The sequence below is a fragment of the Pelodiscus sinensis genome, chromosome 5 (genome assembly GCF_052426305.1).
Source record: "Pelodiscus sinensis isolate ZL-2025 chromosome 5, ASM5242630v1, whole genome shotgun sequence".
In the NCBI taxonomy this organism is placed as follows: Eukaryota; Metazoa; Chordata; order Testudines; family Trionychidae; genus Pelodiscus; species Pelodiscus sinensis.
In genome coordinates, this window is record NC_143056.1 from 73,359,531 (window position 1) to 73,926,216 (window position 566,686).

Below are 566,686 nucleotides of genomic sequence, written 5' to 3' on the forward strand. Positions count from 1 at the left end.
AACAAATTGCTCTTCAGTTGATGGGATATGCTGTACATTCACAAGTTTGCTACCTGAGGGGAGATACCATATGATAGATGTCTATAACATAATTAATGGCATGGAAAAAGTTAATAGAGAAGCATTATTTATCCTTCCATGCCACACAAAAAGAGGGGTTCCCTGATTATATTAAAAATCATCAGGTTGGATACAAACATGAGAAAATACATTTTTGTACAATGTACAATTAACCTGTGGACTTCATGATCATTAAAACTCATGGTCAAAAATATAACTGCATTCAAAATAAACTCACTAAATTAATCTGGCCAAGATAGGGATGCAACCCCATACTTGGGACAACACTAAATCTCTGACTGCCAGAGGCAGGAAGAGGAAGATGGTGGGGGCACTGATCCTGCTACCTTGTGTACAGGGCCCGTAAAGCTCTGGTACCAGCTACTGACTAGATTGAACTGGTCTGACCAAGTGGGAAATTCTTCAAATAATCCTCTATTGCTATCCCACTCTGTGCAAATCATGATAGAAGTAGATTTTCTAGGCGGTATTCAATTGTCTACTTCCCAAAAGTCTTGAACATTTGGATTGACTGGGAGGTAACTATCAGTTCTACACTCGCCTTTCTTATCCCTCATCCCCTCATCCCCAGTAAAATTGAACAAAGGCCTTATCTGCATGAGAGCAATCATAATGGATGGGTAGCCAGGTCAAACCTGAGAGGTTCTATGACCCCATGCTCTAGGTCAGCATATCCCAAATACAGCCACCATGGTTGCATGTAGCCATCAAGGGCTTTTCTGGCAGCAACAGCCTCCTGAGCAGTGATACTGGGGTGGGGAGAGGAGGGGAAAAAAACAAACATTCACCTTTCCTTTGTGGAGGAGGAAGGGAGGTTAGTCCCTACCCCTCTCTGGAGATACAAAAGCTGGAGGAGCAGGCTAGGGATGTCAAATCACATTTAATTAGTTAACCAGTTAAACATTAAGTTTAAGTGGTTAACAAATTAAATGGGGGCAAGTGAGGGACTACTCCAGCCTAGAATGAGAGCTGCTTCTGCCAGGCTGGAGTAGTCCCAGCTCACAACGGGTCCTGCAGAGCTGAAGCAGCCCCACTGCCTGGGTCAGGTGCGTGGCTGCTCCAGCCCCCACCAATTAACTGTAACTAGTAAGCCTCACCCGTTAACCATTAACATCCCTGGAAGAGACAGCCAATGAGTTCCTCATCTTCCCAGAGGCAGTGGAGTTTGGTTTGAGTCTTTGGGTAGAGTGTGGCAGGCTCCAGTCATGGGGCTTTAGGCTAGGTTCCCTGACCACATGGTGATGGGCTCTGACCCTAAGCTCCTGGTCACTGCTGCCTCCTACAAAGTCTCATTCTCACTGACCCCCATTGCCTCCAAACCCACCCCATATAGGGCTTAATTTGTTCCTAGGCTTGCTGGGACTGAATAAATCTGTAGTGAAAAGTGATATTTGTGTGTTTGCTAATACCACTTTTCATAACAAACTTACATTTTATCTTTAGCAAGTAAAAAAGCAAAAGAAACAACAAGAAAAAAAGACAAAAACATGTAAAGCATCTTTTTGTGTTTCTATTCTGTTTGGGTCCAGTAAAGAATCGGGATAACTATATGTTATTTTTAACATTGAGTCAGCAAAAAAAATTACATAAATTATTATTTGAACATGTATATGTATATTTTCCTGTTCTTTAAGTATTTTAGGAAAAATTGTGAGAGCTGCCACCAAGCAAGAGTTGGTGGCGCACACTGACTTCACCAAAAAAATTGTTGTGAGAACCTATACACTGTGGCTGTGTCTATACTGGCCAGTTTTTCCAGAAAATCAGCCACTTTTCTGGAAAAACTTTCCAGCTGTCTACACTGGTCACTTGAATTTCTGCAAGAACACTGACGATCTCATGTAAGAAATCAGTGCTTCTTGCGGAAATACTATGCGCAAAACTTTTGCGCAAAAGGGCCAGTGTAGACAGCTGAGATTTGTTTTGCGCAAAAGCGCCCCGATCGCGAAAATGGTGATCGGGGCTTTTTTGTGCAAAAGCACGTCTAGATTGGCCATGGACGCTTTTCCGCAAAAAGTGCTTTTGCGGAAAAGCGTCCATGCCAATCTAGATGCTCTTTTCCGAAAATGCTTTTAACTTAAAACTTTTCCGTTAAAAGCATTTCTGGGAAATCATGCCAGTCTAGACGTAGCCTAGGTCACTGCTCCTGGAGCAAGAAGCCAGGCCCAGCACTACAGGACAAGAGCTTCCGTTGTGGGGTGGCCTGGGTCTTCACACCAGTACCCCTCTCAGACTCTCCTCTCTATTCAAATACTTTATTAAAACCACAGACAGAAAAGTCACAGAAAGAGAAATCATGGTATCTGTGACTTTTTCATCACCACAAAAACCCACAGCCTCAACAACAGGCCATATAGGAAGAAGGGTTACACTCCCACTATTTGCTGGTAAACATAAATAGTTCTTCAATGAATGTCTTGCAACTCAGTGGGGGCTGACATTTTTATGACATAAAGACCAGTTGGAACATTCATATCCTGGTAAGAGAAGTTGCATCTTAAGATATGTCCATGATAGAGTTTTTAAAAATGCAAGGCAGTTGTCAAGTGTTAGTAAATAATTTTCTGGGTCTGCATTATAAGTGCTGGAAAGCATAAAGAGTGATGCACAGACATCAGTGAAATGCTTGCTTGAGCTGCTAACCTGGTGAATGCTACATATTCTGCTTCCCTGGCCATAAAATCATTACTCTGAAAATGCAGATAGAAGTAGATGAACATTCCATTACAACTTGAGAAAATGCAGCGTGGATGTAGAATGTACTTTACTACAGTAAATCTAAAAATTGATAAATAGTCCCACATCAAAATTTATTGAAAGATACACATTACCTTTTCAAAGATTCTACAGTATATAATGCATATATTCACTTTTTCCTGGTGGGAGATTAAATGGCAAAAACAAGGTGGATGTGTACATGTAGTGGGAATTCCAGTATGAGTCAGTTTCTGTATTCTGATACTGGGCAAGAGAAGTGATTAGCAAGGGATATATACTCTTGGCATATAAGCCTATTATATGCCAGGTAGTCCTAGAACAATAGGATCCTAAGCACTTAGTATAGGTCAGTCTCCTGTTTCATATATCTCTCCAAAGATACCTTGTCCTAACTACTTTTGTATGTAACTAGTCACTGAAATCAGCCACTGTACTAGGCAACTAAAAGATAGCTAATATAATGCCAAGTTTTAAAAAGGGCTCCAGCAGATATCCTGGCAATTACTGGCCCTTGAGCTTGGCTTCAGTACTGGGCAAATTGGCAAAAATGTTAGTAAATACCAGAATTATCAGACACCAAGATAAACACAGTTGTTGGATAAGAGTCAACACAGCTTTTGTAAGGACCTGTTATCACTCAAGGAAGACATTGTGGAGTCATCTTGGGTAGTACTCTAAAAACTTCTGCTCAGTGCACAGCACCAGTTTAAAAGTCAAAGGCTATGTCTACACTGGCGGCTTCTTGTGCAAGAACATCTGCGCAAAAACTTGCCGGGTGTCTACACTGCACGTGCGTTCTTGCACAACTAAATTTACAGTCTAGCATCAGAAAACAGGGCTTCTTCCAGAAGAGCTATTCCTCTCCCCATGAAGAATAAGCCCTCTTGTGCAAGAGCTATTGCACAAGAGAGCAGCGTAGACAGGCAACATGAATTTCTTGCACAAGAAATCCCTATGGCTAAGATGGCCATCAGAGCCTTCTTGTGCAAGAGAGCATCCACACTGCTATAGACACTCTTGCGCAAAAGCACATCTCTTGCACAAAAGCACATGCTAGTGTAGACGCACTCTTGTGGAAGACTTTTTGCACAAGAACTCTTCCGCAAAACAGTTCTTGCGCAAGAAGCTGCCAGTGTAGATGTATCTTTAGCAGTATGGTAGGAACTATTAGGAAAGGGAAAGAAAATATCATAATGCCACTATATAAATTCATGATCCACTCATACCTTGAATACTATGTTCAGTTCTGATTACCCCATATAAAAATGCTATAGTGGAACTGGAAAACATTCAGAGAAGGGCAACAAAGGTGATCAAGGATATGGAATGACTTCCATAGGAGGAGAAACTAAAATAAAGATGACTAAGGAGAGATATGATAAAGGTCTATAAAATCATTAATGGTTCAGGAAAAGTGAATAGAAAAGTGTAGCTTATGTGCTGGTACAGATCACTGTCAGTAACAGGATACTGGGCAATATGGGCCTTGGTCTGACCCAGTAAGGCAGTTCTTGTGTACATATGTCATGCCCCTCCAACATCAGCCATAGCTTTTTCTCCTCATGCTAGCAAATGCCCTATGACAGGGGTAGGCAATAATTTTTGACGGGGCCACTCCAAGATTTTGGAAAGTGGTCAAGGGCCACACTCTTCCATGATATTTATGGAGGAGATGAAGGATCTGGGATGGAGGTTGGATGCAGAAGGGAGCTTGGGGTAAGGGTTTAGGGTGCAGGAGGGAGATTGGAGTCTGGGAGGGAGTTTGGATGAAGCAGGCAGCTGTGACCTAGGGCAGGGGGGCTGAAGTGCAGGGGTTTGGGTTGTGACCTAGGTTAGGTGAGTACTGTGATCCAGGGAAGGAGATTGGGGTGCCAGATCTGGGAGGGGGTATGGGTGTTAGAGGGGGACAGAGGGTTTGAGTATGTTGAGTGGGGGGGCATAGGGTTGGAGCTGGAAAGGGCTGGGGTGCCAGAAGCAGGCTGTGGCCAGGGGGCTTACCTGCCAACTGCCAAACTAGCCTGCCTGACTTGCGAAGCTTAAAATGATTCCCAGCCTGCCTGCTTGTCTGGCCATGTGCTTCATTGAATAACTGAGCCAAGCAGAGGGGGTGTGATTCTTCTTGGCTGCCTGTTATTCCTACCCGTCAATGGAATTGTGCTGGAGGCACAAGTCTCCTGAAACTTCTTCCCCCCTCCTCCAATTTTAAAACAGAAACCGAGCCTTGCAGCTGCATTTCTGCATGGAGGGTTGAGCTGCAGGGTAAGCAGGGAAGCCTGCCTGGGGCTCCCTGTAGGGTTGCCAGATACTTTCACAAAAAATCCCAAACATGGCAGGAAAAAAATTGGTTGAGCAAAAAAAAAAAAAAAGTGTGTGTGGGGGGGGAGGGAGACCATACTTGTTGAGCAAAAAAACCATGTCCAGTATTTTCTGGATTTTTTAACCACAATTACTGGACCGTCCAGGCAAAAATCGGACACCTGGCAACCCTAGCTCCCCGCTCCCTCCGTGGGCTGGATCCGGTGGCTTGGTGGGTCATATTTTGCCCAGGCCAGTTCTATGATGTATCTATCAGTCTTGAAAAATTGAAGTTTTTTTTCCACTCAGCAGTCAACCCGTGGAACTCCTTGCCAGAGGATGTTATAAAGACTAGGACTTTAACAGGTTAAAAAAAGAGCTAGATAGATTCATGGAGGTTAGGTCCATCAATGGCTATTAGCCAGGACAGGTAGGAATTGTGTCCCTAGCCTCTGTTTCCTTGGAAGTGGGAGACAGGGGAGGGATCACATGAGGATTACCTGTTGTGTTCCCTCCCTCTGGGGCCTCTGGTATTGGCACTGTTGGCAGACAAGATACTGGGCTAGATGGACCTTTGGTCTGACCCATTATGGCCATTCTTATGTTCTTATGTCCTTCATCTTTCACTTCTGACTTGAGATGTTGAGGCAATTGTTTAGTAATGTGGGTCGAGATGAGTGGCCTTTTCAGCACAGGTGCTGGACCAATATCAAATGGAGAAAAAAGGATAAAATTAGTAGCTGTACCAACCTTCCACTCGAGTCTGAGAATGTAAAGTGATAAAATAGCTATTTCCCCTAAATTTTAATCCCAAACTGGTGTTATTACATACTGGCTCAGACACTGATATAGCAAGCAGATCACTAGTGGCTCTCCATATTGGGCTGCTGCTGCTACTCCCTTACCATTATGGTGATTTAAAAATTGTATTGCAGTAAAACCTGAAAGCCCTAGTCAAGTATTGAGGCCCTCCTACTTCTAGACACTGTACACATAACAAAACCATCACTGCCACAAAGAATGTATAATCTAAATATTTTAGTAAAATAAAAAAAATGCATATAAACAAATAGTGGAATACAAGGTGACATTGGGTATGTCTACACTACCCTCCTAATTCGAACTAGCGGGGTAATGTAGGCATACCGCACTTGCAAATGAAGCCCGGGATTTGAATTTCCCAGGCTTCATTTGCATAAGATGGGCGCCGCCATTTTTAAATCCCGGCTAGCTCGAACCCTGTGCCGCGCGGCTACACGCGGCACGGAGTAGCTAGTTCGGATTAGGCTTCTAATCCGGACTAGCTGTTCTCCTTGTGGAATGAGGAGTACAGCTAGTTCGGATTAGGAAGCCTAATCCGAACTAGCTACTCTGTGCCGCATGTAGCCGCGCGGCACGGGGTTCGAACTAGCCGGGATTTAAAAATGGCGGCGCCCGACTTATGCAAATGAAGCCCGGGAAATTCAAACCCCAGGCTTCATTTGCAAGTGCGGTATGCCTACATTACCCCGCTAGTTCGAACTAGCGGGGTAGTGTAGACATACCCATTCAGATGATCCAGGGAATTGTGGATTCCAGACATTTCAAAGGGCAAATATAAGAATGCCCCTTAGCTGCAGGCAGCTCAAGCCCCAGATGATCTCACCTTAAGCAAGATTCCCAAAAGAGAAAGATGAAAATTGCTGCAGAGAATTATGTGAAAGCTGGAGAAAGATGCTGCAATTGTATTTTCCTATATAGTTCTTCTGGCTGAACTAAGACAGTGGTGAAACATCATTATTATAAGGATAGATATAACCATCCAGACATCAAGGTGCATTTCAAAGCATTAGAATATATTTAGTGTGACTGTTTCTTAAACAAAATGGCAAAAAAACTGAAGAAAAGCGAGGGCTGAAATAAACAGAGTGTTACATTATTAGGATGTCTGTGGGTCATACAATTGTACTTACTACTGTGTGAAATTAAATGAATTACACATATTGCTTAATACCATTATGATAATGATACTACTGCTGATTTTCATTCTTTCAAGCACATGGCCTTAAATCAAAGAAAACCATGTAGCATTGGGACTGGCTTTGCTTGCATTATGGGTGTTGCTGGACATTGGATTGCAGATAAAATATATGTAAATACTTTGGTCAAAGAACCATTGTTTGTGCTCTAGCAATTTAATACTCCTCTTTTTATGCTGTGGTCCACTTGTGCCTTTGGCATTTTTTACCTGCATTTCAGGACTGGGCATGTGAAATAGCTCTGCCAGCTACTCAGCAAGCTGTGCTAGTGGTTTCTGTTCTGATGTGGTGTGTATAGTACCAGAGAAGGTGAAAACCTAAAGAGTGACAGAGGGAGGAGAGAAAATGGAAGAGCCACACTTTCACCCTTGTGACATTACATCTGCCCCTTTACAAATACAAAGTCAGCAGCTGTGTGAATCCAGAGGCAAGGTTCTCAAACCAGCATAAAAGGACCACAAATAAGTGCCTTTTACTGAAAAGCAATTACTAGTGTTGAGGCTTCCTTATCACTCCTCTACTAAGCAATAATTAGTAGGTTTTACCCCCCAGGGACTTTTAAGCATCTACTTCAATTGGTTCAAGCTGAAGTGATTGAGTTCTATGTGAATACATTTCACTATCATGGAATGCATTCAGCACAAATAGTTCTCACTTGGAAGACACTTGAAGCTGCAGGCACACAGTAGTTTGGTAAAAGTTGGGCACTAGGTTTCTCAAGCTGGGCATCCTGAAAATGAGGAGTGCTCACCTCTGAAAATTCTGTTTTAAATGAGTTGCTTCATGTCACATAGAAAGGTGTAGTGAAGCCAGGAATAGAATTCAGTTCATTACACAACCATTTTCCACAGCCACCTTTTTCATTAACTACATACTTTTCAAATCTTGAAGTAAGTGAGTTGGTGTCCTGTAACAACTTAATTTACCATATACTCTTCAGTAGCTGTGCCCTGAATAAATGGAAATTCCATTGTGTGAAACCCAATCCCTCCTGCATAGAATCTCTCAGTAAGCAGTGTTGTGTGGCTGTGTCAGCCCCAGGATATTAGAGACAAGGTAGGCTAGTGGTTGATAGGTAACAAATAGGATTTAGTGGATTTGGAGCAAAATTAAAAATCACACAGAGACACACCAGAGGCCCCAGTATCCCCTCACAGGATAAAAATATTTCCCATATGAAACATATGTCAGCGAACAGGTTTTTTCTTCTCCTCAAAGTTCACTGGCTCCAATTAGCCTTTATTTTGTGGCTCCTTTGTACTAGGATCTTAGATGCAAGATTTTATTGTAAGGTTCACAGTATTTGGTATTATTTTTCTTAAAGCTTAAGCCAAGCTTAAGTGTCAACTGAAAACACCAGAATCTTAGCTTTCATTTGTTTCGTTCTAGACTTCATGTTTGTGAAAATAAGTTGAACATAATTAATCTGCAAAGTTCACAAGTCAGAAGGCAAATAAATATACATTTTGATGTCTCTTGAAAGTCTCCTGATTCTAGGGGGCCTGACATAATTATTCAACATTTGAAGTTGGCAAGACTGTAAAGGTTCCTTGCAAAAGGAGGAGTTTTGTGGCTGTCATAACAGAATTAACCCAGTACTCACCTGGCTTCTGTGATCTGAAGTATGTTGGGGGTAGGCCAGTGCTCATTGTTCTCTACCTAGGGGAAACAGCCCCCACAGCAACAGTTCTCAAACAGGGGTCTGAGGTCCTCCATAAGGGTGCAAGCAGGTTTCAGAGGCTGAAGCCTCCCCACCCAGGGCTGAAGCATGAGCAATTTAGCTCTACGATGCCCCTTGTGGTGTGGGGGATCCCAAGCAATTGCCCTGCCTTCTACCGCCTAATACCGGCCCTGGGTTTTATATAGAGAAAAATAGTTGTGGCAAGATGGGCTGTGAAATTTTTATGAGTAAGGAAGCCTCAGAAAGAGAGAGGCTGAAAACCTCTGCCCCAGATGACTACCATATACTAGCATAATTTAAACCAGCCCTGAGAACAGGGTCAGAATTATGGAAGAGGAAGTATGACTTTTCCTAAGTTGGCTGCAGAAAAGCAAGAATGCAAAATTTGGCCCCCTTTCTCCAAATCTTGAGATCTGATCTCCCATAAAGAGCTGGAGTAAGGCAGAGTGAAAACAGGACTTCACATCTATATCTGGTGTGATACAAGAAACATGCAAAAAAGCTGTGCATGTCCAGGAGAGTTATAAAAGTGTAGAATCTATGCTGTTTTTGAATGTCTTTATTAATTTTAAATAAATAATGTATACAATTGTGAAAACAAAGACTGGGAATGAAAGGCAAAATCTGCTCAGCCTCATTTGTCTTCACATTACAGAAATCCAGATCTCTAACCTTGCAGAATACAAATATTAAAGATAGATACTATTCTCTTGGAGGCTTTTATATGAAACATTTTCATTTATAACCACTTAACTTTCATATAGGAATACTTTCAATGTCACAATAATTGGGGAACTAAAAGAAACCCTCGGTGTTATACAAAGCTTTTTTGTTTTGCATGTTTTAAAATAAATATTAAAATGTTGATTATTCAGCATCTGTAAAATAAGATTTTTGAAATTATAAAGAATGCTTTAGAAACTTTAAAAAATATCTCAAAGATAATTTCTAAGTACTTTTTAAAACATTATAATTTGCAATAAAATTTCCACTTATTGAGGACCTGATCTCAAACCTGTTGGAAATCCATAAATCCCAATCAATCAAATTAATACATAAATTAGTAAGTAACATTACAGAATGTTTTGAAAATTATTTCAAATAATAGCCACATGCATGTACAGCAAAGAGTGTAATGGATCAGCAAATTATGCATTTTATGTTTACCTCATGCATTGTTGAGGTATTTTTAAAACACTTTTTATGCCTTTTGGTACATATGCATCAATATAAGCATAGAAACTGCTTGAGCTTCTGCCTCTGGGAAAAAACAGATAATCTGTTGTGATTCACAGAGGAGCGCTGCTCATAAAAGACATAAAAGACCACTTCTGCAGTGGATACAAAGCACTTAAAGGAGCTGCAGTGAAACTAAACAAACTCTTCTGTCCCATTTATCAAAGCACTTGCAGTTTCCAGTTCAAAGCAGGAGAAACAATAATAAATATTGCACAAGAAATATTATCTGTATCCAAAACATTTTACTAAAGTGTCTTTATAAATCTGTGCAGCCCTGTTCTCTCTTGCCACTTCCACTCTTGCAATGTTTTTCATTTGAGTTTTGATCACTTTTTGTTGTGTCATGTAGTTTTTTGCCTTAGTCTGCAGGGCTACGTCTACACTGGCCCCTTCTCCGGAAGAGGCATGCTAATTTCTAACTTTGGAATAGGGAAATCCACGGGGGATTTAAATATCCCCCGCGGGATTTAAATAAACATGGCCGCTGCTTTTTTTCCGGCTTGGGGAAAAGCCGGAAAATTCCTACTTGCAAGGAATAAGAGATCCTCCGGAAAAGGGCTTTATTCCGGAGGATCGCGCCAGTCTGGACGCTGTTTTCCGGCTTTTCCCCAAGCCGGAAAAAAAGCGGCGGCCATGTTTATTTAAATCCCGCGGGGGATATTTAAATCCCCCGCGGATTTCCCTATTCCAAAGTTAGAAATTGGCATGCCTCTTCCGAAGAAGGGGCCAGTCTAGACGTAGCCCAGTAGTTTTTATAGTAAGTAGAGATTTGTAGGTCAAAGAGAAGGGTGGTACAAAATATTATTAAAATTAAGAGGGTAAGTTGTGGATTAAATTTTCTCATGGATACTCCATAAATGAGAGCTGTCTGTATTTAAATGCAAGACTTGGTGGTATCTTTTCTGAATGAATGAAACAGGGATATCTCCATTACCAAACCAGCTTTCCTATGAATTTCAACCGAACAGAAGTTGTCTGTTCCATAAGGTTGAATTAGTAAACTTGAAAATGTAAAGCTACGAAGCTCCAATTTAAAAAAAATATTTTAAAGAAAATCCAACAACATATAATATAGCCACACAAATAAAATAATTCTAAAAAATATATATACAGGCATCATAAAAATATACAGACCATCCTTTATAATTAGCAATGGTTCTGTGAGATTAAATGTAGTTAGTCAATACAAAATTATTATGAGTGGAACTGATAGCCATGTCTATTATTGAAGTTGCCCGACACTTCCCATCATAAGACCCTATTTTTGGTTGTTTGTCATTCTGCCAAACTTGAAACATTAGTCTGAAATTTTCCATCTTGGTTGTCTGCGGTAGACTGAATTATTATGGAAAATTTCAGCCACAGTGGTCCCGCCAGTTGTGAGAACAAGGGTAGGGAAAAATATGTTTTGTCAATATTCAAAAAATATATCATTGTTTTCTTTGAGAAGCTCTACTGGCTTGCCACCTGTTTTGGAACAGGAATTGGACATTTGATAGGGGCTGGCTTGTTTGTCCCATGTCTTTTCTTGTTCCTGTGAAAATCTGCCTAAATATAGCCAAGTTATAAGCTTTTGGGTAGGAAAAGTATTTGTTTGCACAGGATTATTAGAGTATGCCTACTCTATGGGATAAGGTCAAATTAAAATACACAACTTTAGCTATGTTAATTGTGTAGCTGAAGTCAAAGTACCTGAATTTGACTTTTGGCACTGTCCCCACTGCAGGAAGTTGAAGGGAGAACACTCTCCCTTTGATTTCCCTTACTCCTCAAGGAAGCAGGACTACTGACATTGACCAGAGTGCCCCTTGCACTTTGAATTAGTGTGTCTTCACTAGACTCACTAATTCGAACCCTGGAAGATCAACAGCGAAAGCTTTGATCTTCTCTGTAGTGTAGACATACCCTTGAGGTACATCTACACAGCAGCATTATTTCAGGATAACACCATGCACATTTACACGACAAGCCATTATTTCGAAATAATGTTGAGCTGAAGGACTTCTTATTCTGACTCCTGGTAACCCTCATTTCATAAGGAATAAGGGAAGTTGAGGGAAGTTCTTCCTTTGACTTCCTGCTGTGTAGACAGTGCCAAAAGCTGAATTAAACTGTTTCGACTTAAGCTACACAGTTGATGTAGCCAAAGTTGCATAGCTTAATTTGACTTTAGCCCTGCTGTGTTGATCTACCCTTAGAGAATTATTAGACCTACACAGTTAAATTCCTCCAATGATTCAATTCATATTGGATATGCTCCAGCCCAAGGATGAGCAGTTTTCCTGTAATTGCAGCTCTGGGCTGCTGAGGGCTCAGCTGCAGAACTGAGAGTTGAAGTGAGGCAGAATGGAGGTGGAAACTACCTGACTTGAATGCAGAGAGAACAAGAGACAGCTCTGAGGTCAGAGGAACTTAGATTGGGACAAGGAGTTGGGGAGATGGAGCAAGGGACTGGCACTGGACAGGGAAGGAAACTGGAACTGGGAGTTGGGATTAGGCAGATTGAGACTAGAAGCCTGGGGGAAGATATTGAAACTATGTAAGGAGAAATAGTCTTTAATTACTTGATGGCACAGTATCGCATACAGGCAGTCCCCGACTTACGCGGATCCGACTTATGTCGGATCCGCACTTACGAACGGGGCTTTCTCGCCCCGGAGGTCGAGGTGGCGGATTGCAGCAGACCAGGGGCACCGGGCGGGTTCCCGCGCTTCTGAGGCTTTGCCAGAGCAAAGCCTCAGAGGCACGGTACCCCGCTGCGGCTCTGCTCCCCGTGTCCCTGGTCTGCTCGGGGGGGGGGGGCGCAGCTAGTGTGCCTCCCCCCCAGCAGACCAGGCTTTTGTTTTGGACCTTGGGGCAGAGCAGCTGGGGCGCTGCCGATTGGTCCTGCAGCGCCGCTCTGGGCACTACTGGACCAACCCGGCAGCACCCCAGCTGCTCTGCCCCAGGTCCTGATTCAGTCGCTGCTGGTCAGTTTCAGCAGCGGCTGAATCAGGACGCCTGGGGCAGAGCAGATGGGGTGCTGCTGGGTTGGTCCAGTAGCACCGAGGAGCGGCGCTACTGGAACAACCCAGCAGCACCCCAGCTGCTCTGCCCCAGGCGTCCCCAAGTCAGCTTCTGCTGAAACTGACCAGCGCTGACTACAGGAAGCCCGAGGCAGAGTTGCTCTGCCCCGGGCTTCCTGGAATCAGCTGCTGATCAGTTTCAGCAGCAGCTGACTTGGGGACGCCTGGGGTTCTTAAGTTGATTCTGTATGTAAGTCAGAACTGGCGGTCAGTTTCAGCAGTGGCTGAATCTGGACGCCAGTTCCGACTTACATACAGATTCAACTTAAGAACAAACCTACAGTCCCTATCTTGTACGTAACCCGGGGACTGCCTGTAATTCATAGACATAAGAGGGCTAAATTAAGGTTTCATCCCTTAATGTTGCCATTACCTAACTTTGGAGTGGTTGACTTTTCCAATTTAATAATGATTTTTTTAACATACTTAGCACTTCTGAAAATCACCTCACTCATTTAGATTCTATTTGTAAAACGTGGCTTCTTGTTTTGTCCCCTCTGGGTTTGGACTTCTTGTTAAATCCCCAAAGTCCCTTCCAGGCTTAAAGAATTGTGTGAAAGAACAGTTAGTATTGTTCTTCTTACTGGTATATTTATCTTCTCACAACAGGAAATCCATAGTGGACTTCTTCTTCTTCTTCTTTTTTTTTTTTTGGTAAATACAAATTGTTTGAGGACTTTAGGTGCTTGATTTTATCTACTTACAAGTTAGTTTTTAGGCTTACATAGCAGTTGGACACCAAAACCCTCCACAAGAGTTACCTGATTTCAGGTTTCCATTGCCAGGGGGGAAAGGAGCTGTGAGTTGTGGATGATGGAGATGGTACATACAGGAGAGGTAAGTAGATGTGGAGGGCAGTGTCACTTCCTGTCACAGTACAAGGGCAGCTGGTGCAAGCACAGGATGCAGCAATACTTGTCAAACAGTATCTCCCTGCAGGCCACCCCCACTCAGTGGTCCCTCTAATTTTTTTACACCCACACAGAGAATAAATGTTGTTGTTTACACCAATATGGATGTGAGGTGTCACACACCACCTATATATTGGTGCACATAACAACATTTATTCTGCACATGGACATTGTGTAGTGGTGATGGGCCGAGGGTTCAGAGTGCGGGCAAAGGGTTGGGATGTGTGGAGGTGAGGGCTCTGGTTGGGGGTATGGGCTCTGGGGTGGAGCCAGGGATGAAGCCAGGGGTCAGGAGCTTGGGTTGTGGGAGGAAGCTCAGATCTGGGGCAGAGGGTTGGGCAGGGGGTGAGGACTTTGGGTGCAGGCTCTGCGATGGGGATGAAGGGTTCAGGGAGTAGGCTGGCCGGGGGAGAGAGGACTACCCCAATCAACTGCAGACACAGGGAGGGACCAATCAGAAGCAGACCAGTTGGGGTTCTTTCTGAGCTGCAACTTTTCTGCTCCTCCCCTCCAGACATTTCCTGTTGTTTGAAAAATCTGTCTATTGAGAAAACAGATTTATAAGTGAGAACAAAATTGTCTATTTTACAACATAAAGTGGTCTTGGGCATAGTTTGTGTGGCCAATATAATCACATATTCTCAGGTATACGTATAATGGCCCAGGAGTGCTCTATTTCCATACATTGCCTTCAGAATTCCGACATGCATATACCTTTCAAAGATGATCAGCTAATGAGAGTTTGTACTATTGTTTTCTGTTTCACTGGATGATAATGTTTGCAAATGATATCCTGCTGGAGAGTTCTGGACCTAAATGTTATTGGAAACAAACAAAACTTCAGCACCTGCAATTTACTTAATCTTTTATTAAACTCAGTTATTTTGTAACTTTCCCTGTACAGCTAATTAGTATTGCTCCCAAATAGCCAAAACAGCTCTAAAATCTCTCTCAATATATTAGCTGTGATTGTATTTATCAATATTTGGCACTATACAAGCACAAAACCAAAAAAAAAACCCAAGTCAAATTATTAGTACAAAATTGGCTGCTTGATGGGAGTCTGATTTGACCTCATGGATAGGCAAAAAATAGCCAGGAATTAATTTTCTTCTCAGTCCATCACACAATCACAAGTTTCAACAGAAGTGAAACTTGAATGACCTGTTCATTCTTTCATTAAAAGCTGCACAATGAAAAAGATCAACTTACTACAAAGGAACCAGAAAAGCAAGAAAGCAAGTTTTCAAAGTTCCACCCAGACACTTCAATTTCAATTTCAATTAGTTCCTTCTTCCTTCTAGCAGCAACAGCACAAACTAACCATCAGGCTAGTAGTATCATGACTACTACAAGTCTTAAAGTAAGTCTTCCTTCAAAACCCGGGCACCCCACAGCAAAAGAACACTTCCCTCACTTTTAAACATCAGAAAACGGAGCAGGCCCCTACCCTGCAGCTAAGAGCCAGTTCAGCAGCTACTCTTTCTACAGTAAAACCTGTGTTATCCAGCACACTCGGGGATTAGGGCGTACCAGTTATCTAAAAATTCTGGTTATCTGAGGGTCCCATCAACATAGGAAAAAACAATGGATAATAATAGTAAAACTCAAGTTTTTAATAGTGTTAGTTTTGTAGTGTGAGGCAGTTGGTCTCACATTTCTATTTTGACTTAAAGATGATTAGTGCTTCTTAAATAAAAAATGGTTAAGCCAATCATGATAAACCAAACCAGGCCAGTGCGCCTGCAGATGTGACAGTATTGTGGCTGAGGGCAATCATAGAATACAATCATAGAATGCTAGGACTGGAAGGGACCTCGAGACCAGTCCTCTGCCCTCATGGCAGGACCAAATACTGTCTAGAGTCTACCATCCCTGATAGACATTTATCTAACCTTCTCTTAAATGTCTCCAGAGATGGAGATTCCACAACCTGCCTGGGTAATTTATTTCCGTGTTTGACTACCCTGCCAGTTAGGAACTTTTTCCTAACGTCCAACCTAAACCTCCCTTGCTGCAGTTTAAGCCCATTGCTTCTTGTTCTAGCCTCAGAGGCCAAGATGAACAAGTTTTCTCCCTCCTCCTTGTGACACCCTTTTAGACACCTGAAAACTGCTATCATGTTCCCCCTCAATCTTCTCTTTTCTAAACTAAACAAACACAATTCTTTCAGCCTTCCTTCATAGGCCATGTTCTCTAGACCTTCAATCATTCTTGTTGCTCTTCTCTGGACCCTCTCCAATTTCTCCACACCTTTCTTTTAGTGCGGTGCCCAGAACTGGACCCAATACTCCAGCTGAGGCCTAACCAGCACAGAGTAGAGCAGAAGAATGACTTTTCGTGTCATGCTCACAACACACCTATTAATGCATCCCAGAATCACGTTTGCTTTTTTGCCACAGCATCACACTGTTGACTCATATTCAGCTTTTGGTCTACCATAACCCTTAGATCCCTTTCAGAAGTATGCCTTCCTAGACAGTCAGTTGTCTCTCCAGGAAACTATATAAATCTTTGTTAATTTATTGTTATTTATTGAAGACTAGCAGCATACTGACAGCCTACACAAACTGAAGAAAATTAGGATTCCTATCTCAAGGGATCTTCATATTAGAAAGCCTGATCTTGCAGCTAGTCCATTACCAAAACATTAACATTAATGAAATATCTGCATGTGCAATAGCCACAGGTCTCAGAGCCCTAGAACTTATAGGCTCTTTTGAAGCTTTTAGTGATAGCCCTTCATTAGAAGTGGAATGGAGTTGCTCTGCACCAGGAGCAGAAGCAACTGGAAGCACTGTGGATTAGGGAGATATTGAACAGTGTTCTCCAGAGAACCCAGGAACCCAGAAGAACACAATCTGTTAAAAGAACGCAATGGGTCACTGGCATGGGTCACCAACTCTGCTAGCCATTGTGTGCACCCCTCTCTTTAGGATGGCTTAGGCTAGTGATTTCCAACCTTCTTAAGCATAAGATCACTTTTTGAATTTAAGTGCAATCCAGGATCTACCTCAAACCCAAACAGCCTTGCTCCGCCTCCTTTGTGTCCCTTCTCCAAGGCCCCACCTCTGCTCACTTCATCTGCCCTCTCTCCCCTATCCTCACTCACTTTTATTAGGCTGGGGAAGTGCAGAGAAGAGGGATACAGGCTCTGGTCTTGGGCTAAAGGGTTTGGAGTGTGTGAGGGGCCCTGAGCTGAGCCTGGGGCAGGGAATTGAGGTGCAGGATGTGGTGCAGGCTCTGGAAGGGAGTTTGGGGGCAGGGGGACTCAGGGCTAGGGCAGGGGTTTGGGCTGCAGGAGGGGTTTAGGACTGGGGACGGGGTTTGGAATGTGGGCTTCAGCTGGCCACCGCTTACTGCAGGTGGCTTCCAGGTGGTGGTGCAGTGGGGCTAAGGCTGGCTCACTCCTGCTCTGGCCTTGCACCACTCCCAAAAGCAGCCAGCAAATTCTCTCCATCTCTGCCCCCCCACTCTGTGGAGATGGGGTATAAGGTAGAGGGAGGGGAACCCTGACATCAGCACCCCCTCTCCTCTTCTTCCCATGTCCTGCACAGCAAGCAGGAGGCTCCCAGTATGGATGGCAGCTCCAAGGCAGAGGACAGGAGCAGCAAGGCAGTGCTGAGAGGGGCAGATGAAATGCTGGCACTTGACAGCCTCCCTGCCAAACCTGTCAGGGTCATCTGTCAAAGGCTCCAAGATCTACCAGTAGATCTTGATCTAGTGGTTGGTGACCACTGGCTTAAGCAATAGCAGGGTGCATGCAGACTGTAGCTCTCACACAGGGGATTCCAGATAGGAGTGTACTCTCCCCCTTCTATTGCACATCAGCACAGGGGCTAGATACAATCTATCTGGACCCATGTTAGATAACACAAACAAAAATGATACTGGTAATTACCAATAACTGCACTTAAATTAATGTACTTGGTCATGGTATCTATAGCTGTTTGGCTGGTATGTGGTATGAGCCAAATTCAGAGATGATATGGTAATATCAGTTCCATTACAGAAATACAATGTATAATGCTACAAGCATGGTGAGAGCTCAAGAAGTGGGGTTGTAGCTTTATTTTATACCTCTCTGTAGTCTTCTGCTGATGGCTTGTTTGTTTTCTCCTTCAAACTTCACTTTTTGCCTGTCTACACTACAGAGTTTTGTTGGAAAAATGGCTGTTTTTCTGGCAAAACCTGAGTTATGTGCACACTGCAATTGCGTTCTTCCGAAAGTAAATTGAAAGAACAGGGTTTTTTTTCTGATGTTGGTAATCCTCTTTCTACTCTTTTGGAAAAAGGAATGTGTTGATGGGGAAGAGGGAGTTATTTCAAAAGAAGAGGAAAGAGGAAAAAGCACAGGTGCTCTGGTGGCCACTCTATCATAGGAACCACAGCTTAAATGCGAGATAGCATCCATTCAGTGTGGACACTTCGCAGATCACTTTTTCATTGCACTTTTGTGTGTGGACGCTCTCTTTCAGAAGAAGTTTTGTCGGAAGATCTCTTCTGAAAAAAGGTTCTTCCGAAAGAAGTCTGCAGTCTAGGCATAGCCTCAAAGTCTAAACTGTGCCATGTTATGCCTATTTACTGACATATAATTTAGGTCTCCATTGAATAAAGGACATAGCCTCCTGAGGTATTTTACTGGCAAGGTGGCAACCCTTAGGGTTGAGGGAAGCAGCAGGTTCTGAATAAATAAGTGTTTCCCTAAAGACAGTGTGTGACGGGGCAATCCAGCCCCGCACTGGCCAAGGGGGGAGCCAGCTGGCCTGCTGGGCTGTGCAGGCCCTGCCCCCACAGCAGTGCTGGGCATGCTCCAACTGCGGGCCAGGTATAAAGGCCAGGGAGACAGCTCAGTTGCGGCTGGCCTCTGGGGAGGGAGGAACTCCTGCCTGACCTCCAGAGCCCTGGCCAGACCTGCCACCAGAGCAGGAGCCATCGGGCCTGCCGCCTTTGCCGCTGCAGTTCCCAGGCCAAGCGTGACCACAACACCGACCCCGGGGGGGCAGCCCACCCAGCCACGGTGGACAACCCCGGTGCCAGTGCCCCAGACGTTGAGCCTGATGACAGCATGGCCACCGACAGCACTGCTTCGGCAGGTGGGGTCTCCATTGGCCAGAGAGCTGGGGTAGGAAGCAACGTAGGGCAGGAAACCCCTCGCCCCCCGGTGGGCTTGGTGCATTTTGGGGAGAACTCCCCGCTGAGCCAGTGGTGGGAACCACCCACCACTACTAGGGCCCTGGGTTGGGGTCTGGTGGAGAGGGAGGGCCTGGACCCCCCTTCCCCATCCTCCTGGAGCAGGGACTAGGCCTCAGGGCCTGTAGTTATTACGGACTAGGCCTCAGGGCCGGTGTTTCCTGTGGACTAGGCCTCAGGGCCTGCAGTTACTATGGCCTAGGCCTTAGGGCCTGTGAGTACAAAGGCTCGACCCCAGGGCCGAACAGTGTGGGGTGAGGCACCCCACGACACAGTATCAGAGTGGATTAGAATGACATGCATGTTAGGTACTAACCAGAATGACTTCAACTCTGCCATAATTCATAACAACATTTATTTTACATAGTGTCTTTCAAACTAGTATACTACACATCTCTTTATAGTTGTAATGATATAATTAAATAATAGGTAATAGTTAGAGTTACATAATATGTTGTATAACATAGAGGTAAAGCAAGAGGAAAAAATCAGGCAAGGGAGAAAAGGGTGGTTCACTGGAGGTAGCTACTAATTATAAAAAGCTGCCCAGCAGCATTTCTTGGAAGAAATGAGCTTGCTCTTGTTAACCTGGCAGAACATTTTATAGATCTAGGAACACTGTACACATTGAACCTCTAGACTCCAGCACTCTTTGGTCTGGCAACATCTATGGTCCAGCAAGATTTTAGTTAGCAGGATATCCACTTATGAGTGTAGCCAAGTTTCCTGCAATCCCATAAAGTTTGTTTGCAGCCACCAGTCCTGGCTCTCAGTGTTCTGTGCTGTTATTTAGCTCTAATTTACCCCTAAATGTCTTCTAAGAGCTCAGTAAGCAGTGAAAATGTTGGTAATGCTGCTAGACAATATTGACCTCCCATGGTCTGGCAAATTCTCTGATTCAGCAGCAGCCAGGTCCCAAGGTTGCTGTACGAGAAAAGTTCAACCAAAGTTTCAAACCAAACAGAAGACATTGGTCATGTCTTTACCTGTCAGTACTTTTCTCTGCTTCCAGCTGAACCCACTGTCCAAACATCACTGCAAGGAAAGAGGCCTTTTGAAACCTATGTACCTACAATGATTGGACTGGCATGTTGAAAGAAAACTTTCAGTGATTTTTGTCTCAATGGATACATCTAGGCAACAACTACACTGGCATGATTTTCCAAAAATGCTTTTAACGGAAAAGTTTTCCATTAAAAGCATTTTCAGAAAAGAGCATCTAGATTGGCACTGATGCTTTTCTGCAAAAGCACTTTTTGCGGAAAAACGTCTGTGCCAATCTAGATGTGCTTTTGCGCAAGAAAGCCCCAATCGCCATTTTAGCCATCGGGGCTTTTTTGCGCAAAACAGTACTGTGCTGTCTACACTGGCCCTCTTGCGCAGATGATTTGTGCAAGAGGGCTTTTGCCCGAACGGGAGCAGCACAGTATTTCCGCAAGAACACTGACGATCTTACATGAGATCATTAGTGTTCTTGCGGAAATTCAAGCGGCCAGTATAGACAGCTGGCAAGTTTTTCCGCAAAAGCAGATGATTTTGCGGAAAAACTTGCCAGTCTAGACAGCCCTACACTGCACATTTATTTCAAAATCAGCTATTTTGGAAGTTATCTTTCAAAGTAGCTTTTTCTGAAATAGCATGTCTACACACTAAATACACATTGAAATAGCACTTAACTATATCAAAATAGCATGTCCACACTGATTGGACGCTAACTCGCATTTAAGGCCACCTGGAACCACTTCAGGCAGGGCATCAGGTCAGCAGTTACTTCATGTGGCTGCTGCTTGAGGCTATCTGAGGCTCTTTTTTAAAGGGACCTCCCTGTATTGCCAGGTCTCCGGCTTTTTTCCCTTTGCCTACCTCCTCGAGGAACAGCAAAGCCTTTTGTTCTGCCTGCTGCTGTTGCCCTTGCGGACACCTCAGTTTGCCCACTATGGACCCAGAGCTACCTCTGGGCAGTCAACAGCTATTGTAGCTTGTGCTGCAACTCACACATCAGTTTCTGCAGGCTGCAGTCCAGGCCCTACAGCAGTGGTCACCAACCAGTAGATCAAGATCTACTGGTAGATCTTGGAGCCTCTGACAGCTGATCCCAAATGGTTCGGCCAAGAGGCTATCAAGTGCCAGCACATAGCTGCCTCTCCCCGCACAGCTCCTGCCCTCTGCCTTGGAGCTGTCTCCTCGGGAGCCTCCTGCTTGCTCGGCAGGAGAGGGAGAGGAAGGTGCTGATGTCAGGGTGCCCCCCCTCCCATTCTTTATCCTTTTTCCACAGAGCAGAGAGGGGACACAACTGGGGTTGGGATGGAGGGAGTTTCTTGGCTGTTTTTGGGAGTGGTGCAGGGCCAGGGCAGGGGTGAGCCTGCCTTAGCCCCACTGCACCCGCACCTGAGGTCAGCAGGGCCCAGCCGGAGCCCACATCCCGAAACCCTACCCCAGTCATGAACCCCCGCGTACACCTCAAGTCCCTGCCCTAGAGCTCTGAGCACCTCTGCATCCAAACACCCTCCCAGAGCCTGCACCTAGCATCCCTCCTGCACCCCAACTGCCTGCCCCATGCTCAGAGCCCTTCTCACACTCCAGATCCCTTAATCCAAGACCAGAGTCTGCACCCCAGCCTGGTGAAAGTGAGGGAGGATGGGGATAGGAGGGATGAGGCCTCGGAGAAGGGGCACAAAGGAGGTTGGACAAGGGTATTTGGGTCTGAGGTAGCTCTTCGATTGCACTTAAATTCAAAAAGTGATCCCATGCTTAAAAAGCTTTGAGACCACTGCCCTACAGGAACCCAACCCCCAGCTCCTCTGGGAGATGCTTCTCAGATCTCTGTGGGCACAGCTCATGCAGCTGGATCCCATCCTCCCCTCCCACTGGCATCTGGGCACTAGTGCAGAGTGGTGGGATCAGATCGTCATGGAATGGTGGGGAGACCAGCAATCACTCCAGAATTTCAGGATGAGGAAGGACACATTTCTGGAGCTGTGAGAGTGGCTCACCCTGCCCTCAGGCAACGGGACACTCACATGAGACCTGCCATCCCCCTCCAGAAGCTTGTCACACTGTACAGCTACTGATCCATCAGGAACCAGTTCAGCATGGGGAGACTGGCCATCAGGACTGTGCTCTTACAGGAATGGCATTCTTGGGGGAGAAGCAGGAGGAGGGGGAGCGGGAATGGGAGCAGAAGTGGGTGAGAGAGTGGGAGGAGGAGCTACAGTGAGAGCAGGTGTGGGAGTAGAAGCTGGAGCAAGGGCAGGCAGCATGCTGGAAACCAGGGATTGCATGGCTGTGCGCATGGTGCAGCCCTGCTCCAGCAGCTCCTGCCAGACGTCTTGCCACAGCTGGATGTCTTCCTGGAGCCTGTGGTCTATAGTCTGCTCTAGGGATTGGAGTGCCGCAAGGTGCTCCTACTGGAACTCGTCCCTGGGTCTCCGGTGCCTGTGGGTCCCTCAAGTTTGGGAGGCTGTCCTGGGTGGTGTCGACCGCCCCCTTTCACAGCTGGTCTAGCTGTGGAGAATAAAGAGAGATAGTCAGTCATCCCAGAGGACACTGTGCCTGAAGCCTTGCCCTCATCTGTGAACAGAGAGCGACAGTTCTCGGCTCAGTTGAAGGCGATGTGCTTGGAGCAAGGCCATGTGCGCTCTAGCCAGTGGGCCCTTTCCTTCAGGGGTCCAGATGTCCCTGGAAGGAGGGAGCTTCACATCCCAGAGACAAGTAGGCATGTGAAGGTGCCAGCCAGACTGGGATCATGCTGGCAGGAGGGGGGCCTACTTGTATCCCTTGGACTTGTATCCCTGCCTGCTTGAGGAGAGGGGGGTAGGGTGCTGGGGTAGAGGTGTGTGTAAGCAACAGATGCTCCTGCACCTCACCATGCTACCCCCAGGAGTGGATGTTGCCCCAAGAGTGTGGGCATGCCTGTGTGCCATGTGCGGTACTGCTTGCTTTGTGTGTGTGTGTGTGTGTGTCAATGTCCCCAGCCTTCTTCTAGAGGTGGCTTGTGGAGGGAGGGTGTCCTATCCTGGTATCTTGAGTACGGCAGGCTTCTCCAGACACCGTGTGGCCAACAGCACAAGGTCCTCTGTGGGAGCCTCCTGCTTCTGTGTGGCCAGGAGTGACGCAGCATGTGATCCCATGTGCACAGGTTGCTGTGCAATCCCCAGGCTGCAAGGGCCAAGCAAGAAGTACCCAGCTACCCCTCGCCACCCACTGCCTCCACCCCCTGTGAAGGGAACATGATGGCACTCACATGATGTTCCTTCACTGGCCTCAGATGACATCTGGGACATGTCCACAATGTGGGGTACCAGCTCCACGGTCAGGAGGGTGATCATGCTGGCCTCGTCCAGCTCCTCCTCCTCCTCATCTCTGTCCCCCAGAAGGAGGATGATGGGTGTCTTGAGCCCCGAGTCCACTACCGACGGGGGGGGGGGGGAAGGGAGGGACTGCCCAACCCCCCAGGATGCAGTCCAGGTCCTCAGAGTAAGAGCAGATGTGGGGTTCTGCCCCAGAGTGGGACCTGCCCTCTCAATCCCTGGCATATGCCTGGCAGAGCTCTTTAACATTCATCCTCACCTGCTCCTGGGTGCGCATGTGTCCTTTGGTGGCCAGGCTCTCAGCCATCCAGCCATAGACATCAGTGTTCCTGCATCTGATGTGGAGATCTTGGAGGTTGGTTTTTTCACCCCAAACCTCTATAAGGCCCAGGATTTCCACACCAGACCAGGAAGGCGTGTGTCTCTTTCAGCCCCAGGCAGGCACCTGGGAGCCATCTGACTGCTCCCTGGGAGCAGTGAAGGGCTGGCTGGGATCAGCAGACTGGCTCATTTTTGTCAGAATTGAAGCAGTGGCAGCTGCTGTGTGGCTCAGGGCTGTCAGGGCCTCCGGCATGCCACAAGTCCTTTCCCCTGAGTCTTCAGCTTTAAGGGCTCCAGGGGAAGAGAAAGCTATAGAGTTTGGCTGACTGTAGACAAAGTGGCCAGCAGGGCCCCTTGGGAAGGGCTGGAGGCCCCTTATTTCAAAATAACTGCAGCTGCCCTGTCTACACAGCCCCTATTTCGTAATAGCTATTTCGGAAGAGATGTTATTCCTTGTAAAATAAGGTTTACCAACACCGAAATAAACTGCCTGTTATTTCGAAATAATGCTATTGCTGTGTAGATGCTTGCATAGTTATTCCAAAATAACTTTGCTGTGTAGACATACCCAAATGGTTTGAATTAAAACATACTTCATCAGAATATTTAAGTTCCACAAGAACAGACATTTCAAATCAATATTTAAAATATGTAAAAATAGAAATAGAAATTTTGAAACATGAGTGGGCAGGTATTATTAGTAAAATTATTAGTACTTATTTATTAAATAACAAGAAACTTTAATACCACTCTGTTTTGTAAAGCAGCTCTTGTTTCATACCCACAAAAAAATACAAGGAAATGAGGAAGTGGTTAATGCTGGTTTTGGAGGGTTGCAAATTCTGTCCTTAGATAAAGCTGTGTGCTCTGTCTAAATAGATGACTACATGCTGGGCTTCTCAATCAGCTCTTGTAAGATTGTTCTAGAAGTTCTGATGCTCAACCCAATATTCTAACTCTCAGTTTCCCAATTTGGATCCATATCTATTTTCAAAATCACTTTTAGATTGTTGTAAAATCTCTGTGAACTTCAACTTCATTCCCACAGCTGTCAGGTTTTATATCTATCACAAGTTTATTTGACAGAAAAAGTATATGACTGAATGTGTAGCTATATTGGACAATCATACACCTCAGGGAGAGCAATAGCAGAAAAATCTGGTGTGTAGTTATATAGAAATTCATGTATTATACAAAGCACAAAACTGAAGTTAAAGGGCTTTAAAGACCTCTAGAAGTGTGACTACCATATTCTTATACCTCACTTTTTCATGTCTTGCTGCGATTACAAGATATTTAATACTAGTGCTTGGATAATAAGACTTATTCCAACATGTATACAGGCAGTCCCCGGGTTACATGGATCCGACTTATATCGGATCCCTACTTACAAACGGGGTGAGGCAACCCTGCACTAGCTGCTTCCCCCCAGCAGACTAGGGAGACGCGAAGCTAGCGTGCCTCCCCCACAGCAGACCAGGGAGACACGGAGCGGCTTTTCTCAGCAGACACCTCAGCTTGAGAATAAAGGACTGAGGGAAGTGAGGTGTGGGAGAATAAAACTGAGCTCTGGAGAAATGTTTGGCTAGAGTTTCCCCTACAATATGTACCAGTTCCGACTTACATACAAATTCAACTTAAAAACAAACTTACAGTCCCCTATCTTGTACGTAACCCAGGGACTGCCTGTACTAAGTACATGGACAATAGGGATCCCCCAACCAATTAGACACCTTTTTATTTGCCACACTTTGTATAACAATACATAAAATAGGAGAGAAACCAAGTATTAGGAAAAAAGAGAGTGATTCAATTACTAGAGCAGATGAGTTTTAAGGCTCTGTTAGGGTATGTCTACATTTGCATCCTAGTTCCAACTAGGGATGCAAATGCAGGCATTTGAAATAGCCAATGAAGCAGGGATTTCAATATCCTGCGCTTCATTAGCATAATCTCGCTGGCACGTTACTCCGAATGCCAGCTGTGAAAATGCGCACCAGAATGCATTAGTTCAAACCAAATCCCTTGGTTTGAACTAATGTTACTCCTCATTTTGAATGACAAAAAAAGGAGTGCTACAATGGTAGGGTGACACCTCCATGCATGGTGCATGTAACTGGCAATGCCTACGCAGTACGCACCAAGTATTCACAAACGCATCCAGAGACCCATTTCTCTCTTCACATCTATCACCACATAAGATACAGTGTCCCTGTGTCACCTAGCTCTCAGGCTATGTCTACACTGTGGGGGTTTTCTGGGATACCTCTGGTATCCCGGAAAAACCCTGCCGCGTCTAGGGAACGCATTTGCTCTTCTGCTTTTTTTCAAAATAATGCTAGTTATCTCGAAATAACAGTGCAGTGTAGATACACCTTTATTGCCCACTCCTCTTTAGTCATAACTTGAAGTCTTGGGTCATCTTTATACTGGAGTGGAGTAATTCTATACAGGGTGGGGGACTTGTATGCTCACAGAGCGTGTGGATGGGTATAGAATCTGTCAATGCAGAGTAGGGATGTTTAACCTCCGTTCCTTATTCTTAGTAAAATTTGTATGGGTGTCAACCTAGAAAAAAGTCTGGGAACCCACTTCCATAATTCATCAAAAAGGCTGAATTGCAGTTCAGAAGCCTGGAGTGGGACACTTTGAGAACCAGAGGTTTTTTTGAACAATCATGGCTACATTTGATATTGTTCAGGGTCTGCTCCCAGAAAGATAATACCTGCATGACAACTGAAGGCCTATACTTCAGCAACTGTGCAAGGACTCTTCCCCTCCCTGATGGTGAAAGGTATCTTCCATGAATACAATACACAGAAGATGAGACTAAGCATTAGCATCATTGCTCTTTTTCATAATTTAGGAATATAGTTTTGGCAGGTTTATGATAATTAGCATGAATGGGGAACTTTATTAAATTCTGTCTCCTATTTTTACCTCAGACTCAGCACAGGTATATCCTGCATCACATTTTCACCAAGCATGTCCTCAGGAGAAGGCCATGTTTCCTAGGGCAAGAGAAGTATATTCTAGTGACTTGGTGTATAGCATTATGCTTTCCCTCTGTGGGAAGGACGGGATTTGGAACAGAAGTCACAAGCCAGGAAAGGGATTAGCTTTCCCTCCTGCAATATAGAAATATTTTCTTTCCGGAAACATGGGAATTGCCTATCAAATATAGGAGTCATTTATGGGATAGCTTGCCCCCAGAGAAACTTCCCTCTTAATTCCTGATAGCTGGACATTAGTTAAATGATAAGCATGGCGGTTATGTTCCAGCCAAGCCTTTGCTGGTTTTTTTAGGTGTTCAGACAAGATCAGCTCATGGATGAAGAACAAGTGGATGAAACTGAAAGGAAGCCAAGGAAATTGAACTGTTGCAGAAAATTCTTCAAAGTGCTGTTTTCTGCCCAAAAGTGCAGGGAAGCACATACTCTCAGAAGTGCATGGAATTTTATCTGAGAAGAAAGTAGGTGTGAAAGGATTGCTTAATGCATATGAGTCACACAAAATGCCTGATACTTGGCAGGTCTGAATGTAAACTTGAGCTACTTTATGGTGCTTCCTCTCTGTTAAATCATGTGCATTTGGTTTGCTGTTCCTGAACAAAGTCTGAATGCATTATTGCCCTGGGTGATTCACAACTTATCTAAGAAGTTAGTGTATGAGTTAATATTTACACACCAATTCTTGGAATGATGTTTCCAATCAGTAAGGGTGTGATACATACAGATCAGGCAATGTTAAATAACCAAAACTTAACATTCCATTTGAAGACTCAGTTACTAATGCCTGGATTGTTGCAACATGGACTATACTGTCACTAAGCTCTTGTTGACAGTAGGAAAGAATAGTGTAGTAAGTATAAGGGGGAATGCTACACTGATATGAATTATTGGGCTTGGTTTAGGTTTTACATTCATTGTGATTTAAACAGTAATTTGTATGTTGATTTTTTTTAATGGCATTGCAGAAGACAAGCCACTCCCATTCCTTATCCTGTTTCTTTCAGAGTCCTTGTAAATGGTATTTAGAGAGTTTATAATGTAAATGAAGTGGAACTCATTTATTTGTTTTTTAAGTTATAAAAATTCACATTGCATCTCTTCTATGGTCCCATGATTAAGAGTTTGTCTACTCAGAAAAGTTGTTGTACCATTTCAGCTAAACTGATAAAGTTGCTGAAACCTCTAATATGGATGCAACTGTACTAATATAAAAATTTCCTAGCAGTATAGCTTATTTCTCTACAGCAGTGGTCTCTAATCTTTTTGCACCCAAGATCACTTTTTAAATGTCAGGGCAAGCAAAGATCTACCCTACTCCTTCCCAAAGACCCCACCCCTTCCTTGCGGTCTCGCCCTCTCCTTTCCCCTCCTCTCTATCACTTGCTGTCCCCAGCCCTTATTTACTCTCACTGGGTTGAGGCAGGAGGTGTGGGCTCTGGGGTGGGAATGAGGGATTTGGGTGTGGGAATGGGTGAGAGGTGCAAGCTCTGGGGAGGAATCTGGGTACAACAGGAGGTGAAGGGGATGCTGGTTCATGGTGGGGGCTCCAGGCTGGAGAGTGTTGGGGTCAGGTGGAGGATTGGGGTGCTGAGCATGGTGCAGGCTTGTGGGTGTGTAGGAGTTTGGGATGGAGTGTATGAGGAGCTCAGGGCAGGGAGGCTGGGAATATGATGGGCTCAGGACACATATTTGCAGTGTGTGGATGGTGTACGAGTGTTATGGCAGAAGACTGTGAATGTTGGGGTGCAGGAGTTTGGGGATGTGGAGGCTCAGGGCAGGGGGTTCAGGTATATGATGGGCTCAGGGTTGGGGTCTGTGGGAAGTGCAGGAGTGTTATGATGCTGCAGCCAGATGGAGGTTTGGCCACAATTGGGGGCTAGTTGGCCAGGCTTCATTTTTAAATAAAATATTATGTCCAACACAAAATGTTTAAGAATTGTCTTTATGGGAGGGGAGGGGAATCTGTTTTGGGTCAGGGGTCACTGACCCACAGAAAAAGCAGTCGGGACCACACAAGTGAGATGCAAAAAAACAACCCCTCTAAAGCCCCCCAAGCCTCACCGATGTGGCCCCAACTGAGACACCTCTCTCCCCTGGCACTTCGGCCCCATGTGTGGGGAGGGTAGGTAGGACTGAGGTACACGGCTTTAAGCCACATTAACTCTTCTGGGGTTCCAGGGTTAGTGGAATTTGTGGGCCCCTCTATTCTCTGAGGTGGGGCCACTAATGAGGGATCCAGTGTGCAGGACAGGGCTGCCAGTGAGTGGGATAGGAATGGGGGAGGGGGCAGAATCTGGGTGGAAACAAACAGCCAGTGTGCTTCCTGAGAAGCTGGGTCTAGTGCACAGCCTTCCTTCCCCCGTTGCCTGCTTTTCTGCGGCATCAGCATCGGTGTTAGCAGGGGGGTCCCGGGCTGTGGAACCAGCATCTCAGGAAGCATGCATGCTGCTTCTCCCCTCCCCCAAACAACCAGCGTGCTGCCTGAGAAGTTGGATCAGGCGCATAGCCAGGGACGTCCCTTCCCCATGCTGCCTGCCTTCATGCATGGGGGGAAGGGGAAGACTGTCCTGCAGCCCAGGACTTCCCCTCTCTCCCTCACTTTCTCCCTTCCTCCCTCCCTCTCCCCACCAGCACAAGAAGGAAGGCAGCAGGGGGAAGGAAATCCCTGGCTGTGTACCAGACCTGGCTTTTCAGGAAGCACGCCAGCTGTTTGGGGGAGGGGAGGAGCAGCCCATGTGCTTCCTGAGACACTGGGTCTGGCATGCAGCCATAGGACTTCTCTTCCCATGCCGTTGGAAGCCGGTGCTACCTCAATTTTCCCAGGAGGTAGCACCAGTGTGGGCTACTTCTTGGGGATGGGAGGAATGCAAGGGGTGCCTGGAACACCTTGCGATTGACTGGTCATGCCCCCAAAATTGACCAGTTGATCACAATCGATGGGTTGGTGACCACAGTTCTACAGGTAGGGAAATAAGCTATATTGGTACTGTATAAGTATGCTGACCATACGTCCCAATTTTTCCAGGACTGTCCCAAATTTAAATACTTTGTCCCAGTGCCCCATCAAGCAGTGAAATGTTCCAGAAAGCTCTGCCAGACATTTTGCTACTTGATGGGGACACCGGCGTGGCACAGCAGCCTCCCCCCAGCAGGGTGCATAGGGCAGCCAGGCTGGCTTTCGGTGGTGCAAAGCCCCTCCCTCTGTCCCATCATGGGACCATCTCTGTCCTATGGGGTCCTGGTTCAGCAGGACTACCTCCTCCTCCGGGCAGCCTTGGAGCCCCAGCAGGAGCTGCAAGGAACCCAACTGGGGTGCTGCAGGGCAGAGCACACTCAGGCTTGACAGATGCTGGGACTGGACTGGAGGCCGTCCGTGGTGCTATTTTTAGTATTGCATTCTGGGTCCCCATGGGCAGCCCCAGCTCCAGCTGGATTCAGGCTGCAGCTGCACCTTCCAGCCAGGGCAGCCTCACTGTTACAGGTCTCATGCAGCTGCCGCTTAACTCCAGCTGGAGTCAGGCAGCCCATAGGGACCGGGACTGAGGTACTAAAAACAGCACCACTGGTGGCCTCTGCTGCAGCCCCAGTATGTGGTTCTGCCCCAGGAGCAGCTGAGGCTTCTGAGGCCAGATCACGGTACTGAAAATAGCACCACAGCCCAGCTCCAGCCCCACAAACTGCAGGTGAGGGAAGAGGCAGGGGGAGAACTAAGGAGGAGGTGGGGGTAAGGAGAGAAAGGGGCTTGTGCTGAGGGGAGAAGGGGGCAGGGCAGAAAAAGAAAGGGGAAGGCACCAAGGGGCAGGATGGAGGAGAGACAAATGCCAGGGGGCCAAGAGGAGACAATGAGGGGAAAGGGTGGGAAGGAGGCTGGGAGGGAAGGATTCTAGTAGGGGTGGGAGAAGGTAGGGGACAGGGTGATGCTGAGAAAGGGAAGGAGCCATGGGAGCAAGAGGGAGGAAGAGGAGAGGGGAGAAGTAGCTGCTGGGAGAAGAGAGATTGAAAGGAGGGATGAGCATGAGTAAGGCAGGGGATAGAGCAAGTCATGTGTGAGGGCACAGAGGAGAATGAGGAGAACTGGGACAGAGAGTGGTGAGGGAGTGCACATCAAGAAGAAAGAGGGCAAGGAGGGCAGGAGCAGTGAGGGAAGGGGGTGGCACTGGGAAGGTGTAGGTGTCAAGGGATTGTGGGAGTGAAGTAGATGGGCAGACATGTGGAGGAGAGGGATGGGCACCAGAGGAGAGAGGCAGGGCAGGTGGGTAGAAGGAAGTGTTAGGAGAGGGGATGAGGAGTGGTAGCTACAGATGATCAGAGTAGGGCTAAAGGAGGATTGGACACAGGGGAAAGAGAAGGGCTGGTTCAGGGGAGGAGGGCAGGACCCCAAAGGACTGAGGGAAGTAAGGAGGGCAGGAGCCAGGACAGCAGCAGAGGGTGAGGGGTGGGGGGTAGCAGGCATCAGGGGAGCAGATGGGATGAGGGAAGACTGGGAGACATGTCAGCAAAGAGAAAAGGGAGAGGTTTATAAGATATTGGGTGACACAGTGGCACACATCCGAACAAGCACACATGGATTCAGTACTGGTGCACAAGGCAAAATTCACTCCGCTGATGAGAGGAAAATCTTAGAAGAAACACTTCCCCCAGCCTCTCCCCTTGACTTAATGCAATACAAATTTAGATAATGCAATTTCAGGATAGTTGCATGGGGGGGTCCTGTGAGGGCCAAACCCATCCCTCTTGGTAGGAGGATGGTGGGAGAACTACTCTAGCTGTGGGACTTCTTGTGTCAGGAAGTGTGGCTAACGGGTCAGCAGGCATGGCCAACGTGTCCCTAATTTGGGTTCAGAAAATATGGTCACCATATGTATAAGGTACCTTTATTCTGGTATAACTGTATCACATCAGGGCCTATATCCAAATATAATCATTTTTGTTTAAAAAAATTATACCCTTAAACAAAATAATTGTAACACAATTAGGATTCTGTAACAAAAAACTTATTTTTCCATTTTTGCTGTGTGTAGATAATATTTCTCAGCATTTTAAAACATGTTAAAGGAAAAGTGAAAAGCTTTGTAAAAATATTAAACTGATTATTAACTTTAATCAATAATGCTATGAAATTATGCGCCTGAGCCGGTGCACAAGCTGGTACAAACGCTGACATCAATGAACCTTTGGTTATTTACACCAGCTGAGGATTTGATCCTACAGCTCTGTAGGCATGTGTAGAAATGAGATTTACTGAAGGGCTATGGATGATGGAGTAAATTGTTCCAACAATTAATTATATCGTGTAAATTATATTATTGCTAAGGTAACTGAATAAAAAGAGAAAAATCCTAACAGGGTATGTCTGAATTACAATAAAGGCTTGGCGTTTTTTTCCTTAACTGTTGTTAGTTACGATGAGTACATCTACACATAAAATGTTACAGTGGCACATCTGCACTGCTGTAGCATTCCAGTGTAAACAGCACCTATGGAAACAGAAGGGCTGTGTCTAGACTGGCCACTTTTTCCGGAAAATCAGCCACTTTTCCGGAAAAACTTGCCAGCTGTCTACACTGGCCGCATGAATTTCCGCAAAAGCACTGACTTCCTACTGTAAGAAATCAGTGCTTTTTGCGGAAATACTATGCTGCTCCCATTTGGGCAAAAGTCCCTTTTCCACAAAACTTTTGCGCAAAAGGGCCAGTGTAGACAGCTGAGATTTGTTTTGCGCAAAAAAGCCCCGATCACGAAAATGGTGATCGGGGATTTTTTGCGCAAAAGCGCGTCTAGATTGGCCACAGAAGCTCTTTTCCACAAATGCTTTTAATGGAAAACTTTTCCGTTAAAAGCATTTCCGGAAAATCATGCCAGCCTAGACATAGCCAAGGAGTTTTTCTATCAGCATAGTAAGCCACCTCCCCTAGCACTGTCTATACTGAGGGTAGAGTGATGTCTCTTTGCTAATTTAAGTTCCCAGTGTAGATCACCCCATAGCTAATAGATTCACACAGCACAGATTCAAGTAGCTATGTAACTGCATGAGCACTATATCAGCTGTCACAGCTTTATATTGATGTCATTCATGCTGATCAAAGTTTGTAGCATAGACTTGGCTTGACTCCTGGAGACAGAGTCCTGTTCACTAAGCAAATATAGGTGTTTCTCTGCAGCCTTATTTTAGATAACATTCTCGGTGAGAGGGAAGGAACTTAGCACATACTATTTCATTTGCATCTCCTACTGCTAACTCACTGTATTGTGCTGGCTTTTGTAGATTACATTTTAAGCTTAACCTGTGGTGTCCAACATGCTTGGCTGGTTAAGTGTGTCTAGTTTGCTGAAGTAATAGTCACTATTGTAGCTACTGCTTCAGAACTGCTTGGACACCACAGTTTCAAGGTGTCTGTCTCTTTCCATTAATTGTAAAGGGACTCAGAGCACCTTGAAAAATGATCTGAGGTAAATAGCATGAAATTCAATAAGCACAAAGGCAAAATATTCACTTAACAAGGAACAAGAAAAAAAAATAGTCTGGTAGCACTTTAAAGACTAACAAAATATGTAGATGGTATCATGAGCTTTTGTGGGCATGGCCCACTTTTTCAGATGACCAGCGTGTTGGATGTCCAGAACCAAAAGGATATTAATAAAATGCAATATTTACCTGATTTTTACCCATATGACAGCACTTTTAATGAGCAATAACATTCCAGGAATTAAACTACTAAAACACATCAACAAAAGACCATTATATTGACTACTTTTTTCTTTTGGCTTCACAACAGTCCAGGAATTTAATTACTAAAACACATATCAACCCAAGCTGCAATGTAACCCAAACCTTATCGTGGGCCACAAACAAATGAGCCGCAGGCTGCATGCGGCCCGTGGGCCGCATGCTGAGTAGCCCTGCTCTAGATGGTGCTCGGTCATGCCATGAGTACAGGGGATTGGACTTGATGACCTCTCAAGGTTCCTTCTATGACAATTCAGGCTTTGTGGATTGCAGTGTAGATTCTGTGACTTTCTGTGAACCTGGAAGTTAGGCATTGTGATGCTAGCCATTGCAATGCCTAAATCTCCAAGGCTGAGGGCAGGCTAGTATCCTAGAGCTTGAGTAGCTTGCAACCGCACAGCAGGCAGCACATCTTCTGTCCCCTTTTCTCTTTTACTCATCCTTCCTTTTCCTATTTATATATAGTCTCAACATGAGGTAGGTTACTCCTTGATTACTTCTATGCTTTCAGGGCCCTGAGCAACATGCTGTCCCTTACATGGTAGTATACTGTGTCATATTCTGAAGTAAAAGCATGGACAGAGATTTGCACTGAAATAACAAAATCAGTTTTAGGAAATAAATTTCACTAGGGGTATGTCTACAGTACCACCCTAGTTCGAACTAGGGTGGTAATGTAGGCAACCGGAGTTGCAAATGAAGCCCGGGATTTGAATTTCCCAGGCTTCATTTGCATAAAGCCGGGCGCCGCCATTTTTAAATGTCCGCTAGTGTGGACTCCGTGCCGCGCGGCTACACGCGGCACTGACTAGGTAGTTCGGACTAGGCTTACCTAGTCCGTGCCACATGTAGCCGCGCGGCACAGAGTCCGCACTAGCAGACATTTAAAAATGGCGGCGCCCGGCTTTATGCAAATGAAGCCCGGGAAATTCAAATCCCGGCTTCATTTGCAACTCCGGTTGCCTACATTACCACCCTAGTTCGAACTAGGGTGGTAGTGTAGACATACCCTAAATAAGTGCAAACTAGTGTACAGACAAGCCCTAAGATTTAGGCAATTAAAAAAGGCTCGGGTAGCCATTTCTCTAGACAAGACAATCAAGCAAAATAGACACAGTTATGATCTAATTGTCCTACACTTTGGGTTCTTTTTTAGCTCAGTGTTCCACTTTTTTAGCTCAGTGTTCTACAGACTCTCAGGGTCCATAACATGGCACTCTGACCAAGTGGTCAGACCAGTGGTGGAGTGAAGATTACAGTGGAAAGTCACACCAGATTTAGAGTCCAAAACTCCTACAAGAAACAATCCAGAGTCAGGTCCCATAACAAAGGTCAGTGCCAGGGTCAGAAGTCACACCCAGGGGTCAAGCTCCAGCTGATCAGTCACCAGAACTAGGTCAAGAAACCAGGAACCAGAAGCAGTATCCAGACAAGAAGGCAGGAACTTGATCTCAGGCATCTGGCCATCATCATAATCAGGCCTAGCAACAAGTTACTTGGACGAAGGATGGGATAGAAACAGGAAGTTTTATGCCTAGTTGGGTCCAATCAGCTATCAGCTGCTAGTCATTTCACCCAGCTGGTCAGTGGATTTAGACTTTGTTATGGGGCAGAAGGTTACTAGCTGCAGTTCCCTCATTTGCCTTTATGGTGTGGTGGCATAGAGGGCAAGGCTTTTGTTTAGCAACCTCACAGAGCTGGAATTGAAACATGTAACACCTATTCCAGACAGCTTTCCAAGGTCCAGTCATATATCACCGGCAGGAAATCTCTTCTTATTAGAGCACTTAGTATGAGTGTGACTCTGAGAAACATTTGCTATTAAAGAGGCAAGTGGCATGCAAACAGAGTGGCATAAAACATTAAAGGCTATGTGTTAGGTGTCACTATTCACATCACATGGGACAGCATCTCAGCAGCCCTGTCTGGACCATAGCTGTAGCCATGGTAACTACACAGGGATTTTGGTTTCCAGTTGGCACCAGATGGCACACTGTCAGAAAGCATCAGTGTACACGTGTAGTAAGACAGAAAGAAGAAAAGGAGAAGTACCCAACACCAGAAAAGATATATGAAGCAAGATGAGATCAATAACCCTACCCATACTGTTGGCTCAGAGAAATCATGGATGAGATATAAACACAGGAAGCTGATTGTGTGAAGAGAGAGGAAATCAAGGAGAACAATAGCAAAGAATGATTAAAAATCATGCAGTCTGCACCACTTTTTAAAGTCTCAGTCATTGGGGAAAAAATTCAGTCTCCCAACCCTCCCAACTGTGGAAAGTTGCTTGTTTAATGTTAATTTGTTTTTAAACAATTTCTTAGTTTGGACTGCACTTACTGTTAACTATAGTATATGGCACAAATGTTTTCAGTTAATCATATCTTGCCATTTCAAGGTTATTCATAAGTTTTAAATCTGAAATATGGCCTTTTACAAAATAGTAATTGAATGCAACTGAACCTTAAGCTTTCAACTACTGTAAGCCCAACATATACAAGTTATGTTCCATTGTAATTTACTGTTTGCACAAAATAACAACAAAACACTAATGAGGGACCACTAAAATACAACTAGTTCTTCTGGAAAGGCTTGAAATGAATTTACATAATGGACTGTTGCTCTAACATTAGTTTAGTATAGTCATAAACTATAAGCAGAAACAAATTTTAAATGGGACAATGGCATAATGCTATACTATTTTTATTTTCTAGGACTGGAGAATTGGAAGGAAATATTCTACCACACATATCTGATTTTCATTTGATTTCAATTATGTAAAATTTTTCAAATAAATTATCAGAAGGAAAAGAAATGTTAGCAAATTGGAATAGACAATAAACTGGTTTGATGACAAACCAAAACAAATAGAGTAAAGGAGATTTTGATTGCTAATCAGGGGTAACTGGGACTTTTGGCCACCGAGAAGGCACAAAAAGCAATTTGAGATTACAGGATGAGCTAAAACATGAAAATTACATGTCTTGTACACACCCAGATTTGAAACAGGGACAAGTTAACATGCTAGACACGCATTTTATCCTAGTGCAGACATGTCTTGAGACTAAAAACACTGATTTTTTAAAAATCAGCTATTCATTAGTCAGAGTTAAATTTGTTGTGTTGTAGCAATATAAGTTGTTCCTCATGTCTGATAAGTAAAATGTCCATGTTTGGTTCATGGGTTAGTATGAGGTTTACAATGGCCTTAAGTCATTTCCTTGCTCTTAGTTTGCCTTTCACTCATTAAAAAAACAGTGGAGGAGAGTCAAGTATCAGAGGGGTAGCCGTGTTAGTCTGAATCTGCAAAAGCGACAAGGAGTCCTGTGGCACCTTATAGACTAACAGATTTATTGGAGCATAAGCTTTCATGGGCAAAGACCCACTTCATCAGAGTGGAGGAGAGGCTTTCATCAAAGGTGAAGATCATAGAAAAAAGGGTGAATTCAGAAGGGACAGCAGGGCCCTAAGAGCTACAGAGAATCATAGGTTAAAGAACAAAAGGTCATTAAAGGAGTAGGTGATCAGGTGGATGAAATAGGAGAGTAAGCAATATTAAGGGAGGATAACATCTATCTATCTATCAGAGTCTGTGCATCTGTCTGTAAATCTGTCTGTCTGTGAGTCTATTCAAGAACTCTTCCTAAATGGTAAGAGCTAGGGACCAAATTCAGTATACAGCTCCCTCTTATCCTAACTTAAAGCAAGGTCAGGGTTTGGCTGTCCTAGAAAAATGGGATATGCCTGGAATTGGATTGTTTTCCATAACATGGGAAGGAAGGTGGCTGATCAGAGGGACAGCTAAGCAGAGTGACCACTGGGGGCAGAGAGCTCTGAGGACAGCAAGCGCAGGTGGCAGCTAGATTGCAGCATGACCACTGGGGGGCAGCTGCACCAGCAAGAGTGTCCAGCTGAGGTCAGGGTTCCATATTGCTGGTTGCTAGACTGAGAAAGTGGCCCTCTGCCCCACACAATGCCAGATCAGGGGAGGGAGTCCAACTGCCCACTGGCTTTGCCACCAGGGCTACCTCAAGACCTCCTCCAGGAGACACCAGGGCTGGGAACCACAGCCTGCTCTCCCCCGCAAGAAGAGACCCCTCCCATGAGGAGAGGCCAGAAACCGTGGCACAGCCTCCCCAGAAGACACACCACCTCCCAAAGACAGGCCACCAGCCAGGGAGCGCAGCCCTGGACTCCTGAGAGGAGCCACCGGCTGGACCCTCCCTCAAGGTCTACCAGACCCTGCACTGAGTCCTGCACTTCTCATCCCTGCCCTCACTCTAACACCCTCCACCCCCTGCCCTGTGCCTCTCCCCAATCCTGGCAGCCTCCTGCCCTCACTACTAGCCCTAACCTGAACCCCCCACCCTTTGCCCCAACTCCAGCAATCTCCACCCTCTGCCCTGAGCCCCCAACCCTTCCAGCTCCCTGCCCCATGCCTGTATATCACCCCTGCCCTGACTCCAACGCCCCACATCCAAACTCCTGCCCTGACTTCTGCATCCCATCCCTGCTCTGAGCCCTTCCACCAAACCCTGTGACTTCAACCCCCAACCCCTGCCCTCACTTCACTACCCTCCATCCCCTGCCTTGAGCCATCCCCAACCCTCACGGTTCCCTGTCCTTACTCCTGAGCCCCAACCCTTTTATTCTAGCAGACAAAAATGCAAATATTGTCTACCAAAAAGCTCTATCTAATGTTTGAATCCCTTCCCTTCTTTTATTAATACAAACTTCTTTTTTTCTTCATTTTTGAAAAATACAATTGTTTAAATAAGCATGTACATTTGCCTTTTATTTTCCAAAAAAACCCCACATTACTTCACTTAAAAACCCAAGCAATGCTGGGTATATCTGTAGCAATAAAATAAAGTGAACATGGAGATTGAAAGAGCAATTCTTGCTTTAGGTCAAAAGACAGAAGAAGTAGATAAAAAAGATGACAGTTAAATGAGGAAGATGAGGGACTGAGAATTCAGGTGGGTTATTGTTCAAGCTGAAGTCACCTTGGATAAAGGTAGAAGTTGAGCTGAAAAGACGACAGATGTCAAAGTTAAATAAAACAATGAGGATTCAGTTCAGTAATCGATGATGTCCACAAAGGAAAAGGGAGCAGAAAAATTGGATGGAAGCAACTTCAGAGAAGGAAGGTGTGTGGCAGCTGAGTAGAAGGGAGGTGAATGAGAAAAAGCAAGAGAATGGGAACTTTACTACAGCTGTAGGTCAAGTGGACAGAGAGAAAAAGAGAAGATCATTGAGATAGCTTTAACAAAAGCTAAATTGATGAGGGAAGATTTCTGTGAGAACAAGAGGGTAACAGGAGATAAAGAGGTCATGGCTTGTAGAGTTTTAAAGAGAGCACAAATTGTAGAAGGGGCATCCAATGGGAAGGAATGAGAATTAATTGTGGCTGCCTGTATACAGACCACAGAGGAAGGAAGGTATGAAGGAGCACCAGGATAGGAGGGGGATCACTAAAGTAAGACAGAGGAAATGGAAAGGTAAGGACACTCAAGAGCAATGGTGGGGGAAAGACGGATACCACAATAACAAGAAAAGGTGGAAATAGAGCTAATGTGGATAAGAGGAAGTGGAGTTAGAGGAAGGAGAAGTTGATATATGGATGGATTATAGAAATACTCAAGTAAGGTACAGGATACAGGGTAAAGTCCTGAAAACAAGTACAGGACACATGCAGAGAAATAAATTAGTTGAAAACTTTCATAATGAAAGAAGCACAGAGGCAGACTAAACAACAGTTTAGAGTCATTATATATGATGACAGATAGTGTGGCAGCAATAATAAATGTAGCAGAGAGCTTGTATAACTGAACAATTAAAATAGCAGAAGAAAGTGAAATGAAGAGCTCCATGAAATGGGCATTTAGGTAATTTCTGGACTGCAGCTGTGAGCAGGAGCCAGGTGGAAGAGGAGGGGGTAGCCCGGGAGGGGGCGTGTGGGAGACCGATTGGGAGTAGCAAAACAAAACAGTTCTTCTATTTTCCAGAAACAGCTCCTGGGCAAGAACTCTGATAAATGCTCTGTTTATAAAGGGTGTTTTAAATCCAAGAACTAGACAGCAAGAGAGCCTGAGATAAGTGAGAATCAGAGTCTTTGATACTCCCAAAACAGGCCAATGTAAACATTTTTCCCACCCATGTTATCATTCTTTCTTCAGCTATGCTGATTTGTAACTAAGGCTATGTCTAGAGTGCAGCACATCCAAGGAATGCATCCACTTTTCCGAAAAAAATGTGGAAATGCAGATGCATTCTTTCACCATCCCTGTAAAGGGATGGTTCGAAAGAGAAGGTTTTTCCAAAATTTGGCGCTGTGCAGACGCACCAAATTTCAGAAAAGCCTCTTTCAAAAGAAAAGTGGAAAAAGATACACAAATTTCAGTTTGCAATTTGGAACTAATTTTGGAATGTAGTATTTTCAGCAGCCACATATCACCCTTAGAAGAATATCTCAGGTTTGATTATGGATACATAACACTTCTATTATACATGAAGGTCTCTGACATGAAAGCATTGTACAAAGGAAGAACTCTACATCTGTCTCCACTGTACTTAAGTGTGCTCCTCCCATCTGCAAACCCCAAAGACTTTAAATTATATTTCCTGGTGTCTGGCTCATTGTGTAATGATCCTCATGGCATCTTCTCAGGGAAACAGGAATGACTATCGCTCAAGACACTCTTCTGCTTGGGACACCCTAGAGCTTTTGGTGGCCCTTAGGAAATGGGACATGTAACAGACTCATGCTGGGAGATGGTATCGCAGTTTTGCCTGATGTACTTATTAATTTTCCCATGCAGATTTGCAGATTCCATGGCAGAGTTGCCATTCTCTCCCCAGGGTGGTACGACGCTCTCCCAAACCATTCCTCAGCCTGTGCTGCTGGAACCAAGGCAGTAGAGACTTTGGCTGTAGTAGGAGTGGGGCACCCCATGCTTGCATCTAGAAGCTGATCCTAGGTTTGCGTGTTAAACTTGGGCAGGGATACATCAGCCAGAGTAATGGCAGCTTGTGGATTAGCGTAGGATTATTACAAATTGTTTCCATGTACACTTGCTGCACAAGCACAGACTATACATTCTTGGGGACCCATGCCCAATCCCCCCACCTTTAAAACTCACCATGATCAGAGCATCTGGAGAGAATCGTGTTTGCCTCTAAGGTAACAAGAAAATTGGCTAGTTTTGTTCAGAGTCATTCATGTTATTGAATTGTTACGATCTTTATTAGGAAAAGTACAGTCACTCCATTGTTAATGGTTACTTTTCCAGAGACCTTGAGAAGTCAGGCACATTCTCCCTCAGACAAACTCTGTTAACTAAAGAAAAAAAACTTCAGAGGACAAGGGAGGATCTGGTCAAGGATGTGTTGTGGCATTCAATGTATCAAACAGAGAAAAAAGAGCAAAGAAGAGCTAGGGAGATACAAGTCAGAACAGAAACCACTAAACACATACTAAATAAACCTCATGGAAGTTCAAAATGAGATGCAGAAGTGTCTTATCAAGATACAGAGTGAACAGAGCCAAAGGCCTCCCTGTCAGCACAAGCAGGACTCTTTTCACAGCAACCATTCCTCTATAACCACAGATCAGCCTTTATGGCCACACATGAAACATTCTCTATCCAGCAACCCTCCTTCTATGCCCCCATACTCAATTTCACAATCGGGTAATGTTTTTTTCCCAGCACACTCCATTCTCCATAAAAGCAGCTATGACTTTGACAACCATGGTCCCTGGAGAAGCTTGTAATATTCCTTTGGTTTCATGAGACTGCCTCACTCAGGACGTGCAGTGAGATGAGGCAGGGAAGCAACTCCAACACACAGAAATGTTAGCACCCCTCATTGTCAAAGTGGTTTCTCAGAGCCTCCCTGATATTGATGGCCACCCTGTGGGCTTCTCTGACAGCATGAGTGTCTGGCTGTTTGAACTGTGCATCCAGGTGCTGTGTCTCATTGTTCAACCCATGGGCAAACACTTCACTCTTACTCTCAGTCAAATTATGTAAGCAACAGCATGCAGTTACCACCTTGAGGATATGATCCTCCAAAACATCCAGCCTGCCACCTCCATCTCACTTTCAATCTGCCAAAGGCACATTCAACAATTATGCAGTATCAGCTTAGCCTTGTCTGCCATGAATTGCCCCATCACAGTTTGGAAAGCCCATTTCAGCAAAGCCAGTCACTATGTCATCCACATTTCCCAGAGCTGCAGTCCTGTCCAGCAAAATGTGATTTATTGCGGTACACACACTTAAATTGCTCCTTACTGCTGTCCAAGTTCCCTGGACAGCAGTAAGGACTTCATGAGCCAGGACTGTAAGGGGTAAGCTATGTCACCTAAGATCATTATGGGCATTTCCACTCTCCCACCCGCACCCCCACCCTGTAATTTTCTGGTCTAGAAAGAAAGTCCAAACCCGCAGCTTTCTGTACAGGCCACTGTTCCTGAAGATGCATGCACTATGCACCTTTCCAAACCAGCCCACATTTAAGTCTATGAAATGCCCATGGTGAGCCACAGGCTCCTGACGCACCATGGAGAAGTACCCCGCATGATTGATGTATTCAGAGGCAAGGTGGGGTGGTGCTATAGTGGAAATGTGTGTGCCCATTTCAGCAAAGCCAATCACTATGTCATCCACATTTCCCAGAGTTTCAGTCTTGTCCAGCAAAATGTGATTTATTGAGGTACACACTTGCATAAGTGCTGCCCCGATGGTAGACTTCCCCACTCCAAACTAATTTGCAACTGAACAATAGCCAAATTCCACAAAGCAATGGCAACACACTTCTCTACTGAGAGAGGTGCTCTCATTTGAGTGTCCTTGCACTGCAGTTCAAGGGCCAACTCAGCACACAGCTCCGGGAATGTTGTTTTACGCATCCAAAAATTTTGTAGCCACTGCTCTTCATCCCACACCTGCATGACGACGTGATCCCACCAATCAGCGCTAGCCCAAAAGCGATGCTTTACTGTGCACAGCTGCTGTGTGACAGCCCAATACAATGCCATTTTGCTTCTGTCCCTGTCACTCACACTGTCATCCGCATCCGAGTCTTCCTCCTCTGCTATTAAGTACAGAAGCGGCTCTGCTACAGTGTCGTAAGCACATTGAACATGACATGGGAGAGAAGTCTGGGATCCATGATTTCTCACAGCAGACGCTGGAGTTCGCAGCAAGGACTGTCATTCAAATGGCATGAACTTAAGCCAGAAGCCCCAGGGGAGCTGAGAAGCAAAGAGGTGGCTGACAGGACTTTTTCTTATTTCCAAAATGCCTACCGCTACATTGTGCATTCCCACAGTGCTTAGCGACTGAAGGCAATGCCAGGCACTATGGGCTGTTTACCCACATTGCTTTACTCTTTCTGTTAATGGGGAGCTAACAATGATATGTTGACAAAGGTTGTCAGAAAAACAGGTTTGGCGAGTTGTCAGTTTGGGCGACTTTTCCATGTGTGATGGGGGGGGGGAGTGCCTCTGCCCCTCCGAGGCGAATCCGTCCCGCACTGAGCCAGCAGTCACGCTCGCGCTTCTCAGGGCGGCCCGGGGAACGGTGAGGTTTTGCCCTCCCTGCACGGCCGCCGCGGGCCAGCTGAGCAGCAGGGGAGGGGTTAAAGGCTGGGGCCGGACGTCAGTACGGCATGGAGACGCACTGACATCAGAGGGCAGGTTGGCGGGTGACGTCAGCGGGCAGGAGGGTTAAAAGAGACAAGGAATCCCAGGAGAAGAGGGGGAGGGAAAGAAAGGGAGGAGTTGACAAAGGAAGGGAGGAAAGGAGACGGACAAGGCGACGGGGTAGGAAGAAGCCCAGGGCAGGGCCTGGAGTGGGGCCCGGTGAGCCAGAGTGTTGCAGACAAACCCCCCCCACCAGCTGAACAGGTTCAGTAGAACCTGTTCTTAGGGCCCTGGGCTGGGGCCCGTGAGAGAGGGCGGGCCCAGGCCCCCCTACTTACCCCCCGCAGACAATCCCAAGGAGTACAGTGCCGGGGAGAGCGCCGGTTTGGGACTATAACTGCTCGGATCCCCTCTTTGTGAGGGAGGCAAGACATTGAGGGGTGGACTGCTCGAGTTCTGGACTGGTTGGTAGCCCCTGCACCTCAACAGCATGTCAACAGCACTTTCATCGCCAAACCTTGGCACTTCGTTGCTTTCAGATACGCATACTTAGAGGATCTCTCCCTTGTTGTGCCTCCCATAGCATCTCTGTTACAGAGAAACTGTCCTCTGGAAGCAATACACATTGTTCTGCTGACACCATTTTGGTCATACAAGGCTGAACAAAAGGCGGAGTTAGTGGTGGTGAAAGTTAATAGCTTGACACTTTTTGGAGACTGAGGTATGATGTTTATCAAGAGAACATGTAGCATGTGGGCACTAACAAAAGAGGCTTCCTTCCAAAATGTCTTATTGTTTGTCAACATTGAGCTAGCAATGTAAAATTTTGATTAATTAGCTAATCAAATAATCAATGCAATTTGCATCAACTATTCAATCAGTCGATAAGGGTGCCTCCGCCTTTGAAGTGTAGCAAGAACCCAAGGCAGTCCCCCGCTGGCCCCATGCTCCCTGTGGCCTTTCAAAGAGGCAGTGCCGAATGGAGCCCATGGTCAGCTGGGGACTCTGAGGCTAGGTCTACACTGCGGGGGTTTTTTGGAAAAAGGTATGCAAACTGCGAACCACAATTTGAGAACCTTTTTCAGATTTTTTTTTCAGAAGTGGCTTTTCCAACATTTGGCCCATCTACATGGGGCCAAATGTGGGAAAAACCTCCTCTTTCAGAAGAGCCCTTATTCCTCATAAAATGAGGAATACAGGGCTTCTGAAAGAGCGCGTCTGCTCTTCCAAAAATTTTTTTGGAAGAGCAGACACATTCCCCGGATGCAGTGGAGTTTTTCCGGGATACCTCAGGTATCCCAGAAAAACTCCGTAATGTATATATAGCCTGAGTCCCTAGCTGACCCTGGGCTCCATGCAGCGCTGCTACTTTCAAATGCAACATGCAGCCGAGGCAGAGCCATAACAAGAGTGGGGCAAGTGGGGCACTCGCCCCAGGCACAGTACATTTAGAGGTGCAAAATTAAACATTAGAAAGTTAAATTATTATCTCATTTATATCTTTCATCTATTTGCAATCTCAGTATATGTGCAATTAACAACATGTGCAATGAATAAAATTAATACAAAAAATTAAGAATGTTATCATTTTTTGGGCGGAGGGGATGCATTTCAGTAGCTTGCCCCAGGCGCAGAAAACCTTAGTTTCGGCTCTAAGCCCAGGGCTAGCTGGGGACTCCCAGCTGGCCCTAGGCAGGCTGCACACACCATTTCAAAGCAGCAGCACCACGTGGAGTCTGGCCCCAGGCTCCACACAGCACTGCCACTTTGAAGCACCCCTTCCCCGCTGCCTCTTTCTGATAGAGGCAGCAAGGGTGGGAGAAGCGACTAGTTGACTAGTATGTCGACTATGCTTATCAGATAATCGACTAGTCATTCACATCCCTACCTTTTGCTGCATGGATCACTTCTGCAGAAGTCAGTCTCCCTGGTCCACTCATTCCTGGACCTTTTGATAGCAGCTGTGATCTTGATATCAGTCTACTAGGAAATGCATTGATACCTACTAATTTTACATAAACACCTATAAACCAATAAATGTCATCTGCACTATTCACTAGGCAGAGTGAAGTGGAACAATGAGCAGGGCTTACTGAGACACATGTTATCAGCAGGTCCAGCAGACGTCTCCTTGCAATCATGAAGAAGGAGGATGGTCTTCTCTGCTCCCGGACCTTACCACACCTTTTCTATAAGGGTATGTCTACACTTGCAGCCTAATTCGAAATAGGGCTGCAAATGTAGGCATTCGGAATTGCAAATCAAGCCTGGGATTTAAATATCCTGCGCTTGATTTGCATGTTCCCTGCTGGGCACCATTTTTGAAATGTACAAGCCCGGACTAACTGCCCGCGTCTACATGCGGCAGGGAAATGGGCGTTTGAAATAAAGCCCTATTTCAAACTACCTGTTATTCCTCCTGCAATGAGGTTTAACAGGTAGTCCGAAATAGGGCTTTATTTTGAACGCACGTTTCCCTGCCGCATGTAGACACGGGCAGTTAGTCCGGGATTGTACATTTCAAAAATGGCGCCTGGCCGGGAACATGCAAATCAAGCACAGAATATTTAAATCCCAGGCTTGATTTGCAATTCTGAATGCCTACATTTGCAGCCCTAGTTCAAATTAGGCTGCAAGTGCAGACATACCCTAACAGAGCTCATGAAACTACTTTCACTCATTCTTTTTCGTCTCTGGTCTATTTGGCCTCAAGTTAAGCACCCAGCAAGATTGTTGGCCCCTACTCTGTTTGGGAAAGTTTCTTCTATCAGATGAAATGAGTCTCTGGGAGTCTGCTGACATCTTTACAGGAAAAACATTACTTTTTCCCCAGAGTTCCAAGAGAACACCTGGAATTGCCTTTCACTTATCTGCGGCTGCATGGATGAGCGCTGCCTCCATCAAAGCCGTGATAACAGCCTTTTCCTCTAAACAGAAACTGAATCAATTGAAAAGTTTGCTCTGCTCTCATTCTCCCTTTTTCCTTTCATGCTTACTTAGCCATGTCTTGACCTCTTCCCTCAGTTACAACAGGCATCAACATCAGCTCAAATAGTACAATCAGCTCTTTGCTGTTCCATTGTGATATTGGTCACAGACAAAATCTCATGGTGCCATCAAATGGAGTGAAAGTAGATCTACCAGGTTGTGTTAACGTATAAAGGGGAAAAACACAGTAGAGGATTTAAGGGAGCTGGACACAATAGTAAAAGATATAATAACATAAATGTCATTTTAAAATATTGTAAAACATCATGACAATATAATGAGCTTTAGAGGAATGACAAAGTCTTATCCCTACAATCAGACCTTCACTAAATCTAAGGCAGTAGTATTCTAAGCTGTCCCGACACATCAAGCAGCCTAATTCACAACTTCACAAATTCTGTGAAAATAGTTCCAGATAAATTCACAAAAATGTACACAGGAATACCTTTTTTCTTTATAATAACCCTTTCATTTTAGATGCTGAAGCAGGGGTTAGCAAATTTTTTGGCTTAAAGGTCAGATCAGGTAGGGCCAAGTAGGGACGGCTTGGGGAGGCTGTGGCTTCCCAAACTGCTAGGCATGGCCCAGCCCTGACCGCTATCCTTGTATCCTCTAAGCTATGCTTACATGTTTACTGAATTCACAGCATCATAGCAGTATGCCACAGTGCCTTTTGAGAACAGAACTCTAGCCATCCATGATGCCCAATCTCAAAAGCTGAAGGAATACACACCTCTGGTCACATCTTCAGACCTAGGAGCTATAAGGTTCAAACTCATGCATTGATCATCAGAGCCTGGACTCATGGGATCCCAGAAACAAGCAAGTGTTGAGAGAATGTCGAATTGGTCATTGGGTCAATGCTGAATACGCTTGGGTGACGAGGAAACTCATGGTGTCGGATGCCATCACATGGTGAAGGGACATCTGCCTAGAAAAAGAACACATCACCAGACGACAGCAATACCAAGAAGGATGAACTGAGAGTTGATGAGAAACATGGTCAGGAAAGTAACTCAAATACTGCCCTAACTCACAATCTGCCCTAAATTCTTAACTATTGAGGGTCAATTTTCACTTGATTGATATATCTACTTTGCACAACCAACTCTTTGTATAACTTTTCATCAGTAATATGCCTGAATAACTGGATGCTAATATCTAAACTGTTTTGTTAAATTTAGTCACCTAAATTTATGTATTTTATAGATATAGATATAGATATAGATATAGATCTTCGACATTTAACAAACTTTGTATTGTGGACAACAAGTAACCCTGTAGCACCTTACAGACTAACATATGAAACATGGCTACCTCTCTGAGACATTTGTATTTGTGGATAATTTAAGGCTTCTAAGCACTATAACCAGGTGTATGGACATTCTTTTCTTAACCGATATATCAGGGCCACTCTTAGGATTTATGGGGCCCTACTCAGTACTGCTAACTGGTGCCATTGCGTCTGATGTCAATCCTGGGAGGGGTGGCAGGGCAGATGACAATTTTTTAGAGATGTGGTTTTGTAATCTTCAGCAACACACTAATAAAATTTGCTTTAAAAATATTTCAAACTCAGATCCTGTAGATTGAGGCTATGTTTAGAGAGCAGTTTTTTCGGGATACCTCCAGGGAACGCATCCAATTTTTTGGAACAGTTTCCGAAAAAGCGGGCGCATTCTTTCAGCTTCCTGTATTCCTCTCGGTGAGAAGGTTAAAGGATGTTCCAAAAGAGGAGGTTTTTCTGAAATTTAACCCTGTGTAGATGGGCCAAATTTTGGAAAAGCCTCTTCCGAAAAAAAAGCGGAAAAAGATATGCAAATTGCAGTTTGCACTTTGCATATCTCCCCTCCTCCCCCAAAAAAACCCCAACCGCAGTCTACATGTAGCCTGATATAATAAATTCAGAAACTGACACAGGAGGTTCCAAATGTTTGTTAAATGGATTCATTGACACTTGAATAGCTCTTTTACAGGCTCAGTGTTCTGCTAACAGGTCTGGCAGGCTTTTTCACTTTTAAATTAACTAGCTCCTCTCCATAGTTAGACTCACTAGGCTGCAGCAGGCACAGAAAAGGGATAGGAAGAGACAGGTGGGTGGACATTAAGGCTACGACTAGACTACAAGCCTCTTTCAAAAGAGGCTTTTTCGAAAGAATCTTTTGAAAAAGCTTCTTACAAAAGAGATCGTCTAGACAGCAACCAGTATTTTTGAAAAAGCAAGCTGCTTTTTTGAAAGAGAGCACCCACACAGTCTGGATGTACTTTTTCAAAAAAGCACTGTTTGCGTTCAATAACACCTTTTTCGAAAGAGCACTTTTGAAAAAAGGTGTTATTCCTCGTAAAATGAGGGTTTCCACTGTAGAAAAAACTGCCGTGTTCTTTCAATTTAATTCCAAAAGAACATGGCAGCAGTCTAGACACAGGTGACGTTTTTTTTGAAAAAAAGGCCACTTTTTTCTAAAAAAACCCTGTAGTCTAGACACACCTAGTCTCAGGCTATGTCTACACTGGTGGGTTCTTGCACAGGAATATCTTGCACAAGTATACTTGCGCAAGATCTCTTGCACAAGAAAACGTCTACACTGGCCAGAACCGCATCGTAAGAATGTTGAGCTCTTGCGCAAGAAAGCGTCCACACTGGCGGGAAGCCCTTGCGCAAGAACGTGTCTCCAGAAGCAAATCAGCCATGTCAAGAGGTCACCAGCAGCGTCTGTGGACATGCGCCAGACTCCCACTGGGATACGTACTTAAAGGGACTCCTGGACGGCCGTTTCCCTGTGGCTACATGCTCACGCACCCTTTTGAGGGAGCGAGAGCCAGAACAGCACCTGTCACCTCTGTTCTTGGCAAGTGCCCCTGGGCACCCTCGCTGCCACCATCACAGCCATGGAGCAGGAGGACCCCAGCCAGCAACATCCGCTCCTCATGGCCATTACAGAGGCTGTGGAGCTCCTCCACCAGGGAGCCATATTGCTCCAGCAGGAGCTGGAGACGGCAGCAGGTGCAGGACCTCGCCACGGCTGCAGCTGGGCTCAGGCACCCGCACCCCACCAATAGGCGCCTCTGGAGCTATGACACCAGTGGGGACTGGTGGGAGCGCCTGGTGCTGGGACAATGGAGAGAGCACAGCAATGGGTGCAGAACTTCCGGATGCACAGGGGGACATTCCATGAGCTCTGCACCTGGCTCACCCTTGTGCTCCAGAATCAGGACACCTGCCTGTGCCCCGCCATCCCCGTGGAGAAGGGGGTTGCGATTGCCCTCTGGAAACTGGCCACCCCGGACAGCTACTGCTCCGTGGCAAACCAGTTCGGGATGGGCAGGTCCGACATCGGCGTGGTCATCCAGCAGGTAAGGCCTTCTGTGGACCATGGGCTCGTCCTGGGAGAGGGAAGGGGCCAGACCGGGCGGGGGAAGGTTGTAGGGGCAGGTAGAAGCCCCGCACACAGAGGGTCATGCTGTCCCTCCTGCACACAGCCCCACTGGTGGTGGAGGGGGAGAGGGCCCTGGCCTGGTTGGGGGAGGGGCCATCAAAGGGAGGGTGAGCACACCCCAGGGGCTCATGTACGCACTGTGTCTCGTTCCATGCATCCCTCTGCAGGTCATCAACACCATCAATGATGTGCTGCTCCAGAGGGTGATCCACCCCTCGGACGTGGACACCACCAATACCGGCTTCTCCAGCCTCAGGTTCCTGAACTGCGGGGAAGCCGTAGACAGGACCCACATCCCCATCCAGGCACCAGAGCACCAAGCGGCCTGGTTCATAAGCCAGAAGGGCTACTTCTCCGTGGTGCTCCAAGCGCGCTAGTGGATCACCAGGGCCGGTTCCAGGACATTTATGTGGGGTGGTCCGGGTGGGCCCATGATGCTCGCATTTTCAGGCACTCAGGCCTGTGCCACAGGCTGGAGGCGGAATTCACTATTGGGGATGTCAGGATGCCAGTGGGTATCTTGGGGGATGCAGCCTACCCCCTGAGGGCCTGGCTGATGCGGCCATATACCAGCCACCTGGACCACAGCCAGGCCACCTTCAACAGCCACCTGGACCGGGCCTGCAATCCTGTCAAGTGCACCTTTGGCTGTCTGAAGGCACGGTTTAGGTGCCTCCTGACCCGCCTGGACATGGGGGTGCACCACATCCCGGAGGTCATCTCGGCATGTTGCGTGTACCACAATATTATTGAGGGGATGGGGGAAGCCTTCCTCCCGGGGTGGATGGTAGGTGAGGGCCAGGCCTACCAGCAGCCCCGCATGGCTGCCACCCGGCAGACCAACCGCCACGGGGTTTGGGTCCGGGAAGCCCTCCGAGTGATGTTGGACCAGTCCTCACAATAGGCCACTCCTACACCTCTTACCACAGGGATGCCCCTGTGCCGCCACTTCCCGCTCCCATCACCACCCCTTCCTGCCACCCTTCCCTCACCTCCCAATAAATAAAATGCACTTGCTGTACATAAGGCACTTCTTTATTTACATGGGGAAGGGAGTGCACTGTGGGGAAGGGGTAGGAGGGGACTCTGAACTGGGAGGAGGGGCCTCATGATGGATAATGGAGGCCTCTCCCACCCCCATGGGTGCAGGGGCACCTCCACCCCTTGTGCCGGGTTGGGGCAGGCTGCACCAGGAGGTGCCGAGGGTGAGGGACCTCAGGAGGGGGCATGGGAAAGGCAGGAGGAGAAGTGGGCAGAGAGCTGAGGGTGGCAGAGGGGGGCCTGGCAGCATTGGGCTGCTGCACAGGCCCATCCAATTGGCAATGGTGCCCAGGAGAGTGCAGACACGGTCGCAGCGCTCCAGGTATTGGCCCTACACCCGATCCCGCCACTCCACATCTGCGCGGATCTTCTCTGTCAGAGCGCGCTCCTTGCGCTCAATCGCGCAGACATGGTGGTGGAGCAGGAGGTGGCAGTCCCGGGAGCGCTGCGACGGGCCCTGGATCCTTTGCACCGGCGGGATGGAGCTGGAAGGTCCCTCGCTGGCTGGGGGTCCCACTACAGGAGAAGCAGAGGAGAGCAACATGGTCAGTTAGCCCTGCCCCAAATGGTGTTCCAGAGCCCCGTGCCCTCCTCCCAGCACGTCACGATGCCCGGGGGCAGGTGTGGCTGGTGAGGGGGAATTCCCCTGGGGCACCAGGAAGGGGGGTCCCAAGGTGACTCAGGAGCCCACAGGGGGGCCGCATGTGCTTGGGGGGGCCTGTTGTGCCTTTTCCAGGGGAAGCTACAGTGTCCCAGAGGTGGCCATGGATGTATGCTGTGTGCAGCACCCTTTAGGCTGTGTGGGGTCAGGCCTGCAATCTTGGGGCTGGCCTACTCCTGGCCAAACCTCCCGTCCCACCCCCGGTCTGGTCGAGCGGAATCCCTGGTGTCCTAGGCATGTGCTGGGGCTAGCTGCCGCGTTTCTGTGCCACTTGGTCTGGCTGCACGTAAGGTTGCCGGATGGTTTCAACAAAAATACCGGACACACTTGACATTACATGACAGTCTACATTACATCTTAGCTAAAAAATCCCAGACATGTATATTTTCTCATTTTTATCCTCTCAATTTGTTTCCCGAACAGAAAGCTCAAAGTCTCCCTCCTCCTCCGTGTCCACCTAGGACAGCAGTGGAGTGGCCCCTTTGTCCCCCAAGATCTGGTGCAGGTGGTGATAATGGGGGCAGGCAGTGGCTCCGCCACCCCCATGTTCACTGGCCCGCACATAGGTGAGGCGCAGGTCCTTCACTTTGGCCCGGACCTGTTCCAGGGTCCGGGCCGGGTGTCCCTTTCTGGCTAGTGCCTGGGCCATTTGGGCAAAAATGTGTGCATTCCTCCTCCGGGACTTGGGGTCCCAGAGGGCCGCCTCCTTTCCCCAAAGGTCCAGGAGGGCAGTCACCTCAGCGGTGCTCCAGCATGGAGCCTGCCGCTTGCTGCCCCTTCAGGCATGCTGGGTGCTTTGGGGTGGCTCCTCCATGGGGTCTGAGGGACCTGGCTGAGGCTGGGCAGCTGCCATTCCTCCCTCTGGCTGCTACCCGAGCGGCACGTGGCAAATGGCTGTGCTCCGTGCCTGTGCCTTTAAGGGGAGGCCAATTAGGGGGAACCAATGAGTGGTGATTGCCTGTACGGAGTGTCGGAGAGGCCACCTGTGTTTTTCACTGGAGGCCAATTCTTGCGCAAGTACACGCTTGCCGAACGTCCACACTGCCCTCATGCGCAAGACCTCCTGCGCAAGAGAGCTTAAGCTTGATAGAAAACAGCGTAGCTCTTGCGCAAGGAGCCATCTCTTATCACGCCATACTGTACATTTACTTGCGCAAGAGCGGATGGGCAGTGTAGACGCTCTGCGGATTCTTGCGCAAGAACAGCCATTCTTGCACAAGAAGCTGCGAGTGTAGACACAGCCTCAGTGATGCCTCAAATTTTTGGGTGCTCTACGCAGATGCATATGGGTAAGGATGGCCCTGCTGTGTATTATGTAAATTTTTAACAGTTTTATTAATCTGCTTGGTGCCACTGAGGCTTCAATCAAGCTTTATGAAACTTGCTCTTGTGCCCCATAAAGTGGCATTTTGCCTTTTGTGAGTTATCTACCATGTACTTGTTTTCTTCATGATTTAGAGCTATGACTAACAAAACCAACATTTAAGACATTAATTGAGTTATTTTTGTCACTTTATATATTTGTCACTGTGAGATTTAAGTTTTTACATTTAATTTTAAAACTATTATGCCTTTTGCATAATAAAAAGGTTGCTTTATGCAAAACCCACTCAATATTAAGTATGTGCTAGTTCAGGATTTTGTTAAATCAAAATATTTCCCGTTTATAATAGTTTTATACATTTACAAAGAAAATGTTATATACTTTCAATAAGAATGGCTTTGTGAAAAAATAGAGTCCAATCTAAGAGATTTGTCCCATATCTAGAATGAATATCTCTAAAGCACTTTTAGACCATCAGACGTAAGACATTACAGAGTTGCCAAGTGTTACTGAAGAGATTTTAGATTGACTAATATCTCTCTGTTCTGAGACCAGCTTCTTCTCTTATCAGGTTATAATATTACGTTTTTCACCACTAGACATTGTCCTGGTAAGAAATGTGATACAACAAAGTTAGCATAGTAACACCTCTATAATAATGGCTCTCAACCTTTCCAAACTACTATGCCTCTTTCAGGAGTCTGCTTTGTTTTGCTTATCCCCACAGTTCACCTCCCTTAGAAACCTCTTCCTTACATAATTAGACATAAGAATACAAAAGTATCATAGCACACTACTACTGAACATTTTTTTACTTTCTCATTTTTATCATATAATTAGAAAAGAAATCAACTGTACAAGTATCGTCCTTCCATGCATTTTAGTTTGCACTGACTTTGCTAGTGCTTTTTATGTAGGATGATGTAAAACTAGGCAAATATCTAGATGAATAGTTGTGTCCTATTGCATATCTCTGCATATTCACTATATGTAATCCTGATCGAGAACCACTGCTCTATAGTATCCTCTATACTATAAAAGAAAGTATCAGACCATTCTCACTGTTTCTGAAGTGTTTCTGCGTATAATTCAGAGTTACAGAGTTTGAGGGATCATCTAATGTGATAATATAGTTTCACTTCCTAAATGTCACAGGCCACCAGCACCCACACAATAAGCCTAACAACTGAAGGGAGACCAAGTATTACAGCCCACAAGTGACTAGACTATTATGTGCCACAGGCAAAGAATGGAATTGTCAGAGGTGCACCAGTGCTCAAGGCCAACACAGTGACAGGGAAATGATGAAGTGAGGTGTACCTATATAATCCCAGCAAATGACTCACACCTACATACTGCAGAGAAAGGCAAAAAACCCAAAGTCACTTCCAATCTGACCTGAAAAAAAATTCCTTCCTAGCCCCACATATGGGGATCAGCTAGTCCCTAGTTATGTAGCCAAAAGTTAGCCTGCCAACCACCTGAAAAAAGAATGCTTGGTGCTACCTCAGAGCCCTGGCCTATATCACCTAATGTCCCTTCTCCAGACAGGGCCAGCCTTGATGCTTCAGAAGGAAGAAATGTTTAACATTCCTCTCAGAATATACTGGAGAGGCAGCCCCTTCCTGATCCCTGCTAGTGACTAACTGAAACCCTGGTTTGCACTAGTGTAAATGGTTGCACTAGGAGAAGGACTTATGATGTCCTGCTAGGCATGATTTGCAGCTGGTGTAAATCAGAGTAGCTCCATTTAAGATAACTGAAATACATTGACTTATATCAGATGATGATAATCAGGAGTTTGGACTTTATTTCATGCATATGGGCTTGATGTTTGAGTGTCCCAGGCTCATTGGGCTTATATAACAGAACCACTTGCAACTCCAATGTAAAATCTTTGATATGCTGCATGAAATAGGTTCCTCCTATCAGCTGCCTTGACTTAGAGTTAGTACAAAAGTCACTATGTGCATTGTACAGCTGTGTGTTCATTTCAGTGAGGGTGTAATTAGCAAACATCTGCCTAGGTAGCAGATTTTGCTGCAGAACAACACAGCTGTAACTTGAGGGCAGAATAAAGTCTAATTCCCACTGCAGGGATTGCTGATTAGTGCTAAGACTTTTCATTCTGGCCTCCTGGATACCTTTCAGTGGTCTTTGCCAAATTTGATTTACAAGAAAATGATTCCATAATAATACACACCATTACAACTGAGTGCTTCTTCTTTCATATCCATTTATATTTCAAGAACTTTTCCCCAGTCAGCATTCATGAAGGCTTTTAGTTAAACAAAGCGTCACCATTATATTATACATAACAATTTACAAAAATATAACCATCCCAATTTCAGTGTATTTCAGTGACCGATAAGTATAAGAGAGACTTGTAGTTTTGGGGGTAACATTATAGGGCTTGTTTAATTTTGACTTAAAATGCATGTTAGTGTTTTATCTTGTCCAGGGCCTTACACTATCCTTCTCCCTTCAAATAATATTGCCATTGTTTTCATGAGTTCCTTCAGCTTCTACTCTCTGGAATGGACTTCCTGTATTCAGCTTTACCAGTTCTCTGTATGTGGAGTCACATGACTATCATGGTGGAGTAAGGAAGCAGATTCAGCGATCTTCTTCTTCCTTAATTACCAGCAACACTGGCATCAAAGATGCCAACTAGACCCCATACCTAACTTGCGATCTGAGGGAACTCAGGAGAGCAGAAGGCAGGTGACAATAAGGCAGAGGAGGGCAATATCCGAGAAGATGAGAGCAGAATGAGAACCTTTCCGCCACCAACATGAGTATGAAGTTAGTAATGTTGGATGAGTGAGTGAGAGGCCTATCTGCCTCACTGCTAGGCTACGTCTAGACTGGCATGATTTTCCGGAAATGCTTTTAACGGAAAAGTTTTCCGTTAAAAGCATTTTCGGAAAAGAGCGTCTAGATTGGCATGAGCGTCTAGAAAGCACTTTTTGCAGAAAAGCGTCCATGGCCAATCTAGATGCGCTTTTGCGCAAAAAAACCCCGATCACCATTTTAGCAGTCGGGGCTTTTTTGTGCAAAACAAATCTCAGCTGTCTACACTGGCCCTTTTGCACAAAAGTTTTGCGGAAAAGGGACTTTTGCCTGAACAGGAGCAGCATAGTATTTCTGCAAAAAGCACTGATTTCTTACAGTAGGAAGTCAGTGCTTTTGCGGAAATTCAAGCGGCCAGTGTAGACAGCTGGCAAGTTTTTCTGGAAAAGCGGCTGATTTTCCGGAAAAACTGGCCAGTCTAGACACAGCCCTAGTTGATATATAGTGAAAGGCAGCATTTTCACATGTGCCCTGCCTCCCTCCTGCCCTTAGCTTGCTGAAATAGCTCGAGACAAGTGCTTCTCATCCTCTGGGAAGAGGAGCAAATGGATGTTCTGGGCTGGAGCTGCAGCTGGGAGCTAGAGCAGCAGTAAGTCAACCCCTGCTCCAGACTGTTAAATATCCTTAGTGTTAAAAATTCCCCATCGGAGTTTTTAATGAAGGCTGTAGGTTGCTGTGAGTTTTTATTTCCCATGACCTGTCTTTAACCATAATTTTTAAGCATGACACAAATAAAATTAAGGCCAAGAGGGGACATCAGATACTAGTACACAACAGAAATTCCACTAGACCATGTTGAGTACAGCTACACCAGGGCTGCGTCTAGATTGGCAGGATTTTCCGGAAATGCTTTTCATGGAAAAGTTTTCCATTAAAAGCATTTTCGGAACAGAGTGTCTAGATTGGCACGGACGCTTTTCCACAAAAGCATAGCAGTCTTAGAGCAGCTGCAACCCAGGCAACAACACTCAGCTGGCAGCTGGGAGGCAATGCTGGGCTAGGTAAGGTGGGTGGGGCAGGTACTGGGGACCCCAGGGGTGGGGAGCGCTTCTGGGGATGGAGGACTCTAAGAGGCAAAGGGCTGGCACTGGGAGGCTCTGGGGGTGGAGCTAGTACAGTACATGGGAGCTCTAAGGCATGGGGGGGCTCTAAGAGTTGGGGGGCCACACTGGGGCATTTGGGGTGGGGAGCTGGCCCTGGGAGGTCCTGTGGGTGGGCCTAGTAATGGGGGGGGTGGACTATAGGGGCAGGACTGTCACTGAAGGACTCTGGGGATGGGGCTAATATTAGGGACTGGGGGCTGGCACTGGGAGAGCCTGGGGTGGGTGCAGTGGAGCTCTAGAAACAGGAGGATGGCACTGGGGGGGGGCTGGTTGTAGGGGGCTCTAAGGGGTGGGGACTGGCACTGAGGCATTGGGGATGGGAGGCTGCCACTGGGAGGGCTCTGAAGGCCAGAGACTGGCACTGGGAAGGGTTGGGTGCAGGAGACTCTTGGGTCAGTGGCTAGTGCTGGGCAGTAGTAGAGGAGTGAGGGGCTCTCGCAGTTAGGGCTGACACTGGGTGGCTGAGGGGGCCACGGTGAACCCTACCCTCCAGAGCCACCACGAACAGTGGGCTTCAGCTGCGGCAGCCGCCCACCACATTACAACCGCTGGAGCTGAAGCCCGGTGTTCATGCACCTGTGGGAGCCAGGGCTTTTGGTGGACTCCTAATATTTTATTTTCATATTCATTATTTGAATAACCTCAGAATATCTAGCACTGTTTTTTTCATGTACTGTCTTCCCAAATTTCTGAAATCCTTAGTACGATTAGAATAATTGTAGAATAATTGTGACCTCCCTTCAAGCCAGAGGGGAAGGAACTAGGGATGTGAAGGAGTAGTTGACTATCTGATGAGCAAATGTTTATCAGACAATCAACATGCTAGTCAACTAGTTGCTCCCTCGCCCTCTTGCTGCCTCTATCAGAAAGAAGGCAGCAAGTGGGGGTAGGAGGGGAAGAGAAGGGGCTATTTCAAAGCGACAGCATCGCTTGAAGCCTGGGGCCAGACCCCAGGTTCCACGCAGCGCTGCCACTTTGAAACACCATGTGCAGCCCAGGGCCAGCTGGGGTGTCTCCAAACTGGACGCGGCGTTTCAGAGGCAGCATCAGGTGGAACCTGGGATCAGCTGGGGACTCCCCAGCTGATCCCAGGGCACTGAGCAGCATGCCATTTTGAAATGCTGTGGGGAGCCCAGCGTCAGGCTGCACGTGGCATTTCAAAGTAGCAGCGCCACATGTAGCCCAGGATCAGCTGGAGTCCCCAGCTGATCCCGGGCTCCATATGGCACTTTCGCCTTTGAAGAGTAGCAACAGCCCTAGTGCTGTTGCTACACTTCAAAGGCAGAATCGCCCTATTGACTATTCGAATAGTCGATGCAAAATGCATCGACTATTCGATTAGTCAATATTTAACATCCTTAGAAGGCACCACTGTCTCTTACCTCCTGGTTGGGCAGAGCCTGGTTGGTTGGGCAGAGCCAGGCTGCACTCACTCCACTCAATGAAAGTGGAGGTAAGTGATTTCATCATTAAAATCAGGGAAGAAACCTGGACCTCTGGATGTTATAAAAGTAAAGAGTAAATCTCAGTGAAACAAATAGAAGGATTTCTTCAGAAATGGACAATCCTTAAAACAAATGCAAGTAAGTGATTTTAATAAATAAATAAATTAAATAAACAAACAAGCTCAATTTGAGTTTATTAGATTATGGTTATACAATTATACAGATTATTTACTCTGTTCTAAAAAAAGGAAAGGCCCCAACAAAGCTATCTGATCTAGAAAATTACAGCAATCAGCGTGAAGTTTCAGCAATCAAAATGATCTAAATGAACATGTAATTGTATGATTATGTTTTGAAATGGAAAACCACATAAATCTATTAAGTCATGGAATACAGACTGTAAATACAAAACAACAGCAAAGGAATGAAATTAGATAATGCAGATAATAAATGTTGGCTCCATTACTAACCAGAGAGTACAAATTCAATACCATCTAAAACTACGTCTAGACTGCAGGCTTCTTTTGGAAGAAGCTTTTCCAGAAGAGATCTTCCAAAAAAACTTCTTCCAAAAGAAAGCATTCACACTGCCAAAGTGCATCAAAAAAGCGATCTGCTTCTTCAAAAGATAGCGTCCACACTGAATGGACGCTATCTCGCATTTCAGCTGTGATTACTATGGGCAGAATGGCCACCAGGGCACCTGTGCTTTTTCCTCTTTTCTCTTCTTTCAAAAAAACTCCCTTTTCCCTGTCCACACACATTTTTTTTCCAAAGGAGCTCTTTTTTTCTTCGAAAGAACATGATTGTACTGTGGACGTAAGTGAAGTTTTTTCAGAAAAACAGCCGTTTTTCTGAAAAAACTCTGTAGTGTAGACATAGCCTAGTTCAAAATGTATATTTCCTGTTTCTATATAATAAAATTCATATTTTGCCCTACATATCTGTATGAAATGCAAAATAGCCAGACGCTTTCATACACGATACAGGAATGCTGGATGGTAAAAATATTTTGAAAATCTATGCTGAAAGAAATAAAATAAACACTAGACACAGAACTCAAATAGGACTTAAAGACATGTATTGGGAATTGGTCTGTAAAAATATTTAAACTGGGAATACAGAAGCTACTCATGTTTTTAGCAAAAATGAAACAAAAATCTATGATTTTTGTGAGAACTGTGCCAGACTATAATAAATCTAGGAGGATTAGCACTCAGTGCAAACACTGGAGCTGGTGTCTTTCTTGCCAAGGTTTAACATAGACTTGAACAAATAAGAAGTCTACTATTGTGTGATGATGGAACTTCATTCATTTTTGACAAACATCTCATAGATCAGACAGCTTGCATAAATAGATGTTAAGGTTATTTCTTCCTTTGATGGGACAGAGCACAAATCTTCATATTACAGAAAAGGTGCAGAATGGACACTAATAGGAAATTGTGAGTTTGTCAGTGACTGAGCATGGGGTAATAGTATTGGCTGTATAGAAACTGACTGGGTCTGATGCCTGACTCATGACACGAGAGTATAAAAAGGCTCATTAACTGACAAACAGGACCATGACGTCCCAGAGTTCTGAAGTTAGAAAGCAAACTATAACAGATTCCGTTTGTATGAGGGGCATCTAAACCCCATTCTCAGAGCACAACACCACCTCCCCCATTGTATGTGTGAGGGCCTAAATGTGAGTTACTTTTTGTTCTGAAAAGGGCAGAAAACAGCCAAGGTGGAGATAGTCACTGAGCTCTCTTTCTGTCAGTCAGTGAGCTGCATATCAAACTTGACTGTGTCACTAGAACCTGCTCTCCTCTAAGCCATGTCTATGTTCTCTCTTCCTCCCCTTTTTTGGCCACCTTGATGACCCACTTTAAGTCTTACTTGTCACCTCTCAAAATGCAGCAGGATTCTTTGCACAAGCTAACAAAGCATTCTTTGGAGAGGAGACATTTCTCCTCCCCTGCTTGGCACACAGTAGTTAGTGGAACTGAATACAAATATTTTGTTCTGGCTAAGCGCAATGTTAAATCACCACAGACCAAGCCACGACCAGCCCGAGCCATTCGTGCACCCCGGGCGTGTAGCGCCGCCCCTGGGAGTGCAGCGCATGTGTGGCCCCGCTCCCAGGCATGCAGCGACCCTGGTCCCCAGGCGCCCAGCGCATGCGCAGCCCCACCCCTGCCCAGTTTGGCAGCCCCACACAGCACCCCCTACAATGGGGCGCCCCGGGTGGTAGCCTGGTCAGCCTGTAGCTTGGGCCGGCTCTGGACCAAGCCATCGTGGTGACATGTCCTAATCCTCACATATGGGCTGGGTTGCCTGGTTGGACTACACTTCTCACAACACGCTATGTTCTCTCCTCTTGCAGAGCATCTGCAGTGTTTCTTTGGAGTCAAAATGGCTGCAAGGCATCTTTGAAGATGTAGTCTGGCTAGGGAGCCCATTTCCTGGAGAAAAATGGGGGCATGAAACAACAAAAGTACCACAAATGTCTTAGTCTAAATTTTGGGGGTTTCAGTGTCCAGTTTTCAATAAAAAGTCAGCATTTTTCACCCAGTTTTTTGCCAGAAGTAATTTTTGTTTTGTTCAAAACTCAATTTTCCAGAAAAAAAAACCCAAAGGAAAAAAACAACCAAAAACAGGGATTTGGAAGAACCAACACTACACCAGCATCTCTCTACACATGGGGTCTTCATCTCTAAAGAATAGTCTGTTATCTGGTAAGATACCAGACCTAAGGAGAATAGGACGGCATTCTTCTTGCTGTGTCCTATTTTTAAATATGTCAAGCTACTAGCACAGATGAAATTCTGATTTTACAATTGTCTAGGTGGTCACTGGAAGGGCTGTTGTAGAGATAAAGAGCCATCATTGAACCCTCTGCTTCTATCACACTATTCTCTAGTGGTTGCTCTTGTATCGTATTAGTAAGGCATATATCTACCATGGCTGGAGGCCACTGCTGAATTGCACTTTGGAATGTTATGCTGAGGTCACTGTAACTCGGTCACTAGTAATTAGCCATGTCAGTGATTCTTAGCAAGACTTTCTATCTGAAGTCACTAAGAAATTAAACATCTAGGATCAGGTTCAGAGCCATGAGCAAAAGTAATAGACTTGCCCAAGCCTGGGAAAGACTATTGACTGATGCCAAGTTACATGAAAGGCTCATCCTTCAAAGAATTGCTCCCACCAGTGAGGCTATCTAGAGCGTAGATCAAGCAGTTTTCCAGCCAAATTGCAGTATCAAGATCAAATACTGGCACTGACCACCTACCTCAAGAATGGCTTTGAGGACATGCAGAAAACAAGGATAGTCATCCTAGATCTTACTGCTGCATATTAAAGATGTGAAAGTTTAACCTCACCTCATTGGTTAATGTTCATGGTTACATGCAGGCTCCCGGTATGCATGGGGAGCTGGTTCTTGGCATGTACTGGCTCCTGGGAAGCTGCCTGCCACCCCATGTGTAACTGCTGAAATTTTCAGCAGTTACATGGTTACTTAATGACATGCATTTTAACATCTCTGCTGTATGAAACACAATCTGGCATACAGTCTGCTATATAAATTGTGATTGGTCCTACCAGAGTAAGTTGTCAAGACTGTGAACCTATTGCTGAGAGGCTGCCAGTCCTGGAGATACAAAATCAATGATCTACCCCAGGGTTCAGCTGTAGCACCAATACTTCTGTGAAGAGGTTGAAATGACCTCCCCAACACCTCTACCAGGCATTTGTTTATGAAGAAGCCGGACCTCTGTCAGGCAGTCCAGGACCAGGGTATCAGTTACAGAATAAATCCTGAATGCTGACATGAGACTATTGTAAAAGATGGAGACTTCAACCTAGTACCAAACTCCCCCAAAAAAACAACAACAAAAAAAGGTTTTCAGCTGCTTCTATCTGTACCATACAAAAACCAATAAGCAGCTCAACTTCCTCCTGAATGAACACTAATTGGACCACAACCCAAAACCTGTGTTACACTGGACATTACCTTGACATTCAAGGAATATCTTACTAACATGCCACTGAAAAAAAAGACAAGAAATAACTTATCAGCAAACTCACTTGTTCTACCTCAGGAGCCAATTCACAGAGACTAGGAAATGCTGGGCTTGCCTTGGACCATTCTCCAGTACAGTACTGCTCCATAGTGTGGCTCAGCTGTTCTCACACAGTACTAGCAGGCATTCGTGGGTATAATAATATAAGTGCCATGAGAGTGACCAAACTGGCCTGGCTGCTGGTTCTGTCCAACATCATTTCTACTGGCATCAAGGCACCTTGCAAAATCTGATCCTTAAGGTGCAAGACATGCCACATCGATCCTTGTTTAATAAAAATATGTTTAATCCACCAAGTCACTTCTCTACTTATGACACAAGACTTATGTGTGGGTTTTTCCATAGATGATGCATAACTGTTTATAATGAGTGGCACAATTTTTGTGGTATGTAGTGGGGTTCAGAGGCAGGCATATCAACCTTAGCAAAAATCAGGAGAGGAATGTGATCCCACCTGTCCCCATGTCATCTCTGGATATTACTTATGCTATATTTGTTTCTATATAAATCCAGAAAAGTTTCTTTATTTCTGTATTTTTTAAAGAGCTTTGTTAAAATAATGGGCAGACTAGGTTTTGTAAGTGCAAATCTTTGAGCTCAGCCAAAAGACTTGCCAAAGTACTGTTAAGTTGTCACTACAGGAACTGATAACAGATAAGGGATGATAAAGGTTGTTGCCAATGTGCACTTAGGAGGCCATTAAATATTAAGTAGTGCTTCCATTTCTTCTAATACAGGAGTGCCCATAGGCAGCCTACAGACCCTGTGTACTGTGCAGCCACCTCATGTTTAATACAAAGGAACAGAGGATGGAGAGTATAGATGCTCCATGGTGATCTAAGGAGCCATTTTTTGGATGAAGATGAAGCATTCATTGCACACCGGGAACTATGGTCTCTGCAAGCGGCAGCTCCACATTAGAGGCAAGAGATCCTGCTATCTGTTTCATTGAAAAAAAAACCCCTTCAATTTTAGAAAAGAAACTTGTCAGTACACATACTGCCTGCCAATTACTGAATTGGCAAAAAAGAGGAAAGCTTTCACACGGGACATCTCATAAACAATTCAGTGGGAACACAGAAATGCACAAATTTGAAGGGCATGGGCATGGTCTATCAAGAAATCCTTTTGATCCTAAATTCATGGCCCAGAATAATGAACTGAGGTAAGGGGAGAGGAGGCTGAAGAATCTTAAATAAAATATAGAAGTCTGTGACAGCCTATGAGTTTATTTCCTTTTAAGCAAATGCAGCTGAACTACCAACTGAAATAGCCAGGCTAAGCAGAAGATGAAGATTAATCAGCTCGTCCACAAGCTGCTGTATCTGCAGCAAGAACTGCAAAGGGAGATGACTGCTAGAACCTCTTTCTTAACAACAGTATAAACACAACTGCAGTTGCCTGAACACTGATCTTGTGTGTCTGGGGAAGAGCCCGGGACCAAATAGTGCAATGAAAGGATGAGAACACTATATATGGATTGAAACTGCCAATTCATTTAATGAATTCTAACAAGTCATTGGATTAATTCAGATATTAAAAAGGCAGGGTGATAGACTGCTACATTTTAATGTCCACTGGATACAGCCCTTAGGATTCTGTCTGGGCAAGGTTGGGAGCATATTTAAAAGCAAAGCAGTTTGGCGGATAGACTGAACTATAAATTAGGAAAGATTAAAAGGTGGAAGTACAAGGACATGGAGGTTAACTTACTATGAAGGAAAATTTTCAAGACTAGAGGGGTGAGAGCTAAAGTGCTGCCTATTGATTAGCCTAGTGTTGCCTCCCCAAAAGCAGGTGACTGGGGGCTGTTTTCTGGATTTCATTCCCACTTCTGCCATTAACCTGACTTTAGACAAGTCACATACCTTCTCATAAAACAGGAGAGCCTGCTTTCTTTTTTCCTTCCCAAAGGCATTGTAAAGATTAATTGGGGTTTGTAAATCACTTTGCAATCGTTAGATGGATGGTGGAATGGAATAATCCTGGAGAGAACTTTTATTTATACATCCATCCTCACATTAGTTTAAGTTGATCCCCATCAGTATAAGAAATGACATTAAAACTTCCCTTTTCCCATCCTCTTTGTATATTCTGATTGTAAGCTCTTCCAGACAAAACCTGTCCTTTATTGCCTACCATAATGAGGACCCAAAATCTATTGGAGCCTCTAAATAACAATTTAATGCATTCAGTTCTGGCCACACAGAGCCCAGGATCGGCTGTGTGGCGCTGCCCCTTTGAAACGCTGCCTTGGTGTTTCAAAGCGGCAGCACCACACGAAACCCAGGCTCTGTGCAGCACTGCCACTTTGAGGTACCTCCTCTTCCTCCCCCACCTTGATGCCTCTATTTGATAGAGGCAGGAAGGGGGGGAAGCTACTAATTGACTAGTCATAGAATCATAGAATCATAGAACTGGAAGAGACCTCAGAAGGTCATCAAGTCCAGCCCCCTGCTCTAGGCAGGACCAATTCCAACTAAATCAACCCAGCCAGGGCTTTGTCAAGCCGAGACTTAAACACCTCTAGGGATGGAGACTCCACTACTTCCCTAGGTAACCCATTCCAGTGCTTCACCACCCTCCTAGTGAAATAGTTTTTCCTAATATCCAACCTGGACCTCTCCCACCACAACGTGAGACCATTGCTCCTTGTTCTGCCATCTGTCACTACTGAGAACAGCCTCTCTCCATCCTCTTTGGAACCTCCCTTCAGGAAGTTGAAGGCTGCTATCAAATCCCCCCTCACTCTTCGCTTCTGCAGACTAAACAGACCCAAGTCCCTCAGCCTCTCCTCATAAGTCATATGCTCCAGCCCCCTAATCATTTTGGTTGCCCTCCGCTGGACCCTCTCCAATGCTTCCACATCCTTTTTGTAGTGGGGGGCCCAGAACTGGACACAATACTCCAGATGCAGCCTCACAAAAGCCGAATAAAGGGGAATGATGACATCTCTGGATCTGCTGGCAATGCTCCTCTTAATGCACCCTAATATGCCATTAGCCTTCTTGGCTACAAGGGCTCACTGTTGACTCATATCTAGCTTCTCATCCACTGTAACCCCCAGGTCCTTTTCTGCAGAACTACTACTTAACTGGTTGGTCCCCAGCTTGTAACTATGCTTGGGATTCTTCTGTCCCAAGTGCAGGACTCTACACTTGTCCTTGTTGAACTTCATCAGATTTCTTGTGGCCCAATCCTCCAATTTGTCTAAGTCATTCTGTACCCTATCTCTGCCCTTAAGCGTATCTACCTCTCCCCCCAGCTTAGTGTCATCCGCAAACTTGCTGAGGGTGCAATCCATCCCCTCATCCAGATCATTAATGAAGATATTGAACAAAACTGGTCCTAGAACTGAACCTTGGGGCACTCTGCTAGAAACTGACCGCCATCCTGACATCGAGCCATTGATCACTACCTGCTGGGCCCGGCCTTCTAGCCATCTTTCTATCCATCTTACCGTCCATTTATCCAATCCACAATCCCTTAACTTGCTGGCAAGAATATTGTGGGAGACCGTATCAAAAGCCTTGCTAAAGTCAAGGTATATAACATCCACTGACTTTCTCATGTCCACCGAGCCAGTTACCTCATCATAGAACGTTAACATTCCTAGTGCAAATAGCTCTCCCTTGCAGGTGCACTGCCCCCAGTGGCCACTCTCATATTGCAACCCTCAGAACAGCAACCCCTCCTTTTGAATGTCAAGGGAAACTGTCCTTTTCCTAAAGCTTCCAGTTCTCCTGACACAACTAAATATAGATTTCATGATACACAAGAGTATGTACCTGAGATCTCAGTTCTTTCAATACATCTTCAGAGAGGCTCTTGCAGGAACAAGGGGTCCACAGATTAAATGGATACTAGCTTAGCCATGATTGTTTCTCTGTAGAGGGCTTTGAGGCTCACTACAAGCACACTTCATACAATAGGCACGATCTCAGCATGAAACACATGGTTTTCATAATTCCCCAAAGAAGCAATCAGGTGTGAGGTATAGTGTGAAAGGATATTTATTCCCTTCAGTTATTTGAGCCAAGTTTGGTTGTTGCTCCTATACCAGAGCTCAGTTACCAGACCAGTTAGCGACCAATGGCAGTTCCGCTTACGAGGAACTGCTCCATTAACACAAATGAGAAAACATAAAAGCAAAAAGTGATTTTTAGGCAAACATTTCTGAACATAGCTGCCTCATGTTAGTCTTAAATCTATATTAAAGTACTTAAACAAAAACAGCTTGATGTGCAGAGATGCCAAAGGAGTCCAAATATTAATTGCAGAGACCAACATTAGGCATCCAAATTGGAAAATCCTGGCCTTAAGCTCCCTTTCCACTCCAAATCGTTAATTTAAGGGAAATGTGTTTGCATATACACTTTCCTCCGGTCGCAGAATGTTCAACATAGACATTCTTTAAGGTATTCCTAAGCAGCAGGACTGCATGAAATGTGTTTGCATTTTACTGATTGGCACAGCAGAGGTCTGAAGGACATTTTCAAAAAAATCCTTATAGATACAAGTATACTCACCTCCAGGCCATCTCTTGGCCAGAGGAGGATTATTATCTTCATTACATTTTCTGGGATTTTGGCTTACTCTAGTTTTAAGTGGATGACAGCATCAGAATTTATTTTAAGAGCTCTAATTAATTTGTATATAATTAAGGAGGTTAATTTCAATTTAGAACTGCCTCTACAGCTGCTAATGCCTCTTGGAAAACTCTGAAAGTTTTTCAGACTCCAAAGCAGTTCTTCCTCTCTGTCTTAAATATTCCCTCCTCCCATATTATTCACTCCCTACTTCTTTATCACTGTTTCCGTTTTCATGAAAACAGAATCTCTTGTTAAGCAGCATTTCTGCTTTCTGCCACATAACATCTATGATGTCACAAGGTCAGGTGTGGTGGTCATTATGATGTGACAAAAAGAAGATTCTGGCAGCAAGTAACATCTAAATGGCAGGAACAACTTAACTTAAAAAGAAGACATATTATATTTCTATCTTCCTCCTATGAAGAAAAATGATTGGGGGGAAGGCTTGTCTTTTGAATGAATCATGGAGTTTAGAGGCAGCTGTTTTCCAAGCTCTGCCATAGATTAGCAGGGTGACTTATCGGTACCGCAAGTTTCCCTAATTCTAAAGTGGGGGTTATACACTTAGGTGCTAGGTCTGTTGTGAGACTAAATACCTGACTGCTGGCAAAGCACTTTTACATCCTCCAAAGAAAGTTTAAAATGTTATTAAATATAGAAGACAGCTAAAATGCAAGAATTGTTTCTCAAATGAATGTGTTTCACACAAGGGCTCCCCAGTAAAGGGGCTTTGTATGGTAATGTGACATTTTGCAGCCTACATGCAGCCAATTATCTTTGAAAGAAAAATGACCAAGTTATTTTGATGAAAACACTTCTGTGGGAGTTGAAATCCAAGGACTAAATGTAGATATAATGCTGATACAGTTGTTATTAAAAGATACTACAATTAAGGAGTCTGAAGGTGCATCTTCGCAGCAGGGTTTAACTCAAAATAAGCTATGCAAATTGAGCAACATCAATTGCATAGTTTATTTTGAAATATCTTATTTCGAAATTAGGAGTGTCTACACAGCACTTATTTCAAAATAGAGCACTCTTCCTCTGGCTTCCCTTACTCCTTGTACAATGAGGGTTACAGGAGTCAGACTAAGAAGTCCTCCAGCCTGACAGTATTTCAACATTATTTTGAAGTAACTCTTTGCTGTGCAGATGCAGACTAAGTTATTTCAAAATATTGTTGCTGTGTAGACGTACTCTGAGATCCCCTTGCATGCTGGGGTAACACCAGCACTATCTCAGACTAGTGTATGACACTAACTGAAGCCTGTACCATCTGTTTTACTAGTAATACTTTAGTGTATCCTTATGCTCCTTCCAGGATTCCACGTGAAATGGAGTATATTACAATGGGGAAAGTAACTGGGGCTGCTTAATGTCTCAAACTCACATGGTCTGTTGTGTAAAAAAATAGTTAGAGAATACCAATGTATCTAATTATTAGATAAGTTTGAGTAGATGGACACTCAGGAAGGGGCCCTACCTTACCGCTTTGATCGTGCAGTATTAAGTCAGTGAGAGTTTTACTACAGACTTCAGTGGGAGAAGGAGTAGGGCTTACATGCACAAAAAGTTGCACCTGCACTCAAATACATATAAATTACCTACAGTCGTATCTACACCTAGTAAAATCTATCTGTTGTCGAGCCACATGCCACCACTATACATACAATCTGCATCCATCCACAATTCACACAACAATTATATTATCAAATGGGGCAACTTTAAGCCTACTTCCCCCTTCCACTTTTGAACATTTACATTTTTAAGAATGAGGATTATTGGAGCAGTGGTGAAGAAGAAAGGCAGGATCAAGGAGCTGACACATTCAGGTAAGGCTTCAACCCTTCTGTATCTGTAAGCCAGTTGTTTTTAAAATAAGTCATTCTTCATATACTTCTCAGGGCATAAATCAAGCTTTTACGACAAAATCAACTCCAATGGCTCCAGCCAGAACTCTCTTCCTCACCACAGGCAGCTCCTTTTATTTTGGCCTGTGAGTTGTAACTGGATGTTGCTGGTCCTTGACTCTTTCAGCTGCTGGAGGACCAGATCTTAAAGGGTCCCAAAAAGGCTTCTCCTGGGTTGCCTGACTCAGAAAACATGGAGATCTAATACTGACTTCTCTTTCCTTCTCAGAGAATTATTTTCTGGGGTGGGGTGCAGCACTGTGCTTTTTCCACTTGTAAACTGATGCAAGGCTCTGTCTGTCTCATTGGGGATAGGTTTCCAGGATAAGTGTGCATGCACAACCTTCAAACACAAGGTCATTTTTCATTCCATCCAACTCCTATTGTAATAATTAGAAATTTTATCACATCTATTTTCCCTGGGGGGACCTTCAATAAAATGCTTACGAAGGCCCATTTTGAACCTCTTTGACTCACATCACATGATGCGTAATGTTATCTGCTGGAGAATCATTCTTGTTGTTTTCCTTTGCTTGCAGGCTAGTCTTCCTTTCAGCTCCACTTTGATTAGGGACTTGCATTGCTGTTTCCAAATCTCTGATCTCTGAGACAAGCATCAGCTCTTCTTATACTTCAGGTCCTTCTTGGCATTCCTTTTTTTACCTGCCCAGCGCACTGCCTGGTGGCTTCCCTTTCCAAGGTTTTGAGGTACTGTCTCCGCCCATCTGTGTTATTCCTGTCATTCCCTACATCTGAATTCCTCAAGGGCTATTTCTCACTTTCTAGTGATTCAATTCTTATCTTGGCTTTTGATAACCTGGGACTATTGGAGGACTTTTTCACAAAGCTCTCAGTTCCAACTGTAACAGGTAGCACTGTTGTTCATACCCTGCCTCTGGATAAATGTAGAAGGCAAACTCTTGCTCTCTCACTTTATGGCTTGTGCCATGGTCTACTCTCTTGGGAAACATATTTCTGCCAGCTCTTGGAAGGCTACTTCTTTTTGGCCCATTAGAACATTGAATTGTGCCAAAAACTTCCTCCTTGTCATTATCAGCTGCAGTAACATTGTCTTCTAATTTTCTCCAGTCTATTAATTATTGAGGAGTTGACTAATGCCATGACTGTAGTCGCTATTATTGACACGGCCTGGCATATTGGCAGCTGTTGATAATAAGTCCTTTGCAGGGTGGTAAAGGACCATCTACTGGGATGCTCAAGTCCCTATCTTGCTTTCTTATGGAGATGTAAGCATGGTCAGGTGTTACCAAGATTTCCATTTCAATGGCAACATGGAGATGATACCTCACAAAGTATATTTTGTACAAAGATTACTGCAATAGGGTGTGAGGTGTGAATACAGAGTGCACTCAGTCACACGTGGTTCCTTGCCAAGCCTGGGATGGTCACTCTTGTAGGCATCATTTCTGCTCCTTTTGACATCTCATGCACAAGCGGGGCTGGAGCAACGCTCCATGACATCATCCTTCCTTGACATGATGAGGTCTTGCACCCCTCTTCTGACAACCATGTGGTGGGTTGCAATCACTTCTTGAATGCTCCTAGTGTACAGGAATGGTGCCACTATTTTCTTCAGCTCCCTGTACCTGTTGCAGACTACCAGCTGGCCTCTTCAGTTCTTCAGTGACTCAACTCTAATACTTGCTGCTCTTTTCCTCTCCAAAAACTATTTCTTGGGGATCAGGTGCAGAAATGCAGTGAGGCCCCTCAACCCAAGGTGCCACAAAGGCCTGGTTCACCAAATCACAGACAGAGAAAATTGGTTCATACTTTTTCATAGAGCAGCCTTCTCCTTTCTGAGTGCCTGGTTATTGAGTAGGGATAACTGAGCCAGGGTTTCCCCTGCTACTCCCTATTGCAAGCAAATGAGCAGAGAGAGTACCCCAACTCAATTTCCCATGATCACAAATAATCTGAGCAGCCAGATATTATTCCTATCTCAACCGAGGTCAAATAAGATCAAGTGACATCCAGCATATATTCAATTCATCCTTAGCAAAAGGATGTACTCTCTCCTTATAGTATTGTATTGCTCTTGCCCTGTTGTTTCAATATCAAGTAAGAGAAGTCAGCTGGTAGATTCCAGTAACCAATAGCAGAGGGTTTGGATTGTTACATGTCAGACTATTGTAGTCTCTTGGGAGAGCTGGCTAATTTATCCATCCATTCAAGTATTTGTATGGCTCCCTCTGTAGTACCTAGCACTCCACATGTTTGAAGAATGGAATGAGTGTTCCGTCTTTCTTTCCTGCTACCAAGGAACAGGCTCATGAGGATTTACTTTGTTTAAATGAAATAATCTATGCTAATGAGGGTACTGTTGTGGACAAATTTGACTGAAGAAATGGGTTCTAAACTAGGCTCTTAATGTAATGGCCATTATTTCTTCTGGCAAAAATTCCATAGTCTTGATGAAGCTCTTGTGAAGGAGCTATATTCCACTATCACAAGTTTTCTGCACTGGTGGACAGCAGCATCATTCTAGTGAAATACAATTGGCATGGGAGATTGTAGCTACAGAGAGACACAGACACACTTTCAGCCATCTAACTCACAATCATGACAAATCTTCAGCTGGACTCTTTTCATTGGGGGAGTCAACACAGAGAGTAGGGCTACTGCATTCTGAGCTTGTCAGAGCTTTTTCAGGATATGGAGATTCATTTTTATATATGAAGAGTTGCAACATTTGAGTCTAGGTCTTATGAATATATGAATCAATGTGGCCAACCTAGCATTATATAGGATGAGGTGCAATCTCCTGGACAGCCTTGTAGTAGAAAGAAACAACCTGAAGCATGAGCCTGGTGTAAGGGCTGAGGCCTTAAGCAATGTCAGCAAAAGTTATATTACGAGTATAAGTCAGGCCCTGTCAGAAGCAGACATTTGCCTGTAAGTCAGTGTCTGGGACACAAACTTGGCATCAGTATTGCTAGCACTGCTAAAACATATTCCAACAAGACAGCAAAAGAACACCCCAACCTAGTACACGATAACATGGTTTAACAAAAGTGATACAATTTTATCGGAAACATTAGGATTGCTAAACAGGAATATTTTGTCTGAAATAACAGGAGGAAAGTACAGAGAGATAACAAATATGCCATGAAACACGTGAGATGATATGCAAGTTGTCTATAAATGTTGGGATACTTGCCTTAGGGGCCCTAGGGGGCAGTGCAAAGTTCCACCAGTGACTGAGCAAAAAGGGCAAGCAAGTGGTCTGGTAGAGTCTAGGGATGTAAAGGATTAAACAGCTATCGGATAAGCAAATGCTTATCCGATAGTCAACTAGTCGCTCCCCCCCTTGCTGCCTCTATCAGATAGAGGCAGCAAGGGGGCGGGGGGAGAGAAAAAGGGGGTACTTCAAAGCAGCAGCACCTCGTGGAACCCAGGGTCAGCTGGGAAGTCCCCAGCTGATCCCGGACTCCATGTGGTGCTGCTGCTTTGAAATGCCATGCAGAGCCCTGACCCCAGTCTCCATGTGGCATTTCTGCAGAACCGGTGTCAGCTGGGGAGTCCTTAGCTGATCCCAGGCTCCATGCAGTGCTGCTGCTTTGAAATGCCATGTGGAGCCCGATCTCAGGCTCCACATGGCATTTCAAAGCACACAGAGCCCAGGGTCAGCTAGGGAGTCCCCAGCTCACCCCAAGTTCCGTGGAAATGCCACATGGAGCCCAGGATTGGTCCCCACTGATCTTGGGTTTCATGTGAAATTTCAAAGTGCACAGAGCCCGGGGTCAACTAAGGAGTCCCCAGCTGACCCTGGGTTCCACAGAAATGCAGCGTGGAGCCCGGGATCAGCGGTGGACTCAGTCCTCCACTGACCCCAGGCTCTATGCAGGTGCTTCCACTTTGAAATGCTCATGAGTCCCTACTGGGCTCTTCTACATTTCAAAGAAGGAATGCGAAGTGCCTATCAACTAGTCAAGTAGTTGATGGAAATTCCATCAACTAATCAACTAGTAAATTAATTGAACATTCTTAGTAGAGTCTGCTTGATATAAGGACCATATTTGGTTGACAAAAAACCTGTCCTGGTGCCTTTGTATCTTATCTGATTTGGTGGTCATTGGGGGTTTTCGGAGTCTACAGTGATGGCTACCTGCTCAGAACTAGGGCAGTACACAAATGGAGTACACATACACAGCCAAACATCTATCAGCATCAGTCAGAACATCGCATTGGTAACAACTGTTAACACTGATGTTACATCTCATGATAAGCCTCAGATGGTGGTCAGCATTTTCCATTGCTATAGCTACTTGGATGAACAGTGCAGATTCATTCATTGGAAGGGGAAAAGTTCCAGTAAGGTGCTTCTTCCCATTAGCCTCAGTTCAGTCTTATCTTAATTCAACTTCAAATTGCTGCTCTTTTTCTAGGTGATGATTTCAGAAAAGCAGTCAGAAAGTTTGTTGATGGTGCTGTATTCAGATGAGGTAAAAGCAATTTAGAACTGGATATCATCTGTAGAATGCAAATATTTCAGCCTAAGTGTCTCAATTTTCCACTGACCGCATATAGATGCTAAAAAATGGTGAGAACTGAGTTTTGAGAAGCCCCGCATGAGAAAAAGGCAAGTGCGCATAAGGGAAAGTTAGATATCTTTCTCAACCCAAACTCAGAATCAGCAACAGCCCTGTTGCTGTATCCACACTCTTGCAGGTGCATGAGACAGGCAATGCAGCAAACACAATCTGTGTACTGTATATATAGTCAGTTTCGTTAAGTATACTAACTGAATAAATGGAGAATTAAAAAAAAATCAGTTCTAGGAAATCTTGGAGGAAGCTGTAACAATGTCAGTAAAGTTTTCCCAGACAAAATTGTGATTAAGTTGATAATTATGACCTTCTCACTATAGGTTTAATTATAGTAATGTGACAGAGCTAGGGCATTCAAAGTGCCCTTGTCAGAATTCTGTAACCAAATCATGGAGACGTGGGTAATCTACTTTCTTGTGACAGAGTTCATCTTCTCACTGGTTACTTCTTATCATTGCTGCTAGAGAACTCATTCTTTAGGGTCACAGAAATATTTCTGAAGAGGACCATTTTAGCTACTGTGAGCTAGCCTGCACTGACAGCATGTATTTTCAAAGACAGTTTCTCAGAAAGAATATATTTCCTTAAAAATGGACTTAAACCCACAGCTTCTGTTCCAAATCACTGAACCTGAACACTTGTCTAGTCTATAAAATAGTCATACTCCTTATTTCAAGTGGGGGAGGGGAGCAAAGTACAAAAATTACTGTAAAGCGCTCTTAATATAGATTTGTATGACAGATGCTGAGATTGTCTTCCTGGGATATAGCTATTTTTAAATGGGAAGATAAGAGATTCCTCTACTCCTTCCTTAGTAAGTGCACCTCTAGAAGCTAGATATCAACATTGGAAAGTAGGAAAATATTTGCTGAAGTTATTCACTCGGAGCTGTTGTGGCTGAACCACATTCAGAAGTTTAGGTATCTGTTACTGCCTCCAAGATAATGGAATTGTCTTTTAGCTTAAGTGAAAGATGCTTATGGTTTTACATTTATATATTTCAGGTTCAGTCCCTGCAGATGACCTAGTCAGAGACATAATTACGAAGTGAATGCTATAATACACTACTGTGGCAAGACATACAAACATAATGCAAGATGGAATGGTGTGTAGCTTGTGTAGTTATGTAAAGATTGTTATACGTATGACACATAATATGATCAAAGTTTTCCTCATTATCTCTGAGAAATGAATGCAACAGATCTGCAACTTCCACAAAATCTTCTGATTTAATTCTGCAGGAAAACATGATTAATATTTTACATTTATGCTATCTTTCTCAGTTAATTATTCAAAAGCACAACCGAATGAAACACACAGGAAGCTCAAAGTGTTAGGTTACTTAGTTGTTTTTGTATTATGTTGGTTTTCAAATATTTGTTTCAAATTCTAGTGTGAGAAATGCTGAAATGACACAGGACCAGAATGATAGCAAAGCTAAAGGCTACATAGAATAGCAGAGTTTAGGGGTGGGGCCAGTTACAGATAAATGATCCTTTTCATGAGCTGTGTTAGCTAAAGGCAAGTCGAACATTTTAAGATTGGTACCCCAGCAGATCACTATTTTCAGCATTGAATTAGTTTCCATAGTAATGATATAGCCTTTTCTTGCACATGGTAGGCTCTGAGGTAAGGTAGACACACAATTGAGGACCCAATTTTTATACACATTCACCATGACTGTATAAGCAAACTGAATAACCACACAAATATGTAATTAGTTGTGGCTTGTTTAGTAGTCTGCCTTCAGATCTGTAGTTTGCAATTTTGGAGAATGAGAAAAGAACAATTAGGTAATGCAATCAATCTTCCGGACAATGCTGGATTGTTCCCTGCTATGCATTTTCTAGTGATCTGTCCAATCTACTATATCTGTAGAAGTCCCACAAAAGGGTACCACTTCTTTTGGAAGTCTATCCCACAGTGTGGTAGATCTCATTGATTAGGAAAGATATCTTGAGCTTCATCCAGTTTTTCTTACAAATGTCTCCACTACCATCCTCAATACAGTTTTATGCCATGTTTGATGTTTACATCCTTCAATCTACAATCTGTAGATTGTATCATACTCCCTCTTGTCTATTTTTATAGACACCCTGCCTAGACATATTTACCTCTTTGTCACTCTAAAATTCCCTGAGCACTTATGATCTGAAACGCTCTTCAATCTCACTTGTTGAAACTTTTATTTTATATATATTAAATTATCATTGGAACAGAGAACGGAACCCAAGTAGCCCCCTTTTCATGTAAGTGACCTAATCAGCAGGCTATACAGTCATTTTCACTCATGTTCTCTCTGTCCCAATGACTAGCCAAGTATTTAATGCATTTGGCCAGCCACAGCCACACCATTGAAATACTGAGCCCTGCTGGCAGCTATTAGTCGTGGGGGAGTAAGGCAGAAAATGTGTATTTAGCAGACTGAGTAGGCTTCTCAGAAAGCCCCACTCCACAAGTGCTCTGGCAGATTGCTTTTTGTTTTGCACTGCTGCAAAATTTGGATGTTAATCTTCACTACAAAGAAGGGTTTTCAAATTGTGAGAACCCCAAAAGGTACAAACTTCAAAGCCCAGCTTTGTGGAAATAGTCTGCCTCCACTTGCTAGCTGGAGGCGAATGTGATGCTCTCCTCAAGCAAGACACCATTCCCTCTGGACTCCATCCACTCCTGCTAGGGTTCTGCAGAAATTCATAGGTTTGCCAGCTCAGATCCTGCAAATATAGTCTGCTTTCCTGCAATGCTGTGCCTGCAGGAAAATACATCCTGATGAATCATTTAATGGCATAGTTTAGTGCTTTAAAGCATTATCCATCCTCTTTTCTGGCATGTACAATGTAGCCACATTTCCCAAGATGCTGATTCAGCTGCCTGACTGACAGTTACCAGATAACTATTCTTTAGATAGGGTGACCCTATTTCCCTATGCTGAATAGGGGACACCTTGCAAAATTACTCATATTCAAGCAAGCTCAATGGCAATCAGAATTATGCAGTACAAGCATTCAAATTGACATTAAGTTGACTTGACTGACCCCCATTAAAAAGAAATATTGCATGGTTGGATTCTTTTAATTTACCTTATCTTTAAAGCTTTAGGTTTCACATGGCAAGAGGTGACACACACATGCACCCATACCCCTATTTCAGATGAAGGGGTAGTGAACAACCAACCAACCCTCCTTGCCCAACACTGTCTCCTCTCCATACCTGGCTGGGATCTCCAGGATGGCTCCATCTCACCCAATACCTGGTACTGCATCTTCCCAAGGTATTATATGGGGAGGGCATGCATGGGCACATAATCCCCCAGTTTTCTGCCAAGGTACACACTAGAATGTGGCCAGCAGCAGCCTTTTTAGCACTGTTCAGGAGGGAAAGTACAGGAGCTGCTTCCAGCTACAGGGGAAGGGGGTGAACGAAAGTGATGACCTGGCCCATGTCTTTGCAGAACTCATCCCTTCCTGCCTGCATAGTGTCAAAAGGCAGCTAACCCCTCCAAGCTGCTGCTGGTCACAGATAGAACCCAGTTGCCTCCTGTCCCCTAGATATAGCACAGGTACCCACTGTGCACCAAGACCCAGGAACCTGAATGCAGGGGATTCTGCAGCCACAGAACCTGGCCAGAGAGATGGCTCAGCCAGGTGAGAGTAACTAGGGGACAGATCAACTCTGGGCTCCCTGGGGACAAAACCCAGGGCAAAGTGACAGGGAGAACGTGAAAAGGGTGTGAAGCCCCTGCAGGTTCTGGGTGGGAACAGGCTGGAAATTGCTTTCTCCTCCCACACTTCAGAGCCAGCATGCAGCAAGGGTTGGGCTGATGGACCAGTAGGAGGACCAGTATGGCCCGTGTGCTGCAGCTTCATGCACCAGCCTTGCATACCCACCCCCATCATCAGCTACTGGACTGCCCCTCCCCAAATCACTACTGGTGGGTGGTTGGCTGGCTGGCATTACTGACCTACCAGTAATGGTGAAGAAGGATACAGAAATATGGGCCAATTTGCACATTAAGAAAAAAGCCAGGACACTTGCAGGAAGCCTTCAGTATAGAACTGTCCCTTTAAAAACATTTGGTCACCCTGTCTTTATATTCTCCTCTTTGCTGCTTTGTGGGACACCTAACATCTGCATTAAATTAAACAGTTTTTAACTTATAACCAAGAATGGAACATTTCATCTGAATGCCACACAAAAAAAGTGTAAAATACACACTTTGCCTACAGTGTGTAGTATATCTGCAGCAGCCATCCTGCTTTATAAACTTTAGCATACTGTCTACACCTACACACAGGCATTGAAGAGTGTGGGTTTTTGTATCTACCATATAATTCTCAGCCCAATTCCCTGGACCTTCCCAGAAAAAACACCATAATATCTACAGTATACAGTGTCTTTACTCCTGTTAACATCTGCAGTTTTTTTCGGTTGTTTTGACCTACATATATATAAGTGCCGTACCAAGTTTTGTGCAATTCTATTTATAATGCTGCTGGATATTGACTCATTTTTCCCTGTAGGGTTCCCACTGATACACAAAAGCCAAGTGCTGGAGAGTCATGAGCCTCTCCCACACACAGTCTGATATCAGAGGGACTTAGGAAGAATTAAGGGTAGCAGGAGGTATTGTGGTAATCACTGCAGGGAATCAAGCCATTGGAACAAGCCCAGGACCGCTGGATGGGATGTGGATCATGGAGGGAGAGTTTGGAAGAGGTTGTTCTCCTCCCCCCTAATTCTGGAATTTTCTATATTTGGGTGCTTGACTTTGCAACTTTGACATTGTTTTAATGTCATTTTCCATCTTAATTAAATTCTGTTCCTTCTCCTAGTGGAATTGCAGTATAATATTATGGGAAAACATAGGTTTAAATGTTTTTTTTTTAAATAACCTACCAAACGTTGAGGGTCTGATATACAAGGACCCAGCTCCAAAAACACTGCATGCTTTTCATTTTGCAAGATCAAAAACTGACCAAGCCAGAGTCACAGTTTCTTCTAAGTATTTCTGTTCTGAATGTCCTTAAAGGGACACTATCAACATGACTAATCAGTTTCATGTTGCAAGTTCAAAGCAATTTCAGACACTCCTTGATCTCCTTGTCAGATGTGTAGTTTTAGCACCTAGTTCTTGAAAAAAGTAAGTAGTAAAATAATCATGTTTCTCTACCTTGTGACAGACCTACTCTAGCAAAAGGGGAACTGAACATAGAGGACAAATCACAAAGATGATATGCAAAGCGCAGTAAAAACAAAAGAGGAAACGAACTGAAAAAAAGAATATATTTTGGTTTACTATCCCTTTTACTCTCATAGGCTATGCCTACACTCGCAGCTTCTTGCGTGAGAAATATACAAATGAGGCTAAGCGTGGAATATCGCCGAGCCTCATTTGCATACCTAATGAGCCGCCATTTTTGCAGAAGAGGCTCTTGTGCCAGAAGGAGCTGTCTACACTGCAGCTTCTTATGCAAGAAAAACCCTCTTGCACAATGCCATTATTCCTGAAATTTCTATCGCTAAAGAAAACCTTTTCCAATAGCTCCCTTATGACGTATGCAGGATCTATTGGAAAAGGCTTTCTTTAGCGATAGATCATCGTCCAGACTGTCGCTTTTCTCTAACAAAGCTCCATGAAGATAAAAAGCGGTGGCCATTTTTATGCTAATGAAGCATGGGATATTTAAATCCCCGCATCATTAGCAATTTCACCTAGCCTAATCTGCACCCCTCTGCAGGCATACCCATAAGTAAAAGTATTCAGAAACAACAGAATTTTTTATGTGAAGTTTCTTTAAACAGACACCCACATGAAAATCTAAGCCTCTATATCACAGAATGGTGACAGACATTTAGCTGTTCTTCTGCTTCTGGACCACACAATTATGTGGTAAAACGTTTCCATAATTTAGAGGAGCTGTGGAACTAAATTTGCCAACACTCCTCAGCAAGATAGTCATCATCAGCATGCAACATTGGGAAAACAGCTCCAACAGCAGCAGCACTCCATTTCTCATTACAGGCAGTCCCCGACTTACGCAGATCCGACTTACGTCGGATCCGCAGTTACGAACACGGACTGCGGGACCACGCGGTCCCACCGTCCGTGTACTCCCCGGCAAGAAAAGCTGCTCCACGTCTCCCTGGTCTGCAGACCAGGAAGATGCGGAGCAAAGGGGCGCGCCTGGGCTGCCCCCCTGCCAGCTTCCCCCGTGGCTTTGTAAAGCTGTGGAGGGGCTCACGCAGCGGAGCCTCCCACCTCCCCCGCGGCTTTACAAAGCCGTGGGGGAAGCCGGCAGGGGGGCAGCCCAGGCGCGCCTGGGCTGCTCCGCTGCCCGAGCCCCTCCGCGGCTTTGCACAGGCGCAGGGGAAGCCGGCAGGGGGGCAGCCCAGGCGCGCTGCGGCTGTCCCGCTGCCGGCATCCTCAGAGGCTTTGCTCCCTGTCTCCCTGGTCTGCTGGTCTCCAGCAGACTAGGGAGACTGGGAGCAAAGCCGCGGAGGACCCGGGCGGCGGGACCGCGGTGCGTCTCGGTCCGCCGCCCGCGTCTTCCTGGTCTGCTGGAGGGGGGGGGGGGGAGTGCGCAGCTAGTACGCCCTCCCCCCCAGCAGACTAGGCTTTTCTCCGTCGCCTGTGGCAGAGCAGCTGGGGCGCTGCCGGTTGGTCCCACAGCGCCGCTCTGGGCGCTACTGGACCAACCCGGCAGCATCCCAGCTGCTCTGCCCCAGGCGTCCTGATTCAGCAGCTGCTGGTCAGTTTCAGCAGCGGCTGAATCAGGACGCCTGGGGCAGAGCTCCTGGGGTGCTGCTGGGTTGCTCCAGTAGCGCCGGATCAGCGCTACTGGAGCAACCCAGCAGCACCCCAGGTGCTCTGCCCCAGGCGTCCCCAAGTCAGCTGCTGCTGAAACTGACCAGCGCTGACTACAGGAAGCCCGAGGCAGAGTTGCTCTGTCCCGGGCTTCCTGGAATCAGCCGCTGATCAGTTTCAGCAGCAGCTGACTTGGGGACGCTTGGGGTTCTTAAGTTGATTCTGTATGTAAGTCGGAACTGGCGGTCAGTTTCAGCAGTGGCTGAATCTGGACGCCAGTTCCGACTTACATACAGATTCAACTTAAGAACAAACCTACAGTCCCTATCTTGTACGTAACCCGGGGACTGCCTGTATACTAAATCCCATAGAGCATTTGGTACCCTGCTCTTCCTAAGACCAAAATGTCACCTATAACTTCTATGCATCTGTTAAGAATTTTGTCTAACAAGTATTTTAAATGTTTCCTTCTTTAGCTTCAGGCTACTGCTTCTTGTCCTTTCAAATTTAGTGACTCTGAATAACTCACATTCATTTATTTTTCTTTAACATTCAGGCATGTAAGTGAACATGATACTTTAAAAACAAATAAGACATCTCTTAGTGTAGTTCAGATATGATGCACTGGAATAGGAAAACAATTTCAGCTCAAGAATAAAAGATACAAGTTGGAGAGAGGGTATGAACCTCGGATGCCTTACTTAAAGGTATAGTGTTACCAGACTGTTTTTTAAGTTCATCCTGTACAGACTAACTCAGCTACCCCCTGAAGCTTAATTAAAGTTGTGGGTTGGGAAGACTCTCCATGCACAAAGTGGAAGGCTATTGTAAGCAATGGGCAGTGTGAAATGGCAAAATTCAACATGTGAGAAACAGAAAGGCAGCAGTTACAGAGGACTGGGGGGAAAGCATGCAGAGAGAAATGTAGGCAGCACTGTTTAGAGTGCTCAAAGTAAGCAGAATGAATCTGATGTGGAATTGGAGAGACAGTATATAAAAGGAATTTTATGCTTAGTTTGCAAATGCTTTTGAACTATTTCCTCTTACTCTGTATCCTTTTTTAGGCTGTGTAAGTAGCATTTTCTGATTCTTTCAATGTTAAGAAAATGAATGAGAGCAAAAGGAGACATGAGTAGAACATGCAGTCACTTTCTCCACTATGCAGAAAACCTTAGGGTGAGACCACTCAAAACAACTGAGTCAATTTGCACGCTATCAAGTGATCAAACATTTGCTTCTCATACTATTTTACATGCATGTGGATGATCATTTTCAGACATGCAGATCTGCCAATGGGGGCAGAGGAGCGGCAAAGGGAGCAATTGCCCCAGAGCCTGGAAATACCAAAGGGCTCAGAGCTCCTGGCCACTGCCACCACTACTGTGACAGCAGCTGAAGCCCCAGGCCCTTTAAATCACCATTTAAGTGCAGTGATCTCCAGGCAGCACTGAGGATTGCTTAGCCCCAGTTCCAAACCTTTTGCACAGGCCTCGCCCCTTTGCCTTTCCCAGGGCCCCAGCGAGGCTGTCGGCCCTCTGCAGATATGACAGGTGACAGTAGATCACTTGCCAGTGAAGAAGATCTTTGATAATATTGATGGAAGTGCTGCCATAATTGTGTGTGAAACGTTGAAGCGTGAACTGATATCAAGGAAGATGAGAATTAGCTAAGTATTAAAGGATGCAGCTTGCACTTTTATTGCTGCTGCTCTGCCCTGCTTATGAAAAGTGTTATACAAATTAAGCAAAAAATGAGGATTTTAGTGACCTTAAGTCTGTCAAACATATTTCTAGAGGAACCAGGCTGGATCTTAACGGCTTCCTAATTTTACATTAGCCATAACAAAAGGAGAGAGCAAGGGTGATGAGTGAAGTTAGGTAGTAAATAGTTCTCTCAGCAACTCTGCGTGAAAGCAAGCCAGAGAAAGTGCACATGACTAATGCATGGGAAGGATGTGTGGGTTTTTTTTTTTATAGTACACCACTGCCCTCTGATGGAACAAAGCAGATTTGTGAGTGGGCTTGTAGCCTTGTAGTCATGTTGGTCCCAGGATATAAGAAGGGAGGCGAGATAATACCTTTTATTGGCGGGATGCCATGGGTGTGAAGCGGAGCAAGAGGGCTCTAACCCCTGAATTTTGTACCAAGGGTCTACTCACCCTAGCCCTAGAAAAGCTCTTAGCTGCAGGCCCGCTGAGAGGAGGAGGGGGAAAAAGATGGCAAATGCACAGGGACCCAACGTTTCAAAGGGGTTTGGAGCTCCCAGCTGCCACCGCTGCTACTTTAGCAGTCATAGTGGCTGAAGCCCCAGACCTTTTTGAACTGTCATGGGAGCGCCGCTGCGTGGCTCTGTGCATCTTTGATGAGTGGGGTTGGGGTGCCCAGCACCATCATCTAGACAGCACTAAGAACTCAATGCCTTTGGCCTCTCCGCTTTCACTCTTGGCCCTGCCCCTTCTAGGGGCACAGAGCAAGGCCTCCTCCCACATTGCCCTTGGGCCCACAATGGCTGTCAGCCCTACTGCCTGAGGGTATGTTGTCTACACTTGATCAATAAAACTTGTTGTTCACGGGTACTTAACACCCCTCCCCTGCCCATGAACAACAAAGTTTTGCCAGGGCAAGGGAAAGTGTGAACACTGTTTTGTCAGCATCTGCTAAGAAAGCGAAAGCCCCTTGTAGAGGATGGAAGTATTTTGCCAGCAAGAGTGCTAACAAACAGCATTCAGACATCCTGACATTTAGCCACAAGGCAGCGTCAACACTAAAAGCTAGGGATGTAAGAATTCAACAGGTGATCCAGCTGGTGGTGGGTGCTCAGGGTGCTGGAAAGGGGGGGGCCTTGAGCCCCCAACTGCAGGCTCCACAGGCTGACACCTCATCCATTGGGCCACTGGAGGACCTAGCCCCTGACCCTAAGTAAGGGTGGGTGCTCAGTGGGGAGGAGGAAGAAGGGTGTGCCCAAACCTTCAACCCAAGGCTCCAGAGGCAGTCACCTTATCCAGTAGGCCACCAATGGACTCATCCCCCCACCCTCAGGTAGTACCAGGTTCAGCAACAGACAACCTTGGTGGTGGGGTGCCCAAGGCCCTGGCATGGGGCAGGGCCTGAACTTCTCACCCCAGGCTCCTTTTCCTTCCTCACCTTATTCCTTCTTTTTCCTATCCTCTCCTTTTTCCTTCTGTCTAATAAGATCAGGCCTAGCCAGCCAAGACTGCATTTTTTGCTATACTGCTGTAAGCCTATGACCAAAATATAGCAATTATTTAAATGGCCCGATGCTAGTACCTATTGGCCAAGTCTCACAGTGGCTGATAAGACTCTGAGCTGAGCCACTGTTTTGCTAGTAGTGAGGTTGTAATTGAGAATTGGCACCAGAAACAGAAGCTGCATTTTCTGGCTCTTCAGTTCTTTCCTCTCCTCTCTTGTATATTTAACCTTCTAAGGAATTGGGTCAGACTTTAACAGTATTTTTATTACCAGCTAAATTACTGTCAAAGTGAGGGCTTTTCTTCCATTTAAAGGGAAAAGGAAAGCTGTAAAATGAAAGCATCTTGCTATATATTTTAGAAACATACATCTGTCTGTCCATCCCAGAGTCTGTTCATTCAAGAAATGCTCCGTAACGGTAAGAACGAGGAGCACTAAATGTGGTATGCAGTTTCCTTTTAGAGTAACAAACTCTTAAAGCAAAGTAAGGGTTTGGTTGTGCCAGTTCAATGGGATGTGCCTGGAATCTGGTAATTTTTCATAAAATGGAAAGGGAGAAGTCTGCTAGGCAGGAAGTTATACCATAGAACGCTCACAGAGGGTAGCAAGGGACCAGAGATGGGGACTGGGACAGCTATAACCCCATTGGACCAACAGAGAGCAGGGAGTGGAGAAATGGACAGTTATTTATTATACATTTCAGAGAGTGAGTTTGTCTGTCCCCCAGCTGGGGGACATGCATTCCTCCTGGCTGTGGCCACTGCCAGGCACTTCTAACATGGCCACAAGGGGCACTGTACATGCTGAGCCCTTTATCCCCAGCTCCACCCCAGAACAAATGATTAAAATGAAAAATAAATTTGAGTGAAGGACCTGAGCAATACCAGGTAAGTCTTCTAGGGTATATCTACACTACAAAGTTAATTCGAACTAACAGACGTTAGTTCGAATTAACTTTGATAGGCGCTACACATACAAACTGCTAGTTCGAACTTAATTCGAACTAGGTAATCCTCATTCTACGAGGACTAACGCCTAGTTCGAATTAAGTAGTTCGAATTAAGGGCTGTGTAGCCACTTAATTCGAACTAGTGGAGGCTAGCCCTCTCCAGCTTTTCCTGGTGGCCACTCTGGCCAACACCAGGGAAACTCGTCTGCCCCCCTCCCGGCCCCGGAGCCCTTAAAGGGGCACGGTCTGGCTACGGTGCCTGTGCCAGGTGCAAGCCTGCCAGCACCCAGCCAGCAGACCCTGCACCTGGCACGGCACGAACCAGCCACCCGCTGCCACCCAGCCCTCCGCCTCTTCCCAGGACCAGGCTGGCGGCTCCCAGGAGCCTGCCCAGGGCCGCAAGAGGCGGGCGCCCGCCTGGACTAGTGCAGACATCGTGGACCTCATCCACGACCTCCACACTAGGCACAGGAAAGTGGCAGTCTAGGGCAGGATAGCTGCCAGCCTGGCCACCCGGGAGCAGGTTTACATGAAAATCTAGGTGGTCCAGGGAGACCCCCCGACCCTGAGCTTAGAACTGCCATACTGGATCAGACCAAAGGTGCATCTAGCCCAGTAGGCTGTCTGCCGACAGCGGCCAACACTAGGTACCCTGGAGGGGATGGACCGAAGACAATGACCAAGCCATTTGTCTCGTGCCATCCATCTCCAGCCTTCCACAAACAGAGGCCAGGGACACCATTTCTACCCCCTGGCTAATACCACTCCATGGACCCAACCTCCATGAATTGATCTCACTTCTCTTTAAACTCTGTTCTAGTTCTAGCCTTCACAGCCTCCTGCAGCAAAGAGTTCCACAGGTTGACTATTTGCTTTGTGAAGAACAACTTTCTGTTATTAGTTTGAAGCCTGCTACCCATTCATTTCCTTTGGTGTCCTCTAGTCCTTCTATTATGGGAACTAATGAAGCACTTTTCTTTATGCACCCTCTCCACACCACTCCTGCTTTTATAGACCTCTATCACATCCCCCCTCAGTCTCCTCTTTTCTAAGCTGAAAAGTCCCAGTCTCTTTAGCCTCTCTTCATATGGGACCTGTTCCAAACCCCTCATCATTTTAGTTGCCCTCCCCTCTCCCACCCTCTCTCTTCCCCTTTCCCACCTCCTTTTCCCAGTCTCCCCGAGTTTTGTTCAATAAAGAGAGTTTCTATTTTTGAACACACATGTCCTCTATTTTGTACATCAGGAAGGGGGGCTAGGGAGGGGTAAGTGGAAGGAGGTGAGGAAGGAATGGGGTACGAGCCCCCAATGGGGAGGACTGGGGTGGCTCTGCGGGCTCCTCAGGGTGGAAGCTCTCCTGCAGCCCCCTGATTGACCCCCCCCCCCGGATGGCAGCCTGCGGCAAGTGCAGCAGGGCTGATGGCCGAGTGCTGTGATGTGCCGAGTGCGGGCACTCAGGGCACTCTAAGCCAGGACTGCTTTGCAAGCGGGGAACCCCTGAGAACTGTCTGTCCGGGGTGGGGGTCGGGTCCCTTTAAGCACAGCCCTCGGCTAGCCTGAGACAGCAGCTCCACACTAAGCCCTAACCTGATGCCCTGCCCGCACTGCTTCCAGCCATCCTTAACCTCGGTTCAGGGTCCACTCAATGTGGACATGCTAGTTCGAATTAGCAAAATGCTAATTCAAACTAGTTTTTAGGTCTAGATGCACGAATTCGAATTAGCTTAGTTCAAATTAACTAATTCGAATTAAGTTAGTTTGGATTAGTGCTGTAGTGTAGACATACCCCTAGTGTGTAATATATATCTTACATTTTAATTTTATATTCATTTTCCCTTTTCTATATAAAACATTCATTCTCCCTTCTATATACATTAGAAAGAGAGAGAGAGTTCTATATATTCCATCCAAAGTGAATACAATACCATACTGATCAGGTTAAAAAAATGAGCTTATTACCCTCTGCTCACCTGGAACAACCATCTCTAGAGGTATAAGGTTATAGCCAAGTGGCAGGACCCATGCCCATCCACTATTCCGGGTGCCTACTAATAAAAACTACATGCTGCTCTTTTAATAATTACTACTGCTATTCTCTGGGCCACTTCCTCTTTACACTTAATCAGGACTGAAGTTTTCCCTCACAGGATGCCTAAGTCTTCCTTGTGCTCCAGGCAAGAACACCTTCCTTGTTTCTCTGGTTTCTGCCAGCAATTGGTCTGCTCAGGCTCAGTGCAGTGCCTTCTAACTGAGCCTGCTGGATTCCAATATGCTGCTTCCATGCAGCCTTTCTAGGCAGGCCTGGAGGACTCACCTTCATAGCTCCTTTTCTGGGGCAAGATAAAGTGAAGAGCTTCAAGGGGCCTGGTACATCCCATCAAATATATTTCATGCTCCAAAACATGTTAATTCTATCAAGCTGTTTGGAATGACTCATTAACATGAGTGCCAAGTTCAGGGCAAACTGTTACAAGCCAGAGCCCAATCTCCAAACTGGCTTTGTGTTCTATAATTAGATTTCACCAATCAAGCGTGAACTCCTCAAGCACTAACATGGAGTCACAAACAGTCCCCTTGGACACTGAAGTCTGTTTGCCACCCAGACAAGCCTGCCTTTGTGATAAATGATCCTTCACACCAAAAAAAAAAAAAAAAAAAAAAAAAAAATCACATCAATATTCAGGTTATTCTCAGTCCCACTTGCCTCAGGTCAATTGTACCTTAGAGCAGTGTCTCAAAGACAATGCTTGTAGCCAGTCTTAAATTAACTAAAGGTTTATCAACTAGGAAAAGGAAATGAGGGGTTTTTTAAAATAAGAATGAAAGAAGAAACATACACCCCAATGAGCGACAGTCTGAGATTCCAAAAAGAAATAGAACCTGCTATAATGTGCAAGCTCTGTGTCATTTAGGGCTAACACAAGCTAACTAGCATGTATTATCCTTACTTATGCTTAGAAATACTGCCTTCTCCAAAATGGAAGCAGCTAAGTGATACAGTTTCTTCTGGTCAGGGATTTGTATTCCTTTCCCCCAGAGTTCAAACTGTGATGGAATGAGGCTTTGCATGTCCCCTCTTCATGGGTGCAGGGAGAGCAATCAATTTTTTGTTCACTGACATTCCACATATGTGAAATCTAGTGCCTGTAGTTCTTTTGCTAGGCAAGAAAGGACATCTCTTTCAAGTCAGTATCTCACAGTTGGTAATGCTCCTCTGACTATAGTGGTTTCCATTCTCATATCAAACAATGTTATTGTTTCGAACTAACCATTTTAATTTTATAACATGGGATACAGGTATTATAAGTGACATTAAGGCATATAGCAACTCACAAACATTTCATAAAGGTCAAACACTGAAAACATCTCTATTAATTTATTTTAGCAGTCCTAACACAGGTGAGCCAGACTGGTTTCCTGATATGCATTTGTCAGTGTAGGCCTGGGGGGTTTGGCCTGAGCTGGCATTTTGTCTTCCAGTGTCACAAATTCCTTAGAACGCAGAGATTTCTACCAAAGGGGTTAATTTGTGCTAGATGTGATGAGGATACCTGTCAGTAGAATCTGGAGTGAGATCAAAGAAATGATGTAATGCATACAGATGTTTAGTGCCTGTTATAACATCTGTTCCTCCTGTCCACTACTAAAAGTATTAAATCTTTGTCATGTTTGTATCATGTTGTTTGGCAACTTGCAGAATTACTATTGAAATATGATTTTACTACTTCAGTAGTAAAACCACAACAACATTTTGCAAACTGAAACTCTCCTATGCAATAGATGAGCTACATCAAATTTAAACCATAATGTGACCCTAACAGAAAGCATTTTCTTTTTTTGGCTCTGCCTTGTGACAGTAATGAGATATATGATGTAGTAATGAGGCTGTTATTCTAGCATCCTTAATACCTTGAACTGAGAGGCAGATCAGATTGTTCACCTTAAATGGTGTTGTGATGAAGTGGGGATTGTATTCCCCTGGTTACATTGCATGTGTCAAGCCTGTGTCCCCCACTCTGGCACTTCGACTGCAGAAGGTGGGGGAGGAGGCACAGAGATCTTTAAAAAACCTGCCTCTAAAGGTTTCTGTTTTAAAAACTCCCCACGGTCACATTCACTGACCTTGGGAGGTAAGTGTCACCACTTAAGTGGGAAAAAAACCCTTTCTTCTTGAACCCAAGAAATAAATCACTTGGAAACTTCTTCCAGAGGCATACCCCAAGCTTCTCCCTTCTCCCCAGCTTTTTTGTGGTAAAAGCAACAGGGTAATCTGATTGCCTAAGACTGAGAGATCAGTTTTTGTACACAGACCTCTTATTACCTTCCAGGATACAAGAAGGTGATAATAAAATCACCTTTTTTAAGACTATAAAACAAAACAAAAAGATATACTTGGTAAAGCATACTTATAAAGCAACCAACACTTAGCAACCAAGTAAAAAACAAATTAAAAGCACAGAGAATTGCTTCCCTGATTGCATCTAACTAAAAACATTCCCTATCTATGCATATATTCATACTTCCTAGGTCCAGTCCAATTCTAGGCATGGATATTCCTTTTCTAGGCATGATATCCCTGACTGGTTCAATTCATCTTTTCCCTCCAGCTCCCGGTTTGAATGTCTCAAAAGAAAAATGGCAGGCAGATTCCCTCTCAATTCAAATTCCCATTTGTTCTCCTGCCTCCCTGCCAACACTTCCTAACTACCTGGGTTGAACCTTTATTAAATGCCAGAATGTTTCGAAAAGTATAGCACGCCTCCCATCCATCACAGCATGTGATTTCTACTGTCCTGTAGTAACTCTATGTCTGTGTGTCTTTTTTCCTGGACACTGCACCACTACCCAGATGGTGATAGGAATTTCAGTGTGATTGCCTTCCCCACATACACAACAGCTGATGCTTTCTGTAACTGTAACCTGAGCCAAGGAGGAGGTGTGACCAAGTGACACCTTTTGCCCGGAAAGCAGGACAAAGGTCTGAGGAAGGACTGGCTGCAGGCTGGGCCAGGATGCTGAGTGTGGGTTGTCTTACTGTCTTGGGGTACAGGAAGGAGGATCTAAGCCCTTGGCTCTCAGCACCCTCTCTCCAGGATGGATTGTAATGACTGCTACAAGTCTATTCTATGTTGTGTCTGTCAACTAATAATCTTCTGTTCTATTTGTTGGATGAAAGTCGCATCTGACTGTGAATGGGGATGTAGGGTTCCATGACTTCACACTCCTTGGTGACAGGTGTCTGTCTCATTCTTATCAAAGTTTCAATAAAGAATGGAAAGCTCAAGGCCCTCTCACATGTGCAGGACTAGGTTGCAAGGGTCAGGCTGCTGATCTTCAGTGCATTAAGAAGTGTCTGAACTTCTGTATCAGAACTACATTACCAAAATCATCTCTCTTCATGAACCATGCCATAGCATGAGCTTCTCTAACTCCAATCTGCTCTCTGATATTTCAGTGGTAACCAGAACAAGTTTTAAACAACAAAACATTATTTAAACAATACTTAAAATATAATATTGAAGCTACTGTAATCTAGCCTGGCTGCGCTCTTTCTCCACTACTACTGTTGGCTGCTCTGTCAAAGGCTCAGATGGGGGAAAAAAAAGCGCAGTGCCTTTTAAAATATGCCCCAAATAATCCAATCTTGTTTCAAAGGCAGGGGGTGTGTGGCAAGGGATAGTTTTAGTTGTAATGACACAGACATAAATTGAACACTGCAAACACTAAAGAGGGAAAGAACATTGAGGAATTTTCTTCCTGGAGCTTGGAAATGAATCATAGAATCATAGGACTGGAAGGGACCTCGAGAGGTCATCGAGTCCAGCCCCCCGCCCTCAAGGCAGGACCAAGCTCCGTCTACACCATCCCTGACAGATGTCTATCTAACCTGTTCTTAAATATCTCCAGAGAGGGAGATTCCACCACCTCCCTTGGCAATTTATTCCAATATTTGACCACCCTGACAGTTAGGAATTTTTTCCTAATGTCCAATCTAAACCTCCCCTGCTGCACTTTAAGCCCATTACTCCTTGTCCTGTCCTCAGAAACCAAGAGGAACAAATTTTCTCCTTCCTCCTTGTGACACCCATTTAGATATTTGAAAACCACTATCATGTCCCCCCTTAATCTTCTTTTTTCCAAACTAAACAAGCCCAGTTCATGAAGCCTGGCTTCATAGGTCATGTTCTCTAAACCTTTAATCATTCTTGTCGCTCTTCTCTGTACCCTTTCCAATTTCTCCACATCTTTCTTGAAATGTGGCGCCCAGAACTGGACACAGTACTCCAGCTGAGGCCTAACTAGTGCAGAGTAGAGCGGCAGAATGACTTCACGAGTTTTGCTTACAACACACCTGTTGATACAACCTAGAATCATATTTGCTTTTTTTGCAACAGCATCACACCGTTGACTCATATTCAACTTGTGGTCCACTATGACCCCTAGATCCCTTTCTGCCATGCTCCTTCCTAGACAGTCGCTTCCCATCTTGTATGTATGGAACTGATTGTTCCTTCCTAAGTGGAGCACTTTGCATTTCTCTTTATTAAACCTCATCCTGATTAAAAAGAACCACTATTGTTTGCAACAGACTTTAACCATGGCAAATGAAGTGGGTGGGGAGAGGGAGCGATGACATGCCATGCCTGGCATGTGTGAAATTATTCCCTCTTCTGCCACCACCACATCTTTCCAAAGTCAATTGCTAACACTGACTACACTAGATCTCCCTTATCCTTCAGACCACAAAGCCCGGCTGATGCTGAATGGGGCAAGCATTAAGCGCCATTAGCACATGGCAGGAGAGCCAGACAGTGAGCAAAGGGCGGGGGAAGCACTAGAACAATCAAGGGAAGGAGCAAGACTGGAGAGGGGAAGGTGATGGCAGGACTCAGTCACTGGTTGACTACCCCAACCAGGGAGGGCTCGCCTCCTGTGGTACAGGGGAGGCCATGATGGAAGACAGCAGCTGGATATTGTTGGATATTACCAACAGGACAGTGAGCTTATGGACTCAGAGGTTGCTGGTCAAGTCTGTTCTGCCCACAGTGTAGCAGGGACCATAGTAACTGAGCACTCTCCTAAGCCTCATCATCTATACTGTAGCAATCCACACGGAACTCAAGGAAACAAGAACAAGCTGCAGGAGGGATGACTTTGGAGAAGGCACCAAGAAGCTCGCCTATGTAGCCATAGTTTAATTGCTAACTGTTGAAAACTGATACAGTGACAAGCAAAGATGAAGGCATCTCTCTCAGCCACCATAACTCAACTTCAAAGACAGGTGGTGAACCCACCTAAGTCTACAGATCATTTCTGGGACATTATTGACAATAACCTAGGAGTGGGGAGCAGTGGAGGAACACACTGAAACTGTGATGAAGTTTGTAAATAATATTTTGGGCAGTGTCCTTTGCCTCAGTTTCCCATCTTGTGATAAACAATTGATTTTTCAAGCCAAATTGCACAATGCCTTTTATAGGTAACAGGTGATTCTTGAACTGTTTAAATAACTGGAGGGCAAACAGTAGCCAGGAGGCCTCATGCAGCTCATCAGGGTGATTTGCTGGCAGCCCACAAGACATTTTGGGGGTGTTTACTGTTTGCAGGCATGGGGCCCAGAAGCCGTGCTCCCAGCCACTGGGAGCTGAGGGGAAGCAGCCCACCAGCAGATTACCCTAAGAGACTGGTTTAAATCATCCCAGTAACTCGGTGAAGGGAAGTGGCCCATTGCAGAGAGTAATACTTATGTTACTGCTTTTATTATTTGTACTAGCTGTGGCATTGCCTTTTTCAATGTCCTGAAAAGGCTGACTACATGTTATGTAGCTCCCACTACAAAATTGTTTAGATTTTTTAAATATATTGTAGGCGAAGCAACAGAAAGGCACCCACCTACTTTTAATGTTATTTAACCCCCTACATTTGCTCCTCTGTTCCATTCCTTCAAAAAGGGGCTATAGAAGCTTAACTAACCATTATACAGTAGTCAGTTTTTTTAAATGTCCTTAAAATGAAAAAAAAAAATCTTCTGGTAAGAAAGAAGGACAAATACATGCCATTGTTGCTCAATATGGCATTTTGTGTAGTCATCCAGTTATGTAGTAGGCACTTAAGCAGTTGCTTCTACAGATTATTTCAGGAATTCTGCAGCATAGGCTACAGTTTCTGCTCTTACATTTAGGAATCTCAGGAATTCAGTCTCCATTCATATAACTAATGATTCTAATATTTCAATATTTAACTCTACAGAGAGAAGCTAACCAATGTATCTATATCATCCCTCGGATGATGAAATAACATGCTCCTGACATAAGAATCTTTTATTTAAAGCAGGAAATCTCATTGAGCCATATTCTCAGTGCCAGATTAAGGTATAAATTAACTAAGTTATAGTTTAAGGTCTCTAAAAAAATTTGTTATTTCAAATTTTATCAAAATTTGTTGCTAAATAAAAGATACGGGAAAAGATACTCTAAATAAACATTTGTTAAATTGACAAAAAATACATACTTCTGCACAAATACCAATACCCTTCATAGATTCATTATTGACAGGCAGGAAACCAGGGCTGAGGGGAAAAAATGCATCTGTAAAATTAGTATTTCTTGAATAAGTCTGCTGTCAGTCTCCAAAGGTAGCTTTTTGCTGGCCAGCAATTTTAGCTGCTACCGCTAAAATTCTGACTATGCCTTCATAACTTATTTAAATACATAGTCTCGCTGCTAATAAAATTGGGAAAATGTGAGGTGGGAGATGGTAGTGTTGTGAAGCAATCCTGCTTAGCTCATACTTGTATGGAACTCATAGGAGCCAAGTCATGTATAGCCTCCCCCTTGGCAGTGTAGTGTATTTTCTTTTGAGCGGTACACATGTACAATTTTTTATTTTAGTGAGCATGCTGCTTTCTGCTTCATGTGTTATCCATTCTTTACATCACTGAATTTGTAGGCGATCTTATTGACATGGGTCAAGTGGATCTTGAAGGAAAACATATTTTCCCACCATCAGTTTTGGGAACCTTCACTGTGTTTGTGACAAAAGGAATCTCAGTAATTCTTTTATATATGGTCTTATTAATTGTTAGGGAAATACAAAGTTTATCCATTTTTCTTGGTTTATTCATATGAAGAGAATAGTTTTCCATATTCATGGTGTAAAATATACACCCTTTTGGTTTCTGGAGAGAACAGACAAATTAGTACTGTTACAGAAATAAAACAACAGGTTTTGGGCATATATGTCTATTCAAATTATAAATAGAGATATTATAGCTATACAACCAATTACAGATAGCTTCCTTAGCCTCAGCTGTCTCCACATGAATTCTCTCCAGGAATTCCTTGTAGATTTAGATGTTCCTCAGCCTAGCCATCTCCTAGGGTTACCAGATGGTTTAAAATACACACACACACACACACACACACACACACACACACACACACACACCCACCCACCCACCCACCCCGGACACACTTCATCTCAGATTGAGGGGGGAGACCATCTGGGAAGGGAGCGGGGCTGGCCAGAGGAGATCAGGGGGGCACCGCCTGGTGGGAAGCAGGGCTGGCCGGGAGAGGGTTGGGGAGAGTGGGAAGGGAATCAGCGGCGAGCGAGGCTGGCCCAGGCGCACACAGATCCTGGGGTGCTCCCCGTCCCACGCAAAATCCCGGCAGGGCACAAGGGCGAGTCTGGCCCTGGGGATTCCATCCTGCCCAGGCCCCACCCCCCCTCCTCTCCACTGTGTTGTTGTGTACTGCGTGGCTGGTAGACACACTCATGCAGTGTGAGCGTGTCTACCAGCCAGGCAGTACGCAACTACATACTGATACTCATGATAGTAATAAAACTTAATTAGAAAATACCGGACATTTATATATCTGGTATTTTCTCTATTTCCTGGACAAAAAGCTCAAATAATGGACTGTCTGGTTCAAAACTGGACACCTGGCAATCCTACCACCTCCTCCTGTAGCTCTACGAACTGCTGCCTGAGAGATTCCACCAGCAGGCATCTGTCAGATTGGTTGGTCTCCCCAGACTGGATTTCAGTAAGGCTACGTCTAGACTATATCCCTCTGTCGGCAGAGGGATGTAAATGAAACACTTCGAAAGTGCAAATGAAGCCGGGATTTAAATATCCTGCGCTTCATTTGCATAATCACGTAATGGTACTCTTTTGAAAAAGCGCTATTTCAAAATTGAAGCTGCAGTCTAGATGTGGTTCTTTCGAAAACAGGGCACTTTTTCGAAAAATCTGAAAAAGTGCCCCATTTTCAAAAGAACCGCCATTATGTTCTAGACTGCAGTTTCAGTTTTGAAATGGCGCTCTTTTGAAAGAGCACCATTACGTGATTATGCAAATGAAGCACAGGATATTTAAATCCCGGCTTCAATTGCACTTTCGAAGTGCTTCATTTACATCCCTTTGCTGACAGAGGGATGTAGTCTAGATATACCCTATGTGGGAATTGTAAGCCACAGTCCCTGCAAAACCACACCAGGATCTGGGTAGAAGCATCCATGGTCAGGTGGTTTGTATGGCTGCAGGCACAGGCAGAGGCAATAGCAGCAGTGCTGGCACAGGTGTTGCGGATATTTCTAACCATATAAGGACTCCCTCTGTCAAACTCCCCTGTCTGCTTTGCTCCCGTGGTCATTCTGCCTCTCGCTTTTAAAGCCTGCTCACCTAGGTCAGGCCTACCCTCTTGTTAGCCACACAGGGCAAGGCTGATCCAGAGGCTGATCAAAGACAATCAAGTCAACAAAGGATCATACACTCCCAGACACAATCCCAACTGCCACCGTAAATGAAGTCACCTGAAAAATTCAAACAGTCAAGCAAACTCACTGACGCCAAAAGCTAGTACACTCACCTGGCAGCCTGTTCAGTGGCAGGATCTCTTGCACTCCTCCTCAAACTCCCCCGTCTGCTTTACTCTTCTTAACCGTCAGGGTGGTTAAACACGGGAATGAATTTCCTAGAGAGGTTGTTAACAGCAGGTTAGACAGACATCTATCAGGGATGATATCGACTATTCTTGGTCCTGCCATGGGGGCAGGAGACTGAACTTGATCTCTTGTGGTCTCTTCCAGTTCTAGTATTCTATGATTCTGTAGATAAATGTATAGCTGTATCAATCTCAATATTTATAGTAGAGAATTAAAAATTGTCTAGGTTTCAATAAACATTTCCCTCTATAAATTTTAGTATCTATAGGTTAATTCAGCATAACCTTCTATAAAACAAAACAAGTCAATTTATTGGAAGAATACAACCCACATACAATTACAGGTAAGTGACTTTTAAACTGCCAGGACCTTTGTCAAGTCATCATCCAAGATAAGATTCAACTGGCCTTCCCTAATGTTGAAAACATTTGCAATTTGTTTCTAGTCTAATGGTGACTTAGTCTAGTTCTTTTTAAAATTCACCTTCATTTTTACACAAATATAAAGCTTTGTTTATATAATGACTGTCCTTTCTCTGAAAATAGGAATTTTTTTTTATGGTGTAGGACCTCTTACATAGCTTAGGGCCTGCACCATGTTCTCTGTCATACAAAATAGCAATTGGTTGTTATAAGGTTAGCTGGAGTATAACTTACCATTTTTCTTCTACATACTGATAAACAATTAACTGAACACTTTAAAAAGTGCATGATGGTTGATTATTTTGGCGCGCTTGGCAGATGCATTTGATTTGAAGAGCTCTCTTCAATGTCTAGAACAAACATAATGCAATTTCAGAAAAAGTATATTGCATTCAAAACAAATAATCCTTTGATAAACTTATGTGAAAGCAGTAGTGTAGACCTATTTAAATATGAATGTATTCCTAGAAGAAAACCAAATTTCAATATTAAGGTGTAAGACTGTTGGTCTTAACTCATCTCCACAATCTTGAAGCTCATTTTCAACAACATGTTTACAGATTGTGATAGAGTAGTGAACCACCAGTGGGCCAGTGTCAGCAACTCGTCAGGCCTAACATACCAACGACATCTGACACTGTCATAATCTGTATCTAAAACATGTCATGTAAGGCATCCTACATAAACTAACTAGCTGGTCCTGAAGAATCATTGTGTGGTGAAGGTATGGGGTGTACTCAGAGATGTATAATCCCAAATTGCCCTAGATAAAGGAATGTGTATTTAGTTCAAGTAGCCTGGCCCAACTATGATAAATTTTCATATAATGTGGACAGAATTATCAAGCAATAGAGAAGACTGCATGTCATCTACACCCCAGCAGGAGTGAACACTTAGGATTAATTTTTTCAAAGATTACATTTCAAAAGTTTGCTGGACAATAAAAGAAAGGGGAGATAACTCCATAGTTATCCATTACTAGGATGATACAAGAGGCCAGGCCTCTTGTAGATCTGAGAAAAGTGGCTCCCTATGGGTTGAAACTCTGGGAACTGAATATAGGTGAGAAACCTGCTTAGACAAAGAACTTGCTGAATTTCAGTTTCAGAAGCAAAATTTCTATCCTTACTCTTTGTACCTGGTATCAATAAAAGCTATGATTTAAACTTGTGTTACTTTTACTATAAAATCAGTTCAGAGCTGTGATTGAGATGAGAGTGCTTGTCAAACACCAGTTAAATTCACGAGCTGCAATTTATAAACTCTTTGAAAGGAGCAACAAATTTAATATTTTCAGTGAATGTATAATGATAGGGGCTGTGCATTGCTGGGATATCGGAGAACCTTGTGACTAGAATTCACTGACTGATAATGGCTAGGTAAGACTGGGGTGCTGTCTACACTATCAGGTTATTTCAAAATAAGCTTATTCCTCTTCACAAGCAGGAGTTATTTCAAAATAACACGCCCATTATTTTGGAACAGACTTGGTAGTGTGGACATTTGCCTTCTTATTTCAAAATAATTCCTTAGTGCAGACATGCCTAGGTAGAGTCTGAATGAGTTTGCTGGTGAGGCAGACAGACAGGCATGACATGGAACTGACAGTCCCATCTCTGGCAATGATCACTCTTGCTGAGGCAGAGAGGAGCCCAGTGGTTAAAGCAGCACATTACACAGATGCAGACTTTTCAAAATATTACTGAACTTTAAACCCAATAAAGAACTCAATTCGTTTTACTCATTTTTCATTCACAGCTTCAAACTCTCTTTCAGAAGTCAGTAGCCACAAGACAGATCAAAATTCAAACGGAACTCCTCTTGATGTGTTTTTGCCCCATGCTAAAAATGAATATCCTCAATTGTCCAAACAGACCACAGAAACATTAATTTCACCCAGACCTGTTTACTGCTGCAGAACTGTGTTATACAACAATCAGTAAATAAGGAAATTGATCTTCAGGTAGATCACCAAACTAGTCAACGCAAGATTCTTTGTTTGAAGATGGGAATTTATTCTTCTCTCTAAACAGGAAGTAAATCCTTCGTCAGCAGTAATTTTAAAATTTTTTTAAATTAAAGCCTATAATCACTATCTTTGTAGTATGTTTGAGAAAGGGCAGAGGTAAAGACATATAGTATTTATTATGATATAAAGAGTCAGTTGCTAGGGGCTTATATCTTGCACTAGCAAATAAAGGGTTAACAATGAGTCTGTGACACTTGGAGGAGAGACTGCTATTTAAGATTTGACTGGCTAGGGAGATCCAGACTGGGTAGACTGCAAGGCAACTAGGGAGAACTGAGCTGAAGCTGGGAGTTCAGACCCTAGGACTGGCATTGAAGGAAGAGGGTATTACAGATGAAGGGATTTCAGGCAGATGTCATACATCTGGAGAATGCTCCTTACCAACAGACTTGGAAAAGCTTCTTGGGAAGACAAAATTGCAGGCAGAGGGAGGACTGAAGAGTGCAACTCCACAACAGATGCCTGCAAGTAGACAAAGGGCAGAAGTAGCTTAGAGAAGCAATGAGGAATCACAAAGACCCAATAACAGCACTGCACATCTGATTACAGAGCTCTGCTACTTTGTCCTCACCCACAACTACTTGCAATTTGGAGACAATTTGCATCTCCGAGTCAGCGGCACAGCAATATGCCAACATCTTTATGGCTGACCTGGAACAATGTTTCCTCAGCTCTCTCCCCCAACACCCTTACTTTATTTAGGCTACATCGATAACATCATCATATGGACCCCCGGGAAAGAGACCCTTGAAGAATTTCACAAGGATTTCAACAACTTCCCACCCCACCATCAATCTCAGCCTGTGTCAGTCCACATGAGAGATCCACTTCCTTGACACTACAATACAATTAAATGATGGACAAATTTCCACCACCCTATACTGGAAACCTACCAGCTGCTACACTTACCTTCATGCCTCTAGCTTCCATCCCAGACATATTTCTCAATCTATTGTATACAGCCAGATTTGTTCCAGTCCCACAGAGACAAACCTACAGGACCTCTATAGAACATTCCTAAAACTGAAATACCCACCTGGAGAAGTGCAAAAACAAATCGACAGAGCCAAAAAAGTACCCAGACATGAACTACTTCAGACAGACCCAAAAAAGAGAACAGAATTCCACTTGTTATTACCTACTATCCACAACTTAAACCCCTTCTACACATTATCCACAATCTATGACCTATCTTGGAAAATGACCCTTCACTCTGAGGCCTTGGGGGAAAAAGGCCTATTCTGACTTACTAACAACCCCCTAACCTGAAAAGAAAAATCCTTTCCGGTAACCACACATAGCTACATCATAAGCATCCAGGAACCAACCCCTGCAATAAACCCCAGTGCCAACTCTGCCTACACATCTATACAAGCGATTTCATCACTGGACCCAACCACATCAGCCACCAAATCAGAGGCTCATTTAACTGCACATCCAGTAATGTGATCTTTGCCATCAAATGCCAGCAATGCCCCACCACAATATATATTGGACAAACTGGACAGTCCCTAGGGAAAAGAATTAATGGACAAATCAAATATCTGAAAACCAACACACAAAAACCTGTTGGGGAACACTTTAACGTCCCTGGACACTCATTAAGGGATCTCTAAGTTGCTGTTTTGTTTCAGACCAATTCTACAAGCCCAATACACAGAGAAGGATTGAAGGATTGGAACCCCACTTCATTCTCAAGTTTAACTCTCATACAAATGGTCTAAATCGCAATATTTGATGGCTCGCACATTATCAACCAGCCAAACAATGAAGGTGCCAATGGTTCTTGATGTCTGTGTAGAATCTGGTGTTCGTACTCTTCCTTTCCTAGTGCAAACTAATGGTTCTTATCAGCCTCTTTTAACTAATAGACTGTTTATGTTTTTCCTGTTACAGACTGGCTCAGCTATACCTTTGAAACTTATCTACCAATGTCCTCTTTTCTCTCCCCTCTAATTTCCCCCCTCCCGCCTTCCCTTATTTATTCTTGGTTCTGGACATGCAACACTCTGGTCATCTGAAGAAGTGGGCTGTGCCTACAAAAGCTCATGATACCATCTACATGTTTTGTTAATCTTTAAAGTGCTACCAGACTATTATTTGTTTTTAAGTTTTGCTTATGGATTGTTAGCATTGCTATTTCTATTATGGGCATTCAAAGTGGCATGGCATGGCACTAATTTTGTGTGTCTGTTTTTATACTCTTAAAAACCTGTGTGTAACAGGGTGGCACTCACCTCTCAAGAGTGAGCAAACCCCCACACACACTCACAATCTGGCCAAATACACATGCCTGCACTTGCTCTGTTCTTCAGCCTTTTTGGTTACTCGGCCCTCCAACCAAGTCACACTATGTGAATCACAACCCACTCCAGAATACACTTACCAGGGGCTCATCTCAGTTCCCTCTGCTAGTGTCCCTCTGTGAGGGGGTATGCCCCTGATGGGGGTTGCGACCCATTTCTACTGGCCTTTGTCTCGGTCGAGGCCCTTCTCTCCGGGCATTTACAGTACCCCAAAGTCTCGGCCCCTCTCTCAGGGCAAATATGGTATTCCCAGAACTAGCAACAAGTCCAGGCCCCTCTATCAGGGCATATATGGTACCTGTGGCCTAGCTCTGGAAAAAGCCTCTCCTGGCCGGCGTGTTTGCCCTGGTTGCGGGAAGGAGTGGTAGGGGGACCTGGGCCCTCCCTCTCCACCGGGTCCCAGCCCAGGGCCCTGTAGGCAGGGGTTCTTGCTCCTGCCTGCTCGGTGGGGAATCCAGCCGATACACACCAAGCGGAGTTTGCAAGTCCTTGCCCTGGGCTGCTTCCTACCACTCTGGCTCAGGCTCCAGCTGTCGCAGGAACACCGGGGCTGCAGCCTGGGCCCTCCGACTCTCAGGAGGCCTCCTACTTTAAAACGCTAATTCGAGCTAGTTTTTAGTTCTAGATGCGCTAGTTCGAATTAGCTTAGTTCGAATTAGCGCTGTAGTGTAGACATACCCTCAGAGGACTGATGGGCAGAATCCCCTGGGATGCTAACATGAAGGGGAAAGGAGTCCAGGATAGCTGGCAGTATTTTAAAGAAGCCTTATTGAAGGCACAGAAAGAATCCATCCCAATGCATAGCAAGAGAGGCAAACATGCTTACAGGGCAAATCCTTGGTGAACTTAAGCACAAAAAGGAAGCTTACAAAAAGTGGAAACTGGGACAAATAAAAAGGGAAGGGGTTTAAATTTATAGCTCGAGAATGCCGGGGGGTTATCAGGAAGGCGAAAGCGCAATTGGAATTGCGACTGGCAAAGGATGTGAAGGATAACAAGGAAGGTTTCTACAGGCATGTTAACAAGAAGGTGATCAGAGAGGGTGTGGGGCCCCTACTGGATGAAGGAGGTAACCTAGTGACAGATGATGTGGGGAAAGCTGAAACACTCAGTGCTTTCTTTGCCTCTGTATTCACGGACAAGGTCAGCTCCTGGACTAATGCGCTAAGTGACGCAAGATGGAATGAAGATGGACAGCCCTTGGTGGGTAAAGAACAGGTTAGGAACTATTGAGAAAAGCTCAACGTACACAAATCCATGGGTCCAGACTTAACGCATCCGAGCATACTGAGGGAGCTGGCAAATGTCATTGAGGAGCCTTTGGCCATTATCTTTGAAAAGTCACGGAGATCGGGAGAGATCCCGGATGATTGGAAAAAGGCAAATATAGTGCCCATCTTCAAAAAAGAGAAGAAGGATGATCATGGGAACTATAGGCCGGTCAGTCTTACTTCGGTTCCTGGAAAAATCATGGAAGGGATCCTTAAGGAATCCATTTTGAGGCACTTGGATGAGAGGAAAGTGATTAGGAATAGTCCGCATGGATTCACAAAGGGCAAGTCCTGCCTGACCAATCTGATTAGCTTCTATGATGGGGTAACTGGCTCGGTGGACATGGGAATGTCAGTGGATGTGATATACCTTGACTTTAGCAAGGCTTTTGCTATGGTCTCCACAATATTCTTGCCAGCAAGTTAAGGGAATGTGGATTGGATAAATGGACGGTAAGATGGATAGAAAGATGGCTAGAAGATTGGGCCCAGAGGGTAGTGATCAACAGCTCGATGTCAGGATGGCGGTCGGTTTCGAGCGGAGTGCCCCAGGGTTTGATTCTGGGACCGGTTTTGTTCAATATCTTTATGAATTATGGATGAGGGGATAGATTGCACCCTCAGAAAGTTTGCAGATACAGTAAACTAGAGGGAGAGGTAGATATGTTTGAGGGCAGAGATAGGGTTCAGAGTGACTTAGACAAATTGGAGGATTGGGCCACAAGAAATCTGATGAAGTTCAACAAGGACAAGTGCAGAGTCCTGCATTTGGGACAGAAGAATCCCAAGTATTGTTACAGGCTGGGGACCAACCAGCTAAGTAGTAATTCTGCAGAAAAGAACCCGGGGCTTACAGTGGGTGAGAAGCTGGATATGAGTCAACAGTGTGCCCTTGTAGCCAAGAAGGCTAATGGCATATTAGGGTGCATTAGGAGGAGCATTGCCAGCAGATCCAGAGAAGTGGTTATTCCCCTTTATTCGGCTCTGGTAAGGCCACATCTGGAGTATTGTGTCCAGTTCTGCACCCCCCCATCCCCCCCCGGTTACAAAAAGGATGTGGATGCATTGGAGAGGGCAACCACAATGATTAGGGGGCTGGAGCACATGACCTATGAGGAGAGGCTGAGGGAGTTGGGTCTGTTTCAGCAGCAGAAGCAAAGAGTGAGGGGGGATTTGATAGCAGCCTTCACCTTCCTGAAGGGTGGTTCCAAAGGGGATGGAGAAAGGCTGTTTTCAGTGGTGACAGATGGCAGAACAAGGAGCAATGGTCTTACGTTGTGGTGGGAGAGCTCCAGGTTGGATATTAGGAAAAACTATTTCACTAGGAGGGTGGTGAAGCACTGGAATGGGTTACCTAGGGAAGTAGTGGAGTCTCCATCCCTAGAGGTGTTTGTCTCGGCTTGACAAAGCCCTGGCTGGGTTGATTTAGTTGGGATTGGTCCTGCCTAGAGCAGGGGGCTGGACTTGATGACCTTCTGAGGTCTCTTCAGCTCTATGGTTCTATCATTCTGTGGTACCTCCAAAGCTTCCCCTCCTGGAGATAGCTTCTTTGCCTTTACCTTAAGGCTTTTAGCTCAGGCCATCAGCCCACAATAGCGCCACGCCATGATGTTGTTCTCTTAGCCAGCCAGCCACAGTCTTCACCTTCTCAGGCTCCACAGACACTGAGCTGATTAGTCTCCTCCTTTATAGGGCTTTCCTGGCCCCTGGTTAACTGCTTCCTCCTGCAGACACTCTACTCTCCTTGGAGGACTTCTCTGTGGTTGCTGGGACAGCATGTGGCACAAGCCTCCAGGAAAGGGTTTTGAAGTCTGGTCCACCCCATCACAGCATGATTTAAGCAAAACTGAGTTGCTTAATGAATTATGCGTTGCAGATTCTTTATGAATGTACAATATTTCTAATTTATAACAAAACAATGAAACAACTGTACAGTGAAACAATGCAGTGAACAGCAGTATAACACCATTCTGGAAGGACTCCGATTTACTGGAGAGCGTATACCTTGCCTTTTGTTCCTTTGCCCTCTGTTCCTGAGAAACTGTCAGGAGTATTTGATGGGTGGAAAGAGCTGGGCTCCTGGGTGAGCTGAGGCTGGGAAAGGGAATGGCATTTTGAAACATGGCTGTGGGGGTACAGCAGGGAATATATGCTGAAGTTCACAGTACCCTATATCGTTCCATGGGCTGCAAAACACAGTTGAGTCCAGGCTAGGGCACTGAATTTTCTGTGGGACAACTAGCATTCAATACTCTTTCTAAGCATTCTGCTTCAATAAGGTCTCTGAACATCTCATCCTGAATTCTTAGTTTCTTCTCCCTCAGTCAGCCGCCTAAAGCTCTGTCCTTGAAGTTCTGGAGTATGAAAAAACCACACAGTTATTGTTCATATTCCAGAGAGACAATTAGAACTTTAAACATGTATTTGATTTCCCCTCCCTGAGATTCTTTCCAGTCTTGGGAAAACCTGAGAGATGTGCTGATGGTTTGGAAATTTTGGGTGAGTAGTATATGCAGTTAATATTTGCAGTTCTCTTGGGGGGGGGGGGCGTAGGGTGAGGGTTGGGAATATTGCCCTCAGTTTGGGTTCACAGTTCAGCCTATGCCTTGGTAGTACTTACATTATTTCAGTTGTTGCTGAGCCCAGCAGCCATCTCCACTCATATTGTGAACACCAGCTTTGCTCTCTGGATCTCCAGGCAAATAGTATTGCTGTCATTTAATGGAGATGATTCAGATATAGAGAGCTGCTATCTATATTAGCGAGACCAGTGAGCAGGTCTCAGTTACAGAAAGGTCAAGGCCAGCTGCAGGGCAAGAGCGGAAGGAGGTGAGAATCTGCTCAGAATTAATGAAGCAGAGAGGAAAAAAATCATTTCTATGTTACCTTCTCCTACTACTTTTTCATAGGTGCTGAAACTAAGGGTATTGGGGGAGATGGGCTGCCGCACCCTCTGGTTTGAAGTTATTTCCAACATATTCAGCATTTATAATTTGGTTCAATGGCTCTCAGCATCTCCACTATACAAATTGTTCCCTCACCCCTGGCTCTCTCCATTCCTCTTTCTTAGCAACATGCGGAGAGCAGCCAGTAGCTCTGAGATACAGTTGTAGGCAGCACCTGACAGAATTAATTTTAAACCAGACCTAATTCTACTTCACAGACCTTTAGTCCTCTGATTCCATAACATCAAGGCAGCATTTGTATACACAGATATTTGAGATACAATTTTACAATAGGCTGAAACTCTCACATATTACTGCCATGGGTCTGCTAGGCTATCTGGGCCCTGTGCTAAACAACAATGTTGCTTTACAAAGCAGATCTTCTGGGTCACTTTTTTGTAAGCCAGAAGTGCAAATAATGAGAAGTTAGACTGAGGCACAGAACTCTGAATGGCTATGTCCAGTTGGCTTGAACTGCAGGCAAAGTGAGTGTAGACTTCTAACACAGATATGCTTTGCATAAACAACCAAGAGGTGTACCTGAGGTGAGAGTTTGAAAATACACATATTGTCATGATGACTGATCAGATGCCAGCTCATGCCAAAGCCCCAGCATACAAACCAGTCTAGCTTACCAGTGATTTAACATAACGAAAATAAATATTTGCTGTTAAGTTGATAAGAATATGTTTAGAATGTATGTGGATGAGCAGTGGGGTGCAATCACTCCCTACCAGGCGGGCAGGGGGGTTAACCGAACCCCTTCGTCCTATAATCGGGTCCCCAACCGGGATTCCCAGTCCGGTGTCCCGTAGGTTGGGTGCGATCACACCCTCCCTGCAGGGCAGGAGAGGGGGGGTTCAGTGGACCCAGCGTCTATACCCTGACTCGGCAGGGAGGGGGGCTTATGCCCTGAGTTTGGCCCCTCAGCAGGGCGATGACCCAGCCGGCCTTTACGTCCGGCCACCACAATCGCACGTTGGTGCGCATTTGGATTCAGGAGGGGTTGGGCAGTAAAGGGGATTGGGAGGGGGACCCGGGCCTGCATTCTCTCCAGGTCCCAGCCCGGGGCCCTAAGTGCAGGGGCTCGCCATCTCCCCTGCACAGCAGACGGGGGGGGGGGGAGGTTCCTCCCTTAACACGTCTGCCCACAGGCGCCACAAGGCCCCCTCCCCGGGCTGCTTCCTCCCTTCCTCTGGCCCTCGGAGCCCACCTGCCAGTCCCCAGCGCCTACTGGAAGTCTGCTGTCCGAGTTCGGGGTTGCTCCGCAGATGTCCCGTCGGCCCAGCCGTTCCCTCGGGTCTTGTCCCGGCCAGGTCGCTCTCTCCGCGGACAGCGGGGTTTGTCCTGCTCGTCCTCCGACCCTGGGCTGGCCATCTGCCAGCTGTGGGGGCTGTACCAGGAGCCCCTGGGATGGGCCGCCTGCAGGTCTAGGGCACGCACCCGGTCCGTCCTGGGCCCCGGTCCTCTTCTACTTCCCTGGGAGGAGGTTGCCCCCTTCCTCTCTGCCGGTGGGCCTTTTTGAAATGGCCCACCAGTCCTGACGTGATCTGGAGGTCCCGCCCCTCTAGTGACGTGGCAGCTTCTCCAGCCACGTCCATGCTGTCGCTCCTTGCAACAGCCCCTCCCTGTACCATTCTGTGGGAGGGGCCTGCGGCCTCCCGACAGCGCAGGCGTGGCGGCAGGTTCCGACCTCGCCGCCATTCTCCAGCAGTCGTGTGGCGCGGTGGTGTTCTGCCCGTGGCCCCACTCGTCTCCCGGCGGCCCTGGCTGTCCGGCGTGTGGGCCGTTGGCAGCCCGTTATACACACACACACACACACACACACACACACACCCACCCTTATGGAGGGGTCACCTCCCTCCCCGTCCTGCTCGAAGACTCTGGAAAAGAAGTCAGTGTTTTGTCCCCGCACGATACACCACCTCGAACTGGTATGGCTGTAGCAACATATACCATCGCATAATGCGGGGGTTGGAATTTTTCATCGAATTCAGCCAGACTAATGGTGCATGATCTGTGATTAATTTGAATTTATTACCCCATAAATAATACCTCAATAACTCCACAGCCCATTTTACGGCCAGGGCCTCTTTCTCAATTGTCGCATAGTTCTTTTCCCAGGGCAGGAAAAGAACTATGCTTACGGCTTACGGCTGAGGTATAAAACTGAGTGCTCCTCACCGAGGTGTTCCTGGGCCAAGACGGCTCCTAGTCCGCACTCGGAGGCATCTGTATATAAAAAGGAAAGGTCTTTCAAAATCCGGTTGCATTAAAACCGGAGTTTGGGTTAGTCTGAGCTTTAGCTCCCGAAAGGCCAGGTCCGCTTGGACCATCCATTGGACCTTGGTGGGGTTTGTATTCTTAGTTAACTCTGTTAAGGGGCGGCTATCGTCGCAAAGTCTGGAACAAACCTATGGTAATACCCCGCTAGCCCCAAAAATTGCCGTACCTGCTTTTTGGTAGCGGGAGCTGGGTAATTTCATAGGGCCTCGACTTTGTCCAACAGAGGCTTCAGCCGGCCTCCCCCCACCATGTAGCCTAGGTAGGACACCTCTCTCTGGGCAAAGTGACACTTCTTGGGGTTGGCCGTGAGACCTGCCTCCTGTAGGGCCCGCATTACCACCTTTAGATGTTCCAAGTGCTCCTGCTAGGTTATGCTATAGATCCTGATGTCATCAATGTAGGCAGCGGTGTACCCCCGATGAGTCCCTAACACCCTATCCATAACCTGCTGGAAGGTCCCAATCCCGGGGGTCCTCCTGTACCACTCGTCTTAACATATCCTTCAAAGTGCGATTAAACCTCTCCACCAGCCCATCCGACTGGGGGTGGTACACCGATGTTCGGAGGGTTTTTATTCGCAACAATATGCATAGTTCTTTCATCAACCAAGAGGTAAGATTGGTGCCTTGATCGGTTAAAATGACTTTTGGAAACCCCACCCGCATGAACATTTCAAGCAGTTCGGACACCAGGGTAGGGGCTTTGGTGTTTCGCAGCAGTACCATTTCTGGGTACCTTGTGGCATAGTCAATGACTACCAGGATGAAACGGTGGCCCGCCCAGGATGGCTCCAGGGGCCCCACTAAGTCTAGAGCTATCCTTTCAAAGGGGACACCTACCACAGGGAAGGGGACCTGTGGCACCCCGACTGAGGAGACCTTTTGACAGTCCGGGCAGGAGGCGCAGAAATCCCGCACTGCCCGATTATCCCCGGGCCAATAGAAGCGCTGTAGGACTCGGGCCAATGTTTTCTCCCGTCCCAAGTGCCTCGACCAGAGGTTCGTGTGGGCTAAGTCTAGGACCTCTCTGCGGCGGCTTTGGGGTACCACCAGTTGCCTCCTTTCTCCTTCCCCTTCCCGGGCCCCCACCCGAGAGGTAGGGAGCCAGCAAGGTGGCCCAGTGGCTCTCGGGCCAGCATGCGGCAGTGGCCACTCTCTCGAATGTGGTCAGATAGGCCTCCGGATCGTTGCCTGGCCCCATCTTAGTCAACCTCAGTGGGAGGGAGCCGAGGCCTTTCTCACCCTCCTCTCCCTTCAGGATCGGGGCCGCCCCGCCGCTCCCGGGGTGCGGTAACTGCAGCCTCTTCTCATGCTGCGCCACCAGTTCTTGGATCAGCTGACGCTGCTGGTCCTGAAATTGGGTAGCAAGTTGCTGCAGCATTTGAGCTTGCTGCTGTTGTTGTCGTCGTTGGGTTTCTCATACCCAGTCCAATAATTGCTTGGGATCCATCGTTTCTGCATCTGGGGTACTTTCCCTACGTAGAGACCGTCCTTATATTTCGGTTCTGTCTTAGGGAAATGCCACCCACATTCTCCACCATATGTGGACAAGCGGTGGGGTGCGATCACCCCCTACCGGGTGGACAGGGGGGCTCAGCAAACCCCTTCGTCCTATAATCGGGTCCCCGACTGGGATTCCCGGTCCAGCGTCCTGTAGGTTGGGTGCGATCACACCCTCCCTGCAGGGCAGGAGAGGGGGGTTCAGCGGACCCAGCGTCTATACCCTGGCTCGGCGGGGGGGGGCTTGCGCCCCAAGTTTGGCCCCTCAGTGGGGCGATGACCCGGCTGGCCTTTACATCCGGCCACCACAATCGCACGTTGGCGCGCATTCGGATTCTGGAGGGGGTTGGGCGGTAAAGGGGATTGGTAGGGGGACCCGGCAATTCTCCGGCAGCCCTGCGGTGGGGGGGTGTTCTGCCCGCGGCCCCGCTCATCTCCCGGCGGCCCTGGCCATCCAGCGTGCAGGCCGTTGGTGGCCTGTCACAATGCACTATAGTGCGTGTAGGATGCTGCATGTGTTGTTCTCACTCAACAATACCCATGTTAAAAGTGATAGCAAGCATTTGCATTGTAAACCTCTGTGAGTATGTATCTTATTATACTGGGGAAAAACCTTGTGTGATACAAATCACAGCCTCTAACACGATGTTGTTAAATCCTGTTCATGAAACACAAATGAACCATTGTGCAAGATCAAGGCTCAAAAAAACTTTAAATACATTCCTCTTCCTCCATGACAAAGGGACCTGCCTAAAAACTGCTGCCATCAGCTCGATTTCTTGTGAAAGAAGATATAAAAATGCCTCTCAAGGGAAAGATGATCTTCTCTTTGCCGCTTAAAGAGCTGCTGGCCAGAGGCTTTAAAGTGAAGCAACAGATTCCTTGGAACTATCCCTGGGTTTGCCCTGACAGTCATGTGGAATTTACTGATCACTACAACTTTCAAGGTGTAGATTGCAAGTTATTTGCATGTTATACTTCCTGCTTTAGTCTGTAAATAACCAGAGCTTAATTTGTACCAAGGCTTGGCAGGGTTGAGCCCCGGCACCTGTAGGCTTGCCACATCAATTATTAAAGTAAAAATAGTGTTTGAGCCCCAGCACTTTCTTGAGCCACACCACATTTTTCATTACAGATTAGGCACTGTAAATAACTCTTATTTCATTTTCCTAGTTAATACAACTTTTGATAGTTTATTATAGAATTGGCTACAGACATTGTCTTTGGTGAGATCTAATACACAGATCTAATGGAAGCAACTGGTCTCTTGGGAGTGGAAGCAACCTGAATATTCTGTGAGTGTTGGTGTAAGTGACCATTTATCATTGAGTTCAGTTTGCCTGGCTGATAAGATAGACTGCAGAGCCTAAGGGGACAGTCTGTGACGTTATGATAAGCTGTTACAGTGATCCAAGTGTTCATATTGGTTACTGGATTGGTGAAATCTAATATAGAAAACACCACCAGTTTGGGTGTCTGCCCAAGCTTTGACAGTCTGCCCCGAGGTAGGCACTCACAGTTGTGAGCAACTGCAGGCAGCATGATAAATCTGTTGTAGAATCTTGCCTTTATTTTCACTCACCTGACAAAAATGAGAACTAGCCAGCCATAAGCAGTTGAGATTGGCTTTTGGCTAATATTTTTCAGTGACATGTTTTGATGGAGAGAGAGAGCTGTACATTTCAAGTTTTATAAAACCAAGAATTTATAGAATGCAAGTCCAATAGGAAGTAGCACTAGCAATTTTTTAAATTACAGTGAGAATATGAATTTATACATATATAATTTTATTTAAAAACTTTCTGCTGTTTAAAATCCTCATAATACTCCATGTATGTAAGTGAAACTGGCTGCACTACCACTCTATTTTCAGTGCTCAATGCTCCAAAATGATTTAAATGCTAAAACTGAACGAGAACATTAAATTAAATTATTTTCATTGACAGGCTTACCTAAGGTATGAATAAGTGTTATGATTTTTACAATGGAGTCTTTTTTAAATAAAAATTAATTTTTAAAGGCAACAATTGTTTATAAATACATATCTGTTAAACTACTAGATCCCCCACATTGCTGTGTGAGAGTAAGAGAGGGAGAAAAATATTACATAGAGCAAGATGTTTGGTTATACCAGTGTGCTACATAGAAATGGGATGTATACTCACTCCGCATAATGCGTGCTTTTATACCAACCTTGGAATGGACAGTAATTCACAGAAACATATTCACTTGAAACAGATCCCTGTATTGCCAGGGTTAATGCATGGCAAGGTGCACCTACATTTTGAAGAACTGAGGGTATTCTCTATTTATCTCGATTGCCCATTTCCCTCTTTAAGCTAAGGCTACACTGCCGTTTTTTTCTCCCAGAAGAAGATATGCAAATTGTGCTCGCATTTGCATATTTTCTTCCAATTCTTTTTGTGGAAGAGGTTTTGCTGCTATTTGCCCCGTGTAGCCAGGGCCAAATGTCAGAAAAAAATCTTCTTTTGCCAGACCCCTTATTCCTTGTAAATCGAGGTTTACAGGGTCTTGTGAAAGAGGTTTTTTCCCCACCATTTGGCCCCCATCTACACGGAGCCAAATAGCAGCAAAACCTCTTCCACAAAAAGAATCGGAAGAAAATATGCAAATGTGAGTGCGATTTGCATATCTTCTTCTGAAAAAAATTGCAGTTTGGCCGTAGTCTTAGATGAGACCTCCAAGGGTCCCCCTTTCCTATGTTATTGAAGTTGCCCTCATTGCTATCTTGTTCTTTATCATTATATTAGGTTGTGTCTCCTCACTGTGAAAAAGCACTGCTCTTGCTCCTCAAGAATCCTTAAGAATAATAAGTGCACGTTTTTTATTATGAATTTCATCTTTAGAAGCTGCTCGTCCACTCTGGCTCCAGGAGTGCAATTTCAGATGGGGGAGGGGGTAGCCACTTTAATCCTGATTCCAGGGGATATTTAGGCACTTGAAAACTCTAGTTAACTGGCAAATAATTTAACAGTTAACTGACAGGATCCCTATATCTGGGTTCTATGTAAGAACATCAGAATGGCCATGCTGGGTCAGACCAAAGGTCCATCTAGCCCAATACCCTGTCTTCTGACAGTAACAAATGCCAGGTGCTTTAGAGGGAATGAACACAACAGGCAATCATTGAGTGATTCATCCCCTCACTCATTCCCAGCTTCTGGAAAAAGAGGTGAGGATCATACAGAACATGGTACTGGATCTCTGCCCACACTGGATAATAGCAATTGAGGGATCTATTCTCCATGAACTTGTCTAGTGCTCTTTTGAACCCAGTTATAGTTTGGCCTTCACAACGTCCTCTGGGAAAGTTCCACAGGTAGACTATGAAGAAATACTTTCTTTTGTTTGTTTTAAATCTGCTGCCTATTAATTTCACTGAGTGACTCCTAGGTCTTGTATTATTTGAAAGAGTAAATAACACTTCCTTATTCAATTTTTCCACATCATTCATGATTTTATAGACATCCGTCATACCTTCCCCTTAATTATCTCTTTTCCGAACTAAAGAGTACCAGGAAAAAAACCATAAATGGTCTGGTAACACTTTATAGACTAACAAAACATGTAGATGATAGCATGAGCTTTCGTGGGCACAGCCCACTTCTTCAGATAACCGGAGTTATGAGTTTGGGATATGAACACTCAAAATAAAGAGGAGAGGGGAAGGGGAGGAGTGGGAAGAATAAGGGAAGGGGGTGGTAGACAGAGCATCAGTAAGTATCTGGAGAATGGGTACTTAAACCTAAGCAGATAAAAATCAAATTCAATAGATAGATTCCCATGTCAGGAAGGATATTACTCAGAGAGCTGTTAGCACCTTCAATGGTTGTTAAATTGGTAATGTCCTAACCAACCTTCATCATGATTGAGTCCATTAGCATGTGAATTGAATTTGCGGATGAACTGCAATTCCAAGGCTTTCCTGTGGATCTGGCTTATAGAGCTGATTTATGACAAGACAGCTACTTGGAGATCTGTCATAGTATGATTTGGAAGGTTAAAATGTTCACCATTAGGTTTCTGTAAGTTTCCTTTACGTATATCTGATTTGTGTCCATTGATTCTTTCCTGCAGAGACTGTCCAGTTTGTCCAATATATATAGCAGTGGGGCACTGCTGGCATTTGATGGCATAGATCAAATTACTGGATGTGCAGTCAAATGACCTTTTGATTTTGTGGCTTATGTTGTTTGCTCCAGTGATGAATTCACCAGTATAGATATGTGGGCAGAGTTGGCATCTCTTTTGGTTGCATGGCTGTGTTCCTGGAGGCTTATGATGTGGTTGTGTGGTATGGTTACCAGAAAGAATACGTTTCAGGTTAGGGGGTTGTCTGTAAGCAAGAATAGGTTTTTCTCCCAATGCCTCTGAGAGTGAGGGATCATTTTTCAAGATGGGTTGTAGGTTGTGTATAATGCGTTGGAGGGGTCTGAGTTGTGGATTGTAGGTAACAAGAGGAGTTCTGTTATTTTCTCTTTTGGGTCTGTCTTGAAGTAGTTAACGTCTGGGTACTGTTTTGTCTCTCTCAATTAGTTTTTTCCACTTCTCCAGATGGCTATTTCAGTTTTATGAATGCTCTGTAAAGATCCTGTTGGTGATTGTCTCTGTCTGTGGGGTTGGAGCAAATCCAGTTGTATCGTAGGGCTTGGCTGTACACAATCAACTGAAAAATGTGTCTGGGATGGAAGCTGGAAGCATGAAGGTAAGTGTAGCGGTCGGTGGTTTTCCAATATAGGGTGATAGAAATTTGTCCATTATTTAACTGTACTGTAGTGTCCAGGAAGTGGATTTCTCGTGTGGACTGGTCCAGGCTGAGGTTGATAGTAGGGTGGAAGTTGTTGAAATCCTTGCGGAATTCCTCAAGAGTCTCTTTTCCGTGGGTCCATATGATGAAGATGTCATCGATGTAGCATAAGTAAAGTAGGAGTGTTAGGGGGCGAGAGCTGAAGAAACGTTGTTCAAGGTCAGCCATAAAGATGTTGGCATATTATGGTGCCATGCAGGTGCCCATGGCTGTGCCACTGACTTGTAGATAGAAATTGTCTCTGAATTGGTAGTTGTGGGTGAGGACAAAGTCGCAAAGCTCTGTAATCAGGTGTGCAGTGTTGTTATCAGGGATGGTGTTCTTGATGGCCTTTAATCCGTCTCCGTGTGGAATATTGATGTAAAGGGCTTCAACATCCATGGTGGTTAGGATGGTATTTTCAGGAAGATTACTGATGTTTTGGAGTTTCCTCAGGAAGTCAGTGGTATCGCGGAGGTAGCTAGGAGTGCAGGTAGCATAGAGTCTGAGGAGGGAGTCGAAATAGCCAAATTATCCTGTGGTGTGTGTGCCGATGCTGGAGATGATTGGCCATCCAGGATTACCAGGTTTGTGTATTTTGGGTAGTAAATAGAAAGTTCTTGGTCAAGGATTTGGGGGGGTGTTAGTGTAAATTTGTTCCAGGGCAGCATCAGGGAGTGTCATTAGCAGTTTTTTCATTTTTTTGGTATTCCTTAGTAGGGTCACAGGAGAGAGGCCTGTAGAATATGGTATTGATGAGTTGTCTGTCTGGCTCCTGTTCATAATCTGTCCTGTTCATGATGACTACAGTGCCTCCTTTTTCGGCCTCTTTGATTATGATGTTAGGATTGCTTTTGAGGCTGTGAATAGTACCAGTCTTTCAGTCTCTCCTCATATGCAATGTATTCGGTACCCCTAATAATTTTTGTTGCCCTACTCTATACCTTTTCTCCTGCCTGCCTGTTATGTTTCTTGTGCCCTCCTTTCTCCAGCACAGCACTCCACCATCTCTGTACATCTAGAGCAGAGAGAATACATATGCACCAGCAGCAGACACAATTTTCTACACTCTAGGTCCTAGTGGCACCCCTCCACGGTCTGGCACCTGAGGCGGCCACCTCTGTTCGTCTCATGGTAAGGCCAGCCCTGTGCTGAATGATATAATCATGAAAGAAATCTGTGTGCTATTTCTTTCAGCTGGTTTCAAAAACTAAGTGGACTTATATCTTCAGAACTGTCAACATCAGAGACTAAGGACTCAATTCTCTGCTTCAGCCAAGCTATGCTGGGCAGTTGGCACTATAACAGAAGGGACAGAAATATATGGCTTTATGTATTCCCCTAGTCTGGCATTGTCTGGGAGACTGACCAGCTGCTGTCATAAGTTGGAGTTGCCTGCAAGATGCTCTAACTTATTCTGCATTTAGAAGGTTTGCAGAAGTCAGGAATAACTGGTCATAATACCTCTGGCACATTCCCTATATGGTTGGCTCTATCCCACTCGAAAAGAGCCTGTGGTAGGGGTATGATACCCTATAGGCAAACTCATTACCATTATTGCCCTACTATAACAGTTTCAGTGGCCTACAATAGGAATTAAAACAAGTGATAAAATACCTTTTCACATCCCTGGCTTGGGTTTCTAGGGGTGTATCTAGACTACAGGATTTTTTCAAAAAAAGTGCCCTTTTTCGAAAAAACTTCCCCTGCATCTAGACTGCTGCCGCGTTTTTTTCGAAAGTAAATCAAAAGAACAGCAGTTTTTTCTATTGTGGAAAACCTTGTTTTACGAGGAAGAATGCCTTTTTTCGAAAGTGCTCTTCTGAAAAAAGGTGCTATGTAATGAAAGCTGTGCTTTTTTGAAAGAGAGCATCCAGACTGCCTGGGTGCTCTCTTTTGAAAAAGTGGCTTGCTTTTTCGAAAGTACTGGTTGTAGTCTAGATGCTCTTTTTCAAAAGAGGCATTTTCGAAAGTATCTTTTGAAAAAGCTTCTTTTGAAAGAGGCTTGCAGTCTAGACATAGTTTATATTTGGTGATTAAACAGATGTGCTCAAGAGAACATTTGTTGCAGTAATGTATCATCTTCCTGTCTGTTCCCAGTAGAAATACTACAGTAAAACCTGTTATCCAGCACACTCGGGGATTAGGGCATTCCGGTTATCTAAAAACTTAAGTTATCTGAGGGTCCCAGCTTCCAGGCCCGGCTTGGGGCAGGGTGTCAGGCCAGGAGGGCGGGTACAGAAGGGTCTTGGGGCAGGGTGTCAGAGCATACTGGGAATACGTAGTCTTGGAAGGGGGAGGGGAATAAGGGGTCTGGGCATGAGGGGGGATGCTTACCTGGCTTGGCACCCTGCTGCAGCAGGGAAAGCCTCCAGGCAGCATGTTCTTGTTCCTCGGGAGTGGGGGGGGGGGGGGGGGGGAAGAGCTTAGTTCCCCCCGCCCTATGCAGCAGGGAACCCAGTGCAGCTGCAGCACCAGGTCAGGCTTCCCACTGGCAGGGCATGGGGCAGGAGGGTGTAGAAACCCCGACCTTCCCTGCCAGGCCAAACTCTGTCACTTCCCCAGCAGGCTGAGGAAGGGTATGGGGGAGAGAGCAGCAGCACATGGGGAGGCAGTGAGCTCGAGCATGCCCCGGGGGGGGGGGGGGGGAGCAGAGCCTGAGAGTGCCCCAAGGGGGCGGGGCAGCGGCTACTTGGCACCTCAGAGCCAGCTCCCCCTCTCCCTCCCAGCAGCACCAGCCACTGTAAAAGCTGCCACCAGCACACGTGGAGGGGGAGGAGGCAGCTGCGTTGTACCGGAGGCCCAATGGGACAGGGGCAGTCCTACGGGGGTGGGAAGGTGGCCATGCTGTGTGCAGTGGTGGGGAAGCCACAGTGGGTGGTGGAGTGGCCAGAACCACATGCCACCAGAAGCCCGCCTTCGCTGGCAAAATTCCAATGGGAGCTGCCTACCGGCTCTGCAGGGGACGGGGGACGGGGTAGAATTTTTTCACGGAACCCTTGAACCATTTGGAAAACACTTAACTATCCAGAAAACTTTAAAAAACCAGCACATTTCCTAGGTAAGAGCCAGATAGTGCACGTTTTACTGTACATACACCAGCCTTGAACTCAGTTGAGTTATTCCCAGGATGTATTTGCACAGAAACAACCTTAACTCTACCCTGTGTTCCTTATATGTGGATTTCTCACTTTAACAAGTTTTTGTAAACCTAATTCCAAATTTCTTGAGTTTGTGATTCCTGGGTTTGGGATAATTGCAATATTCCTTTAATGTCTGTTACCTTTAAGCAACTGATATGTACTCTCAACCTTAGCTCTATGTTCTTTTATTTTTTGTTTGGGATGTAATATCTAACATGTAGATAGGACTATATCTCAATTAGTTTTACAAACAAGAATCACTTCCTCCCAAGCATGCAGACCCCATGCTCACGACATGAGAAACAAAATCTTGTAGCACAAAAGTAGCCTATTTCCATAAAGTGAGAAAGGAATGCTTTGATCAGGCAACGGGAAAGGGACCTCATCTAGCTGCCTCCATAGTGGAATGCATGAGCTTCTGGAGCCACATCCACATTTTAAAAATTGACAGGTGAAGAAAACCCAACCAACCTGGTTTCCTTCCTCCATATGTCCTGTGCTGCTGTTACTCTTGCAGTAATTGGGAGGACTTAACCCATCTTTCTGAATTCTAGCAACAAACCTTGGGTGCACAATCCTTTACATGGGACGACGACATTAGGTAGTGAATAACACTGTGGACTTAAGTACTATCCTTTCTTCAACTTAGCCTGATCAAGGGGTTCCTTTGTCACTTTCTGGAAACTCACTGTTTTACCCTACATCATTTTGGTTCTCACCTTTATACAGCCCTCAGCTCTTCTACTGGCAGATCATTTCTACTTGTCCACAATTTCTGGAGCAGGTGCAAAAGAGTTACAGATGCCACTCTCTGATGGAACCTTACACACTCCATCACACATACTTTCCGTCAGGTATTGGGGCCAAAGCTGTGTCAGTTTCTGTCTGTTATTTTTATGCTACTGTTTCACTTTTAGAATGAAGGATGTTTGCAAGAATAAGACTGTCTGGGATCAGCCAGTCTTCTTCCAAGAATCAGTCTAAGAAAAGGCATTCTGGGACTTGTGGGTCCCAGAAAGGATCACACGGCCAAATTGAAGTGGGTCTGTTGGCAAAGGGGCAGACAGGTTACTGTCATCTGACCAGTGACAGCATCAAAAAACTCCATTGCTCCACATGGAGCAGTAGAATCAAGGGAACAGGATGAGATGTTTAATACAAGTAGCAATGCAGTGAAGATCAAACAATGTGATGTTCAGCCAGCTGGCATGGCCTACTGTGTACTTGGCTTGCTAGCTGATTCCAAAGACTATGTTGTACTATATCTCCACTGCTATTGTTACCTGAGTTAGTTGAAGTCACACTAGCTCCAGCTGGCTAGTTTGTGTATAGCTTTTGCTGTGTAGACATACCCATAGAGAGCTAAAAGATGAGATGGGAAAAGATCCTCTGAGGACCTCCAGTGAGACTACAAAAAGATGCTGTGGGAGGAGGAGTGTTATATACTGGCAAGAAGATAAACAAAAGCTTATATAAGAAGGGCCCTTCAGAATTAAAGACAGGCAGTTTACCTGGTCAAGGGCAGATGGACTATCAGGGCCCCAGGGCTTTCATGTATTAGCTAATTAATCTTCCCTGCTCCCCTACTGATAGGAAAATAAAGATTCAGAAATAATAAAAAGATCAAAGTCCCAGCATAAATGGCCCAAAACTACAATCACCAGTCTCAAGTTCAGACCAATAGACAATGCTTCCTTGCTGGTATTAACTCTTTAGTTACAAGTTCAAAATATGTTGGGCAATATTCCATTTAAAATGAATTTATTGCTGATGAAAGTATATAGCTTCACAGCCCAGGTGACTATAGTTCTTTATGAACAGCGTAATAGGAGCACGTCTACACTGCAGGGCAAAAGTCGAATAAGATACATAACGTCAGCTGTGTCCATTACATAGTTGAAGTCAAAATAGCTTAATTCAGCTTTTGGCACTGTCTACACAGCAGGAAGTTGAAGGAAGAGTGTTTTCTCCCTTCGACTTCCCTTGCTCCTTGTGAAATGAGGGTTACAGAAGTTGGAGTAAGAAGTCTTCCATCTCAACACTATTTTGAAATAATGGCTTACTGTGTAGAGGCACGCTTTGTTATTCCGAAATAATGTCTGTTACTCTGCAATAATGCTGCTATGTAGACGTACCCTAGACTCAATGCAAGTTTCCCCTACTCTAGTTCTTGTCACTGTACCTTTCCATTAGTCTGCAGAGGCCACCTAGTGGAGAAAGATGGGAATGTGGACTCTGGGGTCCATTAAGTCCCTGGGCTCTGTAGGGAGTATCAGCAATAGAGCTAATTAATGCCAACTGTGATATCAGATTTCACTAGAAACTGTCCAGAACACAACAATATGAAGATTTCATGAAAATTTCTCATCCTACCCTTGGTCTTCTGTACCTACCTGATATTAGCTTGCCCTTTCCAGCTTTCTCAAAGGAAGTGCTCAGACTGTTTTTACTGTGGAAGGATAACCAGACAGTTTGTGAAATCTCAGACAATTAAGAAAATAAATTCAAGCAAAGCATATGCATCTGTGCTCTTGGCATATAAAGCTGAAAATACAAAAACTTCATGAAATGCACAAAGCATTATCCTCTGACAATGGCGGTGGTAAATTTAGTGCTCAGGGGAAAAAATAAAGATCCTAAACCTACCAACTGCTGGGATGAGAGGGAGAACTGTGAGGTGAATAGGAGGACAATGAAATTGTGACATTTTAATGCTGGTTTAGAAGTTACAATGTCTCAACTGTAGACAGAAAGATAATGAATGGAAGACTATGTGAATAACTTTTCTGTTAGTTACAGGAGTGTCTGGTGACATTTGTCTCCTAGCCTTTCACTTCTGGAGCCTTGGTGTAAAAATTCTGAAAAGAGTTTGGTGGCCTCTAAGCTTTGTCTCTATGAAAAAGGTATCCACATTCAGTGTTCTGCACTTACTTAGGCCTGGTCTATATTAGACCAGGCAGGTCAGCTTATAGTACGCCATCCAGCTACACAAAACACATAACTGGATTTGGCTTACCTTAAGCCAAGCCACTGTGGCATCCACCCTGCGGGGGGCCAACAAAACACATGCTCCCACCAGCCTCCCTTACTCCTTGCAGAGCGAAGACTACCAGACACCTTGGCGGGCTGCCCTCAGTGTTTGATTCATGGGTCTACATTAGACCCACTAAATTGAACACTAGAAGATTTACCTCCGGAGGATCAATCTTCTTTGTAGTGTAGACATATCCTTAGAGAGGCCATTCAGCCTCTTTAGCCAGACATCCCTCCTCCAATCTGGCCTGGCACACATGGTGAAGTCATGTTGGCAGGGGTGGGCAGCGGGCTGTTCAAAATGGCATTTATCGTATGGCATAACCTTGTGCACCAGAGGAGGGGGAGTCACATCATTCCCACAAGTACCAGAATGCCCAGTGTTTGGAGGTGGGGTGAGTGGTCACCTCAGACACATCCTACAGAATTTGGCATAGTTGGTAGCCTTTTCTCTTCTTTGCAACTTCTTTCATTTCAGGCAATATACCTCCCTACTTTGCCAGCTATATGTGGGCAGGGGGAAGGGGGGACAAACATACAAAAGTGTCTCTACCTTTGCTTAAACTTAAAGTGTGCCATGCTGCTGCTGCTGCTGCTACCCCTCACGTAATGCTTCCTGTACAACACCATTCTCTTCCTTTGCCTCCACCCCAATCTAGTTCCTGTTTGGTTCTACAGCACTTTCTCCTCCTACTTTCCAATACAAGTCTTTTTCCCTCTGCTAAGTTAATGGATTGGGAAGTATGATGAGTTAAAGAGAAAAAGGAGAGTGGAGGAAAAGGATAGTGTTTGGGGAGGTATGTGCGATGAGAGGCTGGGAGGAAGTGAAGAATATGGCATCATGTGAGGAAAAGGAGAGAGCCAGGAAAGAAGGCAGACTTGTCCACACAAGAGGCTGGACTGAATTTAATTATAGATGTGAGGTATGGTGTAGAAAACAATCATTTTAAAATGTTGGGTGCCACAATTTTATTTTAAAAATATGAAATTCAAGAAACAAGAAATGCTAGGCCCACTCTTACTAATAGTTTCTCTTACCTCAACTCAGGTGTCTGACTCCCCCTATTTTAATCACAGTGGTTCTTTTATGTACCTTAGGGAACATCTTGAGAAAATGAAACAAGATTATCACAAATCATTAACCATGGCTATTTTGTTATTAAAAGAAAAGAAACTTTGAGCAAAATAAAAATCACAAATGACCGAACATAAATAATACACTAGCTACTTCAGTTACAATCTGCTGTATGCCTCTCTGTGGAGAGCATTTAGCAGAAATTACACCTTTCAGAGTGGGCCCCCTTTGGAGGCATTCTTCTTCTGGAAAATTCAGAGCAAAGTATATGGTTTCCCAAATTGTATTGTAAGCCCTTTTTAGTATTTCAGAAATACTTTGAATTGTTCATAATTGGGTGAAATAATTTGTTTAAGGGCAGGTGGATTTCAGTTTGGTACATTATTGATAACTTAGTTTATAATTAAGATAAGCAATCAAAAAATATTTAGATCAGTTATTCAGAAGAAACCATTTAAGGATCTGTCTTGAGCAATTTGCACTTGGCCCCCAATTTCAGGGGGCTCCTGACCACTTGGCGAGAAAAAAAACTGAGCAGCACTGCAACCTTATGCACTACGTCACAACACCATTCACTCAAATTTGGCTTGGTTACTCCCACAAGCACCAGCTTCCGCCTCCCCCATCCTTGCTGCCTCTGACACAGAGGCAGCAAGGGGAGGGAGAGCATGTAGTCAACAGGATTAACCATTAAGCCTAAGGTTATCAGTTAATTGTGTAATCGACTACACATTTACATCCCTAGTTACAATATCATTTCCATATCCCAATAAAATCACTAAGACTTTTACATCTAATCTCCTGGCAGTGTCTTATGGTAGGTCTGCATTACAAAGTAAATAAATAAACCCTGCAGCAGCAAGTCTTAAAGCCCTGCACAAGTGACTCAGGCTCGTCTTACGGGCTAAAGTTATCAGTGTAGATGTTCCCACTTGGACTGGAGCCCAAGTTCTGAGTCCAACCCCCTCCACTGGATTTCAGAGCCTGGGTTTCAGTCCAAACCAATACATGACTCCTTTTAGCCACATGGTAAAAGCCTGAGTCAATTGACCAGGCTGCTCAGACCTGCTGCCATGTTTGTTTTGTTTTTTACCTCCAGTTTAGATGAACCTCTCACCAATCTATGTTGAAGTACTGACAGGATGTGGATTTTTATTTTGAAAATATGATCATTTTAGGTTTCAAGTGTGTTATCAGAGCTGAGGGGGGAGGAGGGGTCCAGGGCTGGAATACAACAGCTGCAGGTCAGGACTGAGGTATTTGCAGAGCTGGGTGGAGGATGTTTGTACATTGCCTGTCTGAACTATACAGAGTATCTTACTACGGTCATTCAATTCTTCAGTTTCAAAAGTCATTCAAAATTTTTCAAAACAAATTAGCAAATTAAATGGGCCAAGAAAAGTGTTAGCATGACTGTCACTGACTGCATGTCCCAAGAGAAACCTGCTGAGTATATTTGAGCTTTTCCTGAGGCTTTCTCTGCCACGATATTCCCTTGGCATTATGCTGCTATTGTTGACGGTCTCCAAGGATCATTGCTCTCCAAGGAATCAAATACTCTCTAGATAATTTTAATCATACCCTGGAGCTTTAATAAGCTCATGACATGACACATATAATAGGAGGCAAAACCCTTCAATTCCCCAAGCAAGAAGCTAGAGAAAAAGTAAACATTCTAGTCACTGATATTTTGCTTGATTTTGATCTGAACAAGTGATTAAATCTGTTATGGCTTTGCTCCTGAACAATAAAATATCATCTTAGTCCAGAACTACATTGGAATTCTGGCCATAATATCATGCGGTCCAGGATTTCAGTTAGTTTTGTAGAGTCCATTGATATTAATCCTAAAGACTAACTTTCCTAGTAGCATCCTCTGTTTTTCATTAACTGAAGCACCACCAATAGCAGAGCTAGATGCATGTTAGGAGGATAAGTGATTTCTGCAGCAGTATGACATTCAATATGAAAATAATTTTTGCTAAATATGGATTAAGTTATTAGCAAATGCTGCTTTTGATAATTAACAAGAAAAACTCCATCTCAGTATCACTCCAGAGCTTACCACTCAGGAAAATGATTCAAGTAAGCTACACAATGCCCAGATGAGGTATTATAACACAGATCTTGTTTAATTAAAGGCATGTTTTAAACCAATGCATTTAAAGGTGCAAAACCCTGGTTGGGTACTCAATTCAATGAAAACCTAATTTATCATCTTAGCTTGCACTGACAAATTTACAATAGCAATCCATCTCCGGGTATCAGAAGTTACATTTGCCCAAATCATAGGGCATTAATAGTTCTGTATCCACTCAGCTAATTACAGTGAGAAATAATAGCATCACAGGATCCTGAGAGTCAGCTAAATCAACCCCAATTTTAAAATCTGGTTTCATGTTTTCATAGTAAAATACGGTACCTCTCCTCCTCTGTATAAGGAAGCAAGAAACACTCTTGCTCATTTTACATGGTTCTCTATTCCGATAAGAGGATAGCAAAGCACTGTGGCCTCAACAACCATGTCTGAGGAAAGACCATTGTAGGTCTTAAATGTATGGGCCTGTTCTCTGGACTTTGAAAACTAATTTATACTGGTTCACTCCCCAGAGTTCTTTAAGCGTCATTAAGTCATCCATAAAAATCAATGACAGCCCCATATGCTATCCAGAGAGCAAAGAAAGTATGTTGCAAGTTTTAATTTTAGCTACAGTCCATGTAATGGTCAGTATTGAGATGAAAAGATAATAATTAAACTTTCCAAAGCAACATTTCTTGAAATGTGTTAGTACTGTCAAAAATAACGTCTTTGCTTTTGTTGTTAATTAATTAAGCACCACTTTTTATCTAAATATTTTCTATCTTTTATGAACACTAAGAACTATGTGAGATATTTCTAATGCTTGTAATAGGTTTAATTCTTTTTTCCTTTTCTTCTCCCAAACAAAGAAAAAGAGAGTCATTAATATATCTTTTTCATCTGGTGTTTGTTGCAGTATGAACAATGGAAAATAAAACTTAAACATAGAATTGAAACATTTCACATGTCATAGACACTGTAAACAAAAAAAAAATAATTTAAATTAAGAAAAGTATTAAAATTGTCTACCAGGCTTCAGAACTCCAAAGAGTTCTGACAGATTAGTTTTTCAAAATTTTACCAATCTTTTAGTAATATGAGCAGTATTGAAAATGAGACAAACTGCGAAAGCAAAAATGTATACTCACATCCAAAGACTTCAAAATATTGTTGAGAAATTGCTTTAAATTAAACATGGGAATGTAACAAAAGATATATTTTAACCAGCCATTTGTCTTCCAAGTACAGTAAACTTCTGATAATTTGGCACCTTTAGGACCCAGGGGGTGCAGGATTATCCGATATGCCAAACTATCGGAAGAGGGGGCTATGAAGGGTCTGGGGTGGGGTGGGGGGGATGCCAGAGTTAGTGTATATCTCTGAGGTCTGTCCCAGGCAGCACTTTCCCAAAGATCCCAGTTACTCACAGTTTCCTCCTATGTGCAGGTTTATGTAGTCCTTCTCAGCCACAGGCACAGCCAGGCTGTGTCTACATTGGCATGATCTTGCGCCAAAGCGGCTGCTTTTGTGCAAAAACATGCTGCCCGTCTACGCTGGCGGGGAGTTCTTGCGCAAGAACACTGACGTTCTAATGTGTGAAATCAGTGCTTCTTGCGCAAGAACTATGATGCTCCCGCTCAGGAATAAGCCCTGTTGCACAACTGTTCTTGCGCAAGAGGCCAGTGTAGACAGGCAACATGAATTTCTTGCGCAAGAAAGCCCGATGGCTAAAATGGCCATCAGAGCTTTCTTGCGCAAGAGTGTGTCTAAACTGGTATAGATGCTCTTGCGCAAAGGCACATCTCTTGCGCAAAGGCACATGCCAGTGTAGATGCTCTCTTGCGCAAATACTTTAACGCAAGAACTCTTGCATTAAAGAGTATTTGCGCAAGATCATGCCAATGTAGACACAGCCCCAGACTCTCTCCCCTCTAGGGACACTCAGCAGCCCGACTGCCCCTCCGCCCGCTTCCTCCTTTTTCCTGAAGGGCTCATGGAAATTGTAGTCTAAGGCTAGATTGCAGCACAAAGGATCCTCCCAGAAAAAGTCAGAGGTCCCTTTAGTAAGGGGACTACATGAACATTCCCAAAATTGTTTCATTAACATGGTGAAGTCCAGATGCACAGCTTTGTCTATCTGGAAACATTCAAAATGATGTGACAACTCAGAATGATGTGACAACTGAAAGTTGCTTAAAAGAGGATAACTGGGGAGCTCAGAAGGTCAGTTACAGGCAGTCCCCAGGTTACGTACAAGATAGGGACTGTAGGTTTGTTCTTAAGTTGAATCTGTATGTAAGTCGGAACTGGCGTCAGCCGCTGCTGAAACTGATCAGTTTCAACAGCGGCTGAATCTGGACGTCAGTTCTGACTTACATACGGATTCAACTTAAGAAACCCAGGCGTCCCCAAGTCAGCTGCTGCTGAAACTGATCAGCGGCTGATTCCAGGAAGCCTGGGGCAGAGCAACTCTGCCTCGGGCTTCCTGTAGTCAGCCCCTGGTCAGTTTCAGCAGTGGCTGACTTGGGGACACCTGGGGCAGAGCAGCTGGGGTGCTGCTGGGTTGCTCCAGTAGCGCGGCTCCTCGGCGCTACTGGAGCAACCCAGCAGCACCCCAGCTGCTCTGCCCCAGGCGTCCTGATTCAGCCACTGCTGAAACTGATCAGCAGCGGCTGAATCAGCACGCCTGGGGCAGAGCAGCTGGAGTGCTGCCGGGTTGGTACAGTAGCGCCGAGGAGCGGTGCTGCGGGACCAACCCGGCAGCGCCCCAGCTGCTCTACTCCAGGCGTAGGCAAGAAAAGCCTGGTCTGCTGGGAAGGAAGGGGGGGCACTAGCTGCACCCTCCCCCCCCCAGCAGACCAGGGAGACGCGGGTGGCGGGACCGCCCGCGTCCTCCACGGCTTTGCTCCGTCTCCCTGGTCTGCTGACCAGGGAGACGGGGAGCAAAGCCTTGGAGCACGCCCGCAGCGGGACAGCCCAGGCGCGCCCGGGCTGTCCCACTGCGGGCGTGCTCCGCGGCTTTGCTCCCGGTCTCCCTGCAGACCAGAGAGACGGGGAGCAGCTTTTCTCGCCCCGGAGGATGGGGGTGGTGGGACTGCAGCGCATCTGGGCGTCCCGCCGCTCCAGTCCTCCGGGGCGAGAAAAGCCCCGTTCGTAACTGCGGATCCGACATAAGTTGGATCCGCGTAACTCGGGGACTGCCTGTATTTCAAAATTTGCATTTGGGTCAGATTTCAATACAGCATATGTTATGAGCCAGTAAAATAAACCCTAAGTGATTATTCTTGATTTTTTTCCTAAAAAGGTAATAATACAAGAATTGGTTCAGAGATCTCCTATCTGGAGGTCCCTTTTTTGCAAAAGAAGAATGAAAACATCTAATACGTTATGTGCTGTGATGATTTACCACTTGTGTGGCTTGAAAACATTTAAGGTGTATCTACACTGCAATTAAACACATGTGGGTGGCCTGTGTCTGCTCATTTAGGCTCATGGGACTTGGGCTAACGAAAATTGTGGTGTAGATGTTAGGGCCCAGGCTGCAACCTGAGTTTTGAGATCCTCCCGCTTCTCACTTAAAGATTATCTCGGACTATTATGAATTAATGGACTCTTTTTTTCTTTACAATGGTGCTGGGTTTTCAATAGGTCTTCACAGAACTTATAATATATTCCGTCTACTGACCATCAGGGTAGATCATTGCCATAAAGGGCAATCATTACAACTTACATCAAATACATCCACGATCCTTCAATTATCATTAATGTTGGGCCAAGGAGAGTTTTAATGTGATTAATTGCTTGAAATGCTGACATTTCATGGACAGAACCCAGAGAAGAGCTTTTCATCATCATAACTGCACCTGATACCTGCTGAGGACCTTGCAAGTTTGAATGTTAGAAGTAATTCACTTGCCCTTATTGCATTAGATTAATTTGGAAGCTCATTTAACTGGCTAAAACTTAACATAAGAAATCTATCTGAAGTGACAGCTGAGGAAAGGACATTCCAAATGAAGGGGTGTAGCAAGGCAGAGAGGTCTTCCTCTGACACTGACAGATGGTACCACGCCCTTTTTGTCCACTTGAAGCAGAAGGGTGGAACAGGAAGTATAAGGGGTGAGGCCTCCAGCTCATTAGAGGGAGAGCTAGGAAAGAAGTCAAATGCCTCTGATGGCCCCTGAGATAGAGCTGTACCAACCCCGCAATCTGAAGTAATATGCTGAGGAGCTGCTAGCAGCTGAGTGCCCTGAGGACCTGTGAGTGACAAATAAACAGGGAGAGGAAATAGTTCAGGAAACCCCAAACATCAGTCTGTGTTCCTGAAACCACAATCAGCATGTTCTGGCAGGATGCCTGCTGACTCAGTGGAGAGATTCCCTGCCATTATTAGGAGTAGGGTGGGCCTGGATCCCCCTTTTGCCTCCAGTCCACCTTAGAGTGGGGGCCTGTGTTTACATGCTGTCTGTCTCAGTGAGAGAGCTAGCTACATATTGCTATTTCTCTGCCCTGCTTTACCTGACTGTACTTGCTGCCTGCCCCAACTAGAGGGTTGGACTAATGACTGCCTAATTAGTGGTTCCCAACCTTTTTGATACTGGGGACCGGCAAGCCCATTCACAAACTTTTGGTTTATTTGCATATTTGCATGTTCATTATGCAAACGATGAGTATGCAAGTATGCAAATAAAACATTGCTGGTCCACCAAAAGCCCAGCCCCAGTGCCAGCCTTAACGCCCTAGCCTTTCTACTGATTTACTGTGTTTATCACCTGTAGATTGGCTCTCAGCCGTTAGAGCATGGGTTCCGAAACTGGGGGGGCGTAAAGAAATCCTGGGGGGGGGGGTGCGAGGTGACCTAGCCACATACACCCCCATCAATCCCACTCCAAGTTTTGTTGCTATTTTTTTGGGAGGAGGAGGGGAGTGAAGGTTTCTCAAAAATCAAAAAGGGGGCGTGATGCCAAAAAGTTTGGGAACCACTGCATTAGATGGTGTAGCGAAGCAAAGTGGCTTCCCTTTGGTGCCAGAACTGAGAAAACTATAAACCACGGCCAGGATTCTCATTTTGCTAAGACAAAATGTGAATCATCCAACAGAGCTTAATTCTTGCCTTCAGAAACTAGGTCTTTGTTCCAAAATGCACCTAACTCACAGATTGGAGGCGAGACTGCAAAACAATTCTCTGATTCCGTTTGGGTGTTAAAGGAGTTGCGTCAGGTTTTGGAGGTGTCAGGAAAAGGAGGTACCCCTGCTCTTTCTGAAATGTCTACTAATATCTATATTTCAAGTTAACATTTTAATACTCACATTTCAGTAAAACAAGGTATACAGGATCTATCGGAAAAGGCTTTCTTTAGCGATAGATCGGCCTGTAGACTGCCGCTTTTCTCCGACAAAGTGGCAGCGATTTTTATGCTAATGAAGTACAGGATATTTAAATCCCCGCTTCATTAGCAATTTCGCCCAGCCTAATCTGCATCCCTCTGCCGGCAGAGGGGTGCAGTCTAGACATACCCCTACTGGCAGGAAAGTTACCAAGGGGAATCCTTCAGGTGACCCTACAGTTCTGTTGCAGGGTTGTGTTCACCAGAGGGATAACAACTCTGGCTTTCTCTTATTGAAATAGATTTGATTCCATCTTGGTATTCTGTCATGTTAGATTTATTTCTGGTGCAGTTTTTGTGGCTTTTTTTAAGTACAAATTCTACTCTTAGTTCTCACACATTAATAAGTTAGGCTTCAAAACTACTGAGAGATAAGGTGGTATGATTACCCCATTTTGTAGATGGGAAGTCGAGGCACTGAGAATTTTAGGATTTGCCCAATGCTTCTTGGAAGTAAGGTATGATGTAGAATCAGGAATACAACCCTGTATTCCCCAAGACAAGATTATATGGAGAATTGGATGGTGGCCTCATTGTGCTTTAAGGGTTCCAAGCCCAAATGCCCTATGCCTCAGAAGTGCCAAGTCTAACACCACACCTGTCTACAGCTCTATTTTTGTGTTACAGAATCTTGTGAAAAAAATTAGTCTCTTTCAGTGGCATCTGCTTTCTGGTGTGTGGGGACAAGCATAAAAGTATTTTCTATTTATCTGTTGACTACAAAGTAATTGCTAAATCACTGGGTCAGCATGTTGAAGTAGTAAGCTCAATAATTTAACTGCCTGGTTTTATAATTTCCCCCTGACATTGGGAGCTAGCTCTGCTTAGGTGCTTATGGACCTACACGTGAGTGAACCATTGGTCTTCCTGAATGTTCCTTTAACCTAATCTTCCACTCTTTTTAATAATAAAATACTCTCTGTGAATGTAAAGAGAGACACTAAGGCTAAGTCCACACTGGACCTGGAAGGGCGACTTAAGGTACACATCTCCAGCTGAGCAAAATATGTAACTTGAGTTGTAAACAGAGCCATGGTGGCGTCCACACTGTGGGAGACCAAATGCCCTGTCAACTTCTCTCACTCCTTGCAAAAGGAGGACTACTGGATGATGGCAGGAGCTGCCCTCAGCATTTGATTTACAGGTCTATACTAGACCCACTAAATCGAACGCTAGAAGGTGAACCTCCAGAGCATCAATCTTGCTGTAAGTGTAGAAGTGCCCTAGGTTTTGCCTCCCTTTTGAAGAACAAAGTATCTGTTTGTCTGTTTCCAAGACAAGCTTTGCTACCTTATCAGTCACTGACTAAAGGCGTGCATAACGTGACTTGCAAGACTCTACCTCTACCAGAAAGAGGCCACGCTAGTGGAGTATTTCCGTCTTCTAGGCTGATAAATCTAAGGTAATCACACAGGAAAACTGAAACACCACTACTTTGTGTCTTGCACATTCATTACACTTTACCAGATGGACATGAATGGTAATGGCAAACTTTTTTCAAACTGTCTTAGTTAAATTTTCATCTCTAATGGGACTGTTTGCTATGTACTCATCAACTTTGATATTTTACTCACATTTTCTACTGGATGGGAGAAGAGGAGGAACAAATTACAGATACCTGAAGATGAGAACATAATCCCTGATCTCCAGATAAGTGAAATCCAGTTCCATTCATTCTGAGAAGGGACTATTGGTGATTCTCCCTTTCCACATCCTCCCCTCTCATTTTATGGATCTCTCTATGGGTATGTCTACACTTGCAGCCTAATTCGAAATTGTGCTGCAAATGTAGGCATCCAAAATTGCAAATCAAGCCTGGGATTTAAATATCCCATGCTTGATTTGCATCTTCCCGGCTGGGAGCAATTTTTGAAATTGACAAGACCAGACTAACTGCCCGCCTCTACATGCGGCAGTGAAATGGGCGTTCGAAATAAAGCCCTATTTTGAACTACCTGTTAAACCTCATTGCAGGAGGAATAACAGGTAGTTTGAAATAGGGCTTAATTTTGATCTGCTGTTTCACTGCCGTGTGTAGACATGGGCAGTTAGTCTGGTCTTGTCCATTTCAAAAAATGGTGCCCAGCCGGGAAGATGCAAATCAAGCATGGGATATTTAAATTTAAATCCCGGGCTTGATTTGCAATTCCAAATACCTACATTTGCAGCCCTATTTTGAATTAGGCTGCAAGTGTAGACTTACCCATTCAGTGTTGGAAGCTGTTGGCTTTAAAATTTACTGAAAGACAAGGGGTAGATTCTACCTTGCTGATCCTTTATACTGCTTTTGCTTCCTTAGAATTTTCTATGGGATTGGGAAAGAGGAAGGATTATGACAAAATGAACTACAAATAATATTCTCTCTCAAATGCATGGAATTGTATTTTATTTATCAGGGCATGAAGACAAGCCAGATTTCAAACCTATTTCAATGCCTAGAGATGCAGATAAGTGCGTTTGAAAATCCTACTAATGAATCTTTAGCCTTAGGCACTGAAATAACTTTGAAAATCAGATCATGATGGTCTTAACTTTCAAGGAAGTGGTCAGGAGGAAGAGGAAATATGAGTTTTCAGAGTCATTCTTTATCAGTCCTGGTGTTAAAACCACACTGGAAGCTAACAAAGCTTCTAGATTATTTTAGCAAAGGAGCAGCCTACACTAATGTAGCTCTGTCTTTACCAAATGGGGTTGCTATGGCAATAGAAATACATTGTGAGTTTTAGGAGTTGTAATTTTCCATGATTCACAGCATATTTTTAGCCATTTTTCTTCTTGTTCTCTCCTGATAACTGTCTATTAATGCCTTTTATGAGGCTAAGAAAGGACTAAGTGGCCAGGTCTCAGCATGGGAAAAGGTTAGCAGTGATTTGTCTAACTAATACATTCTAGACTTAGTGGCATTCATTAAATATCCTCTCACTAAAGCATCAGTTGACAACCTCCTGGTCAAATCCCATGGCTTTTACATTATAATCCTTCTTGACAACTGAACTATTGAAACTATCAGTCACTCCTTACCTCTTGAAATCCTGTTCTTCTCTGGCCTTTATGACTGCATCCTCTAATGGTTCTCCTATCCCTCAGCCTTCATGTGTCAGTGTCATTTGGTGAGGTATCCTAAAGGGCTGGGCTTGGGGAAAGGTGTATGTGGTGGTGCCTGAGATGAGGGGGTGGTTCTGGGCCTGGAGCAGATGATTGCCACAGACCCTGCACTCCCCTGGGCACAGTCCTGCCGATAAGCTGTCCTGCAGCACACTCTGTTACTTGGAATAAATAAATGTTCCTAAGCAGAACATTCTAATTTACTTGCCACATTTTTCCAGAGAATTGGAGAGGAAACCAAATGTGATCTCACTCTTTAAAGAAACAAGAGGGAAACAAAGACATAAAAGCAATCTGGTAAATCTGATTTTTAAGTTCCTAATACAGTCATCAAAGTTTTCCATTATGGCTTGGCTCTGCATAGCCACATTATAATTAGTGTAGAAATACTAACCTGTGCCCATCATCTTAGGAATCATTACTAGTAGTAATTCCAAGAGGGGGTGATAATCATAAACTGTCAGATTCAAATATTACTGAATGAATTGAAGCTTATTAAAAAGACTCTATATTCTGTACATATTCTCATAGCTTACTTTATTCTGCATGCAAAATTTAGTAATCTTGGAACCAGGATTCTTCTATTATTTGTGTTACAGTAGCACCTAGAGCAGTGTTTCTCAAAGTGGTCCATGAAACCACTTTGAGAAACCTGCTAACTGGCCACCCCAATGTGTTTATTTACCGACTCGTGGCTCCTATTGGCTCTGTTTCACCATTTGCAACCAAGAGGAGCCATGGGAAAAGAGCTGAAAAGACAGGCAGAGAGTGTGAGAAAATAAAGCATTTAACCCATTTTATAGATAGGACACTGAGGTGCAGAAAGATTAAGTGACGTGTCCAAGATCACAAAGGGAATCAATGGCAGACCAAGATACAAGAGTAAGTTCTGCTCAGTCTCAGTCCAGTGCCTTGATCACATGACCCTCCATTCTACCATTCTCCTTGAGTCATAGTTTAAAATCATTTATGGAATCAATCCTGTAATGTATTGACTTCTCTAATCCAACAAACCACTTAAGCATGTGTTTGGCAAGAATTGTTGAAGAGGGGAGGTGTAGATGTGGTATATCTTGACTTTAATATGGCTTTTCATATTCTCTCACATGACCTACTTATAAATAGGTTATATTTCCTTAATGTAAGTGGAGCTATTATAAGGTGGGAGCATACTGATTAGAAAGCCACTCTCAGCCCTGGTCTGCACTAGGGCTTTATTTCAAAATAACCCCCCTTAGGTTGAATTTATAAGCAGAGTGTCAACACTACCCAGACCGTTATTTCGAAATAAGGGGCTGCTTATTTCAAAATCTGTAGTGTGGACATTCTGATGCCACTATTTTGAAATAACTATTCCCCAGAGTAATTTGAACTAATTACTCCCCAGTGCTTCCTGGGGCTCAAAGTTGAGGTAACACATCCACACTAATGGAACCTGCTTCGGATTAATTCCGAGGCTGCCCTGTGGTGGGAACATATTAATTTGATTTTGTAAAATTGGGAGTTAAGTCAAATTTAGTTATTTCAAAATAGTTTCCTAGTGTAAACATGGCCTCAGAGAGAAGTTATCGGTCAAGCAAAAAGAGCACATCAAATGGGATCTGGCAAGGATTAGTTTCAAGTCTGGATTCTGTTTAATATCCTTATCAATGTTTTAGATAATGGCATAGAGAATACACTTATACAATTTGTGGATGGTACAAAGCTTGGAGGAGTTGCAAGTGCTTTGAAGGATAGGATTAAAATTCAAAATGATCTGGACAAACTGGAGAAATGGTCTGAGTTAAATAGAATGAAATTCAATAAGGACAAATGCAAAGTACTTCATTAAGGAAGGAACAATCAGTTGCACACAAAAAATGGGAAATTATTGCCAAGGAAGGAGCCCAGCAGAAAGGGATTTGAGGGTCATAGAGGATCACAAGATAGAAATGAGTCAATAGAGTAACATGGTTGCACACAAAAAATGTGAACATCATTCTGGGATGTGTCAGCAGTAGTGTTGTAAGCAAGACACAAGCAGTAATTCTTCTGCTCTACTCTACACTAATAGGCCTCATTTGGAGTATTGAGTCCAGCTCTTGGCACCAGCTTTCAAGCAAGATGTGGACAAACTCGAGACAGCTGAAAAGCAACAAAACTTATTAAAGTTACAAGAAACATGACCTATGAAGAAAAACTGAAAAAAATTGATTTGCCTAACCTGGAGAAGAGAAGACTGAGGGTGGTGGACATGATAACAGTTTTCAAGTATATAAAATATTGTTACAAGGAAGAGGAAGTAGGAAGGAGGCAATGCAAGAAGCACTGCAGCAAGAGAGGTTTAGGTTGGACATTACAGTTCCACACATACAGAATGGGAAGTGACTGTCTAGGAAGGAGTACTGCAGAAAGGAATCTAGGGGTCATAGTGGACCACAAATTAAATATGAGTCAACAGTGTGACACATCCCAGTGCAAACATGATTCTGAGATGCATTAACAGGAGTGTTGTGAGCAAGACACGGGAAGTCATCTATTTTGCCCTGATCGGGTCTCAGTTGGAGTATTGTGTCCAGTTCTGGTCACCACATTTCAAGAAAGATGTGGAGAAATTGAAGGGGTCCAGAGAAGAGCAATACCAATGATTAAGCATCTAGAGAACATGAGCTATGAGGGAAGACTGAAAGAATTGGGCTTGTTTATTTTAGAAAAAAGAGGACTGAGAGGGAACATGATAGTTTTCAAGTATCTAAAAAGGGTGTCAAAAGAAGGAGGGAGAAAAGTTGTTCTGCTTGGCCTCTGATGATAGGACAAGAAGCAATGGGCTTAAACTGCAGCAAGGGAGGTTTAGGTTGACCATTAGGAAAAACTTCCAAACTGTCAGAGTAGTCAAACACTGGAATAAATTGCCTAGGGAAGTTGTGGAATCTCCATTTCTGGAGATATTGAAGAGCAGGTTAGGGATGGTCTAGACGATGCTTGGTCTGCTGTGAGGGCAGGGGACCTCGATGACCTCTTGAGGTCCCTTCCAGTTCTAGTGTTCTATGATTAGGAAAAGCTTCCTGTCAGGGTGGTTAAGCACTGAAATAAACTGCTAGGGAGGTTTGTAATCTCCATCATTGGAGATTTTTAAGAGCAGGTTAGACAAACACTTGCTCAGGTTGATCTAGATCAGGGCTACTCAACACGCAGCCTACGGGCCACATGCGGCCCACGGCCCATTTATTTGTGGCCCACGGTGTGGATTGGGTTTATGTGGGGCTCAACATGTGGCTCATGGGTGGGGATCCTTTGAACATGGCCTCCACTGGCAATACGCTCCACAACGGTGATGCGTCTCCAATGCATGGTGAGCACTGAAAGATGCAAGTAGACTGGCTGGCTGGAACAGAAGGGTACAGGGTGTTGGCATTTCTAGCCCTCACAGAGGAGCCAGGAGCACCGGGGCATTGTGGGAATTGCTTTGTATTCATGCCTGTCATTGTGAAAAAAGCTATTTGCATGTATATTCCACCACACTGAAGTTGTGGCCCTCATCATGTGCTGTAAGTATCATTGTGAGCCCCAGGGCTTCCAAAGTTGAGTAGCCCTGATCTAGATAATACTTAGTCCTGCCATGATTGCCTCTCAAGGTTCCATCCATCCCTATGATTGTATCAAGAGTCCTGTTGATCTGGATTATGCTACTGACAGAAGAGGCAGGAGGGGACTTACTTCTAGGCATCTTGAGTAGTTGCTAGTGAGGTGTTATTGCATATTTAATGGAATTCAGATCAACGGCTACACATAGCTTTTTAACTTTGCTCAGCCTTTAAATGGATTCACTGATCTGTTTTTTGTGTTGTGAACTTTGGTTCTGGAATGCATCACTAATGCAAAGGCTCGAGGAAGGACTGCAAAACAGTGCTCAGATGGGGAGCATATTTACAAGAGTTGCTTCAAGCATTGGAAGTATGTTAGGGGGAAAATGAGGGATGCTACTCCTGTTCTGATTGTATTACCAGCGTAGACTGGTATTTCATTTTAATATTTTATTTCTCACATTTCCAAACTGCATTACTTCCAGTATCCAGTAGATGATGCTGGTATGTTACAAATACCACTGGATTCAATTTTAGTCAGAAGAAAAATGTCTGACTCCAAAAATGCAGATTACATAAATTCTTGTTTCATTTAAAAGCCTTTTACAAAGCCCTCTTTAACTGTGAAACTAAGTTGCAGATGTTTCTTAACTGAAGTTACAATTTGTTCATTCAGATTCTATGACATGCAATAGTTTTTCACCTTACTTTACAGCGTGGTGTATGGTAACTTACAGGTTAATTAGTATAAAAGATAGATTCTCTGTAATTTGAAATCTTTAAATCATGATGTGAGGATTTCAGTAACTCAGCCAGAGGTGGTGGGTCTAATATAGCAGTGGGTGGGTGAAGTTTCATAGCATGGCGTGGATGAACCGCTGACTTGGGGAGGCTAGCTCCTCCCGCCCCACCTCTTTCACCAGAGGCCCTGTCCCTTCCACACCCACTGGAGTCCACCCCTTCCTATTGTGGCTGCTGTAGGCTAGTGTCCCCCTCCCCTTAGAGTGCCTGGGGGCCAGGCAGCAACACCTCCAACCCAGAGTGCCAGGCAGCACGGTCCCTAGTCCCAGAGCATGAGAGGCTGGACCTCCCAGCCCCAGCCCTGCCAGCACAAGAACACAGGGTGGTTAGGAAGCACAATTCTATTCTTCCCAGGTCCAGAGCATTGGAACACTGGGTAGCTCTGGCCCTTGAGCTCTGGGAATCATGATCCTGCCATCCCCTCTGCCCAGCCCCAGAGTGTGGAGAGGCCAAGCAGCATGGCCCCTGGCCTCCTGGCCACAGAGCACTGGGAAGCTGAGCAGTCCAGCCCCAGCCTTCTCCTCTCCAGAGCATGGGCAGGCTGGGCAGCACAGGGAGGCCTAACAGCACAGTCCACCTTTCCCAGACCCGGAGCCCAGGGAGGCTGAGCAGCCAACCATGGGAGAGCTAGAAGCAGGAGGGAGACTGGAGGCAGAGTGTGGGCAGACCACATTTGGTTGTTTGGGAAGGTTTAGCCTCCCCCTGCCTCTGATAGGCACCACCCATCTGCTGTAGCCTACAGCGTGTAGGAGGAAGTCAGACTAGATGATTATGATCCTTTCTGACCTTAGAGTACATGAGCTAGTTTTGTGTCATATAAAATGTTTAGCCTCCTCCATACTGCAATAATTATGGACTTGATACTTACAATAGAATTTTTAAAATACATTTGGCACATACATAAAAGCAAAGGGGCAAGAGTGAGCCCTGTGAATCTTATAAGCTAAAAAGTGGTCAGTGCTCCTTTTCTCAGTCTGTCAACCACCATCTCCATGGTAAGCAAGCCTAAATTATAAAATATCGAATTCTTACTTTGAGACAAATTCTGATATCTTCACTCACTGTGAGTAGCACTTGACTCCACAAGTAGCCTTCTTTTAAAGATGATGTAACTATTCATGGAGTAAAGTGCTACCTAGCATGAGTATCAGAATCTAGCCATTTTCAGAGAGAGAGAGAGAGAGAGAGAGAGTGTAATGTCTTCGGGCATGTCTAGACTGCAAGGTATTTTGGGATACCAGAGGTATCCCAAAATAACTACACTACGTCCAAGGAATGCATCCACTATTTCAAAATAATGGACATGCTATTCCAGCAACCCTGTAAACTTTGTTCCATGAGGAATAAGGGATGTCTCGAAATAGTGCTTTATTTCAACATTTGGCACCATGTAGACACGCCAAATTTCGAAATAGCCTATTTCAAAATAAAATTGAAATAAGATATGCAATTTGCATAGTCAAGTTGCGTATCTTATTTCGATTTTAGCATGTAGTCTAGACATACTCTCAGTGGCCTTGATTTAGGGATTCATGCTGTGGGGAGAGAGATCATTTTCTGTGGCTTGTGTGACTTGGTGCATGGAAGTGAATTACCATTTGTTTGAATTACAGAAGAAGGTTACAGTGTGGTTGTTGTATGATAGAGATTATTGTGTGTGTAAGACTGGATGTGAAGTGACAAGAGTGTGGAAAGTTATTTCAGTGGAAATTAGTGACACAGAGAATGGAATAATGTTGTGTAGTTCTTTATATGGCATAGGGGATCTCTGGATGAGGTTAAGACAGGTTTGAGGGAAACATTGCCTACATGAGCAGGTGATGATAGAAAGTTCTGTTTTTCTATACAGTGTTCTCAGGGAGAGTTTGTGATGGGGGCTGGAAAAATTTAAAAATCAAATATTTGGTTAAGTGAATGATTAATGGATTGATTACTATAATCTGCAGAGTTTAAGTGTGCTCTAGGCAGTCTGACAGACTGGTTACTGCATGTTTTGGGTTGCAGTGTTTTGTGGATAGAGTTTGAATGCAATATTGATGGAGTGATATTAAAATAAAATAATCAATTGTATTAGATTTATGTTTCAGGAATTAGCTATGAAAATTATTTGGAGAATGCTGCTCATTGAGAGTGTGTGTGTAACTTGCCTGTTGAGATTAAAGTGTTTTCCCCCTATAACTATTACTGAGAATTTAATTTTAGGGCAGTTATGATTAACGTGGAAATATCACCTGAAGTAAATCATCATTGGTACAATATTTGTTTTTCCTATGCAGGTCTGAGGCAATGTTTGTAGAGGAATGGATTAAAGATTTTCTAAGTAGATGATTTAAAAAAATATTTTAAAGCTCTGGCCATCAGTTTAGTAGGAGGTGAAGGAGGAAAGAATTTTGGCAGTGCTTCAAAGAGGATTCATTAGATACTATAAATAAAAATCTTCAGATGTACATATCAATGATTTAAAAAATCCCCAACAGAAGTGTTTTCTTCTGGGTGCTGCAGCCTGAAGTGTTAGGAATTAACTGGCTAGCAGCTCTTTCCAAGGAAACAGGCAAGTCAGCCAGAAAGAATCTTCCCTTCTCCCCACACACTACTCCATCCCGCCCCACTCCCTTAACCTGCAGGACATGCTGAAATTTGTTAAGTAAAACATAGTATAATTGTGGGTGGTATATTTCCAGATTACATTTAGAATATGTTGATGACACAGAAGAGATTTTGCAGAATGTCTCTTGTGACAAAGCTCCTCTTCCACCTGGGTGGGTCTAGCACTTTCAAGAGAATTGCTTGCCTCAGAGGCTCTCAGCAGCCCTCACTTTAAGCACTTCCCAAACTCCATAGTCTCTGTAGCCCTTCCAAGTGGTATAGGGCTGGACAAACCCCTTTTCCAAAGCCAGTCCTTTCTGGTCTGAAATGGGTAGTGAGGCAAATCCAGGCCCACCCTCTACTCCAGGTTCTAGCCCAGTGACCTTATGAAAACAGCTGCTTGCACATGTCTCTAATCACAGCTGCATGACAGTTATGATCCCTGAGCCACTCCCACCAGCACTTTCTTTACCACAGGCTCTTGCACCTAGTACCCACTTGCACTGTCGTCTTCCAGAATCTCCACAACACCTTCTCTCCTTACTCACATGTTGAATTAACAGAAAGGCAGCCTTTTTAAACCAATCTGAACTCAGTCTTAATTGGCCCCCAGGTATTCTAATTGGTTTGGCTCCCTTAAGTCTGGAAGCTGCCTAATTGACCCCAGGTGTTTTAATTGGCCTCATTGCCCTGATTGATTCTAGTAGGCTCCTGCTGGTTCTGGATCAGCCTTTGTTAGTTTACCCTGGGAACAGGGACCTATTTAATCTGGGGCTGATACATTTCCCTTCAACTACTCTCTTGCAGCTTTCTGGCTTATTCCTCTTAATAAGCCTCTGGTTAATGTATTGTTTGTAAAGTATAATTTTGGTTATATGGTTTGTTATCATTGTATATGTTTGGATGGATTTCTAGAGTAGTATAAAATAAGTGGAGGAAAAGACACTCTTGCTCTGGCTGTGGAATAGGAGGGACATAGTTGCCAAGGAAGCTACAGAAGCTTCCTGAGAGAGAGTAGTTTTGGAGAGCAGCAAGCAGAGCTGATGAGTAGTTATTTCAGACTGCAGTTTGCCACTGAGGCAGGGACTAGATGATGAGTGGTAGCAGGTCACTGGTGTGAGGAGAGTCTAGGGAGCTGGGATTACCTGGGAGGGGAGAGCCCCAGATTGCAGGGGCATTGCTGTAGGGTAGTACTGGGAGGAAAGGGCACCATGCAGTGACAGCCTGTTAATACAGGCGAACTAGGCTGTCACGTAGGGCACCAAGATAAATGGCCATTGAGGGCTTCGGCGGTGGGGGTGCTGATTGCATGGCTATCCTGTGTTTCGCCTAGGGCACCAGTTGCCGGCAGCTCGTCTAGGGCCGCTCCTGGCACCATGGGCAGGAAGGCACATGGGGCTTGAACCAGTGCAGGAGACAGGTAACCAAAGGTTAGGGTTAGCAGGAGGCACTCCGAGGCTGAAGAGGTAATTACTGATCTGACCAGCAGGAGGCACTATGGTGGTGAGTCCAAACCTATTACAGCTGTTAGACTCCTGTTTGGTGAATGGAAATAAAACTGAGATTTCAACTCTTAGGGTGATTTTAAATAGTAACTTTCAGGAAAGGAAAGATTTGGATGTGGAAGCTTCTAAAGTTGGGGTGGAGCATAGTGGTGGTAATGAGTTAAATGTGAGGGAGGAAATTTGGCATTGAATTATCTGTATTTGAAGCTGCCAAATATGAGAAATTAGATCAGGTCTCTGGTTGCTATGAGAAACTTTTATGTAAATCAAGTGGAAAAACTATGGCAGGAACAGAAGTATGGCATGATGTCAATGTCTGTCTTATTATATTGCACATTTGGAGAGTGAATGGAATTAAAGATGTGTACTGTGCTATTTTCGATTTAATGAGTAACATGCAAACAAAGCTTTTCATAAAAGTGTAATGAATGGGATGTTAAGGATGAAGTTATTCTATTTGTAATTAGAGATCTGAATATACGTGAAAAGATTTTTTTTATTCAATTAGCGAAGCCATTTTATGTGATGTAAACAGCAAAGTGTCGTTAGGGTGTCCTTTTTTGCCACATCAGGAACACACATAACTTATTTGATAAAAGAAAGAGAGGGGAAACTGGTAATTCTGGCTAATGGAATACCAAGAGAAAAGAACATTTGTCAGGAATTGATTGGTATGTTTTTGAAGGTAAATAATTCCTTGCATGTTGAGATTGATATGGATGCAGACACTGTCACACAGAAAATGCAAATGGAAGTATATTGGCCCTTATACTTGCTGCAAATGTAGGGAAAATATGTTGTTCATTTTTATGGCATGGATATAATTGGGGAAAATAGTAAGTGAACTCAGATGCATCAAGTGATGGATTCCCCAGCTTGTGTGAGAAATGTGTTTTGAAGCATGAAGCTCCTTGATCTCTTCTGTTTTGAATGTGGAGGACAGTTGTAAACATGAAATTTCAAAGACTGAGTACAGAAATTCACCAAATAATTCTCATGATAATAAATGTAATAGAACAATTCAATATCTATTAAACACGACTTGCCACAGACAAGTGAGCTTAGTTCTTTAGGTGGTATTTACCATCTACTTTAATAGGCCCATGGTATAGGAATTAAGGGTAAGTCTAGACTGCGAGGATCTATCGGAAAAAGATACACAAAATGCACTCCGCATTTTGTGTATCTTTTTCTGATACTTTTGTTGGAAGAGGCTTTTCCGAAATTTGGCCCATCTAGACTGGGCCAAATTTTTGGGAAAAAAATCCTCTTTTGAAAGCCCCCTTCTTACTTGTGGAACAAGGAATACAGAGACTTCTGAAAGAGCACATTTGCTCTTCCGTGCAAAAGAGCAAACGCGTTCCCTGACATCCCAAAAAACCCCCGCAGTCTAGCCGTATCCTTTGATGGCCTAACAATGCAGCAAATGATGGAGAAGATTTTAGAAAAATATAAGGCAATGAAAGTTAATCTTCAAAATATCTTAAGTAGATCTGGTCCAAAAAATTGAAACTGTTTTGCTTGGAAAAGAAGACATTTTGCAAGATGCAGCTTCTTTGAAAAACAGAACACCTCAGAATTGAAATTTTCAGCCAAAATCTTTGATTCAGAAATGCCACCATTGTATCTCATAGGAGTTGTAAATCAGATGTCTCTTGCTCTCATTCTCTACTGTGATCTGGGCTCCCTTATAGCACTACATCTCCCATGATGCACCATGACATCTCATCTAGCAGGGAGATCATGGGGCATCATGGATGATGTAGTCCAGCTAGGAAGCTAAGTCTGTAGATGAGAATGGGGAATGAAGCACCTGAATTACAGCTGCAATGAAGCACTGCTACAGCACTTCCAAATAAAAAAATTTTAGGTCTACAGTTCTTCACCAAAAAGTCAATATCGTCCATGGGGATTACAGAACATGTATTGACCATCTGAAGTAATATGCATAATATCAAGAAACATTGCTATAGATAGTTGTGAATTGTCCTGTATGCTAAGGTATTTCAAGACTCCCATTTGACCTCTTACCGAGGTGTGCAGAGTACAGTATAGATGAGAAGGTATGTTGAGGTGGATAAATAGCAATTCCAAAGGGTACTGAATTAGGGTGTAAGAGAAGAGCTTTCTTTTGTATTAATATCTTTCACCACAAACTTCAGGTTACGTTTCAGTTTATCTATTTAAGGGGTCCTCTCCTGGGGGAAATAGAGAAATACTTTTGGAGAGTGGAATATCAAGATTGTGACACACCACACGTTCATATGCTTCTTTGGGTAAAAAAGGTGCTTTATAACAGGTAACAATGAATCAATTGTGCTTAGTTTTATAACTAGTTGTGGAGAATGCTAGTCTTAGATCATTGTCTGGTTGTGTGAACAGCCAAGTAAATAATATGCATTTTGTTAGTTTGAGTTTCTATGAAAGATCATTCCACTGGAGAAGTAAATGAGGAGTCTTTTGTACAGCACCAAAATCGATGAACACAGTGTACAACTTACCACACAAGTTGAAGCAGTTTATTCATGATCTGCTACTTTGTTAGTCTGGCAAGATATGCCACTATAGATATGCAGTTTATTGCAGACAAGTCTATTGCCTCACCTTGGGATACTGCTTCATGAGTCTGCTGATCAGTTTCCTAAGACAGATTTGTATGGAAAGTCTGTTGGGGTTTGTTAGTAAAATTTGCAGCCATATAAAGACACTGAAAGAACTACAGCGGCAGATCCGGAGACCACTGCTGTCTTGTGAACATACCTAATACTTACTAGAGGATGGATGGTTGTCCCAGATAGCAGAGTTGAATGACAGCAAGTTTTGACATATCAAATGACTGTGAAAAGAAAGATTTGGTCTAAGGGATGTTAATGGAAGTTTTCTGAAGTTAACTGGTTCATGGTGAATTAATCATGCAAAATTGCAAGAACGTGCATCAGAAAAGTTACATGGGTAACTTTTTAAGAGAGAGTGGGGTGAATTAGTAGGTGGTCACAAATAAGGAGTCACAGTTAATGGGACAGTTAGCTTGTAAGGAGAATGAAACCTGTTGCAAAAATAATTTAGAATCATTATAGTAAGTTTGAGAGATTCTATAGTTAACCAGAGAATCAAAATTCTGAAGTGTTGTAGATTCTTAAGGTGAACCTTCCTCTTTTACTGAAGCTGAGTTAAATATATCTCCTAAGTGTGCAGCTGTGGAACAGTGTAGCGCTGATAGGATGGATTTAGAACATTATGGCTGGGCAGTTAAATATTGGAAATGCAAGGGTATATACCAGAGCTTCAGAGGTTTTTGAGCATGGTTAAAATCATATAAGTGGTACATGTTGCTGTAGTGATTAGAGGCTACTACTGAAATTTGTTAGTAATGAGGTTGGGATTAGGATGTTTTTTAATACAGATGATCTCTGTTTGCACAATAAATGATTCACTCTATTATCATTGTGATTCCAACAGGTTTAGCGATTAATAGTGAGGGTGAGGTTAGTCTAAATCACTTGTTGAAGTTGCCAGGGAAACATGGGAAGAGTTTATAATGTAGAAGGCTATCAGCAGAAGCAGATTTTAAAGTTAGGTAGTGTGATGGGAGTATATTACCTTTTTAAAGGTCAGTCAGGAGCTCACAATCCGAGCAACCTAGTATTATCACGGAGATTCCTTACTGAAATAGAACTGAAATAGTGGAACAGAAAGCTGAATAGGAGAGAGGTGTGTGGGCGGTTCAGGGTGCGATCACCCCCTCCCAGGAGGGGAGAGGGTGTCAGCGAACCCTGTAGCTGTCACCCGCCTCTGCGGGGTGGGGCCTGAGCCCACAGGCCGGTCCTTCTTGGGACCTCTATCTGGGCCAGCCCTCCTGTCTGACCGTCACCCTTCTCTGCTGCACGCCTGTGCCGGCACTGACTGGGATTGAATACTCCTGGGGTTGAGGGAGGGGGACCCAGTCCCACCCTCTCTCTGGGTCCCAGCCCGGGGCCCTAAGCATTGGGGCTCGCTTGTGCCCTGACATGGTAGATGGGGGGTCATTCCTGCCATAACCCGTCTACCCATAGACGCCAAAAGGGCCCCGCCCCGGGCTCCTTCCTCCCTTCCCAGGTACTTTCGTGCCGCTGCCCCGATTCCCGAAGCCTACCTGGGTTCAGGAGTCCGGGCCCGGTGTCGCTCCGGCGATGCCCCGTGGGTCTGTTCCCTCCGCCGGGTTGCTCCTTCCAGGGCCGGCGGGGCAGGGTCCAGTCACCATTGGAGCTGGGACTGGTCGAGCGCCAGCTGCAGCGGCCGTCCCAGGAACCCCTGGGTCGAGGCCGGCCCATCTGCCGGCCTCGATGCTGCTCGGGGTCCGTCCTGCACTCAGGGGCTCTCCTCCCTTTCTGCGAGGAGGCTGCCCCCTCCCTCTCTGGCGGTGGGCCTTTTTAAAATGGCCCGCCGCGCCGGATGCCGCCCGGGGCTCCTCCCCTTCCATGGCCCAGCAGCCCAGGCCATCTTCCGAGCAGGTCGCTGGCGGCCCATCACAGGAGATTAGAAGCTGTCCAGCTTGCCAGGGTGTGGAGCTCTCTCTCCAGCTCTGGAAAGCTAGCCTGACCAGGCACAAAGCCTTTGTTTTAGTATGATAAGTTTAGGTACACTAAACCAGGGTACCTTTGCACAATTATTCCAAGTTCTCCCCCCAAGGGACGTCATTAAAGGAGATGCACTTTTTTTGATGATCTGTTTTTGGTATTTCATTCTCATCTGTGCAAGCAGAAGTTTTGATGCCCAATGGGGAAAAAGTGATGTGGGGCCTACCTGCAATGCCATACCTGGCCACAAGGGTATGCATAAGGTAGCCCACCCATTTACTGGTCTATTCTTAGTAAGGTGAAGAGAATATGACCTCATCTTATTCTTGTTTTCATTCAGTTAAATTTGCAGGAAGATTTGCAAACAATTGAGCTAGTGATGTTTAATGATGGTATTTGGTGGGATGTTTTCTGGTGATCTTTCATATGATTGAGGCATCCCAGCATTAGAAACACCCTTGATGACTTGCATTTGCACATTTAAAAACCATAAATCATTCCATACTCCATATCTCTAACTTTACACAAAAGAATGATACATACACCAAAATAAGGTATACAGACCCAGCAGATTAAGACATTAAGATTGATAGATTTCATGAGACAATTTGTCCCCAGCATCTTTGAGTTATGCATATTTGTCTTCATAAGTCCATTTCATAAATCATGGGGGTGTCACAATGAGTACTAACTAGGATATCAAAATAGTCAGTGTATCCCTGAACAGATATATGGAGTCCCTGCTTGCCTGCAAGGATAGATTCCTTTAAACAGTCAATGTTTGTTTTCTTTCTAAAAGTCCACTTTAGAAGCTTTTACTACAGTGTTTCTAGATGGCCAGCAAGGGGCTCTATAATTGGACAATAAAAATTGCTGTACCAAGAGAGATAATAGCCTCTACTCTAGAGTCTGTTATTTTAACAAAGGGCAGCGTTGGGTGCTTCCAGTCAGTGTTATTTAGTCTATGGGATCTGCAGACTATGCACCTCCATTTGGAAACGTTTAGGGTCCGCAAATGAAAACAGGTTGAAATCACAGCTTCACACGAATAAAGCAACGGTTTGACATTTAATACCAAGGACAGGAATTCCTTCTGGACGAGCTGGTGCCCCCGAAATGACAATCTGAAGCCTCCTGCCGGTTTTATTCTAACTACTGTCAAAATTCTCGGATACGCCAAGCGTCTCGGGCTGCCAACAGCCAGGAGGGAAAGGCGGGGGATGTGGTAGGTGAGAGCCGCTCCGGCCAGGGCTGCGCACCACATCTGGGATGGTATCCATCGCTCTCTAGGGGGATCGCGGCAGATGCTGTTGGCATGACGCTCTAGTGACGGTGCAGTGTCAGCCTGGCTCTTTCCGAGGGAAGGTGACTGGGAGCCCAGCGGGGCATCCTGAGATTGGCTGCATTGGCCTAGCCCGCTCCACGCTCCTTGCTGCTCCTTTCACATTCCTGCCCCTTCGCAATCCTTTGGCTGTGAAGCTGCTGCGCTGCCGCGAGCGGCACTGAGCCAAGTCCCCCCACTCCCGCTCTATCCCCTTCCCCCGCCCCCCTTACGGCCCCTCCTCCTGCTGCTGTCACTGATTCGGCGCTGGAACCCGGCGTGTCTGAGCCCCCCCTGCCCAGTCCCCTCCAGCAGCAGCAGCGGCGGCGGCTCCGGAGCTGTCAGTGCGCAAACATCAGCCAGGGCTCCGGGCAGAGACACTTACACCGCCAGCTCCAGCCCGCGCCGCCCGGCGGCTCCCGCGCAGCCCGCGCCTGGCGGCAGCAGCACCAGGTACAGCCCCGCCATCTACCTCCCCCTGCAGGCCGGGCCGAGGGGAGGGGTCGGCTGGGAGAAGCCCTGAGAAGCACAGAGAGGGTGGGCGTCACAATGGAGGAATTAGCCCCGGAGGAGGGGGCTGCGGGGCATTGTCCTGAGGGAGGGTTTTATACTGCAGATTGGGAGAGCAACATGGAGTATTATGAAGGGAGGGGGAGATCCCTGGGGTTTTGACCCCTGCATAATTCTGGGGGAAGGGGAACAAACTACTTATCTAGAGCTCCTTGTTGTCAGCTTGATGATGGTCTGTCCCCCAGCCACACTCCTTCAGGAGGAGCAGACTTCACACACTGGGAGAGAGCCACTCCAGGGCCCCCATCTCAGGTGCTATGCTGCTCTGGTCTGTAATACTCCTGTGGGACGCATCTCTGGGCAGAGGCCTCTCTGCCTCCTCTCCTCCTGGGGCTGGGATCACCCCTTGTCCTGAGTAAGAGGTTAGGCTTGCAAATAGATTACAATGACATAACTGATAAATCCCATCTTTTCAGTATCAAGTGATTAAGGCTTATGTGGAAGATGCACAGATCCATGTGTCCTGGCCCTGCTCTCCATCTCAAAGTACTTCCCTGAAGCAAGTTTCTTGGGGAGATTGTCCTGAGGGATGTCCTTAGAGCCAGTTTCTTGGAGGGAGGGAAGGTTATGCCTATATGGCCTTTGTGGGGGAGTTGAGCCCCTGGCTCCTCCTGGGATTAGTCTGTGACTCCACTGACTGCAGAAAAGTCAGGTTTGTGCCTGATATTGTGAACAAATTTTACGTGTTTGACAATCGTACTATCACTTCCTCTCCCCTTCACCCCTAGCTCCTAAGAAAATGGGTCAACCTCTCCAGATAATATATCTATAAGATGCTTTGTGAATTTCTGCACTGCCAGCCAGTTAGGAGGTCCTTCTATTTATGCACATACTGAATATGCCTTGTTTCAATTATTCATCCTGGTGCCATTGCAACTTCCTGCAGCTTGTCTCCTCCAGGGAGCTGAATGTGTAACAAGGTTTTAAAATGCTTTATCTTTGAAACTATGATCCCATCCAGTTACTTGGTAGTTGTCTGCTTGCACGCTCATAGTCCAGGTGCTAATACTTAATAATACCTGAGAAATCACTGTGACTGTGTGGAGGGAGGTTGAGGGTGGGAGTTGTAGTACATAAAGGGTGTTCATTCCATTCCCCATATTCAGTCCCAAAAAACCATGATGGGTTATGATGGGCCTGGGGCCTTGAATAAGAAACCAGATTTCTGGAACTTTGTCTGAGGACTATTCCCTCCTGGACAAATTGGTCTTTCCCAGGCATAGTTAGTCTTCGTGATGGAGAAGCTGTGGACTGACTGAACCCTAATAACACATCATGGATTATTTCTGTTTTACAGAGGAGGAGATGAGCACAGAAGTAGGAAGTGAGTCAGTGGTAAAACTGGGAACTTTATTATCTATTATGCATGTTTTACTTTGATCAACTAGCATCTGGTCACTATAATAAACTGAAACGTATTGACACTTCTAAATATCTGGACTAAATAAGCCAGACAGACCACTGCAGCCAGCTGGCTCAAGCGTAGAAGGGATGCTCTGAATAGGCAGGTAACTGAACTATGGATATTTGGGCATCTAGCAAAAGTCAAACAGTTGTATTGCAATCATTTCTAACTTCAAGTCAGGTTTGTGATTAAACATATTTCCAGAAAGGAGCAAACTCCAGCAGCTAGAGCTATTGATTGATTTCTGACCTCTGTAAACATGCACAAAGAGGGAGAAAATATTTCTAAGGTAAAAGACTTAAACCATCTATGTCTTTTGTATTCAGTAATCAGCAACTTTAGTTTCACCTAGAAGTGCATTGGAAGCCAATACATAGCAGAAGTGTAAAGAGCTCTTAGTAATCCCCTGAGCTGTTGATGGGTGCACTAGCCAAAAACTATAAGCAGTTATACACAGGTACAGCATATTGTAGTGAACCAGCCTCAAGGTGACAAAATCATGGATAACCAAGATGAAGTGAGCATCTGAGAAATTAGAATTCAAAAGTTCTTCCTCCATCCTGTTTTTTTTTTCTTTTCCACACTGTTTTTGTTGCAAGGTAAGAGCAGTGTTGTCCACAAAACAGTACCCTGGAACCCGCTTAGGGTATGTCTACACAGCAGCGTTATTTCGGAATAACTGATATTCTGAAATAACAAAGAGCATGTCTGCACTACAAGCCTTTATTTCAAAATAATGTCAAGCTGGAAGACTTCTTACTGACTCCTGTAACCATCATTTTACAAGGAGCAAGGGAAGTTGAAGGAAGAGTGCTGTGCAGACAGCACTTACAGGCGAGTTAAACTACTTTGACTTATGCTATGCAATTGATTTAGCTGCAGCTGCATAGCTTAAGTCGACTTGAGCCCTACTGTGTAGATGTACTCTTAGTCTCCTCTTTGACAGGGATTTGATGCCAGATGCTGAGGTCTTAATATTCAGAGTTATTGTAATTTTTTCCTGAAAACCTCAAATCCTTTTAATGTTTCAGTCTGATTTCTAACATGAGTTGCACGTTATCACCCTGGTGCAAAGTCCTCCCCTGTTGGGTCAAATCCTCACTGCACTAGAATTAAAGCTTGTTCCATGGCCTAAAAGGGCAGGTTTATGGTGTTCTAAAGATCAGGATTATGGCTTGACAAGCTAACGTTCCATTATTCATTGTTCAAACAGAGCCTAACTGAGCTGTTATGTTTTCCCCAACTCAGACAGCAGATTGTTGTCCAAGAGTTTAGTCTAGATCCCATTACATAGATCTCATAAATCCCTTGGTTTTTTATTCATCTGTTGTGAATCCAATTCCCAATTGACTTAGTCTAGTAACATACAGCTTCCCTGCCCTCCCCCCATACTCTTGTCAATGTGTCACCTAAAGTGCTCTGTTGCCCCCATCCATCCACTGTAGATTGCTCATTTCTTCCAGTCAGGTTAGAGAACAAAAGAGGAATTCCTGCTGCATCTAATCAAAGAGCTGAAGCTTCCAGCAGGGAGAACCCAACCAGGAGCAGGAACTGATCAGAGATGTGCAGCAGAGAAATCCATCCAGAGTCTGGTAATTGATTACAAAGGCCCCATAGGGGAAGTTGTACAGACTAGATCCCACCCTCTCCCTAAGCACTTTTTTCACCCATTCCATAGATAGCTTTAACTGTAGCAGTGGCTTAGACTGCAGCTGCACCTGCTAGGAAACCCTTTGCTAGTTAAGTGAAAGGGACTGTAGAGACTGTGGGCAGCAGGAGCAAGAACTTAAGCATTGAGGGATGGCACCATTGAAAAAAGTGGGTAAAAGGAAGGCAGGTAGATTCCTCTTTAGATAGAATGCTTGCCTGTGCTGCTAAAGCTTGAGAAGTGTGCAAGGAGGTTGGCTTGGTGGTAAAAGATAAGAAAGAACAAGACTTTCAGAGATGTTGGAGATGGAGAAGCAAGGCCTGTTACAGCTGGCCTAAGATCCCCTGCAAAATCTTTTTGTTGCTGCACATGCAAAATCCAATGCTTGGTTATTCTTTCCAACATCCCTTCCACACATCTCATTTCTGCAGTATAGGAGAGGAAGATAGGGTCCCTCTCCCTTGGGGGGGAAAAAGGATAACAGGGTGAATATCAATAATTTCTGTGTGGCTGGAGAATACTGGATGGTGACTTCCTGGGGAGGGGAAAGCTGATGTGCTCTGGCCAGAGAAAGAGTAGAAGTGTACACAGAGCTTTCAGCATGTAGTGGGTTGTTTCATAGCATGCAGCACTGAAGCTTCCATAGAAAATATCACACCTATTTGCGATTGGGGTGGGAGCCCCTCAGCATCCTATCAGAGGCCTTTCTCTCTTCTTGCCCACCAATTTCACTAGGTTGCAGGTTTGGCAGTGTGATAGTGCCTTAGTTTTCCTCCTTCAGAGTCGCCAGTAATTACAGCCAAGCTTTCATGTCTCTTCTTGGCACCAATTTATTACAACAATGATAGTCTATAATAAGTCCCAAAACATAGTCCACTTATCAATCACCTGTAGTATATGTAGTCCTCAATCTAGTCCCTCACTCCCAACATACCACACTGCAATGTTTTTAGCCACACCTGGGCCCCTTGTCAGGCTGCTCCTGTCCCTCTGCCAGAAGAGTTATCCCTTCTCTTTCAGCTGGAGTGCAATCCCATTCTTCCCAGCAGGAAACCCTTATGTTCTTATCAAGGAAGCAACTGAACAATTTAGGACTAGGAATAGGTTTCTCCCACTTATCAGAGCAGAAGAGACTTTAAGGGTGCATCTACACAGCACCCTAAATTCAAAATAAGATAAGCAATTTGCGCTATGCAAATTGCGTATCTTATTTCGAATCTATTTCAAAATAGCTTATTTTGAAACTTAGCACATCTACGCAGTGCTGAATTTCAAAATAATGTGCTATTTCGAGCCATCCCTTATCTCTTGTGCAGTGAAGTTTACCAGGATGGCAAAATAACATGCCCATTATTTCAAAAAATGTTTCAAAATAATGGGTGGCTTGTGTAGATGCAGGATAGCTATTTTGGGATACCTTCGGAATCCCGAAATAGCTGTGCAGTGTAGACGTACCCTAAGCTTGTGAGGGGGAGAGGTTTAAAGTTCTTATTCCGCCACACTCCAGAAATCTGAAAGCAATTAGCTACCTTACTGCATCCCTGCCATTTCTACATCCAATAGTGATAAATAAGTATGTTACCTGGATGCTTCCACTGGAATAATCAGCAATAAAATAATTGTCAACATTTTAAACTGACATCAGAGAACAATGTTTACATGCTATACAGATGAACAGAACTGTTGGTACATTCACTTTATGCTTTAAAGATTTTCTTTGCAGACTTAATTTCTTTTTAAATCAATGATGGGATTCTGGACAGGCATGGAACAATTTGGAAATATGCAGTAGTGAGGTATAGAGCAGGAGCCAGAAAAAACAGATTGGGTATACTTTATTTTCTGAACAACTAAAACTCCTTTAAAAAAATAGAAATGCAAACCTCATAACTCTTTGATATTTTTATTCTGATTCACTCCCCAAGACCATGGCAATAGTCCCTAGTGGGGCAAAACTAAACAAAATCCACCAATTGGACTTATTAAAATCTTGGCCTAATATCTCATGGGTAGTACAGGCACGGTGCATCACTGATGAAAGAGGAGCTAAAAGAAAGGGACCACTTTTTAGAAGAATGTTGTAAGGACTCCTTTCTGCACAAGCACCATCAAGAATTCTCTGATGTCTATACAGCATAATATAGGAGAATATCATAAATGAGATGGAATAATCAGAAAAACAGTCTGATTTGAAAACACAGCTTCTGTTCTAATTCTATATCACCACCCTCACTACAAACAAAACCATGCAAGAAAGACAAGAAAAACTACTATAAGATGAAGTGCAATTCCACAATAGAACTTTAGGCATTCTAACAAGGAGAGAAAAAACTGGATTATGTAGCTGTTATGGAAACGACAGCACCTAAATGTGTAACAAATAGTATGGAAGATTATGCTGATAGAAATGTAGCCGTGTTAGTCTGGGGTAGTTGAAGCAAAATGCAGGACAATGTAGCACTTTAAAGACTAACAAGATGGTTTATTAGATGATGAGCTTTCGTGGGCCAGACCCACTTCCTCAGATCAAATAGTGGAAGAAAGTAGTCACAACCATATATACCAAAGGATACAATTTAAAAAAATGAACAAATATGAAAAGGACAAATCACATTGCAGAACAGAAGGGGGATGCGGGGGGGTGGGAAGGGGGAGGAAGGAAGGTAAGTGTCTGTGAATTGCTGATATTAAAGGTAGGGAGAGTGGGATGTTTGTGAGTTAATGGTATTACAGGTGATAATTGGGGAAACTGTCTTGGTAATGGGTGAGAAAGTTCAAAGACTTGTTAAGTCCTTGTTGGTAAGTGTCCAACAAGGACTTAACAAGTCTTTGAACTTTCTCACCCATTACCAAGACAGTTTCCCCAATTATCACCTGTAATACCATTAACTCACAAACATCCCACTCTCCCTACCTTTAATATCAGCAATTCACAGACACTTACCTTCCTTCCTCCCCCTTCCCACCCCCCCGCATCCCCCTTCTGTTCTGCAATGTGATTTGTCCTTTTCATATTTGTTCATTTTTTTAAATTGTATCCTTTGGTATATATGGTTGTGACTACTTTCTTCCACTATTTGATCTGAGGAAGTGGGTCTGGCCCACGAAAGCTCATCATCTAATAAACCATCTTGTTAGTCTTTAAAGTGCTACATTGTCCTGAAGATTATGCTGTGTATGATGAGCAGCTATTAGAGCCCGGTGAGAAGACAGGTAGAAAAAATAAGATGTGATGAGCTCAGTATAAGATCTTGACTAGAATAGATGGAGCATGCTCTGAGCTCACCAAAAAGATTTTTAAATCCTCTGAAGGGAGAAAGATTCGTCTGTCCCCAGGTTTTAGACATTTCCACTTAGACAAAAGAAAATCTCTGAGAGAAGTTAAAGATCATCACATAGCAAACGGAGTTGAAAAGATTTTTACACCAGCCAAGCACTGGGGAATCTTTAAAATGAAAACAAGACATTCTCTGGGACCAGAAGGCTACAAAGCGACTGCTGGAAAGAATCTGTGTTGAATGCACAGCACAAAGAGAAAATGGAAGAATTAGACTCTGATATTTAAAAAGCAATCCTTTACTACTTTGCTTGATGAACTGTGACATATTAGCATTGAAATCCAGTGTGGTTGAAATATTCTTACAGGGGAATTATCCAAAAAGTGTTTAAAGTCCTTGTACTTTGATATTCTCTGGGACTTGTGAACATAAAGTATGACAAAAAGCAGCAAATACTGTATAAGCTCTGACAGTGCTCCCCTCCCCTTTCCTTTCAGTGGAGCATAAATACTTAGTGAAAAAAAGAATGTATTTAGAAAACTGATCATTTGGTGGTCTAGAATCTGTAAAATTTATTAATTCCATAGTCCCCCTCCCCCACCCCTTGGACTGACCATTTCAATAATCAATACTAACACATTGCTGTATGTTTTGTTTCTTCTCTTTACCCATCATATATGAATACTACGGTGTGAGGGAGTGAAGCAGGGGCTGGCATCACAGGGGTTAAACAAAGCCTTTTGGCCTACCTAGCTCCGCCCTGCTTTATCTGTAGCCAATGTGCCAGTCCTGGAGGGAGGATAAAGGGAAGGAGCCTGGCTCAATTAGGGGCTGACCAACAAGGAGACAGGAGCATGGTTCTGCAGGACAGGAACTGAAGCCTGTGGTCTTGATCAGCCACTGTAGTAAGTAAGCCTCTAACCTCACACCATAGGATAAAGGGGGGAACCTGCTAGACCCCTAACAAAGGGGGAAAGCTGAACTCTTGGGACCATGCCCCAAACTTTACGGATGCTACTAACACAGTGTGATGGAGTTTCTAGGCCGGTGGCACCAGCAGCAGGGTCACGTATCCCCATCTTGCCACCTAATTCTGGACCTAACCATTAGGCCACCCTGCTGCCAGGGACACCCGGCCTCATATGGCTGTTTCCAAACACAGTATTTAAGAAGGGTTGCTGACCTTTTAAATGTGACTAAGTCCAGAGCAGCCTGCTTCCAGTTCTGGCTCGAACAAAAAATTCTGGAAGACAAAGGCAAAGCCGCCATGCATGTTGGAAAACTCAGCATGACTAAAATCTGGTCCTTCTGCATTCTGGGTTTGTTTTTAATGAGGACAAGTCAGGTGAGGGGACAGAATTTATAGGTGAGGTCTTGAATTCTATAGGATCCAGGGCTTTCCTCCTCAATCCAAATTCCAGATAACGGTAACCACTTCCATTGACCTAAAAAATCATTCAATCACAACAGTTAGAATAATAGAATCCTAGAAATGGAAGGGACCTTGAGAAGTCATCGAGTCCAGTCCCCTGTCCTCACGGCAGGCCCAAGCACAGCCTAGATCATCCCTGATCATCCAACTTGCTCTTCAAAATCTCCAGCGATGGAGATTGTATAACCTTCCTAAGCAATTTGTTCCAGTGTTTAGCCACCCTGACAGTTAAGAAGTTTTTCCTAATGTCCAACCTAAACGTCCCTTGCTGCAGTTGAAGCCCATTGCTTCATGTCCTATCATCAATGAGGCTAAGGAAAACAATTTCCCTCCCTCCTCCCTGTGACACCCTTTTAGATACCTGAAAACCGCTATCATGTCCCCTCTTGGTCATCTCATTTCCAAACTAAGCAAGCCCAATTCTTTCAGCCTTCCCTCATAGGTCATGTTTTCTAGACCTTTAATTATTTTTGTTGCTCTTTTCTGGACCTTCTCCAATTTCTCCATCCTTGAAATGTGGTGCCCAGAACTGGATACAATACTTCAACTGTGGCCTAATCAGTGCAGAGTAGAGCAGAAGAAGGACTTTTCATGTCTTGCTCACAACACTCCTATTAATGCATCCCAGAATCATGTTTGCGCTTTTTGCAACAGTGTCTCACTGACTCATATTTAGCTTGTGGTCCACTATGACCTGTAGAGCCCTTTCAGCAGTACTCCTTCCTAGAAAGTCATTTCCAATTCTGTATGTGTGAAACACATTGTTCCTTCCTAAGTGGAGTACTTTGCATTTGTCTTTATTAAACTTCATCCTACTTATCTCAGACCATTTTTCCAGCTTGTCCAGATCATTTTGAATTATGACCCTATCCTCCGAAGCAGTTGCAACCCCTTCCAGCTTAGTATAATCTGTAAGCTTAAGAAGCATACTCTCTATGCCAATATCTAATTAGTTGAAGATCTTGAACAGAATGAGTCCCAAAATGGACCCCTGTGGAACCCCACTTGTTATGTTCTTCCAGCATGACTGTGAACCATTAATAACTACTCTCTGAGAATGGTCATCCAGCCAGTTATGCACCCACCTTATAGTAGTCCTGTCTAATTTGTATTTGCCTGGTTTATTGATAAGAAACTCATGCAAGATTGTATCAAATGCCTTACTGAAGTCTAGGAATACCATATCCATCACTTCTTCCTTATCCACAAGACTTGTTATCCTATTAAAGAAAGCTATCAGATTTGTTTGACATGATTTGATCCTTACAAATCCATTCTGGTTGTTACCTATCACCTTATATTCTTCCAGATATTTGCAGATTAATTTCTTAATTACCTGCTCCATCTTTCCTGGCACAGAAGTTAAACTAACAGGTCTGTAGTTTCCTGGGTTGTTCTTTAGAAACCACCTTAGACTTCTGGAGTACATGCCCTCTGCTTCCTGCATGTATGTGATGTGGCACAGAGGACTTTGTATCAAAAGTTACGAAGTCAGTGTACTCTCCAGTTTGTCATCTGTTGGACATGCTGATTCAAGAGTACTAGCCACCTTAAATTGCTGGATGGATCTGGCCAACATGTGTAAGAATTCCCTCCACTCTTCCCTTATCCACATTAACTCTTATTATGGACACTACTTCTCTGGGGTGTGAAGCTCAGCTGGGGAATCTACAACCAAGATATGTGGTTGCCCTAAGATCTAGTTCTCCATATAAACATTGTGGAATAAAGGCCATTCATCTTGCCATCAGGTTTACTCCCTTACATTAAGGGAGAGACTCTACAAATCCTCATTGACCATGTTATGGTGATATTCCATGTGAATAGACAGAGAAGGGCCAGTTCAGAAACCATCTCCATCAAGATGGAATACATGTTTGGAGTTTTGTATCACTAGTGTATTTCTCACAACTGCTCATCTTCCTACTGTTCAAAACAGCTTGGCAAATCATCTTTCAGCAGAGATCATGAGTGGTATCTCAGAGTGGACATCATGAAATTCATTTTAGACCTAGGAATCCCTCAGATCTGTTTTGCTACTTATAAGAGGGCAGGTCACAATCAGGAATCTCTGGTGGATGTCTGCCTTCTGAAGCACAATCCGCTGTATGCCTATCTACACCTAGATTCCACAGGTGTTGGGATAATGTTTGTGTATTCTGTGTTGTACTAGCATGTGTCTTCAGTCTGCTTAGTTTATCTTGGAAGGTGCTTGTATCACACACCACCTCAGGAATCCAAACTGATCTCCCAGACCATAGCCAACTTCCGCATCCTAACCTGGTTGCTCTCTGTCTCAATGCCTGAATGCTGCATGGTTAACATCTCAGGAAGTTAAAGTGTTCCAGGTATCTGCAGTTGGTTCTTCTGAACAGTAGAAAGCAGTTTACAAGATGCACTTATGTATTAAAGTGCAAATGGTTCTCATTATGGTCACAGTGGAAGGGCATCTCACTAGTCCTGGCTTCTATCTAGAACTGTCATGGGGCCTTCAAGTGGTGCTCAACCCCATGTATATCCTACTGGCTAGAGTCAACAGTAACACCCTCACCAGCACAGTAAGGCATAGCGGCCAGAATCCCTCAGTAGGGCATGTAGGCCAAGCAGCCAGAGGCAATATCACCACCTTTTTTCCAGCAGGGCAGTCAAGCCTAGCAGCCAGAGTCAACAATAATGCCCTCTCGCCAGGATAGTCAAACCTAGCGGTCAGAGTCAACAACAACATCCCCTTCCTGCAGGGTAGTCAAGCCTAGCAGCCAGAGTCACTAGCAACATCCTATTCTGAAAGAGCGGTCAGGCCTAGTGGCCAAGGTCAATAATTCTGCCCTCTTCCCAGAGGTCAGCATGGCTTAGTAGCCAGAGTCAATAACAACAGGGAGGACAGAGCCCCACGTGGGGTTGGTGAGGATTGAAGTGAGGGAACCCAGGTCCACCTTCCCCACCGGGTCCCAGCTCAGGGCCTTTAAGCAGTGAAGGAGTCCACCACTAGCTCAGCAGGGAATCACACCAAGCTCCCAGGGTACAACTCCCCACCCTCCGCTTCTTCCTATCAGGCTCTCCGACAGTCTTTCCTAGCTCTTCCCTCTGGACTGGGGTCTTCTCTGCAGTTCCCCCTGACTGGTCTCTACATATTAGTCTATCTGCAGCACCTCCTTCCTAATTGGTAGTCAGCCCAGACTGAGCTGCTGCTCCACAGTCCTTTATAGCTGGCCCCCAGCTGGAGCATGCCCAGCAGGGTTGTAGCCAGGGTTAACCCTCACAGCACAAGTGTGGGGTTGGTACACCCTGTCACAAACATATTTTGGACTATTTTTTCCATCTGAAATAATGAAGTTTATTCATAAGTTCTCTCCTGGTGCTCCTGGCAGCTCTCTCTGTTTCCCACCCTCCAGTTGAAGGCCGATGATGGTGGGTGGGGTTTTTTTTTTTTTTTTTTTTTTGTCTCATCCAATCTCAGATTCTAAAAGCTTCTGAACAGGCTGGAACCCATCCCTCTCTGGGACTTGAAACTTGGTGGACAACACTGATGGGTCCACCCTTTGAACTGTTGGCTACCATTTCTTTACTCCATTTAGCTGTGAAAGCAGCACCTTTTAGTACCTATTACCACTGTGAGAAGAGTGGCAGATTTATAAATGTTGGTAGCTGATCTTCCTTACAATTTTTCTTTAATAAGGACAAGGTATGCTTACAGACATATCCAAAATTCCTGACAAAGGATTAGGCTATATCTCAGCATTTGGAACTGATGCCATATTTATAGACTCTGGTTGGAACTGCTTGTGAATCACCAAAAGTGGAATGAACATGTGCAATCATTCGAAGAATTAAAAAATGGTTACCAGCTTGTTCTGCAACTTTTCTTCTAAGTGTGTTGCACGTCCATTCCACAACATACCTGCCTTCTCATCTGTATTTGTGCTTGCTCAGTAAGAATATACTTATTCTTAGGGGAATCTTGTATGGCTCCATTTTTATACCATTGTGCAGTAACAGAAGGTAGCAGAGGGCACATCTGTTTCCTTGCCTGGCACAGCTAAGGAAAAAAAATCTCTAGCTATGGTCTACTGGGTACACACACACTTGAACCTGAATGGATATGGAAATGAACAACTTGAATGATAATTACAGACCAGGTTAACAACTGCTTTATTCCTGTGATTCCTTGCCCTACTTTATAGTATTATAGTTACAATAAAAAAGCTGTGCCAATTCTTTGCTATATTCATTTGGTTTGTATGTTCTGTCCCTGTCACCAGCCTTTTTGTCTGATAAGCTGTAAACCTTCCAGCACAGAGATGACCCTTATCTGTGTGTGTTTGCACAGCACAATGGAGCTCCTGTCCTGACTGGGTTCTTTAGGTGTTCTCATTATATAAAAGTTTACTAATATACAATTTGTTTACTGACCTAAATTTTCCTTTTTTAATAACAAAATCTAAACAAGGGTGGCAGTATTCCTATATAGAGTATAAAATAGATACAAAGGCACATATTAGAGCTAAACCTAAGTTATTTTTAAATAACTTTATCTTCCCATTTCCTCCTTAATAGTCATCCCAACTAGATCCATCATAATGGCATGGATTACATTTTAAGATAGTGTTTAACAATAGAGTTTTATAATAATTTAATGACATTCCAGTATATCAGTAGTGTGAAGGTTATCAATGGTATCTTAGGAACAATTTCCAATATAGCCTTTATTGTGTGTTTTACTTCTGTCCACAAGGCTGGTGTTAATTACATGAAAATAGGAAATGTTGTGGAACTTAATTCTCTGGTATCAGCTGAAGCCATTACTTCATTTACCTCTCACTGGCTGATTTAGCCCTGTCTGGCAAAATCAAAAAAGTTCTCCTCAGATGAACAGAAGTACAAGGAAGGAGTCCCCTCTCTATCAAGAGAGCCAATTCTGAGGCCCTAATCAATGGCATAGCCATCTGTTCCAAGTCCCAAGGGTATGTCTAAATTTCATTCCTCTCTCTCGAGAGGAATGCAAATGCAGACACCCAAAATGTCCAGGAGGGTTATTTCGAGGGAAGGGTTTTATCTCAAAATAACCCTGTTTTTTCTCTCGAAATAGAGCTATTCTGCAATAGTGCCATAATGTAATTATGCAAATGAAGTGTGGGATATTTAAATCCCCACTTCATTTACAATTTCGGGTGTCTGCATTTGCATTCCTCTCTTGAGGAATGAAGTTGAGACATACCTAACATTTCTGCTTCACACTTTAGCTTGCTTGCCTCTTGATCTGCTCCCTGGCTTTCTTTCAACTGAGAACCCTGTTTTATAACATGCCTGGATCTCGGTCATTGACAGCCACCCCAGTTAATTCCTTTAAATTCCAGTCCCTAGTATTCCTTCATATTCCCAACACTTTATCCCGGATATCAAAATGCTCCAGCCATAGCATCATAAGGCTGGCAGAGATCTCAAGAAGTCATTTAGACCAGTCCCCTGCTCTCATAGCAGTAATAAGTTTTATCTAGACCATCCCTCCCTGATAGGTGCTTGTCTAACCTGCTCTTAAAAATCTCCAATATTGGAGATTGCACAACCTCCCAGGATAATTTGTTCCTGTGATTAAGAATAACAGGGTGGTTAAAGTCCAGCCTTACTGCAATTTAAGCCATTGTTTCTTGTCTTACCCTCAGATGTTATTTTTTTTTCTCCGTCTTTCTTGAAACAATCTTTTATGTATTTGAAAAACTGTTGTCATTCCCCTTTCAATCTTCTCTTCTCCAGACTAAATAAACCCAGGGTGCATGTAGACTAAATTTCTCTTTTGAAAGAGGAATGTAAATGAAGGAAATTGAAAACGCAAATGAAGTGCAGATTTACAAATCTCACACTTCATTTGCATAATCATGTCTGATCGCTTTTTCGAAAGGTTTTTTTTTTTTTTTAAAGTAGTCTAAACACTGTTCTTTCGGGGAGAAAAAACCCTTTTTTGAAAGAACCCTTATTCCTGAAAAAAATGAGGTTTACAGGGTTCTTTCAAAAAAGGGTTTTTTTCCGAAAGAACTGCGTCTAGACTGCCTTTTTCCGAAAAACTTTTTCGAAAAAGTGATTGGATGCAATTATACAAGTGAAGTGCGAGATTTGTAAATCTGTGCTTCAGTTGCATTTTCAATTTCCTTCCTTTACATTCCTCATTCGAAAGAGGAATGCAGTCTCGATGCGCACTCAGTGTTTTTAATCTTCCCTCACAGATCATGTTTTCTACACCTTTAATTATTTCTGTTGTTCTTCTCTGGACTTTCTCCATTTTGTTCTTTCCAGATACATGGCACCCAGAACAGGACACAATACCCCAGCTTAAGCCTAATCAGCATGGAGTAGAGCAAAGGAATTACTTCTCATATCTTGCTTAGAAAACTCCTGCTCTCATTGCTTTTTTGGCAATGGTGTTACATTATTGACTTATATTTAGCTTGTAAACCATTATATCTCCAAGATCCCTTTTCACAGTATTCCTTTGTGGACAGTCCTTTCCCATTTTTTATGTGTGAAAGTGATTGTTTCTTCCTAACATGAGAACTTTGCATTTGTCCTTATTGACTTGCATCCTATTTACTTCAAACCATTTCTCCAGTTTGTCCAAATCATTTTGAATGTTAATCCTAGCCTCTAAAGCACTTGTGACCCCTTCCATCTTAACATAATTTGCAAACTTTATAGATGTACTTTCTATTACCTCAATCATTAATGAAGACACTGAACAGAACTGGACCCAGAATTGATCCTTGCCAGATCCTATTCAAAATTTCCTTCCAGCTTGACCGTGAACCACTGTTAACGACTCTCTGGGACTGATTTTCCAGCCAGTTATGCACGCACAAACCCTTTTAACTCCATCTAGGTTTTATTTCCCTAATTAGCTTATGAGAAGGTCATGTTCTAGACCAGTGTTTCTCAATTTTTTTTAAAGGAGTACATTATAAAAAAAGGTTAAGTACCCTCCCAGTACCTACACTTTTCAGACACACACAATTTTTTTCTACTATTGCAACACATTTCTTTAAACAACTTAATCATTACTGGGTGGGCGATGAAATTTTGGGGTGTAAAGTACAAAAATAATACAAAGCTGTAAAACTTAAACTAAAAATTCAGTTTTCTCCAAATTTCAGTTGTTGATGATGTACCCCCCAGACTTCTCTCGAGTATCCCTAAGGGTACTCGTACCACTGGTTAAGAAACACTGTTCTAAACCAGCCTCTCCCATCTTATTCTGCTCCCCATGGGGAAGTCACCATAGACTATCAACTCAGTTTGTTGCTTAGTGATGGGCTGCTTTGGCAGTGCCTGATCACACTGCTGTAGCAGCTCTCACACTGGCTAGGAGGAGAGGGAGCATAGGGAAGAGGGGTGCATGCACACATGCAAGGATGAGAACAGATGTCAGACTTTTCTATCCTTGTAAGTGGAGGGGATGTATATGTTTTGCATCAGTATAGCTGTACCACTCCCCTACAAATGATAGAATCATAGAGCTGGAAGAGACCTCAGGAGGTCATCAAGTCCAGCCCCCTGCCCAAGGCAGGACCAATCCCAGCTAAATCAATCCAGCCAGGGCTTTGTCAAGCCGAGACTTAAAAACCTCTAGGGATGGAGATTGCACCACCTCCCTAGGTAATCCATTCCAGTACTTCACCCACCCTCCTAGTGAAATAGTTTTTCCTAATCTCGAACCTAGACCTCTCCCACTGTAACTTGAGATCATTGCTCCTTGTTCTGCCCTCCGTCACTACTGTGAACAGACTTTCTCTATCCTCTTTGTAACCTTCCTTCAGGAAGTTCAAAGCTGCTATCAAATACCCCCTCACTCTTCTCTTCTGCAGACTAAACAAACCCAAAACCCTCAGTCTCTCCTCATAGGTCATGCGCTCCAGCTCCCTAAACATTTTGGTCGCCCTCCGCTGGACCCTCTCCAATGCGTCCACATCCTTTCCATAGTGGGGGGGGGGGCCCAGAACCAGGGGCAGATGACCGTTTTGCGGGGCCCCGGGCAGCATAATTCCGTGGGGCCCCCTTTGCCACAGCGCATGCGCGGGGCTTTTTGAAGCACGGGGCCCGGGGCGGCCGCCCCGCTCGCCCTGCCCTATATCCGCCCCTGCCCAGAACTGGACGCAATACTCCAGATGTGGCCTCACTAGAGCTGAATAAAGGGGAATAATCACTTTTCTGGATCTGCTGGCAATGCTCCTCCTAATGCAACCTAATATGCCACTAGCCTTCTTGGCTACAAGGGCACAGTGTTGACTCCTATCCAGCTTCTCATCCACTGTAATCCCCAGGTCCTTTTCTGCAGTACTGCTACTTAGCCAGTCAGTCCCCAACCTGTAACAATGCTTGGGATTCTTCCGTTCCAAGTGCAGGACTCTACACTTGTCCTTGTTGAACCTCATCAGATTTCTTTGGACCCAATCCTCTAATCTGTCTAGGTCACTCTGGACCCAATCCCTGCCCTCTAACATATCTACCTCTCCCTTTTAGCGTAGTGTCATCTGCAAACTTGCTGAGAGTGCAATCCATCTCTTCATCCAGGTCATTATTAAAGATGTTGAACAAAATCAGTCCTAGAATCCTAATGTAGACACCACCTCAGTCTCTCGTGTACAGAGGGGGTATGCACAAATATTCACTAAATTTCTCATAGTAACAGACCTCTCTGATTTTCTTAGGTTGTGGCTCTTAACTTGTTTGGTACAGTCTACACCTGGAGCTAAATCACATGCCCCTGAACTGGGGTTAAACTCATTGCCAGCGGTGGGTACCTTTTTTGCTATCCGTTACTGACAATGTGCTCACCACCTGTTCAGTTGTGTGTAATTAAACTGCAAGTGTAGACAACACAACAATAATTTAGCATCATTTCAGAAGCTGTGGTTGAAACTTCCTTGCTTTGAGAGCCTTCTCTCTCTAGTCTTCAAGACTGGTGGGTATGAGCAGGTTCTTTTTTCTCATGTGCCTGAGTTTGAGTCTCATCTTATGTGAAGATTAAGATAAAGGTGTGAGGACTGTGTCTCTTTTGTTTTATAAGTGAACACTTTTAAAACCAATGTAGACAGGGCTATCTGTAGTTGAACTCATGTTGGTTGGCTGAGGTGAACCCATGACTCTCACCTACAGTATTCCTCAATCAGTATTTAAAATGTAACTTGCTCTGTCTATGCCAACATGTTTGTGGTTTTTAAAAAGCAAACAAAAAAACCTTCATCCTAATCTGGATATCCCTAACCCTTTAGGATTCTGAACTGAGGTGTCAGAAATTTCATTAATATTCTGAAATGCAATGTCACACTAGAGATGTAATGACATTTCTACCAAACACAATCTCTCCACTTCCTTTTCCTAACTGGGCCTGCAGTTGGGGAGCTTTAAAGGGTTTGTTGTCCCCCTGGGGACATTTTAGTATATGGAATCCAATATGTTGTACTAACAGACTCCCTGGACTAAATAAAGATTTTAGATTAAAGTCTCCCTGTCTTACCTCCCTGTGGTTTCTGCATTTCAAATTGTTAATTATAATTTCCTTAAAAGCATCCTAGATAGTCCACAGAGAAAGGCATGGTAATGTGTCTCTGTCAGTATTGTCTCAGAGTTCAGTAAAACATCATCCAACATAAACAGGGAAAAATCTGAAGGAGTATTGCCACATGAAACTCTGTACAAGGTTTCTGCTTTTAAGGAAATACTACAATTAGTCATTTCCTTAATGTTTTAAGAAATTGAGTTTGCATCATTATCTGATGAATGGAACAGAGTATATCTATCTAAATCAAATGAAATAGCTTCATCACATCCCTTCTAACAACAGGGCAGGCAGTCTGCTCATTACATAGGCTTCTGATTCAGATAATTGAGACACTTGCAGCTGTCTTTTAATATTAGGGTGAAAGCAGCGTGTTCCAGTGTAGTCAGCTAGAAAGTGCTAGTGTTCTCTGGTGCAGCTTGCAAGATTCTGTGAAGCTTTTATTCTATTTAATTCATCTGCAGTATGTCATTAAAACTTTGATATTTCAGCTCTCCCTTGAGTGAAATTCCTCTTGAAGTCAAATGGGATTTTTCTTGAGTGAGGGCTGCAGAATCCAATCCCTTTGTTAATATTTTGAGAAAAATCAGTGTCTAATGGTGAGATATGACCTAACAATCTAGAAATGGGGTCACCTTTCTATATCTATAGAAGACTTTTTTATTTAATATTATGAAAATCGGTGCAAGCACAAAGTTCTTCCATTTATCAGCTGATAGGGTGCTTCCACACTGTACTGTAGGTCAAAATAAGATATGCAATTTGAGCGACACAGATTGTGTTTCTTATTTCGATCTTATTTCAAAATAGCTTATTTCAAAATTTGGCACTGTCTACACACACTTTTTTAAAATAAATCACTATTCTGAAACATCCCTTACTCCTCGTGGAATGAGGTTTACAGGGACATTGGAATAATGAGCCGGTTATATTTCAGAATAATGAGTGCACTCAAAAGAGGTAGAATAGTTATTTCAGGATATCTTTGGTATCCTGAAATAGCACTGCAGTGTAGACATAGCCATACTGGTCCCAGGTCAGAAAAATCATCTCCAGCCAGCACTGGACGTAATGAAATTTTCCAAGTCAGGCAAAGGGTGAAATCTCTCATTTCTTTCAAAAATGGTTTGAAACGTCTGTCTTGCTGTGAGTCACTACCACTTTAACTTTTTTTTGGATTATTACCTTAATAGCAAATTATTAATTCAGTTGCATTTAAGAATCATCTGGCTCCTCCAGCCATGTAGAAATAACTAGAGTCCTATGTGTGCAGCGCTATCTGTGTTCACCTGGTGGCAGTCATGGCATTCCACAAACCTGTGGACAACTTCTCTCTCTACACATCCAATGGTGAAGCGATTCCTCACAGGCCTGCAGAAAACGTGCCCAAACCTGCGCGCGTCCCCCCCAGTGCCACCGTGGGACTTGAACTTGGTTCTCAACACACTCACCACATTACCCTTTCAGCCACTAGCCACTACATCACCACAATACCTGCTCATGAAAGTGGCCTTCATAGTGGCAATAACATCAAGACGGGTAGGCAAAATTGCAGCCCTCATGGCCGACCTACCTTTCACTATCTTTACCAGGGATCAAGTTATACTCAGGCCTCACCCGAAGTTCCTCCCAAAGGTCCTATCCAACTTTCACTTAAATGAACCTACCGTATATACTCGAGTATAAGCCGAGTTTTTCAGCACAGTTTTTGTGCTGAAAAATGCCCCCCTCGGCTTATACTCGAGTCAGCCTCCTGCTCGCGGGCGGGCTCAGCGCGTCTCTGCCGCCGGCCGGGTCTAGACGCGTGAGCCCGGAGCTCCGGCCCCCCAGCCCCTGCCCTCCTGACCCTCTCAGCCCCCCTGTCCCCTTGTCCCCCCCAGCCCCTGTCTCCTCGTCCCCCCAGCCCCTGCCCTCCTGGCCCTCCCGGCTCCCCTGTCCCCTTGTCCCCCCGAGCCCCTGCCCTCCTGGCCCACCCAGTCCCTGCCCCCTCAGCCCCCCAGCCCCTGCCCTCCTGGCTCTCCTGGCCCCCCAGCCCCTGCCTGCCCGGCACCATGGGCCCTTGCCGCGTAGGAGGAAGGGCGTTTGGGGCCGTTCGCCATGACGCTCGGGTGCAGCGCTGAGCTCGGGAACAGCTGGGCCAGGAGCCAACTCGGCACCGTGGGCGTCTGTTCTGGAAGCGCCCGGGAGCCCTGATCACGAGCTTGGGCCCGATTCTGGGGCAGGTGCACAAGGACCAGCCGCTGCTCCCTGCTCCCCCTCCCCTCCCCTCCCCTCCCCTCCCCTCCCGTGGTAAAATCCAGCCAGCACCGGCACCCGCTCCCCCCGCTGGCTCACTGGCCCATCGATGCCCGGCTCTGGTCTCTCACAGCCCCCCCCCCCCCCCGCTGGCTCGTTTAGAGGGGGCTCGTTGGCAGGCGAGGGGGCCGGAACGTGGGGGCTGCGGGGCGGGGGCGGGGGCGGCGGGGGCTGAGCTGTGGCCATGCCTGCAGAACCATATTGTTTTTGTTGACCCCCTTTTGCACTTACAGAGCTAGGTTATTGTTTTTCTTTGAAATAAATATTCATGTAATTTTATTGGTATCTATCTTCATTTTTTACATTTACCAGTAGCTGCCTCATTTCCTACCCTAGGCTTATACTCGAGTCAATATTTTTTCCCAGTTCTTTGGGGTAAAATTAGGTGCCTCGGCTTATATTCGGGTCGACTTATACTCGAGTATATACGGTATTTACTTACCTGCTTATTTCCCTAAACCTCATGCCTCCTCCGAAGAGGACATATCACACATGTTAGATGCAAGGCGAGCAATTGTGTTCTATCTGGCTAGAACTAGGGGAACCAGAAAATCGGATAGACTCTTTGTAGCTTGGTCTGGGCCACATACGGGAACAGCCATCTCGGCACAGCATCTATCCAAATGGATTGCCAGCTGCATACATACAGCTTATGAACTTTTTGGCAAGCAGCCACCACAGATTATCAGAGCTCACTCCACGCGTGCAATGGCCGCAACAATGGCCTTCCTAAATAATGTACCATTGGTGGACATTTATAGAGCACCACATGGTCTCCCCCCCATCACACTTTTGCACAACATTATGCCCTATGGAAAGGGACAATACCCTCCACACGTCTGGCAGATGTGGTCCTTCCTTCCTCTACATAAATGACTCCAGTGGCTACTGCCATCTGGTGGGTAATGCTACTGAGTCACCTGAGCACCCACAGGGACACCATTCAATGAAGAAGTTACTCACCCGGTGCAGTAAAGATGGTTCTTTGAGATGTGTGTCCCTGTGGGTGCTCCACCTCCTCCCTCCCCCACCCCCGTCCTCCCCTCTGCTTGGAGTCTTTAAGGGGCTTCAGATAGAAAAGGAACAGATGGGGTTCATGCCGCACATGCACTCAACAAACTTCAGGGGTGCGAGAGACTGGGTGTGCAGGTGCCGTGCAAGGGGCACTGCTCACCAAACATCTCCAATCAGAGGAGCAAGGACGCACCGAGACCTGAGTGGAGCACCCACAGTGACACACATCTTGAAGAACCATTGTTACTGCACCGTGTGAGTAACTTCTTCGCATTATACTGTATTGGGCAGAGGCTTTACACAACATCCCTGACCATCTTGGCTAATAGCCACTGAAGTATGTACCCTTCATGAACATATCTCTTTTGAACCCCCATGTTATAGTTTTGTCCTTCACAGCATTCCCTGGTAGCCAGTTCCACAGGTGAAGAAGTTGCCTTGTGTTTCTTGTTGCCTATTAATTTCTTGGATGACACCTGGTCTTTGTGTTATGTGAATGGGCAAATAATACTTTGTTGTTCACTTTTTCCACACCATTCATTATTTTATAGGCCTCTATCCTGATTCCTCCCTCCCCCCCCCCCATCATCTCTTTTCCAAGCTAAACAGGTCCTAGTCTTTTTAATCTCCCCTCGTACAGCATAGCCTCCATAATTTTTTTTGTCTCTCTGTCTTATTTTCAATTCTGATATATTTTTATGAAATGGGGTGACCAGAACTTCAGGCAGTATTCATACCATGGATTTATACAGTGGCATTGTAAATATGTTGTCTTACTATCTATTCATTTCCTAATGGTTCCTAGCATTCTGTTAGCCTTTTTACTGCTGCGGCACATTGAATGGATGTTTTCAGAGAAATATCCACAATAATTCCAAGATGTTTCTTAAATAGCAACAGATAACTTAGACCCCAGAATTTTGTATGTATAGTTTGAATTATGTTTCTAGTGTGCATTACTTTTCATTTATCAACATTCACCTGCCATTACTTTTGCCCAGTCATCCAGTGGTGTGGGCTCTTTTTGCTTCCTCCCTGTTCACCTCTTTTTCCAGATCACTAGGTAGATGTGGTGAACTACACAGATCCCACTGCAGATCCTTGGGGAACTTTCTATTTAGATCTCTTCCCTGTGAAAACTCACCATTTGTTTGCTATCTTTTAACCTGTAAACCTCGATTTTTGAGGAATAAGAGGTCTTGTGAAAGAGGGTTTTTTTTCCAACAAATGGCCCCATTTACACGGGACTTTAACGGAAAAACCTCTTCCGCAAAAAGAATTGGAAGAAGATATGAAAATGCGAGCGCAATTTGCATATCCTCTTCTGCAAAAAAATTGCAGTGTAGCCGTAGCCTTACTGTTCCATATGGGGACCTACTCTCTTATTCTATGACTGCTTACTTTGCTTAAGAATCTTTGGTGAGGGACCTTGTCAAAGGTGTTCTGAAAGTCCAAGTACACTATATCCTTTGTATCACTCTTGATCACGTTTGACACCTTCAACGAATTCTGATAGATTGGGGAGGCATGATTTCCCTTTACAAAAGCTGTATTGATTCTTCCCCAGCAAATTGTGTTCAACTATGTGGCTGGTGTTTTGTTTTTTTTAACTCTAATTTCAACTAGTTTTCCTGGTATTGAAGTTAGGCAATCCAGCTGGTAAGCCTTTGAGCCTTTTTTTTTAAATGGCATTACATTAACTATCCAAAAGCCATCTAGTACAGAAGCTAGTTTATAGAACCCTGCACAGATTCAGAATTTTGTATTTGCATCCTCATCTGTAGCTGCAAAAATGAACTGTAGATATTTGCATCTGCATCTGTGGATGCAGATACTTGTGGCTATAAAGTGGTTATTCACGGATTTGCGGGGTTTTACCGATATAAGTGATAAGTTACATAAAACAGAATCATGACTGGTGCCTAAATACAGTGAGCGTGCTACAGTAGGCAGGCTATGTGACACTGAAGATAGTACTTCTTTAGCCCATTCTGGAAACCTAGGTCCCATTCCTCCTTTAGATCTCTTGTGTCACTCCCTAGTTTCAGAGCCTACCTCAAGAAGTAACCCCAAGATGCTAGCTGCAGTGCCTATCAATAGCTTCACAGTCTGGAACCAAAGCCGTCACTATCCTGGCAGTCCACTGGAAAAGTTCAGTCATGCTGGGTGCCAATGTGGGTTCAAATTTCTGAGAATATTGCTACACTAGCATCTGAGCTCAAGAAGAGATGCAAGCTATTTCTGTTTAGTGCAGCACTGTAGCTGTCAGAAGACTCTCTGATTGTGGAAAGGTTGTATGGGGGAGGTGTTTTCTAGCTTAATTGGCCATTGGTATTTTGGTATCAGTGCCCAGATACATGCCAAATGATTTTAAATAGAGAACTAACCTAAATAATCCTGAGAGTGGTGAGTGGGAGTTGTCACAGAAATAACACATGCTGGTGGAAACACAGCATAATTAACTGCTTTATTTAGATAATTTACTAGTGAGTTATTGGGAAGAGCTGAAATCAGGAACTCTGCTGCAGCTGGTTATGTCCACACTGTATTAAGACCTATCTCTGGCCTGAGTCATCTGACTTGGGGCTTGGTTTGAAGGGCTATAAAATTGCAGTATAGACACTTCCAGTTGGGCTGGAGTCTGGGCTCTGAAACCTGTTCCCTTCCTGTCCAAAGTGACCTCTTTACAGAGAAATTAGGTTTGGAATTGAAATTGAACAGTTGTTGTTTGAGGCAACATAAGGTCAGAATTCACTGAAGGGTTCATTAAACCAATCAAGTCCCTCTGTGTGTGTCTTTTGCTGGAGGGCTGTGTCACTGGCTGATCCTCTGACTCCCAAATTCATTGAGCCAGCCTTGGAGAACAGACAGCACTTTTGAAGCAGCATGGTTAATGTAGCTGATAACCAAAAAAGATTTAGAATTTCTTTCATTTCCTTTCCAAATACAAGCACAGTTGCCACAATTATCTTGGCACTCAGTGCAGTCACACAACCTGCATATAAGGATGTGCCTACAAGGGATGTAAAAATGCATTTAAAAGTGTAACTGTGTAACCACTAAAAATCCTAGCAGTTACACAGTTACATGTGCTGCAATATCTGCAGAGCCCGCAGTGAAGCCTCCTCCTTGGGAGCGGAGCCAGCTCTGCTCCCAGTTAAGGATATTAAATTGTGTTTAATCAACTAGTCAATGGAATTTCATCAGCTAGTCAATAAGCAGGGGAAGCTGCAGCAGGGTTAGCTCCCAGACCTGGGAGCTAACCTCACTGCAGCTCTGCCTTTTAAATGTATTAAGAGCTGGCAGGCTCTTAATGCATTTACAAAACCTGAAGTGCAGTGCCTGAGACTGGGCATGAGCTGTGAATCAGCTGATTCCTGGCTCACACCAGGTCCCCCGCTCTGCCTCTGCCTTCCCAGCTAGATCACAGATTCTGGTCTCCTCTTCTTCTGAATTGGTTCTCACAGCTACTTGGCTCTCTGCATTCAAATCACTCCCTTGCATTTAACCTTTACCATGCTACTTACAAGGAAATAATCAACCAATGGCAAGTCTGGGGGGCTTGAGATGATAATTTTTATATATAACAAATGTAAGACTACATATTTAGTATATATTTGAGATAGTGAGTCTGTCCATTTGTTTATTTGTTCAAGAACTCCTAAACGGGCAAATTAGTCGAAATAATAGTGAAGAATAAAATTGTGAAGCATGTAGAATAACATAATTTGTTGGACAAAAGTCAACATGGTTTCTGTAAAGGGAAATCCTGTCTTACTAATCTATTAGAGTTCTTTGAAGGGGTTAACAAGCATGCGGATAAGGGGGATCCAGTAGATATAGTATACTTGGATTTTCAGAAAGCCTTTGACAAGGTCCCTCACCAAAGGCTCTTGTGTAAATTACATGGCCATGGGATAAGAGGGAAGGTCCTTTCTTGGATTGCGAACTGGTTAAAGACAGGAAACAAAGGGTAGGAATAAATGGTAAATTTTCAGATTGGAGAGGGGTAACTAGTGGTATACCCCAAGGGTCAGTCCTGGGACCAATCCTTTTCAACTTATTCATAAATGATCTGGAGAAAGGGGTAAGCAGTGAGGTAGTAAAGTTTGCGGATGATACCAAACTGTTTAGGATAGTCAAGACAGAAGCAGACTGTGAGGGACTCCAAGAAGATCTCACCAAACTCAGTGATTGGGCAGCAAAATGGCAAATAAAATTTAATGTGGATAAGTGTAAAGTAATGCACATTGGGAAAAATAACCCCAACTATATGTACAGTATGATGGGGGCTAATTTGGCTACAACAAATCAGGAAAGGGATCTTGGAGTAATCGTGGACAGTTCTCTGAAAACTTCAACACAGTGTGCAGCGGCGGTCAAAAAGGCAAATAGGTTGCTAGGAATTATTAGGAAAGGGATAGAAAATAAGACACAGAATATCTTACTGCCCCTGTATAAAACTATGGTACGCCCACATCTTGATTACTGTGTACAGATGTGGTCTCCTCACCTCAAAAAAGATACTTTGGCCTTGGAAAGGGTTCAGAAAAGGGCAACTAAAATGATTATGGGTTTGGAACAGGTCCCATATGAGGGGAGGTTAAAGCGACTGGGACTTTTCAGTTTAGAAAAGAGGAGACTGAGGGGGGATATGATAGAGGTATATAAAATCATGAGTGGTGTGGAGAGGGCCGATAAAGAAAAGTTATTTATTAGTTCCCTAAATAGAAGAACTAGAGGACACCAAATGAAATTAATGGGTAGCAGGTTTAAAACGAATAAAGGAAAGTTCTTCTTCACACAGCGTGTAGTCAACCTGTGGAACTCCTTGCCAGAGGAGGCTGTGAAGGCTATGGCTATAAGAGAGTTTAAAGAGAAGCTAGATAATTTCATGGAGGTTAGGTCCATAAAAGGCTATTAGCCAGGGGATAAAATGGTGTCCTTGGCCTCTGTTTTTCAGAGGCTGGAGAGGGATGGCAGGAGACAAATCGCTTGATCATTGCATTCGGTCCACCCTCTCTGGGGCACCTGGTGCTGGCCACTGTCGGTAGACAGGATACTGGGCTAGAAGGACCTTTGGTCTGACCCAGTACGGCCGTTCTTATGTTCTTATGTTCTAAGAGCTAGGACCACCAAATTTGGTATGTAGCTTCCTCTTATCCTAACTTAAAGCAAGGTCAGGGTTTGGTTGTGCTGGGACAATGTGATGTGCCTGGAATGCAACTTTTTCATAACACAGAAAGGGAGGGGGCTGCTAGCAGGGACAATTATTCTGTGTAATGACTACAGGGGGGCAGAAGGGGCTAGAGATTGGGACAGCTATAACCCCATTGGGGCAGCAGAGGATGGTAAGCTTCCCACCTGCCCTGAGCCCCTTCTGACCACTCAATCCTGACTCTAGCACCCCCACATATACTCTGAGTTCCCATCTACCCAAGCCCCTGCCCTGACTCCTGCACCCCCCACATCCACAGCCTCCTATCCTGACTTGAGCAAAGTTGGGTATATACGTTACCATTTAACCCAGGCCAATCAGCTGAAGTGTCCTGATGTACATTATCTCTCTTTCCCTTCCCTTTGTCTGTTAATCTGTGAGTTCTTCAGGAAACGAAGTGTCTCTTCTATGTCTGTACAGCACTCAGGTGATACTGCAGTGTAAACAATATTAAGGGCCTACGCCACAAAGTAAACACATAGGCTACGTCTAGACTACATCCCTTTTTTGTAAAAGGGATGTAAATTAGACGTATCGCAATTGCTAATGAAGCGGGGATTTAAATCTCCCCCGCTTCATTAGCATAAAAATGGCTGCCGCTTTGAAATAAGGGATAAGGGATCTTTCGGAAAAGGCTTTATTTTCCGCAAGATCAGCGTCTACACTGGTGCTTTTTTCCGACAAAGCTCTGTGCAGGGAAAAAAAGCGGCAGCCATTTTTATGCTAATGAAGCGGGGGAAATTTAAATCCCCGCTTCATTAGCAATTGCAATACGTCTAATTTACATCCCTTTTACGAAAAAGGTATGTAGTCTAGATGTAGACATAGTTAATAGAACTCAAGTTAGCAGATCTTGGATTTGTTAACCTAGAACTTGAGTGTCTATGCTTATTTGTAACCCCAGGTTAGGAATTGTTGAAACCCTGGGTCCCAGTCTAGAGCTCCAACGTCTACATTGCATTATGTGCACCCATATCCCAGAGTTTCTAGTGTCCTCCCAAAATGTGGCCACTTTAGCCCTCTGTAATTAATGCAGTGTAGGAAAACTTGACAGTCTGCTAAACTTGACTGTCAGGAGGACAAAGAAAATTGGCCTTTGGGATTTTGAGATACTTTTGGTGGACTCCTAGAGAACAATGTGGTGTGATGGCATCTACCCTGCAAAGCAACGGGCTTGAACCAGGGGCTCAGTTTGACTAGGCTCAGACCTTTCACAGCATGGGTTCCCGAGAGTCTGGGACTTTAGATCTGAGCAATTGGTTAGTGTAATTTGTGTGCAGACAGAATGGTAGTAGGGGCCTGAGTTTGAAATATATTGCAGAGTAGACATAAACAGGATGTCTCAACAGGATTCACCAACTTTCCTGGCTTACAGCTCCTGCACTCTCTGAAGCAACCAGTGCTGTATCAGACCCTTTGGCTAATCTTGTACAGCATTTGCATGGTAATCTCTAGACCAGAGGTGGGAAAAATATGGACCATGGGCTGAATCTGGACTGCCAAGCCACTGAATCTGGTGTCTGTGTGCTGCAGGAGCCTCAGCTAGACTCCCTATCTACCCCGCTCCCTTATGCTGCTCAGAGAAGCTTGCTGCCATGGCCATGTGCTTCTGTGAGTGGTGCAAACCCGGGGGGAGAGGGAAAGGGGCTCTGCATGCTGCCCCCACCCTCAGCACAACCTTTCAGCACTAATTAACCAGAAACTGGCCCAAAACCGGCCAATGGAAGCTGACCGCTACCAAGATGGGCAGCACGTGAAGTGCCCCTCTCCCCAAGCTCACAGAGTTCAGAGCAGCAGATGGCCCCTACCAGCCATTCTGAGTGACCTATGGGGGCATGGAAGGCAGAAAACATTACTGATGAGCCTAGTAGGCAGGGCTGCTGGCCAGCAGCTGTCCAGGTTAAGTGGCTCCCAGCTAGATCCTGCTTCTGGCACCTAGCCCCTTCTTGCCCCCAACTCTGTGCCTGCCTTCCTGCCCCCCAACCCACACAACCCAAATCCTCTGTGTCCCTGCTACTAAATCCAGACCCACTTCCAGACTCTGTTCTCTTCCTTTTACTCCTCCTCAAGGTCACAACACCCTCACAGATATTGCATCCCATCCCCTATACCCATTCACAATCCAAACCACTGCACCCCTTCCTTCACCCAAACTCCCTCCCAGATCCCACACCCCTTTCCTTACCCCAATCCCTTAATCTAAGATCCCTTCTGCACCCAATTTCCATCCCAGATCCCGCACCCCCTCCATTAAAATCATGGAAGGTATTACCAAATTCTTGGCGTGTCTTTCCACCCCCCCCCCCCACATCAAAAACTATTGCTCACCCCTGCTCTAGACAATCTGTTCCTCACCTGCTTTTTAGCATAGTACAAGGCTTATGTAGAGTCATGTTGCTTCCTAATCATAGTATCTCAACCCTACAAATAAGTGTGTCCAGAAGGAGCCATCACAGACTCCTGATGAAGTCTGAGATTTCTGTGAATGGCAGAACTCCATGTAGTTACCCTGAAACTGACAAATTTTCACAGCAAAAGGATTTTTAGGCTTCCGCATACAAGGCTAGACGTTCTACTTCTCATTGGGGAACTTGCACATGGCCCTGGGATCTGAATTAAGCCTTGATCCCAGGTCTTAGTTAGAGCATCTGCCTTCATGTCTACACAGCAACATTATTTCAAAATAACTGCTGGCTGCGTAGACGTGGTCTAAGTTATTTCGAAATAATGTCAAAATACTGTCAAGCTGGAGGTCTTCTTACTCCAACCCCTGTAATCCTCCTTGTACAAGGAGTAAGGGAGGTTGGAGGAAGAATGCTCTGTTTCAAAATAAGTGCTGTGACGTTGCTCAATGTGAGTAGCTTATTTCGAGATAAGCCCTGCTGTGTAGACACACCCACAGCAATCAGAGATCGGACTCAGGATTCAACAAAGCCTGACACAGGCCCTGGAGTCTATGTAACCCTATAGTTCTGGGTTTCACTTGGTGTATAAGTTGAAAATACTTAAGCTAAAATGTTATCCCTTTTTCTTTTCAGATACTAGGATGGCTCTGAGAGCTAAGCTCCTATTTAGCGTCCTCTGCCATGTGGCCTGTACTCTTGTGTATGGCTATCCCACTGATCCTGGAACTGAGTTCCGCTCCGCGTTCTCTGTGGCTAGAACCAGCAGCATGGAAGGGAGTGTTGAGATGGTCATCACCTTTGACAAGGTCTATGTGAACATTGGCAATGACTTTGATCCCAAGACTGGGATGTTTAGGTGTCGGATCCCTGGGGCCTATTACTTCTCCTTCACAGTTGGGAAGTACCCCAAGAAAAACTTGTCGGTCATGCTGATGAGGAACAGGAATGAGGTGCAAGTGATAGTGTATGATGAGCATCACCGGAAAGAGCGGAAAGTGGCTAGCCAGAGTGCCATGCTGCAGCTGGACTATGGAGATACAGTCTGGCTGCGTTTACATGGGGACCCTAAGTATGCCCTCTACAGCAATGTAGGCCCATACACAACTTTCAATGGGTATCTCATCTATCCAGATACCTCGGCCTACTTCCAAAATGGTGTGGTCTCTCAAGAGCTGGGGGGAGTAGTAGGACTGCCCCATCCAGCCATTCATCAGCTTTCAGGAGAGCAGAATGAAGCCTCAGAAGGACATATGTTGTCCGATCAGCCAGCCAGAGAACACGACCCTCGCTCTGCATTTTCTGTTGCTCGCTCCCAAAGCCTCTTGGGGACAGATGAGAAGCAAACCCAGCATGAGCCAATCACATTTGACACAGAGTTTGTGAACATTGGAAAGGATTTCAATTCCTCAAATGGCATCTTCTTGTGCCGCGTGCCAGGCGCATATTACTTCTCCTTCACCATTGGCAAAATGCCTTTTAAGACCATGTCAGTGAAACTTATGAAAAATCACAATGAGGTTCAGGCCATGATCTATGATGACAACCACTCCAAGAGGAGGGAGATGCAGAGCCAAAGCATTATGTTACCTCTGCATTACGGCGACACTGTCTGGCTCTACAGCCACCAGCATGATGGCTACGGTGCCTACAGTAACCATGGCAAGTACATCACCTTCACAGGGTTCCTTATCTATCCAGAGGCTCAGTCAAAGCCACCCCCAAGTCCCAGTTCCCCCACCAAGGTAAAAAATCGAAATGCAGGTGTGAAAGGAACATAAAAGAAGTCAAGATACAGTGGACTTGGGTGCAGGTCCTGGTTGAACATCAACCTCTACTTGACAATGTTAAAGAGCATGCTAATATGTGTCCAGTGCTTTCTTTATGCTGCACGCTCGTGTCCTGACTGCAGGTCCATTGCTGTTTCTGTCATTCATCTGTAGAATGATCTTTGCAGGGTATAGTGTGTGTCCAGTGTTACCATTCAATTTAAGCATAAAGCATGAGGTAGTTTGGGGGCAAGAGCAGTGAAATTAGGTGTGATTCAGGGAGCCACTGCAAAAATGCTGGAAGACTGACCGAAGACAACTCCACCCAGAAGGCACAGCATCTGGTGACATCCAGAGGAGGCCTGGGGGAGGAAAAATGTAACTGAAACCAACGTAATAAAAATACAAAAGAAAATGTGCAAAGTTTGCTGAGACACACTTTTTGTATAGGTGCAGGACTTGTGTTTATAGCTTGTGTGTATACCTGCCTGCCACACTGATTCTGGTTGGGAGAGAGGTTCTGTGATTGTGTGAAGTACTTTGTGTTTGTAGTATTGTGGAGACTGTTAAACAGAGTTAGACTGTATATCACTGCACCAGAGCGTTTGTGTTTTGTGGGAGGCCAGAGAACTGGAGGTGGAGGACCAATGTTGCCATTTATTGTGAATCTCATAGTATAATAGCTGGTGTTTTGCTTAAAGCCTCAGTTGCTAGAATCCACAGACTGTAAATCCCAGCTTTCATAACAGCCCCTCCCACCAGTAAGTCTCTAGTTCTTGTAGTTATGGAGAAAAGTTTGGAAAAAAAAAACTATGCATGCCATAAAAGCTTCTAATCAAGAAGGCAAGTAAAAACAACCCAAAATGTGTATTTTTAAAATCTCCTGATTTGTGGGGTGTCCAGCTCACGATTTTTTAACTTTAAGGGATGGTAATATACATGTATGTATGGCTGTATAATGTGATACTGATTGTACTGAACTGTACCACTGCCAAGAAATGGGCATTCTTAATATTATGGTATGGCTAGTCTTCATAATACAACATTTTGTTTCCTTGTTGCTCTACCTATCCCTGCCTTATGGTGGTGGCGTCCCCCTACTTCCATGGTATAAGAGATTATTTCTGTATCTATGCTTTCATAGTCGGGGGCTTTGTCTAGACTGGCCAGTTTTTCCGGAAAATCAGCCGCTTTTCCGGAAAAACTTGCCAGCTGTCTACACTGGCCGCTTGAATTTCCGCAAAAGCACTGACTTCCTACTGTAAGAAATCAGTGCTTCTTATGGAAATACTATTCTGCACCCATTCAGGCAAAAGTCCCTTTTGCGCAAAGCTTTTGTGCAAAAGGGCCCGTGTAGACAGCTCAGATTTGTTTTCCGCAAAAAAGCCCCGATCGCAAAAACGGCGATCGGGGCTTTTTTGCGGAAAAGCGCATCTAGATTGGCACGGATGCTTTTCCACAAGAAAAACTTTTCCGTTAAAAGCATTTCTGGAAAATCATGCCAATCTAGACACAGCCCTTATCTTTGCTCCACACTGTTCCAGTGGCTTCATTCCTGCTATAGAGGGACTAATGTAAGTGGCACTAAGATTGCAGGAGGCTGGGTGCAGAGGTAGCACTGTAGACTGAGAGGTGATCGGAACCCAAGAATTCAGTGGCTATTAGGGGGCTCCTCAGAACTATGGGATTAAGGTCTTGTATGAGATCTGTGTTAAAATGTCAGCTTCACTCCCAAATTTAGCAAGGCTTTATAGGTCTTAGCCTAAACTTTGGCTGAAACTTGTCATCCACTTGGCTTCATTTACAGTCTTTGTTCATTGCTCCAGGGGTGGGGAACCTAAAGCTATCCCTGGCTTGTCTGGATCTGGACCCTAAGGCTTGAGGCTTTCCCCCAGCATTGGGAAGCCTGTGCTGGTGCTCCAGCCCCTCACCACCTCCCTACAAGGCTGGAACACACCAAATCTATGAGTCTGGACTCCCGCCCTCTAGGCTCTGGTGTACAAGGCGAATGTCTTTCCCTTTCTTAGCAGGGGTACACATCAGAGAGGGTTTGGTTTTGGGTTTTTTGGGGTTGTTTTGCTTCTCACTTGTTTGTGGCTCCTGAATGATTTTTCTATGTTTCAGTGGCCCCCAACCCAAAAAAGGTTCCCTGCCCCTGGTTCAAGAGAAGATAAAGCCTCTAACCTAATGACCCATGAGAACCTCCTTATCATAGACCCTAATCAAATCCCATAGTCTCAACCAAGAAAGATGCATCTCACATAGGGTCTTTACTCAAACTTTGGTAATACTATAGTCTCAAATCTTTCACCCTCTTGTGAAACCCAAACTGAGCCTTAGGTATATTTCAAGTTCTCTGCCTCAAACTATATTAACCTCATGGAACTCTCACCCTACACAACTGAGGCTACGTCTACACTGCAGGCTTCTTGTGCAAGAAGCTTTTATCGGAAGAGATCTTCCGCAAAAACTTCTTGCGCAAGAGCACGTCCACATTGCAAAAGTGTGTCAAAGAAGCGATGCGCTCTTGTGAAAGAGAATAGACACTCTCTCGAAAGTAAGCACTAATTGGTATGCACAGAATGGCCACGAGGGCATCTGTTGCTTTTTCCTCTTTCCGTGCAAATCCCACCTTTCCCCGTCCACACATGCCTTTTTGCGAAAGAACCCTTTCACAAAAAGGCTTCTTCCTTGTAGAAAGAGGAATACCAATTGTGCAAAAACCCCTCTGTTCTTTCGATTATCTTCCACAAAAATGTGCATGAGGTGTGGACGCTCTGTAAAAAACTGTACACTAAAAAAATGTGTACACTGAAAAACTCTGTAGCGTAGACATAAATGGGTGAAGGGGAAGAAATAAGAACATACAAAGAGGTATAGGATTACAACAAGAGGCAGCATTTATATTTTACATCCACTTTCCAGAAGTTAGAATGCAAACAAGATCCTGGTCCCAACTTCTACACGCTTTGCATGACTTATGCCTTGCAAACTCCAGTTTTTTTTCCTGTAAAACTGTAACTCTGACCTTTTAAAATTATTCTGTGTCCCAAAATCTACTTGCTTATGGGCCTGCCATTATTGGGTTACTGCTTCTCATCTCCATCTGTCAGAAAATGAGAGAAATATAAACTAGGTCAAAAGTTAATTGCTGCTGTTGGGAATGTCTTTTGTCTGCATGCATTTCTGAAAGTGGCTCCCCTGTGGAAGTTGTGAATCTAGTGAAACTGTGTGGGAAGTATGACACTAACCATCAAAGCACAGGCTATAGAGCAGAGCTGGGCAAAAAATAGCCCGTGGGCTGCATCCTGCCCACCACGCCACTGGATCTAGCCCGTGGACACAGCAGGGAACCCCAGACATGCTCCCTGCTTGCCTCTCCCCATCCGCACGCTGCTCAGAAAAGTGGCTGTCGGGCCATTTCTCTTTCAAACTGTGAGCCCAAAGAGGAGGGGGGAAGGCTTCATAAGTGGCCCCTACCCCCACTACAATTACATTGGCCATTTTTTGGCCAGAAATCAGCCACTGGATGCTGCCTGTTTGAATAACAGGCTGCCACAAAGCACCACACCTCCTCCCCTCTGGCTTGTAGTTATTCACACACATGGTCCTGAAGCCTGTGTGAGGACAGGGCATGCAGGCTGGCTGGCTGAGAAACATGCTGGGCTGCTGGCTTGGAGTCACCCAGGTAAGACTCCTGACCAGAACCTGCCTCTGGCACCCCAGTCCCTCCTTTCCCCAACTCTCTGTCCCCCAGTCCACATTCCCAAAATCTCTGTCCCCCTCCTGCACCCATACCCCCTCCCAAATCCGGCACCCCAATCCCTTGCCCCAGATCACAATCCCCTTGTAACCTAGGTCACAATCCAAAAATCCTGCACCCTAATTCCCTGCCCTAGGTCAAAATGCAAACCTACACCCCGCCCCCCCCATACCCAAAGCCTCTGACCTAGGTCACAATCCCCTCCTGCCCTAAATCATAATCCAAACCCTTGCACCCCAATCCAAAGCCCCAGGTTACAACTGCCTTCTTCATCCAATCTCCATCCCAGAGCCTGCACTTCCTCCATTAATATCATGGAAAAGTGTGGTCCTTGTCCACTTTCCAAAATCTTGGAGTGTCCCCCCATTAAAAAATATTGCCCATCCTTGCTATAGAGGCTCAGGATTAGTGCATCTGTGGTCTAAGTGGGGGACTCACCACAAACTGAGAAACCAATATAAAATAAAACTCACCTGAACGAACTGAAAATTGTTTTTAATACCAGGCTGCAAGGAGTATGAAAAAAAAACCATAATTGAGCTCTCTATATTTTTATTGATTGAACTCCTTATTATAAAGATAATGATTATCACATATCTAGAAGAGGTAAAATCTTCTAAACACATAACTGGATCCCCATCTTCAAAAGTTTAGTAGATAAGATATAAGCAAATACCCATTCTGTACTAATATGATGTGGGAAATTATACCAGAAGAGTTCATGGAATCAGTATATTTTCAGGTGTTTTTGGAATGAAATGAATGTACATTATTTGGGAAACTGTTCTAGGAATATAACATAAATCACCACAGAGTGCAGTCATCTATAATGTGCAACACAGCAGCTGTAAAAACAGCACTACTATGCCACACAGAGTATGTCTACACTTACACCCTCTTTCGAGAGAGGGATGCAAATGAAGACATTCGAAATTGCAAATGAAGCCGGGATTAAAATACCCCACGCTTCATTTGCATATTTGCATTATGGCACTATTTCGAATTAACTGAGGGTATGTCTACACTACCCCCCTAATTCGAACTAGGGGGGGTAATGTAGTCATACGGAGTTGCAAATGAAGCCCGGGATTTGAATTTCCCGGGCTTCATTTGCATAAAGCTGGCCGGCGCCCTTTTTAAATGCCGGCTAGGTCGGACCCCGTGCCGCGCGGCTACACGTGGCACGGGGTCCGACCTAGCCGGCATTTAAAAAGGGCGCCGGCCGGCTTTATGCAAATGAAGCCCGGGAAATTCAAATCCCGGGCTTCATTTGCAACTCCATATGACTACATTACCCCCCCCAGTTCGAACTTGGGGGGTAGTGTAGACATACCCAGACACTGTTAAGATGCGGTTATTTCGAGAGAAAACCCTTTTCTCGAAATAACAGGTAAACCTCATTGTATGAGGAATAAGGGTTATTTCGAGAGAAGGGTTTTCTCTCGAAATAACCGTGTCTTAACAGCGTCTGTTCTTTCAAAATAGAGCGAATTTTAAAATAGCTCCATAATACAAATATGCAAATGAAGCATGGGATATTTAAATCCCAGCTTCATTTGCAATTTCAAATGTCTTTATTTGCATCCCTCTCTTGAAAGAGGGTGCAAGTGTAGACATACCCATAGTGTGTTACTGTATGAAGAAAAGATACTGTAGCCAACTGCAACCATGGGGAATTCAGGGAGGCAAACTAGAATTACTTGAGATGGAATTCAGTCATTACAGGCTAATACCTGAATCATTATCGCTAATGGTTGGCAGTGATGGCAAAAGTGCATCTCAGAAGTATCCTCTATGGAGGTTCTAAGGAGATAATGCAGGCCTTGTTTCACACTTAAAGATGGGACAATAGCTGATTGATAAATTCCTAGGATGTTGCCAGTACAATACAGAAAGCAAAAGAGGAAGAACGGTGGCAGTTCTGCACAGTAACCAGCATAATCTGGGATGAGTGGCACCACTCTGAATAACAAGAATGCAACTGAATCTCCTCGTGTCCATATTTTTACTCAGTGCCTCTCTTCATCATGGCAGGGTTGGAATGATACATTTTTTTCAGGGAGGTTAAATAAAAAGGCTTCTCCTTCCAGGGCCAGGAAGCTAGGAGAGTGGAATTTGCAGGGCAGAATCCCTTGCAGAGATCATGGATGATTTCATCAACTAGCTGAGAAAAGAAACTGATCCAGAGATTTTTGTCCAAGCCCTGAATGGAACGAATCTGATAAGCGCAGTAAACACTGGTGAAGAGAAGCTGATCAAACTCTACTAGACTCAGGGGGGCATCTGCCTGTGAAAGATATTCCAGCTGCTCCTTGATCCCTTCTGGTGTCTTAGGAACCTGGTGCTGGAAGATCTGGAGCAGTCGCTTTGTTGAACGCAGAGAGGCCAGTTCCTCATCTTGCAGTCTGATTGTCTTGTTAGCCTCAATCTCTAGTCCTTCCCAGAACAACTGGAAGAGGAGGACAGTATAAGAACAAGAAGTCTAGGGCCAGTCACTTTAAATTGCGCCACATTTAACTTGGCGCCCTAGGCAACTGCTTAGTTCGCCTATATGGACAGGCCACCCTTGTTCCCCTCCCTCACCTCTCATTTCACTCACAGCAGCTTGTCTTATCATATTAGCCAAGGGTAGCCTGGCTTCTAAGTAATTCAAAATAAAAGGAGAAAGTGGCTATTTTCATTATGGGGAGAAAAAGGGAATCATGGAGAAGTTATTGCTAGGAGCCAGAGCACCTTAAAACCAGTTCATAAAATCATGAGTCATGGTAGTATCACAAGGGCTTGCAATGCTTCTTGCCCCATTTGACATATTTGGGCAGAGACTCCTCTTACCTCCCTTTCTGGGCCTGTTCCCTTTCTGCCTTCCCTAACTTGCACCTTGAAGTTCCCTATTTCTGCCTCTAGCATGCCACTTCTCTGTGTCCCACAGAGGGTGCAGACTTTCCATAGGGGAGAGCAAGAGATTAAAAAATCCTATGTCTTGTTCAGTGCTAATGAATTTCTGTTCCAAACTCAGTTACCTTTGCCAGTGCAATCACTACATTTCGGTGTGGGATATGGTTAAGCCTCTCTTCAAGCCTTCACTTGTCTAGCCCCTTATTCCTTGGATCCTTCTCTGCTTCGCCTTGCATCTCCCCCACTTTGTATCTAGCTCTTTCCCTTCGCTTTGGTGAAGCCGGGTAGCAGCTGATTCCTCCTACCTCCTGTGCACCCAGCACTTAGCTGTTACTAGACCTGCCAGCTACACACCTCGCCGCGAGGCCGCAAGTTGTCCCGCTCGGCCTGCCCACAGCAGCGGCTTTTCCCTGGGGCATAGCCCTGGGCCCCGCTCCCGGCCGGCTCCTGCACGGGACTCAGCCCTGCCACGAGGGAGGGGGCGCACTGGACGCGCCAGTGAGAGAGGGAACAATTCCAGCGGGGCAGGGTGTCGCCTCTGTGGGAGCTGCACGGCCCCACACGTGGGGGTGGGGGAGCTGCGCAGCCCCATTCTCGGACGCGATTTCTCCTGACACGCTCGGGTTGTCCTCGCCTGCCCTCCGGCAGGGCGGAGCGCCCCGCTCCATGCGGTGGCCTCGCTGCGAGCGAGGATCCGGGATCTGAGCTGCCGCACGCCCCGCCCCCAGGGGGCTCTGCACTTCCATGCAGCCCTAGCAGGGGCCCGCCAGCCCCGCGCCTTTTGGAACCGGCACCGCTGGGAATACAGTGCAGCTCGCGGCCGCTGGGCGCCCTGCTGCTCCAGCCCGGCACGGACCTGCCGGCTGCTCTCGAGCGCGCAGCGATTCTCTTCCAGCGCGCCCGTCAACTGGAGGGTCGAGCCAAAGGCGCCACCTTGTGGAACAGGTTGTGGCGACAGGAGATTTTACTCTTGCGTCCACTTTCATAGAGAGCCAAGGGGGGTGAGATCTGTCTTTTGTTGGACCAGCTTCTGCTACTGACAGGGCTCTGATGAAGAGCTCTGTATGCAGTAAGAGATATTATCTTACCACCTTGTCTCTCTAGTATCTTGGGACCAACACTGGCTTCAGCAACATAGGATATTTCCTATGGTCCTTTCAAGAAGTTCCAGGCAGAACTCACCGGTAAATCTAGCCCTTCACCCTGGCACCAAGCTGGCTAACTTTTGCCCTGGCTCAGGGACCTCCTTCATATCTGCTTTCTCTGGGTTCATTTGAAAAAGTGTTCCTATTGCAGAAAGAGCTGCCCCATTCACTTATTAGCATCTTAAGTGCTAACCCACCCCCTGAAAGTGCCATAATTAATCCTTCCTTCTTCAGAACATAAGCCAACCACTAACTCATATGTTGGGAAGGTTATTCTATAATTATCCATTGTGGGGGGTTTTCTAAAGCATTTGGCATTGGCTACCAATAGAGACAGGATGCTGGACTAGTTGGACCTCACTGGTCTCATTCACTATGGCAATGACTTGGTGGAGATGCACACTAAGGGTGAGCCTACACAGCACCCTTACTTCAAAATAAGCTATGCAATTTGACCTATACAAATTACGTAGCTTATTTCTATGTTAATTCAAAATAAGGCGCTATTCCAAAATGCCCCTTATCTCTCATGCAATGAGGTTTACAGTGACATTGGAACAGCAAGCCTGTTATATTTTGATATAATGAGCTTGCTCTTAAGACGTGGAATAGCTATTTCAAGATACTGGAGGTATCCCGAAATATGTCCTCTGTGTAGACATATCCTAAGGCATCTTCTAGAGTCCCTGAAATAGAAAAACAACGAGAACTAGCTGAACATTTGAGTGTTTAAAGCTGGATTGGTCAGGATCGCTCCATCCACAGGAGCTCCCACACTCTCATCCTTTCCCAGAGTCCCAGAGCATAACCCAAATGACCTCTAGAATGATGTTGGCATCCTCCAGCTTGTCATAAAACACATTGTCATCAGCATGGCCTTCAGTGTGAAGTTGCCCATCTGGAAAACATTAAGAGAGCAACAGCTTAACACATACTCCCTATTGTGTCTCAGTAACCAAGTCTATCTGTCTTGGATATTTCTGATGTGTGTATTCCTGTGATATGCAAGGTTGTGAAAATACAGCATTCCCAGCCTATGTTTACACTGCATGGTTATTTCAAAATAATTTTGAAATAATGGGCTTTTTACTCCAACTTCTGTAACCTTCATTTCATGAGGAGTAAGGGAAGTTGAAGGAAGTATTCTTCCTTTGACTTCCTACTGTGTAGACAGCACCAAAAGCCAAGTTAAGCGACTTCAACTTCAGCTACACAATTAATATATCTGAAGTTGCATATCTTAACTCGACTTTAGTTTGCAGTGTAGACGTACCCCCAACATGTATAGACATGCAGCCTGATAACTCTCCTTGAGCTAGTGCTTAAAAATAACAAGATGGCTGCAGTAGCTCAGGCTAACCATCCGGGATGCCATCAGAGTCACACTGCTATTTTTAGACACTAGATTGAACAAGGATAGCATGTGTATGTCTACCTACACTGGAAATTACACCTCCCAGCTGCTGTGGAGATGTATCCTAAGTGTTAAAGAGTGAGTCTAACCATTGGATTTGGGGGAGCAGAATTGGGCTTTTATAAAGGAGATAAGCAGGTTAAAGAAAGGGAAAGGAGGATTTGAGGACATTAACCCCTTATTCCTAGCAAGTATCATTCTGGCGGTGGAATATCAGAGAGCTAAAGTACCTACTTTGGCAAGTCTGTAGGAAAACCCTCATGCTGGGTTTTCTCTCTCTCCCATGTGGTCTGAGAAAGATTCTGAATTGCTCTCCTTCAGTGACTGTTTTGTAGCATCAGCCTCCAGGAATACATATTATGCAGTTACATATGAACCATTAGGATACCACCCAAATCCTGGATGGATGTCACCTGGGGCTTTGGCTCATGTCAAAGGGGTTTAAGCTGAGTGAGGTGAACACTGTATCAGGGAGTAAGAGTTTCTGGCCACTGGAAAGTAGCACTAAATTATGATTTTGTGACACAGGTCTCCTTCTTTTCTTGACCTGTACTAATGTATACTAGCTCTCTTTCTATTAGTTCCAGACTTCTCCTTCAGGCCAGGAAAGAGAAAGCAGGGTTAGGTTGGGTGGGCCAGGATTGGGAAGCGACTAGCATTAAACAGAATTTTATGCAGAAAGACAGTGCTGGGAGAAGGAATGAGAGGCTGGCTGTCTTTTTGATGAGGGGAGATCTGGTCCTCATGTGAAGCAGTTTATGTTGGGTAAACTAGCTGCAAGTACTCAGCATATTTGTCTGTGGGATCCCAAGAGTTAAAATTAGCAGGTGCACTTAATGAACAGAAATGTGATTTAATCTTTTAATTATGTGGTGCTTCTACCAAAATCAGCTTTCAACTTTCCATTCTTGAGGACAGTTCTCCATGGGAATGTTAAGAGCTGTTTAGAAATGGATACTGGTTTCCCTTCTGCCTGAGGGAAGGTTCATTTCTTTACACAGCTGCAGGCTCCCTGATCAAATCCAGATGTGCTTTCAGAATGTTATTTGGGATTCTAGCTGCTATTTCCATCTCCTCAGTGCACATTCCAGCAAGGCTTGTCTCAAGTAAAGAAACTGCACCCTCTGAAAGCTGCTTTTCTGGACTTCTGCTAGTGGCTACCTGACTGCCATTCCACCTTCTGACTACAGCTAAGTTTGCAGATGTCTTTACTGGGGAACATCCAGCCAGCTGCAGGGTTTTAATAAACTAACAGAATAATCCTCAAATTACTCCTACTAATATTTTTAAATTCCATTCTCTGTGACAGTGTATAAGTTGAGTAAAACATAAATATTTGAAAATAATTGTCCCAACTTTCTTCAGAAGTAGAAGCTGTTCTCATAGGGCTTCCTTCACAATCTTTCCTCATCAATAGCTTAGTAAAGACACATGGAAAAGCTTTCTCCAGTGGGGACTGAAGGAGTCTTGCCTCCTGTCTTGAAGAGTGGTGGTAGATCTGCCTTACAAGAACAGACAGTGGGTCTCTCACATAGGGGACATATGAGCACTGCATAGGAAATAATTCAGCAAGCGACCTTCTGTAAGTGTCAACAAAGACTGTAAAGGCATAAAAGGCATTTGGGGGGGACAAATAAGTACTATATGTCAGGAGTAGATCCCTCTCAATTTTCCCAGAGACAAACTCTGCAATCCCTCTTCCCTCTGACAGAATAGAGTCCAGCACTGAGAGCAAATGATTTGTGCTCTATCACAGAAAGTTGTTTTTGTCAATTTAGCCAACCCTCTGGCCTATTTGGGATTTAGGTAAAACCCATCACCCATGCACATTTGCTTTGCAGAGCAGCCTCCTCCCTTGCAGGTGCATCTCCTACCTGTCTGCCTCCATGGTCCAGCAAACACACAGAGGACCAGAGCAATCCACATCCAGGTTCTGAGCTGCAGCTGGAGCATGGGTGCCATGCCCGGTAAAGGACCCCACCACTGATTCTGTAGATAAATATCTTGGGTGAAGTGAGAGCTGTTTACTGTGGCTTCTCTCCTCCTTTTCTCTAATCCCAGCAGCCTCCGCTGAAATGGATCCTCCCTTCTCTCTGATTCCAGTCCAGGGAAGGGCCTGCTGTTGAATTGTCTGTTCCCAAAGACTATTTTCCATTACAATCTGGAAACTTTAAGACTTTGTTGTTTAGTTGTTGGAAGAATTCTGATTTTTCCACCTAAGTATTTTAATGGGAAATTTCTAATTCCAAGAGATTTTCCATTTAAACATGTAACAAACAGTTTAATCTAATTTCCCTGTGAAGTGTGAATATCCTCATCCTCCCCACACCAGAATGCTTTTTCTCAGCTCCCTGGCTTCCTTTTACATGTTCTGCTTATTAAGTTTGGAATTTTGAAAACAATCTTGAAATGTCACAGCAGGCTGGGGTTGGCAGCCTCTATAGGCACCACAGCAGGACAACAGCATCCAAGATATTCAGTCTGACAAAGGAAAGGTGAATTCTTTCAACTGTAGAAAACCTCCTGAAGGGAATGTTTAGTACAATGATCTGTCAAACGACAAAGACAAAAGCCAGTTAGCTTACTGCCCACTTGTGTGACTGACTTCTGCATCACAATAAACAAGACTAGCTTTCAGTTTTGTAGTTATATGTACAAATTCACACCTATGTCCCTCCAGAGCTATTACTAGGTCTCTACCCCTGTGCATCCCAGACAGCCCCCTCTCCTCATTTACAGTCCGACTCAGGCTGAAGTTCTGTGACCTCTGGAAAAAAACCTCTCCACTAGGCTAGGAAGACAGGTGGTGAAACTGAAGCTTATACCTTTCTTAGCAGGAAGACAGAGGATTCCACTGTGCTGCCTCCAGAATTAAGAAGACTATTGTAATGACACTCAGAACTAGTGTTCTAGTAGGTAATTGAATCTGAGGATATAGAATAGGGCCTTAAGCAGCTGCATGGTCCTAAATCTGCCACTGACAATGAATATGGTTGCAAAGCTACAAAGGTAAATACCAGCCTATGGGAGAGGTATTTGTGATCCACAAAAAAGTCTAGTGGCTTAGGAAATGGGAGGCTTAGAATTTCTCTCCTGAAGGAACTGTTTTTGCCTACAGTTTGGCTAGAAAAAAACACTGTATTTTTATAATAGCCATGGATTTCTCAAGTCAGGCTACTCTTCCTCACTTCAGCTCCAGTTACTCCTCATTTAACTCTTTAATCTAGGATGGGATCTCTCAGTCTTTTTTGGCAGAATGAACATTATAGTAGAGACAATCTTGTGCACACCTCCCACACTCTTGTTTGCCATTACATCCTTTGCTTGCAATAACTACAGCAGTCGCTGGCATATAGAATCAGTGTTGGGAAAATATTTAGGCGATTTTAATGCAATTTAGTAGGGACGGGAACGGGGAATTGGCAGTATATGACTAAGCAGTGCCCCATGGCGCATGAGCAAATTCTCCAACTACTGGTTTGAGAACTACTGCTACAGGAAGGTATTTAGTTATAGTTTACATTTTTTTCTTTATTGTGTTCAAGACAGAAGCTTAGGTGAAGCTAAAAGCATTCTCTGGTTGCCCTTCTGCACAAGTTAGAGTTGAACAAATTCCTGCACAGTATCTTGCTGTGAAGAAGGTGTCAGGATCAGTAGCAATTCCAAAGCATTTCAAACTAAGCTGCTATGAGGAAAATTGTCCTGTTCCTCCCATGGGATCTACCAATGCCTACTAGATACAGTGGAGCTTTGAAGACACTGAGCCCCAGACAATATAGGGTTCATGCTCTCCAGTGGAGGAAACATATACATTTCCCACAGAACTTGAAATACTTCAGGGCAAAAAATCCACCTTATTGCTCCAACCAATATTATGTCATGGCTCCTCTCCCTTATTGTTACATAGTACTCCTTCCAGCTCCACCAGCACTTTAGTCACTAGTCTGAGCAACATAATGGGAGGCCTTGTAGTCTCTAAAGATAGCATTGGATGAGTTCCAAGGCTGCAGCTGCAAGCATGTCTTTATGTTGTTACAACCCCTCAACGTTCTCTCACCAGAATGGATTTAGCCCTAGTTTTCTTAGTAAATACTCTGGATAGTCAAAAGCTTTTCCTTAAGCCAAGTTATGTGCTCTGACTCCATTAGGATACCTGTTTGGACTCTACTGCAATTTTCCATTAGCAGTCCTAGCATTAGGTCTTAGCTTGACAGGGCCTTGAACTTCTTACCTATCACACTGAAGCTCCCCACTTCCATTTATGCAAGAGTTTTCTGTTTCAGTGACCACCCCACATTTTTCTGGCTTAACACAGTAGCTTTTTGATGTTACATGTGCCATGATTGATGGTATTATGCCCCAAGCAACTTTGAGGGATTGCTAAGTGCTATCTGCAATAATGGATAAACTGCCAAAGACTACTAGCGCAAGAGATACTTTCCCATAGCTTTGTATATTCCCAGCATAAAACACCAGTCGTGTCATGTTTCTAACAGTGGCCAAAAGAATATTTTCTACTTAATCAGCTCACACAGAGGGATGTGTAGGCTCAAAGCAAATCTGGGCATTGTATAAAACCTAGAAAGCCTATTGACTGCTGCCATTACTGCTTCCTCTTCACAAGAAGAGCCATAACTTTTCATGACTATACTGAAAGCAACTGCCCTTCACTAGAAGATAACTAAGCCAAGTTCCAAATACAGGGATTTGCAGCAGTCTAAAAAAGGCCAACCCAAACCAATGCTCACACACACATAGGCTATGTCTAGACTACATGGCTCCATGGCTCTAGTTTACCCAGCATAGGCAAAGAAGTGGGGATTTAAATAATCATTAAAATAAACATGGCCCCCACACTGTGCCGACGCTCAGCTGATCCAGCACAGCACGGCAGTCTAGATGCGGATCTGTTGGCTGGGGAAGCCTTTGCTGACCAATCCCTTATGCCTCGTGAAAAAAGGCTCCTGGGAGCTAGCAGACTGCTCTTGGAGAGCTGTGGAGGGCTGGCTGCCAGTGGCTTGCTGGCTCATGTTTTGGGGCCACTGGGTCAGGGGAGTGGAGTGGAGTGTTCTTGGTTGAGGCTGGAGTGGCCACCAGGGTACGCTGGGAAGGCTGGAGGCCCCCTATTTCAAAATAAGTGTCTACACAGCACTTATTTCGAAATAGCTATTTTGAATTTGGCGTTATTCCTCATAGAATGAGGTTTACCAAATTCTAAATAAGCACTCCGCTATTTAGGGTATGTCTACAGAGCAAATTTATTTTGAAATAGCAGTTTGGCTGTGTAGATGCTAGTAAAGTTATTTCGAAATAAGGGCTGTTATTTTGAAATAATTTTGCTGTGTAGACATACCCTAAGCGATCCGTTCTCTTCATTAATTCCCACTTCCCCCAACCTGTAGGTCACCTGCAAACTCCATCAGTGATGACTTTATGTTTTCTTCTAGGGCACAGATAAAAATGTTAAATAGCATACACCCAAGAACTGAGCTCTGCAAGACTTGACTAGAAATTTATCCACTTGTGTAGGGAAGCCTGGATGGCCCTGCCATGACAACAACATCTGCTTTGACCACAGTGCAGATCTCTAACAAGCAAAACCCAGGCCTGTCTCAAGTCTGTGCCTGTAAGCATGCAGGCAAGGCTGGGGGAAGTTTTGAGAGGCAGGAATGTTTTACATAATAATACAGATTAAGCAGTACAGCGAGACTACGTCAAGAACAAATGACAATCAAGCTTGTACTGGTACTTCTATTTCTGATAAGCCAAAAATTCCAGATACAGCCATAAAAACTGTTAACCTCACAAATCGTTTTGCAACATTGAGTAGCAGGATGTACCCCAAATAAGGACAATGGATATTTTAGGTATCTTACACAATACGTAATCAATTGGTAAATATTATTAAAATGACCAAGTCTCGCTTTGCTATAAAATGGGCTTAGTATGAAGAATCGATAGGAGTGAACAGAATTGATCCACAGGTCCTGCTCCTTGTAACTAGAAGTAAATAGACCCTTCATGCTGGCTACAGCAGTGCACAACGTCCCGACGGGTGGGAATCAAAGGGATCATGACCTCCTGCCTGGTACTGTAGACAGCATACGGGTGAAGTGTATGTCAGCTAGGCTTAATTATTGTATTATAATCTTCTATTAATTGCTTTTGCATTGTTCTGTGCTGTACCAATTGCTTTAGAATTTATAGTATTTAAGGTTTTAGTTATATAGTAATTGTAAGGCTTGTAAAACTTAAACAACTATATTAACTGCTTAAAGCTTGCAATAAATAAGAAAGTGGTTAAGTCTCTCTGAAGTGTCCTCGTTTCCCTCGGATTTAAAATAAATTGACAACTTGCCAAGTCCCTATTTGTAGTTACATAATGAGTCCTGTCAATTAGCCAGTTTTTAGTCTATTTAATGTATGTTTTGTATCTGTTTTTTTATTCAAAATGTTTAATCAAATGTTTCCTTGTAAAAGGGTTAGAATTCTGGCCACACCAGTTAATTAAAAAGAAAGAGGTCAGATGAGTCCTTCATTATCTGCTCTCCTTTTCCTCCCTATTCTCTAGTCCCTTCCCTGGTTCTTGTTCATAGGAGCCCCACACCCAGTTTATGATTGGTTTCCTGTTAGTGATTTTACATTATATCGTTAATGGAAGGCTTAAACACCACCCTGTGTTTTTCAGCCAATTAGAAAACTACATTTTCCATTCATGAGTTCACAGACAGGGGTCTCATATCAAGTTTTATTCATATAAATATTAAGGTAGAACAGAAACATCTGTGATATACAGGAAGTTCTCAGCATTCTCTCTGTCCTGCTGTTATTTTGCATCTCCTTTCTTGTCTCCTGCTTCTATTTTCAGGGTCTCTGGAGCAGCACGATAGGCAGGAAATGTCTCCCAGGGGCTATTTAGATCAAATTTCCGGAACTCCTGAGCCAGCTCCACGGGCTCTGCCACTACCCGTTTCACCTCATCGTCATACCGCACCTGCAATAGGGCAAAAAAAGCTGGTCACCATTAATTGTTCACAGTTACCACTAAACAGTTTCTTCTGTTAGCCAAATACCAAAAACGCTCACTCAATTTTTTTAAAGTTCAAAGCTGACAAGACACATGTGTCAGCCGACGGTCTGGCTACAACATGGCATAAAGAGAATCAGGCAAAGCGCAGGTGTGTTCTAGCCACATCTGTGACACACATCAAGCATGACCCAATGCTATTCCAGTCCTGTTTTCCCAGCCTCAGCACAACAATGGTCCTTTGGTCCTTCCCTACAGCTCCCTCTGCTGTTCCAGTTCTGGTCTGCCTCTCAAAACAGAGTTAATGCACCTAATCCTGACTTGCAGTTCCTTCTTTTCTAGTCCCCAGATTCTCCTAAACAGATTTTCAATTATGCAAATGCTTTGTGATACAGTCATGCGGGACTAGGTGGAGACCAAACAAATTATTTGTGTTTTAACCTACATAAAAATCTATGCTAGAGAAATGGGATGCATTAAGAGAGCCTAGGCATATAAAGGTGATGGCTTTGTAGACTTGCCTTTGGGTTTGAAACACATTTGCTTCCTGGAAACAGAGATTCCCAAAGGATCCGCTCAATCATTTAACCTGCTAGGGGAGTTCAACTAAATCTCCAGCAATTCAGTAGCAATGAGTAGATCTTTTAAATAGGGCACTAAAAGTAGGTAGCACTGTTTTCTTTGCTTGGAAAGCAAAACTTTTTGCTGCTCTTGTGCAAGAAGAAAGATTTGCACTATCTCTCTGGCCCAAAACTCCCCTGTCGTGCAGGGTGCTGTGCACAGTGCTGTGCACGGGCTAAATTCCAGGAGGAACCTGCATAGTACCTGAAAAGCACTTAGAAAATGTAAATTATCATTAAGCAAACATTCCATAATTCTGTAACAGTGATGGCTCAGCTCTGAAGTGTAGACATACAGGTTTTCGGAATGCAGAATGAACCACAATTCTTCATACCTCTACATATCCAGAGAGTGGAAAGTCCTTCCGGAAGGGATGGCCCTCAAACCCATAGTCTGTTAGGATTCGCCTCAGGTCAGGATGGTTGGCAAAGAAGACTCCATACATGTCCCAAACCTAAAAGAAAGGAAACCAAACAAGCCACATAACCCCACCATAGAAAAACTCCTCAGTGTACCTCAAAAATTTAAAACTGCCATACCTCAGCTAAAAGGGGCCAACCCAATACTGAAAATCTCTTCCCAATAAGGTCTGCTCAGGATACTATGGGTGGTAGTGCTTTTAAGACTCCGTTTTCAAACTCATTCTAGAAAGAAGCCACCCTCTACATATACTGTACCAACAATGTGTAGGCTGAATGCCTGGCCAGTTTAGTGGCTGAGCAATTGATCGTGGCACTACTCCTAGATATCAAGGTCAGAAGGGATGACTGTGATCATCTAGTCTGACCTGCTTTAGTTGGTTAACCAGTTAAACGTTGGGTCAAGCTAATGTTTAACCAAGGATTTTACATACCTATTAAATAATTGCCTGATTTTTTCCCATCTCTGTGCTAGGTCCCCTGCAGGGCTGGAGCATCTCCGTGCCCACAACAGGAAAGGAGCTGGTCCAGTCCCCACTGGTTACTTGTTAACAGGAGCTGATAAGTATTACCCATTTAGAGTGATGCTTACCCGTTAACCGAATAACCAGTTAACCTTTTGCATCCCTATTATTTAATGACAGTAAATGTTGAGATTCAAAAGAAAGTTTTACCATTGTTAAAACAAAAATTGTCAACATCACACGTCAAAACACAGAAAGCAAATATCCTTAAAAAAAAAAAAAACACAATCTGAAAACTTGTCATCAGTGGAAATTCTTTTCCCCTACCAGTCTGTATGTAGCAAAATTGACGTTTCTAACATTTACCAATAAAAATCTAATCGTTCCAAGCCTATGCAAAACACATGCCTTAAAACCTCCCACAAAAGAATCCTATTTAAAAAAAAATTCTTGATTTAAAAATTACCAGTTAAGGAAATAAGATTGAAAATAAGATGCAAATTGTTAACACCTTTAGAGCAGTGGTTTTCCAAACTACGGGTCATGACCCAATGCTGGGTCGTGGAATGTTAGGCACTGGGTCTTGTTGCTGCAGGAGGATCAGGTGGGGCCCAGTGGGGTGCTAAGGCAGGCTACTTGCCTGCCCTGGCACCACAGACTGTGCTGCGCCTCAGAAGTGGCCAGCAACAAGCCCGACTTGTGGAGGGGAAAAGGAGTGCACAGAGCTCTGCACACTGTCCCTGCTCTGAGCACTAGCTCTGCATTCTCATTGGCTGGGAACATGCTACTGGCCGCTTCTGGGGCTCAGCATGATCTGCAGTGCCACGGGAGGTCGGAAGCCTTCCTTAGCACTCCGGCTGCACTGCTGACCAGGAGCTGCTCAAGGAAAGCCCCTCCTGCCCCAGCCCTGACACTGCCAAGCCAGAGCCCCCTTATACAGCCCAATGCTCTCATCCTCAGTCTCACTCTGGAGCCCACACTCTAGTCAAATTATGTAGGGTCACGGGCATCAACCATTTTTTTCAAATGGGTCATGAGAAAAAATGGTTTGAAAACTACTGACCTAGAGGCATTAACCACTGAAAGAACCACCCTCCTTGCTAAACCCTAGAGTAAGTGTTCCCTCTTAGCTCCCTGCTGAGGACAGAGCAGTGAGTCTCTCCCAGCCAGTAGGGAGGAGTCTGTCCTTACAGGCTGAGAGACTTGCTGCTCTGTCCTCAATAGGAAGCTACTGCTGTAACAGAGGGAGAAGTGCCCCTCCTCCAGCCAGGCAGCTCCGTGTGCGAGTCCTGAGCACCTGCCTGTGCAGGGCTCATTAAGCAGCTGTAGGGTTGTGCTGCCACACATCTTAGAGGGAACAAGGGTCAGCAACCTACAACACACGTGCCATAAGTGGCACATGAGCCGATTTTGAGCCGCATGTGGCGGGAGCTCAGCCCCCCCCCATATGCAGCGGGAAGCCCCTGCTGCCACTCGAGCCCTCTCCCTTCCCCTGCGCCTGATGACAGTGGGAGGAGGCGGCAGCGCTGGTCTGTGGCAGTGGCTCCTCCAGCATCTGGGGCTAGCCCAGGAACTGTGTTGCCGCGACAACGGCACCTCTGGGGCTGGCCCGGTCACCATGTGGCTGCAGCAGCAGCACCTCCAGGGCAGCTACCCAGGACAGCTGGGAAGTCACCACATGGCTGTGGCTCCAACTTCAGCCTCAGGGATGGGCTGGAGCTGCAGTGGGCTGTATGGTAACTGTTCCTGGGCCAGGTTGCAGGGTGGCTGCTGGGACTGGACCCGGGGCTGCAGTGTGCTAGAGAGCTGCTATGGTGGTGGCTGCTCCTGCGACAGGGGATCAGGCTGCCATTCTTTCTGCCATCATCACTGGTGGAGCGGCACTGGAGACAGAGGCTTGTGTGCTGCTTAAAGTATCAAACTATGGGCCCGAAATCGGAGAACTCAGCAAGGGAAAGCAAGGCCAAGGGTCACACTAAATGGTAAGATCTGCATCTTTATTTATTTATTAATGAAGCTGCTAAAATCTAAGTAGGACTATTATTGACTTTAAAAAGTATCAATAGCACGCAGACCTGTAAATAGAAGTGAATAAGTTAAATCTCGGCACGCCACTTCTGAAAAATTGCTGACCCCTGGTCTAGAGGATAATAATCTTACTAGGAATAACCAGCATGGATTTGTGAAGAATATGCCAAAACATGCAGGGGGGATGCGGGTAGTCGACTCAACTCCTCTTTTACATCCCTAACATGCTCTAGACTTCATTTACGAAGGGAGGGGAGAAAAATTAAATGCACAGCTACAAATCAAACTGAAAGAGTCAACAATGTGATGCAGTTGCAAAAAAGGCATATTATTCTGGTCTATATTTGCATACATCTCATATGTAAGATATGGGAGGTAACTGTCCTTCTGTACTTTGTACTGGTGAGGCCTCAGCTGAAGTTGTGTGTCCAGTTCTGAGCTTCACACTTTAGGAAAGATGTAGAAAAGTTGGAGTCCAGAAGAGAGCAACAAAAATGATAAGATTTAGAAAACTGATTTATGGGGAAAGGTTACATGGCCTCCTCCCATCCCCATATGGACCCTGTTCCCAAGTATTGAGCCCCTAGGAAAGTACACTGGAGCTCACCTCTCTTTCATACCAGTTTGCTGCCCGATGCACTGACACTATTGAATCAACAGGCGTCAGCTCATCTGTGTATGTCTTCACACGGATCCGAGAATTAAAGTGTAGAGATAGGAGATTATAAACAATCTAAAGGGAACAGAGAAAAAGCAACCAATTTATTGTGTCCCAACCCATGTTTAAACTCTCTCCCAGAATTATTTTTATAGTAAAATACCAGCTAAAGGAGCACAGACAAGGAAGGAAGAGAGGTTTTCAGAACAGCTTTCCAGTAAAACCATGATAGCACTTCATACCTATGGAGCAAGGGTAGCCACTCCATAGTTAAAATTTAAGCTAACTTTTCTACTATTGGCTGGATTTATCAAAAAGCCAAAACTTACCACCTCTAATTTGCCCAGAAGCAAACCAATTTTGAAATTGAACTGGTCACATTCAGTCTTAAGGTCTATAGTCTTGATTAATACCTTACATTGTACAAAGCAGGTGAAAAAATAGACCAATTTATAAAATAAGCAGAAATTGGAGACAAAAGTGTTATTACAACTTGGAAGTATTTAAACTAAAAAAAAAAATGATTAGGGAGTTGTCAAGTTTTGGCAAGGTCACCAATAGTTTTGGTAACAGATTAAAATATGGCTGGAATGGCAGGAAGCATCAATGTACAACACAGATATATTTTGATTGGTTAATGCTCCTACCTTCCTATTATTTTAAAAGATTCCCTTATTGCATGGGGAGTCACCTAGCCCATCCCTACCAACCACTTGCTAAGAGTTAAGGACAAAAGGCTATTTTCATATGATTGCCCAGACACTGAGGCCTCCCTTGATCACTTTCATTCACATATTTAAAACCCATAAAGGCTATGGACTGAACAATTGGGAATTTGTGACTTTAACCAAAGGAGCCTGTACTATGGCTGCAAAGTCTTCCGAATTCTTTCCTCTACCCACTAGCATCACTTTTACTGTGCTTGGGTTCAACTTCAGCCTAGACATAACTATCCTTGCTGGGGATGTGAACAGGTAACCAGTTAACTGGTTTCCCAGTAAGCATCACCCTTATCAAGTGATGCTTACCAGTAACTAATTAACCGGAGCCTGGCCTGCCTGGAACAGCCACTTCGTCAGGTCCACTGTGCTGCACCATCGGGGGCACTCTAACACAGCTGGACTGGAACAGGCCTCCTCCCATAATGCAGGCCCTGGCCAGGCCAGAGCAGCCCCCAGTGCCAGTTAAACATACAGTTAATATTTTAACCAGCATTTTACATCCCTAATCCTTGCTCTGTTGCTAGAAGTCTGTGGCCAAAAGGCAATAAAAAACAATGTCTTTATACTGATAAGTCTTCTAGATGTTAAAGGAGGTGCAAGTGAAAGATGCAAGTTGTCCTTCTTATCTTTTCTATCTGTGTGCTTTGAAGAAATTAAAGAGCTGCTGTGTTGGATTTTCAAGAGCTCCTATGGGAGTTAGATGCTTAAATCTACTAGGTGATTTTGAATATCCCATCTACCATTTATAACTAATTCTTTCCTGCAGTTTTTTTTAAAGAAGCTTTTAACGCAGGGAAGTCTTTTTAAATAACAATTATTTCAAAGTATGCACATTAAGTTTCAAATGTTTTAACTTGCTTTAAAGTGGTTGAGAATAGGTTTAAAATATATTTCACATTGGTTATATACAGTAGGAGTTTATTGTTTCTGTATTAGGGGTTTTCCCTGGTGTAATTAGATCAACTTTAAATAGATTTAGCTACCCAGTTGCAAACTTTTTAACAGAAACAAAGCCTAAAGAAAGGGTAACGCTGCTTTAGGAGTTTGATATCCTTAAAACAGCTTCAGCCTAAACTCTTAGTTTTTTGTTTTGGAATACAGCACCTTACATTTGACATGGAAACAAAAGGTAGAGATGCTGTTTCAGACTGTGTGAACTGCAAGAGAGAAGCTGTCAGATCCTGTGGAGGGTCAGAAGCTATTACTAGAAAAGACAGACAGACAGACAGACAGACAGACAGACACCTCCCACCCCCCAGGCTAAGAAGTAAGTCCATGGAGGATTTTAAAACAAAGAAGATACTTTCACTATGGTAGATGGAGATTCAGGTAGGCAGGAGCAAAGCCAAGACATGAAACTCTAAACATTTTTGGGTTGGGGCTTTCTTTGTTATATGTGTGTACGCTGCATAGCACAACAGTACCTCAAATTCTGTTTGGGGTCTTTGGTTGCTACTTCATAACCACTGCTAAATAACTAGAAGTCTATCTATCAACAAAGGCCACCCAGAAGCATGGAGCTGTTCAGACTTGAAGGCTGTAAGGAGGACAAGGAATATGAAGCAGAAGGAGTTGACATCATCAGAAAGAATGGAGGAGAAAGGTCTCGGTGCCATAAATAAATCAATGGCTTCAGATGCAAAGAGCAGTCTTACTCCTGGAGAAATTCTTGCCAAAAATTAAAAATTTTTGCGTATTTTGTTAAAAATACCAGTTTCAATTATTTGGTAATTTATTTCAACATACCCATCAACAAGTTCATCTGTAACAATATGGACAAAAAGGTTTACCATACAAGTAGAGAGTTAAAGAAATCCCTACAAGAATGCAGTTGCTGTTTCTCTGTAATGCCTTTGTTGGTCTGGGTGTCACACATATTAACTTGTAACATCCTGGAGGAAAACTCAGCCCCTCCAGTCTCAGACATCCCCACCCCAACCCTTTCCAGAGCCCACCTGTGGAGCATTCCCCACCATCCCAGACACCTGCACTCCATAGAGCTCATCTATGGGGCACATCCCATCCCAGACACCCAACACCCCAAGAATTCAGACAGGGAAACAGCCTGATGCTGGGTCCTAGGCTTCTATGAAGTTTCCTGCATACTGCCTCCTTCCTTCAGGATACACTGAGAACTGCAGCATCCCAGAACTCTCCAGGTCTCTCCCTCCCCCAGTGTCCTATAGTTGTGAGTTGGAGAGCTGTGCTCTGATGGGTCCAGTGGCTCCTAATGACAGCCAACAGCATTAATTCTGTGGAGAAAAAATGAAATTCTGCACTGGGGAGTAGTACAGAATTCCCTTAGGAGTAGAAATGTGCACTTGATTCATGGATCCCTGAGGCAGACGCTTCTCCTCAGAGTGACTCAGGCTCACTATTTAAATGGCTTTGTTAATGATGTCAATAATACAACTGATTCTATACTCAGTGGGTTCAATAAAACGCAAAGCTCATAGAACAGATAAATATAACTATCATAGAAAGCAAAGGTGATGGCCAGAGCTGTACGCAACTGCTTATCTACTACAACTCTTTGTATCTTCAAGGAATAGCTCCCACCTCAAAACGGTATTGTCGAGTTGGGACATCAACAGCAGTCAAGTCAGCCAGAGATTTAAACTGGGCATTGGTGTGATCATGAAGGAAAGTCAGAACTGGAACAATCCCATCAGGATGGATAAGTATCTCCAATTCATTGAAACAGGTAACCTATGGAAAAGAACAAAAAGTGAATTAGCATAGACACTGAAGGGACTGAGCAGTGTATTGAGTAAAGCAGGATACTCAAATCAGGAGGGTTTGGGACACATGATCAACTATATCACATCAGATCAAAGAACTCAATATCAGAAATGGTTTTTAACCAGCTCTATCACTCTCTCCCACCCAACCAGTAGAGGCCTGTAAAACTGTGCATATTTGCTTTATAACCACAGACCATGTTTGTAGATTGTGGATTGGATGCAGATACAAATTTTGTATCCATGCAGCGATCTATCAACCTCGTCCTCATTACACATCCCCCAAGCTACAATGATTTGATTAGTAATACTTACCTGGACTTGCTGGACATACTTGGGCAGAATTTCAGCCACATACTCTCCAAAAGCACATAGCTGTTTCTGGACCACTTCATCCTTTCGTCTAATGGTGGCTGGAAAGAACAACAAACTTCTCAGGGTGATCTGCCATAGAAAGAGGAATAGCAACTCCCAGCTCACACGAGCTAAGCAAGACTCTAGCTAGGTTGGTCATAGAGACCAATTTCAGGAGGAACATGGATAGAGTCTAATCTGTAGCAATGTATAATATGCCTAGCATATTTAGGAAATAGAATTTGGTAAGTGGGCAAGTCTATTCCAATGCCCAGCTATCAAGTGTCAGACAACAGAATACCCTGTCACCATGAATATTAAACTACTTGCATAACACTGATTGGAATCAAAGGTGGTGTAGAAGGGACGGGATGTTATAATTCAGTAAAAGGAATGAAGTAGGAGAGAAGTTGAGAAAGAACATCTGTAAACATTTCCTAAGGGATTTAACAAACTAATTTCTGATAAGAGGAAAGCAGGTTCTCCAGCACATAATGTCTTACTTCCTCCAGGAAAGTCCTCATTTTTCATATACTATTCTGACATCTCAGCAACCTTTTTCGTAACACAGGAAGTGTTTTTTATTTTAAATTTGTCAGCCAAAACATTTGTTTTTGTAGGTCAGGATTTATTAAACACAGAATTAGATCTGATGTGATCACCAAAAACAGCCTAATGGAAAGAATATTCACTTCAAATGTTGTTCATTACACAAAAGAGAGAACTTTGAGTATAGGTCACCAAAGCTGCTGTTTTGCTCAAAATGCTTGTTAACATTTATTCTGTATTTTATGACAAACCCATTCAGAGCACAAAGTTACTGAAGTCAAAAATCGTCTTCCTCTTTGAGATTCAGGCATTTGTTATGGTTGAGTCAGAAACTGGCAGTAGCAGCACCAGCACACTTAGAAAAAATAAAGTACATAGATAAAAGAAAATGTGGTCACCTTGCTGAGTTTTCTAAGGCCCACTATACAGATTCCAGCAGGTATGAAATAATAATAAATTCTGACAGACTTACGATGGGTTTCTGTTGTGGCGCTCCCCTCAAAACGAGCTTGCAACAGTGCTGCAGGGCGTGCAGCAGCTACAAAGAGAAGACGCATACATGAAACTGTCTGTACCACATACTTCATCCTCCTATAGGATGCCTTCTTTTCCCTCCTGTCCAGAGAACAGATTTCCATGTTGCTGAACTCAGGTGAGAGGAACTCCATTTTAACATATGGGAATCAAGTCTGACCTCCCCCCACCAAACAATGATTTTATAGTGTAGTGAAAATACTTTAAAATCAATCTGAATGTGTAGTCCAGCAAACAAATGTTACTCACACAAATTCTACCAAGGAGGTGTATTCCTTCTGTTAAGTACTATGCAAAAAAACAAAGGCTAGGGTTACCTTTTCCACTCAATTCAATAAATGCTCCTGTCCTAAACCAAAATTCTGGAGACTCACTCTTTAGGAGTGGAGGATGTATCACTCGGTTTTTATATACAGCAATACCATGTGCCCAACTATTGTACTTAGAAACTAACAGGGCTCGATATACTAGAGCAAATGCAAATACGGTGCTTCTCTGCCTAGCAGAGAGGAAACAGCAAATACAACACGGATCTCGGAGAGCCTTTCTTTCTGTCGTGAAGTTTATACCACAACCATCGCTACACTATTCAAGCCTCCTCCCGGAAGCACTAACTCGGCAGGTATCTTACTGCACAAGAGACACTAGGTAGATTTTTACCAACCAATGAGGAGTCACCAAGAGAAGCGAGGCCCACAGACACCAGGTGCGAGTGACACACAGAAGGCATTTGCCAGTTAGCTGTACAAGACGCGTAGACGTAAAATCTTTTCCCCATTTTCCCCAACGGGCGGCACCAGCTGACCCAACTAGGCCGATGAGAAATGGGCAGGCCGAGGTCCTCTGCCATCGACACACTCCGGGCCAGAGGGGCTGCATAGGCCGCTAATTTAGAGGGGCTCCCCCGACTCACGTGGGGCCGGGGTCACGAGGGCCCCTACTCCCTCCCCGCCAGGCCAGGCCAGGCCGATCCGTTCTTTCCCTTGACCCCCGGCCTCACCTCTAAGGCCCGCCCGGGCCAGCCCCAGCGCTGCTGCCAACATCCTGTCCGGGGAGAGCGAAGCAGGGACACGGACAAACAAGGGCACGGACCGGAAGCGGAAGGCGCCTCTGCCATTGAATTCCCCACTTCACGGACCGGAAGCAGAAGCCGCCGCATCTGTCAGTTTCCCCAGGAGTTTCCGGTGAACTGTCGGGAGGCGCCGGACGCGTCGCTATGCGGAAAAGGAAGGTGCGGCCGCTATGCGGGTCCGCAGGAGGCTGGCGGTGGGTGGGTGGTTCCGCCCTGGGCCGGCGGCATGAAGGGAAGAGCCGCAGGTGGGAGCCCTGACGGGGCAGGCGCGTTTCCCAGGCCGAGTCCGCGCGGCGTTTCCCTTCGTGCCTCCTGCCCCTTCCCCACCGCGGCGGCGCTCGGGCTGCAGCCGCGAACCTCGCCCGGGCTGCTGGGCCCCCTCGGTGGGGGGCGGCGCCGGGGGCTCCGGGATGGGCCGCGCTTAGCGGAGCCTTCCTGCCACAAGGGACGCACCGTGGGGTGGCCGGGCAGGTGGCGGCGAGGGGCGCGGGTTGGTGCGGCGCGCGGGGGGCGGGCGGGCGAGGGGCCGCCCCAGTTTCCCTGCACTCCGTTGCCTTGGGCGACTTAGCAGGAGCAGGTTTCTGGGCGGGATCTGAGCGGAGCGGCGGCCTGGGGGTGGGGCCCCCAGTTTGGGACTGGAGTGGTGGTTCAGACGGGGGTGGGATGGCGGCAGTGCGCCGCGCAGGCCGGGGTAGCCTGGGGTAGGAGGCGGCCGACAGGGGGGCCTGTCATTGCTCGCAGGAGAGGCAGAAGAAGAAAGAGGTGTGCGGACCTGTCTGGTCTTGTCCAAGGGCTTAGTTCTAGGTACATATCAGTGATGACGAGCTGGGTGAAAGAAGGCAGGAGAGATCCAGGGAGCGGACTGGTATTTCAGGTGCCTCCTGCACGCCCTGGATGGGCTCAGCATTGATTTGGTAGCCTTGGAAATATGGCATAGAAAAGACTCCAACAATCTGAAAAGATCTCAGAGGGAAAACATGTTAGTCTGTAACTTTAAAAACAAGTAGGCCTCTGGCACTTGACCAAAATATATAGAATCACGAACTTTCCTAGGCAAAAAACACTTATCAGATGAATTGAAGTGGAATCTTTATTCCCTGATGTGCTCAATTAACCACTTACAAGAGTAAAGCTCTATGTGGCATCTGAATTCATATGCCCTTCCTTGTTCAAATATCCTGAATACCAGTCCACTTTTCCATTACTCTTCCCTTTGTTTATATTTTTCATCAGTTGATTCCTTTTTTTCTTGGGGGTAACTTCATCCCTCTCTTCCTTGGAGTGATTGCATACTTAGATACACATATAAAATTCAATAACATCATTAATAGTTTTTTTAATCTCTCTGCCATGACTTGTATACACTGGAGGGAGCACTTATATGGGTATGAAGGAGGCCAAAGAGAAGGAGGCTGCAGTAATCAAATTGGAAAATAATCAGGGCTTGTAAAAGTGTGTTAGCTGATGGGACAGAGAATTGGTCGGAAAGGAAGGAGGAACCAACATGACTTCCTGATTGTGTAATGCAGACAATGGTGTTGTCAGCTATGATAGAGAATGAGAGATGTAGAGAAGATGTAAGAGGAAAGATACATTTAAATTGTTGAGGTATCCATGAAGAAATGTGGGAGAGACAGGATCTCCAATTAACTTCAGACCTGCCCAGCCAAACTGCTCTCCACCAGAAAGGAAATACAGGCAGTCCCCGGGTTATGTACAAGATAGGGACTGTAGGTTTGTTCTTAAGTTGAATTTGTATGTAAGTCGGAACTGGTACATATTGTAGGGGAAACTCTAGCCAAACATTTCTCCAGAGCTCAGTTTTATTCTCCCACACCTCACTTCCCTCAGTCCTTTATTCTCAAGCTGAGGTGTCTGCTGAGAAAAGCCACTCCGCGTCTCCCTGGTCTGCTGGGGGGGGGCACTAGCTTTGCGTCTCCCTGGTCTGCTGGGGGGAAGCAGCTAGTGCGGGGTTGCCTCACCCCGTTTGTAAGTAGGGATCCGATGTAAGTTGGATCCATGTAACCCGGGGACTGCCTGTAAGTAAATCTGAATACCATAACTATAGAGATGGAAATTAATTTAGTGTTTTGGAGGTCTTTAAGGGATGCTAGGAAATAATGCCCATGTGGAAGAAAGCATGAAAGTGGATCCTTTCATGTATTTTACCACCAGTTTGTTGTTGTTCCTTTATTGAGGGAATTGAAGACTATATGACTCTCCAATCTCTGAAAAATCCTGCACATGCCATGTAGTTAAGTTAATGTTATTAAAAAAAAGTCACTTTTAGCATTACCAGAATTTGTGCACTTATTTTCTTAGCCTTAATGCTACTTCCACTGGAGTTTTTAATAGTAGTACTGAGATGTCCTTTTCCTGGTGGATTCTTTATTTTAGATGAGAAAAAGAAAAATGACTGTTGGTATTTATTTTATCTTTTAAATAGCTAAATTACCCTCATTGCAGTATTTGAATTAGGGATGTAAGTGACTAATCGACTACCCGATAAGCCTAGGCTTATCGGGTAGTCGAGTCACTACTTGACTAGTTGCTTACTCCCCCACCCCCTTGCTGCCCCTGTATCAGAGGCAGCAAGGCGGGGGGGGGGGACAGGAACCGGAGCTGGCTTAAGAGCTTGTTTCCCCCAGCACCTTCTCGGCCGGGGAGGCAGAGGCATAGCATGGGAATCGTGTCCTGACTGCTGCGCCTCTGCCTTTTAAATGTAGTAAGAGCCCCAAGGGAACCCAGGGCGAGCAGGGACTCAAGCATCCCCTGCTTGCCCGTGGTCCCAACTGCTGCACCTTCACCTTGAGGACATTTAAAAGGCAGAAGCGCAGTGGAGATAGTGAGTGCTGCCCCATCCCTTATTAACTAATCAAGAAGTCAATGGAAACGCCATTGACTACTTGATTAACTGATTAATCGAAATTTAACATCCCTAATTTGAATACATTCTAATAGTGCATTAAATGACATGATTAGCATTTATTACATGTAGTTCATTCTCTCATCCTCTCCCCAAGAAGGAAGCTGTGTGCGCATTGCAGTGTTATGTTTTGGTATAGCTTTTTAATAAGAACATGCTGCTTTGTGTTTATACTGCAGAAGGCAAGGTTGAAAAAATGGACTTTATACTTAGAAGGGGTGATGAGTTTTGTCATGGTCCTTAATTCTGATGGGAGTTTGTTTCACAGTCTGAGAGAGGTCCCCTTACTGCACAGGTGAGCATTACCCTTTCAGTAAAAAGTTCATGGTACCTGAAGAGTGAAGTGATGTTGCCAGTGTCAGTTCTTATGCTGGCACTTCAGATGACTTTTGGTTTTGTTCTTAGGTGCCCTGGCCTCAGGTTGCGTGCTTTGAAGACGAGGAACAAAAACTTGAACATGACTTGAAATTATGGTAGCACACTGTAGAGAGCAGAGGACAGGTTTGATGTAGCCGTGGTGGCCTGCGTTGCTGAGGAGAGGTACTGAGTTCTGTTTTAGTTGGAATTTCCAAAATGTTTTCATGCCCAGGCATGTTGCACTGCTGTAGGGGTAGCTGACATTTATAAGATAAGCAAGGTTATTGTTCTCCAGGACGGAGGATCTTGACAACCAGAGATAAGAGAAAGCATTGCTCATGTGTGTTACTTTCAGCAGAGAACCTGGGAATGCTTCTAAATTACAGACTGACTCGAACAATTGTGCGCCTATATCTTCAATCAAAGAAGTACAGCAGTTGCAAGTGGGTGAAGTCCTGATCATATTGAAATCACTGAATAATGAGAGAGATTAGCAGAGAAATAGTGGCTGTGGTTATGACTGAATGGCCCGCTAGAATTGGGGCTAGACATTTAGTTTCTCAATGAGGGGTAAAAATGAGTTTTGAGTGAGTATAGTTCCAATTGTAAGTACCTTGTCCATGTTCTGCTATTAAAAGGAGACATCAACTGCTGATGCCAAAACCCTTCAGATGCAGAACAGCATCATCAATAAAGAAGTAGCTACCACCTTTCTGTTCAGCAGCTCCCCTTTATGGCAGAGACCTATGTCTTTTTGTCCCTGAGGAAGTCCCTGCCACAGAGACACAACTGCTCCTTTCTCTACTGCTAATGTAGAGAACAGCTAATAACATCTGGCAGGTATCTTCTGGCTCGAAATGTTAAGTCTTTCTATGATATGTTATCTGATACAATTTGCCTGAGAGTAGTAGTTTCTACAGGTTGTGTCTTGTATTGAAGATGGAGGGTAGGGATGTGAATGTTTAACTAGTTAATTGGTAAGCCTCGCCCTTAATGGGTAAGGCTTACTGGTTCCAGTTAACTGGTGGGGGCTGGAGCAGTCTGTCACAGGCTTGGGGCAGCTCCAGTCCGGTAAGGTCTGCTGTGGGCAAAGCCCTTTCAAAACAGGCCTGTTGAATTGGTTTACTCAGGGGTTCCCAAACTTTTTACTTTAGGTGGAACCTATGTTTTCTTTTTCAGTACTGTTTTTTGCAGCCCAAACATATAAACGCATATAAAAAATGAATTAAAAATGAATAAATGTTCAGTGTTTCACCCGACTGCATCCTCCCAGCCTGAGCCAGGGCTGGTGGGACCCAGCACCGCATGGGCACTCCAGGAGGCGGAAGCAAGAGCAGATTGGGGGTGAGGTATCTGGCTAGGAGGGAGGGTGCGAGGAGGGATAGAGCTGCCAGTTTTGTACCAGACAGGCTGGTATTTGAGGGTTCTGTCCAGGAAACAAATTGAGAAAATACTGGACATATAAAATGTCCGGTATTTTCTAATTAGGTAAGTTTTATTATTATTAGGTGTATCAGTCCGTAGCTGCAAACTGCGTGACTGATAGATGTGCTCATGCTGCGTGAGTGTGTCTACCAGCCAGGCAGTTCACAACTACTCGAGGGAGGCTATGGGGGGTGGGGGTGGCAAAAGGGAATATCCGGGGCCGGACTCACTCGTGTGCCTGGTCTGTGTGTTACTGGGTCAGTCCTGCTTCCCGCCGGCCAATTCACTCCCCTCCCCCCGACTTCTCCTCCTGATCTCTCCTGGCCAGCCTCGCTTCTGGCGGCTGGTTCTCCCATCTTCCTCCTCACAATCTCCCCCATCCAGCCCCCCCAACCCAGCCCCTGGCCAGCCCGCTGCCCCCATCCAGCCCTGCTTCTGCCGCCCACCCTGATCTCCACCGGCCAGCCCCGTTGCCCCCAACCCTGCTTCCCAGCGGCTGGTTTTCCCCCCCCACACACACACACCTCCTCCCAGCCCACCCCGCTCCCCTCCCCTCCCAGCAGCCACGCTGAGGCCCGGTATTTTTTTCCCGTGGCCCGGTACTGGGCCGCAGCCCATAGTTTGGGAAACGCTGGGTTAACTGGTTAAACATAACATTTACCCGGTTAACTAATTAAATGGGATTTTACACCCCTAATTCAAGGCACTTCGTGCAGTCATCAGGCACTTAGCAAATTTTTCATTTGGGTAGTTGGAGAACTTTTCTGATTCTTCTTTTTCAGTAAAATAAACACCCGATGCATTTATCTCTATACATACATCACCTCATTTTCATATAGTAATTAGCACCTAACTTGCCTCTGTTTTTTGACAAAACACCATACCTTGGTCTTGTTTTCAACATAATAATACCATATTTTCCTTGCTTTATTGGTTTGAGAAATCCCTGTTGTGAAACTGGATGGGAGTGTGCAATATAAGAAGAATGAATCTGACTTTAGCAGAGTCATTCATTCTGAAATTTCTTTCATATAGCTTCTAGGTTGTAAAGGGAGATTCCCTTGGCATTTGTAAAGGGCAGAGTCATGATTTGGGATGCTGGATATTTCCCCAGTATATCCTTAATCTGTTTTGCAGTATTTTTCTACAGTGCTGATAGGAATGAAAGGATTATTTGCTTGTTCCAGAGAATAGAATAATGGGGTTCCACTGATGCATGAGGTTATCACTGTAGTATATCTCTATTGCAGTTTTCACCACCTCATGTGCTGTAGTTACAGTAAACTTCTGATAATCCAGCACCTTTAGGACCCAGGGGGTGCCGGATTATCAGATTTGCCAGACTATCGGAAGGGAGGGCTATGAGGGATCCGGGGTGGGGTGGGGGATGCCACCCCAGACCCCTCATAGCCCCGCCTTCCGATAGTCCGGCTCTGCCCCAGGCGTCCCTGATTCAGCCGCTGCTGGTCAGTATCAGCAGCGGCTGAATCGGGGATGCCTGGGGCAGAGCAGCTGGAGTGCTGTGGGGCTGGTCTGGTAGAGCCAACCCGTGGCGCAGCAAGACAAACCTGGCAGCACCCGAGCTGCTCTTGGGGACGCCTGGGGCAGAGCAGCTGGGGTGCTGCCGGATTGGTCCCGCAGCGCCGCTCCTCGGAGCTACTGGACCAACCCGGCAGCACCCCAGCTTCTCTGCCCCAGGTATCCCCAAGTCAGCCGCTGCTGATACTGATCAGTGGCTGACCCCAGGAAGCCCGAGGCAGAGCTTCTCTGCCCTGGCTTCCTGGAGTCAGCCGCTGGTCAGTTTCAACAGCGGCTGAATCCAGACGCCTGGGGCAGAGCAGCTGGGGCGCTGCCGGGTTGGTCTGGTAGAGCCAACCCGTGGCGCTGCGAGACCAACCCGGCAGCACCCCAGCTGCTCTGTCCCAGGTGTCCCCAAGTCAGCTGCTGCTGAAACTGATCAGGGGCTGATTCCAGGAAGCCGGAGGCAGAGCAGCTCTGCCTCGGGCTTCCTGGAGTCAGCCGCTCATCAGTTTCAGCAGCGGCTGAATCGGAGAAAGCTGGGGTGCTGGCGGGTTAGTCCTGCAGCTCAGAGGGGCAGGGTTACGAGACCAACCCGGCAGCGCCCCAGCTGCTCTGCCCCAGGCTTCCCCGATTCAGCCGCTGGTCAGTTTTAGCAGCGGCTGAATCGGGAAAGCTGGGGGCAGAGCAGCGCCAATGGTCCGGCTGCCCGGAGCACTTCCGGGTTCCTGATGGTGCTGGACCATCAGGAGTGACGGACCATCAGATGCCAGACAATCGGAGTTTTACTGTACAAGGAAGTGCTACAGATTGGATGAAAATTTCTAGTCACTATGTTACTTAGTCTGCAGGTTGTCTGGCTACCCATCCCTCCTCTTGGCTTTTGGAGTTGCATATACCCTGAGCTGTATGATTTAAAAAACAACTCATGGTCCTGCGGCACCTTAGGGTACAACTACACAGCAGGGCTATTTTGGGATACCGGAAGTATCTCAAAATAACTACTATGCGTCTTTTGAATGCATCTGCTATTTTGAGGCCTATTTTGGCATCCCTGTAACCCCCGTTCCATGAGGGCTAAGGAATGTCTCAAAATAGCATGTTATTTCAAAAATTCAATCAAAATAAAATATGCAATTTGCATAGCGCAAATTGCATGTCTTATTTTGAGTTTAGGGTGCTATATGGACGCACCCTTAGAGAATGAGAAAAAATGTAGATAGTATCATGAACTTTCATGGACACAACCCCTTCAGATGAATGGAGTAAGGAGTACAGGGTAGAAATAAAGAGCAGAGAAAGAGAGGGGATCTTTTTCCTTCCCCATCCCCTCTCTCTTTGCTATTTATTTGTACTCTGTACCGCTTACTCCATTCATCTGAAGAAGTGGGTTGTGCCCAAGAATGCTCATGGTACCGTCTACATTTTTTCTTCATCTCTAAGGTGCTGCAGGACTATTCGTTGTTAAGTTTTTTCAGTTATAGACTAACATGGCTACCCTTCTGAGACCGTACGATCTTGTTAGTTGAGGGGGAGAATCTCACTGCCCCCCCCCCTTTTTTTTTTTTACAGATTGTTGGAGGTCAGATCTGTGCAGCAACATGGACTCATCAGAGGAGACTGGGGGCTCCTCGACAGAAGAGAACTACTTCGTGAACTACACCTTCACTGACCGTTCTCACTCAGGCCGTGTAGCTCAGGGTATAATGAAGCTCTGCCTGGAGGATGAGCTCTTTGCTGATGTCACGATCTCAGTGGAAGGCAAGGAATTCCAGCTACACCGGCTTGTCCTCTCTGCCCAGAGCTGCTTCTTTCGCTCCATGTTCACTTCCAACCTGAAGGAGGCCCACAATCGGGTGATTGAGCTGCAAGATGTTAGTGAGAGTGTCTTCCAGCTCCTGGTGGACTATATTTACCACGGGACTGTAAAACTGAGGGCAGAAGAGTTGCAGGAGACATATGAGGTGGCAGATATGTACCAACTGACTGCCCTTTTTGAGGAGTGCTCCCGATTCCTGGCCCGCACAGTGCAGGTGAGGAATTGTCTTCAGGTTATGTGGCTGGCAGATCAACACAGTGATACAGAGCTCTACACAGCTGCAAAGCACTGCGCCAAGTCACATTTGTCACAGCTTCAGGACACAGAGGAATTTCTCAACCTACCTCTCCGCCTGCTGACAGACATCCTTACAGGTAGGTACAGGGAGCTATGAGACAAGCCAGGATGTGGGTACGGATTGAGTATTGGGGTGGCTAAGACGCTTGTGGAGATTATCTAATCAACCAGCAGGGTGGCTTTGAAAAAGGACAAGAGGATGGGATTTAGAGGACCCAACTATCTTATTTAGAAGCTGAGTGAAGCAAGTCTTCCCACAGAAAACCATTCAGCATGACACTTAATCAAAGAAGCCTTGATAACTGCAGGTGACCATGAACTTCCAGCTTTGAGCAGTAGTCACATCTATATCTGTATCTATACTATTATAAAAGGAGAGGTGTCCGTCATGCCATCTGTCACAGAGAACATTGGAGAAGACTTGAGAAGTTTCTAAGGAGAGGCAGGCTTCCAGCCCCACCCTCTCCATTGAGGCCCCACCCCCGCCACGGGGGGGGGGGGGGGCGGGGAGGATGAGCAGCAACATACCCTGCCCCTAACACAGGGAGGGGAAGAGCATGTGCCCCAGCATCCCCAGAGCAGCGGAGAGAGAAGAGGACACATGGCCCCAACACCCCGTTCCCCGGGAGCAGCAGGAGGGAGGGTGCCATATACCTGCCCCCTCCCCACTCCCACGGGGGTGGGAAGACCACATGTGCCCCAGCATCCCTATAGCAGTGGGGAGGAAAGAGGCTGCACGGCCCGAGCCTCCCTGCCCCCAGGAGCAACGGGGAGGGAGGAGGCCCCACAGCCCAAGTCTCCCTACCCTAGGAACTGCAGGGAGGGAGGAGGTCATGTGTATGTCTACCATCACAAGGGGATCGGTAATGTTAATAAATATAAAAGATGTTTGCAATGTGTCCATATTGGCTATCACAACAGTTTCTGAGGAAAGGGTAACATCATCCAACCCACAGGTTTCAGGGGATGCTTAGCATTAAATCTTATGGGGGTCCCTGCTCACTGATATCTCAGGTGTATTTATTAACCTTAAAGGCAGAGATGAAAATCATTTAAAAATCTTCCTAGTATGGGGGCCTGGTGACCACCCTTTCCAGTCAGCTTTTCAGTGCTGCACAGCACATGCTGCTTGGGGCTCATGCAGCAATTTAAGGACCCAGGCTCCATCCATTTGTGTGAGCAGCTGCCCCTTCTGCCATTCCTCCTGGTAGGTGGCCCTGAGAGGAGGGGAACAGCGATGTTGAAGTGCTGCTGTGATAACTCTTTAACATTGGTTGTGTAAAGGCTGGTACTGGTAGTCACTTACCTGATAATACTATTTCAGAAGCATGAACCTGAGCAACACATAAACTGCTTCCTTATTTGCCAAACAAATAAGCAATTAATAGAATTTAGCTGTTAGCTCTGCTATGATCAAACACAAACATTACAACTGGTTATTCTTGGTACTGTGCATCTTTAGAGAATCCTTTTTATTTTAGAGCAGTGGTCTCCAACATTTTTAACCACAAGATCACTTTTTCAATTTAAGTGCAATGTAAGATCTACCTCAAACCCAAATACTTTCTCCGCCTCCTTCCTGCCCTTTCTCTGAGGCCCTGACCCTGTTCACTCGGTCCTCTTTTTCTCCCTCCATTTCACCACAAAGGGGCAGATGGTTGGGGCACAGGCTCTGGTCTTGGGCTAAGGGATTTGGAGTGTGTGGGGGACTCTGAGCTGAGCCAGGGGCGGGGAGTTGGGATGAAGGAGTGGGGGTGTTTGGGATACAGGCTCTGTAAGGGAGTTTGGGTCTAGGTGGCTCAGGACTAGGGCAGGGGCTTGGAGTGCAGGAGGAGGTTCATGACTGGGGCATGGGTTTGGAGCAGGCTCCAGATGGACACTGCTTACCTCAGGTGGCTCCTAGGTGGTAAGCAGTGGGGCTAAGGAAGGCTTACCTCTGCCCTGGCCCTGTACCACTCTCAAAAGCATCCAGCAAATCCCCCCCATTCCAAGCCCTGTTGTGGTCCTCTCCCTTTTCTGTGGAGATAGAATACAGGGTGAAAGAGTGGGGCATCCTGACATCAGCACCCCCTCCTTTCCCTTCCCTTTCCTGCCCAGCAAGCAGAAGGCTCCCTGGGTGGTGGTGGTGGTGGTGGGCACAGTGGCAAAGGGCAGGAGACAAAGCAGCAGTGGGAGGAACAGCAGCTGAAGTGCTGGTACTTGACAGCCTCTTGGCCAAACCAGTCAAGATCACCTGTCAGAGGCTCCAAGATCTACTGGTTGGTGACCACTGTTTTATAGGATAATTTACCTCTTGTGACATACCATTTCTGCCAGGAAAGGACAAATCTGCTTGCCTGTATTTTGCTGGGTTTAAAATGTCACAGGTGTAAAAACTGTCCTCATTATTCTGGCAAGAATTAATGCAAAGCTTCCTCATGAGACTGCCAAGGGAAAGGTGAGCTAGGAAGTGAGGGGCTGAGGTGTTTAAGATGTCTGTCTTGTATAATTGTTATTGTATTCTTTATGTGATTAAGCATGAAAGTTGTTAAACTCTGTGCAAAGTATGTGAGTGTGTTCACTGCTTCACAACTGCTGCGTGCCCCTGAGAGTTAAATTATAAACCAGAAGCTACGTGTCTTTGGGGTGGTATTATGGGAAAGGGACATGTTTAAGTAACTATAGTATCTTTGGGGGAAGTGCTGGTCCTGGGGCCCTATTGCAGATGGGCTGAGGAACTCCATCTCCAAGACCTAGCAGACTGAGAATCAGTGTGCAGAAATTAGATCAGAGAAACCAAGGGAAGAGTTGGTGCTGCAGCCCAACTAGGCTCTAGAAGCTTAATGCATCTCAGGGGATCCAGAGCATTGAAGCTTGGAGTCCTCTCTTAACAGTCCTCCAGTGAGTGCCTATGAAGGGTGCTTGCTAAGATCTGTGACAGTGGCTCACTGACATTCTAACTTATGGTACAGAGACCCCCTCAAATAGAACACTTGCTGTTTCACCCAGGAAAAGTGTCTCTCCTGATGTTGAGCCAGGTAGACTTTGATATAGATGCCCAGTTGCTCCTACTGGATAGACCAGCCAAGTTTTATAAACTGCAGTGTCATTCTTGATCCACTCAAAATAGGGGTTGTTAACTTCTTTCCACCTCAAAGATACTATGGGCTGCGTCTAGACTGGCAAGTTTTTCTGCAAAAGCAGTTGCTTTTGCGGAAAAACTTGCCAGCTATCTACACTGGCCGCTTGATTTTGCGCAAAAGCACTGACGTTCTACTGTCCGAAATCAGTGCTTCTTACGCAAATGCTTCGAAGTTCCCGTTCGGGCAAAAGCCCTTTTCCGGAAATGTTTTTGCGCAAGAGGGCCAGTGTAGACAGCTAAAAACTGTTTTGTGCAAAAAAGCCCCTATGGCGAAAATGGTGATCTTTGCTTTCTTGCGCAAAACTGCGTCTAGATGGGCACGGATGCTTTTCCACAAAAAGTGCTTTTGCAGAAAAGCGTCCATGCCAATCTAGACGCTCTTTTCCGCAAATGCTTTTAACGGAAAAACTTTTCCATTAAAAGCATTTGTGGAAAATCATCCCAGTCTAGACGTAGCCATGGGGTAAAAGGTGACTGTTTCATGCCTTGAGAATTGCATGTCAATTTATTGTAAATTGTTTTGTCTCTGAAACCACAGATGGTGTTCCCTGTTCACAGAATCCAACAGTTGCCATAGAAACTTGGATAAACTTCAACAAAGAAGAGCGGGCAGGATTTTCAGAAATGCTGCGATCCAGTCTGAAGGTATGGATAGCCCTTGTGCTTCATGGTTAGTGTAGTTACCATACTGCTCTGGTTTCCTACTCACTGAGGAAGGACTCCTGCCCGCATTTGTGACCTCTTAGCAGGTTTGAAAAAGCTGTGGCTTCAATACCACAAATACACAAACGTAAAAAACCCCAGGTACTGTCAATGGAGTCAGCCTTTTATACTACTTTTGCCAATAAGGTTAACTAATGAGTGTTGTTAGCCAGGTATTCCTCAAGTACACAGCTAAGGGACTGGTTTAGAAAGCTTAGAACTTGCATTCCCATAACTAGAATTCTGCCCCTGAGCATTTCCTAGTCCTTAACTGAACTGCAGACCCACTGTGTAGATTATGGTGCAGGGCCCTGGTCAGGAATAAAAAGTGCATAGAAAAGGCTTGACACACTGTGTGTGGAGAATGTAGGGGCCTGAGATCTTATAGTCAAGTGAGGCTGAAATGATTTAGCACAGAGCTACTGTGCCCCAAAACTTCCTAAAGTAAATTGAGCTTTGGCTGTTGCTAGCATGTGTGTTATGACATAACTCCTATTTACCACAATTCTGACACAACCTCCTTCCCTTCTCTCTTTCTTATCAGGAGATTGGGGAGAATGTTCACATCTACCTGATTGGGAAGGAGTCGTCGCGTACACACTCACTTGCTGTCTCTCTGCATTGTGCTGATGATGACTCAATCAGTGTGAGTGGCCAAAATAGCCTGTGCCATCAGATCACTGCGGCTTGCAAACATGGCAGTGACCTCTATGTTGTAGGGGGATCCATTCCACGTCGCATGTGGAAATGTAACAATGCCACCATAGACTGGGAATGGTGCGCTCCACTGCCCCGTGACCGGCTCCAGCACACCCTAGTCTCTGTGCCAAGTAAGGATGCTATATACTCACTGGGGGGAAAGACATTGCAGGATACTCTCTCCAATGCTGTCATATACTACAAGGTGCGAGACAATGTGTGGACAGAGACCAACCAGCTGGAGGTAGCTGTTTCTGGGGCTGCAGGTGTCAACCTCAATGGTATCATTTACCTGCTGGGTGGGGAGGAGAACGACCTTGACTTCTTCACCAAGCCCTCCAGGATCATTCAGTGCTATGACACCAATACAGAGAAGTGCCATGTGAAGCCTTATGTATTGCCTTTTGCAGGGCACATGCATGCTGCTGTGCATAAAGACCTAGTGTTCATTGTGGCTGAGGGGGACTCCCTGCTGTGCTATAATCCCCTCCTTGATAGCTTCACCCGACTTTGCCTGCCCGATGCCTGGAGCTCAGTACCATCCCTCTGGAAAATTGCCAGTTGTAATGGCAGCATCTATGTCTTTCGGGATCGCTACAAAAAGGGAGATGCCAACACCTTCAAACTCAACCCAGCAACCTCTGTGGTGACGGTCACCAGTGGCATCAAGGTGCTGCTCACGAACCTGCAGTTTGTGCTGGCTTGAGGTGACCGGCCTATGGACTACACAATATGGACATAAAGCAGCTTAGAGGCACCCAGTCCCCTTACCACTTGCCCCAACAAGACCAGCTCACAGTATCATAGAGTGCCCCCTCCTCTTTAGTCCTGCTTGCAGACAATATGAGTCTCCTGGATGTAGGGCTGTTTTCTCTTTCAGTACACTTTCTAAGTTGATTTACAACATCTTATGTCCCAGATGGACAGAATAGTGTACTATGATCCTCTGATGTGAAGCTGTGTTTCAAACTGTAGCAGATAAGCTTATTAAACCTGAACTATCCACCACCAGCAAGCCCTAGCATGAGCAAATAGGCCTTTTGTCACAGCCTTTTAGGGTAATAAGCCAGGAGGCTGCATGTGCTGCTGCCATTTAGTCACATCACAGGGCCTGGCCATCTTGCACAGACACCTCTCCCCATCAAAAAACAAAACAAAACAAAACACCTCTGTGCCATCTGAAAGAAACAATGAATGTTTCTGGCTAAGGCTATAACACTGGCTTCATGTCTGAGACACTGACTAAAGCGGACTATACTGTAGCTTGATTTCAGTGGTAGGGCAGAATGCAACCAAGTCAGGGCCTTGGACCATCATAGTGGAGATGGACTTAAAGCAGAGGCCAGGGATGTGCTTGCTGCTACATTGCCACCTCACAGAAAGAGGAAAACTATCATTATAGTACTATTGTGCCAGTGCTGGTTTCCAGCCCCACTACTGGTGCTCCCATCTTGCTGACATTATACTACGGAGCTATATGATGCTTAAAGATTAAACTTAAGTTCATTTCCTCACCCCCTTCCTTGCTGGCACTATTACCCTTCAGGTGAGAGCCTGAATACAAGTGTCTGGTGGGACAAATATATTATTTCTTTTTTGCTGGTAGTATTAATGTGAGAAGAGACATTGCTCTGTCCCCTGCAGTAATGCAGAGGTGGGAGGGGCAGAAGATCAAATCCTTACAGGTATTCTGATTTGAGGAAGAGGCAATAGCACAATGCTGGGGTCAGGAATTGTATTTGTTGTGAGATGAGGCTTGTAGCTTTTAATTAAAAAAAGAAAACCAAGCTCACCATTGCTGTGATGTTTGAAAAGTTCTTTATTGCTTGCTGAGATGTGCAGCAGTCTGTTCTTATGAGTTCACTAAGAACTTGTGCTTTTTGTGGGAGACTGATGGATGGTTGCTAGTAGCTCTTACTGACTCTCTGCAGCTGTCTCAGCAACCACATTCTTGTGAAATCTCTCCAGGACTTGGACCTGCCTGGAGCGAACAAGGATGTGGGGACGGATCCTGGCAATGGCGTCTACTGCTTCCTGTGGGGTCCAGTGGTATAACTGGAAAGGCATAAACCCTAAATGAAAATCTATCATGTCTGTCTAAAGATCAACACAGGCTTCTGGAGGGGCTAGCTTTCTTCCAGACACTAAAGTTTAGGTGGTTAAGGGAAGTGGATCACTTTATCCCGGTTGGTTCTGAACACTATCTGCTGCCTATCTCCTTGAGACACCCAGCTCTCAATGGGAGACTCCTGAGGGGGTGGCAAATGTATACCTGAAGCGCCATGTCTCACCAAATTATCATGCTTTTGTGGACAGCTTCTCCTGCCCTGGACAGACACAGCAGCTTTATTTAACCTGATATGCTTTCCTAGTTCAGGTGAAAGAGACTCTGCTCTTGCTTCCCTCCACTGCTCAAGCAAATGCTAATGAATGCAGTAGGGTTCCACAGCTGTACTCACATTTTTATATTAGTTTATTCTGTTATTAACCTGTGTCCATTTGTGGGAACTTCATCTTTATTCTGTCTTGTTTAAATTCTTACCCTTGATGCTGCATTAAATTTTGCATTTAAGAAGCAGTAAAACTGTGCAATGTCTAGTTAGTCTAAGCCAGTGGTTTTCAAACTATGGTCTCAGTGCACTACTGGGCTGTGGAATGTCAGGCACCCTTGGTCTCATTGCTGCAGGGTGATCAGTGACTTGTGGGATGTTAAGGAAGGGCACCTGCCTGTCCTTTCACTGCAGACTGAGCTGCACTCCAGAAGTGGGCAGCAGCAGGCCTGGCTCCTGGGTGGGGGCGGGAGAGCCCACAGGGCTCTGTGCACTGCCCCTGTCCTGAGCACTAGCTCTGCACTCCCAATGGCTGGGAACTTGTTGCTGACTGTTTCTGGAATGAAGCATGGTCTGTGGTGGCAGGAGGGGCTAGAAGCCTGCCTTAACACCACCGCTGACCTAAAGCCACTTGAGGTAAAACCCTCCTGTCCCAGCCCTGACCCCACCCCCAAAGCCAGAGCCCCCTCATATATCCCAGAGCTCTCATCCTCAGCCCCATCCTGGAGCCCTCACTCTAGTCAAATTATTTTGGGTTGTGAGCATCAGCAATTTTCCTTCAACTGAGTCCTGAGAAAGTTTGAAAACCACTGGTCTAAGCCTCCTGTCAGAGTCCTTACAAGGTCCTTTTCTTGACCACTGGCAACTCTACTTCTCTTGAAGTGGGTAGCTGCTCTATCACAGTCATTGCCCATGAGAAGGGCTGAGGGAAGCAGAGCCAGTCAGGATTTATTACAGCAAGGAGTACTGACTAACCCCTGTGCCTAGCAATCACAGAATCAGTCACAATACTCTAAGCAAACTAAATGTGACAGTTGCCTCATGCATTTAATTGCAGTCCATTTGCACATGAAGCCAAGAAACTCCACCGATTCAGCTTCCTTGCAAACAGCTGAGCAACCAGAGGAATAACTGTACAGGAGACTGCCAGGCAAACTAGACTACTTATAATGGGAACTGCCTTGTGACAAACACTAGCACCTCACTTCCAGCAAGCAGTGATCTGTCCGTGTCCGGAGAGCAGATGAAACAGTGAACCCTAGAAGACCTATTCCCACAGTAGTATCAATGTGTACAGAGATTAGAGCTAGACTATCAAAGGTATCCTGTGTTCCAGTTCATCAAGCAGTTTTACTTGTTCACTGTACCTCCCCCACAACATGAGTAGAGGAGTATCTGGGAAATAGCTCATCCCCAGTGAGTCTGGAGTGTAGCCACATTCTCTGTTTCCTCTCCTCAAGTTGCCATGCAGCCTAGTTTCAGTACAACTGGAACATCTTAAATATATCTTTTAAAATTAGTTTTTGAAGCACCTGATACTGACCAGACTCCTTGTTGCCCACACATCAGCAGCTTCCCCTGTCATGCATTGAGTTGAATTTACTGAATGGAAGCAACTTGTAGAAGAGATGGCCCCTTATCTTATCAACAGTTTGTCTATCCAGAGAGCCTGGCTCTAAATGTGTCCCCTTTCAGTACAGAAGTCTAACCTGAATTAAATATGCTGCCACCATGGTGGCACTGCGGGAGCGTCCTGCCTTGCAATGCACATAGACACTATTTCCACTATCCCGATGCTTCAGTACAAATTCAACACCTCTCTGCAGGTTTTCCAGTGTGGGAACTCCAACCAGGTCCACGGTGCTGAGACGCAGCTGCTCTACTCCCATTGCCTCCCACTCCTGTAATGAACACAAAGACTGAATTAGTCACCAGGCTTTGGGTGGAAGAGAGGATAGGTCCTATCAGAACACCATGGAGATATAGCAGCAGTGCAAAGGAATAGAGGTCAGTGAGAGAAAACAAGACAAGAACAAATCAGACATAATAGAAGTGAGAGAAAAATCTTGACCCTTTGATAACCATGACAGAGGATCATGCGGGAGTTTTCCTGGTGAAAGAGAAAAGACTTAAGTGACTATTAGGAGGAGCGTGCTTGAGTGTGTTGTGTGCTTGCTTCATTAAAGAGTTGAATGGGTGTGCTCTGTTGTAGGGGCTAGGTGCTGAGCTAAATAGCCTGCTAGGCTACGCTGAGAGCTTACTCAGGAGGCTCTAGCCTGCTATATATAGATTCTTAACTCCCTAAGTATCCTTTGACAAGGAGGTGAGGCAGGAGATCAGGGGTTTAAAAGCCAGCCAAAGGAGTTAGCGAAGAGAGCACTGAGAACTAGAGGGCTACGTCTACACTGGCATGATCTTGCGCAAGAACTCTTTTGCGGAAGAGTTCTTGTGCAAAAACTTCCAGAAGAGTGCGTCTACACTGGCATGTGGCCTTTGCGCAAGAGATGTGCTTTTGCGCAAGAACATCCCTGCCACTGTAGACGCTCTCTTGTGCAAGAAAGCTCTGATGGCCATTTTAACCATTGGGCTTTCTTGCACAAGAAATTCATGTTGCCTGTCTGCATTGGCCTCTTGCACAAGAACAGTTGCGCAAGAGGGATTATTCCTGAGCAGGAGCATCAGAGTTCTTGCACAAGAAGCACTGATTTCATACATTAGAACATCAGTTTACATGCGCAAGAACTCACGGCCAGTGTAGATAGGCAGCAAGTTTTTGCACGAAAGCGGCCGCTTTTGCACAAGATCGCACCAATGTAGACACAGCCGAGGAGTTTAGAGAGCAAAAATCATGAAGACAGAAGTCTATCAGCAGAATGAGGACCATCCAATTTACACCTCCACACAAGGCACGTACAATAATATATATGCATGCAGTGCAAACTACTCATGGTCCTCAGACACAGTACAAGCTCTCAAGGCCAGAGTGGCTGAACTTGGGAGGGAAGGAAGACAGTATGTAGATGAGATATTCCAAGACACAACAGAATGGATCCATCCCCACTCTGAAAACCTTTACATTATTGAGGAGGAGGATGAAAGTCTCGGCAGGAAAACATCAAGGTAGAGCAGAGGGAAACAATCCCATAGCTGGCCCTAGGAATGTGAACGGATAATGGGTGATGCTTACCAGGTACCAGTTAACTGACACCTGTGAGCAGCCCTGTGGGCAGAGAGCTGCTTCAGCCCCCCAAGTGGGAAGGTAGGAGCTGGCCATCCCATGTGTGCTGGGGGACTAAAAGCAGGAGCTTGTCCCCACACGGGTGGGGCTGCAGGCTCCTGCTTCTAGCTTCCCTATGAGGGCAGGGCTGGGAGCAGTAGTCCCACATGGGGAGGAGGTGAGATCCTGCTTAATGGATTAACTGGATAAAGCTTAGTTTTAATGGGTTAACTGATTAACTAGGATTATACATCCCTAGTTAGGACCCTCCTAACACCATGATGTCATGGTGTTGCCATTCATCTGAAGAATTGGATTGTGCCCACGAAAGCTCCTGTTATCATCTACATGTTTTGTTACTCTCTAAGGTGCTGCAAGATTATTTGTTGTTTTAAATTTTTTTCCAGTTACAGACTAACACGGCTACCCCTCTGAAGTTAGGGAAGCAATGCTACCTCTGAAAAATTGTTAATGAAATGTCAAATAAATATGCCTCAAATTCTGTCTCCTCCAATGTTGTTCCTCTCTTTCTCTTCATTACCATTTTTTCTCATTATTGAGATAAATTGAATGCTGACCGTCTGCTTCTGGGGGGGGAAAACAAATCTTAATTCACTCTAAAAGGACAGAGTTATGGTGCTATATATTCTGGAATTTACTGAAGCAAGAGATTACAGTAGTGGAATGTACAAAACTGTTTCCTACAGTATTAAACATATATATCCAGTAACTCTATAAGAGATCATGTTACAGGACTTTTAAGTCACTCATTATTTAGGGTAGTAACAAGTTCCAGCAAGACAGGGCAGGAAAAAATTTCCTTTGTGGTACAGTGTGACACAAATATATGTTGAGGGTAGCCTTATTCCCTTCCTCAGATGCATCTGATGTTGGCTGCTGCCTGGTAAGAAAGCAGATCAAACAGTCCTTAACTCGCATTTCCATTTGTACAGCAGGAACTTCTCTGCTTATTTCATATTTGCCATTATGTTACTGCAGCGTGTTCAACTTCAACATTAGTCACTTTCAGTGTCTGGTGTTATAAAACTGATGTTGCTTGCTATTGTCAGAAATAATCGGCCTTAACTGTATTTCAGAAGTTCCCTGGAACTTCAATAATGTTGCAGTTTTTGATACCTCCAGGCATTAGAAAGCACAAAAAGAGCCTCTCACCGATAGTTTCAAATCTGGACCAGGTCACTAGTGGACAAAGTCTATTAAAGTCCACCCACCAGAGAAGAACAGAACTCAATAGTTAGAAATGTCCACAATAGTTTGAAATTTGATCTTCACCTTAATAAATAGTATGGATGATTAAACTATCTTCTTTAACAGAAGATGCATGGACTGTGTATTGTCCAGCTCCAAGCACATTTACTGAACACCCTAATAAATGATGGACAGTTGAGTGGATCTTAATCCCATTTCTTTTGGACAGGTGTCACCACTACAGTAGATCAGTGGTCCCCAATGCGGTGCCCGCGGGCGCAATGGCACCCGCCGGGGCATTTGTGCGTGCCCACCTAGTGACCAAGGCCAGCCCAAGCCATTCTTGCGCTCCAGGCCCTGGGCGCCCAGGGCATGTGCATCCCCCGCCCCGGGTGCGCGGCACATGTGTGGTGCCACCCCCAGGTGCGTGGCCCCAGGCGCATGTGCGGTACTGCCCCCAGGCACATGGTGCATGCACGGCCCCATCCCCGGGTGCCTGGCAGCCCCAAAAGGTTGGGGACCACTGCAGTAGATGCTAACTGACCTGGTTCTAGGTATTGTCAGAAAGTGCACAAAAGTAAACAGGCCATGAGACCAAACAGTTATTTAACTTCTGGAAATTTCTTCAGGACAACCAGTGGAATTGGAAACTTATGCTGACAATGTACATGCTGCACCGCCTCAGTAGATTTATACTAGATGTGTCTCTTCTCAGCACTAAATACATTTATTGTTCCTGTGTTGAATAAAGGGCTGCTTGGCTGAATATGCCATTTCCACAAACTCCCTCCCTCCCCCAAGCAAACAGTTTAGTATATACCATTTAGCTCTGTTCAACTAGAAATCATTTTAGGACGCTCAAACTTTGCACAGCCACCAAGTTCAGAAAAGGGGGACTAGAGCAGTGATCGCATTTCTCTTCAAGGGAGAAACAGCTCTGCCTAGGCTGAAAGGTAGCAGACTTTTAACGGCCCAGGCCATTCTGCCCAGGGAGAGGGAAATTCTCCACCTAGCTGGCAGGGCCGAAGAGTTCAGGGGCCCGTGACAGCCGCAGCCCGTTTGGAGGAGGGGGGAGGGAGGCGGTTCCCCACCCAGGCGCTCACGCCGCCCTGCGACCCCGAGGAGCAAAGGGCCTCGCAGGTGTGGGGCTGGCCCAGGCCCCGGCTCACCTGGGGGGAGCAGCAGAGGAAGCGGGTCTCGTACTCCTCGTTCATGGTGAGCACCCCGCGCACGTTCTCCTCTTCCACCAGCTGCTGGGGGAGACAGAGTCAGAGCCGGCCGGGCGCGGGCAGGCGGGTTAGAGTCCCCGCCACCTCCCGACCTGACCCCCGCCCCGTTACCCTGCGGCTCCGTCCCCGCAGCGGCAGCGCCCCCAGCAGCACGGCCGGGTCGATGCGGTGGAACCAAGGCCGCTGGGAGCCGGGCAGCCGCTCGCGCACCAGGGTGTAGAGCAGCGTCGGGTAGAAGACGAGCCGGGCCGCCCCGGAGCCCAGCGCAACCGCCACCCCCATCCTCGCGGCCGCAAGGGGGCCGGCCGGGTTTGCTCGGCGGCGATGGAGAGAGGGGGGCGAGCCTACTGTGCTGGGGGCGGGGGAGCGAGGGCACGCGGACGGGCTCACTGAGAACACTGGTGGGGGCGGGCGAACTCACTAGGCGGAAGGGGCCTTGGAGCTTGCGTCTTCTCCTGTCTCGCTGCCCCCCGAGCCCGCCATGGTCCCTCCCGGAAGCGCCGCCATCTTGCGAAGCCGGCCTGAGGCGGAGGGAGCGGAGAGCGGTGCGGACAGATCCGCGGGACAGGTGAGGGCGGCGGCGGCTGCTGCCCGGGCCGGGCAGGGACCGCGCGGAGCCAACGGTGAGACCCGCCCATCCTGGCTAACGGGGCTGGCCTAGCCCTTCTTGGAGTCCCCGGCTAGGGGGTCATCCCGTGCCCGGGCCTCTCTGATCCCCTCCCCGTAAGGAGCCTTCTGCTCTGCTGGCCCCGGCCTGGTGCTTTCCCCGCTCTGCCTCATGCTCGCCCTGCTGAAAGGGCCCTTGGCGGCAGCAGGGAGCAGCCCCCGCTTGCCTGCTGTCCCGGAGTCCTGCTCTGCCGCGACCCAGGGGCTGCCCGGAGCCAGTGCCGGTGGCTGGAGCTAGTTGACAACGTCTCGCGGGCCCTCAGGTCTCCCGAGAACCCCTATTTGTGTAGCGGGCTAGGGCTGATCTCCCTAGAAGTGTCATCGGGGCGTGTGAGCCCGCTGTGCCGCGCGTATGCCCTGCCTGGGGCTGATTGTGCTAATTGGAGCAGGGTCAGTAGTCTAATTTCCCGTCCGGGGGGAAGAGGGCACTTTGCATGATGAGTTGTGATGTTTCTGGCCACGAGATGAGCAACACCTTCCCTGTTCGTGCTCTCGCCACCTTTTATGAGAACTTTCCCTTGAAAGTGTTGAAAGGAAACAGGATCTCCGTCCTATTACAGTTTTGGGACTGACTCCCTTTAACTTCTTTACAGTTTCTAGCTGTTATCAAACATATATCTCTTTTGCAGTCCACTTTTCATATCAGTCAGCTCTTAAGTCTCTTGGATTGGTGAAGGGTTATGGGACATTGGATGAAATGTTATATCCAGATTATTTGCAAGGGTGGATGAATGGGAAGGGAGTAAGAAGATGAGAAGAAGGGAGTAAATTACATAATAGAGCCCTCTTTGACATAAATAAGTGGAAAGTGGAGAGAGGTAATACAAGGGGGAAAGAAAACAGCATATATCTTTCTTTCTCTAAAGATGTGGAGGAGAGAAGGAAGAGGAAATAAGTGATAATAGGAAAGAAAATATAGAACCAGTATGAGAAGAGAAAATAGGGTGTAACAGGAGTCTGTTGGGACCATTCTGTTGTCCTCTGCAGAGCTGTTTCAAGACCCAAATCTTGAGCACCCAGCAGTGGTGCTGTTGCAGAACTGGCTGTGTTGGGTATTATGAGAGCCTTGTATCTTAATGGGTCAGTTGTTTGAAGCAGTTGTGTGTACTCACCTATTGGTTGCCTCTTGACTATCCTGCATTTGAATTTGCCTGGGAGGGTTGCCAACATAGAACTCCATTGAAGTCAAAGGGGATCTATTCTCTCATAGTGAGGACACAGACTTTTGACTTCGCAAAATCAGGTGACCAGACATCAACCATAATAGATTCGGACTTATCTTATGGTGTAGATGTGACTTCAGGTAACTGGATTGTGCCTAGATGGATCCCATTGCAGCATCTAGTCATTAGAATCTAGATAGTTAACAATTTATTAGATAAAGGGTTTCAAGTCATAGCATAAATAAACCTTGATCCTAACCTACATGAGGCAGAGCACTTAAAACTATTGCTAGTACTAGTGGTAAAAAATTGTATGAATTTTGTTGAGTATCATTCATCTCCAGTGATCTCTCAGTTATAGATGGCATTTTATTTTGTGGCACAAGTAAGTTACAGCAACACTACAGAGCTTATGCTGGTATAGACAGCCTACATCAAAGAAGTTCTATCAGTGTAGGATACCACCTCCCTGAACAACATTAGCTACCTTGATTGAAGCTCTTTTTCCCAGGGCAGGGGGGAAGGAGGAGCAAGTTTGTCAGCATGGCTGTGATGGTCAGGGGCGTGGTTTTGTTTTCACACTCTGACACAGCTACAACTTTTACATGTAGATCAAGCGTTAATTATACACTTAAATCTATACAACTGGAACTATTTACATGCATAACTGTCTGCAGGATCAGGGATTTACATGTTTTTGAATTTCTGAGAAAGCAGGAGCTGTAACTGTTGTTGAAAGAAACATCTGAATATTTTTGTTAAAGATAATACCAGTCAGTCACTTTGAAAATAACCAGTAATAATAAAAACTGTTAAAAGCTCAGATTTACATTTTGAAATTGATTACTTTTAAAGTGCTTGTAAAAGTATAGTACTTGCCTTTCAGTACTGTACAGACCTTTCCTTTCCCATGTTTTCATTGTAAACTACAGTTTGTCACTATGGTGCTTTCTTATTAATTATTTTGTTACTCTAAGACACACTTGTTTAGCGGCAACAATTGGAATATCTTTTACATTGTGATGGAGTTTTCCTTTAACTCTCTGTTTCTTTTGTCATAGATGCTGCTGAATGTGGCCATTTTGAAACAGCTAGTATCAGACTGGATATAGGGGGAAGGAGCAAATCTCTTAGCCATAAAATAATCATGGACTCTTGAATTTTTAGAGTGAATCCGTAATTATTGCTTTTCCTCCCACTCTTCTACAGAGCCTTAACTTTCCGTTAGCAATGGTCCTCTTTTTAGCAATGCTTATTCTGTTAAATCAGCTTTACAGAAAACTTTCTCCAGCTAGTACTAACAGCAGTAAGCTTGAGGGTCTTGCTCCTTCCTATTGTTTACTTCATTAAGTTGTGAACATCAATACCCAGATGACATTAAAAAAGCCCTTTCCAAAATCCATATCCACACCTAACAGCTATGAGTCATGTGAACCTGTCCATACTCTAAAGCTTTTAACTATGATTTTGTAACCAGTGAGAAGTATAGTAACTTTAGCTAGTTATCAGTAACATTGTTCAATTTGTGTTCATAAAGCAGCTTTTCCGCCGTCGTAGTTATTTGGGCATCCATACCTTCCATTTTGCCTTACTATTGTTTTCAATGTATTCTGGGAAAACCTGGGTAGATATCTCATAGCTAGAGGACATAGACCTAGAATAACGAAAGCGGCAATAAATGGAATGCTTACCCAGGTTCTGTACTTTTGGGGTTATAAAGATGAGATACTGACAGTGATTGAGATACTGGAAAAAAAAGGTGCCTGAGCAAACTGATGAATAGCAGCAAGTCACCAGAATTAGAGGCTGTACATCCAAGAATTCAGGAGGAACTTAATGAACTGCCAACAAAAATCTGCCATTTCTCATTAAAATTAACTGTTATACAAAAAAGCTGTTAGGTAACACATATTTAGAAAAGTTGCTACGGGTGATTCAAGAAATTATGAAATAATAAACCTTATTTTGATAGCATGTAAATTGATAGGAATTTATATTTAAAAAATAGAATTGAAATGTATAGCTGGCTGATACTAACCAGCACAGCTTCTGCAAAGGAAAATCATATGCTATTAGTCTGTTGGAATTTTTTAATGCGTTGATATTGTGAATAAAGGAGAATGAAAATTTAAATCAATATGGCTTTGATAAAGTCCCTTAGAAAAGGCTGTTATAGAAGCTAAGTAGTCATGGGGTGAGACACAAAATATAGTAATGTATTATAAACTGGCTGTGGACCTAAAAAGTAAGAATAATTTACTTAGTTCTTACCATGAAGGAAGATTAATGGGTCTCAAGGAAATATTTTTTAGAGTGTAATTCATTTGTGGAAATGAGTGCAACAGGATGCAAGAGTATAGAGGTCGAGAGTTTCGCAAGATGCTGAAAAAAGTGTTTATATGGATAATGGTAACATCCACAGTTACTTTCATTCAGTCTACTATATGAGAGTCTGTCTGTCTCTCTGTTTGTCTGTACGTTCAAGAACTCCTACTAAATAGTGAGAGCTAGGACCACTAAGTTTGGTGTACAGCTTCCTCTTACTATAACTTAAAGCAACATAAGGGTTTGGTTGTGCTAGGAAAAGGGCTTTGCTTGGAATGGGATTGCTTCTCATGCAGCCATGCCAAAAAGAGACACAATCACCAGGCAAGTACAAATTTCTTTGCACACATACATCCAGTTCCCTGCCCAGAAATCCTACTTACTTCCCAACCCTGACTCCTACTCCTCCCAAATTCATGCCCTGGGACTAGTGTTCCCTCTCTTTTTTTTTCATCTGTGAGCAGAATAAATGTTGTTATATGCACCAAGGAAAGTGGATGCGCACCACCAATACAAACACATGCTGTCAGCTTTGGGAGGCTGTGGGTGTTCTCCTAATTAGCTGGGCACCACCTGAATCTCTCTTGAGTACTCAGCTAACATGGAACACTATCTGGGACCCTACTTAAGGACCCAAGCAACACCAGGTACATGTGCTAGTAGGAAATAAAATAACAGAACGGAATGTAAGACTTCAGGGAATAAGATACCTCTTACAATGGTTAAGAAACTTCTCTGTAAAACATCAGGCTTAGGAGCTGAGACCGTTCCAATTATTCTAGAAAAGAGTGGTTTATAACCAAAGGCAGTCATTCAGTTCTCCATCCAGTTCTCTTCTTTATAAATATGACTGCTGCTGAAATAAGATGGGATGGATTAGTGTGTAGGTGATTGTCTCTGCCCGTTGGAAACTGTTGGCTTTAAAACACCTACAATAAGTGGTTTCTAGAGATGTCCAAAGTGCGTGTATACTAGTCGTTCTCACTTCTGATCTTCTAGATAGATTTGAATACCAAAGGAATAATTCAAACTGGAAACCTTCTGGCCAGTGGCCACCTATGGGAGACAGCATCTATGCCTATTGCCCTTTGATCTCTTTTGGGAGGAAAAGAAGGGAAGTGATCATATAGTTTATATGTAATTTAAGTCATTAAGGCATGAATTTGTCTAAATGAGGAACCATGTTATCTGGTAATATTTGTCCTTTTTTCCTTCCCCCTTCTCTCTGTCTTATCTATGAACCTGTGTCATGTTTAAATTGCAAATTGTTAGGCATTGTACAAACACAAAGCAGTAGGCACAGGCTACTATGTGTTTGTATAATGGCATCTCATTCTTGATTGCTCATTAAGTTCTGCTATAGTAAACATGATTAATAATAAGGATTTCAGAGAAAGGATGTGTTTTTTCTTTCTTGTTTTTCTGAAGCACAAAGCAGTTTTGGTTGCTCAATAATAATAAACTGTAGTGATACATGAACAAAGGGAAGATGATTAAAATGAATTAGAGAACTTTAAATAAGAATTTCCTAATTCTCATGGGTTTGATTCTTATCTATTACTTTGCAGTGAGAATTTCCTTTTGCATTGAATGTCAAAGTGCCTTCCTTTGGCTCACCTGACATTTGGTCATCTAGATAGGGTCTGTGTCTTCCAGAACTGTGGGATTTGCCACAACATTCATCCTTCAGTGCATAATTGTGCTTCCGATTTCAGGTTTTTAAAACTGTTGAGCAGATCCTCCACCACTAATATTAATGGGAGTTTTAGTGTTGATTTTAGTGGGAGCAGAATCAGAGTCTATAGTGTAGCTATTATGAAGAAAACCTTGAAAATGTGTCTAGAATTTAATTGATGCAGAGTCGTTCTCTGAAGTTTGTAGACAGTCTGAAGCAGTAGCAGTGTAAAAGATTATGAAATACTCTGTTCATCTTAATGGAGTGTTGCCTCTCAAGCTAAAAGAGGAGTTTAAATCTCAATGTTGTTTCTTATTTTATTGCTTATTGTTTAGAAAAATTTCCAGCTGATGTGCTTATCTCAGTTCCAGACTGGCTCCTGTGCCTCCTTTGGTGCTAAAAGTTTCAGCTGCTCCTCATTTATCTACCAGAACTTTGTACCTAATATCTTCTACAGCTCCAGTACAAAAATTTGCAGTATATTGAAAATGGAGTGTATGGGGCCTTGGATATAGAGTTAGATTGCTGCCAGTTGTCTGGCGTCCAGTGGTCCAGCACTCCCGATAGTCTGGCACCAAACGGAACCCGTAAGTGCTCTGGCCAGCCAAACAATTGGAGCTGCTGTGAGCCCCATGGGCACTTGCGGTTGGGAAGGGAGAAGAGGGAAAGGGGATTATACCTCTGTGACGGGTCTGCCGGGACCCGCACTGTGTCCGACCGGGGGGTGGGCTGGGAACAGCAGGGCGAGGGGCGAACACTTGCCGTTTTGCAGGAAGGCAGGGGAAGCCCCATGTAGCTGCAAGAGCTAAGTCTCTGAACTTGCCCCATTCCATCTGCGCTCAGTCCCGTGCCGCCACTGAGAGTTTCCGGGAGAGGAGCAGGCTCTCCACCCAGACTGTGGTAGTTATCGCTGAGCAGGGGGGTAACGGGCGGTGCTGTGGGACCAACCTGATGAGTGGCGGACTTGGGGAAGTGGCAGAGCAGAGCAACTGGGGTGCTGTTGGGTAGTAGGGAGGGGATCAGATGTCTAACTTTTTTTTAAATTCCAACCTGTGGGAAAGTTTGTATTAACTAGTTTAGTGAAGTACAAAATAAAGAGCCAGAGCAAAGGTATTGCTATAAAAAAAAATTGAAAACAGTCTGAGTAAGTGATTGGGCAGATGTTTCTGCAAGCAGCTGCACAGGCCAGGCCTTCACAGATTAAGACAGCAGCTCGGGATTGTGGATAAATTTTAGGATTTCTGAATATTAAGGTTTCCTCTCAGACTTGGTATTGTCTGGATTTTGTTGGATATTGGTACTGGAAATTTGCTTAACTGAAGTGGACTCTCAAATCTTACTTAAAGCAAAGTTCTTAGTATACCTTCCCCCTCCGCCCACAGAGCTTAATTCTTTTTCTTCTCCAGCATGGTTTAATGGTGAAAGGATGTATGAGAAGAAACTTGTGTCAGTAACGGCCCCTTTTAGCGACCATGTATGGATAAAGCTGTTGAACTCCCTGCTCCTCCCTCTGAGAAAGCTGAGCAGAATCTGTTCTGCTGAAGCTGTTCCACTTTCTGCTTTCTATATTTGTACAGCAACAGCACATTAACTAGCTAGGCAATATGGCTGGGCTTGTGCACGCTTGGCATTTGCAGATCAGAATTGTGAGCCACGGCTTGCAGTCTCTGGTCTTACCTCCACTCATCTGTCTGTGTGTCTTTGCATTTCTGGGGAGGACTATTTACCAAATGAAAGATGGTCTGTTGTGTTTTTTTTCTTGTAAGTTGCAATCCATAGAAGTTGTGAATCTAGGACTGGGAGTGGAGATGGGTATGCAGTTTCTTTGTGAGGGGGCGCAGAGGGCAGGTAATCAACTAGAACAGTAATGCTGCAAGTTCCAAAAGAAAGCTGCTCCTCTATGGGGGGCTTTGATGGTCCTGCCTGCCTTGGGAATTGGTATTAGACCTTTCCCCAGAAGTTTTGATCTCACTCTGACTGCCACTGACAGGGGAGGATGAAAAGCACGCAATTGCCCTGGGATCCAGTGATTCAAAAGGAACTGGGGCTCCCAGCTGCTGCTACCACAGGAGCGGCATCTGCCAGAGCACCACACTCCGGGTGGCTGTGAGGTCTCCCTGGGTGGGGGGCGTCAGTGCAGCTTGCTTTGGGTGGCGTAACTCTGCTTCCTCTGCCCAAGGATCTGCCTCTTCCGGGAGCGTGGCACTGCCTCACCCCCTGTGCCTTGCCCAGGGGCCTGGCAAGGCCATTGGCACCCTTGACTGCCCTCACAGAAAGGTAGATGTTGTATCTCACAAGCTGCATGCTTTCTGTGCCATTGTGAGTAAGGAGGTTAGACTCTGGCCTGCCTTTTTTGGGTTGAGGAGGTGAGAGGGGAGAGCAGATTGAAGGTAATGTTGGAGGTTGGAATTTCATGGAATATCTTATTAGGAAGAACTAGAAACTTAACTTTGTTCTCTCTGACTACACATTTATGTGAACCTCACACTAAGGCCCCATTTACACCACGGTCATTTTTGAAAATTGTTTTACCTTAAATACTTGCTCAGCTGAACTGGTATTACACATGTATAGCCTAGCATAGACAGGCTACCAGCTGCTGACACTGTTGTAAACACTGTGTTTAAAAGCCTTACTCTGAGCAGGGTTAATGAAATGAAAACAGTGGTGGCAATTGCATCCACTGTTAGCAGTAGGGCTAGTGACTAGTTGACTATCTGATAAGCATAAACTTATCGAACAGTCAACTAGTAATGCGACTAGTTGCTTCCCCTTCCCCCCCTTGCTTCCTCTATCAGAGAGAGGTAGCAAGGGGGGAGAGCAGAAGCCGGTGCTGTGTCTGTATGGGACAGGGGAGGTAGAGGCGCAGTGGGAAATGGTGTGAGCGGGGACTGAAGTAGTCTCCGCTTGCAGCTGGTTCTGCTCAATTCAGCTTTTGAAATGGACAAGAGCCCTGGCAAGGAGTGTGGGACCAGTGGGGGACTCTCCTGAGGGCATTGCGCTCCCTGCTGGGCTTCCTTTTGAAATGTACAAGAGCCCGAGGCATTGCAGGGAGCGCAAGGCTAGTGGGAGAGTCCCCCACTGGCCCTGCACTCCTTGCTAGGTCTCTGCTTTTGAACAGTAGCAAGAGCCTGGCAGGTGCTCTTGCAGCAAGAGCCCAGATGGTGTTCTGCATCGTCAAACTTAGAAGTGCTCTTATCGATTAATCGAATAGTCAGTGGAAATGCTATTTACTGTTTATTAGTTATTTTAAATTTAACATCCCTAATTAGCAGTGACATGATTTTTTGAAAATTTTTCCTCAGAATAGACATGGTTTATGGTCTTGATGCTGACCATTTACAGCTCCTAGTCAGTTCAAGTGGAGCTGATGGGGTTCTGCACCCTGGGTAACCAGGCCCAAAGTCTCTGGGATTTTGGCTACTAAAGATTGCTGCTGATTCATGTGTTTTAAATAAAATAAAAGGTGTTTGCTCATATCTTCCTTGAGTGCTCTATGGAACTGTTCTGAGTTCACTTCTTTCCTAGTGCTGCAGTATCTCCAGCATGTTTCAGATATCTGAAATGTTTGTAACTAGCTGAGTGAGACCTGTCATCTTCCAGAATAAGTGAATGGGTTTGGGAACTAAAGTCTCCACAGGCAGGACATATTTGGGATCAGGAGAGAAGAAATTGATGGATCTGTGTGACTGAGGGTCATCTCACTCTAGGACTATCTATTTAACAAGTGGCTTTATCTTGTGTGGCTGATTTCTGATCATTGTTGGTTGTGTAATGTAGACACATGCAGACAGTTGTTCCTCCTTCATCTGCCGATCCTGTGGCATTTGCAGCATATTTAGCTTCTGGAGTTTCGAATCCTCCTTGCAAGCCCATGCAGAGTACCAAATATATTACCACATCCTCTCAGAGCTCTCTGCTTCCTGTCCATTCTGTGTCCACCTACAGGCATACCTTCCTTCAGGTGCACCAGCAAGAACCGAGTAGTGGAGATTAAACTGGGACAAATCTTAATTTAAAATGCTAGTTAAAAGTAAAATCAGGACATTACTCTCGTCAGCTTGCTGGTCCCAGATACTTCATGATTACCCCACTTCTCCCTGGCCTTTGGAATGCTTCCCTGTACCCTACATGGCATTGAGAGAGTAGGAATAGGCAATATGATATGATTCTTGGAAAATATTCACTAGAGTATGGCAAAGAGCACTGACAGAATTCTCACTGACCAGTCCAGTTTTTGACAGGAATTACAATATCTGGGTATGTATGCTGGGGAAATTATATATGTTCATTTGGTGCACTGGAGACAATGAGCACGATACAGTCTGACCAGAGAATGATAGGAGAAAATTTGATGGAACCTCCTATCTTTCATACTGTTTATTAATGGCATACTATCAGAGGATAATGCTGCACAGAGCTACACTTCAACTTCCCTTTCTTGGAAAACTAATGCATTTTTCAGTGTAGTACAAGCTGCCCTGCTGCAGTAGTTTTATTTCTAATTTTTTTCTGGCTACTAGTTTCCTCCTAAAATTAAGGAACTTCTTTTTTCCCCTGCATATTGATAAAAAAGGTAACAGTAAACAGCAGTGTCTTGGATTAATGGGAAGTGTGTTGGGGTGTTGCAGAGATAGGAGTGAGCTCTAGTTTTATTAAATACTAGCACATTTATCTGGCATTGCTAGAGTCCTTAAGGAGGGGCCCAGGGTTGAGGGTGTGTGGGGGGGTGCAGGAGTCAGGAGTAGGGAGTGAGGAGTAGCTCTGAACAGGAGACTCGGGGGGAGGAGGGACTCATATGAGGAGGGAGAGAACGTCCCCTCCAATTTTTGCACCAGGGCTGCTTGCTTTTCCCCTTCCTGTCCCTGTCAGGGAGTGAGAGCAAAGTGTATAGCTTGTCTGCCCTTCCCCCCTGCATTTCCCAGTCAGAGTGAGGAATGTAGCAAGCTGTGGACTTTCCCCTCGCTGCCTAACAAAGGAGAACAGTGTCCCCATATGAATTGGGAGGGTGCTGGGTGGGAAGTTTCAGCACTCCTCCTGCTCTCACTAAAGGGTGCCTGGGGGGGTGGGAGGTTTGGGGTCGTGGCAGTTCTGGATGTGGTATGGGGGGTGCCCCTCCAAGCAGCTAGCCCCTTTCTTCTGCCTGGTGATTCTGTCTCTTTTTCTGTATGGTTTTATGAGAAGTAGTTCCATTCTTGGCACATCTCATTTTCCTGGCACAACTGAACCCTTATGTTTCTTTAAGTTATGATAAGAGGAAACTGTATACTGAATAATATTGCTGAAATAAAATTACAGATGACAAACTCCATAAAGGCAAAGGTAGATTAAATATGAGTATGAAAATAATGAGATTCAAGATGGAATGAACTAAAAAGGTATAGATTAGGCATGTAAAAAGTCATTAAAAAATGTAACGGTATAACTGCTAAAAATCCTAGTGGTTATATACACTGTGAGCCCGCAGTGAAGCCTCCGAGGGCTGCAACCCGTGCTCAGGGGGAGCCAGTGAGTAACCTGCAGTGGGCAGGCTGGGCCAGGGCTGCCACAGGCAGGGACTGTTGGAGCAGCTCTTGCCTTCAGTTGGCCCAGTGAGGCAGGGAGCTGCTGCAGCTCCTACCCGTTAACCATTTACATCCCTAGTATAGGCTGGCCAAGGATGATGTCCTTATTGTTTGCAGATTTTAAAGTGGAAGCCTAGGGACAATGAGGAATTGTCGAAGAAGTATTACTAGCAACTGTGGAAAAAAAATGAAAGTGTAACACTCTGACAGAGAGGTTTATTATAGTGTGTAATATTCCCTCTAGGACAATAGGGATCCTAGGGATCCTTGGGATGTTGTAAAACTAAACCGAGCAAATCCCAGGAGAATGGACTGTAGAGAATATAATTATGAACTCTGATACGCTTAGCTTATTTCTGCCTTTTTCTTTCCTACCCTCTTCAGTCTAACCTTTTATTGAGCATTAACCCCCCTCATTCTTTGGGATAAAGTCCCCCAAAATTTAATGTAAGGCATTGGGATTCAGGTGTGATCTCTGCAGTCTTACTTTGAATTTAACCCCCCCTTGAGGGGAATATGCAATGACAAACTGTCTTTTAAAAATGTATAATAAATTCAGTATCTGATTTGATGTGTAGTGTCTCTACCTTGGTAGCCGTGCTGACAGTACTGGGGGAAGAAGGTGAGTTCTTCTGCTGACATAGCGAAGAGAGAGGGGATTATGGCTTGTGCATCACTACACATGATTCTTGATGCCTTTTCTGTTCAGGAGACATGTTGTATGGAGACTCCTAGAATCCTACAAGAGGTTTAAGAGAATTTTGTAGCTGCTTAGGTTCCTCATTAAGATGTTCAGCCCATAGCTGTATTTATAGCACTTGTTTTGACCTGAAGTTTGTCCAATCTCTGTCTCTTATTAGCAGTGTAATACATTTAATACCATATTATACCCTGAAGGAAGAGTGAATGGAAAGGAGGAGAAAACTATGTGAGGAGTGACTGAAAACTTAAGCATGAAACTGCAAATGAGTGCTAAATGCTCATGCACTTTGCCAAGCACTAGAGATAGTCTCTGAACCACGACAGCAGTTGAATGCAAAGACACTGGGTCACTGCAGTAAACAGTCATTCCCATCCATGAAAGTCTTGAATCAGGTGACAGATTCAGATCCAGCACAGCAGGGAAATCTGGCAGGCCTGAGAGAATGTAAAACTGCCCTGGCACAGCTGTCAGTGAACATTAATCACTGCAGAAAAGCTTGACTAGAGGGGATGTTTGGCAGGACATGGGTGTTTTGTGTGGATGAAAGGCAGCTTAAATCAACAAAGACACAAAGATTTTTTTTCTACACACTCAGTAGAAGACTTTCTAGTGACTTGCTTGCCAAATCACATTTCTTCAAATAAGGTGAAATCCATATTGAGGGTGACACAAAAGCCAGGGTGTTTCTGGATGCAGTGTGTCACTTGTATGTGTTGCAACTTTCCACACCCCTAATCATTTTTTCCTCTGCTGATATCATAAAATTCTTCAGCCATTGGTCTTCTGTGTTTTGTACAATGCTTAGTACACTTTGGACATTATATAAATAAATAAATGTTGAATGATGGAAAATTATAGAAAAAAAACCTCCTCAGTTGAAGTGCTGAGGATGAAGTTTTTAATTACACAAAAGTCAAGAAATTCCAAAGTTATTTCCATAGCAACACCAGAGCTATGGTGCTGTCTAGTGGGCAGAAAAAATGCATAAAGAATCTGATTTGTCTTTGGAAGCAGTCTAAATCAGCATTTGCTCTTTTAAATTCAATATGAGTACAATTCTCTGCTAATGCAAATGAGTGAAACTCCATCCAAGTCAAAGAAGCTGCATCCATTTGCACCATCAAATGATACGATTTTATGCATTTTAAGGAAATCTATACCATTGGGGATGTTTTGCAGATATGGCAGAAGCATTCTCTGCAGTGTATTATCCATAGTGAGCATTCACCTAGTATGGCAGGTTAAGTAAATATAAAGAAACATGAGTGAAGAAGTCTTATTCGGTACCAAATCCTGTTGGCACTACTGTGATGTAAATATGTACTAAATTAAGATTTATATTGATTTAACTAAGCATATTTGGTCCTCTAACATATCTACTATATATTTTAGAGTGTTTGTGCGTCTATCTGTGTGTCTGTCCATCCGTCTGTGACTCGTTTGTTCAAGAACTCCTCCTAAACGGTAAGAGCTAGGACCATCAAATTTGGAATGCATCTTCCTCTTACTCTAATTTAAAGCAAGGTAAAGGTTGGTTGTGCCAGGCCAATGGGATATGCCTGGAATTCAATTGGCTCTCATAAAAGGGAGGGGTCTGGTAGGTGAAATAGTTATATTGTAGAATAACAACAGGGGAATAGCAAAAGGTCAGAGATAGAGACAGGGACAGGGACAGCTATAACCCATTGGACCAGCAGGGGACGGGTGGAGAAAGCAACAGCTATCAACTATATATATTTCAGAGAGTTTGTCTGCCTATGTGTGCATCACCCAGCTAGGGGATATGCACCACTCCCTTGTCTGTGCCCGCTGTAGCAGTCCTGGACAAGAGCTTCTTACCTGGCCCCAAGCTACTGTGGTGATAGAGGACTGGGATTGTCCTTGCTCCCTGGGCAGCCTGCTTACACAGAATGTTAAGACTGAGTCTCTAAAGGACATATGCTTTATCTGGCATGAAAAGAGACTTATTTGAAATCTCTAAGAAGTTATAATATGTCATGCAACATTTGTAAGCCCAGTAAGCTGCTTATTTCAGGCCTTACTAAAATTGAGTTGCATAACAATATACTTTAGGGCTTAATGGCTGCCATTTCTGAGTTAAAAACAAAAAAACCCTTCATGTTCTTAGGGTTGCCATGAGGGAGCTCTGACTTTTTGGACATAAATATTCTTTTTTTTAAAGTTTACTTCAATAAAAGAAGAGGGGTCAGGCTCAAACAAACATTTTATCTGATCTGAGCCACAAGTAGAAATTCCATAGTCAAGGGGTGTAATTTTTAATTAAAATGTTTATCACACTTTCTGATAAATTCTGTGTAATGATTCTCTTCTAAGTCCAGTAGAGAGCTATTTGTAATGTTAGTAAAAAGATAAGATTTGATGCACAAGTTTGGAATTATTTATTGAAACAAAGTTGAGGTTATTTTGAGGAACGGTTCCAGTTTTCAGTATCTTCAGGCTTTATTTTTTTGAACTCCTCAGACCCAGTGAAATTGTTCTTGTTTGTTATATTGATTTATATAGTTAGACCTTACTTTGGGGCCTGGATTCAGCTTGAAGAACAATATTTTATAAAAAGACTTGAACAAATTGGGAAGAATTTAGAAGAGCAACACATTTTAATGAATAACCTATGAGAAAAGGTTACAAGAACAGTGTGGAAAGGCTATGTTCAAACTGGGCAAAGGCGTGTGTTTTTAAAATGTGCTAATTAACACCTGTTTGTAGCAAGGACAATTTTGTGTTGTAATGAATTTAATTGGTGGTCAACCCTTCAGCCTCTCGAGAGAAATGCTCTAAATTCACAATATTTTCTCCCCATTCCCAATAAATTTAAACCTGAACAAAAGATTCTGATGATGTGCTTCCACTAAAACACGAGGTAGGCCTATCACAGATGCCTCTGAATCTTGTTGATGATGAGGCAGTTGTCCCTATGCCTGATCAAGTCTCCCTTTTAGGTAGAAGGGCAGACACCGTAACAGGAGAAATCCTGTGCCCTTAAGAAGAGAATCATGATCTCATCTCATTAAACACAAGTAAATGTGAATAGTACCATGATTTTTGTATGTTCTGTCTGCTTATTTACCAAAGGTATAAAATAATCCTTTTCCTTGCTATGCTATTGAGTCTGTATTTCAATACAGATTTTCTTCCATTTTACTATTTGGCATTAGCATTCTCATCTGAAAGTTCACGGGCATACTATACCACCTTCAAAGCTAAGAGAGTGTAATAAGGGACACCAAGATTGTCTGTAGTGCTGATTGCAGCTCTGCTTGTTCTATTTTGGGAACCCAGAAGACAAACTATCTGAATATCACTAGGAAACTACCATCCATGACAGTGAAGCAGTTCCTATTCCATACACCTGCATTTTGAGTTCTCTTTCACACACATTTCCATTTGTTCTCAACGGTTTTGAAAAGGTCCAAACATTTTCTGTAAAACATTTCTAAAAGGGGATAACGAGCACTTCATGATGATTTGTACTATTAGAAATTTATTTTACTATCCCCAGTCGTATGTCTGCCTAGAATGACTGCCATTAATTGATGATTTTTGCTTGTAGCTCTGGAGCACCCAGTGTATTTTTATTCTTGTCTTTTAGAGTGAAGACTGGAACTTCTAGAGGGAGGAGCATAGCTACAGGTATGAACCAAATACAGGTCTTGTCTCACTTGCTAATTGGACCTCTCTCTTAGATGCCTTTTTAGAGTAATGTTTCTATTGGTTTCAGTAAAGTGTGGCTACATCTATACCACCTCAATAAATAGATCCACCTTGGTTGGACTACTTGCGATGTTGATGGGAAAGTGTCTCCCATTGACTTATCTTTCTTTTCTTGTCTGGGGTAGAATACCAGGGTTGATCTACGGTCAATTTAGCAGGTCTTCACTAGACCTATTACTGACGGTGTATCAATCTCTACTCTGTTGATCCTGGCTGTAGAGTAGATGTAGCCTCAGTATTTATTTTTGCACACAAAGAACAGTGTTATTTGAATCTTAGCCTTTTGGCAATTTTCTATGTGTGTGTTGTGGTGGGGGCACGTACCACCAACTTTTTTAGGACTGTGAGTACCAAGCAAGCAGGAACCGTCTGCACAGCTTGGGGTTTAATGATCTTAAAGATAGGGATGTAAGCAAGTAGTTGACTTACCGATAAGCCTAGGCTTATTGGTTAATGTAGTCAACTACTCGCATTCCCCCTCCCCCTGCTGTCTCTGATACAGAGGCAGCAAGTGTGGGGAGCAGGAGGTGGTGTTGGGGGGAGCCAGCTTAAAAGCCGGTTCTCCCTCCCCCTCCCCCCCCAGCACTGTGTCTGTGGTGCCGCCTGCCTCCTCCCCCTGCTCCTACCCCCAGCAACCTCTGTCTGTGGGGAGCTGGTTTTTAAACTAGCTTCCCTTGTGGACCAGCTCCTGCCTGGCACTCTGTGCTGCTGCCTCTAATATATAGTAGAGGCAAAATTGTGGGATGGCAGGGGCTCTCCACAAATGGGGCCAGATTACACTGGCTGCCAGGTCTGCCCCTGGGACTATAGAATAGTTGACTAATTTCTAAAAATTCATGCAGTTGGTCAACTGTTCTGTCACCCGATAGCTAACATCCCTACTTAGAGAAGTGACTGACTAGTATGAAGGAAAATGCTGCTGCTTTATGATGTCCAGATCTGTTGAGATTTGTTCTATTCCTTGTCAAGTTTGTGAAGTCCTGAAACTGATCCTCTAGTAAAACAACTTACCTTTTTGACACATTGGGTGAGTGTGGATTGTCATTTGGATGTGATTGTCTGAAGACTGAATGGAGCCAAACCTGAATAGTTTTACAGAAAGTAAATCCTTCCACCTTGACTCCAGCTATGTAAATATCTAAGGCATGTTTACACTAGAAACTTGCATCAGAATAGCCACATCGCTCAGGTATGTGACAATCTCACCCCTCTCCTCATGAGACATAACTATTCTGACCTAAGTCCCAGTGTAGACAGTTATAGGTAGACAAAGAGTTCTTCCATTGACTAGATACCTCCTTGCAGGGAAGCGGATTACCTACACTGGCAGGAGAACCCTTCCTGTACTGGTGTAGTAGTGTCAATACTGAAGTACTACAGCAGGTCACCTGTGCCACTGTAGCATTTTAAGTGTAGACAGACACCAAGCCAAATGAGAGTTGCAACCTATCTAGTTGGCTTGAACAATGTGGCTATTTGGCCAGTTGAGTGTGGCTAGTTCTCTAGAGTGGATACTGCTTCAGAACTGGTTGGACACCACGATCCTAGCAGAAAAAACATTCTTCATCTCAGTGTGAGACTGGAAATATAATAGTACTTCAAGAACTTCAGAGTTATGAACACCAAGTTACAAACTGACTGGTTAACCAATACCTGATTTGGAACTTGAAGTATACAGTCAGTCAACAGCAGAGACTGGGGAGAGAAGGGAACCAAAACAGTACAGATAGCGTTACGTATAAAGTATGGGTTGGACCTCCCTGTTCCAGCAACCTTGGGACTTGCCTGGTCCCAAATTATGTGATTTGCCAGACAAGGGGTGGTCCCCTGCCACTAGTCCCTGAGCTGCTGGCTCCCACTGCTGCCAGTTGGGCTGCTGGCCTCCGCTGCTGCTGGTCCTCCTATTACTAGGTTCCTGGCCTCAGTCTCTCCGGGTACGTCTAGACTACGTGCCTCTGGTGACAGAGGCATGTAGATTAGGGTACCGGACATAGTAAAATGAAGCGTCGATTTAAATAATCGCCGCTTCATTTAAATTTACATGGCTGCCACGCTGAGACGACAAACAGCTGATCAGCTGTTGGCTCAGCGCGATAGTCTGGACGCTCCCCTGCCGACATCAAAGGTATTTGTCGACCACCCAGGTATGCCTCCTGGAATGAGGCATACTTGGGTGGTCGACAAATAACTTTGATGTCGGCAGGGGAGCGTCCAGACTATCGCGCTGAGCCGACAAACAGCTGATCAGCTGTTTGTCGTCTCAGCGCGGCAGCCATGTAAATTTAAATGAAGCGGTGATTATTTAAATCACCGCTTCATTTTACTATGTCCGGTACCCTAATCTACATTAGGGTCTGTCGCCAGAGGCACGTAGTCTAGACGTACCCTCTGTTCCAGGAAATCTGTGGTCTGGACCACGGATGTTGCCGGACCAGAAAGTACCAGTTTTGGGAGGTTCAACCTGAACTTAAAAAAAGCTTTAAAAAAAATTAAGACAAGGTAAGAAAACTTTCTATGCTTGTTTTATTTAAGTGATGATAGTTAAAGCATCATTTTTCTTCTGCATAATAAAGTTTCAAAGTAGTATTAAGCCAGTGTTCAGCTGTGTAAACTTTTGAAAGGACAATCATAATGTTTTTTAGGAGTTACAAACAACATCCATTTCCAAGGTCATTGTAACTGTGAGGTTCTGCTCTATTAGTATCCGTCTGCTGGAGAGGGATGATGGAATCCTCTAATATGCCCACTCAGTTGTGAAGTGAGGTGTGTCATGGGGTTCTGGTGGTTCTTAAATTTATCTGATTGTGCTTCCATTCTTTATAGTAGTTTAAGCCTTCTTACTGTCCCCTCCACGTGCTGCCAACCTACCCTCCCACACAAGTACATATGCCAATATATGTGGCAGCAGTGCTTCACGTGAATCAGTTCAACTTCTTTATTTTTTTCACTTGTTTTTTTCTGTTGCATAAATGAGCCAACCATCCATTGTAATAAGAGCAAAAGCAATACTGTGTTTGTGATATGTGCTTACAATAAAATATGCACACAATGTCCCAGCAAACAGATTAATGTACAGATGGCAATGACTTGGTGTAATGGTATGCAAGCTTAAAAGAAATCTGTCAAAATGCACAGTGCAATCTAGATTCAAATGCATAGTGAAATCTGAGGACCTGACATGTCTGGAGATATCAGCTCTATTTGTTATTCGTTGCTGTAAATGTGTGCAGTAAGTTTTATTTCCTAAAGCTTCTCATGCTTCCCCCAATACATTCTATCCCCCTGCAATCTCTCCTGAGGGGCCTGACTCCCCAGTGTGAGGATATCGGCACTAGATATTCCTCCTTCTGCTGTCTGGGAAATAAGGTAGCGCTGGTTCTTCTTCGAGTGGTTGCTTATGTCCATTCGAAGTAGGTGTGCGTGCCGCGTGCACCACGTCTTCCGGAGCGTTTTCCCTAGCGGTACCCGTAGCGCCGGCGGGGCGCCCCCTGGAGTGGCGCCGCCATGGCGGGGCATAAGTACCACTGCCAGCGCTGCCCCACCTCAGTTCCTTCTTACCGCCATGTCAGTCGTTGGAGCGTCTCTCTCTCTCTGTCTGTTTAGGCTTAGATAGTTAATGGTTCCCATTTCTCACTTTGTAAATAGTTGTGTAGTTAGATAGTTAGGTTTTTTGTTTTGCTCCTTCCCCCCCCTTGGGGGTAAGGAATGCCAGGACTGCAAGGCTTCAAGGCATGCGCTGACGGCGGGAAGTTTATGCCCAGGGGCGACCCACACGACAGCTGCCTTAAGTGTCTGGGTGAGGCTCATCTGGCAATTGCCTGCAAAATCTGCAAGTCTTTCAAGCCCCGTATGAGGAAAGAAAGAGTTTCCTGCTTGAAGCTTCTCCTTATGGAGATGGCGCTTCAACCGGTGCCGCCAGACCAGCCTGTGGTGCGCAGCGCACCGGCCTCCACGCGCGAGGCCGCACACCGGCACCGGACATCGATGTCGAGATCCCGATACTGGTCTCACTCTCCGCCATCTAAGAGGGTGAAGAAGTCCCGGGGCAGGTCTCCGTCTAAAAAGCCTACGTCGGCTGGGCACTGCAGCGGCAGTTCACCGGTGCGTGTTTCCCCTCCAGTGCACCGTCGGCACCGAGAGGGCCTGGTTAGCCCGGGTCGCCTGCCCTCTCATCGCCCGTCCACGCCGGACACATTTGAAGCGGCGCAGGACCTAATTAGTCTCACGACCTCCCCGCCGTCGTTGGTCGACTCGGATGGGTTGAGGTCGCCCCTGTTGGAGGCTCGGAGGGCACCGTTGTCGCCCCTGCATGGCCCAGGTCGGCATGCTATGGTGGCTTATGCGTCAGGACCACCCCCGATGGGGTCAGCTCCCGCTACTACTACGGCACCCTTCACGACGCCAAACCATCATTCTCAGGGAGCTTCGAGCCATGGCAGATCGCTGCTTTCCACTTTGCCAGGGCCCCGCTTGGCGGTACCGGTGCCATACCCCCATGGCCATGTGGCCTCCCAGGAGTCGGCGTCCGTCTCCGTGCCGTCATTGGCACTGGCATCGACCTGGGCACCCCGGTACTGTTTCAGTCGGGCACGACTCAGCCGGCATCGAGCCTGACCGCCTCGGTGCCGCAGCTGCTGGCCACACAATTGGCACCGGGCCTGAGCACCCCGGTGCCCCCAACTCCAGACGACGCAATCAGCACCGGGCCTGGGCACCCCGGCACCGCATCTGCTGGCGTCGCAACCAACACCGGGCCTGGACACCCCGGTGCCGCAACTCCTAGCATCGCAACTGACACCGAGCCTGAGCACCTTGGTGCCGCAGCTACTGGCGACGCAGCCAGCACTGGACTGGGCACCCCGGTGCTGCAACTCCACGCGACGCACTCGGCACCGGGCCTAGGCACCCCGGTGCCGCAAACGTTGCAACCGGCACCGAGCCTGAGCACCTCGGTGCCGCAGATAGTAGCGTCGCAAACGGCACTGGGCTTGGGTACCCCGGTGCCGCAGCTACTGATGATGCAACCGGCACTGGGCCTCAGCACCCCGGTGCCACAGCTGGCTGTTTCGTACTCGACAGAATTCGCCGCACCGGGTCTGGGTCCCCCGGTGCTGCAATTACCAACAGCCCTTAGGGCACCGGGCATGGGTCCCCCGGTGCCGCAGACAGCACGTCCTCGCCGTGCTCATGCAGGCAAACCTGAGTCGATGGCCAAGTTTGCACCACACTCCTCGTCGGCTCCGCCTTGGCTGGAGTCCGATTACTCTTCGGACTCGGACGTGGTGTCGGTTCGGTTGGGGTCCTAGGGAGCATCCTCGACTCACAGGTCCAGATCCAGACACCAGAGGGACCACAACCAGCAGATGTGTCCCTCTCACCCGCAGTGGCCTTTTTGGACCCCCTGGGCCTATCATCAGTGGCAGGGCCAGCCGCCACCATCTATGGGGTCGGAGGCTTCAGGGCACCATTCCCGCCCGTCGGCATCCCTGTCTAGGGCGCCTCCCTCCCCCCTTCGAGTGCCACAACAGGATCCTGCGGCACCGCAACCACCGGTACCAGAGGAAGGCCCCCCGGGGAGGCTCAGGCCGTCCAACCGGCCCCACAGTTGGTCACGACTGCTCCCGTGTTGCTTCAGGAGTCGTCGTCGTCGTCCTCCCCCGATGAGGCACTGGTGGACCCAGCGCCTGGGCTGCCATCAAGGGATGCCAGGGCACATCAGGACCTCCTACGGCGCATGGCTTCCAACCTGGCTGTTCCGGTGGAGCCCGTAATTGAGGACACCGATCCAATGGTAGACATCCTCACGGAGGACACCCCTACGCGGTTCGCTTTACCGCTCAATAAAACTGTTTCAAAAATTACTAGTGCCCTGCGGCAAATGCCAGCAACTCTGATCCCTACCCTAAAAGGGGTAGAGAGGCGTTATTTAGTTCCGCAGTCGGGGCACGAATTCCTTTACTCCCAGCCCATCCCGGGATCCTTGGTCGTACAGGCCGCAGCCCAAAAAGAAAGGCTTCCCCAGCCCGGGCCTTCTCCTAAGGCAAGGGAGCCTAAAAAGCTGGACTTGTTGGGCCGTAAGGTCTACGCTACAGGTGCTCTACAGCTCCGCATCGCTAATCAGCAGGCGATGCTGAGCAGGTATGCTTTTAACACCTGGCAGGTGGTTGAAAAATTTAGAGACCGGCTCCCCATGGAAGACCGCCAAGAGTTTGCGGCTATGGTTGCCGAGGGTCAAGTCATTACACGAACTGCCCTCCAAGCGGCATTGGACACTGTGTGGACTCGGCAGCCTGCACCATGGCGACTGGTGTCGTTATGCATCGCGGGGCGTGGCTCCACGTCTCAGGGATTCCCTCGGATGTACAGCACACCATCCAGGACTTGCCCTTTGAAGGGAAGGCTTTGTTCTCGGAGCACACCGATTCCAGGCTCCATACCCTAAAGGACACTAGGTCAACTCTGAAGTCCTTGGGCATACATACGCCGGCCACGCAGCGGCGACAGCTGCCGTATAGGCAGCAGGGTAGAGTGCAGCCCCAGGTCCCCCGTGGGGATTTCTGGAGGCGCCGCTCCTGGGCCTCCGGTGGAGGTTCCGGGGCGGCTGCGCACCCTCAGGGGCCTAGGGGTTGACGTCATCGCCCTAGGTCAGACCCCCAGCGGGCAGGTCACCACGGCCCTCCCAATCAGGGCAAGCCCCAGTTTTGACACGGTATTCGAGAGTCCCGTACCAGTCTGCCACCCTGGCCCCCTGTTTGGGGCCCGGCTATCCCGTTTTGCCCAGGCATGGGCCCTGATAACATCAGATGTCTGGGTCCTGAACATTGTAAATACGGGCTATTCTATCCCGTTCCTGGGCCCACGGCCTTCAAAACCCCCTACCCTGTCCCTAGTAAGGGACACCCCTCACGAACACATCCTGCTTCAGGAAGTGGTGGCGCTCCTCGAAAAAGGAGCAATAGAAAGGGTTCCTCCGCATCTGCGGGGCAGGGGGTTTTACTCCTGTTATTTTGTTGTTCCGAAACAAAAAGGGGGAGCTCGTCCTATCCTGGACCTTCAATACTTAAACAAGGCGGTTGTAAAACACAAGTTCAGAATGGTGACTTTGGCCTCGGTCATTCCAGTGCTACAACTGGGCGACTGTGTATGCGACTCTCGATCTAAAGGACACCTACTTCCATGTGGCTATCAGGCCCAGTCACAGGAGGTTCCTCCGGTTTATGGTAGGCCGTTACCATTTTCGGTTTACGGTACTCCCCTTTGGATTACGTACTGCACCAATGGTTTTTACAAAATGTATGGCTGTGGTTGCCGCCTTTCTGCGCAATCGAGGGGTACCTGTGTTCCCGTACCTCGACGATTGGCTAATCCGAAGTCGCTCGTACGAGCAGGTAGAAGCTCACGTAACACTCATAAGAGCTCTCTTCTTAAGGTTAGGGCTCATGATAAATGTCGAGAAGTCATCCCTGACCGCCTCCCAGAGGATAGAATTTGTGGGAGCCCTCCTCGATGCGAAGGTGGCAAGAGCGTTCCTGCCCCACAGCAGGTTCCTCTCCATAGTGGAGCTGATCTCAGGGCTAATTCGGTCCCCCATCACGACACCTCGGGTCTGCTCCAGGCTCCTGGGCCACATGGCGACATGCACTTACACGGTGCGACATGCCAGGATGAGGATGAGACCTCTGCAGGCGTGGTTGGTGAAGGTCTTCTGCCAGTCCAAGGGTCTATGGGACTCCATAGTCACAGTGCCCCCGGACATTCTGGACTCCCTATTCTGGTGGACCCAGGAATCCGTGGTGCGCAGCGGGGTTCCCTTCAATGCCCCTCCCCCCTCACTGACGCTGGTCACCGATGCGTCCGACCTGGGATGGGGAGCACATCTTGGGTGCCACAGAACTCAGGGCCTCTGGTCACTTTCTGAACAGACCCTGCACGTCAACGTCTGGGAATTACGGGCGGTGAGGAAGGCCTGCGAGAAGCATTCCTGCTGAGGCTCTCCCACCGTTCCATCCTGGTGTGTATGGACAACACTGCGGCGGTTTTCTACCTCAACAAGCAGGGAGGGGCACGTTCGCCACCCCTATGCAAGGAGGCCCTGCGTCTCTGGCACCTGTATGTCACGCACAATATCACGCCTCAGGCGGAGTACCTCCCCGGGTGCAAAAACCTACTTGCAGACACACTGAGCAGATCCTTTGGAGCCCACGAATGGTCGCTCAAGGACTTTGTCTCAGTCAGATTTTCCGCAGGTGGGGCTATCCCCACCTAGGCCTGAGAGCCTCGGCACACAATGCCAAATACAGGAACTACTGTTCCCTGCTGGGGCTGGGGAAATTCTCCAAGGGAGACGCCCTAACGACCACGTGGCCAAAGGGCGTTCTCTATGCTTTTCCCCCATTTCCCCTAATTTCCAGGGTGTTGACCAGAGTGAGAACTTTCAGGTCCTCGATCATCCTCATAGCCCCCAGGTGGCCCAGACAGTTCTGGTTCCCCATCCTGGTGGTCATGCTGACCCAAGACCCTATAGCACTCCCTCCAGTTCGGGACCTGCTAACCCAACCTTGGGACGGGGGGATAATGGTTCACCCGGATCTCCGGTCTCTTCACCTAACGGCATGGTTTATCCGTGGTTGAACCAACCAGAAAGGAAATGTTCCCAACAAGTACAGATGGTGCTCCTTAGCAGCAGGAAGCCCTCTACTAGACGGTCGTACGTTGCCAAGTGGCGGCGCGTCTCATCTTGGGCGTCCCGGAGAGGAGTACACCCGACTTCGGCCCCTATTCCAATTATTCTTGACTATCTCTTTCAGCTCCGATCTAGTGGCCTGTCCTTTTCTTCTATTAAAGTCCATGTGGCATCTCTCTCCGCCTTCCATGTTGGTACGGCAGGAGCCTCTCTTTTTTTCTAACCAGGTGGTTAAAAGGTTTCTTACTGGTTTGGAGAAATTGTACCCCTCGGTGAGGGCTACGCACCCTGCCTGGAACCTCAACATGGTCCTACACAGGCTTATGTCCCCTCCTTTCGAGTCATTGGCTACATGTTCATTGAAGCACCTTTCATTGAAGGTTGCTTTCATAGTAGCCATTATGTCTGCTAGAAGGATATCAGAGCTAAGGGCGCTGACTATAGAACTGCCCTACCTTGTTTTTTCGCATGATAATGTAAGGCTACAGCCTCATCCGGCCTTCCTCCCGAAGGTGGTTTCACCTTTTCACCTGTTCCAGGAGATTTATTTACCGGTGTTCTTCCCTAAACCACACGCCTCCCCTAAGGAGCGCGTTCTATACTCCCTGGATGCCAAGCGAGCGCTGGCATTCTATATTGATTGAACCAAGCCCTTCCGTAAATCCCAACAATTGTTCGTTGCGTTTGGGGATAAGGGGAAAGGTTCACCTATTTCTACGCAAAGGTTATCAAGATGGGTGGTGCAATGTATAGCGGAGTGTTATCAACTGGCTGGTAAAACCCCTCCCAAGGTGAAGGCACACTCTACCAGGGCGCAGGCGTCCTCGGCAGCCTTTGGTGCCCAGGTACCAGTCACAGAAATTTGCAGGGCAGCCACCTGGTCTTCCCTTCACACGTTTGCATCACACTATGCGCTACCTCAACAGGCCAGGGAGGATGCAAGGGTGGGCTCTACAGTCCTTGAATCTGTGATGTGTGTGTATATATATATATATTTGGTTGTCTTTGTTCTTGGTTGGTGCCTTGTCAGTGTTGAATTGTTCAAATAAATCTGTTTATTGTTCACCTTCCTTTATGACTTGTGCTATGACTGTTCCGACCCCTCCTTCATGGGGTTAGCTTGGTAGTCACCTACTTCGAATGGACATGAGCAACCACTCGAAGAAGAAAAGAACGGTTACTTACCTGTAACTGTTGTTCTTCGAGATGTGTTGCTCATGTCCATTCGACTCCCACCCTACCTCCCCTTCGTCGGAGTATCCGGCAAGAAGGAACTGAGGTGGGGCAGCACCGGCAGGGGTACTTATGCCCCGCCATGGCGGTGCCATTCCAGGGGGCGCCCCACCAGCGCTATGGGTACCGCTAGGGAAAACGCTCCGAAAGGCGTGGTGCACGCGGTGCGCACACCTACTTCAAATGGACATGAGCAACACATCTTGAAGAACAACAGTTACAGGTAAGTAACCGTTCTTTTCTGTGTCATTTCCAAAGCTGGAGGTACATTAGACAGATTCATTACCTAAATCTGGCTTCCTGTCATTTACCAAGAAGTGTTTGTGTTTGTGTGTGTGTGGTGGGGGGGGGGGGCATAGGGCAAAGAGTTGCAGCGTAGGGGGTGCAGAAGTCAGTGCATGAGGTTGGGAATGTGAGGGGAGGCTCAGAGTAGGGAGTGTGGAGGTGCAGGAGTAAGGGCAGGGGGCTGGGAGTGGAGGAGAGGTGCATGAGTCAGAGCAGGGGGCTGCAGGTGTAGGCTTGACACATAATAGTTACATAGGCTTCGTTTTATGGATATAATTTTTTTTCATCAGCTTTGCTTTATAGCAGTTGCTAGGTATTCAAATATATTTTGTATTAGGTATTATAAGTTAGAAATAAATTGTTTAGCTTGTTTTTTAACTTTGTAAGCCTGTAAAAAAATCTTCCTGGTCTTTTTGTAAGAGAAATTGCTTTTTCTGAAATGAACTTTCCCTTTTCCCTTTTCTTATTTTATTTTATAGTGTTGTGGTCCCAGAGGTAATACAATAAGTCAGGGGTCCTCAAACTTTGTTGCACTGTGACCCCCTTCTTAAAAAAAGATGTGGTTGTAATTTTCTGTCTCAGGTCCAGTCTATACTAAACAATTAGGTTGACCCAGCTACATCACTCAGGCATGTGGAAAATCCACACCCTTGAGTGAGGTAGGTAAGCTGTCGTAACCTCCAGCATAAACAATACTGGGTTGACTGAAGAATTTTTTTATTCAACCTACGAACCTTCTCTTGAGGAAGTGGATTACCTAGGCTGATGGGAGAACCTCTCCTGTTGTTATAGAGGCAGCATTTACAGGGAAGTGCTACAGTGGTGCAGCTGCAGTAGTGTTTCAAATGTAAACAAGCTTTCAGTGAATACAGTTGGAGATGCTCCTGCTGCATTAGTGACCTCTGGCGAAATGTCATGGGAAATTGTGCTGTTTAATGGTGTAAGTTGAAGCGTTAAGAGTGTTATCACAGGTCTGTATAAACTAAAGTTTTGTATCTGCATGGTTGGCAAATTAATACTGTTCTAGAGAGAGATACAAAGCTAAGAGATCAAACAAATTGTAAAATTTGCCTGGAATAATGAGTTGTTTCGTAAGTTGCCATAAAATTAACTGGTTCATTGTTACATTACAATTTGGAGAGAAAATTTAATGAATAGCTTCTTTTCAAAACAGCTGGTATGGGCTTTTTTATGCTTGCAAAGGAGTTTGAAATTTGAGACTTGTTGCTTTCAATCCTGCCCAAAAGATCTAAACATTATCAGGGAAGAAGGAAAAGCCTCTTTAGCATGTTTTTTAAGACTTTAGAACTGGGGTAGGGAACCTTTTTTGAGTCCATGGCCACTGACCTATAGAAAAATCAGTTGGGGAGCCACACACAAGTGAGGAGGGAAAAAAACAAAACAAAAACCAACCCTCAGTGACGTGGCCCCTGACTCAGAAAGAGAAAGACGCTCCCCACATTCTCTTCAGACACCAGAGCCTAGGGGGGGCAGCCTAGTAAATTTTGTGTGCTACAGGACTGCACTGCAGCAGTGTGTGTGTGGGGGGGGGGGGGGGGGCTGGATCACCAGCACTGGCTCCCCAGTGCTGGGGGGAGGAGGCGTCTGAACCTCGGGGGCCAGATTCCATCAAACAGGGGCCACATGTCGCCCCTGGGTCTGCAGTTCCCCACTTCTGCTTTAAAACTAACTTATATTAGGCTATTTATAGGATGATTAACAGAAAATGGATATTTGTAAGTATCCAATTTAAAACTATTATGACCCTTACTTTTAACTTCTTTTTTTTTTATCTTGCTACCTAAAAGTAACAAGTCAAAAAGTGAACATTTCAGCTACAGTCTCATTTTAAAGTTTTAGATCTGGGTCTAAGGTGTGTGTTCTTTTCAATACAATTTTGGTTTATAATGTAGGTCTCTCACAGCAGCATGCGCTGAGCTTCTTCAGTGTCCCGAGGTTAGCTGGAGCAGTTCTCTAGCCTAGGGTTTCTCAGTCTTTTTCTTTCTGAAGCCCCATCCCTTTGCTATAAAAGTCCCACAGCCCACCTGTGCCATAACTGTTGTTTTGCAAATCCAGTAGATTAAAAAGCCATGGCCAGCATTAGGGAATAGCAAGAAAGACTGTTGTCAGTGGCCCCATGCCACAAAGTGCCCCACAAAGCTAAGTTTGTTGAGTGTCATGTCATAAGTGTAGGACGTGTGGGCGGGGAAGGGTGGCTGCAGCATCCACAGTTTTTGTACAGAGTCCTGCCTGCCACCCCATACTCACGGTCCTAGGACTGCCAGTCCACCTGGGGTCCTGGCTTCAGGACCCGCACGAGAGCTTTGTTCCTGGCCCCGCATGTAGGGTCCTGGCTGCTGCTGAACCTGTGTCTGGGGCTCTGTTCTTAGCCCCATATGTGGGGTCCTTGCTGCTGCTGCACCTGCTCTTAGGGTTCTGTTCCTGGCACCGTGTCTGGGGCTCATCTCCTGGCTGCTGCTGGCTCTGCACCCAGGGCTGTGTTCACCACCCCGTGCCTGGAGTCCACACACAGTATCCCAACTGCAGCTTTCCACACACCAAGGATTCTGCTCCAGTCCCCCATGTGGGATCCCAGCTTTGGTCCCCTTACTTCTGTCTGCATTTCTCCTTTCCTCCTGAGAGCCATCGCCCAGCTCCTGGCCTCAGCCCTTGGAAGTTGAGGGAGCAGAGAAAGGAGAAACAGGCGTGTGTGTAAAAAGTTTGGGGTGGGGATCCCTGGCTTTCAGCACCCCCACTGTAAAATAAATAAATAAATAACTAAATAAAATATTAAATAAAAAAAATAAAAAATTTCCAGCACCACTTTTTCACCTTCAGCCCCGAGTGGTGGGGCTTGGGCTTTGGCTATCTGACCTGGGACATAGTGAATCTCACACTGGTTTATTTTGGCAGACCAACTGAAACCTGCCTAGGGCTGCCCCTCTGTGGGGGCTCTGGACCCCGTGGTTGAGAACTGCTGGTCTCGGCTTTCATCAGTTAAATAAACTCAAAATAGAGAATAGCTTTCTGTGTAAATATAACTGCTACATGCAGGGTAGTACTCAGCCAGATTGTTGTTTCTTACCAAAGAAGAGCTTCATTGAGAAGAAATAATAGGTAATACTGAGCCCGGAGAGTTAGCAGTGCTTCCATTGAACTCTAAATAGCATCATTTTTCTGGACTAAGAGCCAAGATCCAGGGACATATTTTTGTGGAGTTAAACTCACCCATGGTAGGAGTGGGGTAGTTTGCCAGACATTGCTTCTCTATGATTCTCTTCTCTTGGCTTCAGAGCTATCACAAATCTCCTTTAGCTATGTTGCTATCCAATATTCAGTAGCTAAAATAAATAATCTTTGTCTCCTCCTGTGCTAAACTGCCAACACTTTTACTAGTTCCATCTCTTTCCACAGGAAGTTCAGACTTTGTTCTCACTTTTTAAGGCTTGATCTGTGCTCCTGTCTCATCTACCATCACTTTTGTATCTTGTCCACTGTTCTCTGTCAGGATTGCTGCCTTTGTTGTCTCTATACCACTTTTTGATTGCTTCCTTCTCCTTTTAAGGGTGTCAGATGTCCTCATTTTCAGATCCCTCTTAAAATCTAGTTCTTCCCCTACTCTACTTCCAAATTTCATAATTTTATTATTTTCTCTTTGAGTCAGCTTAGTTAGGACCTGAAATTCTAATATTTTATATAATCGTTAGTGTAAAAAAAGTCCTCTTTCATGTTTTTTCTTTCTTTATCATTAGAAAACAAAAATGGGTGCAGAGTTCCTTTGGAATGCTAACCTTAGTTTGTCTGTAGGTGTGAATCAGTGACAATTAGAAATGTGAAAGCTGTAGATAAAAAAGTCACAGTGCTAAATGCCACATCCTTGGATAGTTATAGCAATGTTTCTCCCTCATTTCAATTAAGAATTATAAAATGTCTCCCTGAAAAATGATAAATGTGATCATTACTCTTGTAAAATTTGACACAGTGACTTATCCTAGCAAACATATGTGGTGTCTAGTCATCCCCATTCCAAGTTTTACATTTCCATTGTCTTTGCCTAGTTATTTTCAGCAGTGTTCCTGCTGTATTTTGTATCTCAAATATGTATGGTATCCCATTATACAAGACTAAATTATACTTGAGATGATAAAACTACATCTGTATTCCTCTGTTCTAAATGCCCTCCTAACCATGTGACCAAAAGGTAACAAAAGGAATTGGCTGACAGCACTGGCTTTCCACACCCCATGTAGATCATTGAGATGTTAAAAAAAATGTGCTAAATAAAATGGGGAAATGACATTTATCAATCTGGGACAGACTGGAACATTTATGCCAAATTTAGGTCGCTGTTCTCAGGGCCACTAGTTTTGATATTTGACTTTTTGGTAATTCTTTGAATAAATCTTTAGCCTTAAGTAGCCAGAATAATCAAACCAAAACACAACTTCTAACCTATCAAAAGGAAGAGACCTTTACTGGGAAAGGTCCAGGTACCTCTCATACTGGGTCCATTAGGAAGGTTCACGGAAATGTATCAAGTGTTTAATTTATTATCAGGAAAACAAATAGATTCAAAGGAGAAGTTGGATAGTTACCATGCATTTCAGTAATGACACACGTACAGAAGTTTTAACAAAGACTCCACCTTTGCATATAACATTTTTTCTGTTGAGTCTCTGCAGTGTTTCAAAGCATTTGTTTTTCTTCTTCTGATTTTTCTTACTTTGGTGTGAAGATTGTCGCTGACCAGGATGGCTATTATTTCTTATTAGTATCCCCTGTCTCATAAAAAAAATAAGTTGTGTCTTATGCTATGCACAGACATGGCACAGTGCATAGTTATCACTTTGATTTCTGTCCAGATGGCCTTCTAGAAAACGGCGTCTACAAGTTGGCGAGGAGCTTAGCTGCCTTTGGGAATTTATTTCTCTGATTTCTTCCTCAGTTACTTCTATTGATTGTGTCACTCTCTAAGGGGTACTGCTGGACAGTGCAGTGCTAAGATAATATTTTTGTGTCTCCTGCCCTCATCCGAACAAAGACCAAAGAGCTAGGGTGCTGGAAACGATGATTGTGATATAGCAAAAGAGCAATAGAGGGAGATTTGAATCCTCCCAAATTTGAGCTTTGATAGAAGCTGAAGAAATTCTTAGTGTAGGAGTTTCTGAGTTTGAGTTGTGATGATAGAAGGGCACATGTTTCAGATCTACCACAAAACTTTCTCACTCCCATCCATGTGATTTTTTTGCATTAGTGTAATCCTTTGTCAATTTAGTCACTTAAAAAGGAAACACAGCAGGTCAGCTGGCAGCCTACTGCTGCTTTACTAACTAAAATCTCTGTACCATGAAAGCAAAACATTCGGGTAAAGTCTTGCAGCCTTTTTTTTTTTTTTTTTTAACTAGAGAAACAGTCCATTGTGTCTAAAACCTGGGGTCCATTGAGTTGTAGAATTTTCTAGCATCTGCCACCCCAGCTAGTTGCGATTGAGCACACCTCTTCTATGTGCTCCTGTTGGCTGCTTTTCTGAGGTCAGGGATTGCATGTGCCTGAGGAAGGAGTACAAACAGATTGTTTTGAGAGTATTCTTCTAAATGTATGAACCTTATATTTCTAGTATGGAGGGGTTTAGATGGAATGTCTCACAGTATTAGGAATAATATTTAGGTCAGTGGCAAATCAGGTCTTGATTGCTGTTTGGCCTGTGTGAAGTGAATTGGTGATTTATCAATTTTCTAGTAGATATGCTTTCACATAACCAAAGCACTATCTCATTTGACACTATGCTGTCCCACTTGTTGACAGTCTCAAAAGCAAGCCAATGATTCAGTGTGTCACAGATGAATGTACCTCATGGCAGTAGTGGTGGGATTTATAAAGTAAATGTTAGGCACACTAGAGGAGGGAGGAGTGTTTATTTGTATTATCTGTACTAAGGTGACCACATGTCTTGTTTAGGCCAGGACAGTTCCCTTTTTAAGCCCTCTCCTGGTCCGTGTTTGCTCTTGTTATCTTGATCAGTTGGCAAGAGGAAAATAGGACAAATGCCTGACCTATCCAAAAAGTGGGCTGCAGAGGAACAGGGGTGGTGGTGAACAGGGATGCCAACCGTAGCCTCGCAGGGTGGGGAAGCAAAGCTCAAGTGAGCAGCAATGTCAGCCCCAGGAGGGAATGGGGAGAATCTTGGGCAAGCTCTTGATGCACAGGGGATAGGGAGTGTTGTACTAGCGGTAGTGTGCCATTTTTCTTTGGAGAAATATGGTCCCTCTAATCTGTGCAGTAACAGCTCATAAGCAGAAGTCTGATCTCCATGGCTTTGATATCTTTCATGAGCATTAAGTTTTAAATTACTTTAAAGGTTTGACATTTTAAAAAGAACTAGTGTGTGACTGGCGATGAGTGGAGATGGCTCGTGCACTCCCCCACTGCTGCCTCTGATACAGAGGCAGCGGGTGGAGGGGAGGCAGGAACTGGTGTCAGTGGCTAGCTGACTTTGACAGCTCTCCACGAGCACTGGATCTGCCTCTGTCTCGTCCCTCCCTCCCCCCACTCCTGTGCTGCTGCCTCTAATAGAGAGACAGCAGTGCAAAAGGAGGGAGGCAGGCAGGAGCTGATATGCATGGGGAGTCAGCTTTTAAACCGCTCTTTGTGCGTATTGGCTCTGTGGATCCACCTGTCCCCCCTTTGCTGCCTCCTATACAGGCAGCGGGGGGCAGGAGCTGGTGCTGGTGAGGAGCTGGCTTAAAAGCTGGTTCTATCCAGCACTGGCTCCGCAGTGCCACCTCCCCCCCCATGCTGCTTCCCCTGTCAAAGGCAGCAGCTAGGGGGTGGGCAGTGGAGGCTGATGCAGAACAGCCTCTGTCTGTTGGGAGCCTGGGCCCTCCACGGAGAAAGGCTGCTCTGAGGCAGCAGCCCCTGTCGGGGGGAGGGGGGAGCTCTGAGCTCCCCATGGACACAGACTCCCATGCGGCAACAGCCTCTGTCCTCAGGGAACTTGGACCCCCCGTGGACAGGGGCTATTGCCACCCCACACTGCTACCTCTGATAGAGAGGCAGCAGTTCAGGGTAGCAGTGGGGTCCCTGGGAGTTGGGCCGGGTGCACAGTGGCTGCCGGCCCTACCTCCAGGGACTATTGAATAGTCATGTAACTGCTAAAATTTTCATGTGGTTCCACAACTATTAAATTACATGCTGTTTAACATTCCTAGAATTGAGAGGAAGGACTCTATGTGAAGAGTCAACTGTGATGGTTTGTAGTGTTGTTAAAATCACAACTGTCATGGGAAAGTCTGTTCTAAGATGTCAGCTACATGAGGAAATGGGGCATGACACCGTCTTAGCTTACTGTTCTGAGTATATGTATTCTCTGTAGTGCTCTTAATTTAAGGGCTTGAGGCTGAAGTAGTATTGAGTTTTGGCACATCTTTTGCTGACAGGTAAATATGTGGCAGCCAGCATTGGGATGTCCAGTATCCCACTGATATTGAGGTGTCATTTTAGGATTTTTACCTTTTCTGGCTCTTCATAGAATAAGATCATAATCAAGTATCAGAGGGGTAGCTGTGTTAGTCTGATTCTGCAAAAACAACGAGAAGTCCTGTGGCACCTTATAGGCTAACAAATTTATTGGAGCATAAGCTTTCGTGGGCAAAGACCCACTTCGTCAGATACATGTAGTGGAAATTCCAGTGGCAGGTATAAATATACAGTCATAAGAAAAGAGTTCCAGTCAAGAGTGAGGTTAGAGATAACGAGGTCAGTTCAAGTCAAGGAGGGAGGATGAGGCTCCTTCTAGCAGCTGATGTAGAGGTGTGAACACCAGGGGAGGAGAAACTGCTTTTGTAGTTGGCTAACCATTCACAGTCTTTGTTTAACCGTAAAATGATAGTGTCAAAGTTACAGATGAATTGTAGCTCTGCAGTTTCTCTTTGAAGTCTGTTTCTAAAGTATTTTTTGTTGCAGGATGGCTACTTTTAAATCTGCTACTGTGTGTCCAGGGAGATTGAAGTGTTCTTCTATATTGGGTTTTTGTATATTACCATTCCTGATATCTGATTTTTGTTCATTTATTCTTTTATGTAGGGACTGTCCAGTTTGGCCGATGTTAAGATCATAATGAGTTCTGTCTGTGGTAGGGATGTGAAAGTTTAACATTGTAAATGGTCAACCAGTAAGCCCAGGCCTCTGTATCAGAAGCAGCAGCATGGGGTGGGAGTCAGGAGTCAGTGTGTGCAGGGAGCCAATTTAAAAGCCGTCTCCTGGTGCACACCACTTTCCAAGGAACCAAATGTAGAATCCATGTGTGACTGCTGAAAATTTTCAGCAGTTGCACAGTTACTCCATTACATTCATTTTAACATCCCTATGCTCTGCTTCAGTTCACTCAGGGACTTCTTCTGTGACCCATTAGTGAAATGAAGTGTTTGAATAGTCTCTTCAGCCTACACTGTGTGTTGTACCTTCAGGGAAGTTACAGAAAACGCCAGTGTTATGGATGAATTCATTGGTAACAAAGTGAAGAGATTTCCATACTGCAATAAACAAATAATCTGTTCTGTAGTGTCCTCTTCTTCAATCTAGGAGAAATAACACAATCTCTAGGGCAGCGGTCTCTAACCTTTTTACACCCAAGATCACTTTTTAAATCTCAGAACAGGCAAAGATCTACCGCCCCGCCCCTTCCTTGAAGTCCCGCCCTCTCTATTCTCCTCCTGTCCATCACTTGCTATCCCCAGCCCTTACTTACACATTCTGATAAACAGTTTATTTTTAAATTATGCGATATATAAAATTAAAATCATGTGTTTATAGTTATGAAATAAATGGTCTGTTTTTTATTCATGCTATTTAAATCTACAATGAAGCATTTATAATTACACATTTTGTGGGGACAGAGTTCTGTGGCTGGGGGCAGAGGAGAGGGAGCAGGGTGCTGGGAGGGCAGAGGACAGAGTGCCAGTGGGGACAGGTTTCTGCAGCTGGGGACAAGATGCCAGTGGGGACAGAGTGGGGACGGGAATAGGGACAGAGTTCTGTAGCTGGGAACAGGGGAGTGGGGACAGAGTGAAGTAGGGTGCCAGTGGAGGCAGAGAATCCCCTGCATCTGCCTCCTCCCAGGATTCCCCCCCCCCCCCCCAGAGGGAAGCCAGCGCATGCCTGCCTCGGGTCTGACCCCCTCCCCCTCCCCGCGGTGTAGGGAAACTCCGCGCGTGCGCCTGCCCCGGGCTGACACCCCGCCCCCGCCCCCCATGCAGTGAAGCCCCGCACGTGCACCTGCCCCGGAGCCGAAACCCCTCCGGCGCAGGAAAGCCCCGCGCGCGCCCCCCTTCCCCCCTGCCACACCTGCCCCGGGGCTGACTCACGCCTGCTGTGCGGTGCAGGGAGCCAATGCTCCCTCCCGCAGTTCACCCGGCAGAGCAGCTAGCGCACTTTCGGAATCGCCGGAAGTGGCGCTAAGCTGCGGGACTTCTGTCCGTCCCGGGAAGCCAACACTACCATTTTCACTTGAGGCAGGTAGTGAGGCTTCTTGGGGGTCGGAGGGAAATGGGGGCGAGGCAGACAGGACGCCTCGCAATTGACTGGTCGAGGCCTCGTGATCAACCAGTCGGTGACCACAGCTCTAGGGTAATCTGGTGTAACTCCCTCCATTTTAAAAACAGATTTTATATAATATATCCTCTATATTATTTATCTCTTTTCTCCTCTTCTGCCCTTTGTTTAGAGGATTTGGGGAGGGGGGGAATCTTCATGTAGAGGCTAAATGGGTGAGTGATTTTGGCCTCTTCTGTCATGAGCTACTGCTTCACCTACTGGCAAGAGATCTAAGAGTTGTAGAAACTCTTCAGCCAGGCCCTAGTTCCCACTTCAGGGCAAGTATTTCTTCCCAACAACAAAAGCTACAAATGTAACTTTATAAATGAAAGCTGAGAATCTGCAGAGGAGTCACAGACTAGGTGAGACCTTTCCTAAAGCAGACAGGATTTCTTATGTCAATGTTGTCATGTTTCAGGACTAAATTTAGGTTTATAGCTGTAGTCACTGTAGCTTGGGACGTCCCAAATTATCTTAACTTACTCTCCCAACCGTAACAGATGAAGAACAGGGCATATTATTACCAGGAAGCTGGAATTCAGGATTTCGACATAAGAGCATACCTTAAAAGGCTGCTTACCGAGTTCATGAGTAGAGTCCTGCAAATCTGCTGATACTGAAGGAGTAGGCAAGATGTGGCCTGCAGGCTGGATGCAACCTGCCAAGCCACTGGATCCAGCCCGCAGGCCCCTCCACTTGGACCGTCAGGCACAGAACAGCCAGCTGGCTCCTCCCTGTGGCTCTCTGCTCAGAGTGCTGGGGAGAGGAGAAGGCTTCACGTACTGCCCCCGCCCCCGAGCAAAATATCTCTGCTCCCATTGGCCATAAACCCTTGCCTCCCAGTATCCATAGCAGAGAGGCAGGTGGAGAGAGCAGCCAACTGCTTTGAGCAGCCTAGAGCTGCTAGCAGCAGGGAAGCTTGCCTCAGGATCCTGGAGGATTGCTAGCTGGTAGCTGCTTAGGTAAGCTCCTCCCAGCCTGTGTCTGCCTCTGGCATCCCACCCCTTCCTATTCCATGTCCCAGGTCACCTCTCCCTCCTAGCTCACATCATCACCCAAACCCTCTGCACTTCCCACCCCAGGTCACAGCTCCCACCTGGACCCACCACCCCCTCCTACATCATTCTCCCAGGCCAGAATCCTCTCTTTCACCTATACCACCTCCTGGATCCTGCACCCCAATCCCCTACCCCAGATCACAACCCCATCCACAACCAAACTCCCTCTCAGACCCTGCACCTCAATGCCTTATCCTGAGCTCCCTTCTGCACCTAACCTCCATCCCAGACTCCACACCTCCTCCATAGGAAAGCACAACCCTAGAGCACTTACCAAAATCTTAGAGTTGCCTTCCCATCAAAAAATTATTGCCCACCCCTGATACTTGCTTTATGTCTGCAGATATTTGTGCTATAGCCACAGACCAAGTTTCCATATCAGAAAAGAAATCATGTACTAACATGGGAAGAAAACAACAATTAGTATCAGAATACATTCAAAACACAAGGAAGCTTGAAATGTGTATGTGGTTAGGCTGCACAGCTGCCTATCAAGTCCTGTGCAGGGACTGAGAGCTGCAGCATAGTGATCTCATCCCCGGCAGAGTGCCACCTCTGCCCATCGGCCCTGGCAGTGAGCCTCTGTAGCTTGGGGATAGGTGCCTCTTTCCTGTCCAACACAACCCCACCAGAGCTGCAGTTGCTGGCAGAGATGCCTGTTACTTGGCCTGCAACTGCTGGGAAAGCCCTCTTTCGCAGGGGATCCCATACCTGAAACCCCTCATCCCGAGCCCCACTTCAGAACCTGTACCTGCAGCCACAGCCTTCTCTTCTCCTACACCTCAGCCCTCTGCACCAGCCCTGAGCTCCCTCTCTCACCGTAAATCCCTCAGCCCCACCCCAGAGCCTTAACCCTCAGCTCTGATAAAGAGATAGCAGTGCAGGGAGCAGGCAGCTCTGTGGGAGCGGGTAAGCACAGGGAGACAAATTGAAAGCTATTTCCTGCAGGCATGGTCTCCCATCTGTCCCTCCCCCCTTGCACTGCTGCCTCTTTATCAGAGTCAGCAGCATGGTGGTAGAGGCAGGCAGAGCCGTGGGAGCTGGTGCTTGTGGGGAGCTGGCTTTTAAGCTGGAACCCCCTAAATACCAGATCCCACCTGTCCCCCCTGCGCTTCTGCATCTGTGGGAGACAACAGGGGGGGAGGGACGTGGCTCTGTGGAAGCTGGGATGGATGGAGAGCTGGCTTAAAAGCCAGCGAACTGGCTTCCTCCTGTCCTCCCCCCACGCTGCTGCTTTTGATACAGAGGCAACAATGTGGGCAAAGAGCATAGTTGGCTTGGTGGGAGCTGGTATGCACGGGGGAGCCGGCTTTCTACAGGAGCTGGTGCTTGTGGGGAGCACCAGCTCCTGCTCCTTATGCTGCTGCCTCTGTGGGAGGTGGCGGGGGGCAGGCAGCTCTGCAGGAGCCAGCTTTCCACAGGCACCGGCTCCTGACTCCTACATGTAACTGTTATGATTAACCCATGAGCCCAGGCTTATTGTTTAATTGTGTAAACAGCCACACGCTAACATCCCTAGTTTTTACATATACAGGCAGTCCCCGGGTCACGTACAAGATAGGGACTGTAGGTTTGTTCTTAAGTTGAATCTGTATGTAAGTCGGAACTGGCGTCCAGATTCAGACACTGCTGAAACTGACCGCCAGTTCTGACTTACATACAGAATCAACTTAAGAACCCCAGGCGTCCCCAAGTCAGCTGCTGCTGAAACTGATCAGCAGCTGATTCCAGGAAGCCCGGGGCAGAGCAACTCTGCCTGGGGCTTCCTGTAGTCAGCGCTGGTCAGTTTCAGCAGAAGCTGACTTGGGGACGCCTGGGGCAGAGCAGCTGGGGTGCTGCTGGGTTGCTCCAGTAGCGCCGCTCCTGGGTGCTACTGGACCAACCTAGCAGCACCCCATCTGCTCTGCCCCAGGCGTCCTGATTCAGCCGCTGCTGAAACTGACCAGCAGCGGCTGAATCAGGACCTGGGGCAGAGCAGCTGGGGTGCTGCCGGGTTGGTCCAGTAGTGCCCAGAGCGGGCGCTGCAGGACCAATCGGCAGCGCCCCAGCTGCTCTGCCCCAGAGTCCAAAACAAAAGCCTGGTCTGCTGGGGGGGGGGAGCACACTAGCTGCCCCCCCCTCCCCAGCAGACCAGGGACACGGGGAGCAGAGCCTCTGAGGCTTTGCTCTGGCAAAGCCTCAGAGGCGAGGGACCCCGCCGCGGCTGCGGCTTCAGTCCGGGAGCCTGTGGTCTGCTGGGGACGGTCCCCAGCAGACCACAGGCACCCAGATTGAAGCGGCAGCAGCGGCGGTTCCCCGCGCCTCTGAGGCTTTGCTCTGGCAAAGCCTCAGAGGCGCGGGAACCTGCCCGGTGCCCCTGGTCTGCTGGAGACGGTCTCCAGCAGACCAGGGGCACCGGAGCAGCTTACGAACGGGGCTTTCTCGCCCCGACTTCCGGGGCGAGAAAGCCCCGTTCGTAAGTGCGGATCCGACGTAAGTCGGGGACTACCTGTATTTGAATGATCCAAAAGTAGGGTGAAAATCAGAAAAAAACCCTGAATAATGCATTTTGTAAAACCTACGAATTTTCATTAAAAATCTGTTTAAACTGAAAACGAAGGGGCTTCATCATACTTTAAAAACTTAAGTGTAAATTGAAGTAAAAAGTTAATGTTTATATTCATGTATGTAAAACTTACTTCAGTGTAATATGCTGTTGCTGATCCTTTGGCTTTTGCGGTCAGTAAATGTGTTGCTCTGGTTCTTGTTATCTCCTGATGTGGAGTGGGAGAGGTAAGGATATATGCAATGCTGTTACTTGTTGTGTAGGGTAGGAAAGGGTACACTGGCACGCAGTTTTCTAAGAACTGGAAAAGCTGCTGACTCTGTGGTTTTTGTGTGGATAATGCTCTGTAGTGTCTCAGTTTGTGACCTGAGTGAACCCACGATGTCCTGGTGCATTTCTAGATACTTGTTCTTGCATTCTGCTGCAGCAACTGGTCTCTGTATTCTTCGTATTTCCCCATAGTCATTGATTTGTGGCCCCTCCATGGCCTGTGTTTATAGTCCAAAGTTATAGAGAATTGCAGGATCTTAGAGAATATCTTTCCTTGACCTGTTCTTTCTCTCCCTGATCTAACTCAGACATTCATTGGGCCTGGAGGTGTGATTAAAAGAGAAACACTATGTGATTTACAGTCATGATGGAAAGGGAAAGATTTAAAACTCCATTACATTATTCCTATAAATACCTTTAATAAGGGGATCCTCGCTATACGTCCAAGATATATTCCAAAAAACTTGGACTTACAGCGAAACAACTTAAAGTGGGGATTTTTTTTCTCACAGCTGACTTCCATTTAAGCAAATTGGCGGGAGTGTTTTGCATGACTTATAGAGGGGAATGGGAGGACTTATAACGCATCAGTTCTTACAAACGTCAACGACTTTAATGTGAAATGGATGTATACCGGTGCAACTTATAGCAGAGACCCCTGTATAGGAAAAGTACAGTGAATATTGGCAATATTTTTTCAGGCAGTGGTGGAAATTGGCTGATATCCAAATCTTGAGGGTGACAAAGGCAAAGAAAATCCATCTTCTACTAGGTTTCTGAAGCCACATGGGCCCTAATTTGACAGACTCCTTTAAGTAGCGGTGCCAACCAAACTCATTGCAGAGTGGCAAGGGAAAGTTTCATATCACAGGAAGATATGAAACAAGGCTGGGAAAAAAGGGCAGGAGAAATGGGGTTTCAGGCACCAAAAAGAAGAAAAACACATTATCAGGGATAATGTATGTACACATTTACCCAAGCTTCGTTCTCCCTCATTAGCAGACTCATCTGTGTACACCCAAAAGAACTGGCTTGTTTCTGGCAGAATTTCAAACAGCTTGGGGCATAGTTTGAGCACCATTTCCTTTGCCTCCCTGTTTGGGAGTCTCCTGAGATATGTTCAGAGTAGAAAGTATGACATGCTATTGTTGTAGAAGTGGCAGATCTGTGGAGCAGCAGCAGATTTCTTGTTGCCCTCCCTTACATTCTGGTATTCCAGATAAAGGGTTTTTTCTTTCATACAGTACTTTTCCTCACCCTTTAATGTCTGAATTTCAGCATCCCATATGCAATATGCAAGATCTTTGGCTGTTCCATAGTTGTCCTTGCACAGTCTCTTGCTCCCATAGAAGGAGGCTATTTATGACTTTTTGCCTGCTCAAAGCAGACACGTGTATTAGCTCTCTGTGTGCATGGAGCCAGCATGGTCAGATATGCACACCCAAGTTAAAGTAGTAAATTGCCCACTAAGGTGGGCAATCAGGAAAAGGCATTTCAAAAACATACAAGGGATTTTAAAAGTTGATGGCGGGGCAAACTTCTAGTTTCTTTGGCCGCTGAGCAATGGAGATCAAAATTGTGACTGTCACAGTGATGGGGCATTGTGAGAGAGTTGCTGGTTAGGGATGTAAAAGAGTAGTTGAATAGTCAACTACCTGATAAGCCTAGGCTCACTGGGTAGTTGAGTTGACTACTCACATTTTTCCTCCCCCTTGCTGCCTCTGTATCAGAGGCAGCAAGGATGGGGGAGGGAGCAGGAGCCATATTAAAAGCAGATTCCCCCCCCCCCCCCCAGCACCATCTCTGTGGTACAGGGGGGGAGCAAGGAGGCGAGGCAGAGGCACAGTAGCCCTTCCTTTTAAATTTCAAAGGCAGAGACTCAGAGGTCTGGACCTTCTCCCTACCCATCTCCCTCTCCCCACTGGGTCCCGGCCCTATTCCCGCTGTGGCTTTGCAATTTAAATGTAGTAGGAGCCAGGCTGCCTGCACGCCCAGCTCCTACTACATTTAAACTACAGAGCCGCAGCAGCCCCTTATCAACTAATCGTGTCCTCGATACAAATTGCATTGAGTAACATGATTAGTCGTTTACTCAATACTTAACATCCTTAGTACTGGTGGATGGTTAGGATTAACACAAGTAATTCAGCGTTTACCAGGCTCACTGATGGGGGAGTGAAAGACCAACTACCTTAGGGCCTAGCAATTCAAAAGGACCTGGGGTCCTGACCGCTGCAGCAGCCAGATCCCCAGGCAGCTTTGATGGGCTGATGAGGAGAGCCTATTCTCCCAGCCCCACCCCTTCTGCCTGAGGCACCTTTCCCCTTGCCCACGGTCTGGTAATTCTGTCACTCCTCCTACCCCTGTGTCTGCACTTGTCTTGCATTGACCTAAGTAGGTTGACCAAGATTTTGTGTAGCTCAGGGAGGAATTACCATTTTGCTGTAACTAAGTGCTTTAATCAGTGAGACAAATTTTGGTGTACACTCATGTGCAGTTAGGTTGATGCAGGTGAGCTTAGGTTGACTTACTTTCTAGCATAGACCAGCCTTGAGATTGGAAGAAGAATACTAAGAGGGAGATTTGGGTCTATTGAAAGGAATGAGTAGGAGTAAAGACCGTTAAAATTAGCTCACAGAGTTGTGCAGAGCCTGGAAGCTAAGAAACTTGACATGGAAATCATTAGGGAGCTGATGAAAGGTTTTCAAGCTAATTTGCCTTTAAACTATTATCTGGTTTATGTTCAGTAGAATAAAGCCAGTTTTTCTTTTGGGAAAGAAGAGGAGGAAGTCATGCAAGTGTCACCCATAGTGATTATCAAATAACTGAGAACATTTCACAGGAGGTATCTCAGTACCTCTTGTAAAATCTTCTTTCCGAGAGAATTCGTTGCCAGAAAAGCTGCCCTCCTTCCTGCTGTCATCAGTAAGGCAAGGTAGCCCCATTTGCTGCTTTGGAATGCTGGATGGAAGTATTTTGTTCTAATGGTGTTCTGCTATCCCTTCGCTGATAAACCCTTGATTCTGAAGTGCAAAGCTGCATAACTACATAAACATTGGAAGGAATCACTACTGCCCCTTGATTAACCATATTATTTTCTGCAGAGCTTCCTGGTCACATAAGTGAGGCAAACATTAGAGAGCAGCTGGGTAGGATTTTAAGCTGAGGCAATGTTTGAGTGTAAGGTAATATGAAGTCTGCAGTTACCAAGTTAGAAAACTGGAGTGTCTGAGGGCCAGGGTTTTTTTTTATAATTTCGCAGAGGTAGTGAGTGGGAGGTGATTCTTGCAAGGTGGTATGGGACAGCTGTTAACATAGTAATTGAGTACAACTCTTTCTTGTGTATTATTGTTGAGCATTTGTTTTAAATGGTTGTTTTGTTCAAATTAGTACTGGTCACTTTCCCCACCATGTTCAATACTGTCTTCCTATTTGTAGTAATTCTGTGCATATTTCTCCAGGGCCTTAGAGAGCATTACAAACATATAAACTTCTTAGCCTCAGTAGGTCATCATGTGTTGCCCTTGTTTGATTGATGAGGAAACCGTTGCACCATAACTGACTTTTCCAAGATGACACAATAAATCCAAGCAATGGTCAGTGTAGAATGCAAGGGTGTGTCTAAACTACATGGCTCCATCGATGGAGCCATGTAGATTAGGCTGATCAGCAAAGGGAAATGAAGCCGCAATTTAAATAATCGTGGCTTCATTTAAATTTAAATGGCTCAGCGCACTAGTCTGGACTCTCCCGTGCCGATCTGAAAGCCCTTTATCGACCTCCCCGTTATGCCTTGTAGAATGAGGTTTACTGGGGAGGTTGATTAAAGGGCTTTCGTGTCGGCAGGGGAGCATCCAGACTGCCCTGATCTGCCAACAAACAACTGATCGGCAGAGCGGGGCAGCTATTTAAATTTAAATGAAGCCGCGATTATTTAAATCACGGTTTCATTTCCCTTTGCCGAACAAACAAATCTACATGGCTCCGTCGACGGAGCCATGTAGTTTAGACATACTCCAAGAGTGTTGATGTTGTTCCCTGCTATGACCACTAGATATTTTCTACTGTTGTTACCCTCACATTCCCTGTATTCTGTATCTATGTGCTAAGTATTACGTGACTGCATTCACATGTGTGAGACTGCATGTGTTTTGGCCTTTAATAGAGGGAGAATAGTCAGAACAGGCACACCTCTATAGATACAGAGGTTTTCAGTGGTCAAGCCTCCTTGTAGCAGTAAGCTACTCAAACTCATTATAGTAAAAGACAGCTGTCATAACTTGATTTGTATTGACTTCATGAAGTATTAGCACTAAGGTACTAAAATAGAGTCTTGATTCAAGAGCTATTAATTAGTGGACCTCAAGACCTTGGGGCTGGCATTTTGGGGGGTGAAGAGTTTGTTGGGGGCTATGAGGTTAGAGTTTGTGTTTTTTCTGCTCTGTCAACCATTGCTATCTTAATCAATCTGACACTGTTTATCTGACAGAGCACTCAGTGCTGCTTCGCCAGGGAAAATTGCACAAAACAAGCCCAGTGCATCAGCAGTTTCATTGTATAGTGAACTGAGCCTCCCTTCACATGCTCACATCCCCCTTTTAATCCATGACTCCATGTCCCTTTTCCAGTCCAGCCTATTTCTGTGATGTCTGTTGCTGGTCTCTCTGAGCTCCTGTTTCTGTGGTTTGAATGTGTTTTTGTGTGGCTTGGTGTGTTAAGACCTGCAGGACGTTGGGACGTGGAATTTTTGTTCGGGGTTTAGATTGTACGTTTGACTTGGTGTTAGTGGTTTGTGGAAGACGGAGGTGATGGCTGCGTTTAAGTTGGATTTCCTCCCCGAGATGATGGTGGACCATTGTTCCTCGAATGCCAGTTCTGTGTAAGTATGCTGTGTCTCCAGATTTGCTTTTTGCTTACTGTCTCAGCTTGGAATTGCCTCTTTGACAGTTTCTTTGCTACTTAATGTATTACTCCCTTTGGAGGAAAAGGTGATGGGGTAGGAGAGTCTCAGAGCTGCATTCTAAAAGAAATCCTGGAAGATGTTTTAGTTGGTTTTTCTCTTGCTCTGAATGCATCTCCAATTAATTAACATCTACTCAGTGGAGCTGATCCTTACAGAATCCAGTGCAAGTCACTGTAATGATGCTCCGATACCAGTTGCTGAAGTACAGTGTTAGGAGATTAGGTTTCATTCCTTCTGAATCACTTCAGACTGCTTCCTTTTGGACAGGAATTAAATGATCTTTGAACTGTTTCTGAGGTCATATGATGACCGTGTGGATTTAGCTCCCAGGAGACATGATGCCCTCATGGTGCTTCTCATGGGAGTGGCACCAGAGCTGGGACCATATGGCAGAGGATAATATATACTTATCAGTTACTCCCCCTCAGAATTCAATCATTGTGTAGTTCACCCCTTAGTAAAAGGTGTTAGTTTTTTTGGGATGCTTTGAAAAGTGTCAGTCCCCTTGCAGTGGGAGTTCCGACAGATTGAAAGGCATTATTGTCACCCTTTCCCCTTTTCCTAGTAAAGAGCTGTATGCTTCCCACCTTGTGCAAACCATTCTTAGAATGTGGAAGCATTTTCTGGCAACAGTTGTCGTCTTATACATCTAAACCAGCACATGGCAAGTGGTAAGACTACACATAATAAATATCCAGTCCACAGTTAATGGAATTTGACAGGTAATTTTGTTTTTAATAATTCCTATGCTTGAAGACTTCATAATAAATACTGCGGAAAAACATGACCATGAATGAGCACCGTTCCCAGATAAGTCCAAGACGATTAAACATTTATATTCCTTAATCTATAGTAAATAGGGCAATAAAAAAAAACCTGAAATAAGAAGACTGGCCAAGAAGGCCACTTATGGCCCTCTACTGTGTGTGGGAGGTAGGAGGAAATCCTATCATAGTGACTGCACCCACCCATCCACATACCCTTCTAGATTATACATAGGATTATCAGCAATCCTAATATTCACTCTGTAGCAGGATATCATTTCAGGCAGTTTCCCAGAGAAATTGTCTCTCTATGATTTAAGGTCTTTGATACCAATAGTAAGACTCATATTGCACAAGCTAAACAATAAGGAGCCAGTGCAGATTATCATGTGGGATCATGATTTGCTGGGGTGCTGTTTGACAACACTGATCTCACATCTAATTATAAATATGTCCTAAGGAAGAGATTATTGAAACACCTGTGGAGGACCCCTCTCCACCATAAATGATTCCCCCTCCGTAACTTGGGACTCCAGTATTATTATGTTAGTTTTCTGAAAATGCTGGTAGTTCAAGATCTATGATAAATTAATCCTGATCACCCTCTGGGACCAAATAGTATTCAAGACCAATGTGTTCATTTTCAGCCACATCTTGACCCTGTTTTACCCCCAGCTTTCTGGATCTGTGGAACCTTACTGTAATGTGAAGAGTCTTTATTCTGGTCACTTTTTCTTATCTTAAGAGGGACCTGTAGATTGCAAATCTGAATAAACATCCTTTTGCTCCACAATCTTTTTTATAGTTCGTTGTTAGGTTTGCTGCTAATACCAGGTTTTGGCTTTTTCCCACTCCAGCCTTTTCCTTGTGTCTAGTTCTGCAGTGGTGGGCAATGACATTTCAGTCATTTACACAAAAAACTTAGATGTCCCACATCCAGGTTGCTGACTATAGAGTAGGAACTAGAAGGGGATAGACATTCTCTAAGAGCTCTATAGTGAGAGTGATGGCTAAATGTAAATGTTCTTAGTTTGGTTGGAGTGTATAGGAATCCTTTAAAAATATTGCTTTGTAGAATTCTTTTCCCTTCATAAGCAGGCAGTTTGGAGCTACAATGTTAGTTGGTACCTAGGGAGAAGGATTAATCTGGACGGGGTGGCGGTGGTGATATAACAGAAATTCTTTCCTGTCCTATGCAGCTCAAAGAAAATGAATGGCACGTTGGATCACCCAGATGAACCTGACCTAGATGCCATCAAGATGTTTGTGGGGCAGGTTCCACGGAACTGGTGTGAGAAAGATCTGAGAGAACTCTTTGAACAGTATGGTGCTGTCTATGAAATTAACGTCCTGAGGGACAGAAGCCAAAACCCTCCTCAGAGCAAAGGTGAGCAATTCTATCCTGAGCTGATACTTGAGTTCCCTGCTATAGTTTCTTGCACTCAGTCATGCTTCCTCCCAAAGTAAATGGGTTTCCAAGGTATGTAGCCTATTTGTTGGGTTTAGATTTTTCTTCTAAATGACTGTAATGCTGGAAGTGTCATTTTTTTGGTCATCTGTGCCAGCTGAAGAGTGCATAGAACTCTTTTAAGAGATTGCTAACACCAATGTCCTTGTCAAATTTCGTATCAAGTACAGGTCTACCTCCCTGGTTCGGCACCCAGTGAGGGAATTTGGTGGAGCAGGGAGGTCCCTCCCTTCATGGGCTGCTTCCTGCCTCCCTCCCCCCCCCCAACTAGGACTCCAGCCCGGTCCCGCTACTGCCCAGCCACTGGAGCCAGAACTCCCTACTGCGCTCCTGTCTGACACCGGGCTCCCAGCTGACGTTGCCAGACCAGAGTGTCCTGGCTAAGGGAAGTACAACCTGTATTTAGGTTCCCCTGCTGTTCAGTTGGATACAATGTTTCTCTTCCTGTTCTAATTGCTGTGTAGATTTTCTGTGTACTGTCAAACTGCAGTGTTTCACCCCAGATCTAGCTCCATTTCAGAGGGGTTGAGTCATCCCTGTAATTACAAGTTTTAAAGCACTTTGAGAAGAAAAGTTCAGATGCAGCTCAGAGATATGCTATACGTATGCTAGGATGGCCAAACTTACTCTCCCTTTAAGCTACATCTGACAATCTTCAGAAGTTCAAGAGCTGGAGCACTCCTGCTGGAACTAAGGCTTTGGGTGTCTGCCCTTTGGGATGTGCCAGATGAGGCTTAGGGCTTCATCTTCATTTCTGTTGAAGCCCCAAGATCTCCCTCTCCCCACTGGGTAGTAGCCCCTTTTCCCCCTCCCCCCTGCTAGACAGAAGCTTTACCTCACCACCCTACTGCAAGGCAGAAGTTCAGAGCCTCCCCCTCCAGTCTGGTAGGTGGAGAAAGGGATAGGGGACTCCACAAGTCACACTTTAGGTGTACAAGAGCTGTGTGGGGCTCATGAGCCACAGTTTTGGCCATCCCTGCTATATACCGGCTAAGCAGTCTACTGTAAGAATTTGTCACTTGACTTGTGGGAGAGGAGATGTGCTGTGAGATGTTTATATGCAACTAATATATGCATTTTATGTAATATTTCTGGTATGGTTCTTGAAAGGGTAAATTTTGCTGAATATCAATAAAACTTCCTTTTAGAGAGAGATACGGTTGTGGAAATGTCACCTATTGGAAGTGGCAAAAGCCTCATTTTGCTGTTGATTTTTAAAGTTAAACTGAACAAATAAGGAACAATTCTGTCTTGGTGCCAGGGGAATGGAAAATAAACTTAGTAGTAGGGATCCTTCACTTTTCATTCCTGATTTGCATATCCATTCCCTAGAGTAACTGTTTGAGACTAGCAAGACAGACTCTTTAACACCTCTCTGTATTACACATGCTCTCACAAGAGTATAGGCAGTTTCTTTCTAATTGGCATAGAAAGGGTATAGAGTTATAGATTGGAAATAGAAGTGTTCAGGTACTAAATCATGAATGCCACACATGAATGCCCAATGCTGCTGGGGAGATAAGGGAAAGAGAGGAAAGAAACTGGAATATAGAAGAACACATTTCACATAGACCCACAATTCTGAGGAAGGAGGAGTGAACAGACTAGAAAAACTTGTAGGTTTGGGGGGAGAGAATATAGACTAAGGACTTTTTATGAAGCTGAGCTCTATTGCCTGTGCTTCATAACTATTCGATTTGTAACTGTATCCACTTGGCCTGTGGGGCATCATTCATTATTGGTTACATTTTGGAGTTGGAACTTTTTATGTAAATAACTAGTCATTTGGGAACTCTTGAGTATAATTGCTTTGCACACTAAGCCTGTCTGGTGAAAACAGATTCCATATCAAGAGTCTGTGCTCAAGGCTGGAGCTGACTAAGTAAGCAAAGTTAATGTTTATATTTGTTCTGAGTGCTATGTGGCCCTGGTGTGGCCACTGATTGGGCTACGTATCTTTGAGACTGGTGGTGATTAGGGATATGAATGGTTAGCTGATTAACCAGCAAGCATCACCTATAGTGGGTGAGGCTTACCAGTTGCGGTGAACTGGAATAGCTCCCTGGCCCACCACAGGCAGGGGCTAATCTGGCTGGATGACCAGACCATCTAGCTGCAGGTTACATGCAGGCTTCCTGGGAGTGTGACTGGAAGCCTCTCCAGTAAAAAGCATGTTTAAGTTTTATTAAACTTAAATAGCCCTCAGCGCAGGTAACTCTGTAATCACTAGGATTTTCAGCAGTTATATGGTTACATTTTAAATGCCTTTTTACATCCCTAGTGGTGATAATATTAAACCGTTATTTGGACTGGCAGAAAAATGCCATGTTTACTGAATAATGAGAATTACTCTAGAAGAGTATTATTAGGCTGACGCAGCTGGGATGATTGAAGGGGTCTTGTGAACCTTTGAGTGTGATAGAGGGCCTGTTGGGCATAGTCATTGAAGATACCACATATTATATTTTACTTAGAAGTCCTATTCTAAACAGATTCAGTATTAAGCTATTGCCATGAGTTTCTATCCATGGGTCTCTTGTCTATCAAAGATTTTGAGTCTGAGGGGTAGAAGTGATGCACTGTGTATCCCAGTATGCCACACAGGAATTGAATATCCTTAATCTGCTTGTTTTGGGTTTGCATTACAGGGTGCTGTTTTGTTACATTTTATACCCGTAAAGCTGCACTGGAAGCACAGAATGCTCTACACAACATGAAGATCCTCCCAGGGGTAAGAGGTGTAATGTTCTTTCAAGCATCTTTTCTGCTTGTCTTTCTGTCCTGCCATTTACTCATGTTCTGAGCTCTTTGGCTCCACGGATACACAAACACTGCCTTGCTCTTCTATATGGTTATTTTAGAACAAGGGCGGGGAACCTTTTTTGAATCAGGAGCTGCTGATTATCAGCATAAACAATGAGAAGTCCTGTGGCACCTTATAAACTAACAGGTTTATTGGAGCATAAGCTTTCATGGGCAAAGACCCACTTCATCATATGCATGTCTCTATAAGGTGCCACAGGACTTCTCGTTGTTTATGCAGATTCAGACTAATATGGCTACCCCTCTGATACTTGTCACCATGCAAGAAAAATCATTTGGTTCAGTATGCAGGGAAGCAGACTTAGTGTGTGGGATCTGGGCAAGAGGGACGATGTAATAGCAGGCTGGGGTGGGAGGCAGGATGCAGGAGAGAGATGGGAGTGCAGGGCCTGGGCCGTGGGGAATGCTTACCTGCACAGCTCCCCATGGACACATATGGCTCAGTGTCCCTCACTGATTCCAGGCATCATCACCCCCATTATTTCTACTGGTCACGATTCTGGCCAATCGGAGCAGCAAGGGACTTACAAGGCATGGGTCTCCCTCCCTTCCCCCAGCAGGGAGCCAGCAATGGTGCCAGCCACGCAAAGTGACTGCAGAGCAGTAGTGTCATTGTTGTTGGCTTCCCGGTGCTGGGAGGAGGGAACCCCAAGCCTCACAGGCCGGATCCAGGCAAGCTGTGAGCGGGGCCATGGGTTCCTCACCCATTTCTGAAGTCATGTTTGAAAGGAGGGGCTTTGAGCTGCAAGTCATGGCAGCAGATCTGTAAGGAATTTTCAGAGGGTTTTGTGGGGAAAAGTATGTAATGGAACTGTGTGCACTACATGTGGGCAATACCCTGAAGTACCCAAAGAGAATGGTGGCATATCAAATGAAAGATATAGGGAACATCCCTAGGATCCTTCCCCACACAGAAATTTTCTAGAATTATGTCTGACCCTTCTCTAATAGCTGTGTTGGCTCCTCACCATGTCCTTAGTGGTTCCTGTGGGGTAGTGTGATTCTGTGATGTACAGAGTGAATGCATCGAATTTGAGATGATCATCTTTGTGTTTCAGATGCATCATCCTATCCAGATGAAACCAGCCGATAGTGAAAGGATCAACAGTAAGTTGTACTAAAGTCTGGATTTAGGGTGTCATTAATGTTGATAGGAAAGTTCCGAGGTCTCATCCTTCTCAATATGGTCTCTGGGCAGCATCTGTGTGTGTGAAGTTTGTAGAATTGGGGAGGAATTTATACCCACAAAGGGATCAATAAATAAGGGTGAAGTTTCTAAACTTCTTGCAATCGTGCTCTCTCATCGTACAAGTTATACTAATTGGAAAGGTATTCAGTGCGTCATTTTCTGCACTTATCTGGTATTTAACCCGAAACACCATTATCCATGTACTTGGTTGGTTGATTGGTTTGAGACAAAGACCACCATATCTAATGTTGGATTCACAGTCTCCTCTAATAAAGTTTGTCTGGTTTACAGCAGAGAAGAAACTAAAGTCTAAATAGCTTTTTAAGGTGGAGGTTATCACTTGCTGTGGGGGCTTTTTGGTACAGTGGCTAGTCCAGTATGATCCCAGACCAACTGAGGTCTCTAGCAGCTATCATAGTACAAATATAAACTCTTGCTGGTAGAGATTTGCTTATTTATGCACAGATACTCCATCAGCATATTATTACAAGATCAATAAATGCAGAAAATTCCAGAGTTAAGGTTGCATGTAACACCTTACTTTTGTCTTTAGTCCCTTTTACAAGTACATTTTAATAATCTTAATTACATTATCGTAGACTTTTTCAAGTAGTACAATAAAATAACATACAATTTGTTCAACAGCCTTGGGTAAGAGTATGTAGCATAATATCTTGTAATATTTTTTCATTCTTTAATGTTTACAATTATTTTCTTTATGGACCAGTATATTGATTATTTGATCGATTGATTGATTGTTATAACAACTGTGTGCTTAGTGCTGTATAAGATTTGGAAAGACAATCCTTGCTCCAGAGCCTACAATTTAAAAAAACACAAGACACATTAGATACTCTGGAGAAGGGAGTAACTTGAAGTTGGGGTTATTTCTATGTATAAATATAATTAATTCATTACTTTTAGACATCATGTAAGGAGTGATTCTAGAGGCAGTTTGAATGAGGAGGGATTGGTGACTGATTCAGTCGAAATTGGCAGGTCATTGCATAAATAAGGAGCAACCTGGAAAAGGCATGGGAAAAGAATTTAAAAAATGAAATTTCAGGTCTTGGCAGTATTGTGGGGTAGGAGTAGTGGAAAATTTTGCGTGAGTCTGGGTATGAGATGTAGGCCAGATTGGAGTTGTTCTGGGCCTTAATATTTGTTTGGACACTGTCTGGAACCTTTCTCAAGGACTGTAGAAAGGCCATAGAAAGGAGTTCCATTCCTGTATCCCTTAGGAATTACTCTCCTGAATAAGAACAGAGCTCTCGTCCTTGAACATTTCTAGGCATGCTGTAGCCTTCCCTACACTTTCATTGGCCAGATAACTTAGCCAGGGATACATGCACAGTTCTGCCTTCCTTGCTGAGCATTTTGGGAGCTCTGTAACAAACCCTGCATACTGTGCATGGAGAACATGCATTTTTAAAGCGGTTGTATCCAAAGACCTCTGTGTTCTGATTTTTCATAGCAGCAATTCTTGTCTAAGAATTGTAATCCAGAATCTGAGCCTTGGGCTTTTTTTAATGTTTCTGGTCTTTGTGGTTTGAAGAAAGCCTTGTATATGCAATCAATTACAATGATTTCTGCTTGTTTGCGGACAGCCCACAACAGTAGCCCTGAGAAGCATGAACTGCTCCGTTCATCTAAATCAGTGTTTCCCAATTGGTGCTCCGTGGAACCCTGGGGTTCCATGGAGCAAAACGAGGGGTTCCATGAGGAGCCGGTGCTCCCCCGCCCCCTCTGAAAAAGAGCGAGAGAGCCGGCTAGCCAGCAGAGGCATGGGCGGTGAGTTGTGTGGGCTCGTGATGCCCACGCTCCAGCAATATTTGGAGCTGGAGCGGGTCCCGACCTTCCCGCGCGCATCCTCCCACCCGGCGTCTCTCCCCTGTCCCCGGACCCGTCACTGCCATGCGCAACCTTCCCTGAGCTCCCCCTCGCTGGCTGCTGCTGCCCTGCGCAGCACACTCAAACCAGTGGGTGGAGAGGCACCCGGAAGTGACGTAACGTCATGGCCCGGGATTTTAAACTTGCTGGGCGCTGTGAGGTTCGGAGTCCGGGGACAGAGCACAGACTCTGGCCCCACAAAGTGGAAGGCAGAAGGTGAGGGGAGAGGGAGGGAAGGGAAGGGAAGGGTGAGTGAGGGGTGGGCATCAGGGAAAAATGGAGCAAAGGGGGCAGGGGAAGTGAGGGAAGGGGGAGGAACCAGGAGGGTGCAGGGGTAAGAGAAGGTGCAGGCGCCAGGGGATTCTGGGGGTGAAGCAGAAGGGCAGACACCTGCAGTGGAGGGACCACCATCAGAGGAGAGACGTAGGGCAGGTTTGTAGAGGGAGGTGTTAGAAGAGGGGATGAGGAGGGGTAGCTCACATGATCAGAGTGGGGCTACTGGAGGAGTGGGCACAGGGAGGAGAGAAGGGCTGGTGGAGGGGGGCAGGTTGCAGGAGGGCTGAGGACCGTGAGAAGAGCAGGAGTCAGGACAGCAGAGGAGGGTAAGGAGTGGGGGGGCAGCAGGCACCAGGGGAGCTGACATAGCAGCAGAGGGAAAAGGTAGAGGTTTAAAAATATTTATTAATAACTTGGGTGGCACATCCAAACAAGCCACATGAACTCAATACTGGTGCACAACACAAAATTCATTTTGCTCATGTGAGGAAACTCTTAGGCTATGTCTGCACTGGTTGTTAATGTTCTTGTGCAAGAACACATCCACTCGTCCATGTGCGAGCTGTGCTTTTGCACAAGAGCATCTATGGCAGTGTGGACACTCTCTTGCCCAAGAAAGTGCCGATGGCCATTTTAGCCATTGGGCTTTCTTGCTCAAGAAATTCATGTTGCCTATCTTCACTGGCCTCTTGTGCAAGAATAGTTGCTCAAAAGGGCTTATTCCTGAGTGGGAGCATCGTAGTTCTTGCGGAAGAAGCCCTGATTTCATACATGAGAATGTTAGTGTACTTGCGGAAGAACACACGGCCAGTGTAGACAGGCAGCAAATTTTTGTGCAAGAGCGGCCGCTTTGGCGCAAGATTGTGCCAGTGTAGACACAGCCAAGGGGAGGGAGGAAGGCAGGGGCAGGGAATCAGCACTGGCTCAGCATGTCTACATGGTTTGGGGGAAGGTGCAGGGAAATTGAGCTCAGCTGGGTTGCAGAGTGGGGAGGTCTGGGGAGCTGGGCTGTGGGGTGGGGTGGGGTGTGTGTGCGTGGAGCTCAGAGCTCAGTTTGAATGCAGGAGGAGGGAGGTGCCGGGAACCGGGGCTAGACTCAAGGGGAGGGAGGGACAGGGAATCGGCTCTTGGCTCAGCAGTTTTGTGGGGCTTGGAGGAGGTGCAGGGAAACGGGGCTCAGCTGTGCTGTGGGGGTGGCATGCAGGGAACCCCAGTGCAGGGCTCAGCTGGGCTGAGGTGGATGGGGGAGGGCATACAGAACAGATGGGCAGCTCAGCTGGGCTGTAAGGGGCTGCAGGGAACTGGTGCTGCACTCCCTTGGATTGTGAGGGATGGTTTTGGGGGAAGTGCAGGGAACCAGCAGGGATGGGCAGTTTAGTTCGGTTGCAGGAGATAGAGGTGCAAAGAAACCTAGTGGGGAAGAGGGGAGGGGAACCAGGAGCCCTGAAATGACCTCCCCTGGTCCAAAAATTCCTCATCTGGGACCAGTCAATTCTAGAGGGTGCCAGATGGGTAGGAGTTGGACCTCCCTCAAGTCCCCTCCTTGCACCCTCCCTCGTAGCCAGACACCCTACATCCAGCCTGCTTCTGCACCCTACCTACCACCTGGACCTTGTTCCCTTCCGCCCCCCAGCTCCCTCCCAGATCCTGCACCCCATCCCTATCCTGTTCCTTGGCAGCCCTGCCATCCACCCTAGCACAGCCCTGGCCCCAGCACCTTGCCTCACATCCCAGGACTCAGCACCGCCCTGGCCCTGGCCCTGGCCCTGGCCCTGGCCCTGGCCCTGGCCCTGGCCCTGGCCCTGGCCCTGGCCCTGGCCCTGGCCCTGGCCCTGGCCCTGGCCCTGGCCCTGGCCCTAGCACCCTGCCATCCACGCTAGCACCCAGCAGCACCCTGTTCCTTGTCCCAGCACCCTGCCAGTCACCCTAGTGCCCAGCAGGACCATGTCACTGACCCCAGCACCTTGCCCCAGCACCCTGCCACCTGAGCCAGCATCCTTCCACCCAGCAGCACCCTCTACCCAGCCCCAGCACCCACTAGCACTCTGTCCCCTACCCCAACCAGCACATTTGGGACCACATTAGTGAGGCTTGGGGGGTTTTGGAGGAGTTTTTTTTTGTATCTCACTTGTGTGGCCCCCAACTGACTTTTCTGTGGGTCAGTGACCTTTGACTCAAAACAGGTTCCTCACCCCTCTCATATATAAAGACAATGCTAAAACCTTTTGTGTTTGACATATTTTATTTAAAAATGAAGTCAGGCCAACAAGCCCCCAGTTGGGACCAAACCCCCATTTCACTGCAGCATCATAACACTCATGCACCACCTGACCCCAAATCTGAGCCTATCATAGGGTATGTCTACACTACCCCGCTAGTTCGAACTAGCGGGGTAATGTAGGCATACCGCACTTGCAAATGAAGCCCGGGATTTGAATTTCCCGGGCTTCATTTGCATAAGCCAGGCGCCGCCATTTTTAAATCCCGGCTGGTTCGAACCCCGTGCCGCGCGGCTACACGCGGCACGAACTAGATAGTTCGGACTAGGCTTCCTAGTTTGAACTACCGTTACTCCTCGTGGAATGATGAGGCCTCATCTAATCTGTGTCTACCATGGATTAGAAACAGTCAAAAAGACAAGAAATATCAGGGATGGGAGATGGTGAATGGGCAGTTTTCAAAGTGGCAAAAGGGTTACCTAGAGGTTCCATACTAGGTTTGATAATGTTTCCTGTGGTCTGGAAAGCACATAATCAATGAGCTAGTAAAATTTACATATGACATAAAAGAATGTGCAGTGTAATGGCTGGCACATAGTTTAGTAGCACTTAGTACACAGTGACAATGAAGAAAGCAAACAAAATGTGAGGATGCAAAAAGAGTGGGAAAGAAAATTATACTAAAATATAATTAATGCTGTTCAGAATATTTCTAATGCAATTGTTTTAATTAAAATGGCCTTTTCTTGGAAATGAAATTTTTAAAGTACATTTTTTTCAAAATTTTCTGTTTTTAAATGAAAATTTCCAAGCTATGAAAACAAAAAAGAATTTTTGAACTAAAATACTCATGAAAAATTATAAATACCGTGAAAATTGAAAAGAAACAAACTTGAATTAAAATTGTTTTGAACTTTAAGAAATATTTTGCAAAAAAAATTGAACTCTTCTGATTAGCTCTAATTACAGTACAGGCAGTCCCCGAGTTACGCGGATCCGACTTATGTCGGATCCGCAGTTACGAACGGGGATTTCTTGCCCCGGAGGACTGGAGCGGCGGAACACCTGGTCCCGCCGCCCGCCTCCTCCGCGGCGAGAAAAGCTGCTCCCCGTCTCCCTGGTCTGCTGGGGGAGCCAGCAGACCAGGGAGACGGGGAGCAAAGCGGCGGAGGACCCGTGGCCGGACCCGCGGCGCTTCCAGCTGATCTGGAAGCGGCCGCGGGTCCGGCCCCGGGTCCTCTGCTGCTTTGCTCAGCGTCTCCTTGGTCTGCTGGGGGGTGACGCAGCTAGTGCCCCCCCCCCAGCAGACCAGGGAGACGTGGAGCAAAGCCGGGGGCCTGTGGTAGAGCAGGTGGGGCGCTGCCGGTTGGTCCCGCAGCACCGCTCCTTGGCACTACTGGACCAACCCGGCAGCACCCCAGCTGCTCTGCCCCAGGCGTCCTGATTCAGCCGCTGCTGATCAGTTTCAGCAGTGGCTGAATCAGGATGCCTGGGGCAGAGCAGCTGGGGTGCTGCTGGGTTGGTCCAGTAGCGCCGAGGAGCGGCCGCGCTACTGGACCAACCCAGCAGCACCCGAGCTGCTCTGCCCCAGGCTTCCCCAAGTCAGCCGCTGCTGAAACTGACCAGCGGCTGACTACAGGAAGCCCGAGGCAGAGTTGCTCTGCCCTGGGCTTCCTGGAATCAGCTGCTGATCAGTTTCAGCAGCAGCTGACTTGGGGACGCCTGGGGTTCTTAAGTTGAATCTGTATGTAAGTGGAACTGGTGTCCAGATTCAGCCGCTGTTGAAACTGATCAGTTTCAGCAGCGGCTGAATCTGGATGCCAGTTCCGACTTGCATACAGATTCAACTTAAGAACAAACCTACAGTCGTCCCTATCTTGTACGTAACCCAGAGACTGCCTGTATTAGTATATAAATTAATGATATATGCTCAGAGGGGATAGTATGTTGAATTCTTATCACCTGTCTTCGAAGGGTTTATAACAGAAATAGAGCTTTAGAAATGAACCAGAAGATGTATTACAAGTATGGAGAGACTGCTGCACAAAGAAAGATATTGAAAAGGAGATAGATTAAGAGATGAGGCAAATTAGAGGAAACATGAGAGAGATGCATAAAATAACAAATAGTAACAAGAAGGTACCGTTGTGATCATCTTGACTGACCTCCTGTATAACATAGGCCATAGAACTTCCATAAAATAAGTCCCAGAGTGTATCTTGTGTAAAATATCTAGTTTTGAACTAAAAATTGTCCATGATGGAGAATTCACTAGGCTCCCGGGGAAATTGTTCCAGTGGGCAATTACTCTGAACTGTTAGGAAAAAAATTATACCTTATTTCCAGTCTGAAAGTTTCTAGCTTCAACTGCCATTCGTTGGATTGTGTTATACCTTTCTCTGATAGATTGAAGAGCCCTTTATTAAATATTTTTTCTCTATGTAGATAGTTATAGACTATCAATTCACCCCTTAACCTTCTGTTTGTTAGATTCATAGAGCTCAGTCAATTTAGTTTATCAGTGGAAGACATGTTTTCTAATCCTTTAATCATTCTCATGCCTCTTCTATGAACTTCATCCAATTTATAAACATCCTTCTTGAATTGTGGGCACCAGAACTAGACATAGTGTTCCAGCAGCCTTTACACCATTGTCAAATAGAGGTAAATAACCTCGCTGCTCTTACTCAAGAAATCCCCTGTTTATGCATCTTAGGATTTCATTAACTATTTTGGCCACACTGTGACATGCGGGACTCATATTTATCTGTTCAACATAGCTCCCAAGCCTTTTCAGAGCCAGTGTGTCCCAAGTCTTTTCAGAGCCAATGTGTCCCAGAATAGAGTCCCCTATCCTATAAAGATGGCCTACATTTTTTTGTCTAAATGTATACTTTTAGCTGTATTAAAATACATATTATTTGCTTGCACCCAGTTTACCAAGTGATCTGGATCAGTCTGAATCAGTGACCTGTTCTTTTCATTGTATATTACTCCACCAATTTTTGAGTCATCTGCAGATTTTATCTGTGACAGTTCTGTGTTTCTTATAGGTTATTGATAAAAATGTTAAATAGCTCAGAGCCAAGAATTGATCCCTGCAGGACTCACTAGAACATAAAGTTTTTTAATAAAAAATATGGAGTACCAAATCAAACACTTTACAGAAGTTTAAGTATATTACGAAAACACTATTACCTTTATCATCTAAACTTTAATCTCATCAAAAGGTTGTCCATAATTCATATTGATTTGCATTAATTATATTACCCTCCTTTAATTCTTTATTAATTTTGTCTGCATCATCTTGCATGGGATCGATGCCACACTAACAGGCCTATAATTACCTTGGTCAACCCATTTTTCTTTTTTTTTAAAACAGGACTTTAGCTTTCCTCTGTTCTTCAGAAAGTTCCTAAGTACTCTTAGACTTATTGAAATTCAACATTAACAGTCCAGTAAACTCAGCAGGCAGGTCTCTCAAAACTCTTCAGTGCACATTTTCTGGACTTGCTGATTTAAAAAGTCTAACTTTAGTAGCTTCTGTTTAACGTTCTCCAGAGATACTGGTGGAATGAAAATAGTGTTATCCCATTTGAAGAGAGTGTCATCTATTCTTTCCCAGATACACAACAGAAATATTTATGGAACACTTTTTTGTCTTTTCTGATTTTTTATTGAGAATTCTACCATTTGCATTTAGTAATAGACCAATACAATAGTCAGGATTCTGTGTGTTCCTAATATATTTTAAAAACTCATTATTTTTAACTGTGCTCATAATAAATTTCTCCTTGACCCTTTTCCTCTTATCAATATTTTACAATTTCTAACTTCTGATTTATATTCATTATTACAGGTTGAACCTCTCTAGTCCGGCATGCTGGGGACCTGATTGGTGCCAGACCAGAGAATTTACCAGACCATGAAAGGTCATTATTGTCTAACAGCATTACCAACACTTCCACTGCTTACTGGGCTCTTAGAATATATATAGGGGTAAATTAGAGCTAAATAGTAGTACAGAACACTGAGCTGGGACTGGTGGATATCAACAAACTTTACTGGACAGCGAGAAACTTGGCCACACCCTTGATAAAGTGAACATCCTGCTAACTAAAATCATGCAAGACCATGGACGTTGCCGGACCAGAGAGTGCTGGATTAGAGAGGTTCAACCTGTATCAACTTCCCCTTTCTTCTATTTGTTTTATATATGTATATATATTATAGATGCCTTCACTTCCTCTCAAAATCACATTTTTTTTTAATAGTATGGCCTTCTTCTTGATCATGCAGGTTTTTTTCCTATACATTATATGTGCATTTCAAAAAGTGAAACCCCACATGGAGCCTGAGGGCAACAGGGAGTCCCCCGCTGGCCCTTGGCTCCATGCAGCACTTCCTCTTCCTGCTGGGGCTCTTGTACATTTCAAAGAAGGAATGCAGGCTCGTCCTTATCGACTAATCCAATAGTGGATGGAAATCCCATTAACTAGTCAATTAGTTAATTAATTGATATTTAACATCTCTAATCTGGAGTAAACACTTATTACTGCATCTTGTGCTTTATCTATTTTGTGCCTTGCCTGCAACTGAGCAATCCAATGGTAGTTAGTAACCCCAGTTGAAAGTATTAGAGAGGCTTGCTTATAATTGACCCCAGTTAGAAGGAGGGAATTAGGAAATAGAATAAACAGGATTGAGAAGAACTTGAAACAATCAGGAGCAATGATGGAGTGCTGCTAGAAACAGCCAGGGCCAGCTGGAGAGCTTGGGCTGAGTTTCTGAGAGGCAGTCTGGTAAGCCTTACAGGAGCAGCCTGAACATTTAAAGAGACTATAGGCCCAGAATAGGACACTTGGATAACTCCATGACTCTAAAGAGGAGAGAGTGGGGGGAAATCTAGGAAACTATCAGGAGACAATGAAAGGCAGAAGAGAGGAGCTGTGCCTGGACAGAGAACAGGAAGAGAGACTGTTGCAAGCTGTAAAATAACCAAACCTTGGAGAGGTGAATCTGACACACCAGCAGGAGGCTAGGGAAAAAAGACTGGTTTTTAAGTTCTCATTTTAGCAATTAGTCCTTGATATGGGGGGTTCTAATATGTGATTCATCATGTATTGAGGAGTTCGAAGGAGATGGGAAACTGAGGACAGTTGCTGCAGAATCATCCAAGACAAGTAGTGAGCTGGCAGAATAAGTGTCTCTATGTCCCCTTCAGCCAAATTCTCTTTGTGGAGAGAGTTCATTTCTTCCCTTTCTTCCATCCACTGAATTCAAAAGGCTTGGAAGGGAGGAAGAAACATTCAGCACATTATTTATTAATGTAATAAACACATAAAACTCTTGTAGGCTCCTTTCAGGTTCTCTAGAAATGTCCTACGTGCATTCTCTTAAATGAATAAAATCTCATTACTTTGAATTGGTGGGAGTTTGACAGGACAAATCAATAGAGGTTTCTATTGTAAGGAATAGTTGTTGTTTTTTTCAATCTAATTGCTGATCCCTTTAACTTCTTTTTCTCAGTGATGATCACCAGGATTTTGTTATCCTGTCTCTTGCTGCAGGAGCACTGCTCCTTCAGCCTCTGATTTCAACCCCTAGCTGCGTAATATGCACAAGGCCTATTTGAAACAATAACATTGGCGTTCCCTGCTTGATGTGATGCCAGAGTTTCTTATCCTTTGATTCCTCAGCAGTGGAAGATAGAAAGTTGTTTATTGGAATGATCTCGAAGAAGTGCAATGAAAATGACATCCGGGTGATGTTCTCCTCCTTTGGGCAGATTGAGGAATGCAGGATATTACGGGGCCCAGATGGCCTGAGCCGAGGTAAGCACAAAGCATCTCTGACATTTCAGGATTTTCTTCTGGACTCTTTCCCCTGCAGCTCAAGATCAGATTTCAGCTATGTCTGTGATTGGTAAGGTATGTTTTCCTTTGCTTGTCTTCAGTTGTTGAGATGAATCTAGTGGGTAAGTTTGATTCTTTCTGTTCTCTCCCAAGGTTGTGCATTTGTTACTTTCACAACAAGAGCCATGGCACAAACAGCAATCAAAGCAATGCACCAAGCACAGATCATGGAGGTAAGATACATTTTGGTGAGTTTGAGCTTGATAGTTGCGGGGAGGGGTAATCTTTGGAGTTAGTTTTTTCTGACTGTGGGTCTTGGACACAAAGATCTAATAAATATTGTAGCAAATAGCTAAAGGCAGTACAAACTAGAGTGAAAAGCAGCTGAGATTTAAAATGTTTGAGGTAAGAAGGGCACACATTTATATGTGGGGGAAAGAGCACTCTATTCCCATAGGTTTGTGCCATAGCTATGCAGTTGATGAGGGTTGTAACTATGTGAACCGCTGTTTGCAGGGTTGCTCTTCTCCTATCGTGGTGAAATTTGCGGATACGCTGAAGGACAAAGAGCAGAAACGAATGGCTCAGCAACTCCAGAAGCAGATGCAACAAATAAGTGCTGCCTCTGTATGGGGAAGCCTGGCTGGTCTGAACACACTTGGCCCGCAATACTTAGCAGTGAGTTTCCTTGTGGGTTTCTGTTAGACTGCTTATCTAACATGCTTATATAGGCCTTCTCACTGTACTGTTTGAGAATGTCACAGTCTTCAATGTATTTATATCCATTACATTCCTGTGAGGGAAGTAATATTATTCCCCATTTTACAGATGGGGAGCTGAGGCATAGAGATACTGTAACTTGCTCAAAGTCGCCTGCTGGGAAGATTTTCTCCTTAGGTTAGCTTCTCTTGAGTACTTTACATGTGTGTAATTTCAAGCCCCTTTTCAGTTCTGTCTGCCATCAAAATTGTATTCATCTCCCATTCTTTCTTCTCCAGCATTTATTACATTACTCTTATTATTTATTTCCAGTGACACCCACGATTGTGTTAGGTACTGTACAAACAGAAAAGAATGCCCAAAAAGCTCACTATGTAGAACACAAACAGGCAGGCAAAGACTAGATGCAGTGAATAGGGGTATAGCATACATAGACTTTTATAACAAAAAATGACAAATACTAAATAATTCTTCAAGCTTATTGTCACCAATTGTCTATGTTGTTTAGCTTTGCTGGGTTCAAAGGGAAGCAGTGTCTCACATATCACTGTGCTCTGGCTCTTGTGTGGGACTTCAGGGTGATTAGAGGGACTCTCCTCATGCTGTTACAGTGTGGGGTAGAGAAAGCCGAAAAGTTCACCTCGTTTGGGCTGTGGTGTTATTGCAAGAGAGGGAAAATTTCTCTTTATGCTGTTGCTTTAGATTTGTTGAAGTGAAATTTCTTTGTGACAGCACTGGAGAAAAGGGCAGGAATTCCTCCTCAATGGCACTCTGGCTGTGGCTCAGTCAGTGAATGATGGGGTTTTGCATCATGATGGTGCTCTTGCTGTAACTGAAAAGCTGGAGGGCATTCCCCACACCCTGGCACTTAGGCTTCAGAATCATGTCTATATGTGGTTTGGCAACTGCACTGTGCTAGCACTTTAGCTGTAGCGTGGGGCACAAAGGGGGATGCTCTTAGTGGTGGCACTCGGGCTGTGGTGCTTAAGGAGGATTCGCTGTACAAACACCCCTGACTCAGTGCCCAGATGGTGATGTGGATTCCTTTTGTGCCAATACTCTGCCCATAGTGTATGGAGAAAGTTTTCCTTGTGATGATCTTTGTCTGTGGTGTGTGAGCATTGGGGATTCCCATTGTGGCAGTGCTCTAGCTTTAGTGAATGTGAGGAGAAGTTCTTATGCTGGTGCTTTGGCTGTGGCATGGTGCATGGGCAATGGGAATTCTTCTTATGGCAGCGCTCTGGCTGTGGTGTGGTGCAGTTTCTCCCAGAAGCAGAGCCAGCCCTCACTCTCACTCTTATTTTGTTTTTTGGTGTAATGTCTAGCTTTATTTGCAGCTCCTTCAGCAGACAGCAGCTGCCTCGTCTGGGAACCTGAACACATTGAGCAGTCTCCAGCCAATGGGAGGTGAGTGTTTCACCTGAAGGCAGGTTCACTACCAAAACAGGGGATTTGATAGGCAGTAATTATTTAGTAGTGAGGAAAGCCAAATGGCTGTTGACATGTCTACCTCCTTTGTAAGGAGAGTCCTTTAGGTACTCACCACTGCACAGAAGAGAGAGGGATTTTGAGGTACCCAGTCCTATGATTACAAATCTGCCTGTGAGGATACTCTTCTTTGAGTTTACCAATGGTTCCCTGGAAGTTGAAATAGAGATGTCAACATGTAGAGGACTACACAATTAACTGAAAAGCTCGGGCTTATCCATTAATCCTGTCAACTACATGCATCCACCCCCCTTGCTGCCTTTGTATTAAAGGCAACAAGGGGGGAGGCAGGAGCTGATGCCTATGGGGAGCTGGCTTTTAAGCCAGCTCCACATGAGCACCAGATCCACCTGCCACCGCACATCCCCCGCTGCTGCCTCTGCTAGAGAGGCAGCCGTGCAGAGTGCAAGGGGGGCAGGAAGGAGCCACTACACTTGAGGTGCCAGCTTTCAAGTTGGCTCTCCAGGTCTGCCTACCCGCTCCCCCGCTGCTTCTGGGGTGGAGGTGGGGGAGGCAGGAGCCGGAGCACTGGCTTCACCTGTCCCCCCCCCCCCCCCCCCCCCGTCCTCCAAAGCTTCTGCCTCTATCACAGGGGTAGGCAATAATTTTTAAAGTGAGGGCCACGTCACAAATTTCTGAAGTGGCCCCAGGCTTCCCTGGAAGGGGCAGGCACAAGGGATGGGGCCAGGGTCAGGACGCTTCCCGTGCTCTGCCACACATAGACCCTGATTGGTCTGCAGGTGGGGAAGTGTGTGAAGTCTTTTCCTCCCTCTCCTCTAGGCGGTTTCCTCTAGGTGCTGTGCACCCCTGGAGGGGGAGGACACTTTGTGCACTCCCCCAGCCAATCAGGGCCTGTGGGTGGGGGAATGCGTGAAGTCTCTCACCCCCGCCCTGCAAGGTGCATGCAGTGCCTAGAGTGAACCACCAGCTGTTCTGAACCATGTGCCCCTGGCAAGAGGGGAAGACTTTGCGCCTGCACCACCCCCACCTCCTCTATCCCTAGGTCTCATTGGCCTATGGGCAGGAGAATGGCAGGGCGGCTGTGGGCTGAATCAACCAGCTTGGCGGGCCGAATCCAGCCCTCGGAGGCTCTCTTGCTCACTCCTGCTCTATCAGCAGCTGGGGGCAGGGGGAGCAGGGGAGACTGCCACAGAGTAGTCTGTCTGCGGCGAACCTTGGTCCACGGCAGACAAAGGCTGCTCCACGGCAGCAGCCCTTGTCTGCAGGGTATCCGAGTTCTTCGCATACAGGGGCTGCTACCACGCAACACTGCTGTCTTTGTATCAGAGTTAACAGTGCAGTCGGCGGGAGCTGATCTGCACAGGGAGCTGGCTTCTTCTGATAGAGAGGCAGCAGCATGGAATAGCAGGGGGCTGCCCGGAATTGGAGCCAGAGTGCACTGGCTGCCATCCCTGTCCCCAGGGACTGTTGAAGAGTCGTGTGACTGCTAAAATTTTATGTGGTTACATGACTATTCAGTTACATGCCATCTAACAATCCGAAGTTGTAATGTGTCTTGGCATCCACCCTCCCTATGATGGACATGTTTTTGAGTAAATGTTTGTCTTCTCTCATGAACCGAAAAATTGTTTTCTTGTAAGAAAGAAATTAAAAGACTAAAATGTAGGAAATGCAATTGTTGTAAGAAAGGTGACTTTTAAAGTGGTATTTTATTTAGGGTATGTGCTACCCATGCTTGTGAGTCACCTCTCTGATATCTCTTTGTAGAGGCAACATTGATACAGAAGAGGGAAATGTCTCATGTTTTAGTAAAATAAGACAAACTCCTCACTGGGTTAGTCAAGATCCCCATCAATTGCACATACTACAATGGGGTCATAAAGAAAAAGTCTGTGGGGTAGCAGAGTCTTAGACCATTTAGGGATTTGTAGATAATGAAAAAAAATCTTGAATTGTGACTGAAGGTGGTTTGGCAACCAGTGCTCTCGCAGAAGAAGAAAAATAATGAAAACTAACTTAGTACCACCAACCATTATGTCAGATCCTGCAGGCTATATGTCATAATAAACCACGATGGAAAGCTATTAATTAATCTGTCATGAAATTCAAGTGAGGAAAGTGAAAGTTATGATCCCAGCATTGCACAGCCATTTTATGCCTTTGACATTACCTCCATATGCTGTATAGTCATGCAAAACAATATCTGCATTAGGTGCATAGAGACCAAATGGATGATATGAATTCATTTTTGAATGTCCTCATTTGTGTGTGTATACACTTAGGTGTTAATACATTAATGAGAAGGAGTTTATGGAATATTATGTGGTCTTTCCTATGTCTCATATAAAGTTGTAGTTAAACCTAGATCCTAGGTGCCACAGGTTTACTAATTTTTAAAAGTTGTTTTTAAACCTAGAACATCAGTTCTCACCTTAGGCTCTGACTCTGAGGTACATAAGTCCAGTCTATCCATTCTAGTTTTTTTCACAGCTCTTAGTTAAAGATATAAACTTGTTAGGTGCCAGTCTGCACCATCTTGTGGAAGCAAGAAAATACCTAATCAGTTTAACTAATATTCTGTTTCATCCTTCTCCATGTCCTCTCACGGTCTGGGATTATAGAGCCAGTGTTAGGGCTTTTTCCCAGTGAAGTGTTCCTAGAGCTGGAAAGGAGACAGTCCTCAAAGAATGGAGTGGAAGTTTGGCTTTGAGTGAGTGCAGATAAAGGCAATGTTGTGGTCCACAGAGCACATGCTGTTGATCGTTAATTAGAAGCAGGTGAAAATGAGAAACCACGTAGCTGCCCATAAAAATTGCCATCATTGTTACAGGAGTGTTGAGGGATTGAGCAGCTAGGAAAGGAATAGGACTTGTGTCCTGAAGACTCTTTTATTTTCCTAATAAAAGTGTGAAAACCTTTGGTTTAGAGAGATCATGCAAAGGTGTGGCTGAAACAAGGAATCTTGCTTCATGCACTAACAGCATATTCCACAGTTTAGGGCCTTTCATCTAGACTGCCTCATCCGTGTGATCATCTCTGTTGAATACAGAAGAAGTATGTATATTGATATAGCCAGGTCCCAAATCATATCTAGATTTATGGACTAATAAAATAAAATTTTAATCCCATTTGGAAGCCGATGGGAAGTAAGCATGGTAAAGGGATAATACAAGTATAATATGCTCATGACAGCCTGTTCCAGTAAATAGACAGTCTGAATTCTGCACTAACCTGTAGCATGTATGTAGTTTTTGACCCATTACAGTGTGAATGGGACAAACTGCTTAGCACTATCCTCCTGAAATACAAGAATTGAAAAGGATAATGTGTATATCACATTTGTTCTATCTTCACTTTTTTGGATGTTTATATATTTATATTAAAAATACAGCAATCTTAAACTGAGTTCTTTGTGGCAGTGTGTGTCTGGTAACATGTACTTACACAGCACCCAGCCCAATGAAGCACCAAATCTGACTGGGGCATCAGTATGTCAATATAAGACAAACAAAACCATAATCTAAAAGTTCTATATTGATTTGGATTTGGGGGATGAATTGACTCGAGTAGTCACTCCCCTCCCCCCTTAGGCAGCAAGGGGGGGAGCACAAGTTGGTGCTGGGGGGGAATTGGTTTAAAAGCTGAGTTCCCCCTTCCCCAGCCCGGCCTCCATAAGGGGACAGCAGGGAAATGGCACAAGATAAGATTGAAACAATTCTGCTTGTGCTGGTCCTGCTGCTGCTCCTCTCCCTTTGGAATGTACAAGAGCTGCCTGCGGCTCTTGTACATTTCGAAGGAAGAGGCACAGAAGGGAACCCGTGCCAGCGGGGACTGCCTTGCTCCCTGTTGGCACGTGTTCCCACTGCGCCTCTCCCTTTGAAATGTACAGGAGCCACCACAGCTCCTGGAATTTCGAGTAGTCAGAATTCCATTGACTACTCAATTAGTTGATTAATCGAAATTTAACATCCCTACTCTGTAGACTCAACACTCTCCTGGCTGTTGCTGATACTATGTGGAGTGTGTGTAGGGAGGTAACTGGGCCCAAGCAGGTTCCTTTGGGTCTGGGGTTAGATGCTGGAAGGCCATGGCTTATTTCTTGGCTGTAGCTGATGTGCTGGATTTTCTGGGGAAAGAGCCGATAGTCTGGGAATCTCTATAAACAGTAATCAACAAACTGTGGCAAGAACTACTCACCAGCCCCGCATCGCCCATGCGCCAGTCCGGCACTGCGCATGCGCGCAGCACCGATGAATGGGGCGCACAAAGCGACCAGCTGAAATCTACTCACCATGGGCAAGTAGGAACAGCGGTTTGTTGAGTCCTGTCTATAATTATGAATGTAGGGGTTGTGACCCATTAGGATTCATGAACAGGTCGAGAGGGATCATGATCTGTTTCCTTTATGAACAATGAGTAGTCTTGTGGTACCTTAGAGATTAACCAAAATATATAGAATAATGAGCTTCATGGGTAAAACCCACTTCATCACGAAAGCTCATGATTCTATGTTTTGGTTAGTCTCTAAGCTGCCACAGGACTACTTGTTTTTAAAGTTACAGACTAACACAGCTATCCTTCTGAGTTTATTTCCTTTATGGCTCGATAGGATTTTTTTTTTCTATTATAACAAGATGACACAGTATAGTAACTCCTTGCTTAATGTTGTAGTTATATTCCTGAAAAATGCTACTTTAAGTGAAAAGATGTTAAATGATTCCAGTTTTCCCATAAGACTTAGTATAAATCAGGAGGAGTTAAGTTCCAAAGATTTTTTTTTCAGACAAAAGACAATATATACATATACAGCATATGTTTTAAACAAACAGTTTAATACTTTGTACAGCAGTGATGATTGTGAAGCTCGGTCGAAATCGTGTAGCCAGAGGGTGGAATATTTCCCAGGGAATGTCTTTCTACTAAATGATGAACTAGCACTCAGGTGAGCCCTCAAGAATAAACGTGTTGCTATGAATGTAGCCTCACGCTCTACAAGGCAGCATGGACTGACGGAAGAAACATAATAGATGTAGGCAAGGCAGTGGCTGCAAACACTTCCCTACAGAAACTGAACATGATAATAAACCCACACTGTCCCGCTGGAGTATACCACTCTCTCCTCCAGAGGGTGCATACACGGCTGCACAGTACCAAGGGGGGGGTATGTGTGAGTCAGACACATGTTTGTGAGATACAGAGATGCACACTGTGTGTGTTTAGAGAGAGGGGCAGATAGAGATGTGCGTATCCCCTTTAAGTATTCTGGTCCCACTTCAAGTACACTGATCTTGTAAGTAGACCAGGAAATTCAGACACAAGACTCTGCAGCTGTGATATCCTGCTTTGTGGGGATGGGGTACAGAGTGGGGGACTCGATAGAGCGGGGGACATCCTGACATCAGCATCCCTGTCCCCTCCTCTCACACAGCAAGCAGGAGGCTCCCTGGAGAAGCTTCGAGATGGAGGGCAGGAGCAGTATTGCAGTGGGAGAAGGGGCAGCTGAATTGCAATTGCATATGTTTCAGGGAGCTGATGGGGGGGGCTGCCAGCCCACTCTGGTTCCAAACCTTCATAAGGATGATAGGCCTGCTTTTCCAGAAAAATTGGCAAGTAATGGATAAATCAATCAGCCAAACTCTGATATAAGGGAGCACTGTACAACTTTAAACAACAGTGTGCTCTAATAGATAAGCAATCTAATAAAACAACATTAACCTGGACAATGTTATGTACGGAAAAAGTTTTAGACCATAGACCATTCCTTCCAAGCTGCTGCTGTTCCCCATGCAGTGTGGGGTTGGCTGCTGGTCCAATGTGTTTGAATGGACAATGATATCAGAGCGGAAATCCTGTGCATTCCTTAATGTGTTGCAGGGTTGAATGCGATGCAGTTACAGAACCTGGCTGCATTAGCAACTGCAGCCAGTGCAGCTCAGAACACACCAAGTGGCACCGCTGCACTCACTTCTTCCAGCAGTCCCCTAAATGTGCTCACCAGTTCAGGTAAGAAGGCCATTTGTTGTATAGTGCTTTATTGCATGGCTTAGGCCACCTCTAGAGTCCTTTTATGGCCCCCTCTGTTGCAGTCCATAGTTCTGTGTATTTTTCAGTGGGTAGGCAGTAATAACAAGTAGAAATGGTCTTTTTGCTCACCTGTCCCATAATGTTCTCTAGTATTTGTTAAGGTAGGTATGCTTTTCTGTGAAGAGGTTATTTTTGCCAGGGGCTCCTTTTAATCTTGAGTAAAAGGAAGTGTTGGGATTGCCATAAAACAGGAAAGTAGCACCTCTGTAGTGATTGCTAGTAAGGTGCAGTTCACATGGTACATCACTACTCAAGCAGTATATTAGGCAGATACGGTAGAGTTTGTGGTAAGGATGTCACTGTGTAGACAACTAGATGATTAACCAAAAAGCCTAGGCTTATTGGTTAATCCTGTTGACTACATGCATTCCCTCCCACCTTGCTGCTTCTATATCAGACTGGGCCCGCCGCAGACAGAGGCTGCTCCACAGCAGCAGATCCTGTCTATGGGAAGGGTCCAAGCTCCCTATGCACAGAGCGGAGCAGCCTCTGTCTGCAGTGAGCTCGGGCACCTCATGGACAGGCGTTGGTGCTGCCCCGGACTGCTGGCTCTGTATCAGAGGCAGCAGCATGGGGCTGCAGGCAGGAGTTGGTCTGTGAGGGAAACTGGTTTAAAAATTTGATGTGGTGTCATGACTATTCAATTACATGTTATCTAACATCCCTAGTTTGTAGCCTCTCCCAAGTTTTACAGTAGCATACATGTATACGAGAAAATCCACACATAGTTTGCTCCTCAGGCTTTAATGAAGATAAATCAGTTTCCCCTAAAACTAATATAGCTCTGATTTCCAAGATGTTTTATTGAGACATGAGAGACCTTATCTCATATAGCTGTTCGTGCTGGAATGCAAATACAGAAAAAGTGATTTTGTTCTCCTTACACCTTTTTTATTCTTTCATATATCTTTGTTTGGGTGTAATACCAGGATGATTAGAATATCTAAGCTCTCTTTAAGCATTGTGTTGCTGATTTCTTGTTCAATGTGATTATCTAGACATCCAAATTAATAAAGATAACAAATGACAAAGCAAAAACCTACATCCAATCATAGATTATATGAATCAAGTTTTTTAGTGTCAGTGTGAGAGAGAATTTTTCCTGGGCCAGCTGCTTTTGGCTATGCTAAATCACTGGCACAGGAAAAGATGTCCTTTATTTATAGAGCTCATTTTTTTACATTGGATTGCTATGATTTCAACTACTGCTAACCATCATCAATATTCACAACAGTTTTTGTTTTCATGGAAAGGCTTAATTGCACATCCAGCTCTAATATACAATCCATAAAGAAGATAACCTTACCTCTGTCTGTCACACCAGTCTGCTATTATACTAACTCAGATGCATACTGCTCAGCAGGCCCCGATGTCTAGTGTTGCAGGAGAAGACTTGTGGAAACTTTGAGTGGGAAACTTCATGTTGCAAGGTCAGAAATTAAATTGTGGACCTTTAGTTATTTAAATTAGAAGGATTCCCCAATCCATGGAAGTTCCTAAGGAAGACCCAAGCTGAAGAGACTCAGGCTTTCAAGAGAATTCCTGTTGTCAGAGAAGTTGTGCCTCATAATATTTTTTTCCTGAGAGCTGTGGTTCACCATAGTTCAGTTACTTTTCCAAAATTTACTTTGGCTGCCTCTTAGACTACCCTTTAGTAACACCGTTTACCCGAAAATCCATATCAGAGTTCAGACTGTAGAAGGTAGGGAGGGAGGGGGGAGAATTCTCAAACTCTTCTGCTGCAGTCCCTCCCTAGATAAAATCACGATAGTGAGCATAGTCCAAGAACATAGATATTTTCTTGCACTGAAGGGCTTGCACAAGACAGAGTAGTTGTACTCTCTCAAGCTCAATTCATTTGAGATGACAAAAGGAGATTCTTCAAAGGATTGCTCATGTGCATTCTATATATCTGTGTGTGGGCAACATGCATGATCATCAGAAGAATTTCCCTAGCAGTACGCTTCAGTGAGTTTCAACAGGGCTCTCGTTACCCAGGTTGGAGGTGGATCATCTCTTCAGGGGTCCCATTGCCCATCTTCTGTCAGTGTCACTTTTCTATTGGGCCCCATTTTCAATCTGGATTTCCTTACATCTGGGATAGCAGCAGTTTGTAGAGCTGGTAAATCCCCTTGCTGGCCTGCCAACTGATGTCCTTGATTGACTCACTGATGGACAGTTGCAACTAAGCACCCAATTCCCTAGTTTGGGGAACTGAGCTGGGTTCTAATGGAAGGAAAGGAGCAAGAGCTCCATCAGCATTCTACTGTCAGCTCCCGATCCCTAGGCCAGGAGTCTTTCTCCCCCAAGACTCTCTGCTAGAAACACCTCAGCTCCTTCTGCCCCCAAGGAATCATGGAACAAAGGGATGCAGGCAGGTCACTCCATGAGGGCTTGCACCCCTGCTGCTCCGGGAGAACAAGAAGGGACCGAAGGCCAGGCATGAACATGGCTGGAGCAGGGGTTAGAACATGGTCCCTTTAAAGTGCCAGGATCTCCACTGAACCAAGAGAAGATAAACTTGACTCATTCCCTGCTCTGACTCTGCCTGCCCAAAGGGAACACTCCCTACCCACAGCCCCTGCAGCTGCAGGTCCTACAGTTTTCTGGACCAGCCTGCCTATGCATGGTGTCAGGACACACTGTGGGAGGAGGAGGCAGGTCAGGATCAATAGACCGGTGCCTATTTTGTGCAGACGAGCCCACCCCCATTCCTGGAGTTGAGGCATTGTGCTCAGTGTGGAATAACTTATTCATTGATCATGAAGCTTGAGAAAAGGATTGTCATAATTGGTCTTTGTTTCTCTAGGCTAAGACAGTATTCAGTGCCTGGGCTGGTCCCATCCTTTCTGAACTCCTGATTCATGAACAGCTCATCAAGATAGAAATTGACCCCTTGCATCTCACTCGAATGAAAGCCCTTGATCAGAGGAGCACCATATCCTGGATCCCATAGCAGAAATGGGAGGAAGTTGGGGAGGGGATTTGAGGCTTTTACTGCCAGCAAGAGCCCTGACTAGAAGTTACATCTCTTTCCCCTGTCCATGAAATAGGAAGGGGCCAACATAGCACTGTCCTTAGTGCCCTGATCAAGGATGGTCCACTTGGGTGGATGGAAAATGGATTTTCAGTCTTCCCTTTCCAGTTCTCCCTAGCAAGGTAAAAGGTAAAACTGCCACTGCCCCTGCTCCTCCTGATCATACTCACCTCCAAGATGTATTGGAACTTGTCTGTGTCTGAGGTCTGCCAGCAGGTTTCTCAGCATGGTATGCCTGAGGTCTGACAAGGCCTTGCGCAGAGCCTGCAAAGGGACAGCCGTGGGTCGCAACTGGGAAAACTCCTCCCTGTCAATAGCCCCCTGCTCGGCCAACCAGCATTGAGACTCTGAGAAGTGAGAGGCTGAGAGGTCTCAGCAGAAATCCCAAAGGATGGCCTAGGTCACCACCGGAGGAGATCAGTCTCAGAGCACTTCCACCTCTTTGGGATGGCTTCCCACAAAGCCATAACGTAGGGTATCTCTGAGGTTGCCCCTGTCTTGCACCTCTCCTGCCTGGCTGATATCAGGGTGTTTCTGTGAGGTCACCTCCACCCCACCACCTTTCCCAATAGGCTGAAGTCCTGCAACAGGCCTTTGTGATATTACTGCCCACCTCCCCCCTGCCCTTTGCAAAGCTGATGTTCTGCCCATAGCCAGCCCCTTTGTGCACACTGACTAATCAGAATGAAGCTACAGGCCAACAATTGCTCATAGCCATCATTCACCAAGTATTTAAGAAGAACTGGAATATTAGAGAGAAGCAGGAACTATGCAGGTTTGAACCTGTGTCCTGCCTAGATGAGGAGTGCTCTTGAATGACCTTCAGATCTAGGGCTATGGACAAGGTCAGACCTATTGTTTGCATATCAACATAGGGAACTCAAGGCAAATTCGATTGGCGTGCCTGACATTCCTGCCCCACCTGACAGGCAAACGTGTCATGATCCTTGATATTAAACATTGTTTAATAATAATTGACAGGTGGTGCTTGCTCCTTTTCCTATGCCAGGCAGCCCTTAGCTTATGGGACTTCTGCATTCAGTACAACATACTACCTCAAGCTTCATATCTTCCTGGTACCTAAACAGCCTCACAGATTACCTCAGCTGCATGTTCCAGTCACACAAATGGTCCCCCAGGGCAGATGTGACCCTCACCATTTTCCACAACTGGGGTCATCTCCAAGTGGAGCTGTTTGTGCCCCAGCCAGTTCTGCTTGTTTTTAGGGCCACAGTTGGGGATCTATAGTGGATGCTTCCCACCTATTTGTGGAAGAGGCAGCTCCTGTACACCTTTCCCTTGTTCCGCTTATACACAGGGCCCTTCTCAAAATGTTATCAGGACAAAGCAACAGTCATACTGGTGGTCCCCACGTGGCCCAGGCAGCACTGGTTTACCATTCTGCTATCTCTTTCAGTTGCTAGGGCAATGAGGCTCCCCATGCTTATGGACCTCTTGATGTAGGAACATGGCCACCTGTGGCACCCAAACCTTCAGGCACTCCACCTGACAGCATGTAATCTTCATGGTTAAACCTCCTCAAGCAGCAGTGTTCCAACTGAGTAAGGGACGTCCTAATTGGCTGATGTAATTGCCAATTAATTAGCCCCTCTATTTGGGCCACTTACCTTGCCAAATGGAAGTGATTCTCCATTTGGTGCCTCCAAAAGGTAATGTCCCCCCGGCAAGCCACCATGCCCCTACTACTGGACTACCTTTTTCACTTCAAACACAACAGTCTGGCTCTGTCATTCCATCCAGTCTCAGGTGCAAAGTCCCTTTTTGGGGATCCTTTAGTGGGCCACTTCCTCAAGGGGTTGCACAAATTGTACCCACAGGTAGGGCATCCTATACCCCCATGGGACCTGAACTTGGTCTTTTCCCGACTCATGGCTCCTCTGTTTGAACCTTTGGCTATCCACGTTGTCTACCTTTCCTATAAAGTTGCATTCCTGGTAGCTATTATCTCTGCCAGGCGAGTGTCAGAGCTGCATGTCCTTACTTCTTTTATACAGATGGGGTTAGCTGCTCCCACATCCCGCATTTCTGCCAAAGGTGGTGTCAGCATTTCACATTTACAGGTAGAAAGATGTTCTGATTTTCTTCCCAAAGTGTCATGCTAGGGACAAGGATCTGACATTGCACTTCTTGGAAGGCCTTGGTGTTTTATATTGAACATACCAAGCCTTTCCGTAAATTGCCACAGCCTTTCATCATTATCTCATCATGGAGGGTCTCTTGATGAGGGGACTCCTGATTATGTTTAATTGCCTCTTGTCCTGGACCGCTTGGTGTATTAAATTCTGCTACAGTAGGGGTGGGGAACCTCAGGCCTGGATGCGGCCCCCCCCAACTTGCCTGGATCTGGCCCCTGAGGCTCAGGGTTACCCCCAGCATTGGGGGGTCTGCACTGGTACTCCAGTCCCTTTGTCACCCCTTCTTCCCCCGCGGTGCTGGAGCACACAACATCTCCTAAGCTGGGCCCCCCTAGGCTCTGGTAGAAAGGGGAATGTGGAGAGTGTCTTTCTCCTTATCAGTTGGGAACCATGTCAGTGAGAGGATTGGGTTTTTTGCTTCTCGTTTGTGTGTGGCCCCTGGCTCAAAAAATGTTCCCCACTCCTGTGCTACAACTTAGCCAAGGTTCCGGCTTGCCTCTCACAATGTACTCAGCTAAACCGCAGGCCTTCTCAGTGCCATTTCTTGTGCAAATCCCTATTCAGGACATCTGCAGAGCAGCAGCATGATCCTCTGACCACACCTTTGACATATTATGCCATTATTGAGCAGGCGTGGGATCACGCTGCTTTTAGAAGAATTGTTTTATAATCCGCCACGTGATGAGGTGTGACCCCTTTCTCTGGAGAAACTGCTGGCAAGTCACATGTTGGAATGCACATGAGCATTCACTAGAAGATAAAATGGCTACTTACCTTTTGTAATTGGTCTTTGAGATGTGTAGCTCATGTCCATTCCAGATGCGTCTGCCTCCCCTCTGTTGGACTTTACTGGGAAGAAGGAACTGAGCTGTCAGCATGGGTATACATACACAACCATGGAGACACCGCTTCAGGGGGCGCTACAGCCTACCTGACAGGTACTGCTAGGGAAAAATTCTCTGACAGCCGAGCACATGGCCCATGCACATACGTATTGGAATGGACATGAGCAACTCATCTCTAACAACAGTTATGAAAGGTAAGTAACTTTTTTCCACACACAATAGATTGTGCAACTGTTACAATTACACAGGCTCTGTTGGGCTATTAAAGCTTAGTTTTAAGGACTACAAACCTTTTAAAAAATTACAGTTGTGATTCTGGAGAACAAGATGTCAGCCTCAGAAAGATTGCTGCAGTTTTTGACCTGGCTCAATTCTAGTCCTGTGCTGTACTGTGTTTATATGCTATTTACTGACATTCTTTTGAAAAAAGCAGAAATAAGCTGTACAAATAACTTTGGATGTCATGGTATGTCTTCTCACAATCACAGAAATTTGAGTCTTGACACCAGCGGTGTATCAGTTAGTTGATCTCTAGTATTATCTCCCTATTTTACTTGCATTTGTTCTGAGAAGGGTCTTTAAGAAGATCACCTGCAGTGAGTTCAGTAGGAGACAACCTATAGCTTTGCCACTATGTCTGTGTTCACTTCAGATCTTACAAGCTGTGTGGAATAAGGCTTAGTTAATAGTACTTGTTAGATTGTAAGCTCTTTGGGGCTGGGACTGTCTTGTTATATGTTTGCACTGGGGATGTGAATATTGTTCAAAACAGTTAACTGGTTCAGAGATTAAAATTATATTGTTTAGCCAGTTAACTGTCTACTGTTGCAGGGTGGGGGTCTCTTGGGACTCTGGGCAGATGTGGTGGGAGCGGCTGCCCAGGACCCCTGCCCAGGCCACAGCAGTGTGACTGGAGATGGAGTCCCATCTGCCCCCGCTTGGGGTGGCCAGGATCCTGCCTGCCCCCACCTAACATGAAGTGGGGCCAGGATCGCTGATATGGCTGGGAGCAGGGCTGCCACGGGGGCCACTGTGGCCCCACCTGCTGCCCTCTCTGGGTTCCTGCCACCAGGCCCAGTTAACCAGTTACCTATCTGATAAGCCTAATGCTTACCGGGTAACTGGTTAACCGGGTAACCTTCTACATCCTTAGTTTACATAGTACTTAGCACAATGGAGCTGGGGCCTCTAGACACTACTGCAAAACAAATAGTAAGTATAATAGTAAAACTAAATAGTGTTACTCGCTTTCACATCTCTCAGGCCATGCTAGTCTCTTATTCAGAGTCCTTTGCTGACTCCCCCTTTTCCATGTTAAATTCAAGCTCACAGGCCTCCCTTGGAAATTTGTGTCTATACCACTCCTCTCTCCATCTCTGCTCAGATTTCTCCTAAATTCTATTAAGCCACTCCCTGCCTTCATGTTGGACTTGTGTGAAAGGTACACTGATTTACTATAAATTTATTTTTACATCTGATTAATTCAGTGGTTCTCAAACTTTTTGGCCTGTGACCCCAAATTCTCAGCGCAAAACTTTCCATGGACCACCAGCCAATCACCCATGATGACAAAATGCTTTCACTTATCCCTACATACCTTAAATACTAAATTATTCATATTAGCTACTTGAGCATAAAAGCTTAATTAAGGGGGTGTATATAACCAGTGAAAAAGGAAATATCAATCAAAATAATTAAACAGATTAAATGCTTTATTTTTATTATGTTAATTTACCAAACTTCATTTTAAGTAAAGTAAAATATTAATTTATATCCAAAACAAAACGTTTCAATATTGTCTTTATGGCAAGGGATTGGAACCTTTTTTGGGCTAGGGGTCACTGATCCACAGAACAATCAGTTGGGGGCCACACAAAAGTGAGAGGCAAAAGAAACTCCCAAACCCTCACTGATGTGGCCCACCTCCCTCCCCTAGCACTTGAGCCCTATGTGGGTGAGGGAGGGCAGGGAGGCCCAAGATTCAGGGCTTTCCACAAGCCATATTAACCCACCAGGGGTCCTGGGATTAGTAGATTTAGTGAACCCCTTAGGCTCTGGGATGGGGCCAGAAATGAGGAGTTCAGTTTCCAGGAGGGGGCTGATAGAGATCAGGGTGCAGCAGGGGTGAAAATAGAGGGTCTGGGTGGGAGCCAGGGTGCTGGAGCAGGCTGAGAGTGGGGTTCTGGTTGGGAATTTGGGTGCAGGAGGGGAGTGAGGGTGTGAGATCTGGCCAAGAGGAAGGGAGGGTGCAGGAGCTTACTGGGAGTGGAGGGTCTTGTTGGGAGGGGGTGTCCATGAGGGCAGTGTAGGTGCAGGGTCTGGGCATGAGGGGGTTGTGGAGGTCATCCCCCACTGTTCCCAGGCACTTCCTCCTGCTGCTCACATTAGCCAGAATCATGGCCAGTAGGAGTAGCAGGGAAAGCCTCCAGGTGAGTAGTTTCCTTGCTGCTGTTTCCCCAGACCGGTGGAAGGGGAATGTCAGCGCAGGGAGCTGCTTGCTGCCCCATAAGTTGGATCTGGCCCACAAGGCTTGGGGCTTCCTCCCCCGGTGCACCAACCTAGTGTGGGTGGGGGGACCATGGGGTAGGAGCACCAGCACAAGCTCTCAGCTGTGGGATGCAGGGGGGTGGGGCTGAGCCTGAAGCTGTGGCCCTCCTGCAGGGCAGCTGCAGACCACTATTAGTTTGGAAATGTGAGATTTAATTGAACCAATGAAAACCCCCATGTGGACTCACTTATCTCAATTTGACACATCCTAATTGAATAAGCTAAACTGAAATAAGCATCCACACAGCCTTTTGTACTTTCATTGATTTAAAATTATACCTTAAGTTAAACTGGTGAAGTTGTTTTATATAAACAAGGCATCCATTCCCTTCCATCATCTCTGTTTCCTCTGTATCCCTCGCCACTTGGCTTCATTTCTTTTTCTGTGCTACTCCTTGTTCTTGAAATAGTCTTTTTCTTGTCCTGCAAATGATTTTGTTCAGATTTTGTCTTGTGGTGTATTCAGTTACAAAACTTTTCTGTAATTAACAATTATAGAAGTAAATCTCATTTTAGACATAACACAACACCATTTCTGTACTTGGACCTCCATCTAGGCAGCTGGTATGTTGTCTGTACTGTTTTGCCTGTCAGCTTATGGAACAGATTGTAACTTTCTCTCTGCATTGTCTTGAGCTAGCCATACTAACTTGGCTCAAATAATAAGTCTTCTAGGGGGCTCTCTTCCCTCCAAGTCAGTATGGAAACAGTAACCTGGCTTAGCATTATGGAAGGGAGGCTATTGAATTATTTCAGTTGAGACATAAAACTGAGGTTCTAGCTAGTCGCCACAAGTATAATGACTAGTCTTGTTGACTAGGTATCCTGGCTAAAATGAAATTCAGGTTTTAAAATTCTGGTGTCCTGTGTTCCCTTACAATTTTCATTGGTTACAGAATTTATTTCCTCCCTAAAGTGTTTTTTAGCTTTGCTCTATCCTATTAATGAGCTAATTATCACCCCAGAAGTGGCTAAGTGTCAGATGTCAAGTGAAATCATTAATATATAAATTGTGTAGAATGGATTTGGATGAAAAATGGAGATAATTCTTACAAAATAGTTTTTGAAAGAATTGAAAATCTTCAACCGTATTTAATAGTATGTAAACTACATTGAGACCATTTTGGCTGAGATAGAAACATAAGAGATTACCAGAGTAGAACATGCTAAAATATCAGTGTACTTATCACTCACTGATGTTTGTTAGCCTGTGTACACCTGTGATCTATCACAACCGAAAAGGTGGCTCTGAGATGCCCCTATAATAACAGGGAACATTATCTTTCACCAATGCTGAGACCTATAAAGATGAACCTCTACTCCCCTGTAAATCTCTCTTCAAGAACTACTGACCTGAAAGAGACAGGTTTCTTCCTATCAGCTGCCCTATCCAATTTCTTGTGACTGTTGTTGAACTGAGCCTCATAGGGTTCACTGTGGACTCTGAATGTGCTAGTGACCATGCCTGATTAATAAATAATCTGTTTTATTCTTTGCTAAAAGGGACTTTTAGCAACTGCACCCTTGTGATAGAGGAGGAGAGTGTTTGTGTTGGAGATGTTTGTTCTCTGACTTGTTCCTGGCCCTGACCTCAGCCCCAACTGCTGGAGCTGGAATTCTATAGTGGAAAATTATTTCAGTTGCCAGAATAGATTCTAGGCATCTGTTCCTCGTGCTCTGTCTTGTGTTCAGTCTGACTGGAGCCTTCTTTAATCTCTGCAGGATCTATCTATCTCTCACTTTGCATGTGATTTCCAAGGATGCATAGTAATACAGTCTTAGGCATTGGTTTTATTCCACATTGCAGTGCTGCTGATTTTTACATTGGATTGGAGACCTCACCGGGTTATCATGCATTGGTTGCGTCTACGTCTGACTTAGATACTCTTCAGTGAATTTATTATTAATTATGTTGATGTGATTTTATATTAAGTAGTATCCAAAATATGTTGGCTACTCTACGCACACACAGAGACAATCTCTGCCCCCAAAGAGCTTTTGCTATGGAAAGACAAAAACAGTTAAAAAGATGAGGGAAAGGGATTCCTCATGCATGTACATCAATCAGTCCAGTGGGTTGATTAGCTTAGAGCAGTTAGGGCTGAGGTCAGGGCCAGGAACAAGTCAGAGAAAATAGCTTATTAGCTCCAATTTTTTAATGCAGAGTATCCGCAGCTGCCCTGCTCTAGTCGTTGTTGGTTGACTAGTTACTTGTAAGCATTGCAGTAAAAATGGGTTAGCAAAGAATTTGAAGGATAAAGGTCAGAGGTTATTGTTGAAGTTGTTGTTTATTTAACATTTAATTCTCTCATTTTAATAGCAGGTTCCTCACCTAGCTCCAGTAGCAGCTCCTCTGTGAATCCAATGGCCTCTCTCGGAGCACTGCAGACGTTAGCTGGTGCTACAGCGGGCCTCAATGTCAGCTCGTTAGCAGGTAAGCTCTATGTAATCAGGGAAAGGAAAAATGACCTTATTGTTCCTGTAGTTGTGCCACCACTCCTTGGACAAGCTATTCTGTTTATCCCTGCTTGCTGTCTGTTGCTCCTTTCTGACAGCAGTGAAGTGTATTGAAAGTTGACTATTTTTGGCTCAGGCATTCCACTCTATTATTAAATTTTCATTTCCTTTTTTTTATTTACACAGGGATGGCAGCCTTAAATGGTGGACTTGGCAGCAGTGGCCCCTCAAATGGCACGGGCAGCACAATGGAGGCCCTCACTCAAGCCTACTCTGGGATTCAGCAATATGCTGCTGCCGCATTGCCCACTCTCTACAACCAGAGTTTGTTAACACAGCAGAGTATTGGTGCAGCAGGAAGTCAAAAAGAAGGTAGGTAGGAAGTTGTACAGAAGACTTGAGTAGCGATATGAGGAGGAGTAAGACCTGAGCCTTATACACACACTCCATGCACAACATTTAGCTTCCTAAAATCGTAGACGTTAGAGAGAGAAATTTCATATAGTTCTTCCACTTGGGGGAACCTCTGCAGGATTGTTCCACATAGTTGATTTCTTCTTTGAGTACTTGCTTGTGTTGATTCTCTGTTAGATGTGCATGCACCCATGTGCACAGTTGCCAGAGATTTTTGCCACAGCGGTATATGTAGGGCTGGCTGTGGTACCCTCTGGAGTGGCATTCCTATTCCTCCTCATTCCAGGAGGAATAACAGCTAATTCGATTTAGGGCTTTAATTCGGAATCCTGATTCACTGCCGCATGTAGACGCGGGCAGTTACTTCGGGCTAGTCAATTTCTAAAACGGCGACCGGCCAGGAACATGCTAATGAGGCACGGGATATTTAAATCCCGCGCTTCATTTGCAATTTCGGGCGCCCTCATTAGCCTCCCTAGATCGAAATAGGGGGCTAGTGTAGACATACCCCAACTGTTGTCTTTAGTGTCTGGGAGAAAGCCACAGGAAACACAGGTGTTGTGTTTGTAAAAACTTTCACTCTTGTTCCCAGAAAGAGCAGGATATCTGCTTGAGAGCTCTCCTAATAGAAGCAGCTCTTTGTCCCACTCCAAAGTCCTCCACAACTGACTCTATGCTGAGTGGATCAGCTTTGGTGAGGAGCATGCCACTGGCACCAGACTTTGCCTGGCATTGCTCCCATTTGCTGGTGCCCAGGAAGTGGCAGAAGAAATGGATTCCTTAGGTGCTGAAGGACCAAGGGCCTATAGGCAAAGGACATATGTCAGGCTATGTGCTGGCTTCAGGGGAGTACCACTATGATTGGACCCCCGCCAAGCCTGGCCAACAACCTGTCCTGCACCCTGAGCAGTGACAGGGGCTCCCAGCCTACAGAAGGGCTTTTAATGAACAAAGTGGTTCTGGCAGCTAAAGACCAAAGCCGACTGACTCTTCAAGTGCCACACTAGGGAACTGAGGAGGCACACTGAAGACCAAGTCCACTGGGATACTTCAGCAGGGAACACCCTCGATCACTGGACCATAGGTACATGTCTCCTTCACTAGTCAGTGGTTCCACGTCCTAGCTTAGGTCCCAACAAAATCCCCACCTAGCAGGCACAGCACTCCTCAGTTGGAGGCATTGTTCTCTGTACTGCTGGTACTCACAAACATCTGACCCTCTTTCAAGCAGTCTTGCTGATGTCAATTATCATTCAGGAGTCACCATACAAGATCTCGGCACCAGTCTCGCTCGCCCCAGTATTGTTCCTCAGGCAGGCTACCCTCTATCACCCAATCGTTTGCCCACCAGAGTCAACAGACAAACACAAGCCTCAACAGCCTTGTCCTAGTCCCCAGAGGGGCAATGGTCGGGATTGGACTGCAGCTTTAGTCCATTGCTGAGAAGGGACAATTTGCCACTGATGCAGGACTCCAGCTCAGCACTGGACTCGGTGCCAGTGCTGCAGGGGCCTCCCTGTGGCAATACTGGAACCAGGGAGAAGGGAGCTAGTGACACTGGCTCAGTACTCCCAATCCTCCTTGGCCATATTGGACAGGCTAACTGTGGCATTGCTGGCACCATTGTGAGAGCACGGTACCAGGGCAGCTCACTGAACCCCAGTACCGAGGGATCCCTCCCTCGAGAAAGAAGGGGATAACATCCCACATGGCAAAACGTACTTATGTGGTCCGGCATGCACATCTCTTCCCTCAGACCACTTCTGGCATGGCTAGCATTAGCCTATTCTCCCCAATTGCCACAGCACAGACAAGGTGGTCAGGATTCTGAATCAATTACTCTTGTCCCTCACCTGGTGGCAGGATTCCACATCATTGCTGGAAAGATTTCCCTTTGCAAACTTGGCATCGTCTGTGACTCTGGTCTTCTGTGCCTCAGACCTGAGATGGTGAACACATATGGGTGCTCTCAACACTCTGGATCGCAGGTCCAGTCACAGTAGTGCCTTGCATATCAATGTCAGAGAATTCTGGGCAGTCCAACTGGCCTGCCAGTTGGATTCAAAATAGGATGGTGCAGGTCCTGATGGACACTATGGTCATGGCTTCTATAGAAAAAGGCAGGGAGGAGCCAGGTCATCTGCTTTGCGCTGGGAAGCCTTCTAGCTCTGGGACTTTTGTCTTCAGCACAACATCATCTTGTAATTGCTCTGCTTTCAGGGACCAAGCACTCTTCGGCAGATCACCTCAGCAGGACGTTCTCGTCTTGCCAGGAGTGGTCCCTCCACGGGAAGGTGGTAATTTCCCTTTTCTGCAGGCAAAAACAGGAAATGCCACATCTTCTGCTTGATTGTTAGTATGGACAGAGGATCCTGTTGGATGATTTTCTGCTCCCTTGGTTGTGGGCACTGATGTATGCCTTTCTTTTTTTGCTGTTGCTACTCAAAGTCCTCATGAAGATCAAACAGAACAGGGTGAAGATTGTCCTCATGGTGCCAGCATGACTGTGTCAGCACTGCTTCAGCACTTGGCTGGACCTTCTCAGTGGTGAGCCCATTCCAGCGACTGCTTAGATCAGATCTATTGGCTCAGCACCACAGCAGCCTGCTGTGCACCTCAACCTTGCAGCATTATGTCTCACAGCTTGGCTGCTTTGTGGCTGAACACACAGGAGCAGCAATGCTTGGCCATGCTTGTGCATTCTGTTAGGAAGTAGGAAGCCTTCCACTAGAGCAACTTACCTGGCAAAGTGGAATTGGTTCACCTGCTGGATCGCAGACAGAGGGATCCATCCTAAATGGGCTTATCTGCAGCTTATTCTTGACTACCTCCTGCATCTCAAGCCCAGGGCTTTTCCCATTTACCAGTCAAGGTCCATTTAGCAGCCATCTTAGCCTTCCACCTGCCATTTGAGGGCAGATCAATTTTCACTTGGGATAGCATGGCCAGATTCCTTAAGGGCCTAGAATATCTCTACCTGCAAGTTAGGGATCCTATCCCTTCGTGGGTCTTGAATCTGGTGCTGTTGCAACTCACAAGTTCCCCCTTCGAGTCAATGGTGTCATACTTTCTCCTCCTTTTTTGGAAGGTTGTCGGTAAACCTAGGCTCCTCATTGCAGTGACATCGTCCTGCCAAATATCCAAGATTTGGGCGCTCATCTCAGAACCAATGTACACAGTCTTCTACAAGGGCAAGGTCCAGCTCAGACTGCACCCAGCATTTCTTCACAAGGTCATCTCTCAGTTTCATTCAAGTCAGGCCATTGACTGACTGATCTTCCCAAAGACACATGAATCAGAGGCACATAAAATGTGCTTTGGATGTCCACATGACTTTGTTCTTCTACACTGATGAAAACAGGCACAATTTTTTGTTGCTATGGCTGACAGGATGAATGGTTGCCCTTCTTGGTCATAGCCTGCATTCGTTTCTGCTATTTCCAACCAAAGGTGCTGCCTCCAGCATTTGTATCCTCCCAATCTACCAGGGTGCAGGCCTCTTTGGCAGCCTTTCTGGCTTATGTGCTTATTCAGGACATCTGCAGAGCAGTCACCTGGTTGTCTGTCCATACCTTTATGTCCTACTATGCATTGACCCAGCAGGCCTGGGATGGTGCTTGGCAGGCAGTGAACTCTGAGTTCATCTCTGTGGATACTGCTTGTGAGTCACATAAAATGGAATCAACATGAGCAAGCACTCAAAGAAAAAGATGGTTACCTGCCCTTTTGTAGCTGCTGTTCTTTGAGATGTGTGGCTCATGTCCATTCTATTTCCACCCTCCTACCCTGCTGTCAGATTTGCTGGCAAGGAGGAACTGAGAGGGTGCCACTCCAGAGGGCACCACAGCCAGCCTTAGAGATACCACTAATGCAGAACTCTCCAGCAACTGTGCTTATAGGCATACGCACACCTAACATTAGGGATGTTAGATATCGATTAATTTAATAATTATGTAACTGCACCAAAACTTGGTGGTTACATGATTTTTTGATAGTCCCCAGGGGCAGATGTAGGGCCAACAGCTGGTGCGCTCTTGGCCCCACTTCTGGGGATTCCCCTACCTCCCCGAGCTTGTGTCTCTCTATCAGAGGAAGCAGCGCAGGGCAGCAGCAGCCCCTGTCTGTGGGAGCCCGAGCTCTCATGCAGGGGACCAGAGCTGCTTCCTTCCCTCCGACTCCCCTGCACTACTGCCTGCTGCAGACAGAGAGTACTCCACAGCAACCTCCTCCACCCCTCCCCCCACTCTGCTGCCTGTGGTAGAGGCAACAGTGTGGGGAGAGCAGGTGGCTCCACGGAGCCAATGCTTGGGGCGAGCCGGCTCTGAGGGAGGCAAAAAGGGGGGAGTAGGTGGCTCTGCGGAGCTAGCACGTGCGGAGAGCTGGCTTAAAAGCCAGCTCCCCACAGGCACCAGCTCTCACCTTCCCTCCCCCTTGCTGACTGATACAAAGGCAGTGGGGGACGGGTGGAGGGAAATGCGTGTAGTTGATAGGATTAACCGATAAGCCCAGGTTAATCGTGTAGTCAACTACACATTGACATCCCTACCTGAAATGCAGTGGACAAGAGCAACACATCTTGAAGAACAACAGTAACCAAAAGGTAAGTTACCATTTTTTCTTAAGTGCTTGCTCATGCCAATTGCATTTCAATGACTCATAAGCAGTTTTAAGCATCCAAATAATGCTGTCTCTGCATCTTCCTGTGAAGAGACACCATAGCCTGATACGTTTTACTATCAGGGAGATTTCTTTTTGCTAATTTAATTTCGTTATATAATCCTGAACAGTTGTCATCTAGACTGTTTTCACACTTCAGGTACTGAATTAATTTTAGCATGTAGAGTGAAAGACTGTGAAAGAGTGAAGGCTGTAGGACTGGGTGTGGGCATCAGGTAGAATGAGGAGGAGAATTCACTCAGAGGCAAGGAACGAAACCTAAGAGTTTCAGGTAATAGCCAACATACAGGGTACCAGGAGCATTTTAGTCTTAATATTCAGTTTGGCTGGTTTTCTCATGCTGCAGACTTGGACTAAGTACCTGTTTTGTTTTCATCAACACCCCTGGCTGATCCTTACCCATGAGTTTCCCATACAGCAGCTGAGCCAATATGGACTTCAGTATGATGCAGGAAATGTAGTCATCAGGAAAAGTCATCAGGGAAGGAACTAAAATCACTTGGATATTTGATCCCAGCAACTGACCATGTTGCCTTATTTTGGAATCAGTTTGGTCCAGTTTCCTGGCAGGAAACTTATTGCATTCTCTGAGAGGGGCAGGACAGAGTTAATTGTATTGAATGAATCTTGGTTCTCAGCTTTGAGATTAGGGAGCAAACTCCCATGCTTTTGCTGAATTTGTGTTTCTAATCGATGGATGTTTTGAAGGTCCAGAGGGAGCCAATCTGTTCATCTACCACCTTCCCCAGGAATTTGGGGACCAGGACCTGCTGCAGATGTTCATGTCATTTGGGAATGTCGTCTCCGCCAAGGTTTTCATTGACAAGCAGACCAATCTAAGCAAGTGTTTTGGTATGTTGGTTCCACTCACTGTCTAAGCCACCCCCTTAGGAGATGACAAGATAGGTCCAGCCATCCTTTGGAATAAAATTAATTGGTTGGAGGTTTTCATGGGGGAATGGGATGTTTTTCTTTATTATTTGGCCTCAGTAGTTAGTTGGTGTTTATAGGAAAGACCTGGCCTTCAAGACCCGGTAGCCTGAGGTGATACTGAAATAATGTGGGTATGGGCAACCCTTTATAGTAGAGTTCCTCAATCCTGTTATCTGCTGGGCCTCCTTTGCATATTGGAATAACTGTAGCTGGCGCAAATGGCAGATTGTTCCTCACAGTGTCTTGTCTAGTTGCTTTGTCTAGTCTAGTTTTGAGCAAGTGATGACTTCCTTCATTACCATTAAGAGATTATTTCACAGCCAGTTATAGTTTAGCAGAAGGTTTTCCTGATGCTCACCTTGAATTTTCCCATTTTTAAATGTAATCCAGTTACTCTGTTATGCAACAATGTACTGCCCTAAATAATTCATCATCATTAGTGTTTTCACCTTGAAAACTCTGCAGGTTGTTATCATGGTGCCATCCCTATTGTTATTGCTTATCCAAGCAGTAGTGGATTCTGCTCACATTCATTATTAAGGTTGCAGTATAGGTTCCAGTATAATTTTCTGTCTTATCAAACACATATTTATGAAACATTCATCTCATACTGAAATTGCCAATGCTTGGTCTCTATCTGAAGGGTTTTTTCTCTTTAGAGTTCATCCAAACTCTTTGAAGCTTTATTTTGAGATGGAATCACTTTTCCCATATAGAAGGTGGTAGAGAAACTGGTTTTTTTAACAGAGCTACAGGATAAATGTTTGAAGTTCAAAGTGTGTGGAGGGGAAGGCTTTCCTCAAAATTTGCATAATCTTTGATTTGAAAGAGAATATTCTCCCTTTTAGCAAATGATATTGAGCATGCTTAGATCAACATAAAACATAACACTGAAATATGCACATCACAATAATCCTACCTGAACAATTGAGACGAGCAGTGGGTGTGAAAAAATCTTGATGGATGTTAAAATCTCAAGGTGTTTCTGCAGCAATCTACATGCATTGCTTTTTCATTCAGCCTTCCAGTATAAACAGGTGTAATACTCCCATGTTAACCCAACTTGCAAAATACTTCCTCCTATCAAAACAAATAGGAGCAGCAAAGGAGGCAGTTTGTGTTTTTATACCATGCCAAACACTCTGTTATCTGAGTATTGCCTAGATTGAATTTCAAAACATAATTTGGATTATATAAACTGTAACACTATTAAGCAAAGTTACTTAGTATATTCTGTTTTTCTTAAAAAAACAAAGCCAGGAAATAATGTAGTTAACATTGCTGGTGGAATTTTAACTCAACTACACTCAACATACTTATTATTTTCCATTCTTTTTTTTTCTTGACTGAACGTATAGAGATTAATATAAATGGTATCTTTAAACATATTTGTTAAAAAATGCAGGATGTACAGTATGGTCAAATAAATTGTTGTTAGAACCTTAACTTTTGTATCTCCTATTTACCTCTGCAGTCTTATGCTGCTTTTTGTATAGAGTTCTATTGATTTTTTTTGGTCAGAAGTTCTCTAATTTTCTTGTCTATCTCCTGCCAGTTTATCACTATTTGTTGTGGTAATGAGGAGCACAGATGTACCAGAACCATAGAGAATGGGACTGCTCTTTCTCTGCACTGTTGTGATTGTAGTGTGCAGCCCAGAATTAGCACTGGCCATTTTTGCATTGGAAACTTGTGTCTCATTTCATGTCCCCCAGAGCAATCGAGTCTCTCACAGTTACTACTTCCTTGGTTTCTCCCTCTCTTTTCAATGACTCGGTTATTTTTCCAAAAATACTTTTATATCTTCCTTTGTCTTCAGTAGTATTTCCATCTTCTTCCAGATCCATAGTGTCCCAGTTGCTCTCTATTCTACATCATGAGCAAAGATGTTTTGTAAGTTCAGAAGTAACAGAATCCATGTTGTATTCCATGAAATATTTCCATAACTTAGTAATTCAGTATTATCAGACAGCTAGTGTTCAGTGCATGCTAGTGTTCATACTTAAGATATATTAATTCTTTTTGAATAAAATGTCACCTTAATTAAAAATAAATATTTAAAATTGCACTTCTGTCATCTATTTTTGTAATCCTATTAAAAGCAAAAGTTTGGCAAGATTGGTATTGTGAAAATCCACAGTGCTGTTCTTATTGCTTTAAAAATACCTTTAGCCTCTAAATATTTAGCAATATTTTTTCTTTTAATATTTGTTCCATTCTTTTAGTAGGGACAGAAGCCTAGACCTAATTTGAAGCTAATTAGTAGGAAGGCTCTTATTTCCTGTTTTGAAGACAGAGACCATGTTTATCTTCTTTCATCTCCCCTCAGTTAACTTGAGCACTTTAAAAAAATTGAGTGATTTGGTAATTTTTTTAATTAGTTCCTGTAAGTCCATGGATTTACCTAATAGGACTCCACTAACTTGTGTGTGTTCATATTTTCTTAGTATTCCCTGATACTTTTAGACAATACTTATTGCTACAAATCTTTCTTATTTTGCAATTATCCTTCCTTGTTAATGTTTTTCTAAGGCAAACTTTAAATAAAAAAAGAGTTAATTTTCCTGGCTACTTGAGGGTAATTTTTTTCATCTTCCTCACTTCTTATTACACATAATTTCTTCCAAATACTACTTTTAACCCTAATTATATATCTTTAAGAGTATTTTTATTTTCCTTAGTACTCCTGATTAGTATATTTCATTCTATGTTTCGGCTCCCTTTCCTCCTCTGTCTACTCAAAGTTTTAATTAACTTTTGTAAATGTCTTTCTTTGTCTCACTCCCCCCCCCCTTTTCTAGTACTTTGTTTATTTTAAATTTAGATTGCAGATTAAACCATCCTGGCTGCTGCTTTTACTTTATTTTTTTTTTCAACAAAGCTATATTTTGCCTTAGGAAGCATGTCTTTCAGTTATCCAACCATGCTTCATGTTGGTGGATTTTAACACTTCCGCCCTCCCTTACTAAGCTTCTTTCTGACCTCCAGTCCTCTTATACTGCTGGATTCTGTGTTCAGCCATTATTTATTATGCTGGATGCAGAGTAGTTTTCACTTACTGATACCAAAGCTCTCCAATTGTCGAACATTCTCTGTCAGTTCCTCTATACTCCGGTTATCTGAGGCATCTTTTCCACTGTTTGGAATCTGTACTTTCATTATCATAAAATTTTACTCTGAATAATGAAGGAACCTCTTTGAAAAATGCTAAGTTCATTTGTTACCTAGTGGAGATCTCTGTAGTTAAGCTTTTCTGAGTTTAGTCTGTTAATGTCCCAGATAGCCTGAGAGCTGCCTGATTTCACCTTCCTAATCACTACTCTAAGAAGTCTGATGCAAATAGCCACTGTTTCTCATTGTGGCCTTATACAAAGAAATGTTACCAACATACTTACTGTTAGTCTAGTTGTAGTGCCTCCGCATGAAAATAACACTTCTCTTCCCCTTTTACACCTCACCTCTCATACTGACATTCCAGTTACAAAAGTCATCATTAGTTATGCTCAGTAAATCAGTTTGTTCTCTAACTAGAATATGATAAAGTTACATGAGCATTTCCCTGTTGTGTTCATATTTTTAGTTATTTATAACATTCCAAAATTTTTATCTTTTGGACTAAAAATTTCCATATCTAGTGTCTGTCTCTCCAGGGATGAGATTTTGTAAAGTTTAAGCATGCATGCATAAATAAATAAAATTAAAAAGTAAACTCTAGATGAGTCGGAGTCTAGTGAAAAAGCTTTCCTTGTCTTTTTAAAGGCAATTGAAGGGCTATTTTATTTTAAACAGCTCTTGTGCCAAAGTGGCTTGGGGTAGAAATCCACAGCTTGGCCTGCAACATTTGAGAAGTGCCTGAGTGATGTAGTGAAATTGAACTTTTTAAAATATCATTTAATGCAAGCCTGTTTACCTTAAGATAACCTGGTGTGTGCAGCTCTTGGAACAGAGGCTCACAATTAGGGATGTAATCGAGTAGTCAGCTACCTGATAAACCTAGGCTTATCAAGTAGTTGAGTCACTACTCGTTTCCCCCACACTCCTCCGCTGTCTCCACAGTGCGGGGGAGGCAGAGGCACAGTAGTCCAGGACCTAGTGCAAGCCAAGACTGAGGAGTTCCAGCGTGCACTGGGTCCCAGACTGCTGCGCCTCTGCCTTTAAAATATAGTAAGAGCCGCTTGGCAGAGCTGCAGCAGAGGTAGGTCCAGGACCACAAGCTGAACAGTTCCAGCTCGTGCTAGGTCCTGGACCTACCTCTGCTGCGGCTCTGCCTTTTAAATGTAGTAAGAGCTGGACTGCTCAGTCCTGGCTTGTGCCCGGTCCTGGACCTAGCACCGCCTCCCTTTGTCAACTAATTGTGTAGTCAATACAAATTGTGTCAACTACGCGATTAGTCAGTTACCCACTTCTTAACATCCTTAATCATAATCCAGTGTTCTGATTGGCATCTTGAGCATGCTGTAATTATGTATTTTTCCTTTTCTCAGGTTTTGTAAGTTATGACAATCCTGTATCTGCGCAGGCTGCCATCCAGTCAATGAATGGCTTTCAAATTGGCATGAAACGTCTGAAAGTTCAGCTCAAGCGCTCTAAGAATGACAGCAAACCATACTGAGCGCCCCTCCCCTCTCGGACTGGTGGGAGAAGGATCTTCTGGTAAGTTGGGGAGGAGCGCACTTAGTGATTCGGAGCCCTGAGGGGCTGTGTTTTTACAGTCCTGGATGCTGATCCATGCCATTCTAGCTGGCACATCTTCCCCCTGAAGACTCAGCTGCAGCGTCCACTGGGATTTCTGCTTCGGATGGAGGACAAGTTTGTGATTTTGTTTCCAGTATTTTTACTTTGGAGTTTAGGTGCCATATCACTGAGGTGGTTTCTTCTGTTTTGTTTTGGTTTTTTGTTATTGTTGTTTCTTTCCTTTTTTGAAGTTTGCTGTGTTTGTAACCAGTGTGTTGAGAAGGACCAATGCCAGCTACCATGGGGGCCTGGGGAGGGAGTATAGAAAGAGCAGCAGAACTGATACCACACCAGAGGGAAGAAGGAGGAGCAGAACTGACACCAGACAACATTGAGAAAAAGAAAGGTGGAAAGGGAGAAGTACCTTGAGAAGGACAAGGAGTTGACCTCATGTAGCCTTTGCTTTGCTCCGCTCCGTGCTCTGATATTTTCTTAGTTAAATGTCTAGCTGAATCTGTCTCCAGACCAAGTGAAAAATCTATACGAGCAAAGAGGTTAATGGGTTAAAGGAAAACTGCAGTGATTATTTTGCTATACAAAGTGGTATTTATTATTGCACTGTGAATGTACACAGCACTTTATATCATTTTTAGATACTGTTCCCACCTAGAAAATCTCATAGTTCATCTAGAGTTACATAGTAATCATACACAATTAATTTCCCAATGCTTAGGAAATCTTACTCTTGTCTTATCAGCGGGAATTCAGCTAAGGTTTAGAGAGGCACTGTGCCCTGGAGGAAAAAATTTGGGGCTGGAAACCAGGAATTCTTGAGTTCTAATCCCAAATCTGCCATAGGCTTTCAGTGTGATCTTGATCAAATCTCTTCCCCTTGCTGTGTTTGAGTTTTCTCATTTGTACGATGATGATAATGCCCATCTCAAGTTGTTTGAATTAATATTCACTGAGCCCAATCTAAGTGCTAGTTATTTATTATTAAACTGTTAAATTAATAGTAATACAGCATTCTTCAATAATACACAATACTTTAGAACAGCTTCTGAGTTTCATGCTGCCTTGCACATCCAAGTGGGTGTTGCTTCCTCATGCAATCATACTCTTTTCCAAAGGCAAATTCTTTGTTCACTAGTTACTCTGTGTAGTGATTCACTATAGTAATTAGATTTACGTTTTACACTGCAGTTTTCCTTTAAAATGGTGAGTGCCAATGCAAAGCAGAAAGGGCTATACAGGAGCAACTGTACTAGAGCAGACACTTGAACCACTCAGTCTTATTATGCCTATGGCAGTGGCTGTCACCCAAAATGCTGAAGGAAGAGCAGACACTCCCATTTCTTGAACACACACATTCTTTGCACATTTTTTAATTTGCTGGTGTGTTTCAGGGGCCTTTGTACACCCTGATTTGAGGAGGCTCAAAGCCCCTTTAAGATTCTGATCTGAAGCACATCAAGGAGTAACAATATAGGCTAGTGCTCTAAACCACCAAAATTCACCTCTGTCACTGGGGAAGTTTACAATTTCTGTATGTTTTTAATAGAGATTCCATTTACCTCATATTTTCTCCTTTTCCTCTTCTCCTTTGTGTTCCCAGTTTGGGGTGATGCTTTTCCTCAGCACACCAGATAACACTGCAATCCTGTGTTTGGCAGCTGGCTCCTAAATAGGAAGCATGTGGGGTCAGACACAGGATTCTTCTTACTTCTCCACTCTAGCAGGAGGAGCGATAAACCCTATCACCTGAAATGCTGTTTAGAATGTGCATGTGTGTATAGATACTCTATCACGGTCCATGGGGAAGGTCAGGCATATCCAGGGACTGGGTCCCCTGGATGCTTAAACCTCACAAATACAAGGCCTGACCCATAGCATCAGAGCACCAAGGTAAAGTGCCCTTTTTTTGATGAGTGTCAAACTCAAACAGTGTCTTGGTGCCAACCTTTCTGTAGTGCTGGCAGATGGGTAGAAGAAATTATCAGTATTCTAGAGAGGGTATTGTGGTAACAAAGGTTTAAAAGTCCAGACTGCCAAATTTCCATTTATGCTGGCATATGGTATCCTTTCATGTTGAATATTTTGGTCTTTCTATAAATATATACATACATACATACATACACACACTTAGGTGAACCATGTACACTTGAATTCTGTGCACTGGGAGAGATGTGTTCTGGTTTTCTGAGTAGAAAGTGTTGGAGTGTTAAGACCTCTAAGGTCATAATGGGATTTTTTTATAAATATACTTTGCAAAAAAAAGAGAAAAGAAAAGAGATCATGATTGGGAGCATCTACTCCGAGCATGACTGTTGTAACCAAGAAGGTTGTTTCTATTTTTATAGACGTTTTATACCGCTCCAAGGTGGAGAATATTTATTACTTAAATTATTTCACTGGAAAAAAGGCCAGGGTTTTATGGAATCGTGAATGTGATTGTTTTACACATACAATGATGTGCATGATTGAAACTACTGATTTTCAGTGGCCTGTTTGCAGCCTCACACACTGCTAAATGAGAAAGGATTAATTCTGTGAATCAGTGGAAGGGATAGCTGCACTCTGTGGTCTCTACAGTCACTCTTAACTAGTATGCTACATGCTGCTCAGATTCTTGCTCCATTTCCCCATTGACCCCAGACATGTTCCTTTAAGTGATCATTTCAGTTGCCCAGTATTTAGTATCTTTGGCCTATGCATCATGTGCTATGCTTCCAGTAGGACCAAACTTAGCCCTGGTGTAGACAAGTGTAACTTCCATTGATTTTAAGTGGAACATTAACCCATTTATTCCAGGGATGAATTTAGCCCTATGACTCTTCCCAGATAATGTGATTATCTCTACTAGAAGCCTAACCTGGGCTAGCTCTTGTGCCTTACTGGCATGACTATAATGCAAGTATTGCCAATCTATGCAGGTTAAATTCTAAAGGTCTGATGTCCAGTTTGTCTGAATTGATGGAGTTCCATTTAATTTAATTCAGCTACACCAGTTTATACCATCTGAAAATCTGGCCCTAAATGTATGTCTGTTTCAGCTTCATTCATTCTGTTGGTGTGTCTAGACATATGATGCCAAAGTTGTTAAATGCATCAAGTCACTGACTGGAAGAGGTTTTTTACTGTGCAGTGCAGCTGATTGTGTTCATTACGGCTTTGAGGCAGCCGCTGCAGACTAGGGATTTCTGCCTCTTCCTTCATTCCTTTCAGATCTGAACAGAGTTTTCTTCCTCACTTTTTGGCAGGAAATCCTGTAATTTTTTAATCACTCGCATGCTCTTATTCTGTTGCAAATCAAATCAGTCAGCTGTTCGGGGACCATTGGCATAAACTGACTAAACATAAATGCAGACTGAATTAGCAACTCATTGTAATAAAAATCTGTTAAAATCACTTTGAACTACTCTTTAGAAATATTCCAAATGAGAAACTATCCCCATTTAAAAAAAACCTTTGTATACTAGCACAGACTATTAAAGATGAGTCTGGAAAGGCAAAGAAAAGAATTTACATAATTGAAACTGGAAATTATTTGGAACAGACTTGATCCATTCTGAAATACTTAAATATTGGAAGCTGTTGCAAACTACAGATTGGTTGTAATCAAGGTACTTCTCTGAAATGGTACATTGATACTGGCATAAAGGTTGGCGCAGTTCAAATAACTACAGAAGGAATTGCTTAAGAAGCCAAATGGGCAAAGTATTTGGTATGTTCATAGTTTAAAGAATCTGGATTTTCCAAAGAGATTCTTCAACAAAATCTACTATGATTTCTGCTGAATTGCAGACTTCCACACTGCATGTGTACTCTGCAGATCCTGTGTGCTTCGTAAAAACAAAGGAAAAGTATTTGCCTGCTTTGTAGACTTTCAGAAGACATTTGATTCTACTTGGAATCCCATATTAAGAGAGAGTGAAGAATTAGGTGAGGTGATTGGTCTTAACCTGACATTGTTTAATATCGACAGCTATAGCAAACTGACTCTGATTAGATTCTTTATCACCTAGATAAAAGTCTAAAATTAGATGTCTCCTTACAGCTTAGTTCTCTTACCAATATGCTCAGACAAGTTAAATCCATCTAGAAAATACAGTTATCACTGTGGGAAATTCCAGCCAGGCAATTAAATCTATCAACAAAAAGCCCTTAACCTAGACCATATATGTCTATTAGAAACTTGCCTACCTGTAAGGCAGAATGAACTCAGACAATTCCATCTGTTGATCACTGTATAGAAGGGAAGAGGGAATTGTGCATACTTGTGAACTCAGTGACTTCCTCTCAAAATAAAACAGATAATCAGTAGTAATTTAAAAACAGTTTAGTGAAACACCTTGTCATGTGACTATTTCACCTCAGCAGTGTCATAACTGAGAGATTACAAATCAAGAGCGCAGATGCCCACAGTGTATACTTTGATTTTCCTGATGCAAACAGACAAATATAAGGATGTTGTGGGTCACTAAGCAGAAATGTTACAAAGTGTTAAAACTAGAATGCAGAAAAATTTCAGTAAAATTATATAGGCCACAACTGAGAGAGAAACAAGGACACAGAAATAACTGTCTCCCTTTCCTTATGTCATTATATGCTTGCCCCAACCTGCCACCCCTCCAGTCATTCTATTCAACCTAGTCTCCCCTTTAGACAATTCTTCTAAAAGGCCTCTAATGAATCCTAGCTTTCCCTCTCAAATTGTTGACTGACAAGACATTTGAAAATATCTATCCCCCCTTCCCTCCAACTTCCCCCCCCCCAAAAAACCAGAATCATATGTCGAATTCCGAAGATGTCTGCTAAATGTCATTTGAATCTGTAACTTTTGTTCTTTCCTATGCCCCATTTCTCCGCTGACATTTTGCCTTTCTGAACTGTAAGCTCTTTGGGGCAGGGATCTAGTCCTTGTAGTTGTTTGCCACGTATTCTACACATTGCAATAACTATAGAGATCATGTTTAATGTTGCAATGTTTCCTGCTACCTAAGGTTACACTCAGTCTCCTTTCTCAATTCTGTCTCTGGAAGGGTAAGCATGGGGAGAAAACCCAAACTACCTGTGTTAGTTAGCCTGTGGCAACATGTTTTTGTTGCCTCAGTATTCAGAGGAGGGTCCACGAGCTAGCTCCTCATGCTAGCTGCAAGTGTCGTGCAAGTGTTCATGGGGATACTGAAAACTTCACATCATTCACCAGCAACCCTTAAGCAGTTTTGAGAGACTCTGAAGGACACAGCACCACAAACGGGTGTAAAGTGGAATTCTAAAAGATACCTCCCTTTCTCCTCTACTTTCCACTTTCTCTTTGAAAGACTTCCTTTCTTTTGCAGTTTAGTGGTCAAGAGAAGGCAGCAAAGTTATTTGTATCTTGTGATAGGGATCCCATCAGATCTGAAATGTCTGATTAAGAAAAGTTTAGGCAAAAATCTTTGTTTTCCAAACTGGCAACAGTGACTGTAGAGTTTCTCAGTGGCCAGAATCCCCTTCTCACAAATCAGGTAGAGGGATTTCTATTGAAAGGATTGGGAAAGAAAAATTTCTGCCCATGTATATTGATGTGAAAAGGGTCCAGGTAGGACAGGTCTTAACTTGCAGTCATGTCTTAAGGAATTCTTCTCTATTGCATGGGGTTTGAGATTCCACGTATTTGTATTGTATAATCTTTTCATTTGGTTCTAAAATCAACCAAAGTTCCCCCTCATCCCCAGCACACACACATGTCATGGGTTCTTAAAGGATGGGAAGGGACTTGAACTGAAGCAAAGAGCATGGATTTCCTGGGCTACCACTGCGTAAGCATTTCCCTTGATAAAATATAAAAGATGTCAATTTTCAAACCACCTGTGAACCACCCCGTGTCCTCGGTCCTGTTCCTTGTTGTCTGAATTTCTGTGAGTGGGTGCTAATCCCAGAGCCGTATCTTTGGAGGTGGGTTCCTGAGGAAGAGTTTGCTCTGTTGTCTTTCTCACAAGCAGAACTAGCAGGAACATTGAACCTGAGGCAAAGGTGTATGCATAGCAGTCCCACAAAACTAGTATCCAAAGGGAAATCCAGGGCTCTGCTTCCATTTTGTTTCTGGCAGTTTGATGTTTACTTGGTGTCCTCCATGTACTTTGACTTTTACTTGTCCATCGTTGGCATGTGCTGCCCTCCCTGTCAACTCCCCTCCCCAAGAGGTCTCATTGTACAGTGCCCATTCCTGTTCTCTCTCTCCTTGTTTGGATGTACTGCTCTGTGTAACTCAGTGGGTCTCCCTCTTTCTGGTTTGTTTTTTTTCTAGATTCCTGCCGTTTGTTCATCGTTGTGCCTAAAGCATGTCGATGTGGCGTTCAAGTACATCGTCCAAATCCTTGTCTCTTCAGCTTCTCTGATGCTTGAACTCTCACCTTTGACCTTGTGTTGACCTTTGACGCTGATGTGTATTTTTATTATGTTTGTTTCTTTCTTTGTTTTTGGTTTGTTTTGGGGGTTTTGTTTTGGTTTGGTTTTTGTGTGTGTGCTGCCAAATTGGTTTTGCTAGAAAGACTGCTGAAGGAGAATATTTAAACTTGCATTTGAATATAAAAAAATTCTATTTTTCTAGAACTTCATAAGATAACCACTTGATTTTGTGATTCTGATTCTTTGTAATTGTTTTCAGAGCAGCCTTGCTAGCATACCTTGTGGAGTATTTGTATTTCTGTGAACATACAGCCAGTCACTTTCAAGGCTTAGTTTTTTCTGTGTGCTTAGTTTTTAAAACAAAAATCTGAAAAAAGTCAATTGAATGATTCGGCTTAGCCTTTCAAGAGGCTTCTGGTCACATTTTGCTGAAATGGTTTCTGTGCTTGAGGAGATAGCATGTATTTTTATGAGTTCAAACTCTGACTTCAGTGTCATCAGCACAAAACACTTGAACTATATTTTTCTCCTGATTGTAGCAGCATTTTTTGCCCTGGCATTTACTGTTCCTTTTTTGTGTAGTTATCAGCCTTTGTCTGCAGTGAAAATTGATCATACTTGATATTGCATTATGTTAAACCCCAGCATGTTTGTTTTGTTTTTTGTTTTTGTAACTACAATCTCCTCAGCAAAATGTGATTTTTTTTTTTTTTTTAGTTTTAGTCTTCCAAATTTAGTGCATGTTTCCTGCTGTTTTCTTCACACCCTTGAATATATCACATTCACCTCTCTGTTTTCTATAGTTTGTGCAAAAACTGAGCAATTTACCAGGTTTCAAAGGTATACTTTTAAATTGGTGTTTTTTTGGTGTGACAAATTTCTGATCAGATGCCATGTAAGGCATCTACCTGTGCACTTAGACTGTCTGTCTGATGCAGCTTCTGGGCCTTGTTCCATTTCCACAGCTGACAGGTTCCCAGGAGGAGGGTTGGTGCATTGTTCCAGTAGGAGTTTTGGTAGACTGGGATAGATGGGAAGCAGGAAAGTGGGGGATCTTTGCAGTAATTCTGCTTCTAAAATCCCATGAATTGGGGCTCCTTTTATACACTCTTAAATTTTTTATTTTATACAATTTGGGGCACAATTTTTGTGAAGTTCAGCCCCAAATTTAACACTGTTAAAGAGATACTAGAAGGAGGCTTAGTGGATCTAAGTTAGCACCTGCAGTAGAGTGTTCAGAATATCCCAGAGAAGGCCTTTGTAAGCCTGATCATGCTTCTGTTGGCTCTTTCCCCAAATGGCATACACAAACAGCCTTTTAGGCTGTTACATGAACAGGGTACCGACCCCGGCTCCTCTTCTCAGGGGCTTTAGCTGGGGAATCCATAGAGATTTTTGTTTTGTTTTTGTTTAGTTTTCAGTTGGGTAAAGAGTCAAGCAGCTTCTGTTCCTGCCTTTCAGGAAGGAATAATGACAGGTTACTATTCTCTGGCTTCCCCTTGCCCTACAAACCATCTACTGTGAGACACCATGGCTAGAAACTGGCATTTAGCCACATTCTTGCAGGTGCTTTTATGGGAAGACCCTATTTACTGAGGGAGATGAGTTGATGAACCCCAATGTGGGAAAAGATTAGGTGAAATCCTAGGGGAGTAAGAGGTTGGAAAGAGGGAAGGAAGGAGGACTGATCTGGCTGGGTTGGTTACCCTGTTTGGAGTGGGGAAAAGGAAACAAGGAAATTTATTCTTACCCATCCCAGAGCTGGCTGGGGATTTCACTGCTTCTCAATACATGTTATTTTGGAGTGTGATTTTTTTTTTTTTTAGATCTGGGATTTGGGGATGAGGCTGTATGAGAAGAAGATAGACACTCATTTGAGGTAGAGCTGGCTGCTGTTAGCCCCACAGTCTGACTGCATCAGGCTATCTGTCAGTAGGGGCACTAAGACCCTGCAGTGTATTGAGTAATTTTGCCAATACATTTCTGTACGTGCATTCAGTTCCATGAGGAACTCTGAGGTAACCTGTGGAAAAATCTCTGGAGAAAACCAAAATGCCAAATGTTGGATGTTTCTTTCCTTTCTTTTCCTTTCCTTTCCTTTGATTGTTTTAATTGTTCTGTGGTGGTTTTAATGGATTTGAGACAGTGGAGCAGCAGCTGCCTTTCTGATTTTTGGCTGCTTTTTGTGAATAATTTAAAAAGAAAATTTACATTTTGGAGACACACCTGTGGGCTTTTTTATTGGTACAAACGTTGTATTTAACACTAGGGGTTTTGTACAGTTTTTTGCCTTTTCTACTAGAAAACAATGTAAAGTGATTCGCAATGTGACAAGAAAACAATTGGCCACTATGACCAAATGTAGAGTCTGTTCTGCAGTAACAGGATTTAATCAACTCAAAGTCATGATTCAGTTGTAGAAATGCTTTTCTTTACCTTGTTTGAGCTGTTCCTTTTCTTGTTTTGATTTGCAAAACAAAATGTCTTCTTGTGTGAAATTGTGTTGTACTCTGTACTCTGTAGAAAATTATGGATTTTACTTTAATGGTTTAAAAGCAGAGAAGCACATGTTGCTTTTTTTGATCTGATCACAAAGTTTGTGTAGTGGATTTAAAAATGAAAAGATTTGTTACAAGTTTGGAACGAGCGAGTATGTGTTAAAGGAATTTTCTTCCTTCGTGTGTTTTTTTTTTTCTCTTTGTCCCAATGGGGAACTTAAAGCTGTTTTAATTGCACAGACACACCAACAAGTCATTTTGTATATGCCAAGTGTGGTACCTTCCTTTGTTTATTTGCTATTAAACTGTTTGAGAAGAGTCTGTGTCATTTCTGTGTTGAACCTCAATCTCTCACTGTATAGATGAGTGCAGGTGAGGAGAGGAGGCTCTGCCAGCTGAAAGTGAAAGGGACATGGAGGAATTGCAGTTGCTTAGCCAGGCAATTTATCACTTAATGTTCATGATATGCCACTTTCTCTGGGTACATAAAATAGCCTTTGGTTTCATTACTGTCCTAATCAATCATTGTGAATACGTGTGGGCAAGATTTTTATTTTTGTCTTGCCCTCCAGTTTCTGAGTATTTCTCTATTTACTAACTTAAATTGATGCTTTTCTTTCTCTTGGTTCTCATTCTCTCTCTTCTCCTGAGAGATCTCCCATCTTCCCCTTTACTCTTTCTCCCTCACACTGGCAAAATTGCTAACTTAGTGGTAGCAGGATTGGGCCATGACTCATCGTTCAGTTTTCCAGGACACTTCATACATACAGCTCTTTCTCTTTGAACTGGGATACAGGGTCCTGGAGTCACTAACACACACCAACAGGTGCAACTGCCTGCTCACAGAAGAGGAATGGTGCACTTTTCTGTAAAGGAGAAGCATTTACCCAAATAATGTTTAGCAGCAGACTGGGGCTATTTAAAATACTTCCTCCTTCCCTAAATTTCTCTGGCTGCATCCACTGAATACTGTATTCTTTACTTCCTGTCCTAACCTATTGGACAGTGTTATACTCCACTGTTTCAGTTGTGGGTGAAGCTACCTGTTTGTTTAGGGATATTAGTGTTTAACCAGTGGGCCAGCTGGGCTGGAGCAGGCCCCTGCCCAACACGGGCATGGGCTGCTACATCCTAGCCAGGCCTAGCGCATCATGCCATGGTCAGGAGTCGCTCCAGCTCAGCCAGAGCAGTCCCCTCCTGCAGCACACCTAGCCTGGCCAGAGCAGCCTGCCATGGCACCCCACCCCTGTTTAAGTAGTTAATTGGTTAAATATAATGTTCAACCAGTTAATTAAATGGGATTTTATATTCCTACTTCTGTGAAGCAGTGCAAAATGCTTTGCAGTGAAATTTATTGTATAATTTTGAATGGTGGGAGTAGGCAGAATATGATTTTGTTGGAATCTGGCCAGGATATTAACATTAATATCCCTACATCTCGGGGAGAGTAGTATGGAAGTTTTAAACCCAGCAAATAACCATCTTTTCAGTCTTTTAAAAAGACTTAAAATCCAAAAATAGTTTAAATCGCTCCTCCTTCTGTTGGCTTGGATGTAAATCCCTTACTCAGACTGTCACCATTAGATAATCAGTCCTTTGTTCCATCCAGTGCAGCCAATCACAGAGCAAGACACTGTGCCACCTGTGGTATGATGCACTAGCATTTGTGCAGTAAATTAGCAGCTGTTTAGAAGGGAGGCTAGGGAGTCAGACTCAGAGATAGGGGTTGAGATTGGGGTGGAAGACTGGGAGAAGCAGTTGACTCAAGAAACGCATCTCTTTATGTGAGGACAGAGGCTCCTGATTACACAGCGAAGTAGATTATGCCTTTCATGGGGCAAATCCCCAACAGCAGTTGTCAGTTGTGGTATATGGATACTGAAATTAGAACCCTATGTGTAAAAGGTGCTGTCTGTTTTACATCAACCATCACCATGCAGCACCCTTTAAACTATAGTTAATAGTCGGTGTTTCAATCTCTGATAATCATCTGGCTTTTTCTCGTGACTCTTGTAAATTTTAACTTCTAATAAAAAGCCCAGAGTTTATAGATTCAACCCAGATGTTACTGACTTAGGGGTTCAGGTCTTATATCCTCTTCATTGCCCACCAATGCACTGCTTGTTTCCCCTCCCATCTCCAAAGAGTGAGAGCAATTCTATTCTGCTCCTTTTACAGCAGTCACCCATGCCTCAGTTTACTGCACATTTATTTGAAGTTTCCTGATCCCTTCTTTGCCCACCTGACCCACAGTTATGTGTCAGCATCAGGAGTGGCATAGAGGGCAAAATGCCAGCAAACTGGAGCCAAGATATCAAGCTGGTCCCTTCTCGTACTCTAAGAAGTCTCTCAAACCACTTTACACACTTACAGCCCAAATTCTACTATGAGTTACAACATGCAATTTCATGCATAGGTGTAACTGAAAAAATGTGTACGATGATCTCCTATTCAGTTGTACTGTATGCAATTGGCAGAGCATGGGCTGGGAGGGAATTGGCATAAAAGTGGTAAATGAAGTGAAGGATGAACTGGTGTTTGAGGAGCAGCTGACAGCTAAGCAGGTGGACATTGAGGATGCAGTTAGGCAGGCATATATAGCTTTTTGGGAGGTGGAAGAAAGAATCAAGGTGCCCTGCTAATAAAATACAAGTCTTAATTCCTCAGTGAAACCATGGATTGAAAGAATCTAAATGACCAAGGTGTTTTGATCTAGCTACCTGTCCTCAGCTATAACTCATTGGCTGCAAGTTGGTAAGTTGCTTATAAGTATGTGTGTCTCTTCCTCAGTTCAGCAGGTTGAGATTGATGGTGGCTCTTCTCTGTCAGCTCAGCACATTTCCTGGAACTTCCCCCCAACTCCTTAGCTGCTGTGACATACTCTCACTTGTCTGTCCATCTCAGCAAGAAGCCAGTTGTAGCAACTGCATTCTTGTGAGACTGTGGCTTGCAGCAGAACAGAGTCCAACCCAAAGGTAAAAAGGTACTAGGTTTGTGGTCATAAATGTAGGACAAATCTGTCCCACTGAAGACAGAGACCTATCATTTTTAGAGTGGGCAAAGTATTCCACAGCCTCCATGTCCCTCACAGGGACATGAAGACAATGGTGACTAGTGGGGAGCAGTGCCTGAGTAAGGTGGTCCGAAAACAGCAAGGACCAGTCTGTTGAATCAGTGATTTTTAGACTATGGAGTGAAATTTTACAGTACAGAGAAAATAAGATCTTGCTTTCACTTGGGTGGCTGTTACTCTGATGCCCCTATCCAGTTGGTCAAGCCTGCAGCCTCCCTACCTCCCCCCCCACCCAGAAAAGCCCCTAGCTGCTTTTCCTGACCCAGAAATTTCAAGAGATTTTTTTCCCCTCAAAGAGGAGTTCAGCCTCAGGGATTTTTTTCCCAAGACACACAGAGACACACTCCTACGGGAAATATGAAAGACACCTTCAGGCTGTCAAAGTACTTTTATTTAACCCCTTTGTAGCCATCTGTTCCTCAGGAAGAGCAGTTATGTCTACCTTCGCTTTAGCACACAGAAGCCATATAGGATGCAGGGTCCTGCAGTGCATTCCATGGAGAAACAAGATGACAAATACAATGATCTGGACACTACAGATGGTTTATATATGCTCCCTAAATGGGAGTCACTTGGGGGCTCACCTCTGACAGAGACCAGTCAATCCTCTCCCATTGAAAGTCTTTATCTCCTCCAAGAATGCCCTAAATAAAAAGATTGGAGGGGATTTTCAGAATCTCAGAGCCTCAATGCATTCTGTCTCTGTAGGACATAGCTCCTATCTTTTGATTTGTATTCTACAATTTAGTGTATTAGTCAATGCTAATTTCCACTTTCCCACATGATGCTGCACAAGGTAGGCTCAGTCAGATTAGCAACCCCATGTCTGATGGGCCATCTGGTGGAGAGATGAAATCTAGGCATCCATTGGTCTGCCAAGTTCCGGATCCTTTTCTAGTGAAAGTGAACACACTATTCGGGATCCAGGACATCCCAGATCAGAGCACTAAAATGCAGCAGATCAGAGGAGATAAGTCCTTTGTATCTAGAAACTTGATTCCTAAAAGAATTAATCTAATTTCCATTCCTGTCCTTTTTAGAAGATGCAGGAAAGGATTTCAAAGCTGCCTTTTTCACAAGCCTAGTAAAATTCTGCTTCCGGAGTAAAGTGAACGAATCCTATATTTGGAGTGCAAAGTGATCCAGTAATGATCCCATAGTTTCTCCATTTCAGGTTCCTACATGCCACTGCACCACTGATCAGAGATTTTTGGTAGCAGGGCCTGTTCAGCTCATGCATGCACTCTCCACACCCTCGTGGCCTGTAGCAAGGATATATAGGGCCTCACAGGCTAACCACCCTCAGTTCCTTGTCAACTCTGCCTGCTTCTACCTAGTGTTGTTAAATAGTTACTTTTTACTTCTTTGTGTTTGTTCGCGTTCCTGCCAGGAATCTATCCCAATTAGTAACAGACACAATGTCTGGACTGTTTGGGGGAGATCCATATTCCCTTTAAAATGTACAATACGTACTTCATTTAAAAACAGATCTTATAAGATGATGAAGTTCAGGCTCCCACAATGGAACAAGCCTTTAAACTAGCTTCAGACCAGGGCTCTGGAAACTCCCATGTACGAAGTTGCCCATCTGTCCTCAGATCACAGTCTCCCAGAGTTTCAAGGGGTAAGACTGCTAATACCCCATCTACCACTAGATGCGAGATACCAAGAGTTTCAAGAATTAAGGCTTTTGACAGCCTGATTATCTCAGGACCTTGGTCACTGAGGATTGGCAGGAAAAAGATGGTGCTGCCACTTTGCAATCCCAGTCACCAAAGCATTCAGAGAGGGATGAACATCTGTGCCTTATGTGATACTGAGAGCCTCACACTCCAGCGTGATGGGTACCAATAAAAAAAGCAGGAGGATTAAATCTTCTTCAAAGAAACTTCAAATGCCCAGTGATGGAAGAGGAGAGAAAGATTACTGACACAGCCCTGTCACTGCTGCTGATTCTTTCTCTGGGGTATTTATATATGTTGCAGGCTGGGGTGAGAAGGAGGAGGTGGAAGCAGTTGGCTCACTGTGACCTTGGCGTTACTAAGACTGACTGACATTCCTGTGAAGCCATGTGACCAGGACTGGCAGGCACAGCTGTAGCCAATAGGGAGGGGATGCCCAGGAGTGGCCATTCCGATTGAATTTCACTCTAGCCAGTTGGGATTTTTTTCCCCCTCTCTCTGTTGCACTTTTCTTCTTTCCTTCCTCTTTCTTTGTGAGGTTGGGCTGCGGACTGTTCTGATGGGGTCTCAGTACATGAGATGTTTACCTAGTAGATTTCAGATTCTGCCTTAAAGATTTTACTGCCCTCTACTCACCATCTCCTGCTGACATTCCTGCATCCTGAAGCGTCTGAGGGTCTTATGGCCCAACTCTCTAGAATATGAAATCCACCCTCCTGCTTTAGGACATTTTCTGTGTTCTCTCTGACTTCTTGCTGCTGATGTCTCAAAAGGTTAGTATATGAGGCTTTTTGATGCAAAGGAGATGGGCCAGGACCAGACCAAGCAGCAGATAGAGAAAGGACTTCAGCTTTACCAGTCTAACCAGACAGAAAAAGCCCTGCAAGTCTGGATGAGGGTTTTGGAAAAGACCACGGATCCTGCTGGCAGGTTTCGGGTTTTGGGCTGCCTCATCACTGCTCACTCGGAGATGGGCAGATACAAGGATATGCTAAAGGTAAAGCAATCCCAAGACAAATGCATGTCACTGTGTATCACACCCACAATAGGAAGCAGTTGTGGATTATATTGTAAAAGCATGATTTATATCTTGTTTGGAGCACGGGCATCAGATATTTGGTGAATACAATGTGCTGTTGTTAGCAGTTGGGACAGGTGGCAGTGTTGATTTATGGGTCTAATCCCAGGGGTCCTTGCAGTGTCACTCTGCATTGCTGCTCCCTAGTTCTGGGCCCCAAAGATCATAAAGTCACAATCCTGAGGTTTCTCATGTTGCTGGCCTGTAGTGGTGCTCCTTAAGAAATTTTGGAGCCCAAAACATTATAGTTAGACATTCTTAGGTATTTTTCACAAATGGCATGCTGGATGCTTTACGCACTGTTTTGAAGGTGAAGTCCCTGCCCGAAATTGCCCATAGAGTACTCCCTTCCTCCCCAAAAAAAACCCTCAAAGGAGATGATGTAGGACAATAATGTGTTCCGGGGGTTAGTATCTGTCTAGCTCCACAAGTTTTGATATTTTATATAGATTTTATATTACTGGACTTTATTATAATTATATGTATTGCGGCAATTTCCACAACATTTTCAGTGATGTTCAGACATCCAGGAAAAATCACTCTTCAAAATCACTCTTCAAACACAGTCACTGACGTGATGAGTTAAGTCTAAGAAATATTTGCTGATGCTTCTCTATCTGTGGAAGATGGAAAGTTGGGCTAAGAAAGAGGGGTGGTGGAATTAATACTCTTTTTGGATGAGGTGGTGTTTCAGGAGGGCTTTGGATAAGGAGCAGATGGAGGCCTGGGAGATAAAATCAAGGTGGCAGCATAGAGGGTGAGAAGGATCCAAAGGTGCATGTGGCTTGAGGAAAATAGAAGAGTAGAGAAGATTGAATCTAAACTGTGCAACCTTTAAGGTGAAGACCAGGAGCTTGAAGTTGATGTGCTGAGTGTAGAGGAGCCAGTGTAGGGCTCTGAAGAGGGGCTGGATGCATTTGGAACAGCATTGAGTGTTTGAAAGGATGAGTCAAGAATCTGGGAGACCATACAGGAGCAATTTCTGGTACTAAAGGTAAGAAACAATCCAGGCCTGAAAAGGGGTCTAGCTGTACTAGCTCCTGGCTTTTCTTGGGTTCCAGACACTGACTTGGTATCTGGGATCAAAGAAGATTTTTTTCTCATGATGATGATTGCTTATAAATTTTTCCAATTCAAGTGCTTTACATGGCACCATTTAAAACAACTCGATTGCCACTTCCAATTAATAAAGTATTGGGCATGTAGAGAGTCCTGTCCTTCTAGCAAATAGTAGGGGGAAAGGAAGAGGGTGAGATGCAGTTGGGATACCTGGGAAGACCAGTGGGACACGCTGAGAAGAGATGACATTGGTGGCAGGAGTTGTTGGGTGATTGTGAAGGCAAAAAATGAGGGCAATAAGGAGAGGAGATAAGGTATGGTTTTGTGAAGAAAATGTTTTGAGTTCTATAGGAGGAAATGAGACAAGTGAAAGAAGACGTGATAGAATAAAAACCACACTAATAACCTGAAAAGAAAATAGAAAACAGGGTTATGTAGGAAAACTTTCTCCATGATCCTTGTAACACAGGGAAAAGAGAATGATTTGAATAAAGCAGAGGAGTTCATACTAACTCAATGCATTAAAATTAAAGGGACTTTTAAAATATATGGGGGAACAAAGAACAAGGTCTATGAATGAATGAGAAGAGGCATGAAATTAATCGTTTTTAAAGGGCTGTGATATTTAACTTTTAGGAAAAAAGATATTTAAGGGGCAAATGAAATAATGGGTTTGGACAATTAGGAAACAAGGAAGGGCTTGTAAAAATCAAGTAAGTGAACACTTTGAATGTATGCAAGATACTGGCTCCACACAGCACTCTTCAAGAAACTGAGGGAATTAACAATAAGAAAAGTGACAATTATTGCTGAAACTTTCTGGAGAATGGGGAAGGTTTTAGACCAGTGGTTCACAAAGTTTTTGGCCCGGGCCCCATGATGCTCAATGCAAACCTTTCCATGGACCACTAGCCAACCACCCATGATAACAAAATGCCTTTGCTTATCTCTAAATACCTTAAATACTGAATTATTCATATTAGGATACTGAGCATAAAAACTTAAATACATAACTATAACATATGGGGGGCATGTATAGCCAATAAGAAAGGAAATATTAATCAAAATCAAAATAATTTAACAGTTGAAATGCTTTATGTTAGTTTACCAAACTTAGTTTTAAATAAAGTAAAATATTAACTTGTGTCCAAAACAAAAGGTTTCCACGTTGTCTTTATTTATGGTGGGGGAGGAAACTTTTAGGGCTGGGGGCCACTGATCCACAGAAAAATCAGTCAGGGGTCACACTAAAGTGAGGCAAAAAACAACAAAAAAAACCAGCAACCCAACTCTCACTAATGTGGCCACCAAATGAAACTCCTCACTCCCCTGGTGCTCCAGCCCTTCCGGAGGGAAGGAAAGACCAAGAGTCAGAGCTTCCCACAGGCCTGATTAACTTTTCTGGGTTTCCACAGCTAGTAGATTTAGTGAGCCCCCCTAGGCTTTGGGATGGGACCAGAAATGAGGGGTTCGGTGTTCAGGTGGGGGCTGTCAGGAAGTGGGATAGGAATGGAAGTGCAGGAGGGAGTGAGGGTTGAGGGTCTGTGTGGGTAGTAGGGTGCTAAAGCAAGCTGGAAGTGAAGGTCTCGCCAGGAGTTTGGGTGCAAGGTCTGGCCGGAGTGAGGGAGGGTGCAGGAGTGGGCTGAGGGTGGGATGCAGGACCTGGTGAGGGTCTGAGCAGAAGGGTGAAGGAGTGGGCTCTAGAAGTGGGGGTGCAGAAGTGGGCTGGGGGAAGGGTGTGGGCAGCAGCAAGCTGGAGGTGAGGGGTCTGGGTGGGAGGGAAGATGCAGGAGCGGGCTTGAGGGGATCCATGAGGACAAGGGTCTTGGCATGAGGAGGATGGGGGTACTTACCTGGCTCCACGTCCCCTCCTGCTGCCAGGCACTGCCTCCCACTACTCTCGTTGGCTGCAATTCCAGCCAACGGGAGAAGCAGGGAAAGCCTCCAGGTGAGTGGTTTCCTTGCTGCTGTTCTCCCAGCTGGGTGGATGGGGAGCGGCAGCATGTGGAGCTGCTTGCTGTCCGCGCAAGTCAGATCTGACCTTCAAGACTCAGGGTTCCCCTTATCCCCTTCAGTGAGAAACTGGTGCTGGTGTTTCAACTTCACAGGTGGGGGGACCATGGGTCTGGAGTGTCAGCAGAGGCTCTTGGCTGGAGGGGACCGATCCTTGAGCTGTGGTCCACCTGCAAGGTGGCTACAGACTGAAATTTGATAATCACTATTCCAGGTTAGAAAAAACAAGTGTGGTTCCAGTCTTCAAAAAGGGAAATAAAAGTGACCCTTAAGAATTATAATCCAGTAATTCTAACTTGAATCTCTAATAAAATAGTAAACCACTCAGACAATACTAAGCACTTGGTATTGCAATTATTAATTCAGCTGCAATGTTGCACTTCATTCATCACAAGACACAGAAGAAGACATTCTCTGCCTGGAACAGTTTACAGTCTAAATAATGAGACTTGGACTAAGGTGCTTGAGCCATATGCAATGAGCAAGTCATTTATGAAGAGCAAACCTTGTGAAACATATTGGATTGCTTTTTGATAAAAGCAGAGAATGAATGGGTGAAAGAATCTTGATAGAAGCAATTTCTAGTGCTTAGCAGAATATTTACTACAATCTTAAATCCTCCACAAAATTAATTCTGGGAGGTACTGAGGAGCATGGGGATAAAGATTGGAGGAGTAGTGTAGGAAAAGTTGAGTACAGTGCAGAAATGTCTCTTTCCTACTGATGCCTCTTTCCATGGCCATTTGGCAGCTCTCCCCATTAATTTCTAACCCAGATCTCTTCCCTCTTCCAAAGGTAGAGAATAGAGAGAGGTTTTGCCAGTCTACTTGTATGCTGTGTAACCTACCTCATAGCCTGCCCTCTTGAGTACTTAATCAGTGCTATCCTGCTGGACTCTTGTCCTGACTACAGGCAATGTAACTACTTATTTGCAAGGTACAATTCATTTGTAAGCACAAGCTTTATTCCTACAGAGAGACTCTATAAACATTCTCTTTTCTGCTGAAAGTTTGCAGTTGTGCAGATTGACACAGCTCGGGAGCTAGAGGACCCTGACTATCTTATGGAGAGCTACCTGAACCTGGCTCGGAGCAATGAGAAACTCTGTGAATTCCAGAAAACCATCTCTTACTGTAAGACGTGCTTGAACATGCAAGGCACCACTGTGAGCTTGCAACTGAATGGCCAGGTGAGCCTCAGTATGGGCAATGCTTTCCTGGGCCTCAGCATCTTTCAGAAGGCACTAGAGTGTTTTGAGAAAGCCCTGCGCTATGCACACAACAATGATGACAAGATGCTGGAATGTCGTGTCTGCTGCAGCTTGGGGAGTTTCTACACTCTGATCAAGGTACGGACACATAGCTCAGTTGGTTACCTAGGGGATGGGAAGTAACAGAGGGAAAATTTCTCTCTATCTTTGTTGTACCAATAAAAGCAAGCAGGATCTTATGAGGGGGATAAGGCAAAAAGCCACATTTATTGTAAAGATAATAATAAAAAAATAAAGAAAAGATAGAAGCAAACAACGTTGTTTAACTACTTAACCCTTATACATATAAACATTCATTCATCCATTCATTCAGGTTCTGTGTATTTGTTATAGTTACCAGCCTGGAAGTTGCTTGTGACAGAATACTGGCCAGGTACTCCGTACACAAGTGATGGTAGTGGGGAGTGAAGTCCTGATCAGATGCGCATCTGAAGCTCCTGGTAGGCTGGCAGCAGAACCTTGGACTCTGATTCCATAGTTTTTTAGTCCAGTTCTTATAGGAATTTCTTCTTATGCCAGTCTATGGAAATTGCTGCATCATGCTGATGTCTTGAGGGTGGCTGCCAGGTGCTCGTCAGTGATTTCATCAGGTGGACCTCTAGTACTTGGTTTTCTCCACTTGACACCTTTTGGTTGCACTGGCACCTGACGCCTTCTTCAGCCCTTTGTTGCTGTATTCTCAGGCTGGCACCTCTCAGAACCATCCATTCATCATCCAAGCACTCTCTCTCTCTTACATACATTCCCTAACTAATGTTTCCCATACAGTATTTTGTATAATAACAACTTTTACATATTCAAGAATTGTAGTTACAAAAAAAGTCACAAGTTTCTGGGTGGCATTTCTTGAAACATTCTCTGTCTGAGTGCTGAGTTAGTTACAGTTGCTTTAAAGAGAACAGGTGTCAATTATGTAACAATGCCCTTAGTCAATTACAGGGCTTTGCTCCCATAGCAGAGTTAGTGGCTTGACAATGCATTGTTACAGTGTATCTATGCAATGTCAATTTCAAGCAGCCCCTTGCCACAAGCTTGAGCATGCCCTGGGACACAGAGGGGGGGCTGTTTCTGGCTACATAGGATTATATTCTTAACAGATCTAAGTTACATGACCTAATACATTATATTCTAAAGGGGCAATAATAATAATTAATCTAAACATTTAACAATCTTAACTAATAATAATAATAAGAAGAATTAATAATAAATCTAAACACTTTTAAGTTGTGGGGAACAAATTATGGGGAGTCACTTCCATTTGGGGGAATCATTTTCAATACATTAATATGTTATCCCTACATCTTGGATACAGTAAAGGACCAAGATGGACAGGGATTCACCCTGTACCTTGTATACACAAAGTAGTTAATGGAGTTTGAGGGAGGGTTGTTCTGGGAAGGCTTTACTTTTCTTCTCCCAACACTACTAATGACTATTCGCTTTGAGGATTAAGTCAAGATCAATAGAGATTATTTACAAAAGACCACAAAGGTAGAAGGTGTGATTCATAATCTTTGGTATACAGCACATGCAATTCTAGAACCTGGACAGCCACAAAGGTGTGGTCTGTGCATGGGACCAGGAGTCGATTCCTAGGCCTGGTTTCTCTACCTACTTCTGCTACTTACTCACCATGTGACTTTGGCGTGTCTCCCAACACTTCTGTGACTAAATTCTTATAAAATAAGTACAGGCAGTCCCCGGGTTACGTACAAGATAGGGACTGTAGGTTTGTTCTTAAGTTGAATCTGTATGTAAGTCGGAACTGGCATCCAGATTCAGCCGCTGCTGAAACTGATCAGTTTCAACAGTGGCTGAATCTGGACGCCAGTTCCGACTTACATACAGATTCAACTTAAGAACCCCAGGCATCCCCAAGTCAGCTGCTGCTGAAACTGATCAGCGGCTGATTCCAGGAAGCCCGGGGCAGGGGCTTCCTGTAGTCAGCCACTGGTCATTTTCAGCAGCTGCTGACTTGGGGACACCTGGGGCAGAGCAGCTGGGGTGCTGCTGGGTTGGTCCCGTGGCGCCCAGGGCGGCGCTACGGGACCAACCGGCAGTGCCCCAGCTGCTGTACCACAGGCGTCCGGAGCAAAGCCGCGGAGCACGGGGGCAGCGAGACAGCCACGGCGCGTCTGGGCTATCCTGCTGCCCTCGGGCTCCGCGGCTTTGCTCTGCTCTGCTCCCCGTCCCCCTGGTCTGCAGACCAGGGGGAGGGGGAGCAGAGCAGAGCACGTGGCCAGCTGACAGCCCAGACGCGTCTGGGCTGTCAGCTGGCCGCACGTTCCGCCGCTCTGCTTCCTCTCCCTGGTCTGCTGGAGACCAGGGAGAGGAAGTGTCCCGTTCGTAACTGCGGATCCGACATAAGTCGGATCCGCGTAACTCGGGGACTGCCTGTATAGTGACTAAAGCCAGCATTATTTGTAGCTACTAGTTCTATGACAAAAGAAATTATTAGCGCTTTTTCATACAAAGTCTTGGTTTCTGTCACCCTTGTTGATGACCGCTGAGTTTTTATTAACTCATGATTTAAAAAAACAACAACAACCTTTGCATCTCCCACTAGTCCTCAACAAAACCAGAAAATTATGATATTTCTAAGGTAAAAATCAATCAGAAAAAAATTAAACTCCTTCAGTTTCTTTTATCACAAGGAATAAAAATGGTACACGGGTAGGGTTGTTTTTTTTTAATCTTTTACCAAGCACTTTTAAATGGTGTTATATTGTTAGTTAAATATTATGATTTAAACTATTTTTATAGTTAAATAAAGGAAATGTATTTGCACAGTATTTCCTACGATTAAGATACTGGATGCTCTTCCCTTTTTAAAAAATGGAAGTGATGACTATGACAAAGCCCTGACTTCCCCTCCATTTATTACCATAACAACCAACCAGACCCAAGAGGGATTCTCATCTACCTGATGGAGAATGTAAGAGTTAATTATATGGAAAATTTGAAGCTGAAAATCCCTGTCCGAATGTAGAAGGCTGCGATGGTGGACAAGTAGGTCAGGATACAGAAAGCTCTGAACCAGGCTTTGACCATAAGGAGGCTAAATCATCTCTATAATGGGAAGCAGAGTCCTTTTTTTTTTTTTTTTTTTTTTTTTCTAAATGAGCTGACAATGAAATCACCCCAGCATATAACTTAAGTTCTGGACCCACTAGGGACATGCTGGGGAAAATGGATTTTTACCGTATGGCCATTCTAGTTTCTTTAGCTGGGGACACATGCTCATTTTGAAATGATGAAGAGTCCTATTACTGCTGGGGCAGTCTAATCGTCTAACTCATTTCTGTCTTCCTGCTTTTGTCTCTGCCTTCCAGGACTATGAGAAAGCTCTTTTCTTCCCGTGTAAAGCAGCTGAATTGGTGAATGATTATGGAAAAGGCTGGAGTTTGAAGTACCGGGCAATGAGCCAATACCACATGGCAGTGGCCTATCGGAAGCTGGGACACCTGGCAGATGCTATGGAATGCTGTGAGGTACAAGGTGGAGGTAGAGATATTAGGCCAAACATGGAAGAGAGACGGGTTTGGGGAGAGGCCTGTGCAGGTCAGGATTAGAGGTATGGAGATACAGCAGCATTTACCTTGTACTCCAGATACTGCTTCTGCCTCCCATCCCTAGATGCAGCACATGGTTTCATTAGCCAAAGCTGTTCTCAAGGGCTGGGTTCAGGGATGCTCTCTGCTGGGAACATATGTTGCACAACTGTGGACAAGGTTTCTTCCCCAAAGGTGTGTCATTGAAGCTAGTTGTAGAGGCAGGCTGGGGCGTTTTGAGGGCTTCAATCCCAGCTGCACCGTGGGAATGTTCTTGTACTGATTAGAGATGTTTTCTTTTAGGAGTCAATGAAGATTGCCCTGCAGCATGGGGACCGGCCACTGCAGGCACTGTGCCTTCTCTGCTTTGCTGATATCCACCGCAGCCGAGCAGACATACAGGTGGGAGCAAGGGGAAAAGAGGGGAGGAGTCGGGGACAGAAAAGAGATATAGAAAGGGAGCACAAGGACTGAGCACAGCTAAATGTATCTGACTGTCTATCTCATGCTGCAGACAGCCTTTCCTCGGTATGATTCCTCCATGAGCATCATGACAGAGATTGGAAACCGCCTGGGACAAATCCAGGTACTGCTGGGAGTGGCCAAGTGCTGGGTGATCCAGAAGGAGCTAGACAAGGTCAGTCACAGGCAATTTCTCAGGAAGCTGGGCAAATAAACCTTAGGCCCTCTCTGAAGTAGACTACCTTATTCTCAACTCTACATATCTGGGTACAACAGGGTCCCATGTGCCTCTGTTCTCCACACAAGACCTTGTACTTTACTACTGACATTTTTCTTCCCAGTCCAACTTGGGAATCTGGGAATTTATCATAAATTGAGTACACTCATACTGGATCAGAGCCATAGTCCACAAAGTCAAATGACCAGTACCAGATGCTTCCCAAGAAAAGACATACTGTATAGAAATTACTGTGCAATGAAAGGAGTGGGAATAGGGGGTCACTTCCCATTCCCTATCTTCCATTCTGAAGCAAATTTGATTGACTCTCTCTTAACTGTATGACTCTTATAATGAGTGATTACAGTATTATTTAAACAGTCCAATAGGTAGGTACCGTCTATGTTTTACAAACATATATAACACAGAGCTGACTAGAGGAGCTTAAAATCTACAGAAGATAAAATATAGCATGAAACTGGGAGTAGGGTTGCCAGATGGTTTAACCCAAAATACCGAACACCACCACCCCCCCAGCCAAAAAAAACCCTCACTGTTGAGAAAAACCAAAGTTGGGAAGGGGGGAAGGACCACGACAATTATTAAGCAAAAAAAATGATAATTTAAAAATACAAAAACCCCCAGCATGGCCCCTTTAAGGCCTTTGGGGCTTTTTTTGCTAGTGGCCATTTTGTTTTCTTTCTCCATGCCACAAGACCACTTCCCTGCAGAACCGGGTAAGCCGGGGGGTGGGAAGGGAGGAGCGGTTGCTGAGTGTCATATGGTTGCCAGGTGTCTGGATTTTTGCCTCCTGGTAGGGAAAAAAAAATCAGAAAATACTGGACATTTTAGGTGTCCGATATTTTCTGATTTTTTTTTAACCGGACTGTCCGAGTCGATACCTGGCAACCATAACTGGGAGATATGGCATCAAAAAAAGAAGTAAGAATGGACAAGTTACACTGTAAAGGCCTTCGAGGTTACTTATTTTCAGTATGTGTTCAGCATGTTAGTTCCTTTAAAATAATACAATTTCACCTACAAACACGATCATAAAAGAAGAATACTAAGATTGCAAAGTGAAGAATTCAAAAGTTAGGAAATGTCACAATAAAGATTGCTTTACAACCTTAATTCAAACCCCATATGAATATGCATTATGATAGTCTTTAATTATATAGTCACATCCTTTTTTCTACAAAACCTCTGCCTCAGTTGACAGAATGGAGGGAGCTCACTTAATGGGCAACTATTCAGTATTTTGTTTGTCCTCATTGTTTACTGTTCACTCCAGGCCTTATTGACTGCACACCAACCAAAACCTGCTCAAAACACAGAGTTATTCATTTCCTTATGGAGTTTTCTGTGATGTTAATCATTACAGTATCTGAGTGCTTCATGAACATTAACCAACATATTTTCACAACTCCTGTGAAATGAGGGGGCATTACTTCCACCATGTTGCAGATGGTGAACTGAGGCACAGATTAAAGTAAAGTGGTGCCCCATCTGAGTTATAAAAGATCATACATAGCATTTTATATTTAAGTACAAAGCACTGGTTTCATCGACTTCAGTTCCAGCTGTGAGCGCTCGGCACTTCTTTGAGTAGTGTCCTTATGGGTGCTCTACTGTAGGTGTATATGTGCCCCTGGGCCTATAATCAGAAATTTTTGGTACCAGTGTTGGTTGAGCCTGCACATGGTCTCTCCCTCCCTTGTTGTAAGCCTAAGGTTATCTAGCACTGGGGCATTGTCTACACTGGCAGAAGAAAAGCACTGACAGTTAAAGCGCTGCTCATGGAGTGCAGAAATAAAAAAGTTATTGGGTGTCTGCATTGTCAGCTGCCAGCCACACTTGCAGCGCTTTTCAGAGCAGTGCATTCTGAACAGCTATCCCACAGAACACCTCTTCCTCTTCTGACACAGTGGTTAATGGGGAGGTGCAGGACATCCTGTGCCCTGTCCCAATGCCCCATGGAGCATCACTTCACATCTCAGCAACCCCTGTGCTTCCATCCACAGCTTCTGTGCTGTGCGATCTGCCTCCACACTGTGTGGGATTGGATCCCCAGCTGTTGAAGAAAATGCTAATAGGTTTCATTAACATGTCACATATGGCAGCTGAGTTATTCCTGAAGCTACAAAGTGATGAGGAGGAGTCCATGCAGCGTTTACAACATGAGAGTTTCTTGTGCCATTCATGGAGGTGCTGACCACCACAGAATGTCGCTTTTGGGCTCAGGAAACAAGAACTGAGTGGTGGGATCACATCATCATGCCATTTGGGGATGATGAGCAGTGGCTGCAGAACTTTCAGATGAGAAAAGCCACTTTCATCAGACTGTGTGCTGAGCTCGCCCCTACCCTGCAGCGCAAGGACACGTGCATGAGAGCTGCCATGCCTGTGGAGAAGCACAGCTGTGGAAGCTGGCTATTCCAGACAGCTTTCATCAGTTGCCAATCATTTTGGAGTGGGAAACTCAACCATTAGGCTTGTGCAGATAGAAGTGTTGAAGGCCATCAATTAAATCCTGCTCTGAAAGACCGTGACTCGGCAATCTGCTTCAAATTCTGGATGACTTTGAGAGATAGGCTTCCCAAACTGCAGTGGGGCAATAGATAGCATGTACTTTCCAGTTCTGACACTAGACCACCTACTGAGGTTGATGGTGGGGTGGAACCTCAGCATGGACCAGTCTACACGAGAGGTCCATTTCCTGGACACCACGGTGCAAATAAGTGACGGTCACATAAACACCACCCTATACCGAAAGCCTACCGACCGCTATGCTTACCTGCATGCCTCCAGCTTCCATCCCGGACACACACCACGATCCATTGTTTACAGCCAAGCACTGAGGTACAACCGCATATGCTCAAACCCCTCAGAGAGAGACCTACACCTACAAGATCTTCAACAAGCATTCTGTAAACTATGATACCCACACGAGGAAGTGAGGAGACAGATTAACAGAGCCAGACGTGTACCCAGAAGCCTCCTGCTACGGGACAAGCCCAAGAAAGAAACCAACAGAACACCACCGGCCATCACCTACAGTCCTCAGCTAAAACCTCTCCAACGCATCATTAGTGATCAAAAACCCATCCTGGACAATGATCCCTCACTTTCACAGGCCTTGGAAGGCAGGCCAGTCCTCGCCCACAGACAACCCGCCAACCTGAAGCATATTCTCACCAGCAACTATACACCACACCATAATAACTCTAACTCAGGAACCAATCCATGCAACAAACCTCGGTGCCAACTCTGCCCACCAGCAACACCATCACAGGACCTAACCAGATCAGCCATACCGTCACTGGTTCATTCTCCTGCACATCTACTAACGTAATATATGCCATCACGTGCCAACAATGCCCCTCTGCTATATACATTGGTCAAACTGGACAGTCCCTATGTAAAAGAATAAAGGGACACAAATCAGATAGTAGGAATGGCAACATACAAAAACCTGTAGGGGAACACTTCAATCTCCCTGGACACACAATTGCGGATCTAAAGGTAGCCATCCTGCAGCAAAAAAACTTCAGGACCAGACTTCAAAGAAAAACCACTGAGCTACAGTTCAATCTTCAAGTTTGACACAATCAACTCAGGATTAAACAAATACTGTGAATGGCTAGCTAACTACAAAAGCAGCTTCTCCTCTCTTGGTATTCATACCTCCAGATCAGCTACTAGAAGTGGGTCTCATCTTCCCTGATTGGATCCACCTCGTCATCTCTAGCCTAATTCCGGCCTGCATATTTATACGTGCCTCTTGAAATTTCTACTACATGCATCTGACGAAGTGGGTCTTTGCCCACGAAAGCTTATGCTCCAACACTTTGGTTAGTCTATAAGGTGCCACAGGACTCCTCGCCGCTTTTGAAGATTCAGACTAACACGGCTACCTCTCTGATCAGTGAAACTTGTTATGTGTGGGAGTGCAGTGACTGTGTTGCAAGGGGGTTACTCTGATTAGTCTTGAGGCTGCACTTAGCGCTATAGTGACCATAGCTTTGCTTGGGCATGCTTGTTTGCTTGTTGCTTTCATGTAATGGAATAAAGATTTATCAGAAATACACAAGTTTAATTTATTTAACACAATATATGTAGGACATACGTGAAGCATGAAACATTTGCACTGTGGGAGACATGGAGGGAAGGGGTGGGAGAGGCAGGAAGTGAGGCAGGGCCCAAGAATTTCACAGGTATATATCCAAGGTTCATATGCAGGCCTGCCATCTGATGTGTTGTGCAAGGTGGAAGGGGGGGCTGCAGTTGATCAGGGCTAAACTGCATGCAGATAGGCATGGAGTGCATCTGGAGCGTGAGGGAGTCTGCATGGGTGGAGGCTGGGTGGGCGGCACACAGGGATAGGGTAGTGCCCAAATTGCATTGCTGGTGATGGGGAAGGGGGTGTTTTGAAAACAGTTTGGGACATTGGCTGCAGGAGAGCTGATTTGCAACTGCTCTGTGTGCAGTGCCTCCAGCATGTCTGCTTCCCACTCCATAACGTTTAGGAGCCACAGCGTGCTCTCCTTATGCTCCCTCCTGTCACTGTCCCACCACTCTTGCAATTTTTTGTGTTCTGCAGTAATGTGCCTCAGATTATCTCACAACAATTCCTCTCTAATCTTCCTTGGGCACTTCCATGCCCACCTCAGACATCCTGCAGGAGTTAAGATTTCCTGAGACTAGCATTCTGTAGTCGGTTCTATCAAGGCCAAAATTGCAACTTGTTACAGAAGCTCCATTATTAACCGTAGACACAGCATTGCTCAAACCCCTTTGAAACACTTGTAATGTCCTAGCACTCTCTGATTGTCCTGGAGCGAGCATACATAACATACAGGAGCCCCACAATGGTGAGCTCACTGCTGGGGCAGCAAGGAAAACCCTTGCTTTGGCAGTGCAAGCAAGGTATCCCTTGGTGCAGCTGAGCAGGGAAAACCCTTGCAGCAGTATCACAAGGAAATCCCTTGCCAGGCAGAGTGCCAGGGAGAAGGGGTTTGCATTTGTGCACACTGTACTGTGTTCTTGGCAGGTGTGAATCGGGGAGAACACTGGAGGTGAGAGCAAAAGTAGTAATGCCCACTCATTTCTGTAGGTTGTGTTCACCCTGAAAGACGTTTTGCTGCTTATGATGAACAGGTAAGCAAAGGAGAGTCTTTTATTCAATAGCAGGTTCCATCTGGGACCATATGCAACATGTATTTGTGCAGCTATGATCCCTCCCACCCCTGCTGATGACACACTGGTGAAGGACTGTCAGCCTTCAAGAGTCAAATACTAACTTTGTTTTACCAGCTAATTTGAGAAGGGTGGCACAGCAGCTGCATGAAACTTTCAATTAAGTCTGTGAGGCACATTACCAAGACGTAAGAGATTGCATTGATGGTCTGTTTGCAATCTGACCAACCCTAGCCCTCTGCTGGTAGCAGTATCACACACAGAACAAAAAAGTCTCTCTTCTGTAACCCTCCTGCTCCTGGAAAGTCACTTGGGTGCTTCCTGAGACTCAGCCCACTTACCAGTCACATCATCTGCAGCCTCTAGGGTTGTGAGTGGCTTACCTTTTCAGGGCTGCAGAACAGCTCCTGACTGCAAGCCTCTATGGCTGCTGAGTCCTCTTGCTCTGGGTCTCTCTTCTCCCTCAGCGTACACTGCCACAACTTCCTCCTCCTGTCACAGTCCACTTCCAGGTGTCCTCTGAGTCCCTGAATTATACACTGGTGTCTTCAGAGTGGAGTGGGGTCGCCTCCAAGTATGTCATCCAGCTCTTTGTTGAACGTGCAGGTCATGGGTGCAGCCCTAGAGCAAGTGGTTTGCTTCCCATGCCTGGTAGTAGGTGTTTCACAGCTCCTTCAGTTTAACGCTGCACTGAAGCATGTCTCTGTCATGGCCCCTTTTGGTCATACATCTTGATATCTGCTTGTAGCTATCATAATTCCTATGGCTGGAGTGCAGCAGGGACTGCTCCTCTCCCTAAATGCTGCTGAGGTCCAGCACCTTGGCTTGGCTCCAAGCAGAGGATCTCCTGGTGCATTGAGCAGCCATGGCTAGCTATAAAGATGTACTGAGAACCCACCATGCAAATAGGAATGGAACTTTCAAATTTCAAAAATAACTCAAAGAAGAGGTCTGAGGATTGGTCACCTGAGAGCAGGGGAGTAGAGTTCAAACAGGTAACCAGAAAAGCAAGAAGAGGAGTAAAGAAAACCTTTCTTCTGCATTCCTTATTGCTAGAGATTGATAGCCCCTCCGCCCAGGGACATGCTCCACTCTCCCAGGTCTAAGTAGTGCCTATCCTGAAAGCAGTTCCTATATCAGCCAGACATTCTCACTGTGTCTGAAACGTGGGACAGCCTCACAGAAGTGCTTCACCTGCCACAGCAATAATGGCAATTTCACAGGAACTGGGAGCTGAAATTTAAACACTTCCTTATGGAGAAAGCACTTCAGTCTCCAGGGGACTCCAGTGCTGAGGGATCATCCGCAGAGCCTTTACCTTCAGAGGGGCTAGAGTCATTAAAAACACCCAGTAGGCTCCTCCTGTAAAGGCTGGTAAAAAAGGGCTCTGAGAGCTATCTACTCACAAAGGACACAGAACGTGACAGCTGGCATTCTCAGCTGGAATTTCTGTAACAACCATGAGTGAGAGCTGAACTCAGAGGTGCTTTGACATATATTCGGATTTTGGGGAACCTGAGTACTGATCTCTTCCCTACTTACTGGAATAAGAAATGTCCTTGTTACTGCCCCAGGGCTGGCCAGGGAAAAACATTAACGGGGAAATGTCTTCATCGTCCTATGGACGGGGACCTCCTGTATGCCTTTTCCCATTTCTCTCATGTCCAAGGCCCTGTTGAAAATTCAACAAGACAAAACAAGAGTTATTTTGATTGCCCCTCTTGGACAAGACAAGTCTGGCTCCCTAACCAGACACAGATGGCAATATGTCCTCCTATTCCTATTTGGCTCATTGCTCATCTGATCTCTCAAAACAATGGGTTGATCCTTCACCTCAGCCTGTGGGTCCTTCACCTCCAAACATGGCTCCTTCTTGGCTTCAAGGCAGAATACTCTGATGAGCTAAAAGATGTGATGGTACACAGTCAAAGCTGACCACTTGACATACTTACCTATGAAGTGAAAAGGATTCCAAGTTTTGCCATTCTAAACACAAAGCCCCAACTTCATCTTCCCTCCCTTTGATTTTACATTACATTTTAGACTTCAAGCGGTCAAAACTTATCACTCAGCTACCTTAAGTTATGTCTTGTGGTGAAAATGTCTTCCCCCCTCCGCCCCCCCCGAGTAGACAAATACTCAGTGTTTGCTTACCTGCTGAGGTGTAGACTCTTTAAGGGCACTGGGAATTTCTTCCCGCATGTGACACCACCCCCTTCAGCCTGGGATTCTAAACTACTTCTCATGGCTTTTTCTAGACCTCCCTTTGAGTCCATAGTAACTTACTGTCTCGTACTTGTGCCCATGACAACTGCATTTCTATTTGACATCACTTCACCAAGGCACATAGAAGAAATAGTGGCCCTGATGGCACATCCAACATTCATTTTTTAAAGACAAAGTATCTCTAAGGTCATATTTAAGATTTCTTCCTATTGTCTCTGCATTTTCCACTTTAACCAACAGATCGATCTCTGGGAGGGTTCCCCTCCCCCCCCCCCCGCCGCCGCCGGCACCACCACCAAAAAAAAAAAAAAATGACAACAGGGAGACGATTCTTCATATGCTATATGTCAGAAAACTAGTCTTCTATCTGAAGAAGACTAAGGACTTTAGAATATCCCCTAAACTCTTTTGTCCACAGAAAGATCCCAAAGCTCTGAGATATTGGCTCAAAGACTATTCAAATAAGTCTCTGGTTACATAATCACTTATCAAGGGCATAACCTGCTTCCATCCAGAGTCCATATGCACTCCCTAAGGTCAGTTTCTACCACAGTCACATTCCTTATATCTATCTATCTATCTATCTATCTATCTATCTATCTATCTATCTATCTATCTATCTAGATAGATAGATAGATTGGTATATATCTATATATATCTATCTCCGTAATCTGCAGAGCAGTGACTTAAACCTCTGCGCTCTCACTCATAGAACATTGTGATCACTGAAGATTCAGCCCCAGATGCCATCTTTGACTCCATAGTATTCTATATATAGTAACAGACTCCATTCCGAAGTCCTAGCCTCCAACAGTGGAGACCCAGAAAAACAGCACAAATTTGGATATCATGCATATCTATAAATCTTGTTACATATGATACAAACATATAAACAAAATTATCATACTTGGCAAATCATAACATTTTCACAGATATCTTACATGGCATGTCAGATCAGATTACTTGCTAATTTATAATACTGGTATCAATACAAATATTATAAATAGTCTCTCATATTCCATACAACAGGGTTATTCAACTTTGGAAGCCCCGGGGGCCACAATGATACTCACAGCACATGCCGACGGACACAATTTAAGTGTGGTTGCATATACATGCAAATATATATGCAAATAGCTTCTTTCACACTGATGGGCATGAATACAAAGATTAAGGCAAGACCACACAACACACAGGCCCCATTTAAGTCAGTTCTGCTGATATTAATAAAATGCAACATTTACCCGATTTCCACCCATATGACAGCACTTTTAATGAGCAATGACAGTCCAGGAATTTAACTACTAAAACACATATTAACAGAAGACCATTATATTGACTATTTTTTTGTTTTGGCTTCTACCCATGGGCCGCAAACAAACAGGCTGTGGGCTGCATACAGCCCATATGTTGAGTAGCCCTGCCATACATTACACCCTCCTTGAAAAAGCATGGGTACTAGAGCTTTTAAAATAAAAGGTCACTTGTCAATACAACCTATTTTTTCTCCTATCCTCATGTTCAGAAATGACAGAATAGTTTTGACTGAGATTTTTTTTCCAATAAAATTAGCCAGAACAGATACCCAGCATGGAAAACTTCAGCCTAAATCATTAAAGTTTGGCAAAACTAGAAATATATAACAAGAGTGTCTTGTAATGGGAACTGTTTGGCTACCAGTTCTATCTATAATATGAATCCTCAGCTGGCCAAACTGCTGAGCACAGATAAGAAGACCGGAGCCAAAGTAGGCTTTACGTTTGTAAGACAATTTAGAGCAGCCTGAAGGCTAATCAGTGCTGGTCGGTAACAGTCCCCAAAAGACCATTCTGCTACCTAAGGATTTCCAAAGAACAGCAGACATGCCCCCACTCTTGTTATTACCCTAATCAAACTTGCCCCACCACTAGGTTTACACTGAGGGAATCCCTAACCAGCTGATTAAGATGGCTTGCTGCCTGTTTTGTGCTACAGTGCAAAGCAGGAAGAAGAAGAAAAGTTAGTGATTTTTAGACAGACTGGCACAGTCTAGGGTCAAGTCAGATATTTTTTTAATCTTGCATAGTATTGGGCTTTCTAGCACCTGCAGCCAGAAGTTCCCCACACTCATTAGGGCGGTCAGTGGAAGCTTTCCTTTTATGAGTTCTAAATTGATCAGCTATTCATTTTATTGAATAACCCCTATATTCTTTTTGTGGAGTCCACTTGACTACATCCTTCATTATTTTGTCCATCTCCATCAAGGTCCTGTTAATTCACCAGCACACTGGAATAAACTGAGTTTGGTATCCCATTTCCCAAAGCAATAAATGCCAGATGCCTTCTAGGAAGTTGGAAATCCCAAAATAAGCCTAATTATATAATCCTGTCTAATGGGAAAACCCCTTCTCCAATACTGCCAGCTGAAATCCTGAAGTCATTTGCTCAGAACCCTGGAGAACAGAGGCTAATTATCAGCATGGATTTTTTTCTTCTTGTTCTGAGGGGTGGGGGAACTGTAAAGATTACTCAGAATAGCAGCTGCTAGAACAATGCTACTTTGCTGCAGGCTGGCAAGGCAGGGGCAACAGCTCCTTCCTATAATCCAGTACAGGGGTCATGGGCAGCAGAAATAGGACAAGTTGCTTAGCATCCATGTGCACTGTTAGCAAATCTGGTCCTTGTTCCTGCACCTCTTGTGCCAGTGGAAAGAGACGAAAGTGGCCCAAAGACTGGTAAGCCAGGAGGTGGGGAACATCTTTGGTGCATTGAACAGCAACTGATAGCTTTGATTATGCTTAAACCCAGCCCTGGAGATTTACTACCCTGGAGTTTGGTTCTATAACCTCTTCCTTTGGAGACACCAGTCTTTGCCATGGCTGCACTCTGACTTCCTGTTCAACATGTAAGACTGTTGCTGTTGCATTGCTATGATCTTTTTGTGACCACGTAGTTCACTGAGCTTTGGGAGGGCATGTTGTGAGTGTGAACATCCCACCACAGAGCTTTCTTGCTTCTATGGAGTGTAGGAATGTTTTATTACTCCTAATGCCATTTCCTCCTTGTTCCTTAGACTTTTAATTCCCAGCATGTCACTCACCATGCAGAACTGGTGCTAAACGGTTGACATGAGAACTGGCGATATGCTGATTGATATATGAGGTCTATGCTTTCTCCTTTACAGGCACTGGAAGGCATTGAGAAGGCTCAAGAGCTGGCAGAGGGACTGGGGAACAAGGTAAGATTCCACAGCTCCCCTCCCAGTGTCAAGAGTTCTCTAATGGGGATTTGGATGCCCACTCTTATCTTCCAATTTCACACTCCTCCCCGTTATCTTTCATAAGCCCATGTTAACCAGTTGATCCTGGAGGCTCAGGCTGAGTTTCTTGGGTATAGAATGTGAACTATTTTTGGTATGAGTCAGTAGTAGAGGAGCATTCTGAATGGGTTGGGTGGATGATGGCAATTGAGACAACCTTAGAAAGTTTAGTTGGGAGCCATTGTGGGTTAAACAAGTGGGAAGAGGGAGACAAATTGTTGGAAAATAACAGCAGAGAGGGGAAGTGGAGGACTAATAGTCCCTTCCCCAACAAATAGCTACATGGCATTAATTTACTGGCTGGCTAACTTCAGGGAGACTCTCCTGATATATGCTGAGCACAGTGCATAGATTGCATACTGACCAGCAACTAGAAGAAAGTGCAGGTGACATGGTCTGCAGGTGCCTAGGAAAGCCAACTCTATGAAAAGATGGAGTGATAGAAGTGCTGCAACCCTGTAATCCTCTTTAGTGGCATACAGGGACAAAAGTGTAAAGATAGATGGGAGGGCCTTTAGATACATATAAGATAAATCCTGACCAACCAAGTTTGTGTTTTCTATGGTGAGGCTCATAAGTGTCCCAGATGCCTGGTGGGGCTGGTGAAGACCTCTTCCATCAAGTACTCTCCCCTTGCTATTGGTTCTCCTTCACCATGCCCCATCCTCTCTCATGCCTCTGCCCTCTGTGCACAGCTTGGACTGCTGAAGCTTCACTGCCTGTGTGAAGGGATCTATCGCACAAAGGGACAGCAACGGGAACTTCGTGACCATGTGGTGAAGTTCCACGAGTGTGTAGAGGAAATGGAGCTGTACTGCGGCATGTGTGGAGAGTCCATTGGGGAGAAGAACAACCAGCTCCAGGCGCTGCCTTGCTCACATTTCTTCCACTTAAAGTAATGAGCACAAGGGAGAGGGCAGGTGGTTATGGAGGGATTCCTTCAAGGGGAAATAGGATAATACAGGAATTCAGCAGAGATTTATGGGAAAGGGCTAGAGAGGCATTTGTGAAAGAATAAAAGTAACAGAAAACCCCTATTTTAGTGCCCAGAGTAGGACTGTCCTACAGTCTGAATATGCTAAATCACTAAAATACAGAGCAGACTTCTTGATGTTCTGCCATATTTTATACAAAATCAATGACTCCCCTTCAAGGAGTAATCCACCATCTTATCTTTCACATTATTAAGAAACAAACACATTTAGTAATTTGTTTAGCTTCTCCTGTCCCTAACTGTTGGTAGTAATAGCATCTAGCACTCCTTAAATGTCATTGTGGGACTGGAGAGTAGATGTATGAACCTATTAAAGGGTTTGTGTAGACAGGCCCTAAGCCACTTTCTTCCCCACTGCTGGAATAGGAGTCTGGGTCTGTAAATCAGAAACCACTGCACCTCCTTTTATATGCGTGCACTGTGAGAAATGACCGTTTCTTATTCCAGATGCCTCCAGACCAATGGGACGCGTGGCTGCCCAAACTGCCGCCGTTCATCAATGAAACCGGGATTCGTGTGACCTGCTAAATCAGTCATTTTGAGAGAGCTCATTATTCTGACAACAGAGGCTAGAAGACAGAACCCTGGAATACCAGTGAGCACTCAGCCTGGAAGGATCCTACTTTGCAGATGGAGATATCTCCTGCACAGGATGCAACAAGTGCATATTGATCTTACTCTAACCTGACAGTTTACACGTACCTGTGTTCTGACTTAGCTGTCATTCTGGAATCCCTGTGGAACCACTTCTCTAGAGCCAGTTTTTAAACCCTTATCACCACTTCTGTTCTAGGTCTTGCCTGCCCCGTCTAGTGTGAGCTCCCACTCTGTTTTTGCTGTCTTTCTTTTTCACACTCTTTCCTTCCTTTCGGTGCTTGTTTCTGATGGGGAGGGGAGGGGGGAAGTGAGAGGTTGTCTGTCGAAGCAGTAAGTTTCTCAGTCAGCATGAACTGCTGTACATGCACCAGCATCCTCAAGACACCCCTTCTTCGGAAGTAAAAGTCTAAGCTCTCCTACTCTTTTATACGGGATTGTTCCTACTACCTAATTTTAGGCAAATGGATTTAATTTGGAACTATGTATTAATGAGAACAAACTGGAGCCATGACTTGACTTGGTCTTGTACTACCCCCCCCCCCCCCCCGTGTCTTCCACTGCCATTACTGACGTCAGGTCCTGCCTGTCTGCATGGAGCCGTGCGCTAAGGCGAGGCCCTTCCCTGAGGGCTGCCGCGGAACTCTGCGAACACGGTGACCTGCTGCCAGCGCGCGTGGCCACCGGGGCGGTCGTTGGGGGGCAGCCAGGCAGAGCAGGTTTCGTGTGTTCTCAGCCCACGCGCCTCAGGGGCACGCGCCTCGGCCCCGCGCTGTATTGCCCCCTCCCCCGTTTGTACTCGCAATAAAGCCTTTCACCCGCGCCCGCCTGGCTCTGCTCGCGCCGGGGGGCGGGGCCGCACCAGCGACTCCCTCCCCACCCGCTGGAAACTGCGCACAGCGCCTGCGTCGCAAGCCGGGGAGGCGAGACAGGCAGTGGTCCGGGCTGTGGCCCCGCCCCTGTCCCGCTCTGAGATGGCGATGGGACCGTCACTCAGCAGGTTCATGGGACATCATGTGACTTACGCGGAGTTTTCTTGCCCGCATGATAGATTCGACTAGGGGGTGGGGCCACGGGAGAGTGAAGCGGCTGAGCTTGGAGGCGGGGCTGGGCTCGTGCCGTGAGGAGGGCGGAATCTGCTGCTTCCAACTCGCGCCTCATTTACCTCGAGTCATCTAGGGCAAGATGGCGTCGGTCTGGGATGAGGCTGAGGTGAGGGGCTGGGGTGGGATTCCGAGCGTGGGGCACCAGCCGCTGGGGGCTTGGCCCTTTCCGTTCGGGACCCCTTGGAGGGAGGGAGCCGCCCCGGGCCAGTCGAGTCGGGGTAGCGCCGTGTTCTCTCCCCGCGGGCTCGGCTGGCGGGGCCCGGGCTGCCCGGCGGGCGATGACGGTGACTCTGTCCCCGCAGGACGGCGTCGGTGAGGAGGTGCTAAAAATGTCCACTGAGGAGATCGTGCAGCGAACCCGCCTGCTCGACAGCGAGATCAAGGTGAGGCAGCAGCAGGGGATGGGGCTACAGCCCCCCCCCCCCCCCCGCCGCTCTGTTGGTTGCTCTGCCGGGCACCCATTTGTCACAGCAGCAGAGAACTGAGACCAGGGGTCAAGAACAGCCCCTTGACCAAGTCCCCGGCCCACTGGCCAGTGTTAGCAGAAGGTCCCAGCCCACTGCGGTCGCTGAGCCAGGAGGTTTCTGCCAATCTGGAGCTAGGTCCCCTGCACTGGCCAGTCGTAGATTTTGGCTTCAGACTTGGCCAGGGTCGTAGCTACAGAGTGCCAGTAGCTCATGGCAACAGGGATGCTGCTCCCCTAATTTTCAGACTGGTCTGCCTTGTCCCACCCCTGGCGAGTAGCATCCCATTCCCATCCCTGCTCCCCTTGAGAGAACCCCTGCATCTTTGCTTCCTATGTGTCCCCCAGAGCATCTTCAAAGGATACTATGCAGCATGCCTCTGTTATCCCAGGCACCACTTCCTGTGCCCTGCTGCTGTTGTTTCTGTGAGGGAAGTACCTTCTGCTTTACACAAGATTAAAAGGAGGCTGCAGTGTAAAAACAAGGTTAAAATAAGGTGTATTAGGGAAACCTAGAGCCAGGGCTGAATTTATGTTATATAGTGAAATGGTGGCATTGGAATTTTATTCATTAAAAGTAAATTGTTGCTCTCTGCACTTAAGACTTTACAAACTTGGGGGTTTTTTTTTTTTGGAGAGTCTTATTTGCTTCTCACTTACGTAGTCCCCAGCTGATTTTTCTGTAGATTAGTGGCCCCTGACTCAAAGTTCATCTATTGTGTTGAACATAAATAAATATTTTACTTTATTTAAAATGAAGTTTGATTAACTTTCTCATGTTAGTTTAAGTGCTGAATCTGTTTAATACTTTAAATTAATTTAACCAGTAAGAAAGGAAATATTAAACTGTTCTTCCTGACTACAGCACTAGCAAAATAGGCATAATTATGGAGTTAACGGCGAGTTTCCATTTGCAACTGGTGATCTGCAGAAAGGTTTGCATTGAGCCTGTGGAGTTACAGGCCAAAAAGTTTGAGAACTACTGATCTAGTATCCTATCTCTGATAGTGGTTGGTATCAGAGACTAAGAGTGCATCTACACAGCAGGGCTTAGCTCAATTTGCATAGCTTATTTTAAGTTATGTCAATTGTATAGCTTATTTCAAAATAGCTTATTTTGAAATTGGGAGCGTCTACACAGCACTTACTTCAAAATAGAGCACTCTTCCTTCAACTTCCCTTACTCCTCATACAATGAGGGTGACAGGAGTCTGAGTAAGAAGTCCTCCAGCTTGACAGTGTTTTGACATTTCAAAATAACTGCCTGCTGTGTAAACACGGACTAAGTTATTTTGAAGTAACACTAAAGTTATTTTGAATACTGTTGCTGTGTAGATGTATTCTAAGGGACTGAATAGAACAAGGCAATTTCACGTGATCCAGCCCCTAAGGTTCAATCCCAGCTTCTCGCAGTACGAGGTTTAGGGATACCTAGGGCATGGGGTTGCACCTCTGATCATTTTGACTAATAGCCATTTTGAACTTACCTATTTTTTCCCACACTATCCCATAGCAATGAGTTCCACAGGCTGACTCTGCATTTTGTAAAGTACTTAATTCTGGTGCTACATGAAATAGGGATGTGAAGGACTAGTTGACTATCTGATAAGCAAATGCTTATCAGATAGCTAGCCAACAGGATAGTCGATTAGTCACTTTGCCCCCCTTGCTACCTCTATCTGAAAGAGCCAGCAAGGGTGGGGGGAGAGACGGTTACTTCACAGCAGCAGCTGCCGCTTTGAAACGCCACAGAGAGCGTGGCATCAGGCTCCTTACGGCGTTTCAAAGTGGCAGCGCTGTGTGTACCCTGGGATCAGCTGGACTCCTGATTCATTTTGTCTGTAGTATTGATGAATTTATAAACCTTTATCATATTATCCCCTCCTCTTGGCCAGGGGGTAGTCTTTTTTTTCCTAAAATTAACAGTCCCATTCATTTTAATCTCTCCTCATTTGGAAAATGTCCACCTCCCTAAGATATACACACATATGTTTATTTATATAAAAAAGTGTGTGCGTATATAAATGTGTACGTATATAAACATATATTTTATGGGTTGACCAGAACTGTGCTCAGTATTGAAGGTGTGGGATTACCATGGATTTTTATAGTTAAATTATAATATTTACTGTTTAATTATCTATTCCTTCCTAATGATCGTAATCACTCTGTTAGTTTTTTTTGACTGTCCTTGCAAATTATGTAGATGTTTTCAGTAAACTAACTAATGACTCCAAGATCTCTTTCTTGGATGGTTACAATTAATTTAGACCTCATTATTTTGTATGTATAATTGAGAATTTTTTCCAGTGTGTGTTTCTTTGAATTTCATATGACATTTTTTCACCCAGTCATCTAGGTTGTGAGATACCTTTATAACTTTTCACAGATGGCTTTGGACTTAACTCACCTGAATAATTTGATATTGTCTGTTAGTTTTACCACCTCACTATTCATGCCCTTTTTTGACTTGATTCTCTCTCTCTCTCTCATTTTAGATAGTTTGTGCATCTGTCTGTGAACCATTGCCTGGCCCCAGACAGGCTGCAAGGTGGGAGGATAGGGGAAGCAGCTGGATGCTGGTTCCCCCCCTACCCCAGACAAACTGCACACTTGGGGATGGGGGTGCTGCTGGAGACCAAAGGCAGTCCTGGAGTATTTGCTTCTCCCCTCACCGCACCATCGGACCAGGTGGAGGGCAGCTAGAGTCTGGGGCCAGCCCCTGGAGCCTTGCTCCCCCCAACCACCCTGAGGCCCTTTGTGCCGCTGCTTTTCTCCGTGGACAGGCCATAGGGCAGGGCGAGTCACTGGAGAGCAGGGCCAGTCCCCAGAGTGCCACCCCTTCCCCTGCATGATAGGCTGGGGTGGGGGGAGGCCCACTGGAGACCAGGGTCAGCCCCTGGAGCTTGTCCTCTCCCTTTCCTGAACCAGCTGCAGGGCACAGTGGGGAGGGGAGAGCAGCTGAATGTCAGCCCCCACCCCACCCTTGGACCCTTGCCACCACCCAGACAAGCTAGAGGCTGTGGACGGCCCACACAGCCTCGACTCCCTGGTAAGAGCCAGAAAATGGGGAGCCAGCCCTGCCCACCGCCTCCCCCAGGAGGAGCTATCAGCTTGGGAGAGGAGCCCATGCACGCACTAAACCCTGTGCCCTCAGCCACCCATCCTGTGCTCACTCCAGCACCTAGTCCACCCCCCCAATCTTTCCAGACTCCTCCTCTCACTCTTGCACTCCACCCCCTTTTTATTCTAGCAAAAGACAGAAAAAAACTGCAAATATTGTCTACCATCAAGCTCTATCTAATATTTGAATCGTTTCCTTATTTTATTAAAAACAACTTTTTTTCTTTCAGCAGCGGGGTGGGGAGTGGAACAGGAGCTGGTGCCCAGGAAGAACTGACTTAAAAGCTGGCTCCTCACAAGAACCAGATTTGCATGCCCCCCCAGCTCCCATGATGTTGCCTCTGATAGAGAGGCAGCAGTGTGGAAGGTGAGGGTGGCACCTGTTCCCTCCTCCCCTGCTGCCTCCTACAGAGGCAGGGGGGCAGGCAGGAGCCAGTTGTGGGGGGGGGGGACAGCTTAAAAGCTGGTTTCCCCCCAGCACCAGCTCCCTGGTGCCTCCTCTTCCCCTCCCTCCCACTGGGAGGGGGGAGGCGTGAAGGCTGCCACAGAGCAACCTTTGTCCATGAGGAGCTCAGATCCCCAAGGGTTGCTGCCACCCCATGCTGCTGCCTCTGATAGACAGCAGCACTGGGTCTCAGGGGGCTCCCTGGGGGTGGGGTCTGGAGTGCACTGGCTGCTGGCCCAGCCTCCAGGGACTATCGAATTTGCTGGTTCTGACTACAACTTATCCATACTTTTACTGGATGATGAAGTTTTTATAGTTATGCCAAACAGTAAATTACCAGTATATGATTAGTTTCATGTGAAATTTTAGACATTGCAGATGTTGGATGTTCATAACATCGTAGGTCTAAGCTGGCCTCTGAAATAAAATGGTGTGTGAGAAAACAAAAGTCTATCACTGAGTATTACTCAGTGTACTGCTTTTAAAAAAAGATTGTAAATGAAAGGTTCCTTCTGATGCATCTGTTTGTACTACTGTTTAAATGATATTTTATTAGATCCTCTTTTATAGGGAAAATAAAGCATTAAGATTATTTAAATATTTGTTTCCTAATAACACACCAAACAGATTGGGGTATGTGAAACACCTTTTTAAATGTTAAAATTCATAAATGCCTAATAAATCTTGACTTTTAAATAGAAAATCTCAAGGTAGGATATTTTATTGAGCAATTAAAAATCATTTCAGAAGGCCAGCAGTAACAGTAAAATGTAATTGATAAATATTCCATTACAATCATACCAATTACATTTTGAACACAAACACTTTGAAAATTGTAAATAATATGCCCAAGCCCACATTTATGTTCATAACCTGTTATTTATTAGTACAAGAAGACACAGTAAGTAGGTCATAAGAACAGTGTAAAAATAAGCTTACTAACCAATTGATACAGATTGTTCAGGCATGTCCACATTTTCTTCAGTTCACTGCCTTTTGAAGAGCATTTTTCATAACATTTCATCCTAACAACTAGACTTTGCATTTTTTATTCACTGTTTACACTCAGAACATATTCCTTTTTCATCCAGAGGTACAGGACTTTCTTGAAAGTATTCCCAAATAGGGTTTTTTTTTTAATGACATTGCAGTGTGGCAATTGTTTGCTCTAATTATCAGGTGTTGAAATCAACATTAGAGGCCACACTCTGAAGAATGTTGTCTTATTACAGGATCTTGCTCTGACACCAGTGTTGCTCCTTTCTGGTTGTACATACTGCCCCTTGTTGCATATCTCCTCTATCCTTGGGAAGACAAAAGAACTAACAAGCCTTGTCTTAACCCAGTTGCCTTTTAAGATGCGTTAAGCTGTAGAGATGAAGGCTGTTGAAAAATTTAGTAGATTTCTGTTTCTCTGTCTGAGTAGACATTGAAGGAGACCATTACTTTGTGTCCAAAAGCATCCATAAGCAAGGGCTATTAGTTACTCGGCAGACCAATCAGTGTTTTTCCATGAGCTGGAGCATAAGTTTCTATGGTGAGTGGAGAAATATATTCCTAATTTAAGGATGGAGTAGGGATGTGAACAACTAGTTTACTAGTCGCTCTCCCCTCCCCCCACCCCTTGCTGCCTCTATCAGAGGCTGCAAGGTGTGGGGGAAGAGAAGGGGAGGTGCTTCAAAGTGGCAGTGCCGAATGGAGCCTGCGGCCAGACCTGGGCTCCACACAGCACTGCCACTTTTTGAAATGCCACATACAGCCTGGGACCAGCTGGAAACTGACCCTGGTCCCTGGGCTCAATGTAGGGATAAGCTATAAAATAGGAGTCTTAGACCACCCAGGTGGGCTAAGTGATGTTCCTGTTAGGATCATGATAATGTATCCTGCAATCATAGGCCATATCCTGATGCCTGTGATGATTTTGCCCAGTCTCTTATACTCAGTAACACAGTCCTTGGATTTCTACTGTATCATTTTATAAACCTTGACCTCAAAAGTTAGATGTTTTTCCTCTAATTCTTGTTATATATAGAAAACCAGCTTTTAACACCCAGTTTTGGATAGAGGTTCATGGAATCAGCATATTTTTATTTACTTACATGTTTGAAGAGATTATATAAACTTAAACCTTAATATATTTTGTATTCAATTCAGATTTCATTTTAAACAGGCTTATTTTTAAAAAGAAAACTTATAACGTACAGAAAAAACATCAATTTTTATCCATCCTATTATTTTCCTTTTAACACTTTTCTAAATAACATATCCCGATGCTTGTATCCAGAAGTGTTAGAACAATTTATATAGTGGGTATGCTGAGAGCCATGGAACCAGTAAGCCATGTATCTGATAGGGATGTGAACGAGTAGTCGATTAACTGATAAGCCTAGTCTTATAAATTAATCTAATTGACTATTCGCATTCTCCCCCCTTGCTGCCTCTGTATCAGAGGCAGCAAGTGAGGGGAAGCAGGAGCCAGTTCCCTCCAGCACTGGCTCTGTGGTGCCGCCTGTCGCGTCCCCCCCCCCCCCCCACCACATCGCTGCCTGTATCAGAGGCAGCACTGGGGGGGGGGGGGGGGGGGGCAGGGAGGTTGCTGCGAAGCAGCCTTTGCCCGTGGCAGGCCCAGGCTCACCACAGGCAGAGGCTGCACTGGCAGCAGCGCCTGTCTACACAGGGCTGGGACCCCCTCAGTCTGCAGCCAGCATGGGCCTCTATGAACAGAGGCTGCTTTGGGGCAGCCTCTCCTGCCTTCTCCTCCCCCAGCAACCTCTGTCTGCAGGGAGCTCTGACTCCTCTTAGACAGGGACTGTTGCCATCCCTTATATCTGAGACAGCAGTGTGGGACGGCAGGCAGCCTATCCACGAGGGGAGCTGGTTTTCAAACTGGTTCCCTCACAGACCGGCTCCCACCTGGCACTCAGTGCTGCTGCTTCTGATAGGGAGGCAGCAGTGTGGAGTGGCAGGGGCTCCTTGGGAGTGGGGCCGGATTTCACTGGCTGCTGGCCCTGCCCCTGGGAACTATCGAATAGTCAACTAACCACTAAGAATTCATGCGTTAGTTGACTATTGAGTTAATCGATAGCTAACACCCCTAATATATGATGGAAACCCCTGCAAGTCGGGTGTGGCAGCACCCCTTGTTCCAGCACCTATGCTTGCATCATCCCCTAATCAAAATTCTGTATATTCACTGTAGCCTCATCCTACAGTGTAGAAAATGATCATTGATGTGGAGCACTATTGTGCTCTGCACTGAAAATGTAAAAGGAAACTGCTCCTTGCCTTGAGATGTTTACAGTCTAGGGAAGGATGTTTGCCATTGGATAGACATCAGTTAATTCAGATCTAAGTAGACTCTCCCTCAGAGATTATTCAGTCATGGTGTTTTCTAGTGATACCAGTCATTTCCTCTGGGAGACAGGAAGTGAGCAGATAAGATAGCATTATAGATATCAAATTCTACTTTGCTTATTTTGTTTAATACAATTTTAGTAGACTTTATATTTTAAGCATTTTTTTTCTAATTTTTATGCACTCACTTAGAATTCTCTGAGCTGCCTTTAAGGAGTGTTTTGCAAAAGACAGGACTGATGTTTCAGGCTTCTCAACATTAACCTGTCCAGCATGTAGAAACTCTTTTAAAAGTGACTTGAAAATTGTCCAATCCCTAAAGGCAGGAACAAGTGTGGGGTTTGAATGCCCCAAGTGATGGGAATAAGATCTGAAAACAATTATTTCAAAACAATCTCCTCCCATGAGAGGGAATTCAAATTACTGAGTAGTCTTAGAAGTCTTCAGATGATATCAGCAGGAAATGATTTGGGGGGCATTGATGAGACCAGATTGGAGAAGGGAAGTAACAATCCCATCTGTTTTTCCACATTTGCAAGACACGTGGCATCTTTAATATTAGGGGTTTTTTTCTTTTTTAAAACCTGAATCTCCAAAAACTGGAGCCTCTCGCAAGACAGTGAGAAGTAAAAGTGAACTGTCAAGAGAAATCCCTTGTGTATTATATATGGAGTCCTATTCCCACCTCTATCTGTCCACAATATTTAACAACAGGATGTTAGAGAGAGGGATTCATTCTGAATGCAATCATCTCTCAATCCCTAAAGCCTCCCACTTAAGGCAAAACAGCATATTAGGCTAACATTTTTCCGTCCTTCTTCCAACCTGTCTCCTAGGATTCATTCTGATGGGGGTGATGCATATTTGTTTTGTTCTGCTAAGATTATTCCTAACTTGTGCTGCTGTGCGTTGATTTCAGATAATGAAGAGCGAGGTGCTGAGAGTTACCCATGAGCTGCAGGCCATGAAGGATAAGATCAAAGAGAACAGTGAGAAGATTAAAGTGAACAAAACCCTGCCTTACCTTGTTTCCAATGTAATTGAGGTGAGTGTTGTGCCCTTTTGAAGTAATGCTAGGAGTGATCCACTGTTGTGTGCACAGCTTTTAACTTTGAGAGGTGCTCTTCCTAACTGTGGGTTGCTGTCAGGGTTCACAGGCTGGAGCAGAGGACTATGTGAAATGAATCTGTGAGAATTGGGACCAGTGACTTTACCTCTTTGTTTTCCAGTTTATAAAATGGGAATAGTTAGCACATGTATAAGGCCTGGTCTATGCACAATTTTTTTATACTGATTTAACTATTTTGATTAGGGGTGTAATTTTTCAACTTAAATATTTAGTGGTACAGCATTCCTAGTGGGTGCAGTTACATCAGTATAAAAGTGCTTTATACTGAGGCCTATTCTAAAAGTTAGGTTAACTGAGTTACATTGCTCAGGGGTGTGAAAAATTTACCTCCCAAGAGAGAGTTAAGCCAACTTAAGCCCTGGTGTAAACACCGTTAGGTCAACAAAAGAATTCTTCTGTTAACTTACCCATCAGCTCTCAGAGAAATAGATGTACTATGCTCACAGCTTATCTTCACTGCCCAGAGATCAAAGCTGAGGCAGTCGATCTTCTAGCATTTTATTTAGCAGGTCTAGTAAAGACACTCTAAATCAAACACTGACTGCACCCGTCAACTGCAGTACCTCTTGCAGTGGTGAGGAGAAAGGAAAGTTGACAGGACTGTGGGGACGGTGCTGAAACATAGCTTAAGGTACATCAGCTCCAGCTATATTATTTATGTAACTGGAGTTGTGTACTTTAAGCTGACCATTATCTCCTTAAGCACTACAGTGGCACACCTGCAGCTAGCCTGCTGTCATGTCTCTAGTGTAGACAGACATACCCTGATATACCTAATTCCTTCTCTTACGAAAAATAAGCTGTCATTACTCATGGGAGAATTCTGTGCAGACTTTTGTGGAAATTAAAGCATGAACTTACTGGTTACCATAACGGTTACATGCGAGCTCCTGGCCCTGCTCTTTGGAAACCAGCTGCCACCCTGCACTGTTGGCTCTGTATCTCTGTCAGCCAGCTCTCTGAGTGTGAGGCTGGGAGCCAGGAATGGGGCCCAGAGCTGGTTGTGCTGTGAGTTCTGCAGTATACTGCAGAGCCTGCAGTGTGTGACTAAGACTTTTTCATGGTTACTTTATTAACTGCTTTTTAACATCCCTAGAAGAAAGGAGAAGGTGGCATGGAAACTCCATGCAAGCCTAAGCATCATGTGGTTTCTCCCATTGGATCTCTGGGCTCTGGGGAAGAAATGGGACAGGTGTCTGGGCAAGCTGGGCTTTGGGCCAAGAAGGGGAACGGGGGGCCCTGAAGCTGGACTTTGGGCATAATTTTCTTTTCCAATAACTCTGCTAATTTGTATCTGTCTTTCTCAGTGTTTCATTGTTTCAACCACTTTACATGATACTGGCATTGGTTTATGATGTTGGAAGAGGGAGGGTGCCTAGCACCACCAGCCACCACCCCCATTCCTCAGAAATTTGCAGTTGCCTATCACTATGACAGGGAGCTCAGGTAATCAGGAAGCTATAAATTCTCCCAGGAGATGTAACTACAGGCAGTATCCTACTGTTGGTGGATGTGGGTAGATAGTGAGATGTGTTAACTTCCACTGCTTTGTGATTTTTGAACTAGAAATACAATATTGGAAGTCTTGATGTGATCCAAGGGTTGAATGGTTACAGTGGTTTGATTCTGCTTCAAATGATTTTTTTTCTGGTCTTCAGCTACTGGATGTTGACCCCAATGACCAGGAAGAGGATGGAGCAAATATTGATCTGGATTCCCAGAGAAAGGGCAAGTGTGCTGTGATTAAAACCTCCACACGGCAGGTGAGAGCCATGAGCCTATGTAGGTGTGGGGAGTGCTGATCCAACACCGTTTAGTTGCTGTGTTTATGTTGGTTTCTTTTCCTCATAGACCTATTTCCTGCCTGTGATCGGGTTAGTTGATGCTGAGAAGCTGAAGCCTGGAGACTTAGTGGTAAGTAGTTTCAGTATAACTGGTATATATTGATCATATGGTGTTAGCCAGGGAATCTGGTATTTGACTGGTTTAGTTTTTCATGAGGAAATGATCTAATCAGATTTTTTTTTCTAAGGCCTTGTTTGGGGAAGGATTTACTGGTGAAATATTAGCATCTGATAGCTAATACATTTAGAAGTTTAGTATTAGACAAGGCACACTGGGACAGATTTACCAAGGCATGTAGGTGCCAAAGAATGCAGTTAGATCCCTAATTCCCATTTATATCATCAGAATACTTAATAAATCTGGCCTTCCTTTCCTTGAACATGTGCTAAGATGGCCTAGACTCCCTACTAGTCTTTAATTCATCCAGCTCGTAAGAAGCTGCCATGTCATAGAACTGTATCATATTGTTTTTGCCAAGTCCTGACCCAATAGTTCACCTTCCTTAGCTGTCACTTGAAAAGGCCTTTATCAAGAACTTTCCAGTCTAAGATATTACCTTTGTGTTTGCAGGGTGTGAACAAAGACTCTTACTTGATCCTGGAGACTCTCCCTACTGAATATGATTCACGAGTGAAAGCTATGGAGGTGGATGAGAGGCCCACAGAGCAGTACAGTGACATCGGGGGCCTGGATAAACAGATCCAAGAGGTGACAAATGGAGGAAGGGAGCGCTTGTGGTTAGTAAGGGAATCCCACTTTGTTTCTTGATCCTCCAGACTTTCTGTGTGACCTTTGGCAAGACACTTATTTTCTCTGTGCCTCCAATCCCATATGTATAGTCAGGATAATAGTGCTTCCTTTCCTTGTATGAATATTGTGGATAAATACATTGAAGACTGACACACACTCAGATACTTTTATGGCCCCTATTACTCACAGTATCTTAAGAGTCCAGTCCGTGAATACCCTATGGGTAGATTTTTTGCCCTGTATTTGAGTTTGGAATTGAGGCAGTCTGGTTCCATGGTGTGGAAGGTTAGGGGATTTTACATAAAGGCTAGAATAGCTGCAAGGGTAAGGCCTCTGAGGGAGAGGTTAATGTTGGTGGTTTTTTTGTTTTGTTTTGTTTTGTTTTTGTCCATGCAGCTGGTGGAGGCCATTGTCCTACCAATGAATCATAAGGAGAAGTTTGAAAACCTGGGTATCCAGCCCCCGAAAGGTGTGCTCATGTATGGGCCACCTGGAACAGGGAAGACCCTGCTAGCAAGAGCATGTGCTGCCCAGACAAAGGTAAGAGGGATTTAATGCACAAACCGGTCCATCTGTGTAACAGAATCCTCATAGGGCAGAGGTTCCCAGACTTTTCTTATGTGTACCCCCTTCCAGATTTACCAGTGTACCCTGCCCCTTCTAAGCACTGATACTTTGTGGTCTTCCTAAACCGTCTGCCGCCATCAGTCAATATTTCACCACTAGCCAATTTAGCCCATCATAAGACAGGATTTTCAGGTCTCTCCTCCATGTCGGTCTTCTCTCCTGAGCCTCTGGTCTGTCTCCTCCTCCTCCTCCCTCCCCCTCTCTCTAAGTTCTCCTCCACCTTCTGCCTCTTTCTCTTCTCCCCCTCCTGACTCTCACTCTCTCTCTGCTCTCCTCTGTCTCCATCAGGGATGCATGCTCGTCCAGAACCTGCCCCCCTGGGCATTTACATCACTGCCCCACCCTCCTTCGCCTCCCACCGTGGCGCTCCGCTGACTTCTGCACCGCTCAGCCAGGCCGCCGCGCGGGATCAAGCAGCACAAATGGCCTGCCTCTCTCTCAGCTCTCGTCTGCCTCCTGCCTGTCTCTCTGTCTTTCTCTTCTCCCCCTCCCATTTCTCTTCTCCTCCTCCTGCTGCATCACTTTCACTCTCTCTTGCTGCCCTCTGTCTCCTCTGCTTTCCTCCTTTTGAATCTGGCACCCTTTCCTGACATCAGAGATGCACACTCGTCCAGGCCCCGACCCCTGGATGTTCCCTCTGGGCGGCGCTGTTGCCTCCCACCATGGCGCTCGGCTGATTTCTGTGCCACTCAGCCGGGCCGCTGCACAGGAGCAAGCGGCCATTTGGTACCCGTGCTCCCCATGCAGCACGGGGAGCGCAGACCCCAAACAGCCGCTTGCACCCGCGCAGCGGACCGGCTGAGCAGCGCAGAAGTCAACCGAGTGCCACGGCGGGAGGCAACAGTACCGCCCAGAGGGAACAGCCAGCGTTTCAGCGTCACAGACATTGGGTTACTATATATATGATTAGATACAGGTATAGTGTGACACACGGTATCAGAAAAAAACCTGGCTCACATTTTGAATTCCATTAGACTGGATAGTTACTATGCAACTGAACTCATGCTGTATGGTGATTGGAGCTCAGAGCTCTGGATGTCTGCAACTCTATATATCTGTGTTATCATTGGTACATCTCGAAACTAACAAATTCCTACAGTTTTAAATCTTCATCTGAGTAGGTTATGAAAATGTAAAAGTAAAATCCACCATTACACAATTTCTCTTGTGTAACCCCCCTCCCCTCCACAGAGATGCCTCATACCCTAGGGTAGGGGGGCCCAAACCATGGTAAGGCATGATAGAGTGCAGTCTGTGTCATAAAGGGAGCAGAGAGTTGGTGTAGTGTGGATGAAGGAACTGTGTGTGACTGACTTTTTCTTCTCTCTCCTCCAGGCAACATTCCTGAAGTTGGCAGGCCCACAGTTAGTGCAGATGTTCATTGGAGATGGAGCCAAGCTAGTTCGAGATGCCTTTGCACTGGCCAAGGAGAAAGCTCCTTCTATCATCTTCATTGATGAGCTGGATGCTATTGGCACCAAGAGGTGAGATCTGCAGGCCATGCTGTGTAAAGAACTGGAGTGAACTCCCAGAATCATGGGGTGGGGGGGACTTCAAGGTGGGACTCTATCTAGGTGCAGTTAACCCCATCCACTACACTGGGCTATTTCAAAGGCATACTTGTTTCCTGTATTAATAACTTGGCCCTTCTTTCCAGCTCAGTTTGTTGCCCAGCTTATTGGGACTGGGCAGTGAGAGCCACAAGGATATGGATCCTTTTTATTACCAGTAAATAGTGATTCTACTTCAATGCATGTCAGGATTGCCAGCCCTCTTGATAGGCACTTACTAATGCTTTTTACCTACCGCAATATTAACCCTTTCTGACTTGAATACAAATGATTTGTGCCCTGGCATAACTGACACATGATGCCCTTGTACATTTTGGAAGATCAAAACATGAAAGGGAGAGGTGGGATCTGATATTGGGGCACATCTGGAGGAGTTACTGGCATGAGCAGAGTTGATACTTTCCTATATTCTTTCTCCAGATTTGACAGTGAGAAGGCTGGCGACCGGGAAGTACAGAGGACTATGCTGGAACTTCTGAACCAACTTGATGGATTCCAACCCAACACACAAGTCAAGGTAACTCTCACTGCAAGTGGCAATCCCTAATATTATCAAGCACCGCTGGACTTTACAGGGGCACACGGTGAGGACTGAAAGACCTTCATAAGGAAGGTGATCATGAGAACACAAGGGAGCTGGTGGATCCCTGCTAGGTATGGGAGCCTAGAACCAGAGCTGACCTTTCCATAGGATGGTTTTGGGGAGCCCCACAGCAGCTGTGTCAACAGTCCTATTGATAGTACAGTCCCAAATAGCCAAAAGACCCATAGTGGTCCTGGCCTGACATCAGGGTCCTTCCCCACAGTGGTGGGAGCTGCGGGAAGCAGAATGACCCAGCAACCTGTTCCACTCTGCTGCCCATCTCCCAGCCACGTCACTTCACTTCTGATGCTTGGGGGGGGGGAGGAGAGGAGGTTGCCCTGAAGAGTGTCTGCCCTCCAGGAGCTTCAAAATCGATGACCTTGCTTTTCTGTAGGTGATTGCTGCAACCAACCGTGTAGATATCCTGGACCCTGCTCTGCTTCGCTCTGGACGCTTAGACCGCAAGATTGAGTTCCCGATGCCCAATGAGGAGGCCAGAGCTAGGATTATGCAGATCCATTCACGCAAGATGAATGTCAGGTAGGAGAGAGGAGAAGCTTAGCTCCTTGAGGGAGAAGGAGGGTAGTACAGAAAGAGTACTGTACATCTTTGTTCCTCATGCAGAGGAGTGGAGGTGTGCTCCCCCCCACCCCCCCCCACCCTGTAGAATGAAATGCTATGTGCTTATGAATGCTACACACCTTGGTTTTCAATGGCAGTGTGGGGGTTTTATTGTTTTCTCTTTCAGCCCTGATGTGAATTATGAGGAGTTAGCTCGCTGCACAGATGACTTCAATGGAGCACAGTGCAAAGCTGTGTGTGTGGAAGCAGTGAGTATCAGTTAACAGCCTGTTTCCTACCTCCTCAGCCTCCTACAGCAGATGGAAAGATAGGCGTGGGATGAGGTAATTTGACAGGCTGATCTGGTTCCAAGCCAATGCTTTGTGTCCCTTAACTACGCTTTCTCTTTGTGGTAGGGGATGATTGCACTTCGCCGTGGTGCCACAGAGCTCACTCATGAGGACTACATGGAAGGAATCCTGGAGGTTCAGGCTAAGAAAAAAGCTAATCTGCAATACTATGCCTAACTCTGCTCTGTAGTCAGGTATTGTGGCCTTGACAGAATTGGACAGACTGGAATGTGAGAAGACTGAACTAAACAGAGGATGGTTAAGATTAGACTGTGTGGTCTTCTTGTGTTGGAAAAAAAATTAAGCTTTTCTTCCCTGCCCTCCTTGAAATCTCCCCTTCCCCTCCCCCCCCCTGCTTGCCTAGATAAGGTTCATAATGATAAAAGGGTCATTAACTTCTGTGAAGTTGGCTGTACTCAACTGTGGCAGGCTTAAATCCTATGTTTTAGAGCCACTATCTGTGGAGTGGGAGTAAACAAGTTTATAGCAACCCCTTGCCATGCTACTAAAAGGGAACTAAGTTCCTCAGCACATCTACAATTCTTTCACCAGTGCAGGCCAACAGCTAAGAGATATTCCATACCATAAGCCTTATCTCCTTGCTACCAGTTCCACCTGGGATCCTTGCCTTTCAGGTTGACAAAGGATGCAAGGGCCATTGTTACCAATATGGTGGTGATGGTACTGTGGAAAAGAGCTCAACAATCCATCCAGTAAACAAGTTTTTCAGTACTTTAATGCCAGTTGAGACGCACAACCTCCATTTAAAAATGACACTTTATAAATACATTGATTTTTTTTTAGCACTGTTTAACTTACATGCTATTCAGCTGTGTTACAGAAATACTGTAAACATCCCACTGCCTGTGCACTTTAAGCTGGGAGGAGGGGATGGTATGTATGAAAGAAAACTGTACCTGGCTATAGCTTGGCTTGTGTTCCTGAATTAGCCCTAGTGCTGATGTGGGTTGGTTAACAAGCTGCTTACCATCCATTCCTCCAAAAATGGTTCTCTGCTGGTTAAAGGACATGACATCAGTTGAGCTGTGCACAGGTTGTCTTCCACCTTCCAGATGGACAATTGTGAGGACAAAGCTGAACTCATGCTCAATTTCATACATGGTCTCTGTATAGCGTAAAAGCCACGCTTCTTTCTGGTGGACAGATGGCAACAGGCTATTGTGATTAAAGTGTTCCCTCAACAGTAAAAGCTAGTAATTCTTTTCACCAAGAGCTCTTTCTTTGCAAGTAGGCATCACATTCTTCAAGAGAGGGGGGTCCTTGAGGGTGAGTCTAGCAGCTGAAACACTTCCACTGTGACAAATGCACCTTGATCCTGTTCTGGAACAGCTCTATAGTGAGTGAAGGTTGCTTGTAGATCATTGATCCTAGCTTTTGCACATATTTGTAACTAGGATCATGTGCATTAGCTAGCAGATGCTACTGCTGCTTAAAGAATGACCAAGTTCAGCTGCTTGAAGAGTAAGGTAGCAAGCAGAGGGACCAACTTCCCCCTTGCCAAAGGAGGAGGGGGCTGGTAGCCACCAGGTAGCCTTCATTCAAGTGAGCCTCACTTTTTGCAGCAGATTAGTCCGTACTGAGGGGAAATGACAAATTGCTGTGTGCTCTAACCATCTGGAGCTCCAAGATGTTCTGGAAAATTGGCGGGCTGGGCCAAGCCATGTTGAAGGACATTCAGGCTCCTGCACATGCAGTTATATTTTTATAATGAACTAGACTCCTCCACAACTGGACTAGAACACAGGTGCAGTTAGTGTTTCAAATAACACAGGAGATAATCCCTCTTATATAAAAGAGCACATTAGAAGTCAAACCCTGGCTTGGTGTAGAGCCTGCATCGAGTCTGTAGCAGGAGAATCATACAGTGGCATACACCACAGGACTTGGCCAAACAGCTTTAACATTCCTCATTTCTTCCACAGGTATAGCACCATCCCCACAGTGCTGTTAGCCTACAGCTTTACCTAGGCTGTATTTGCTGGAGTGTCTTCTCCTGCACTCTTTGAGGTCACACAGCTCCATTTTCATGTCTGGGTTTCTGTACAGCAGTACGAGAGGCATTGAGCGAGGGGGCCAATGTGCAGAGGAATCCAGCCAGAAGAGTAAGTCCCAGGCCTCCCCAGGCACAGAACATGGACCAGCCATAGCCATGGCTGATATCCTCAGGCAGCCCATAGACATAGCGAGGATAGCGAGACAACTCAAAGTTAATCCCAGCCACACAGGTACAAAGTGAGATGATGCAGCATGTACCTGCAGAAGAAAAGCAAAAAGACTAGGAGGCTTGCAAAGCAATGCAGCTGTACCTACAGTTTGTGTTTTCTGTCCAAGGCAGTGTCAGGCCTCGGCCTCTCTTCAGCAGCTTTTTTTTTTTTTTTAAAACAGTAAATCAGAGAAACTAAAAAACCCAAAATGCAGCACATTTAGTTTTCCAGCTGTTCAGATTAGCTTCTCACACCATTACACAGTCCTGCCTAACTTAGGATTTATCTACACTACTGTGATAAGTCAACCAAAGTTATGCTATTTTGCAGTACATGAATGAGGTAACACGTACCACAGTGTCTATGCCACACTGTCAATAGGAGATGCTTACCTACCAACTTACTCTTCTCAGGGACCTGGCATAGTCGAGTTGATGAGAGAGTGGATTAAAAAAATATTTAAGATTTTTTTATTTAAATTGGATTTTTTAAATAAATACTTTAGATAGGGTTTCTCAAAAATAGTTTTAATTTAGATATGAGCTATAATGCATCTCATCATAGAATAGGGATCAAATTCTATAGTATGAGACTATAGTCATGTGACATTTAAGAAGCATTTTGTAAGTAAGGTTCCATTGTTCATGGATTAGGGACCCACTCTTATGGGGTTCCAGAGACTGCTGTACAGATTATTTAGGTTAATCTTTCCATTTACCCAATGGGACTCAGTCTAGAAGTTTCCATTAGATGCTTAGTTTTGTAGTTGTCAAATTGTGGGTTTGTCTCCACAGATAACGTGCTTGTTAACAGCAAAAAATTTTAATAGAGAGGTGAGAAATAAACAGACTTAAACCCTATTGTCCCTCTATATTTGTGTACAGAGTTAGTCCTTTAATTCTCCCTAAAAATGCAAAGTTTCAAAAACTTCACTGATATCGGGGGGGCAGAACTGATCTGGACATAAATGTGAGAAGGGCAGGACAGGCCATAGAAAGAAAAGTGAAATTGGTATGGTAGATCTCAAATCAATGAAGGCTACACTTAGAAAGACCTCAGACTTTTGGAATATGCTGTTTAAACAATTTCACCAGAAGGGAAAACCCATAATAGCAGCAGGCTGTAAAAGTTCCTCTGTGGGTAAAACACACTGTTTGCATCTTGCATGCAGGCCTAAAAAAGAAATGCAAGGCCTAGTTACCCCAATAAAACATGACAAGTATTCCTTCTCAGAAGGGAAGCTGTGGTTAAGATGATGAAAGAAACATGTCTGAACAATCAAGATCTTCAGGTTGGTAAACTGATTTCATACTTCTTTTCTTAAGGACTACCTGTCTTCCCTCTGGACTATTCTTGAATGCCCACATTTGTGCAAAAAATAAAGTTAGTACTATAGAGTAACATCTGGATGCAGTTATGATAAAAAATTGCTGCAATAAGCAGATATTTTTACAATTTCACCTTTAAAGTTGCATTTGCTGACAATACTATGAGCAGTACAGTAATAATAAATAACTGCATTGACTTTTAAGAATCCATCCTCAAGATACAGGATATCTTCAAGTTCACCATCATTTTCCATAATTTCAGAGTTATCTGCCACTGGTAGGATTTCAGTCACATGTATGTCACACCACAGTATACCAGTAGCAACAAAAACAACCCCAAAATCCAGAAACAACCATAGATAAGTTTGGGATACGAACCAGCAGGTGACAGGAGATAATTGATAAAAACATTGGCCAGTTTGTTTATGCAGCAAACTCCTTTCTGCATGATTGAAAACGTACACTTCGTTAACATGGTCGGTCATTAAGACCAGGACATAGTCCACCCAACAAAGCAGATGTTGCAGGAAAATTGCAAAATGCCTAGTACAAAGCTTGGTCCTAGACCATGCTACAAAATGTATTCAAGATAAGAAATTTAGGAGAGTGAAAAGTGTCAAGCTAATAATATGCGGACTTTGTCTATACTGGCATGGTTGTCACTTAAAAACTGCCTTTTGACGACAAAACAATGAGAGCATACATACTAAAATGCAACTTCTGTGGGAAACACACCCAGTTTTGGCAACAAAAAAAAATTCCTCCCCTGCAAGAGACTTGGGTCTTTCCCTTCCATTTATTGTCCACAAAGAGCCAGCGTGGACTCAGTTTTGTTGAGAAAACTGTCTTCCATCAATATCCCACAATGCCTGCCCTGATGGTTATGCTCAGGTTTTGGATCTCTGTTGCCCTGCAGACATGCACCCCTCCTCTTTCAAAGCTCTGTGAAATATCTGGCAGCTGAGTGAGCTGCTCCATTCAGGGAACAAACAAAAAGAGTAAATCGTCGGGATGACCCCATTCTGCCCTGCTAGAAACACAATAGTAGGCACACTGCTGCAGCAGGGGGAGGGCTGAAGAGACTGCTATGGTGCTTTGACATTCCTCAGGGCAGACAGCTCACAGAGCTACTCATGATGCTGCTCCCAACAGATAAGAATGCTGCAGGAGAACTCAGAGAATCCCCAGAAGTGCAGGGATCAGCACTACCTTTCCACAACAGGGCACTGGGGGATGCTTACCCACACAGCAAAACTATCTGTTGACAAAGTGGCCATGAAATGTTGACAATAGAAGGCAGAAAAAACAGTTTGACTATTTTTCACTTGCACATCAACCGCGCTTTTGTTGCCAAACCTTCACAGTGGTCATAAGCCAAGGTTGCAGTGCTCATTTGATGCACCTCCTACCCAAAGACTTCAGTGTTCCAGAAAAAAAAGTAATATTGTTAAAATTGCTAAATACTTCTGTAACTACTGCTTTGCAGCAGCTGCTCTGGGAAAAATGGAACCAAGCTAACTCTCCCACAAGATGTGCAATGGAACTCAGTGGAGAAATGTTTTGAGCAATATATGAAGAACTGGCCTAATTTGATGACAGTTTGTGAACAAAATTGTGAAAAATAGATGGCACTATCACAGCCAAAGTTCTCAACATTGGGCTTAAGAGAAATGTTGAATACATACTGAGTGCCCTGGTTACTTCTGTAGCCTTGAACAAAATGCAGGGAAAGGGCTGTTTTACTGCTGATGCTATTGAAATCTGGAAGGAACTGAGTGAGTTCTGAAAGAGAACTATGCAATGACAGAGTTAAATTATAAGCATTTAAAAAAACCAAATGGAACAGGTACTATCTCCAGCTCATTTTCTTACTGAGTATTGAGAATATTTGTAACAGGATCAAACCTTAACTGCTGAAGAGGGGTTTGCTGGATGCCCATGCTATAGCCATCATCCCTTCATAATGCCAACTATTATAAATTCAGAGCTAAGGTTGAACCATTCAAGAAATACATGTTTGCTGATGATGTTTTAAAGAAAGTCAAACCAGTGAACTGGAAGTCACTCAAGCACTTGAATTTAGAGACTGTTGAGGTGATAATTTCAGTTAGCAGCAGTAGTTTCTGCTGGTGTAGAAAGAATATTTTCTTCCTTTGGACTAATTCATTTCAAATTGAAAAGTTGTTTGGGACCTGAAAAAACAGGAAAGCTTGTTTTGCTTTTCTAGGTTATGAACAAATGGGAAAAAGAAGACGACTGTTAGTCACAGAAGCCAATATTTTAAGTTTCTCATGTTGACCTGGATGACAGTCGATTTAATTTTTGTGGGTTTTTAAATTTCATTTAGCTATTTTAGTTAAAATTAACAATCCTCCCCCTGATTTTTTTTAAACTTGACTGTTTAAATTAAAAAATGTATGCTTTGTCATGAGTATCACTGCAACTGGATCTCTTGTGCATAATTAATTAGGAGCTTTGTCCTTGAAGTGGTGTTCCCTTTGCTTCCATCCCGGAGCTCCACTCAGTCAGTCATCTCTGGGTCCAAAATGACCCACATGCATTGCCCAAGCAAATATAACTTGAGGACCACTTTCCTGGACTTGTGGGTCCTGCCACAGGACTTGCACACAAAGCACTTACTCAGGACATAACTCTTAGGCAGAAGAGGCTTTGTATCAATTTGAGGAGGATCAGTCCATTGCAGGATGGATAGGTTTGAACCAAAAGTGTATTCTCCCATGAAGTGGGATGGCTAAGCCCCTTGCCTTGCTGTACACAATCATTAACGTCTTTAAGACTGTCTTTTAGAACAGAAGCAGGGAACCTACGGCCCCTGGCCTGCCTGGATCTGGACCCAAGTTGGGGGGGGGGGGGAGGGGGAGCCCCTAGACATTAGGGAGTCTGTGTTGGTACTCCAGCCCCCCCCCCAGCTCTCCCACTGTGAGGCTGGAGCACTCAAAATCTACTTGCCTGGGGCTCAGCAGCCTTTGACCCAAAACAGGTTCCTCACCCCTGCTTTAGAGAAAGCGTGAAGACAGAATTTTTCACCAAATGTATTGAAAACTGGTTTAAGGCTTCTGAAGAGTGTAGCAGGTAAAGCAGTCACTGGTTTCTACCTCAATTCAATGGGCAGCAAGAGGGAACTGACAGTCACTACTGCCCCATCTTTTATACCCTCACAGAAGTACAAGGTGGCACAGAAGACATGCACAACTTTGATGACACTGCTTCTCAAAAGACTTTGATCGTATGTGTATACACCCCCACAATAAGATCTACTCTGACATGAACTCAGAAGAACCCTGTCTCCTTTGCCATGCGTGTCTAGAATTTCAGTCTCCATGTTACATCAACTCTTGCATTAATAAATGGCTTTGTGCTGTTTGCTGATGAGGCTGATTTTACTCTTGCTTGGGATATGGCTTTATTGCTTTCTATCAAAAGTTTGATGTTAGAACGAAGAGAAACTCTCACCTCCCATGAGGAAGAGCAGTCCTGCCACATACTGCATGAGCTCATGCTGTTTACAGCAGCCCAGCATACCAATGATCCAGCCAAACAGGATGATGGAAACTGCCATGCCAATGAAACCAGCTGTCATCCTCCGCAGATCTGAGGAGAAAGTGGAGCAAGAGGGGAAGGAAATAAAGGAGACACCAGGACAGGATTTTGGAGAGGAGAGGTATGTAGAGAGAATACACTGACACAATCCATTAAGATTATCAGGTCTGCTGTCCCTTAATATCACTAATGCACTTCCCCCACTGCAATCTCTTAAAAAGGAAGTTGTTTGCATTACAGCAGTTTCTACAATCTAGGGACTCTGAGACAGTCCCCTTTGTGCTGGAACCGTACCCACTAGCCTGAAGCGTAAGACAAATTGAACCGAGGGTGATGAGTTAAAGGGATATAATGTACCAGCACAGCAAATACTCTCATGGTTTGCAGACATGTTAAAACTAGAACTTTTTTGTTGGTTTTGGACACTGAGGTTGTTTGTTGGTGGTTTTGGGATAGGATTAGAGACAAAGGAAAGGACAGGGAAAGGAAAGGGGGGAAAATGTGGAGGCAGGTGTAGTGAGGCTGAGGTGAAGAGAAAGAATGGGAGGAAGAGGATTGGGGCAAACAAGTAATCAATACAGGGGAGATAATGTCCTTAGTAAAATTTGTTAAAAAAAAAAAAAATCCAGACACTGATGTCTTCAACATCTGGAGGTCCCTGCTTCCTTCTGCTACTGTCAATTTAGTTTCTGGCTGGCTTCTCCCAGCAGTTTGTTTTCCCTTGAGTTCAGACTGTGGCAGGGAAATAGATGAGGTGTACCCTGTGTATTTCTGCATTTAGGGGGCACTGGGTTCACTGGATAACGCTAGCTGGGTCTCAGCTCCCCTCTTCATCACTATAGTACATGCACTTGCCTCTAATCCTGCTGGAGCAGAGGCCAATCTTTTGAAACATGATGAGTTTGAGTGCTCAACTTGCATTACTTTTTAAAAAGTTTTATTTTCACAGGACTGATGCTCAGCAATTGCTGCAAGCCAGGCCACTTTAATGCATCTCAACTTGGGCACACTAAAAGCCACAAATTGCTTTTAAAAATTTAGACCAGAATATAGGAATCTGATGTTCTGAAACCTGTGCCTGCAGAAATGTCATGCTCTATGGCATTTCTAGGGCATCTCTCCAACCATAGTTCTCTGTAACAACACACGTGTAGCATCTCTATGAAAATGCAGACATGCAAGCCTATCGCACGATCTCACTCACGTTGCATTAATTGCAAAGTCACCTAAATTTGTGCTGGTAAGTTATATAGGGTAGAAACCATCCAGGGAAGCCGGGTTGCCTAGTAACTCTCATCCTCAGAAAAGGAACACCAGAAGGCAATGGGAACATGGATAGGACACATAGGTGAGGAAGGAGATAGGGTGGAGTACTTCCAGGTGGGTTGCAGGGGACCAGACAGCTGGGAGGCGTTTGGGTAGGAAAACTGGTAACAGGAAGATGCAGGGGATGGGCTAGTGGAAAAGTCAGAATTAGTGTGCTTTCTGGGAAGAGGGATCATGAGCGTTAGGGAGCTGGAAAGAGGCCTCATGCCATCTGTTGTTACTCTATAGTACTATCTGGATGCAGTTTGACCAATGCCTACCAGTTCAGAGTTTATCCAGTAGTCTGCAGTGATACTTCCATCACACTCAGGCAGATCTGCAACACTATTGCCAATTTATATGGTCCCTACACTAGCCATTTCAGATATCGTCTACACTTGGGTCACTTTTTACTCACAATTTGCTTATCTCCAGTCTCCCTATCTGAAGTTCATATGGTCAGTAATCTCTGAATCAGTGCCCCATTTGGTACTGAAGTCATGTCAGCAACCTATAAATGAAAGGTTCTGAGCATGCTAGCACCCTGCTTAGTAATGATGTCTGACATTAGTAAGTCTGGATTACTTACGGAGAGCATGCCACTCGTCCTGACGGATGATGTTGGTAATATTGATGGGTAAGTTGCGTGGCAGAGAGGATGAAGTGTAATGGTACTTCACAGCTGTGCAGCGCTCAATAACTCCTGAAAGACAGAAAGATCAATGTTCAAATAAAATCCCTGTACCAAACTGGAGTTCAGGAAGCACCTTCTTCCTTTGTTGTCCTAAGAAGCAGAGTTTGCCAGGCCAGTATGCCAGACACATGATGGTCTTAGTTCAAACTTAACTCACTAGCTCCAGCCAGCAATCAAATAGGACAGCAATAACAACAAAAAGGGATTGTGAGTGAGTTTCTCCATGCATTCAAAGTGTGACCTGAGATCAAAAGGGGAGAGGATGACAGTGAAACAATCACTGAGAGTGAAAGAGTGGCATTCCCATAGGTTGGGAGTGAACAAAACCTTAATAGCATACTAGGGAACAGTCCTGCTCAGCTTTTGACAATGGTTGTTGAAAAGCTCAGGGAGATTACAGAGGCTACAATGGCAGAAAATTCAGTAATAAATGGGAGATTTCAACTATCCTCATATTCAGGACTTGACAAACCACGGCAAGATCTACTCGCCAGCCCTGCACCGCACACGCACCAGACCAGCAAACGGGGCAAACGGAGCGACCGGCTGAAATCTACTCGCCATGGGCAAGTAGAAACAGTGGTTTGTCGAGCCCTGCTCATAGTGATATGGTATATGCCACCTCTAGAATAGGGATTTGAAAGGAGATAGGAACAGGAAAGGTTAGGAATAGGAAAAAAAAACAGATGATGGGGGGGGGGGGGGGAGAGGATGGATATTAGAGAGATCTATAAAAATCACAAATGCTGTGAAGAAAGTGAACATAGAAGTGTATTTACCCCTTCACAGAACACAAAAACCAAGAGTCATCCAATGAAATTACTAGGTAACAGATTTAACAAAAGGTATTTCTTCACACTACACAGACTACCTGTGGAGTTTGTTGCCATGGTGTATTGTGAAGGCCAGGGAAAAAAACCCCATGCTCTGGGTATCCTGAAACCTCCCACTGCTGGGACTGAATAACAGGACATGGATCATCTGTTTTGTTCACTGCTTCTGAAGGATCTTGCTATGACCATGTCATACACAGGATAATGGGCTAGAAGTACCATTGGTCTGACCATTTATGGCTGTTCTTAGATTTCCTTCTGTAGTGAGATTAATTGGGACAGTAACCTCTAAGCACAAACCTGGCTCCACTGCGGAGAAGGATTGGCTTCTCAAGAAAAAAGGTAAGTACAAAGAGGCCCTCATAAATCCAGGATTATTTAGAAATTGAGAAGGGGATGGGAGAGAGGTGATCTCACTTTCCCATGTGGTAACAGATTATTGATATAGACTGAATTTTAGATTAAAGAGCATAGATTTTTTAAAACCGTATTAAAGAAGGTAATGCCAGGATGTCCCTCCCTCTCAAGTCCTTCTACAGCACCTATTAACAAGGCTAGAGAAACAAGATTATAATACCTCCATTTGCATGTTGTTAGTAAAGACTTAATTTAGAGAGTTAATATGGAGGGATTTTACTGTATGGATGCCTCTTATCCACTCCTAGAACTCAATCCAACTCTCATTGACTTCAATGGGATCAGGTCACATTCACAAAGAGATTTGCATAGCTCTGAATTAAGCACTTAGCCCACATCCTCCAAATCATGGTATTTAATTCCAATAATTGTCAATCACTGATTACATATCTAGCTATTAATATTTACCATACTAAACACTTTACTGGATAGGGTTGGATTTTAGTGTGTTCACTTTATAGGTATAGATTCTAGGGATGTCAGCGTGTAGATGACTACACAATTAGCCTGAGCTTATCGGTTAATCCTGGCAACTACACTACCTCCCCCCGTTTGCTGTCTCTGTATCAGAGGCAGTAAGGCAGGAGCTGGTGCCCATGGGAAGCTGGCTTTTAAACCAGCTCCCCACAAGCACTGGATCCACCTGCTACTCACACTCACTCCCCAGCTCCCTGCATCTATCAGCTCCTGCCTGGCATCACCCTCCACGCTGCCACCTCTGATAGGCAGCAGTGTGGAGGGTGAGGACGACAGGCGGAAGCGGATATGTTCAGGGAGCCAGCTACATGCGGGGAGCCAGCTCTCCACGTCTGCCAGCTCCACCTGCCCCCCCCCTCCGCTTGCTGCCTCCTACAGAGATAGCAGAGGTGGAAGCAGGTAGGAGCCTGTGCTCTGAGTGTGTGTGTGTGGGGCGTGGTGGGGGGGGGGGGGGGGGGTGTTCAGCTTAAAAGTCAGCTTCCCCAAGCACCAGCTCCAGAGCCATTCTCCCCCCCCCCCACACACACACACTGCCTCTTAGGCAGCAGGGCGGGGGGGGGGGCAGGGGGGGGGGGGGAGGGAAGCAAGGCTGCCATGAAACAACCTCTGTCTGCAGTATATCTGAGTTTGCTGCAGACAGAGGCTGCTCTGCAGCAGCAGCCCCTATCCATGAGGGGTCCAAGCTCACCACATACAGAGGCTACTCCAGCATCCTATGGACAGGGGCTACTGCTATGGATCAGTCTCTGTCCATGCAGAGCTCAGGCCACCCCCCCCCCCCCCGACAGGGGCAGCTATTACCCCACGCAGCTGCCTCTGTATCAGAGGCAGCAGTGTGGGATAGCAAGGCAGGAGCTGGTCCATGCGGGGAGCTGCTTTTTAAACCTACCACCCCACGCTGCTGCCTCGGATACAGGCAGGACTATCAAATAGTCATGGAACCTCTAAAATTTTATGCGGTTACACAACTATTCAATTACATGCTAACATACATAATAGATTCATAAAAGCCTCACATCAAAAGGTATACTAAAATTAACACTACACAAAACTAAAATCCAAATTAACTAAATCTTATAAAAATCAGTGTCACATTAGAAACAGATACAGCAATATAGGCCCAAAAACAAACAATGATTTATCTCTTCTATTCAGTTAGGAAGGGTTTCTCAAAAGGTAAAATCTATATTAGATAACATTATTATTTACAGTGCTATATAACATATATGTGAAAGGTAATTTTACATTTTAATCTCATTCTTAAATTGTATTTGTATATGCTAATTTGCTCTAAAGATCACTTATGTCCAATGGGATCTGAACTAAGGATATGTTGGCTAAAACTACATTGATTAAATCTAAAACAAAGACACACCAGCTCTTTATTTAAACCTGATGGCTTAAATGTTTACAGAATACAAATCCAATATACATCTGGTTTCAAAGTGTTCAGTCCATTACTTTTTCTAAATTTTAAGCCTTGACTCTAGTCCTATAAAATGTAGGGTAGAATCTGAAGATATTATTTCAAGAAGTGTTTCCCAAATGGTGAATTTGAAGTTTGTAAATATGTAAGGCCAGAAGGGATCATTATAATAATCTAGTCTGACCACCTAATGTAGAATACAGGACAAAAAGCCTTAACTGAGAATTTCTCCATCAAGCCCATATTTTCTGGTTAAACTATGGTGTATTATGTTTTATAAGGATGTGCAGTCTAGAATTAAAGAATGTATGGGTTAGAGAATCCACCACATACCTAGGCAAATTACTCCAAAGATTAATTGCTCTCACTATTATACAATTGTACCTTATTTCTAGTCAGGTTTTCTAGCTTCAACTTTCAATGAAAACTTCAGCTTTCAATGCCTCTTAGTTGATAGCTCTTTAAATCTAGCACAATCAGAAATCTCTTCCCCATGAAGACGGTTGTAGATGGTTAAGAGGTGACTTGATCACTCTCAAACTAGACAGATTAAGTTTGTTTAGTCTCATTATGACATGTTTCTAGATCTCAAAATTCTTGTAGCTCTTTCTGAATCCCTTCCAGTTTTACACATCCCTTCTTGAAGTAGATACACTATTCACTAATAACTATACACAGAGGAAAGCTTGATATTCCCCCACTTATACATTTTCAAAATTTGGATGTGTATTATATAGAGTTTCTTGGAGAAGACATTTTCCATACAACCATGTTCATTTGCATTAATCGTATTTTAAATTCTCTACTGCTTGTATCCTTTATCAGTCTTGATCAGGATTTATGTCCAGGGAACTTGCCTCTGGTTTGTGGGTAATCCTGTTTAACCGTTTTAAAGATTGGTGCTATGCTGGCTTTTCTAGTCCCCTGGAATCTCTTGTGTGCCAAGTTTTGTTAAAAATCCATGTTAATTGTTCACAGAGCTCCTCTTCCAATTTCTTTAGGGTGCAAGTTATCCAGTTCTCCAGATTTTAAAGTGTTTACTGTAATAGTTGCTATTTACAATTCTCCCTCCTTACTGATGGGATAGTATGTATTTCATTATCACTTAATGATATCACATCTTCTTGCTAATTTCCAAGAAGAGTGGAAATATTTATTTACTACTATTTCCTTTTCCATATCATGACTGATAACCAGATAACTATCTGCAAGCCTCTGACCCTAGAGAAATGGTGGTACTTGTACTTTCACTGTCCATTATGAGAAAATAAAAGTAAAGTTAACTAGCCCTGCCTGCTGCACATGAAAAAGAGCACGACATGGAGGAAAGAACTGCAATGTCTTCCAGAAAGCTGAAGGACAAGTGGCTGTGCTCCCCACGCTACAGGTGCTACTGCAGAGAGGAACTGCTCCAGAAATGGGTGGTAGCCATTATTGCAGAGGCTCTGAGGCAAGTGCCAGGACATCATAATTACTGAAGTTACCAACATGAGGGTCAGAATTGGGGAAGGGATGAGTCTTCCTGCCAAGTCTGTATAGGCTGAGTCAGCAAAGTTTTGAGTTGTTTGGTAAGAAGGCTTAAAGTAACACAACTAGTGGAAATTGCTTCCCTGGATTCGGTAAGAGAGCTCAGACAAAACTAACAGGGAGTAAGCTGGTGCTGCAAAAGGAAAGCATGGTCCAGTAGAAGGAAGATACTATAAAATAAGCCCCAGTCCTTTTTACGTGACCCTGTACCATTTCCAGGATTTTTTCCCCAATTATATTTAAATAACTGTCTTTTAGCTCTTTTATCCATAGGGTTCCCCTCCCACCTTATCCTTTTAATTTAACTGAAGAACTATAAGCATTTCTTGCTTGCTGACTTGCACTCATTTCCATCAGTTTCTTCATGTGTTTTGCTTTATATTGCTTCTTCCACCTTCCTTCTTAACCAGGATTTTTTTTTTTTAAATCCAAGAAATCTTTCGTGATTGAAAGAGTGTGTGTTTTGGGAGCATATAATGAAGGCATCTTTGAACAGTCACCCATATTATCAGTTTCCTCGTCTAATTTTTGCTCATTACAATGTTCTGCTTTTTTACCTTATTGTATATTTATGTTCTGAAATTCTCATCTATAAAGGTTGAGATGCTTGAAAGTCTCTAGATAAATCACATTAACATGTAACTTGAGTTATTATTTACATCCAAATTACCAGCCACTACTACTATTATCAGTTTGTCTTGTAAGAATAGGCAAATAATTAGAAAAGCAAGGTGAACTTAGTTTATTCAAACCTTAAGAAAGGCCCATAAAGCATTGAAACAATGGATTTCCCACATTCCAGTGCTCCTTCCTTAAATCTTTTACAGAATCTCTATTGAAGTCTTATAAGTTCATTTATTCCTCTGTCACAGAAGGTCTCTGAAATGTTTTCTATTTTACAAATCCATTATTAGTACCCAAAAGATTTCAGATTAGGCTCACAGCAAAGCAAGGAAAAAGAGAGCTTTGCAATGATAAATTGTAGCCACCTACAGATCCTAACTAGGGAAGTATTTGCCCGTATCTCAAGTTCATAATACATAATAATGGCCCTGGCCAAAGAGCACAATGACAAATTCATCTCCTTACTGACACGAAGAGGCTGGTTACAAACAGTAGCCCCAGGAAAGTTGGGTGGAGAGAGGCTCTGAGCAAAGCAAGCAATGATGAAAAACTAAGAACCAGATCCATTTAAAGTCCTGATCCTAAATATAACACATGTGAATGAGTAAAGAGGTGAGTGGATCAAGCCCTAGACAAGCCACTGCCATCTGCATACCAGAAGCAGGGTGGAAGCCTGAGGGGGCAGTGGTGGGCTGGAGGCTGCAGACTGGGGAGCCCCAATGATAGACCCCATGACATAGGAAAACCTGAGCTTTCCTGGCTGATGGGAATGGACTCTTGGCAAAGTTTCAGAAAAGAAGAATACAGTAAAACTCAAATTGTGGGGGCAAAGGGGTTGAGGGAGGGAAACATTCAGTAGGAGCAGAATGGCTTAATATGATGCAGAAGCAGGCAGACATTTTAAATGACAAGGTCAATTAATAAAATGAAACTAATAAACTGCCTTTTAGTGGAATGAAACCAACATGGAAATATAAATGAAAATGGATCTTGGTAGATTAAATGGCAAAAGCAGATAATTTATTTTGTAATGGCGTTTCTAGGAACAAGAGCCACAGCTAAACATTAGAAAGAATTCAGAGAGGAAGTCCAGCTCCACAGTCATTCCATCTTCTATTGTACAGAGGCTGTGGGGACTTGAGCCATTGCTGGAGGACACAAACATTTGGTTTTTTGCTATTTGTTTTCATTATGTGCCTAAGTCAAGGAGCTTCTCCTCCAACTCCCTACTCCATGTTAATACCTATCTCTTGGGTCAGTAAATCATGCTCTTCAAGATATAATTGTATTCTACTTCCTAACCATGCTCTATAGATTGTCTATCTGGATTGTAAGCACATTGGGACAGGTGCTGTCTTCTTACCCAGACAGCACATGGTTTGCACCATCAGAATAAGATAGAATAATGTTTGAATAATTGCTCAACTGTCTCATTTGCTCTGATTGTTAAAAAGAGTATCTTTAACGCATTCCTGCTATCTGAGCTGGTGGAGCAGGATGAAAGTTCTGTCCCCACCATGGCGACTGGGTCACAACAGAGGGATAATCATGCAGGGGGAGATAGGACATACAGTATAATAGGAAGGAACACATCCTTTCTCTACAGTTAAAGACAGACAATGCCTGGAATATTTACCAAAATACTGACCAAATGAAGCAAAATCATAGGCTGATTACGAGGGGGATAAGCCCTTCAGAGGATATGTGGAAGAGTCTCCTCAAGGCCATGGCATTAATTCCAATGTTAGGACTTTGAAAAATAGACTAGGGAAAGTCCTGCAGACCAGACTGGACAAGGAGGGAAGCACCTTCATCACACCCAGGCATAGCCAAGACAACAGCACAGCTGTAGCAGTGCTGCATCAGGTAGGCATTGCCCCCCACTGCAACAGCCTTTTTAAGCCTACCTGGCTGTGAAAAGCTAGCCAGCCACAGGCTCCTAACCAGCTTGGTCCCCAGCAGTGCTCTCCTAGAGTACTGTCCTACAGGAGATGCCTCAAAGAAAGTGTCTGAGCTAAGCTATTCCCGAGCTCGTGGCATTGCTCCCATCCTTCACCCTAGAAGGCCAGAGCAGCTGGGTGCCTTGTCACCCGCAGACTAGAAGCTTGGGCATCTGAAAGGGCAGAGCCGGGCCGGAGGCTGCAGAGGCCGGGGAGCCCCAACGACACACCGCACGGCATAGGAACAGCCCGACATCCCGATCCAGGTTGAAAGCCCCGCTCCCCTCGGCGAGCGGCAGAGAGCCGGTCGTTGGCCGGGCGATAGACACCCCGAGCCCTTCCCAAAGGCTCTTCCCGGTCGGTCGGCAGGCCGGCGCCTGGAGCGCACTGGAAAGCGAGGCGGGCTCAGCACCGCGGACAGCGGCGGCTCCAGCCCCGGGAGATGCGCCGCGGAGCCACAAGGGACCCGGGCACCCAGGGAACGGGCAGCGCGAGCCAGGCCCCTCCGGACAGAGCCCCCCTTGGGCCCAGCCGCCCCCTCTCTCAGGGCCTGACCGCAGCCCCCACCGGGCCGGCCTCGCTCCGCCCCCAGCCCCGCACCTTTCCGGATCAGCTCCTCGCTCTCCGGCTCGTAGCCCGCGCGGTGGCAGCGCCTCCAGAGCCCGGCCACGGTGGAGTTGAAGCGGCGGCTGCAGTGCGAGTCCAGGGCCGCGGCGGCTGCGGGGGCCGGGGCCGGGGCCGGGGGCCGGCCGGGCAGCAGGGCCCGCGGGGGGCGGGCGCGGAGCGGCAGGTGCGGGCTGGGCGCCGACATGGAGCCGGGGGGGTCGCTGCGCTTGTGGCCGAAGCCCCGGCAGCGCTCGCGGTGCCTCCGCGCGTCCGTCTGGTACCAGGAGTCGGTGCCGATGGCCACGGCCAGGAGCGCCAGGGCGGCGGCGGCCAGAAGCAGCCCCGAGCCGCTCAGCGCCTGAGCCGCGGCCGCCATCTTACCCGCGCCGGGGGCGGGCGGCAGCGCCTCCAGAGCTCGGCCCGGCTGGCGGCCGCCCCCGCCGCCGCCCTGAGGCGGTCAGAGGGGCGCCCGGGGCCAGGCGCGGCGGGGCGGGGCGAGGCTACAGCCAGGCTCCCGCCCCAGCCCAGTCCGGCGCGGCGGGGCAGGGAGCCCCTGGTTGCCAAGGAGCCACTTCGCAACCGCGCGACGCGCCCCCTGCGCGGGGCCGGGCTGGGGAGAGCGGAGCAGCCCTGGCGCCTCCCGCCTGCAGGCCCCAGGCGCGTCGTCCCCTTCCCTTCCCTTGCCCCTGGCGGCCTCAGCCTGGCGCTGCGGCCCGTGAACCGCCCGTTTCCATCTGCGCTGCTGGTGCAGGGCGGGAAAAGCTGTGAAACGCTGCGTGCAGCGCAGGCTTGCTTTGCCCAGCTGGCTCTAATTCAAGTGGCCACAGCTGGGCACGAAAGTCTGGTAACTCTTTCAATGCAAGGCAGCGTTAAACCCTGCACCCCAAGAAATGGACCTACAAGGGTCTGGCACTCCCTGGTCCTTTTGCTGTGATCATCTCCAGCAGAGAACCATGAGCAGAACAGACTAGTGTGCTGCAAGATAGGCATGAGGGGTATCGGTAAATCTGAGGAGGATCTAGCTCTAGAATAACAGGCACTGCATGTCTCTGAAGGGCCTTACTAGAAGGCTACGTCTACACTGGCATGATTTTGTGCAAGAACTCTTTTGTGGAAGCGTTCTCGTGCAAAAACTCTTCCAGAAGAGAGAGTCTACACTGGCATGTGCTTTTGCACAAGAGCATCCATGCCAGTGTAGACTCTCTCTTGCGCAAGAAAGCTCTGGTGCCCACTTTAACCATAGGGCTTTCTTGCGCAAGAAATTCATGTTGCCTGTCTACACTGGCCTCTTGCACAAGAACAGGGCTTTATCCTGAGTGGGAGCATCATAGTTCTTGCGCAAGAAGCCCTGATTTCATACATTAGAACGTCAGTGTTCTTGCACAAGAACTCACAGCCAGTGTAGACAGGCATCAAGTTTTTGCGCAGAAGCAGCTGCTTTTGCGCAAGATCGCACCAATGTAGACACAGCCGAAGGGTATGAGAAGCTTGTATGCATAAGACTGTCCATATTGGGTCAAACCAATGGTCCATCTAGCCCAGCACCCCTATCTTCCAACAAAAACATGCCTCAAAGGGAATGAACAAAACAGGACAATCCATCAAGTGAACCTTTCATCCAGTCTCACCATCTGGCAGTCAGCAATTTAGGGCAACCCAGTGCATATGATTGCATCCCTGATGATCTTGGCTAAATTATTGATAGACCTATCCTTCATGAATTTAGCAAATTATTTTTTGAATCCAGTTGTAGGTGTGGCCTTCACAACATTCCCAGGCAACCAATTCCACAAGTAGGCGAGGAGTTGTGTGAAATTTCTTTTTGTGCCTAGTTCATTGGGTGGCTCCTGGTTCTTGTGTTATATGAAAATGTAAACTAGGTGTGGGGAACTACCGTATTTTAGCGACTATAACCCGTGGGTTATATTTGTTTTTACAAACCCCGCACTCCCTGCAGTGTATACTCTGGTGCGGAGTATACATTTTTTTTTAACTCACCTGGTGGTAAGCACTCCCCTGCCCCTTCCCCCACTGCATAGCCGCCAGCCTCCGGGCGGGGGAGCGCTCATCTCCCAGTTCCTGCACAGGAGCGCTCCCCCTGCCCCTTCCTGTGGCTGCGCAGGAACCAGGAGATGAGCGCTCTCCCACCCGGACGCTGGAGGCTGCACAGCCGCAGGAAGGGGCAGGGGAGCACTCTCATTCCCCTGCCTGGAGGTTGTGCGGCTGCGTGGGACTCAGGGGGTAAGTGCTCCCCCACCCGGAGGTTGTGCAGCTACACAGGAACCAGGCGAAGTGAGTGCTCCCCCTTCCGGAGAGTGGCTAATTTCCCCTCCCCCCCCGACCTGTAGAAGTCCCCCCTCCCCCCCACAGTTTGACGTGCGCGGGCTATACAAGAATTTTTACTCAAACTGCAAAAACCATTGGGTATATTCGGGTGCGAGGTATATTCACTAAAAGACAGTAATAGCACAGGTCTCATCTGCCCTGCTTAATTTAATCTGGTCCATGGCAAGCCTCTGCGGCAGGCTGAAATCCCAAAACCTGGCACCTATGCCCCAAGAGCTGGAGCTGTGAGGGCTGGCTCACCCTCCTGCGGGGGGTGGGGTGAGCTAGGGTTGTCAGGTCATTAAAGCCCCTCTTTCCCCTTGAACCACTCATTTCTGGCTCAGCCTTGTCTCCCCCTCATCCCCCCAAGCACAGAGCTATAGCCACAAACAATAGCTTACCCCACAGTGGGGGTAGAGGGGCCTCCCTGCTCCCCCAAAGGGCTGTGTATAGCCCTCAATTTATTTTTTTCTGTGGGTCAAGGGCCCTGATAGAAAAAAGTTCCCCACCTCCGGTGTAAATAATACTTCCTTATTCCACGTTTTCCGCAACAGTCATTTTATAGATTTCTACCATATTCTCTCTTAGCTGTTTTCCTAGTGGTTCCTAATAGATTGCTAGCTTTTTCAATTGCCACTGCACATTGAGAGTCCAGAGAACTATGCACAATAACACCAGCCAAGAAAGAGATCTTGGCTTCAGCTAATTTAGACTATCGTTTTATGTGTATAATTTGGATTATGTTTTCCAATGTGCATTACTTTGCATTTATCGTCATTGACTTTCATCTGCCATTTTGTTTGTTCACCCAGTTTTGAGAGAGTTCTTTGGAACTTTTTGCTCTTTGCTTTGGATTAATCTATTTTGAATAATTTTGCATTATCTGCAAATTGTTCACTCCCTTTTCCAGATCATTTACAAATATGATAAATAGCACTGGCTGCAGTACAGATCCGTAGGTCTCATAATTATCTACATCTCTCTCCATTCTGAAAACTGACCCCTTATTTCTACCCATGGTTTTCTCTTTTACTCAGTTACTGATCCACAAGAAGACCTTCCTTCTTATTGCATGAGTCTTTGGTGAAAGACCTTGGCAAAGGCCTCCTGAAAGTCCCAAATACACTATATCTATTGAATCACCTTTGTTGAAGTTCATTGACCACCTCAGAGAATTCTAATAAGTCACTGAAGCATGATTATTTTTCAAAAGCTGTGTTGACTCTTCTCCAACAAATTATGATAATCTATATATTTACTAATTCTGTTCACTATATTTCTACCAGTTTGCCTGGTACTGAAGTTAGAGTCATCGACCTATAAATGCCAGGACCATCTCTGAAGCTCTGTTTAAAAATTGGCACCATATTAGTTATCTTCCAGTCATATGGTTCAGAAACTGATTTAAGTGATATGTTTACATGCCACAGTTGGTAATTCTGTGATTTTATTGTTCTTTCAAAAGTCTCGAGTAAATACTATCTAGGCTAGGTGACTTATTACTGTTTATTCCAAAACCACCTCTATTGACTCATTTATTTGGGACATATCCTCAGATTGGTCACTTAAAAACATTGGCTCGTGTGGGAATCCTCTCGTCCTCTGCAGGAAAGATGATGCAAAGAATTCACTTAGCTTCTCCACACTAGCCTTGTCTTTCTTTAGCACCCTGATCATTCAGTAGCACCACTGACTGACTGTTTACTCTCATGGCTGTTTGTGTTGTCCACATGGAATCACACTTTTATTAGTATCTTAGCATCACAAGATGTGAAGGGGAATTACAGGACTGACATTCTTCTGCAAATGCATTCTTTTTGCACCTGCCAGTTCAGAAGCCATAAGTCACATTAAGAATAAAAAAAATGAATTGGAAGTGCTGCTCTTGAAGTCCCTGATTTAATTTACACCTCTCTCTAGTCTCCAGAGAAGACCAGAAAATTAATTTCCTAAACCAGTCAACTTAAAGCTTCACTCCTCTCAGTCTTACTACTGTAATAGGTGATGAGCTTTGGTCTGGCCCACGAAAGCTCATCACCTATTAAACCATCTTGTTAGTCTTTAAAGTGCTACATAGTTTTTCCTTTTGTTTTTGCAAGATCAGATTAACCAGGCTACCTCTCTATTACTAGTCTTACTACTGACATCCAGCACCAATTCCTCATAGTCATCTTGCTTTATCATCTTTCAGCTCCTGGTTTTGTGAGTTGTTTTGCGCCACAAATGCTTCACATTTATAATGGAAAATATTTAATGTCATTTAATGCTCTCGCCACCTGACAATTGCTTAGATGAGGGTTGACTCTTCAGGACTCCCCATCTTGCCCTTCTGACCTGTTTTTGTTTGGGAATAGAAGAAATTCTTCTTCGAGTGGTTGCTCATGTCCATTCGAAGTAGGTGTGCGCACCTCGTCTTCCAGAGCGTTTTCCCTAGCAGTACCTGTAGCGCCGGCGGGGTGCCCCCTGGAGTGGCGCCGCCATGGTGGGGCATAAGTACTCCTGCCGGCGTTGCCCCACCTCAGTTTCTTCTTACTGCCGTGATGGTCGTTGGAGCGTCTCTATCTCTCTTAGGGTATGTCTACACTACCCTGCTAGTTCGAACTAGCGGGGTAATGTATGCATACCGAACATGCAAATGAAGCCCGGGATTTGAATTTCCTGGGCTTTATTTGCATAAGCCAGCCGGCGCCATTTTTAAATGCCGGCTTGTTCGAACCCCGTGCCGCGCGGCTACACGCGGCACGGGCTAGCTAGTTCGAACTAGCTAGCCATTCCGAACTATCTGTACGCCTCGTGGAATGTTCCATGAGGCGTACAGATAGTTCGGAATGGCTAGCTAGTTCGAACTAGCTAGCCCGTGCCGCGTGTAGCCGCGCGGCACGGGGTTCGAACAAGCCGGCATTTAAAAATGGCGCCGGCCGGCTTATGCAAATAAAGCCCAGGAAATTCAAATCCCGGGCTTCATTTGCACGTTCGGTATGCATACATTATCCCGCTAGTTCGAACTAGCAGGGTAGTGTAGACATACCCTTAGTTAGTTAATGGTTCCCGTTCTTCTACCTTGATTGTAAATAGTTCTCTTAGTTAGATAGTTAGGTTCTTTGTTTTCTCTCTCCCCTCGGGGGTGAGGAATGCCAGGGCCGCCGGGCTTTAAGGCGTGCGCTGCCTGCGGGAAGTTTATGCCCAGAGGCGACCCATACGACAGTTGTCTGAAGTGTCTGGGTGAGAGCCATCTCGCAGTCGCCTGTAAGATCTGCAAGTCTTTTAAGCCACGCACGAAGAGGGAGAGAGTTTCCCGCCTAAAACTTCTCCTCATGGAGACGGCATTACAGCCGGTGCCATCGGAGCATCCTACGGTGCGCAGTGCACCGGCATCTACACGCGATGTTCCTCCTTGGCACCATGCGTCTGCATCGAGATCCCGGCACTGGTCTCACTCTCCGGCGTCCAAGAGGGTGAAAAAGTCCCGTGGACAATCCCCTTCAAAAAAGACCACATCGGTCGGGTACCGCAGTGCCGGCTCACCGGTGCGCACATCGACTGCGGTGCGCCACAGTTGACGAGAAGGTCTCGATAGTCCAGGGCGCCTGCCTTCTCACCGCCCATCCACGCCGGACACATTCGAAGCGGCGCAGGACCTTATTAGCCTTACCACCTCCCCCCCGTTATCAGTTGAGGCGGAGGGGTCGAGGTCACCCTCGCCAGAGGCTGAGTTGGCCATGGCTTCGCCTCCGCATGACCCTGGCCGGCATGCTCGAGCGCCTTATGCGTCGGGACCATCCTATGTGGGACCAGTACCGACTGCATCAACAGCGACACAACTTTCGACACCAGGTCGCCAGTCTCACTCAACTTCGAGCCATGCCCGACCCTCAGTGGTGCTGGTCTCTCTCCCAGCCCCTCATTTGGCGGCACCAGTACCGTAGTCTCTCAGCCATGTGGCGTCCACTGCGGTACCACTGTCTTCCACGGCATCTAGCCTCCTGGAACCCGCGTACACCTCCACACCGTCGCAAGCACCGGCACCGACCACGTGGACCTTGCCGGTGCCTCAGTCGACAGTTGCATCAGGACACTCGGCACCAAGCCTGAGTGGTTCAGCAGCTCCCCCAACGCAGTGTCTGGTACCGGGCCTAGGTCCCCCAGTACCGTGCGCAAAAACTCTCTCAGCACCAGGCCTGAGCACTCCGGTGCCGCAACTGCTGGAGTCGACTCTCTCGGCACCGGGCCTGGACACCCCAGTGCCGCAACACGTCCGCCCCCGCCATATCCATGCCAGCAAGCCGGAGTCCATGGCCAGGTTTGCCCCGCACCCTTCCTCGGCTCCGCCCTGGCCGGAGTCTGACTACTCATCAGATTCGGACGCCACCTCCATCCGTTCAGGGTCCTCTGGAGCATCCTTGACCCATAGATCCCGTTCTTGACATCGGCGGGACCATTCGCTGGCGCAGCAAACCTGGCCCCCGCATCCACAGTGGCCTTTTTGGACGCCATGGGCTTATCATCAATGGCAGGGACCAGTGCCTCCTTCTTTGGTGTCAGAGGCTTCGGGTCGCCGATCGCAGCCCTCGGCGTCGCTGTCCCGCCCTCCCCCCTCCCCACATGGGGCACCGCAGCCCGACCTGGCAGCAGAGGCCCCGGTGCCGGAGCCAGGCCCGCAGCCGGTGCAATATGCTCCACCGGCACCACAGTCGGCACCGACCATAGACCCGGCACCGATGCAGGAGTCATCCTCATCGTCGTCTCCTGATGAGGCCCTGGCAGACCTGGCACCGAGTCTGCCTACTATGGATGCCCGTACGCGTCAAGAGTTGCTTCGTCGCCTGGCATTCAATCTGGGCATCCCGGTGGAACCTGTCGTAGAGGATACAGATCCAATGGTGGACATCCTTGCCAATGATGCACCCACATGTTTGGCTTTGCCGCTGAACAAAACGGTGGCCAAGATTACTAATGCCCTGTGGCAGACGCCGGCGACCTTGACCCCTACCTTAAAAGGGGTCGAGAGGTGCTATTATGTTCCACAGATAGGGCATGAACATCTGTATTCGCAGCCCATCCCGGGATCCTTGGTTGTTCAGGCTGCGGCTCAAAAGGAAAGGCTGCCCCAGCCGGGACCTTCTCCTAAGGCAAGAGAGCCTAAGCGCCTGGATTTGATGGGCCGTAAGGTTTACGCCACAGGTGCGGTGCAACTTCGCATTGCAAACCAACAGGCGATGTTGAGCCGGTACGCCTTCAACACTTGGCAGGCTGTGGAGAAATTCAGGGACAGGCTTCCGGCTGAAGACCGTCAGGAGTTCGCGGCCATCGCTTCGGAGGGGAAACTTATTGCCCGGACAGCTCTCCAGGCGTCCCTGGACACAGTTGACTTGGCAGCCTGTGCTATGGCATCTGGGGTTGTCATGCGCCGTGGTGCCTGGCTGCAAGTCTCCGGGATTCTCCCCGACGTCCAGAATATTATCCAGGACTTGCCCTTTGATGGCAAAACTTCGTTCTCGGAGCACACCAATTCTAGGCTCCATACGCTAAAGGACACAAGGTCCACTCTTAAGTCCTTGGGCATTCACACGCCTGCCCCTTAGCGTCGCCAGCTGCCCTATAGGCAACAGGGGAGGGCGCAGCCCCAGGTCCCCCGTGGGGATTACTGGAGGTGCCGCTCCCGGGCCTCCGGTGGAGGTTCCGGGGCAGTTGCGCATCCCCCAGGCGCCAGGGGTCACCATCGTCACCCCAGGTCAGACAGCCAGCGGGGAGGACCCCACAGCCCTTCCCATCAGACCAAGCCCCAATTCAGATGCGCTGATAGAGAGTTGTGCACCAGTCTCCTACCCTGGCCCCCCGTTTGGGGCCAGGTTATCCCATTTTGCCCATGCTTGGGCACTAATCACAATAGACGCCTGGGTGTTAACTATAGTAAATGGAGGCTATACCATTCCCTTCTTGGGCCGGCTGCCTTCCAATCCCCCTTCCCCGTCCCTCTTCAGGGACACCCCTCTCGAACACATCCTGTGTCAGGAGGTGTCCGTGCTCCTCGCAAAGGGAGCAATAGAGGAGGTCCCTCCACACCTGCGGGGACGGGTATTCTATTCCCAATATTTTGTTGTCCCCAAACCAAAAGGAGGCGTCCATCCCATCGTGGACCTCAGGGATCTGAACAAGGCGGTCGTAAAACACAAGTTCAGAATGGTAACCTTAGCCTCAGTCATTCCAGTGCTACAGTTAGGAGACTGGTATGCAACTCTCGATCTCAAGGACGCGTACTTCCACGTGGCGATCAGAACCAGCCACAGGAGGTTTCTCAGGTTTATTGTTGGCCAACACCATTTTCAGTTTACGGTGCTCCCTTTCGGCCTGTCAACGGCACCCAGAGTGTTCACCAAGTGCATGGCAGCGGTTGCGGCGTTTCTTCGCAAACAAGGGGTGCACGTGTTCCCGTACCTCAACATTTGGCTAATCCGAGGTCGCTCTTACGAGCAGGTAAAGGCTCACGTGTCACTCACAAAGGCCCTCTTCCTAAAGCTCGGGCTCATGCTGAACGAGGAAAAGTCATCCCTGACCCCCTCTCAGAATCTCGAATTCGTCGGTGCCCTCAACGCAAGGGTAGCAAGAGCTTTCCTCCCCAGGAACAGGTTCCTCTCCATAGTGGAGCTGATTTCTGGGTTAACCCGGTCCCCTATCAAGACCCCTCGGGTCTGCTCGAGGCTCCTGGGCCATATGGCTGCATGCACATACACAGTACACCACGCCAGAATGAGAATGAGACCTCTGCAGGCTTGGTTGGCAAATGCCTTCAGTCAGTCCTGGGGTCTTTGGGACTCGATCCTCACAGTGCCCCCAGAGGTCCTAGCCTCCCTACAGTGGTGGACCCAGGAGGCTGTGGTGTGCAGTGGGGTTCCTTTCAATGCCCCTCCCCCCTTCCTTACACTAGTCACAGATGCCTCCAACCTGGGCTGGGGAGCACACCTGGGGCAGCACAGGACTCAGGGTCTGTGGTCCCCCACAGAATGGACCCTCCATAGAAACATCCAGGAGATGCGAGCGGTGAGAAGAGCCTGCGAAGCCTTCCTGCCAAGGCTTTCTCACCACTCGATCCTGGTTCGTTTAGACAATACAGAGGCTGTCTTCTACCTCAACAAGCAGGGGGGAGCTTGGTCACCTCCCCTCTGCCAAGAGGCCCTGTTCCTTTGGCACCTGTGTGTGAAACACGACATTACACCACAGGCGGAGTACCTCCCGGGCTACAGGAATCTGCTAGCAGACTCTCTGAGCAGATCCTTCAGAGCCCACGAGTGGTCACTCAAGGACTCAGTCCTGTGCCAGGTTTTCTGCAGGTGGGGTTATCCCCTCCTAGACCTGTTCGCCTCAGCACACAATGCGAAGTGCCGGAACTACTGTTCCCTGCTGGGGCTGGGGAAACACTCCTTGGGGGATGCCCTAATAGCCATGTGGCCAAAGGGCATTCTTTGCGCTTTTCCCCCGTTCCAATTTCCAGGGTGTTGACCGAGGCAAGGGCCTTTCAGTCCACAATCATCCTTATAGCCCCCAGGTGGCCCAGACAGTTCTGGTTCCCCATCTTGGTGGACATGTTCACCAAGGATCCCATAGCGCTCTCTCAGCCCGGGACCTTCTAACTCAACCCTGGGACGGGGGGGACCATGGTTCACCCAAATCTCAGGTCTCTTCACCTAACGGCCTGGTTTATCCATGGCTGAACCAACCGGAAAGGGAATGTTCCCAAGAGGTTCAGATGGTGCTCCTCAGTAGTAGGAAGCCCTCTACCAGACGGTTGTACGCTGCCAAGTGGCGGCGCTTCTCGTCTTGGGCATCCCAAAGAGGAGTGCACCCATCCTCTGCCCCGTCCCGACTATCTTAGACTATCTTTTTGAGCTTCGGTCTAACGGCCTTTTTCCTCTATTAAAGTCCATGTGGCATCTCTCTCCGCCTTCCAAGTGGGTACGGCAGGAGTTTCTCTTTTCTCTGACCCGGTGGTTAAAAGATTCCTTACCAGTCTGGAAAAACTGTATCCCTCAGTGAGGGCCCCACTTCCCGCCTGGGACCTCAACGTGGTCTTACGCAGGTTTATGTCCCCCCCCTTTGAGCCGTTGGCTACGTGTTCCCTGAAGCACCTCTCGTGGAAGGTTGCTTTCATTGTGGCCATCACGTCAGCTCGTAGGGTTTCCGAACTGAGGGCGTTGACTATAGATCCGCCTTACCTTGTGTTTTCAAATAGTAATGTGAGGCTCCGCCCTCACCCGGCCTTTCTCCTGAAAGTGGTGTCACCGTTCCACCTGTCCCAGGAAATTTATCTCCTGGTCTTCTTCCCGAAGCCCCACGCCTCCCCCAAGGAGCAGATGCTCCATTCCCTGGACGCTACGTGAGCACTAGCGTTCTACATTGATAGGACCAAGCCCTTTCGCAGATCCCAACAGTTGTTCATTGCTTTTGGGGACAGGGTGAAAGGGTTACCTATTTTGACAACGAGGGTCGCTGAATGTATCAAGGAATGTTATCAACTGGCTGGCAAGACCCCACCCAGGGTTACAGCACACTCTACCAGGGCACAGGCGTCCTCGGTAGCGTTCGGGGCTCAGATACCAATTACAGAAATTTGCAGGGCGGCCACATGGTCGTCCCTCCATACCTTTACAGCGTACTACGCGCTAGCACAGGCATGTCCAAAGTCCGGCCCGCGGGCCAATTGCGGCCCGTGTTCCGGTTTAATACGGCCCCCCAGGTAATTTGGCAATATCTATCTTTTATGGCCCCCAACGAATCCATATGTATTGAGATGAATACATTGTAAAATCTCAGTTAATGTCAGTTGGTCTAAATCAGTTATAAATATATTTGGACACAACATGTATACTTGGTGTTATGTTCCTGTTCATATTTTTTGAACTTAAAAGTTGACAGACAACCTTTATTACCAATAATATGTAATGTACTTTACAATGTTCCTGACATATATTTCAGCTTCCTAGATTTTTTTTTCATCTGGCCTTCAGATATGAAAGGCAGAGTGATTTAACACCTGTTTAGATTTGTCATCCATGTGACGAAATGAAAAGTATGCCGTTTGCAATAAACATTGCATAAAATAGTTAATTTGCATTTAATTTTAATGGTTCAAAGAATGTCAGGCAAAATGGTCGGCCCTCACGCATGTTCACTTCATCAAATCTGGCCCTCGTTGAAAAAAGTTTGGACACCCCTGCGCTAGCACAACAGGCCAGGGAGGATGCAGGGGTGGGCTCTGCTGTCCTGAACTCTGTGGTGTAAATATGTTGAATTATCACTGTTATTGGCTCATGTTTTCTTTGTGTTTACCTGTTTGAATACATCTGTTGCGTTTATTCACCTTTCCTATGACTCTTGTGGTCTGACTGCTCCGACCCCTCCTCTGTATGTGGGGTTGGCTTGAAAGTCACCTACTTCGAATGGACATGAGCAACCACTCGAAGAAGAAAAGAACGGTTACTTACCTGTAACTGTTGTTCTTCGAGATGTGTTGCTCATATCCATTCGACACCCACCCTACCTCACCTTCGTCGGAGTGTCCGGCAAGAAGGAACTGAGGTGGGGCAGCGCTGGCAGGGGTACTTATGCCCCGTCATGGCGGCGCCACTCCAGGGGGAGCCCCGCCAGCGCTACAGATACTGCTAGGGAAAATGTTCCAGAAGACGCGGTGCACGCGGTGCGCACACCTACTTCGAATGGACATGAGCAACACATCTCGAAGAACAACAGCTACAGGTAAGTAACCGCTCTTTTCCTCCAGGAGCTTCTTGCTAAACTTCTTGGTTTTGCCTGTGTTCACTGTTTAATGGCTTGCTGCAGGGCATCCTGTCAGTGTCAGAAAGATTGGCTTTTAAGGAAGGTAAGTGATTACAGGGCCAAAGATGGAAATGCAAGGTCTTTTCTCTAACTTTCTATGATTCTCTAAGCTAGGGATGGGCAATAATTTTCACAGGGGGCCACAATGAATTTTGGTACATAATCATGGGTTGGTTCTGCCTCCCCCACCCCTGTGCGCACACACACAGGGGCAAGACCTTGAGTGGAAGGGGTGGGGACAGGGCTACAGAGAGAGAGAGAGAGTGTGAGTGTGTGAAAGGGGCACAGCAACAGACTGACACTGATTGAGTGTGTGTGACACAGACTGTGCGTTGCTACTGCTGGGTATGTTTCTGAGAGAAGCCACATTCTTTTCTCTTTAAGACAAGAAAAGTTGTCCTGCTCAGTTGTCTTCCCTCTTCCCTGTACTCTGCAGAGACGGAGGATGGTGTGGAAGTGTGTATGTGAGCGCACAAGCACCGAAATCTAAGAAACAGTGTCCTGCCTCTTAAGACAGGCATTCCTCTGAGTCGCCATCCATGCTTAAGTCTGGAGCAGCTCTGCTATGTGTCTCCCTCTCCCTGACTCCTGCTCTACAGAGATGGGGCACAAGGGCAAGGAGACAACCTGACATTAGCATTCCCTTCTACCCTCCACCTCCCCTACCCCCACATTCTGCACAGCTAGTTGGAGAGTCCTGGGAGCAGCTCAGCTGCATGATGCAGGGGCAGCTGAACACACATTGCCAGCTCTACTAATCAGCTGGCCAGATCCAGCCCCTGGACTTAATTTTGCCCACCCCTGCTCTTGACTGTGAGCTGTCATATAGCTGCTGCCCTGGCAAGGAAGCAGAGGCACATGCAGCAGAAACAATATGTACAGCAAGCCAGCTATGCTAATCCAGGAGTTTCCCATGACAGCAGGCAGATCAAGTTGTTTAAAATACTTAAGATGCTTTCAGTAGCAAAAGCTTTAGGAGCAGATTGTAGAGTAGTGCCTGAGAAGCTACATACAGATTGCCAACTGCAGAGAGATTGATCTGTAGTCCACAGGCAATGGAAGAGAAAAGGAGTCATTTTACCAAGAAAAACAAATCCCCACACAGAACCATTTATTTCATCTCTATTGTCTCTATGCAGATCAGATCAATACAGATGAATGGGAACATGCACAGGAGTAGCTGAAAAAAATAGAGCTAGAAAATAGGATTCTTTCTGCATTTCCAAAAGTGACAAATGTGGTGGAGTGGCTAACAGCCTCCCTCCCAAAGGCCCTTAGTTCAGTTACAGAGCTGGTGCCGCATGTACTGGAGCAGCTAACTATTGCTCTTTAAAGCCCTGTATTGCCCCTGTGGGTGCAGCTTCCCAAAAACTGGGCTGCCAGCCAAGAGAAACAGCTCTGTGATTAATGCTTCAGTGTCACCCACTGCACATTCCTGAACACTGAGCACAGAATCCCTGCTGTGGTTTACATTCTTGGCCCAACTCAGCATTGATGCAATAGCATCAAGGCCCAGGCACTAAGCCCTGCAATGCATTGGGCCCCCAACTTTAAAAATGCTGAACTGATTTTCAGCTAACAATCTTTTGGGAAGTGCTGGGTGTACATAAGTTTGCTTCCTCCAGGCTCCCACACCAGAGGTTTGGTAGCTCCAGTCTCCAGAGGAGCTAGTATCTTGTGGCTTCTCTGATTACGAAAGGGCTAGGAGTCATCTCAGATGCCCAAGAAGAGGAGGATGAATGCATGACTGGAGCTCACAGTAGCTGGATAATATAGCAGCTATCATGGGAAGGCAACTTTCCAGGGGAAACAACATTGTACTGACAGTCTCCCTCGTAGCTCCAACAGATCAGGCTGGTGACAGAGATAGGTATAAGGAAAGCTGCAGGGATTTTAGTCACTAGCCCTTCTGCAGAGACTATTGCAAGCAAAAGCTGCCAGGCTTTCTTCAGAAGTGGTAGGGAGGGTGCTATGGAAACAGTCAACATTTTCAGAGCTCGCAAAGAAATGGCAACTTGCTCTGGGTAGCACCTCTGGTTTCTTACTGCCTAAGCCATTTTGGTCTCATTCTGGAGTCCTCAATGTCCTGAACAGCATCAGTAGCCAGCTCTTTCCAAAAAGGCCCTGCCTATGCAAAACAGTTGTATTTATTTAACAAAAGCAATTCAGAGGCAGATTTACTTGATTTACTTGGTGCAATCTCTGGTTAATGGCAAAGTTCATTTGTCTTCTCTGTAATGTCTGAGGGCACAGGATGGATTCAGAACACTCTGTGGACTCCTGTACCTCACACAAGGAGGTTGCATTAATTTAACTACGTTGGTTCAAAAAAGATTTAATTAAATCAGTACAACCTCCTCCTATATGCAAGGTCTAAGCAATTGTGAATATGCTTAGGAAGTTTTGACATTCCAGAGGAAGTGTTGTTGTCAGAATCAGTAATCCCCATCAGTAAAAGCCAGGAACTTTTAGGTTTAGTTTTACTAGTCTGTTAAGCTGCCATCAAATGGGATCCCAGACACCACCTGACAAACGCAAAGGCACTGTCACACACACATTCTTTTTCCCAGCTCAGCTCTGCTGCTACAGTGATTAAACTCACTTTTCATCCTTTGCACCAGCAGATCCCTCTTACCAGTGTTTTTCAACCTTTTTGATACTAGGGACTGGCTTCCTGCCTTCCTAAACTGTGTCAGAGAGATCTCAGGGACTGGTGCCAGACCATGGACACTCACTGAGAAACTCTACCCCTTTCCATCTCGCCCCCACACATGATGTTTTCTTCTCTGTTCCGCCTTTTATCTGTTTACAGTGTTTTCTCTCTCCTCCATTCTTCCTCTAGGTGGCCACAGTCCACATCCTGCTCACTTTCCACTTCCTGATGAGAGGCCTTAGGAAGGGGCCAGTGACTGAGCAGGTTTCCCACAGACACAGGTGAACTGATGGCCTGGGATGATAGGAAACATTTGCTGACCATTTCTCAAATATACATTTAGGTTGTGTTGAACAGGGAAGAGGATAGTTTCTCTAAACAGAGGAGTAAAGGTTAAAGGCAGAAGCTTTTAGGATAGGCCATAAAACCTAACCCTAGCCCAACCTGCCCAAAGTATTAGGCAAGATTTCAAAGCTAAGACAGAAGAGCCCAGAAAGACAGACTGTCTAGGATGATACCATCCCATTTTTCTACTGATAAATGAGGGCTGAGTGAGAAAGCGGCCTTCTTGCCTCTATCTACCTGTGATTTTAATACTACCTCTGCTCCTGCTAGTTAGGCTGCACTGGGGAAAGTTGTTGGTTTGCTGCTGCTTTAGGAAAACTGTTTTCTCTGAGCCTGGAATAGTAGGTAAATCTTCTTCACCGGATACAGAGATCTTGTGCTAGTTACTCAGCAGCTTAGGATGTGTAGTTCCAAGTTCTTACTCCAGGGTGAGACATTGTCTGTTCTCCTTGAGCTGGCTCCTGGTTCATTTCTGTCCTCAAAAGCTTTCACTCCATAAAACACCAACATTAGAAACCCTGGTTTGTGGGATTTTGACAGAGCAGGGATAGAAGAGCCAGGGAATGGAGTCCAGCATCCCCCAATGATGTCCTCTTTTTCTCACCTGTGTCTCAGCTGGACCCACAAGCGTGTACACACAGGAGTTACATTAGTGTTACTTATTGCTTTGTAAGAGCTCAGAGTCAATGTAGCTCTAGGAGGCAGCATGAGGAGATCTGAGCGGAGGTCATTCTGTAGTGAGTGAGAGTAGCACCATGACTGTAATGCCTGTGCACAGGAGAAGAACCTGCTGCAGCGAGTTCCTGGGGAAGAAACAAGAAAGTCAGAATAGGCCAGAAACCAGTCCCAATCTGCGTAAGTACAAGGCGCTCAGGAGTTCAATCTCTTATGTGCTTATTGTCAGGAACTGGGCTCTTGTCTGAGGGTACGTCCAGACTACATGCCTCCGTCGACGGAGGCATGTAGATTAGCCAGATAGGCAGAGGGAAATGAAGCCGCGATTAAAATAATCGCGGCTTCATTTAAATTTAAATGGCTGCCTCGCTCTGCCGATCAGCTGTTTGTCGGCAGATCGGGGCAGTCTGGACGTTCCCCTGTCGCCAGAAAACCCTTTTGTCGACCGCCCCGTTATGCCTCATCCCACGAGGCATAACGGGGCGGTCGACAAAAGGGTTTTCTGTCGACAGGGGAACGTCCAGACTGCCCCGATCTGCCGACAAACAGCTGATCGGCAGAGCGGGGCAGCCATTTAAATTTAAATGAAGCCGCGATTATTTTAATCGCGGCTTCATTTCCCTCTGCCTATCTGGCTAATCTACATGCCTCCGTCGACGGAGGCATGTAGTCTGGACGTACCCTGAGTGCGGACACGCACATGAGGCAATGCAGCCACCTTCTTGAGTAGGAAAGATATTCACAATTCTTCCTTCTGTGTGGCAGAGAGCGGTCTGAGAAACCACTCCAACAGGAGGCAAGACTGGATACTGGATGTGGTAAGGATGTTGTGATCGCTCTTTGGAAGACAAGTACTACCCTGGACAGTAATGAAGGGAGAGTTGGGGGGTCTCTCACTGAATGGCAGCAGCACAAAAGACTATATTTCAGGAAAGCAAATGGTAAGAAATTAATAAATCTAGGAAGCAGAGTGCAATGAGAAGAGTTAAAAATCCATGATAATGGAAAGTGACTGAGAAATCTTAAGTCACAATAGCCTGCCATTCCTCTGAAAGAATAATCCCTAGTAACTTGCAGCAGCAAACTCTCAAAGATCAGAGGGTTAAAAATAATTGGAAGTGGCATTGGTTTTGCTGGGAGCTGAATGCATTCATATCAACAGATGAATTCAGTATCAAATTGGCATTGCTTGCTTGCTTGTTTTATAACCCCTCTGAATGTCAATTCAACAAAGCACCGAATTAGGGATTGGGAAGGAATAGATACCTGAGGACAGTGTTAGGTCAGGCACTTGGCTAGACAACACCCTAGACTGAACCTGTTCCATCTAACATGCTCAGAAACCAGCATATTATATCAGAGCTAAGCTGGGGTAAGCCTTTCCGTCAGTGTGCCCTGTAATAACTAGCAATAATAACCTGAGTACCTGGCACAGCAGAACAGACTCTGCTAGATACCATCTCACCTTTCATGGGATTTGGGAAAGGTCTCACCTGTTTTGAGGAATAAAGCAGTAGTGTCCAGAAGCTTTACACCCTGTTGTCTCTCCGACTAGCACAGTAGAAATGCCAATAACCATGATGGAACCACTTACCAAGGATTCTTCTCCTCCAAGAGGTCCGGCACAACGTTTACCAAGGCAATGTACAGGAATCCCCCAGAGGTGAATGGGAGAATCCAAGCTACAGTTTCCCCTGTAAATGCAATGAAAGTCTCCATTAGTAATGAGAAGAGACTATAGAACAAAGGAAAGTAGACACACAGTAGCCTTAGTGAGCCTTACCTGTCCCTTTAGGTGACTGAGAACAGATTGCAAAGCAGGTTCCTAGAATTCCCCCCAGTGCTGTGGAAAGCTGCATCTTGGCTGCGCTCCAGCGGTCAAACCCAGCCCGAAGCAGGATGGCAAAGTCTCCTACCTATTGGAAAGCAGAGTCAGTGGTTATTAATCCTAACTCTCCTGAACACAGAGGAAAACATTAACAAAGGAGTGCCTAAGTAGATTAACACTAGCATTCAACAGGAAGCAGATCCTCTAACAAAAGGATTTTGAAGAATGATGAAGAGCAGAGGTAACCCCCACCAGCCCTCTTCCTGCAGAGCACTTGCTTGAGACCAAGACCTAACATCCCAGCTCCCCTGGCAGCAGGCTGCAGAACCTTCTCACCTCATGTGGGATTTCATGCAGGAGGATTGCCATGGTGGTTAGGAGCCCAACCTGTGGAAGAAGAGAAAAAAATCTCAAAGCTCAATGGTGCTGAGATTACATCCAACAATCCCTTCCTGATAACCCCCCACCTCCACTTGAATGAATGGACTCCGGGGGCCAAGGGTCTATTAGTCAGAAAAGCTCTGTCCTGAGCAGAGATGCTCCCTTTGTGTTCTCCAGTACAGCTTTGTCTTGGCAGTTACCCCTGGAAGGGGGGCTCTTCAAGTCCTTTTACTATGCAGACAGGCACATACTACAGGTGAGAGAACGGTTTCTCCAGATCTCCAGTTTGACAGGTGGGCACAAACCTTACCTTTCTACTAACCAGGAAGCTGGCTGCCACTGCCAGACCGTGTGTGAAGTTATCAATGGTATTGGCAAGCAGGTTAAGGTATCCGCTGATCTATGGAGGGAAGTCAGAGGCATTTATGAGCAAGGGAAATTTGATGAGGTCCAGAGTAGGGGGAAGCATCAGCTACAGCCAAAGGGCAATTTAACCACCCTAAGAGTAGGTGAATCATGGTGGGGCAAGACTGGTTAGTGGCTTAAACCCCATTTCTGCTTCAGACAGGACACTGAATTGCCACATTCAGCTCTAGTGCAGACAGGGGAGTCTTAGGGTTGAGAACTCCATCTTAGTGAGGAAGGGGAAGAGAGACATAGACACACAAAGCTTTAAAGAAAGGGAGTGATGTAAGAAAGAAGCTTACTAGACAAAGGGAAGAAAAGGAAGGCAGTCTGCAGGACTATAATAAACAATTATAAACATCAGATTTCAGATGATGCCCACATTTTCTTAAGTGATTGGGTTCTAATATAAATAGAGTCTGTTTTCTAGTCAATTACATAGTTTAATATACAACTTGTCAAATTTCTCCTGTGCAAGACATAGGAGGTACAATGCAACAGAGCTATTGCTGCTGGTGGAAGCTGAAATTTACTTTTGGTGGCAAAGAACTTAACATATTGCATTAAATGCAAAAAACAAGAATTCTGTAGGTTTCTTTTCTTTAATGGGGGAAAAAAAGGAACATGCTAACAGCGCCTAAGCCAATTTAAATTTTGATAGACCTGCTTTAAGACTGGCTACTGCCTATTCACAAATAAACCCTAGTTGGGATGATTTAGATGGGTTTGGTGTTGCTTTGAGCAGAGATTGGCCTATATGACCTCCTGAGATCTCTTCTAACCCTAATCTTCTATAACAGCCTTTCCCAAAGTCTGGTCTGAGGCCCAGTACTGGTCCTTAGAAAAAAACAAAAAACGGTCTTTAGAAAAATTATCGCACACGATCCTATTAATTTGTGTGATGGGGTAACAGCACCCCGCACTGCTAAGCATGGTGGCGCAGCCCTCTTGAAAGAGAGCACGCTGTGGCGGCATCTCTGCTGGGCATGCTCCCAGGCGGCAGGGCTAGATCCAGCGGGCGCTAGGACCCAGGGAGAAGGCTGGGTGCCATGCGCACCAACACTGAACGCCCAGCGCCAGCCGCAGCCAGGGGAACCGGCACCGGCCGATAAAGCGGCCAGGATTGGGGCAAGGAGGAGTGGGGCGGAACAACTCACAGTGTGCACCGGTGCAGAAACGCAGCTGGTGCCAGCCGATAAAGCAACCGGGATTGGGGGGAGGGGGGGGAAAACAACCCACTGGACAGGTAGGGCCAGTGACAATTTGCATATTCATCATTTGCTTAATGAATATGCAAATATGCAAATAAATGTCACCAGTCCTCCAAAAGCTTGTGAATGGGTTTACTGGTCCCCAGTATCAAAAAGATTGGGAACCACTGTTCTATAACATATAAACTCTTCTAAACAACTATCAATAAGTGCCCACCTGCTGCCTGCTGGCTTGTTTCCATCACTGATTTTGTGTTTTCTATATTGCTCACCAATGTACAATTTAAGTTCTGCACAAATTAATTAGATTTACATAGCAATGTCTCTAGTGGACTTCATGGAGACTTTTGAGGTTCTAAGAAACTGCTTTCGGTATCCCATTCCGGCTAGTGGGAAAACATCATCACAAGAAAAGGTCCCACAGCATGTGCTAAATTGGTCTGGTTTTGGATTAGCCTAAATCTTTTGGAAGCTCATTCCTTCCATAGCTGAACCTGCTTGATTGAGAATAATCTCTTGCTCTTGTGTACTTGGAGTTGTATAATCCTAAAGGAGTAAAGTTGTTTTAGCGGGTCAGGATGGAGATGGAGTCACCATAGTTCCCTCTAAGGAGCATGCCTCCTTGGCCATGCAGAAAAAATTCTAGGCCCACCCACCTCCTTTGCAGAGCCACGCAGCAGCACTCACCACTCACTTTCCTGCTGGAAGGTGAGAGACGGGTTCCTGCTCAGTGGGTGGCTGCCCTGGCTGGAGCTGGGGTACAGTAAGTCTTTGGTGGGTGGCTAGAGCCACAGCTGTGGTGAGTCTATTCTTGCTGGGGCAGCCTCACTGCAGCCCTGGTTCCAAGTCCAGCACCCACATGGGCAGGACCGCATAGCAGGTGGCTGCCCCAGTGTGCTCCGGCTAGAGCCACAGCCATGGTTGCTTGTAAACAGATAAAGATTTCCTCCCTCTTCTGTCAATGCTCAGTGTGGTGTTTTCTACCCCATTACATCTTTTTAATGTTATAGACATTTGTATTTAGTTATGTGCAAAGTTAGCATGAATCTGTAGAAGATTGCTGGGATTATTTGATTTTTATAATATTCACATCAGTTTCACAGATGAAATATTCAAAGGGTTCAGTTAAAATTCTTGTTTATTTTCCTAGATCATTAAATCACACATATCAGTAGATAAATTAATTGAATTATTCTGTGACTTTACCAGCGGTCTTAAGTACAGAATTGTGAATCTGATCCTCTTTTTCTTACCTTGCTCTTTTTCTACAATTGTATTTGTTACACAAAACACGGCACATTGTTTAACCTGAATGAGTACATCATTGGGTTCAATAACAGCGTAAAGACAATAAGAAAGAGTTTCTTGGATAAGTACACATTTAAACTATACAAGAATTTAAATGTTGAAATTAAGACCCTGATTCACAGATGCACTTAACTGTATACTGAAGTCAATGCAATTTAATCATGTGTATAATGCTAATCAGGTACTGTGTAGGGCTGGAAACATCAGCTTTAATTTTAAATATATTACTGAATATTTTTCTGAAATCAAATTTAAATAAAGTGTACATCTCCGTTCTAACAACTGCTTGTCCTAAAAAGAAATTATTGCAATCATGACAATAATATCAATCTGTCTGTTAAAAGTTAAACTTCCAAAAGGATTCACAAAGACGACACATTAATTTGTAATATACGAAATCTGATACTGAAATATTGTTTGTATCATAACCATTTCAACAGCAACCACATGCCACAATAGAATGTTGTGAACTTCCTCTGAAGTCAATATAGTTAGTGAGAGGAGGAAGCAGAATGTAAGAAAGGCCTTATGCATAAGTTGGCTTAATGCCTTGGTTAGTGGCCAAATCTGGGAATTAAGGGCCAGATTTTCCGCTGGTAGACGTTGAAACCAGTGGAGCTAATGTGATTCATACCTACAGAAGTGCTACATGTCTAGAGAGGCAAAGGGAGACAAAACACGTCTGATGCAAAGCAGCTGGAGCAAGGACTGTGTGGTGGCCGCCCAGCTGCTCCTGGGGTGGGCTGCATAGGTTTATTGTAAACTGTATATGCACTGTATTCTTTATTTGTGGGGAAAATGGAAAAGTACAGGAGAAATTTGCCTATCTAACTGAAACTATTTTGCATTCTAGCTGAGATTCACTAGATAGTGCCTTTCTGGGCTACACAGGAGAATTGATTTTTTTAGTGTTTTGATTTCATATTAAATAAACATTTAAAGTCATGCACCTTGTTAATTATCCCTTGTTTTAGTATTTTCTTCCATAATATTTGTATATAAGTAGCTGGCACATGTCCAGACAAGCACACATGACCTCAATATTGGTGCACAAGACAAAACTCACTCCACTCATGGATGGAAAAATCTTAGAGGAAATGGACACTGGCAGTCACTAGTGTGGATGGGACCTGGTCCATTGATGGCTTTGAAGATCAGGACCAGGGCCTTGAATTGGCAATGGAAGCAGATTATGAGTTAGTAGAAGAACTGGAGCATGAGGTGAGGGTGGCCCAGATTTTTTAGTCTGATATCTAAATGATACATAAAATAGGGCCTCAGTATTACTTCTGCCTTCAAGATCAGATGCTGGGAGTTAATGGCAATCCACTTTGGATTAATGGTCTCAATCCTGTATACTGAGGGAATACTACCTCCCCATTCCAACTGGATATTCCCTTCCTTATACATCCAAGGACTGAATTCACCTTCTCAGAAGTACCGCAGTAGGAGCTAATTTTTAAACTGACTATCTGCCATGGCCCTTACATCCTTCTCAGAGTCACTGCTCTCCACGATATAGCCCCCCATTTCTGAGATGTGATTCCTCGATCTTCGTTTCTAGATGTATGACCTTGCATTTGCTTGTTCAAATAAGCCCAGCCCACCTTATTTAATGTTTCAGGTTGATATTATTTACTGCTCTAACAATTTGTGTCATCTGCATATTTTACTAGCAATGATGTTATGTTTTCTTTCAAATAAATGAAACAAAATATTAAATAGCAGTGGGCTGACATCAGATCCCTGATGCACCATACCTTAACTGGATGGTGATTCCCCGTTTACAATGATGTTTTATGATCAGTTAAACTGTTTTCAAACTATTTAATTTTGTATATTGCTAATTTTATTAGAAAGCTATTTGGAACCAATTCAAATGCCTTACAGAAAAACACTATATGTTGACAATTACCTTTATCAACAAAACTTGTGATCTAATCAAACATTACACCAAGTTTTGCTGACAAGACCTATTTTCCATAAATCAAGTTGGCTGGCATTAGCTATGCTACCATCTCAAGTTTTTACAAATTAGCCTCACATCAGCATTCCTATAATTTTGCCTGGGATCAATACCAGGTTAATGAGCCTGCAGATTCCCAGATCATCCCACTTACTTTTAATATGGCACATCATCATATAATTTTTTTCACCTTTAGATACACTGAAGTCGTATCTTCTAATCTAGCCTGTGCACTATTCTACATGCACACACAGTCGGGATGTTAAAATTAGATTAATCAACTAATCAAATAGTTGATGGAATTCCATCGACTATTCAATTAGTCAATAAGGGCTCTTCCACTTTGAAATGTAGCAAGAGCCCGCCTAGGCGTTCTGCCTTTGAAACATACAAGAGCCCCAGCGTACAAGAGTACATTTCAAAGGTGGAACACCACTGCTGCACCCTTGCCCTCTCCCATGAGATGGAGCTGGGGGGAAATCAGCTTTTAAGCCAGCTCCCCCCAGGACCCCTCCTCTTCCACCTTCCTTGCTGCCTCTTTCTGATAGAGGCAGCAAAGGTGGAGGAAGCAACTAGTCGACTATTGGATAAGCTTTTGCTTATCGGGGAGTCAATTAGTCATTTACATCCCTAACAAAGAGTATGTGACAGTCACCAACATGAAAAGTATACAGTAAACCAGATTTACACAGCATCCTACATATTAAAGTCTAACAAAGAGTAGCAAAATAAATTTAAGAAATAGGCAAAAGCAGAGATTTAAAATAAAAGGATATAGAAGTAAAAGAGAAAAGGGAGAGTTTATAAGAAGCTTTTAATGGAAAGTGAAGTCAAAGTGAACATTGACCAGCCCAGTTAATCACATTTTATGGTTACCCCTCCCCCTCACTTCCTTCCCTACAGTTTGTCAAACTTATTTGTTGCATATTGCCTTAAATGTAAAATGCAGGCTCTGAGGCAGGTATGCTCTTAATGTGTTTGTACAATGTCTAGCACAATGGGGTCCTGATCCTTGACTGGTGTCTATAGACGCTTCTGGAGTACAAATAAAATAGTGAAAATTTTCTTTCATAAAAAAGTCACTGAGGGTATGTCTACACTACAAAGTTAGTTCGAACTAACGGACGTTAGTTCGAACTAACTTTGATAGGCGCTACACTAGCGCTCTGTTAGTTTGAACTTAATTCGAACTAACGGAGCGCTTAGTTCGAACTAGGTAAACCTCATTTTACGAGGATTAAGCCTAGTTTGAACTAACTAGTTCGAATTAAGGGCTGTGTAGACCCTTAATTCGAACTAGTGGGAGGCTAAGGCTTCCCAGGTTTCCCTGGTGGCCACTCTGGCCAACACCAGGGAAACTTGTCTGCCCCCCTCCCGGCCCCGGAGCCCTTAAAGGGCCACGGGCTGGCTACACAGTTTGTGCCAGTTGCAAGGCTGCCGGCACCTGTGCCAGCAGACCCTGCACCTACCACACCATGAGCCAGCCACCCAAGGACACCCAGCCCTCCACTGCTCCCCAGGACCAGCCTGGCGGCTCCCAGGAGCCTGCCCGGGGGCGCAAAAGGCGGGCGCCCGCTTGGTCAAGTGCGGAGATCGTGGACCTCATCGAGGTTTGGGGGGAAGCCTCCAATGTCCACGATCTCCGCACTAGCCACAGGAACGCGGCCGCTTATGGCCGCATGGCTGCCAGCCTGGCCGCCAGGGGCCACCAGCGCAGCCGGGAGCAGGTGCGCTGCAAGATTAAAGATCTGCGGCAGTCCTACTCCCAGGCCTGCCAGCCAGGGGCCGACCCGGAGGCCTGCCCCCACTTCCACGCCCTGGACCGCCCCCCGGGACGTGATAGACCCCGGAGCAGAGGGCCCGCTCCAGGAGACGGAGGAGGAGGAGGAGGGCTCTGAGAGCCAGGAGCCTGCCGCCAGCCTGCCCGGGACCCGGGACCCCCGAGGCACCCCACAGAGGTGTCGTCCGAGGCCGGGGAGGCGTCCACCTGTGAGTACCATCGTGTTCCCCTTATGTGTACGGGGGGTTGGGGCGAGAGGGAGCCCCGGGACCGTATGCCTGGGCCTTGCCCACCACGGAGCAGCAGCTGGGGATCCTGCAGGGGCCCTGGCCTTGCAGAGGGGAGCTGGGTTTCACACACCTGGGCCCCTGGGGTAATTGACCGCTGTTCTTGTTGCACCACAGCTGCAGCACCTGGGCCTGCAAGGCGCACCACCCCGCCTGCAGCAGCTGCCTGTTCCCGGGCAAGCAGGAGAGCCAGGAATGAGGAGGAGTACCAAAGGCGGCACCTCCGGTTCATGGATCACCAGCTCCGCACCCAGGACCACTGGGTCCAGGAGGACCTGAGGCTGCGCCGGAGGAGTCTGGAGGCCCTGGAGGAGCAGGGCCGTGCCCTGCGAGGCCACCTCCAGAGCCTGCTGGACCGCTTCCCATTTCCTCCTCCCCCTGCTCCTCCTGCTCCCGCTCCTGCTTCCTCCACACCCCCTGTCCCTCCTGCCCCCCGCTCCACAACCATTTCCCACCGACGCCCCCGGACCCGCAGTGTGGCGAGACGGGAGTGGCAGCCGGATTCCCACCACTGAGCTTTCCTTTCCCTTCCTCCCTTCCCTCCCCTCCCCTTCCAGCTCCCTCGTCCCAGGTTTCCCCCTCCCCACTCCCAGCCTCCCTCCCCCCACCCCACTTATGTTAAATAAACATACATTTTTGTTTCAAAAACAGGTGTCTTTATTTGACAGTAGGTAGGGAGGAGAAAGGGGAAGGGGGGTAGGGTGGAAGAAGGCCCCAGTGGGGCATGCAGGGAGAGGTCAGTCCTCCTCCTCCACCAGGAAGCTCTCCTGCAGGGCTTCCCGGATCCGGACGGCCCCCTGCTGGGCTTCCCGGATGGCGGCGGTGCGGGGCTGACCGTAGTGTCCAGCCATGCGGTCAGCCTCAGCCATCCAGGCTGGCAGGAAAGCCTCCCCCTTTCGCTCACACAAATTGTGGAGCACACAACATGCTGCCACCACGGGAGGGATGTTGTGCTCGGCCAGGTCCAGACGGGTGAGGAGGCATCGAAAGCGGGCTTTCAGTCACCCGAAGGCCCCCTCCACCACGATGCGGGCCCTGGTCAGCCTGGCATTGAAGGCCTGGCGGGAGGGATTGAGATGCCCCGTGTAGGGCTTCATCAGCCACGGCTGCAGTGGGTAGGCGGCATCCCCCACCAGGCACACGGGCATGTCCACGTCCCCGACCCTGATGTGGCGGTCGGGGAAGAAGGTCCCGTCCTGCAGCCGCTGGCACACTGAGGAGTTGCGGTACACCCGGGCGTCGTGTGCTTTGCCGGACCAGCCCACATTAATGTCTGTGAACTGTCCCCGGTGGTCACACATGGCCTGCAGGATCACGGAGAAGTACCCCTTGCGGTTGATGTACCGGGACACCTGGTGTTCCGGGGCACGGATGGGGATGTGCGTCCCATCGATGGCCCCCCCGCAGTTGGGGAAGCCGAGGGCGCCGAATCCCCGGATGACGGCGTCCGGGTCGGCGAGGCGGACCACCCTGCGGAGCAGCACCCGGTTGATGGCCTTGACCACCTGCGGAGAGAGACACAGCAAAGCGACAATCAGTGGGGCGCCCGGGTGGCTGGGAGCGTTCGTGCCCTGGCAGTGCCCCGCGCCCCACTCCCGGTAGCAACCCCCCTGGCGGCATGTAGTACGGCCGGGACAGACCGACCCCTCCGGTGCAGAGTGCTTTCGCCTCCTCCCGCCCCCCCTTTGTCCCTGGGGCGGCCCATCCACTCCTTGCAGCCCTCCTTCCCCCCGGCTCAGTGGCCGACGAATGCCATACCTGCATGAGCACCGCTCCGACGGTGGATCTCCCCACGCCGAACTGGTTCCCAACGGATCGGTAGCTGTCCGGCATGGAGAGCTTCCATAGGGCGATGGCCACCCGCTTCTGGAGGGGGATGGCGGGCCTCATGCGAGTGTCCCTTCTGCGCAGGGCAGGGGCGAGCCACTCGCAGAGCTCCAGGAAGGTGTCCCTCCTCATCCTGAAGTTCTGGGTCCACTGTCGGTCCTCCCAGCGCTCCAGGACTATGCGGTCCCACTAGTCGGTGCTGATGTCCAGACGCCAGACGCGGCAGGGCACGCCGGTGCCGGGGCGCTGCCGCGGCTCCTCCACGGCCCCCAGGGCGGCCAGGCGGAGAGGCAGGGGGCTGACGTGCACCAGGAGGTGCCAGGCAGCCTCGAGCCATTGGTGGCAGGCTTGCAGCAGCAAGTCCAGAAAGTGCACCAGAAGGTGCAGGGCGAGCTGTGGCTCCATGTTGCCACCTGCGGCGGCGTCCCCAAAGGGAAGCACCGACACAGACAGGCACAGAGACCAACGCTTTGCTGTCCCTCGGCGAGGTTGGCAAGGAAGCAAGAAAAGCTGAGAACCGGCTGTCCAGGGGGGGTCCTTTTAAGCTCGAGGCTCAGAGAGCCTCAGACAGCAGCCACACAAAGCAACTACTGACCTGATGCCCTGCCAGAACCTGTTTCAGCTGCCCTTAAATGCCCCCCTGCGTCCAATCAGTGTGGACGCGCTAGTTCGAATTAGCAAAACGCTAATTTGAACTAGTTTTTAGTTCTAGATGCGCTAGTTCGAATTAGCTTAGTTCGAATTAACTAATTCCAACTAAGTTAGTTCGAATTAGTGCTGTAGTGTAGACATACCCTAAGTTAAGTTAGCTGTGTAGTTAATTGCCTCAGTTCCCAAACTAATAAATTATTACAATTCAGGTATTAGAGAAAAAAGAAATCAACAGATAAAAAGCTTAGGTCAATAAAGAAACTAAAGAAAAGAATGACAATAAGAGTATAGTTAAAAACATGCTCAAGACTATTATTTGATACAGTCTGATGAGTTTACTAAAGACAGCAGTGGACTAACATATGCACAAAGAGCACAATGAAGACATAGGAAATAGCTTCTCCTGACTTTTGAGAGATTCCCTCTCCTTTCACAGTTGTGTATGGAATTTTCAGAGAGTTTGTCCAGTTTGCTACAGGAACTCTGATGTTTCAGACATGGTCAAATTAAATAATTCACTCTTAAATTTTCAACATTTTCTGTGAATGTCTCCGTCTACAACACACCAGAACAAGTTTACAGATACCCATATTGCAGAAGCCCTGCACTACTCTGGCTGAATTTCAAACCTCTCCCTTCTTAAAACAGAACAGCAATTCCACCTTGGAGTTGGTGCAGAACTCTGCACTCCTTCCTTTAGCACTTTGTGTTCAGCTTGCTGATCATTTACCTTGATTCTTCGATCCGGTGGGTGAGACGGGAAAGAGGAGCCATTACGCTGAGCCACGTTTGTCTCTACTCTTTGGACTGTGCCTTCTACTTTCTGCAGGGAGAAGCTGTTTCCATTTGGAATCCCTCTGGAAGCTGCTTTGCAATTATTACCCTGAATCAGAGTGAAACTACTGTTACCATACTGTAACCTCCAACAGGCTGTGTGAATAGTAGAGGGGGCCTAGAAAGCCTCTCTTTACCCGTAATCCTTTTCTCCCTAAAGCCCAAACACAATGCCTTTTGGCCTCAAATCTAGTAACTGCAATTAACAGGAACGGAACATATTTCAGGGTGCCTTTATTCAAGTTTATGAAATGCGATTAATACATTTAAGTAGCTGAGCTAAAAACCGTACCAAGAGCAGGGGATCAACAAGTGCTCTGCACAGTTCAGATGCTATCCAGAAAATCTGTAGATTGTCATGGGTTGATCACTTTATGCTCCATTTGCACAGTTTTGGAGCTGACCTTTCAACCCTTTGAGAGTGACCATTTGTCCCTTTGTTGCCTGGTAACTCCTGCATGATTCACTATGTCACAAAAAGGCCCATCACAAGACCCTTCTATTGTGACCAGTCAACCCCACAGATCAAGGGCCCAGAGTAGTAGTGAAGATTATTTCTTCTACTCCAGGGAAATAGCAGGGAACTTCTTCTTCTAAACATGGTGGATTAATATTAATCACCAAGAGAAAAGCCTCAATTTAAATCTATTTCAATCAACATTTCCATTTGCACTTCAGTTATTTTCTAAAGAAAGGTGCATTTTTACTAGGTGACAAGGATTAAAACATGGTGATTTACACTGACACAGAGCCTTTACATTAGATTTGATATATCTTTTGCTACCTATTTGGGTATAATTATACATGTTTATTTAAGCAACAACATACTATTTTCAGATTATGATGAACTGTACATAATTAGTATATTAGAAAATGGTGAATGTATTGCTTATTTACCACTATTGTGCCATATTTATAAAGCTTGACTTGAAATTCCCCCAAATCTTTCTTTACAAAGAAAAGTGGTGCTTCAGCATATTTATTTATCAATTGAAAATATTTTAAGAGACTATAAGTTTAGGCCTAAACATATTTTGCATCAAATTCAGAGTGCTTTTAAAACAGGGTTTTTTTTTTATTTAAAGAAAAAATAATTGAAAGAACAAAATACAGTAAACTTCCGATAATCCAGCACCTTTGGGACCCAGGGGGTGCCGGATTATCAGATATGCCGGACTATCGGGGGGCGGCGCTATGAGGGGTCTGGGGTGGCATCCCCACCACCACCCCAGACCCCTCAAAGTCCCCCCTTCCGATAGTCCGGCGCCCCAGGCGTCCCTGATTCAGCCGCTGCTGAAACTGACCAGCAGCGACTGAATCAGAGAGGCCTGGGGCAGAGCAGCTGAAGTGCTGCCAGCTGGTCAGTTTCAACAGCGTCTGAATCAGGACGCCTGGGGTAGAGCAGCTGGGGGGCTGCCGGGTTGGTCCCGCAGCGCCGAGGAGCGACACTACTGGACCAACCCAGCAGCACCCCAGCTGCTCTGCCTCAGGCGTCCCCAAGTCAGACGCTGCTGATACTGATCAGCGGCTGACTCTAGGAAGCCCCAAGGGGCAGCGCTAGGGGACCTACCCGGCAGCACCCCAGCTGCTCTGCCTCCGGCTTCCCGGATTCAGCCGCTGGTCAGTTTTAGCAGCAGCTGAATAGGGGAAGCTGGGGGCAGAGCAGCTCCAATGGTCCGGCTGCCGGAGCACTTCCGGGTTCCTGATGGTGCCGGACTATCAGGAGTGCCGGACCGTCAGATGCCGGACCGTCGGAGTTTTACTGTATATCTGATTTGATTTAAAAAAATTATATCTTTCTGGTTTTGTAAATGTACATCCCAGGGCAAGAAATAAACCCACAGAACCAGAGCTCAGCATAGAAATCAAAGGTCTCCTCTCCCAGGTCCAGGAGAATGGAACAAGTTCCCAATTGTGTGGCTCTTCCTGGCACAGCTGGCCTCCCAACCAATGCTTTGAGCTAAATCACAGTTCTAGGTTCCTCTAAGGCAGTGGTCTCCAACCTTTTTAAGCACGAGATCACTTTTTGAATTTAAGTCCAATCCAACATCTACCTCAAAACCAAATACTCTTGTCCTGCCTCCTTTTACCCCTTCTCTGACACCCATCTTTGCTCACCCCATCCTCCTTCACTTTCACTAGGCTGGGGCAGAGGGTTGGGGTGCAGGCTCTGGTCTTGGATTCAGGGATTTGGCATGTGACAGGGGCTCTGAGCTAAGCCTGGAACAGGCAGTTGGGGTGCCAGAGGGAGTTCTAGGTGCAGGCTCTGGGAGGACATTTGGATAGAGGTGCTCGGGGCTAAGACAGGGACTTGGGGGGCAGGGAGGGGTTCATGTCTGGGGTAGGAGTTCGGGATGTGGGCTCCAGCTAGGCACTGTTCAACTCAGGTGGCTCCTGGGTGGTGGTACAATGGAGCTAAGGGAGGTTCAACCTTGTCCTGGCCCTGCACCACTCCCAAAAGCATCCAGAAAACTCCGTTCCAAGTCCCATTGTGTCCTTTCTCTGCTCTGTGGAGATAGGATACTGGGTGGGAGAGGGGGCACCTTGACACCAGCACCCTCCTCTCCCTCCCCATCCTTCACAGCAAGCAGGAGGCTCCTGAGGGGTCAGCTCCAAGGCAAAGGGCAGGAGATGCACAGCAGCGGGGGGAGGAGCAGCTGACCTGCCGGCCCTGGATAGCCTCTTGGCCAAACCAGTCAGGATCACCTTTCAGAGGCTCAAAGATCTACCAGTAGATCTCTAAGGAGCCTGCTGGAGCAGAAGGATAATAGGGGTTAGTGCAGTAGTTACATGGCAACTCCTTTCCCCTTAAATCACTCACGTACCATGATGGGAGACTCTTGCTTCTCACTCTGTGAGAACATCTTCTCCAACACCAGGAAGGTCAGAAAACCAATGATCACCCAGAGACCAAGAAGCTTCTGCTGCTGGAAGCTCTGCCCAGCTCCTAGAAAGCAAAAGAGATCTCTGTTTGCATTGTTGGGATGCTGAATTAGAAGCCTCACTCCCCAGTTCAATGCAGCTTATGACTGAGGGACTCAAGACAAGAACACAGGGCAGAACACATTTTCTTTAGCCCTGTAGGAACACAGAACAAACACATCCTGCAGAAAACCCCATTTGCTTCATCTACTCATTCTTGATCGAACATAGGTCCGGGGGAAACTAGATTTCACATTCCAAATACCCCAGCGATGGAGTCTAGCCTGTCTCCTGGTTACTCTCAGGAGCCTTTAAGCCCAGCTCCTAAGCGTCTCTTCCATAAATTACAGTGCAAAGGCAAGGCAGAAATTTCTTACCGGAGGCTACAAAGACGCTTGTATCAGCACAAATCCTGCATCTGAGCTTATGTGAGTAGCAAGTATAGACACGAAGGCTCTGTTTTGGGAAGGTGAACCAAATACCTATCTTCCCCATCACACCACACCTGGGCAAGATATTAGCCCAAGTTATAACATGTTTCTTTCAATTAAGGCTGAAATTGTCATATCCTCTTCTGTTCATTCTGACTATCAGGGCAAAGACTATACTCAGACGGGGGGGGGGGAGCATGTAAACCTGGAAGCTTAAGACAAGGGAAAAGACTAACAGACATGAACAAGCTGCAACAGAGGAGGTGCAGTCACCAAGGGCCCAAGACGCTGGGTACAGCTGACCCTGCTAGTGCAGTGAAGTTGGAAAGGACCAGTGGAGAAGCAGAGCTCTGTGGAAGGATTCTGAATTTCCATTGCTTAGGTGCCACTCAGCATGGATGTCCCATAATCTGTTTTCTCTCTATTTCCTATGTTCTCAGGAAGGAAAGGATTCTACAATTTGTTGGGCAGAGATCATGGGAATCCCCCTCTAGGTGGGAGATACTGTGACAGAAATCTGAGCCCCCTACGGCACTGTTCCCAGAAGAGTCAGGAGGAGTTTCTCTTTTTATTGAGCAGCTACTGCTTATAGGATTCAGCAGTATTCAGCTTCTCATGACAGTAGTTTGCTCAAGTGCAAAGATAACTTATTTGTCTCTACAAATAGCTACTGGAAGGGGGCTATGCTAGTTGTTTCCCAAGATTTATCCGAGGGCACACCAGCACCATCTCAGGGCTTGTGCTCAGTTTGCTGGCTGCAGCTCTTTCTTTCCTCTTCACCCAAACACTATAGTAACTGGCAATTTCCACCACTTCTCAGGCACTGCCTGGGATGTCAGATTTGGCCTCTGTTGTACCAAGGTAGGGCATGGATGGAGAGCGATTCACAGAGTCAAGGAACCCTTGCTGAAAAGTAGGGTTGTTAAGTGTCTGGTATTGGTCCAGACAGTCTGGTATTTGTGGCCTCTGTCCAGTTAAAAAAAACCACCCAGAAAATACCGGACATGTATTTTCTCAACTTCATCTCCCCCTCCCTTTTTTTTTTTGCTCAACAACTTTGGTCCCCTATTTTTTTTTTTTTTTTGGTCTCAGCCAATTCTTTTTCCACAATGTTCAACATTTTTTGTGAAAGTATCTGGCAACCCTACTGAAGAGACTCCAAGAGCAATAGCAGGATGCTAGAACATAGAACATTAAGAAAAGCAGCACGATGAAGAAACACATAGCAGCCAGTGCTTGGCGCTGACTGTGCTGCTCAAAGCATTGGGACAGTGGCAGATATTACCTGTAGTGGCGCTGCAGGTATAGGCCCAGGCCTCAGGGAGGAGGTGCAGAAATACATTTCCCAGAAGCCCACCAATTGCAAAACTCAACAGCTGCTTCAAACGATTGGATCCCGCTGAAAAACAAACAAGTGATCACAGCTAGGCTGGAATCCAACTCCACCCTTCACCCCCGACAACTTGTGTGAGACATCCCAATTAGGGGTCTGAACTACCAAGGAATCTGAGAAGGGAAATGAACTGAGAGAGAGACATGCTCCAGGGCACTGCAGGGTCATGACTGAGCTATGGGTGGCATTGTACCTTAGAACCTTGTGCCTGGCAATGAGAGTCAGAGCATGAACCGTACATTCAACCAGGCTCAGTTGGGGGAGTCTGTACTCCAGTGGAGTGGAGGAGCATGTGAGCATCCCTCCTAGGAACCAAGTTAAAGAATGCTCTTTGTATGAACTCTACACCTGAAGTCCCAGATCTCCACACTCGGCAGGGGACTAACCTGTTCCATGTTTAGAAGTGGCACTAGTCACCCAACTTGTCACAGGAGTGGACAGTCCTGCATTTCAACAGACAGCATTTCTAGGGCATCAGGAAGATCCCAGCTCCCATGTCAAATAAGAACATAACCCCATTCAGTCACAGCCTGTTGGGGGCATGCTGGTATCAGGAACATAAGCCAGGAAGCAGATTTACCTTCTGATTGCAGAGCAGCTCCTGTCTCAAGAGGAATTATCAGCACAGGGAAGACTCCACTCAGCCCTACCATAATTGAGCCAATCAGAGAAAAGATCCAGGCATCCAGTCGCTCCCCACTGAACAGAGTTCCCCAGGACTCAGCCTCTTTCTCACATAGAGGACTGGCACCACTGGTGACCTTGCCCACTGGAAGCTCCTGGGATCCATAGGAGATGTTGAAGAGAAACAAAGCAAGCGTCCCATGAAGCAGAAACTGTTGCCCTGTCATCGCTGAGTAGTTTCAGCCTGGCTGGCCAATCTCTGAAAGGAAGAGGCAAAAACTGAGTTCTAAGAGAAAATGGAAGAACCCAGCTCATGTGAAATGTAATGAGGTGATTTTAGGGATATGCTGGAGCAGAGGCTGTCTGTGGTTCCGGGGAGAGCTGCTGACATAATATATCAGTTAGACTACCCAAATGTGAATCCCCAATGGAGACATGCTAGATAAGTGGCACTGAAGTGGATATCTGCTCATCAGTGCACTAGAGCAAATTTTTTCTGGTTTAGATAATCTCTCAGACACCTTAGTTGAAGCATTTTTCTTAAAACGATCTGCAGTTCACCTTTAAATGGGGAGCAATTTCAGTACATCTGGACCTCAGGAGCTATACATAGAGGGACCAAGAGCCTTCATGTCCTCCAGATCAAAGTCCTACTCCAAGTACAAACTGTCTGCCAGTTGTCTGTAAACATCTCTGATCACAGCTGATCTCCTGAGAGCACATCTTTTAAGATGGAGCTCCATATTAATTTTCACAGAGAACCTCTTCCAAATTATTTCAAATACTTTTCCTGACAAGAAGTGTCACTAGGAATCAGATTAGAGAGGGTTCACTTGTTAGAGGCATAAATGCCAGCACTTTGCTATGTGATGGATGGAATTCCAGTTAAGAGCCTCAGCAATCACAATGAGGAGATTTATGTAGCACAACTATCTCGATCAGAATGAAATGGTTATAAATGATGCATATGAAATCCACAACTCTGTTTAGTGTCTTGACAACAGTGTCAAGTCTTCACAATTATCCCAGCAATCAGAAGGTAGCTAATGCTTTGGGTAAATATTAATGACAGAACTACAGGAAGAGAATTGTGTGTCAGATGTGGTCCCCACCCCAGTTGTGTAGATGCAAATCAGCTACAGGCAGTCCCCGGGTTACGTACAAGATAGGGACTGTAGGTTTGTTCTTAAGTTGAATCTGTATGTAAGTCGGAACTGGCATCAGCCGCTGCTGAAACTGACCGCCAGTTCCGACTTACATACAGAATCAACTTAAGAACCCCAAGCGTCCCCAAGTCAGCTGCTGCTGAAACTGATCAGCAGCTGATTCCAGGAAGCCCGGGGCAGAGCAACTCTGCCTCGGGCTTCCTGTAGTCAGCGCTGGTCAGTTTCAGCAGCAGCTGACTTGGGGACGCCTGGGGCAGAGCAGCACCCCATCTGCTCTGCCCCAGGCATCCTGATTCAGCCGCTGCTGAAACTGACCAGCAGCAGCTCAATCAGAGTGCCTGGGGCAGAGCAGCTGGGTTGCTGCCGGGTTGGTCCAGTAGCGCCCAGAGCGGCGTTGTGGGACCAACCGGCAGCACCCCAGCTGCTCTGCCACAGGCGTCCGGCGAAAAGCCTAGTCTGCTGGGGGGGAGGAGGGGACGTACTAGCTGCGCTCCCCCCCACCCCAGCAGACCAGGAAGACGCGGGCTGCGGACCGAGATGCACTGCGGTCCCGCCGCCTGGGTCCTCCGCGGCTTTGCTCCCAGTCTCCCTGGTCTGCTGGAGACCAGCAGACCAGGGAGACGGGGAGCAAAGCCTCTGAGGACACCAGCAGCGGGACAGCCGCGGGGCATCTGGGCTGTCCCGCTGCCGGCTTCCCCGAGGCTTTGCAAAGCCGCAGAGGGGCTTGGGCAGCGGGGCAGCCCAGGCGCGCCTGCAGACCAGGGAGACGCGGAGAAAGCCCCGGAGTACATGGGCGGCAGGACCGCAAGGTCCCGCAGTCCGTGTCCTCCGGGGCAGCCCCGTTCGTAACTGCGGATCCGACATAAGTCGGATCCGCGTAAGTCGGGGCCTGCCTGTATTGTCAATAGGATGCATCTGGGACACTTCCAGGCCATCTGGGTTTCTTCATACAGTCTAACTCTCTTAGCTACAGCCCTGCACAGCTATTGTAAAGCTAAGGAGTCTGGAGAGTCCTCCAAAAAGAACAGAGTTCTGAACGTTTTAACCATTTAAAGTATCTGAATAAGCATCCTCCCATTTCATGAGTGCAGAGTGGACAGATGGTTTCACATGCAATAAAGGCAGAAATAGCTAGAAGTCAGGGGGCTGAATGAGGAAAGCATAGAGCACAATCTTCTCTCCACCAAATCAACTGCAAAGGAGTCAGAATTTACAGTATTTCATTTATAAAAGGCCAGACAGTTCAGCACTATTTCCAGTCTGATTCTGTGCCTAATGGAAACTGGTACCCTTAGTGCAGCGTTTCTCAAACTGTGGGTCACACAACTTAGAGGGGGGTCGCGGCTGGATTCAGTTTTTCACTTGCGACCCCTCTCCCCTAGGCCACAAAGAGCGGCAGGGTGGCGGAAGGCAGCCACCGGCAAGCCACGCAGCATGTCCAGGGCTGCGGGACTCCAGGAGCGTGGCTCAGCTTCAGGAGGAGGCAAGGTGGCGGGAGACTCAGGCGGACGTGCCGGCTGGGGCACAGTTGCCGGGCGACCGAATGCTTCCCCAGCTAGGAGAGAGTGGGGTCCCTCAGGCAACTGGGGGCTGGGGGACTGGATCAGGGCAGAGGACCCAGAGGTAAATAAGGGCTCTTGGGGGTCAGAGGAGACAGGAGAGGAGAGGAGAGAGAAAAGGAACCAAAGGGTCGCAGAGCAGAAAAGAGGCACAGAAGAAAAAGAGCTTGCAGGGGGGAAGGGCGTTGAGGACTGCAAATGCCTTGAAGGAACCCCAGGAGGGCAAGGAGTCTGGTGAGAAGGGGGAGGAAGCGACCCAGGGCAGTGAGGGGGGAGGGGAAAGGGGTGGTGTCACACAAATTCATTTAGCATTTTAGGGGGTTGTGGTATCACAAAGTTTGAGTGCCCCTGGATTAACCCATTACCCATTCACTTCCTTAGCTGAAATAGGCCCCAACCTCTCATGTCCCCACTTCTGCCACACAGCTATAATTTTGTGGGAGTGCACTGTCACATTGTGGACCATAGCAGAAGATCAGGCTGGAAGAGAAATTGCCACTACAGCGTAAGTCACACAAGGGAAGGCCCACCCATCTGCTCATCCTCCTCAAACTGGGTTAGAACCACTAAAATGTGGGTCCCCTCTTCTGTCCCAGACCAAATGGCAAATAATTTGGACACCAGAAGCTCTGTTAGTCTAAACAACAAAAATCCTATTTAGAGACAGGTATATGAGGGACAAACAGCAAATGTCAAAGGCTCATAGCATGGAGCACAGCTACCCGAAGATCTCTTAGCAGTTGTTCTAGCAAGAAATCTTGGGAGATGACTAGGGAGACTAGAATTGCTTTTCCGGAAATGAGACGACAGTTGCTTAAGGGATAGCAAAAAGATTCTCCTACTTCCACTTATGCCAATTATCTATCTGCAACTTAGCGTTTGTTCTATTAACACAACCGGAGAAGAAAGTTATACATCATCTTCCCCAGGTGAACTGTAAGAGACCAAAGGCCCAAGTTCCTTGCCCTCCCCCCCCCCCCCCATATTCCTCCGAGCTCCTTATGTGATGGCTGTAAGGAATTCATGACAAAGCAGTGAGGGATTCCACACACAAACAATTCACTTGTATCTACCTCTATGCCCAGAAAGATGCTTAGAACGCATCCCAGGATTTGCCTGTTTAGCATGACCCAAGTCCCACTGCTTTACAACTTGCAATTCATAGCCCCATAGTCTCCTCGATTCTGTATTCCACTGCTACAGACTTTTCACTAGGCAGGAAACTTCTCAGTGCCTGTGAGCATCTCTAAATGTACCTACAGGGAAAGCCAGATTAAATAGTCACCTCAAATACACCACTGAAAGCTAGGAAGTAGGCAGTCAGGACACACGCAGTCTCAGGACCAAAGTGCTAAGGGAGTAGAGAGAGTTACATGATGGCGTCATTGAAGTTGTAAGTTCATATCCTATTCCTGCCATTTTTCCCTACTATAAACCTCGGCTACCATAGCAATGGGAACCAGATAAACAACTAGAGAGAGAAAGAGACAGACAGACAGACGGCATCTGAGATGCTCCAGAACAATGAGGAAGAATTTTAAAAGTACCAGGTTTGCTGGGATTTAAAGCAAACCTGTATTGTTCTTGAGGCAGTGGATGAAAGATTCAATATATGCAACAGACACAAATAGTCAGGGCTTTATTTAAACACTTAATTTGAAGAGCAGCAGCTCCAACAGCATAGCGCCGCATCATACTGGGATCAGGATTAGGGATGTTAGATATCGTGTAATTGAATAGTTGTGTAACCGCATGAAATCTTAGCAGTTACACCATTATTCAATAGCCCCCAGGGGTGAGGCCAGCAGCCAGTGTGCTCCCAGCCCCACTTCCAGGGAGCCCCCTGCAACCCTGTGCTACTGCCCCTCTATCAGAGGCAGCAGGGTGAGGTGGCAGGCAGGAGCAGGTTTGCGAGGGGAGGCAGTTTAAAAACCAGCTCCCTGCACAAAACAGCTGCCTGCCACCCTGTGCTGTTGCCTCTGATACAGAGGCAGCAGCAAGGGGTAACAGAAGCTTCTGTCTGTGGGGAGTCCGAACTCCCTGCAGACAGAGGCTGCTGCCAAAGAGCAGCCTCTGCCTGTGGCAGACCCAGGCTCACCATGGACAGAGGCTGTTCCATGGAATGCAGAGCAGCCTTTGTCCCTGGGGAGCTCGGGCCCACCACAGACAGAGGCTGTTCGCTGCCACCTCTGATAGAGACAACAACACGGGAGGGGGGGAGGAAGAGAGTGGGCAGTTTTGGATTTTAAGCCAGCTCCCCCCAGCACCAGCTCCTGCCAGCCCCCCACTCCAATGCCTCTGTGGGAGGCAGGCAGGTCCACAGGAGCCCATGTGCATGGGGAGCTGGCTTGAAAGCTGGCTCCCTGCGCATATTGACTCTAACCTGCCCCCTTCACCCTCCGCACCGCTGCCTCTTTATCAGCAGCATGGGGATGGAGAACCAGCTTTAAAGCCAGCTCCTCACAGGCACCAGCTCTCACTCCCCTCCTTGCAGCAAGGGGAGGGGAGAATGCATTAATCAATAAGCTCAAGCTTGTCGGTTAATTGTGTAGTCATCTACATGCTGGCATCACTGGTTGAGGCCTCCTCAAAGAAAAAAAGCGTCCCTGACATAATCACCAGTACCCCCCTCTCTGGCACCAACATACTCTGTGGAGGTCTCCTATCCAAGTACTGAAGAGGGTTAGCTTTGCTTATCTCTTTCAATCACAGCTTTCGAGTATATGGCTAAAAGTATTCTCACCACAGAAACAACAGATACCACAACAGAAAGTGAAAGAGGAAAAGAGGAGCTAAAATTTTGTCATTAAATCACTCCAAGTGACTGTAGGGTGTTGAATTCAAAGCCATGAAAATAGATCACATTTCCCTTCCCAGTGTGCAAGCTCAGAATTTGGCCTCCTCCCGAGGAACTTATACAGCAGACTCAGCAGCAACTAGTCTCTGTGAAAATACAAACAGAACTAGAAATGCTGATTTGCACCAAGACACAAATCTTCTGCAAGTCAGAAAAAAGGAGAGATAAAACCAAATAGTTACATAAGATGCTCCTGAAACTGCCAAGTCTCCCTGCTAAAGCTGAAGGAGACTTCTAGTTCTTTCTGCAATCTGTTTCAACCAACGCACCTGGAAAGTTCATCCCAGCTCTCCAAAACAACTCTCAAGTGCTCTGTGCGTGGCAGTGAGTTCACTTTGCTTCTGCCTCCTCCCACTCAAAGTCAGTAGCTCTGCCCTTTCAGACAAAATGGCTTTAGCAGCTTTTTGGCACAAGCCCACATTCCATCATGATGACACTTTACATGCACTTGGAAAAACGTTTACAGTTATTTTCCCTGGAAGCTCATGGCCTGTTCACAGAGCCACAGTGGAATACTGCGCAGAATAGAAGAGTTATTTTACTAAAGAGGAAATGGAAACAGCAGCCAGCAAATTCTTCCAAAACCTCATTCAATCAGCCCTGCAGTAACCTCTGAAAATCCCAATACTTCTGACAAGGATTTACAAGGTTCTGTAATTCCTAGTTAGCTGCCCCAGTGTTCGTTCTCTCTCAGGAGCTAACCTCTCAACCACATTCCATTTTTGAGAAGCCCGGTGTACCCCATAGTACTCTTCCTTTCCCTGGGATCTCTCGCATAAGAATCTATTGTGCTATTCAAAACCTCATATCTCCCTACGGAGTACTTCTCTTTTTGACAAGCATACATACATGTGAACATGACGATTCCCAGATCTAAATGCCAAACGTATACAAGTAGGAAGGATAGCAGGATTAGGAACACAAGATATAACAGTATGGTCTGGCAAATTCAGGATCTCATCTCTAACTGCAACCAATGCTGGATTCTTCAGAGAAAAGTGTGGTAAAACCATTCACAAAAATATCCAATTGAACAACAGACTAACCTTGGGGTAGAGGTGTTTCTTCTTGACCTCACCCAGCAATCAGCATCATCCCAGGAGCACAGGAAAATGTCTTCTAATCAACCTCATCCCCCTAGGGATAGGTGTGATTTCCTCCTGACTCAAGCCAGCAATCAGCCTCACACCCAATGAGTAGAGCAAAAATGTCTTCCTGACCCTGTGCTAGCTCTAAAGTAGGAATATTATAAAGTTTGCCTTTGTAAAATTTATTTTGGAGCATACACAGGCATCATCATGAGCTCCCCACTAGCTTTTCTCCACCAGCAAACACGTTACACATGTTAAAAAAAAACTACTAGGGCTTTGTCTATACTAGATGTTGAACACATTAGCTGGTAATAATTAAGAACATAAGACTCTAGATGACATCCCTGTTCTTAGAAACAGTTTTTTTCTAAAAGGAATTGACATGTATAGGAATCTTGCTATGAATGACAGATGAATTTCAGTGCTTTTAACTTTGCCAGATTTATTGCTCAGTAGTATAGCACCTGAATACCGTTTTGCTCTTGTCACTCTATCTCCAGTAGGATATAGAAGAAACAGACAAACTCTAGACATGGAAGATAAAAATGACTGGAGACAAAGACATTTAAAGGAGATGAACAAAGAAGATTCTCAAGAGAAACGTATAAAATACTGACTGGCACAGAGAAGCGAGATCAGATACCGCTGCTCATTTCTCCCTTAACATAAGAACAAGAGTTCAGCCAATGAAATCCAAAGGCAGCAAATTTAAAACCGGAAAAAAGAAACATTTTTACACAACTATCAGGGAAACTCACTGCCACCAGGCATCCGAGGACAAGTGCTGGGGAGAGTGTAAAAGAAGGTTTAACGTTACCACGGCCTAGGGCACCTCCGCAGGTCCCCGGGCAGGCGCCAGGGACCCCAGCCCTAGGGAAATAAGTCAGGCTTAGGCAGCAGGCTCCGGATCCCAAAGCCATTGGCCCCACGACCCTGCAGCAGCGAGTCCCGCCGGTGCCGGTGCCTGCCAGGGCCGAGCGGGCGGTAAGAGCCCGGCTGCTCGGTCTCTTGGCCTCACCAGGAACATCCATGACCCGGCAGGGCCCGGCCGCAGGGACCCGCCTGCTTTGGGGGCGCAGGGCACCGCGGCCGACCCGGGCTCCAGGCGGAGCGGGGAGCCCTGAGAAGCGCCTCGTCCCGCCCACTCCCTACCACGGGCGCCCAGCGGCCAGTTACCGAGTGGCGGCGTCGGCGCGCTCCGGGCTGCTCCTGCCATCCAGCTGCGTCTCCGCTCGGGACTCCCCGGCTGGCCTCTCAGCCCCGCCTCCCGGCTGCAGCCACGTCGTCCCCATCCCCCTCGGAACCAGAGTCACTGCTCCCCGGACAGATCCCCGCGCGCACACTTCCGGCCCTCAACAAGGAGGGGCCCTGAGCAACGGACGCTTCCTGTCACAGCGCCACTGGGGAAGGGGCGGCGAAAACACACACTCCCGGCTGCACGCCATGGGGGACAGGAACTCAGTTTACACTTCCGGTCACACGTTGGAGGAGAGGGGGGGAAGAGGAACGCAGATCGCGCCAGCGCAGAGCTCTTCTTCTAGGACAAAAACTGGAGCATGCGCAGACTGTTCTTACCAACCAGGCTGTATGGTTGGGGGATGGGCAGGCCCACAACCACCCATTCGGAACCCATGAGCCGCGCCAGCGCCCTCTGGCCGGTCTGCGGCTGCGCGCCGAGCCGGGCCGGCTGCGCTACTGGCGGGGCTGCAGGTCAGGGGCCTCTGCCCTGCGCTGAAGCGCCTCTAAGAGCCTCCCGCCCTCGCCAGTTCTCTGCCGCCACAGGCCAGTGCACATGTCACCAGCTGCCTGCCCAGCGCCTCCATCAGCTCATTCATAATGAGCATGCAGCACGGCAGCCTAGAGCTGCCAGGTCTCCCACTCCGGCCCTACTCTCAGCTGCATCTGGTCACTTGACAACTTTTATTATTATGCATGATTTGTATTAGCTAGCCCCTAGTCAGGAGCCCACTGGGCTAGGCACTGTACAGACACAGAACACAATTACAGCCCCTACCCCAAGGACTTTTACAGTCTGCTTCTTTGCTTCCATCAGTTAAATCCATTTTTAATTCGCAACACAAACCTTTGTGACCTGGGCTCTTTTCTTTACTCTGGTTTTTCTAAAGCACTAAATAGACATTTGTGTTTTTAAGCAGGGTCTTAAACTTAGCCCTTTATTGGTTATGGGCATTCAGCATTTATGGTAATGGGCCCACGTGAAGCTAATGGCACAGTCAAGGAAGCCCCAAGCGGAGTGAATATAGAAGATCTGGTCTGTATCCCAGAGCAGCTAACAATCCAGGCCAGATTTATGCATGTCCATAGGCACTGATTCTGTGGGTGCTCCGGGGGTTGAGCACACACTATGAAAAATTAGTAGGTGCTCAGCACTGACTGACAGCCAAGCTCCAACCTCCCCTACGGCCAACCAGCAGCCCCATAGATCTACTTCTACCTCTCTCGCCCAGTGCCCCCAAAAGCTGTTTCACATAGTCCAAAGGTTCTGACAGGGAGGGGGAAGAGTGAGGATGCCATGAGCTTGAGGGATGGGGTGGAAAGAGACAGGGCAAGGGTTTGGGAGAAGGGGTGGAGTGGACACTGTGCCTGGGACAGGGGAGCGGGGGTGGCTGAGCACTACCTGGAGAGAGCAGAAGTCAGTGCCTATGTACAGGGCTGTAATTATGGTGGGGGCAAACAGGGGTAGCTGCCCAGGGTGCAGAATGACAGGGGATGCAAAAATGTGGCTGCATTCGGGATCATGCCCAGCAGTATCAGCCTCTGCGCCTGCCCCCCCCAGGATCAAGCATAGCAGTGTCAGGCTGGAGTCCAGGGTTGTCAGGAACTCACACATTATGAACCCAGTGACACTGGCCAGACCTCATTCTCCCCAGTGCTAAGACGGCAGTGGCAGGGCTCTTGAGTTCCCTAGCTGATGGGAAGGGCAAAAGGAGGAAGTGCTGCTCTTAGAGGAAGTGGGGAGAGATAGGCAGATAGCATACAGGGAGGGGAAACAAGGGCTAAAACCACCAGAGAGCAGGAGGATTATGGGAAGGAGGATGCAGGCGGGGAGAGTAGTGGTTAGGGGATAAGGGAGCACAGGTAAGGAATAGACTGATACCTGCATGTCCTCAAGTGAGGTTAAGGTTGTGAAAGCACCAGAGTCTCTGGATTTTTATGTAACATTTTCATCTGCATAGGGCTGTTTGTTTGTCTCAAACATAAGGGAAAGTGCTGCCCAGAGACACCACAGTTAAAAGGCCCTTTCTTTACTTTGAGGTGCAGGGCTGCTGCAAATTATCTTGTTAAGCACCCCCAGGCTAACAGAAATCTAGTGCAATAGAGGTACCGAGGAAGGAGGAAGTGCAACAAGCCTGGTTTGTTCTCTGTCAGCCTTTTGCTCTCCTCCTCCTCCTCCCAAGGCCATCTTTATTGTGCTACTGATTTTGTAAGCTACTTAGGTCACCTCTTCTGAGTTTGACTCGCAATACTCAGCACTTACATCACACCTTTCACTGAACAATTTCAAAGCATTTTACAAACGTGTGTCATTACAGATAAGAAAATCAAGGCACAGATTTATAAACCCAAGCTTACATGGTGGGTCAGTGGCAAAGCAAGGAACCAAACTCACCACTTCTGACTCCTAGGCTAATGCCTAACCTAGTCCATCACAGTGCCAAATCCTTTAAAGCTCTGCATCTTTATAAACAAGTCTATAGTAGGGCAATGTCCCTCAAATTACAATCATTACTTGTAAATCACAGAATCTAGAGATTTTAAAAAGGAATTAAACCAGCCATTATTTAGTCCCCAGGATTGCATCCACTTGTGCATTTAAAACTGCAGGGAAGTTTTAAATATGCCAAGCAATAAGACATTGCCCACCGCTTCTCTCTGGTGATGCTACTGAGTACATCAAGAGCTATGTTACATTTCTCTGCAGTACTGATACAAAACATTACAGTTTATGGTAACACTTAGCTGTCAGAATCGTATTTTCTAGATCTCAAAGGGTAGGATCCATGAAGTAGGTGTCCAAATTGTGTGATTCCAGGTGGTGCATTCCTGTCTGGGTTTTTGTAAATAGACATAGTGCAGGGCTTATGCAGGGCTGGGTTAAGAAAGGGGCTTTAAGAGCTGCAGTCCTAGGTTAAGGGAGGCTCCTGCTCAGGATCCTGAGCTGTAGCCACTAAAACTTATGTGTTCCAGACCAGCCCTTCCTGGCAGGGGGAGGAGGCTCCATGCATTGCCATTCCTTGACCCCTGCCTTGTGCTGGAGCCACATCACAGCAAGCACGGGGAAGCCTTGTTCCCATGCAGAACTTGCTTGGAGGTTTATGGCCAATGGGAGCTGCGAGCGATGGTGCCTGCAAGTGAGCAGGAGGCAGCACAAGCCATGTGGAGCCACCTGTTTCCCCACCAATGGGTGCTGAAATTAGGGGTGCACCTATCTTAAAGTAGTTTCCATTATATCCAGGAATTGCAATTTGGTTCAATGACTGTCTGCACCACCCACTATACAAATTGTTCCAGCACCCCGTGGGGCTGCCCTAGATAAATGCCCAGCACCCCAACCCAGAGCCACAACCCTGAGCCCACTATTGCACCGTAACTCCCTCCCAGATCCTGTACCCTAGTTCAGAGTCCACTCCACACCCTAGTTTCCTCCTAGATCCCACAATCCCAACATGAGCCCTCTCCTGGCACCTTAACTCCTGCTCAGATCCTGCATCCCCTCCCCAATTTTCTGGCCTGAGCCTGCTCCTGCACTCCAAACTCCTTGGCCCCAGCTTGGAGTTTTTTCCTGCACCCAAAACACCTCATCCCAAGCCACACCCCAGAGTTCACACCCTAGCCAGAACCCTCACCCCCACAACACTGAGCTTCCTTCCTCACTTTGAACTCCACCACAGATTGTCCATGTGCAGACTGATTTTTATTATGTGCACCAATATGGAAGTGATATGTGTCACATCTCCATATTGGTGCATATAAGAAAATTCATTCCACACATGGACATAAAAAATTAGAGGGAACATTGCCTGCACCCTACCATCCTCACAGACTGCACCCCCAGCTCTGAGCTGCCTTCTGCACCTTCTGCACTCTCTCCCAGACCCTGCACCCCAACCCTGAACATGGGCCCGCTCCCACACATCAAACTCCTTGTCCCCAGCTTGGTACCTCCTCTTGCATCCACCCCAGAGCCCACATCCCCAGTTGAAGCCTTCACCCCTTCCTGCATGCACCCTCCTGCCTCAACTTGCAGCCAGTCCTTTCCTGCATACTGAACTCTCATTTTTTTTCTCCACCACAAAAATCAAATACCCTGGACTCCCAGAAGAGTTAATCTGGCTGTAGGCTTATCACGTGTCTGTTGTTAGCCTCTCCCATTGCCTAGTATAGGTAGGGAGCACCAGTGATGGCTGTTGTAAAAAGAATTCTTAGGCACTTATACATTGTACAGGAAGCTTTGGTGCCTAATTCCGTGTTGTGGATCACGAGTGTGTTCCTGTGATTTCTTAGGTGCTGTGACACCAGTATTGCAATAGTTAAGTCCCTTCAAAATCCTAAAATACTTTACAAAAGGGGAGTGGCATTGTTATCGCCATTTTATGCATGGAGAAACTGACCAGACAGAGCAACTTGCTGCAGTGATTAGGACTACAAGGCAGATCTGATTCTAGACTCATGCCCAGTTCAGTAGACCCTAATTCCTATCAGAGCTCTTGCTGTGCTTTGCACTATTACTGCAGAATTCTGCTTTGGGAAATGCCAGGCATTAATTATTATTATTATTAGGGCATCACTATTTCTTCTTATACTTTCTATCATTCTGCCTGGTGCCTTTGCTGTTGGAGAATCATTCGTGTCTCACTCCTTTGACATTTAGACATTGTTCATTTGCTTTATATGGCTTTGTAAGAAAACTGTCCAAAGCCATTTCTTTTTATTTTCCACCTCCCCCTCACGCCCCAGACCTTGGCCTCCTCTTGATTTGCAGGTAAAGCACAATGGCTTAGAAAAGTATGGGAGTAAGGTTTAAAATACGTACTTCAGACAACAGAATGAGGAAAGTAACAACACCTGTGAAACAGGAACATACTTATTTTATCTGAAATGTTTTAAAAAGGATTGTGTGTGTGGTGGGAGCTGTGGACTAGCCATAGCCTTTCATTTCATTTCAGTTCCCCAAGATAAAGAGTGAAGCTGGGTAATTTTAACCTAGTCATTAGGACTTCCTTTCAATTCACTAGAATTATGGTCTCCTCCCTAGCCCGTGGGCCTTGGTTTGTTGCTATAACTAGCAGACGAAGAAATTGCTTTCATCATAAAACATGCATGATCTGATCTGATTTTGCCTAATAGAAGAATTGTTTATGGCTACTGGACATGCATGGTAATGGGAATGAGAGCAGTTTAGCACAGCTCTTTTGGGCTAGGGTGGGACAGGCAGTCTGCTGACAAAGTAGGAGTGTCCCAGCTGGAGTCCAGTAGTGGATCCTACTCACCAGGACAGGTAATAGCAGGCAGTATGGATTCTCTCTCTGGAAGCCACACATGAGCATGGATGTTAGTGCTGGGGAGGACTAAGTTCCAGAGAAGCATATTTGCAATCTTTATAAAATAGATACTACAGCACTGGCCCCAAATGCTGTGGTAACTCCACTGTAAACTCTAGCTTTAGAGATCATAATTGCAGAGCACTGCAGTATAGCTTTCTGTAATTGCTCTGAATTCATGATCTTTGGTTTACAGCTGGGGAAGTTTTTCCTTTTTTGCCATGTACACATTCTGGAGAGATGAACTACTCTAGTTTTCATTCTTATTATTCCTTTCACTTGACCAGTGAATTAGACCGTCTACCATCTCCCTGTAAATTTCACTGTCCCTCTTTTTTTAAAAAAATAAGGGAAAATAGAAGCATGGCCATAACCAGGGTGAAGTGAGCAGGCCATCCACCCAGGGTATCGCTAGACTGCAGGGGCGGGGGGAGGAGTCGGGATACCAAACTCTGCTGCGTCCAGGGAAAACGTTTGCTCTTCCACTATTTTTGGCGGAAGAGCAAACACGCTATTTCGGAAGCCCCTGTATTCCTAGTTCCACAAGGAAGAAGGGGACTTTCAAAAGAGGGTTTTTTTCTGAAATTTGGCCCAGTCTAGATGGGCCAAATTTCGGAAAAGCCTCTTCCGACAAAAGTATCGGAAAAAGATTTACAAAATGCGGAGCGCATTTTGAGTATCTTTTTCCGATAGATCTTCACAGTCTAGACATACCCCCAGGCTACGTCTAGACTGGCCACAAATTCCGGAAAAGGGATGCAAATCAGGTAAGTCAGCATAGGGAAATCCATGGGGGATTTAAATATCCCTCGCAGATTTAAATAAACATGTCCACCGCTTTTTTTCCGGCTTGGGGAAAAGCCGGAAAAAAAGCGTCTAGACTGGCACGATCCTCCGGAATAAAGCCCTTTTCCGGAGGATCTCTTATTCCTACTTTCAAGGGCTTTATTCAAAGGGCTTTATTCCGGAGGATCGCGCCAGTCTAGACGCTTTTTTCCAGCTTTTCCCCAAGCCGGAAAAAAAGCGGCGGACATGTTTATTTAAATCCGCGGGGGATATTTAAATCCCCCGCGGATTTCCCTATGCTGACTTACCTGATTTGCATCCCTTTTCCGGAATTTGTGGCCAGTCTAGACGTAGCCCCAGGGTGCAAAGTCACAAAAGGGACAGAGGGCAGATGATGGGGAAAAAAAGGTAGAGGGCAGAAATATGTTTACTCAATGTCAGCATTAAAATACCTACTGATAGTTATGGCTCTAGATATATACAAACCCATTTACTTACACTGAAAGTCAAAGTTCCATGCAGATGGGTCCTTTAAAATATTATTGTCTTAATGTATTCATGAAAGTGGGGCATGGAGAGATCTTTACACATTTTACTTACACTGACCCCAGCTGGTTGTTTTTTGGGTTGCATCTGCTCTGTGGAAACAGAGCATGTTAGGGCAGAAATGGTGGAGGCAACTAGATAATGGAAGAGGGAGCAACGTATATTTAAAAAATGTAACTTAATAAAACACGCACTTCTCATTTTTTGTTTGTGTGTTATCTCTAAATATTTGCTTGTCTTATCTAACCAGATTGTAAGCTCTTGGGGCTGGGACTGTCTCTTAAGTATATATAAAACACCTGGCACAATCAGGCCCTGAGCCTGAGCAAGGGTCTCTGCATGTTACTGTAGTGCAAATAAATCATAACTACTGCCATCCTTGGGATTCATCATTCAAAGGTGTCTAAAGGATTTGAGTGTGTTTCGAAGATGACTGATTGAAGAGGAGGGGGTATTCTGGCCTTGGGGAATCTTATCTAAAGCTTTTAAAAATCCCAGCACATTTTTACCACTGAAACACCTTTACCTACTTCATTAGTTTAACCCTGCCCCCTTCCTAATGGACAAATTTTTAGAGGTGGAGAGTACCTCCAACTCCCACCAAAGCTCTGGGAGCTTCAGGGGCTCAGCACCTCTAGAAATAAGGCTTTACGAGAAGAGAGATCTTCTCTTATACAAGCTCAGTTAATTTGAACGTTTCGGGATAGAGTTGCCAATTATATTAATTTATATCGCAATGCAGCCTGTATAATTTACCCCTAGCATATACCTTACCCCTGCAATTTTCAGGAAGACTTTAACCAATCCTGGAAACTGGAGGAAATCAACCATCAGCAATGTGTGTAATTTAGCTACTATTTATATCTTTATACTATGCATACCACCCAATGTGAGTGCCTTGCAGATTCATACTTTTCTTTTACAAGTATAATCTCTGTTTCCCACTCTCACACACAGTATTATTTATATGTGAACCCAAATAAAAGGGGTTTGCATTTTGTTTTGAAGTAAGATTCATAGCTATTCAGTGTTCCAAAGGGTTAGCTCAGCTACTCCCACATCAGTCTTATTCTAATGGGTGACAGTTCCATTGTTCCAATAGAAGGTAGTCATGGTTGCTAAGAGGGAGGCTGTTCCTCAGGTATCTTGGGTCAGACATGTGCAGGGCTTAGAATATCAGGACCAAAGATGAAATCCTGCCCCACTGAAATCAATGAGAGTGTTGCCTTGTTGTCAGTGAAGCAAAGATTTCCTTAAACAACAAGAAGTCCAGTGGCACCTTATAGACTAACAGATTTATTGGAGCATAAACTTTTGTGGGCAAAGACCCACTTCATCAGTTGCATGTCAGATTTCCTTGGGATCTTTAATTTCAATCTGTATCCCATTGAGCCAGTGCAGAGTATAGCTCTAAGGCAGTGGTCCCCAACCTTTTGGGGCTGCCAGGTGCCTAGGGGTGGGACCGTGCGCGTGCCACGTGCAAGGCCAACTCTAGGTTTTTTACCGCCGTAACCAAAAAATTTTTTTGGCCCCTCCACCCGCTGCTGCAGGACAGGCACTGAGGAGGAAAGCACCCCTTTCACCTTGCAGCTCTTTGACTCCCACCACGCCCTCTAGCCAAACCCAGCCTAGGTCTTGTCTCCCCTCCACACACATCCCCGTCCACACACATCCCGACCCCCATCCACTCACCAAACCCAGTTTCCACCTCCTCTCCCCTCCCAGGCAAACTTGACCCTTCAGTGACCGGACGCAGTCTGCCCCCTCTTCTGTCCCCCACCTGATCCACCCTGCGCCCTCTCTTCCCTCCCAGCCAAACCCGATGCCCCCCACACCACCAGACCCAGTCCGCTCCCCTCTCCCACTTCCTCCCACTGACCGATCTCCATCTCCTTTCCCTCTCCCCACCAAACCCTTGTGTCCCCTCCCCCCAGCACGCACGGAAACATCGGAGCGCCCTGAGGGAGGGGTGAAAGTAGCACGGGTCCCCCTGGGGATGTGCACGGACACAGCAGGGAAACATAAAGGGCAAGGCCAGGGACACCTCTCTCCCTCCCCGCCGCAAATCTCTGAGCCGAGGCAGCCGAGGCCCCCTCCATCCAGACCAACCAGATCAGGCTGCAAAGTAGCTCTCCCCTCCCCCTAGCCTAGGCACCTCTGCTTGACTCGTCCTGGCCCAGGCAGGGCCTTCCTTCTGCCCGACCCCACCAAGGCTGCAGCTCTCCCCTTCCTCCACAACCAGCACTGAGGCAGAGAAAAGGGGGAGAGAGTTGCCCCCCATTTGCCAATGTGCACTACCCCTCCCTCCCCCCACTCCTGCAAACTCCTTGGCCAAGGGTGCCCGCTCCGGCTGGAGGGGTCATTAGGAAGCACAAGGCAGGCGGAGAGATGACCACAGGCACCCGGCTCGCAGCGGGGTCCCTGGCTGCAGTGACCCAGGCTGCCCCTTGCCTGGCCCCAGATCGCTCTGTGTAGCCTGCCCCGCACAGCCCAGGGAGAGCGGCTCACTCACCTGGCGGCCACCAGGGCCGTAGTGCTCCGGCGCTGCTGCTGTTCTCAAAGCCCATGGTGCGCCCCCCTGCACGTTGGGCCACACTGGCTGGTGCCTGTCAGAGGAGCGCAAACTATCCCTGGGTGCCGAGTCTGCTTCATGGATGGGAGGCTCACTCAGGTATTTCCCACTCTGCTGCTGCTGGGTGCTTGACAGCGGCTGCTGCGCCGGGAAGGCGACTAGAGCGGCACGTGGCCAGCGCGCCTGCCGGGGCTGCCCCGCTGCAACGTCCTCTCGTGCTAACTAGAGGGCACGCTTTTATCCCTGGTGCCGAGGGAAGGCAGCGAGGCAGCCCCAGAACCGTGATGTCATGGCGCCTCAGCCAGTCATGGCGGGGCTGCGAGCACAACTTGCCCCGCGCACCCCGCCTGCCAAGGGTGGCTTGCTGCTGGCACATCGTGCGCTCCGTCGCCCCTCCCATTGCTTTGGGCGTCCATAGGGAGGCCTGCATCGGGCAGTAAGGGTTAGAAGTTCAGGAGTTCTCCAGCCAGTGTCTCTTAGGGGTGGCCGGAATGCCGCCCCTAGCAATGTGGTGCCCCAAGCACGTGCTTGGTTTGCTGATGCCTAGAGCCGACACTCGGCGGGTGCACATAAGTGTCCCGGCAGGTGCCATGGCGCCCACGGGCACCGTGTTGGGGACCACTGCTCTAGGGAAATGAGCTCTCAGTAGTCTGTGCTGCTGAGTGGGCAGCTGCTTCTGCATTCTGACCCAGGTGGACCTTTCCCAAGGATGGCAACTGCATTTGAAGTATAATTCATTTTAAATAATTAAGTCTCAGGGTAACAAACATGGATCACTGTCACGTAATCTGAGTCCAATAGGACAGGGCTTAGGCCATACATAGAAGTTGCTGCTTTTAGTGACCATAGCTATTTGGATATCTAGAAGCAATGAGAAGAGTAGCCTTCCTCAAGCCTCTTGAGCCTGACATCTCTGAAAGGGTCTTATATCTGAATTTCTACTTTCCTCTCTACACGATTCTCTGATTGTGAAGGCATGGAAATTTCTTTTATCTTATCTCCAGGCTGTTTCTAGAGGTTTATTGGGGGATTTTGGGGGTGTGGAGTGTTATCTAAAGAACCATATACAGTTGCATTATCCAACAACTTTATCCCCTCTAACTGGATCCTCTACCTCTGTCTGTCTACAGCCACCACTCCTTTTACTTGGCCATCCTGTGCCTACCAGCAACCCCCTTCTCCTGGTTTATAAGGCCTGAAACCACTGGTGGCTTCCTTGCCTAGAAGGGGAAGTCATTTGTATAATCAAAAGCAAAAACAACTTTCCAAACAGGAAGAATTAGAAAATTCAAAGCAGCCACGGCTCACTGACACCATACTCAGATAGGGGTTTGAAATGGGACTTTGGCTGAGAGAAAGGGTTTTTGCATCTGATGCAGAGCCTTTGAAGACTGAGCAGTGATGTGATCACATACGCCAAGGTGGCCAAAAAAGATGGTGGCAGTTTGCCAGGGTTAGGCCTGATGGGCTGCCACTGCTGTATTTGCCTGCATCTCTGCAAGTATGGATGTTTGCAACTCTCATTGGCCATGAATTGCCATTCCCAGCCAATGGGAGCTGTGGGAAGCAATGCAGATGGGGACACCCCTTTCGACAACTCCCACTGGCTGGGAATGATGATTTGTGACCAACAGGAGCTGCAAGCAGGTAAATACTTTGGTGATGTGCCACCAGAGGCTAATCCTGCCAAACCACATTTCACTCGTGAGCCGGTTATTGCCTGCTACTGACATAAGCCAATAGCTGACATTGCCTCTCTGTGAAAATTTTTGCAGCAGCAGTAAAGCTTGGAAGCTCATAGTACAGGCCTGCACAACATACAGGCCACGGGCCGCATGAGGCCCGCAGGGGCTCACTGTGCAGCCCATGACGACTATTGGCGGCATGGCCCCATCTGTTCCGCCGGCTGGGCGGAGGAGCGGAGCACCGCTGGGAAGGAGGAAGTGCGGCGATTCTCGCCGCCAGGCTGCCTGCGTGCATTTCCAGCATGACGAGGCAGGGCATGAGCCAGAGGGCGGGACGCTGGCAGACTCCAGGACGCCGGCAGACTCCAGGACGCTGGCGTGACGTGGCGTCGTGACATCATGGCCGGCGACCACTGGATTCAAAAAGGCTCCGGCAGCCCTGCAAACTAGAAGCCAGAAGCCAGGTAGGGGAGGGGAATGGACTTGTGCTGAGGGGAGGGGAGCAGGTCAGGAGAAAGGGGAAGGCACCAAGGGGCAGGGTGCAGGAGAGACAAATGACAGGGGGCCAAGTGGAGACAATGAGGAAAAGGACAGGAGGGGAGGTGTCAGTGGGAGGGGGGACAGGGTGATGCTGGGAGAGAAGAGGGTAAGGGCATTGGGAGCCGTATGTTGTGCAGGCCTGATTTAATTGAAAAATTCTTAATAAAGTATCACCCCCCTCCCCCGCAAACCTGCCCTTGAGGTCCACAGCGGTTTTCTTTGGAGTAATATGGCTCTCGCCACTTTCCGAGTTGTGCAGGCCTGTCATAGTATCTCAGAAGCTGTTAAATATATTGCTAAGTTCAAAGCCTGATAATATTGTAAGTCTATAGAGTCACCACATAGAGGCACTATCTATCTATAGTATTTGCATATGAGCAGCTCTCCCCCACTTCCTTTACTAAAAGCAGTGTGCTGTGACAGAAAAATTGCCTTTCACTGTTTAAGTGTCCCAAATCCATTTGAATGGTGAATGACCAGAGATGTCAGTCTACAAAAGAACAACAGGGAATTATATAAGCAGGTAAGTTATATTTGATCATTTATTTTGCTTCAGGACATGAGTAATTAAACCCAATCCCCCTAACTACGGAAAGCAGAGCAGGGAGTTAGATTGTACATTGCCTAAAACCAATTTGTTAATAACTTGCTACTGTCATCATTGCATTTTGTGCCCCAGAGAATGTCACCACCAGGCTTTCCTGGATCTTCTGTTGGATAGGTCCACCAGCTATTCCCTGCACCCTGAAAAAGGGGTGGTATTTGTTCAAGTCCCATGATGGTTACTTCAACCCTTAACCACTGTAGATTCTACTGCTGCAGCTCTGGCCTGCAGGAGGATTTTGACTATTCAGGGTATGTCATGGCTTCATTCAGGATTTAAATTTTTGATGGAAGAACTGCTGACAGAACATCTACTTTTGATTAAGCAAGTGCCCTGGAAGTAAAGTCCTAGTTCCCAAACTACCACTGATAGGTGTTGGTCTTATTAGAATTTCTACCAAGAAGTATGATGGTAAAGAAGCTGAAATGACTCTGCTGAGCTCACTTTCCATGGGATCCGGCAGTGCCCCCTGGACGCTATTAATGGGATTTTTTTTCTTTAATAATTTTTCTTTTTTTCCCATCATATTTATCTGATTCTGTGATGTTTCAGGGTCCTGCCAAGAGGAGACATTAGTGCCATCAGCCTGTAGTAACAGCGCCTGTTAGCAAGATGTTAGTGGAAGCTGCAAAGGCACCTTTGATTAAGGTGGAGCAGGGGTAAGTTTTAGGCCTGAGAATGCAACTGCAGAAGATGTCAAGATCTCAAAGAATTCTATGGTGAAACGCTCATAAATCTTGTGGGGCAAGATGTGTGTGGGACAACAGGGATTAAGAATTAGGGCAGTTTGCTGATGTAGCAGTGGACCAGAAGGGACCTAAAAGGGGGAGATGGCAAGAAAACTTTAGAAAAGCAAACGCAAGGGACAGCAAGTGAGATACTCCTGAGATTCTCTATCTGAAGAAAGCATGGAGGCCAACCAGCAAGCCATCTCTGCCTTCTCTTCGGTGGGAGCTGAGCACAATGAGAACACAGCCTGGAAGTGCTGCTCTGACTCATCCCAGGACACAGTTCTGCAAGGACAGTAGAAAAGGAGAAGTAACTGCTGAGCCCTAAATGAGGGGGGAGGGAGCTGGGGCCCATGGAAGCTCAAAACAGGGAATTTTAGTCTTACTCATCATATTATTTTTATATTTGGTTTTTCATATATAAACCTCAGTGTTTGTGTCAGCACGTTAACTCTGTGTGCACCACAAGGCCAGACACCTCCCCAGCTGCTCGCCTACTCCTTGTTCCATAAAAATATGCAGTATCTCCAGCCTGGGTCTCAGTTTGGCCATTTACTTACTGATGTTTGTATGGAGCAACTGGGCAGCCTGTTCTCCTTGCACTGGCTGGACCATAGTGCCTTACTGGAGAGAGAAAGCGGGAGGGTGGGCCTGGGCTAAGAGAGATTCAGCAACTGTCAGGAAGCAGCAGAAGAGTTGAAATGAGGTAGAGGCAAGGAGTGAATATGTGACAGATTCGGTGAGGGTTCAGCCTGAGAATGTGTTACTTTTAGCTTCAATCCCTAGCAAAATGGAACAAATATAAGAAACATTGTTACGAAGAGCATATTTAACTATGTGCCAGGAGCTGGATGGGAGCTCATAAAGATCAGATCTATCAAACCAGCTTGGTTTCTTGCTTTGCAAAGTCACAAAAGGACAGGGCGTGTAGAGGCTGCTGTACCATGTGACAGAGCAGGACATTAGTAATATACTTGACATAGGATCTCTCAAAATCTTACTAACAGTATTAATTATAACTGTTTTGGTTCTGAGTATGGCAAAAGTGTGTTGTTTTGGGCTCACTGCATTCCTCCTCAGAGACTAGGATCACCCTGCCTTAATTTTTGCATTCTCCAGAGACTTTTATCCAGGGCTACAAAATAAAGCCTGAATACTGTTGCCTGAACTTTCAATTCACAGAGCATAGGGTGGAATCCCATGAGGTACTTCGGCATAAATGCTGCAGCCATTAACATTATAGAGCCAAGACTCTGAGCCCTGCCCAAGCTCAGTGAGGGTATGTCTACACTACAAAGTTAGTTCGAACTAATGGACGTTAGTTTGAACTAACTTTCATAGGCGCTACACTAGCGCTCCGTTAGTTTGAACTTAATTCGAACTAACGGAGCGCTTAGTTAGAACTAGGAAAACCTCATTTTACGAGGATTAAGCCTAGTTCGAACTAGCTAGTTCGAATTAAGGGCTGTGTAGACCCTTAATTCGAACTAGTGGGAGGCTAGCCCTTCCCAGCTTGCCCTGGTGGCCACTCTGGCCAACACCAGGCAAACTTGTCTGCCCCCCTCCCGGCCCCGGAGCCCTTAAAAGGCCACGGGCTGGCTACACAGTTTGTGCCAGTTGCAAGGCTGCCAACACCTGTGCCAGCACACCCTGCACCTGCCACGCCATGAGCCAGCCACCCGAGGACACCCAGCCCTCCCCCTCTTCCTGGGACCAGCCTGGCGGCTCCCAGGACCCTGCCCGGGGCCGCAAGAGGCGGGCGCCCGCATGGTCTAGTGCGGAGATCGTGGACCTCATCGAGGTTTGGGGGGAAGCCTCCAATGTCCATGATCTCCGCACTAGCCACAGGAACACGGCAGTCTACGGCCGCATGGCTGCCAGCCTGGCCGCCAGGGGCCACCAGCGCAGCCGGGAGCAGGTGCGCTGCAAGATCAAAGACCTGCGGCAGTCCTACTCCCGGGCCTGCCTGCCAGGGGCCGACCTGGAGGCCTGCCCCCACTTTCACGCCCTGGACCGCCTCCTGGGGGATCATGCCGTCCCTGCCCCCCGGGACGTGATAGACCCCGGGGCAGAGGGACCACTCCAGGAGATGGAGGAGGAGGAGGAGGGCTCCAAGAGCCAGGAGCCTGCCGGCAGGCTGCCCAAGACCTGGGACCCCCGAGGCACCCCACAGAGCCGCTCGCCTGTGTCGTCCGAGGCCGGGGAGGCGTCCACCTGCAAGTACCATCGTGTTCCCCTTATGTGTACGGGGGGCTGGGGCAAGAGGGAGCCCCGGGACCGTGCGCCTGGGCCTTGCCCACCACGGAGCAGCAGCTGGGGATCCTGCAGGGGCCCTGGCCTTGCAGAGGGGAGCTGGGTTTCACACACCTGGGCCCCTGGGGTAATTGACCGCTGTTCTTGTTGCACCACAGCCGCAGCACCTGGGCCTGCAGGGCGCACCACCCCGCCTGCAGCAGCCGCCTGCGCCCGGGCCTGCAGGAGAGCCAGGAACCAGGAGGACTACCAGAGGCGGCACCTCCAGTTCCTGGAGCAACAGCTCCGTCTCCAGGACCACTGGGTCCAGGAGGACCTGAGGCTGCGCCGGAGGAGTTTGGAGGCCCTGGAGGAGCAGGGCCATGCCCTGCGAGGCCACCTCCAGAGCCTGCTGGACCGCTTCCCAATTCCTCCTGCTCCCCCTGCTCCTCCTGCTCCCCCTGGTCCCCCAGCTCCTCCTCCTTCTCCCGTTCCTGCTTCCTCCACACCCCCCGTCCCTCCTGCCCCACCCTCCACAACCATTCCCCACTGAGGCCCGGGACCCGCAGTGTGGCGAGACGGGAGAGGCAGCCGGACTCCCACCCCTGAGCTTTCCTTTCCCTTCCTCCCTTCCCTCCCCTTCCTGCTCCCTCATCCCAGGTTCCCCCTCCCCGCTCCCACCCTCATTCCTCCCTCCCCCCACCCCAGTTATGTGAAATAAACAGAGGTTTTTGTTTGAAAAACAGGTGTCTTTATTTTACAGTAGGTAGGGAGGGGAAAGGGGAAGGGGGGTTGGGTGGAAGAAGGCCCCAGTGGGGCATGCAAGGGAGAGGTCTGTCCTCCTTCTCCACCTGGAAGCTCTCCCGCAGGGCTTCCCGGATCCGGACGGCCCCCCGCTGGGCTTCCCGGACGGTGGCTGTGCAGGGCTGACCGTAGTGTCCAGCCATGCGGTCAGCCTCAGCGATCCAGGCTGGCAGGAAAGCCTCCCCCTTTCGCTCACATAAATTGTGGAGCACACAACATGCTGCCACCACGGGAGGGATGTTGTGCTCGGCCAGGTCCAGACGGGTGAGGAGGCATCGAAAGCGGGCTTTCAGTCGCCCGAAGGCCCCCTCCACCACGATGCGGGCCCTGGTCAGCCTGGCATGGCGGGAGGGATTGAGATGCCCCGTGTAGGGCTTCATCAGCCACGGCTGCAGTGGGTAGGCGGCATACCCCACCAGGCACATGGGCATGTCCACATCCCCGACCCTGATGTGGCGGTCAGGGAAGAAGGTCCCGTCCTGCAGCCGCTGGCACACGGAGGAGTTGCGGTACACCCAGGCATCGTGTGCTTTGCCGGACCAGCCCACATTAATGTCCGTGAACTGTCCCCGGTGGTCACACATGGCCTGCAGGATCACGGAGAAGTACCCCTTGCGGTTGACGTACCGGGAGGCCTGGTGTTCCGGGGCATGGATGGGGATGTGCGTCCCGTCGATGGCCCCCCCGCAGTTGGGGAAGCCGAGGGCGCCGAATCCCCGGATGACGGCATCTGGGTCGGCGAGGCGGACCACCCTGCGGAGCAGCACCCGGTTGATGGCCTTGACCACCTGCGGGAGAGAGAAACAGCAAAGCGCCAATCAGTGGGGCGCCCGGGTGGCTGGGAGCGTTCGTGCCCCGCACCCCACTCCCAGAAGCAACCCCCCTGGCGGCGTGTAGTACGGCCAGGACAGACCGACCCCTCCGGTGCGGGGCGCATTCGCCTCTTCCCGCCCCCCCTTTGTCCCTGGGGCGGCCCATCCCCTCCTCGCAGCCCCCGTCCTCCCCGGCGCAGTGGCCGACGAGTGCCATACCTGCATGAGCACCGCTCCGACGGTGGATCTCCCCACGCCGAACTGGTTCCCGACGGATTGGTAGCTGTCCGGCATGGAGAGCTTCCATAGGGCGATGGCCACCCGCTTCTGGAGGGGGATGGCGGGCCTCATGCGAGTGTCCCTTCTGTGCAGGGCAGGGGCGAGCCACTCGCAGAGCTCCAGGAAGGTGTCCCTCCTGATCCTGAAGTTCTGGGTCCACTGTCGGTCCTCCCAGCGCTCCAGGACGATGCGGTCCCACCAGTCGGTGCTGGTGTCCAGAGGCCAGATGCGGTGGGGCACGCCGGTGCAGGGGCACCGCCGCGGCTCCTCCACAGCTCCCAGGGAGGCCAGGTGAAGAGGCAGGGGGCTGACGTGCACCAGGAGGTGCCAGGCAGCCTCGAGCCATTGGTGGCAGGCTTGCAGCAGCAAGTCCAGAAAGTGCACCAGAAGGTGCAGGGCGAGCTCTGGCTCCATGTTGCCACCTGCGGCGGCGTCCCCGAAGGGAAGCACCGACACAGACGGGCACAGAGACCAACGCTTTGCTGTCCCTCGGCGAGGTTGGCAAGGAAGTAGGAAAAGCTGAGAACCGGCTGTCCGGGGGGTTCCCTTTAAGCACGAGCCTCAGATAGCCTCAGACAGCAGCTACACAAAGCAACTACTGACCTGATGCCCTGCCAGAACCGGTTTCAGCCGCCCTTAAATGCGCCCCTGCGTCCAATCAGTGTGGACGCGCTAGTTCGAATTAGCAAAACGCTAATTTGAACTAGTTTTTAGTTCTAGATGCGCTAGTTCGAATTAGCTTAGTTCGAATTAGCGCTGTAGTGTAGACGTACCCTGAGACCCTTACCACCGAGTGCTTGTGCCAGCAGTAACCACTCACTAGGACAATGGGGTCAGGACTCACATTCCCAGCCTAGGGTTGCCAGGTGTCTGGTATTTTCACCTCCTGTCCGGTAAAAATATTCAGAAAATACCAGACATCTAAAATGTCCGGTATTTTCTGATTTTTTCCCGACCAGGAGGCGAAAATTGCGGGTGCCAAAACTTGCTGCCTGTCTACACTGGCCGCAAGTTCTTGTGCAAGTACACTGACGTTCTAATGTATGAAATCAGTGCTTCTTGCGCAAGAACTCTGATGCTCCCGCTCAGGAATAAGCCCTCTTGCGCAAGAGGCCAGTGTAGACAGGCAACATGAATTTATTGCGCAAAAAAGCCCTATGGTTAAAATGGCCATCAGAGCTTTCTTGCTCAAGAGAAAAGCACATTTCTTCCACAAACGCACATGCCAGTGTAGACGCTCTCTTCTGGAAGAGTTTTTGCACAAGAACTCTTCCGCAAAAGAGTTCTTGTGCAAGATCATGCCAGTGTAGACATAGCCCAAGTGCAGTAGGATTTAAACTAAAGGATATTAGTTTTACGACTCACCTTTCTAGGCTGTGACTGAAAAAGCATCTGTAACCTAAAGCACAAGTGCTGTGATTCAGCAAGCACTCTACCTCAGAGCACCAGGGCCAGAACTCACTGCCCAGCCTCTTCATTCAGCAAGGGCCACATCGTTTTGTATTCTCCTCTCGAATTTCTGGCGCATGACAATTTACACCTGGTGGCTAATGTAGGCATTCGAACTTGCAAATGAAGCCCGGGATTTAAATATCCCGGGCTTCATTTGCATGTTCCCGGGCGGGCGCCATTTTTAAATACCCGTAGTTCGAACTACCTGCCCGCGGTTACACGCAGCATGGACTAGGTAGTTCGAATTAAAGCTCCTAATTCGAACTACCATTATTCCTCCTGCAAGGAGGTTTAATGGTAGTTCGAATTAGGAGCTTTAATTTGAACTAGCTAGTCCGTGCCGTGTGTAGCCACGGGCAGGTAGTTTGAACTACGGGTATTTAAAAATGGTGCCCACCTGGGAACATGCAAATTTGCAAGCTCGAATGCCTACATTAGCCACCCTAGTTTGAACTAGGGTGGCAGTGTAGACATACCCTTAGGGTTTAAAGCAGGGCTACTCAACTCATAGCCTGCGGGACACATGTGGCCTGGGACTCGTTTGTTTGCAGCCCATGGTACAGTTTGGGTTGACACAGGGCTCAACATGTGGCCTGCAGGTGGGAGCCAAAACAAAAACGCAGTCAATATAATGGTCTTCTGTTGATATGTGTTTTAGTAGTTAAATTCCTGGACTGTCATTGCTCATTAAAAGTGCTGTCATATGGGTGGAAATTGGGAAAACACTGAATTTTATTAATATCAGCAAAAATGACTTAAATGGGGCCTGTGTGTCGTGTAGTCTTGCCTTAATCGTATTCATGCCAGTCAGTGTGAAAGAAGCTATTTGCATATACATTTGCATGTATATGCAACTACACTTAAGTTGCAGTCCTCAGCATGTGCTGTGAGTATCATTGTGGCCCCCAGGGCTTCCAAAGTTGAGTAGCCCTGGTCTACAGTCTGGCTCTCCAACTCCACAGAAGACAAGATAAAGTAAAAATTACTGGATTACACTTCTACCCTAGAGCCTTGAGTTGAAATCCTCCTTGGGTTACAAGTAAGAATGCCCAGCGTGCTCTGAGTCTATATTTGGGCAGAAGACAGAACTACGCACTCATTTGTCACCATTAGCACTTATGGGGAAGAACAAGGAAGATATCTCCTGCCAGAAACAGACTGAAAAAGGCATTCTCTAGAATAGAATAGTTTCTTGGGCCTTTCCACATCTCTCTGTTTCATTATTTGTTTGAAGTGGTAGTGGTAAAATAAACCTGGAACTAAAATTAGAGCATCTGGATGAGAAGCTCATGTGAGGAGTCTGAAGTCAGCGGAACAAACCTTTTTGCTTTTCTAGTTAGAGGAGAGCTCCAGGACTAGATGGCAAAGTGTGGTGTAAGTCAAGACTGAAGTGCATTGGCAAGAGGCAAATACAGTGGAGGGAGGAGGGGTTAGAACAAGAATAGCAAGGAGTACTCTAGGTCAGATCTGATGTACATTAATTATTATTAATTGAACAGCAGTGTACTCAGCACCATACAATGTACTTAGGCCCAGTCTACACTTAAAATGTAGGTTGATAAGAACATAACAACGGCCATACTGTGTCAGACCAAAGGTCCATCTAGCTCAGTATCCTGTCTGCCAACATTGGCCAATACCAGATGCCCCAGAGGGAGGGAACATAACAGGTAATTCTCATGTGATCCCTCTTCTGTCACCCATATCCAGACAAACAGAGGCTAGGGACACCGTTCCTACCCATCATGGCTAATAGCCATTGATGGACCTAACCTCCATGAATCTATCTAGATCTTTTTTTAACCCTGTTAAAGTCCTAGTCTTTACCACATCCTCCAGCAAGGAGTTCCAGAGGTTGACTGTGCACTGAATGAAGAAAAATTCCCTTTTGTTTGTTTTAAACCTGCTGCCTATTAATTCCATTTGGTGACCCCTAGATTTTATACTGTGGGAATAAGTAAATAACTTTTCCTTATTCACTTTTTCCACATCAGTCATGATTTTATAGACATTAAATTTAATTTGCCATTTTGTTGCCCAATGACTTTGTTTGGTGAGATCTTTTTGAAGTTTTTCACAGTCTGCTTTGATCTTAACTATCTTGAGCAGTTTGGTATCATCTGCAAATATTCCCACCTCATTGTTTACCTCTTTCTCTAGATCATTTATAAATAAATTGAATAGGATGGGTCCCACGACACACCCTTGGGGGATCCCACTAGTTACCTCTATCCACTCTGAAAACTTACCATTTATTCCTACCCTTTGTTTCCTGTCTTTTAACCACTTATCAATCCATGAAAGGACCGTCCCTCTTATCCCATGACAACTTACTTTACTTAAGAGCATTTGGTGAGGGATCTTGTCAAAGGCTTTCTGGAAATCTAAGTATACTATATCCACTGAATCCTCCTTGTCCACATGTTTGTTGATCACCTCAAAGAACTCTAGCAGATTAGTAAAGCATGATTTCCCTTTACACAAACCATGTTGATTTTCCCCCAACAATTTATGTTCATCTATGTGTCTGATGATTTTATTCTTTACTATAGTTTCAACTAATTTGACCAGTACTGACATTAGACTTACCGGTCCATAATTGCCAGGATCACCTCTAGAGCCCTTTTAAAATACTGGAGTCACATTAGCTATCTTCCAGTCATTAGGTACAGATGCTGATTTAAAGGCTAGGTTACAAATCACAGTTAATAGTTCCGCAATTTCACATTTGAGTTCTTTCAGAACTCTTGGGTAAATGCCATTTGGTCCCAGTGACTTGTTACAGTTAAGTTTAACAATTTGTTCCAAAACTCCTCTAATGATACCTCTATCTGGGACAATTCCTCAGATTTGTCACCTAAAAAGAATTGCTCAAGTTTGGGAATCTCCCCAATATCCTTAGCTGTAAAGACTGAAACAAAGAATTCATTTAGCTTCTCCACAATAACTTTATTATCTTTAAGCGCTCCTTTAGCATCTCGATCGTCCAAGAGCCACACTGGTTGTTTAGCAGGCTTCATGCTTCTGATGTACTTAAAAAACATTTTGCTATTTATAGTGAGGGTGCTCAGAAGCAGTGTTCCCTTTAAGCTGTTCACTTGAGTAGCCATCCAGGAGAGAGCCCACAGCTGCCCATAGCCAGCAGCATGTGTATCTCATATGCTCATGTGCCTCAGTGTGCATAACAAAATTTATTCTGCACATGGATGGAAAAAAATAGGGGTAATGTTGCTCAGGAGTGTAAAAAATCACCCCCCTTGACCACCATATTTATGCCAACCTAACCCCAGTATAGATGCAACTAGATTAATGGAGGAATGATTCAGCTGACCTAGCTACCATTGCTTGGAGAAGAGAAAATCCCCTTTCATTGCTGTAGGCTGGATTTACACTACAGGGTTATGCAGGCATAGTCACAGCACCATAGCTAGTCCCTGTACTGTACACATGGCCTCAGGAAGATATAGTATAAGGTCTGAGATGTTTACAGTTTTGAGGTATGTCTCCATTGCAATCAGAGCATGACAGCAGCACAGGCAGACATAGCCACGCTGGTTTTGATACATCTAGATGAAATAACAATAGTGAAGTCATGTCAATATGGCAGCAGCACAGACTAGCTGTTTGAGTACCTACACAGAGTCTTAGGTACAGCCTGGGCTGCCATAGTTTCATGACTATTGCTGTTTGAACTAGCTAGAATAAAGGTAACATGGGAGTTTCTACACATGCTACAGTCACGTTTCTCACTTTACTCACAACTGGGTAATATTCAAGCTGGGTAATTTGCAGCTCAGGGAGATATGAGTATGTCTCCTTGAGCTGTGAATCACCCACAGCTTGAAGTGTAGCCATACCTGCACAGCAATATTCAAGGTGATCAGTATTAACACTGCGTTTCCCCCACTCCTCTTTGTTATGATCACTATTAGAAGGCTTCACACAGAAATAAGTTTACCAAAGATACCTGAATGAAAACAAGGAGGAAATGCTAAATGTACAAAGCAGCATAGATGGAACAAAGCAGCCAATAGGAAAAAGCTATGAAGAGAGATGTGAAGAGTGAGGCTAAGGAGGAAAAAATGAGCAAGAAAAAGAGGCAAAGAAGCCTTGAAGATGAGGACTAGGCAATTGAACTCAATGTAGTTTGATATCAAAGGAGAAGGGAAATAGCAAAAGGATTTGAATATGGAACAACATAGTGAAAATGGGAAGAAGAAAAAGTGATGTTAGTGATAGTATTATGGATGGACTAGAGACACCCATAGCGACACTACTGCCAACTCTCATGATTTCATCGTGAATCACACAATAGTCAATATTTTTCTAAGAAACCCAGCTCCTGGAGTCATGGGAGGAGCTCAGCTTTCATTTTTAAAAAACATTGCAGTCCTCATATTTCTGGGAAAAAAACTTCAAAATGTGATCCCAAAAGATTAAAAAAACAAACACAAAAAACCCCACATTTATTTTAGAAGCCAGTGCTGAGTTTTTGAGGCTTTCATCATGTTTTAGGGTTGACAGTACCATGAGAGGCAGGGAAACTGGAGAGGAGGAGTTAGCAGGAGTTAAGACATACTTTTAATTTTATTATTTAAACTACATTGAGGCCTGTTACATTGGGTGCTACACAAATAAACAGTAAGAAACATGCCCTGTACAGAATAATTTTAAGTCTAAATTAAGACAGACTCTATCTAGTACATGCATTCACAAGCCCCGATCAAGCACATCCACTCTGCACAGTTTGCTCTGCAAAACCCCTGGCCCCAAAGGATCACAGCTTCTGAGGCTGAAGTCTTATCTACCTCCCCCAAGTCTCAGCATTGCCACAGACCTCATCTGCACTCTGGGGCCTGGCTCCCCTAACATTAGGTTTCTTCTACACAGCTGCCCACCCCTGATAACACAGCTGGGGAGCCCAAAGGAAGTTGTACAAGACTCTTTTGTCGACACTCTTTCCCACACAGACCATCTCCTGTCTTCCTTCTTACTGTAAATTGACATCAGAGCTGCTGAATCATGAAATGGGAGTCACAAAAATGTTATTTATGCTTAAGGAACCAGGATCCTTCGCACTCATTGTTTCCTGCTTGCCTTAAAGTTTAGCCCCTTTTGTCCTTCTAGCCTCTCTGGCTCCTGCACGTGGGCTATAGCAGGGTGAGTTCCTTTCAGTTGCCCCAGGATGTAATATAGAGTTCAAATACCACCAAGGATCAAGACAGTCCTCCAGCATGCTCCTAGAAAACTGCCCTGAGCAGCAGATGGTGTCTGGGAAGCTATTCATGAACAGCCATGTTAAACTGAACCAGGCTTTGAGATATTTGTCTGACAAAAGCAGAGGCCTGTACTATGAAGTTGACTTCCCACATCTCAGGCTCTATGCACTACAAAAATATTTTGTTATGGTTCCTAGTGGGGCTTCTAATTTATCACAAATAACTCAAAAATAATTACAATTTTAAAAATTAATTGTGATTAATCACAGTTTTAATGGCACTGTCAAACAATAGAATACCAACTGAAATGTATTAAATATTTTTGATGATTTTTACATTTTCAAATATATTGATTTCAATTACAACACAGAATATGAATTGAAGTATGCAGAGCTCACTTTATAATATTTTTATTACAAATATTTGCCCTGTAAAAATTAAAAAATAGTATTTTTCAATTCTCATAGAAGTACTGTAGTGCAATCTCTTTATTGCAAAAGCATGACTTAAAAAATGTAGATTTTTTGTAACATAATTATACTCAAAACAAAAAAGAGCAAAATTTTAGAGCTTGCAAGTCTATTCAGTCCCACTTCTTGCTCATCCAATCTTAAATGCAAACAAATTTGTTGACATTTATGGGAGATAATGGTGCCTACTTCTTATTCCCAATGCCAACAGACAGTGAGAACAGGTGTTCACATGGCATGCTTGTGGCCGGAGTTGCAAGGTATTTATATTCCAGATATGCTAAATATTCCCACTTCATGCTTCAGCCACTATTCCAGAGGATATGATTCCATGATGATGATACTTGTTAAAAATAATGCATTAGTTAAATTTGTGACTGAACTCGGGGAAAAATTATATGTCTCCAGCTTTGTTTTACCCATATTCTGCCATATACAGGCAGTCCCCGAGTTACGCGGAGCCGACTTACGTCGGATCCGCAGTTACGAACGGGGCCCTCCCTCTCCCTGGTCTCCAGCAGACCAGGGGGATGGGGAGCAAAGCAGAGCAAAGCCACGGAGCCTGAGGACAGCAGGACAGCCACGGCGCATCTGGGCTGTCCCGCTGCCCCCGTGCTCCGCGGTTTTGCTCCGGACGCCTGTGGTACAGCAGCTGGGGTGCTGCCGGTTGGTCCCTTAGCGCCGCTCTGGGCGCTACTGGACCAACCCGGCAGCACCCCAGCTGCTCTGCCCCAGGCGTCCTGATTCAGCCACTGCTGGTCAGTTTCAGCAGCGGCTGAATCAGGACGCCTGGGGCAGAGCAGCTTGGGTGCTGCTGGGTTGGTCCAGTAGCGCCGAGGAGCAGCGGCGCTACTGGACCAACCCAGCAGCACCCCAGCTGCTCTGCCCCAGGCGTCCCCAAGTCAGCCGCTGCTGAAACTGACCAGTGGCTGACTACAGGAAGCCCCTGCCCCGGGCTTCCTGGAATCAGCTGCTGACCAGTTTCAGCAGCAGCTGACTTGGGGATGCCTGGGGTTCTTAAGTTGAATCTGTATGTAAGTCAGAACTGGCGTCCAGATTCAGCCGCTGTTGAAACTGATCAGTTTCAGCAGCGGCTGAATCTGGACGCCAGTTCCGACTTACATACAGATTCAACTTAAGAACAAACTTACAGTCCCTATCTTGTACGTAACCCGGGGACTGCCTGTATTTCATGTTATAGTACTCTTGGATGATGACTCTATACATACTCATTTTAAGAACACTTTCATTGCAGATTTGACAAAATGCAAAGAAGGTACCAATGTGAGATTTGTAAGGATGGTTATAGTGCTCGACCCAAGATTTAAGAATCTCAAGTACCTTCTAAAATCTGAGAGGGATGAAATGTGAAGCATGCTTCCAAAAGTCTTAAAAGAGTAATACCCCCACGTGAAACTACAGAACATGAAACAATAAAAAAGAAAATCAATCATCTGCTGGTGTCATCTGACTCAAATGATGAAAATGAACATGTGTTATTATGTACTGCTTTGGACTGTTATCGAACAGAACCTATAATCAGAATGGACACATCTCCTGGAATGAAGCATGAATGGACATATGAATCTTTAGCACATCTGGCATGTAAATATCTTGCAAGCCAGCTACAACTTTGCCATGCAAACACCTTTCTCACTGACACTTTGAACAAGAAGCAGGCACCTTTATCTCCTGCAAATATAAACAAACTTGTTTGTCCAAGCAATTGGATGAACAAAAAATAGGTCTGAGTGGACATGTTGGCTCTAAAGTTTATATTGCTTTTTGTACATAATTCTACATTTGCAAGTTCGACTTTCACAATAAAGAGATTGCAATATAGTACTCGTATTAGATGAATTGAAAAATACTATTTCTTTTGTCTTTTAATAGTTCAAATATTTATAATAAAATAAGTACAAAGTGAGCATTGTACACTTTGTATTCTGTGTAATAGTTGAAATCAATATCTTTGAAAATATAGAAAACATCCAAAATATTTAAATAAATGGCATTCTATTATTATTTAACAGTGCAATTAATTGTGAACGATTTTTTAATCATCTGACAGCCCTAGTGCCCAGTGATACCATGCTTCAGTCTTGAGCTTGTACATTGGATTAAATCATGGCATGGATCCCTAACACAGTAAGTCTGGAGGTACTAGGGAAGACAGAGTGTTGCATAGAAAAGGCAGCAAGGAACAGAAAGGTATGAAAGGCAGTGGGGAAGATAAAAGGGCAGAAGAGAGACAGGAAGGGTGTAAAAGAGAGTCCCAGAGATAAAGAGGAGGTCATGAAAAGAGGCAGGAGAACAGAACTGGAGGCAGGGGTTAAGAAGTGATGGAAGAATGGGGGCACATAGAGTGTATGCAGGGGAATAGGCTGGATCATGGCAAGGGGACGAGAGAACCAGAGAGACATAGAGAAGAACGGGGTAATCTCTCTCTCTCTCTATACATATATAAAAGTCTCCTGCAGGATGACAGTAACATCATCACGTCACTGTGTCCCGCAGCCCCTCCCCCTTCAGCCTCCCTGCCTCCTCTCTTCCCCTCCCTTACCTGTGCTGAGGACCCCGGCCTCCCTGGAGGTGATAGCAATTGGGCAGCAGCCACATGGCCTTACAGATCTCCTCAGAGCTCCAGGGGATGGCAAGGTGGGAGCCACGTCGTCTTCCTGGTCTCCCCAGAGCTCCAAGGGGTGGGCTGGAACCAGGCCCCTGGCCCCTCATGGGGGAGAGGAGTGGTCCATGAGTCATGCCCCTTCCCCCGTTGCGGGAATGAGGGGAGTCTGGGAGCCGCTAGGCCTCCCCTGCCATGGCCTCAGTCCAGCCCAACCCCCTGGTGGCCAGGGCATAGGGTTGCCAGGTGGCCGGTATTGAACTGGACAGTTCGGTATTTTCACCTCCTATCCAGTAAAAAAAATTAAGAAAATACCGGACACCTAGAATATCCGGTACTTTCTGATTTTTTCCCAGCCAGGAGGCAAAAATCCTGGGCTGTCCAGCTTAATATGGAGGCAGCCTGGCAACCCAAGTGCTTACTGGGTTCCGCAGGGGAGCTGTCCAGCTCCGTGCAGGAAGACAAGATGGTGGGCAGCTGCTGGCAGCCTGTTAGGACCTAGGGTTGTCAGATGGTTTAACCAAAAATACCGAACACCCCCGACAGCAGTTATTAAGAAAAACAAATAAAAAAATAAAAAATCAGCATGGCCCCTTTAAGAAGAAATTTTTTTTGCTGGTGGCCATTTTGGTTTTGTTCCAGTCACAAGACAAGACCCTGCAGAACCAGGTAAGCGGGGGTGGGGAATGTCTGGGGGGGCCTGGTGGAGGGTCCGAGGGCTGGGCCCGATTGCTGAGTGTGTTGTAGGGTTGCCAGGTGTCCGGTATTTTCGCCTCCTGGCAGGGAAAAAACAGAAAATATTGGACATTTTAGGTGTCCGGTATTTTCTGAATTTTTTTTACTGAATTTTTACTGGACAGGAGGTGAAAATAGCGGACTGTCTGAGTCAATACTGGACACCTGGCAACCCTATTAGGGCCACGTTTCTTAAAGGGGCCACGCTGTTTTTGTTTTTTTTGCTTAACAACTCTTGGGATCCTTTTTTTTTCATTTGTATTTTTTCTGAAACCATCTGGCAAACCTACGAGGGAAGGGAATGGGGGGAGAGCCAGGCATGGCCAGGCCTTGGTTCCCCTCCCTGGGGCTGGAGGCAGGGCAAAGAGGCAGGGTTGGGAGGGGGAGCTTTGGCCTCTGGGGGGAGAGAAGGGAAGATCCAGGGTGGCCTTAGACCGTCCCCAGCAGCCAAGGGAAGAGACAGGCCCAGCACAGCTTCAGCCTGTCCCCTCCCTGCTGGGGAGAGAGCCAGAGCAGTGCAACCTCGCCTTGGCTCCCCCTCCCTGGTGGCTGGGGGGAGGGAAAGAAGAGGGGGTGAGGGGACCAAGAGCCGGGACCAGTTGGGGCGGGGGGAAGGGCTGGGAAGAAGAGCGTGGGAACTGTGAAGCTCCAGAAATGCCCCTCTCGTCCCCTGGCAGCTGTAGGGAGAGATCCAGGCCAGCCTCAGTCTGGCCCAACCCCACGGCAGCTGGAGGGAACGAGCTGGGCCAGCCTCAGCCCAGCCCAATCCCCCGCAGCTGGCAGGGGGTAGAGCTGGGGCTGGCCAGGCCTGCCACACCTCAGCCTGGCCCTCCTTGGCGGCTAGGAGGGGATCCAGGGCTGCCTACCCCCAGAGAGGAGGGTTGGCAAGCATAGTAAGCAGGGGGTACCACCCCTAATTTTTTCTACATGAAAAAATGAGTATGATCAACATTTTCTGGAAATAAAACTGTAAGAATTACATGTTTTTCAGGACAATAAAAGCCATCCACTCTTATCCCAATATCCCACCCAAGTATAACTTCTGTACCCCATATCTCTCTTAGGGTATGTCTACACTACCACCCTAGTTCGAACTAGGGTGGTTAATGTAGGCAACCGAAGTTGCAAATGAAGCCCGGGATTTAAATATCCCGGGCTTCATTTGCATCTTGCCGGGCGCCGCCATTTTTAAAGCCCCGGTAGTTCGGACTCCGTGCCCGCGGCTACACGCGGCACGGAGTAGGTAGTTCGAATTAGGCTCTCTAATCCGAACTACCGTTACTCCTCGTGGAGTAGTTCGGATTAGAGAGCCTAATTCGAACTACCTACTCCGTGCCGCGTGTAGCCGCGGGCACGGAGTCCGAACTACCGGGGCTTTAAAAATGGCGGCGCCCGGCAAGATGCAAATGAAGCCCGGGATATTTAAATCCCGGGCTTCATTTGCAACTTCGGTTGCCTACATTAACCACCCTAGTTCGAACTAGGGTGGTAGTGTAGACATACCCTTATGGATTTACTATGGTGTGGAAGAAGGCCTGCTTTCATTATCCTCATAAGAGCTCTAAGGGTATGTCTACACTACCACCCTAGTTCGAATTAGGGTGGTTAATGTAGTCATTCGAAGTTGCAAATGAAGCCCGGGCTTCACTCGCATCTTGCCGGGCACCGCCATTTTTAAATCCCCATTAGTGCGGACTCCGTGGAGAGGGTGCATAAAGAAAAGTTCTTCATTAGTTCCCATAATAGAAGGACTAGAGGACACCAAATGAAAATGAATGGGTAGCAGGCATCAAACTAATAAAAGAAAGTTCTTCACAAAGCAAATAGTCAACCTGTGGAACTCCTTGCTGCAGGAGCCTGTGAAGGCTAGAACTAGAACAGAGTTTGAAGAGAAGTTAGATAAATTCATGGAGGTTGGGTCCATGGAGTGGTATTAGCCAGGGTGTAGAAATGGTGTCCCTGGCCTCTGTTTGTGGAAGGCTGGAGATGGATGGCACAAGACAAATGGCTTGGTCATTGTCTTCAGTCCATCCCCTCCAGGGTACCTAGTGTTGGCCGCTGTCGGCAGACAGCCTACTGGGCTAGATGGACCTTTGGTCTGACTCAGTATGGCCATTCTTATGTTTTTATGTTCTAAGCTCAGGGTTCAGGGTCGGGGTCTCACTGGACCACCTTGATTTTCATGCAAACCTGCTCCTGGGTGGCCAGGCTAGCAGCTATCCTGTCCTAGACGGCCACTTTCCTGTGCCTAGTGCGGAGGTCATGGACGTTGGAGGCTTCCCCCCAAACCTCGATGAGGTCCACGATGTCCGCACTAGGCCAGGCGGGAGCCCGCCTCTTGCGGCCCCAGGCGGGAGCCGCCAGTCTGGTCCCAGGAAGAGGCCGAGGGCTGGGTGGCAGCGGGTGGCTGGCTCGTGGCGTGCCAGGTGCAGGGTCTGCTGGCTGGGTGCTGGCAGGCTTGCAACTGGCACGGGCACCGTAGCCAGACTGTGCCCCTTTAAGGGCTACGGGGCCGGAAAGGGGGCAGACGAGTTTCCCTGGTGTTGGCCAGAGTGGCCACCAGGGAATGCTGGGGAGGGCTAGCCTCCCACTAGTTTGAATTAAGTGGCTACACAGCCCTTAATTTGAACTACTTAATTCGAACTAGGCGTTAGTCCTCGTAGAATGAGGTTTACCTAGTTCGAATTAAGCGCTCCGCTAGTTCGAATTAAGTTCGAACTAGTGGTTTGCCTGTGTAGCGCCTATGAAAGTTAATTGGAACTAACGGCTGTTAGTTCGAATTAACTTTGTAGTGTAGACATACCCTAAGAGTGCGTCTAGACAGAAGTGCTATTTCAGGATACTTCCGGTACCTCGAAATAGTGTTTTCCACGTTTTGATGGTGCACCCTGTCAGGAGGTCGCCCCTTGGGTCATACCACCTTGAGACAAGACCCTCCCTTCGGGGCCAACTCCTGTATTATTCTAGCCCCGCTCATGGGATTCCCACCTTGCCCTGGGCAACCAATGGCTCTGCCGGGGGTCGCCTCCCATGTGGGCGTCACAACAACCCTTTACCCTTGAGTCCTCTGGGTCAACACCCAGTGTCCACAGTTCGGTCCCACTACATTAGTATAGTCTAAGTAACCCCATAGGTTCAAGTCTCAGTTGTCCCAGCCCTGTTGCTGGGGGAAGGGGCTTTCACTCTTCACTCTAGGTGGGGGTAGAGGGACCTGGGCCCACTCACACTCCCGGGTCCTGGCCCAGGGCCCTAAAGAGAGGAAACTTGCCTCCACCTGGCTGATGGGGGTCACGATACTAAAACCCATCAACCTCTCGGGTTTTTGCCACCCTGTCCTGGCCCAATTCCTACCCATGCTATGTTTCCCATTCAGTGCCTTCCACTGGCGACCCCCTCCTCACCTTGTTGGTCCTCCAGACCCGTGGCGACCTCAGGGAAAGGGGGGCATTGATCCTGGGTCCTCCCCTTGACAGAAGCTCCTCTGAGTCTCTGGTCTCAGGTTCCTCCAGTGGGACAGAGGCTGAACTGCCTCTTGCTCTGTCTCCACCTGTAGGCTCTCCTTTTCTCGGCAGGGCGCCGCTTTGCTCACCGCGGCCGCCCCCCTCTCCTCCCAAAGTGCTGGGCTGTAAGGCTCCTGGCACTTGGAGGGAGCATGCGCAGCAGCACCGGGTGGGAGGGGGAGGAGCCTCCTCGCGCCGCCCCGCGCAGGTGTCCGTGGCTTGGGAACGGACCACCACCTCGCTGGCCAGCCCACACTGTGCCCCACTGGCGTCTGCAGCGCAGGGATGGAGCATCACTTCACCGGCCAGCTCACGCCATGTTACGCTGGCGCCCACGGATTGGGTGCAGGGCCAGAGTGCCCCATCACATGCCCCTTATTTCAAAACAGCTTTTGAAGTAACGGGTGTGCTATTCCGATGTACCTGTAAACCTCGTTCCAAAAGGATTAAGGGACATTTTGAAATAGTGCTCTATTTTGAAATTTGGTGCTGTGTAGATAGTGTCAAATTTTGAAATATGCTATTTTGAAATTAACTCAAAATAAACATAGCTCAAATTGCGTAGCTTGTTTCGAGATAAGGGTGCAATATAGACGCATTCTAAAACAGGGAATAAAATTAGTGTTCCATTGAATCATACTTTCAAACTTGACATTTTTCTTTGTGATAATACTGCTTAGTATTTATACAAATGTTTTATACATAGATCTCACATCATTTTATCTTTCTTTGAAAGCTGCATTCTCCCTAAGGTGATCAGATGTCCCATTTTTAAAGGGACAGTCCTGTATTTAAGCCCTCCTGCAGGTGTTTTGACTTTTTCTTAAAAATGGGCAAATTGTCCCATATTTTCTGTCCCCCTGCTTATCAGTGCTGATGAGTCCTGCTGCTGGCCAGATGCCTGCTTGCCAGTTGCCTGCCTAGCAGTGGTGAGTGTGTGGGAAGATATGAGGGGGCATCCAGCAGCCAACAATGAGAGTGAATATGCAAGGCTGGTGGTGGGGCAAAGATGCAGTGCAGAGATGACAACTTCACCTGTTGGTCTGTCAGTGTAGCATCTGCTGCATGCTGGCTATTGGCTAGTAGAAGGCAGGCCCCAGGCTCATTTCTGGCTGGCAGTGACTGAGCATTGCAAGCTGCAGTGGCTAGTGATTGCAGATAGGTGCCAGGCAGCAGCTGGTTATGTGTCATCTCTGCTGCCCACCCATCAGCCCTTTATGTCCTCTGCCTCTCACCGTCCTCTCCCTTCCTTGCCTCTTCATCCCCTGACCCCCCTGCTCTTCCAACTCCCACTCCCCAGCAGAATATGTCCCACTCCTAGAGCAGTGTGGAGAACTAGTCCCTGTTAGGAGCACTCAGTTCACCAATAGCCTGGCTGGCAGCCTCCTTCCTTCCTTCACTGCCTCTGGCTAGGATGGTGCCCCAGGAAAGCACAAGACTCTCCAGTCCAGGGCACTGGCCAGGAGAAGCCAAGTCCTGCATGTGCCAAAGCCCCACAGAACACTGGCACAGGGAAGCCTCTCTGCTCCTCAGCTAAGCTCTGGAGTGGCTGGGGGGTTGATTTCCAGCCTGTTCACACCCTGGACCTGCAAGCTTCACAGCAGCCCCTGGGGCAGAAGCTTAGTACCCTATTCACCCCACAACCCCTGCCCTGGGATCTGTTCTCAGGAATTGCAGGACTGCTCCACCCTTTACGCACCCTCTGGTGCTGAGCCACCACTATGGCCCCATTCACTGAAGCCCCTGCTGTCATATTCCCTAAACCCTTATGCACAGTGCTGTCTTAGGGCTTAACCTCTTCCTACCCATGCTGTAGGTAGGGGTCATCAGTGGCCAGCAGCAGCCTGGAAATGTTAGCTGCCTTTCTACAATGTGAAGACAGGAAGGAACAAACTGCTTCCAGCCACAAGGGTGGGGAGGGGGGAAGAGATGAGTTCTTCAAAGACACAGGACAGGTCATCCCTACCCTTCTCCCTCCTCTCCTGCAACTGGAAGTATCTCCTGTGCTTTCTCTCCCACACAGAGCACTGAAAGGTCGCTGGCCACATTCTGGTGTGAACTCTGGCAGAAATTGGAGAGGGAGGGACATGTGACCGTGCATGTCCCTACTACTTATTATCTCAGGGAGATGTGACACCAGGCACCAGAAAAGGAGGATCCATCCCAGGGATTCAGCTAGGCAGAGAGGGTTGGGTGGTTGGTCACACCTCATATGTGTCACTTCACCCCTTTTGTGTGGGGGAGAGAGGGGTGTGTGTGTCACCTCTTCCTGTGTGAACCCGAAAATATTAAAGCAAGTAAATAAAAAAGTCAAACTACAAAGGATTTCTTTTTAACAGGGGCTCAGTCAACTTGATGTTAATTTGAGCATTTGGATGGCGTAGTTCTGATTGACTGTAATTGAACTTGCTTGAATATAAGTAATTTTACCAGGTGTCCCATATAAATATGGTCAGCCTAATTATCCCCATGTTACAAATGGGTAACCAAGTTACAGTAAGAGTAAGTAACTTGATCAAGGTCATACAGCAAGTCCATGGAAGAATCAGGAGTAGGACTGACGTTTCTTGACTCCAAGGCCCTATCCATCGGACCTTTCTCTTCTATATTAACATTTGCAATTTTATTTCCTTTTACAAAAACCTAGCTTTCCAGAATGTGTGCAGTTGGGAAACTGCTCCACAGAGATAGCATGGCAGGATGGAAAGGAAGAGATGCTAGCAGTTAGGATGTAGGGTAGAGCAGTATTTCTACCAAGTAGGAGTGGGGAGACTAGCACATTAGAGTGGGCTTATTGCAAAGAAGGAGAAGGCAGAGCAAAATGGTTGGGGTGATTTTGTTTAGGAAAGTGGTTTCGCTGGAGGCAGCAGATCAGTCTGTGTGTCGGGGAGAAGTTATTTATAGCTTCCTGCCTCCCACCTGGGTTGCTGTGGGAGGTGAGCTGGAGACACATTGTTCTCTGCACTTGGCAAATGAATAAGCTTAAGAGGGAGGAGAATGGTCTTAAGAACAACACAAGATAATAAATACAGTAAAACCTGCCAGCAATGATCGCTCATGGGAGTTAGCAAAAGCGGTTGCTTGTAATAGATGGTCTCTCCTCAAAGGTTTGCTGTAGCATGGGCACTATTATAATGTACAGAAAGATTTCCCTTCTTATAGATGTTTCATGTTTAATTTTAATGGCCTTTTAAATGAACATTACATACAGTGTACAGTACAGTACTGATTTATATTTAAAATCCCTTGGTGGGTTTATTAATACAGTAGTGCACTACACAAAAGCATACAGCATTTATCAAACTGAGGGACTGACAAGGGCGGCAGGTGTCAGAAGCAGGGGAAGGCAATGCAGCAGTTACACATTTACACACAGGGAGCTGGTGCTTGCACAGACCCACCTCCACCCCTACATCCCCTGCACTGTTACCTGTGTATCAGAGGCAGCAGTGCAAAGTGGACAGGTGGGAGCCAATGCTCACAGGGAGCTAGCTTTTAAGGTACTGGCTCCTACAGAGTCATCTGTCCCTATCCCTGTGCTGCTGAGAGGCAGCAGCACAGGGACAAGGGAGGCAGTCGGCTCTATGGGAGTCGTTACACACGGGGAGCTGGTATTGGCTCCCTCCAGCTCCCCCTCCATGCTGCTGTCTCTGTATCAGAGGCAGCAGCATGGGGAGGGCCAGGCAGCTCCCCAGGATCTGGTGCTCATGGGGAGCCTGCTTAAAAGCTGGCTCTCCGCAAGCACCAGCTCCCACCTGCCATCCCCTACTCTGCTGCTTCTGATACAGAAGCAGCAGCAGTGTGTGTGTGGGGGGGGGGGGGGCTTGTGTGTAACTGTGGCTAACCGATTAGTCTAGGCTCATCAGTTAACTGTTTAAGCATTTAAACTATTGCATCCCTGGTCTCCACCATTCAGCATAGCTCCCTCAGTCTCCTGGGGTTGCTAGGGTTTCATACCACTATCCATCCTGGGGCTGGGGAAAGTTATGTCCAGGTGTCACCCCCCTTCCCATGCTCCCCAGGCCAGGGAAGGCTGGGGTTGCATGCTGCCCATCCTTCCTGTGTTGTGGGGGGAAAGCTGGAGCTGTATGCCTCTCACTGGGAGAGGATGGCCTAGCACCACAGTGGGGGTGGGGTCTTGGCTTCCATGGTGGCCCTGATTGGCAGGGGCAGGGTGGGTCTGGGTCTTGCCTCCCCACAGCCCTAGATTCATCGACCGCCCAAGTGGTCTGACCTAAAAAAGAATTGCAAGCTTACTGTAGGGGGTCTGTGATGTTGTCATCCTTACTTCTGTGCTGCTTTCAGAGCTGGGTGACCAGAGAGCAGGAGCTACTGGCTGTGCACACGGCTCTGAAGCCAGGGCTGCCACTAGCAGCAGCTCAGAAATAAGGAAGATCAGTTTCTCCTACATGTTTGTATTTGTACATGGGAGTAAGAAAATGTGGTTTCTGGTTGCAGATGACAGGTCATCGCTCTTCACAGTTACATTATAGGGGAAAAACATGCCGTGGCCTCTGCAAGTAGTCGCTCGCAACAGCTGGTCTCTTTTCAGAGGCAGTCACTAAGGTAGGTTTTACTGTAGCATATTTGTCAAAGATTATCTCTAATGTCCATCATAACTCTTTAAAGATTTCCATCAAGTATCTTTATAGTTTGCAGTTTAACAAATTAAATGTTCCTGTTTTTTGCCAGAAAATTTTGGACACCACATGGCCATGAGCTTTTCCCAGTCACATACAGGGCAGCCCACATTTTGGATCATGTCCTTGTAACTGATTTGCAATGGATTTGCATCATCAGGGACATTTTGAGGTCAAGATGACCCAGGTGTTGGCCAGCAATACAACATCTAAAATTTGGGATTGTTTTTCTCAGACCCATGATCTACTCCCATTTCAAGATATTGTGAGAAATTAAAAATGGACCATAAAGCAGGACTCAAATTCGAGAGCCTAGAAAGGAGCTCTATTCATGAAGAGACAATCTGGGATGGTAGCTGAAGCTGCTGTAGTGTTATGAAGAAGGTCTCATTAGAGCAAGCCATTGTTCTGGGTGACATAGGTCCAACAAACCCAGGAAGTTAAAACATTTCTTGCAAACACAGCAAAGTATTGCTAACTATGTGTAATCTAGATCACATACATTTCTCTGCCTGTGAACCCAGCTCTATTACAGGAGGTGCAGAAGTTCAGATTTCTAATAATGAGATCCAGAGAGGTTTCTTCCCTTATAGGGCATTTGGGGAGCACAAGAATCAAAGCATTCAAGAGAGGAGTCTCTTTTGAAGAGCTTGCTAAGAGGGAGTTGGCCCTGCTAACAAACAGGGAGATGGTCTCAATGCACTAATGGTTCTTTCCATCTAAGTTTCCTGTGCGTGTCACAGCTGTTGGTTTGTGCAGCTGTCTCGGTGTGTTTCTCTGCCTACCCTATATGGTTTATGTAAACAGCTTATTATTTTATGAACCAGACTCCAGTGACCATGTCTCCTTGGTCTGCTTTACAACAAATAAGCAATGCTAGTCTCTATATTTTTGTTAGTAATTAGTAAGAGTGACAACAGTCACGAGTCCTACCCTGAATAGGCCACTTTTATAGAGACAGGACCAACCAGTCAGGCCAAGATTCAACCCACTTCTAATGGGGTGGGGTGGGATAGGGTGGGGAAGAAGTATCAAAAATGATATTTTCCGTGGTTTCCTATTAATTAAACAAAGGATATATCATTTCCACCTACTCCCTTAATCTGAAGGATCACCAGAAATGCAAAATGCAGCTACTGTATTGTTCTCTGTACTATTCTGGCTCTGATGTTTCCGGATGAGAGACTTTCTACCCTCCTATATTCAAGCACTAGTACTACTATTATAGTATATGTCAACATAAAGCAATAGTTTGCATAGTATATAAAGCAAAAGCCCTAATCCTTATCCCAGTAAGCAACCTCCTCCTGAGCTTTAGATTTTGTATTACCTACATCTGTTTTATGTTTATTCAAGGCACATAGGCTTGGGAATCCATAGTATTGGAATGCACAGTGGGGCTGACAGCCTCACTGGGCCCCTGCTCAAGGTGTGGGGAAGGGACTGCTCCACAGCTCCGGAAAGGGCGAGGCTGAGGCTAGGCAGCGTTCAGTACTGACCGGAGAGTACTGCTTCTCCCCCAGGCAACCTTCAGTGCTGTCCAGAGCACAGTGCTCTATCAGTGATTTAAATGGCCTTGAGTTCTGGCTGCCACCATGGTTGCAGAAGTGGCAGTGGCAGCCAGGAACTATGGAACCTTTTAAATATCTGGGGGCTGGGACAGTTGCCCCACACCGTCGGTGTGCATGGGAAAGCCTTACTCTCCTATAAACTCCAACAGCCCCAGATACTCTCCCTTAGAGGATCCTTTGTGGGAAGCCAAAGAGGGAAGCATCTGAGTTTCCTTACCTCACTGTACACTTCCAACAGACTTCTCATAAGAAATCTGAGGAAAGGGGATGATGTGAACTCATGGTAAAGGATTCTTACAGGAGCTCTCTCCCAGCCTCCATAAACTATGGATGCGTGTCTTTCCAGCAGATGGGAATATTCCTTTGGGTCATGGGTGCCTTCAGACAAGCTGAGAAAGCTGCAAATACTTCCTCACCCCAACTTGTTCCTCATATTTCATCTGGTATAATCTCTCTACCATTCAAAAAATACTATAACGCCCCAAGACAAAGAAATTACAGACAGAAACCCTGTTTTAGCTTTCCCTAGAATCCACAAACCCCAGCATAAAGTAGATTGGAATTGGTTCACAAGACCTTCACCCCATATTTTCCTGCCCCCATTCTGCACAGTGATCACGTGTCCCTGTCCCCCTCCCCTCCTGTCTGTGCACTTTGAGTGGGCAGACCTCAGTTCCTGAGTGTTGCTTCAGTGAAAAGCAGCATGCGGTGCTTGCGGTGAGGGGAGGAAGCTGGCTGTGAGAGATAAAGGCTGAGGTTAGGAGCAGACTGACTGTTATGCTTCTGGGGATTTGCTACTCTTTGTATAACCTCAGTGTGGCTGAGTGATACAAATCAGCATTAACTATTCTGATAAAATCTTTCCACCAGGGACAACCAGCAACCACGTCTCCAAATCCTATATTGGATTCAGTTATTATTGCCCTGACATTCCAGTAAAATCTCCTAAGAGGGAAGCATTATTTTTACAGTGATATTACCAAGAGAGGAAGAAACAGTTTTATGCCTTCTCTCTCTTTGGACTCAAAGTTCAATGAGAGGAAAGGATTGGGCCAGTAACTCTGAAGTGCAGAAGGAAACAGCAGACCTGGGAAATACCAGGATTGCCTCAGAGAAGAACAGTCACTGAGAATGTGTGTGTGTGAAAGCACCATTTTCTCCCTCCTTCCCACAAGAGCCTGTGCCACTCAGTGTGAAAGAGAAAGGCTCAAAGAACCAGAAGCAAGACATTTAGTTGTCCATCTGCTGTGCCCCAGGGTCTTCCTTCACACAAATCAACCAGCAGAGAGAAATGCTTAAGTCATGATATTTATTATTTGGGGGAACCATAGCTCTATGTGGGGAGAGGACTGGCAATCACTGGAATTACATAAATGCTTTGGCTACAAGGTAGCAGAATTCTCCTGTTTTTTTCTGCAAACCTTAGTAATTTGCCTCCTTGGAGAGGGGGCACACAATTTGTCTACCACTTGCAAATGGGTAAGAGAAGTTGGAAGTGAAAATAAGACTAAGCTTGACTGCGTTGACTTATTTAAGTTCCCCTCTTCTAGACTGCTTTGGAGCACCATAGATGGTGTAGTAGATAAAGATGGACTTTCTGAAAGAAATTATTTTCTCTCTGAATATCCTACAAAAATCTTCATCCTCTGTGGAAGACAAAGTGGCCTAAATATCAGGGAAATTAGAAATCTTGGACTCTCACATTAGGGTGCTGAGAATGGTTTCAACCACACAGAGGCTGAGACTAAGCTTTGCAGGAGGTACACCAAAACTTACAAGATCCTTAAAAATAAAAAGGAGCCTTAACGCTTGGTGGAAATAAGTCATGAAATACTGAAGAAGTAGATGAGAATTTGAATTGGCTTCCCTAGTTAAGATTATGGAAGAGCTTCTTCTTGCTCATCTGAAACCTGATACCACTGAGGAGTCTATTTATGTTAAAGGGACCTACTAGGGACACCTAGGGACCTACTAGATATAAGAAAGGGAACACCATAGCTGTTTTGCTGCAGCAAGTGCAAGCATAAATGTTGCTTTATTGGCAGGAGCAGTCTCTTGCCGAAAAAGCAAAAGCTGCTCATGGGGGCTAGAAGTATTTTGTCAGCAAAAGTGCCTACAAACAGCATTTGTATGTGCTAACATAGCGACAGGGCTATGTTGACACAGACTTGCCACTAAATGCTGTGCAATTGTAGACATGGTCTTAGAAGAAGAGGGCTGACCTGTTTTCTTTATCCACGATAAACATTAAGGTTTGGTCAACACTAACAACTTATGTTGATATAACTATGTCACTAAGGGGTATGAAAAATCCATATCTCTAAGCAATGGAGTTATACTGATCTGACTCCCAGTGTAGAAAGTGTGAGTGGATTACCTACATTGGTGGGACAGCTTCTCCTGTTGACATAGCTAGTGCCTCTTCCATCGGTGTAGGTAGCATCTTCACTGAAGCATTTCAACAATGCAGCTACACTGCAACAACTTTTACAGTGTAGACAGCTCTATAATAGTAGTGTATTAAAAAAATCGCTAGCTGCCCCTCTATTTAAACCATGGCCAGAATTACAATCAATCCTCTTGAAAGGATTGTTTTATTTTTCTCTCATTGTTATCCTAGTTCTAAATAGTACTGTGCTTCAACTGAAATAAGCAAATATTGTTTCTTTGAACATAAATATTTTTGTAAGATGGAATCAATAAAATGACCTAATTTCCTGAAATATTATTATGCTAGTTATTGAAATTGGCAATGCTGTACTTGCTTCTAAAACTGCATGCATTTCTTAAATGTTAACTGTTTCTTTTCTGCTTTTTATTGTATTTCCTTTTCCTGTATGATGTCTATCAATAAACCCAATAACATACAAATGATCTTTCCATTATGGAGTGTGTCCTAATATAAAATAGTTTGGACTTAGTAGGAATTAAATGATAAGAGGGAAACAAAAGTAGTGACTACCAGAATGAATTACAAAATCCAGAACAATCAAAATGATTAGCTTGAACAGTGATCAGAAAAAACTTATAAAACAACAAATAGTCTAGTAGCACCTTAAAGACTAACAAAACATGTACATCAAATAGAGGTTCAGAGAGGGAGGGTTACATAGTGACTTTCTACTTTACCTAGAAGCAGATGAACATCTTTGGAGCAAACAATAGATGGAACATAGATGGTTACTAACAGGGATGTGAATGGCTAACTGGTTAACCAGTAAGCCTCACCCTAATGTGTGAGGATTACTGGTTCCAGTTAACTAGTGGGGTCTGGGGCAGCTCTCCGCCTGTCACAGGCAGAGGGCTGCTCCAGCCCAGGGTTGCCAGGTGTCCAGTACTGAACCAGACAGTTTGGTATTTTCCCCTCCTGTCTGGTAAAAAAATTCAGAAAATACTGGACACCTAAAATGATCGGTACTTTCTGATTTTTTTTTCCCGGCCAGGGGGCGAAAATCCCAGGCTGTCCAGCTAAATACGGAGGCAGTCGGGCAACCCTAGTGCTCGCTGGGTTCCGCAGGGTGCTGTCTGGCCTAGCGTAGGGAGGCAAGATGGCAGGCAGCAACTGGCAGCCTGTTGGGGCCAAAAAGACTCACCACGCATTTTTTAAAGGGGCCACACTGTTTTTGTTGTTGTTTTGCTTAACAATTCTTGGGGTCCTTTTGGTTTTGGTTTTTTTTTGCTCTGTATTTTTTCTGAAACTCTCAGGCAACCCTACTCCAGCCCCATGCAGCCTGCTGCAGGTGGAGGGTGCTCTGTCCCAGCCTGGGTGACCTGCAGGCAAGGGTGTTCCTACCCAGCCAACCCCTGTTGGCAGCAGGGGAGCTGCTGCTGGAGTGCCCCCCTCATTGTCCCCCTTTAATCAGTTAACCGATTAAAGAAGAAGTGGGTTGTGCCCACAAAAGCTCATGATACCATCTATATGTTTTGTTAGTCTTTAAGGTGTTACTAGACAAGTTGTTGTTTTTTTAAGTTTTTCCAATTAAACACCATATTTAATCAGTTAACCAATTAAATAGGATTTTACATCCCTGTTACTAAGGAGCTAAGGAGTCCCGCGGTCCATATTTCTTAATGAAAACCTCGAAAGCTACATTTTAAAACGAAATGTAAGTTTGTTTGAGGTCTTCCATCTTCTCAATGGTAGCAGCTGAGAGAGAAGGCAGAAGGGATAAATCGGAGATTGCACTGACTGAGGAAAAGCTAGGAGAAATGTACCAGCATGACACCTGGATCAGGTTATAGGTGGAGGAGTAGGAAAGAAGAACAGAAAAGAGAGTTAAACTGACTAGACTCTTACAACTGTTACGTGGCACTTGAAAAGAAAGATAGGAATCAGATAAAGAAGAGTGCAAGGAAAGTCAGGGCCAAGGAGAGATTACCAGAAACAAATGAGAGGCAACTCATCCTGATCAGGGGACAGATACATGTTTACAGTCACATTGTTGTGATATAGATAAAGAGAACAGGATGGCTAAGTCCCAGCTTTCAGGACAAAGGATAAGACTAGAAGAGAATAGCTAATTTTTTCTTTTAGCTGTAGGTCCCATAAGAACCAATACTGTAAATCAAGAGAGTTTTGCTAACATCAAGAGCAGCTTTTAGGAGTTGGAAAGAGAAATGACATCCAAGTAAGGGTGTATCTAGAGCATGATGATGAGGTGGGATTGCATCTTGAGTAGGCACACGCAATCTAGCTAACTAATCGAGCTAATTTGAGCAAAAGAGAAAGCTGCAGCAGTACGTGCTAGGCCCATGACTTCCACTAGAATTCTGGGCAGGCTTCTAGAGCACCTTGTTTCTTGCAGCTCGGTCACAGCTGCAAAATGTTTCACTCCGGACACATGATAAGTTATAGAGCAAATCCATTTAACCACCGTAAAGCTCCCAATTCTTTTTTGGTTGTTAAGATACCTTCCCTTCTAGAAATACAGGTAACTACGGCTAAAATTAGGCTTTTAAACATTTCAACCAAGGAACTTCTGCTGCCTTATTAGGCCTAATTGCTTGTTTCATAGAAGGCAGAACCTTAGTTTGCTGTTTCTCTGTACAAGCCAAGCAAAATTTACTGAGGTTCCTGGCTTCCTCAACAAGAGTTTTAACCTCTATTTCCTAGCATGATATGGAGTTTATCTGCACACATACCATCAGACCTTTCATGCTTATAGAAGGCTCAACCATAGATTCCATTCCTACATCCAGCTGAATGACAGTCCCCTCACCTAAAATGAGATGATGAACAAATACAAAAGAGTGCCACAGGACTCCTCGCCGCAAATACAAAAGAGTGCTCTAAAGTCTAAAAATGACCAGTAGGCAGCAAACACCAGAAAGAGTAATTAAACAAACACAAAGAGAAAATAGTTGAGTTAGTATTGAAATCAGTCATAATGCTGCTCTCTGAACACACTTGAAATTAAAACTTATCCATTGTAAGAGAAAAAACCAAACAGTTGTGAGCCTTAAAAAAATTCCAATGTGTGTGTGCTGTTAAAAGACTTAACGTCATGAGGAGAGTTACAGGGCAAACTGAAGTCCTGCGGAATGACTGTGCAAAACGGAAACTATTTGTACTTCAAACAACAACCTGCACTGAAAGGCATCTCGGAACCATTAGACATTTCTCAATGCTGCAAGCAATAGTTCAGCTAAAGGACATTACCAAGGCAGAGTACAGAACCAAATTATGAGGTAGTAAAATGTTGCTGGATTGTCTGTGGTAAAACTCCATTTTCATATCTCCGTATTATAAGAGCAATGGAAATGAGAAAAAGAGAGGTAGCCCACCATATAGAGCTGAAAGACAGAGAGATGTGAATATTACCTGCAGTGATGTTTACCATGTTCTTTGGTAAGAGAGGCATATTATGTCTGGGTTGGACTGCTCAGAGAGATTCTGCACCTAACATTATTACCCAATTGAAATCAGTCCTTTTACCTGGGAATAGTTCTCGCATGTTTGATTTATATTGATCCCACCAGTCTAGTTACAGTCCATAAAAGATTCTCAAGATTCCAGGAATATGGATTTTTACATATTCCAATCGCAACTGGTGTTGATGACATAATCATTCTCCTTGTCTCACAGTCTAGTTAGCTGGAGATCATATTAATCTCTTCCTTCTCCTACTCCCCATTCATCCAGGCCACAACCAAATCTCACCATTTCTTCCTCCACAACATTTTAAGAATCTGACTCTTCTTCTCAGTCCCGACAACCAAAACACTTCTTGCCCTGATCATCTTGTACCTTGATTACTGCCACTTCTTCCACCAAAGTCTCCTCAGTCCCCAGATTAACCCTAGTGCATACAAAGCACAGCCACTAAAATAATTTCATTTGCCCACCATACCATCCCTGTATTGGCTCCTCTTCGACCTGCAGATCAAATTTAAATGTCTTCTGATCATCTCCAAGATCTACATTCAACTACCACTCAGCTTACATTTTGGATCACTTTCTCTATCCTGTCCCTTCAGTCCTTTTGTTATCACATGATGCCAGCCTTGATAATCTCCATTCATCTCCTTCATCCATCTCTGACTCCATGTCTTTTCCCACCCACTCGCTACGTATGGAATGCCACGCTCAACGTAATTCATCAAGCCACCAACCCCCTCATTTGTGTTCCTCCTAAAAAGACCAACTTTTTCCATGTCACATACAGCAGCAAGTTAATCATTAAAATATTAAACAAAAGACAAACACTCCCTGTCGTCTTCATTTCTAACTTTTCTGCTGTCAGTCCTTGAGACAAGGATTCAGTTTGTTGTTTGTCTTATGTATAACTTAGCACAGTTAGGATGAAACAAAATACAATAATAATGGTCTCCAGAATCCTAATAATATCATCTCACTATAGGACATTCAAGCAATAATAATACAGAGAAATAACATTTCCTGGCTGTTAATGACCAGTTAGGTAATGGGCATGAGAAACTGAAAGCCAGGAATTGCACAGACATCAAGGGGTCAGCAGATTTCTTGTATCTTTCTTGCTGTAGCCTGCAGAGTGTTCTGTTAACATTTTGCAATAAGCTCCGTGGCTCAGTTATTTGGGGTGGGTGTATGAACGCACCATTTCCTGTGGTGGCCGTTGTGCTTCCTGTTTTCTCAAGACTGATGGAGACAAGCTGGCGGGGCTGATGATTTTGAAACAGGGGCAGCTGCATGATTGTCTTGTGAGAGCTGGGAATGAATCACCCCCCCTCCCATCTGTATACAAATTCCAAATCTTCCAAAGTTGGAACTCTAAGTCTGTAGGACTTGAAGTACCTGGTTATGCACTAAAGATAGAGATGGGGAATGCCTGCCAACCTCAAGCATTCAAAAATAATGTCAGCCCTGACATTTCATAAGATTGGCTTAAAATCATGGGATGTTTTTAAAAATAATTTTGAGTTCCATTTTATTTGTCTTCTGTTTTTTGAGTCCATAGGGCGCAGATAAGTCATGTGTTCAAGTTTTTCTTCCAACCATGAGGGGCAGATTTTTTTAATAAGAAAAACACTAAATATAATGTAGTCATGATAAAATAATGAATATTGGCAAGAAGGTGGTGTGGAAGGGAGAGGTTAGTGGAGCAAAAATCGACCCCGATATAGTCTCTTCACCAGTAATTAGTTTGTCTGCTAAAGATCACTTCGCCATTACTACAAGCCTGCATTTAAAAACAACTTTGGTAGAAAATTCACTGTATTGTGATGTCCAGCACAAAGCCTAGAAAATGTACAATGAGATACAGTTCATATTTATTAGTTTATTCCTGAAAAAAGGGGAACTACCCTGTACTCCAATCCACTGGAATTGTTCAGAACATAAACATTGTTCCTCGGGTGCAAAGATAAAAGATGTGCACCTGTCTTGTTGCCACTCTCAAATTACAGGTTGAACCTTTCCAGTCCGGAACCCCCGGGACCTGACCGGTTCTGAATGAGAGAATTTTCTGGACCACGGAAAGTCAATATTGTCTAGCAGCATTACCAGCACTTCTACTGCTTACTGTGCTGCTAGAGGACATTCAGGGGTAAATTAGAGCTAAATAACAGCACAGAACACTGAGAGCTAGAACTGGTTGCCGTAAACAAACTTTCTGGGACTGCAGGAAACTTGGCCATACCCATGAAAAGTGGCCATCTGGCTAACTGAAATCATTCTGTATTAGAGAGGTTCAACCTGTATTATAATTAAAGTTTTAGTCCATATGAGGTACATTCCTTCTTTCAATACAGTGAATATCTACAAATCGTAAGTATTTGCAAACAGTAGGGCTGCCCTATGATGGAGGCCCTCAAAAATGAAATGAACATGTGGGTCAACTGTGTACATGAAAAAAGAGAGAGAAGAAAATACAGTTACCTGTTTCCGTAATAGGTATTCTTCGATATCTGTTGCTGATGTTCATACTGCATTAATGTGTGTGCTCACCATATGCACCAGTGCCGGAAAATTGTCTGTAAGCAATATCCACTGGGTAACGGCCTAGAGTGGTGCCCTCATGGCCTTGGTCTATACTAGGGTATGTCTACACTACCCTCCTAGTTCGAACTAGGAGGGTAATGTATGCATACCGCACTTGCTAATGAAGCCCGGGATTTGAATTTCCCGGGCTTCATTAGCATAAGCGGGGAGCCGCCATTTTTAAATCCCCGCTGCTTCGAACCCCGTGTAGCGCGGCTACACGGGGCTCGAACTAGGTAGTTCGGACTAGGGTGCCTATTCCGAACTACCGGTACACCTCGTTTCACGAGGAGTACCGGTAGTTCGGAATAGGACCCTAGTCCGAACTACCTAGTTCGAGCCCCGTGTAGCCGCGCTACACGGGGTTCGAAGCAGCGGGGATTTAAAAATGGCGGCTCCCCGCTTATGCTAATGAAGCCCGGGAAATTCAAATCCCGGGCTTCATTAGCAAGTGCGGTATGCATACATTACCCTCCTAGTTCGAACTAGGAGGGTAGTGTAGACATACCCCTAGGGAGTTATTTCGAAATAACCCCCCCCCCCTTTATTTTGAAATAATAAGCAGAGCATCCACACTACCAAGCCTGTTATTTCGAAATAACACCCTGGTTATTTTGAAATCTGTGCTCCTGCTTACCTCAGGGAATAATGCTTATTTTAAAATAGTTATTGAGAAACAATATTAGTGTGGACACTGTGCTGATGCTATTTTGAAATAACTACTTCCCACTGTCATTTGAAGGAATTACTCTCCAGTGCTTCCTGGGGCTCTAAGTCAAGGTAGCACATCCACAATAATGGAGCCTGCCTCAGATTAATTTTGAGGCTCCCCAGTAGTGGGGATATGCTATTTTGATTTTGTTATTTTGGAGGCTATTATTTCTAATAATAGTAGAAATGGGAGCAAGCGCTCACTGGCTCAAAGGGCAGGTCAGTGAACCTGGAGAGGAGTCCCAAAGTCAGACACAGTCCTGTACCTGCAGGTAAAACTGCTGAAGACCCTTCATGAATCTGAGTGTCATTTCATGAAAGAACACTGTCCCTGAACCAGCTGGTGGAGTGCCCAATATGTGATGCAAGAAGACCCCACTCTGAGCTCCTTGACATTTACATGTAATGTTGCCTCCTCTTGGGTCTGCAGTCCCTAGAGATTTCTGAGGTGCGTACCCTAGCCACAGTCCAAGGCATCCAACACCATCTGAAGGGAGGGTGCAGGATTATCAAACCTAACTCTTGATAGGATCAATCCAACACTGCAGAGAGGTAAGCACTACCAAGGGAATGTTTACTATCTCTGGGTACGTCTACACTACAGCGCTAATTCGAACTAACTTAGTTCGAATTAGTTAATTCGAACTAAGCTAATTCGAACTAACGCGTCTAGAACTAAAAACTAGTTCAAATTAGCGTTTTGCTAATTCGAACTAGCATGTCCACATTGAGTGGACCCTGAACCGGGCTTAAGGATGGCCGGACGCAGTGCCGGCAGGGCATCAGAGGAGGACTTAGAGCGTGGAGATGCTGTCTCACGCTAGCCGAGGGCTGCGCTTAAAGGGACCCGACCCCCACCCCGGACAGACAGTTCTCAAGGGTGCCCTGCTTGAAAACCAGTCCTGGCTTGGAGTGCCCGGAGTGCCCACACTAGGCACATCACAGCACTCGGCCATCAGCCCGGCTGCACTTGCCGCAGGCTGCCATCTGGGGAGAGGAGGCAATTGGGGGGCTGCAGGACAGCTTCCACCCCCAGAAGCCCACAGAGCCAGCCCAGTCCTCCCCATCGGGGGCTCGTATCCCATTCCCCCCTCACCTCCTTCCAGTTACCCTTCCCTAGCCCCTTTTCTTGATGTACAAAATAAAGATAACGTTTCTTCCAACATTGACTCTGTCTTTATTGAACAAAACTGGGGGAGACTGGGAAAAGAAGGTGGGAGAGGGGAAGAGAAAGGCTGGGAGAGGGGAGGGCAACTTACATGATCAGGGGTTGGGAACAGGTCCCAGATGAAGAGAGGCTACAGAGACTGGGACTGTTCAGCTTAGAAAAGAGGAGATGGAGCGGGGACAGAATAGAGGTCTCTAAAAGCAGGGCTTGGGTGGAGAGGGTGCATTCAGAAAAGTTCTTCATGAGTTCCCATAAAGAAGGACTAGAGGAACCAAAGGAAAGGAATGGGTAGCAGGCTTCAAACTAGTAAGAGAAAGTTGTTCTTCTTCACAAAGCAAATAGTTAACCTGCGGAACTCCTCGCTGCAGGAGGCTGTGAAGGCTACAACTAGAACAGAGTTTAAAGGGAAGTGAGATCAAGTCATGCAGGTTGGGTCCATGCAGTGGTATTAGCCAGGGGGTAGGAGTGGTGTCCCTGCCCAAGGTTTGTGGAAGGCTGGAGAGGGATGGCACGAGACAAATGGCTTGGTCACTGTCTTCGGTCCATCCCCTCCAGGGTCCCTAGGGCTGGCCGCTGTCGGCAGACAGGCTACTGGGCTAGATGGACCTTTGGTCTGACCCAGGACGGCCATTGTAAGCTCAGGGCTCAGGGTCGGGGGTCTCAGTGGACCCCCTTGATTTTCATGCACACCTGCTCCTGGGTGGCCAGGCTGGCAGCTCTCCTGCCCTAGACGGCCACTTTCCTGTGCCTAGTGCGGAGATCGTGGACGAGGTCCACGATGTCCGCACTAGCCCAGGCAGGTGCCTGCCTCTTGCGGTCCAGGGCAAGCTCCCGGGAGCCGCCAGCCTGGTCCCGGGAAGAGGGGGAGGGCTGGGGGACATCGGGTGGGTGGCTCGAGCCGTGCCAGGTGCAGGGTCTGCTGGCTGGGTGCTGGCAGGCTTGCACCTGGCACGGGCACCGTAGCCAGCCCGTGCCCCTTTAAGGGGTCCGGGGCCGGGAAGGGGGCATAGAGTTTCCCTGGTGTTGGCCAGAGTGGCCACCAGGGAAACCTGGGGAGGACTAGCCTCCCACTAGTTCGAATTAAGGGGCTACACACCCCTTAATTCGAACTAGCTAGTTCGAACTAGGCTTAATCCTCGTAAAATGAGGTTTACCTCGTTCGAACTAAGCGCTCTGCTAGTTCGAATTAAATTCGAACTAGCGGAGCGCTAGTGTAGCGCCTATTAAAGTTAGTTCAAACTAACGTCCGTTAGTTCGAACTAACTTTGTAGTGTAGACATACCCTTTTTCAGGTAATCTCTAAACTGGAAATACCTGATGCTAGCCATATGCCCCAGAAGGCGCAGGCACACCCTGGTCATATTTATGGGAAATTTAAACATCTCTGTGATGAGGCTCGATAGAGCCTTGGAACTGGTCTAGCAGCAGGAACACTCTTGCACTGGTCTAAGTGAGGGCGGCTCTGATGAATTCTATCTTTGAACTGGTACTACTGTGGACTTTATGTTATTGAAAGAAGCCCCAAGAAGCAACATGTGGATAGGAGGACTTGGACATTGCACTGGAGCTACCACTTGGAGCTGTCTTTAACAAGCCAGTTCAAGGTATGGGTAAGTTTGGATACCCTGGCATCTGTGGTATGCTACTACTGCCATGAACTTGGTAAACACCCTAGGTGCTGTGGCTAGGTCAAAAAGGAAGACTGCAAATGGGTAGTTGGCCAAACCCATTGTAAGACAAAGAAAGCTCCTGTGCCCCAAAAAGATTGCCACCTGGAAGTACGCATCTTTCAGGCTGAAGGTGGCATACCAGTCTCCTGGCTCCAGTGAGGGAGTGATGGAGGCCAGGGAGATTACACAAAAGTTTAGTTTCTGTAAGTACTTGTTGAGGTCTTGAAGGTCTAGAATGGGACATAGACCATGCTTGACATCTGAGATAAAAAATACATGGAATAAAAATCTTTGTTCTGGTAATAGAGGCAGAACCACCTCCTTGCTGCTCAAGGAAGTGCTCATGAGAAGGGTCTAGGAAGAGGGATGTGGAGGATGAAAATAAATGTGAGGGTGTATCTGTGCATTACTGTATTGAGGATCCAGCAATCTGAGTTGTTGCTGACCATGCAAGAGGATATGGGAAAGGTAATTGCCAAAGACCAGGAAAACTGGATCCAGGGAAAGATCTGGTATGTTGCCCTCGGGTGTACATTCAAAATGACATTTTAGACCCATGCTTGGGGTAAGCCAAGCCCATCTGGGCAGAAGTAGTAGGAGGGTGGCTCGACAGCTGTTTTTAGTTCTTGAAAAAAACAACAAATGGTCTGGTAGCACTTGATACCATCTACATGTTTTGTTAGTCTATAAAGTGCTACCAGACCATTTGTTGTTTTTTTCTGTACAGACTAACTCGGCTAACCTCTGAAGCTTTAGTTCTTAAGTTTGTTGTGGGGCAGATGCTGCTGAAACTGACTCCCTTGTCTCTGAGCTGTTAGAACTGCTTATGCTCTAGATGAGTACACAGATGCCCAAAGTTTTAAAGGTGGTGCAGGAGTCTTTCAGCCCTTGTAATTTGGTATCTGTTTGTTCCACAAACAGTCCTGGCCACTGAAGGGGAGGTCCTGAATCAACTGCTGAGCCTTGGTTGAAAACCCAGAGAGGAGTATCCAGGGTGCTCGCTGCATGGCAGTGACAGATGCCACAGTGTCAGAAGTGGAGTCTGTAGCATCATAAACTTCCTTGAAAGCCAATCTTGTGGCAGCAATGCCCTCATCCAGGATTGCCCAGAACTCCTTATAGGAGCCCTCCGGAAAGGCACCCTTGAACTTGGCAGCCGAACGCCACATACTAAAATCATCCCACCCCAGGAGAGCTTGGTGTTTGCTGCACTCAGCTGTAGGCTAGATGAAGAATAAATCTTATGTCCAAACAAGTCCAACCTCTTGGAGTCTTTATTTTTAGGGGTAACTTCGGGTTGCCCGTGCTGTTCCCTATGGTTAACTGCCTTCAGTGGCGACACCTGGTAGGGCAATAAGGGGGGCACCATCCCACCTCTCCATGCTCGCCCCTGATCCATTCCTCCCCACCCACCTTTTCCTAGCACTCCCCAGAGTGGCAAGAAGTAGCACCACGAGGGCTGGAACTGCCCAGTCTATGCCTTCCCTACTGCCAGAGTGAGTGAGTGAAGGAAGTGGGGGAAAGGGGGAGGGAAGGAGGCTGCAGTGTGGACTACTGGCGAAGGCCCTCCGGCCTTGGAGGATGCAGGGGTGCACTGGCCTGGCCTCCCCTTACATGTTGTTTGTGATTGCCTTGGCCACCAGGGAATTTGGGGCAGTGAGTGAATAAAAGTATTTGTGGCCCTTGATCAGGACAAAGTACTTCTGCTTTGCCCATTTGGAAACAGAGGCAAGGAGGATGGGGTTTGCCACAAGGCATTGTTAATTTTTGACACCCCTTTGTGAAGGATAAGGGCAACCCTAGCTGTGGTTATGGAAGAGAGAACATCAAACAGTAAGTCTGCCCGATTTTCCAACTCCTCCACCTGCAGGCTGAGACTGGAAGCAACCCACTTCAGTAGTTCCTGGTACACCTTAGCATTATCCTGAGGAACAGGATAAGGAGTCCCCATGATAGCCTTGCTCAGTGACGATGAAGAAGAGGCCAGTACCACGGGTTCCATGGTACCCATTAGTGCTCCAGTAGTTTGACCCCCTTCATCAACATGATTTGAGGGGTCTTTTCACTGACGCTTCAGGCATTAGAGCGGTCACTGACCTATTTGAAATTCTCAACACTAAGCAGGCAGGTTGGGATGGCTGAGTGAACCCTGATATGGTCCAGGGGTGCCACAGAGCCAGCCACTATGCCTGGGCCCACTGGGTAGGTTTTGGTGCAGATGATATAGATTGTCCTGGGAGGCTGTCCCTCCAGGATTGAGCCCTGTTCCATACCAGACCTATATCAAGAACAGTTGGTATCTGGTTACCACAATCTACTGGAGCAGCAACTTTGCATGTGGCTGTGCCCTTGGTCACATCTGGAAGAGAAGTAGTCTGAATAGGATGACTACCTCCATAGAAGCCTTGGTGATTGGTGGCACTCAATGGATCTGTAGCAGAAACCTAGCGACCACAACTCATGAGCTGAGACAGTACTGGGTTGAGAATCATAGAATACTAGAACTGGAAGGGACCTAGAGAGATCAAGGCTAGTCCCCTGCCCTCACAGCAGGACCAAGCACAGTCTAGATCATCCCTGATATGTCCAGTGATGGAGATTCCACAACCTCCCTAAGCAATTTATTCCAGTGTTTTAACCACCCTGACAGTTAGGATTTTTTTCCTGATATTCAAATGGGACTGAGAATTATTGCAGGGCAGTCGCTGGAAGGGCCACCCAGTATGCAGTGACATTGGTCTCAGGGATCAACTGTGGGACCCATGGTTCCTGTTCTCTGAATGATCACAGGAACTGTAACATCCCAACAATACAAGAGGTTGGACCTGACATTAATGCCAGGGGCGCATGCTTCTGAGGGTCTGCACCAGATAACCAGAGAAGTCTCCCTTTGCCAGCACCCAGAATCCAGTGACTAGAGAGGGCTTCAGTGTGACTGCCTCCCCAAATCCAAGGCATGTTGACTGCTAATGGATGATTGGTGCTGGGACATCCCCTGCAACAGAGAGCAGTGCCACTGGGGTTAGGGAAGAGGTAAGGGTTCTAAGGCTTATCCCATGTCTGGGTACTGCTCGAGCTGGTGTGTGTGGCACCGGGAATCACAGGATCTCCTACGCAGCCTGGAGAGCTTCAGACGGTCAATGGCACCTGAAACTGATGAAGGCCCGCTTCTGTGTTCAGGCTTCTAGGCAAAGAATGGGATGTGCTGCATCACTCATCATGAGTAGGCACCTGACTTCCTGAATGGAGAGATGAGCTGCCCAACACAGGTTTAGCTCGGCCCCAGCCCTGTCCTCATCCTTAAGGGGAGTATGCAACCAACCCAGAGACTATGTCAGTAATGCTGGGCCTACAACCAGATGTAGAAGCAACATGAGGCTTGTGGACTGTTGCAGATTTTAGGAGGCTCCATCAGGTCTACAGCCAATTGTACTTGCACCTATTGGCTCACTTGTGTTTTTGCTAGTATTTGTTACTGTGCGTGGAAAGAATGTTGCCTAAGCCTATGTGTAAAACTATGAATGCCTCTCCTGCATCCCCTCCCCAGCTCTGAGCACACACTTCTGTGCCAATTCCTTCCCTTGTACTCTGATCCCATCTTCAGTACTTCTATGTGGGCTTTGTCTACACTTTCAATTGATCAGCAAAACTTTTGTAATTCATAGGTGCTTAACCTCCCTCTGGAAGGACAAAGTTTTGCCACAGCATGTGCATGTGTAAATGACGCTTTATTGGCAGGAGCACTCTCCTGCCAACAAAGAGAAACCCACTAGTTGTGGGTGGCAGCATTTTGTCAGCAAAAGCGCCACCAAACAGCATTTACACATGCCAACTTATTGACAGGTCTGTGTCGACACAGCACTGTCACTAAAAGCAGTGTAGTGTAGACATAGTCTCTCCTTCATTAATTCCCTCCATTTTTTACCAGCCTACTGCCTCACTGTTCCTCCTCATTCATTTAATACCTCATATCCCTTATCACAAACTCTCCATCACTAAGGCTATGCCTATACTGCATACCTAACAGCGGCACACCTATGCTGCTACAGTCTTGCTGCTACAAGATATGCAGTGCAGCCTCTCTGTGCTGGTAGGAGAGCACTCCTGCCAACAAAATAAAACCACCTCTAATGAGGGATGGTAGCTTTGTGAGCAGGAGAGTGTCTCTTACCAACGAAGCATTGTCCACAATGGCACTTTTTGTTCTTAAAACTTTTGTTGGTCAGGGCAGTGGTTTTTTTCACACCCGACTGACAACATTTTTAAACAAAAGTGCAGTGTAGACATAGTCTAAGTCTTTTCCTTTCCTCATGCCCCACATTCTCTCTCTCACACACTGTTTAGTACAGTCTAGACTAGGTTTAAGATTCTGTTTTTAAAACACTACTTAAGGCCCAGTGTGTTATTTATATCCACTACTTCTGGGTCCTAGGGCAGGGTCTTGTGCTTTAGGTGCTGATATTCCTATATTCAATCCTGCTGATCATCATATCATTCATATGTATGTTGCTCATGATATGTTTAACATGACAGTAGAATGTTCCTTCTATTTTCCACTATCTGGGAAGATACTCTGTAGGCATCAGCTTGCACAAAATCAGTCTGAACCATAAGCTACATACTCATTTTCAAAAATTTTGCCACATACTTGTATGCCAAGTCCTACTCCTTGCACCTGACTGCTCCTATCTTCTGTTCCTCCCTAGCTTTCTGTTATACAATCGTTGATGGCAATTAATGTGGCTGAATGTCTATTTGTCTGTCTGCTATGTACATTGGACAAACATCTCAGACACTTCGCCAAAGGATTAATACCCACAAAACAGATATCAGACAAGATCACAAAGAGAAAACAGTTTCTTGCCACTTTAACCAGAAAGGACACTCTCTAAATGACTTAGCCACCTGCATTCTGCTACAAAGACCTTTTACATCTGCACTTGAAAGGGAATCCTCTGAACTGTCATTCATGTTAAAATTCGACACTTGCCAACAAGGACTTAACAAGACTTTGAACTTTCTCACCCATTACCAAGACAGTTTCCCCAATTATCACCTGTAATACCATTAACTCACAAACATCCCACTCTCCCTACCTTTAATATCAGCAATTCACAGACACTTACCTTCCTTCCTCCCCCTTCCCACCCCCCCGCATCCCCCTTCTGTTCTGCAATGTGATTTGTCCTTTTCATATTTGTTCATTTTTTTTAAATTGTATCCTTTGGTATATATGGTTGTGACTACTTTCTTCCACTATTTGATCTGAGGAAGTGGGTCTGGCCCACGAAAGCTCATCATCTAATAAACCATCTTGTTAGTCTTTAAAGTGCTACATTGTCCTGCATTTTGCTTCAACTATTTGTTTTCTGAACATGTAACATGGGCCTCTCCTGACCCTTTTCATAGGGAAGTGAATATGAAAGAGGCTTTGGCTTCCTCTCCCTGCACTGCATTTGTTTCACTTTCTCCTCACCTATTGAGACAACCAGAAGCTGCCTACATCCAGATGCAGCTCCCTGAGCTCGCATCCCATGGGAGGAAGACTTCAGATCCATGAAGAGAAGTGCAGGAAATAAGGCTGTTAGAGAGAGAACACTGCAGAGAAAGTTTCCCAGGGAACTTTTGCTTTAACAAATTTATGACAATCCACACAAAAGCTGTATTTTTGAAAAGGGGATACAAGGATGGGCAAGAGACATAGACAACATGAGTTAGGTACACAGGGACTCATTCCCATTTACATGAGGGCCACTTAACACTATATCTGAGCAGCAGAAAGAGGCTTGGCAGTGTAGTAGCTTCCATTTTGTGCAAAAACCCCGTTTTGCTTCTTTTTGCACAAAAAGAAAGGGCAGAAAATATGCTAATGATATCACAACTCATGCTAATGAGTCCCTCATTAGTGTATTTTCTGCCACAAAAACTCACAGTGTAGATATAGCCTGTGTGTCTGACTTACTCTGTTTGTGTCTCTTGCCCAGCCAAGCCCAGTTAGGTATCCAGGCACTGATCCCCATTTATGCTCAGGAGGACTGTAAAGTGGCCTTAGTGTAAATGAAATCAGACCCAAATTCCTATATTTGGAATAAAGCTGCAAATCAGTGCAGAAGAGAAGAACTGGATGAAATCAGTGAGAAATGCCCTGCTCGTGTACACTGTAAAAATTACAATAATGTTCTTCAAAACAGGTTCCCTCCTTATCTCACTTCCATTTGGACCCAGCAGGCTTCCCTCTTGACCAAAACAGGGACTGGCAGAGAACAAGTAATATGCTGCCAATATTTAAAACAGGGGCTCCCTCACAATATTTTCTCTTAGCTGGTGACACATCTCTTTTACCACAGTCTTGAGTGTGCTAAGGACATGCAGAATGAGGGACAGGGAAATCTATTCATTTGGTTTCCTACTCAAACACTTTTTTATAACCAGAACCAAGAAGTGAGAGAGCATAATTCAGCACCACACTGATGTAAAGTGAATTTGTTGGCAATATTTATAAACTGGTAGTGAAACTTAAGCAGAGGGTATAGGAAAGAAAAATATTTCACTTGTGTAATTTGAAGGTGTTGGATCTGAGAATACTCATTCTGAGGAAATCTTTTGAAAATATCTACTATTTGGTGCAATTTAATCCATTACAAAGAAAATACATACCCCCAAGAATATGCTATTTCTGGCACAGATCATTTATCAGTATCAAGGAAGAGAATGTGAATGAATCTATCAGAGAAAGGCAGAAAACGGTTATTCATATATACAGTAACTGTGGACTTGTCTAAATGGAGAGTTAGTGCGCCGCAAGCTGGGATGTAAATCTAAAGCACTTCAGTCTGCAGTGCACTACCTGGTTGTATGAACTACTAGTAGATCAAAGCACACTACTGAACTTCTGGTACACAAAAGCAGGGTCCATAAAGCCAGTTAGTGCACAGCAGGATAGTGCCCTGTAGCTTTACATCCCAATGTGTGGCACATTAAAGCTCCATGTAGACAAATACTATGATTCTTTAAGATGCTTGGTCCATGTGGATCTCACTCCTGGTATGTGCATGGATTTTGAATCTTTGGCCAGTAGTGTCTGTGGGAGCAGTGCTTGCACCTAGTTTACCAAAGAAATAAAAGGGAGTACAACCCCAATTATCACTCCGTTCCAAAACCTGATCCAGAAACTCAGGGGAGAAAGGTACACCCAAGTCATACAAAAGGAAAGAAGTTCATGGGATCCATGAGGACAAAATATCTAAAAGGTGAGTAACCATTTTCTCTTCAGATATCTGTCCATGTGGCTCCTAGTCATGGTACTAGCAGTATGTAACCATTAGGAGAGTCAGAGGAATTCCAGCAAAAGAAGTTGTAGGAATACGCTACTGAAACTGGCATTAGGGAGTATTATGGTGTAAATGTGTCCAATGAGCTCCACACTGTAGCCTTACAAGTATCTATTACAGGGATTATTCCAAGGTATGCAGAGGATGCAGCTATCGCCCTGGTAGAAAGGGCACTGATTCCTATAGAAAGGACCTGCTGAGAGCATTCAAGAGTACATTGCCTGATATGCCTGAATAACTTGGGGGTGCAGACAGATTACTCTTGGGATACAGCCCCTTGTGCCACACGAATAGTGACTTCTTGAATTGTTTAATCCTATCCAGACAGTAGGAGAAAGTCCTCAAGATATCTAAGGTGAACAAGTTAGCTTCATCGACATTGGAGTGAGACAGAAAAAAAACACAGAATTTTTGTGTGTTGAGGTGAAAGTTGGTGGCCACTTTAGTTAAGAATTTTGTGTGGGATTTTAACATAATTTTATTCTCAAAGACTCCCTACAGGGAGGATCTGCCTCTAGAGTTTCTATTTCAGTGATCCTCTTTGCTGATGTGACAGCCCCACCAGGAATGCAATTTTAATGCAAATATGGGATAGCACACTATCTTACACAGGTGTGAACTGCTCAACCATCAGGTCATTCAGAACTAAGAGTACAATGGCTCTATAATAGGAAGAAAACTATGAACCATCCCTTTGAAGAATATACTGACTATAGGGGATAAGCTTGCAATGGGAGAATAGATTGACATCACAGCTAAGTGCACTCTAACAGAGATCATGATATGATGCAGATGTTTCAGGTTAAGGATGTCCAGGGTCTTAGAAACTGGACCATGTGTGGATTAAGACCATATAGAAAACTTTCAACTTCTTTTTGTAGAAATACCAATGTGGATGACTTCCTGGTCTGTGCTATGATGGCTGGTACTACCACAGGCCACTGGGCAGCTTATGTCTATGATGCTCAGTCAGCCAATATTCAAGCTGTCAAGTGCACTGTCAGGTGATCTGGAATTGAGGTGAAGAGTCTGTCTTTGGTTCTATGAAAGCAGATTTGGCATGTCTGGTACTGATACTAATGCTTGAACATCCAGGAGTAGAAAGTCTGTCAGCCAGAACTGTCTCAGACAGGATGGTGCTGAGAATAATACAGTAGCTGCATCTTGCCTGATCCTTCTGGTGACTCTTTATGGGAGTGGCTGGAAAAACATATAGATCACTTTCCATCCATGATAGTTCAAAGTTATCTGGGGGAGATCTCAGACTTGTCCCTCCAGAGCAGAACAGAAGTGTTTGCTGGTGCTGTTTGTTGCAAGTAGGTCTAATACAGAGATTCCAATCTCTGAAAGAGAAGCTTCAGAACTGTCTTTTAATCCATGCTAAATATCTCTTGCTGAGGAAGTCCATTAAGTCGCTGTTCATTCCAGAAATTGAAGGACTGATGGCATTACTTGGTGTTGTATGAACCAGACCCAGAACCTGATTGTTCTTAACATGGAGGGAAAGAGCATGCCCCAGCTAATCTGTTGACATAGTATATTTCTGTGATATGGTCAGTAAAAGATCTGGGAATAGCATCCTGAGAAGAGACAAAAATGCTTTGCAGCTTAGACATCACTCTGAGTTCCACTTATATGGAGTGGATTCCTGTGCTGCCCTTTAGTCTTAAGTCTGCAAAGATGTGTCTACACAGCAAGGTTATTTCAGAATAACAGCTGTTATTCCAAAATAACTATGCGAGTGTCCACAGCAATTCTGTTATTCCAAAATAATTTCCAAATAATGGATGGCTTATTCCGACTTCTGTAAACCTCATTCCATGAAGAATAATGTCTATTCTGAAATAGCTATTTTGAAATAAAGCGTATGTAGATGCTCCACTTCTGCTATTTCGAAATAGGCCCTCACCAGAGCCATTCTAAATTATTCCTCCCCGGTGTCTCCTTAGGGAAGCCTGCCTTGGACTAATTTTGAGGCTTCCCTGCAGTGTGGATGTACTATTTCAAAATAAGATTTTCGGAATAACTTCCAGAATAGCTTATTCCTAAATAACTGTGTAGTGTAGACATAGCCTAAGTAACGGAGATAGTTTTCCATTCAAGAATAGAGGCATCTGCCATTAGTATCACTGAAGGAGAGTGAATATGTAATGGCACATCTCTGCAGACCAAAGTGTATCTGTCCACCAGTAAAGGTAAGATAGCACAGTCAGAGGAAGAATGACCCTGAGTTCCACAGGATGTATATTGGATTCATATGTTGGCCTCAACCACCCTTGCAGAGAGTACAGGTGAAGTGTGGAAAGTGGCATAATGTACGTGCATGAAACCATATAGCCCAATAGTCTCAAACAAGTCCTTTCTGTTGCAATGAGATTTTTGTGCAGAGACAATATTTGTTGTGTGTGTTTTATTCAGGGAGCCAACAGCCTCCACAGGCCCTTGAGTAAGACGTGGGGGAGGCTGGTTCTGTGTTCCTGGAAAGTGAAGGTCCTCAGGGGCAGTCAGCACTCAGGGCCACACAAAGTGCAGTGATCCCCTTCACCCCGCCCATAGCCTTCAGAGCCAAAGGGAGCACACAGCACTGCACTGTGCAGCAATTTAAAGGGCCCAGGCCTCTGGCCACTGCTGCTGCTGTAGTATTGGTGGTGACTGGGAGTCCTGGACCTCTTTAAATTGCTAGGGCCTGGGACAACTGCCCCCTTTGCACTCCCGTCTTCTCAGTCGGCCTGGGTTTAGTGTGTCTCACCTAAATTCCAAAGATTTAGAATTAGGCTTGACCTGGCATAATTTACTTTAAGACCATGGAATTGAAATAGGTTAAATACAATGTTCTATGCATGGAAATACCCTGAGGAAATTCCCTTTGATAAGCTAGGCATCCTGATATGAATGCTTTGACATCTGAGGTAGGCTCCCATCACTGCCAGACATTTTGTGAAGACTCTCTAGAGTCTGTTGATATGGTAAAATGAATACAACAACTAGCAGAAGTGAGCCTCAGAGCCTGAGTCTACAGACAAGCTCATTGGGTTTGCCTGTGGCACTTAATACCCATATAGATATTCTGGCTTGGGCTGGAACTGAAGTCTGGGGAAAGCAATGGGTTTCAAGAGCTCAAACATCTACATCACTCTTTTTAACATTTAGCACAAGCCTAAATCTGTCAACCTGACTCCGAAATTCACTGCAATGCTTGTTTATTTGTTTTTCCATGCAGACTATCATGAATGGAGCATGGGCAGGCTGACCTAGTGACTGGAGCAGGAGTTGGGAGTCAGGCCAGCTCAGATACTAAGAAGTCAGAGTCAAAGGCAAGCCAGAGGGCAAAACTGAGAGTCACGATTTAGGCAGGATCAGGTTACTAAATCAGGGACATGTAATGTAGAAGAGGCAGCTCTAAGCAGAGAGAATCCACTTGTATGGATAATTTTTTGGTCCTATGCTTGGGTTAAATAAGAGCTGGGAATCAATCGGGGCCCCCAGAGGTTCATCAATCAGATTCTTGAATAGGAGTCTTTGTCAGAGTTCAACTTCTACTTTGGCAACTAATTAATACATGGCTGGTTGGAATTATTTAGCTCCTTAGACCACAATGGACAAGGGTTCAACAGCTGTGGTCCCTGATATAACCTCCTCCCTACAGAGCACCCTTGAAACTCTTTGTGGCCAGGCCTATGGAATGCTTGGCCAACTGCAGGACCCCAGGTGCATTGCTCAGGACTATACCAGATCCCAGTCAATAAGACACCAGAGCCTGCCATGTTAACGTTCAGAATCCAGGATCTCATGAACTATGTATTCCTCATGGCCCTTTACCTGTACTGGAACAATAGGTGGATGGGTCTTGTGAGGGAAAGGGTTTTCTGGGTAGAATTTCAAAAGAGAGACAAGATGCGTGAGATAATATCTTCTATTCGACCAATAGTTACATAAAACACTGGATGAATCTTCAGAGGGCAGGGTAGTAAGAGTTCAAAAGTGGCTGGATTAACCTGTCCTGTCCTGTCCTGATCTTAAAAGGGCCAAGGAACTGAATATCCAACTTGTGAGCAGGTCTGTCTGTGCAGAGATGCTCCATGGAGGCTTCGTCTAGATGACATCCCTCTGTCAGCAGAAGGATGTAAATGAAGCACTTCGAAAGTGCAAATGAAGCCGGGATTTAAATATCCCGTGCTTCATGTGCATAATCATGTAATGGCGCTCTTTCGAAAAAGCACTATTTTGAAATTGAAACCACAGTCTAGACGCGGTTCTTTAAAAAACGGGGCGCTTTTTCAAATGATCCTGTAAACCTGGTTGCAAATAGATCAATCTGGGGGTATCCCCATTTCTGGAATATGGTCTGGGGGGTCATGGGGTTGTTCTCCCACTCATGCTGTTCCAGGAAATGGTGACTGAGGATGTCCGCCATGATGTTTTGGTTGCCCGGTACATATGATACAATGAGAGTTATGTTGTTCCTGATGCACCAGTTCCATAGTTTGATGGCTTCAGTGCACATTGTGCGTGATTGGGCTCCTCCTTATCGATTGATATAAAACATGCAGATGACACTGTCCATGAGGATGCGTATTGTTTTGTTCTGTATTAGTGGTAGGAAATGGTGACATGCGTTCCATGCTTCTTGAAGTTCCAGGAGGTTGATATGTAAGCAGTCTTCTTGTGTGAACCATTTGCCCTGGATGGTATATTGGTTTAGGTGGGTACCCCTGCCTATACGAGATGCATCCGTGGTGATCACACATGATGGGGGTTCCTTTCAGAAGGTAACCCCTGTCGGTAGGTTCTGAGATTGTGTCCATCAGTGTACGGATATAAAAAACGGATGTGGAAGTGCCACTCATTTGGCTAAGCTGTGATGAGCAGGTACATAGACTGTGGTGAGCCAGCTCTGGAGGCATTGCATATCTAATCTTGTATACTTTACCACATAAGTGGTGGCAGCCATGTGCTCCAAAATCTGTAGACAAGTTCTTATTATTGTGTATGGACTGTGTCACTGAATTTAATGAGTGTTGTCAGCCTAGTGAACTGGTGATAAGGCAGTATTGCTCTGGCTTGCATGGAATCTAGTAAGGCCCTTATGAATTCAAGCATTTGTGTGGGTTACAATGTGGATTCCTGATGTTAATTTGGAGCTCGAGAAGTTGGAAGAGGTCTAGTGAGATGTTGACCATGATTAATATTTCTTGATGTGTGGTTCCCTTGATCACACAGTCATCTAGATAGGGGAATATTATTACTCCCTGTTGTTTGAGTTGAGTGGCTCTTATGACAAGCATCTTTGAGAAGTCACATGGTGCAGTGGATAAGCCAAATGGAAGTACTCAGTATCAGCAATGTTTGAGGCTCACTTGGAATCTGAGGAAGGGTGGTCAAGGTGAATTGTTACATGGAAATATGCACCCTGGAGGTTAAGGGCTGAAAACCAGTCTCCCCCGTCCAGTGCCAGTATGATCATGGTGAGGATTACCATCTTGAACCTGTGGCTTCATACAAATTTGTTGAGTTTTCTGAGATCTAGGATCGGGTTCCATCCTCATGTTTTTTTCTGTGTGAGAAAATAGTAGAATCCTTTCTCATCATAGGTTTGGGGAACTGTTTCCACGGTACCTATTTGGAGGAGGTGTTGTACCTCTAGTTGTAGGAGGTGCTTGTGAGAGGGGTCCCCGAAGAGAGACTGGGAAGGTTGAAGAGGGGGCAGAGAAGAATGGGATGACATATCCTGACTGCACTATCTCTATTACCCACTGGTCTGATATAATATTGGCCCACTGGCAGTAAAAGGGATATAGATGATGGCCAAATAAGGAACTGGAAGAATGTGTTTCTGAGGAGAGGTCATTCAGGCTCTCAACCAAACCTTCAAAATTATGGCTTGGAGGTAGATGGTTAGTTTGTGATGGACTAAATAAAAGGTGTCCAGAGTCTGTAGGATTGTTGTTTTGCCCTTTGGTCAAACAGGCATTGGTTCTGTCTCTGGAAGCATGTGTCTTGAGGCTTCTGGTATGTAGTATAATGTCATCTCTTGTTGGGTGGAGTGTAAATACCTAAGCTGCGGAGTATGGCACAGGAGTCCTTCATCATATGACTTCATCTGTTTTATCTGTGAAAGTCCTCCACCTTTAGTTTCTTTGGGATCCCCGATGCTTGGAGCTGAGAGGTTTGATGCATAATGACTGCTGTTGCTGTAGTGCAGGCTGCTGAGTCAGATACATTGTTTGGACCATTGTTTGGCCCTCTTGAATAATCACCTGTAACTGTGGGTGCTTCTGTTCTGACAGGCTGTCCAACAACTTGATCATTGTTTGCTAAGAGGGCTGCAAAATTGGCTACCCTAAACTGTAAGGTGGTGGATGAATAGCATTTTCTCCCAAAGAAATCCAGGTGCTTATGATCTTGATCTTGAGATGTGGTTGCTTTGCTCAATGGATGGCATCAACTAATAATGAATTTGGCTGTAGATGGGAAAATAAAAAGTCCATACCATTGGCCAGGATAAAATATTTTCTGTCTGCCCGCTTGTTGGTAGGAGGGTGGAGGCTGGTGTTTGCCATATGGCTTCTGCAGGTTCCATATTCACCTCATCTATGGGGAGAGAGATCTTAGGGGTTTCCAAAGGCTGCCATATTTGCAGTAATTTGAACGGTTTTTCTTGCATTTCCTGCAGTGTGATGTCCTGGGCAGTGGCGATTCTCTTAAACAGTTCTTGGAACTGTTTGAGGTCATTTGCTGGTGCTGGTGTTGGTATTACTGTATCATTAGGTAAGGAAGAGGAGTTGACTGCTCAGGAGGTGTCCTCATTGTGTGAACGAGATCCTCCTCCTCCTCCAGGGGTTCTTCCTCAACTATATCTGAGACTGTCTTAGGTTCAGGGTGGAGGGGACCTGATAGCTTGGCAAGCTGGTATTGATGGAGTGGTATAATGTTGTTGGTAGCTCACCCAAGAGTCTCATTGTGGCCATTGCAAGGGGTAAAATGGTGGTGGGGAGGGCCATGGTTGCCCGTAGCATGGTTGTACAGGTCCATGATGTATGGTCTTGGGTTTGATGGTTTCCCAAGAGGCCCTCCTCTTTTGTCAGGGATAAGTGCTAAGAGGAGACCCTGCTGTCAAGTCCTGCTGCTCTAACGTCACTGTAAGGGGAGGAAGGTGTGAGAAATAATGATTGTTCAGTACAGTATTGTGGTAAACTGTCAGTACTGAGAAGTGGGGACTGTGGCACTGATGCGACCCTGATATTGCTTTGCCATGGAAATTGTGTCGGTGCCAGGTGTCTCTGAGGTGCAGTATGCCGCTGGTTTAGTGCTCATAGTCTGCGCCACATGGGGCTTAGTCATCAATGTTGTGGTGTGTGCTGATGCTGTGATGTGTGCTATTGCTAATGGAAGCGACATGTCCAATCATTTGTTCTTCGGTACTAAGTCGCGTGTCAGCGTTGATGGTGCCATGGAGGGGATCTTTCACCTTGGCCCATTTGGTCAGTGCTAGCTTCCATAGGTCAGTGATGCCAGAGGTACCCAGTGTTTTGGTGGCACTGGTTCTAGAGGACCTAGCCACCATGGGCAGCAACCTTGTCAGGAACACTCTCGACTTTAGAGAATCCCAGGTAGGTAAAGTAGAGACTTGCTTCCTTAAAGTGGTAGGATCTTGAGCCTTTTCTGTAGAGTTTGTTTTATGGGACCCAGTGGCAGGGGTCTCGTCAAAAGGCTGTAGAGATTTTTTTTTATAGGATCATCTTCAGCCGAAGCTCTCTGTTGTACCTGGCCCTTGTTTTCAGTTTGTTGCAACGGGGGCATTTCTGGGGAATATGCATTTCCCCCAGGCAACTGATGCATAATAAGTGGCCATCTGAGACTGGCATGGGCTCTCGGCATGAGTCACATTTCTTGAAGCTGGGAGAGACTGGCATTTCATGCTGGACACATAGCACCCTGTGGGCTCAGGACCAGAGTGGAGGGTTGATGGAAAATAAATACATGTTCTTGTTTGTTTTAAGTAAGGAATAACTGACATTGGTAATGTACAGGATTAATTTTCGTCTTCTTGTTGTTTTTCTAAGGTGAGGACTCTCACTGCCTGAGAGCTCCAGCTGCTGCCAAGGACAGTAGAAAAGGAACAGAGGGAGCGGTGCCACGCACGCAGTCCAAGGATGCCAATGGCACAATGAAACAGCTGCTGCTGCACATGTGCAGTGCAGCCAGGCACAGATAGCAAACATCTCCAATAGCCGGTGCGAGGATGCGCCAACACCTAGAGTGGAGCACCCACAAGGACAGTGCACAAAGAAGCAGATAATAGTAAAAAAAAGTGGACCAAATTCGGCAATGAATCCTGGTTATATGCCACCTGAGGCACTTTGAACATAAAGGAGTGTGTTTGTTGATATCACAGGGGTGAAGATCTTTTTGGCCTTTAAAGAGATTTAGTTGAGCAGCAGCCCCTATTAGGTTTGGTAGAGGATCACTCATTGACAGCAGATCCACAGTCTTATTCTAGAGGGGAAAGATGCGTGCGAAGGAGTATCCCAAGTGAGAAAGAGCATGTCCTCTGTCATGAATTAATGAAGGACTAGAAAGAAGAGGAATAGAGCAGCCATCAGACAGAATCTGAGATGGCAATGAGGGCAATCCTGATGCTCTTGATCTTACTGCACTATAGAAGGACATGTAGAATGGGGTACTTAGGGTACTTCCCTGCTGGATTCTGAGAATGTTTCTGAGGAAGAATAAGTGAGGTGCAAATCATGCAATCAGAGGAATAATAGTACATCCCTGCGTCACAGGTGTGTTGTGTGGGTAAATGCATTAAAAACTGTGAAATCCTTTTAGATCTACTCATCCAAAGCACTATAGAAGGGCTTGTTATTATTTTATTATAATCATGTAATAGACACCATTTCAGTCTAGCCCTGCAGGCAAGCTCAGTGCTAACACCACGCAGGAAGGACACAGTACTGGAGATTACAGTGCCAATAAAACTGGTTGCTATTTAGTCACAATAAAAGGATCTGGCACTGGGGTAGAAGATGCTTTGGGATGCCTGGATGTCTCCAACAGACTAACCGTACCAAAATCTTTGGTATCAAAGCAGTCAGTAATGAGAGGAGCAGTCCTGGGCTTGCAAGGATTCATAGATTCATAGACTTTAGGGTCAGAAGGGACCATTATGATCATCTAGTCTGACCCCCTGCACAGTGCAGGCCACAGAATCTCACCCACCCCTCCTAGAATAATCCTCTCACCTATATCTCAGATATTGAAGCCTTCAAATACTTTGAAGGTTCCAAGATGCAGAGAATCCTCCAGCTGTGATCTGTGCCCCATGCTACAGAGGAAGGCGAAAAACCTCCAGGGCCTCTGCCAATCTACCCTGGAGGAAAATTCCTTCCCGACCCCAAATATGGCGATCAGCTAAACCCTGAGCATGTGGGCAAGACTCACCAGCCAGACACCCAGAAAGTTCCCTATAGCAACTCCTATCATCCCTCCATTGACCTATTTCCCACTGATAGTGAATGGTCAATTAGTTACCAAGATCATGTTATTTCATCCAACCATCCCCTTATCATAGAACCATAGAACTGGAAGAGACCTCAGAAGGTCGTCAAGTCCAGCCCCCCTGCTCTAGGCAGAACCAATCCCAACTAAATCAACCCGGCCAGGGCTTTGTCAAGCTGAGACTTAAACACCTCTAGGGATGGAGACTCCACTACTTCCCTAGGGAACCCATCCCAGGGCTTCACCACCCTCCTAGGGAAATAGTTTTTCCTAATATCCAACCTGGACCTCTCCCACCACAACTTGAGCCCATTGCTCCTTGTTCTGCATCTGTCACTACTGAGAACAGCCTCTCTCCAGCCTCTTTGGAACCTCCCTGCAGGGAGTTGAAGGCTGCTCTCAAATCCCCCCTCACTCTTCGCTTCTGCAGACTAAACAGACCCAAGTCCCTCAGCCTCTCCTCATAGGTCATATGCTCCAGCCCCCTAATCATTTTGGTTGCCCTTTTTGTAGTGGGGGGCCCAGAACTGGACACAGTACTCCAGATGTGGCCTCACCAAAGCCAAATAAAGGGGAATAATGACATCTCTGGATCTGCTGGCAATGCTCCTCTTAATGCCCCCTAATACGCCATTCGCCTTCTTGGCTACAAGGGCGCCTGTTGACTCATCTCCAGCTTCTCATCCACTGTAACCCCCAGGGCCTTTTCTGCAGAACTACTACTTAACTGGTTGGTCCCCAGCCTGTACCAATACTTGGGATTCTTCCGTCCCAAGTGCAGGACTCTGCACTTGTCCTTGTTGAACCTCATCAGATTTCTTGTGGCCCAACCCTCCAATTTGTCTAAGTCATTCTGGACTCTATCTCTGCCCTTAAGCGTATCTACCTCTCCCCCCAGCTTAGTGTCATATGGGGGAGCCCTAATCTTTTCAGTGCTTAGTGCCTCGAAAGGTCTTAATCTGGCCCTGCCCATGCCCCTGCCCCCCAGGCCTGAGGCAGGGGGTGGGGTGACTAGCAGGCTCCTGGGGAGAGGTGAGGTGGGGGTCAAGAGATGACAGAGCTGCGGGGGCGTTTGCCAGGCATCAGTAATGGGGGGGCAGTGCGGGTAGCTGGCAGGGCTGGGGAGGTTGCCGGGTGTCAGTGATGGGGGGCAGTGCCGCTGGGGGGCAAGACTGGGGGCGGTGCCTCTGGGGGGGCAGGGCTGGGGGCAGTGCAGGGAGGACGGTGCCTCTGGGAGGCAGGGCTGGGGGCAGGCAGTATGGGGGGCAGTGCAGGGGGGATGGTGCCTCTGGGGGGCAGAGTTGGGGGCGGGCAGTGCCACTGGGGGGCAGGGCTGGGGGCGGGCAGTATGGGGGGGCAGTGCAGGGGGGACGGTGCCTCTGGGGGGCAGGGCTGCGGGCGGGCAGTGCAGGGGGGACGGTGCCTCTGGGGGGCAGGGCTGGGGGCGAGCAGTATGGGGGGGCAGTGCAGGGGGGATGGTGCCTCTGGGGGGCAGGGCTGGGGGCGGTGCGGGGGGCGGTGCCGCTAGCTGGCGGCGGGAGCCTGAGGCACATCTGAGTGACTCGCTTTGGCCCTGGGCTGCTGCCGCCCTCCCCCGGCGCCACGGGAAGCGCTGGCGCAGCGTCAAGGCCCTGGCTCTACCCGTGCTCTGTGCTCTGTCCTAGGGCCCTGGGCCGCCATGGCCCCGTACCGCATCCGACCATGCTTGGAGTTTGTGCTTGGACAACCTTTTGCATCTGGGCTCAGAATCCCAGCTCCTAAGGGATACATGTGACTCATCTTTTTCTTAAGGTTCAAAGGAGGAGGCACCAAAGTTTGGGTCTATGAGTACTAAAGGTTTATGGGCACAGGAAACTGAGGCAAATGAGCAGTGACTGTGTGGCCTTGGGAGTCACAAGCTACTCTAAGAGGCAATGGAAGCACTGTCCAGGGCACTGGAGCATTATGAGATTGCAGCTCCCTTAACAAAGTGTGTTGTTTTTTGTTTTTGTACTTTTGCTAAGGAATCCTGATTCAGTGTCTGAAACAGCCTATTCAGATTGCTCAAGAAAAGAGCTTAAGACCACACTGCTGAAATATACAAGTCCTGGTGGCTTTTTACAGGATACATTTACAGATGAAAAATCTCCTGGGGCTGTATTTTTCCTCCAAGACATAAGAGCCATCATGTGTGGCTGTCTGATACAGAAACAGGTAGTGCAGGACTTGAAGCCTTAGGCCAGGGGTCTCAAACTCCTGGCCCACAGGCCTTCACTGGCCAAAGCAATTGCACAATCTGGCCTGGGACTCCTAAAAGGCTGGGGCCAGGAGGGCTGCCTGTTACCTGGCCTCAAGTCCTGCCCCTTGCTGCCACTGCCCTGGCTTCTCTCCCTATAGCAACCTGTCCCCAAAGATGCAGCTTCTGGGACCACCAAGGGAGGAGAGACTAACTCTGTATGGTGGCAATGGTCGAGTCCCCCCCACACCCCACTGTGGCAAGAGCCACAGGGGAAGTGGAGTGTGCTGAGTGGACATACCCACCCCACTGTGCTTTGCTTCCCCTTGGCTCCTGCTGCTACATGGTGTCAGGACCCTGTGGCCATCCCCAAAGCCACATCCTCAGAGAGAGGCTGGGGTGATGGCAGGGAGAGTGGTGCTTGGGGGCCAGTAATGGACAAGATCCGCCACCCACCAGGAGTCCTGAGCCCTATTGCGCAATCACTCTAGCCGGGGGGATGGCCTGCTGGTTGGGAGTTTGAGTCCCCTGCCTTAGGCCTTAGGATGTGTGATACAGAGGGAAGATATTTTTATGTCAGAGGCCTAACTAAATATACAATAATATTTTAGTTTTTGCCAATTGGCAAAAATTATATTAATAGAATCCTGACACCAAACTAAGGAATAAGCTAGCTGAGGGATGCTTTGAGCAAGTTAAACAAATATTTATCAGGGATGGTCTAGATAATACTTAGTCCTTCCATGAGTGCAGAACCAGATTACATGACTTCTCAAGGTCCCTTCTAGTATTATGATTCTAGGAAAATTGAGAACTAAAGGAATTTTATGTTAAAACTCTGCTATGGGATAAGTGGGGTACCTACTAACGAGTTCCTATTCCTTGCCACACATGTAAGAAGGAACTGAGTGGTGGCTGGGGATACACAATTTATGCCATTGGAGTGGAGGTGTCTCTCACTCTGGGATCCCTCGAATCGAGTAAGGTTTCCTTTTGGATGCCTATAACTGATGAGTTCAAAGATGAAAAATTAGGCCAATTCTGGCAAGGAACATTCTCTGGAAGTGGCTGCCCATGAGGTCTCTATCTCCATTGGTGCCAACGCCAGCGGCTCCAATGTGGACTTGGACACGCTCCTTACGTTGGGCTCTCTGTTCTTCATGGAGATGATGCTTGATCTCAAAGTGTCGGGCACCATTCTTGATGGAGGTCCTCTAAGTTACCTGATCCACCACCTGCCTCTCACAGGAGTCAATGTCACACTTTACCAAGATGTTCTTAAGGACATCTCTGTAGCACTTCCTCTGCCTGCTACAAGACCTCGTCCCGATCCTCAGCTGAACATAAAAAATCTGTTTAAGCAAACATGCGTCAGGCATCCTACCATGTGACCAGACCAATGGAACTGCCTGTGGGTGATTACTGCCTTGATGCTGCAGGAATCAGCATCTGCAAGGACACTAATGTTGGGCCATCTGTTCTGCCACATGATGCCCAATATTCTCCTCAGATACCTTTGGTAGAATTTCTCCAAATCCTTAAAATGACATCTATAGGGAGTCCAGGCTTTAACTATATAGCAACATTGGGATGACTATGACATTGTAGACATCGATCTTGGTCTTGATGTCATGGTCATTGAAGTCCATATATATATATATATATATATACACATACATACAGTGGAGGAGTAAGAAGTAGGCATATATGTGGTCCCAATGGACATTGCTGGCCAAAAGTTTCAAACCCACATACATAAGGCACATGAGCACCATAAGTATGATCCACCTGGACAAAACATCAAGGAAGAACCAAAGATTATATAAACACCCAGACAGACAAAAGCCCCAGGAAAGACAAACAGAACTAATCAAACCTCTTAATTAGTAGGTTGTCAGTGAGATGGCCCCACCGCAGTCTTGAAGCTGAAGGTTTTGAGTAGGGATGTGAACAGGTAACCAGTTAAACGGCGTCCAGAAGCAGCCCCTTGTCCACAGCTCGCTGGGTTGGAGCGGCCCCATGCCTGCAGGATCCCACTTAATCAGTTAACTGGTTAAACTTAACATTTAGCCCCGTTAACTGATTAAATGGGGTTTCACATCCCTAGTTTTGAGTACACATAGAAGGACCAGTTACTTCCATATCATATTTTGGTGAGCTGTCTGGGGCTGGAGCACATGCTTCAGACAAGCTGAGAGGGGATAATGCAACACTGCAGAACTATTTATCTGCAAGATGTTTGGTACAGATGGGAGATACAGTCATTGGAGTCTCTCCAGTTATTACCTACTTGGCTCATGGTAGTTTTTTGGGGATGGGAAGCAGTCGTCCATTATTCACAAAGCAGGAAGAGTGATCTTGTGTGTACTTTACTCCCAGAGAACATCACACAATCCCTTTTCATTCTGCACAGAAGGAGGGTATTTACAGATGTTTCCTGATAAATTTATATTTATCAACATGTTCTGAGCAGCAGACATCTAAGTATAAGAATTTCCAGGGCTGGAAGGGGATTTGCAGTGGTAGTGTAAGGGAGGGTCAGCAGTGTGGGGCTTTCAGCTCTGCAGGGTTATTGTCCTGCACAGCACAAATAAAACCAGCTCACAGTCAAATCTATTTAAAAACAAGTAAAGAAGTGAAGTTGCTTTTGGTTGTACTTTTTTTTTTCTTTTTCCCGTTGAAGCTTCCTCTTTCTCTTCACCAGCTCAGCACTGCTGGCAGCTTTTTATAAACCACGATTCCTACTGCTGTCAGCTTGTTTGGGAACTCCTGTTAAGTTCAGCTGCTAATGTGGAGAGGATCTACCTTAAATTTTTTGCTCAGAATCTTCTCACTATTGCATTGCATCAGCAACGGGGTCTCAAAGTACTCTGCATATAGCAAAATGGCCACATATATTTACATTCAGTGTTCAGAAGTGTTCTGAAGACAGACACCTCTGACAGAGAAGCACGGTCTTGTACTGAATATGCACCATTAAGCACAGTCATAAACTGACTCAGGAGAAGAGATGCATCCTCACAGATGGTGAATGTGTCAACAAATCTACTAAAGAACCTGCACAATGCACATGGGAATGATTGTGCCTGGTAGACTGAATCATGTTTGGCAGATTAGCAGAGAAGTTACTCTGGGTTGAAAGAGACACTCAGTAATCAGCACTGAGTAAGTGCAATGATATCCTGTCTAAATCATTCACTGTGAAGGAAAGAGCAATGCTGAGATGCGAATATCTGGAATGGATGAACAGAAACAGCAGTGACTAGGAACATCTAGCATGTGTTGCACTCAGGAGCAATGGCCAAGAGTGGAGAAGGAGCAATAATTGGGAGAGAGAGATAGCTAGGTGGGAGAAACACCGAAGAGTCCTCTGCCTAGTAGCGGAGCTAGGAACTACTGGAATAGGTGCGTGTGCAAGAGAAATGCTGAGAGGGCCTTCACCCTGTGAGGAGCTGGTATGGCGGGATGGACAGCAGCAACGCTGGTGAAGTCTTTGCTGTGTTCGCTGAAACCCACACAAGAGGCCAGCTCTACCAAAAAGTAGCTTGTGTACTGACATGGGGGCAATTACAGGCAAAGATTTCCCCTGTACATGTCTGCCACATAGGAAGAACAGACATGTTATAGTTTGCTGAGGGCAGAAGAGATCCCTAGAATCAGAGTTGATGGGACGGAGGGGTTGTATAAAGGCTCTGGCTGGAGGCTGATGGTTATGATTAAGGAGTCTCAGAGCTAGTCTACACACGTAACTTGCATGAATTTAACTACGACTAGTTTGTAAATTGGTTGAAATAAGCCAAAAATATTTAACCCAACTGTAATCTGATTTAAATTTATCCACACAAAGCTTTTGACTATTTTAACTACACTGATTTAAAAACCAATTTTAGTTAAACCAGTACAAGTTTTGTGTACAGGTAAGGTCCAGGACTGAATGGACAACGAAACTGTATACCCCAGCTAAGCCAAAATGGAAAAGACATAATACAGTGGCTGACAAGAGATGCAGCTAATTTAGCAGAGAAGTGACTTTTACCTCATATCTATAGCTGCCACCACATTCCACATAGTTGCAGCAAACTCAGGGTATTGCAAATACAGCAATGACTGTCCAAAATCTTATAGAACGAAACTAATGTGAAGTTTTATCTCCCTAGCTAGTAGGAATTTTGTACATTTGAGACAGACCCAGCAAAGTTATAAATACCCAGCCTCAGTTCTAGTTTGGTGTCTGCTCCTCAGTCTCCTGCCATCTCCTGCTCTGAAAAGAACCATTTCCCTTTTCTTAGTAACCACAGAAATCATTCAGGGAATTTCCAGAGCATAGTTTGCAAAGTCTGATTCACTGTAACCCCCAAAATATTTAACTCCTTCTGGGAATTACTGTAAATTAATCCAGTTCCACACGTTAAGTTACCTCAAGTTCCCCTTTCCATCTTTTCTTGTCAACCACATAAACATGCTCAACATCCTAAGTCACACACACACACCCATCCACCCCCACACACTCAGAGGAATGCAGTCTTCATTCAGTTTTGGGTTTTCAACACGGTTAAACTTACGTGCTTTAGATCTGATGTGTGGTGGAGTTTCTGACCTCCTGCACTGAGGAGACTTCAGCCTCAACAGACACATACAGATATCATGACCTATTTCTGGAGGGCTCTTTCTGCATATCTCACTGCCAACATAAATATAACATGATCAAAACTAAACTTGATTTTTCCTTCTCCTCTCCCTGCTGTCTTTGTTACTGCTCACAGTACCACCACTCTCCTTGAAACTTGGATATAGTCTTTGACTCCTCTCTCTCCAGAACATATATTCAGGCGTTGTGCAAATCATGCAGCTTTTTCCTTTACAATGTTTTAAAGATCCAGTATTTTCTCTTTGCCAATATTACTAAAACACTCATCCATCACTCATCTTGACTACCAACCACCACCCCTCTGGCCTTCCTTCTCTCATACCCCACCAGAGGTGCATTCAAAATGCTGTTGCTTTATCATCTTCCTGATTTGTCATTCTGACCACATCACTCCTCCCCCCCATTTGATTCCTTGTAGTCTGCTGTATCAAATATAAACTTTGGGCCTTTTCTTTAAGGCCTTTCAAAAGTTAGACCCTCCCAATACTTTGTTCATATAATTTGCTTTATTACTTCTCACTCCATACTCCAATCTCTAGCTGTTGAGTTTAGTTTGAAGAATCACTGACTTATAACAGGGTAGAACATTTGTGGTAAAATAAATTGGAGTTCACGAAAGACCTTATGGTAGGATAACCATATTTTCTTACACTGAATATGGGACACCTGATAAAATTACTTGTATTCAAGTGAGTTCAAGAATACTCAATCAGAAATATGCAGTACAAAGTTTCAAATTGGCGTCAACTTGATTAAGCCACTGTTAAAAAATATTGCTTAGTTGGATTCTTTTTATTTATATCCTTATCTTTTAAGCATCTGAGTTCACATAGGAAGAGGTCTCTCTCTCTCTCTCTTTCTCTCTCTCTCTCACACACACACACACCCGCCCACCCACCCCGTACATCTCTCTCTCTCCCTTCCTGCCCAGTACTTTCTGCTCTCCATGCTTGGATGGAGCTCCAGGATGGACTTGCCTTGCTTGGTACTTGGCACCAGATCTTCCTGAAGCAACATATAAGAGGCACACAAAGTCACACCCTCCTCTCCTTCCACCCCCAGTCTGATTTCTGCTAAGGTTCACATCAGAATGTGGCCAGCAGCAGCCTTTTCAGCACTGTGTGGGACAGAAGGGACGGGAGCTACTTCTAGTTGCAGGAGAAGAGTGGGAGGGGAAGAGATGACCTGATTCATGTCTTTGCAGAACTCATCTCTTCTCCCCACCCTCACCCATGTAGCTGGAAGCAGCTTGTTCCATCCTGCCCACACAGTGTTGAAAGGCAGCTAACACCTCCAGTCTGCTGCTGGCCACAGACATAACCCATCCACCTCCTATCTACTGGCTACAGCATGGGCAGGAAGGGGTTAAGCCCTAAGGATGCATTGTGCACCAGGGCTCAGGGAACCTGACTGCAGGCGCTTTAGCAAACCCAGACATAAAGGTGATTCAGCAGAGGAAGGTGTTTAGGGGATGGAGTAGATCCATGCTTCCTGGGGGCAGAGGGCAAGTGAAGAGGGTACTAAGCCTCTGCCCCCGGGGATTGCAGTAGAAACTGCAGGGTCAGCGTGCAAACAGACTTGAAATCACTCCCCCCACCCCCGTTGCTCCGGCACTTAGCTGAGGGATAGAGAAGCTGTCCTGCAATCAGCACAGCATGGGGCTTTGGCTCCTCTTGGCCAGTGCCCCAGACCAGAGGGTCTTGGGCTTTCCTGGGTGCTAGCTAAGCCAAAGGCAGTGGAGGGAGGAAGGAGCCTGCTTAGCCAGGCTGTTGGTGAGCTATCAACAAGGGGCCGATTCTCTGCACAACTCTGGGAGCAGGATGCAGCCTTTTACTGGGGGGAGGCAATGGCATATGTGGGGGTGAAGGAGCAAAACAGGAAGAGGACAACAAGATGGGGAGCAAGTAAGGGCCAATAGGTAGGCAGCAGAAATGACATGTAATTGTCTGTTGCCTGGCACCTGCTTACACTCATTAGCCACTGAAGCTCACAGTGCACAGCTAGTGATGTTTGGAAATGGGACGAGGGGGGAGCGGACGGGTCGCTTTTGGTTGAGAGCTGGCATGGAGTGAGGACTGCAATGATGGACTTGCAGGTGCGCGTGGCCTTTCCTGCACTACATCTTCCACCATCAGGCTTGCACTTCCATGCCCATTGTTGGTTCACAAAGGGAGAGGTGCTGCTCGCACACAGGACCCTTCTTCTACTCACTACTGGTGAGTGGTGGCTGGCAAACAGGGATTCGGCAGGCAAAAGGACCCATCAGTCCTGATGAGGGGAGGATAAAGAAAATATGGGACATGTGCAGTTTTTTAAGAAAAAGTCTGGACAGTTGCAGGAGGACTTAAATACTGCAAACCTCACTGGGCTTCTGTAACCTGCAGGCACTTCAGGAGCCAGCCGGTGCTTTGCTGCAGTCACTGGAGAGCTCCCACCCAGAGAAGCCCCAGTGCCTGCTGACCTGCACTTGTAAACAGGGGAAGAACATTGACTAAAACAGCAGCAAAATGTCTGGGCTGGTTTCATTTCTGAGCTGCACGGCACTGCCTTTGAGCAAGCGCAATGCCCTCTGATGGCTTCACCAACTAAGCAGTGGTGTGAGAGGAAAAGCTTGTTCATAATCGGTGCTGCTTGGCTAAAACCTAAGCTCTACTTTTAAGTGCGAGCAACAGGCTGGTATCAGGGCAACTCGAAGAGCTCACTTCAAGACAATTATTAAACTGACCCAATCGTCCCACTAGGCAGGGGCAGGAGCCAGGGTGGCCTAATGGATAAGGCATCAGCCTCTGAAGCCAGGAATTGTGGGTTCAAGTCCCACCTGTGTCCCCCTCCTTGCCACAGAGGCTGGAGCACCAGCACCATCTTTCTGCTGGTGGGGAGAGAAAGCCCCCAGTGGAATGACAAAGCAAGCACAGACACACTGTATGGAGGCTTTCCCCACTGCTCCCATTGGCCAAATGGGATGATTCCCTCATGCCCAGACCCCCATCACACCCCCCCCAAAACCCCAGCCAGCTGCTGCACCCTGTGCAGCCACTAGCCACCATGGGTCCCAGGGCAAGTTGGTGTGGCAGATGGCTCTATACCCCCAGAAGAAGCAGGAACGAGGGCAGTCAATCCAGTCACAGTGCTGTTTCCCCCAGTGGTGAGCTGGAGTCAGGCTGTGGTGTAGCTCTAGAGCAAGCCACCCATGCTGGGGGCAACTAGGCAGGAGGCAGGGCACTGGAGTTGCTCCCACCCTGGCAGCACCTCCAGCCCTAGGGAAAATGCTGGTGGTGGGCAGCTTGCTCTGTGTGCTGGAGTTAGGGCCAACAAGACCACAATTGGGTAGCATCCTGTCCCCAGCCCTGATCCTGGGGCATGCCCCACAGCAGCCCAAGTAAGGTATTCTGGCCCCAGAGCCCTCCCCACCCAGCATATACACCCAAACCTTCTACCCTGCCTCTCATTCACTCAACCCTAGCTCCCTAGCGAGACTGCCTGAATGCATACATGAAGCTAGATTAGACCACTTATGATATAAACATCAAAGAAATATACAAAAAGATGAAGCAGCAGTCCCATTAAATAAAGTCTGAGTACAAATTTCATTTATGCTATTATTAATCATCATGTCAATTATCAATAATATTAAGTTGTTGATTGTCAGTCATGCAGATGGGCATTCTTATACGGCTCTTTGTTGACCACTTGTTCTGAATTCTGAATTTTGATGTAGTTTGGCTCTTTGGTTTGAAAAGGTTGCCAACCCCAGATCTGAGACAGACTATAAGGCTGCTAGGATCCAGTGGAATAAGGCTTACAGGGTATGTCTACACTACAGAGTTAGTTCGAACTAACGGACGTTAGTTTGAGCTAACTTTTAATAGGCGCTACACTAGCGCTCCGCTAGTTCGAATTTAATTCGAACTAGCGGAGCGCTTAGTTCGAACTAGGTAAACCTCATTTTACGAGGATTAAGCCTAGTTCGAACTAGCTAGTTCGAATTAAGGGCTGTATAGACCCTTAATTCGAACTAGTGGGAGGCTAAGGCTACCCAGGTTTCCCTGGTGGCCACTCTGGACAACACCAGGGAAACTCTATGCCCCCCTCCCGGCCCCGGACCCCTTAAAGGGGCACGGGTTGGCTACGGTGCCCATGCCAGGTGCAAGCCTGCCAGCACCCAGCCAGCAGACCCTGCACCTGGCACGGATCGAGCCAGCCACCCGATGCCCCCCAGCCCTCTCCCTCTTCCCGGGACCAGGCTGGCAGCTCCCGGGAGCTTGCCCGGGACCGCAGGAGGCGGGCACCCGCCTGGGCTAGTGCGGACATCGTGGACCTCGTCCACGATCTCCGCACTAGGCACAGGAAGGTGGCCGTCTAGGGCAGGAGAGCTGTCAGCCAGGCCACCCAGGAGCAGGAGTGCATGAAAATCAAGGTGGTCCACTGAGACCCCTGACCCTGAGCCCTGAGCTTACAATGGTCATCCTGGGTCAGACCAAAGGTCCATCTAGCCCAGTAGCCTGTCTGCCGACAGCGGCCAAACCTAGGGACCCTGAAGGGGATGGACCGGAGCCAGTGACCAAGCCATTTGTCTCGTGCCATCCCTCTCCAGCCTTCCACAAACTTTGGGCAGGGACACCACTCCTACCCCATGGCTAATACCACTCCATGGACCCAACCTCCATGACTTGATCTCACTTCCCTTTAAACTCTGTTCTAGTTGTAGCCTTCACAGCCTCCTGCAGCAAGGAGTTCCACAGGTTGACTCTTTGCTTTGTGAAGAACAACTTTCTGTTACTAGTTTGAAGCCTGCTACCCATTCCTTTCCTTTGGTGTCCTCTAGTCCTTCTTTATGGGAACTAATGAAGAACTTTTTTGTATGCACCCTCTCCACCCAACTCCTGCTTTTAGAGACCTCTATCCTGTCCCCCCTCCGTCTCCTCTTTTCTAAGCTGAAAAGTCCCAGTCTCTTTAGCCTCTCTTCATATGGGACCTGTTCCCTACCCCTTATCATTTTAGTTGCCCTCCCTTCTCCCAGCCTCTCTCTTCCCCTCTCCCACCTCCTTTTCCCAGTCTCCCCCAGTTTTGTTCAATAAAGACAGATTCCATTTTTGAACACAGTTGTCCTTTATTTTGTACATCAAGAAAAGGGGCTAGGGAAGGGTAAGTGGAAGGAGCTGAGGGAGGAATGGGGCACGAGCCACCGATGGGGAGGACTGGGCTGGCTCTGTGGGCTTCTGGGGGTGGAAGCTCTCCTGCAGCCCCCCAATTGCCCCCTCTCCCCAGATGGCAGCCTGTGGCAAGTGCAGCCGGGCTGATGGCCGAGTGCTGTGATGTGCCCAGTGTGGGCACTCCGGGCACTCCAAGCCAGGACTGGTTTTCAAGCGGGGCACCCCTGAGAAGTGTCTGTCCGGGGTGAGGGTCGGGACCCTTTAAGCACAGCCCTCGGCTAGCCTGAGACAGCATCTCCTCGCTCTAAGTCCTCCTCTGATGCCCTGCCGGCACTGCTTCCGGCCATCCTTAAGCCCTGTTCAGGGTCCACTTAATGTGGACATGCTAGTTTGAATTAGCAAAACGCTAATTCGAACTAGTTTTAAGTTCTAGAAGTGTTAGTTCGAATTAGCTTAGTTCGAATGAACTAATTCGAACTAAGTTAGTTCGAATTAGCGCTCTAGTGTAGACATACCCACAGTTACTATTTTGTATACTGTGGCTTGAATACCACGTGTGATCCATTTTGAATATATCTGAACCTAATTCGAAATACCTACTCAGTGCCGCATGTAGCCACAGGCACGGAGTCTGCACTAACGGGGATTTAAAAATGGCGGTGCCCGGCAAGATGCAAATGAAACCCAGGATATTTAAATATCCCGGGCTTCATTTGCAACTTCGAACGCCTACATTAGCCAACCTAGTTCGAACTAGGGTGGCAGTGTAGACATACGCTAGTAGGTTATCAGCCATTAGTGGTTGAATCTCACTGACATGACAGGAGGCCCCTGCTTTACGATGGCCTGATTTACAACCCCTCGCACTTACGACCTTTTCCGTAAGTGCGGAAGGGGCCAAAATAAAGAAGTTACTCACTTTGGTGCAGTAATTATGGTTCTTCGAGATGTGTGTCTCAGTGGGTGCTCCACTGTAGGTGTCGGGCTTGTCCCGGCACCGCAGGTCAGAGACTTTCAATAGCCGTAGTCAGCCAGACCATGCATGCACAGTCAGCATCTCGCACCATTCGCATCTCTTTGCTGTTGTGCACGGTCCAGCTCCTGCCAGTTCCTCTCACCACTCAGTTATCTGCAATGACAAATGAAGACGAGACTCCAGAGCGGGGAGGAGGGAGGGACGTGGAGCACCCACGGAGACACATACCTCAAAGAACCATCATTACTGCACCAAGGTGAGTAACTTCTTCTTTGAGTGGTGTCCCCATGGGTGCTCCACTGTAGGTGACTACATAGCAATACTCAGAATACACTCCGGAGTCAGGGTTTATCAATGACCAAAAGTACTGCTGAAGCCACAGCGGAGTCCGCGGCCAACCGTTATATAATGGCATAATGGTTCATGAATGTAGCATTCAATGACCATGTAACCACTTGACAGATATCGCTCAATAGGACTCCTGTATGAAGGCTGTAGAGGTAGCCATTGATATCATTGAATGAGCTCTTGTTTGGGATTGGAGGGATTTATTTTGAATGAATAGCTGGTGGTGATGCATGTCACTATAAGCTTTGCGATACATTGGGTGGATAAGGCATTGCCCTTGGATCATTACACAATTGATACTATCAGACGATCTGTCTTACGCCACTGTCGGATTCTGTCAATATAAAAAGCAAGAGCTCGGCATACGTCAAGAGTATGGAGAAGAGCTTCTCGTGGAGAAGAATGAGGTTTTGGATAGAAAGTGGGCAATATGCTGTGAAACTTTGAACACACTTTGGGAATGAAGGCAGAATGTAATCATAGAATCACTGAATCTTTGATGAACAATGTAAATGGAGGCGTTGCCATCAGGATGGCCAATTCACTAACTCTATGCGTAGAAGTAATTGCTAACAGAAAAACCAATTTCAAGCATGTGGAGTGATATTGTGGCCAATGGCTTGAAGGGAGGGTACATTAAGGTATCCAGCACCAGATCCAGATTCCAGAAGGGAGGTGGTGGTCTACGTGGGAGATTGAGGTTTGTCAAACCTTTCATTTAGTAGTTGGGTGAGCGAATACTGGCACCCTCTCTATGGAGTGATGAAAAGTACTAATTGCTGCTAGATGTACTTTCAAAGAAGAGAAAGAAAGGCCCGTTGGTTCCAGGTGAAGGACGTACTCCAGGATCTGATGGAGGAGAGAGGTATATAGGTCAATTTGATTATCTGAGCACCAGACCACAAATCTTTGCCATTTTGCAAGGTAAATGACTTTTGTAGACTCCCTTCTGCTATGCATTAAGGCAGTTTTTACTTGCTCCAAGCAGAAATGTTCAGATGCCTTGAACCAGTCAGGAACCAGGCTGTTAAATGTAGAGACTTTGGCCCGGGATGGAGGAGAGAGCACCAATTCTGAGAGAGCAGGTCTGGTAGAGGAGGGAGAAGGTAGGATGGTTGTATGGACATTAGGTGAAGGAATGGATACCACGGTTGTCTCGACCACGCCAGGGCTATGAGAATTACTCGTGTAGAGTCTGTGTTGATTTTCTCTAGTACTCTGGCTATGAACACAGTTGGAGGAAATGCGTAGAGTAGGGATGTCTTCCAACTGATCAGAAACGCGTCCCCCAGAGACTCCTTGCCAATGCCTGCCCTGGAGGAATAGTGACGACACTTTGTGTTGTCACTGGTGGTGAATAGGTCTATTCGAGGAAATCCCCAGAGGCGGAAGATTTCTCAAAGGATATCTGCGCGTATCTCCCACTTATGATCGTGAGGGAAATGCCTGCTCAACAAGTATGCAACAACGTTTCTGGTGCCAGGTAAGTAAGACGCAGTTAGGGTAACATAGTTTTGAATACACCAATTCCATAAACGGACTGCTTCTGCACAAAGCTATCGTGAACATGCTCCTCCTTGTCGAGTCACGTAATACATCATTACAATGTTGTTGGTCAATACCCTGGTAGTGGTTCTGGCTATGTGAGAATAGAAATGCTTGCATGCATGGAAGACTGCTCTGTGCTCTAAAAGATTTATGTGTAGAGCCCTTTCTGCTGCAGGCCACCTGCCTTGTACCCTCATGCCATTCATATGTGTTCCCCAACTGATGAGGGAGGCATCTGTGGTTAATTGATTCATCAGTTGTGGACGATGGAACAGTACCCCTGCCATAACATCGTGCACCTTGGTCCACCACAATAGGGATCTGCAAACATGAGCCGGAGGAACTACTGATTTTTGGACACTGTGTTTCGTCAGAATAAATACCAATGCCAGCCAATGCTGAAGATAACGAAAGTATAACCGTGCATGGTGCACCACAAATGTGGTAGCGGCCATAGGGCCCACCAGTTGTAAACAGGTGAGCACTGACACCGCAGGGGTGTGCAACAGGATAGTTAACAGGTCTTGTATCACTTGAAATCGTTCAGCAGGTAGGTATGCTCATGCCGAGATCGAATTGAGATGAGCACCTATGAACTTTATGGTCTGAATCGGTCCCAACATGGATTTTTGCTCATTGATCATGAGGCCTAGGAAACTGGGATTGGTGGGGTGGTGGGAGGAATGGAGGTAAACAGGATGCCGGATGCCACAAGTTCCAGAACTCATTGGTCCAATGTTATACTGGCCCAATGATGGTAAAATGGCCATAAGCAGGAAGGTGGATTTTGGTAAGCTCAGAGAGCCGATAGGTAAGGTCACATGGGAATCAAGACTGAGGGGAAAAACAACAGAGGAGAGTTGGCAGTTTTTCAAAGGGACATTGTTAAGGGCCCAAAAGCAAGCTATTCTGCTGGGTAGGAAAGATAGAAAATATGGCAAAAGACTGTCTTGGCTTAACCAAGAGATCTTGCATGATCTAAAAATAAAGAAGGAGACCTATAGAAAACTAGGACAAATTACAAAGGATGAATATAGGCAAACAACAGAGGAATGCAGGGGCAAGATTAGAAAGGCAAAGGCACAAAATGAGCTCAAACTAGCTACAGGAATAAAGGGAAACAAAAAGACTTTTTATAAATACATTAGAAGCAAGAGGAAGACCAAAGACAGGGTAGGCCCACTGCTCAGTGAGGAGGGAGAAACAGTAACAGGAAACTTGGAAATGGCAGAGATGCTTAATGACTTCTTTGTTTCGGTCTTCACTGAGAAGTCTGATGAAGGAATGCCTAACATAGTGAATGCTAGTGGGAAGGGAGTAGGTTTAGAAGCTAAAATACAAAAAGAACAAGTTAAAAATCACTTAGAAAAGTTAGATGTCTGCAAGTCACCAGGGCCTGATGAAATGCATCCTGGAATACTAAAGGAGCTGATAGAAGCGGTATCTGAGCCTCTAGCTATCATCTTTGAAAAGTCATGGAAGTTGGGATAGATTCCAGAAGACTGGAAAAGGGCAAATATAGTGCCCATCTATAAAAAGGGAAATAAGAACAACTCAGGAAACTACAGACCAGTTAGTTTAACTTCTGTGCCAGGGAGCAAGTAATTAAGGAAATCATCTGCAAACACTTGGAAGGTGGTAAGGTGATAGGGAACAGGCAGCATGGATTTGTAAAGAACAAATCATGTCAAACCAATCTGATAGCTTTCTTTGATAGGATAATGAGTCTTGTGGATAAGGGAGAAGCGGTGGACGTGGTATACCTAGACTTTAGTAAGGAATTTCATATGGTCTTGCATGATATTCTTCTCAATAAACTAGGCAAATACAACTTAGATGGGGCTACTATAAGGTGGGTGCATAACTGGCTGGATAACCATACTCAGAGAGTAGTTATTAATGGTTCTCAATCCTGCTGGAAAGGTATAACAAGTGAGGTTCCTCAGGGGTCTGTTTTGGGATTGGCTCTGTTCAATATCTTCAGCAACGATTTAGATATTGGCATTGAAAGTATGCTTATTAAGTTTGCAGATGATACCAAGCTTGGAGGGGTTGCGACTGCTTTGGAGGATAGAGTCATAATTCAAAATGATCTGGACAAATTGGAGAAATGGTCTCAGGTAAACAGGATGAAGTTTAATAAAGACAAATGCAAAGTGCTCCACTCAGGAAGGAACAATCAGTTTCACACATACTGAATGGGAAGCGACTGTCTAGGAAGGAGTATGGCAGAAAGGGATCTAGGGGTTATAGTGGACCACACACTAAATATGAGTCAACAGCGTGATGCTGTTGCAAAAAAAGCAAACATGATTTTGGGATGCAGGTGTGTTGTAAGCAAGACACGAGAAGTCATTCTTCCACTCTACTCTTGGCTGGTTAGGCCTCAGTTGGAATACTATGTCCAGTTCTGGGCACCGCATTTCAAGAAAGATGTGGAGAAATTGAAGAGGGTCCAGAGAAGATCAACAAGAATAATTAAAGGTCAAGAGAACATGACCTATGAAGAAAGGCTGAAAGAATTGGGTTTGTTTAGCTAAGAAAAGAGAAGATTGAGGGGGGGGGGGGGGACATGAGGAGGAGGGAGAAAACTTGTTCATCTTGGCTTCTGAGGATAGAACAAGAAGCAATGGGCTTAAACTGCAGCAAGCGAGGTTTAGCTTGGACATTAGGAAAGGGTTCCTAACTGTCAGGGTGGTTAAACACTGGAATACATTGTCCAGGGAGGTTGTGGAATCTCCATCTGTGGAGATATTTAAGAGTAGCTTAGATAAATGTCTATCAGGGATGGTCTAGATAGTACTTGGTCCTGCAATGAGGGCAGAGGACTGGACCCGATGACCTCTCAAGGTCCCTTTCAGTCCTAGTATTCTATGATTCTATGAAACAGGAGAGGGATCTGATGTTGTGTCCCAATAACGTAAGCTGTCTGCACGCTCTTGACCAAGGAGTCAAATCTGCTGCTTTGCAGCTGGCTGATTGGTCACGCAGACTGGTTGAGCTTGTCTGCACTGAGGATGCTGTTTCAGGTGAGATTGGTCGTATGGGCGATGTTGTTGCCTTTGATACTGATAATCGTATCTCTTCTGGTATGGGTAATATCTCTTGTATCTAAAGAGAGGAGTATACATCCCTAGATTATGCAAGTTTGTGCGTGAATCCTTCCTTGAGTGGAGGACCTCATCCTTTTTGTCCGCAACAGCTTCTGTTTATCAAACGGAAGATCCTCTACTTTGCTCTGCAGTTCTTTGGGGACTCCAGCTGTGGCCAGGCAGGATGATCTTCTCAGAGAGATCGCTGTAGCTGTGGAACGTGCTGCTGTATCTGCCACATCTAAGGCGATTTGTAGTCCTGCCCTGGACGATGTGTAGCCCTCCTGTACAATTGATTTCAAGAGCGGCTTCTTGAAATCAGGGAGGTATTGGGCGAGTGTCATCAATTTCAAATAATTCTCAAAATTATGATTAGAAAGCAGGGCAGCATAGTTTGCAATGCACAGGAGTAGAGTGGCTGATGAATATACCTTCCTGACAAAGATGTCTAATTTTTTGGGGTCTTTGTCTGTCCCAGTGTTTCTGTACTGTAGTGTCTTGGCCCTGTGCTGGGCCGCATCCACCACTAGAGAATTCGGTTGTGAGTGATTTAATAAAAACTCCAGGCCCTTGGAGGAGACAATATACTTTTTGTCAGCCCGTTTGCTCGTTGGTACTGTAGAAGCTGGAGTCTACCAAATTTCCTCCATAATCACTTCATCAGTGAGAAAAGCGATTTTCTAGCATTGTTGAGGGTGGAGATTTTTCAGCAGATGGTATTACTTGGTCTGCACCTCCGTCAACTGTACCTCCTGAGATTTGGCAACTCGCTTAAAAAGTTCCTGACATTGCTTCAGGTCGTCCTGAGGAAACATGTCCAATGGAAAAACCACCTCATCAGGGGAGGATGAGGATTGGTCAGTCGGCGACGTATAAGGTGGCTGATCCTCACCCTTGGGCTAGAAGACACTCCTTCTGCTGTGCATGTGCCTCGACTGGGATATGGTGATAGTCAGGAGAGTGACAGCAGCATGTAGATTGCCCATAAGAATGAGACCTGTGTCATGGCTCCTTCCCCACTCTGGCATGATAAATGCAGAAGTGGGGGCCAGCAAGTGTACCCCAAAGCCTTATCTACCAGGCTTTGGTATAAACTTCTCCCCAAGATCTTAAAAACCTAGATCTTGGGAATAAAACTTCTGCTGCCACCACCCAAATGTTGATAAAGAAATCAGGGGAAAGATCATTTGGGAAATCTTACCCCTAAAATAAAAATCCAGGCACACAATTAACCACTGCCAGGTTAATAAAAAGAAAAGAAAGAACCTTTATTATTACAACAATATTCCTGTTGCAAACATAATGACTAGATAGGGAGGTAACAAAATATACTCATGGAGAATCTTGAATACTGTGTACAGATGTGGTCTCCTCACCTCAAAAAAGATATTTTGGCCTTGGAAAGGGTTCAGAAAAGGGCAACTAAAATGATCAGGGGTTTGGAACAGGTCCCATATGAAGAGAGGTTAAAGTGACTAGGACTTTTCAGTTTAGAAAAGAGGAGAATGGGGTGGGATATGATAGAGGTATATACAATCATGAGTGGTGTGGAGAGGGCGGATAAAGAAAAGTTATTTATTAGTTCCCATAATAAAAGAACTAGAGGACACCAAATGAAATTAATGGGTAGCAGGTTTAAAACTAATAAAAGAAAGTTCTTCTTCACACAGCGAATAGTCAACCTGTGGAACTCCTTGCCAGAGGAGGCTGTGAAGGCTAGGACCATAACAGAGTTTAAAGAGAAGCTAGATCATTTCATGGAGGTTAGGTCCATAAAAGGCTATTAGCCAGGGGATAGAAATGGTGTCCCTGGCCTCTGTTTGTCAGAGGCTGGAGAAGGATGGCAGGAGACAAATCGCTTGATCATTGTCTTCGGTCCACCCTCTCTGGGGCACCTGATGCTGGCCACTGTCGGCAGACAGGCTATTGGGCTAGATGGACCTTTGGTCTGACCCAATACGGCCGTTCTTATGTTCTTATGTACTACCAGCTGTTCTGGACTCCTTTCCCCTTCATGTCAGCACCCCAGGGGATTCTGCCCATAAGGTCTCTGAGGGAGTCAAAATCTGCTTTTCTGAAGTCCAAGGTGTGTATTTTACTACTCTCTTTTCTTCCTTTGGTCAGGATCCTGAAATCTACCATCTCATGATCACTGCTTCCCAGGCTGTCACCCACCTCTACTTACCCTATTAGTTCCTCCCTGTTTGTGAGCAGAAGGTCAAGCTGCACACAGCCCCTAGTCGGATCCTTGAGCACTTGTACCAAGAAGTTATCCCCAACATTCTCCAAAAACTTCCTGGGTTGCCTGTGTACTGCTGTATTGGTCTCCCATTAGATGTCAGGGTGATTAAAGTCCCCCATGAGAACCAGAGCCTGCAATCTGGAAGCTTCTCTCAGTTGTCCAAAGAAAGCCTCGTCTACCTCATCCACCTGATTCGGTGGCCTGTAGCAGACACCAACCACAACATCACTGCTGTTGTTTGCACCTCTGAACTTAACCCATTGACTTTCAACAGCTTTTTCTCTCTCTATATATACTGGAGTTCAGAGCAATCATAGGGTGTGTCTAGACTACATGCCTCCTTCGACGGAGGCATGTAGATTAGCCAGATCGGAAGAGGGAAATGAAGCCGCGATTAAAATAATCGCGGCTTCATTTCAATTTAAATGGCTGCCCCGATCTGCCGATCAGCTGTTTGTCGGCAGATCGGGGGAGTCTGGACGCGATGCCCCGACAAAGAAGCCTTTCTTCATCGACACAGGTAAGCCTGGTTTCACGAGGCTTACCTGTGTCGATGAAGAAAGGCTTCTTTGTCGGGGCATCGCGTCCAGACTCCCCCGATCTGCCGACAAACAGCTGATCGGCAGATCGGGGCAGCCATTTACATTTAAATGAAGCCGCGATTATTTTAATCGCGGCTTCATTTCCCTCTTCCGATCTGGCTAATCTACATGCCTCCGTCGAAGGAGGCATGTAGTCTAGACACACCCATAGTGTTCTCCCCTGCCTGTTCTTCCTGAACAGTCTATACCTTCCATGACAGCGCTCCAGTCATGTGAGTCATCCCACCAAGTCTCTGTTATCCCAATTAAATCATATTTCTTAGACTGGGCCAAGGCCTCCAGTTCTTCCTGTTTGTTGCCCAGGCTTCTTGCATTAGTGTACAAACACCTCAGATAACCAGTTGATCACCCTATCTTCTCCATTTGAATCAGGGGTCCTCCTTTCTTGCTCGTTCCTCTTTGCATTTCTTCCCGGTATCCGACTTTCCCACTCCCCTCAGGGTTTTGGTCACCGTCCCCCGACGAACCTAGTTTAAAGCCCTCCTCACTAGGTTTGCAAGCCTGCCCACAAAGATGCTCCTTCCTCTCTTGGTTAGGTGGATCCCATCTCTTCTTAACAATCCTTGTGCCCGGAACTGAGTCCCATGGTTGAAGAAACCAAAGCACTCTCTGCGACACCACCTGCACAACCACGCACTTACTTCCTCAATTCGACGATCCCTGCCCAGTCCTTCCGCTTCAACAGGGAGGATGGACGAGAACACCACTTGTGCTCCGAATTCTTGGATCCTTCCTCCCAGAGCTACATAATCTGCAGTAACCCGCTCAAGGTCATTTTTGGCTGTATCATTAGTTCTTACGTGGAGAAGCAGGAAGGGTAGTGATCCGAAGGTTTGATCAGTTTGGTAAGACTCTCAGTCACATCCTGAATTTGAGCTCCCGGTAAGCAGCACACCTCTCGAGATTCCAGGTCCGGACGGCAGATGGATGGCTCAGTCCCTCTTAGCAGGGAGTCCCCGACCACCACCACCCATCATCTTCTTTTGGGGGTGGTGGTCGTGGAACACCCATCCCTAGGACTACGCATCCCATGCCTTCCAGTAGATGGTGTTCCCTTGTGGCTTCTTCCTTGTGAGGTCCCTTCCAAAGCATTCACCACTGCAGAGCCTGTGGAGAGAGCCTGAAAGCGATTACTTACTTCTATAGCATTGGGAGATTCCTGTGCTGGCCTTTTTCCCCTTCTAGAAGTTACATGTTGCCAGTTTTCTTCCTGGTCTCGTACTGCCCTCTCCGGTTCTTCCGCCTGCCGTGCTTGAAAGATTAAATGGTGCCTTCTATCGAGGAAGTCTTCATCCTCTCTAATCGAGTGTAGGGTCGACACTTGGGCCTCCAGTCCTCTAATTTTTTCTTCCAAAATGTCTATCAGATTGCACTTAGTGCAGATGAAATCCGTTCTTTCTTCCGGGAGGAAGACAAACATGGCACACGCTGCGCAGGTAACAACCGCAGACCTATCTCCATCCATCCCTGCTGTCCTGTTCGCAAGCTCCTTGGTCGCTTGCTCACTGCTTTATAAAGCCCTGAACTGCCTGAAAGTCCTTCCCCCTACCAAGGCTCAGCCAATCAGCAGAGACTTAATCACAAGCTCAGCTCACAGCAAGAAAGCCCCAAATACAACACACACTTCCCTCAAGAGTCCTGTATCTGCTTCTCCTCTACCTGGAGAATTCCCTCTCTAAACTCCCTGTTAGCACTTACTTGTTCGCCTTGAAGGTGTCATTAGTAGAACATTTTGATGGAATGCTCAGAAGCATGAAAAAGTTGAAGCAGCACTGTTCTAAACAATCCCACTCCCGCCTTGGTATTTACCAACATGTTTATGTCTATGTGTATTTCATCCTGACTCTAGTGAGCTGTTCCTGTTCTGAATCATGCAGACTAACAACCCTTTTCATTTATATTTTGGCAGTGAAACCATGAATTCTTTTCTTGTGGATCTAGGAGCAGATTTTTCATAACTGGAGCTACTGAGTGCGGAGCACTTTTGAAAATCTAAATATGTATTTAGGTGCCAAAGTGGGAGCTATTGGGTGCTGACATTTTTTGACAATCTGGACCCTGAACTTTTTAAAATCTTGCCTCAGTATTTACCTCAATAATACCATATAGCCACATCACATCTCCAATTAACAAACATGTGGACAAGGGGGATCCAGTAGATATAGTATACTTGGATTTTCAGAAAGCCTTTGACAAGGTCCCTCACCAAAGGCTCTTGTGTAAATTACATGGCCATGGGATAAGAGGGAAGGTCCTTTCTTGGATTGAGAACTGGTTAAACGACAGGAAACAAAGGGCAGGAATAAATGGTAAATTTTCAGATTGGAGAGGGGTAACTAGTGGTGTACCCCAAGGGTCAGTCCTGGGATCAATCCTTTTCAACTTATTCATAAATGATCTGGAGAAAGGGGTAAGCAGTGACGTAGTAAAGTTTGCAGATGATACCAAACTGTTTAGGATAGTCAAGACAGAAGCAGACTGTGAGGGACTCCAAGAAGATCTCACCAAACTGAGAGATTGGGCAACAAAATGGCAAATGAAATTTAATGTGGATAAGTGTAAAGTAATACACATCAGGAAAAATAACCCCAACTATACGTACAGTATGATGGGGGCTAATTTGGCTACGACAAATCAGGAAAGAGATCTTGGAGTTATCGTGGACAGTTCTCTGAAAACTTCCACACAGAGTGCAGCGGCGGTCAAAAAGGCAAATAGGATGCTAAGAATTATTAGGAAAGGGATAGAAAATAAGACCCAGAATATCTTACTGCCCCTGTATAAAACTATGGTACGCCCACATCTTGAATACTGTGTACAGATGTGGTCTCCTCACCTCAAAAAAGATATTTTGGCCTTGGAAAGGGTTCAGAAAAGGGCAACTAAAATGATTAGGGGTTTGGAACGGGTCCCATATGAGGAGAGGTTAAAGCGACTGGGACTTTTCAGTTTAGAAAAGAGGAGAGTGAGGGGGGATATGATAGAGGTCTATAAAATCATGAGTGGTGTGGAGAGGGCTGACAAAGAAAAGTTATTTATTAGTTCCCATAATAGAAGAACTAGAGGACACCAAATGAAATTAATGGGTAGCAGGTTTAAAAACTAATAAAAGAAAGTTCTTCTTCACACAGCGTGTAGTCAACCTGTGGAACTCCTTGCCAGAGGAGGCTGTGAAGGCTAGGACTATAATAGAGTTTAAAGAGAAGCTGGATAAATTCATGGAGGTTAGGTCCATAAAAGGCTATTAGCCAGGGGATAAAATGGTGTCCTTGGCCTCTGTTTGTCAGAGGCTGGAGACGGATGGCAGGAGACAAATCGCTTGATCATTGTCTTTGGTCCACCCTCTCTGGGCCACCTGGTGCTGGCCACTGTCGGTAGACAGGATACTGGGCTAGATGGACCTTTGGTCTGACCCAGTATGGCCGTTCTTATATTCTTAATATTAATGTTTCTGGGGGTGGCAGATTGGAATGGGCTATGAATCTTCCTCTCCTGGGCTTATTGGTAAATTTTGTCTCCATGTGAATTTGTGTAGAGATTTTAGTTCAGATATAGATTTAGAATAGGTCTAGTCTACATATACTTGCCAGTATAATGTCTGTTAGAGGTGTAATTTTTGGTGATATTTCTATATTGGCAAAAGTCCTAATGTAAATGTAGTTATACTGGCATAAAATTCTTTGCTGGGATAGCTTATTTTGTTCAGAAAGCTGGTATAAGCTATACCAGCTAAAGAACTTTTTTTCTATACCAGCATACCTTTTCTAGTGTAAATTTGGCCTTACTCTTATAGGATTTGAAGGGAAACTTCAGTAAGGAATAGGACCTCACATAAATCTATCAGCAGCATCTATGTTCAGTCTTTTGGGATGCCTAGGTTCACATTCCAGATCTATAGAGAAGGGTAATAAATTCCTCTTTAGACAGTAGACTCGCAGAAGCTCTTTCCCTGTTCTTGTTTCCACCCTGGAAACAGTTACATATTGGGCGTAAGTGGTAGCACACATATAGGGTTAAATAGAGAGACCCATGGCACCTTAGATGAATGGAAAATGTAAGAGACCTATGGGAAAGTTGGTTCTTGAGAGTGAAGGGTAAAGTTGGCTCTGAAGATGATATGAAAGGCCAACAAGCCACTTTAGCCCTGAAGAGAGAATTCAAGTTCTAAGGACAACATATCCGTGGGGAGGGTATACAAGATATGTGGGAACCTAGGGTATGTCTACACTACAAAGTTAATTAGAACTAACAGACGTTAGTTCGAATTAACTTTGATAGGCGCTACACATAGAAACCACTAGTTCGGACTTAATTCGAGCTAGCGGAGCGCTTAATTTGAACTAGGTAAACCTCATTCTACGAGGACTAATGCCTAGTTCGAATTAAGTAGTTCGAATTAAGGGCTGTGTAGCCACTTAATTCGAACTAGTGGGAGGCTAGCCCTCCCCAGCTTTCCCTGGTGGCCACTCTGGCCAACACCAGGGAAACTCTTCTGCCCCCTTTCCGGCCCCGTAGCCCTTAAAGGGCCACAGTCTGGCTACAGTGATAAGCCAGTTGCAAGTCTGCCAGCACCCAGCCAGCAGACCCTGCACCTGGCACGCCATGAGCCAGCCACCCGCTGCCACCCAGCCCTCCGCCTCTTCCCAGGACCAGGCTGGTGGCTCGCAGGAGCCTGCCGGGGCCGCAAGAGGCGGGCGCCCGCCTGGTCAGGTGAGGAGATCGTGGACCTCATCGAGATTTGGGGGGAAGCCTCCAATGTCCACGATCTCCGCACTAGCCACAGGAATGCGGCCGTCTACAGCTGCATGGCTGACAGCCTGGCCGCCAGAGGCCACATGCGGACCCGGGAGCAGGTCCGCTGAAAAATTAAGAACCTGCGGCAGGCCTACTCCCGGGTCTGCCAGCCAGGGGCCGACCCGGAGGCCTGCCCCCACTTTGAGGCCCTGGACCGCGTCCTGGGGGCTCACACCATCCATGTCCCCCTGGTGGTGATCGACCCTGGGGCAGAGGGCCCCGTCCCTGACACAGAGGAGGAGCAGGAGGACGCTGAGAGCCAGGAGCCTGCAAGGAGCCTGCCCAGGATCCAGGACCCCCAAGGCACCCCACCGAGCACATCGCCTGTGTCGTCCGAGGCCGGGGAGGCCTCCACATGTGAGTACCATCATGCTCCCCTTATGTGTATGGAGGGGTAGGGGGAGAGGGAGCCCAGGGACTGTGCGCCTGGGCCTTGCCCACCATGGAACAGCAGCTGGGTGTCATGCAGGGGCCCTGGCCTTACAGAGGGGGGCTGGGGTTCACCCACCTTGTCCCCAGGGAGAACTGACCGCTGCTCTTGTTTCACCACAGCCGCAGCACCTGGGACTGCAGGGCGCACCACCCCGCCTGCAACAGCCACCCGCGCCCGGGCCAGCAGGTGCACCAGGAACCAGGAGGAGTACTAGCGGCGGTGCCTGCGGTTCCTGGAGCACCAGCTCCACACCCAGGACCACTGGGTCCGGGAGGACCTGCGGCTGCAGCAGCGGAGTTTGGAGGCACTGGAGGAGCAAGGCCATGCCCTCAGAGGCCACCTCCAGACCCTGGTAGACAGGTTCCTGCCTCCTCCTGCACCGACCCCTGTGGCCGTCCCAGCTCTCGCTCCTCCTCCCACCCCTCCTCCCCCTCCCACTTCCTCTGCACCCCCCCATCCCTCCTGCCCCACCCTCCACACCCGCTCCCCCGACGCCCCCGCACCTGCAGTGCTGCGAGGTGGGAGAGCCAGCAGGACCCCCAAGCCTGAGCTTTCCCTTCCCTTCCTCCCCTTCCTCCCCCTTCTAGCTCCCTCCTCCCAGGTTTACCCTCCCCTCTCCCACCCTCACTCCTCCCTCCCCCCACCCCAGTTATGTAATATAAAAATGAGATTTTTGTTGGCAAAACAGGTGTCTTTATTTGACATTAGGAAGGGGGATTAGGGAGGGGAAGGGGGGGAGGGTGGAAGAAGGCCCCAGTGGGGCATGCAGGGAGGAGTCCTCCTCCTCCACCTGGAAGCTCTCCCACAGGGCTTCCCGGATCTGGACGGCCCCCCGCTGGGCTTCCCGGGGCCAGCCATGCGCTCAGCCTCAGCCATCCAGGCTGACAGGAAAGCCTCCCCCTTTCTCTCACACAAATTGTGCAGCATGCAACATGCTGCCACCACGGGAAGGATATTGTGCTCGGCGAGGTTGAGGAAGGTGAGGAGGCACCTAAATCTGGCTTTTAGTCGGCCGAAGGCCCCCTCCACCATGATGCGGGCCCTGGTGAGCCTGGCATTGAAGGCCTGGCGGGAGGGGTTGAGGTGCCCCGTGTACGGCTTCATGAGCCAGGGCTGTAGGGGGTAGGCTGCATCCCCCACCAGGCACACGGGCATGTCCACGTCCCCAACCCTGATGTGGCGGTCGGGGAAGAAGGTCCCGGCCTGCAGCCTCTGGCACATGGAGGAGTTCCAGTACACCCGTGCGTTGTGTGCCTTGCCGGACCAGCCCACATTAATGTCCATGAACTGGCCCCGGTGGTGTCACACGGCCTGCAGGAGCACGGAGAAGTACCCCTTTCTGTTGACGTACTGGGAGGCCTGGTGTTCCGGGGCACGGATGGGGATGTGCGTCCCGTTGATTGCCCCCCCCCCCGCAGTTGGGGAATCCGAGGGCGCCAAATCCCCGGATGACGGCGTCCGGGTCGGTGAGGTGGACCACCCTGCGGAGCAGCACCCGGTTGATGGCCTTGACCACCTGCAGAGGGACACAGCAAACCGCAAATCACTGGGGCGCCTGGGAGTGTTCGTTCCCTGGCACTGCACCGCACCCCACTCCCAGAAGCAACCCCTGTGGGCGGCATGTAGTACGGCCGGGACAGACCAAACCCTCCAGTGCGGGGCCCTTTCACCTTCTTCCCCCCCCCCCCATTTTCCCTGGGGCGGCCCATCCCTTCCTTGCAGCCCCCCTCCCCCCAGCCCAGTGGCCGGTGGATGCCGTACCTGCATGAGCACTGCTCCGACGGTGGATCTCCCCACGCTGAACTGGTTCCCGACAGATCGGTAGCTGTCCGGCGTGGAGAGCTTCCAGAGGACGATGGCCACACGCTTCTGGAGGGGGATGGCGGGCCTCATGCAAGTGTCCCATCACCGCAGAGCAGGGGCGAGCCACTCGCAGAGCTCCAGAAAGGTGTCCCTCTTCATACTGAAGTTCTGGGTCCACTGTCTGTCTTCCCATCGCTCCAGGACGATGCAGTCCCACCAGTCGCTGCTGGTGTCCAGACGCCAGATGCGTCCGAGCGCTGCTGCGGCTCCTCTGCGGCCCCCAGGGAGGCCAGGTGGAGAGGTAGGGGGGTGACGTGCACCAGGTGGTGCCAGGCAGCCTCTAGCCATTGCTGGCAGGCTTGCAGCAGCAAGTCCAAAAACTGCACCAGAAAGCCCAGGGCGAGCTCTGGCTCCATGTTGCCAACTGCGGCAGCGTCCCCAAAGGGAAGCACCAACACAGACAGGTGCAGAGAAAAACGTTTTTCTGTCCCTCGGCGAGGTAGGCAAGCAAGCGGAAATGCTGTGAAGCGGCTGTCCAGGGGGGTCCCTTTAAGCACGAGCCTCAGATAGCCTCAGACAGCAGCAACAAAAAGCAACTACTGACCTGATGCCCTGCCGTAACCGGTTTCAGCTGCCCTTAAGTACGCCCCAGTGTTCAATCAGTGTGGACGCGCTAGTTCGAATTAGGAAAATGCTAATTCGAACTAGTTTTTAAGTCTAGATGCGCTAATTCGAATTAGCTTAGTTTGAATTAACTAATTAACTAAGGTAGTTTGAATTAACTAAGTTAGTTTGAATTAGCGCTGTAGTGTAGACATACCCCTGGGCTGTGTCTACACTAGCATGAATTTCCGGAAATGCTTAAAACAGAATAGTTTTCGTTATAAGTATTTCCAGAAAAAGAGCATCTACATTGGCAGGCTGCTTTTCCGGAAAAGCCCTTTTTCTGGAAAAGCATGTGTGGCCAATGTAGATGCGCTTTTCTGGAAAAGAGCCCCGATCGTCATTTTCGCGATCGGGGCTTTTTTCCGGAAAAGACTACTGGGCTGTCTACACTGGCCCTTTTCCGGAACAGTGTTCCGGAATAAGGACTTATGCCCGAGCGGGAGCAGCGTAGTTTTTCCGGAATAGCGGCTGATTTTGTACAGTAGAGTGTCGTTGCTTTTCCGGAAATTTAAGGGCCAGTGTAGACAGCTCGCAGCTTATTCTGGAAAAGCGGCTGATCTTCCGGAATAAGTGGCCCAGTGTAGACACAGCCCTAGTGTGCAGGCCATGTCTCATTATTACAAATGATAACACAGCTCAGCAGCACAGACTGCATAAGGATTCTTTTGTAACAAGAGTCACCAAGATAAAAAGAGGCAGCGACCTGTATGTGGTTTTGGTAGGAAGAAAAATTACCTTGTGAGCACCAGGCAAGGTTTGAGGTAAAAGGACCTCAGTGTGATGTGGCTGTGAGTTGAAACCCTTCTGATCTGGTAGCTTGTGGTTAGAGGTGGTTTGAAGAATAAAGGGTAGAGTTGGGGGAGGGTTGCTTAAAATGTGCCTCTGCTATATACATTGACAGGGAGAAATGTGATTTAGAGAAGAGGTTTTCTGTAATTTGATTATGTGAAAGTCTCGTTAAACTTTTCCAGAGGTTTATCTTCCAGTTTAGGAGTTATTCCCAAATGAAACAAAACAAAGACTGACTTAGCATGCTTCAACACAACATAAAGAGCAAGCACAACATAAGTAACCTTTTCAATAGATAAGAGTACAAACTATGTGTAAGGAGCAACAAACGCCATGTACCGTCTTAGAGTTGTGTGCACGTTGTGTGGAAATATTCTTTGGTCTTCTACCCTCCAGATTATTTAAAATACCCTTGCTAAGATCACCTTCCGTTGTGGATCCAAGCATTGCCAGGCACTGCGGATCCCCACAGAAGTGCACGTGCCACTCGAAACATTCCTCCTCCAGACACAACCATGGATACCACCAGATGCAAACTTGCTACTCCAGTAGATCCTGGTTGCTGGGTACCAGCAGTTCCAGAAATGGCTCTGGCACAGAAAAGGGCTCAGTATTAGTGGGGTGGCCTCCCAGACCTTCAGTGGCATCTATGTCTTTAGCACCAAAATTTGCCCCCTGGCTCTAAGCCCTGAGGTAACCTTGATCCCCACAGGAGTTCACTCAGTCCTCCCAACCTGCTCACTCAGAGCCGGAAGCATTGGAGAAGTTGGTGGCCTCAACAACTCAATCCCCTCCAGTGCTTGAGGCTTCAGGGGAAAAGACCCCTCTCTAGTCCATGTGGATGAAGAGAATCAACCTGCTGTACCATCAATGGGCCCCATGGAATCCGCAGTACCAGCCTCCTCCTCCTTCTCATAATTATGGGAACCTGGAGTGACTGAAGAGGGTTGCATTAAACCTCAGCCTGCAGGCAGAGGAGTTGGAAGAACAAATGGACTACTTGTTTGATGTCCTTTCCTCCATAGCCCCTGCTAGGATGGCTCTTCCCTTTCACAAAAAGGTGTCAAAGTTAACTAATGCCTTAAAGCAAACCCCCTCCTCTCTGCCCCTTATATCCAATTGGGCAGAGCATTAAGTACTTTGTTCTGACCAAGGGCCAAGAATACCTTTATTCCCATTTTGTCCTGAATTCCCTGGTGATCAAGGCAGTTAACCACAGGAAATGTTGGAGCAGCCCAGAGCCACTCCAAAAATAAAAACAGCAGGAGACTAGACTTGTTCAGATGGAAAAATTATTCTTCATCTAGCCTACAGTTGAGGGTGGCTAATCATCAGTCTCTCCTGGGCCATTACAATTTTAATATGTGGCAGACCATGACCAAGTTCAAGAATGCCCTTCTGGAAGGTCCCTGTAAAGGATTCCAGGCAATACTTGACTGCCAAAGCAGCGCTTCAAGTGGCATCTGGTATTGCAGTCTCTAACGCTTGCATCATGACTTCAGCCATCTCCATGTGGCGGCTCATTTCTGGATTATCCACCAAGGCTCGGCAGGCAATTCAGGACCTACCCTTCAATGGCCATGTCCTGTTTGCAGAGTAGATGGAGAGCTGAAAGACTCCCATAATACCCTAAAAACCCTAGGGCTCTACCTGCCAGGCCTGGTATGTAAGCAGTTCAAATTGCAGCATCAAGGGAGCCAGCTGCAGCAGGACCCACTGCACAAAAAGCCCCTGGGCTAAAGAAAGTGCATGAGCCACCCACCTCCCACTCCATCCAGTCAGGCTTGAGTTGCTCCAAACAAGGTGCTAAGAAGTTATTTTGTGGGTATAACTGAGGACATACCAGAACATTCCATGTATCCTACTTTCCCAGTTTTTGGCAACTGCTTTTACCATTTCCTCCCAGCATGATTAGCAATAATTTTGGACAGCTGAATTCTCAGTACAGTAACACATTGTTACAGCCTCCAATTTATTTCCTTTCCCTGCCCATCTCTCTGCCCCATCCCTGTTCAGGGACCCTTCTCATGAGAGTCTCTTCATACAGGAGGTTCAGGGGTTCCTGCACTTGGAGATGATGAAGGAGAATTCATCTCCATACTGGAACAAGGGTTTCTATTCCCAGTGCTTTTTGATCCCAAATGCCAAAGGTTGTCTGCATCCTACCTTAGACCTAAACAAGTACCTACACAAACTACAATTTTGCATGGTCTCCCAGGCCTCCAGTATCCCCTACCTGGATTCAGGAGATAGCCCTGTGACCTGAAGGACACATTCTTCCATGTAGTGTTTGTCCCGGGTCATAGATGCTTCCTCTGCTTTATGGTGGTGTGATGTTATTTTATTAAAATATGACCATATTCTTTGTTGCAATCACTATCCTATAGTTGCAAACAATCTTGTACAAAATGTGGCATGTAGATGTGTATGAAAAAGTTATGATTTTGCTGAATATGATTATGTTAATGGTATGCATATGTCATTTTTGTATTTGAAGTTATGAGTACTGGTGCTCACCTCGACCTGTGCAAGGCCATTTCTGCAACTGCACAGGTTTCAGACCCTGATGAACATCATCACAGAACTATCTGTATCCCCTAACAACTGTCAGAATGTGCATACATCTGCTAGGCCATGTGGTAGCATGCATGTATGTTGTCCATCATGCCAGGCTCCACATGTGACTCCTCCAGGAATGGCTGGCATTGACTTATTCCCAGGTCAGGGACCACTTTGAGAAGATAGTAACCAATCCACCAATGGTACTCTCTTCATTGTGGTGGTGGGCCTAGGATTTTAGACAGTTTACAGTCCTTTTTCCTCTGTAGAGAAGTGAAGTGTGTAATGTAGATCTCCTGTCTTATTTTAGTAAAGTCCATTTGTGGGGAAGGTTGGTTTTTTATGAAAGACTCTAGATTGGAGAGCTCATTTTTGATGTTTTCCTGTTTGCTGTACAGCAGTGGTCCCCAACCTTTTGGAGCTGCCGGGTGCCAGGGGGCGGGGCCGTTCGCCCGCCGGGCGCCAGAGGGCGGGGACACTAGCGCCCCCGGTGGTGGGGCCGCACATACGCTACACCCCCATGAGCCATGCGCGTGGGGCCAGCAACCCCATGCGCTGCGTGGCTACGGGCGGGGCTGCCCATTCGCCGCAAGCCTGCATCCGGCGCCCTCCAGAGCCACGCGCCCAGGGCTGATACCCCGCCCATAGCCACGTGCCCAGAGCCAGCACCTGCCATAGCTGCAAGCCCGTGTTGGGGACCACTGCTGTACAGGATGCTGATCAGGTGGTTCCTCAGTTTTTTTAGATAGTGTATGGCATAATCTCTCACTGTAGCCTGTGCAGTATGTAGATAGCAATGGATTTTTCACCTTCAGTCCATTTGGTATGATGTCCATCTGTTTGCTTTTGGAGAGAAAGATGATATCTGTTTGTACTTGTGCAAGTTTCTTCATGAGGTCGATAGATTTCCACTCTATATGGATAAATGCAGTGCCTTGCATGGTGTCAAGTATCAGAGGGGTAGCCATATTAGTCTGAATCTGAATCCGCTTTTGCAGATTCAGACTAACACGGCTACCCCTCTGATATATTTCTGTAGTTTTCTTTTTTTTTTTTTTTTTACTATCAACGTCTACCCATTGCTGTATTCTCTTTACTCATAAGCTTGCTATCCTATCAGAAATGAAAGTGGCCCTTTGGCAACTTGTATTCCTCAAGATAAACTGCCAGCAAAATAGGAATATGACACTTAGATACCAATAAGTATTGAAGAAAGTCAATCTAGGATTTCAAGGGTTAACCTCCCATCAGGTTCCCAGCCCCAACCCATTGCTAATATGGTATATTTGTTGAGTTCTTCAGGGCTGGGAAGGAGAGGAACTTGCAAATGGCCTTTGGTTTTACCAGTGTAAGAGGGAGGAAGTTTGCACTTTAGCTGAAATTCCCCCTTGCCCATAGTCCCAGGTGAGCGGTGAGCAGGCTCCTGCCAAAAGCAGAACCTGTGGCACTGGGCACAGAATGAAGGGGAACAATCCAAACAACCACACTTCGCTTTTCCAAAATAAGAACAATTGCAAGGTGCATTTTGCAGAGCAAGAAAGAATATGAAATCTACACAGGCTTCAAGGCCTTAATCACCCTCCATACTACCTCATTTTCCTCCCAGCGCCAGGCACAATGATTGGACACATATTTAGAGTGCATCCACATATGCAAGGGAGAAAGAGCAACAGCAAGGGAAAAAGAGGGAAAGATGGTGTATGGAAAAAAGGACCAGAGCAGAGTCTGCTCTGGGAAATTTCAGGATCTAAATCTTCAGATTCTTCCTTACCATTACTCAAGGGGATAGGTACACCTTCCTCGCTGAGTTTCAGAGCCTGAGCTCCAGTCTGAGCCTCAGCAGCTACATTAACTATTTTTAGCCTTGTAGCATGAGTGAGTTGGCCTGGGCTCTGAGACATGCTGCCACAAGTCGTTTCTGCAACATTAGTGTCCCTTTTGGGTATGGAGACACTGTTCTACTCCCATTAAATGTCTTCTTCTAAGAGAGAGCCTTGCTGCCGATGTGATTTCCCCTTCCACAATCCAGTAAGTTCAGAGACCGTAGGGAAACATATGAAGAATCTTAACCATTTTCAGTGAATCACTTAACTCCATATTAGAAGTTGTCATTAGGCAGTGTCCATGGGGTTCTCTTCAGCTTTTTGAACAAATTTAGACCATATCATTGAGGCTGCATTGCTCCCAGAGAGGGGCATCATTGACAATGAGGTATGTTGCTGCATCACTCCAACATGACTACAATTAATGCAGGCTTCTGTCACTGTATTACCATCATAGCAAGCAACACTAATTCAGGCCTGTGTCACTGCATGAAATCAGACAGCTGTAACATCACTGTGCTTCAAACTCACTGTCAATAAAAAACACTGCATCAGTATGTTTACTGGTTATAAAGACAGACTGGACTGGTTTACTGGTATGGCTTGGGCTCTGTGCTGTTTGTTATGTAGTAAGCACCTGCCTATGGGAGATCAGGCTGGTGACAGACTTCCTGTTACAGCACCACAACTACTTGAAATGAGATTTATGCAAACTTGGTTATGATGTCACACTGAGCTGATACAGCCCAGGGACTATCTCCCTTCTACAGACATTTGATAAAATCAGGAACTTCAGATAAGTCTAGGGAAGGTTCTCACCTCAGAACCGATTACAGAAAAGTATGAAAGCTAAATAGGGAGATCCATCACAGCAAAGGGACTTCAAGGAGTCCAAAGATCTCACTTTTGTTGTGTGGTGTTTTTTTGTTTTCTGATACAATTTTTAAAATCAGTTATTCTGGATGTTTGAAAATTGAAATTAGAAAATTCACTAAGAAGTTGGCTGAATGTTGCAAGCTTGCAAAATGGAAGGATTTCCCCTCATTTCCCCTGTGAGTATATGGGGTTAATTCCAAATATGGCTCATTGGGTTCAGCAACAAAAGACAAAGCAAATTAGAATTTACTATTTGAGAATGCCTCTTTTTGTCAGTATTTGTAATGCCGGAAAGTTAGTCTCAGGTCAATGTATAAAGCTAGAGATAAGATTTCTCATGAATGGAAAGTTAATGTTTGCTCTCTGAGCTTCTATAGTTTTTGATCTTCAGTTGTTTTCACTGATTAATTTCATAGTATTTTTGCATTTGATGGATGTAAAGTCAATAAAACTCTTCTCCAAAGTTAGCTTTATGGTATAAAGTTGGGTTTTGTTTGAAGTTGTACTTAGTTATATTCTGAATACTTAAACATTATTTGATGTATTTAAAATAACTGCTGGTCTGTGAGAGAAAAGCGGCCAAGTGCTGGTTTTATATTCTGGAAACTCCACGGCTGCTTGCTATGTGCAAGGGACAAGAGTCTAGTATCTGGATTCAGTTTCTATAGATTGAGATTTTTATCTAAAATATGAGTCAAATCTCCTAAATCTCCACTACTTCACCCCATCCATCTGCATATAATGGGGCTGGAAGCTTTCCTTTTTTGAATTATAAAAACTCATCTGAAAAGTTCAAGATAAAAACCTTAACTACATTTCTATTTTTTTTCCAGAGACAAAACATTGCTTTTTATAAGTGATCATTGAGCTTTTCTGTCCCTTTTGCCTTTGATGATTGTTATACTGTCAACTCTTATTTTAAAGTAATTAATTTGAGGGTTGTTTCATCACCCAGCTGCTCAGAAGCATTAGTTTTGTAATGGAGAATTTTTGAATTAGAATGGGTAGGTGATAGCCTTGGATACACTTGTTAATTCTATATAAACTCAGAGAAATCAAATGGGGGATTTTACTTGGCATATGTTGTACTATACATGCCATGTGTACTCAGAAGACAGTACAGTCCCAGGGACACTTTGGCAAAATATGTACCATGTTTTCTCTTTGCCATATCCCTTTACCCTACCCATCCTACAAAAAGATACCCTTTTTAATTGCGTTCAGTTGTTGGCATCCATGATGATAACAAAATGTGTGTGACTGCAGCAAGATGTCTCTCTTAACAGTATTGCAACATTTCTGAGATTAGGGACTATGGAATCCAATAACTTAGTAACTAAGTCTCAGTTTATTAAGAAAGTTGTTTCACTGGCCTGCTGTTCAGAAACATCCAGATTTGTAAACAGGAGTCTCTGAAGTATATTGGTGGATGATGGCCCCATGGAACACTTTTTAACTCTAAGTGCCAGAGAAGTTAAATGAAAATATTTTATATGGCACATGCTTTACTTATAGGCCACGCATACTCAGGAGACAATACAGCCCTAGGCACACTTAGGGTTGCCAGATGGTTTCAACAAAAATACTGGACACACTTGACATTACATCACAATTTACATTATATCGTATTTAGAAAATACCAGACATTTATATTTTCTCAATTTGTTTCCCGAACAGAAAGCTCAAATACTGGACTGTCCGGTTCAAAGCCGGACACCTGGCAATCCTAGGCACACTTTGGCAAAATTTGCACCAGGTTTTCTCTTTGCCATCTCCCATCACCCTATCTTCCAAAAAGATACCTCTCGATTGCTTTCAGTTATTGGCAACCATGTCTGCTAGCAAAAAGTGTATGACTGCAGCAGGATCTCTCTTTTTACACACTATTGCAACATTTCTCAGACTGGAGACCATTAAATCCAATAGTTGCCCTATGAGAGGAAGAAGTATGCAAAACTCTTACTGTCCCATATTGCCTAAGTCATAGTCCAGTCAGTCTGTCTATGAATCTATCAGTATCATAATTTGAAAAGGATTTGAGTGAATTGAATGAATATTGAGATTTCCACTGTTCTCCATAAGTGACTCTCTGGGCTTATTTTGAGGTCATGCCACAATTCTGAATTCTCTGAAAAGCATTAATATAAAAATTAACTCAATCTGAGAATATGAGGAAAAAGAGAGAGAAGGAGTTTCCCAACTGCTCTAAGGGTCTCATTCACCTATAACACTTTCTCAGGAGTCTCTCTTCCACTTTCAAATTACAGGATATGGCATGAATAAAAATCCAACACCATCTGCCCATTATTATAACTTTAGTTTATCTATTCATATTGGAGCTCTAGCTACACTGTCTAGAGGACAGACTCTTTTTAGTGCAAAATAAAATCACATTTTATGGAATCATCTGGCAGAACAATTTTTTTTAAATTTATGTGATCAAAAATAGATAACCAAATTTTCCAAAAATTTAAAATTTTATTTTGAATGTAGTTGTTTTGCTTACCCACAATTTGAGCACACATAGCTTCACTGTAAGTGGCTGGCCCACTGGGATTTTCAGGGGACAGCCTTTAGCTGTTTACAGAGACTGGGCTTCTGTGAAGTGACACTTCTTTCTTCTGTCCCTTCCCTTTCAGTTGAGGGTGTGTCTGTAACTGCCTTCCTCCTAATTCTGCTAGAAAACCATTAAGCTTTGTTTGGAAAGTGATTGTTCAATAGAATTAAATAGTCACAGCTTTTTTTCTTTGGAGGTTACACAATTAATGTGGAAGATGGATTGGAACAAATCCTATAAACTGGGACAAATCTCCTCTTTAGTGCACTTCTAGATCTAGCCACTTCAACAATAAGGCAAAAAGCTCTACCATGCAAACCTCTGTCTAGTGCTATCCTGAGATGCCTGAACATCTTTAATGAGGTGCCTACAGAACAAACAGTTTGGTATGAAATCTTGTGTTTATGAGAAGAAAAAGAAATCCTCCATAGCTAGCATGTCCAGCACATTTGCATTTCATTGTGGGCCACTGAAGCTGATATGGACTGTGGAGTGAAGAGGTTAACATTATTTCCTCATCCTTTCTAAAAAGAGTTTTGTGATTTTTTCCAAGGAAATAAAGTTGAGTTTGTCTATAAATCCAGTCTCAGCTGCACATCACGGGGACTTGGGTATTTCTGAATCACACACCCGGACAAAAATTCCCAAACAGAATTCAGTAAATGTATATTCTGATTGAACCATATGACAAAATCTTAAAGAAAAACATTCAGACTAGTATTTGGAAATCATTTGGACCACTTACAACTCTTTTCAATTTGTGTCATCTACACTGTCCAAATAGCTTGCGGATATTTTCTAGTTGCAGTAATTGTATCTAGGTTTGCTGTGCCAAGGGGTAGCATTGGGTAATTCTCCCTATAATAATGCGAACAACATATTTGATTTGTGTGTTTGCTGAACACTTGCTTGAGGTTGAAAGATGGTGTAGGATAACATACTGTAACTCAGGGCATGTAGGAAAAGAGACCAGCTTCAAAGTACAATCAGTTCCTAGCAAAACTTCCTGTCACCCTTCCTTAGAAGGCATGGACAGCCATAATACACATAAATTAAAATCTTTACATGATTAAAAAGTAACATATGCTGCTCTTATTTCCTGTCTGGAAAATGCTTTCAGATCAATGTGTATCATGGAGTTAATGACTAAAAGTACATGGTAAAATATGAACCTGATAGGAGGGTGGGTAGCTTGCCCAAAGTGTACAGTGAAGGGGAGGTCAGAGAGCACAGGAGCAGATGATGGTGTCAATGGGAGGAAACAGCAGAAAAAATTCTTCTTTATTCTTGGCGATAGACAGAAATAAAAATTTAACTAAACCTAAAGCAGAAACTAAACAGTGATTTAAGGAAGAATCTTTGAGATTAATTCTATGAAGGACAGATAAAACATCCAGTCTTACTATAATAGAGTTCATCAAGAAAAAAGAAGAGAGAAAACAGAAATTGTCATGAATGTATTACAGATCTTCCATCTCTCCCAAACTGCTCAGCGAATCTATTTAGATACACTGGGGATAGGAGGTTCCATTTTAAGGTCCTTGCGAGGGGCAAACTGGCATGGAATGCAAGAATTGATATTTTCTCTTTGTCCAAGGAAGCAGTGACTAGGAAGGCTGATAAACCATAAGGCTGAGACTTTAAGATGAAAATTTTCAAAAAAGAATGCCTAAAATCTAGACATCTAACTCCATATTTAGTCACCTAAATAAAAGAGGCCTGAGTTTTACAGGTGCTGAGAACCCACATCTCCCATTAAAGACAGATTTGTGAGTGATAATTAAGTCATTTTTAGATAGGTGTCTAACTTTTAAGTACCCAATTTTTTTAACCCAATTTTTTTTTTTTAGTCCTGGTAGCTTTTAAACTTTTTAGACTTTAAAATCTTATTTAGATTACTCTCTTGCCTGTTTACTTGCACTTCATTTCTGACTTGGATTTCAATTGGCTATAATACAAAATCTTTGCAGCTAAAACCAATGCTGACTGACTTTGTAACTGTACTTAATATGTTACACTAGCTTTCAAATAAATAGAAGAAACCGTTAACTTTTACCTCTAGGAGTTTGAGAGACCACTGGCTGCTAAAAACATACTAAAACATGGGAATATGAAAAGTTTGCTATTTGATTATTTTCTTTCTGGAACAGATGCCTTCTCTCATCAGACATTTGTCTTGTGCCATTCTTCCTGTAAATACTGATGGCAGCTCAGACTTCTCCATGTGACTTTGCAGTTCTCTTGTGTGGGAGGCTTCGGAGATAGGTCAATCCCAGAACAAAAGAATCATCACATAACAATTTTCTCTGGGTCCTTACCTTACTCTTTAATTTGGGGCATCACAAATAGTAAGAGAAAAATATTAGGAAAGAAGCGAGAAGGAAAGAAAAAAGTTCTCTTCCTTATTTAAAATTGACAGTATTTATACATCTGCTTGGCCTTCTTGCCAATGGCTGCTTCCCCAGAGATATAAATGTGAGGTTTGTTATGCTTTATAAAACTTTAGACGGATGACAGATGTCAGGTTCACAGATTTCCTTGGTGGTGGCTGAGGCCCTTTCTTTACAGGATGCTGCTGTGGAATGTGTTAAGTGGCTTCTGACCCTTTCTGGAACTTGTTAGTGTTTGGCTGAATATGTTTCACTGATATAGCATTTGATCCTTCTGGAGGTCTGGAATACGTTCAGTCTAAGGTATTTTAGGTGAAAGGAAACACACAAATGTTTTCACTGAAATGATCTGTATGACATAAAGGAATATTTTAATTGCACTTCGTATAACTAGCATGTACTAGTTTTTTTTTCTTTTGGGTGTTGAAGTTTCTATTAAAAAAATAAAAAAATATTTCTCATGAATGAAGAGTGGGGAGAGTCAATGATTGTTACAAATTACTATGAAGAAGCAGTAAGACTCATGTCTTCTAAAGGAGAGATTTCAGAAATTCTTACTGACGTGACTGTAATCAGACTGCTGCATGAGTATGGAAATGAAATACACTAGGGCCTGGTTTACACTAGGAGTTTACACAAAATTTAGCTGCATACGGTCAATTTTCTAAATGATTAGTCTAACCTACCAAGCCTGTTTTGTCAACTTTAAGGGCCGCTGAAGTAATTTTTGGTCACTCTTGATTTCAAGGGGTATGTCTACACTACAAAGTTAATTCGAACTAACAGACGTTAGTTCGAATTAACTTTGATAGGTGCTACACTAGCGCTCCGCTAGTTCGAATTTGAATCGAACTAGCGGAGCGCTTAGTTCGAACTAGGTAAACCTCATTCTATGAGGACTAGGCCTAGTTCGAACTTACTAGTTCGAATTAAGGGCTGTGTAGCCCCTTAATTCGAACTAGTGGCAGGCTAGCCCTCCCCAGCTTTCCCTGGTGGCCACTCTGGCCAACACCAGGGAAACTCTACTGCCCCCCTCCCGGCCCTGGACCCCTTAAAGGGGCACGGTCTGGCTACGGTGCCCGTGCCAGGTGCAAGTCTGCCAGCACCCAGCTAGCAGACCCTGCACCTGGCACGGCTCGAGCCAGCCACCCGCTGCCCCCCAGCCTTTCCCCTCTTCCCGGGACCAGGCTGGCAGCTCCCGGGAGCTTGCCCGGGACCGCAAGAGGCGGGCACCCACCTGGGTTAGTGCGGACATCGTGGACCTCATCCACGACCTCCGCACTAGGCACAGGAAAGTGGCCGTCCAGGGCAGGAGAGCTGCCAGCCTGGCCACCCAGGAGCAGGTGTGCATGAAAATCAAGGTGGTCCATTGAGACCCCCGACCCTGAGCCCTGATCTTACAATGGCCGTACTGGGTCAGACCAAAGGTCCATCTAGCCCAGTAGCCTGTCTGCCGACAGCGGCCAACCCTATGGACCCTGGAGGGGATGGACTGAAGACAGTGACCAAGCCATTTGTCTCGTGCCATTCCTCTCCAGCCTTCCACAAGTTTTGGGCAGGGACACCACTCCTACCCCTTGGCTAATACCACTCCATGGACCCAACCTCCATCACTTTATCTCACTTCTCTTTAAACTCTGTTCTAGTTCTAGCCTTCACAGCCTCCTGCAGCAAGGAGTTCCACATGTTGACTCTTTGCTTTGTGAAGAACAACTTTCTGTTACTAGTTTGAAGCCTGCTACCCATTCCTTTCCTTTGGTGTCCTCTAGTCCTTCTATTATGGGAACTAATGAAGAACTTTTCTTGATGCACCCTCTCCACCCCACTCATGCTTTTATAGACCTCTATCCTATCCCCCCTCAGTCTCCTCTTTTTGAAACTGAAAAGTCCCAGTCTCTTTAGCCTCTCTTCATATGGGACCTGTTCCAAACCCCTGATCGTTTTAGTTGCCCTCCCCTCTCCCACCCTCTCTCTTCCCCTCTCCCACCTCCTTTTCCCAGTTTCCCCGAGTTTTGTTCAATAAAGAGAGATTCTATTTTTGACCACACGTTTTCTTTATTTTGTACATCAGGAAGGGGGGCTAGGGAAGGGTAAGTGGAAGGAGGTGAGGGAGGAATGGGGCACGAGCCCCCGATGGGGAGGACTGGGCTGGCTCTGCGGGCTTCTGGGGGTGGAAGCTCTCCTGCAGCCCCCCAATTGTCCCCTCTCCCCAGATGGCAGCCTGCGGCAAGTGCAGCCGGTCTGATGGCTGAGTGCTGTGATGTGCCCAGTGTGGGTACTCCAGGCAATCCAAGCCAGGACTGCTTTGCAAGCGGGGCACCCCTGAGAACTGTCTGTCTGGGGTGGGGGTCGGGTCCCTTTAAGCACAGCCCTCGGCTAGCCTGAGACAGCAGCTCCACGGTCTAAGTCCTCATCTGATGCCCTGCCGGCACTGCTTCCAGCCATCCTTAACCCCAGTTCAGGGTCCACTTAATGTGGACATGCTAGTTTGAATTAGCAAAATGCTAATTCGAACTAGTTTTTTAGTCTGGATCCGTTAGTTCGAATTAACTTAGTTCGAATTAACTAATTCGAACTAAGTTAGTTCAAATTAGCGCTGTAGTGTAGACATACCCAAGAGGAGTAACATTATTCCTGACGTTACCTGATCAAGTTTATAATAGTGTAGAAGCACCGTTGGCGAAAGTCGAGTCTATTGGCTTCTGGGAGGCATCTCATTGTGCCCACTCTGACCACTTTGGCCAGAACTTGTACCTCTACTGCTCTCCAGGTGAATCAGAAAAGCCCCAGGAAAGTTTGAATTTAACTTCCTGTGCATCCAACATTGCAAGCACACCTCAGTGTGAGCAGAATACTGTGGCACACATGGCCATGACTTCTAGTACTTCCGTGATTTCCAATACTTCAAGTTCCATGGGCTCAAGTTCCCAGGCACACAAAAGAGTATAGGGTGGAGTGTCCGGGAGATTTTGGACCTCATCGAGGCATGAGGAAAGGAATCCAAACAAAACGCATACATTTACGTGAAGATAGCAAACTGGCCAAAGGATATTCCAGGGATGCCCAGCAGTGCATAGTCAAAATAAAGGAGTTGAGGCAGTCCTACCACAAGGAAAAGGAGGCGAGCAGACGGTTTGATGCAGCACTTCACACTTGCCAGTTCTCAAACAGCTGGATGCAATTCTGGCAAGGAGGGGGACTCCTGACAAGCTTCTCAAGCCTGACTGTTGAGTCTGGCCAAGACACTCCTGGGATCAGTGTGGAGGACAGCGTGGTAGTGGAGAGAGAGGGGGAGGAGGAGAATGGCCAGCCGGTGATTGATGAGAGTCAAGAACTTTTTATCGTGCTGGAGCTAGTCCCCTCCTCCCAGGATGTCTCCCAGTCGAGCACCGGTCCTGGGAAGACACCTCCAGTGAGTTTACAATTTTTTTCTTACTAAAAGTGGATTAAGGCAATTGGGTGTGATGTGCAGCACACTCTGTGCCTACACAGCCCGGGGGAAGAGCGGAGGGAAGGAAACAGCTTGTTATGTCTGCAGATGGAGCAGAAATCTTCCCTGTACATCTCCATGAAGCTCTCAGACAGGAACTCTTTAATCCTTCTCACAAGGTTTCTGGGAAGGAAGCCTTATTACATCCTCCACGGTAGGCCATGTTCCCACGCTAAGCCACCAGTAAGTGGTCTGACATCATTGAACCACAAGCATTGCAGCATAAGGCCCAGGTTTCTGGCCACATTCAGTCAGCATCCACTCCCAATCACTCTTATGTGAGCCAGAGAAGACTGATATCTCTCATGGCAACCTGGATGGAGGAGGAGGGGAAGCTATTAATACTCTCTCTGGAGAGCCATGTGTGCTGGACACAGATCCTACCCCCCGTCCCCCCATCTACAGGCTCCTGCAGACTGGGCAAGTAGTACTGTCCCAGGAAGCCATATGTGCTGGAACCAGCATGTGCCGTACACAGAGGGAAGCCGTCCTGCCTCGTCTGCCCTACTCCTGCATACAGGCTTCTGCAGTCTGGGAAAGTAGCACTGTCTCTGGAAGTCACATGTACCAGACACAACACTGTCCCTTTGGCATAGCTGGACTCTGCCGCTCACCCACCTACCTGCCTCTGAACCATGTAAGTCCCTATGCTCCCCTGAGAACTCTGTATACCTGCCATACAGTGGCCACTTTAAAGTACAACTTTGGCCTTGCACAGAACACATCTTCATTGTCTTTATAGAGACCTTTGCTGTATGCTAACAGATTAGGGTTAGGCATAACACAACGTATCTCCTGTAATGTGTGTCCTTGTAACTACTCATTACAGTGGGAACAGCAGCCAGCTTGCTGCATACTCCCCTGGCTCCAGCAGCTGTCCACATGGCACAGATTCACAGGTGAAAATGGACAAGGGAAGAAATGTTCAAAGAGTAAATGGACTGCATGAATACACTCATGGAGGAGATACAGGCAGAGCACCAGGATACAGTCACAGAACACCAGGAAAGGAGAGCATGCAGAGAGTTGCAGGCAAGGCAACAGGACAGCATCTTTGCCTCCCTGACGATAGTGATGGAGCATCTGGCTGCATGCCTGGAGAAGGCATTCTGTCTCAGCCACCCCACCCTGCCAGATAAATTTCACCCTTACTCTTGCAAAGATTATGGAGCACACAGTAGGCTGACACTATAAAGGGTATATGTGTTTGCTGAGATACAACCTGGTCAGGAGACTTTGAAATTTCTCTTTAAATGTCTAAAAGCACATTCAACCACGATTCTGCATTTGCTCAGCCTGTAGTTGAACTGCTCATTATTGGGGTCCAGGCTGCCCATGTACAACATCATTAGCCATGGGAGCAAGGGGAGTCTCCAAGGATCACATTTGGCATTTCCACATCTCTGATTCTGATTTTCCTGTCTGGGAAAAAAGTTCCAGTGTGCATCTTTCTGAAGAGACAGGAGTTCCTAAAGATGCATGTGTCATACACCTTTCCCAATTATCCCACACTGATGTCAGTGAAACAGCTCTTGTGATCCACCAGCGCCTGCAGCACCATGGAGAAGTACCCCTTGTGGTTTATGTATTCCTTGGCAAAGTGGTTGGGGGTCAAGATGGGGATGTGTGTTCCATCTATTGCCCCACTGAAGTTAGGGAACCCCATCGCAACAAAACTATTCACCATGATATCTACATTTCCCAGAATCACAGCTCTCCATAGAAAATAGTATTGATTGCCTTTGGTACTAGTATAAAAACAGCCCCCACTGTAGATTCCACTCTGAATTGATTCCCAACTGAATGGTAGCTGTCTGGAGTTGCAAGCTTCCAGAGGGCTATTGCCAAGTGATTCTCCACAGTCAGAGCGGGTCTCATTTGGGTATTCTTGCACTTCAGGGCAGGGGAAAACCATTCACAAACTTCCAAGAAAGTGGCCTTGCACATTCAGAAGTTTTGCAGCCACTACTGATCATCCCATCTCTGTATCACAATGCAGTCTCACCAGTCTGTGCTTGTCTTATGGTGCCAAAACCAGTGTTCCACTGTGTTCACAGGATTGACTGGCTGCTCCACTTCCAACAGTGCAAGGGCTTGCATAAACAGTGACTCCATGCCAACCTGAGATTTGTCCTCATCCTCTTCCTGGCAAAATGACATGCATATGCTCTTGAAATAGTGCACCGTTAGGCTCACCAAAGCAGACATCAACATCACAATGGTTTGATGCATACCAGGACCCATGCCAGTGCTATTATGGAATCTCTGTGGGCAACTAGGACAAGAAACGGTGTGAAAAGACTGCTTCCTGTTGATCTCAAGCAAAGGGGGAGGGACTAGATGAGGGCATTATAGTACACTGATGATATGAACCCATAACCACCCACTGCATAGTTTTGGTCCCAGTGGGCGCCAGGAGCATAATGCAATGCTACCCATGGTGCATCACTCTCAGACTTGACAGAAGGCTCCCTAATGGGGATGTGTTACTTTAGACTATATTGAATTCTTCCCCGCTGTGAGGACATGGACCTTTGACTTTGTAAAACTGGGGGACCAGAAATCGACTATAATAGATTCGACCTTATCTTGTAATGTAGACATGGCCTGAGTTAAGTTGCAGAGACTGTAGAAGCTAGATCATCAATTCAGAACATTATCAACCTGATCAGCCTCTTGAGCTTTAATACAGACCAGTTTCTTATTTTGTTCCCCAGTATCCAGGAAATAAAGTACACCATTCAGCCCCTTTTGGCTTCAGGAATTGTTACCATCTAACTGTTGAAGGTGTGAGAAATCAGGATTATTTAGTGTTTCTGATCACTTGTAGTTGGAGAGGGCATGAAGAAAGGATGTGGAGAAGAAACCATGAGCACTAAAGAAAATCCATGCTATACTCCGACCTGTACCTACCTATCTGAAATATGAGAATTGGTATACACTTCCCTATTGGCCTATTTCTGGATGAAGGCAGGTTCTGCCAAAGTCATACTGACCTGGAAGGAGGGCTGGAATTATTCTGTGATCTGGGCTTTCCGTCTGTGTTTTGGGACCAGGTCTTACCCCTCAAATAAGAGGATTTGTTTTTCTGATATCTCTGGTTTTGGGTACAAGTGAATATAGCTTCTTCCCTGTGTGAGAACCTACAGACCTTCTTAGACAGCTGCTTATCCTGGTTGTTATCTACCACTTCATCAAGCTGTTCCTGAACAGTGATGTCTGAGAATATTGAGGCATAGAAGATTTGCTTAGAATAAATTACCCGTTGGCCAACAAGTTTGTTCTATGGATTCCCTAAGGTCATGGCAATGATCTGTCTGCCTGTTCAGTATTGTTTTCAGCTTGGTTCTAGGAATTCTGGCTTTTTAGGTCATCTTTTCAAGAACATTCTAACAAACATTGCTAGCAAACTACATAGCACCAGGGAGGCTCTGAAGAACACTGAAGAAGCTTCAAAATCCCTTCTAAGGTTTACTTCTATCTTTCTTATCTTTTGGGAAGAAATCCTCCTCTAAGGGAAATACCATATCCTTTTCCAGAAATGCCACTGCTGCAGTGTTGCTGGAGAAAAGTATTGTTTCGGTTCTAAGATGCAGTAGTATTTCAGTGCCTTGCCATCTCACCCTTTCCCCTTTATATGTCTACACTGAAGAGTTTTTCCAGAGAAATGGCCATTTTCTGGAAAAACTACACTTACGTCCACACTGCTATTGTGTTCTTTCGACAGAAAGTCAAAAGAATGGAGGAGTTTTTCCAACAGCAGTAAACCTCTTTCTATGAGGCAGAAGCCTTTTTCTGAAAAAGCTTTTTCAGAAAAAGGCATGTGTGGATGCGGAAGAGAGTGTTTTTTTGACAGAAGAAGTCTTCAGGAAAAAGCACAGGTGCTCTGGTGACCACTCCATCCACAGTAATCACAACTAAAATGTGAGATAGCATCCAATCAATGAGTACGCTATCTTTGCTTTTTTCGTTGCGCTTTTGCTGTGTTGATGCTCTTTTTTGAAAAAAGCTTTTCTGGAAGATCTCTTCCAGAAAAGCTTCTTCTGAAAGAAGTTTGCATTCTAGATGTAGCCTGAGTTTCACACTCCTCCCTACTGCCATCTTTGAAGGAGTAATCAATGGAGAAAGTCAAATTCTGTTTTAGTTTTCAATGGGAAATATTTTCCCCATGTGCTAGCCTGCTCATCTATTTGCTCTGGCAGGATCTTAATGACAGTTATCACCTTACGCCTCATGTTTTCAAACAAATCTCGTGGGAGGATGGGTGAGATAACTTCTCTTGCTTTTCTAGCTTGGTTTTATCATAATTTGAAGCTAAGAGTACCCCTTTCCTTAGAGAAGAAGATCAATCTAATGACAGCAGATGAAGATCTGGAAGACTTTTTGACTTTTTCCTGTTTTGGGGGTTTCTTTTGAGGTAGAGGTTATAAATCCTTTGAGCATCTGCTTCCTTTTGGGATGATGTTCTCTTTTGGATATCAGTCATCTTGCATGGGAGGGAACCCCTAAGCCCCAGTTCCCATGATCAGATACATAATTACAGAGGAGGAAGCATAGATGAACAACCTTAGCACTTCTTTTTGGCAGTAAGAAGAGTGAGAAAAGATACTAGACTCTTTGCCAAATGACTCAATTACTTACATAAAAGCCTGGGCTGTGATCCTGGAGATTTTCTCTTGCATTGAATTAGATTGGGGGAAGGTAAGTTTAGGGAGATTAATTCTGAAGAGCGAACAATCAGAGAAGATAATCAATTCTAGGTAGACTTAGCTGTTTGGGGAGGGATACACAGACCCAGTCAAGTCAAGACTCTAAGCCCCTTTCCCTGGCCACAGCAGGGGGTACATAAACTGGGAGGTATTATGGTAGATATCCTCCTTTTAGCTCCTAAGAAGGTCTTCTTGTGCTGTTTGGAGTCATTTGTAATGCTGAGGGAAAAAAACAACAAGGGAAGGGGCCTGGCAGAAGTTTCCATTAAGGGATTAACCTCCCCCCCCCCCGACATTTCAGTTCCCTAAGGGAGAAAAGACAGAATGGTGGGAAGGATTTCAATTAATGCAGTTCCAAAATTTGATTAAAAACTAGGATTGCAACCGATAATTAGGATCACTGAGCAGTCAGTCTACATATTAAAGACAGAGAATCTAGCAGAACAGATCTGGACATATCTGTGGTGTAGACCAAATATCTCAGACTGGGGGAGAGGTCAGAATGTAGAAACAAGATATTAATTGGAATTATGATGTTTAAAAAATAAGAGAGTCATTTAATGTATTAAACTATTTTCAATATTTGTGTTGCTCTTGAATGTCAAAACATCTCAGGATAAGAACAAATTATAGAAATGTTGGTATTTACTTCCAAATTATAATTTCCTCTACCAGCAAAGTCTACTGCATTGTTGTTGCTATCTTGAGTTTGGAAATAGGAACTGTTTCTGATGTCAGCAGCAGTCTAGACTCTGGGGATCTATTAGACAGGGCTGGGAGTGGGAACCAAAGAAAGAAAGAAAGATTAATTTTTTAAAATTTAGTAAAACCATTGAGTTATGCACAACTAATATTAAGCATCACCAAACTTATTCAAAAATACCTAACGCCTTACACGATATACTCGCTCTATTGCAGGAGGCCACTTCACCAATGTTGATAGTGGTTGCAGGCTGGTACCGGAAAAGGTGGGGCCTTAAGTGGATGGAGCAGGGCCTCAGCTGGAAGGGGCAGTTCCCTCTATGCACCACATGTGATGGGGAGGAGACTTCGTGCACTCCCCATGGAGCAGGGGAGCATGGGAGATCTCTTCCCCTTCCCCCCGACTTCACCCTGCCAGGGGTATGTGGTGCCCCAGAAGGAACCGCCAGTTCCCTCTGGTGCCGCATGCCCCTGGCAGGGGGAGGAGACTTCGCGCACTCCCCCACCCGCAAATCTAATTGGCCTGGGGACAGGGGAGAACACAAGGTCTTCTCCTCCCTGCCAGCTATCATGCCCAGCGGGAAGCGCCAGCCATTTTGAACTGCCGGTAGTTCCCTCTGGCGCTGTGCACCCTGGAGGGGAAAGGAGACTTTGTGTGCTCCCTGCCCCCAGACCAAAATTGGCCTGGAGGGTGGGAGAGCGCACGAAGTATCCCACCCCTGCTCTGCCAGGGCATGTGACATCTAGAGGGAACCACCAGCTGTTTTGAACAGTGGGCAGTTCCCTCTGGTGCTACACATCCCTGGCAGGGGGAGGAGACTTTATGTGTTCCCCCACCCCTGGGTCTCGATTGGTCTGGGGGCGGGGGCATGGCAGGGCAGCTGCAGGCAGGATGAAATGGCTTTGGGGGCTGCATCTGGCCTGTGGTCCATATCTTGCCCACCCCCACTCCAGGACTCAGTGTTTGGGATTTTCCAGGGGTCTGAAACAGGGGTCAGGCAGGACAATACAAATGCTTATAGCACCAGTTAACTTTTCTGAATTCTGGTCCTAGAACAAATGATCAGAAATTAAGTGTTTCAGTCTTTTAGTTCCAAGATTACTACACACAGGATTACCACTGACTAGCAGTCTCAAACTTCAGCATCATTCACACAGACCACCCACAACCACCCAGAGCCAGCATTTAAGGCAGGCGTCAATCTGCACAGTTGATGGTGAGGAGAATAGATTTCTACCACTATGAGGGAGGAGGCATGCAATCTGCCTTCACCTGTGCTATTAATACAGCATCATGGCCAGTGCAGAGTAGAGCGGAAGAATGACTTCTCGTGTCTTGCTCACAACACGCCTGTTAATGCATCCTGGTGTGTTGTGAGCAAGACACGAGAAGTCATTCTTCTGCTCTACTCTGTGCTGATTAGGCCTCAGTTGGAATATTGTGTCCAGTTCTGGGTACCACATTTCAAGAAAGAGAAATTGGAGCAGGACCAGAGAAGAGCAACAAAAATTATTAAAGGTCTAGAGAACAAGACCTATGAAAAAAGTCTGAAAGAACTGGGCTTGTTGAATTTGGAAATGAGACGATTGAGTGGGGACATTATAGCGGTTTTCAGGTATCTAAAAGGGTGTCACAAGGAGGAGGGAGAAAAATTGTTCTTCCTGGCCTCTGAGGATAGAACAAGAAGCAATGGGGTTAAACTGCAGCAAGGGAGGTTTAGGTTGGACATTAGGAAAAAGTTCCTAACTGTTGGGGTGGTTAAACACTGGAATAAATTGCCTAGGGAGGTTGTGGAATCTCCATCTCTGGAGATATTTAAGAGTAAGTTAGATAAATGTCTATCAGGGATGGTTTAGACAGTACTGGGTCCTGCCATGAGGGCAGGGGACTGGACTCAATGACCTTTTGAGGTCTCTTCCAGTCCTAGTATTCTATGATTCTGTAGCCTGTGCTTGATTTCCAAGAGCATGCCTTTCCTACAGAATTACACAAGTCCTTGCATTATTTTTCTTTCCAACTCCAAACCAAAGGACTATGCAGGATTAGTAGTATCTCCTTGTCTATTGCACAGATAACAGCAAAATCATTTTCCATTGGTTCTCAGAAAGAGCTTTTTGGTTTCTATTTTTCCTCATTCCCTGATAGTAAAATAAGAACTTTTGAAGACCCTCCTCTCTCCAGCCCTTCATTGACAGATCCCTCTGTCCATCCTGTGCCCTGACTTATCTAAATAATTGTGAAAGAGCTATGTCCAGACTCTCAGGCCTAACCATTCCTCCTCTCTCTGCAGCCCTCAGAAGACGTGGTATCCTATGAGTCAGACCTCTACCGTCAGCCCCATGACTATTACCAATATCTCAACAGTGATGGAGAGAGTCACGGTGGTAAGTTTGAAAAAAATCTCCCTGAAGCATGCTATATCTTAGGATCCTGAGAAGCAAGATTTAGGGCATTCTGGGAGGAAGCAAAAATGCTATTTATGGTATATGGAGTAAATACATGTATTTTTGAATTAGTAATAATATTTATTCATCCAACACAATGTTGTAGCCTATGCTCCTATAAAAGAACTTTTCAAAAGGCATTGAAATCATACATAAAGCTTGTAGGTGGTCTAGAATGTTGCAGCCAGATTACGTTCTTGCCTCAGAAGGTGGGATCACATCATCTTTATTCTTCATTATCTCACAGTTATAGCTTCCTATCTAGCAATCCAAATAAAAACTTACTCATCTGGTTTCAATGCCTTATGCATATGGATTTGTTCTACCCTACTTCCCGGACCTCACTTCCATTTCTACCTCACCTCTGACTTCAATTCTAACTATTCAGTTTGCTTCTTCAAACTTAAATGTATTTTTTCAAGCTCTTGACCATCTTCAATCCCACACAATTCACTCTTCTATCTTAATCTTTCCTGGTTGCTGTCCCGCCTACCTGAAACTTTCATCTTCCCCCAGACCCTGAGAACTAACCTGAGTTTTGCCCTGGTGGATGTAAGATCTCATTAGCAATCTTGGTTTGATCTGAGCCAAGTCTGGACTCTTTCAACATCTTTAATGTGATAAATGCAGGAAACAGTTTAATCTGTATCATCTAAAAGTGTGGCCATTTTCCTAGTTGCAGTGAACACATTGCTGATCCTTCATTACTATATGAAACAAACCACAAATAATAATTAATACAAAATATTTCCTTTTTGATAACTAATTTTTGAAGTATTCAAATGTTCTGGGGCATTGAACTCAGTACTCATTCTAAAGTGAAAGTACCTTTCATTGATTGATCCATATCTCCTTCTTCAGCACAGCATCCCACAGCACCATGCTGGTGCTGTGGGACTCAGTACTGACTCAAAGGGAAAAACACCTTCAGCTGTACCACTCTTTCCTCAGATTTCCCTGGAAGGTTCCCATCCACATAGTCATCTGAGCTACTTCAGTTTAGTTTAAGAGATGTAACTAATTAATAACATAATGTACTGTGGCTAATGAGAGAGATGGCCAGATATGAAATTTCTAATTGCAAATAAATAAGAGACAGAGTAAGGGAGTAATCCTATCTTGACCCAACTACTACTGTAGCTTTTATAAAGTCATATTGGTCAAAATAGTCAATATTCAATGCCTAAAGCATGGCACTTAAATTCAGAGATGCAGGTTCAGGTGTTTTACTTTATACACCCACATTTGAAAATGTTGACTTTAATTGCTCTGTGCTTAAGTTTCCACATCTACAAAATAGGGATTATGTTCTTCTATCTCAGAGAGTGATTGTGACAGTCAAGTAACTAATATGTTAAAAGTCCAACACTCGCCAGAATGTATGCACATGTGTATGCACACTCTACCTTACACTCACCCCTTCCAAGCTGGGCCGTAAGTCCACATATCATTTACACACATCTTTAATTTTAAGAATGTGCTCAAGTCCCATTGAAAATCAAAAGGTTTAAAGTACATGCATAAATGCTTTGCTGAATCAGGGTCCTAAGAACACCCAGACCTCCAATTTCTATGGACATTTGCCCTTTGCTAAACTTTTCTAAATTCTGGCAACAATGCAAAATTTCCAATACATACAAGCAGCTGGGTTTCAGTTCTTCTATAGGCTAGTTGGAAAAAATATGGTATAATTCCAACACACATTGCACATAAATTATTACTTATTTGTATTATGGTAACACCAACAATTCACCACACATTGTCCAAACATACCATAAGCCAAAGTCCCTTCCTTGAACTGCTATCTAAGGCTATGTCTATACTGCGCCCGTTTTGCGCAAGAAATATGCAAATGAGACTAAGAGTGGAATATCACTGAGCCTCATTTGCATAATTAATGAGCGGCCGCTTTTTGTGCAAGAGGCTTTTGCGCAAAAAGGAGCCATCTATACTGTTCTTTTTTGCGCAAAACTCCCCTCTTGCACAAGAGCCATTTTTCAGGAAAAAAATGCAGAAGAACGGCTCTTGCACAAGAGGGGAGTTTTGTGCAAAAAGGAGCAGTGTAGGCAGCTCCTTTTTGTGCAAAAGCCTCTTGTGCAAAAAGCGGGAGCTCATTAATTATGCAAACGAGGAGCGGCAATATTCCACGCTTAGCCTCATTTGCATATTTATGGCGCAAAACGGGCACAGTATAGACATAGCCTAAGGGTGCGTCTACACTGCACCATAGGTTAAAATAAGATACACAATTCAAGCTATGCAAATTGAGTATCTTATTTTGATGTTATTTCAAAATAGCTTATTTCGAAATTTGGCACTGTCTACACAGCACTTATTTCGAAATAAAGTGCTATTCTAAAATGTCCCTTACTCCTCAAGGAATAAGCATTACAGGAATGTTGGAACAGCAAGTCCGTTATATTTTGAAATAACAGGCACACTCAAAAGATGCGGAATAGCTATTTTGGGATATCTCTGGTATTCCGAAATAGCACTGCAGTGTAGATATAACCTAAGACAATAAGCAGGAAATAAGATGTAGAGGAGAGCAATAAACTATACAAGTAAGATGTAGAGGAGAGTAATAAACTATACAAGTCAACTATTTTGCTGTTTCTTAAAATATATCAGCCATCCTCAAGTTGGCAAATTTCTTGTAGGCTTTACAGTAGCAATGGATCTTGAAGAGAGATGTGAAGAAGCACAGGAAAGAGACTTTACAACCTACTTTAAGTGATGTTGTCTGTGTGTAAGAAGACGTGGGGGAGGAGGGAGTGCAAAAATGGTTGTGGAATAAATGGACACGAGAGTCAGGGCTCATGGTACTGATGAAGCAAAAGAGGTATAGATATAATAAAATACAAGAACAGATGAGTTGTCAAGGGTCCATTCAGCATAAGATGTATTCAAAAAATATATCACTGCTCATATATCATCATGGTGTGCAACAGTCCTCTACAGCTGGAGTTATAGCAAAGTAAATATTAAATTATTTTTATTAAAATTTTACTAAGCTAGTAAGTATTGTGTAGCACATTTTGTAAGACTGATTCAGTCTTAAGGTATGTCTTCACTTGGAGCTGGGGTGTGATTCTCAGCTCAAGGAGACATACACTTGTTCTTATTAACCTAGCTTGCTAAAAATACAGGAGGTCCCCGCTTTACAATGGCTCGATATATGACCCCCTGTACTTACAACCTTTTCCATAAGTGCAGAAGGGGCTGAAATCCCCCGATTTACATCCTTGGCCCCGCATTTACGATGGCATATGACCCCTGTTGTAAATGAGGGCTCGAATTCTGATGCCCCCGACTTCTGACACTGTTCCCAGAACTGATCGCATTGCAAGTTGGGGGCAGCCTGTACAGAACAGCCATGGTGTCACAAACTATGGGACAGACTAGGTTCCACATGTAAATGCCTAAGATCTTGGATGGATATGTATTAGGTATGACTAACCTGTCCTGTCACTCACACCACTGTAGCTAAACAATTTTTCATGCACTAGCTCAATGACAGCTAGCATGCATATGTCTGCTCAAGCGGGGAATCATCCTCCCCAGTTTGAAGTGCAGACATGTCCTTTGCAATACAAGCAATCATACATAATGATTTGGAAGTCTTACTCATTATTTTTGAATGCTCATTATTTTTGAATGCTTTGAATTCTGAAATGATCACCTTTGTCAATTAGTAAATTAAGAAGTAATGAGGTTATCTATAATTATAGACAAGGTCGGTAGCCTTACTTGGGAAACATGCCATTTTCTGGATAGGGAATGGTTCTGCAGGGAATCAGAAGTATATTTTGCAGAGCCTCTTAGTATTTTCCCTCATTTCCTTTATTTTTATTTTTTGCTCATTTGTTTTTTGAGAGGGATAAAACACAGTGAACCCCTTCATTAACAAATACTTCTATGGCCCACTTCCCATCCTCCTAATTGTCTAGCTTGTACTCAACCAGCAAAGACAAGAGAACATCAACTCCTCTGGGATGAAGGATGAAGGTTAGAGTGGTTCGGTTATGCTTTCTAGTCTTGAATTTAAGCCATCATATTTGCTGTAGATATCAAAGCCTTTAGATTAATTATTACATCCCAGCAGGCCAACATCCTCTGTGTGTGTAAAGACAAAGAATTCAGGGCATATCACTGTCCTTTCTTTAACCTTTCACTACATAAAACACCAAAACAAACACAATCTCCATGTTTCTATAACAGAGAATTTTCTCACATCCTCTTTCACTTCACATTATTTTTTTCAGAATGACTCCAGAGTGCAGATACAGCTTGGCTTTTACTGACATTTTCCTTAAGCCACAAAGAAGACACTTTCATTTCCTGAGAGTTTCTCCCCTTTCTTCTCCCCTCTCTACCTTGGCTTCTTTCTGAACAGTAGGGAACAACTACACCTTATTACTGACTTTAAACCTACAGAGAACTTATAAGAAAACAAGCTTCGACTCATACTGATAATAGTAATACCTGTAGCAGTGGATATTTATTCAGGTTGGACCTCCCGGTCTGGCACCATCAGGACCTGACCAGTTTAGAATGAGAGAATCTACTTACCAGTGGAGATCCCCTGCCATCGGCTCCCAACCTGACTGGGTTGCTCACCCAGCTGCTGTCAGCTCACTGGGTAGCCCAAGCTCTAGCTACACCTGTGGGGCTCTGGCCTGGCTTACCGTGAGCTGCTGTTGCCTCTAGCCTTGGGTGGCCCTCCTGTTCTTAGGCTCCTGGACTATGGATGTTGCCAGACCAAAGAGTGCCATTTTTTGAGGTGCAACCTGTAATTCTGTGTGTTTAGGTGCACAGTACTGACACTTCATGTAGAATAGCAAAGCTATCAACACTTAAATGTTCTGATTGCAGGGATACTTGGAAAAAGACATGGAGATTTATCTTTCAACAACACCAAAATATATTAGAACATAAGGACATAAGAACAGCCATACTGGGTCAGACCAAAGGTCCATCTAGTCCAATATACTGTCTGCCAACAATGGCCAATACCAGAGGCCTCAGAGGGAGGGAACACAACAGGTAATATGATCCATCTTCTATCACCCATTTCCAGACAGAGGCTAGGGACACCATTCCTTCTCATCCTGGCTAATAGCCATTGATGGGCCCAACATCCATGAATTTATCTGGTTCCTTTTTGAACTCTGTTAAAGTCCTAGTCTTCACAACATCCTCTGGCAAGGAATTCCAGAGGCTGACTGTTCTCTGAGTGAAGAAAAACTTCCTTTTGTTTGTTTTAAGCCTGCTACCTATTAATTTCATTTGGTGACCTCTAGTTCTTATATTGTGGGAATAAGTAAATAACTTTTCCTTATTCACTTTTTCCACACCAGTCATTTTATAGACCTCTATCATATCCCCCCTCAGTCTCCTCTTTTCTAAGCTGAAAAGTCCAAATCTTTTTATTCTCTCTTCATATGGGACCTGTTCCAAACCCCTAATCAGCTTTGTTGCCCTTTTCTAAATCTTTTCCAGTGCCAATATATCTTTTTTGAGATGAGGTGACCACATCTGTACGCAGTATTCAAGATGTGGGCATACCATGGTTTTATATAGAAGCAATAAGATATTCTCTGTCTTATTCTCTAACCCCTTTTTTTATTATTCCTTACTAATTATTATTTAATTATTATTGTTTGCTTTTTTTTTGACTGCTGCTGCACACTGAGTGGATGTTTTCAGAGAACTATCCACAATGACTCCAAGATCTTTCTCTTGAGTAGTTGTGGCTAAAATAGTCCCCATCATTTTGAATGTATAGCTGGGCTTATTTTTTCCAATATGCATGACTTTACATTTACCAACATTAAATTTCATTTGCCATTTTGTTGCCCAATCACTTAGTCTGGTGAGATCTTTTTGAAGCTCTTCACAGTCTGCTTTGGTTTTAACTATCTTGAGCAGTTTAGTAGTATCTGCAAATTTTGACTCTTACCCCTTTTTCCATTTAATTTATAAATAGGTTGAATAGGATTGGTCACAGTGTGGACTCTTGAGGGATACCACTAGTTACCTCTCTCCATTCTGAAAACTTACTATTTATTCCTACCCTTTGTTTCCTGCCTTTAAACCAGTTTTCAATCCATGAAAGGACCTTCCCTCTTATCCCATGACAACTTACTTTACTTAAGAACCTTTGATGAGGGACCTTGTCAAAGGCTTTCTGGAAATCTAAGTATACTATATCCACTGGATCCCCTTGTTCACATGTTTGTTGACCCCCTCAAAGAACTCTAGTAGATTAGTAAGGCATGATTTCCCTTTACAGAAATCATGTTAACTTTCCCCCAACAATTTATGTTCATCTACGTGTCTGACAATTTTATTCTTTACTATAGTTTCAACTAATTTGCCCAGAACTGGCATTAGACCTACCGGTCTATAACTGCCAGGATCACCTCTAGAGCCTGTTTTAAATATTAGCATCACATTACTTATCTTCCAGTCATTAGGTACAGAAGCTGATTTAAAGGATAGGTTACAAATCACAGTTAATAGTTCTGCAATTTCACTTTTGAGTTCTTTCAGAACTCTTGGGTGAATGCCATCTGGTCCCAGTGACTTGTTACTGTTACGTTTATCAATTTGTTGCAAAACCTCCTTAATATTGGATTAAGAAAGTTTTTCTGAAGAGCAGAATTGATTGATAAATAAATCACTAAAGAAAAATAGGGACTGTCCTCCTTTCACAAGTATTGTTGCATACATACGAGCATTATATGCAAAGGTGGCTACAGTATTGTATTACAGTAACTCACAACATGGTGCAGGTTTGTTACTTATCTGTAGCATGTGATCATTGTGGTAACTCCCAAAGTGATGCATAATTATCATCATCATCATCATCATCATCATGTCTGAATTGCAGCTACTTTCCTATAATACCTCAGTGATATGTGTTGTGTTGTTGGCATCGTTTTATCTATGAGAGACTGTGGGATGGTTTTCAATGTCTCATGTAACTAAAAAGTCCAATCTGAGATAGGTATGATCTTTGGCAGTTATTGCAAATGTATGTATCTTGGTTAGGAGTTGCTTGCTTCCTATGGGCTCTTCTCTTCAAGCCATAGACTTTGATGCCCTGATGGAGACAGTAGCACCACTTGCTACACAAATTCAAATAAAATTCAGTTTGAATAGGCCAGGTAGCAATGATTAGCAGAAGTTGGAATTAACAACATTCTAAAAGTTAATCTAGTTGTCAAGAAGTGCTTTAACAAGGAAGTTCTACAAGTAGTAGAGGCTTTGACATCAATTCCAACAAATGAAGCCATCCTGAATACAGAAGAAACAATTGCTATGAAAAATGACTACAGGATTCAAGGCAGCCTGCTGGGAATAATGACTAATGTTCTTATTTGGGAAGGAAGATTACAAAGGCTGCACACACAGAATAACTCATTACTTCTTTGGAAGCCATGGTTTCTGATAGTGGGAAATTTCATGGATGAGGACCAGACACTAATGATATCCAGCTGCCAAGCCTCCCAGAGTTTCACCCTGGGTTGTTACAGCATCCTTGTTATTCTTAGCTGTTACATTGGGATGCAGAGAGGGGGTATTTGAGAAACACCAGCCCCAGCCTGTTGAGTGGTTTTTAAAGATTAATACCAGACCCTTCCCACAGATCCAGATCAGCCCAAGGAGCCAGCACAGAGCACTGTTATGCTATGTGCTCATCAGTTTGTCACCCAAAAGGCAGGCTGCTGCCTACTGGATCAATTGGAATGTCCATGGTCAATCCTAAATAGAATGTGTTATGACAATCTAGACTGGTGAAACTGGTAAATGGATTATTGTGGCTAAGTCTGCTTGAGAAAACAAAAGGTTCAATCTCCTAAATAGATAAATAAGCCTGAGATATGAGAGACCAAGTCCTCCTATTGGAAATTCCACCGTATGTAATCTATAGACCTACACTTTCAGACAGCCTGTTACACCCTGGACTGGATTCCTGAGGTTAGATTTGAACATAAAGAAAATGTTAGATCACTTCATCTTCTATGTATAATAAAACTCTCTCACATTGCAAGGCAAGAAACAAACACCTTCATGTTTCCCCTCTGAAAACTTGTAAATCGGTGGCCCTTGCCAAATTCCAGACCTTGCTTATAGAAAATGCTACCCAACAAGGAGTCTAAGAAGTGGAATTAGTGAGGCAAGACAACTACTCCCTGCCTATTGCTATAGATTACCAAGCATCCCTTCCCACATATATTGAAGTGAATGACCTGTGATAGAAAAAGTTGAAAGGAGGAAAACAAATATGGAAGGCAAAAATGATTTGATACAGACACAAAAAAAGAATTTCTACAGACTTTTGCCATTGTCACAATGGAGGAAAAGGATATGTTTACACTGCAGTCATGGTGTGTAATTGTAGCTGAAGTAGACATTCCTGAACTATCTTAACCTAACTTGGGTCCCTAGAGCAGCAAAGCTGCAGCAGCACATGCTCATAGGAACATAAGAACATAAGAACGGCCGTACTGGGTCAGACCAAAGGTCCATCTAGCCCAGTATCCTGTCTGCCGACAGTGGCCAGCACCAGGTGCCCCAGAGAGGGTGGACCAAAGACAATGATCAAGCGATTTGTCTCCTGCCATCCCTCTCCAGCCTCTGACAAACAGAGGCCAAGGACACCATTTTATACCCTGGCTAATAGCCTTTTATGGACCTAACTTCCATGAAATTATCTAGCTTCTCTTTAAAAAAAATAAGGGATGAGAACTGAGCTGCAGATGGAGAACATGGGCATCGATCCCACTGCCTCTTACATGTTAAGCAAGCACTCTACCACTTGAGCTAATTGCCCTGCCTTGAGCATTACTCAATGCTCCCCCTTGAGTAATTATCCAGGGTTCCAAGAGCGCTTGTACAGATAGTGTTGAAGCATCTGATGCCAAGGCATCACTGTTTTCATACCCAAGCTAGCTCAGGTACATCTACTTGAGCTGCAATCACACCCTGTAATCGCAATGTAGTCATACCTCAAAAAAACTCTACTTTTCCTCTACCATAGCAGCACATGTTGCTGGGAACACATTATCCTGGGGTTCTTGTATCTGCATTGGCTCCCCAGTGAATGCAGAATCCAATTCAAAGTTACCATTTTGATTCTGAAAGCCCTCCATGGCATTGACTCTAGCTACCACAGAGACTGCCTCTCCCACTGTGACCACCATCTCCTGTGGCAGCTACATCAGACTCAAAAAATGAAACCATCAATCCATGGGAGAAGCTCATGAGAGTAGGAAACAACTATCACAGGAGTAGTGCTAAACTAAGGAATTCACCCCTGAAAGAAAAGAATGAGCACGGACCTCACCGCATTCAGAACTAAATACGAAACTCATCTTTTCAAGTTAGCTTTGTCTCAGTAAGTTCTTCATGCAGCTACACCCAAAAATATACACACAGTTTACTCACATACATACAAACAAGCAACAACTTTAAATGACCCCTGTCACCAAAACCTTATAAACTGAGTAAGCTTCTCTCCTTTCTCAAGCTGAAGAAAAAGTGAAACCATTATTTGTATTTCTGCTTTTGATATTGGGAAGTGCTCAGATACTTTGCTGATGAGAGACATAAGTACCTAGATACAGTCAAATACAATGATATCACATCATAGGACAAGGAGAAGTTGCCCCTCTCTTTCTGACTTTAATGCAACTACACTTGGAATAGTTCTGTCCACCAAATCTCAGAAAGATGTTGATAGATGGGAGAGAATTCTGAGAACAACAAAATCATGATTAGGGGGCTGGAAATATTATTTAATATAGAAAGATCAAGAGAGCTAATTGTATACAGTTAGGCTAAGTGACAAAAGTATGTTGGAAGAGCACATTATAGCAGTCTGAAAATATGTGAAGGGTACAATTTAAATGATACAAGTGACTAGAACTAGGAGTAATGGGGTATAAGAAAGGAAAAATTCAGGGTGAATATCAGAAAGGGTTTTTTGATAATTCGATGTATTTGATGGTGGAATACTGTCAAAGGATAAGATGGAAAAACCCCATCAATTCAGACAGGTAGTGCTAAATTTTAAAACCTGACTACACCCAAATTTGTGCTTATAATTACTGACAGAGTGAAGTGGAGCTTTAGCTGTCCTTTGGCAGATACTAAATTATGAATCACCAATACAAATTTCTGCAGCACAATGAAAACTTGAGAGCAGCATAGACTGAAGAATAATCCAGAACAGACTTGTGTTGAATTTAATTTCACAGAATCATAGACTCCTAGGGCTGGAAGAGACCTCAGGAAGTCATCGAATCCAGCTCCCTCCCCAAAGCAGGACCAACCCTAACTAAATCACCCCAGCCAGATCTATCTATTTCAAGACAGATAATACAAGAATTAGAATTCTGGTTGCCTTCATCTTTTGAATAAAAAATCCCTTTCCTTTTTGAATGAACCTGAATCTGTCACTCCCATGCTACAGAAACAAGGAGGCTTGCCTCAGAAATTGGGCCTGCTATACAACAAAGTAAACAGGACTCACCAATATCTTCTCTTCCCCGATCTCATTTTGTAAGATTCTGAATATGCCTTTATGTGTGCACGTGCAGCAGTGAAACATGGTTCCATGCAGAATCCAGCAATACATATGCTCTTTCTGCAACATATGGACGTGACAGGACCAAACAGAAAATGGAGAAGATTATTTGTGACAAGCAGTCTGTAATTTTTTTCTCTCTCCTTCCCACTGGACAATGAAGAAGACTGTGATGGCACTGTGACAAAGAAAAATTATTGAATCATACTACCCATGGGTGAAATGTTAAAAAAAATTAAAGAAGCAACTTTACTTTTGTCTAGAAAGCAAAGGGTCAGCATTTACCATTTCTGTAACATGTACAGTGTTATTTATGGATATGGTTACTACATGGAGGAGGAGGAACAAGAAGTGAAAAGGTTTAATGAATACTGTATGTTTCTTACCTCTATATTAACAGAATTTTTTCTTATTTCCTTTAGACCATTACTGGGAATATCCCCCACACCACATGCACAGTGAATTTGAGAGCTTCGGGGACAACCAGTTTACAGAACTTCAAAGTGTACAGCCTCCCCAGCTGCAACAGCTCTACCGGCACATGGAGTTTGAGCAAATGCATGTCCTAGACTCGGCACTCCCAACCACACATATTGGCCTCAACCACCAGGTATGGTTGTCACCTTTTGCACAGAACATTGCATGACAGTAAAGAGCTTGGACCAACAGGGTATCAGAGACTGAGGTGCCAAAGGTGTTAGTGAAATGCAGGATACAGTTATGGATCTTGATGGAAAGGGTTGAACAGAAAGCCTAGCTTAGAGTCCCACAGAAGGGATGGCTACAGCAGCCACAGCAAGACAGCCAATAAAAATGTGATTAAGCCCACTTGTCTGGATGGCTGCTCACAGGGGCTGTGTCTACATTGGCACCCTTTTCCGGAAAAGGGATGCTAATGAGACACTTCGGAATTGCAAATGCTGTGGGGGATTTAAATATCCCCCGCGTCATTTGCATGAACATGGCTGCCGCTTTTTTCCGGCTTGGGGCTTTGCCAGAGAAAAGCACCAGTCTAGATGGGATCTTTCGGAAAATAAAGCCTTTTCCGGAAGATCCCTTATTCCTCTCAAAATCAGGAATAAGGGATCTTCAGGAAAAGGCTTTGTTTTCTGAAAGATCCTGTCTAGACTGGCACTTTTCTCCAGCAAAGCCCCGAGCCGGAAAAAAGCAGCAGCCATGTTCATGCAAATGCCGCAGGGGATATTTAAATCCCCGCGGCATTTGCAATTCCGAAGTGTCTCATTAGCATCCCTTTTCCAGAAAAGGGTGCCAATGTAGACACAGCCAGGTTGTTTCTTCATTGCTAAAGGAAATGTGATTTTTAGAGCTGTGTGGAGAAAGGACAATTCTGTTTCATAAAGGATTTTGATATTTGGTTTTGTTCCAGTTTGGAACATCAACATAATAAAAAAATCAAATATTTCAAAATTCTCCACAAATGGGAATGGAGCTCCAGCTCTATGGGAGCCTACTTGGCACGTTGCCCTGGAGCTGCAAACCCTGAGGTCGCTGACTCAAAAGTAGTCAACCTGTCATGCTGCTCCAAAAGCCACAGATCCTAGACACCCTGGCTCCAAGGCAGGTTTACAGACCTGGACACAATTGTCTACAGACCTTAGCTGAGCTTTTGCAGATGGAATTGCAGTTTCGGGCTGACCATAAATTACGAAACATACGTTCTAGTGATTTTGAAAACCCACCCACCTCTTGTAACACTGTGTAACACTAAAACAAACATACACAATTAAGGACCCACCCACTCCTTAATGCATTTCATAATCCTTAGCTATGTTGCCATTGACATTCAGAGTAAATAGGACTCATGTATGTATATTGTTTCAATTAAACAGCCTAGTAGAAATAACCTGTCTTTATGGATAATTTCTCTTCCAACAAGAAAACCATTCGTTGCAAAGCCTCAAAATCGACCACATAGCTAACTCAACAATAGTATGTGAAATGTAGACCAAAGCATACAGCTGCAACAAAAAGAAGCATGTACTGATCAAAAGACAAGAAAAAAAGTCTGGAACACCACTCTGTGGGAAGCTTCAAGCTGTTCCAGCATTTAGACAAGCTGCTGAAATGCAGTGACTGACAATTAAGTCCATCCTAAAGCAGAGAATGAGCTTGACCTTCCCTGCTTTGGTTTCCTTGTAAACATCACAAAAGAGCAGAAGAGAAGGAGATGTTCCCTTCCCATTCCTTTCTTCCACTCACCCATCCATGCCTTGTCTGGTATTTCAGGACAGACCATAGGGCTAATTCTGTCCATGCAAGCCAAAAGAGGGAAAGGATTGGTTACAGAATAGATGGGCTACAATTATTCAAGCTGACAGGGCCTGGTAAAAGTCATCCTACCATACTTAAGGAATTAGCTGAAGCAATCTCAGAACCCTTTGCAATGATCTTTGAGAACTCATGAAGGACATGTGAAGTCCCAGAGGACTGGAGAAGAGCAATATAGCATCTATTTTTTTAAACAGAACAAAGACCACCCAAGGAATTGTAGACCAGCCAGACTAAATTCAATACCCAGAAAGACATAGGAAAAAATGAACAATCAATATGTAAGCACATAGAGGATTATAAGGAATAGCCAACGTGCGTATCAAGAATGAATCATGCCAAATCAACCTAATTGCCTTTTTTGACAGAATTCCTGCCTGGCCTATTGGATAGGAAAGAAGCAGCAGACATAGCGGCTACATCTAGACTGGCACGATTTTCCGCAAATGCTTTTAACAGAAAAGTTTTCCGTTAAAAGCATTTGCAGAAAAGAGCGTCTAGATTGGCACGGACGCTTTTCCGCAAAAGCACTTTTTGTGAAAAAGTGTCTGTGCCAATCTAGACACGCTTTTCCGCAAAAAAGCCCCGATCGCCATTTTCGTGATCAGGACTTTTTTGCGCAAAACAAATCTGAGCTGTCTACACTGGCCCTTTTGTGCAAAAGCTTTGTGCAAAAGGACTTTTGCCCGAACGGGAGCAGCATAGTATTTCCGCAAGAAGCACTGATTTCAGACAGTAGCAAGTCAGTGTTCTTGCGGAAATTCAAGTAGCCAGTGTAGACAGCTGGCAAGCTTTTTCCGCAAAAGCATCTGCTTTTGTGGAAAAACTTGCCAGTCTAGACACAGCCAGCTAGATTTCAGCACAGCATTTGACACAGCTCCACGTGACATTCTAATAAGAAATCCAGGGGAATGTGGTCTAGGTGAAATTATACAGTGCCTGAATAGGTTGAAAAACTGAACTCAAAGAGTAGTTATTGATAAGGCTCCATGTCTGTCATGGATATCACAGAAGTCACAGATTCCATTACTTTCAGTGGCCTCCATGACTTCTGCAGGGGCTGGTGCATCTGAGCAGCTCAGGCAGCCCTAGGGCCCAGGAGCACCAGCCATTGCTGGGGCAGTCTCAGACCACTCTCACTCCCCAGCAGCAACAGTTTGGGTGCAAGTGGGCTCAGGACTGGGAGTTGGGGTGCAGGATGATGTTTGCCTGGGGTCTCAGTTCCTAGCTCCCGATGCTGCCTCTTCTTGCAGGCATTGAGGCTGCAGCTCCCACTGGCTATCGTTGCCAGCCAATAGGAGCTGCAGAATTGGGGCTTGGGGCAGAGTGGAGGCAGCATGTGAAGCTAGGAGCTGGAGGTCACCACTTCCCAAGAACCAGTTAGGGAGCCTGCCTCATGACCTTCAACACTCCCCAGCACCCATGGCACCTCACCAGGCTGTCTCTTTTAGCATCCTCAGCACCTCCAAGTCCCCCTTGGGACCCCCCCCCCATGAATACCTGCAGTATCTCCAGGCTGTTCTCTCTAGGAACCACAGCACCCTCTGACCCACCCACCCCTATATTCTCCCCCCCAAAGTTCTAGTCAGGGAAACATAGTAAAAGTCACGGACAGGTCACAGGCTGTGAATTTTTGCTTACTGCCCACAACCTGTCCATGATTTACTAAAAATATCCATGACTAAAACATAGTCTTAGTTATTAATGGTTCATCATCAAAATGGGAGGACATATCTAGTGGGGTCCTGCAGGGGTCAGTCTTAGGACCAGCATTAGTCAATATTTTCGTTAATAATTTGGATACTGGAATGGAGAGTATACTTTTAAAATCTGCAGATACAAAGCTAGAAGGGGTTACAAACACTCTGAAAGCAAGCATTACTCTTCAAAATGACCTTAATGAATTAGAATTGGTCTGAAATCAACAAGATGAAATTCAATAAAGACAAATTCAATGTACTACTCTTAGAAAGGAAAATCAAATGTACAAGATGGGCAATAAGTACTGCTGAAAAGATCTGGGGATTATAGTGGATATTATGGATCACAATTTGAACTTGAGTCGCAAGGTGATGCAGTTGTGAAAAAGGCTGATATAATTCTGGGGTGTAATAACTGGAGTGTCAAATGTAAGGTAACTGTATCCTCTTGGGATCAGTAAAACCTCAACTGGAGAACTGTGGCTAGTTCTGGGAGCTGCACTTTAAGAAAGATATGGCTAAATTGGAGAGAGTCCACTGGTGATCTACAAAAATGGATAAATGGTTAGAGAACCTGAGCTATGAAGGGAGGTTAAAAAAAGGACTGGATATGTTTAGTCTTGAGAAAAATGGACTGAGCAATGACCTGTCTTGAGATATGTCAATAACCATTATAAACAGGATGGTGGTCAATATGTCTACTGATGGTAGAAAAAGAAGCAATGGGCTTAATCTGCAGCAAGCCAGATTTAGGTTATAGATTCAGAAAAAAAATTCTAAGTACAAGGCTAGTTAAGTTGTGGAACAGACTTACCAAAGGATGATGAGGGATACCCATTACTGGAGGTTTTAAAGAACTAATTGGACAAACATCTGTCAGGGAGAGTCAAAGTTTACCTGGACCTCCATTAGCAAAGGGGGATAGACTTGATGACTTCTCAAGGTCCCTTCCAGCATTACTGTACTTTTCTATGTTTTTGTCAAAGAGTAATCGGGGTACAACTGTAACCTACTAGTGAATGTGGTTTACAGGGCTCCTTCCATGCAGAAGCAAGGAGTATTATAGCCCCCAGCTAGGAAGCTTTACCTCAGGCAATAGCAGCTCATGCATTTAGTGCTGAGGGCTGCGCTTCAATTGATGGTGCTCATTATACAATTACTCTTACAAGGCATTTTCAAGTAAACAGAAGCAGGAGGCCAACTTTCATTCTCATGCTGAATGTGCTAGTCACTCACTACACTCAGAGGTCAAAGCAGTAGTTTGATATTGAGGGAGGGACATACAAGATGATAGCTACCAAAATATTGTAACAGTCCCATTATTTTGTGAGACCAAATCTGAGTTCCAGATTGTCCTTCTTGAGAAAGTTTTCCCATTTTGCCCATAACAGCTCTTAGAAGATAACACTGTAAGGCTGTGTCTAGACTGCAGGGTTTTTTCGAAAAAAGTAGCCTTTTTTCGAAAAAACTTCACCTGCGTCTAGACTACAGCCGCGTTCTTTCGAAATTAAATCGAAAGAATGAAGCTTTTCTTTCGACGGCGGTACTCCTCATTTCACGAGGAAAAACGCCTTTTTCGAAAGTGCTCTTTCGAAAAAAGGCGTTCTTGAATGCAAACAGGGCTTTTTCGAAAGAGAGCTTCCAGACTGCCTGGGTGCTCTCTTTCGAAAAAGCGGCTCACTTTTTCGAAAGAAGAGATTGCAGTCTAGATGCTCTTTTTCAAAAGAAGCTTTTTCGAAAGTATCTTTCGAAAAAGCCTCTTTCGAAAGAGGCTTGCAGTCTAGACATAGCCTAAGGGGAAAAAGGCTATGAGAAAGAAAGAAAGAAAGAAAGAAAGAAAGAAAGAAAGAAAGAAAGAAAGAAAGAAAGAAAGAAAGAAAGAAAGAAAGAAAGAAAGAAAGAAAGGCAATACTGAGGTAGCAGCACATTGTGGAAAGTAGTTAGTAGTCTCTAAGTCCTCCCTCTCCACAAATGCATTAATCATCTGCCTCTGCAAGCACCCCAACAGGAACAGTGTGACTCATTGGGTAATGTTTTCAGGACATTGTACATATTGTATATACTGAATTTCACATGCTGGTGCAATAAGTATTACTAAAAATATAGCAGATATGGAATTATATATGCTATCAGATAAACTCATTCAGTCTTCCGAGACACTGTCCACATCTTCTCCCTTCCCCATTCTCAAGGCACCATTCATCTTTCATCTCCCACAGTACCATCCCATGCTCTTTCTCTACAAATCCAGGGGCACTGTTTTCCTTTGTACTCTTTTTCCCTTTTGGTACCACACTTACCAACTACCTCTCCATCCTCCCTCCAGAAGTACCATTCTCAGTTTTTCTCCCACCTGTTCATGCCTCACATCCCCACCTCTCCCTTTCTTCCCACCCCTAAGGCTGTAGCCTGTTCAACTGTAAAACATATAAGGTGACTCTGTGGTAAGGTTTGGAGTTTCTCTCTGGGGTATCTGACAGGAAACTTACACACACTCTTGCCCAATCACAGCCCTTCCTGCCATGCTTGCCTCCAGCCAATCTGCCAACTCACTAACCGCCAGCCACTGCACCCTGCAACCAATCCACTTGCACACTCCTTATTGGGACATTTCAGGATGGTTTTAGACATATCAGAAAAGCACCAGTTATTCAGTGCCTAACCCCAGGCTGGGCACTGTGAATCATGAACAGCCCATGCACTCCCCCCACATCATAGTTCCTAATCCTGCACAAAAAGAGTCTTACACAGAACACTTTTCTCCCACACAGTGCTGGAAGGAAGAGAGAGTGGTTTAGGAGGCCCTCATTTTTCCTAGTTTATCAGTTTAGCACATTTCACTGGCATTATTCTGTTTGTGGCATTTTGGGGGAAGTGGAAGAAGTGAATCTCCTTACTCCCCTACCTCCTACACTATTTGGACCCATACAGCAATGTCCCTCCTTTGGTGGTAAAGGAGAAGTTTCCATATAGTTAACCTCTTGCAAGGTCACTGTACCTGGCCTGCTTGATTTCCATGTGATTCACAGGAGGATGTAATATACCTGATAGCCTCACTATCACAAAAGGGAGAGGAGACAGTGCTCATATTTTCTCTTGCACAGAGATCTGTTTGCACAAGGGCAGGAGCGGCAATCAAAGAGCAGCTCTCACATTCCCAAGATTCTTTTGCTCCAACCCTGATGTAAAGGGCTCCACTAATTCATGCCAAGCGATCAAATGCCAGTTAAGTACTGACAGAGCAGAAGTACCCTCCATCCTGTCTTTGACATGCCCCAGCACCACACACTTAGTCTCGGGCAGGGGGTATAGTGTTAGTCTGTTTCTGCAAAAACAACGAGGAATCCTGTGGCACCTTATAGACTAACAGATTTTTTTATTTTACGTAGTGGTTTTTACGCATGAAAGCTTATGCCCAAATAAATTTGTTAGTCTATAAGGTGCCAAAGGACTCCTTGTTGTTTTGACCAGGCATTTAGTAATAGGAACTGGCCACACCAGCTCTACATCAGGTGAGAAGTCTCCTACATTTGGGGAAATACTCAGATGGTCAGTCAAGGTCTAATTTTAGCCATTTAATATCACCTAAGTGGTGAAAAATCTGACTCAGTGTGATACATCCATCACCTTAGAGTTAAGCATCTTCTCTACTCAAAGCAAGTGAGGAGTAGAGAAAGCTGTCCCAGGTTCAGGCTGGATATGCTCCTGCAATGTTAGAACCTTCTCACAGTGCCTAATCACTTCAGCAATGTGAAATGCAAAAGTGTAAACAGATACATACCAGACAGAGAAAAGGAAGATACAGTAAACAGCAGCCAGTTTTAAAATGGCTATTTTATAGCTTCAAGTATTTAGAACTGCCAAATTTAAAGAGACTGCCCCAGAAAGTCTTACTTAGAAACAAATCATAAAAGAGAGTGGCCCTGGTTTGCGGAGAGTTAACAAGGACCAGGAAGTCACCAAGGAATGTGCTGCTTCTGTTTTTCCCCACTGTTATCACAGGTACCATGTTGTTGTTGTTTTTTCATTGAAAGGTGATCATTGTGAATCCTTCTCAGAAGGTATATCTGAAGAAATCTTATCCCAGCAAATCCCACTCACAGGAATAATCTGTCACCCAAAGACACTTGTTAAATTAATATTTTGACTACATATTAGAAAAGTGGTGGAGTGTTGTCTTGTCAGAAACATATATACATTGCACGACTATTGCCACATCCTCATAAGAATCTCCATTTCATGTAATACATCTACCACCACGCCTCTAGAAGCAGGAAGATACCACAGTGAGGGCATATAAACATGATCAGAGAGAATTATCATCTACAGATGAAGAAACAAGGGCACAAAGAGGTGCCACAACTGTGCAGGGCCTAAACTAGAATGAGCTTCTGTCTTCCAGTGCTTCACCCTCCCTCTCTTAATGGGTGAAGACTGCTAAGGGCAATTTTTGTTCAAGTTCACTGACCTCTGAATAAGTTTAAACCATCCAGTATTTAAGTGACAACAATTAAATCTCTACTTATGATATTAAATAACCTCATACACCTGTCACTCGCTCCCTTTCTGTTAATTTCCCCTCACACTTACTCTTTTCACTTGATTCCCCTTGCTGTTTCTTCCCTCCCCACAATTCTTCCCCTCTCTTACTACAGGTCTATTTGCCTCGGATGTGTGTACAATATTCCTCTCCACATCAGCCCAGCTCTGATGAGGAGGATATGGAGAGGCAGAGCCCCCCTTTGGAAGTATCAGATGGGGAGACTGATGGTGTGGACCCGGGCCCTGGAATTATACATGGAGAGCCAGGTCAGTAAACTTAAGAGTGGCTGCACTGAGCCACAAGAGTGCATACAGTCTTAGTATGATATTGATGGATAGTGTTGTAGAATTAAGAGAATTTACCCCTTTGCTCAACCGTTAAAAGGTCCAGTTTCCTCTGGCTTCTCTCCCACTTTCTTATCTCCACAATGTTTGTGGCTACTTTCCCATCTCTCTCTCTGACCTTATCTCTCCTATGGCCATCTTCTCTGCTTTGGTGATTCTGACCTCATTTCACTCACCCCTTCGTCCTTTCTTCTGCCAGAAGTTGATCTTCTGCTGTCTCAGCATCTGCTTTCTGGCCCAAGTCTCAGAGGGGTAGCCATATTAGTTTGTATCTGCAAAAATAATGAGGAGTCTTGTGGCATCCTAAAGATTAACAGATTTATTTGGGCATAAGCTTTCATGGACAAAGACCCACTTTGTCAGATGAATCTGTTAGTCTTTAAGGTGCCACTGCACTCCTCATTTTTTTCTAGAACAGTTTATCTGCCTCCACCCTTGTGATTTCCCATCCCTTTCTAAAAGGCACTCAGAACCTTATATGCAGTCTGTAAACAGAGTGTGTTGGCTAATTCACCCACACTTGACTCCTATTACTAGCCCTTCATACCTCTCACAGAGCCTGATCCTAAACTCACTGAAATTAAATGGCAGTCTTTCTGCTGACTTCAGTGGACTTTGGATCAGGGCTCTAGGCCCCTGTCCCTACCTATTCTAACTTCCTATTGCTGTCATAAATATCTAACATTAATATAGAGCTTTATATGTTGAAAGTAGTGCAAATGGTTTTGATCCTCACAACACCTCGGGAAGGTAGATATGATCCCCATTTTATAGATGGGAGAACTGAGGCAGTGAAGTTTTGTGTCTGATTTTCACATGTTCTGAATACTCACAATTTCACTAGAAGTTGGTAAGAGCTGTAGATGCTCAACATCTCTGAAAAATCAGATACTAACTCACTAGAGTTGCCCAAAACCACAGAAAAAAAAAACAGTGGCAGGGCTGAGACTAGATCTCAGGAGTTCCTAGCTCTTATTCCTATGCTCAGTACACCAGATCACACTATTTCCCACTACAGCTGTAACTGCAGCACACTGAAGAATTTCTGTGAATAGCATAAAAAAAAACAAACAAATGGGCTGTTAGCACTTTATAGACTAACAAAACATGTAGATGGTATCATGAGCTTTTGTGGGCACAGATGACTGAAGAAGTGGGCTGTGCCCATGAAAGCTCATGATACCATCTACATGTTTGTTAGTCTATAAAGTGCTACCAGACCATTTGTTGTTTTTTTCTGTATAGACTAACTCGGATACCCCCTGAAGCTTGTGAATAGCATGTTAGCAAAACTAACACAAACTGTTCAAAGTTTCTCCATTGCATGCTATACACATGAAGCTATCTCACCACCGCTTTCTTTTTCTAACCCTCTCACAGGCAGCAAGAAGAAAATCCGTCTGTACCAGTTCCTTCTGGACCTTCTTCGAAGTGGAGAGATGAAGGACAGCATCTGGTGGGTGGACAAGGAAAAAGGCACTTTTCAGTTCTCCTCCAAACACAAGGAGGCACTGGCACACCGCTGGGGCATCCAGAAGGGCAACCGCAAGAAAATGACTTACCAGAAGATGGCACGGGCATTGAGAAACTACGGCAAGACGGGGGAAGTCAAGAAGGTCAAGAAGAAGCTGACCTACCAGTTTAGTGGAGAGGTAATGGGAAGAGGGAGCACCGATAGGAAGCATTATACTCACTGAGCACAGGCCTTGGGACCCTGAGCAAGCCAAAAAATGAAGACCTCCTGGCTGGATATTAGCAGAGGAGACGGACGCATCTTTCTCTTTGCTTTACGTGCCCACTTCTCTACCTTGTCAGGGCTTTTAATGTCCGATGTTTCTGGTACGAATTCCCTTCTTCAGCACTTGAGAATCCTACAGATAAGAGAATTATTTGCTTCCATCCAAAAAGTTGGACAAAGGTGGGAAATTTAAGAAGTATATAAATATATTATTGTCAGAAAATATTTGTTTGATTGTGTTATAATTAATGGATATGGCTGATGAACTTTTACTCTTCAAAGGCAGTGTTGTGCCACCTTCAGTGACACTGCATTAGCTTACATTACAGCTTTTAAACTAGCATTAAATATGGATTCTGCTGCCACTCTCAACAGCTAGAGAGAAGTCTGCAGATCTTGGAAAGATATCTGTTCTGTTTAAATAGTAATAACATGTATATATTTAATAAAATTTGATATAATTAAGTCTTGGTATTTGCATGACAGATGTCTGCTTCACAAATTAGTCTAGCTTGCATTCATTCAGTATCAACTCAAATATGGTAATGGAATATAGAGCATAACAGGCTCCTTGACGTTAACATTTCATGTCTCCAGGGGTGTTTTGTTTCCCTGGAAATGTTGGCAGCATTCTGAGACTATAAAATAAAAGTGAGTGGGGATCACAGTGAAGGAAGATGTAGAATCCTAAAAGTTACTAGGAATTTGAAAAATACACACCAAAGTCCCAAGTCACCACTGCCATACATGCTGTATCATCATTTACATGTGTGCATATGACAAGATAAGCAGGTATAACACACTACCACTCACTTATACTGATGGTTGCAATTGAGATGTAGCTATACCAATATTAAGTTTTCAGTGAAACCAGCCTCAGGACTTCAAGTAGGAATAAGAGATCCTCCGGAATAGGGCTTTATTCCGGAGGATCGCACCAGTCTGGACGCTCTTTTCCGGCTTTTCCCCAAGCCGGAAAAAAAGCGGCGGCCATGTTTATTTAAATCCTGCGGGATTTAAACATTTCCCTATTCCAAAGTTCTAAATTAGCATGGCTACTCCAAAGAAGGGGCCAGTGTAGACACAGCCTCAGGGTATGTCTACACTACCCCCTAGTTCGAACTAGAGGGGGTAATGTAGTCATACGGAGTTGCAAATGAAGCCCAGGATTTGAATTTCCTGGGCTTCATTTGCATAAAGCCGGCCGGCGCCCGTGCCGCGTGTAGCCACGAGGTGTACAGCTAGTACACCTAGGAAGCCTAATCCAAACTAGCTAGTCCATGCCTCGTGTAGCCGCACGGCACAGGGTCCAACCTAGCCGGCATTTAAAAATGGCACCGGCTGGCTTTATGCAAATGAAGCCCGGGAAATTCAAATCCCGGACTTCATTTGCAACTCCGTATGACTACATTACCCCCCCCCTAGTTCGAACTAGGGGGGTAGTGTAGACATACCCTCACAGAGCTCGAGAAAGACGTCCTTCTTCATTCTAAAGTTCTGGAGCCATTGTTGGTCTCTCCAGCGCTCCAGAACGATGTGGTCCCATCTGCACTGGCAGAAGCCAAATGGGGCTGGGCACAGAGTCCAGGCCACGGCAGGTGTCCTCCAGCTGCTAGAGCTGCTCCGCCACATATCTGAGGAGGGTCTGCCACAAGGGCTGGGGGTTGGATTCCTGCAGAGCTTGGGAGGCAGCAGAAAGTGCTGCATGACTTGCAAGAACTGAAGACTACCTAAAGGCAGCTCCACCTCCATAGTGGAGAGTGTTGTGGTTTCCTAAGCAGAGCAAACAAAGCAAGAAGAGAAAATGCTTTGCTGTCCCTCAGAGAGGTAGGCAAGCAAGCAGGGAAACCTGAGAAACAACTGTCCAGAGAGGCCCCTTTAAGCATGAGCCTTAGGGTATGTCTAGACTACATTGGTTTTTTTTGAAAGAGCTTCTTTCGAAAGAGAGTGTATAGACAGCACACCCAGATCGAAAAAGCAATTTGCTTTTTCGAAAGAGAGAATCTAGACTACTAGGACGCTCTGTCACAAAAAGGCCATTCGGAACCACTTCTGGTAGGGCATTAGGGCAGCAGTTACTTCCCAGTGTTGCTGCCTGAGGCTAGCAGAGATGCGAGCTTAAAGGGACCTCCCCCCCCCCAGACAGCTGTTTCTCTGCTGCTGCTGCTTGCTTGCCTACCTCTCCAAGGGACAGCAAAGCTTTAGCAGCGTGTGCTCTGGTTGCCCAACTTTCTTGGACGCCACAACAGTTCTTTCTTCTTTTGGCCATGGAGCCGGAGCTGCCCTCGGGCAGGTGATGGCCCCACACTTACATGCTGCAGCTTCTGCAGCAGTTTCATCAGACCATCTGGACAGTCCTGGCCCAGCTCGACTCAGAGCTCGGCCTTGAGACCCTCGCCCTGGATCCAGGAGTACAGGGCTTGCCCCCGAACCTCCTGTTGGAAAGGCGATTTTGGAGGCTGGACACCAGTTTCGACTGGTGGGACTGCCTCGTCCTGGAGCAGTGGGATGACCAGCAGTGGCTCAGCAACTTCCGCATGCAGGCCACCTTCATGGGGCTATGTGGCTGGCTTGCTCCTGCCCTCCAACGCCAGGACAACTACCTGTGGCCCACCATCCTCCTGGAGAAGAGGGTCACTATAGCCATCTGGAAGCTCGCCACCCCCAACAGCTACCGCTCGGTGAGACACCAGTTCGGCATGGAGAGGTCCACCATCGGGGCCATCTTGATGGAGGTAAGGCACTCTTGGGGGACGGTCCCTGTGGGGGGAGGAGGGGCTAGAAAAGGGGGACCACTGGGAAAGGGCAAAGGGAATGGGGGGGAGTGGAAGTGGGGGCAAGGCCCGGCCCTGGAGGGGCGGGCATTCTGCCCTCACCTAGCCCTGATGCTGGGGGAGGGCAGCTTCATGGGGAGTGGCTCTCTGTGGTGTTTGGTGGTAGAGGAAGGGGACGGGCACCTCCCAAGGGCTCAGGCACCTCCTCTCATTCTCTGTTGTGTGTTTCTATGTGTTCTTCTGCAGGTGATGAGGGCCATCAACTCCGAGCTGCTGTGCAGGATCATCCGCCTTGGAGATCTGTATCCCACCGTGGCCGGGTTTGCTGCCCTGGGGTTCCCAAACTGCAGAGGAGCGATCGATGGAACACACATCACAATCCACGCACCGCCCCATTGAGCGGCCCAGTTTATTAAGGGAAGGCATACTACTCGATGGTGCTGCAGGCCCTGGTCGACCACCGGGGATAATTTACAGACATTTGTGCTAGGTGGTCGGGCCGGGCACATGATGCCTGCATATTTAAGAACTCTTACCTCGATTGTATCAGAGGAGTAGCCGTGTTAGTCTGAATCTGCAAAAGCGGTGAGGAGTCCTGTGGCACCTTAGAGTATGTCTACACTAGCCCCCTAGTTCGAACTAGGGAGGCTAATGTAGGCATTTGAAGTTGCAAATCAAGCCCGGGATTTAAATATCCTGCGTTTGATTTGCATCTTCCCGGCTGGTCACCATTTTTTGAAATTTACAACTCCAGACTAACTGCCCGCATCTACATGCGGCAGGGACCCTGTAGTTCGAATTAAAGCCCCTAAATCGAACTACCTGTTAAACCTCATTCCAGGAGGAATAACAGGTAGTTCGAACTAGGGCTCTAATTCGAAATACCAGGTCCCTGCTGCGTGTAGACGCGGGCAGTTAGTCTGGACTTGTAAATTTCAAAAAAAAAAAAAAAAAAAAAAAATGGTGACCGGCCAGGAAGATGCAAATCAAGTGCAGGATATTTAAATCCCGGGCTTGATTTGCAACTTCAAATGCCTACATTAGCTTCTCCTCTCCTGGTATTCACATCAGCTACTAGAAGTGGGCCTCATCCTCCCTGATTGGATCCACCTTGTCACCTCTAGCCTGATTCTGGCCTGCATACTTATACCTGCCTCTGGAAAATTCCACTACATGCATCTGACGAAGTGGGTCTTTGCCCACGAAAACTTAAGCTCCAACACTTCGGTTAATCTATAAGGTGCCACAAGACTCTTCGCCACTTTTGCCTCTACTGCAGGATAGAACATTCTTCCTACAGCGGGACTTTGCTCTTGGGGACCTGCTGATGCCAACTTGCATCATTGGGGATGTGGCCTACCCACTGATGCCGTGGCTCATGAAGCCCTACACTGGCCACCTGGCCCTCACCAGGGAACAATTTAACACACACCTGAACCGAGCCTGCATACAGGTGGAATGCACGTTTGGGCGCCTCAAGCGCCGGTTCATATCCTGCTGACCCGCCTCGACATGGGGGAACGCAACATCCCCAAGGCGGTCTCTGCATGTTGCATGCTCCACAACCTGGTGGAGAGCAAAGGGGAGGCCTTCCTCCTGGGGTGGGGGACACCGGTTGGTGGCAAGGGAAGGCAGTTTGAACAGCCCTGGAAAGCTGCCATACGCCAGGTCTATCAGCTGGGGGGGGGGGGGTGTATCCGGGAGGCCCTGAAGGAGAGGTTCTCTGAAGGAGCCCAGTAACTCTCCTCAGGGCCTCCCCAATGGAGGCTTGTGCATTGCCCTCCAATACCATTCCCAATACAACCCCTTCCTTCCCCCATTCCCTGCACAATCAATAAGACACCATTTTTTATTTAAAAATAAACTTTGTTTCAACTTGTAGAAAATGTAAGTAACTGGAATGGAGGGGGACTCAGAACCAAGAGCAGGGAGAGGAAAGGGGGCTCAGAACCTGGAGGGGGGAGGCAGGAGGGGAGCTCAGAACCTGGAGGGAGGCTGGGAACTATGGGTATGTCTAGACTACATGGCTCTGTCTCCAGAGCCATGTAGATTAGTTTACTAGACATACCCAAATGGAGTGGCGATTTAAATAATCGCCGCTTCATTTAAATTAAAATGGCTGCCGCGCTGAGCTGATCAGCTGTTTGTCGGCTCAGCGCGCTAGTCTTGATGCTCCGCGGTCGACATCAAAGGCATTTGTCG

The 566,686-nt window shown here is 45.7% G+C and overlaps 11 protein-coding genes, 1 long non-coding RNA gene and 1 other non-coding gene across 40 annotated transcripts; 7 read left to right on the top strand and 6 right to left on the bottom strand.

Annotated features, from left to right (window-relative positions):
• Positions 1-50,670: 50,670 nt before the first annotated feature.
• On the bottom strand, positions 50,671-143,391 carry LOC102449734 (uncharacterized). 3 transcript variants are annotated; one of them, XR_016349673.1, is made up of 6 exons: positions 103,778-105,892; positions 102,717-103,511; positions 97,962-98,042; positions 95,786-95,901; positions 95,054-95,158; positions 50,671-51,204 (listed from the first exon to the last, which is right to left on the bottom strand). It is a non-coding gene; the product is annotated as an uncharacterized LOC102449734 (long non-coding RNA). The 3 variants fall into 3 exon arrangements; XR_012903501.2 differs by lacking the exons at positions 102,717-103,511; positions 103,778-105,892 and adding an exon at positions 143,105-143,391; XR_016349674.1 differs by lacking the exons at positions 102,717-103,511; positions 103,778-105,892 and adding an exon at positions 118,231-118,869.
• A 1,463-nt stretch (positions 143,392-144,854) lies between these two features.
• On the top strand, positions 144,855-176,490 carry C1QTNF4 (C1q and TNF related 4). 2 transcript variants are annotated; one of them, XM_075927434.2, is made up of 3 exons: positions 144,855-145,302; positions 148,288-148,416; positions 174,292-176,490. In XM_075927434.2, the coding sequence occupies exons 2-3, from the start codon at positions 148,386-148,388 to the stop codon at positions 175,434-175,436; spliced, it is 1,176 nt and encodes a 391-aa protein (XP_075783549.2). In that variant the 5' UTR covers positions 144,855-145,302; positions 148,288-148,385; the 3' UTR covers positions 175,437-176,490. The 2 variants fall into 2 exon arrangements, with proteins under 2 accessions (XP_075783549.2, XP_075783550.2); XM_075927435.2 differs by lacking the exon at positions 148,288-148,416 and having other exon boundaries at positions 144,857-145,302.
• A 4,255-nt stretch (positions 176,491-180,745) lies between these two features.
• FAM180B (family with sequence similarity 180 member B) lies at positions 180,746-186,970 on the bottom strand. The gene is made up of 3 exons (XM_014568648.4): positions 186,516-186,970; positions 184,046-184,125; positions 180,746-181,636 (listed from the first exon to the last, which is right to left on the bottom strand). The coding sequence occupies exons 1-3, from the start codon at positions 186,601-186,603 to the stop codon at positions 181,193-181,195; spliced, it is 612 nt and encodes a 203-aa protein (XP_014424134.1). The 5' UTR covers positions 186,604-186,970; the 3' UTR covers positions 180,746-181,192.
• A 4,405-nt stretch (positions 186,971-191,375) lies between these two features.
• Positions 191,376-201,917, bottom strand: NDUFS3 (NADH:ubiquinone oxidoreductase core subunit S3). The gene is made up of 7 exons (XM_006113416.5): positions 201,759-201,917; positions 200,697-200,762; positions 199,637-199,734; positions 199,140-199,289; positions 195,808-195,933; positions 192,624-192,743; positions 191,376-191,635 (listed from the first exon to the last, which is right to left on the bottom strand). Exons 1-7 carry the CDS (start codon positions 201,799-201,801, stop codon positions 191,468-191,470), a joined length of 771 nt encoding a protein of 256 aa, XP_006113478.1. The 5' UTR covers positions 201,802-201,917; the 3' UTR covers positions 191,376-191,467.
• Positions 201,905-215,858, top strand: KBTBD4 (kelch repeat and BTB domain containing 4). 8 transcript variants are annotated; one of them, XM_075927440.2, is made up of 6 exons: positions 201,963-202,075; positions 204,936-205,051; positions 205,162-205,296; positions 209,629-210,249; positions 213,832-213,938; positions 214,540-215,858. In XM_075927440.2, the coding sequence occupies exons 4-6, from the start codon at positions 209,658-209,660 to the stop codon at positions 215,398-215,400; spliced, it is 1,560 nt and encodes a 519-aa protein (XP_075783555.1). In that variant the 5' UTR covers positions 201,963-202,075; positions 204,936-205,051; positions 205,162-205,296; positions 209,629-209,657; the 3' UTR covers positions 215,401-215,858. The 8 variants fall into 8 exon arrangements, with proteins under 8 accessions (XP_075783561.1, XP_075783559.1, XP_075783555.1 ...); XM_075927445.2 differs by lacking the exon at positions 201,963-202,075 and adding an exon at positions 205,752-205,953 and having other exon boundaries at positions 202,101-205,051; XM_075927441.2 differs by lacking the exon at positions 201,963-202,075 and adding an exon at positions 202,102-202,634.
• A 637-nt stretch (positions 215,859-216,495) lies between these two features.
• PTPMT1 (protein tyrosine phosphatase mitochondrial 1) lies at positions 216,496-223,073 on the bottom strand. The gene is made up of 4 exons (XM_006113430.5): positions 222,791-223,073; positions 222,620-222,700; positions 218,734-218,925; positions 216,496-216,749 (listed from the first exon to the last, which is right to left on the bottom strand). Exons 1-4 carry the CDS (start codon positions 222,959-222,961, stop codon positions 216,609-216,611), a joined length of 585 nt encoding a protein of 194 aa, XP_006113492.1. The 5' UTR covers positions 222,962-223,073; the 3' UTR covers positions 216,496-216,608.
• A 35-nt stretch (positions 223,074-223,108) lies between these two features.
• CELF1 (CUGBP Elav-like family member 1) lies at positions 223,109-322,821 on the top strand. Of its 11 annotated transcripts, XM_006113419.5 has the most exons (16): positions 223,109-223,247; positions 238,386-238,426; positions 266,892-267,051; positions 269,099-269,286; positions 272,016-272,098; positions 273,249-273,297; positions 283,464-283,598; positions 283,773-283,852; positions 284,136-284,297; positions 285,665-285,746; positions 291,663-291,791; positions 302,781-302,891; positions 303,101-303,286; positions 308,714-308,857; positions 313,423-313,591; positions 319,905-322,821. In XM_006113419.5, exons 3-15 carry the CDS (start codon positions 266,981-266,983, stop codon positions 313,548-313,550), a joined length of 1,548 nt encoding a protein of 515 aa, XP_006113481.1. In that variant the 5' UTR covers positions 223,109-223,247; positions 238,386-238,426; positions 266,892-266,980; the 3' UTR covers positions 313,551-313,591; positions 319,905-322,821. The 11 variants fall into 11 exon arrangements, with proteins under 11 accessions (XP_006113481.1, XP_089634663.1, XP_006113486.1 ...); XM_089778537.1 differs by lacking the exon at positions 291,663-291,791 and having other exon boundaries at positions 302,778-302,891; XM_006113424.5 differs by lacking the exon at positions 266,892-267,051 and having other exon boundaries at positions 302,778-302,891.
• Positions 322,822-322,962: 141 nt separating this feature from the next.
• Positions 322,963-349,913, top strand: RAPSN (receptor associated protein of the synapse). Of its 2 annotated transcripts, XM_006113433.5 has the most exons (8): positions 322,963-328,255; positions 332,418-332,756; positions 336,011-336,169; positions 336,533-336,631; positions 336,744-336,866; positions 347,497-347,550; positions 348,327-348,526; positions 349,073-349,913. In XM_006113433.5, the coding sequence occupies exons 1-8, from the start codon at positions 328,040-328,042 to the stop codon at positions 349,143-349,145; spliced, it is 1,263 nt and encodes a 420-aa protein (XP_006113495.1). In that variant the 5' UTR covers positions 322,963-328,039; the 3' UTR covers positions 349,146-349,913. The 2 variants fall into 2 exon arrangements, with proteins under 2 accessions (XP_006113495.1, XP_075783567.1); XM_075927452.2 differs by lacking the exon at positions 348,327-348,526.
• Positions 349,914-350,080: 167 nt separating this feature from the next.
• PSMC3 (proteasome 26S subunit, ATPase 3) lies at positions 350,081-365,394 on the top strand. 2 transcript variants are annotated; one of them, XM_075927451.2, is made up of 12 exons: positions 350,081-350,219; positions 350,628-350,708; positions 358,630-358,755; positions 360,498-360,602; positions 360,691-360,753; positions 361,255-361,392; positions 361,831-361,974; positions 363,397-363,545; positions 364,053-364,149; positions 364,610-364,755; positions 364,964-365,045; positions 365,193-365,394. In XM_075927451.2, the coding sequence occupies exons 2-12, from the start codon at positions 350,655-350,657 to the stop codon at positions 365,301-365,303; spliced, it is 1,215 nt and encodes a 404-aa protein (XP_075783566.1). In that variant the 5' UTR covers positions 350,081-350,219; positions 350,628-350,654; the 3' UTR covers positions 365,304-365,394. The 2 variants fall into 2 exon arrangements, with proteins under 2 accessions (XP_075783566.1, XP_075783565.1); XM_075927450.2 differs by lacking the exon at positions 350,081-350,219 and adding an exon at positions 350,256-350,431.
• Positions 365,395-365,844: 450 nt separating this feature from the next.
• LOC102454023 (transmembrane protein 178B-like) lies at positions 365,845-382,827 on the bottom strand. Of its 2 annotated transcripts, XM_075927453.2 has the most exons (4): positions 382,084-382,826; positions 374,135-374,248; positions 372,154-372,291; positions 365,845-367,400 (listed from the first exon to the last, which is right to left on the bottom strand). In XM_075927453.2, exons 1-4 carry the CDS (start codon positions 382,463-382,465, stop codon positions 367,156-367,158), a joined length of 879 nt encoding a protein of 292 aa, XP_075783568.1. In that variant the 5' UTR covers positions 382,466-382,826; the 3' UTR covers positions 365,845-367,155. The 2 variants fall into 2 exon arrangements, with proteins under 2 accessions (XP_075783568.1, XP_075783569.1); XM_075927454.2 differs by lacking the exon at positions 372,154-372,291 and having other exon boundaries at positions 382,084-382,827.
• Positions 382,828-395,339: 12,512 nt separating this feature from the next.
• SLC39A13 (solute carrier family 39 member 13) lies at positions 395,340-423,779 on the bottom strand. Of its 5 annotated transcripts, none has more exons than XM_075927456.2 (11): positions 423,616-423,779; positions 421,307-421,434; positions 415,723-416,025; positions 415,035-415,148; positions 413,222-413,343; positions 410,293-410,445; positions 400,438-400,527; positions 400,083-400,133; positions 399,702-399,834; positions 399,513-399,612; positions 395,340-398,046 (listed from the first exon to the last, which is right to left on the bottom strand). In XM_075927456.2, exons 3-11 carry the CDS (start codon positions 415,991-415,993, stop codon positions 397,971-397,973), a joined length of 1,110 nt encoding a protein of 369 aa, XP_075783571.2. In that variant the 5' UTR covers positions 415,994-416,025; positions 421,307-421,434; positions 423,616-423,779; the 3' UTR covers positions 395,340-397,970. The 5 variants fall into 5 exon arrangements, with proteins under 5 accessions (XP_075783571.2, XP_014424140.3, XP_014424141.3 ...); XM_014568654.4 differs by lacking the exon at positions 423,616-423,779 and adding an exon at positions 422,395-423,385; XM_014568655.4 differs by lacking the exon at positions 423,616-423,779 and adding an exon at positions 421,531-421,688.
• A 75,263-nt stretch (positions 423,780-499,042) lies between these two features.
• Positions 499,043-499,176, top strand: LOC112544182 (small nucleolar RNA SNORA76). The gene has a single exon (XR_003087504.3). It is a non-coding gene; the product is annotated as a small nucleolar RNA SNORA76 (small nucleolar RNA).
• Positions 499,177-524,088: 24,912 nt separating this feature from the next.
• On the top strand, positions 524,089-562,175 carry SPI1 (Spi-1 proto-oncogene). Its single transcript, XM_006113437.5, has 5 exons — positions 524,089-524,382; positions 540,346-540,439; positions 551,519-551,706; positions 559,741-559,894; positions 561,353-562,175. The coding sequence occupies exons 1-5, from the start codon at positions 524,338-524,340 to the stop codon at positions 561,667-561,669; spliced, it is 798 nt and encodes a 265-aa protein (XP_006113499.1). The 5' UTR covers positions 524,089-524,337; the 3' UTR covers positions 561,670-562,175.
• Positions 562,176-566,686: the final 4,511 nt, after the last annotated feature.

What these genes read in the sequence shown, in the direction of transcription:
- C1QTNF4 (XM_075927434.2), top strand. Translation starts at nt 148,386, where the DNA reads ATGTGCAGCAGAGAAATCCATCCAGAGTCTG. An exon ending in AGAAATCCATCCAGAGTCTG is followed by an intron (nt 148,417 to 174,291) that starts GTAATTGATTAC and finishes TTTTCTTTTCAG; the next exon opens with ATACTAGGATGGCTCTGAGA.
- FAM180B (XM_014568648.4), bottom strand. Translation starts at nt 186,603, where the DNA reads ATGGCACCCATGCTCCAGCTGCAGCTCAGAACCTGGATGTGGATTGCT. An exon ending in TGGACCATGGAGGCAGACAG is followed by an intron (nt 184,126 to 186,515) that starts GTAGGAGATGCA and finishes AATGTTTTCCAG; the next exon opens with ATGGGCAACTTCACACTGAA. An exon ending in ATGCCAACATCATTCTAGAG is followed by an intron (nt 181,637 to 184,045) that starts GTCATTTGGGTT and finishes CTCCTCTTCCAG; the next exon opens with TTGTTCTGGGAAGGACTAGA.
- NDUFS3 (XM_006113416.5), bottom strand. Translation starts at nt 201,801, where the DNA reads ATGTTGGCAGCAGCGCTGGGGCTGGCCCGGGCGGGCCTTAGAG. An exon ending in AGTATGTCCAGCAAGTCCAG is followed by an intron (nt 199,290 to 199,636) that starts GTAAGTATTACT and finishes TCTTTTCCATAG; the next exon opens with GTTACCTGTTTCAATGAATT. An exon ending in CACTCTCTGGATATGTAGAG is followed by an intron (nt 191,636 to 192,623) that starts GTATGAAGAATT and finishes GCCCTATTGCAG; the next exon opens with GTGCGGTATGACGATGAGGT.
- KBTBD4 (XM_075927438.2), top strand. An exon ending in GCTGACAGACATCCTTACAG is followed by an intron (nt 210,250 to 213,831) that starts GTAGGTACAGGG and finishes CTGAAACCACAG; the next exon opens with ATGGTGTTCCCTGTTCACAG. An exon ending in TGCTGCGATCCAGTCTGAAG is followed by an intron (nt 213,939 to 214,539) that starts GTATGGATAGCC and finishes CTTTCTTATCAG; the next exon opens with GAGATTGGGGAGAATGTTCA.
- PTPMT1 (XM_006113430.5), bottom strand. Translation starts at nt 222,961, where the DNA reads ATGGGGGTGGCGGTTGCGCTGGGCTCCGGGGCGGCCCGGCTCGTCTTC. An exon ending in TGCGGGGACGGAGCCGCAGG is followed by an intron (nt 222,701 to 222,790) that starts GTAACGGGGCGG and finishes CTCCCCCAGCAG; the next exon opens with CTGGTGGAAGAGGAGAACGT. An exon ending in TGGCAGCATATTTAATTCAG is followed by an intron (nt 216,750 to 218,733) that starts GTTAGACTTCTG and finishes ATGCCTTTCCAG; the next exon opens with TTATACCACTGGACCCCACA.
- CELF1 (XM_075927447.2), top strand. Translation starts at nt 266,981, where the DNA reads ATGGCTGCGTTTAAGTTGGATTTCCTCCCCGAGATGATGGTGGACCAT. An exon ending in ACATGAAGATCCTCCCAGGG is followed by an intron (nt 272,099 to 273,248) that starts GTAAGAGGTGTA and finishes TTTGTGTTTCAG; the next exon opens with ATGCATCATCCTATCCAGAT. An exon ending in CCCAGATGGCCTGAGCCGAG is followed by an intron (nt 283,599 to 283,772) that starts GTAAGCACAAAG and finishes TTCTCTCCCAAG; the next exon opens with GTTGTGCATTTGTTACTTTC.
- RAPSN (XM_006113433.5), top strand. Translation starts at nt 328,040, where the DNA reads ATGAGGCTTTTTGATGCAAAGGAGATGGGCCAGGACCAGACCAAGCAG. An exon ending in GATACAAGGATATGCTAAAG is followed by an intron (nt 328,256 to 332,417) that starts GTAAAGCAATCC and finishes TTCTGCTGAAAG; the next exon opens with TTTGCAGTTGTGCAGATTGA. An exon ending in TCCAGAAGGAGCTAGACAAG is followed by an intron (nt 336,867 to 347,496) that starts GTCAGTCACAGG and finishes TCTCCTTTACAG; the next exon opens with GCACTGGAAGGCATTGAGAA.
- PSMC3 (XM_075927450.2), top strand. Translation starts at nt 350,405, where the DNA reads ATGGCGTCGGTCTGGGATGAGGCTGAG. An exon ending in AACCCAACACACAAGTCAAG is followed by an intron (nt 364,150 to 364,609) that starts GTAACTCTCACT and finishes GCTTTTCTGTAG; the next exon opens with GTGATTGCTGCAACCAACCG. An exon ending in TCACGCAAGATGAATGTCAG is followed by an intron (nt 364,756 to 364,963) that starts GTAGGAGAGAGG and finishes TTTCTCTTTCAG; the next exon opens with CCCTGATGTGAATTATGAGG.
- LOC102454023 (XM_075927453.2), bottom strand. Translation starts at nt 382,465, where the DNA reads ATGGCGGCCGCGGCTCAGGCGCTGAGCGGCTCGGGGCTGCTTCTGGCC. An exon ending in CGAGGAGCTGATCCGGAAAG is followed by an intron (nt 374,249 to 382,083) that starts GTGCGGGGCTGG and finishes TCTGTCTTTCAG; the next exon opens with GAGTTATTGAGCGCTGCACA. An exon ending in GGACGAGTGGCATGCTCTCC is followed by an intron (nt 372,292 to 374,134) that starts GTAAGTAATCCA and finishes CTTTCTCCTCAG; the next exon opens with ATCTGCGGAGGATGACAGCT.
- SLC39A13 (XM_075927456.2), bottom strand. Translation starts at nt 415,993, where the DNA reads ATGACAGGGCAACAGTTTCTGCTTCATGGGACGCTTGCTTTGTTTCTC. An exon ending in TGCATGAAATCCCACATGAG is followed by an intron (nt 399,835 to 400,082) that starts GTGAGAAGGTTC and finishes GCTTTCCAATAG; the next exon opens with GTAGGAGACTTTGCCATCCT. An exon ending in TTGGAGGAGAAGAATCCTTG is followed by an intron (nt 398,047 to 399,512) that starts GTAAGTGGTTCC and finishes TTTCTTCCCCAG; the next exon opens with GAACTCGCTGCAGCAGGTTC.
- SPI1 (XM_006113437.5), top strand. Translation starts at nt 524,338, where the DNA reads ATGTTGCAAGCTTGCAAAATGGAAGGATTTCCCCTCATTTCCCCT. An exon ending in TGATGGAGAGAGTCACGGTG is followed by an intron (nt 540,440 to 551,518) that starts GTAAGTTTGAAA and finishes TATTTCCTTTAG; the next exon opens with ACCATTACTGGGAATATCCC. An exon ending in ATATTGGCCTCAACCACCAG is followed by an intron (nt 551,707 to 559,740) that starts GTATGGTTGTCA and finishes CTCTTACTACAG; the next exon opens with GTCTATTTGCCTCGGATGTG.